The 413,054-nt window shown below is 37.4% G+C and overlaps 2 protein-coding genes across 18 annotated transcripts in view; one reads left to right on the top strand and one right to left on the bottom strand.

Annotated features, from left to right (window-relative positions):
* Nucleotides 1–86,131: 86,131 nt before the first annotated feature.
* On the bottom strand, nt 86,132–318,496 carry RAPGEF2 (Rap guanine nucleotide exchange factor 2). 17 transcript variants are annotated; one of them, XM_032863210.1, is made up of 32 exons: nt 318,317–318,496; nt 250,173–250,243; nt 238,538–238,594; nt 223,780–223,863; nt 196,775–196,850; nt 195,023–195,190; nt 192,492–192,509; nt 141,165–141,230; nt 134,496–134,627; nt 129,332–129,509; nt 120,249–120,385; nt 119,442–119,600; nt 113,340–113,492; nt 112,898–113,062; nt 109,906–110,013; nt 109,614–109,817; nt 109,406–109,514; nt 108,696–108,942; nt 104,548–104,705; nt 103,761–104,001; nt 101,389–101,772; nt 100,323–100,534; nt 100,106–100,229; nt 99,494–99,517; nt 98,179–98,402; nt 96,557–96,763; nt 94,297–94,449; nt 93,341–93,463; nt 91,900–92,113; nt 90,614–91,173; nt 89,016–89,321; nt 86,132–88,212 (listed from the first exon to the last, which is right to left on the bottom strand). In XM_032863210.1, the coding sequence occupies exons 1-32, from the start codon at nt 318,383–318,385 to the stop codon at nt 88,187–88,189; spliced, it is 5,157 nt and encodes a 1,718-aa protein (XP_032719101.1). In that variant the 5' UTR covers nt 318,386–318,496; the 3' UTR covers nt 86,132–88,186. The 17 variants fall into 17 exon arrangements, with proteins under 17 accessions (XP_032719101.1, XP_032719127.1, XP_032719119.1 ...); XM_032863236.1 differs by having other exon boundaries at nt 93,389–93,463; nt 318,317–318,495; XM_032863228.1 differs by lacking the exon at nt 99,494–99,517.
* Nucleotides 318,497–377,848: 59,352 nt separating this feature from the next.
* CUNH4orf45 (chromosome unknown C4orf45 homolog) overlaps nt 377,849–413,054 on the top strand; it is an 83,516-nt gene continuing 48,310 nt past the window's right edge. The window contains exon 1 of the mRNA XM_032863444.1: nt 377,849–378,018. Coding sequence (XP_032719335.1) covers nt 377,955–378,018 — 64 coding nt within the window. The 5' untranslated portion in view covers nt 377,849–377,954. The remainder of the gene's footprint in view (nt 378,019–413,054) is intronic.

Genomic DNA, 413,054 nt, shown 5'->3' with positions numbered 1-413,054 from the left:
ACATATATATATATATATATATCTTTAAATCACACTCTTAAAAGATTGTATTGTGTTAAAAGAGGGCATCTTTCTCACTCCACAAATCAGGATGGATATGTAGGTTGATGTGAATATATTTGAAAGAGCTGAAAAGTTGTTTATTATAAAAGGACAAAATTTTTAAATGCTGGCAGGAGTATAGTAATTTGAGTGAGAGAGAGAGAAGGAAGAGAAGGACCAGCAAGATGAGACAGAGTTGAGATCCTTAAAAGAGATTGTATGAATTTAAATTTAAAAAAAAGAAATAAAAAATAAATAGAATAGCAGAAACAGGATTTTTTAATTGTTGCCTAATTGTGTGATATATAGCTATCTTGCTCTTTGTCATCCTTACACTATGTTTAGTAAAGACTACATTACTCACCAAATCATTTTTCTATATATAGTGTCTTTTGGAGAAAATTGAAGAAGGGGGTATTGATTTCTATGTCGAGATTGAATAGAAGTTAAAGCCCACCTTTGTCCAGATGAATACAAGTTAAAACCCACCTTCGTCCAGAGGCATGTAATTTTCATTTTCCATTCAAGCCCATTCAAGGTCTTACAGTATTCAGCACATGCCTAGTGGGGGACCCAGGCTGACCTCCTTCCAGGGCAACTTAACATGTACCTCAAAAGTCAGTTCCAGTGATGTGGGTCCACTTCCTTGCTGTCACTATTGCTTGGTGAAGCTACTATCAAAATAGAGAGAAACATAAAAAAAAAAAAAAATAGAGAGCATAATATACCACAGAGCAGTGTCATACCAAAGTGACATGGAGATGTTTTAAATCTTGAATTCTAAACACTAAGGACAGCTAGGACATTTTTGCCAACTGATTGTCCTACTGACCTGGGTGGACCTCACATTGATTTCCTGCTCATCTCTAAAACCCCATCATCTCTACTTGTAGGGATTGAATTTGAGGATTTTGGAACTGATTGAGGAAAAAGGTATCACCACGAGATGACAAGAGCGCACACAAGTTTATTTGGGTAATTCTTGGCACACACTCCCGAAAGTGAAATACTTAGGTACAAATATAATAAAATATGTAGAATATTTAATTCAGGAAAGCTACAAAATACTGATGGAGAAAGAAATCAAAGAGGATCTGAACAAATGGAAAGAGATGTGTGTTCATGGATAGGAGAACTCAATATTATTAAGATCTAAATTCTTCCTAATCTGATCTACAGATTCAACATTATCCCATTCAAAATCTCAGAAGGCTATTTTGTGAATATCAGCAAATTGCTTTTAAAGTTTATATGAGGGGATCTTGGGTGGCTCAGTTGGTTAAGTGTCCTACTCTTGATTTCGGCCCAGGGTCCCGGGATAGAGCTGAGGACAGAGTCTGCTTGAGATGCTCTCTCTCCCTCTGCCCCTCCGCACCACATGCACACCTTTCTCTCACAAAATAAATAAATCTTTAAAAAACATAAAGCTTATATGAAAAAGCAAATGACCCCAGAATAGTCAGCATGATAGTGAAGAGGAAAACACCAGAAGACTGCTACTACCTGATTTTAAGACTCACTGAAAAGCTACAATAATGAATACAGTGGGTATTGGTGCAAGAATAGACAAATAGATCAATGGAACAGAACAGAGCTCAGAAATAGACCTGCACAAATACAGTCAACTAATCTTTGACAAAGGAGCAAAGGCAGTTCAGAGGAGAAAGGGTAGTCTTTTCAACAAATGGTGCTGGAATAACCAGATATCAATATGCAAAAAAAAAAAAAAAAAAAAGAATCTGGACGCAGACTTTGCATATTTCACAAAATTAACTAAAAAATTAAGCCACAGGCCTAAATGTAAATGCAAAACTATAAAATTTCTAGAAAGTAACTTAGAATATCTAGGTGACCTTGGATTTGGCAGTGACTTTAGAGCTAGAACACCAAAAGCACAATTCACAAAAAAATAATTGGTAAGTCGGATTTCATGAAAATCAATAACTTATGCTCTGAAAAATCACTGTTAAGAAAATGAAAAGATAAGCCCCGGACTTGGAGATAGTATTTGCAAAACATATCTGATAAAGAAATGGTATGCACATAAACCAAGAACTTTAAAAAACCTGACCATAAGTAAACAACCCATTTTTAAAATGAGCAAAAGAATAGATACCTCACCAAAGAAGATATAAAGATGATAAATAAGCATATGAAAAGATGTGCAACAGCATCAGGACTTAGGGAATGGCTAATTGAAATAATAAGATAGCACTGCATACCTACTACAAGGGTCAAAATTCAAAAATCTGACAATACCGTTGCTCAAAGTGTAGCCAAGCAACAGAGAATACAAAATGATGCAACCACGTTGGAAAACAATTGGCAGTTTCTTAGAAAGTTAAATAATATTCTTACCATACAGTTTAACAATTGTACTCCTAGGTATTTACCCAACTGAACTGAAAACTTGTCCGCACAAAAACTTACAGTGGTTTGTAGCAGCCTGAGTCATAGTCGCCCCATGCTGGAAGCAACCAAGATGTCTTTCTGAAAGAGAATGGATAACCAAACTGTGGTACATCCATGTAATGGAATAGTATTCCATGGTAAAAAGAAATGAGCAACCATGCCAAGAAAAGTCATGGTAGAACCTTAAATGCATATGGTTAAGTGAAAGAAGCCAGTTTGAAATGGCTACATACTGTGTGATTCCAACTACATGCCACTTTTGGAAAAGGCAAACTACAGGAGCAGTAAAAAGATCAAAGATTGCCTGAGCTTCAGGGGGAGGGATTAGAGGAATGAACATGTGGAACATGAAGGATTATTAGGGCAGTAAACTATTCCGTAAGAAACTATAATGGTGGATCTGTGTCTTTATGCATTTGTTGAAACGCATACAATTGTATAAAGAATGAATTTTATTTTAATTATGGACTATAGTTAAAAATATATCAATATTGATTCATTAACTAGAAAAAAGTGCCACACTAATGCAAGATGTACATAATGAGGAAACTGTGTATGTATGGGGAGTAGTGAGTGGGAATGGGTATATGGAATTCTATGTACTATGTGCAATTAATCTGTAAATCTAAAAAAAAATTATTCTTAAAAATTTAACCAAAGATAACATGCAGAAAATCCTCTGAGTTTTTTGAAAGAAGGCAAAATAAAAGATATTTTTCTCCACTTTAGAAATGATTGATAGGATTGGAGAGTGTGATTATTTTTAGTGTTGAAAGTCATCTTATTCTCAAATAATCCATATTTGTAGTTAGAGAAATGAGCACAAAAATTGAGCTCTAGCCCTTTGTTCTTGCCTTTCAGTGTCATTGAAAAGTCAGTAAGAGGACCAAAGGCAAAGCATTAAAAAGTAAGCTCCCACCTATTCAACCCTGAGTTCCCTTAGGATTAAACATAGTCTCTTCTTTTCAGAAAGTGCCTGGTACACAGTATCTGTGTGTAGATGCTAGCACAAGTCCCTCGCAGAAAACAAATCCCTTAGAGGAGATGCTCATAGGAAGTTAGAACCTGGCACGTTTCTCGGAGTCCCTACCAAGTGTATCTTTTTAATCAAAGAATGATGGAGCTGGACAATGGGTCTTGCTAAGTGGTTATTGAAGTGAGGTATGGGGGACTACAACTGGTTATTTTGGGAAGGAAAATTTCCTGGTCCTAACAATGTACGTTTATGTAACTTAAGGCTGATTCTTCACGAGTTGTTTAATGGGACACATTGAATAACAAGTGTGAAAGTACTTTGTAAATGATAAAATGCTATACGTGTATGAGTCTTTTATTATCCTTCACCATTTAATCACAAATTCCTAGGGCTCTCAGAGTCTAATTTCCAGTCTCCTCCAAAACCTATTCTGCAGCATCCTGTAAGATCCATGTTCTGACCTCCACCACATACACCTAGTCTCCTAACTTCCTGGTTTGGAGAACTTGCCAGAAAGAAACTAAAGTTCGCCTTGAGCTGATTTGTTTGTCTTTGGACATGTTTGTCTTCCCCCTCTTTCCTAATCTCTCATGTATGTGTGTATATGTATGTATGTAATCTCTACATGCAGCGTGGGGTTCAAGTTTACAACCCTGAGATCAGGAGTCACATGCTCTATCAACTAAGACAGCCAGATGCTCCTTTCCTAATCTCTTTCTAACATAGTTTATGTAATTCTGGGCCCAAGTGTAGCCCGAGATTGACATAAACTGAGGAAATCCATTGAGAAGAGACTATTAAAGCCTCCAAGTGAGTGACAGAAGGTGTATTGTACTGTGAGGAGTGTGGGGAAATTGATCCCTTCCTGGTTTACCAGGCCTTTCTGTCCCCATTCTGATCCTGGCTGCAGTTTGCAGTTTCCTGCCTCCTGCAGTCTCCATGGGCAAACTTTTGGACCATTAAAACTTCTTTAACTACTATAACAAGAGCCCAGACTTGAGGGGTGCAGTATAGTTTCTGCAGGTGACAGTTCTTTGGGAGTCCTCTGTTCTCTCCCATCTCACCAGAAACTCTAGATAACCAGTTCCCAGCCCTTCTGCCTGAGCACTCTTGCCTCTTGTCTGCAGTCCTTCACCAGATTCTTCAAAGGCCCAATTGCCAGGCTTTCTGAATGAGTCCTTAGAGTAACTTTCCAAAGTTCATCTTCCCTCATTGACCCCATTTTGTTTCTGATCCTTTCTGTTTCCCTTTTTCTCATTGTATCTTGCCATCACATTGAGTCCCATTCCCTTATCGTTCCTTTAACTGTTATCACTGGTCTTCTCTCTGCCACCAGAGGCCACTCTACCATTACCCCCACATTTTCACTGTTTCCAAACCCTCTGATGGCTGTCACCGTCTTTGTTCTTAGATCCTTCCTTGCCGTGTGGCCATTCTAACTTTCACTTACCTTCTTTTACCCCTGTCACTGGTTTTCCCAGCTGTGACCTGAGAATCCTCCCTACTAATTTTTGCCAACTTTTGCCTCTTCACCATCTACACTGGGCTTCTCTGTCACCGGAGAGCCCTTTTTGCTACTGTACTCCACATTCTCAGAGAACCATCTTTTATGCCAAACTATTTGCCCTTTCCCTTCTTCCTCAGAGCACACTCTGATACTGGATCTTTTTGTCCATCCAGACCTTACTTTGTCTCTAGCTCTTGCCCTGATCCCACCAATCTCAGAAAAGTCATCTTTTCAACAAACTCGACATATCTTATGGGTTTTACTGACTCATTTCCCAGTCATTCCCCAGCAAGAACACTTTACATCTCCACCAGATTTCACTTTAACTCTCAGTATGACTTAGTGTCACCTTTACTGAACACTGTCTCCATACAGTTCATATCCAAATAACTCCTGTTGATTGGCCTCTTCTATCCCAGAAATTTCAGGCATTAACTTGGCAAGCCTGTACATTTCAGCTTTCTCCTGGTAGCAGATATCTGCAAAGGATTTGTTCTTCCTCACATACTGTGATTTCTAACAAAAGCTTCATACTCTATGCTCAAAAGAGATGCCTCCTCTCTCTAGGCAGCTTCTGCAACCAGGCATGTGGAAGCTGACAGCTTCTCTTTCCTCAATCTTGATATCCAGGTACTCTCAGAGATAGGGTCAGAAATAGACTGGATTTCCAGATTTGGGAGCAGAAAGAAAAGGAAGATTCCCTTCCAAAACAACCAAGATTAGGCTATGAAGTAAATTCTTCTGGGAAAATCATAATATCACTTGCTGATGAGTGGGATACCACCCAGAAGATTATTTAGGAAATTAGTTATCAAGGAGCTCAAAGGAATCTGGACTAGAAGCAACTCAAAAAAGCATTAATGGTACACTTGGGCAAGAAGTTGAAGTATCTCTCTCAGGATTGGATGCGGGCAGGTGTGTTTCATTCATGACTTTCTCCTAAGAATTCATTGTCTCCTCTTGGGAAATACTATGTGCCTTGGGATACCAGTAATTTGGTATCCTTGTTGGGTTCAGAAACATTACCTGAATACCTCCCTGGGGTTCTCCTTCCCTGATCCAGACCCTCACCATTTGCTAGAAACTCATAATCAACTTTGAGTACAGCAGAGGTAGGGCTTACCTCTCAAGATCTTTGAATCCATAACATTGTTTAAAGATGAAAGAAGCCCAGTTAAAGGGTCTGCACTAGTTGGCCTTCTTCTCACCCATTTAGGGGCCAACACCACAATAAAGTTGCCAGTTTCCTTGGGAAAACCCTCTTGCAGTAGGAGGTAAGGTGATTACCAAAAATTTGGTCCACCAACAAAGTTCTGAGAAAGTTCCACATCAAAGATTGGTAGTGGCCCTGCAGAGTCCTCTCCATCTCCTTCCAATAGGGAGAATAACAGAATTTTTATCTCCTCTCATCTAACTCATAGGAAATAACCTGGAAAACTAGAACTTTATGGAGGCCCTACAAAAACCACTTTAAGGGGGCACCTGGGTGGCTCAGTGGGTTAAAGCCTCTGCCTTCGGCTCGGGTCATGATCTCGGGGTTCTGGGATCGAGCCCCGCATGGGGCTCACTGCTCAGCAGGGAGCCTGCTTCCTCCTCTCTCTCTCTCTGCCTGCCTCTCTGCCCACTTGTGATCTCTCTCTGTCAAATAAATAAAAAAAAAAATCTTAAAAAAAAAAAAAAAAAAAAAACCACTTTAGGTTCTACAGAAATAGCTAGGCCTCCAGAAAAAGAGCCTACTTTCTCAGAAGATTAATTTATATTCTTATATTCAGTAATATTGTACATCCACCTTTCTGATTCTTGAAGCTTGTCTTTTCCAAGTACTATATCCCAAAGACTTTATGAACAGGAGAGAGATGGCAGCTTAAAGGGACTGAGTGATTTGCTTTGGATTACATAGTATGTCAAACTAGCCTTCCAAGTCTTTGCTTATTTCCAGAGAAAGAGGGAACAAGGTAGTCAGGGTGTATAATCCAAGATACAACTGAATGACTTGTCAAAAAAATAATAATAAGATAAGGATACAACCTAGGAAGAAACCCCCTACTCTCATTTTGCTTCTAGAACTCATGTTGTGATTTTGTTTCCCCTTTAAGACAGCTCATGCTCATGTGGGAAAGCCAAAAGGCGGGGGGGGGGGGGCAGAAAGCTCATTAAACTGCATAATGCTAGGGGAAACAAGATATTTCTCTAGAAAACTTTTCAAATGCTTTGTGTCCGCACCCACAGCTCTTAGTATTATACATGTCCAGGAGGCATCATTCACTTTGTAGAGTTGTCCTTTGTGCTCAAAAAAGTTCTGGTAACATAGAATACAATAGGAGTGGAGTTTCCTGGAGTTAGGTCATATCAAGCCCCCCACCCCATACCTGATGTCAGGACAACTTTCTCCCATCTTACTTAAAATTAGTTGGAACCTTCTCCACTTTGATCAAACTTCAGCCTCACTACCTCACCAGATATACCTTGTCTACTCCAAACAGGAACTAGAAACCATCAAGTAGGAAGATTTCACTAACAAATATTCTAAAACACTTGAATCTCACTCCTCTTTTCTTATTTCCTCCCAGCTTTAAAGAAAGAGCTGTACCTATAGATCTTCTTTGACCCTGATAAAAGAGGATAGATGACCTTATTTCCCCCATTACAGCATTTTACATACTGTTGTGAATTTTCATTTAGTTTATCTTTTTTGAGAAGGTGATCTGGTCTATCACGTCCACTACTCTATCCCTATCATCTGAGCTTAACATCTAGTAGGTGATCTATAAACCGTGGAGAATGACTGAGTAAAGGAAGGGACACCTGCAAACAGAGCCCACCAACATGCTTGGAGCAGGGCCATCTCCAGGGATGGGGCCTGAGGGTCTTTCCCAGGCTTCACTTCTCTCAGTTCTGTCTTTATTGCTTCTGAGTTGGAGAGCTTATCTCACATGGGAGTTTCTGGTGGAGCTTTGTGAAGTCTGAGGAGTCTTTCATTTGTTCCTTGCCAGCAGGCAAGTCTCATACTCCTGGAGGGTGCTCTAGCCCAGGCATGGCCTTGGAATCTCCCAGCACCCAGGTGTGGCCACAGGTCCTCAGAGACTTTTCAAGGCATTGATCTGCTGAGGATGTGATCCTTTTCTCCAGAGACTTGGACAGTGTAATAATAATAATGGTAATGTTACTGACCCATTGTTTATTGAAAATCCCCCTGTACGGCTGCCCGACATTGGGAAAGTCATTTAACCCAAACCCTTTATTTCATCTGTTGCAGGAAATCTAAATGCCTAGCTAATACAGCTGTTATGAGGGTGATGCTAGAGTTAAGGGCTCATTAGCGTTCTTGTTGCAGTCACTATTGGGCTTACTAAATGGCCTCCTTCATTGTCCCTTAAAAAAACTGTAGAGTCTTGGAAATATCAGGATGGGTCAGAAAGAAAATGAGACCTCAAGATGCCAGCCAGTCTACTAAATTGAAGGGTTGGAATCTCAAATTCTCTCTGCAGGACCAGTATCTACAAATTAGATAGTACCCACAGTCCTACTCTAAACTGCATTCAAAAGAGCTGACATGAGCTGTACAGATCCTGGTACCCAAACAAGAGGCTAGAAAGAATGGTTTGTGGTTACCCCAGGGAAAGGCCTATCAAGGCCCAGGGTCAGCATCAGAAATGAAAGCCTGAAGCATCCTCCTGAGACCCAGAGGCAGGACCATGTCTCACACTCTGCAAAATTCAGCAACTGGTAAGATGCCCTACAGGAGACAGGATGGGTCTCGGGCTTCTGTGATAGGGCAAAAATTCCAAGATGACTTCCTTCAAATACTCAAGTATTGACATGTTCATGCATTCATTGAGAGCCAAATATATTTGTCAGGTACTGTGCTCAGAGGAAGTTTATTTAGCTACATTTGTCATTACTAGAAGTAGAAGGAAATATTTTTCTTTCTTAGTTTTTACAATTATAAAATTATTATATATGGAATTTGGGAGCTATAGAAAAGTGGACAGAAGAATCTCATGACTCAACCTCAAAACAATGACACTGATCCTGCAGATGTTTTCCTTTATAAAAATGTGCAGAGCAAAATCTATAATGTTTAATATATAGTGTTTTTAAAATCATAGGGGAATATTTGACATCAAAAATATTTCTACATTATTATAAACTTTTCCTAAACATCATTATTTTAAATTGAGGTATAATTGACACACAGTATTACATTAGTTGAAGGGGTACACCATATTGATTTGCCATTTGTATACATTGATAAATGATCACTGCAATAAGTCTAGTTATTATCTGTCACTGTACAAAACTAATACAGTGTTACCAATATATTTCCTAGGCAGGACACTACCCTCATGACCTATTTATTTTATTACTGGAAGTTTGTAGTTAATCTTCATCATTTTGCTCCCTGACCAACAGCCCCCTTCCCTGGGGAAACCACCAATCAGTTCTCTGTATTTATGCGTCTGGGTTTGGTTTTCTTTTGTTTGTTTCGTTTTTTAGATTTCACATATAAGTGAAACCATGTGGTATTTGTCTTTGACTTATTTTACTTAGCAAATATCCTCAAGGTCCATGCATGTTGGCCTAAATGGCAGGATTTTATTCTTGAGGGGCTGAGTATTGCTCCATTTTCTCTCTCTCACACACATCTTTTTTTATCCATTCATCTTTTGACAGACACTTAGATTGTTTCCATATCTCAGATATTGTAGATAATGTTGCAGTGAATAGAGGGCTGCATATATTTTTTTGAATTAATATTTTTATTTTCTTTGGGTAGATACCCAGTAGTGGAATTGCTGGATCATCTGGTAGTTTTATTTTTAATTTTTTGAGGACCCTCCATGCTGTTTTCTGTAGTGGTTGCACCAATTTATATTCCCACCAACAGTACACAAGGATTCCCTTTTGTCTACATCCTTTCCAACACTTGTTATTTCTTGCCTTTTTGATAGCAGGTATGAGGAAATATTTCATGTGGGTTTTATTTGCATTTCCTTGATGATTAGTGATGTTGAGCATCTTTGTATGTACCTGTTGGCTTTCTGTATGTCTTCTTTGAAAAAATGTCTATTCAGATCTTCTGCCCATATTTTAGTTGAATTGTTTGGGGATTTTGTTGTTGTTGAGATGTATGAGTTCTTTATATACTGTGGATATTATTTTGGTTTTTGTTTCCCTTGCCTTTGGAGTCAGATTCAAGGAAACATTACTAAAACTGATGTCAAGAAGCTTAGTGCCTGTTTTCTTCTAGGAGTTTTATGGTTTCAGATCTTACATTCAAGTCTGTAATTCATTTTGAGTTAATTTTTCTATATGGTATAAGATAGTGGTCCCATTTCATTTTTCTGTATGTGGCTGTCCAGGTTTCCCAGCACCATTTATTGAAGAAACTGTCATTTCCACGTTGTATGTTCTTGCTTCCTCTGTCAAAAATAGGCAAGACATATATGAGTTCATTTCTGGGTTCTCTGTCCCACTGATCTATGTGTCTATTTTTGTGCCAATACTATACTGTTAAACATTATTTCTAATAATTATGATATTTTATCAAGTTACTATACCATATCTACTATATATATGTGTGTATATAAGTGTGTGTGTGTATATATACATACATACATATATATATATAAATGTGTCTGTGTGTATATATATAGGATTTTTCAATTTTTTTGTAAGACTTCATATCTTGTGCATAGTTGTACTTATTTAGAACCTGTTTTATCCCAAAAAGTATAAAGCTATTTCTGATAGCAGATTATTTCCTAACCCAAACATTTATCCTTCCTTCTCTCTCTCTACAGTCTCCTTAGTTGAATTATCAAAAATGTAGTTCCTTACTTTAACTCTGACTGTGTCACTGAGCATCACATTTATTAACCCAGTTGCTTGTTAAACATCCTAACATCAATTTCCCACTAGTAACCTAACATCTTCAAAAACCTAAATAGTGATCTAACATCTTCAGAATTTAGCTCATTATCTTCCAACACCACAAAGCTACTCTTGTATTACAGAAATCAATTAGCAACACTCAGTAACCCAACATTAGAGCTATCTGTTCTCCTTTCATTCTTCCCATAACTAGTCACCGGATTTTGTCCATTTTATCTTCTAAATATTTCTCAAATCTGTTTCTCTTCTCACAATTCAAGTCTTCAGTGTCTGTCACCTAAACTGTGAAGTGCCTCCTAGCCAATCTCCACCCTTGCAACTGGTCCCCTATTATGTTCTTTCCTCTCACTATTATCAGAGCCATGTACCTAAAATAAAAATGTCCATGATATTCCCAAAATCCTTCAGTAACTCTATTGTCTGTCAAGTAAAGTCTGTTTCTTAACATGGTATACAAGCCCTCTGCTAGAACCCCTCCTTCATCATGTTACCTCTATCACTACTGCTCCCTGCTCTGCATTTGTCACTTCAGTAATAGATAAATATTTGTAGTTTCCTGTGAACTCCCAATGCTGTTCAATGCTTGCTTGTCTTTGTTTGTAGTGATACATTTGCCTGGAATTCCCTTTATCCTTCTCTTCACCGGGGTAATTGTTTTTTTGTTTTTTTTTGTTTTATAATATTTATTTATTTACTTGAGAGAGAAGGAGAGCAAAAGAGAGAGAGACAGAGTGTGTGTGTGTGTGTGTGTGTGAGCGAGAGCACAAGCAGGAGGAGAGGGAGAAGGGGAAGCAGACTCCCACTGAGCTGGGAGCCAGATGTGGGGCTTGATCCCAGACCTGGAGATCATGACCTGAGCCAAGGCATATGCTTAACCATCTGAGCCACCCAGCTGCCCCAACCTGGGTGATTCTTAACCATTCCTCTAGATTTAGCTCAGTCAGTCATCACCTCTTTCAGGAAACCTACTCTGAAATTTCTGATTGGGAAAAATTCTTCTTTCTGTTCTATATAATACTCACCTCCGTCTTTTCATTTTGAACCTACTTTTAAAATACTTTAAACATACTTGCTTTATATACTTCGTTATAATTTCAGGATCAGTGATCTTTGCAAGTGTGTTAGTCCACCAGTTTGTAGTTTCTGTTGCTTCTTGCTCATGTTGTCTTTTTCCTCGCGTTCCATAGGATCTGCTAGATTTTACTTTGAGCTCAGATTTGGTTGACTTTTAAATTTGGGGATCCCACATTATCTGAATTGCCTTGGTTTCTGCCAAATCCTAGGAAACACTACCAACCTGGAACCATTTCAACTGAATTTCTTGCATAGGGCTTTCTCAGCCTGGGAGTATGCTGAAATTCAAATCCCAAGACTAACATGAGAGTAACACTGTGGTGCACAACATTAGGAAATACTGTTATGAATATTTTTCAAACCACTATGAACTGAGACAGACTGATTTTATTCACTTTACCAGCATGCAGATTTTTCTAAATTCATCTTTTTTAAAAAGATTGATTGATTGATTGATTGATTGATTGATTGATTTAGAGAGCATCCACGTGAGTCTGGTAGAGGCAGAGGGAGAGAGAAAATCTCAAGCAGACTTTGTGGAGTCTCATGTAGGGAAACCTTAAGATCCATGACTTAAGCTGAAATCAAAAGTCTGACACTTAACTGACTGAGCCATCTAGGCACCCCATAAGTTCATCTTTTTAACTGAAGACCTGGCTTAATGTGGGTAACTCAGTTTCAGCTAACCAGTTTGGCAGGTTGAAATTCTGTTCCTTAGTGGGGCTTTGAACCAGCAAACTCTAGGACACTGAGCTGGAGACCTAGCTCAGGTGAGCCTCAGCTGCTGTGTTGGCTACCACACTAGTTTAGCTCTGTATTTTGTTTGTTTTTGGATAGGAATTATTTTTATTATTGTCTAATTATTCATTAAGGACTTTTCTGACTTTCTTATAAGTTCAGCAATGCATTTAAAAGTATATTTACTCTTATTTAGCATTTGGGAGTGCATTTCAGAACATCCATTCTTGCTAAACTCTTGGAAACAGAAATGTCAGAGCTCATTTTCAACTTATGTTCTATATCAGGATTACTTGCAAATTTAAAAAAATAATGCTCTGTCAAATACTTGGGGTTTTTTCCTTGGCTAATTTTTAAATTAATTTTTTTAACCAGAGTCAGGCACACACACTGTATTACTAAAAGTCATACAGTAAAAACAATAATTTGTCCTCTGTTTTCCATTATCTCAATTCCTGTCTCCCAGAAGCAACCATTTAAAATCTTAAAAGTCAGGGCATCTGGGTGGCTCAGTGGGTTAAAGCTTCTGCCTTCAGCTCAGGTCATGATCCCAGGGTGCTGGGATCGAGCCCCGCCCTGCCAAGCAGAGAGCCTTCTTCCTCCTGCCTCTCTGCCTACTTGTGATCTCTCTCTGTCAAATAAATAAATAAGATCTTTAATAAAAAAAAATAAAATCTTAAAAGTCTTAAAAACTACTTGTACTATTTGACTCCTTTTAAAAAATATTTTCATCGGGGCGCCTGGGTGGCTCAGTGGGTTAAGCCGCTGCCTTCAGCTCAGGTCATGATCTCAGGTTCCTGGGATCGAGTCCCGCATCGGGCTCTCTGCTCGGCAGGGAGCCTGCTTCCCTCTCTCTCTCTCTCTGCCTGCCTCTCTGTCTAGTTGTGATCTCTCTCTGTCAAATAAATAAATAAATCTTTAAAAAAAAATATTTTCATCAATACTCTTTGATTCATTAATTACATGCATTACATATTGAACTCTTATAACGAGAGATGATATTTGCTTCCTGCATCTCCCTATACAGCTATAGCATAAATTTTTATTAAACCAGTGTTTAATATCTGCTTTACTGTAACTTCAAATATATCAACTGTTGTGTGAAGTAGTACACTCTAATTATGGTTACTTCATGTACAACATTCTTTGTTTTTGGAGTCAAAAATTTCCTCACTTTTTTCACTTATTCCATTTCCTATAAATGTTATATCTCAAACCTGCTTATTACATGTTCCAAATCATCAAATTATCATTTTCATTATTTTGCCCTGATGACCTCCCTCCTAAAATTTTCAGTCTTTATATTGTAATATGGATTTTTTTCAAGCTTCTTATACATCTGTCAACCAGAATCTTTCCTTTGTTGTTCTTCTGAAGTGAAGAAGAGCATTTCCTGGTACTGTGTGGTTCTCTTTCTTATTTTTTCCCACATAGTTTTCTTGGGAATGCATCCTCCAGTGGCTTCCTGAGAGAGCCCACAGGAAGTAAAATTTTTGAGATCTTGCATGTCTGAAATGTTTTTATTCCACCCTGACAGTTGAATAGTTTTTCAGGATAGGAACTCCTTCCCATGTTGAAAGTCATTGTGCAGTTGTCCCAGAACCTATGGTTGAAGAGAACCATTCTTTTCCCAAAACATGAATTTGGAACCCTTGCTGAAAATTTCATACATTTCCTTAAAGCACTAGTGTTTTCTTTCTACTTTTCTTTTTTCTTTAAGATTTTATTTATTTATTTGACAGGCAGAGATCACAAGTAGGCAGAGAGGCAGGCAGAGAGAGAAGGGGAAGCAGGCTCCCTGCTGAGCAGAGAGCTCAATGCGGGGCTTGATCCCAGAACCCTGGGATCATGACCTGAGCCGAAGGCAGAGGCTTTACCCACTGAGCCACCCAGGTGCCCCTTCCTTCCACTTTTCTAATGTCAAGTTGGTGGCAAGTGCCCTGTCTCTTATTTCATATTGTTTTCTGTAAAATGGATGTTCAGACCATGGAATATCCTATAATGATAATAATAGTGTTTTGAATGTGAATGGTTTGGATTCAAAAATTTGACTTTACTCCCTCTCACAATGTGAAGTTGGTCAAGTTCTTTACCGTTGCTAGACCTCAGCTTTCTCATTTTGAAATGGATATAGTAATAATAGTACGCATCCCATATAGTTGTTTTCTATCAAATGAGATGGGGCATGATTAGTGCAGTGACTGGCACAGAGTAACTATTCAATAAATAGCACCCGTAGTCTCTAAATGCTGTCAGCCCTTACCTAGACTATACAGAGCTGAAGGGGAAGATAGTATATTCTGGGATTAGCTTCTCAAGGTGCAGAGACCCTCAAATGTAGAAAACAGACAGAAGGTTCCTTCGCATTGCAGTCTGATTATGTGCCAGCAATCTTACTCTTGGCGATTCACTAAATGGAAATGTGGTATAATGAGCTCCCCGCCTCAGTGTCCCATCCACTCGCTGGTGATACTTTTCCTACTACCAATGGATGCATATTTTCACTTCATACCATTAAGCAATTTCCTGTGGTGTGGATCCTGTGCAGAGTTTTCTGTTAGTTTGTTCCCAACTCCAGACAGAACGATCCTCCTCGACCTCTCAAGGGCAGTCCTGGAAACTGGCCGTGTGAATACAAGAATCAACCACTGGCATTGTTGATGGCAATTCAAGCTGTGTTGTTGTGGGCCATGTGCTTTCTCCTGCTGAGCACTAGAGGGTGCTCTGTACGTGTGTATAGGAGATGCTGAGCCCATAAATTGGAGTGAACTCATGTGAAATAACTCAGAAACACAGTCAAAGACACACACATGCACATGCGTCCATTCAGATACATGGATAAACACCCACCCATTAGCACAGACACACCCACAACGTAGATACATATATACCCATCCGCACATGTACACAGAAACATTCATGAATAGTCACATGTCCATAAAAACCCATGCAGACACACAAATGAGCATATCTACAGACACAGAAGGTGCATTCAGATACACACAGACCCACCCAGATCCGCTTACACACACACAGATGCACAGGCCTAAACATAGCCTGAGTCATATACAAGTTGACAGTCTGCAGACACTTCCACCCCCATGACCTCACACAGGGTTGGGATCATCACTTACATGTTATAGACGGGGAACAGAGGCTGCAAGAGTTCAAGTGTTTTACCCACAGTCAAGTCGGGACAGATGATAGAGTTAACATTAGCCCCTACATAAGTTCTGCAGTAAGGAGAAGCAGTATTCCCAAAAGACGTAAGTTGCTGCTCATATTAACTTTTCCAATTACTCCAGTGTTAGGGTCAATTCAGCTGTTGTTCCTTGAAAGCTGTTATTTGAAATTTCCACCTTCAGACCCACTGGTTATCTAACCAGTAAGGTTTTTTTGTTGTTGTTTTGTTCTTTTGTTTTGTTTTCTTTTGTTTTGTCAACTGAAAATGGCTCCTTGTTCATTTTATTCTGACTGGGGAGATGGAGAGCAACCATTCAGATCATTCTGTCATTGCAACTGCCGGACAACCCCCAGGATAATGGAGTGTAGTCATGGGAACGCTTGCAGCTTTGCTCACCCATAGGAAAAGACAAGAAGGACAAGGAAAATGGTCTGGGATTCATTCTGCCTTTCAAATCTCACAAGAGTTCATTTAAATCACATCTAAAATGTTAGCTATATCTGAGTTTGAAGACTATAGATTAGCTTTCCAGTCTCTAGCCAGAAGGAGAGTTGAATGACATGTAAACAAATTGCTCCAAAGTATATGTCATAGCAACTTGCTCAAGGTCATATAGCCAGTAAGAGGTTGAGCCATGAAATTCAAAATGAGTGTGCGTTCCTACCCCCTCTCTTACTCAGTAATCTTATATGGTTTCAAATGAATGATGTTATAAGATGATTGAATTAATGAGGAGGTTTTTGATAGGTAGAAATGAAAATGTCTTACTGGGTTCTCCATAAGGAACCAGAAAGCAGAGCCTGAGGCAGAGAAGTCCTTATGAACTATTTGCTTATTACTCTGTTAGGGAGCAGAAGGGACAGTAAGAGACAAAAGGAGGGAAACAGGAAAGGGAGATGAGGCAGGATAAGAATGGGTTTTTTGAACTGACCACTGCTAATTGCAGCTCATTGCTGGATTTGTAAACAAAATGTATCTCAGGTCAGTAACTTATTTTATGGAAATGGAAAGAAGGTTCTGTTCTCTCATTGGTTTAAAGTTCATGCCTAGAATGTGAATTCCACACCACTTCCTGGTTGTACATGCATCTCTAGGAGACTCCAGACCTCTAAACAAGGATGGTTAGAGTTTGGTTTTAATGGACCTTGAATGGTGACTCATGGATTTTGGCCTTGATTCTGAACTGCACAACTGCAGGGATATTTTAAAGAGGAAAAGTGGCACGGAGGGGACCTTAACTACTTGTATGAGTTCCTTATAAAATCTTCATCATCTCCTGAAGTGAACTATTTGTGCTTGGAGCAGGGAGCCCAAAGTGTGGCTCACCCTGGGGCTTGATCCCAGGACCCTGGGATCATGACCTGAGCTAAAGGCAGATGCTCAACCAGCTGAGGCACCCAGTCACACACACACCCCCAAAGTACTTTTCTTTTTTTCTTTTTCTTTCTTTCTTTCTTTCTTTCCTTACTTATTTGACAGACAGAGATCACAAGTAGGCAGAGAGGGAGGTAGAGAGAGAGGAGGAAGCAGGCTCCCTGCTGAGCAGAGAGCCCGATGCGGGGCTCGATCCCAGGACTCTGGGATCATGACCTGAGCTGAAGGCAGAGGCTTTAACCCACTGAGCCACCCAGGTTCCGCCCCCTCAAAGTACTTTTCTATCCATGACTTCATCAGTCTTTCTCTGTATCCCTTGGGACATAGGCACAGTAAGGATGAAAAGCCATTCCCATTTGCAGAAGAGATAGTATTGAGCAGGACCCATGGAAGAGAGTAAAATCAGGGTGGTGGAAGCCAAACTTGGAGAAGTGATGAGACTAGACAGAAATTTCATTCAAATTGAGATAACACTTTTTTTCTCAGGGTGGGCAGTGGAGGAGAAGGGAGTAGCAGGGAGTAGTTATTGTTTCCAGGAAAAAAACAGAAGGGTAATATTTTGGTCTCCCCCAAGGATTTACGGATTATGTCACTGGAGATTCTGTCTTTCCTCCCACCATCTTATCTACACAGGTCCCTGGGCTAGTATCTGCCTGGCATTGCCAAGCCAGATGGCTTAGGTGTTTGCTGCCAGCATCATCCACTGGGATAGGGCAGACTTTGTCCCATGCCTGCTGATCTCTGAGTACCTTCAGTATAAAACAAAATTAGGGTAAATAATACATATCGTCCTTTGTTTACATAAGAGTTTATGATTAAAACAACTCATCCAAATATTTATGCATTTAATCTCCACAACTTTTGAAACTATTCTGATTTCCTATCCTTATATTTCCACCTATCTTTGTTTTCAAGCAGAGCAAATTACTTAACCTCTCTGGTTTAAATAAAATAAAAAAAAAAAACCTGGAAAAGGCAACAGCTATAACAAGTAATAGTCCTTATCTCAGACTGTTGGGAGGATTTAATGAGGTGCAATATAAAAAAAATAAGTAGTTAGGATAATATCTGGCACATAGGGAAGGCCCTTAAAAATACTATTTGAGCTATCATCATTGTGCCTTTTTTGAGAGTATCATAATCAGTAGTAGTACTTATAATAATAGTATCACCAGAACTTTCATTCTATTTTGAAACTTCTAGAACTAATGATAATTTTTTTAAGATCTTATTTACTTATTTGACAGAGAAAGACACAGCGAGAGCAAGAACACAAGCAGGGGGAGTGGGAGAGAGAGAAGAAAGCTTCCTGCTCAGAAAGCCTAATGAGGGGCTCAATCCCAGGACCCTGGGATCAAGACCTGAGCCAAAGGCAGCCCCTTAAAAACTGAGCCACCCAGGCGCCCCCTAATTTATTAGGTGATAATAGAAAGTATCTAGCGTAATATGTAGTAAGAGTGGCTGGCTTAGTACATTTGGACTGCTTTAACAAAATACCATTGGCTGTCTTATAAAAACAGACATGTGTTTTTCTTAGTTCTGGAGGCTGGAAGTCCAAGATCAGGGTTCTAGCATGATTGAGTTCTTGAGATTGTCCTTTTGGGTTGCAAACTGCTGACTTCTTGTGTCCTCAAATAGCAGAAAGGGGCAAGAGAACTCTCTCAAGCCTCTTTTACAAAGGCTCTAATCCCATTTATAAGTGCTAATCTCCTTCCAAAGGTCTCTCTTTCTAATACCATCATATTAGTCATTAAGTTACAATATATAAATTGGAGCAAGGGCACACAAACTTTCAGACCATAGCAGTGGCACTCAACATGTATTCCAGATGTTAGCTGCCTTTCCCCAGTGAAGGAGGGGTATAAAATCACCACTCTCAGGACTCAGGAATCAGTCATTCCAGATGCTATTTCTGTGATCTCTTTCTAGTAACTGGAATTCTTACATAGTCCTGTGATGGTAGTTATTTAAATAGTGAAGAGCCCAGACTTGAGTCAGATCACCTGGGCTCAAATCCTATTCTACCATGGGTAATTAACTTAACCTCTCAGTGCCTCAACTATATCTTTAAAATAAGGAGGTTAATGGTACCTACTTCATGGAGTTTTATAAGAATTAAGTTGATAAATGTGAACATGCTTAGAAAAACACTTGGCATAGAGTAAATGCTATGTAAATATTAACTAATATTGTCCTTTTCTATTCCCTTTGCCTTTGAGTTCTTGCCTAAAGTTCTCATCCAAATTCTCTTTTGCTTCCTAAACACACATACGCACACACACACACCCCCACCCACCCACTCACCCACAGACACACCCCTATCTGCTGATGGTTCCCAAATGTAATATACTAATACCAGGATACCTCGTTATTGTAGAAATTCAACTACAAATGGCACAATGAGGTTGGAGGTTGCCATAAAGGCCCCGTTGGCTTCCTCATGCAGAGCCACAAAGAGCGGCATTATTTTGCCAAATTAACATTAATTTCATTAACAGAATTAACATTTAATTTAATTTTATTTTAATCATTTTGCCATTAATAAGTGGCATTATTTTGCTGAATTAAGATAAAGAGTTCAACCTTATGAAGACCCGGAAGTTTGACTTTTTCATGTCCTGTGATTGGCCAGTTCAAGGACACCACATGTCAGTAATAAAACTCTCAAGGATTTTCATGTGTAAACCAGTGTGTCAGTTTACTAATTCCCAACAAGAAATATGTTCAGTGAGAGGCTTAGCACTTTACATTTTCTGGCCAACAGATTTTGTTCGTGTAGCAAAACTACTCAGGAAGTCAAAGGCAATCAAAAGACCTAGTGCTATTCATGAGTTAGTTAAAAGATCTAAATGTGAAAACAGTCATGGCCTCAACACCTGATGCATCCATCTTAACAAAAGCAGTATCACGTGCCACAAGAACTGACAATTCAAGTCCTAGGTCAAAGTGTCCTCTACCCAGATTGTACTTACATAGTAACTGCCAACATTTGCCCCTAAAACTGTTTTTTTTTTAACAGTTTAACATTCATGTTTCCATGAATGACCAGCCTCTCTCATCTTTTTGATTGACATAGTACTTTCAGGGGAAGAAAGAAAAGAAATAAGGCTAGTAACTTTAGCTGGGCCTGATCTGGACTCAGAGCTATATCTTTAACTTTATTTTGCATATATGTTCTGATGATTCATAAATAATTTTATACTCAATTATTTCAGAGTAATTTTATCGTCCTTGGTTCTATATTCATGAAGGACACTTAGGAAGTACCTATATTCTCTTTTAGACTTTGGACTTCTTGATGATGACAGCTGTGAGCTTGGACATCATTTGTTGTAGATTTTATGTGGCATTCTATTTGACCAATGAAGTTTATCTCTAGCTGTCTCCATCCTATCGTTCTGTTTCTCTGGAGAACCCTAACTAAATATAGCCTTAGCAAACCAATACACTTTGTAAGCATGGAGAGGGCATTATCCATACTTTTACTTGAAAGCATAATTATAAAACTTTAAAGTTATAAGTTATGATAAGCATGAAATAAACAAATATTCATAAAGAAGTTATATCTAAACTCTTTGGGCAAATTTCAGAAGTAGGCTATGCCAATATATTTTATTTATCAAATAATTTGTTATCTGTTGACCATCTGAGGTGCATAACCAGTAAAAACAGTTGCTATCAAAATTAACAGTAAAATAAACATATATGTTAAATATTAAAATACAGAGTAAAGTATGATAACATGGATCACAGTTACTACTTACGTACACTAATAAACACAATTTTTACTCAGAATATAAATTTAAAGAGGGCTGAAAAATTAAATGTCCATACGGAAATTGTTAATTTTTTATGGAATGTTCTCATGTGATGTGGCAATGATGTTGTATTTTCACAATATTTGTGTGTTTCTTCGAGTATTTTCCCCCATTAAACTATCAACCCATCTTTATTTAAAAAAAAAAAAAAAAAAGGCTAGGGAAAACTGGGGCAACTGAGTAACAAAGATAATCTAAAAAATAATCTCACTTTGTTTTTTTTCTTTTTGTTTTGTTGTTCATCATGAATATGAGTGAAACAAATAAAACCATTTTAAAAATTAAAAAAAAAAAGTAGGAGTAAGAATTTGAATGTGGTAAGAATTTGAATTCAGATGTGGTTATGGTAGGAAAATATTTTAGCTGCCCAAAGACTTTTTTAGGGATATTTTCATCTTAATTAAATAATAAGAATGCTGATTGGAGCTATCAGTCATTATATGTATTTTTACTAATCATTGTGGTATGCATGTTAATCAAGGCTAATCATAGTATATAGAGGTAAGCAACATAATAATGTCTCCCCAAAGATGCCCATGTCCTAATCCTAAGAAACTGAAAATATGTTACATTACAGAGCAAAGAGGAATTAAGACAGCATAGAATTAAGGTTGCTAATCAGCTGATCTTAAAATAGGAAGATTATCCTAGATTATCCAGGTGGGCCTAAAGTAATCACAAGGTTGTAGAACTTAGTCCTACGAAATCCCACTTAGATCTATATTTATAAAAAACAATAACTGTTTCTCTCTGTCCCATGATACCATAGGATTTTTACTCTTTGTTTCTTTTTCCAGTACTTTTCTGAGCTGCCTGTGGCCTTCAGGACATTTATCCCACTCTCATATATAGCGGTAAAAATAGTGTCAAATGTAAAATTCACTTTGACTTGCAGCTCTCCTCTTATCAAGCCCACATTCCACTGATTCCTGGCATCATTCTAATGTGAGGACATCAAACTAAATATCCTCTTGACAAAAACATTTGAGCATGGAATACTTAAGGTTTTGCTTACCAGCAACAGCAGGATTTTAGACTTATGTGAAATTAATTTCCATCTTTCCAACACTGTCCATCCACTTTGTATCGACAAACTTGTTTTGGTTTATCAGTTGAGTCCTTTACTTCTATAAACTTATGATATAGGCTACCCATGTCTAAAATGCCCTTCATTTCAAACACTCATAAGCACACTGGACATCATCTCGCATGTTAAACCTCTGTTTCTCCAGAAAAATGGTTTTAAACCATAGAGATAACTTGAATTTTTGGTATCAAAGTTGAATACCAATTAAGTTACAGCTTTAATAAAGGAATCAATAAAGTCCTGTTTAACTTGGCCATCTTCTTCTGGGGGCTTCATTTTGAAGTTTTGAAGCAATATTATTTTTTTTAATTCATTTTATTTTTATTTTCCTGTATCAGTTTTTGTTGCAACCTATGTAGTGCATTGAACAACTCAGGTGCAGTCAGTTCATTCTTTTCTAAGCTTTTTAATGTCTCTTCAAAGATCATCAAACAGTTTTAGAAAAACACCACCTACATTTCTGTTTGTAATCCTTTTTCCTTTCTTATCCTCGGTGTATGTCCAATTCAAAGAATGGCATTCTTCTTGTCTCACACTTTCAAAATCTAATTTTATTTCATTAAAAAATTATTTATTTGAGAGAGAGAGAGAGTGCAAGCTGGGGGAGAGGGAGGGACAAGCAGACTCAAGCTGAGTGCAGAGCCCAGGGCAAGCTAGACCTTATAATCCTAAGATCATGACCCAAGTCAAAATCAAGAGAAGGCTGCTTAACTGACTGAGCCACCCTGATGCCCCTCAAAATAGAATTTTATAGCAGACCAGCATTTTCACATCTCCTCTATGGCCAACAACACTGATGGGTACTTGTGGTTATATGTCTAAGGGGGATATGTCCTTCCATTTCTAAATAATCAAAAATCTCAATGGCTTCTGCACATTTTGAAAAAACTGAAAAGTGACCAAAAACTTTCATTTGTAATGGCTTCAATATCATAGGAAAGCAAAGCATACCCTTTCTTATCAGTGTTGTATACAAGGTATGCTGGACTTTTAGCAGATAAGGTCTTTTCATTTTAGTAAGTAGTTTACAGACTGAAAAGAATTTGCCAAAATTTACATTTCTACCTTGGAATGTGTAGATTAATGATCAAGTTCTTGTTTGTATTTAGACAAAGTATCAATAATCTTTACTTCATATGTCCTGTGGTTTCATTAAAATCTTTAAGGAGATTAAGGAGATAATTTGAAAGTCCCATTTTTCAAATCAAAGTACCTAAGAGCTAGCAGGAACATTTTTTCCTGCCATAGTTCAACATATTATGTGATATACTAGAGAAAGCATAATTCTTGGTAGGATCTGAGAGAATCAGCTCTACAATGTAAGGGGTCAAAACACCTGTTATTTAAATTTCCCTCTTTGTTCAACCATAGGACATTTTAGTTGAAACCTCTGCGAATGTGGCTTCACTTGGTTTCATACAACAGTCAAGGGAACAGTACTGTAAGTGTTTGTTTTTGTGGTTTACCTAAGCTAATTCATTGGCAGGTATTTTCTACTAAGCTTTGGCATCTTTTTGGCAATGAAAAAGTGTTTAGTTGATGTAGAAGTAGTTGCACAGCTCATCCCATACTTGTGAGAGTCAGTCTCCTTGTTCGCTTTCACATTCTCTTTTCCACCATACTCTTATCCCTAATTCTTTTCCGCATGTTGTGCAGTATGCTCTGTTTTAGTTATTTACATCCTAAATCTAGTCACATACGTCCTTCTATCCATCACTGAAATAACACAGTTGCTCATTTTCAGTGATGTGTGGGTTATACTGGGATTGGAATTGTAATCATTATCATTTTCATGAACTGAGCCCCTAGAAAATATGGTGACAATATTTACAACTGTAACATTTAAACTACTTCTATCTCAATGCAAAGCACAGTTAATTAATCTGTAGTCAAAGATGGATTATTAGTACCCATAATTATGGCACATCTAAGTTGCATGCCTGCAAAGAGAAAACTGGGCATTAGTTAAAGGTAGTAAGACACATTTTATTCAGTACTACTATAGTAGGGGAGGGACTACAATCTAAGTTGAACACAGCTCTGCTGAAACAAAAATTAGAAGGCTTTTTAAATATTGGGGTGTGATAAAGGAAACTTCTGAAGGTTGTTAAAGGGACAGTCAATGTACTAAGCCATCTGTTTGGTTACTGAAGTTATAATCCCAGAGACTGGGAGGCAGAGAGACTATATTTCCTGATGATTACATTTTTTCCTGTTTTAGATTCTTTATTTTATTTTAAATTTTTATTTTATTTTTTTTCAGTGTTCCAAGATTCATTGTTTATGCACCACACCCAGTGCTCCATGCAATATGTGCCCTCCTTAATATCCACCACCAGGCTCCAAAACCCTCAGTTTGTTTCTCAGAGTCCACAGTCTCCCGTGGTTCATCTCCCCCTCCAATTTCCCCCAATTCACTTTTCCTTTCCTTCTCCTAATGTCCTCCGTGTTATTCCTTATGTTCCACAAGTAAGTAAAACCATATGATAATTGACTCTCTGCTTATTTGACTCAGCATAATCTTCTCCAGTCCCTTCCATGTTGATACAAAAGTGGGTATTCATCCTTTCTGATGGAGACATAATATTACATTGTATATATGGACCATATCTTCTTTATCCATTCGTCCATTGAAGGGCATCTTGGTTCTTTCCACAGTTTGGCAACTGTGGCGACTGTGGCCATTGCTGCTATGAACATTGGGGTACAGATGGCCCTTCTTTTCATTACATCTCTATCTTTGGGGATAAATACCCAGTAGTGCAATTGCAGGGTCATAGGGTAGCTTTATTTTTAATTTCTTAAGGAATCTCCACACTGTTTTCCAAAGTGGCTGTACCAACTTGCATTCCCACCAACACCTCTCTCCATATGCACTCCAACACTTGTTGTTTAATGTCTTGTTAATTTTGGCCATTCTAACTGGTGTAGGTGGTATTTCAATGTGGTTTTGATTTGAATCTCCCTGATGGCTAATGATGATGAACATTTTTTCATGTCTGTTAGCCATTTGTATGTCTTCTTTGGAGAATTATCTATTCATGTCTTCTGCCCATTTTTTGATGTGATTATCTGTTTTTTTGAGTGTTGAATTTGAGTTCTTTATAGATCTTAGATATCAGCCCTTTGTCTACAGTGTCATTTGCAAATATCTTCCTGCATTCTGTGGGTTGCCTCTTTGTCTTGTTGACTGTTTCCTTTGCTGTGCAGAAGATTTTGATCTTGATGAAGTCCCAAAAGTTCATTTTTGCTTTTGTTTTCTTTGCCTTTGGAGACATGTCTTGAAAGAAGTTGTTGTGGCCAATGTCGAAGAGGTTACTGCCTATGTTCTCCTCTAGGATTTTGATAGATTCCTGCCTCACATTGAGGTCTTTTATGATTATTACATTTCAAAGGGATGATCCCCAGGTCCTTGAGAAAGACATTCCTGTTGTAAAAGTTACATCTTGAAGAGACAGAGAAATGGCCTACAAATGCAAGTTTTTAAAAAGTAAATGCTTCTAAGAAAAGGGAGGCCAAGAGCCTATGTCAGGTGTTGGCAGAATGGAAGTAAAGTCTTCTGGCAGTGCTGAGCTTTCTCTCACAGGTTTTTCAAGGGGCTGGAGTCATCATCTTAGGGACATGGTCTTCAGCTATCAGGAACTATGCTAGTGTTGTTCAACTCTCTTAGTTTGGGATGTAGATGAAATCACCTGTGTTGAGTCTGCAACCCAGTTATAGTTGAGGCCTACTCAGACGTAGGTTCAGTGGGAGGCTGATTAAAGTTTGGTCAAGGAGAGAGTTTTTGTGGGGCACCTGAGTCGCTCAGTTGATTAACCAACTTCTTTGGCTTGGGTCATGATCCCAGGTCCTGGGGTTGAGCCCCGCATCAGGCTCTGCTCAACAGAGAGCTTGCTTCTCCCTCTACTTTTGGCTGCCACTCCCCCTGCTTGTGTGTACACGCTCTCACTCTCTCACTCTCTCTCTGCCAAATAAATAAATAAAATCTTAAAAAAAAAAAAAAGAGAGAGTCTTTGTCAACACTTAAGCTATATCCCTTGGAGGGATGCAGTAATAGATAATGCATTTTTGTGCACCATAAATCGTGATAGTGACAGCAGTCATGGAAGATGAATAATCTGTAACACTGAAAACAATGTTGTGTTTAGTCTCCCCTATTTGGGAGCTACCACGTGACTTTTGTGCTTTCCCCCCCAACCTTCCATATCCGCTGCAGAAAACCAGGACTTTTTGCATCCCAGTGTGAGGCTTCCAGGGAATCAGAAATTACCATGCTATAATCAGAAAAATTGTGGGTAAACTAGTTGTTTACCCTCAGAACTTCCCTTTTCACCTCAAGTGAAGAGGAACTTCAAAGAATATTGAGGTGAACCTGGATAGCTCAGTCAGTTAAGCAACTGACTCTTGGTGTTGGCTCAGATCATGATCTCAGGGTTGTGAGATGTAGCCCCATGTTGGGTTCCAGGCTCGGTGGGGAGTCTGCTGGAGACTCTCTCTCCCTCTCTCTCTGTCCCTCCCTCCTGTGTATGCTCACTGGTTCTCTTTCTCTCAAATAAATAAATCTTTTTTAAAAATCTCATTTAGGATACTTGATAATTCAGTATCTGACTTGGAAAATATGAAGATTGATAAAATGAAGGAGGAGTGGCTGCAAAGCATGACATGTCTTACAAAAACACATGAGGCATAGGACATGAAATGATTTACCATGAAGTGACCAGCAGTAGCAAAGAAGCATTAGTTTGGGTCAAGGAAAGTACTGGTGAGAAATTCTAAGAGATGGAGTAAACAAGGGCCTCTGAAGATGCAGGAAAGGGACCATGAAAAAAAGAATCCGCTTTAAACTTGAGCCAGAACTGGAAGAAACTAACACTAGACCAGAATCTAGATATTTCCTCATTCCCTCTCTCCTGACCACACCCCTTCCCTCAATAGGAAGACATTTTAAATGTAATTAAAATTGAAGTTTTAACTATCATTGTACCTGAGTATTTAAATTACTGACCAAAGAACATTTTAGTACCTGCGTGCAGCAAAGAAGTTGTGGGACTTGGCATAAATTTCATTCAGTGGATAAACTAGTTATACCAAGTAAATTCCAACTAATAGGGGGGAAAATAAATTTGCTTTCTGATATTACTCTGTAAAAACTACAGAGAAAATGTGATTTGTAAAGGGGCTATTACTATATGATAAACCTCACAATGTCATATTCACAATTCATTCAACAACTGCATGATAAGCATTACCTGACTAGTCACTTAACACTCTGAAAAGAAAAAGCTAAGAATATAAAGATAAAAAAAAATACTGACTTTAAGAACCTTAAGTATACAAAGGGAGACATGTTACTATATAACTACGTAAGTATCCTAATCCCTTTGCAATAGTGGTTTTGAGGCATTTGGTCTTATTATTGCTATTCCACATGTTGAAAGTTTCTCTTCAGTGCACACTACACACCCAGACCCCACCCCTGCTTCTCAGGAGAGCAAGTCTGAGTATTAGTACAGGGACATTTGTTTATAATTAAGTCCCTCAATATATGGCCAGAAGACCAAGCCGAGAAAGCATGCCTTTGAACAGCACAATAATTTGTGAGGAGTTTAGCATTCTGCCAAGACTTGCAAGAACAAAACAAGAATATAAGAGCATAAGATATTGCATTTCAAGCCAGCAACAGCTGGCTTGGAAAATTGTAAAGGAAGCACATTTCATATAAAACAAAACCTATAGCCTCAGCAGATCATCAAGCCAACATCAGTGTTTCTTGATCAATTAAAAATGATGATTCTGTAAGAGATTATTGTACTGATGAAATGGGTTCTTTCTTGAAATTTTTTTACTAGGAATTTTTTTTTAAAAGCTCCTAAATGTTATTTTAGTTATTTTCCCACCTTTTATTTTCTGAGAGAGCTTAATCTTGCCACATAAAAATTACTTCTTAGAAACACAACCTCTATACCAGATAAGAGAAGGTAGTTCATTATATATTCTCAGCCACAAAACTTCTTGGATTTTCTTGACAATATTTTTACTTTTTTGGGAAAGAGGTCAGATCAAAAATTTCTACCATCTAGAACTACCTCATTAATTTGACAGCATTTTGAGAATTTCAATTTATTGTTTTTATTTTTTATAAAACACAGATCACCAGAAACTATTGCACTATACAATGAATACATAGTAACATAGTTATTGAAGTAACCAGAAATTCTTCCTGATTGAGAACACTCTTTGTTTTTTGACAGTGACTGATAATAAGTCCATTCATAGACCAAGATAATCTCCGCTTTTACTGATTTTAATACTCCAGAAAGGGTAATGTACTTTCAAGGAACCTCAAACCTCTGGCTTCAAGGCTCTAAAATTGATCCAGCCCTTTATTGTGCAAGGAAAAAAGATTCTGAAATAATGAAATGTCAGTGCTCAAGGATAAAATGTCAGAAACAGCTCAGTGAAGCATACTATATTGGTACTCTATAAATGATTGAAATGGTTATATTATTTGCTCTCAACACATTTATTGACAATCTGCTATAAGCAAGGAATTATCTGTAATAGATACTGTGGAGAATACAAGAGGACACAGTCCCAGTTGTTAGAGTCCAGTGAGGGAGACAGACACACACAAATAATTACAATATGCAACACCCAGAGTTTGCATTGCAGTAGAAGTGCAATGGAATTGGAAATTGGAGTAGTCCTAGCTGTAGCAGTAACCAATTGTAAAATACTGCACATAATTCAGAGATTCTCTATAACATACTTCCTTAACTTGTAAAATGAAGTATTATATGGGCTGGTCCAGGGGCCTCCAAATATTTTGGATTGCATATATCGATCCATAAAAGTTGTTATATCCTACTTCTAATATTTATAATAATGTGCATGTTACATATTACATACTCTAGAAAACAATGGCCAGTGAGAGGCTTTTTAAAAATACCAAGATCAGGATCCCCATCAACCTAATAATAACCAGGAAATGTGAAAATAGGGCATAAAAATTGATTTTTAAAAGATTTTACTTATTGTGCTCACTTCGGCAGCACATATACTAAAAGGATTTTATTTTTTTGAGATAGAGGGGTCATGAGAAGGGAGGAGGCGTAGAAGGAGAGGGAGAAGCAGATTCCCCACTGAGCAGGGAGTCCGACCTGGGACTTGATCTCAGGACCCTGGGATCATGACCTGAGCTGGACTCAACCAACTGAGCTACCCAGGTTCCTGATGGACTTTTTTTTTTTTTTTTTAAGTACCACAAGGCTAGAAGACGAAACAGGTGAACAAGAAATGAAAATTTTTATGTACTTTCAAATTTATCATAAATGCTATGAAGACATTTGATAGAATTAAAATTAAATGGAGATACTTGCTGAGATAAAGTAGAGCTACTTACTTAGATAAACATAATCAGAGAAGGCTTCTCCAAGAAGGTGACATTTGAAGAATGAGAAAGAGCTCCCTATTAGGAGCTGAGCTGTGTGGACTTGTGGGTGTATGGGCAGGCAGCATGGATAATAAGAATATTTCAAACAGACAGAAAAGCAGGAAACAAATATCTAGAAAAATAAATGAACGGGAGCAAACAGATGAGAGAGAGTGGCACGAGTTAAAGCTAGAGAATTAGTTACAGGGTAGTCATGTAGGCTTTATAGTGTAGAGCACAGTTTTTTCACAGCATTAAAGAAAGCCAGTAAGGGGTTCAACAGGTGAGTCATGTGGTCTGATGATCCTTTATAGAAAATACTCTGTAAACACTTAACCTGAATACAGGCATAACTTATAACCCACCAAGTATATATTCTTTGGTATATACCTAACAGAAGTGTGTACATGTGATCTCCAAAAGGTGTGTATGAGACCATTTATAAGAGCATTCACAGTAGCCAAAAACTGGAAACCACTCTAACGTCCACGAACTGTAGAATGGTTAAATAAATTGTGGTATATTCATATAATGGTCCCTAAACAACAATGAGATTTAGCAATCTACAAGCATCTTCAAAAACATTGGTGAATCTTATAAATTATATACAGATAAAAGTGGCACAAAATGGTCTATATGGCCAGTAACATTTAATGTACAAAAATAACTCTCCGGCTGAAAAGGGAGTGAGGAGAGAGTGTGCTGTGGCCAGGTCATTTGAAGCCAAGATAGAGAATCAGTAATCTAATGCAGTTGATACCCTAAAGAGACCAAGTACCTCACAAGCCTGTAATTCTAAGTATGAAATGAAAATGTATTCCTATATATAGATATGGATAGATACAGATATAGGTTTAGAGGTATGTATCTATTGCAGCTTTCCAAGTCCTTCTTAGAGCGTGCTTTAAGAAAGTTAATAGCTAAGGGTAGAATCATTCTACCCAGAGATTTTTAAATTCTCCATAAGGGTACAGGGTGGTTCAGATGGTTAAGCATCTGCCTTCAGCTCAGGTCAGGATCCCGGGGTCCTGGGATCAAGTCCCACATCATGCTCTCTGCTCCTTGGGGAGCCTGCTTTTCCCTCTGCCTCTGCCTCTTTCTCTGTCTCTCATGAATAAATAAATAAAATCTTTAAAAAAATAAAATAAAATTCTCCTTAAAAAAAAGAGGGGTGGGTATGGGGCGCCTGGGTGGCTCAGTGGGTTAAAGCTTCTGCCTTTGGCTCGGGTCATGATCCCAGGGTCCTGGGATCGAGCCCCGCATTGGGCTCTCTGCTCAGCAGGGAGGCCACTTACTCCTCTCTCTCTGCCTGCCTCTCTGCCTACTTGTGATCTCTGTCTGTTAAATAATAAATAAAATCTTAAAAATATAAATAAAATAAAAAATAAAATAAGGGGGTGTATTAAAAAAAATATTACTTACCTAGATTACCAAGAGAAAATAGAAAAAACAAAAAACCGAAAAACCAGAATCATCAGAAAGGGATACTAGAGGTACCTGCAAAGGAACATTACAAAAAGAAAAAGTCACAAAGAAAAATGAATATTTCGGGCCTGTTGGCAGGGTTATCCCTATCGTGGACAAGAACTTTTCAAACTACCGGACCAACAAAGCAGTCTTTGATTAAAATGAGTCTTCTGAGTAAGAATCCATCTGTTGGAGGGGAGCTGGATGATCATGCAGATAAGAATATTCCTCCCTTTGTGTCTGTTTGTTTAGTGGACAATCTAAATTTATTCTTCAGTCTTTGTAAGCCAAGTAAATATTAGACTTTTCCTTAGAAAATGTGCTTTTGTGTGCTTGCAAATTAGGATTCTTAGTTCACAAGATTGGGGGTAAACCCTGGAATTGGGTAAATTTACCTTGGTGAATATATTGTTTCCTCAATTCTAGATGCCATTCATTGCAAGAGTCAGTCACACTTTCACCATATTGTCTTGTTTCATGGGGGTGGGATATCCACGGGGAGAAGAAACACCACCACTCTATTAAAAGTCCCTAGCAATTTTAAGATACATCTGAACATCTGCAATATTGAAATATGAAAAAACACAGACATCCTAGAATCGGGACCATTTCTTCCAAGCCTCTTCCTGTCCCTTTGTCCGGTAACCTTCCATTGTTTTGGCTTCCTTTTCACCTGGTGTTGCACACTGATCTCTCTAGCAAGGTCCCTCAATCTTGTAAAAAGATTAGAAGAGACTACTTCCCTCGGCTGACCTTTTCCACTTGAAATGTTTACTCTGGTGCCCGCTCCCTCAGAGTCCCTAACACTGCAGCTGAACGCTGCCGCCGCCATCCACTCCACGGGATACTATTCAGGAACACAACATGCAGCCCTGTAGAGGAAGTGCGATGTGGGTCATCTGCAGTTGGAGGGGAGAAGAAATAATACAAAGACTTGCTAACAAAACCTTAATGTGGATATGGCCTCCTGGGAAGCAAGGGAAGCAGGCAGACTAACCTAGGAGGAGTCACAAGAAAATGGAACAGCTATTTTTAGCACAAGTGCCTGGCATTTAAAGGAACTGCAAACAAAGACTTAAGGGGGAAAGATTAAGGACTGAGGCTACAATTGTAAGCCATATTAGACAGGTATGCAGTGAGAGAAGAACTGCTTCCCACATATAACACACATACTTAGCAAGGTAGTCAACTATTGCCCTATTAAATCAATTATTTCAAACCACTGCATTGAAATCATAATCCAGTTGTTTAGTGGTTACTGGATTGCAACTGGGGGAAAAAAAAATGTTCAATTCCATACTGTCTGTTTCTCAGCCAGGGCCAGTGTTAAGTTCTCTCCACAAAGCAGATTGAGCAGAGTCTCAGGAGACCAGGTGCTTAAACTGCCTTTTTGAGATTATAAGACCTTTCTGTTTCCTTTTCCGCTGCACCATAAAAAAAGAGAAATTACATACCATGTAATCCCTGGAAATTTAATTTAGTCTCATGATATATGCCACTGTTACCTTAAAGACATTAAAAAAATAGTACCTTTAACATTTAAAAAATATGAAATTTCTTTGATCCTCTGACTATATAAGAGTTCACACAAATGCAAACCAAATACCAACCTGTTTTTATAGTCGGTTTTACTAACTCGAATGTACATCCATACAGATTGTTTATTGTTGTTATTGTTTGTGATCGGCAGGCTCCAGATGGCTGGTTAGAAAAACAAGAACAGCATCAGGTGGCATCTGGTAGAAATCCAAGAGAAAAAGAACAGCACCTTGGAAGTCTCTAGATGTCAATAATCCCAAGAGAAGATAGGGACAAACTCTTAAAAATCTGTTGAACATCTCCCATGTGCCAAGCACTATGCTAAACACTAGAGAGGATATGAAATAAAACATGGTCTCTGACCCTGAGGACTCAAGAACCTAATGGATCTAAAGACATAAATACAAATGTCAGTCAATTGATCAGTGATTAAATAATTGGTGATCACTATATCCCCAAGATATGTTTCAGTAGGTTTGGGAGTGTGCATTTGGGGGGGGGTGCATTTTTTTAAATTACCCATAGCTAATTATATTGCATAAACACTTTGGGGACAGTTGGTCCAGGTAATTAAAAACACAAACCAAGTAATTTGGGAACACCAACAAAGAATAAAATAAGCTTCATAGAAGTGATTGATTTGAGCTGAAATTTGAAAGCTTTTCAACAAACATGGTTGGAGATAAGGCAATTATATAGTGAAGGGAAATTGTATATTATATATTTGTTTGAACCTCTGTCCCTTAAAGGAAAGTGGCAGTACTCTACAACAAAAAAATAAACATTGTAAAAAGAGAGGACTGGAATTCAAAGAAGACAAGCAAATATGATAGCTATAAGTATTTAACATGATTTCTGTGAATGAGCATTGAGTCTGACTTTATGAATCCTGTTATCATAAAAGCAGTTTCAAAAAAAGCAGCTACCTAGAAGGGAAGAAACACCAAGGGTTCAATATGAGGTTGAAAAATAGGAAAAGGCCATGAAAAATAAGGCTATTCACACTCCTTCTGCACTTCTGCCTTGTACCCCATCTTCTACTCACCAAAACACCTATTCCAGACTTTCCTGTTTCCATTTTTTTAAATGGCTCCCAAATTCTTTGATACTTCTCTCAATGAGAGGTGAGGTCTATATTTCTTCTCTTTGTATATGCACACCTTGACCGACAGAATGTAATAGGAGTGATGCAGTGCCAGTTTCCAGAGCCCGGCCTTTGAAACCAGCAGCTTCCGTGTCTTGTCTTTCGAGACATTCTTAGAATCCAGCCGCCATATTGTAAGATTAGGCCTGTGAAATGGGCCCATGTAGGTGTTCAGTTTATATACTCCGCTGAGGTCTCTGCAAAAGGCTGGTATCAACTACCAGATAATGTAAATATATTATCTTCCAGATGATAACAGGTGCTAGACTTTGAGTTACCCTCAGCCTTCATGTATTTCTGGTTGAAGCCCGCAACATCAGGGAATAGAGACAAGGTATCCCCACTGTGTTCTGTCCATGGAGTTTATGAGCATAATAAACCACTAAATTTGAGGTGTTTTGTTATGCAATGGTAGATAACTGAAATAATTTTCTGCATTTCCCTAGTCTCTTGAATCCTCCAACCAACTCCCCTCTCCCCAAACATATATACATGCACATTTACAGAATTTCTTTTTTCTCAGGAAATAGCTTTATTTCTTATTTTACATAAAAACCATCAAATTAGAACCCTCTCAGTCTACTTCTACAAGCATATCACATTACCTTCAATTGTAGCCATACTTCTGTTATAAAAGGAAAGCTTCTTTCTAAGGTAATATGAGAATCCTAAGGGAGGATAGAGTGCAGGGATTGAAAGCATAGCCAGCTCATAAAACATGCTTTATCATGAATTCAACCTTTCTCTCCTAATTGAATCTTTTCCATTCTTATTTAAATATGTTCAACTAATTCTCGTTAAAACACAATATCCTGAACCCTAGACTCTGCCCTATCTGTTCTTCTTTCTCAGAGTTATATATACTAAACATCCACTTTCATTCTCTTTGACCCACTTTTCAGGCCTGTAATCTGGCTTCCACCCCATTATTTCATTTAAACAATTCTTTTTTTTTTCTTTTTTTATTTTATTTTATTTATTTATTTGAAAAAGAGATCACAAGTAGGCAGAGAGGTAGGCAGGGAGAGGGGGAAGCAGAGAGCCCAATGTGGGGCTCTATCCCAGGACCCTGAGATCATGACCTGACCTGAAAGCAGAGGCTTAATCCACTGAGCCACCCAGGCGCCCCCCCCCAATATTTCATTTAAACAATTCTATCATAAGAGACCTCCGCTTCACTAAATCCAGTGACTATTTTGAACCTTGTACTTGATCTCTTCAGCTGCATGCAGCAATGTTGAGTGTTGTCTTTGTTTTCTCTTGTTTCAGGCTACACAACAGGATATCCTACATTGGGTGGCTTAAGAAACAGACATTTCTCAGAGTGTTGAAGGCTGGCAAACCCAAGCCAACCCAGGTGCTGGCAGATTTGGGTCCCGGTACCAAGCTCTCTTCTTGTTTTACAGATGGTCATCGTCTCACTGTGTCTTCAGATAGAGTGAGAGAGTTCTTTGGTGTCCTTCTTATAACGCCACTTATCTCATCCATGAGGATTTCACCCTCACATCCTGCTCACCTCCCAAAGACTCCACAGCCCAGTAATATGACATTAGGGATTAGGATATCAACATATGAATTTTGAGGTGACACAAACATTTAGTTCATAATATAGTCTTTCTTAAAATATTGTTTTCTCCTTATTTTCATCCTATTATTCTGGCCACTCCTAAGTCATATTTGCTAGCTCAGTCTTCTCTAATTAACCATTAAATTTTGGAGTTCTTCTCTTGGCCTCTGTCCTTCTCTTTTATATACTCTTATTCTAAGAAATCTCATCCACATCCTTATTTTAATTACCATATAAAATTACAAATTCACATCTCCATCCCAGACCTCTACTGGAAGGTATAAACCTATGTATCCAACTGCCTGTTTAACACCTATCTTCCCTCTTATGCCTGCTCTCCTTCCCACACTCCCTGTCTCAGTGAATAGTACCACTATCTATTCAATTATCCAAGCTCAGAAACCTAGCAATAATACCCCCTAGTCAATTCTCACCAAATCCTGTGTATTTTACCTACTAAATATCCCTCATAGCATTTCTTTTTAACTTACCAGTTAACTGTAAGTTAACTTTAACTGGTAAGTTAAAAAAAAAAAAAACTGCTTCTCTTCAAATACCTGATCCATTTCTCAGAGTCAGAGTGATGATCTTTTCCAAGGTAAACATGATCAAGTCTGTATAAAGTATCTCAAGCAACTTTTGTTACTTTTTCAATATGAAAAGCAAATCTTTTTTTTTTTTTCTTAACATAGTTTGCAGGCCCTGCATGTTCAGTCCTGTATTTGCTTCTTAAACCTTACATTTCTTGGCACTGTTGGTGGGAATGCAAAGTGGTACAGCCATTATGGAAAACAGTATGGAAGTTCCTCAGTAATTCCACTTCTGAGTATTTACCCAAAGAAAATAAAACACTAATTTGAAAGGGTACATGCACACGTGTTATTGCAGCACTATTTACAATAGCCAAAATATGAAAGCAAACTTAGTGTCCCTGGATATATCTCTCATATATATGTGTGTATATATATATGAATGATACACACACACACACAGGAATATTACTCAACCATAAAAAAAGAATGAAATCTTGCCATTTGCAATAACGTGGATGGAGCTAGAGGGTATTATGCTATGAGAAATAAGTCAGTCAAAGAAAGAAAAATACCACATGATTTCACTCATGTGGAATTTAAGGGATAAACGAATAAACTAAAAAAGAGATCAAAAAGCAAACTCTTAAATGCAGGGGACTGGTGGTTGTCAAATGGGAGATGGATTAGGGGATGGGTGAAATAGGTGAAGGGAATTCAGAGTACACTTATCATGATAAGCACTGAGTAATGTATAGAATTGTTGAATCATTGTATACCTGATACTAATAATAACAGTGTATGTTGATTATACTAATAATAACAGTGTATGTTGATCAACAGTGTATGTTGATATATATATATATATATATATATATAAAATATATATATATTTTTTAAACCTACATTATTTTCTCCCTTCTGCTAAAACCATCCTGTTGTTTAGTTCCTTGAAATTTCCATCCCTTCTACCACAGGGCCTTTGTTCAAGTTTATGCTCTTGCAGCTCCTCCTCCAAACCCATACCATTTAGTTGACCCTTACTCAATAGAATATAAACTTGAATAGAGGAGCTTATCCTTTTTACTTGTCATTATAGTCGTATCGCCTAGCACAGTGCTTAATATTTAATGGATGCTTAAAACATGTCCTTTAAATGTGTAAGTTTGTATGTTTGATCTTCTGGAAAAACACCTCTATGGCAGTATAGGCCAGGCAGTCTAAAATGCAAGATTGTGCCCAAAAGTGATGTCAGAGTCAGAGAAACCGATTTGGGGATGAACTTTAGAACTGGTGTCTCTGGAGGGAAAATTCGAACACGATTCTCCAGGGAACATGTGGTATAAGGATAGAGGAGAGAGTTAAAAACTAACCTTTGAGAAGTATCTTCGTTGAAGGGCTGGACAGAAAGTCCAACATAGCGACTGCTATGTAGTTTTGTCAGAAGACCAAAATAACACAAAAGGAGGAGTAAAAAAGTTTCAGAAAGGAAAAGGTGGTCAGGAGAGTCAAACACATGAAGAAGCACAGAGTATAAGTGCTGACAATGAGATACTAACTCACACCAGTCAGAATGGCTAAAATTAACAAATCAGGAAAAGACAGATATTGGTGAGGATGCAGAGAAAGGGGAACCCTCCTATGCTGTTGGTAGGAATGCAAGCTGGTGCAACCACTCTGGAAGACAGCATGGAGGTTCCTAAGGGAGTTGAAAATAGAGCTTCCTTTTGACCTAGCAATTCAACTACTGGGTATTTGCCCCTCAGATACTAATGTAGTGATCCAAAGGGGCACTTTCACCCCAATGTTTATAGCAGCAATGTCCACAATAGTCAAATTATGGAAAGAGCCCAGATGTCCATTGACAGATGAGTGGATAAAGAAAATGTGGTATGTATATACAATAGAATACTATTCAGCAGTCAAAAAATAAAATCTTGCCATTTGCAATGACGTAGATAGAACTAGAGGATATTATGCTAAGTGAAGTAAGTCAAGCAGAGAAAGACAATTATCATATGATATCACTCATATGTGGAATTTAAGAAACAAAACAGAGAAACCAGAGAGGGAGACAAACCGTGAGACTCTTAACTACAGGAAAAGAACTGAGGGTTGCTGGAGCAGAGAGGGTTGGGGAGATGGGGTAACAGGGTAATGGACATTAAGGAGGGCACATGATGTAATGAGTACTGGGTATTATATAAAACTGATGAATCACAGAACTCTATCTCTGAAACTAGTAACATACTATATGTTAATTAACTGAATTTAAATTTAAAAATGAAAAAAAATAAAGTTGAAATTGCTTAATTAAAAAATAATATGAGTGCTGAGATATTGGACTTGGAGATTAGGATATTATGTTTTTTTGTAGGAGTTTGGGGACTAAGTGAAAAATGCCAGTGAAAGTTCCCATGAGAGCCCTGGACAAAGAACATTGACAAAAATAAATAAATAAATCTAGCTTTCTGTTTATAGCTATATTCTATGCTCATCCTTTGCTACAAAGTTACACTTGACCATTGTTTCCGTATCTTCTTCAGCAAAATGCTAATAAGCCAAGTTCCTTATGAGTGGCATATAGGAAAGGAGAAACATCTTTCCCTCCATCCTTTTAAGTTCTCTGCCTGGGGCCCCATAAGTTACACTGACTGAGAAAGCCTGAGAGAAAGACAGAAAAAACAGAAGTTGATTGGCGTGTGCACCATGTATACACAGGGGAGCACTCAGAGATGAGTAGATAGAACCCCGACTTGTATAGCATCTTAACAAAAGAACACATTTTTAGAGAAATGAGAAGACAAAGGAAAAGGACTTTGAGTTTTGAGGTGGCAAATTATGGACAGGTAAATATATGAGGGAACTGATGGGAGATAAGGGCTAGCTTTAGCAAAATTTGTTATGTAGATTCCTCTGGTGCCATCTCTGGGCTGAGAAGGGTATAGAGCTGTCTGTATTGATTAACGTCTATCCTTCCTGATAGTGGTGGTAGGAGGTGGGGGGCGGGGAGCACCTTTACAAATTTGTTCTATTTTTGGCCAAAATAGAGGGAGAGCAGAGAGTTTTCCTTGTCTGCTTCACAGTTGCCTTCAACTGAAGAGAATCATTATGCCGAAGTGTTATGTTTTAGGGTGGCATATTCTGCTGCACTGAGGGGAATGTGGGATTGTATTTGTTAGGGTGCAGGCTAAACTATTACAACAGAAACTCCACTGACTTTCAGAGCAACTAAATTCACTCTTTTCTCATGTACTAACCCCAGCATGAGCCGTCCAATTTAGGGAGAATCACTTAGCAACCCGGTTTCCTTCAGTCTTATCCGTTCCATCAGTCCTTGGGCCTTTGTCATCAGGGGCACAGCCAGAGCTGAATCAACCTTCAGACTAGATTCCAGCAAATGGGAATGAGAAACAGAACATAGAAGGGACCCTAACCAAAAATGGCTCATGTTCCTTTGGCTAGAATAGTTACATAGTCATTGTTAACTACAAGGAAGGCCAAGAAATGTGCTCTGCAAACCAGCAATGAGCTCAATCATGCCAGTCATCTCCATATTACACTGGAGAAATGGATAATGGATATTGGCAGATGGCAAGCTGGTCACTCTGCCAGAGCCCAGCTCTCTGGACATCTACATACCCATGTGCTTCTTACCTCCCACAAGTAAAGCATACCCTTTCCTCAGAGGAGAAATTCAGTGTCCCATCCAATTCCTGAATCCAGCTCAAATTTCAGAAACTATGGGCAGGGTTCTTATGGGACCTTTGTAGTTCAGGTACCTATAAACTAAATGATTTTAAAAATCTGTCTAATCTCCCTGACTCATCCCACTCCCACACTCCATATGCGGATGGAGCAGAAACAAGATAACCATGATAAAATTCCCACTTGGAAAAGAGAAGAATGGGAAACACAGAGACCACTAGTGCATAAGTATGATCAAATCCTGGGTAGAGAATCATAAAACTTTACCCTGGAAGTGAAGTCAGTTGTCTGGTTAGCCCAATTTTCTCTTTGGATATAATTCCTATGTCCTTTATGGACTCAACTTGGCATTATAGGAGATCCTTTCTTATCCATTACTCCCAGCGTCAAATCTAAAGTAGATGTTATAAAGTTTGCCCTATTAGGAACTGGTTTGGGGTTGAACAACAAGCTTTTACAGGAGAGGCTTGTCATTTCTTTGGCAATCCAATTCCCCCAAAGGCTTCTGGTATTTTTTTTTTTATAGTCTGTTCCATATGCTAATATCCATATTCACCATCTTTTCCAGCCGTAGTTCTTTAAGCTGCTTTATTTTTTATCCTCTGAGCTTAAACTTGATCTCTCCATTTTAGTAAAGATTACCTTGAGGTTATGTCAAACTACAGATTTAGGTAGGAAAGCCACACCCAGAGAACTGGCTCCCTTTGTTTTGCAGGAAAGTTTTGATGGGTCTTTGAGGAAAATTTTCAAAGAGTTCAAAAGTAGTTGGTCTTTAACTTATGAGCTTCTAAAAATATGGACTCTTTCCATTTCCTTGCATCTCTGATACAAACTAGCTAAATCTTGGCTGACCTAGACTCTTTATTGAATTCCTTGCTAAAATTTGCTAAGAGAACCCATACTCCTGTTCTTTCCATCCACTTTCCTTGGAGCAGATAGTGTGTCAGGTGAAAGTTTTAGCAACATTTTGCGATGATGTATCTTGCTCTGTCAGGTTTCTCACTGTTTCACTGTTGTCAAACGATGTGTAATTGATTGGCATGAAGGCTAAGTTGTTTTAATAGGACCCAGAAATACAGTGGGTTGAAGAACACTGAAGATTATTCCCCTGTCCTGTACCAGTTAAGCACAGCACCCTGCTCTAGATGGCTATATATGGACCCAGTTTCCTTCAGTCTTCAGTCTTGTTGATTCACCTAAGGCTTTGTCATCACCTGTCATCACCTGTTTGACCAAAGCTAAATCACAGGTTTGGGTTCCACAACCTGATGGGAAGGGGAATGAACGAGCCCAGTGTCCTAAGACCCATACCAGCAAGTGTCAAACATCGCTCCCCTCCTATTTTCCATTGATAACACCTTAGGCATATTACAAGGGTTTTCTGTTATATGTGGATGGATCAAGACTGAACAAATGGGAAAGTCTTATTCACTGTACATTGCTTTTCCCTGAATTGTAGACCAAACCCCTTCTGCTTGTAAGTATTGTCCAGATTGATTCCTGCAGCTAGACTCTCAGAGAAGGAGTTGGCTTTCTCCAAATCTTCATGTAATCTAGCTAAAGTCCTGGTTGAAGGCAAGCAGTTCTCACCAGTCATGTACCTGGACCCCAACCCCTCAACAATGCCAGCAGAGAGCAGGTGTCTCTCTAAAGATAAAAGCCAGTGTGGTAAGTGCTCCTTCTGTTTCATCACTTTATACAGCTATAATTACAAGTCTTGAACACCAGGCCCCCAACTATATCAGAATAGAAGCTATTGCTTTTTCCCAGTCACAAACACTGAACTCTCAGGGCTGGACCCAAGATTCTGCCTCATTATAGTACTATTGTATGAGTGCCCTGATCACAACAGGGAGGGGCTAGTACTTCTTTAATCATGTGGCTTAACAAACCTGAGTCCAAAGGCTGAGGTCCTCTCCCATCTTGTCTTAACTACATCTCTCAGTACTGCCCTCGAATACAGCCCGAAGTGATGGGCATGCACGCCAGCTACTGCTCCTGTCTCCAGTCTACCCAGTCCATACTGCTTCACCAGCTGAAGTACATATGCTGCTAAGCTCTTTGTCCCCTGTGGAGCTCAGATGTGAAATTGGTCTCTAAAGCAGGAAAGGAAGGCCCAGATCTTCTCATTAGAGCACTAGAAGAAAAGGTAATTCACAGAAGCTTATGGGACAGGAGACAACTGGGAGGCTGATAAGATATCAAGTACAATTAGATAATTTTGTTTTTTAAAAGCCTAGTGATGGGGCCTGGATGGCTCAGTGGGTTTAAGCCTCTGCCTTCGGCTCAGGTCATGATCCCAGGGTCCTGGGATTGGGCCCCACATTGGCTCTTTGTTAGCCGGGAGCCTGCTTCCCCTCTCCCTTTCTCTGCCTGCCTCTCTGCTTACTTGTGATCTCTATCAAATAAATAAATAAAACCTAAAAAAAAATAAAATAAAAGCCTAGTGATAAAGGAGTTAAGCCCTTTATAATAACAGGACACTACATTACAGTAGAGAAAGTTGAAATCTCAACACAGTGATATATCACTATAGTTTTGCTATTTAAAAAAAAAAAAAGCTGTAATCTCTTTCAAATTCTCAGTACTCCCCACAAATAAGCTTTTTGAAATCTGCTTAACTGGGTTTGTAAGGTTCACTTTCTCCAGATACGCTATCACAAGCCTTCTCCTCTTCAGCCTATGCATTATGAGGCCCTTTCTCCCCTGTTTGTGACAAAGCAAATCTCAGAATGTCTCTTAGATTGTCTTGGTAACCTAAGGAAAAGCCTGTCATTTGATGCATGAAGAACTGGGATGCAGTGTTGGCCCTGTAACTGGCTAGTGCTTTTTTTCCCTCCCTGCTGTGCAATTCTTAGTAAATGACAAGTTTTATTATAAATTCTGAGTCCATTTTCTTAAAATCTGCCAAACTAGTGATTACTAATTATGTCTCTTTGCAAAGCTTTCTGGCCAGTTGCAGACATCAGACACCCATAATCCCCTTAGCATTGAATTCTATGAGCCACCTGAGCTGCTTATTCCAGACCATCTGCACAAATTCAGCTCCGGAAATTTTATAAATGAAAGAAGACTAACGTTAGCTTAGAAGATAGGATACAAATATGTAATTGGCAAAGCAATTATAAAATTTTGTTGTAGCGAATGAATGAGACAGAAATCACACTAGAAGTGTAGAGAATCAGACTAAAATTAGGAGAAATGAAACAGAAGGGGCAGATACATTCACGTTATGCTTGTCTATTAATTTTTACCCTACGCCATTTTTAAAAAGATTTTGAACAAAAGGGAATTTTCTGCGAAGAAATTAAACCTTATATGCTTTGGTTTAACTAAAGATAATTCATGAGTTATATTAATAGCTATATACCCCAAAACAATTATTCACTACAATGTTTTGTTGTTTTTTTTTTTTTGTCAACAGCCGTAGACTTCTACTACATTAGAAATTCTAGGAAATTAATGGATTAGTTAGCAGATGCTTTCCAATTAACATTTTATATCTAAATTCCAATAGTCAACTGGATGTTATTAAAATTTAAAAATATAACTGAGAAGCAGCTCAGTCTTATGATCTCTAAATTTGCATTATGTTTAAAAGACTAATAATAGTAAGGAAACAAGAATATCTCCTTTGATATGTCTGATTTGCAGTATTATTTTGTGAGCTTTATGAGAGAGGAAACTTCTTGTCCCCCAAGTCTAATGTCCTGACACAAGGCAGACACTCAGTGAGTACTTGTGGATTTGATGAATAAAGAATGTCTTGAAATATCAGGTCTTATATATTCAGAACTTTCGCCATCACTTCAGTCTAAGCCCAGATCTTTCTAATCAAGCAGCAGAAAGACCAAGTTCTTTCCTTTGTGGTTTAGAAATATAAAAGATCTGTTTGCATATTACTCAGTTTTCATCTGTCATGATCACAGGGACCAGATGGCTACCTCCTCTCTAACACTTGCCTCCCAAGGAGGACAGCATGACAGAATGTGAAACTGGCAGCATTCGATGTGAGCTCTTCATAATTCTGCAGGGAAGGCTTCCATTTTGTGTTCTATTTTGTGGAGCATGCGTACTCTAAATATGGCGCATCAGATGAACATTTATATAATTGAGAGATTTTTGAAGCAGAGAAAACTCACCAAGGTTCTGAGAGCTGTTTTAAAATATTCCCAGGGGGCTATCGGTGCTGACACACAAGTATCCAGTACTCCATCCCAGAGCACCCCCATGCCAGCCAAGAAAGGAAGCTTCAGATCCTCCCTTAATTAAAGACTAGAATACAGAGGTAGGCTGTGTTTTTCCCATTTGACAAACAGTATACTAACACCCAGCTGCTAAGGGAAATGAGTGAAATGAAGCCAGGGGTTTCCAGTGCATGAAGGCCATCCACCTTTGCCTACTCAGTAACAGTGTATCTCATCCAGGAACATGGTTTTGGAAGAGGCAGTTTAATCCCTATTACTGGTTAGTCCAGAATCCCCACTTTATTCAAAGGATTGCATCATATTTTAGATCCATTTAATGACTGGAGACAGAATGTGACTTCAGTGTTTCACCATGTCTGTCTACAAAACTGTGATGAATGCCATGGACAGGCCCTGTTTAGTTTCTCCATGTTTGTGTGTAGGCTAGGAAGAGCCCTCCAGTCTTCAGGTGGTTTTTGTCTTTCTAGCCTGGGGATGTCTATCTTTGGCTCTTTGGGGTTTTTTGTTTTGTTTTCAGTGATGTTAGAAACTGCTGGGATTTGCAAGTAAAACTTAAAAGCAGTTTTACATCTGTTCAGAGTAAGTCATAAAGGACTATGACTTGGTGCTTTGGAGTACAGAAACCTTGAACCAAATATATATTTGCTGCTCTAAGTATGTACGCATTTAAGGAAGTTCAGGAGGGAAAGAATTTCATAACGTATAGATTTTTAACAAAGAGCTGATGCTTTCTGTTAGAGTAATAGACAACAGCAAGGTCAAAAAATAGCAGCAAATAAAAAGAAAAGAGCTGTAAAATAAACAATAAAGGGTGCTGGAAATGTAGGATGGAACATGGGACATTTGTTGACAGTAAAAGCAAACTGAATGCAACAATGTAGTCTACTCCTTTAGCCCCTGTAGTATGATTGAAATTCCAGCACCGACGTATTAAGAACTGTCTATTTTAGTCAGCTTAACTTTTGGGGGTTTTTTTCTGTTTTGTTTTCCAGTTATTGTATCTGTTAAGCTGTCCATGGGTTTAAGGTGGATAAATAGATAGATTTAATGTATAATGTATATATATTTTAAACCAGTAAAAATAGAGATTAAAGTTGAGTCATATGTAAACATGTGTATGTAAATATATACATGTGTGCATATGTATGTGTGTGTGTGTATGTATTTCATTTTGTTCTTTCTTTCATACCTAGATAACTTACAGGTCTTCTGCAAAATAAATATCTCTCCTCACCTCAGGTTTAGCTCTGAATAATTTAAAATGGCACTGTGGCATTGAACAGCAGTGAAAACAGACAAAGGATAAAAGTCCTTCAATAAAATAGCCCAGTATCTATCTTCCGTTAATCCCACCTTAAATCAGCACAGCTGTCACCTACATGTCCTCAAAGGGAACAAAACCAATATGACTTCACTCATTCATCATTAAGAAAATATATTGTGTTCCTACTACGTCCCAGACATGTATCAGTAACAGCAAACATTTCTGTACTGCCTTAAACTTTCTCAGTTTTCCTACATGTAATGCCAGGCAATCATCCTACAATCCTTGTGAAGTAGATATTATTGTTAATCTTTTTTTAAAGATTCATTTTATTTATTTATTGGGGAGAGAGAGAGAATGAGTGGGGTAAGGGACAAAGGGACAAGAGACAGACAGACTACTCGCTGAGTGCAGAGCCCTCCATGGGTCTCGAGCTCCTGACCCTAAGATCATGACCTGAGATCATGATCTGAGCCAAAATTAAGAGTCGGATGTTTAACTGACTGAGCCACCCAGGTGCCCAGATATTATTGTTAATCTATTTTTAAGGATGAGGAAATTGAATCTCAGATGTTATTATTAGACAATAACTGGCCCAGATCACATGGCACTTAAATGGCAGATCCAAGACTCAGGTTCATGGTCATTAATGGAAGAGTCTGTGACTCTTCCACAATACAAAATGAGTGATCCAGGATTCAAACTAAAAATAAATGAAAAAGTTATGAGGAAAACAGAGGGATATCTTCTTTGAGCATAGTTATGTTCTAGGAATGGTAAATTTTTGCATGCTTCTTTAGCAGTTAGCCTGGTAATTATAGAGAACTCACTTTGGGGTCATCAATTAAAGTGGCTTATTAAGGAAATTGCTCAAAAATTTAATATAATCAGTTTAGTAAATTAAAAGGGAGTAGGTTGGGGGTAGTAATCCCCAAGAAATTATATAACATCTAACAGTGTTTAATTAGCTTTTTAAAAATGTGTTGTTGTGAAGCAGTGATTCCTATAAAATGCTTGAATTGGATTTACTGTAAAAGTTATTTGAAATAAGAAATGTTGATCTTTTCCTTCTACAGCTTTCATGAGCAATATCTGTTGCCAAGAATTTAAAGCTTGCCTGAAAGGGATCACTTTGGTGAAGGGAAAGGGAAAGACAAAGTTTTTCTTCTGTGGGAATTACATGCTAGTAGAAAATACACAAATGTAAAAAAAAATAAAATAAAATAATGTCATGTAAGGGAGTGATAAGTGCTAAGAAGAAGAAAACAAACAGGTAGATAGAATGATACTGGGTGTTATTCAGGATACATTGGTTAGGAAATGTCTTTGAGGGGGTACTGTTCAATAAAGACCACAAGAAAATAAAAAACAAAGCACTAAAAATATATGAGAAAAGTGCATTCTGAGCTGAGGGAAGAGCAAGTACAAGGGCCCTGATGTGGGAAAGCCCTTGGCATGTTCTAAAAAATAAGAAGGTCAATGTGGTGGGAGCAGAGTGAGCAAGGGAAGGAAGATAGAAGTAAAATAAATATGGGATAGTCTGATCATGGAGAGTTTTTAGTCCATGGAGTAGAATTTCATTTTATTCTAAGTGTATTAGTCAAGGTTTTCCAGAGAAGCAGTACCGATAGGAGATAACTATAGATACATATGGTATAGTTATCATGAGACTACATATTTACATATAGTAGTCTCCCCCTTTCCAGGATTTTGCCTTCTGTGGTTCCAGTTACCCGTGATCAGCTACCTTACAAGCAGATGATCCCTCTTCTGACATATTGTCAGAAGGTCGGTAGTAGCTTCTTGTCATTCAGCTCACTTCATCTCCTCACACAGGCATTTTTTTAATCTCACTTCACAAGAATATGGGTGAGTACAGTGCATTAAAGATATTTTGAGAGCGAGAAACCACATTCACATAACTTTTATTACAGTACATTATAATTCTGTTTTATTATTAATCTCTTACTGTACATAATTTACAAACTAAACTTTATTATAGGTATGTATGTTTTGGGAAAAAATACAGCAAATATAGGAAGAGGGAAAGGGGAGAGACAGTAGAGTATTTGAATGATGTTTACTCTTCTCCTTGATCTCCCATAACTTAAATACCATGAAGTAAAGTTAACAATACTTAAATACTATGATACGGAGTTAATAATTATTATGTTACATGATAAGGGAATAAGGGAAGAAAACAAAGATATTTGCTTAATGTATATATCTATATCTGCACACACACACACACACACACACACACACATTTTTTAACAAAACAAAGAGGGAATACTTATGAAAATTATAGTCCTCACTTCTATAACTGGTCACATGATTGTATGTATAACTACTTTCTTTTACTACCCATTTCATATTCTCTTTGCCTTCACATACCTCAGTTGATCATGGTTCTTTACATGGTCAAGTAACCCAGACCTTCATTCCTGAAGAGTTGGGACCATTAGTGTTCTGCCTGGATTGGACTGTTGTAGCTTTCCATTGACCTTAATCGTAGGGCATGGTGATAGTGACAGATGCCCTAGGGAAGCTCCTGTTTTCTAGACATACTCTTCCTTGCATACTCTATTCTAGTTGTCCATTTCCCTTTGGTTGTCAGAATAATCACCCTAGCCAATTCAGTAACTTTATTTTTTATTTTTTTATTTTTTTTCCTGTTGGTTCATAGGCATGAGGAATCCAAAGTGGCCAGGATGCAGTCTTAGTTTCCAGTTCAATGGCATTATTGTGTTTCTTGACCTTTAGCACTAAGACCTCTAGTCTAGACCTCTAGCACTAAAAATATAAGGTCATGGGAGCAAGAAGTAAAAATTTTGCAAGTGGGTCACTAAGAATGATAGTGAGGGATGCTACTCTCATTCTTCATTCTTTGATTCTTGGACCCATGAATCGTAGCTATAGAAGAAGCAACACCATATATTGGATGCTGATTTAGAACATGTATAGCCTTCAGGAGAACCTTGCCCTAGGCTTATAAGGCAATGCCACTTAGCTGTCATTGTAACTAAGTCTTCAAAAGACCAGTACACCTTTCTGTTAAGCTAGCTGTTTCAGAACAGTGGGGAACATGATAATGTTAGTGAATTCCATAAGCATGGGCCCATTGTCAGACTTCATTTGCTGTGAAATGAGCTTCTGGATCAGCAGCAGTGCTGTGTGGGATGCAGTTTGACCAGATGTCTGGGAATCCCATAACCCAGTTGACACATAAAATTACCCATCACAAGGAACCCTCATATGCTGTTGCTGGGAACTTAAACTGCTGCATTCCACCGCTTTGGAGAACAGTTTGGCAGTTCCTCAAAAAGTTTAACACCAAAGTACCATATGACCCAGCAATTCCAAATAGGTACCTAAGAGAAATAAAAACTATGTTCACACAGAAATGTGTAAACGAATATTCCTAGTAACAGTCATGACAGTCAACAAGTGGGAAGAATCCAAATGTTCATAAACAGACAAATGGGTAAACTTAATGCAATATACCCATATAATGGAATATTTTGCACAAATAAATAGCAGTGAAGTATTGATATATGCCACAATATCGATGAACCTTGAAAGCATTATGGTGAGAGAGTAACCAGTCACAAAAGACCACAGAGCGTGTGATCCCATTTATATGAAATTTCCAGAATAGGCAAACCTAGAGACAGAAAGAAGTTCAGTGGTACCAGGAGTTAGGGGGCGGAACTGAGGGGGAAATAGGAAAGTAACTGCTAAGGGGTGTGGGGTTTTTTTTTTTTGAGGTGATGAAAATGTTCTCAAATTGACTTTGGTGATAGTTGTACAACTCTGTGAATATACGAAAAACTTGAATTATACACTATATATGAGTGAACTGTGTGGCATATAAATTATATCTCAATAAAGCTGTTTAAAAAAAGAAAAAAAAAACTAACCCTCACAAAAGCTAGCCAATAAGTCATTATAGGTTTCTAAGTAGATCATTACATGACCTGGTTGTATTTCAGTAGGATCAATCTGGGAGTTGTGTAGAGAATGTGAGAAGGAAGTAAGAACAAAAACAAGGAGATTATTACAGGGGAGAGTTAATGACTTGGACTAGATGGGGAGATAGAATGTATTGTGAAGCTAGAGTCTGCCAGATGTGATGATGGATAGTATGTAAGTCATGAGAGAAAGAAAGGAGTTCATTCCAATTTTGGGGTAAATGATGATGGCATTTACTAATATTTGGGAAGGAAAATGGAGTTTGGTGTTAGATATGTAATAATCAAGATGTCCATTAGAAATCAAATAGAGGCTTAGAATGGGCAGTTGGATTTCTGAATTTAGAGATCCAGAGAGATTCGCAGGCTGGGGAGGTAAATTTGGAAGTTTTCAGCATATAGGTGTCTTTTAAACCATAGAACTGTATGATGTTGTCTAGAAGAAAGTAAGTGTGAAAAAGAAAACAAGAGTCTAAGTACTGCGGACATGCCAACATTTAAAGGTGAGAAAGAGGAGGAAGAGGGGTCAGCGATGGAGGCTGAGAGGGAGCAACCAAGGAGGGAAAAGAAAAGGAGCGCTGGAAGCCTAGTGAACACTGTTACAAGAGGGAATAAGCAACCGGATCAAATGCTGCTAAAATGTTCAAGTAAGATGACTGCGAGTGAACATTAGAAGAGGCTCGTGGCACAGCGGCTAACATCAACAGCAGCTGTGGACTGGTGGGCTTGAATGTCTGATAGAAGTGGTTCAGGAGAGACGGGTGCTGATGACAGTGCTCCAGTAGAGAGGAGGAAAAAAGACAGAGGAAAGTGAATTGCAGGAATTTAGGGCTTCAGTAGGTGAGAGGATGGGATATAGTGTCACAGTAAAGAAATCCGCTTTAGATAAGAGCAAGAGAATGTCCCCCGTCATACATGAAAGGAAAACAAAATATATATGCAGTTGCATATATGGCGGATTGGCTTGGTCATGGGAAGAAGCAGAGATTTTCTTTTTATTGTCTCTGTGTTCTCAGTTACAATAGAAAGCAAGACCTCAGCAGCAATATCATTTCAGTGAAGGAGTTTGAGGAAAGAGAGAGTAAAATGGTAAGGGATATGTACAAGACTGACAGGCAGTGCTGGGGACCACTTGATGTTTGGCCTCACAGATTTAGTAAGACTCATTCAGTTGTCTTGGCTGTGGATATTAGGGACAGCTGAATCAAATCATGTGAAGAGATTTTCCAGAAAGCACAAGAATGATGTAGGGATATAAAGGACTTAAAGGTATATTCAAGGGAGTAATTACACCAATGAACCATAGATTCTAAGCTGGATAAGCAAAAGGTGGTAGACTCAATTAATTGGAAGTGGAGTCAAAGAATTATTGAAATGGGGAGCTTAAAGGAAAGAAGCTATGAATATAAGAGGCAGCATTAGAAGTGTAGTATGTTTGGAATTAAGATTTTGGAGATTGTGAAATTACAGGCAGTAACAAAGATATGATCATAAAAGGGAGGTCTTGGGGGGATGGAGGGCAAAGTGTTATAAGTGAGGACATCAAGGAACAGGGAGGTCAAGATGTGGATGGATTATCTATGAAGATACCAGTTATCAGAATAATGACCAGAGTCACGCTGGGGAGAATGACAGTGAACCAGATCTTCACTAAGGGGAAAAGAGTAAACGAGAATGGTAGATAATTGCAGTGTGAATGGGTAGATACAGATCTAATCCAAGGTCATGTGCTTCAAGAGGTCTTGAATATGTTAGGAAAGAGGATAAACAATGGTTTGGAAAGAGCAATGAGGAGCCAGGAACTACCTGCCCCACCTTTACACCTAGTCTGAGCATCAGAAAAGGATCAGCCACCATTTGAGATGTCTCTGAAGAGGCTGGGTCTTCCAGGGACAATCAGGTCTGAGCAGTACTGTCCTACAATACAATGTAAACCACATATGTCATTTAAATTTTCTACTAATTATTTTTTAAAAGTAAAAAGAATTGGGGCCCCTGGGTGGCTCAGTCAGCTAAGCACCTGACTCCTGATTTTGGCTCAGGTCATGTTCTTAGGGTCATGAGATCAGGCCTCCAGTTGGGCTCTGTGCTCAGGGGAGTGTCTTCTGGAGATTCTCTCTCCCCAACTCTCCGCCCCCTTCCTCATGCTTGCTCTCTCTCCTCTCTCTCTCTCTAAAAAAAAAAAAAAAGAAAGAAAAAGAAAAGAAAGAAAAAGTAAAAAGAACTGGATTCACATAATTTTAATATATTTAACCCAATAATAGTGAAAATATTATTATGAAAAACCATGGAAGCCAGAAGGAAGTGGTACATTTTTGACGTGCTAAAAGAACTGTCAACACAAGTTCTTATTCTTGCCTGAATAGCCTTCAAGATACTTTAAATTCTTTTTTTTTTTTTTTCACAAGATTCTTCAAAATCCAATATCCAGTATGTATTTCGTACTGACAACACAATCTCAGTTTGGATTAACAACATTTAAGTACTCAGTGGCTACATGTGGATAATAGCTACTGTATCAGCTCAAAGTTAGAGCAAGAAGGTGAAAGAGATATGTTCACAGATGAGACAGAAGACAGGAAATCTTGTGATGACAGTCTCTGAGTTCCAGGCCAGGAGAATGGCTAGGGGTCAGGAAGGGGTGGGAACATGAGTCCATGAGAAAATGTCCTGGATGATTGTGGGAATGAATGAGAATATAAAGGATGACCTTGAAGACTTGGACTTTTGGAGGTGACTAAGACAAGTAGGGTTGTAAGTGCTGGAGGGATTTGTCCTCATGGTCTCCTGTGGGGATGTAGATAATCAGTTCTCATTGCCATTCCTTTCAGGGGTTGGTCTCTTAGACAATTTATAGTGAAGACGAGGAAAGATGATGGGTGGAAGTTAGTGGATTATCAGAGTCCTTGGATCACCATGGCTCTCCCTTTAGTCCTGCCGTAGGTGGCGTTCAGGCTTGAAGAGGCATCAGAGCCCTCTACATTCCTGACCTAGACTTGTTGCCAGCTCTGAAGAGTAAAAAATAGGAGGTTAACATGGGAGGTGGTGGGGAACTGAGCAGGATTTGTTACTTTGAACCAAATAGTATTTTTCTCGAGAAAAACACTACAGAATAGTGGAATCAATGCATCTTAATGAAAGGAAACTGGCAGCATGGTAAAAAGGAAACTAAACCAACAGAGCAGACAAAAGGAGTGCAGAGAAGGCAGGAAAAGAGAAGAGGGTAGGGCAGGAAGGAGAGAGGGTGGGGTAGGAAAGGAAGAGGGAAGTCAGAGAGGATGGATGAGGGACTCACTGTCCCTGCTTTGTTTTCAGAGACTTTAAAAAGATGGGCTCTCTGTGGACTGATGGCCCTTGGCTGGCAGACCCATTCACAGTGACCGTCAGTGCCCAAGTGTTGAACTGTCCCCAAGCACTTGTCCTTCCTCTGTGGGGTGCACATCTCCATGCACACCAACCTAGACTGAATGACCTTTTCTCATGCTGACACACATGGCCCTTGGTCTCCCATTTAGGTCTCCCATGCTTACTACCCCCAACCCCCAAGTCATGCATATAAATGACTTACATGACTCTGAAATAAATCCTTCTTCAGTATCTCTTTCCCCACCCCTGTTCTTTCAAAGGTGTAGGACTGGATCACAAGCTCCCAGCCCACACTAAGGCAGGTGCAAAGCTGTCTCCTCAGCGATGGCTTCCCTGCCTTGTAAATTCATGTTCATAGCAAATAGTAATAATGGTGATATCTCCAAAGGCTTCACTTTACTCTAAACTATTTCTCAAAAGTGTAGAAGTATGGAAGTGCCCAGTAGTTATTCTCAAAGACAAGGTGAAACCAGTGTTCAGCACCAGTTCTGAAGGGTATAGGCTGAGAGGGTGAGTGGTAGGTCAGCTATGTCTAGTAAAAAAAAAAAAAAAACCCTCCCCCAGGGCACACATCCCACTAGCAGATCCCCATGGTGTGGGAGAGGTGACAGAATCCTCAGAGGAAATTTCTCCATGATTAAAAAGGGCTGCCTCATGCAGTTCCATCTTTGTGTGAAACATTATCTCAATCTTGTTTTTTTAAAAAAAAAAGTCTGTGAGAAGATTTCTAGTCTAATTTTAGAATAGCATTTGACACAGTTCAGAGGGAAACTATTGACACTTGCTAAATTAATTCAAATTGGTTTGACTGCAAACAGAAGCACATGCCCCCAGGAAGTCAAACAACCCCATTTCAGGCAGAAAGGACTTTAGAGTCCTGTCCTGAGCTTTAGCCCAAGATCTCTACCATCTCCCAACTCCGTATTCCCTCCCTACCACCTCTGCACCTGTGGGTGCTGGCAGGAAGCATCCCATCCAGAGAGCAGGCTGCCTGGGCCAGGCCTGAATCACCGTGGCCTGCCTCTGTCTTCCATTCAAGGAGGCACATGCCCATAGGAATGAAAACATCTCAGCATGCAGACTCTTTCTTCATTAGAGGCATCATTATCTAGTTTTGAGTGACCTGTTTTATTCCTCTCCCATTTTTCTCCTTGTGGCTTTCTAGATCAAGATGGCCTGAGTGCAATCCTGGTTCCCCCATTTACTGGCTAGGTGTTTTGGACCCCCTGTGCATCCAGTTTCCCAGTTATTACATGGAAATAACACTAGCACTCTCATCACAGGGTTGCTGTGTAGGTTAACATATGTAAAGCATGCAAAAGACTGTTTCTCACTGAAAGAAAATACCCAGGAAATACTAGCTATTTTTATGGAGAAATATTGATTTGCCAACTTGGAGCCCTGGTCTACCAGTCCATTCCTTGCAGCTGCTAGCTGTAAACCTAAGCTTTGTTCATCTTCTAGTGTAATGTCCTCTCTAACCCACCTCACTCCACCCCTCCTCAACACACACAAAAACATGTCTCACTCCTGTACCTACTACCATCACCAACCCTGAAAGAATCTAAGTGAATCCAGAAAGTTAAATACCAAAAACCATAACACCTTCCTTCCATGCACAAGGTTGGTTCCCTTGGGCTTCTGCCTGAGAGGGAGGCTCTGCCACTGCTAGTCTACAGGCTGGGTGTTTAGGGAGAGAATGATGTCCCTAAATTTGTCCAAGAATTATCATGCTTAGGCTATCTTGGGTCAGTCTTTTTTTTTTTTCCTCCAGGATAATTTAAAACAAAGAGAAACCTGCATAAAGGTCACTTGCAGGCCTGAATTCTAATGGTGGGCTTCCTCTGAGTCTACCTGTATATGCTCAGGTTTTGTTCCTTTGATCAAAATGGCACGGAATGAAGATGGACATGGTATCTAACTTGAAGTTGAGGTGAAAGCATACTTTGCACTCTTTCTGGAGAGGTTTCAGGTGCGTTCACCTGCTGCACAAAGATGCAAGAAATACAGCCTGTCTTTGGGAATATGGGCCCGAGTGGCTCATCTGTCTTTTTTCTGCTCCCTCTCAAGGCCTCTCTCAAGTGCAGCAGTAGGCAATGCTAGCTTCTAGCAGAGTCCGCTTGGTACATATTTAATTGTTCTTAGGCCTGTTTTCCCTGGAGTCAAACATCTGCTCAAGTCCAAGAACATTTCAAAAAGCCAAAGTAAATAAACAGAAGAAACCTTTTTCCATGGCTCATAAGTTGATTTTCCAAGTTTTTCCCAGCTATAAAAAGATATTTCAACTGACAGGAAATACTTTCCCAACTGACACACTATCTCTTGAGGAGATCTTTAACTTCTTTTCTCTCCCTATTTCTTTTTTTTTTTTTTTAAAGATTTTATTTATTTGACAGAGAGCAAGAGGGAGAGTACAAGCAGGGGGAGGAGCAGGCTCCCCACTGAGCAGGGAGCCCGATATGGGACTTGATCCCATGACCCCAGGATCATGACCTGAGCCTAAGGCAGTCACTTAACCAACTGAGCCACTCAGGTGCCCTTCTCTCCCTATTTCAAGTCAGCTAGAGAATCATCCCACCTTCCTTTGAAGGCCTCCTAACGTGCTTTCTCTTGGGTAATTAGGTGTTCCAGTCATGAGCACCATATTATCTGAACCTGATGATCCTCTTAAGTAAGCCAATTTATTGGGAAATCCCCACCTTTACCTTTAATTAGCAGTGATCTTTTAATTGGCTAATCGAATAAGGTGCAGGTATATTTGGAGATCTTTTTCTCTCTGAAGGCTGCTTGTGGTTCAAGAGGCAAAATATTTTTCAATATGAGGTCAAAAAGGTCCATTTAACTTAACATATGTATTAGTTTCCTATTGCTGCTGTGATAAATTACTGCAGGTTTAGTGGCACAGACAACACAAACTTATTCTATTATAGTTTGGGAATCGGAAGGCTAAAATCCATCTTACAGGGGTACATGGGTGGCTCAGTCAATTAAGTGTTTGCCTTTGGCTCAGGTCACGATCCCGGGGTCCTGGGATCAAGCTCTGCATCAGACTCCCTGCTCAGTGGGGAGTCTGCTTCTTCCTCTCCTTTTGCCTCTTCTGGTGTTTTCTCTCTCTCTCCTTCTCTCTCTCTCTTTCTGTGTTAAATAGATAAAATCTTTAAAAAATAATTAAATTAAGTTCAATTAAATCCATCTCGCATTGACAGGGCTGGTTCCTTCTGGCAGGTCCAGGGAAGAATTTGTTCCTTGCTTCTTCAGTCTCCAGAGGTTGACCTGGCATCCTTGGTTCATAGCCACATCACTCCAAAGTTGGCTTCCATCTTCACATCATCTTTTTCCTTTTTTGACCTTCTTGCAGCTCTCTCATCATTATGTACATTTGTGATTACATTTAGAGCCCACTCAGATAATCCAGTATAATCTCCCCATCTCAAGATCTTTAATTACCTCAGTAAAGTCCTTTTTGCCATATAATGTAACATTCATAGGTTCCAGGTGTTAAGAAGTAGATATCTCTGGGAGACTGGTATTCAGCCTAATACATATGGCTTTTACTCATTTTGAACAATGTATACCAGTTTGCACTTCTAAAAAAAAAAAAAGGAAAACCAGTGTCTTATTTTATACATTATAATATGGGCCAGTTGATAAAACCAAATTTTCTGTCTGTCTGGCAGCCTGCACAATTTTAATAGCTATTTTGAAGTTCTGTCCTGTAACTGTGATTTTCCCACTCTCCTCTAGGACCACAAGGTCTCCTTATAATATTTCATTCCTTGTCATCGTCAATAGTACTAATTCATAGAAAACTAATTGTGTTAATCAGAACTCTTTCAGTTGCCAGCCTAAAGTGGCTTAAAATATTAATAATAGTAGTAGTTATTATTATTATTGGCACACAAAACTGACAAGTCCCAGAGCATGGATGGGCTCAGACACAGAGGGAAGCAAGTACTCAGTAACATCTTCAGGAATTTACTTGCTCCATCTCTTTGATTAGCTTCTGGGCTGGCTTTTTCTCAGACAAAGGCTAATGTTTCTAAGTATTTAAATATTTTTTTTAAAAAGTCTACCAGATGTGCCAGGTTTCCAGTTAATCAATTTAGCAATGTAGGCGAAGACTCTCTGTCTTTCCCAAAAGTTCCAGCAAAAGTCCGAATAAGGGACTTGACCCCACTGAGATCACAAGCACTTCCCTCCCCCAATTACTCTCACTGATATGATATGTTGTTCTGATTGGCCAGGCTGAAGTCATATATCCTTTTTGAAACCTAGGGTATAAGCATTTGATCTAGGCCACATAATAGAGAGGGATGGACTCCATTACTCAAAAAAAGGTGCAATTAATAGAGGAAGGGGAAACGGATAATGGTCAAACAAAATTAACATGTCCACTACACCTGTGTTGAACCCAAGTGGCACCTTTCCCATGGAACATCTAATAGTATACTCAGTCTCTGAAGGCAAAATTACCATTGTTTTCTTAAAGCCAGATCCTAACATTTTGCCCTTGAGCTACAGTGTTAATTAGTTGTTTGTGGAGTCTCAGATAACACAGGAGTCAGGGGAGAAATTATCGTTTCTCATGCCTAGGGTTGAATCATGAAAGGACTATTTTCTTTCTAAAATGACCAAATACTCCAGGATCGTAAAACCACATCACAAAAATCTGAACCCATACTCAGATCTGCTAACCCTGGGGAAATTTAAAAGAAAATAAGTAATTCAATTGTCTGAAAGGTTAAATGACAACAATGAAAACATGATATTTAGAGCACTATACTCTCATTTCCAGTAAGACACAGAAGAAGAGTAACAGAATCAAAAGTTCTTACTTTTGAAAACTCTCCTAACCAAATGAAGTAAATAGGGACCAATAAAGCTCTCAATTTCATGGCTTTTAAAGGCTTTTAAAGTTTATTTTAACAAACTAGTCCTTGGATTCTTGAAGTTAGGAACTGATTTCTAGATAGTATATTCTCTGTCCATCCAAGAGTGGATATATATTCTCAGTCTGATTTTCATTTTTCTCTTATTTAGAAAAGATGAACTAGAAAAATAGGAAACAAAGATTACACAGATAAAGGAATCTGCAGAATCACAGTTTATGCATTTTTCATATTGCTATTAGTTATTCCTGTTATAAAATTATAATCCTAATATTTCTCAGTTTCTTTGCTAAATGATTTTAACAGGTAGTATGAGACAAGTATATGCTGAATCAAGAAACCAACCTGCAGGGGGCGCTGCTTACCTGCTTTTTCCCATTTTGAGTGCCAGAATTGTTATTGCAGGTTTTAGTAGGGATCACACTGCCCAGTGAGACTAACTGTGGGAATAAAAAAAGGGGTCATTTAGATCAAGACATTATGTAAACAACTGAAAAGTTAACAGAAGTACTAAACGTGAATTACAAAATGAAAATTATATACATTTTTGTAATTAACCACATAAGGATGAACAATAAATAAACAACTCTGAGATTTTGAAATGCCAATTCTTCCTAGGAACTGGTAAACTCATAACACAGTTTAAAGTGTTTTACTCTTTTCTGAGTTAATATCTTCTCTTTCGTGTTTTTGAGTTCTTCTGGTTGTTTCAAATTTTAGAAACAAGTTTTAGTTTACAGTTATATGAAGACAGAATTTTAAATGCCAAAGTATTTTTATCATCTCAGTTATTCTGAAAAATTTATTCCTTTAAAACATTCTGTGCAATTCCTTCAACTACCTGTCTGCCTCTGGGAGTACTCCTTCTCTATCAAAGCATATGAAACCCTAATAAAACAAGAGACTTTGTAGCCAGGTTTCTGCTCAGAGATGCATTCATAGACATCCCATCCAAGAGGCAAGGTAAGTTTTAACAGAGACTGTAATCTTTTCTTGCATATTACTAAATAATATTGAAAGACTTCTCATTTTAAATTCACAAAAACCCTTCTCAAATGTCTCTTTCTACTCTTCATTTCTCTCCCTCCTTCTAACTAGTCACAATCCCCTCATCAACCTAAAGCTCTCATTTGAGCTCCTGGCTATGTCTTTTGAACCTCCCTAGTTCTTTTCTCCCCACAACTTCTGTATTGTATGTGGAGATTTAGCCTGTCTGAGTAACTTGTTACCCTTTCTTCCTGCTACTCAGCAGTCCAGTTCTACTGACAGCAACATTAAAGAGTAGGAAACTCATCCAAGTTGAGGCAATCCAAACATGGCAAGGGATAGGGGATTCTTTGCAGAGGAAAAAGAAAATCTTCTGAAGCCAGAGATAGGCAAATGGGGGAAAGAGGCAAGGAATATTACACAGCACTGAAGCTTGTCCCTTTTGTTTCTACAACTTTCAGCACTTGTGGTTCAGCACTCTTTGGCTCTTTACATCTTGTTCAAGTGTCAGGATAAGGAAAGGCTATCCGGGTGTTTTAGAGTCGTCTGCTCTTTATAAAGAAAAATAACATCCAAACTCAGTCTGAAGAAAAAAGCATTCCCTATTGCTCAGAAATCATGGATGCCAAGGCAATTATATGATCTTTCTGGACACAGCAATTCAAATGTCTACTGTTTAATCATTTACAGAGTAATGGTTAAGACCACAGGCTCTGGAGCTGGCCTGGCTAGGTCAGATACTCTAGCTCTACAACTTTCTAACTACAACTGCAGCAAGTGGCTTACCTCCTATTCCTGTTTCTTCACCTAAAACAATGGCGAGGAAATCTACCTTATAGGGTCATGACAGATCATGTTGTCACTAAAGATGACATGCCTTGAACAGTGTCTAGCACACAAAAAAGTCTCAATATATATCAGTTATTGCCATCTTTGTACACTCTCACATAGGTTACATAGATGTATGGATCTGGGACAAGGATAATGTCTGCTAAAGTAATTTTAGTGTATTCATGGCATAGAAAAATTTCTATAAGCTGTGAAACACATAATGTTGTACATTCTGTGTTCACAAAAAGTGTTATTTAGACTAGAAAATGACAGTAACTCTGAGTCTCCTGTAAATAAGTAAATAAGTAAAAGACTGCCTTTCCTGAAAGATAGGCTAATGTGCACAGAGCTTATGTCCAGGGTGAGCATTTTAATTTAATTTACCATTTGACAGACATATAGTTGGCCAGTGGTCTGGTATTCCTAAATCTGTAACTGTTACAAGCTTAATAACGGGTCTCAGGACCATTACTAAATATGGGTAGATGAAAGAGGTATTTTTTTGAAATGGCCACTTTTTGAAAGGCCACTTTTTGAAGTTATTTATCATTTTAAATAATTTTAAATAAGCTTTCTTATTTAATATTTGATCCAGCTCTGAAAGCATATGTGTTTCCTTCTCTTTGTCAAGGTGAGGACTTGCTGCCGTCCCTGTTAGTATAGTGGTGAGTATCCCCACCTGTCAAGGTGAGGATTTTCATGTCTCTTACTATTATTCTGAGAGTTTTTATCATAAATAGGTTAACACCTAGGTTAACAAAATTTCACATTTTGTCAAATGCTTTTCTGCATTTATTAAAATGATCATGCAATTTTGTTATTGTTTTCTGTTAATATGGTAAAGTTTGATTTTTAATTTAGGATATGGTCTGTATTGGTATATGTTCCATAGGTATTTTAAAGAATGTGTGTTCTGTTGTTGGGTGGGCTGCTCTATCAATGTTGACTACCTCCTATTGGTTTAGGTTGTTCAGTGCTTTTATACTGTCGTTGAATTTCATCCTACTTGTTCTATCAGTTGTTGAGAGAGGAGTGTTGTAATCTCCAACTATCATTCTGGATTTGTCAGTTTTTTCTTTCAGTTCTACCAGTTTTTCCTTCATGTATGTTAAAGGTCTGTTGTGTGGTATATAGTCATTCAGGGTTGCTTTGAGTAAAAAACAGTATAAGTAAAAGACTGTTCTTGATGGATTGATCATTTTATCATTATGTAATATCTTTCTCTGTCTCTGACCATTTTTTTTTGCTCTGAAGTCTGTTTATCCAATATTTATATAGTTACTCCTGCTTTCTTTTTATTAATATTTACATTATATAATTTATACCATCTTTCTCCTTTCAACTTGCCTGCATTGTTATGTTTAAAGTGGGTTTCTTATGGAGAGCATATAGGAGGGATTGTAGATTTTTAAATAAAATACAGATCATGCATTTTTAATGCATAGTGCCAATCTTTATCTTTTAATTGGTGTATTTAGGCCATTTATATTTAATGTAATTACTGGAGTGTTAGAGTTTAAGTCTTCCATTTTATTTTCTGTTCTCTGTTTTTCTCATCTCTGTTTTCTTTTTCCTGCCTACCTGCTGGTTACTTGAACATATTTTAGTATTCTATTTTGATTTATCTGTCGTGTTTCTGAATGTATGTTTTTATATAGTTTTTTACTAATTTAGGTGATACATAATATATACATAACTTGTGCTGTCTTCTGGTGTCAACGTTTTACCCATTTTACCAGTTTAAGTATGAAAACTATCTTTCATTATGAACTTTCCTCTCTCCCATTTGTAACAATTGGCTTAAATATTTCTCCTACATATGTTAAAACTATATTTAGCAGTATTATAATTTTTGCTTCAACTCAAACATAAGTTAGGAAATCCAGGAAGAGAAAGAAAATGTTCTGCATTTATAAAATACTTACTCTTTCCATCATTCCTTCTTCCTTTCAAATGTGACAAATTTTCTTCTTCCACTATTTGTTATTCAAATTATATTTTCTTTGTAATTAAGATGTCATTTCTTTTTCCCTTTTCAAGGTTGCTTTGGCTCTCTGCAGTCTTCTGTGGTTCTATACAAATTTTAGTATTGTTTATTCTAGCGCTGTGAAAAATGCTGTTTTTATTTTTATATGGATTGCATTAAATGTGTAGATTGCTTTAGGTAGTGTAGACATTTTAACAGTATTTGTTCTTCCAATCCATGAGCATCCATTTCTTTGTGTCTTTGTGAATTTCTTTAATCAGTGTTTTATAGTTTTCAGAGTACAGGTCTTTCACCTCTTTTGTTAGGTTTATTCCTAGGTATCTTATTGTTTTGGGTGCAATTATAAATGGGATTGTTTTCTTAATTTCTTTTTCTGCTGCCTTATTATTGGTGTATAGAAATACAACAGATTTGGGGTGCCTGGGTGATCAGTCGGTTAAATGTCTGCTTTCAGCTCAGGTCATGATCTCAGGGTCTTGGGATCAAGCCCCACATCAGGCTCCCTGCTCAGTGGAGAGTCTACTTCACTCTCTCCCTCTATGCTCTTTCTCTCTCTCTCTCTCTCTGAAACAAACAAATAAATCTTAAAAAAAAAAAATAAATACAACAGATCTTTTTTTTTTTTGAAATGCAACATATTTCTGTAGATTAATTTTGTATTCTGCCACTTTGTGAATTCATTTATCAGTTCCACCAGTTTCTTGGCAGAATCTTTCAGGTTTTCTATCTCATGTCTTCTGCAAGCAATCAAAGTTTTATATATTCCTTACTGATTTGGATGTCTTTTATCTCTTTTTGCTGTGAGAATGTAGTTCTATGTAGTTCTATCTAGTACTATGTTCAATAAACGTGATGATAGTGGACATCCTTGTCTTGTTCCTGACCTTAGGGGGAAATCTCTCTATTGTTACCCATTAAGGATTATGTTATCTGTGGGTTTTTCATTTTTGGCCTTTGTTATGTTAAGGTATGTTCTCTCTAAACCTACTTTATTGAAGGTTTTTATTATGAGAGGATGTTGTACTTTATCATGCTTTCTCTGCATCTACTGAAATGATCATATGGTTCTTATCCTCTTATTGATGTGATACATCAACCTGATTAATTTGTGAATATTGAATCATTCTTGCAACCCAGGAATAAATCCCACTTGATGATGGTGAATGATTTTTTTAATGTATTATTGGATTTGATTTGCCAGTATTTTGATGAGGATTTTTGCATGTATGTTCATCAGAGATAATGGCCTATAGTTCTTTTTTTTTTTTTTTTTTTTTTTTGTGGTATCTATCTGGTTTTAGTATAGGGTAAGTCTGGTCTCATAGGATAGATTTAGAAGTTTTCCTTCCTCTTCTATTTTTTTGAAATAGTTTGAGAAGAATAGGTATTAAGTCTTCGTTAAATGTTTGGTAGAATTTGCCTGTGAACCCATCTGGTCCTGGACTTTTGTTTTTTGGGAGTTTGTTTTTTGTTTGTTTTTGTTTTTGTTTTTATTACTGAGTCAATTTCTTTATTGGTTATCGGTCCACCAGATTTTCTAATTCTTCCTGTTTCAGTTTTGGCAAGTTATATGTTTCTAGGAACTTACCCATTCCTTCTAGGTTGTCCACTTTGGTGGCATATAGTTTTTCATAATATTCTCTTATAATTATTTGTATTTCTGTGGTGTTGGTTGTTATTTCTGCTCTCTCATTTGTGATTTTATTTATTTGAGTCTTTTTTATTTATTTTATTTTACTTATTTGAGGTCCTTTCTCCTTTTTTTCTTGGTAAATCTGGCTAGAGTTTTACTGATTTAATTGATTTTTCAAAGAGCCTGCTCTGGCTTTCCTTGATCTGTTCTACTGTTTTTTAGTTTCTATATCATTTATTTCTGTTCTATTATTTATTATTTCCTTCCTTCTGTTGGGCTTTGTTGTTCTGTTTTTAGCTTCTTTAGGTGTAAGGTTAGATTGTTTATTTAAGATTTTTCTTGCTTCTTGAGGTAGCCTTAAATTTTCCCTTAAAACTGCTTTTGTTGCATTCCCAAAGGTTTTGAACCTTTGAATGTTTTCATTTTCATTTGTTTCCACATACATTTTTATTTCTTTTATTTTTTGATTGTCCCATTATTGTTTAGTTGCATATTTAACCTCCATGTATTTGTGGTCTTTCCAGATTTTTTTCTTGTGATTGACTTCTAGTTTCATAGCATTGTGGGCAGAAAAGATGTATGGTATGACTTTGACCTTTTTGAATTTGTTGAGGCTTGTCTTGTGGCCTAATATGTGACCAGTCCTGGGGAATGTGCCACGTGCACCTCATGAGAATGTGTATTCTGCTGTTTTAGGATGGAATGTTCTGAATATGTCTGTTAAATCCATCTGGTCCAGTGTGTCACTCAAAGCCATTGTTTCCTTGTTTATGTTCTGCTTAGATGATCTGTCCATTGATATAAATGGGGTGTTACACTCCCTTCCTATTTTTGTATTATTATTGATTAGTTCCTTGTCTGTTATTTTATTTCTTTTTTTTTTTAAGATTTTGTTTATTTATTTGACAGAAAGATCACAAGTAGGCAGAGAGGCAGGCAGAGAGAGAGGGGGAAGCAGACTCCCTGCTGAGCAGAGACCCCGATGGGGGCTCAACCCCAGGACCCTGGGATCATGACCTGAGCCGAAGGCAGAGGCTTTAACCCACTGAGCCACCCAGGCGCCCCCGCCCTTGTCTGTTATTTTAAAAAAAGATTTATTTATTTATTTTGAGACAGAGAACATGAGTGGAAGGGGAAGAGGGAGAGGGAGAGAGAATCCCAAACAGACTCTGCACTGAGCATGGAGTATGACCCAGAGCTTGTTCTCAAAACTCTGATATCATGACCTAAGCTGAAACCAAGAGTCGGATGCTTAACTGACTGTACCACCCAGGTACCCCTCCTTTATGGTGTTTTTTTTTTTTTTTTTAAGATTTTATTTATTTGAGAGAGAGATAGCAACAGAGATAACGAGAGAGAGTACAAGCAGGGAGGAGAGGGAGAAGCAGTCTCCCCACTGAGCAGGGAGCCCGATGTGGCACTTGATCCCAGGACCCTGGGATCATGACCTGAGCCAAAGGCAAATGCTTAACCAACTTGAGTTACCCAGGTGTCCCCTTTATGTTTGTTATTAACAGCTTTATGTATTTGGATGCTCCCATGATGGGTGCATAAATATTTGCAGTTGTTATATCTTCTTGTTGGATTGTCTGCCTCATTATTATATAGTATCTTTTTTTTTTTTTTTTTTAAGATTTTACTTATTTATTTATTTGAGAGAGAGAAAGCATGAGAGAGTGGAGGGTCAGGGACAGAAGCAGACTTCCCACCAAACAGGGAGCCCCATGCGGGACTTAGTCCCAGGACTCCAGGATCATGACCCGAGCTGAAGGCAATCGCTTAACCAACTGAGCCACCCACATGCCCATATAGTATCTTTTTTTGTCTCTTATTACAGTCTTTGTTTTAAAGTCTATTTTGTATAATTTAAGTATTGCTACTCTGGCTTTCTTTTAACATCCATTTGTATGATAATATTTCTCCATCTCACTTTCGATCTCCAAGCAACTTTAAGTCTAAAATCAGTCTCTTGTAAGCAGCATATAGATAGGTCTTGTTTTTTACCCATTCTGTCACTATATGTAGTTTGATTGGAACATTTAGTCCATTTACATTCAAACTAACTAATTATTGATAGATATGTATTTATCACCTTTTTATTACCTGATTTTTAGTTATTCCTGAAAATTTTCTCTGGTCCTTTCTCTTTTTTTAAGATTTTTGTAAAATTTATTTATTTGAGAGAGTGAGACAGAGAGAGCATGAGAAGGGGGGAGTGTCAGAGGAAGAAGCAGATTCCCCACTGAGCAGGTATCCCCATATGGGACTTGATCCTGGGACTCCAGGATTATGACGTGAGCTGAAAGCGGTCACTTAACTGAGCCACCCAAGTGCAACTCTCTGATCTTTTCTTGTCTGACTTTCTTTTGTGGTAGCCTTATGGTGTTTCCAATGTATGTAACTGTCTTCTTTTATCTGACTGCTTTTAAATTTGTTTTTACTATATTTTGCATTTTTAAAAAAGATTTTATTTGAGAGAGAGAGAGAGAGAAAGAAAGTGGGAGAGCTCACAGAGGGAAAGGGAGAGGGAGAAGTGGATGAGTGGATGAGTGGAGAACCCAATGTAGGGCTTAATCCCAGGACCCTGAGACCATAACATGAGCCAAAGTCAGACACTTAACCAACTAAGCCACCCAGGTGCCCCTATTTTTCCATTTTAATTATAATATGTATTTATGTGGATCTGATTTATTAATTTTGTTGGGGGTTCTCCCTGTCTCCTGGATACCTCTTTCCTTCCCTAGATTAGAGAAGCTATTATCTCTTCAAACAAGTTCTCTGCCCCCTTTTCTCTCTCTTCTTCTGAGACTCTTACAATGCAAATGTTATTATATTTGATGGAGTCACAGAGTTTCCTAAGTCTATTCTTATTTAGCATAATTGCTTCTCTCTTTTGTTCATCTTGGTTACTTTCCATTACTCTGTCTTCTAGGTCATTAATTCATTCCTCTGCTTTTCTGCTTTTTCCAGCCTGCTGTTCATTGCATCAAGAGTACTTCTAATCTTGTTTATTGCACTCTTCATCTCTAATTCTTTTCTATCACTGTGTTAAGGGTTTCACTAAAGTCTTCCACTCTTAAGTCCAATGAGTATCCTTATGATTACTGTTTTAAATACTCCATCAGGCATGTTGCCTTATATTTGTTTTACTTAGGTCTCTGGCTGTGGCTTTTTCCTGTTCTTTCATCTGGTACAAATTTCTCTGTCTTCTCATTTTATCTAAGTCTCTATGCCTGTTTCTCTGTGTTAGGAAAGTCAGCTACATCTCCTGTTCTTAAGGGTAATGGCCTTATGAAACAGTGGTCCTGTGGTGTCCTGCTGTGTAGTGTTCCCTGTTCCCAAGGGCCTGGCTCTTCTGGGAGTGTCTCCAGTGTGTACTACATGTCCTCTGCTGTTTTGTCTGGCTGTTTTATCGTTCAAGCCAATTGTCTGCAGATCTTCTCTTTACCCTTTTATGGGCAATGTTTGGTCCCTGGCCTGAATGTGGCATGTATTAGGTAGGTCTGCTCTGGTCTGCTTGTGAAATGAGACCTATCTTCACTATTGCTGGAACTTGGGCTTCACAAAACTCCCATGTCAGAAGACACAGTGTTGGCAGGGGTTTGGACTGGTCTTCTGGGGTAAGGCGTCCACTGCCCTGGGACTAAGGCAAACATGACTTGGAAGTATAGTTCGCCTGAAGCACCAGGGACTTGGTGTAAGTAGGTTATGTAGCAAGTGGTGATGCTGAGCTTATGGTGAGGGCCAGGAGAAGGAAATGGCACTGCTGGTTCCTTTGTTCCTGGAAGGGTCTCTCCACGAATGCTACCTCTCTGGGATGAACAAATAAACTCTGCAGTGTATACCCCATACACTCTTTAGATTGCTGTTCCCACGGTAGGTTTTTGGGCTGTTTGTCCTGCCTTTTCTCCAAGAGCAGCCCCAAATGCTTCTGGGCTCTCCTTGAGCCAAGCCTGCTGACCTTTAGAACTCCAGGCTTTAAGCCCCACTGGTTGTAAGAAATTTGGCCCCTCTCACATTCCAAGTCAGTTGCTATGGGGATTCATTTTCCCTATGCAATCCCCTATATGCTAATCTGTCTCTCACCCTCCTCCAAGACCACATCTCCCTCCCCATCACAATGGCCATGATCCATTTCTCTCCCAAACTTCACCTCTGCTCTCCTACCTTCTTTGAACAGCCTCTTCTCTATCTTTAGTTGTGGAGTCTGCTAGTCTTCAAGTCAATTTCTGGGGTATTTAGGATGATTTGACTGTTACCTAGTTGTATTTGTGGGACCAGGTGAGCTTAGGGTCCTCCTACTCTGCCACCATCTTCCCTTCTTCCCAGATTGGATAATTTCTATTGTTCTATCTTCAAATACAGTGTTTCTTTCCTCTATCTCCTCTATTCTGCTATTGAGCTTATCTATTGAGTCTTTTTGTTGCTGTTATTATGCTTTTCAGTTCTGACCTTTGCATTTCTCTTTTTATATTTTCTATTTCTTCATTGATATTTTATACTTCTTATTTGTTTCAAGCACATTTGTAATGTTTGTGAATCATTTTAATGATGAATTCTTTAAGACCTTTATCAGATGATTCTGGTATTGTTGTCATCTTAATATTATATCTATTTTTTGTTTGTTTAGTTTTAGTCTTTTTTGTTTGTTTGTTTAGTTTGAGATCTCTCTGGTTCTTGGTATGAATGATTTTCTGTCAAAACCTAGACATTATATAATGAAATTTGGGGTTTTATTCAAATCTTGTTTTAGCTAGTTTCTTCTAGGAAAGGAAAACAGAAGTGGGAGGTATACTGCCATACTGCCTCATTACTGCCTGATAGTATAGAATTTCAGGTTCCCACTTGGCCTTCATTGACATCTGGGGGGGAGGAGCTAATCATTACTGTGAGATGGGAGTGGGAGTTCCTGTTTCACACTCAGCTACCCTTGGACTGGGAGGGGTCCAGTGGTTTGTTATTGCTCTGCTCATGACATTGACTGACAATATGGGGGTGGATTGGCCTCATTATTGCTGGGTGGAATTAAAAGTCCTGACTCTTCAGTATGTCTCATCTGAAACCCAGCAAGGAGGGCCAAAGGCCTTCACTATCTCTCATTGCTTCTGCATAGGTATGAAAATCTATATGGTGTTGAGTGATACTGCCTGGGAGGGATGAAAATCCTAGCTCTCTGGTCAGCTTTGTCACTGGCCCTTAGAAGTTTTAAGGGGAAATTGGTGCCACTGCTATTACAGTCTGGGAACAGTAGGCTTTCCAGCTCAATCTTTGCTGGCATGGGTGGGATGAGGCTACAGTTTTTTCTGTGCTGTTTCACTGGAGCAGAACAGTTATTACCTAACATTTTTCTGTCTTTCTAGTTGCCCATTTCTTAGTTCTTTTGCTGGAGAGCTGGCTTGTTTTGTTTGCTTTCCATTCACTGACATTTCTGGGTTGCTAACTTTTAGCTCCAAGTCTGAGATACATAAGGCAAAAACGAACCCTGTGAACACCTCACCTCTGGTCCTGAGGTCTCTAGTTAGTCTGTCTTCTTCTCTCCACCTTTCAGAGTCATCTTACGTTTGTTTTCTATATAATGTCAGAGGTTTTAGTTGTACTTTAGCATAAGGAATAGGGAAAGTACATTTATTCCTTCTTCCCATCTACAGATTTTTTTTTAAAGATTTTATTTATTATTTATTTGACAGACAGAGATCACAAGTAGGCAGAGAGGCAGGCAGAGAGAGGGGGAAGCAGGCTCCCCGTGGAGCAGAGAACCCGATGTGGGGCTCGATCTCAGGACCCTGGGACCATGTCCTGAGCCGAAGACAGAGGCTTTAACCCACTGAGCCACCTAGGCGCCCCCCATCTACAGTTTTTTTAAATGAAACTGCAGTAAGCTACTATAAACACTAGAGGTCTCTTCTAACATACTTTTTTTTCTTTTTTTTTTTCTTTTTTTTAAAGGAAGACTAATTTTCAGCATTCTCAAACATAAATGAGGGATTAAATTGCTGTTTTAATTAATTTTCAATTCCTAAATATCCAAATTTCTTAAATTTCATTTTTTTAAAAAGCTTTATCTAATTATTTTCTTAAGATTACATTATTCAATGGGAGGAGCTACAGGTATGAGTAAACTGTGGCACTATTATTATTTGTCCACATTGATCAGTTTACTTTTGACATGTTATATCCAGTAAAGCCTTTGAAGAGAACACATCAACTGCAGTTTAAAACTAAAAAGTAAAACTTAAGAAGTCAGGATTTTGAAAATAGTTTTATTATTCATATATCTTTAATGAAAATCATTTATTGAAAATCAGAAGTTGTTCCCACATCCTGGAGAAAAGCAATTTACAATAAAAAATCTTTCTATTTTAGCCAATCTGGTAGCTGGAGTGGGACAGTGAGTGTTACAACAGTTGAGTTTCTAAATGTTTGTTTACCAAATGTAAACCAAAGAAAGAGAGAGAGAGTTAAATACTGCATCTGGAAAAATGGAAAATTCTTGAGGCTATTTTCTAGTTGATTGTTAGTTTTATTGGCAGTGTTGTTTGCTCTTAACCTCTCACCTACATTCTCTCATCTTTCAGAACAGAATGATTAGTCTTTCCAAGTGTTACTGCAGAAATTCAAATTGAAATTCTTAGTGTCTTTGGAAATGTAGATTACCATTCCAGTTCAAGTGTAGGTAAAGGTCATAAACTGCTTCTCTAACCTTGCTTTCTATAAGCCTTGGGGTAACTGGTAGTTTAAAACCAATTATTTATACTCAGACGAAGGCATTCCCATGACCTCTAACTGGACCAGCAGGATTTTACTCTAAATCACTTCAGTATTTAGAAGTCAAAAATTACCATAAGAAAACATGGATACCATTTCAAACCAAGCTTCCCTAAACTTTTGACCTGGGTGCATTTGTGAGTGAAGAAGGTAAGGAAAAAACTAACTTTCTTCCAATGGAAAGACTTTTGAGTTGCCTATTGTTTAGAATTACTGGTCATGACAGCTTAAAAAAAAAGAAAGAAAGAAAAAAGGTCAAAAATCCGCATAATGAATGACATCCCGGGCTATGCGTTCTGAAAGTGATATATGTGAAACCAAAGCAGATTTGCTTGCTGCAGCGCTGGAGGGGGGGCTCAGGAATGCTGCCTAGTGGGGTTTTCCAGGGCCTTCTCTTACCTCTACCACCTACTGATTGCTACCCCTACCCACTTTATTCATCCATAGGAACAAATACCTGCCTCATACATTTCACAGAGATTTTTGAGGAACAAATGAAATAAGAAATGTGAGCAAGTTATTGGAAGTCCAAAATACTACAGTTTTCTTTGTGAATGAAATACAGTCATTTTACTCTGTAAAGCTATTTTTTTCCCCCAAAGCTGGGAGACACATTGCTGAAGCTTGAAAGTAAATCAGAATTTTCTGGCAGTATGGGGGAAGGGCTGTGGGAAAAAAAAAATAGAACAACACATTTGAAAGAAAACACAATTGTCTAAAATGATTTAGAGCACTGAAGGAAACAGGAGTGGTGTTTATATAGACAAAGTTAAGTGGAGAGATTGGAGGAATAAACAGGATCTGGATCCTGAGCAGCCTAGGTTATTTCAAAAGAGATGTTTTCTTTAAGTGATAGGGGGCCAGTAAGTGCTTCTAAACATAATAGCCAAATGAATCAATATACATGTAAGATCTTGGCTAATGGTTTTTGGAGGAGCAATTGAAGTAGGTGAGACTAGAGGTCAAGAGATAATTAGAAACCTGTTACCATAGTGCAGGAAAGGAAGAAAGAAGTCCTGAACTAAGACACTGGCTGTGGGAATAAAGATATGGAAGATGTTGAATGGATAGAACTTTGAGCTGGTTCTTTTGGAGGAAGGGAAAGAGGAATTAAAGATTACGCTTAGATTTTCTGGCATACAAAACTGGATAGATGGTTTTAAGTATTGTTTTTAGTGTTGTCTTTTCAGAAATCTCTAAGAATTGGGGCACCTGGGTGGCTCAGTGGGTTAAAGCCTCTGCCTTCAGCTCAGGTCATGGTCCCAGGGTCCTGGGATGGAGCTCAGCATTGGGCTTTCTGCTCAGTGGGAAGCCTGCTTCCTCCTCCTCTCTCTCTCTCTCTCTCTCTCTCTCTCTCTGCCTGTCCACCTACTTGAGATCTCCATCTGTCAAATAAATAAGTAAAATCTTTAGAAAAAAAAGAAAGAAAGAAATCTCTAAGAATCCACCTCTTACTAATTTTGATTATGTCCTTGTATGTACAAGGATCCATTATGTACTTGTAACTTCTGTGAAGTTGAAATCATCTCAGCCTGATGTGTGTGTGTATAAAATTTAGCATTTCAAATTAATTTTAAAATGAAAGTATTTTATGTTGAAAGACATGGTATTTTGAATTTGCTTCAGAATAATCCATTGAGGAAGCAGGAGTAAACAGGGCTAAAAAAGAAATAAATTAGCTATAAGTTAATGAGTGCTGGAAATAGGTGCACAGAGGGGTGGCAGTAAACTATTCTCTCCATTCTCTACCTTTAAAATTTGCATAAGGAGCACACTTTTTTTAAGGATTTTTGTTATTTATTTGTCAGAGAGAGCACAAGTGGGGGGAAGGGCAGAGGAAGAAGCAGGCTCAATGCTGAGCAAAGAGCCCGATCTGGGGTTCAATCCCAAGACCCTTGGATCATGACCTGAGCTGAAGGCACTTAATCGACTGAGCCACCCAGGCATCCCAGGAACACATTTTTTGGACTAACTAAAAGATTAAACAAATACACAAGTTTGTAAAAAGCATTTCTAAGAAAATTTTGTTCATAAGAAAAGCGAGGGCATACCATTCTAGGAATTAGGTAGTAATGGCAATGCAGTTTTTAAATCTCTCTGGATTTCCCTGTTAAAGCAATCAGAGCAACTAAGAGAACAAAACCAAATGCAGAAATCTACTAACTGACTCTCAGTGACTCACTGGAAAGGATGGTGGACGTTTCTGAGAATAGTTGCAGAACCTGCGAAGGCACTTTGCAGGCTGCTTTGTGCCAATGACTTCTGTGGAGTTTCAGGAAGTTGAGGATGCAGGATCTGTCCAGAGATTTGGGCCTAAAAAATTTTCGAAAGTAATAAACCAAGCCAGCTTTCTATGACAAAGCCCTGCACCAGGGAGAAAGCGCTGAAAGTAGAATCCCGTTTGAGTAGGACAGATACGATAGAGGCAAAGGAGAGGAAATTTAAATAAAATTGGTGGAGAAGACCCGAAGAGGAAAATCTCGGGAATTTTACTGCTATATTTTTTATCACTTTGTAAAAACAATAAAAGAGAGGGATCAGGGTTGTGAAGTTAGAAAAATGTCCTGGCTCATTCATTCCTCTTGAGAAGACTGGAGTACTCATTTCACTTAAAAAAGAATTGCAGAAAAGGATTTATCAAATTTCAAGCCAAGATATTATTATTAGAAAAAAAGACGAAATGGGGGTATATTAAAATAAATCCTTTACATACTACGAAATAATACCAAAAATCCAACTCAGAAAATGAATGAAAACTGTAACCTAGTATCTTGAAATATGTTAAAGTAACATAAAGGAAAGTATCATAAGCTTTGATACAGCATCAAAAATCAGAATTTTTTAAGAATTTCATAAATGAGTAGAGAAAAAGCTTTAGATGAGAAGTGAAAGAACTCAGAAAATGAAATACAGTAACAAAGCCAACACAACACACTTTAAAAGAAATAGAAGATGGCAAAGAAGGAAACTTAAACATCAAAAGGAAATGAAGAAAGAGATAAAGATTTGATTGAAAGCGGTAGCTGTGAAAGTCAACAAAACCGATCCAACGTGGATTATGGGTGGCCTTTTGAAGAGGAAAACCAAAATAATTGAAACAAATGCTGAAATCCGAAATTCAGTAAAATTTTCTTTAGGAAAGATGTGAAACTGTTTATCAAACGTGCCCCCCTGCTTGAATGAAGTAGTAGCCAACAACTGACAGTGCAAGATTTCTAATTCTAACAAAAATATAGCTTTTCACGGGGGAAAAAATATATCCTTTAAGCATCAGTGCAGAAAGGGCACAGAAAGTATTGCTGGCTAATAAATTACCCCTAAAACATAGTAACTTAAAACAACAAATAGTTTGTGTGGTCGGGAATTTGGGAGCCACTGAGCTGGATGGTACTAGTTCACCAGCTCTCATGATGTTGCGGACAAGTTTGTCAAGAAGAGCACCGTGCATCTCAAGGCTTGACTGGGGCTGAAACATGTTCTAAGCTCACCCATATGATTGTTGGCACCTCCATTCTTCACCACACAGGCTTTCCATGGGCTGCCTGAGTGACCTCACGGCAGACGGCTTTCTCTCAAAGTTGTGATCCAAAAAAGAAGCAAGAACTCAAGACGGTAGTTGCATCCTTTTATAACCTAATCTTGAAAGTTACATGCCATGACTTCTGCCATATTCTCTTGGTCAGAAAGACCAGTATCCATCATGGAAGGGGCACAAGGGTATAAAGACCAGGATATAAAAGGTATAAAAGACCAGAGATCATTGAGGACTACTTTGGAAGCTCAGAGATGTAAATTTCTCCAAGTCACATAATTGAAAGGAAGATCTATATATCAAACCAAGATCTATGTGACTCCAGAAATTGTCCTCTTTATTGTATATTCAAGCTGAGATGGAATGTAGATTACAAATGTTCTAGATCTTTCTCTTAGAATTAACTATAAGAAAAATAGACTAACCTTTTCAGGAGTTTCATATCTATATTTTTAACAGATAAATAGGTCTTACTTTATTTTCAGTGACCCCAGACATCCCCAAACGCTTTTCAAAGTTCAGCCTAACAGCTTAGCTGTTCATCATTTTCAAGTAGAGAAACTATTTAATTTATAATGTGTATGTATGTGATTTATGTCTGTTTGATTTTAGTAAGGAAAGCTCAAAATGGTCTGGATAACAGGAGCCCAACCTAAATTTTAAGGTAGTGATTCTCCACCTCTTTTGTTGACACATTTCATTATATAATATCCACAAATCACATTCTCTAAGATAGCACTACTGGTTTCATCAGAAAAGTCTTTAACTATTGGGAAGTTTTTGAGTGTACAATGGCAGATACAGGTTTTCCAAAATCTTAATATTCATGTGAAAGCTTGAATTTTATCATTGGCAACAAATACCATCAGTTATTTTTCCTTGAAGTGGTGGGCTCACTTTTTTATTTTTGAAGAAAAAGTCTACCAAATGTAGTAGTCAGTTTGGGCTGCTGTAACAAATTACCATAGATTGGGTGCTTACAAACAACAGAAATTTATTTCCCACAGTCCTGGAGACTGAAAGTCTGAGATCAGGGTGCCATCATTGTTAGGTTCCCAGAGAGAGAAAGCCCTCTTCCAGGTCACAAACTGCTGACTTCTCATATCCTCTCATGGCAGAGGAACAGAAAAAGGAAGTCAACTTGCTTGTGACTCTTCCAAGGGAACTAATAGCCATGCATGAGGGCTCCACCATAGTGACCTCACCTAATATTAATATTTCTCAAAGGCCCTGTCTCCTAATACCTGATGGGGAAGTAGGGCTTCAACATATGAATTTCTGTAGGGATACAACACGACATGCAGTCCATTAACACCAAATACCCAAATTCAAGTAATCATAGTCATTCTGGAAAAAATGATGTTCCCAATATTCCATGAAAAAAAGCAGCTACTTAAGTTTACACTCAATCAAAAAAGTGCATTTTCTTTTTTTTAAAAACCACTTTATTGAGATATGATTGCCATCAAACAATACAGTGCTTTTTCCTGAGGCAATCATTGTACCTTGGTATGAAGAAGTGCTTTATTGGTATTTACATTTCTTCATCAAGAATGTTCGAGAGAGTTGAGCACTCAAGGGACAAGATTTAATAAAACCTTAAAAGTTTTTACTGCCTCATTGAGGACTGGTGTGTTTCTTTTTTTTTTTTTTTTTTCGGAAGTATATGACAATGAAAATGACGACGGCTAGTTCAGTTTGATGCCCCTGCTTGAGTTCGTGTTAAGGTACCAAGAGTTTACCCACCATTGCTTTTGCACCACCAGTGTAGCTGCCAACACAGAGAAGAAAGCAAATGATGTGTTCATTCATTCATTATTTCCATGATAATGAAGCTGATGAAGTTTTGACCCACATACACCTTCTTGAGAGTGTTTTGAGAACAACTGGTTTTAAATTGCTACAGTCATTAGACTCTGATAAGTTGAAAATTTTCACTTGAGGTTTTTTTTGTTTTTCGCTTAGGATTTCTTAAGACATTTTCCTTAATCATGTTGCCTGAGTCCTTGGCCTGGGCTCAACACCCCAAACCCAGCCCTGATAATATTTCCAACCACATCCTGTGTCAGGCAGACCGTGTCAGTTCACCATATGCCCAATCTGATGGCCAAAGAGTTGGCTAAATCTCCCACTGTTCTGGTCTATTCCGGACCTTTACAAGTGCTCTGCTCTGCATCATCAGCATTTCCCATAGGAGAGGCTGGACTTGCCAATCACGGCTTGGACACAGCTGCCACACCTCTAGTTCGGAGCCGTGAGATGAACACTTCCCTGATTATTATCAGCCATCCAACTTCACTATCACTAGCAGATTTACATTGTTAAAATGTGGTTGGGCGCATCTATGCCTTTGCTGAAAAAAATTGCCCCCAAAGTATGCAAAACGTCTGCTACTTAGGAAAAATTACTTGATACTAAAAACTGTAAGACCTTGGACTCAGCAAAGCATATCCTAGGAGGAAACGGGGACTGAGGGTTGTTATGAGAGACCAGTAGGGTCACAAGTTACCTTTAAGTGATCTCACTCATGGCATGTATATAGACAGAGTCACTGGAGGGTCATCACTGGTGAGGAGTTTTTTGGGTTTCCCCTTGAGCTGCATGAGGAATATTGCTTTTGTGAATCTGAGATCTTGGTCTTAGCTCCCTGCTGGCTCAGTGACCACCTATTATGGATTGAACTGTTCCCTCAAACTTCATGTGTTAATGCCCTAATATCCAATACGACTCCTTTAAAGGGATAATTAAGGTTAAATGAGATCATAAGAGTGAAACATGGAATAATAGGACCACTGTACTTAGGAGACACATTAGGAATATATACTCAGGGTGAAAAGGCCATGGGAGATTTCATTAAGAAATCAGCCATCTCTATGCCAAGGAGAGAGGCCTCGGGAGAGGACTATTGATCTTGGACTTCCAGTCTCCAGAACTATGAGAAATTACCTTTCCGTAGCTTTATGACAGCCCTAACAAACTAATTCAGGGAGCATAAAGGAAAGAAGGTAATCCAGGATAAACCCAAGAGAACTTTGCTTTCTAATCCTGAACACTGCCTGTCCTCCCTGCAGCCACCCCAGCGCCACTCGAATCTGGCATGTTCACCAGTAAGCCTGCCTGATTTCCTGTCCACATGTCACTCTGCTCCTCCATAGGTCAGGACAGACACAAACCTCTCCCTTATGGCCAACGTGCATGCAGTGTGTGCTCTGTATTCCTGATGATACTTTGACTTGTCATAATGATACTTTTTAAGAATAAAATAAGGAATGGGAGTTTGCTACTACATTTGTATTTGAATTCACCTCTTGGGGCTCACACATTCCCAAGAGGTGATTGGGAGACCTCGTTTCAGTCATAGAAGGAAGCCAGCCCGACCAGGACTAAGGTGCATTCATTGGACATCTTGGGAAATTTATTAGGTCCATGGGCCATAATAGGAGATGCCAGAAGGCCATCCTGGAGTAGAAAGGAGCTTGGCTTCAGAACACTCTCTGGCAACTGAGAACTAGCTCTGCACTTACCATGGAGAAAAGCCCAAGATATGCACAGACTTCTTGTCACATTAGAAAAAAATTATACACATACATATATGTATAAACGTGTGTGTGTGTGTGTGTGTGTGTGTATCTCATATATAGGCCAATCTATTGTCTTGGAAGAGAGCTTCTGGAAGGACATTCATATATAGGTTTTTATACACACACCACAGGAAAAGTAAGCAAGACTGAAAACTTTTGAGTCGTTTACCTTCTTATATCTGAAAGAGTTCTCAGGAAGGGAAATAATCTCTCTTCATGATGCTCACAGTTTATTTTATTTTCAAAGATAAAAGTTTGTTGTCATGTAGAAATTAGCCAAGAAAAATGGTTTGCAATGTCTGAAAGAGGGTTTGAATATTTTCTTAATGCCTTCAGGTTTCTTGGCATCTCAGCTTAAATAGCTAGGCTACATTAAAAAAAAAAAGTTTTAAGCTATAAAACTGTACTCACTATGTGCATTTACTATTTCCTCTTTTCCTTTTAATGTGCCTTCTTATCCTCCTTCCACCATATTTATACCCATCCTTCCACACATGAGCTCACACACACACACACACACACACACACACACACACCCGCATCTTCTCCCTTCACACCTCTTACGTCCTGTCAAACACATTACTGTTCATCTTGCATTGCCAAGAGCTTCTCAGAAGACAAACCCCAGCCTGATGGAAGAAATTAATTAGTTTAGTGAAATGGTGATGCTCACTGCCTTTGACTAATGTTTTTAAAGGGGGAAGAACAAAAGTTTTTTTTTTTTTTTTCATGAGATGGAAATGAACATTGGGTTTTTTTATTTTTTGTTTAAGATTTTATTTATTTGACAGAGATAGGGAAAGAGCACAAGTAGGCAGAGCAGGAGGGAGAGGGAGAAGCAGGCCCTCTGCTCATCAGGGACCCCGAAGTGGGGCTTGATTCCAGGACTCTGGAATTATGACCTGAGCTGAAGGCAGACACTTAACCGACTGAGCCATCCAGGTGCCCCCATTGTCTGGGCTTTTGTGCAGAGGCTGATGAGAGGAAGTCTCAGAAGAAGGGACACCAGCAAGCTTGGTGGTGGAAGTTATAAAGGGTGCATTAAAAGATCCTCAAGATTTGGCAGTGGAAGATTCACACGCAGCCTGAGGATGTGGATGAATGCATTTAAAATTTCTCTAATGAGAATCACTCTTCAGGCAGGTGTGGGTCAAGATAGAAGAAGGCTCAGAGAAAACACCTGCCTTCCTAAGGCAGGGCGGATAGAGGTGAAGGGCTTAGGGGAGGATAGGGAAAGGGGGGGAAGTATTTTATGATAGATATAAGTTAATAAAATATTCAGAGAAGAGAAAAGCACCACAGTCGCTAATAAATATTGTTTACTTTGTTTCAGAGACATACTGAAAGTGGTTTGAAAATCACTTAAAACTCACTGATACTTCTAACTTTAAACTCACTAAACCCCTCAGTGTGGCTGTCACCATGGGGCGGAGTCTTCCCGTCTGGGTGGACAATGCATGATTTGGAGACACGGTGAAACCTCCCCAGCATTTGGAGTCAGGAAGGCGGTGACATTCCATTGTCATGAGAATTAGTTCCTCAAAGACTCTGCTGCCCTAACATGACCTCCCACAGGAATCCTTGATTGATGTGGAGTGCAAAGGGGCAACTTCCTGGAGAGCCAAGGGAGGAAAGGAAAGTCTCACTTAGAATCATTGCTCAAAGAGTAACTCAAAAGTTCAAGGCTTTTAATGTGCGAAGCTGATAAATTCTGGGTTCCCTTCTGGGTCTTGAAAAAATTGAAAGCACTTATTACTGTTTTGTTTCTTAATAGTGTTATCTATATAAAACCACTAATAATTTGCTTCCTCCTGAGCTGACCAGGTCAACTGAAATTTCAAATGAAGTGAACACACTTAGCCTATCCCACCCTTCCCGTAAAGATGGCCTCATCAGGGAGGACTCTATAGGAGGTAAAGGAAACATGGCTGTTGAAATTTCGATCATACTTGAGTGACCTCAAAAGATACTTGAAATCAAAGAAGGAAACCATTCTAAGAGTAAACCAGGGAAAATCTGGATTCAGCTATCATGTGAAAAATTATGTACTTTAATCTTAAACTAATTAAATGAGCTTATCTGGTAACCACCAAAATCTGACATTGAAAGATACAATCCTTTGCTCTTATCAGAAGTATCCAAAATATGAGCCACATTAACTATTGCTAATGGGAAAATCTCAGTGCCATTATTATAATGTGAAAAGACTGGGTTTTTTGTTGCACAAGAGTTCTGCCCTGTGCCATGTCTGTACATTTCAATTTTGGAAACGTTTGCCATATATCCAAATGTGAATAACCGTAGTTACTGTTTTAGCAAAGAAAAGTGAATATAAACATCCTTTTCATTCTTTCTATTGGATGCCAGGAAGTAAATCCAAAAGAAGAATCTGTTTCTTTCATTCATTTTTTTCTTTATTATGATGATAATCATATCAGTAAAGTGATAATATTTTTCACATATTATGGTTAATACATGTATATATCTTGAGTTACTTGAAATGGATACAAACCACTGTGAAGATTTTCCTCTTTTGAAAATGTTATTTATTTCTCCCATGTGATTGTTGTTTCTTACCCTTCTCTTTCTCTCCGTCTTTCCCTTTTCCTTTCATCTCCTTTACCACTACTTAATGACTTTCCTGAGTTTTTCCATACATAGTCATACTTAGTTCTACTCTTGACATCCTATAATAATGTAGAGAATCTGGATTTATGTTACTTTTCTCTGAAGAGTATTGCATTGTGTTCTCTTGTAATTAAATTACAAACAGATCACTTTGATCCTAGGGCCTTAGCTATAGGCTTTGTTGGGATGAGTCTCTTTTAGTTTTGCCTTAGTCAGAGGACATAACCCTCAGTTTGGGGACATGATTTTTACTCCTAGTAATGGCCCTTTTGGGTTTTCAGTGGAAAGCCCAAGGTGATTATTCTAACTCCAATCTCCCCAGATTTCAGACAGTGGCTGAAATCTCTGTTTAGCTCTCTAGCCTCCCAGCAGCTGCTTTCTGCTGAGTTCTTTGGACCATCACTTGGCATGTGAACAATCCTAGACTCCTCCAGTGACTTGAGGGAATTGTTATGCAAATTTGACACTCTCTCCTCTGAAACTGTTAATCTCTCAACCTCTCAGGACAGAACTCTGATCTTCCTGACCCCAGTACCACTGACTTTGACCTCTGTCCCAGATGGGCCATTGACTGGAAGGTCCCCTCAAGGGAATAGTCAGTTCAACGGAGAGCTCACCTGGTGTGTTTTCCTTCCTTTGAGGACTGTGTCCCTACCAATACAGCTTTTGGTTGCTCTCCAATGCATTCAAACTATTGTTTTTATATTTTGTCTAACATTATAATTGTTATCAGTAGGGGGTTTAGTCCAATCCAAAGTTATCCTTCCATTACCAGAATTGGAACCCCTACTTCTAATGTTAAAGAATAGAGCAGAGGTTATATTGAATCCTACCTGATGATCTGCCCTCAACCTGATTAGTTAGCAAATCATTTTCTGTTTAATTTCCTGCATCATAAATATATAGTAAAATTCTCTTTTCCTAAAGCATCGATACAATGTATTGGACACAAGACGTAAGTAAGCAAGATTAATTTAGCTTCAAATGTTTTGGTTCCTAGTATCCTTTTAATTGAAACTGATTTGCCTTTTAAAGGGAAACTTATCCCTGATTTCATATTTTCAGAGAGAGAATTGTACAATTTTGTTTCCATCTCTGGAAAATAGCTATAAGGAGCAAGAAGTGTAGAGACTACTGTGGGCTAATGATAAACTTTAAAAATAAATTTTATGGTAGTAAAATACACATAAAATTTGCCATCTTAACCATTTTTAAGTGTGCCATTAAGTGGCATAAATTGTCATCACTATCCATCTACGGAAGTCTTCTCATCCACAAAATCAAAACTCAGAACCTTTTAAATGGTAGCTTCCCATTCCTCCAGCCCTGACAACCACCATCCTACTTTCTGTCTCTATGAATGTGAGTACTCTAATATGCATACCTCACATAAGTGGAATCATACAGTATATGTTCCTTTGTGACTGGCTTATTTCATGTTAACATAATGTCCCACCATTTTGTAGCATGTGTCAGAATCACCTTCCTTTTGAAGGCTTCCATTATGGGTGTATGCTTCCTTTTGTTTGTCCACTCATTGGTCAATAGACACTAAGGTTTTGCTTCCAACTTTTGGTTATTGTGAATAATGTGCCTGTGAACACAGGTGTACCAATAACCCTTCTGGTTCTTGTTTTCAATTCTTATGGGTATACACCCAGGAATGAAATTGCTGGATCATACGGTAATTCTATTTTTTTTTAATGGTCTATACATTTATTTTAGAGAGAAAGAGAGAAAGAGCATGTGGGGGGGGAGGGAGAGAAAGAATCTCAGGCAGACTCCCTGCTGAGCATGGAGCCCTGAGATCATGACTTGAGCCAAAACCAAAAGTTGGATTCTAAACTAACTGAGACACCCAAGAGCCCCTATTTTTAATTTCTTGAGGAACTGTTTATATTGCTTCCCACAGTGGCTGCACCATTTTGCATTGCTACCAACAGTGCTTCACCAGCATTTGTTATTTCCTGATTTGTTGATGGTAGCTATCCTAATGGGGATGCAGTGATATCCCAGTGTGGCTATGATTTACATCCTCCTGAAGTGATAAACACTTTGCTTAATTGCATTACATTGTATGCTTAAAAGCATACCTTAGGTACAAATACATATAAAGGTTATTAGTATGTACATGCTATAGGGGAAAATATTTTGCATTTTAGAAAATCTAACAGCCAACTTTTTTTTGATTACCTGCTATGTGCCACACACTGTGTAAAATGTTTAGTATGTGACATTTTACTTTACCTTTGCTGTTACCACTGAGGTAGATACCATTATTTTATTCATTTTACATATGAGGAAACTGAGGTGAGGAATTCGGGTTCTTTCCCAGAGTCACACAGTTAAGAAATCAAAATCAAGTAGTTCAACTCCAAGATTCAAATGTTTGGACCAAAAAAGAATGTTAGTAAGATTGTAAGAGGAAAACTTGGCATCTCTTCATTTCACGTTTTTTTTTTGTTTTGTTTTGTTTTGTTTTGTTTTTGTTTTTGTTTGTTTTTTTTTTTTTAAACAGAGACTTGCATCCTAGATTTGGTCGTGTCCCAGGACTCTTCATGAAGAATCTTAGCAAAGGACTTCTGTTCCCACCTCTGGGTAGTGAAGGACCTGCCTGACAGCAGACACAGAGGAATGTCAAGTCACCAGTCTCTTCCCTTGTCAGAAAAGTTCATGGGAGAAGAAACACTCAAAGCATCAAGACTATGTTTTCACTTCTGCTAGTCCTCTGGGGAGCTCCTTTTTAAAGGTGAGTCTCGGAAATTCCATATTATAAACCTCCTTCTCGGGTCCTAGCTATTCATGAGAATCAGTAATTATAATTTTGTGTGTCTGTGGCCTAACCTCTTACCCACTCAAATTCTCTGTTTGGCTCTTTTCATTCTATTTATTCACATTCTGCTTGGCTCTTTTGTTTCTTTTATACTTTTGTTCTTTTGAAGTGCTATAAAAAAACTAACCAGCTGAACCAAGATCACACAAATTCTATCACTGAAGCATAACCATAGGGTACATCGTGCTAGAAATAATTTGGCTAGGTGTAGTGGTCTGCCCTCAAAGATTTGAAACCAAGGCAGTGATATAAAAGAATGAATCAAATATGTTTTGCAAAATGTAGTGAAAAAGCCATGAGAACTCACCAGTAATGGTACCTAAGTGGGGTAGAACACCCCTTCCTCAACTACATCCAGACTTTCATTGTGGGTACAGAAGGAATGATGGGGATAAAGTGGAACTTTGAGTCCCCTGGACAAAAATCCTTTTGACTTGGTTTTAAAAATCAGTATGTCCCGCAGCTTCCTTACCATTGTCATTGTCACTTCCTTTATCGTAAGCGCTCAGACTAGGAATATTAAGTCTTTGTTTTGGTGTAATTTGGGCCCTTTAGGGTGCTTGGTAAGATATTCATTTATTAAAAACCTCTGCAATGTCCCAGGCACTGTTTTAGGTGCTGAGAAGAACGGTTATCAGAAGGGGAAACACAAAGAACAGGAATGCTTTTCATCCTGGTTTCAGGAAGAATAAGAACAATTCACAGAGCCAGGCTGCCAGGGAGCTGTTCTGAGACCGGAAATGTATTCAGGTATGTTGGAGACATATCACTGGGTTGCTTCCTAAGTAACAGGCATGTCTTGTGCTAAGCTTTACCCCCCCGACTCCTGTCTTTGATTAATCCCTTTCTTGACTTCAGAGACTCTTTCTTATTCATGATTTCTGCGTGCTCGTCACTTCTTGTCTCATGGCTTCTGCATACTGATTTGAGTACAGCTTTTGCTGTTTGGGTTTTGTTTTGGTTTTTTTGCCTTTGCCCAGAAATACCCCAAGTGAATGTGGTGAGTTCAGTTTGGTTGTTGCTTTCCCTACTCGTCACAGTGCTTATGCCACGACCTTTTTATACATTGCTGGCCAGTCTACATGGGTTAACTCTTGGGCCAGGTATCTCCTTCGATTCTGCTCTGATCAAGACTACTTGATAAGATATTCATTTATTGTCTTAGTATTCACTCAGTAAGTTTTCCCCTCTAAGGCATGAGAAATAGGAGACACCTTGCAAAAAACACTGTAATTAAAAAGCACCTCAGTTCATTTTATTAAAATCTATAAATATCTAGCATCTAGAAAAGTGCATTGACCATAGTAAGTACACAATATGAAATCAATCAGCTCTTTGCATCTGGAGGCCCTGCACATGTTTTCATCTTAATGCTACATGTGACAGACTTGATCTTTTATCAATTTTATAGTCTTATTTGAAAAAACTTTTATATAAATTACAAATCTATATAAATTAAGGAAAAACTCAAATATTCTGATATACTATTACTTCATTGGTTTCCATAAAACCATACTGCGTGGCAGCTACTCCGTGTTAGGTCACATAGTTAATGTTATTAATAAATTTCCTTAAATTTTATGAAATTATTTATAGACTATAACTAGCTTTTATTTCTGAGGTTTTGAATACCCTGTACTAGAATTACTTCATTATTTCCCCTCCTCTATAAAATTGGTCATTTGACTCTGAATTTAGTTTGATATTATATTCGAAGCCCAATTTTTCCCATAAATTATGAAAATTGTTATGATCTTATTGATGAAATAAAGACTATTCTAAGATTCTTTTAATCTTGCATGCACTGTTTTGACCACCTCTATAAATTTGCCTGTTATACAGCTATGGCATTGTAAAACTAACTGGGCAGTAAGTATAATTTCAAACATAGGAATGGTATGGTGCTTGCAAAGAAATGTGAATGTCAAAAAAGTGCAATTAGCAATTATTTTTAACTTCCAGTCAGTGTTTCTGTCTCACTTTCAGTGGGGTAAGCTCTCATTCACTTTAAAATCTTTCTTCAAGGTCCTGTCAGGTTGGATGCAGCCTGTCCTACTCATTTCCATCGCACTATCGCCCTTTCCAACATTCTTCTTGATGTTACTGAGTGAATATTCACAAAATCATTACCCTCCCCATTGACAATTTCACCCTCAGTTGCTTTACTTTTTCTTGGAGTAAGCTATTTTTTTTTTTTTTTTTTTTTTTTTTTTTTACTTGACAGAAATCCCAACTAGGCAGAGAGGCAGGCAGAGAGCCCGATGCGGGGCTCGATCCCAGGACCCCGGCCGGGATCATGACCCGAGCCAAAGGCAGAGGCCCCAACCCACTGAGCCATCCAGGCGCCCCTGAGTAAGCTATTTTTAAAAGAGAATTATATCATGGAATCAAAGACCCAGAGAGCTTCCTATTTTGCTTTGATAAAAACAGGAGTGCAGGAATGCGTTAATACATCAGTACACAGACCTAACAGGTGTCATTGCTAAATGCATGCTCAGAAGCTTGAATCATTCAGGAACATTTGGGGAGATATTATCAGTGACTGGAGATAAGATAGGTTAAAGCATAAATGAGCATGAACTCTACACTTCCCAATAGATGAAAACGGATTTAAGCTGAGGAGAATATTTGGAGGGCTTTAACTGGGATGTATGGGCCTGTGTGGCTTTTTTGATTAGGTAATAGAGCATCAGATGTTTGCCAACAAAGTACTTTGTATGACATTCCTAAAACTTGGCTAGATTCTGTTACTAACATGACACAGATTAAACCTACCAGTACTATCAATGACATCTGAGGAACAAATACTTCTTGAAGCCCTGAAGCGGAGACCAGTCTTCAGCTACTTAAAGGTAACCTAAAACATCTACGTGTTAATAATGGGCACGGTGGTCGATTTGTCATTTTCCTACGTTTTTAGCAGAATACAAAAAGTGGTGAAGAGCTTATTAACATCAGATTTTTTTTGAACCAGATTTGAGAAAATTAAGCTTTTTGAGTGACAAATTTAAATAGAGCTTTGCATTAAATAAAGCATAGGTGGTTGTTTTGATAAGAGTGTTCCTGAGTAATTTTTTTAAGATTTTATTTATTCATTTGAGAGAGAGAGCATGAGCAGGGGAGAGAGGCAGAGGGGAAAGCAGACACTCTGGTGAGCAGGAAGCACAATGTGGGGCTCGATCCCAGGACCCTGGGATCATGACCTGAGCTGCAGGCAGACACTTAACCATCTGAGCCACCCGGGGCCCCTTGAGTCAATGGATTTTATAGTGAAAAGATGGAGGCAAACACGTAACACATGTACACACCATACCTTCATTTTTTAAAAGAAGGTGTGGTTGAAGCAATTGGTTTTAATTCTCCAATTATTTTCACAGAGAGTTTCAAAATGTACTCACCAAGATAGCACAAATGCCTCAGAAAGATTTTTAGGTTTGGCCAGTGGCCACGTTAGTATCAGGACTAAACTCCTGACTCCTTTTCAGACTTTCTCACGTTTTCTCACATTTTGCACATGTGCCCCCCATATGTTTCCACTCCAATTTCTGAGGCTTCTCAGTGAGTGGTAGATACTGCTTTTATTTATGCCTGCTTGAGGATAAGAAACGAGTTCTTGATTTCTAGTGTGCTTAAATAGGTTTGCTGCTGCTTAACTGATTTTTACCTTTTTAAGTATAATGCCCTTCTGATAGGTTGAAATATTATTCAACTTACCAAACAATAGAACTTAGATGTAACAATAATATTTTATGTACTCATTCAAAGTCTGAAATCATTAGCTAAATTGTACCTTTAACCTAGTGGTCATGATCTTGAAGGACAGTTTAAGTTCTCTGAGGTCCTCAGTATGTATACTGGGAATTAAAATGTTATGTCCCACAGAGATTTTTATTGGAAAAGGGTTGAGAAGAGACAAAAGCTCTGTAAATATTGAGTGATCATCATCATTTTTCACTGAATCTCAAGAAACACTGAATTCTGAACATAGTTGGGTTTGTGAAATTAATTTCTCTGAATCAACAGAAAGCTACCTAAAAGAATAGGCCATTGGTCAGTTTTTATGCTAAATGGGCTAAATCTCCTTGGCCTCCTGAGAACTTGCTCCTGCAGTGAGACCGAAGAACCTTATTACACTTCAATAATAAAAAGCATGCACGATTCCTTAAGGATGTAGACAAGGCTTTATGTTATATTTATTTATTTTCCAGCTTGTACAAACTGGATGTAGAAGCATAAACATAGTACATTTCTACCATCTTCAACAAAAATATAACCAATATGTACAATTATTGTATTAAAAATACAAAAGGGATACAGACTCCACCAATGTCTTTCTAAAAGACATACAGGTACAAGTAGTATCAAAAGTATGAGGAAATCACCAGTTAATTGTACATTCTGCACTTGACATCACAGAGCGAACTGAGATTAGCAGTCCTATGTTCTACAATTACTTAATGCTTAGATAACATTTGTGCAACTTGTGGTAGAGCTAGATTTCTGTCTTTCTATCTGCACATGAGGTCCATAGCCTATATAAGAAAACTGGCAAATGATGCATATTACATGTAAAATTACAAATGCATAATTGACAATGTAATATATAAGCAAGTAGACAAATGCCATGATACAGAAGAGATTTATTAAATAAAGCACTGACATCAGTTGATACAGTGAAAAAACACTGCAATTTGACTTTTTAAAATTTGAAGCTATTTACGTTTATCTACTGATCAATATGATCAGCTGAATTTAATGGAAAAAAAATCCAAGACCAGCAGTTCCTCACATTTGAGTACTACTCGGATTGGCAGCCTTCACTTTTCCGGAGTCTGTGCAAAAACAACACAAAAATAGAGTGGAGGGGTCATTTCAGTCATTATAGGGTTAATAGCAGCTGTGAGCAGGTGGTTGCTACACGTAGGCCTTCTCTATCTGCGTCCATAAAGCCACTTACAGGTTAGTCTTTGGTGACTAACCTGACTTGCAAAGGCTGGCATATCTCATCAGGTTGTTGATCTTTAGTTCTTTTATCATGGTAAAGGCTTGTTTGTTCCCTAATGCCAATTCATTGAAGGGAGGCTGTCTTGAAAGAGCAGTATGAACAGCTGGCATCAGCTCCAATATCCCAAGCTGCTTTCACTGCAATGCTATCCAGTTATGAACGTTTCTCTTTAAAAACGAACAACAACAACAAAATCCCTAGAACTAAGTTAACAGAAATCAAAGAAACATAACTTAAAACAATGGGGTTTGCCATCCATCTCAATGGAGCAGGACACGCCCTCACATGACACCGTCCTGCACTCCATAAGGCTCAGACACAGGACGCAAGAGTCCCATTTCCCTCCCCTGGCCATGTGCAAACAGTTTTACAGAAGAACCCCACCCACTGGGGAAGGAGTGGATGAGGTGTCTTGGTATCTAAATAATTGGCTAACATCTTATACTTCCAGGATAGGGCACTTCATGGGTGAGGCCAGAAGGACACAGGAAGACAGGGTCGCAAGCTAGGTCTTCCCTCTTCTTGCTGAGACCACACCCTGTCCGGCATATTTGGTTTTTCAGAAACCCAGGCTGGCAACCCTACTCAAAGGTTCAAAATAATACTGTAATCATTAAATGGATATAACATTTACTCTCTGAACACAATCTTTAAATCCATTTCTTTAAAAAAAAAAAAAAAAAGGACATTGTAAACAAGTGGACAAAGCACTGTACTCAAAGGATTTCATTGTTTTTCTTTGTCTTCCTTAATGGGTTAAAGGCCCCAAGTAGTTCAATGGCTAGCTTTTCTCATTATCCCAATGAGACCAAGTGCTAGGACTGGATTGAAATCTAAAAGGAAGTTTTAAAAAAATCCTTCCAGGCATTGAGAAGTACAGCCAGAGTGAATCATCTTGTTGTGATGATCTTGGAATTGGGAATGATACTGTGTGATGTGGCAGGCAGCAACAGTGGGAGCTCGAAGATTGCTGCACTGTGCATTTCAAGCAACAAAGTCTGAAAAGTGCCAGGGCAATTTCTTCACAGTATTTCACATGCAAAGGGGAAAGGAAGAAGGGAGAAGAAGCCCCATGCTGCTTTTAAGGCAGGGAAGGAGGCAAACTGGTCCACCGGCCTCAGAATGAGAGTTCCAAGGCTCCGCTGCTAGGGACGTCTTCTTGTGCTCTCCTTTTAAAGGTGGCTAACTCTGGATCCAGAAAAAGCCTGTGCCTCAAACAGCAGATACTTGTTCATCTTCTGCAAACATAACCAGGAAAGAGAGAAAGAAGCATCAGTGAGCAAGCGAGTCATTTCTTGTGCTGGAGAGAATACATTCACTGATAGGTTAAATAAAAATACTGTGGCTATTTCTTTAGTATAACTCACCTAAGCAACGATTAATAATAGACTTAAAAAAATACATATCTTTAAATATATATACACAATATAGAATAGGAACATTCTTGATTAAATTTATTGAAAATTATGTAATAGCAGCATGTGACTTTAAACAGTATACACTCACGTATAAAGTCTAGGAGGACATATAACAAAATGGAAATAATGGTCAGCTGCAAGTGGTAGGACTAGAATTAATTTTTTTTTGTCTTTTGTCTTTTTCCAGAATGATTATCTGCATAAAATAAGTTAAACTTTAAAAAATAACAGGAGGTGATGATCTTGGTCATCCTCATTCCAGCATGATCAGGTAGGTCGATGGAAGACAAAAACCTTATAGAGAATGTCTGTTCATTGGACTTCCATCTGAACTCATTAAAAGCCCAAATATATCATTTCCACAGAGAACTCTTGACTGTCAGTAAAGAAATCTTGTCATGTACACACTTCATGACAAGTGCTCCCCTCTGCAATTTCTGGTATTTCTTAAAACATTTATAAACAAACAAAACACCCCAAACACTTGAAAGCTTTGACCCTAAATTTGGACCTCTCAATGTAAACTGTTCTTTGTGCAATAAGAAAGCCAGTGCCTTGGAAAGCTTACAGCAGGCGGCATAAGGACCACAGCTAATGTTACGGTTTTAAGAATGCGTAAGTACCATCCTCCTCGGTGGAAAACCCTGGAGACTGATACGGGGCAAGGCGCGGGTCACACTCGTTGGGTTTATGCCATTGCGGTTTGCTCACGGGCCTGCCGCTGGCTGGGTGCCCATGCGCCTGCGGGACCGGCGAAGGCCCGGCTGTGTCCGTGGGTCGGGCGACCATCCGAGATCTCTGAAGTGCCACGTTGTAGTCTGGAGGTTTCCTGGCTGGATGGGAATGGCCTTCTGGAAAGTCAGTGATGGGGATTCCAATGTAGCCAGGAGGGGTGGGTGGGGGCTCTCGATACCTGCCCTCCTTCCGCACTGTGGTAAAGACAGGGTGCCAACGATTAAACATTTTGTGGAAGAACAGTTCATGCCCCTGATGTTTATGACTTGTACAAGTAATTACTGAGACAGCAATCACAGTGGAATCACATGTGATCTTGTGTGGTATGAGATAGCGGTAGGGGATATGGTAGGCGAGGGAACGGGTATTAACCGGACCAAATATTCACCATGGTTATCTCTATGTGGTGAAATGATCAGTGAGAGAAGCAACTAAGCAATCTGTTATCTTGAAGCAGAATCTTTGAAACCCTGTATTTAACTACAAAATAGTCATAAGGTTAACTAACACCTAACCCTTGGGTTTACTGGAAAGATTAAGCAAAGAGAAAACAGGAAAGGTACCAAGTACTGTGCCCGGAATATGTTAGTAGTGTCTGGTGAATGTTTCCTTCCTTCTTTCCCGGTTCCAAGGTCAAGGTAGGCTAGTCCATCTTTGCTGGGCACTCACCCAGCATTACCCTTGTCAGGCAGAAAACCAATCTTAGGTTACTTTCAGGTCTTGGACCTCACTTTGAAAAATAGAGAACTAAATTTGGAAAAGTAGTACCAAAAAAGATGCAAATTTTAAAAACTTTATATGGTATGTATTTCTCTTAAAATCTGTTTATTAATGTTCATGACCTAGAACACGAGACCTGTAAAGGCAAGTAAATAAAAAGTTTTATTTTCTTGAACTTCACAGACTCAATTTTTCAGAATGTCACAAACTTAGTACAGTGCAAACAGGGATTCAAACCCCAACCTGCCAGATCCCTAGGCTGAGGCTCTTCTGCGTCATGTTCTCTCTCAGTGCACTCTCCCTTGTTCTACAGCATGCAGAGAGGATTTGCTTAGCGCCCAATTAGTCTGCATAACCAAAGTTAGTGGAAGATTTATATATGCAAAGTGTAAATTTCTAAATACAATTCGAGGGAAAAATATAGAATAATAAAACATTTAAAACAGGTTCAAGGAAAGAAAATCCTTTGGAAAGAATGGGCATCCTTCCTCATAATTTTGGCTTAAAGGACAAGAGACTATCCATAATGATAATCTGATCTTGATTGCTAGAACTTACTGAATGTTTAGAATATTGGAATAGATCTGTATGTATCTGACCACAGAACCTGGGCTCTTAACTACTCTTCATTTCAAAATCCTGAACACACCATTAATTCAGAAGCTCTGTACAACAATGGGTGGGACAAAATGAGGAAAAGAAGCACGTACACATAACTTTACTTTGGAAACAAGTTAGATTTGACAGAGCTCTCTAATGAGCTTACCAATGAGTCCCTTTGTGGTACTTGATGTCACAGCAATGTGGGCTGGCATGGGAACAGGTTTGGTTTCTTCTGTGGTCACAGAGGTCATGCTGCTGCTTTCAGCCTCAATGGAAACATCTTTCCCGCCCCTTCGCTTGATCGTGCCTGTGTCACCTTCTGAGTCTTCTCCCCAGTATCCTGTGGAAGATGCCCAGCTTGCCCGGGATTGGGCTTGTTCAAGACTCTCTCTACTTTGACTTTGCCTGTTGTACTTTGTGCTATGATCGGAAAACATAATTTGGTCCATATGGCTGCTTGAGGCCCATAACCCTGCAGGATCCCCTGAATAATCAAAGTGAGTGTGCCCGAATGGAAGTGTCTCCCAGCTTCTCTGGTGCTGGATGGTCTGTATGTTATCATGTGAGCCGCTGGAGCACGACGTCCAGCTCCCACGGCCGCTGTCGGCAGCATCAAGTGAAGCACGGTCCCCTTGGTCTTGGGAAAGTTCCTCTGTGCTTGGAGAAGAAATTACTGTAGCTGTAGCATATAAGCCTCGGCTCTCGGATATTGGTGCATAGGACCTAAGTGGTCGAAAGAAATAAAAAGGAAGAAAAAGTGCAAGATTGTTAATTAAGAAACCTAGGATATAAAACCAAAGTACCTTTTCTTCTGCCTAGAAAGGTGGCTTTTTTCATCCTAGGAAGAGGATGCTATGTCCAGTTTGGTCACCTTGTCACTACCAAAAATTAAATCCGGTGGGAAAAGAACCACCTGCTCATAATAAAGGAACACTTTCTTATGAGGTTAAAGGCTGACTCAACACACTCTGACTTCAGGGAGGCAGCTTCTACGAAGGATCTGGAATACGTCCTAAAGCCACCCTGTCTTTAGCACAGAACGATGGTCTTCCAATAAAGAATAAACCTAATTTGGGGGCATCTGGGTGGCTCAGTGGGTTAAAGCCTCTGCCTTCAGCTCAGGTCATGACCCCGGGGTCCTGGGATCGAGCCCTGCATTGGGACTCTCTGCTCAGCAGGGAGCCTGCTTCCTCCTCTCTCTTTCTGTGATCTTTGTCAAATAAATCTTTAAAAAAAAAAAAAAAGAATAAACCTAATTTGAAAGGCTGTGTGTACAACAAAAATAGCATGGCATTTAGTAATCTAGAAACTGAAAATTAGAACTGGGATGGGAGAGCATTTCTTAGGCACTTTGTAAAATAATAGAAATTTACATCAGGAGTAAAGGATCCATTTTTAAAGGATGGAAGAAGAAGAAGTGTACAAGAACACGAAAGAAAAGCTGCCTACCCTAAGCTGTACTGATCTGGTTCAATCAGCGTCCGCCTTTCCATCCTGCCCACACCGAGGTTTGTTTCCACGATGCTGACAGAATGCCTCTGGCGCCGCTCATCGTGCACAGAGTCGAAGGAAGAGTTGCTGACAATACTGGATCGGGAAGAAATTTCACTGTGACCAGAATCTGAAAAATTATCCACAGTACCACTGGGAGCCAACGTGTAGCCTGCATGGGAAATACAACCATATCGGTTAGACACTGTGGGTTTACAACATAAAACTGAAGTCTACTAAACAGAAGCAAAACCAAAATGTAGGTCAAAGATAGCACCATTGAAGTGTGTGTGTGTGGGGGGGGACAATTGACTTGTGGAGACCAGGCGACCGAGATAAGGTAAACTTCTACTCAAATGAAATTTTAACATACTTATTGGAAGATTAAGGAGGAAAAAAGAGAAACAGTGTGATGTGAGCCCGGAAATGTTGCAGAAATCAGGGCACTACTTGACCATTCTTAGCTCCTTTAAATATAAATTACACTACTATTTGTCTATATAAAAGAAACTGAGGAATAACTATGATCAAATTTAAAAGTTTTTTTTTTTTTTCAAACTGCAAAGTCAGTAACCTTCAATGAAGTTATAAATTTTTTGAACTTTGGAGTAATTCAACTGGAAGTATCTGTAATAGAATTTTAAGGTGACATATAAGAATAATACCTGAAGAAAACCTCTTTGGTTTGCAAAAAAAAATTGGTTTTTCAGTATTAATATATTAGATGAATCACATAAAAACCAATTGTTTTGAAGAATGTAATGTGCAAAATCTCCATTTTTCTCCCTAGATCATCACAATGTCTAAACAGATGTCCCAAAGGACATTTTTTGGCCCAAAGGACATTTTTTGGCCCAAAGGACCCTTAACTCTCCTTTGTTGCTAAAAATAACCTTGAACGTCACAAAGGAAGAGACACCTGTCTTGATATTTTTAGTGAAAAAAATTCAAGTCTTCTTTCTCAGTACTCATTTTTTTAAACATTACTATAGATCTCATGTTACCTTAAAATGCTGGTTTTATATGATTATATGGATGCAATGCGAATTTTTCAGTGCCACTTACTTAATACAATTAAATCTAGAACACCTAAATGCTGCTAATTTACTCTCTAAATAGTACTTCCCATCCTTTCAGTAGCTTGGTAATTCCTGATTTATTTTTTAAAGGTTGCACAGGTCTTGATAAGGTTTAATGTGTTCATCTATGAGAAGTCTTTTTATAAACCACACTGGAAGTTCTGACAGACAAGATTTAAAGCCTTTGCTGAAAAACATCTCAAGAAAAATCATCACTCAGATGGAGCACTTGACATTTAGAGGAATTCTCCCACTTTCCTTAACTAATAATGAGAAAATTCCTCTCTTTCCCACCCAGTTTTTGGTTCTATTAACCCCACCTATCCCATAGGTCCGTGGTGCATTGTTATTCTTGTTACTGTTCTCACTTCCAAGAGAAGAGGAGGAACTGGTTAAGTCCAGCTGCCCGGAGCCAAAAGATCTCAGCTGATTGCCACTGCCACCTAACAACAGGATGAGAAAAGAATTTAGATGTATCCATTGAACAAGGACAGTAGAGACTGATACCCACACAAAATGCACAGATGTCTGAAATTTCTAAAAAGCAAAGCTGAAAAGGTATTTGTCATTCAGTGAAATCTAATAATTTATTAATCTTTTTGGCCTTCCTCCAGAGAAAACCATCTTGGCCATTTTCTGACTGACTTCCCCCCATTCAGTTACAGGGGAGGAGGAGAGAGTAACTCGGGGGTTATGCAGCAGAAAGTGACTGTTATTGTAATCTCAGAAAACATCAATGTAACGGAGAGAGTTGGCCTAAAATTTAATCTCTTTTAAAATAGTGACCAAAAAAAAAGATAATCAAGACCCGTGTTAATACGATGAAAAAATAAATCAGGAAGATACTAGTTTTTCTTATGTGTTTAAAGCCCTCTACACTGTAATTATTGTTATATAATCATATTTGGTTAGAACAACTTTTGGCTAAAAGAACAACTTGTAATTATTGTTATATAATCATATTTGGTTAGAACAACTTTTTGGCTAAAAAGAATTACTTCCATACTTACAGTCAATAAAAATCTTAAATGTATGTTTTAAAAGGCCTTGTACAGTTTAACACTACTTACTAGAAATATAATATTAAAAAACACCAAACTTCTTCAAAGTTTATAAAATGAGGGGGGAAAAGCTCCCTTGGACATTACATAGTAGATCATTTTAAAGGACTCTAATATCTAATATCAAAAATGTTGGAATATATAACTCTGGCATTTATTGTAGCTGAAGTGTTATAGATCACTATTCAGGAAAACAGTAAGTAATTCAGTTCTACCTTTCCTTGGAGAACTTTGTGGAGAAGTGGGAGGAGAAGAAAGCTGTGAAGACGCATTTGATATAGTATCTTCTGCTTGTTTTTTATGACGCTCCAGACTTCCTTCTTCAGACAAAGAAAGAATTTTCTTTAAAGCTTGTGGAGAGTTTATGCCTATAAAAGAAAGAAATATGTATTTTCAAGACAAAAAAGAAATAATATTAATAACTAAAATCTTTTTGTAAGATTTAACATTAGATTCAGTTTCAATGTATTTATCACCTCAACAGTTTTGTACTTACCACGGTGTAAACAGTAAGCTTGCAGAAGGCACATGATACCTGTAATGTGGTTTCTGATTGCTATCTGCTGGAGAGCTAGAAATAGACTGTTTTTGGTATTTTACTCTAGATTCTAAATCTTAATCACCATCTTTATTCAACAATATATTAAATAATGAAGAGAAAAACAAACACAATTTGAAAATATTAGAATTTAGGATGAAAGTGATACAGCTAAGAATATTTATTATTAGAATTCAAGTCTGAGTATTTTGGTGAACTCAAACAGGTATTTTGGTACTGCTGGATATGTGAGCTCAGGAGAAGTGGGAATGATGGGAGAGAACTAATGAGCCAAGACCTAAACAAAAGAAGTAAGAAAAGTGAATTAAGAACATTCTAAGGAACTCCACACAGTTAATATTTGATCAAATAAGTAGGTGAAAGAGAAGGTAGAAGGAGACACATAAAAGTGCCCCGTGTCACAGAAATCAGGAGTGATCCAGTGCCAAGTGCAGGATCAAGTAAGGTGAGTGCAGAAGGAAAAAGATTACATATGCCAATATGAGGTGATTTTCTTCCCAAAAATTTATTTTTAGAAATAAGATACATTAAAATATTTTACAAAGCCTCCAGTATTCCTATGAGGCACTCTCAATTACCTTATTTTAAACAACAAAGAGATACTTGGAAAGGCATAATAGCCTGACACTACCTTGATCAATGCTAGTCTTAATGTTCTTAGACTTAACAGAATCCATTAAGGAGGCAGTAAAATTTAACAAAGATTCAATCCTTCATTTCACCTCATGTAAACATTTGATCTTGTTTTAATACAGTTTTTTAAAGCCACTTTTAAAGCAATATTTTATTTACATGTATAGATGCTAATATAACCAAGTTGCACAAAAATGTTAGCTACACTAAAACTGTATGAATAAATAGTTTTGATTTGGGAAAGAATTCCAAGGCCGGCATTATACACAGACTCAAAAGGTGCTTTATACTCAGGCACACCTACACATTTGGCCAATAGGCTATATTTAGCTAAAAGAAAGACTGATAAACTCCCATATAAGAAATTCAGTGTAAAAGAGGAAATAGAAGTCCGGTTGCAGGGGATTTAGGAATACAGAAATATCAATAAGATTGTGAACAAATAAACATGTAACTCGGTTTGTGACAGGGAGAGCAATACAAATATTTCAAAGGGGAAATGTCAAGTAAAGGTATTCTTTTGTCACTCCTCCCCAAATTCAACAAATGGCATACTTGCTGATCAGGAAGAAAGGGCCAAAGACAGATTATGAAGGACCTACTTTAAGACTCTTGCTCACCTCATAAGGATAGGTTGTCATTGGGCAGGAACTGCATCAGTGACCAAGTACCTATTTTATCTAAGTAAACTCTAAGTTTTTTCTTAAATTTCTTCCCTTTTATTGTTTCTTTTCACATATATGTATGAAAAAGAACCCATACACTTTACGAAATATAATTCTGTTGCACCATTTACATAAAGGGACTAAACTTATATTTTAATGGGAAAGATGAAGCATGATTTGTTTGGCATCTTAATGTTCAGGAATTAACTGTATTTCCCTCTCAAGTTACAAGAATCAGTGATTCAACAAAAAAGAATTCATGTCCAGACAACTCATTTCACTTAAAAATATTCTGCCTAAATTCTAGCAATTCATTGATCATAAGGCCAAACTAGTTTAAATAATGTATATGGACAAAGCAACTTTTGTTCTTATCAGAAATTAATAAAAGCAAAATTTTCCCATCCCCCATGACAAATGAGCATGATTAAATGAAAAACCCTTTAACTTACAGAGTCCCTTCCACCAGCAAAAGTAAAGTTTCACTTGGTGAACACTAATGTTTTATTAAGAGGTAACATTCAGAGATACAGAGTTATTCAAGGTAAGGGTTTTTTCCTAATCTGGAAAACATGACACTGAATAGCCTCAAAAGAAGATATAGTTTTAATCACCTACCAAAAGGTGGGAGATCCTTTACGGGTACTTTCTTTCGTGAAGGATAAAGGGAAACAGCAGGAACCTGCAGTCCTTGGTTGATTTTATGCTGGGGCTGTGGCTGCTGGGGCTGTGCTTGGACTTGTGCTTTCTGCTGCGACCCTGCCCTTGGAGCCACTGGGGAGGTCTCAGATTTGACAGGCTTTTTGTCACCAGGATTCTTAGGCACTGTTCATTGTTTGGTTTGAAAACAGAACAACAAATTTCAGAGGTTAGTAACCATACACAAGTTTAAACTGCATGACTATCTTCTACACTTTACAACACTGAAATGTATCTCTTATCTTTTTTCCTACTGTCTATATAAGAGACAGAAATGGGGGTGGGAGAGAACTCAGCTATAGAAAATCATAAAGGCATGACAGGACAAAGATACTTTACGAAACTAGCTCTCAAATGATTATACTACTAAATACTACCACATTAAGATAAAAATAGAAAAGTATGGGGAGTCCAATATGTCTTGTGTATGTATAGAAAGAGCATGAATAAATGATAAAAGCTACAACTGGAAAATTGTTAGGAATTACTTTTCAAAATGGAGTCCAAAATTCCTTGACATACATGAGCTTAGTTTTTATTTAATAAATGGTAATAACTGTAAGCTTGTTACTACCAAATTCTTTCTCCTTTGGGAAGAATGATCTATAATAGCTAGTAGCAACTAATACAGCTGGAATATTACGCTGAGTATATACTTCCTTGGCATATAGAAGGCAAACCAATTTAGTAAGGCAATGAAATTATTTATATGTAATATATTAATAGTTGAAACAACTCAGTGACATAGATATACTTCCTCCATAAGGATTAGGCAGCTCAAATAATTTGCCCAAGGTGACACGGCTATTTTGCGGAACAAACAGAATTTGAACTCACACCAATCTGACTCCAGAGAACAAACTCTTCACCCTGACACACCATGTTTTCATAGCGTCCTGGGAAAATCTAATAACCTGGATCCTCTCCAGTCATTTAACATTTAAAGTCTTTATAAAAGGTGTCTTCAGACCTGCCCATAAAAGACCCAAAAGTGTCCTAAGTAAAAATGCCTCTATCTCACAAAAATGCAGATGGAAGTAAATGGAAAGCTGTCCCCACTTCCAGCCTGGCTAGATTTTTAAAGGCTGTGGAGCAGCACCTTAGGCTGAGCTGGGCTCGTGGTGCAGCAGTTACTGCTAGATGTGGCAGGTGAACTCAGTGCTGCTGCTCTCCAGGCTGAGGGTCTAAAAGGCAGCCCGCATGCCTCAGGACAGGACCCCCGACAAGGTAGGCCCCTCACCCCTCTGGGGCTGCCCTTCAGTCGGGAAGCATCTTTGTGAGAAAAAGGAATGCAATCAAAACAGCAGGCACCATAAGTCAGTCTCTGATGTCACCTTCCTGACACTAACCTGGTGAAGACACAAGGTCCAGCCCAGGACAGTACGGCACGGTATCAACAGCAGCATTCAAGGGAAAAGCTGGTTTGTCCCCGGGATGCTAATTACCCCTCTGCGCTGAGGCCCTATTTGTCATGACCCATCCCACTGCACAGGAATCTGCACTCCAGTCAGATTCTGCAGCCACTTAAGGGAAAAACTCACATGTGTTGGTTGCTGGCTCACACTGCAGTGATAACGTCTGAAGACTCTCCTCATCCATTTCTAGCTCCAAATTGGACAGGTACTGCTTCACTTTTCGAGCCATTTGGGCATCTTCATAGAGCTTTTTGGCATTGAGGAAGGAACTACGGCGTACCCGCTTTTTATGACCACCTGTCTGAGCAACGTCTAGCACTGTTGCATTTGTACTACCCTGGCTGAGAGACCTGGAAGATGAAAAGGCAGGTATGCAGCTCACTCTAGCACAGGATTACAGCTGCTATTTGAAACATGCCAAGACTTATGTAAGTATTTTATGTTCAAAAGATCACATGCCTCATTCTGGTAAGTAAACTGTTACAGAGAAATATAGGCTAATATAGATTAAAATGTTTTTTAAGTCAAAAAAATCATACACACACACATACAAACATATATTTGCTTGGCACCTGGTTCTAGTCCAACTAGGAAATTCTGCTTTTCTCATCTATACAGCATTCAAGGCAGTTCTTTCACAGAAGCCAGCAAATAATAATGATTATATATAAAAGCTATATATAAAAAAGCTATATATAAAAGCTCATGCAATACATAGTTAAAATCGTTGAGATTTACAGATTTACATTACGTTTACTTCTTTTAAAGAGGAGGTCTTACATAAATTTAAATAAAGTTAGCCACACTACTCACTATTGTTTCCTTATTCCTTGAGTTAAATGTAATGAGTTTTTAAAGTAACATGGGTCAATTTGTTAATAAAATGATCATGCAAATATAAACATACATATATAGATATATATATATATATATAGAAACTAGTATATGAATTGTTAAGATTATGTTTAAAAAGTATTGGTTTATAGAATGAAAATAGTAGTTAGTTGAGCTATAAAAATTTAGTTTTAACACATAGGGGCACTTTTTATATTATACATATTTAATTAATTATCTGTGCAATAGTATTTAAATTGCACAGTTTTTCCTTTTAACGTTCTTCCTCCCGTAACCCCGCATTAGGCTTTCTCCATTTCAAAGCACACAAATTATATTAAAATAAAATCTTTTTGAAAGTTCTGAAGTATGCCTGGCCTACAGTTCCCCAAAACCATCATCAATTCTTTCATGGCTGTCATGGATTATGACCTCAAAAGCAAAAGCCCCAACAGATTAAACTTGAAGTCAGTTTGCCAGCTGAAATTCTGCTAGAGCAAGAGGGTTAAGAAAAAATGCAAAGCACCAGAAAATACAGCAGGTAAGAAAACAATGCAATGAGCAGAATAAGAATCGTGTGTGGGTTTGCAAGATCTCCACCACTTACCCCAAACTCCTCCATTTCTTCTTCCTGTAAGTGAGAGCCATGGAGGTTGAAGCATGGGTGTAGAAAGAGAGACAGAAAGATCACAAGCTCAGAAAGAAAGGACTAGACTTCTGGGTAAGCAGTACTAGAAGCTCACAAACATTAAACTGCATAATCACCTCACACACACAACTGCACTGGCAATATTCTTCTGGCTCAAAAGACAGATATATTTAAAATTTTTGTTCTAAAAACTCCTCTCCTTCACTGGATTAACCATTTTTGACTGTACTGACAACTAAATCCATTGTATAGATATTGAGACAATATTGTTTGGGTTCTTTACATATTTTTGTTCATGCTATCAATTATGAGTTTTAGCTCCACAAATTGGGAGTTCTCCTCGTGTCAAATGAAAAATTTCTGCGGACAAGCTGTTTTTACTAAGAAGCGTACCTGATGCAGAATAAGACATTTATTTCAAAATTGGAGCTCCAGGGGGATTCTGGGCACGACCTAATACAATTTCTACCATGCTACAAATACAAATACATGAAAATTTCTCCTTTATCAGGAAGCACTAAACCCAAACTTCTCTAATCCCACATGTGCTGCTTAACTTTACACACTCACCGAGTCCTGAACATGAGGGCAGGGTCCATGTTAACGGAAGCCATACGGCCAACATGACGAATTTCTTTTGCAATCATCCTTAGCTTCTCAAAATTGACTAGCCCATCGACTTTTGAGTCATTTCCTATAATTGGCAAAGAAGAAAATGGGGAATCACGTTGGATTCATCTATTCTGTGTTTCCACAAGTGAAGACAGAAAATCTACATTATATTAACCTTCGTGAAGGAACGTGAGATCCTTCTTGATAACGGGGAACAGGGGGATTATGGGAGGCTGTAGGTTTTGACTGTTGAGGACATTGCGATATTTTGCCATGTTTCTGGAGGGATCAAACAGGTCTTGGAGATCTTGAAACAGCTTTTCATATTTATTGGGAAGTTTTTCCCAGGTGGTTCGTAGTCTTGCCACTGGTGCCAAGTTTAGACCACTGGAAGGAAAAAAAAAAATGACATAAAATCAAATTACCCATTAATAAAACACCTCTGTGTTTATACTGTTTATACATAGCAATTTACAGGACTCATAAGAAACTACTAATAATTCTGAGTAATGAGAATTGAAGACAGAAGCAGGGTCAAGGCCAAGGATTATTGCTCTTCTTCCCTTTATACCTTTCTAGTCTGCTTTTTATGAACAAACAACCAGAATGTGAAGTATCATGAAGGTAGCATTTTGTTTGCAGCTTCGTCTCCATACATAGAGAAGCACTTGGCACATAGTGGGCGGGTATTTGATAAAACAGACTAGCGAACTATCCTGTAGTAATAAAATGAAAGTCATAATAGTAATGAGAGTACAATCAAACTCCTAGTGAGAGAAGATGACCAATAATCATCATGAATATCAATATTGCTAATTGTTTCAGTTTATATTTTCTTTCAGCCTCAATCTAAGCATTTAAAAGGGAAGAAAATGAACATTTGGGCATCTGCTTTGTGCTAGCTGATAGAACTCCATACACATAATACCATTTAATCTACTCAATCACTCTCCGGGGCATTGTTATTTTACAGAGAAATAAACTGATGTTTGGAGAAAATCAAATAATTTGCCCATTTTTTTAGTTTGTAGAACTAAAAAAAAAGGTAGTGAATATAGATTTTCTGAGCTCTACATATAGCTTACAGGAGATTTTAAGAATGGATTCAGAGAAAAAGAATCATTCAATATGATTTAATTAAAAAACCGCTATACTTACACAAATTATATGGTGTTCCTGGATTGATATATATTTTTGATCTACAAACTGAATTGAGTCTTAGGACCAGTATGCTTTCTTACCTGATGATTGCAAACATTGAGTTAAAATTCTTGCATTCCCTGCAGTGTAGTGCTATCTTGATGAAATGCTTAATGATCTTCATCCTTTTCAGCTGGTTTGTCTCTCTCAGAATTTCAGATGCTACCCAAAATGTTTCTTGGTTAATTACTTCTTCAAATTTCTTCAGGTTGGCACAGCTTGTTTTGGATTTGAGTTTAAATAAATCATCTATATATTCAGTAGGTTCAATGTTACGGAAAAGTTCAAAATTCCGCATGGAGAGCTGTGTGGCAACTTCAACAGTACTAAGCTGCAGGAGGGAGATTTGACTCTCCCTCAACAGCTCCTGAGCATCTTCATCTGAACAAAGAGTTTCTGTCTCCATGTTGTTTTTCAAGTAATACCTATGAAAAACACAGAATTCAGAGCCTAAGCAGTACTCTCATGACATTACTTGAAAGAATAACGCTCCTCTGCAGACAACATTAACAAAAACGCTCAGTTGAAGGATGGAAGAATTCTTCTCTATAAGGACAGAGAATGCAACAGCTGCCCCAGTCACCAGCTGACAGAATCACCTGCAAAAGCCACTGACGGAAGCTAATGAGTCCCATGTCATTTCACTTGTACGAGTTGTAATGTATTTTTCTCTTGCCTTTCCCTGCTTTCTAGATTATTTTTTCTGTTTTTGCTAAAAATGACAGAAAAGACCTAAATTTGAAATTTGTTTAAATAAGAAAACGGGCTCTAAAGGAAGGCAGTGGGAGAGATCAGACACAGGTCATCTCCCTATTTTCCCAGAGAGGATCTGTGACTATTGATGGATCCAAACTGGATTAGTCTGAGTTTACCTATTTCTTCAAACACCAAAGAAACCTATAAGCTATTCCCCCTCTGTTTGATACTGTGAGTACAACAATCCTAAAACAGATTTTTAACTTTTAAATATCTGATTTTCATAAAAACCCTACAAGTGAGGCAGGTATTATTCTTACCAGATGAGGAAACAGAGGCTCCCAAATATTAATGAGTCGTTAATATTGATGACAGATGAGACTCATTAATACCCCTTTCTCTCTGTAAACAACTTGTTGAAAACAGAATCCAGATGTTTGCCCTGTGTTTTTTTTTGGTGGGAGGCGGGGAGGAAGAAGGGTGGGGTTTGTAGACAGATACTTTTCCTAGGCCAAATTCCATAAAGACGGAAACAGAATAAGCACAGTGGGAGTCCTGCCAAACTGGCCTGTTACATATTTCACCAAAGCAACCAGGACAGGAAACACATACCTTCAGGCCTTTACATTCACAGATTTAATGTTCCCAGTTTTCATTACTCATGAAGCCCATGACCCGTATTCGTCTATAATTTTCTTGAATGTGAATCACGAATCTGCACTTCAGTGGAGACTTGTAGAACTCAGTCTACATTCCAACAATACTAACTGCTAGTGTCAGGGTGGAAATAAAGGAGGAGTGAAGGAGAGTGTGAAAGTTACAGTTGATAACAAGAAAAATGAAGTTCTGAATGAATTAAATCAGGTTTAGACATAGATTATGGAAAAGTCAAGTACAATAAAACACTCCATCTGGCAAGAGAGGAAAAAAATGTGATTTATGGAACTACTTACTATTCCATCAGTGCAGAATCTGATCATTGAATGAGAGCCAAAACTTAACCACTTTTTCAACTTTCACTAATTTGTGGTTTGAGGATACAAATTATATGTATCAAGGGAAGTAACATTCACGAGACTCACAAAATCAGGTACAATGTTTTCTCGCAAGTAATATGTGAGATAAACAGGTAGCAGGAGACCAAGCTCTGAAGCAACTACAAGTTTAGTTCTAGAGTGAGGTATTTTTCCTAGTGTAATGCACAATCACAGGCAAGCACTGGCAACCACATAGTCCTAGGTAGTGTCATCTAAACAAATGAAGCTCCTAGGAAAGTTAGGCAGGCAGGAGCAACTGACACTAGAATGTTCTTCAAGAATATGTTTGTGAATGTATACATCCAAGAAGAGCGCATGCATCGGGGTTAACTCTGTGACTTTACGTGAGGCATACTCCACTGTTCTGCTGGCCCGGTGTCCTTAAGGACGAGTCTAAGAGGTGACTGCTGGTACCCTGACAGGCCACAAGAACATTCAGGTCACACTGCCCTGCTTTGGAAAATGTTCTAAAGAGATCCTTGTGAGGGTCAACAATCTATGGGGTATTTTACTTTGATATAGCAATTCTTGGAGGACAGGGAAATAAATACTTCTTTCTAGTTTGCAGGGGTACTTAATTCATTTTAAAAACGCTTTGAAAAACCCTTTGTTCATCTTTTAGATGTCCATGTGGGCCGGAGGAGGGGTTAAAGAAATCCAACAGAAGAGATACTGTGTACCTTCCACTCAGTTGTATTCTATCAGCAAGTTTGGAAAGCTGATCTGGAAGCCGTCTTTGTTTGATTACACCCTCAGGTGTGACGGAGACCTCGCACAGTGAATATTGATCTGGAGTGGCAGTCACAGCAAACTCCCTGATGGCCTGAATGACGACTTCCTTCGCTGTGGTGTCCTTACTGATCATGATGTATCGGCTTTGCTGGTCAGCCTTAAAAACCCTTAACACTTGATCTGGCAAGTCTGGGGGAAAGAAAGGCCATATATAAGTAGAACAGATTTTAGTATATGGTAATACAGTTAAGTGAAGTAATCTGAAAAACCTCCTGAGAAAAGATAACACTGAACTTTCATCCCTCCCTTACAATCCTTCTTCAAAGACTTGAGCAGTCAACATACTAAATTCAAGATTGTCAGGTTGATAGCAAAAAAAAAAAAAAATTAAATCTGAAATTCTTCTTTATTATACTGAAAATCGCATTAGGCTAGCCTAAAATATTCATTTTCCTCTATTTATTTTAGTATGACCTAGTAATAATCTGCATGGTATGTGTTATCTTCATTTTATGAACGAGAAAACAAATTCAGAGAGATCAATTTGCCATGGCCATATCAAATTAGTCTGAAGAATAAAAAAGAACTGATTCCAGTTGTTTGAAATTTAAGGTTCATTCTGACTTTCAGCATTTGACATAATCCATGCCAAACCAAGAGCATAGTGCACTACCATTATGTTAGAAGCAAACAGATTACTACAAGAAAACAAAAGTGGCATGGCGGGGGGCTCACCCGGAGTCGTACTGAAGTCTAAAATGCGGTGATGTGACTGCAACAAGTCGGGATTGCTGGACGACAAGGTTCCGCTGACAGGCAGTGCAGTGGGGATGTGCTTCGTCTGCCTTAACCCCACTATGCTGTCGTCCTGAGACTGACCAATCCCAATATCACTGAACAAAGAGGAAAAATCAGAAAATCAATGATCTACAAGTGAAAAGGCTATAACACTCATCAATACGTAATAGATGCAAACCATAAATAAACCGTATTTCCTAAGACTTGCAGTTCATTTAAAAGTACCATTAATAAATCTGGTTGAAAACAGCAAAAGCAACTATGGCTCAAGTGTATCTAACTCAACTTATCATGTTGTTCCTTAAGCATATGTTACTCCAAAATCTGTCTTTTTCACTAGATAATGCATAACAAATACTAGTAGTTTATCAGTATATTCAAGAGAAGATAATCTCTATTTACTCCTGGAAATAGACTTAAGAAAAAGCACATAGAAATGAGTGCATTCAGTATCATTCAATTGATGATTTATGCATCAGAATGATAAATTATTTTAAAATCTAATTTTTAAAAACTGAAAAAACAGAGTAAAATGAACAGAGGGAAAAAAAAAATCCAAACTGTCCTAATTTCATTCTCCAATGTTTCAGAGAAATAGATCTATCTCTATGGAGTGAGATGTAAAGAAACCTTGACAGAGACACTATTTCTTAATTACACAAAGCATAAAAAAGCAAAGATGCACGGGTGATATTTTTTAGCATCAAAGAAGAGGAAATGGAAATCCAATGACTCACTTTTAATTCTCTACTCAAAATTTCTAGTAAGACATTATGTTCTCCAGAGAAATACTGCTTATTATTGATAGCTACGAAACTAGTGCCATTTGTAAAAAGTCTGTTACTGTGGACAATTCTTAAAAAGTGATTTAATAACATGTAAAAATTATTTCTAGAATTGAAGGGTCAGCTGTTTTCAGAACAAAATACTAAAATAATAAGCACTGGACACACACAAAATAACTAGATCATAAGCAACTAAATTCTAGAAATACCTTAAAACGAGGAGAAAGAAAACTGTACTAAGGTTGGGTATCCAAAGTAACATAAATAATGTTATATTTAGTATCAGTTAGGTTTTTAGACACTGGAGCTTGATCATAGTACCAACTATCTTAATGGCTATGATTAAAAAAAAATCTAGCTGCATTCTTTGAGAGGGGAAAGAATAGAAATTCTGAAGTTAAATAAGCAAGGATAAATTTTTTTTCTTTTCAAGTCAACATAAAAACTGAGGGTTGCTGGGGGGAGGGGGTTGGGAGAAGGGGGGTGGGGTTAAAAATTAAAGAATTTAGTGTAAATTCTTCCAAATTCATAGTTAAGTACAATGACAAAATTCAACTTCAATTTAAACACATATTGGCATGCATATAAAGACAAGAAATATTAATGCTCTGTGAAATATTAAAACCTTCACATTATTAGTAAAGTTTTGTTTTTCATCCATATAAACCACCTTTTCTGCCAAAAAATCTTAGATAGAATCCATGACATGAGACAACTACTGTGGGCCGAGGCCAAAGATATAGCCAACTGGACCACTACTACCGCAAACAGCTAAAAATACCATAGCTACCTTCTTAAGAAATGTTTCTCAGAAACATTTTAACACCGAAAATGAAGATCTAACTCTTGCCTCTCTCTCTCTTATCCACAGACATGAGGCTACTCTTGGATTGAAACTACTTTATATTCAAGACTTAATTCAGCAACGTCCTTCTCTGAGCATATCCTCTAACTGTTCTTCTCTCCAACTCTCTCACTGTTACTGAAGCTGTTTTTTGGCCTTTTTGATTCTATATTTTGTTTATTTAGTCCCTCTTTTCTCAGGATTCATCAGTCTTTTTCTACTTACCTTACAACCAGATCTGAATCCTATAATCCTCTTGCCTCACCCTTTTCTTCCGCCTTTTTGTTCCCCCACTCCACCATGCCTATCCTTGCCAATTCGCATCATCCGGCATCTTAGCTGCAGTCAAATACTCTACCCCTGAGCTATACCCCCTTGCATCATCCAGCATCTTAGCTGCTGTAATACTGACAGTGTTTGGTGGGGGAAGGAACCACAGTATATCTAGAAGATTTGTCTAATTGACTAGTGACTTTGTTAAAAAAAAAAAAAAAAATCTTTGTGAACACATGCTGATTTCTAGAAGAGCAAAGTTTAAGTAGTAACTAGTATTAAACAAGTCTATCACACAATATAATAGATCCTACACTTTATTGAGCCATCTTTTAAATATAATTTTTTAAATTTCAGTTGCTTTACATATATGAATTATTTCAAATAATTTTCACAATAAAACCAAGAGCATAGAGCACTTAAAAGAGGTATACATGTTCATAAATACAAATTAAGATGTTTCCTCAGTGTTTCAAAATCAACACATCTTATTATCTTCTTTTCCTTCTCCAGCTTTTGAATATCTTTTTTAAATACACATAGAACAAAATTATACATAGTATTCTCATATTGTGTTCTTTGCCAACATCCTGTACTGTGGATGGCTTATATCCCAGCTCTTATGTGTCATGTTTCTATTAATACTTGCCAGGGTCATGTTGACTTTTATTTAACTTTTTTTAAGGTTCATATTTAACTCATGGTCAAATATGACTGGAGGATGTTTTAGTTATTGTGCTGCTAATAATTCTACATTTAAGTAAATTATTTATTTTTTGTCCATTTAAAAATAAGTGTTTTTTTTTTTTTTTTAAATCTAGAATGGTCACTTTAAAAATCAACTTCTATTTTCTGTAATGTTAACAGGCCTAATCCATCATTTATTAGAAACTTACTCAATATAAACATGTTCTCAAGTGTACAAATAAAACCATTATACTCATTGCTTATCCTTAGGACTCTGCTGTAGAAATCTTTTTAGCTGATACAAATCCACCAATCCTTATAGTTCAGTGGGGACAACACAGGTTTGACACTCCCATCAATACTATATTTTGGGCCATGTCTCTCTAATCTGTGGATAAAATTTTATCTGAATTGGAATTTAATAAATGTTTGATATAGTTCTGAATGTCTGTATCTACTGCTTCTCTAGGAAGACCCATTATTTTATCAAAGAAAGAAAAATAACCTACATGCTTTGAACTGATCTCTTATATCACTGTAGTTCAAGGAATATAAAATAAATGCATTTGGTGCATCCATGTTATTTACTTATTTATTTATAATTTATTAGCACGTGCACAAGTGATGTGCGTGAAGGGAGGGGCAGAGAGAGAGAGAGAGAGAGAAGCAGACTCCTTGCTGGGCGTAGAACCAGATACTTCCAATCCCAGGACCCTGAGGCCACAACCTGAACCAAAAATCAAGAGTTGGAGGCTGAACCAACTAAGCTACCCAGGGGTATTACATCCAGGTTATTTAACATTAAAAACAAAAACCTTGGCTAATGGTAACTGAGTTTTATAAAAGATTTCTAGACTCAGAAGGAGCTACAATGAAGAAATAAGCAAGCAAACAGGCAAACAAACTAACAAGACTTAAAAAGTGTGACACCTACAACTTTGTCTAGTCTGAGCTCCTGGCATAAATAAGCAGCCAAGGAGAGATTCAAGAATATACCTCACATTCTGGACTGTAGAGCCCACTGAGAGAAAGAAAGGAGTTTTGTGCTTGGTTAGTGTTATCTTGGCAACAATTAAATAACTGAAAACAGAGGAAAAAAGAGAATGGCAAGGATGAATAGTAGCAACAAAAGCAGCAGAGATTTGGTTGTCAAAGAGCAGATACCGATGGTAGAGAAGAAATCCAGAAACAAAGAAAAAGTAGCAAAAATAACTCCAAACCATGGGTGAAACAGGTGCAAACACATATTCTTAATTTTTTTATATTCAATTAAAAAAAAAGTTCAAATGAGAAAGTGCTAATGAAGCTTGTGTTAGACAAGAAAGTGGCAAATATAGGAGATTAAAATCAATGTGGTTATTTAATACTGCTTCTAAGATAGCTCAGCTATAAAAGCTTAGAACATTTTTTAGACTCATGTGTAAACATTAACTATATCACTATCTTTGCATATCATTTGAACACAATAAAATAACAGAAAATTTATAGACACTTACTTATATGGTTTCTGTGGTAAGATACTGATCCGAGTCTTGTCAAGTATCTTTTTTAGCTTGTTCCTCCCTCCAACAGTATTGGCTTTACTTTTTTTATTTACTTTTTCAAGTCCTATCACCTGTTCTACATCTACAGCAAGATCTGGAATGGAGTAGCGACTGGCCTTTTTGATGTCTCCAATTTTAGGAAGGTGAGGGGCACCATTTCTTTTCTCTTCTGACAATCTTGTTAGAAGTTCTTTAAATACTAAAATTAAAAGAAACACCAAAAAAAAAAAATGCCCATTATAAGAATAAGCAATTCAAAGGAAATTGTAGAATTTGGAAATAGGTAAGAAATAGACACTTCGGCTCTCAAAACTATAATCCTATTGAAAAATACTGCTCCAATGAATGAATGACACCAAGAATCTGCTTTGTTAGGTTGCTCTACCACTTCCATTCAGAATAAGTTAAAATACAGTGGTATTTATAGGTATTTAACATAATGGATGTTTAAAACATTTATCAATAATAGTTTTTATGGTCCTCAAGTTAGATTGTGATTTAGAATGAATTATATGCATATATATATATATATATATGTATTTTACTATATTTTGATTCTTATATTTGAAATATTACTTATAAAAATGTCTTTTTTTCATGATTAAGACCTAAATGTGATAAAGACCAAAAGGAGAAAAATGAAAGTATGCAAAACTACTTACCAAATAAATTGGTTTTCACAGTGATCGATAAGTGTGTGTTATTTCGAAGAATTTCCATGGCTTTCGACAGCTGAATATTTTCAAAGTTTTGACCATTTACTTCTAATATCTAAAAATAAAATTATGAAACTTATTTCAGTATCCCAATTAATTGAAGGAAAAAAGACACCAATATTCACCCTTAAGTTTGGATTTAGAAATACTATACCTGATCCCCTCGTTTCAAGCCTGCTTCAGTTGCTTTGCTACCTGAATCTACACTGTCAACAAAGATTCCAAATCCCTTCTCTGAGCCGCCAAGTAAGATAAAAGGCAAAGGAGCTTCTCGGGATGGTTTTGTTAACGTCATCAATCTTCTTTTTGCTTTAGCTGCACATGCAATATTTAACAGCCTTAGATGTCCACCCATTTTCTATAAAAGTTCAGAAAGAGTGGTTTCAAAAATAGGCTGAATTCAATGAACTTAAAATTGATGACTTTTTTAAAATCACAAATATTACCTCTCTTTCCAGGTTATTTTCAAATTCTTCTAGAAATCGAGTCATTGCAGGATCTCCTTCAAAGTCATTGAAGTGATTATTCACCCACAATAATACTACCCGTGTAACCTGAAAAATCAAAATTGTTTTCAATAGGTTTTCTTCTTTTCAGTGCTAAAAATGTTCAATTAAAGTCATTTCAAAAAAGATATCTAACAAACAATTTACTTAATAACAATGGACAATAAACTAACAATAAAACTCTTCACAGGAGGGATTTTACTCGTAAGAAAATGATCTTCTGAAAATATCTAGATTATGAATACAGGCTTTTTGTTATTTTGCCAAGAAGGGTTTTGAATCTGTGAAGGGTTGTACTTATAACTTGTTTACTCTCAAAACATATTTGAAATTGGTCATAATAAAAATAAAGCTATAATAAAACCAAAATAAATTAATACAAAAGAAGACAGAAACTATAAAATAATAGCAGAGGGCAGAATAGATAAAAGGAATGAATAGTATTAGGCCTAGAAAGATCTATAAGGGAACAAACTGTAAAAGGAAGGAACTAGCTGGGAGTTATTGGGAATTACATCTTACTTGCTGACATTAAATTTAGGAGACTTTTGGGTACCTGGGTGGCTCAGTGGGTTAAAGCCTCTGCCTTTGGCTCAGGTCATGATCCAGGGTCCTGGGATCGAGCCCCACATTGGTGTCTCTGTTCAGTAGGGAGCCTGCTTCCCCCACCCACCTCTGCCTGCCTCTCTGCCTACTTGTGATCTCTGTCAAATAAATAAATAAAATCTTAAAAAAAAAAGATCTAGGAGACTTTTAATATCTATAATTCTTCAGGAAAAATATGTAGCCTTTCTCACACTTTCACACTTGTTTTCGCAGAGCCCTATACCTCCTTTATACAAACGCACAGTTATAGAATATTTGTGTTGTACCCAGCGAGAAGTATGTGACATTCATTAGACTCTAAGTTCCACATGGACAGCTTTATCTGTTATGTTCTAAAAACATCCTTAAGACTCACTACAAAGCCTGGAATAGAGTGAATTCTCAACAAAAGTTTACTAAATGGGGATGCCTGGGACAGTGCTGGGCATGGAGCCTGCTTAAGATTCTCTCTCTCTCCTCCTCCTCTGCTCCCCACTGGTGCATTCTCCCTTAAAAGAAAAAAAAAAAAGTACAACTGTGACTTTTTAAAAAAGATTTTATTTATTTATTTGACAGATATAGAGAGAGCACAAGTAGAGCAGCAAGCAGAGGGAGAAGGAGAAGCAGGCTCTCCGCTGAGCAAGGAGCCCGAAGTGATGCTCGATCCCAGGAACCTGGGATAATGACCTGGGCTGAAGGCAGCTGCTTAACCAACTGAGCCACCCAGGCACCCCTAATTGTGACTTTAAATATAACAGTATTTGTTTTACTTATGAGTTTAATTTTCTAAATTTTAAATAACATAAAAGAAATTTTCCATAGAATTGCTTTCAAACATCTTAACTTTTTAATTACAGTGAGAAAATTAAGCATGGTATTCTTTCAGCAGTAGAGAAACAAAAGAGATGGTATATAGTTTTTTTTTTTTTAAGATTTTATTTATTTAAGAGAGAGAGGGAGAGCATGGACAGGGGAGGGAACAGGTAGAGGGAGAAGCAGACTCCCTGCTGAGCAGGCAGTCCAACACAGGGCTTGACCCCAGAACCCTAGGCAGATACTTCACTGAGCCAAAGGCAGACACTTCACTGACAGAGCCACCCAGGTGCCCACAGTTAATTTTTTTAAAGATATTATTTTTAAGAAATCTCTACGCACATCGTGGGGCTCGAACTTACAAGCTCAAGAGTCGCATGCTCTTCTGACTAAGCCAAACAGGCACCCTGGTATATAGTTAATTTTTAACTACAGTTAAAATACTATTTCTAGTTAAAATATACTTAGGAGTCAAGTTTTGATATTTATATTAATTTTTGGTCATTTACTATCACTGTTGTCCATTTTTCAAGTTTAGGAAACCCAGAAGATTACCTCTCTTGAAACTATATCTAACATATAACCTTTTCATAAAATTAAAATTTTGCAGCTAAGAAGCCAACTTAAAAGTCTTACTAGCCTATTAGAGGTTATAAAATGGAGATTCATAAATCATAAGTTGAAAACTACCAAATACCACCAACAAACAACATTTAAGATGCAGTATGTGTCAAGAGGTATTAAGTTAATTGAGTCAAGGACTACAAAAAGAACTTTATTTCTATTATTCCTAATAATAGGAATTATTAAGGCCGCTAATTATTCATTTTAAAGTAAATAAGTGATTCTCAGGAGGGTCAGATGACACATAAAGTACATGGCAGAGTTAACACTCAAACTAAGTTTTGACAGCTGGAGAGTTTGGCTCAGTTGTCGTAAGCTTAGGACTCTTGGAATATGAAATGAAAAGCTTCGCTGTCCTAATGATTTCTCTAAGGCCACAGAACTAGTTAGTGGCAGAACCAGCAGGAGGACTTCGGGGCTTTTCACTGTTGGTCTCCTATTCTGGATCTTCCCGTCGGTCTTCCCCAGTCTGTCTCATGTAAGTTAGACCCACATGGAAAGGAAACATTGGGTACAGGCAATGATTAACTCTCACACCTCATAAGAGTATGTAATTTATAATCTAATCCGGCCTTGACAGAGCTCTCAGTAGCTGCTACAGAAGTCTGTTCAGAACTGTGTTCCTGGGGTGTACCGACCAGCAACGCTTATAATAAAATGCTGCTTGGGTGCCAATTTAAAAACTGTAACTTTCACCCAGCATACACTGACCATTTGCCCAAGTAAAGAATGCAGATTCCAATGGAACTCAGGAGTTTGGAGGTTGCACCATTTTTGGGGGTTAAAAAGTACATTCTCTTACTCCATTAAAATAATTTGAACATTATTGGTGTGACAAATATTAAAGTATCCTTAAGTTTATATCTGAATATTTCATATTTAGAAGCCAAACTAGAATATATTTTCTAACCTTATCCCTGAGGCTCGGGTCATTAAACCACTCCAATAACTTTTTGCCCACTTCCATCGGGCTAGAAAGAAAAGTCCTATAGGTCAACAGGAAGTCCTCTATGAATGTTGGGTCCACCACCGAATGCTCTTCGACTAAATGCATTGTTAATCTCTCTGAGGTGCCCTGTAACAAATAAAAGATTTAATCACTATCCTGCATAAATACCATCTATATGGTACCTTAATTCCAAATTTTCAACATAAGATGAACTGGGTAGTAATATATACCACAATTTATAAAACTGCTGTTCATCAGGCAGTATAAAGATTTTTCTTAACAACTGATAACTTTTAAGAGAAATTATACACAAAAATGTGGCACGTGGAAATCTTGAGTGGTCATAACTAACTGATATTACCAAAAACATCCTTCCCACAAGATGGAGGCATGTCAGTCTTACCTTGATGACGATGTGCCCCTTTCTTGTTCCAGTTCTATCGAGTTCTCGGTGTTCTTTTACCATAACAATTTCTCCTTCCTCCTCAACTTTTTGCATGTTCTTTTCTACTTGGTTGAGGATACGGCAGTAATCTTGCTGGGCTATACAGACAAACTGGAATAAAACAGAAGTCACATGTTACTGATGAAGTGCTTGCAAGAGACCTAGCAGTACTAATAATTCAGTGTTTTAATTATTTAACACTGACATTTTTCCACGTCTCTTCCATACCCTCTAAATGAACGCAGTAATGAACCTTAATCAGACTTCTCTACTTTTTAATGTATTTCTTCCTTGGTCAAATTAAGTTTCATTTTTAGCATATTTATATGGACTTTATATTAAAAATCCTAACAATTTTAAAAATCAGAAGATAAAATTAGAAGAGTTCTTTTTCATATGCCTCTTCTTTGATGGTGGAATCTTAGGAGGGAAAATTTAAAAACACAATTGCCATTTAGTGGGTTTTACAAGTTAGAAAAGATTTTAAAAGCAACAATTTAAAAATAAAGATGGTTTTAATAAAATATCAAAATTCAAAGACACCTTGGAATAGATATTATAAATTTGCTAATTATATTGATAAGAAATCAGTTTAGAAAGTTTATTCAACAACTGTAGCCCTGAAACAAATACATTATGTTAATTAAAAAAATAAATTAAAAAGTTTATTCAAAAAAGTCCACAAAACAAGCCACCTACTTGTTAAACTTAAGTCATTATTCTTTGTAACGAGTATTAAGAGTAATCCTTATTCTTAAAAAAAAGTTAAAAAATAATATGCACATCAAGCCATCATCCCAAATATAAAGAATCTCAGGGCTTAGGGCAAACCACTAAATTACATTTCTTAGTAATTTTAAAAAGAAAGTGAAGAATGAATTATACAAATCATTTAATTGCATAAAATAACCAGAAACCAGTGAGGAGGAGATAAGAGTTAGATTCTAAAGTAAGAAAGAAAGAATCATTGTCTTCTCTGAATTTTGAAGAATTGTATTCTCATTTTGCAAATGAAAAAAGCAAGGACTTTTCTTTTTCTCCCTTAATGTGAAAAGATTTTAAAAAAAGGGGGATGGTTAAATTACAGCCTATAGAAGATAAAATATGACACAGCCATCCAAAATCATATTTTCACAGAATATTTACAATTTTGGCTTAATGTTCATAATAGCATATTAATTTTTTTAAAAGATGCAAAACCAAATGTTTTAATAACTATAATGAAGACAACATGATCATCATCATTTTGTGGTAGCCTTATAGGAACTTTCTCATTTTATCCTCCTTATCATCCCATAATGAAGGTAATACTATTATCCTCTTTGTACAGATGAAGAAACATCTGTACCAATAGCCTGCTGATTTGCCCAGGGTCTCATAGTTACACACATGCTAATCAAAAAAAAAAAAAAAATATATATATACACACACACACACACACACACACACACATGCACATCAAAATCTTGGAGTGAAATATAACAAAGTGTTTAATCACTATTGTTTCTGAGCAGTGCAAATTATAAGTGACTTTCATTTTATTTAAAATACTTTTCTATATTTTCCATACTTTCTGTATAATCAGTAAAATTTTTTTAAAAGAAATAGCAGTGTTTCATACTTGAGAAATAGCATATTACAATTTTTAAAAAAGATTTTATTTATTTATTTGACAGAGAGAGAGAGATCACAAGTAGGGAGAGAGGCAGGCAGAGAGAGAGGGGGAAGCAGGATCCCTGCTAAGAAAGAGGGCCCTTCCCAGAGAGCCCAATGCGGGGCTTGATTCCAGGATCCTGAGACCAGGACCTGAGCCAAAGGCAGAGGCTTAACCCACTGAGCCACCCAGGCGCCCCAGCACATTACAATATTAAGTTCCTTTCAGAGCTAGCTGATAGAATCCCATTAATTTTTCAATTAAGAATTTGGAATCAAAAAGTTAAAATTAAAAAGACAGGCTTTTCTTGTAATTAAATATAGTTTAATTTTTCTTTAAACCTTAAAAACAAAACACATTTCTGTAACATTGACCACAGGTGTATGTATGTTTTAAAATATGTGGTCCTTAGTTCCTTGTCTCAAATATAGGTAATTTTTTTCTTTTTATAGGGCACCAAAATTGCTTGCTCTCTATGCCTCCAAATAATGTCAGGTGACCTTTTCTTATACTCAGTTTCAGAGAAAATAATTACAAATTGTATTTTCTCATTTATCTCCTAAAAAAAGAAATACATCTATGAGTTAAAAGGAGTAAGTAAACAGAGAAAAGAATGCTTTTAGAAGACAAACATACTAAAATTAACACTGACTAAGTTAAACTGATTTAAGGAAATTAGAATAAGCTTGTTTTGAAATGCTTAATGCCTAGAGAGACATTTTTGGTATTTCTTCTGTACCAAACTGAAGAGTATCATCCAAAAAGAAAATAAAACCCAACTGAATTTCTAATATGGCCACATATATTTAAAAAGAAATACATTTTAGATGAAAACATTTATCTACATTTTTATTAGCAGTTTTAGTTTTGCTTTAAGAAGTTTATAGATCTAATAAATTCATGTGTAAAACATAATTTAAATTGGTATGATGAAGCCAGATGAAAAACTGTAAATTATGTATATAATTTTTTTGGTAAGGTTTTATACTTTCAGATAGCTGTTAACACATGATAACACCTTGGCATTCTGATATAAAATAAAAATTCAAACAAGATTTTGCTTATACAAGGCCAAAGGCAATTCATATTGCAGGATTGGTTTTGTGGCATAAGACATCACAACTGGTATGTAGAAGAAAAATTACAGATGTTGAAGGGATGAAGTAAAATTAAGCTTCAACCCTAATACAGTATTGTTAACTTTCGATGTATCCAGGCAACTTTCTCTAAAACTACTTAAATTCCAAGTGTCAGTTTCCATGGTCTCTGAACAAGGTGTGTTTAACAGGTTTACCTTAACAGGTTAGATCTATTTAAACTGGGGCACTTTGCTGTCTGTAAGGAAAGTTCATACTTAATTGTTCACACAGGTATCCACGGTGTTCATTGAAGGGTGTAGGGCAGGGTTAAGCAATGCCTGATGTGTCACTGGCAGACCGAAGACAGGCAGTGGAGAAGGAAAAAGGGAGAAGGAAAAGGAGAGTAGGAGAGTAGAAGAGGAGGAAAGGAAAAGAGGGATAGGAGGTGAGAAGAAGAATAGAAAAAGGCACGTATGGGAAATGGAAAACCATTACCAATCACTAAGTACCTATATGTATCTATATGTTGCCCTGCTTTTATCCTTCAAACGGGACAGGGGAAGAAGTATAGACAATGGAAGGAAAGAACTGAAAGAAGAGCATACAAAGGAGGGATCCGGAGCAAAATACAACTTTGAGCATGTCTTGGGATCCAAATAAACAGAAATAAATATTAAGTTTAGTCCACACATTGTAAGCCACTTAGGCTTATTATGAACGCAACTTAATTATCACATTACCCAATGTTTATTTTCGGAACCCACTGCAAGGTAAGAAAATTAAGACCAGTCCTAGGCAAAGCTGCTTCTTGGTAAAAAGAACACCATTTTTATTTCATTCAATAAATATTAGTTCCTATAGTGTGCTCAGGGGAATGATATAAACTTATGGAGGCCATCTTATGGCTGAATGAAAAATATGATTCTCACTCTTTCCTCCACCTCCTCTAACAAGAGGATGATCTGACATGTTACTTTCTGAGGGATATAAGACATTTTAGCAGAAATACACTAAACTCCTAGATCAAAACAAGCATTTACATTAAATGGTCTAACTTTTATTCTCCATCCTTGTTTAACTGCTGAGGGAGTGAATGTCAGATCAGTCAGTGGAGGTATAAGCCTGATTCTTGAAACCCCTGGTTTAACATGTTCCTTTTACAGTGGCTTAGAGTGGAGTGGAGTGGAGGAAAGAGACTCTCTGAGGCAGATACCTCACCTTTGACCTACTTTGTGTATCTGGCAACCTCTTATCAGGAGCTATAGGCGTCTAGGTATTTTCATCAGAATTTTCTTTTGGGTCTATCTTGCTAACACTGGGTTTCCCACCAATTCCTCATCCAGTAAATGGATTAGACTATACTCCTTGACATCTACTTTCTCTTCCTTTTCCAGAACTCCCAGATAAATATTTAATGTTACCTGGTATATTTTATATTTCTGAAGCACTCTGTAATACTCAGCCATATAACATTTTTATCAATTATTCTAATACATTTCTATGCCTCTAATATAATTTCAGTTCCATGATTACAAATTTCTAGCAAAAGTGGCTGGCCAATTAAGACATATTAATGTAATCAATGAATTCTCAGAAATAAAGTTACTTTTTAACTTGCCCTTTATGGGCAGAAACTCTGACTAAAATGCTCTAGTAATGCCAACATGTCCCAGAGAGGAACTGATAAGAGATAATAGAATGGGGAAACCTTTAACAAATTTCTAGTTTTTTTAGACTAAGTATGGCTTTATTATTTTGGGGAGTATAGTTCCAGAGCTGAAAAATCATATATGATTGCTTTTACAAACACATTTCCAGGCCAAATAAAGACTTCAAGATTTACCTACCATTTTGTTTTCTTCTATTATGCTAAATAATTGAGAGTTGACTATATTTAGAATGTTCTTCTGGCCTTACTATTCAAAACAATGAACACAGCCATTTATTTTTTTCTCAACAGTGCTTACTGAAATAATTATTTGGCAACATTATTCAGATTCTCTAGCTAAGATCATTTTATTTATAGCCCATGGTCACTTTCTCTTTTGGTAAGTAAAATGTTTAAAATGAAAATTTAAATGGGTACTATTTTACATTTATCAGACACAATAAAAATTCAGTGATGTTCTTTCAGAAAAAAGTATACTCAGATGTATTTCAGACTACAGACTAATAAATACAATGAGCACTTAACTTTAATTAGTCTAAGTCAAATCTTTGGGTTTATTTATATTAAAATATTTTATCTTTCAAAGACTTCTTTTTTCAGAAGAAAACACATAAATAATAAAACTTGGTAACACAAGTATCTTAAATTTATTTCTTACTAATACAAAGGTTACCAGTTATAATCAATTTAATTATAATCTAAATCTAATTAAAATCTAAATTTCATATTTGGTCTCCATATTTTCTCTAGTCTTTTATTAAATGCTTTTAAATAATGAATATTAACATAATATCAACACTAACATTTTTCCTTTGCTATCAAGTATTTTCTTTTAATTAGCATTACTTTTTTATTAGCAAGTTCTACTGATTCATACTATGATTAATTTACATGACTTCTAAATCAATTCCTTATTTTATAGGTATTTAAATAAAAACACTGGGGTGCCTGGGTGGCTTAGTTGGTTAAGTATCTGCCTTCAGCTCAGGTCATGATCCCAGGGTCCTGGAATTGAGCCCCACACCTGGCTCCTTGCTCAGTGGGGAGCCTGCTTCTTCCTCTGCCTGCAGCTCCCCCTGCTTGTGCTCTCTCTCTGACAAATAAATAAGATCTTAAAAAAAAATAAGATTCTGAAAATAAATAAAAACAATGCATAACTGTATCACATCTTTATTAATCTACTTATTTCTTTTCATAACAGATGTTTTACTTCTATTTTTTCATGAACAGATTATAAAAATATTAATGAAAAATTTAAAATACCATAGAACACTTTTAATAAAAAATATATATACAACACCTAGTTATGCGGGGTCCAAACAACTTTCTTTCTTTCTTTCTTTCTTTATTTATTTATTTTAAGTAAGCTCTGTGTCCAGTGTAGGGCTTAAACTCTTGATCTGAGATCAAGAGTCACATGTTCTATGGACCAAGCCAGCCAGGTGCCCTGAGTCCAAACAACTTTAAGGAAGATTAATATTTAATTTCCTGGGGCATGGTAACACTAAAAGTAATAGTTCTAATTTAAGATATTATTTATAACTCTAAAAAATGACCTATTTATATAGGCAGAAAAATTTTACCCCAATGGCATATAGGTGTTAAGCACAAAATATACATTTTTTTTCAAAATATACATTTTTAATGATATTTCATACCTGGCAGTCATCCACTTTCGTTCTCATTACTCCTTTCATGTATTCTTTGTCCATGGTAGGAGAGACACCGAAACTATTTCCCATACATAATATTTCTGCTTTTCCATCTGGATAAGTTACTTCCACAGAACCATTCAGAATCACTGACCAAGAATCCAGCTAATTCAAAAAAATGAAGACAAAGCAGAAAATCATGGTCATGCAACTATTAATGCTAGAATGGTTCCTACAAATGATTTAGCAGATCTTTCACCTTAAGGATGGAATAACTCAAGGAAAATGAACTGTTTACTAAACTCAAAGAACAAGGAATAAAGCAAAGCACAGTTGTTTTCCACACATATCTGTGTTTTCCACACACCTAGCAAAGGGTGCTTGCCATTCTGCTCTTTTAATTTGACCTCGGACGCTTTTCTCTAAAATAACACAAGGAAAAAGAAGTCTTCTGCTCCCCAAAACATATGTAAGCAATATCAAATGATCACCATTGTCTCAATAAGATCATTTTATTCTGACAAAAGACATATTATGAACATTCAAAGTTACAAAAATCTGAAAAGTTAATACATCAAAGTATTTCTATCAGTATCATATGAAATATTATTATAAAAAATAGTGGATTTGGAATACTTTGACATAATAAGTATATCATAATTCTTGAATTATTCAAATTAATTGTTGCTTATTTTTTTAAGAGGAAGAAATAAGAATTTTTTTGTGTATATTTGTGTATCTTTTGTGTATAACAGCAAATTGTTGAGAGACCCTCAAACAGAAACTTTTTAAGTGGTGGCAATGTTCACTGACCTCTTCACCATCATTTAACACTATGGTCCCAGCTCTTTCCACCACTGCAAACACCATCACGGCACAGAGTTCTCGTCTCACTGACATTGTCATATTGGCAAAAGCAGGCAACTGGTGCATAAATTCTAAGAGTTGTTCTGAAAGGCAAAAGATATTGTAAACATTACAACTTTTTTAAAAGCAAACATTCAAAAAGAATGCTAAAGGTTCTTTTTAAACGTCCTACAAATGTGCCCACTGGAAAATATAATTACTTCAAATATTGTTAGTACAAAAGTTGGATTTCTTGCAGGTATACAAAGAATTGTCACTGTGGAAATGGTGACATTTACTTACTGATTTAGTAACAACAGTATACACTATAATTCAAATTCTAATGGGAATGAAGAAATTAACAAACTTCAAATGGTAAATTTCTATTGAAAATGAACTATGATCTTATTAAGGCTAATTAAAGCTGAAATGAAATAAAGCTCTGAGAATTCTCCAAGAAGTCAGTAGGTCTATCTAGTGTCTTCTGGGCAAGTAGATGTCCAAAACAGCAGAAATAACCTCTCTTAATCTAAAGCTAGTCCAGGATTTAGAATCCAAAGGATAAATTTGATGAATGAAGACAAACCTATCAAAATTAATCAACTAAAAAAATTTACAACATTATGTGAGAAATAAAATGGAAATTTATATATTATTTTTTATTCCACAGACTGGCCAAAAAAGAGAAAAGTATGAACACTCTTCCTGTTGGCAATGCTGTGGAGAAACAGCTTAAACTTTGATACATTTCTAGCTGTTGACAAGATGGATGACTTCATAGTCTTTTCTAGTCCTGTGGTCTCTATTTTTAATTTTCTCTATTATTAGGTAGCTTTACTAACTACTTACTAAATGCTTTCCTTACTCTTCACCATAGCTCCATGAGGCACATGTTTTCTTTCTCATTTCACGGGGGGAAGCGTGCTCAAAGTCATATAATTAGGAGGTGGCAGTGATATGATTCAGGACTGCCTGCCTGCCAAAGCTTCTGCTGGACATTATAGGTAGTGATAAAGAACACAAGGTGAATGGCAGACTTCATTTGAATACTTATTAGTTCTATTACTTTGGAAAAGCTGACTGATTCCCTTTAGCATGTTTCTGTCATTTGTGAAAGAACAATATATAGTTGAGACAATAAAATAAAATAGAGATAATAAAGTCCTTAGCACAGAGTAAATAATAAATAAGAACTGCTATTCTTATCATTATTATCATATGTCATTCAAACTTTTAGCTAAGTAAAATTCTGGTACATTTTTCTTGTCTTCACATAATGAAACTGTCCCTATGCATATTCCATCAATCTGTTAGGATTTAGTGACATATTTTATGTTTTCAGATATACAGTAGCTTGTTAATTGCAAGAACAACACAGAATAGAAAGATATATTCTGTGAAAACATTACATTTCCAGAAGGTCAGACTAAGTGTTCTTCTCTGGTCCAGCTGGATAATGTCTCTTCTGATTAGACTCTAAGTCATCCCTCCTGTATAAGACTTTTCATAACACAGGGTAGCTTCAGAATCAGAGTTAACAATGGTAGGTGGTATTCAGTGTTCTTAAACCTGACCCAGACTGCTGTGCCAAGAAATTAATTTACTGTTGCAAACCAGCATTTTTTTTTTTTGCAACCAATCTTTAAAAAAAAAAAAAAGAAAAAGAAAAAGAGAATCAAAGCACATCACTTATAAAATGAATTCTGTTTAATGAAACTTTTATTTCTGGAATGAATAGGTGCCTTTGTGTCATGCCATAAAGTATATCTATTCCTGGGCACAGTGATAAAGCAATTTCTAATGCTACTTCAAGAGGTGATCCACATCTATTATATATGGGAGGTAAGAATCATTGTTTTACAAATGCACGGACCTTTTGATTTGAAATATAAAAGCCAATGTATAAACCCAGGTTCCCTGACTCACCTATCACTGTTGGTTCTGCAGTTACCAGCTCTGCTTTCTTCAGCTATCAGTCCCCTACCCCTCACCATAAGGTATTAGAATATTATCTATAGAACACATATTTTGCTTCCCCCCCCCATTGATACTGAATTTCCTTGGACAAATGAAGATTTACGGCCTTAAGAAAATATGGGACTGGAAGTTGTCAGAAAGGTCTTAAATTTAACATAATATGTTTAGGCAACAATAAGTCAAATCACAACCACATATATGACTGAAGAATATGAAACTTATGAATATAAAGTATAAAAATATATTCAACGAGGAGCTTCTGGGTGGCTCAGTTAGTTAAGCATCTATCTGTCTTTGGCTCAGGTCATGATCCCAGGGTCCTTGGATTAAGCCCTGTGTCAGGCTCCCTGCTCAGCGGGGAGCCGGCTTCTCCTTCTGCCCATCCCCTATTCATGCTCTCTCTTGCTCTCTCAAAATAAATAAAACCTTTACAAAAATATATTCAACTAATATTTGTTATAATGATTTGAAATATCTTGCGTAGAAACTATTCTTGATTTTTGGAAGATTCCTGCTCATTAGTGGGTCATGAAATCAAGTTGTGCTATATGAATAATGACTAACATTAAAAAAAAAGATATGATAGGATAGGAAATATCTGTGTATCACACATAATATAAATAATAAAAAGAGAGAAAAGAAATAATTATAGTCATGTACATGATTCTTTAGCCTCAGTTGAAAAACTAAAAATAAATAAATGCTTAGCCAGATGATATCAAAGAGTTTTTGACTCTCAAAGAGTCAATAATGGTATTTCTGGTTTTGTAGTAACTTCTGTTTATTACGCTAGAGAATTAGAGCAATTAAAAAAGTAAAAAAAATTCTATCATAACCTTCAATAAATACATAAATATGAAATGAAGCATTTGGCTGTCAGGACTCAACATAAACTCTGGTAATGCCACTGGGATCACACAGATATTAAGGAATTCCATCTGGGATGAATAAAAAGATAGTTTCTAGGACATGGAAAGCAGCAGTCATGGATTGGAGAAGCAGGACTACTTTCTTCTATATTGCTTGGAAATATCTATTAGAATCATATATTAACTAATACTATTTTATCTTATTAGGAAAGGAATACTTCTCCTCATGACAAAGACATTTTTAAAAACTTTTTTCTAGTAAGTGTGACATACAGAAAACCCAGATAATTAACTTACAGACATCATAAGCTACATCAGTATAGAAATTAATTTATCTTATTTGCTTTGCTTTAATTTTGTGTAAGAAATGATTACTATTAAGATTTTTTTTTTTAAATCTGTGGAGTTTTTTGGTGGTATGTTGAAGGGGAGAAAAAAGAATTCTTTGGAAGGGAACTTGGAAGTGGGTCTCTACCCTAATGTGTCAAGGCATCAAAACAAAAAATTAAATTTACAACCATTCAGTAATTGAGGACCTACAAAGGTATGAGTTGGAGGGCATAAATCAATAAAGTCCCTTCCTTCAAAGCACTGAAACAAAGGACTGAAACACACCCAAGAATCTATGGGAATCCAAAAGCAATTTTAATTCTTGCAGTTTTTAAAATATGATCAAATATTAGCAATTTCATTTGATTCAACTTAGATGCTCCCCCCCCACCCAGATACACTATCCCTTCCCCCTTTTTTTGTGGGGGTAGAGGAAGGTGGTTAGGAAGAGATGTATCCAGAGAAAGCATCAATTATGTAGAAGGTTGTAGTTTATATGAAAGGTGTGTACTATAACTAAATACTGGAAGGTGAGTTAGATTTAATAAAAGAAATAGCAAAAGAGCTAAAGCGTTCTCACATGTGGTTCTGTTTTAGGGAGTTAGAATATAAGATCTTACAAATCTCTTGTAGGCGAAGTACTCCTTAGGTCTTATCTTTAATAATAATGGTTTATTGTTTTAATTAATATTATATTGAAAGAAGCAAGCATCAGCATCATCACACCTTACAAGTGAATTGGTATTCAAATAAATGTTATTCACTGGAGATTATATCAACAAGTCCATTAAGAAAAAAGATAGCTTTGTATTCTTCTGTAGGAATCAGCATAGCTTTTGCTTTCCAGAAACTGTGGAAGCTTCTTAGATATGAAGTGAAAATTTTAAATTTCCAGGAATGACATTTTTAATAGTCATTATTTTCTTCCATAACTATACTAAAATGAACATATTCAAAAAGATGATACATTAATTTACAAAATAATAATTTCCACATCAATCTGTTCATAAGCAGTGTTCAACCTCATTAAAAAAAACCTGAACAAGGATTTTGGATTAAGATGGCAAACTGAACACACTTCCAACTTCACTTTCTCTTTAAAACTACAATAGAAAGATTTGTGAAAAGAAGTCGGCAAGGACAAAGAGAATAGGACAGTGAAGTACAACTTTGGATGCTGGAAGCCAAATGTATGTGTATGTGGTATCAGACATGAGTGAGTGAAACCCACTGTTTTCAGCAGGTAAAAGAAAACCACTTTCATTTATGCTGCAGAACCCTCAAAACCCTTGTGATTGAGTTCTAGCTTCAGAGCATTGTGGTCTGAAAATATGCAGGGAATGATCCCAATCTTTTGATACCGGTTGAGACCTGATTTAGGACCGAGGATGTGATCTATTCTGGAGAATGTTCCATGTGCACTAGAGAAGAATGTGTATTCTGTTGCTTTGGGATGAAATGTTCTGAATATATCTGCGATGTCCATCTGGTCCAGTGTGTCATTTAAGGCCTTTATTTCCTTGTTGATCTTTTGCTTGGATGATCTGTCCATTTCAGTGAGGGCAGTGTTAAAGTCCCCTACTATTATTGTATTATTGTCGATGTGTTTCTTTGATTTTGTTATTAATTGGTTTATATAGTTGGCTGCTCCTTTGTTAGGGGCATAGATATTTACAATTGTTAGATCTTCTTGTTGGACAGATCCTTTGAGTATGATAGAGTGTCCTTCCTCATCTCTTATTATAGGCTTTGGCTTAAAATCTAATTGATCTGATATAAGGATTGCCACTCCTGCTTTCTTCTGATGTCCATTAGCATGGTAAATTCTTTTCCACCCCCTCACTTTAAATCTGGAGGTGTCTTCGGGTTTAAAATGAGTTTCTTGTAGGCAACATATAGATGGATTTTGTGTTTTTATCCATTCTGATACCCTGTGTCTTTTGATTGGGGCATTTAGCCCATTAACATTCAGGGTAACTATTGAGAGATATGAATTTAGTGCCATTGTATTGCCTGTAAGGTGACTGTTATTGTATATTGTTTCTGTTCCTTTCTGATCTACTACTTTTAGGCTCTCTCTTTGCTTAGAGGACCCCTTTCAATATTTCCTGTAGAGCTGGCTTGATGTTTGCAAATTCTTTCAGTTTTTGTTTGTCCTGGAAGCTTTTAATCTCTCCTTCTATTTTCAATGATAGCCTAGCTGGATATAGTATTCTTGGCTGCATGTTTTTCTGGTTTAGTACTCTGAATATATCATTCCAGCTCTTTCTGGCCTGCCAGGTCTCTGTGGATAAGTCTGCTGCCAATCTAATATTTTTACCATTGTATGTTACAGACTTCTTCTCCCGGGCTGCTTTCAGGATTTTCTCTTTGTCACTAAGACTTGTAAATTTGACTATTAGGTGATGGGGTGTGGACCTATTCTTATTGATTTTGAGGGGGGTTCTCTGAACCTCCTGGATTTTGATGCTTGTTCCCTTTGCCATATTGGGGAAATTCTCTCCAATAATTCTCTCCAACATACCTTCTGCTCCCCTCTCTCTTTCTTCTTCTTCTGGAATCCCAATTATTCTAATGTTGTTTCGTCTTATGGTGTCACTTATCTCTCGAATTCTGCCTTCGTGGTCCAGTAGCAGTTTGTCCCTCTTTTGCTCAGCTTCTTTATTCTCTGTCATTTGGTCTTCTATATCACTAATTCTTTCTTCTGCCTCATTTATCCTAGCAGTGAGAGCCTCCATTTTTGATTGCACCTCATTAATAGCTTTTTTTATTTCAACTTGATTAGATTTTAGTTCTTTTATTTCTCCAGAAAGGGCTTTTATATCTCCCGAGAGGGTTTCTCTAATATCTTCCATGCCTTTTTCGAGCCCAGCTAGAACCTTGAGAATCGTCATTCTGAACTCTAGATCTGACATATTACCAATGTCTGTATTGGTTAGGTCCCTAGCCTTTGGTACTGCCTCTTGTTCTTTTTTTTGTGGTGAATTTTTCAGCCTTGTCATTTTGTCCAGATAAGAGTATATGAAGGAGCAAGTAAAATACTAAAAGGGTGGCAACAACCCCAGGAAAATATGCTTTAGCCGAATCAGAAGAGATCCCAAATTGTGAGGGGGGGGGAAGGGGATAAAAAGAGGTTCAAAAAGAAAAAAAAAAAAAAGGAAAAAAGAAACAAATAAAAAAAGAAAACCAATAATGAAAAAATATAAAAAGGAAAAAAATATATATATTAAACTAGTCAAAAAACGTTAAAAAAGAAAAGGGTAAAAGTTAAAAAAAAATTAGAAGACGAGAAAAAAAACTGAAAAAGAAAAAAAAAAATTGAATTAACTGCAAGGCTAAAGAATCATGGGGAGAAAGCCATGAGTTCCGTGCTTTGCTTTCTCCTTCTCTGGAATTCCGCTGCTCTCCTTAGTATTGAAACTGCACTCCTTGTAAGTGAACTTGGTCCCGGCTGGGTTTCTTGTTGATCTTCTGGGGGAGGGGCCTGTTGTAGGGATTCTCAAGTGTCTTTGCCCCAGGCGGAGTTGCACCGCCCTTACCAGGGGCCGGGCTGAGTAATCCGCTAGGGTTTGCTTTCGGGAGCTTTTGTTCCCTGAGCGCTTTCCGTAGAGTCCGGAGGACGGGAATGAAGATGGTGGCCTCCCAGTCTCCGGCCCGGAGGAGCCGAGAGCCCGGGGCCCCACTCCTCAGTGCGCCCTCAGGGAACAGCGCCCAATTACTCCCGTCACCCTGGCCTCCGGCCGCGCTCCGAGCTGACCGAGCCTGCGACCAGTTCAAGGTAACCCCGAGCTGAGAGTCACTCCTCGGCTCCGTCTCTGTAGCCGGCTTCCCCGTTCTAATACCTGCAAGCTCTGTGACACTCAGACACCCCCGATCCTTCTGTGACCCTGCGGGACCTGAGGCCACACTGACCCCGCGTGGGCTTCACCCCGGTTAAGCCTCTGGAGCGATGTCCCTCAGCGGAACAGACTTTTAAAAGTCCTGATTTTGTGCTCCGTTGCTCCGCCGCTTGTCGGGAGCCGGCCCCTCCCCCTGCCGTCTATCTTCCCGTCGCTTTGGATTCACTTCTCCGCCAGTCCTACCTTTCAGAAAGTGGTTGATTTTCTGTTTCTAGAATTGCTGTTCTTCTTCTCTTTGATCTCCCGTTGGATTTGTAGGTGTTTGCAATCTTTAGATAAGCTATCTAGCTGATCTCCCGCTATCTGAAGTAGTCTCAGCTGCTACTTCTCCGCCATCTTGACTCCTCCCCCCAGAAACCTCAAAACCCTCAAAAGACTTACAAACTGTCAGCACCTGTGGAATGGGAGTGGAGGTGGTAGAGAATGAAATGGGCTGGCGTCAGGGATGGACGTCTGTGAAGCCATTAAGTACTCCCCTCCACCAGGAATTACCCAGAAAGGATTAACACAACACATGCTTTATTGGGGTCCACAGACCCAGGTGACTTCCTCTTTTCACCTCCTTCAGGTCTGAGCCCTTTAAAAGGGGCCATTCCATACCAGCCATTCCATCCTGTTCAGTTTATTCCCCAACCTCCATCACTTCCTAATCCCCACTTTATTCTTCAGATTGCAACAGAGCAAGGACCTTAACTGCCTTGCCCCCCACTGAGTTACCAGGACCTAGAAACATGTTCAGTACATCCAATGTGCTCAATCGTATTAGCTGAATAAATTAATGGTTACCAACACGTGATATTCACCTTAAATACCTAGCAATTCCTGTAAATTTTAAAATTACATTTTAAATGTCTAGCCCTAGTTGTTGGTTTTTCTTCCTTAATTTTCTAGCATATGTATATAGTGTAAGTGGTAAAAGATTTTCTTCATGTTTGTTTCCCTCAAAACACATGCAACTGGCCACTCATAACTATGCCCGTGCGGTCCTATATCTAATCCCAATAGATCCAGTTTCTTGAATTTGTCTTCAAATATATATTGGCCCCAAAAGAGTTGGCACAGTGGTAGGAAAGATAATCTGGCTCAGCCAAAGGTGGTTACAGATTCCAGGCCTGTGGTGGAGAGAAAATGCTCAACGAAGTTGCTCTGAGTCCTAGTATTCTAAGGAAGAAGCTGGAGTGCAGAAGGCTCACTCAAACACTACACGGTTATTATATAGTCAGCTTTTGCTCTGATAGAAATATGGGTAAAGGGAACTTCAGGGGGGCACCTGGGTGGCTCACTCATTAAGCGTCTGCCTTCAGCTCAGGTCATGATCCCAGGGTGCTGGCATCAAGCCCTGCATCGGGCTCTCTGCTCAGTGAGAAGCCTATTCTCCCTCTTCCACTCCCCCTGTCACTGTGTCTCTGTCAAATAAATAAAATCTTTAAAAAAAAGAAAAGGGAACTTCAGGGATCAGGAAAACAGACACAAAGCCACTTAGATTTCTAACTTTAGGGTGTACTTCAAGTCTCAACAACCCATAGCTCACAGGCTGCTAACTTGACATTTCATAGTTTTCTCTCACTCAGTCCCATCTTTGTATGGAACCACAGGAGAAGCAAACATGACAATTTTACCAATTGTCATTGACTAGTATTACATACAGAAAACATGAGCTTAACAGGAATAGTGCTCACAAGAAAAATAATAGAAGTAACACTGGAAGACTACTTTTTCTTTTTTTTTTTTTCCATAATCTAAAAAGGGGCTCATGGGGAAGGGTTGTAATTAGGAAGTTTTATTATTTGCACACTCCAGAAAAAAACTGAATCAAATTTATTTTTTTCAACAAATAATAGTTACTGTTTATGCAAGGGAAATTTATAAATTAATTACTTTTTACAGCTTACTATTCTTGGGCTCTATTTTATTAGATCATTTTACCCTAAATTTTTAAAATTGCTCTTAGATTCATCTTCTCATCCAAACTTACCAATGTCATCATCCGTCCTGTCAATTGGATCCTTCTCTAGACAGTCTCTCACAATGTCCCTACTCATCAGAGGATCCGAAGCCCTCTCAATGTCTTCTTCATCATCGTCATCCTCAGAATCCACTGCTGTTTCTGGCAGCCCACTCAGGTCCATATCACCAGCCTCACTTTCTGTGGCCTTAGAAGAGACCAAAGCAATATTTTTTAATTATCTTAAGTAAATCTTTTGTACTCAAAGGAAATAAGAAATATAATTTGAAATATTTAATTTTTAGTATATTTTAGTAAATTTTAATATACTAACTTGTCTATAACTAAGCATGTATTCAGTATCAATATCAAGCACCAGGAACCAGCACTATGTAAAAGGAATTGCTTCAACAAAATAGGAGTGAATTCATATATTACATTTCTAGTTAGAATTAATGATCTTATCTCAATAATTCTGATTTATCTGAGCTGTCATTTGTACTTGAAATAGACTAAAGAAAAAGACAGTGTTTGTTTTTACTCTATTTTTCAAAGAGAATGGCTTAAGCTAAGAATTTAAGGTAACGAGTGATTTTGAGCAATTCCTTCCCCAAAAGAATAGGTGTGAACTTATTAACTCCAAGACTGAACAATTTCTTTCCTATTAGTCCTTATGGAAAAGTGAATCATAAATCAAAGGTAACTTGGTGAGTATGTGAACAAACATTAACATTTAGTGTGACTATCCCAATGTCCACTCTCCAATTATAAATTATCAAAAAATATTAAAAGACCATATGCCTACTGGTAACACACTCTTTCTTCATTCCTCAACACAGGTGACTGTATATCGAATTCCAAGTAATCAAGATATACTCTACTCTAGTACTTGAACGTTTTTTGAGTCACAGTGATCTCTTCAAAATGATCTCTTCTGTTGGGCAATACCAAGGCTAGAATAGTTATCCTATTTAGATCATTCTATGCCTATTGTGATTATCATCTCAATGATACATATGAATGTTATCCTATTACATACCCAGAATTCACTGTTTAAGCATAAAAATGAATTCAATTAAATGTTAACTGTGTAAGTCTTAAACATCACAAACATGTTTTGCATACATACATATTTTTAAAAATAAAATAAATAAAAAAGTGAGACTATAAAATGACTACCCCCACCTCAAGGATCATTTATTGAAAACTCCATCACATTCTTCATTGATCTGTAAGGATTCCTCTATTACATATTAGGTACTTACACATGAATTCCATTTTACTTGACTTCTCTTTTCTATTGATCTATTTCTGAACAACTGTTTCCAGTCCACCAAGCTATTGCTCTGATAATCACACTATGTAGCTAGGATCTTATCATACCTAGAACTGCACTATCTCATATCACTAACTTAGGCATTCCGTTTTCTACTGCCAACAAATTCCTACCTTCAACCACTTTCACCTGTTTCCAAGATAACCCTTTTTCAACTCATGACCTTCAGCCTTCAAGACTCTACTACCTTCTATGCTTCTATGCTACCCTCCAGCTTGTGAACTCTAATATTTCAATCACATTCATTCAATACACCTTTATCCAATGCCCACAATTTCCTGGCTCTAAAGAGAAAATGGAGATGAGACAGAGAAGTTCTGTATCTTCTTGAAACTGTCATCTTAGTAAGCAGACAGAACAACACAGAAAGCAATAATTATTTCAATCAAAATCTAAACAAAAGGATCAGCCAGGAAAGAAACCAAAATGTAGGACCTACTTTTCAGAAAGTAATAAGGAAAGAACTCTCTGAGAAGACAGTACTTAAAAATGAAGGCAGAAAAGGATCAACCTAGGAGAAAACACTCTGGGCAGAAGGCATGCAAAAACAAAGCTCAGCAGTTAAAAAGAGGTTGGCATGTTGCTTCATCCGTCTTTGTGTTACAGTCATTTAACAAAACTCCAGGACTGGATGAAGCCAAGTCTTTGCTTTCTTTTTACTTAACAGGACAGAGGGAAATCACTCTGCATTTGATGGCACCATCTCAACTGAGCTTCCATTACTCTAGACAATTTGCTCTCCTACTCCCTGAAACTTCTACTTCAGAACTTTCTCTGCTTAAAACTCTCAACCTGCCAATCCTCTTACCCTCAACAAATGAACTCACCTCTTCAGAGAGAAAAATTGAAGCCATGAGAGAGAAACACCCTCAACTCCCCAACTCCCCACCCCAAATCCACCATGATAAATATGTACCTTTTAAGATAGAGGAAGGTTACTCGTCTTAAAGCTAGTTATTCCACTTTGCTCTCGAGCCCCCTTCCTCTCACCTTCTCAGAAGTATTATTCTGCCCTTTTCTCTCTGGTACACAGCATTCATCTTCAATCTCTCTGTGCCCATCTCATAAGCATTTATACTCACTTCACTATCACAACGTTCTGACTTAGGAGAAAGCCCTCCTAAGTCAGAATTACACAAAGATTTAATGGCTGCCATGGGAGATAGCTGTCCATCCCTGGAAATGTTCAAGAATAAACTGTATGCTTCACTGATAGAAAAGCAGTATACTAAGTCGGTCAGACATAAATACCATATGATTTCACTCATATACGCAATTTAAGAAACAAAACAGATAAACATTGGGGAATTTAAAAAAAAGAGAGAGCGAGAGGCAAACTATAAGAGAGACTCTTAACTCCAGAGAACAGACTGAGGGTGTCTGGAGGGAGGTGAAGGGGGAGGGGCTAAATGGGTGACGGGTATCAAGGGCACTTGTTCTGATGGGCACTAGGTTTTGTATGGAAGTGATGAATCACTAAATTCTACCCCTGAAACTAATATTACACTTTATGTTAACTGATGAGAATTTAGATAAAAACTTGAAATATTAACAAATGAACATAAAAAAAACCACACACACACACAAATAAAAAGAAAAAGAAGAAGAAAGAAAAGAAAAGCAGTAGAGGATTCAAACACAAGACTAGTCACTGACCCAGGTGCATTTGTCAGGTTCCTTCTCAACTTAAGAATTTCTTATTTAAAAATAATGGGAAGGTCTATCAGGGATCTTTATTAAATGTTTAGTTTTGTATAGCTAATAGCAAATCCTTAAATACACCTATGGATTTTTCCGTATGAAGGATATAAACAGACTACATCCCTACCATCAAATTTGAAATGAATAGCCTTGAAACTCAACTAAAATGAAACAAAATAAACAGGGACCCTCTATTCCATCTATATACTCCAAGATAAAGTCAGGCTGCAGGCAGACCATGTCAGAGCAATTTTGAGTTCTCACCCACAATCTAGATTCTCACATATTTCCTTACCATCAAGAATTTCCTCATGAACGTACACTAGCCTACTCAAGGGTTAAACACATAAAGCTGGAATTCCCTTCAGAATATGCCCCAATAAATTATTTGAATATCTTACTTCATTCTTATTATAAATTTGCCTTCTAGGAGTTCCATTCAGGTTTGTATATACTTCACATCTTTAAAGTGTACAATCATCTTGAAATTTAGAAGACAAGGGCTCTATCATGATATTTCAGTTACCATAAAGTACAGCTTTAGTTATACTATTCACTGTTTTAGGATAAAGGATACTTAAGTAAATGTTTTTAAAAATCAACTTCTAAAAATAGGCAGTACTGGCCGATGGAGGGAGGAGAGCGAAGTTATCCTTATCTGCCACCTTCTCCTCCTCTAACATTTGAAAAATGGGATTACTTCCTAAAATTTTATGTTAACACTTACTGTAAGGTATCTATCTTTGCATTTATATTCCATCGAACTAGAATTTTTAAAAGCTAAAGAGGCAGGTAATATTTCTTATTGCAAAATAATAAATTCTTAATCAGCCAAAAATCTGCAAATAATTGCATTTGTGTCTTTCGGTTATTAGTTGGTAAACTCTCTATAATACCCCTGAATTACAGGAAAGTGTATACCTATTACCTCCTTCAAACAAAACTAATTTTCTAAGATCTACTAAATTTAGAACTTAAATATTTTTGCCCTGATGGTATTCTAAGTGTCTACTTTTAGTATTTTTTTTAATAGAAATTTAGCACTGCCTGAATATTTCAATGATACTAAAACTATCATCTTTCTAAAGGAAAGCATTTCTTGGTCATCTCATTCACAATTCCTAAGAAGCCAGTGTTATGTGCTTTTTATTTGAAACCATCCAAAATCCCATATTAGTAGCATTTATTTAAAGACCTCTCCACAAACGGACCTTTTTTGCATTGTTTTAGTCACTTTTCCCAAATTTGCATATTCTAAGCCATATTCTCTTTCTTCCTTACCAATTAAAATTATTTTGCTTTTAAAACAGTTTTGGAATTCCATAGTCCTAGTTTCTTTTCTATCCATCAGTATCATAAGAATTTATTTTGTACACATAACCAAATCTATACAAAATTTAAAAATGCAAAAAAAATATAATTCATTGATCTAATCATAATAATCTCAAGATTTTAATTAGAAAAACTTACTGTAATGGCATAATTCTGCAGTTTTCCCCTACAGTTTTAATTAAGAATCAAAAACCTTATATGTCTGTAGTCATTTTTATACAATATTTAAAGTCAAGAGAAACATCTCCATTGTAACCACTCTATTTAAAACTCTGATAATTGGGGCGCCTGGCTGACTCAGTGGGTTAAAGCCTCTGCCTTCGGCTCAGGTCATCATCCCAGAGTCCTGGGATCGAGCCCCACATCGGGCTCTCTGCTCAGCAGGGAGCCTGTTTCCTCCTTTCTCTCTGCCTGCTTCTCTGCCTCCTTGTGATCTCTGTCTGTCAAATAAATAAATCTTTAAAAAAAATTTAAATAAAACTGATAATTGGTAATAACAGAGGCAAATACAATTAGACAGTAGTTCTACTCCCTGAAACAAACATATTTTATATGTTATATATATAAAATATATATTATAACATTATAACATAATATGTTGTAACATTTTGTGACATTATATTATAAATATTATAGTAACATATAATAAAATAACATATTATAACACGTAACATTGTAAATAGTATAACATTAACATTTTATGTACCTGTATGTACATATAATACACACATATATATTTATTTTGTAGATCCTCTCAATTAAGAATCATAATACTCCTTGGCATACATAAAAATGAAGCAAATGACAAGGAAAACACTTTCTTACCTGGTAGATATCAGAAAGACTGCTGCTTCCAGAATCACTAGTGATACTACATCCTGAATGGCTAGAAGAAACGTGCGTCACCTGTGGGTGGAGACTATCAGTAAGGTGTAGTTTTGTGAAATCTGCAGGAAGCTATGGAAGGAGCAGGAGAAACGGGATTACAATTGAATCAAGAACTCTTAAGACACTGAAACATTTTATTATATTCTATCTATACCATTACCCAAAAGTACTAGGAAAGATCTTTCATTTTTCAAAATCACAAATTACTAAATATTGTCCAATGTACCAAAAAAATCACAAAATAAATTTTTAAAGTTTATGGACATTCAATGACTCTTAATACTACATTCAGTGTTTAAAGAGGTGGGTTTGGAGGTGCTCACTTGGGTGAGCAATTAATTCAGTGAGTGACAATTTTCTAAGTATACACCACTGGGGAACTTAGTCTACTATTATTTGTTAGCCCCATAAATATAACTTTGAAGCAAGAAATAGCTTAAATAAGAAAACAGATTTGAGGTTCTTATATACCCAAATGCTACTTAAAAGTAAAGAAAAGGGGCGCTTGAGTGGCTCAGTCAGTTAAGTAGCAGAGTGTTGATTTCAGCCCAGGTCATGATCTCAGGGTCCTGACATCAGCCCTCCAAGGAGGACTGGGCATGGAGCCTGCTTAAGATTCTCTCTCTCCTTCCCTCTCTGCCCCTTCCTACCCTCCTGCTCATGGCCTGCTCTCTCTAAAGAAAAGAAAAAGTAAAAAACAAAAATGAGCATTTTAGAATTGACAAAATGTATTGTTATATAAGTAACTGTGTTGAGCTCTATGGAGAAAATAGAAAAGAATGCCTTCAAAGAACTTAGACTTGAGAAAGTCATAGACATTTACCTATCTATACACATACACATAAATATCAATTTTCTATTTGTTCATGTTTAAACCCTAAAAAAAAGAGCTTCTGTGGAACAGATTCACTAAGTATCCCTCAAGTGCTCCTACGATTCTCCCATATAACAGAGAAAGTGAATTGAAAAAGAAAATATCGGGCGCCTGGGTGGCTCAGTCGGTTAAGCGACTGCCTTCAGCTCAGATCATGATCCCGGAGTCCTAGGATCGAGTCCCGCATCGGGCTCCCAACTCCACGGGGAGTCTGCTTCTCCCTCTCACCTTCTCGATCATGCTCTCTCTCACTGTCTCTCTCTCAAATAAATAAATAAAATCTTTTAAAAAAATATATATAAAAAAAAGAAAGAAAGAAAATGAAAATATCCAGGGGTCGCCTGGGTGGCTCAGTCAGTTAAGTGACTGACTCCTAATTTTGGCTTGGGTCATGATCTCAGGGTCCTGGGATTGAACTCTTCATCAGGCTCCACATTCAGTGAGGAGCTGGCTTGAGGATTCTCTCTCCCTCTCCCTCTGTCCCTCCCCCTGCTCCCTCTCAAGTAAGTAAATAAACCTTAAAAAAAAAAAAAAGAAAGCATCCATATATTTGTCCATTCAACAAATATTTACTGACTCTTTCTCCTCTAACTATGTGCTAGTCAGTGAATGAGACACTAGAACATTGACTTAAGAATTTTATACTCTTATAAGTTATTACCAGTTCTTTTGAATTAAAAAAGGGGGCACGATTTATATTATCCCACTTATTATACTATTGGCCAGTAATACACTTGGCATTTCAAAATAGATGTTGACATCATGCAATACTGGTAACATTTTCTATTCCCTCCCTACATAATGATCCTATTTAGCTGTTGAATAATAATAATGTTAAAATAAAACTTAAATAAGAGTTTATCTTAGCAACATTCCCTTTTCTCCTTTGATCTCCTCCTTTCTCTCTTTCCAAAAACAAGATGCCATTCCATAGATTAGAATAAGTTTTCCAAGGGAGGTGATTCAGTTTTATGACAATGACCAATGAACTTTAATACCTCAAAGTTTCAAACAAAGAGGAAAAATCTATAGCCCATAATTGTTCAGATATGATTCAATAAATGTACTATGATATTTAATAACACTAAATATAGTCTGTATGGAAATATTTTTGACTTCAAAAGAGACAAGGAAAACACAGAAAAGACCTAAAAATAAAGTTATTAGGGGGCATCTGGATGGCTTAAGCATCTGCCTTCAGCTCTGGTCATATCTCAGCGTCCTGAGATCAGCCCTACATCAGACTACCTGTTCAGCAGGGAGTCTGCTTCTCCCTCTCCCTCTGCCACAACCCCCTGCTCATGTTTCCTCCCTCTCTCTCTCTCTGTCAAATAAATAAAATCTTTATAAAAAAAAATAAAGCTATTAGGAGGTATATGATTACATGCCAAATAAATGGACAAAAAACACATATGTTAGAGGAGCTTACAGAAGTGAGATATGTACTCAAATGTGTGAAATCATTGCAAACGTGACATATCTCACTAAGAGTGTTGTTTTTTTAAAAACCTGATAATTGAAGATGCTGTGAAATATTAGATAAAATTTAGGAGAATAACAATTCTCATATAAGGAATAGATAGGTGAATAATTCTAACTTGAGAATTTATATATATATATATATATATATATATATATATTTATCCATAATGCAGAATGGTGAAATATTCACAGGATTTCTTCATGAACAATTTGAAGATGGAAATCTGCCAAGATGTACTAGTAACTATGATTTTGCATGTTGTTAAGTGATAGATATCAGATATTAAAATGTGTCCAAAACCAGGATAAATATCCTTCATCATCTACATTTCCATTTAATTCAGTCACTCACTACAGAAGTCAACTGGGGAAACGTTACTCAATGGCTCAGTGATTTTAAAAGGCATAAATCAATGCATGTAATTATAGAACAAACTGATTTCTACTGATTATTTTTTATGACTCAGGTTGACATGTGTCACATAGTGTGATTTTTTTAAATTAGCTTAAATTTGTCAAATGAAGACAAAATTATCTAATGAATTTTCACTCACTAAACACTTATTTACTCAAGTCTCATAGGACTCTCTTCAATATCCATTAGCTGGTCATCTTTCCTAACAATTTGCTCTGTGGAAAGTACTAAGAGCTTCAGAGCTCTAAATCTACTAGAATACACATGGGTCCAGCCTTTATATACTATAGTCTCTTCAACTATGCTAGCTTATAGCCACAGTTACCAGAATTACATACCTATGTTAGGCTAAGACTCATAAAGAGTATTTAAAAAGAAAAAAAGTCTTTCACTCTTAAGAATTCAATTCCATTTTATAAATACTTATTGAGTATCTGCTATGTCAGACTATTAGGGCCAGGGAATATAGAGGTGAATAAGACAGTCCCAATTCCAAATGTAACTTCTACTATCCAAAATGTTATTGAAACAGGTGTTACCTACAATAGAAAAATAAATCAAACATAATTAAAAAAAATGGCTTTTATCTCCCCCCTACCACCTATATTCTTTGCAGAACAGCATGAAATGTTATATACATAAATATATAAATTATGCATACATAATTTAGTATTAACTGAATACTTCTTTATATTAGAACAGATGCCACATTTAAGGAAGTTTTAAAAATTTAAAAAATTTCCCCGTAGATTGGTATAATAGTATCATGATTAAATTTTATTGACAGCCAAGGTTCCAGAATGGGAGAAGTTGTAGGAGCTGTTTCCATAAAGGAAGATTATGAAATGCACTGCTTTGACCCAGACAGCCACAATACTCTGGAATAATAGAGACACTGGAGCCCACATCTGGGGGAAATAGTCTTTAAGAGGCAAATGAACTAGACAGGGATTGGAAGTCAGGGGACAAGTGTAGTACAGGAAACCGTGTTTAAACATGAGGTCAAACAAAGAATCCCTAGGAGGCATAACTCGTAGTCTGAGTAAAATATACCAAGAAGGGGTATAATATGGCGATGACAACAAGATTCATTTATTCCAAATTTTTCTAGACTTGACCAGTGCCTATTTAAATTACTATCAGTATCCTATTTCATTAAATTTCAGATTAAACCGGGGCTGTGAATTATCTTGTGGTGCTAGCCACCATTTATAGCCAAAACTGTTCAAAATATAAGAAAAAGTTTGAAGTTGGGACTACATACAGTAATTACCTGAATAAAATTAAACAATAATTAAGCTAAAGGGGAAATTAACACATTTTATATATTTTAATCTTAGTACCAATATATTTCACAATTAACACAATTTAAAGGAATCTCATATTTTTATCATTTAAATATTTTTACGATTTGACATATGAATATATTACTATTTAAATTTCTCCTGGATCAAGCAACCTATATTCCCAAAAATATGGTACTTGTGGATCACAAGTGCAATAAACTTCTGTCAGGCAAATGACTGAATCATAGTTTAACCACAAACACTATTAACTACATAAAAAACACAGGGTAATATTAAAATCAGATTGTTAAATGCACAAAGTGAGCATAAACAAAATTCATCATAGTTTCACATAATCTGGGTATCAACTATATAATAACTTCTATCTGTTTTGGGAGAAAAAGGGATGTTATAACAATTGGCTGTAAACAGGTACTATATAAAAAACTTAAGTCTCAGGGCGCCTGGGTGGCTCAGCGGGTTAAAGCCTTTGCCTTCGGCTCAGGTCATGATCTCAGGGTCCTGGGATCGAGCCCGAGCCCGCATCAGGCTCTCCGCTGAGCGGAGAGCCTGCTTCCTCCTCTCTCTCTCTGCCTGCCTCTCTGCCTACTTGTGATCTCTATCTGTCAAATAAATAAATAAAAATCTTAAAAAAAAATCCCTTTAAAAAAAAACTTAAGTCTCATTTAGGAACAGGCATTTGATAGTCTTTGATTTATTAGTTAGTCCCATGATCGGCATTTATAAAATTACTAGTTAATAAATGAACTCTGTTTTGAACATAAATGTATTGAATTTGAGTGCCTTGAAGTCTCTGACACCACTGAGTCAATACTTTGTTGAAATGGTAAAATTCTTCAAAGTAATGATAATGTAGTAGAAGCTAAGATGGCTGCCTTCTTCCCTTTCCATCTCTCCCCACCAAAGACTTCTTTATGCTCTTGTTTTTAAGCTCTACAAGGAAGAGTTGGTATATTATTGGACATGTAATGGAAATGGACTAGAGTTTCATGTTTGACAGTGCATTATCATTAGCGTAGGGGGTTGCTAAGAAATCCAACAGTTAAAAAAACAAAACAAAACACAATTACTGCCACCAACATTTGAAATTTATTTCACTGAGAAATTTCCAACTAACCTTTAGAATCACTTTATTTCAAGAAATAATTACAACAAAACATGCAAGGTTTGCATTAATTGTTGGGATCTACACAATCCTCCCTTTATCTTGAGTGACACTATTTAAAGTAAGTTAAATATCACACTTAGTGACCCAAACCTAACTTTATATTAAATTATATTCCTAAGAATTTACCCAAATGAATACTGCTTTCCTCCTATCATCACTAGAGTTTTGTGAGTGTTCTTTATGCTCATGTTTTTAATCTCTGCAAGGAAGAGTTGGAGAGTTGGTATGTTACTGGACACATTTCCTATTTTTCTCTGAGATGTTCATGAAATACAGTCTCTTATATTTTTTCTACTCATTCATCACTTATTGGAAACCTAAGTTGTGAGGACTAAATGAATGACTGGGCATAAAGCATTTACGATAGAAGTGTGTTAGCTTAATGATAATTACCACACATGGATGCTGTGTAAGACAGAGGTCCTTTCTAGGTCTAGAATTTCTAATGTAGCTAGAATCCAAGAGTAGAAACCAGTGGATTACTGAGAGGGGTTTAGTGGCCAAAATCATCCAGCCACAAACACTGTCCCCTTACCCACTTCAGAACTCAAGTTGTGTTTTAAAAGCAATTCATATTTTCTCTCTCTGCATCTGTATATACACAGGCACACACACCCCTATTTTTCTTTTACTACTCAACTGTTCAGGTACTACTCATCCTGACACTCTCTGACCTACTTCTATACACAGCTTGAATAGGCAGGAATATTATTTAGTAGCTCATTTTAAAGGCCACTTCATAATACAATCAACTTTTGTATCTCTCAATCCTGATATTTCTTTAAGAACACCAGAAAAAGTAAACATTTGGATTCCTGAATATTATTCATCAGAAAAAATTTTTGCTTCCCTTATACCTTATGGTACGTTCTAGCTCCAATACTTATTCTTGATTACATCATCCATCAGTTTTCCACAAAGAGAAAGATATTTGTATGATCTGTAGTTTCTTTTGTGCATAAACATAAAAGAAACAGGTTTTTCCAAAAGTATCATGAGATAATAATTTTAATAAATGAATAGATCTAATTTATTTCTCATTAAGATACATGGAGACTTTTTTAATGTCGATATGACTATGTTTCACAGAACCGGGTCTACAAGAATTTGCTTTATAGCTACTAGAGAAACCTGACAAAAAGTAGTAATTTGTAAGAAGATTCTCCCAGCTTCCTGCCAGGCTCGAAAGACATAAGCTTCACATCAACATATATGGAGTTATCCTCTGGTCAACCTCCTCCTCAGTCAAACAACTTTGGACAAGTTAATTAACTTCTGTGCACCTTAGTTTCTTCTATCAAATGAATATAACATAATACAATGACTAAATGAAATAATCATTGTGAACCACAGAATCTACCTTACTGATGCCTCTCTCTTCCTTTTCATTCCCTTTGCCATTTTTCCAGTCAAGGTTCTCCAACACCTTAGGTCAGATGTTTTTCAAATACAATGAGAAAAAAAAAAGAAAAGAAAAGAAAAGAAAAAGACCTGACTTATTTTTGACACTGTTATAGCTAACACTACTATTATAGTAGTTTACTTATGATATATATTCCCCCAAGTCTATATATTACATTTTAAATAAACCATATGTTTATAAAGAGGAGCTCACTGCTTAAAATACTATACTAAATTTTATAAAGTGAATAACCTCATTATCATGATATGCTTCTAATCCAATTACTCTCTTTTATAAACATTCGAATTGTCATAGCTAAGAATTCTCACAAGGTGATAACATCTTGGGGAGTTTGTGCTTTTGTGTGTAGAGTCTTACGATGTTTGGCTGTAAAAGTCTCCATGTATTTGACCCAGACATATGCTGAAACCTGGTATGGCTTAACCACAATAAGATGCTCTTTCTATCCTGAGGACACTGCCGGTAGAGGACTGTCTGAACAGAAGACACCACTGAACATGAGTAAAGTGCGAGTTTAGTTGTGTTTTGTTTCAAAAATTCCTTGCTACTTTCCTACATGAAAATAATATTTTAAAGGGAACTTAATAGAGAAGACTTTGTTATCAAGATAAAGTTATACACATGACTATCTGTCCAAAAATAAACCTTTATGGGTTAGAATTAGCTACTGAGATATGACAGCGACCTAGCAGAAAGGCCACTCTCATGTTTTGGGAGATTGGTAACATAAATGAATCATAAACTTCATTGGCTACAGTTGGGTAAATTATAATCTATCTAAAATCTAACTCCTACACTTCTGACATAGTGATAATTTGCACACAAATAGAGTACCTATTACCCTCTATTGAGGAAAATAACCAAAACTAGTAAATTGACGTTTTTAAGCAAATTCTTTTAGAAAGCCTTTTCTACTAGATGTTGAAAGAAAGCACTGAACAGAAGGAATCCATGTGACCTGTACTTTAAAACAGAAAAGTAGAATCCTTTAGTATGATGAGAAAGTGTATGAACTATTTAGGTGTCATATATTTCAAAATGCAAGGCTGTGCCCCATTTTTTTCAAAGAGAAGGCAATAATAAAAACACCTGTATATGAGTTCCTTTGTGCCAGGCCCGGATCTAAGTACTTGCAGATACATCAGGTCATTTAACTCTTTGCACTATCTTATGAAGTAGGTGTTATTATGACCATTTTTAAATGGGAGGAAACTAAGACACAGAAAAGTTAAGTGATCTATACCAAGATCAGGTAGTGAAAAGGTGGGAAAAGAAAGATTCCAGCTTTGGACATCTGGCTCTAGAGCACAAACATTTAAGCTTTAAATTTAATGTATTTATTAATTTAGTAGCTGACCTGAAAACTCATGGATACTAATGAAATGGTCAAATGGCTGCTTATATCAACTAATTAATATAGTTTCTTGTGCAAATTTTAATATCATACAGAAAAATACTAATTTGAAATAATTTTTCACTCTAACATTCATAAAATCAATTTATTAAAACTTTACATCTGCTTCCTAACAGAATTTTCATTTCTTCTACATTGTTTGAGACGTTACTTTTTCGAGTCTGTATGTGATAATGTACATTAGTGAAGTTGATTTTTCATTTGTCCTATAGGTTCTTTATAAAGTTGTTTACTATACATTTTATAAACTCGTCTTTAAAATATTATGGCAGGGTGCCTGGGTGGCTCAGTCAGTTAAGCATCTGCCTTCGGCTCAGGTCATGATCCCAGGGTCCTGGGATTGAGTCCCACATCGAGTTCCCTGCTCAATGGGAGGCCTGCTTCTCCCTCTCCCACTCTCTGCTTGTGTTCCCTCTCTTGCTGCCTCTCTCTGTCAAATAAATAAAATCTTAAAAACATTTTTTTAAAAATAAAATATTATGGCAATATCCAGTACTTGCCATTTTGAGATCACACATCCAGGAATCATTATTAAATCTGTGTAAAATGTAAAGCCTTTTAACTCCTTTATACCAGTTCCATCATGTGATGCTTATAAGCATTCCAAGCTAGCAATGCTTGAGGTCACTGCGGCATTATGTTCCTTATTGGAGTATTTTAAAATTTTTTTAATGTAAAATAAATTAGGAGAGAACCTCATAAAATATGCGAGGAGAGCAACTCCTTTTCTGGTACTTGCCTGATATATAATTTTCCTAACATTTGATAATCAGAAAAAAATTATGCACACACATACAGACTTAGGTATATGTTAGTCAACAGATTTCATCATCTTAAAGGAAGACACCTGGCATAGTGAGGGCAGTTCTATAATTACTATCAGAACCAATGAAAATTTGTCATCTGAAAGATAGCTATATTTTTTCAAAATGAAAATGTTTATGTGGAACCTAAAATAAAACAAGCGGTCTATACAGTTTTCCACAGAAATACTGAGATAGTTGATAAATGATCATGATATAGGGCCAAATGAAATGTCCTGCTGCCCTATTAAGACACACAATTTTATGATGGTTTAAGAGACAGTCACTCCATTCTCACTCCACCTCCCCATCCCACTACCCTGCACAACATATAATCCCTTCTTCTTTTCAATTTATTTGCAATCATCAATAACCACCGATCTGAAAAGCACACATTCTTCCAAGGGATTCCAAGAAAGAAAAAAAAAAAAAACAAGCCTAGATCACTCAATCCAAGAAATTGTCAATAAAATACATGGCAGCTGCTGGCACTTAGTCAGGTAATTTTAACATCATCTTCTCAATAGCATTCCACTATTTAAGTATAGCGCATTTTGTCTTCATGTTAGTAATAATGACAGCCATTATTTGGAGGGGTATGTACTGTGTAATGAGCAAGGAGCTCAGTATTTGATATCTATTTGTTCTAACACCTATAAAAAGTCCAGATGCTGCTGAAGAGACAGAAGCTCAAACAGCTCAAGTGACTTGTCCAAAGCCTCCAGGTAAGAGGCTCCAAAATCTCTACCCTTTTTACTTTGTACCCTGACTCTAGATTTTTACTATTTAAGGCCATATTCTAACCCAATCTTTGCACCTATCTTCTCCCTTATTTAAATAGTAAATGCCTTAAAGGAAGTTTACACTAATATAAGAACAGCTTTATTTTCTAATGTGAAAACCAGCCCAATAAATACACTTTTTAGCAAAATTAGTGATTATCCCCATGGTAAAACTTATAATCTCTTACAGTTGCTAAAACTTGAGTCCTCAGTCTCTTGTTTTCCAGGACAAAGGGGGACCAGTGCTATGGAAGCAGCAGTCTCTGGAGAGGTTGAGAAGTTGCTGGTAATACCAGAAACCAACTTCTGCAACCAATTAGACAACAACTCTGATGAGCTCCAAAGGGACGATGCTTAGTTATCCCAGCTGTAAAAGTGCTCAAGGGAGTATGGAGTTAGGGAAATGAGTGTTTAAAGTCAAGGAAAAAAGATTCCCAGGGGATCTATGGAGAACCTTAAGCTGCTTTCTTTTTTAATAAAAATAAATAGCTGGTTTGGGGAGAAAGCCTCACACAGAATTAAAAACATTAACGTACAAGTAGCTCTTAACTCTTTAGAAGTTGCACAAGCTACCACACATCCAAATGCAAAAGTGCTAACGTTTCTAGACAACAAAATACCATAAAATGTCTGAGACTGGCTAGTTATTCAGCAGTGTCCTCCCTTCCAGGAAATACAGCTGGACCACATTTCCCAGCCTCCCTTATAGTTACATATGTGCCCATTTAAGTGAGTTCAAGCCTTACGAGTATGGACAAACACCAGCGATACATGCCATTTCCACACGTTACTTATAAAAACCTTCCTTAAGACTGTCAAGATCTTCCCCCCCCGCCCCATCAAAACAGTCTCTGTTGGACAACAACAGAAGCTTTGTTCTGAGGGTTAGACAACTGAGCCACAAAATAGAGGGGATTGGATCCATAAAACACTGCTTATAAGGGAACTATCCACCAAGTAATCAATCAAGAGTACTTGCTTTAGGGGCACCTGGGTGGCTCAGTGGGTTAAGCCTCTGCCTTCAGTTCAGGTCATGATCTCAGGGTCCTGGGATCGAGTCCCGCATCGGGCTCTCTGCTCACCAGGGAGCCTGCTTCCTCCTCTCTCTCTCTGCCTGCCTCTCTGCCTACTTCTGATCTCTATCAAATAAATAAGTAAAATCTTTAAAAAAAAAAAAGAGTACTTGCTATAGATTTCATGCAAAAGAGAAATAAATTTCTACGGTGTTTGAGCCATTATGTTTTGTTTGGTACAAAGGCTGGCATTATCTTAACTCATATAAACACATTATCATTAACTCACATAAATATAAATAATTCATATACATTGTCTTAACACATATGTACATATTAACTCATATAAATACTCAGTGAGACCTATTTGTGAAAAATCTTCCGCAATGAAATTTTAAATCCCTTAAGGAGAAGTAGGTAGTGTTCTGAAAATATCTTGACCTTATAGTACTATGTCCAATTTGGATAAAATAAACATTAGAGTTCTTCTACCTATTCAAACACATTTATTGAAAACCCATTTTATGCTAGTATACCAGATACTATTCCAAGTTTTCCAGCTATTGGAGTAGGAAAGATAAACTACCCGCTCTCATGGATCTTACAACTAGTGGGTGGAGACAAACAATAAAAGGATAATGAAGAAAACTGTCAAATAGTGATAAGTGCTGCATTCAACAAAGATTAAACAAGATGTATTATGCTAAGTGAAATAAGTCAGAGAAAAACAAATACCATATGATTTCACACACACATGGAATTTAAGAAACAAAACAAACAATTTTGGGGGAAAAAAAGAGAGAAAGGCAAACCAAGAAACAGACTCTTAACTATAGAGAATAAACTGTTGGTCACCAGAGGGGAGGTGGGTGGGGGATGGGTGAAATAGGTGATGGGGATTGAGGAGGGAACTTTTGATGAGCACCAGGTGTTGTGTGGAAGTGTTGAATCAGTATATTGTACACCTGAAACTAATAACTAATATCATCACATTCTGTTAACTAACTGGAATTTGAATAAAAATTTAAAAAAAGAGAGAGAGAGACAGAGAGGACTGATGTGATGAAGAGTCATAGGACAGCCAGGGAAGACCTAAGATGTGATACTGAGATGAGAAAATTACTTTTTATATTTTCACTTATTTTCTAAAGAGATAGTTCCAATTATAATATTTTGCTAGATATATATATATATATATATATAAAAAATATAGATGTATAGATGTGTGTTATGTGTATTAGATAACATAACACACATCACAAAGCTATATTATACATATAAACATACATGCATATGTGTATGTACATACATACTTTATATATAACACATACATTACCTTCCATATATTTTTAGAATATATGTTATGTTTGCCTTTGTGTAAAAGATAAGTCTAGTACATCTCTAAGTCAAAGGAATATAATTATTAAACATTTTATTAAAGATTCTTAGCTATTTATACAACTTAAAAACAAAATCAACTAAGTATCATAGTACCTTATGAATCAAAGACAGTATAAAATATATTTGGAGGTGTTCAGTGCCTTATGAGTGGGAGACTACTAATATCTGCTCACATTACATGACACAAATATTATATGATGGAAATACAAGTCTTCAAAATAACTACTTGTTCTCAAAAAATACTGCTGAACAAATTAAATGGAAAATTAAGTCTAAAACCCACCTACTTGTAGTCAACTGACTAAAGTACTCAAAAATGTCATTGAATGGATTGACTCCTTAAGAAAAAAAATTCTATTAAAATTTATGTTGTAATCTTTTAAAAATAGGAATTAATGAACCTTCTTTTCCCTAAAAGCTCGGATATACTCAAAATCCTTGATTCCACAGGCTTTATATCTTAGCATTTGTGTGTGGTAGTAGGAAGTTGGGGTGGGAGAATGACCATCAAACAAATAAGAGTATGTCACACAGAGTTAAGTGAATTGAAAACTAATAAAATAGGATACAGGATATAGAGGGTAGAAGGTCTCACTGCTAAGATAACATTTCAAAGACCTTGATGGAGCAAATGCCTGAAACGTATAGATACATAATGGGGAAACAGGACATCAAGAGCAAAAGTCAAAGGCAGGGGTGGCCTTGGTATGTTTTAGGAGTAGGTAAGAAGGTTAGTGAAAGCCCTGAGAAGACCAGAGGGAATTAGTACAGAGAGATATTCTATGCTGAAATCATGTAGGAAAGCTATGGTAATGATTTTGTATTTTATCCTGAGTGACATGGGAAGCCACTGGAGGGTTTTGAGCACTCAGAATGTATGCAACATGAATTTAAAACATCTCCCTAAAGTGTTTAATGTGAATATATATTATTTTTTGTGAATATATATAACTTTTAATAAATATTTATGAGTAATTCCACAGGACTTAAACAGAAAAAGATGTTTATTACAGCTTATATCAAGGCCGTCAGCAAACAAGGGCATCGTAGTTGTCTTGATGGATACACCACAGGTTGTGTGACTCAACTGTAAAGCTGTGTCCATTCTAAGTTATCGTTCATGGGTACAATGGCTATATAAGTTAATTTACTGAAAATCCCACCCCATTTTTGTGAGACACACATGCACACGACAGAGGAAATGACTTTGATTTTAATCGACACCTCAGATCCTACCTCTCTAATGGTTCATGTCTGGATTTCATTCAAACACTACACCACAACTGCTACTTCTCCAGAGAGGAGGATTACAACTTAGCTAGACAATAATCTTTAAATCAAAAAATGATTACATGTTATCCCTCTTAAGTTACTAACAAAAATAGTAGGTATTAATTTTATGTGTCTAGTGTATCACTTTTTCCTTTTACTTCAAAGATAAAGATATTCATTTCAGCATTTATTTCCAAGGACTTCAGTGCTAAGACATTTAACTTAATGTTTTATTGTCAAAGGCTTTATGTGTCAACCTGGAACACCAGATAATGTCACTGCTTTAGCTCTGTCTCGAGGGCACTGTGGGAGAACTGACTGAACATTTGCAGTGCATTACTCGTTGCCCAGGGTCAGCGGAAACACGTACTGCGTAAATTGCAGGAAGTCGAACAGATTTTTCTTTTTCCTTTAACTTTCCCTTTTTTTGTTGTTTTGTTTTGTTTGGACTAGTAAGCCTTAGACACCATATCATCAAATGAATAGTTTGAATTACTAAGACACAGTCAAACACACGTTACCTCATAAGGAGACTCCTTCCTAATACCCTCACTTCTGTCAATGCTCCAGCATTTTTCATGACCTTCTCAGTCATCTGCAAAGATTTATTTACATAATCAATTGAGCGACTCTCTTAGAAAGCACATTCTTCCTAAATTAACACCAACATTTAGTACTCTATCAGTCCATTAAGCTTTTACTTTCCTCAAACTTCAACTACTTTCTCTGAACTTTTCTGTTAAGTGTGTATGTGGATGCGTATTAATTTATTACCCCAAGTTTAAATCAGGAAAATAGAATAGCATTAATCAAGATGCACTTAGGGAATCTTATGATTGTTTAATATAAGCTGTAATGTCAGTGCACGTGTGTATGCGTATACACGCACACAAACAAGCACTTAATAATTTGAACATGTCTTTAGATAGAAACAGTTTAAATTTCATAACCTGGAAGTTACATAGCCTAAACCTTCAGCAAAAGCAAGAAGTTATAAAATGAGCCACGCTTGCAGTGACAACACTGTGCCAGGGGATTTACAAATACTATCCCAGTTCCCTCTGATGTTCCCGCACCACCGGTGTCCTCCCCTGCTGCTGCTTTCAAGTCTTTCTGCCCCCCACCACCCCTTCAATCTCTTCTCCATGTTGCAGCCAGGGTAAACTTTTAAAAGATGACAGAAAAATACACACCTGATCTTGTCATTCGCCTGCCACAAATCTTTTAGTGGCCTCTTCACCCTCAGGGAAGTGTTTATACTCCTAACCACTGCACCCACTGGCTTCTGCTCCTGATCTTTTCACACACCTCTTTCCCCCCCACTCTGTACTCCATCTCTGAAGCTCTTCAGGGTTATTGGAAAGTCAGACTCTGTAACTATCTCTGGGTCTTCACTGTTCTCTCCTCCTAGAAGAACAGTCACCACCCTCAAGGCTGGCTAATTCTCTGAACTCTCCTCATGGAGGTGAGAAGGTCCTGTAAGATGCTCCTGTGACACCGAGAACCGAGAATGTCACCTGGGACAGAACTTAACCACACTTTACAACAGTTGCTGATTTAACTCTCTAGGTGAGTCCAAAAGGGAATATGTCTGCCTTTTTCATTCCTCTTTCCCTTGCTTTGGAGTGCCTAAGCTATTGTCGGCACTTGATACTTGCACAAACCACCGATCTATTAACCCTAGTTTAGAGCTGAAGACGCTGCGGCTGAGAGACACTGAACAAGGACTATCTCTTGCCAATGTTCTCTCCCTTCCCAATTCCACAGTCACCCCTTGCTACCAGCAATTACATGTAGGATCACCAGAATAAAATGAAAAGACAAGGAATAGAAGAGGGATGGAATTATACTAAATCTAGGCCAATAGTAACTATAGCTAACCATTATATTTAGTTTGGATTTCCTAGAAGTCGGGACAAAAGCCTCTGGGCTAAAAAATTTTTGAATTTATATCCGTACAGATTCCAAAAAAGGAGACTGGCAGGTGAAGAGTGTTGGAATTCTACTTCAGAATTGTAAGGTTAATTCATCTACTTAATTATTTAACAAGTATTTACTGACTTGCTTCAGTGAACCAGGCATTGCTACACGGGAGGGAGCTAGTTATATGGCAATGACTGGGACTAGCAAAGTCCTGGTCTCTAGAATTTACATTTCTAGAGGCAGGAGGGGATTGATGGTGGAAAAGCAAGAAAAATAACAATAAACAAAACGACTTTAGATATCAGCAAGTACCATAAAAACAATACTAAAAATGTAGGGTGATGTAATGCACAGTGGTGGTTGGGAATAGGGAGGCTATCTTATCTATTTTATTTTCAGGGAGGTTATTTTATTTTATTTTATTTTAATTTTAAAGATTTTTATTTATTTACTTCACAGACAGAGAGAGATCACAAGTAGGCAGAGCAGCAGGCAGAAAGGGGGAAGCAGGCTCCCTCCTGAGCTGAGAGCCCAATGCAGGGCTCTATCCCAGCACCCTGAGATCATGACCTGAGCCGAATGCAGAGGCTTAACCCACTCAGCCACTAAGCGGCCCCCCAGGGGGGTTATTTTAGATCAGGCAACCTGGAAAGGTGGCTCTGAGAAAATCATATTTGAGATGATAGATGAATAAACACAAAGGATCTAGCCAAACAAGGTGGGGGAGAGCTTTCCAGGTGGAGGGGATCTCAAGGGCAAAGATCTTAAGGTGGGAAAAACCTAGGAATGTTCAAGAAACAGAAGCCCAAGGTGACTGGGTGGGAGAAAATGATAATGCTTGAGGGGGAAAGTGGTATAAATGAAGTCAGAAAAGCAGGGAACTATTCCTGCTAAAAAGCAGGCTTTTTTAAGGGCAATGGGAAGACACTGGACTTTTTAAATAAGCAATTGACAAGATCAGTTACACTTCATAACATCATTCTAGTAGGGGTGTTGGGGAGGGAGAATGGATTCTAAGAGGTTGGAATGGAAGTAGAAAGACAAGTTAGCACAGAGTGAGGCATGAGATCTAGGTTACTGGGGAAAAAAAAAAAAAAGGCCTTTTAGAACCTAACCTGTGATACTTACAGGGGTCTCTGTAATCAACTGTTTAACTTCTTCAGAAGATAAAAATTCGATCTAAAGTACCATACAGGCAATTAGTTATACGGCACAAATTGCTACAATACTTTAATAATTAGTTTTGACCTCCTGATCAGAATTAATGTGCCTAAAAGATTTCCAGGGAACAAGGGGTCAAAGTACAAAAATATTCAAGTTATTTCAGTAATAATTTACTACATATCTTAATAAAATGAATACTTATTTTGACAAAGCACCTAACCAGAGAGTAGCATTAGGAGGTCATAGTTTATAATATGAATTATAGAAAGAATACATAGTCCAAGCTGTCTGGGTGACTCAAGAAAATCATTTAAATTCCCTTGCAACTCAATTTCCTCACCAGTGTAGAACAGACATAACAAGGTCTGTCTTGCCCACCTCACAAGAAAGCTCTGAGAATGAATGGAGGATAAATACAAAAGAATTCTAGTAATACAAAGCATTATACAAATGCAAAGTTGTGTATGAAAGTACACTGACAGACCTGGAGGATTTTTAGGGGTTCATTTAACATAATCTCATTTCACAGTTGTAGGAACTGATGTCCAAGAAGGTGAATTAGCATGGCACTGCTAACAGCAGAATCCTGTTCTTACTTTTATGTAAAAGAAAAAAATTAATTTGAATATTTTCCAAAATCTCTATAATATAAATCTTAGCATTAATTTTTTTAAACAAGTATTCTGAAGAACACAAAAATACTGAAAGGGAACAGTAACTTGGAATTCATTATTAATGATGTATGATGTTTATACAAATCAAAAATAAAGTAGGATTAATTTTAATCTCAATGCCAAATTATGGGCACATATTTACGGACACAAATTATGTGTCTTAGAACAATGACTATTCTCGTTTTGACGTTATATTGAAGACCTTCAAAGACTGTTTAATGTTTAATGCATATTAATATTGTTTCTAAATAGTAGGTCTCAAACTTTCTATTATCTACAATTCCTAAATAGCTTATACCAGGTTTTTTTTTGCTGCTTAGGTGAATATTTATTTCCATATTTCTTGTAAATGTTAACTGCATGACTTACTGTAACAAAATTCTGATAGTTAACAATGTTAATCCTAATTTATCATTAGAATTGCTACTATAAATATTGAGGGGGGTGGTGGTGCATGTTGGCTCCAACTTTACACCCTACTCAGTTTCATCTAAGTTTATCTAGCCATAAGGGGAAAAAAATCTTCCCGAGGTGAAACAATTATCCACTGATTCTGAACTTACTAACATTTGCCTTTACCTGAATTTTTGTACTTTTTATCAATTCATCTCTTATACAATCAATAAATACTTACAAAATATCTGAGATCTGAAAGTCAAGCATCTGGCCACATTAAGATCACGGGAAATGGAATTCAGGCAAAAGAAACAACTAGAGGAAAGAGTTCGTGGCTTGGTCTGTTAAATGAACAAAAGGAGGATCATGGCAGTTGAAGTGGAGTGGATTCGGAAAGTTGAACAAGATGAGGGAAGAGCAAGCCTCAGCTGCTTCATACACAGCTCTGTAGGGAGCATAGATTTTGTTCCAGGTGCAATAGGGACTTACTAAAGAGTTTTAAAAGAAATGACACGGTCTAGTCATATTTTACAAGATAAAGCAGGCTCTGTGAAATGGCAAGATTTGAAATAAAGGGAACAGTGGGAGTCAACTGGAATAGTCCAAGTGAGATAATGGTAGCCTGGATCCAGATGATAATGGAAATGGAGAGAAAAAACATGAATTCATGATTAAAAGGGCAGAATACACAGGATTTAATGAAGAATAATGAGTTTTGGGCAAAGTGAAGGACCAAAGATAATTTGTAACTCTAGGGCTTCTGTATCTTAATGGATGGTAATGTCAAAGATGACGAGCTGAGGAAAACTAGAGAACCACAGGTATCTATGGCCTACTTGATTAGGTAGTTAGTTGGGTTTATTTCTTGGTGGTGATTGGGAGAACACTCAGGAGTTATATTTTGATCACATCAAATATGAGTTGACAACATCTACAGTGATGTATCTAGTGGGTAATTGAATATATGGTCTTGGATTTTATTATAATCAACCAGTGGATGTCTGGTTTAGGGGGCAAATTTTCTAAGACTTTTCACCTGCTCATTAAGCATTAACATGTTAATATGCATAAAAATAAATAATGATCAAGATGATTATGATGATGAGGAAGAGAATATTTTGATTTATACTGTAATGGGATAAAGATTCTTGAAATCAACAAACAGATGGGGTAATGAGATACGAGGTCCCATTTTCTTTCCCTTCTGTTCTAAGGCATTAATATAAAAGTGTTAGATAACATACTAGCAAAAAATTTAAAAAGTAGCCCTGCAGGAATGTAAAATAGGAATTCACTTATAAAGTAAAGTTAGCTTAAACATCTAGAACTTTGCTCACAGAATCTTTTAAAGAACTTGCAAAATACCTAGTACCTCCTCCAAATGTATATACCTAATAAAAGTTCAGTTGAACTAAATGTTTATCATTTGACTTAATGTGACTTTGTAAATAAAGTCTGTTCTTTAAATGCTTTCAGGATTAACAAACCTCCTGAGACAGAAATCTCCTTTCTTTTACAACTTAAGAGAACTCACTTAAAGGTCAGAATCAAGAAAAACTAAATAGTAACCAAGACACCAATAATAAAACACATCAAGCAAATCAGACATGATCTCTTATTTTTTTGTGTATACTCTTCCCTTGAAGGCCATGGTCTGACATCCATTATTCTCTGATGCTTATAAACTAGAGATCTTCATTTTGAAACAGATAGATGCATATCGTCATATATGACCAAACAAGGCCTATTCTGATGTATTCTACCAACTGCGGAAAACTGAGGAATAAGAAATGAAAAGTAAAGAGGTGGAAAATAATATAAGGTCAATGCAGAGAGAGTAAATTAAGACATCTTTATTCCAAAGTGAATAAGTGACTTAAGTGATAAAAGGAGGGGAAAAGTGATAAATACACAATTGTCAAGAATTCTATATATTCCACTTCATTATGCTTCAAATCTCTGAGATATTCTGAAATGAATGGAACAACAACAGAAGATTTAATCACCTTTAATTCAGGAAAAGGGGGTGGGCTATTAATGTGAATGAATACCCGACAAGTCAGAAACTACATATGACCACAAGAATACTGCTTTGCTTATCTCAGAGCAAATGCCCCGCTCTGTGTGTACATGTGGGTGTGTGTGGTGAGGGAGTGGGAGTGGGGGAGCAAGGATTAACAACATCCTTAATATTTCCAACCTAAATACTGCCCAGGGTGGTTAGTTACCAGGTACCTTAAAAAAATTCTTGAAGTTTCAATTTCATAAGTCCTAAGGTTCCTCAGCATTATTTGTGTAAGAAGCTTATTATGTAAGTATCTCCCTTTAAGTCAGTGAGTGGTGGGACAAGAAAACACTTGCCTTACCTGAGAGCATGTTTAGTTGATACGGTAGTATATTATTGTGTTAGAAGGCGGCAGGTACCTTTCTTGGTTGATTTGAGGGAAACAACTCTGAAAGAACAATGGCTTTTCTGGCAGAAGTGCTAAGGGCTTTAGGAGAAGGATCCAATAAAGCCACATTTAGGAGCTGTTATACCACTTTTCAGTAAAGAAACTTTGGCCTAAAGTTGTTCACTTTTCTTAAATTGAAATGTGGATGATTTCATGTGGATCAGAAACAGCCTAACATAAAATATGTTGCACTTAGCATATAAGAATTTCAGTGTTAACACCTTTTTTGGCACAGATTGTCAATTTTTGTTGCACGCAAATTTGGGGAGGGGGGGAGAATGAACTCATGACTTAAAAATCTGGCAACTGCTTGAATTTCACTGTAAAGAAGCATCATTAAGAAGCTAGGAATGTGAGTCACTTAATATCAGGCTTCAGCTAAATTCTTAAGTGGTTACATAACACCACTAATTTTTAAGATCAAGAAAGATTTTTTTTTTAATGTCAGGCTTTAGGATTTCCTTTTTCTGTTTTTCATACTACTAAAATGTCATGTCTGACCCTACTACCTATGTTACTTATTGCTTTTTTTTTTTTGAAGATTGAAACCTGTCCACATCTTCAGACAGATGTCCATTATTATTAACCTGGCTCTCCAAGATCGTATCTTTCTTCAGGCTTGGAAACTCATCTGTGATAAAGCTTCATGTTTACAAAAAAGGTAAAACATGAGAAATTCTACTGCAATAGTTAAAATAGCACTAAAATCCTGGTTAGTTCACATATTATCGAATAATTGAAATAAAAATTAAAAACCATACTTTAAATCCTAGAAGCTTCACACCATGCAGATAACATGTTTGAATGAATAACAAAAGTTTTCACTCAAGCTTTGACATTTTGACATGAAGTAAATATAAATTTTCAATTCTGGAAAATGAATAAAGAGAACATATTTGAAAATTAATTTTAAATATCATTTGAACTTCTATATACTTTCTCAAAATTAGCTGTAGTAAAATTAGAAAAACAAATATATAAGTTCTATGTTTATTATTAATCAAAGGCACGCTTTTGTGAGAACAAGGATCACACACAACTAATATTAATTTGCTTAAGCTGTAAGAGCTTCTTTTCCCAGAATTCTAAAAAAGACGAAAAGAACCAGACAAAAGAAAATATTATCGTAACTTAATATATATAACACTGTGTTTAGAGCAACAAGAAAGCAAATAACCATGTCCCTCTTACATGCTCAGCATTAAATTATCTTTCACAAAGCAAAGGGCTTTTTTTCTTTTAACCGAAAAGCAATATGTACAGTTAAGAGGTATAGAACTCCCACATTCCGGCCTTTAAATTTTTCTTCTTATAAGAAAACAGAATTTATGAGCCCCATAATGACCATTTTAAATACCCTGAATCACATCACAATAGAAAAACACTAGCATAATATCTAATGCCATATTTAAATATGACCCAAAATTCCATGCTTCTATAATCTATATTAAGTTGTGAGCAAAATAAAGGCATTTCTACCTTGATCGTTTCTCTAAGTAAAGGTTAACCGGAAAGGCCAACCTTAGGAAGAAATAGAATACATACCATGATATAGTCTCTTTCGTTAGAAAAGGCAAGAAGAACAGATTTAAATTAAGACTTGGTGTATAAAAGCTGAAAGCATAGAATTTGTATCCACATAATGAACTGATGTCTCCTCTAAAGACGTCAGATTGCTGTTCAGCTAAACTATCTAAAAATACCTCCTTGCAAACACACACACACACACACACACACACACACACACACACGAAATGACTACAAAGACAGGTCTTACTAAGCAGCTCTACTTGCACAAAATCACTTAATAAGTGGGGAAAATTTTTAAAGTACTTAGGGAAAATTTAACGGGAATTTTTCATAGCAGCTATGATCTTTTATGAGCTATTTTGAAAACCAGTTCCAATCTGTAAAACGTAGTTAATGAGGGATCTTCAAGCAAATCATAATTGATCTAAGATGTCCAACAGAAACTCATGTTCTATGAACTTAAAACGAGATGAAGAAAGATAAAATCAACATCACTGTCAACATTCTATTTAAAAACCAAGAAAAGGGAAATTTTCTGGCTGGGAAAGTGGGAATCAAATTCATGGATGCCACTGTATGCCAGGCCCTGTGCCACGTACGTAATCCCCACAACCAACCTATGAAGTAGGCATCGATAACAGCACTTTACGGACCAGGAAAAACGGTTCAGACATTTAACGAATCTGCTTAAAGCCACACAGCTACTAAGAAAAGGTAGGGTTCCAATCCACAGACAAATGATTCTGGAGTATTATAATCTAACATCAATACCTGACATTCACACAGACTGTAGAGTCTGCAGATTCTGAAAACATTAACATTTTATATTTTTCTTATTTAAACCTCAAGTTTTTCATCAGTAACACAGGGAGATTCTCAGTTCAGTCTTAGTATTATTTTGGTAATTAAAGAAAACAATATGTGTAAAATAACTATATGTTAGTAAAGTAATAACATTAGTAAATAATTATATTATTTATAATAATATAAATATTAATAATTATATTATAAAATATTACTAGTATTAGTAAAATAATTTAACTATTACAGTAATTATTAATAATCTTCAAAACAAGGTTGAGAGGAAGACCGGCATTGTTATCATGATCTCCACTTTGAAGCGAGAAACAGAAATTTCAAAGAGTTAAATGACTTACCAACAGCTGAGCAGCTAGTAAGCATCAAAACAAGGACTCAAAGTGAAGTCCTGGTACACAAAGTATTTTATTGTTCAACTATACAAAAACGTACTTGGAATAGTTCCTTCCTATTATTATGGGGAAAGGTTCACAGCTGAAATAGGTGTTTTCCTTTAAATATCCCTGTCAGGTACTTGAAAACGATATGCAATGAGCACGGTTAGTGAATGAGTTTTGCTACACTAGGACATTTCAGCATGCATCCTTGTTTGCTCTCAGGTTCAGGGTAACACTTCAAAGCCACCCATTAAGTTTATTATAAACCAACTGAAGGGAATACCTTCTTCCACAGCATCTGTGGATAGCACTTAGAGGAAAGAACAAAACAGAGAAAAGAAGTAATGCATATCCTGTGGCTAACAGAGCCAGTACCTGCTACAACATCTTGAGGGATGGTCTCTAATCCTGCCTACCACAATGCCCCGCCCACCACCCTACTTCACAGAGCATGGAGACTGACCCTAGGGCCATTACCGCTGCAAGAAAAGTCTTTCCCCCCCCTGCCAAAGATTTTATTTATTTATTTGACAGAGAGAGAGAGAGAGAGAGCACAAGTAGGCAGAGAGGCAGGCAGAAGAAGAGGGGGAAGCAGACTCCCTGCTGAGCAGAGAGCCCAATGCAGAGCTTCATCCCAGGACCCTGAGACCATGACCTGAGGCTTAACCTACTGAGCCACCCAGGTGCCCCAAGTAAAGTCTTCTTAATGCAAGGAAGTCCATAATCATCGGATCTCAGATCACTGTTGTGGCTAGGTTAAAGCAGATTTTAACACAGCTTACTAAAAGGTGTATTACATCCCACAGTCCCAAGAATATGTGTTATAGGGATGGAGGTTAAGGAAATGCCAAAATTGTGACGAAGATGGACCTAACTATGATTTACTTATCTGTATTTTAAATGGCTAAGAAAATGTTGCTAAATCTGTGTGACTGAAAAAACTCTCTCATCTGGCTAAATGCTAAAATTAGCTCCTTATAAATTACTTATCTCACTAGAAAGAAATTAAGAGAGCAATCATATCACCCAAATAAGAAGTAAAAAAAAAAAAAATCAGCATTCTTTTCTATATTCAAGTATAAAAATAGGGTAATGTGAAAGACCTCTGAAGAACCATACAGATGGGAATCTCAGATATGTGTGGGGACACAGAAAAGGTTGAATTAACAAAAAAAACTTTCATGGAAAGAGAGTAATTCTTCAATACGAAATTACACTCTTGTAATTCTAGGCACACTTAAAGAGGAATAAAATGTATTTCTTTTATTTCCTTCAAGATCAAGGTAAATTTACTCTATATTTTATGGTAGGGCTGGTAATTACTACATCACACATATGAAATCCCTTTGAAACTTGCTAAAGAAAATCCTAATGTAGGGGGAGAAATATAACTGTTTTCAAACTTTCTGATGAGAATTATAATCCACAAGATACATAGAAAACAAGGAATTGGACCATCCTTGCAACGATGTACTGGAAGCCAAGTTTAGTATAGTGACCTCGTGCAGCTTCCAAAAATAATCTGCATGTGCACAGGGGTGTTGTGTTTGCATGCACATGCATGCACGCACGCATGTACAAGAAAAGACTTCCACTGGCTCCACCATGTATTAGCTGTATCACTTTGGAAAAGTTACTTAACCTCTCTATGCCTTGATTTCTTTGTGTATAAAAGGAGGACAATATACTTATATGGTTGTAAGGATTAAATGAGATAATATATGAACAGAATTTTGAACATTGCCTAGAACATAGGAAGCCTTCAATTTAAACTAATGGCATTATTACTATTACGTTTTTACTCTAATACTAAATTAATGAACAAAAGATTGCTTGCCGAATATGAGTATGGAACTGCAGAAGAAGAAAAGTGAATCAATGTAAGGACATGTCATCTAAGCAAATAGAAAACCTAACACAGTCTCATGACACATTTAATTTTCCTTACTTCCTGGACAATGGAGGATAAATAGCCACCTTTAAAAACATAGGAACTTCTTATTATGGGCCATGCATTACTCTAAGCACTTTATAGCTTTTACCTTGTTTAATCTTCACACAACCATATCATCTCCATTTTGCAAATGGAGTCCACATAATAGGGAAGCTAAATAAATTAGCGAGGCTCACATAGCTAGTAAGTAGTGAAGGCGGAATATAAGTCTGAGTTCCTGGCCCTAGAGCCCTCCTCTGGCCACTAGGCTACAGTTCCTCCTTATGCCTTCTCTCTGTGTAACTTTCTTCACAAAAGTTACAACTGGTCAGATTACAGTTTTCATTATTTCATGTTACAAGCTATTTCTTAAATTGGGTTATTTTTATAGATAGAAAGTGAAACTACTCCTAGGAACCTAAGTGAGATTCCCCTTCTCCCATTCACTGCTAAGTTCTAAGAGCTCCTGTAGAGCCCAAGGGTAGTTTTTAAAAATATATTTCAGCATTCAGTTCCCTTTAGGTAGAAAAGAGAGCTTCATATCAATTATAAGACTATAGTCTAGAAACCAACATGGGAGCAGGGCATCTTCAGCTTCATTTCATCTTGGGCTTCTAGTTCTTCTATTAGATGACTCTGATCTGCTGCTTACAACCTCCAAAATCTGTCTGCTGAAATGCCCTTATTTCTTACACCTGCTCATATCCACCAGGTGGGCTCCAGCTGCCCTCCGTTCATTCCCCCAGTAGGCCCCATACATAACACTAATACACATGTCAGCAGGTGTCTCTCCTGCTATTCTTCTGTGATCAACTCTTGAGATAGAAGCCAAGTTTTATTCACAAATAACAAAGACCAAATACAAAATACATTTTTCAGAAACCAGTGATTTTCTATATCTAGTTCCACAACTATATGTATACTAATATATAAATGTTATTAAACAAAATTATACTAGTTGGTATACTAATATTTTATCTCACTGATTCTAAGATACACAATTTCTCTTTATTTCAACATCTTTGAAATTGGGATCCATCTTAAAAATCAATGAAAAGAAAATACTGGTTATTTAAAGCAAGGTGAATCAATCAATGGTGTCTTAGATTTGACGAGAAATTACATTTTCATTAAAATACACACAAAGTTTTAAAGAAAATAATGTTAGGGAATTCTTGATCCATCCTGCCTGCTCACCTAATAATTAGAAGAAATGATTTTTCAACTATGTCCAGACAGATAGAAATGGTTTGACTACTAGCTACACTCAAGAAAGACTCAAAACAAAGCCCATACTTCAGAAACCTAACTCATGAATGTCACAATCCCAACTGGTACCCTGGCCAAATCACATTTTTCACTATATTCTACCATTAATGGCTTTCTAATTAATACCCGAATCCACAATATTGGGCCAAAACTCTTTGACCTGCCATTCAGAAGGCTCTACAGTCTGAGCCCTCTCTCATCAACGTGTGCACCTCCCACTGCCCCTCCACCTCAGCCAAGCTGATCTACACTCACTGTTCCTTGACTGTGCACGAACACTTGATTCATTGCTTTAGCTCATTCTGTTTGCCTTGCAAACATGCCTCCCAAATCCTTTTTTCTTCACATCTTGCTTATCTCTTGCCCTTATTTGTGGCACAATTCAAGTCTTATTTCCTTCTTTGCCGACTACTCAAATTATACGTGACATTCTTGCTTGTGCACTCCTATGTATTTTTTTGTCAATACTGCTCACCCAAGCATTTAAATATATGCAACTAGACGCAAAATCTTCAAACCATATTTTTTAATCTCTTTTACAGAAATCTGGATAAAACCCACAAGAAAACACTCAATGTTTTCTTATTTTTGACATTTTATTCAGTTAATACTGAAAACATTTCTATTATTTGAGAAATACAATCTATATTTTATTCTTCTATTCAAAGACAGAGTTTAAGTGGTCTTGCTCTTTGAAAAAACCAAGAGACATTTAAGTTATCCATATCTCTTTTTCTAGAGCAAAAGTAATTTTTCATTTAATATCACTACTATCAACTTTTGCGATATTTGTTCTTTAACACACAGGCTTTAAATCTTATTCATACAAAGTTGTTAATTTTTTTCAGGGGGACAATAAGCAAACAGAATAATGAAGGGTAAAGAAATCTGGGAATATGCCCAACTAAAAGAAACACAAAAGGTTTCAGCAGTAAGACATGATACACAGTAGAAAGGGAAAAGGACAGAAATGCCTTCACAGGTGTTTATATATTTTCTTCAGCTAAGCCATTTGAAAGCTTTTCTTTTTTTCTTTTGACATTTTAATATTGACTTCCAGTATCTTAAAATTTTCCATAAACTTCAAGAAAGGCACAATGATATGAATACAATAAGCTTTATTAAAATCACATTATGCATTTTTTCTATTCCATATTTGGGATGGAGTCCTAACACTAATTAAGGAAGCTCTAAGTAAATAACTTTTTCCTCAAAATGTAAAATACTATATATAATACATATTCAATTACATATCTATATATAGTACATATTCTATTACATATCAATATATAATATATGGCAAACTTTGAAATTATAAAGTAGACAAAGCAGTTTAGGATAGAAGATTCATACTAGTTTATAGTGTGTCTCTTAAATCAGTTGTCCTTAAATATATTTTCTACATATATTTTGGGGGGAAGGAAAATCTAAAACAAATGCTATTACCAGATTTTTTTTTACTCTGGTATAATACAAATACATCTGTAATAAGATATGTATTAAAATGTACATTGAAAACTAATGATGTATGGTATGGTAACATAACATAATAAATGAAAATGTTACCAATGGTTTTATCTGACTAGTAAAACTATGATTCTTTTTCTGTCCTTGTCTTCACCTGCTTTCTCTTCAATGAACATGTAAGTTATGTATTTTTTAAATTATAAATGATGCACCAAACTGATAATGCAGACAAAACACAGGTTAGACTGCTACCTGAATAACCGTAACACAAAGCAAATAAGCACTGAAAATTAGTTTACCTATTCAGAGGTATCCCTTCTAAAATAATTTTAAATTATTTTTATATTTAGGTAAATGTTATCTCTAGAGCAGTATAATTTTGACATTTGATTGTCTTTACAAGTGAAATTAATTCAAACAAGAAACAGGAAAACTAATACATTAATATAAAACAAATATAACATAAATGCCCATTTTTAATTGCCACTTAATACAAATCAAAGTATATTTTTAAGAAAACAAGAAAGTATAAGATTAATTGTCCATAAAGAAGAAGTTAATTTCAGCCTTCACATCTCAATCATTGGAAACCGAGGCTGTAAGCTGTACTCCTCACTCAACTTCTGCCAACCTCCCCTGGCTCCCCCTTGCCCAGCCACTACAGGTCCAGTGAATCCTTCTAAATCCTTACTGATAACTCCAAGCAATCTTCTCTTTCACTAATAGTAAAAGTGCTATGCACTTCTCAGTTCCATAAAACCCAGAAAGACTACACATCACAATATCCTCATTTATCTCCAAATTTTTCCTGATTACTGAGAGGAAAAAAAAAGAGTGCTTTCATTTATTTGAAATAGTTCAGAGAGTAGAAATGTCTAGTTGAACCCATTCTGTTTCTCTAGGAGAACAGAGGCCATCAAGATTACAGTTCTAGAGCTTTTCTTACAGCCAAAATGTTTGTCTTCGTTTATTATGAAAGGGATCAAGTTGTGTACAGGCACTTAAACTTAGTGAAAATTTGACTTACTGGAAATAATTCATTATAAGGTGCTCCCACCATAATCTGTGTTTTTAAGTTCTCTAATTAAAATTAGTTTTTACCAAAAAAATAAGCCATACAGAATGTTAAATTCTAGCCTTTTCTATATACCTAAATTAGAAATGAGATTATGGGTTAATTACTTTTAATTACTTTACACAAACAACTACACATGCCTTAAATACATTCATTATATATATATATATATACACACACACACACGTGTGTGTGTGTATATATAAATAATACATAGATATGTATTTCATTTTATAATCATTCCAAGTCAATATATAAACCAATCATCCATTTCTCTAGAATTCATTAAAAAAGAATATGTATTTTAGTCTGAAAGGTGTTTTCAGACTATCACTTTATTAATCAACAAATGTAAGGTTAATCCATAACTAAGACATCTCTGAGAAGAGCCTGTATAATGAACATGCAGTGTGATCTGGTATACTGATATGGAATGAAGAGATTCAAAGTGCATGGGCAATATTTATATAGTGATTTAACATACTAAAGAAGTATTGATAACTGGTTGACTGGTAAGTTATGCAGATATGACAGACATCATAGACTGTACAAATAAGATCCATCATTATATATTATATACATACACTAAATATATATGAGTAAAAGATAGAATACAACATAACTAACATAAAAGGCCTATGCCCCAAAAAAGGGCACAATTATTTAAATAGTCCTGTGTAACTCCTACGTCAGTACTAATAGCACTGGCATTTTAATATTGTAAATGGAAATAATCACGAGTGTGTATCAGGTCTTCAAAAATAAATTTCATTTCTTAATGATCAAGAAAAATAAGGAGGTCAGAGAGAGCAAAGATCTTAGAACAAGGAAAGTAACAGGGACCTTGAAAGACACATACACAAACTTTCCTTTAAAACACTCACAAACACACACACACACACACACAGGTGTACTTCGATATACATCCACTCATGTTCTTTTGTTTTTAGAATTTTTTTTAAAAGTTCATAACCAAACCATAATCCAAATAAAATATGTTGATAATGATAAAATGGTCATCTGATCTAAAGAGGTGAAGTTTTTCGAAGTTTACAAAAGACTGCCAAAGACGTGATGGTACTAAGGTATTCTTTTTCTTTTTACTAAGTACATAAAGTAAAGTACCTCATTAGGGATTTAAATAAAATTAAATAAAAATAATTTTTACGTGACTGTTATTAAACATAGCAAAATGAAGAAAACTGCACAATTACTCTGGAGGGATTCTTAAACAGATTACCTGAATAAAATATTTAAGAGTTTTGTCAGACCTGAAATCAAGGAAATGGATATTGCAGGGATATTTATAGCTACATGACCAAATTTACAGGGCATTTATTTTGGTGCAAATTAAGTATAAGTACTTCAAACATATAAAATATGATACTTTAAATGAGAAGGAAAAACTGTGATTAATGATCTTACTATGGTTAAACAGTTAAAGGAGAAGAAATAATTGAGCTTCTAATAATGCATTTTAAATATTCTTTTTCTTTTTCAAGTTGATTATTGTCTTTTCATTAATCTTAATTGAATTTTTATACAGTCTATTTTTAAATGCACCATTATTAAATTATTAAACAATATTTAAAAGCAAGGATGGGAAGTATGGTTCTTCTCTTGACTAAAAGTAAGGATTTTTCTTTAATATAGCCCACAAGAGATAGCTTTTTCCCATCTCACACATATAAGTAGTGCATGCAATACACTGCAAGTTTCTAAAATAGATTTCTTCACTTCTAACAGGGTAAAAAGATCTATTATTTGTTGCTAGGGTTTCTTGGCCCAAATCCAAGGCAAGATGACCTTGTCCTTGAATAAAACAATAGGATATTGCTTCCTCTCAGGCCTCTTTGCTAGCTAGCACAGTGAAAAACCTCCCCAAGAGATGAGTTTATTTCATCTCAGGAACTATATCTGTCATAACAGATGAAAAAAAAAAAGGATCAGATGAAGAAAAGGTGGAGTTTTAACCCAAGAGATGCATAACCTAACATCTATAATTAATCTCAGTGTTATTTTCTACATCGCTAAGGAAAACGTATCAATCAAATTATATTAAAGAGACTCTACTCGGTGTTTTCAGACAAGGTCAAATTGTCATGGTAGGAAAAAAAGCAATTTCTTAAAAATCAAGTTTTCTTAAATCTATTTTGGTTAAAGACAGAGGGGTTGCTTTGGGAGGGTGGAGATAAAGAAGAGGTAACACTCCTTTGCTGGATCTTCAAACTATAGTCATTATTTGTCAGGTATCCTAATATCTTCCTCTCCATCACCTGTATTGGCCTACTTTCTAATATAATCCATTCCAACGATGACAGTCTCCTTGATTTTCCGAAACTTCTGATTCCTCAGATGCTTACATCTTCCTGCCTCAAACCCGCACGTTATTCTTCCTTCTCTATGCTGTACTTTCAACAGTTGGCAATTTTGAATCGCAACTATATCCTTATTACAAGGAAGGTAAAGAATTCATTCAAGATATGATCTCTCATCTAACTGTAGATAAACCAATTTACAAGCACTGGTTAGAAGAATAAATAAAATTAAGCATTACATATCAGTGCCACTAAATCATTATTCAGAAAAAGCAGAGATGAATAATAAGAGAATAGGAGCAAGTAAAAGTCAAGCAAAGACCACTCAATGCTGAGGAACAGGAAAAGAGAATGAATCTGAAGGGTCTGTGATCAGATCATCTTGTCCTAAATAAAAAAGTCATAATTGGGGGAAAAGTACATTCACAGGGAAGAGAAGGTAGATTATAGAGGACCTTAGTGACCACAGGAATTCAGACATTATGCTACATTATATCCTTCTTGGTTAGGGCTAATGAAATAATGAAATTTCTATTTATGGCTACAAACAAGCCATGACCGGTATGGACTTCAGAGAGGTGATCACGAATTCAGGTTGTGTTCCACGATAGATGTGATTTCACTGAAGTATAGACAGGGTAGAAGAAACACCAAGACTCAGTGCTTCTAAAGGAGCACAAGTGGCCAAGGTCAGGCTATCATAAGTTACAAAGGGAACAGCGGAAGTTGAGGCATGAAGGTTATGTTTAAAGAGTTAAGCAGCAAAAATAAAAAGGTATGTGTGTGATAAGGCCAAACACAGAAAAACAGAAAGAAGAAGGAACTGAGCTAAATGGCATCTATTCCTGATTATCCCAACTTGGGTTTCAAGATGACATCAAAATTTCACATAGCAATAAGCAGCTTTATAAAACTACTTATATGAAAGTTTTATACAATGATTTTGATCATGATATTGTTGCTTTTTTCTACTGACAGTTCTTGGAATGTCACAAACACCAGGAAGAAAAGTAAGCATTTTTTTTCAAGTTATGTATTTTACTGTTTAATACCAGCTCTCATAATTATGCAGTCTATACACCTAATGTACTCTAAATTTGGCTACATAAGGAGAAGTAGTACAGGTCTGTGGTTAAACTAGTCCTGTGAAACCAGACAAACCTGGCTTCCAATGACGGCTCCACCACTTACTAGACATTGGAAAAATTTATTTTTATTCTGCTAAGCCTCAGTTTCATTATCTCTAAAAAGGAGACAATACCTCTGTCTTTAGAGGGTTGTTGTAATAATTAAGTCAGATAATACACAGTGCCTGTCATACAATAAGTGCTCGATAAATAACAGCTATTGTGATTTATTCCATACATTTAAGTAAAGCATTCTCTTATGTACACCACTATTTAAAATTATTATTCAATCATGACTGAGGTTTCATCTACTGCATGTACAGCTCACTACCTATACCAGTAATTTCTAGAAAAAATGCACAACTGGAAAAGGGGTTATTGGTTTCACAGTATCAAGCTGATTCATTTTAAGTAATTCATTTAAAAATCTGCAAAGATTCAAAGTCATCCTATAGTGCGGAATTTTTAAAAGAATGCTCAAGGAACACCCTTCCCATTAGATAACTTGAGGCACACTAAGAAACAGTTGGTAAACAGAGTAGTGACACCTCTAATGCCATCCTAAGGCTTTCCCCAACCTACTGAGCTTATAAAACATTTTCATGAAATATTTATTCGCAGTCTGTATAACTGGTGCCCAACGGTAGTCTTTTGGAAAGTACAGTTTTACGATACGTTTTTAAAATGTATTTTATTCTCAAAATTCACAAAACCAGAAGAGTCCTCTGAAGACTAACTGAAAGCACTAGATGACTGTAAGAACACAGCCCAGTGCCAGGTACATTTTCGGTGACGCACAAGTATCCATCTCAGTGTTATCAACCGACTATCTAGAACTGGGATGGGGAATGGGGATGGGGATGAAATTTACTAGTTTAGAGGGTTAAATGAGACTTCATCAATCCAAAAGTACAATTAAGTGAGAAATTCAACAGTGTTATTGTGTACCTACTATGTGCCAGCAACTGAGTTATGCACTGAGTTAGACAGAAATAAAAAAAAAAGTCCAGAAGATCTAAAAAATCCTGACAAAGCAGAATAAGTGAGTTTATCACTGGTGCTGAATCACAGCTCTTTTAAAAGCACCCAATTTAACATTTTTTGCTTTTTAGTTTCTCATTATCTTCTACTGTCAAAGAAGTGAAACCACTTAAAAAGCCACAAAAGCCTCTGCCTTCCGCTCAGGTCATGATCTCAGGGTCCTGAGATCGAGCCCTGCATCAGGCTCTCTGCTCAGCGGTAGCCTGCTTCCCCCCACCCTCTGCCTGCCTCTCTGCCTACTTGTAATTTCTCTCTCTGTCAAATAAATAAAAATCTTTAAAAAAAAAAAAGCAGCAAAAACAGAAGTATTTACGAATTTACTAAATTTTACTCACTTAAAATTAGCTCTGACATTATTCTCATAAGCCTCATAGGTCAAAAGTGGGTTATTCTCACTTATTTTTGTTCAACAGTTCAAATGAGTCACCTGTTATGTGAGAGTCAGAGTAATTATTCTCCTAGTCAACTCCTTATAAATCATTAAAATCCTAAAGGTCCGCTCACCACACAGCAAAGTCTAGATAACCAGAAAACTCATCAACGAGTACAGCGCAAGATCTTGACACCATAGGCTACCAGCTCGGCCGCACATGATGCTCTACGATGGTCAATTCTAGTAATCCAACTTGTAAAAGTATCATGGGAAATACCAACTCACATGTTTTTTAGAAATTGCTTGATTCAAGGCTATTTTATGGCTGCAGTTGTTTTTGTCATAGTTATACCCTAAATTTCAGTAAAATATATACATAAAGCACCAGTCAGGAAACAAACATGCTTACAGAAAAGTATATCAGGTGCTGTAGGTTACATTTTATTTGGTGTTATCTGTCCCAAGTGCTCTTGTTGTCACAAATCTAGTAATACTCTACCCCGCCCCCCCCCACCACCACCAGTAAATAATTTTAACAATTTTCTTTGTTCACTAAAATTATATTATTAATTTAAATACCCCCTCCCTCCAATTTGGAGAAAGGTTACATGAAAAAGGGAGACAAGGACCCTGTAGTTCAAACTTTCCTTCAAAGGTTCCTCAAGGAGTCTTAAGTAATATTCTCACTTTTACCTGGAGAAATCATGAAAACAGAGGAGCTTAATTTCAAAGGCCCTGTTAAAAAAATCAAACTACAATAGAACTTTTCTATAACAACCTTTCTTATTAGTGAAATAAGTATAAGGCTGGCCTTTTCCTAGATCTGACCCAAAGAGATTTAATTAGTGAGGTACCATTAGGATCTCATTATGAAGGGGCTGGGCTCTAAGCACAGCATCATAACGTGTTTCCACCACAGATACTGCCCTAAGAACATCCTGTGGTTCACTGGAAAAGCGTGATAGTACCTTAACAGTTACTTCATCTACGAAAATCTCTTGGATTTAATTTGTATTTTTGTTCATCATTATGAACAAACTATACACATAAACCTAAGCATATAAATACTCCAAATTCATGGCCTCCTCTCTATAAATTTTCAAAGCCTTAGCGATCTATCTCCATTTTCGCATTTTAACATCTTATCCTTTTTAGAATATAGAAGATAATTCCTATACCCTAATAGAATACTTGTTTATGCTATGGTGTAAAAATAGGCAATTCAAAAATACTTAGACTACTATATAAGCCGCCTAGATTCCTATGTTTTGATTTGGGGAATTTAAAAAATAGATATATAAAAATATGAATTCATGTAATGGCAGAAAACTTCCAACACTGTGACATAAAAGTAGCACTGTGAGAACTCCCATTCCTGAAACAGGAGGCGAAGACTTGGTGTTAACCATAGAAAAGTGTTTCCCACAAACAGCAGTAAGCTGCCTGTGGGATTTCAGCATGACAAACGCATAGCTGACTCATGGGATCAATTATACAGAACAATACTTTTGGCATTAAAAAAAATTATCCTCTGTTTTTATCACCTATTAATGCACGTTAAGAAGTCAGATGAGTCCCACTGACCAAACGTCTTATTACCAAATCAATATCCAGAGCTCTCCTTCCCTCAAACCTACGTGTGAATTCCTTACCACAGATGCCTGCTCCCAATAACCCTTTTCATGATTGCTCATTAAATTCAACTATAAAAAACATTTTTTTAAAAAACTGTTTGAGTATTAAGTTAAAACTGAATTGTCGAGTTCTCATTTCTGATGATAGAAATTGGCTGTCCAATATTTTGCCTTAATTGAATTGTTGGTCTTGTTAAAATTTTTAAATAAAAATTACAACAAAATAGGAAACACAAGCCAGTCATAACTTACCCTCCCCTCCTCCAAGCAACTATTACACCCTCTAAAAAACCTGTTTTCCCTGAACAGAAGCAGCAATAATTCCCATTTTAAAGCAATTCTCTCTGACGTGCTGTTGAAGCACAAGCAGCATTTGCGATACTTACTGAATGTTTCTCCTGCTGGCCCATAACTCCATGGTTAGCTGGGATTGCTAGTGGTTTCATAATGAAGAAACATATGCTGAACTGAATTTACACATCATGTACCAATCTCTCATGGATGGCAAGTCACCCTCTACAGCATTAAATTAAAAGAAAAAAGAAAAAGGAAAAAAAAAAAAAAGAAGAAGGAGGAGGAAACCAAGCTGCAGCTTAAAGTGTCACTACTGGTAAGCTTAAAAAACCCCTCACACTTGTAGACCAGAAAAGGAATCCGAACAACGGTGTTCGTCTCCATTTTTATAACACTGAAACTCTAACCATCTGAGGCTAGGATAAGACTGAGGAAACCTTATACAGCTCTCAGTCTTCCGAGAGAACAAGATCATTTCTGAGATTGAAGAGCAAGAGCCAAAAGAAAAGAAGGAAAAAAAAAAAAAAAGCTAAAATGGCTGACTGCACACAGACTCCCCTCAAAAAGGCTTAATACAGAATTATATTAGTCAGGGTGGTATAAGAACCAGTCTGTAGCATTCAGCCGAGCATTGTTAATACTCTTGTTTCATTTGCAATCACACATACGGACCCCTCCAACCAAGAAAAAAAAAGAAAAAGAGGAAAAGAAAGAAAGAAAAAAAATCAGGGCAGAGCATGTGAATCGGGACCTCCTCCCTAGCTGCTAATGATGCTGACAGAGTGGTGACCAGTGATCTCTGTCCCACTCCACTAACCAAGTTTGCACAATTAATCTTAGCAGCATGACACTGATGGACATTTAATTTAATGATGTCTGTCCCTCACACTCAACACAAGCATGACTGCTAGCAAGAGAGTCACTAACAGAGACACAGCACATGCACACACACAATCTCGAGAATCATGAGTCTGAATGCAATACACCAATATAATTACATTATTGTGCTTACTTTGGAGGACCATGGCTGCAGGCAGTTGGCATAGCAACGCACAAGGAAAGCCATTTCCTGGGTAGAGAGAAAGCTTCCTTTTCTAAATAAAAAATTCCTCTTAGGAAACAAACGGCATTGCTGCTTCCTGCAGAAAGCAAGACACTGGAGTCTGTCTCTTAACCTGCAAGGCTCACACTCAATGCAGTTCTAGTGATGTAAGTGGATTTCTCTCTCACCCTCCCTCTCTCTACATACACTGAAATATTCAGCTCAAATGGTACACACATTCCTTAAGACTCGCCCCCTCCTCTACTTAACCATTTCACTCATTAAGGTAGCGATGGACAATTCAGATAAAGTAACAAGCTCTTGCCTGGATTATATCAGCAGCTGTAGGTTAAGCAAGTCTCAGAGGGATGGAATCCATTGATTGCTGACTCCAAATAATATCACTGAAGACAGGGTGGGAAAACGGAGCAAGGACCTACTTGAACAGCTTTGAACTAAAATATGATTTTTCACCAGTCTGAAGATAAGAGAATGAATGTGACCTCTTCCCCACCCTCAAACATTACTGTGCTACAGGAAGTAAGTATCTATCAAAAATTTCCAAAATGCACATTTAACAAGCTTTATATAAATTTAGAAGATGTGATTTTCACACACACACACACGCACACACACAGCACATTGCAAATAATAACAAAATAAACACACTCACAATTTTTAAAAAATTCAAACTTTTAGAGGTAAAGTTTAAATTTAATGAGGATATGTTATTTTACCATTAACTCTTAATTTCATCTGGGTTAGCAGGTTATTTGAAAGACAGCATTACAGCTGACAAAGAATAAGGACATTTTAACTCTGAAGTACTGGTCAATTTCTCATAGGCAAATCTGTCTATAAATGGAATGCATAGTAGAAAATGGAAATGGAAAATCTAGCAACTTTAATAATTGACTTTGAAATTGTCAGTACTTGCTAATTTGTGTTTCTTGTCTACTTAAAACTACACCCATACTATTCTCTTTTCTTTTCCCCTCTCATTATCTAACGGCAACCACTCCCTGCCCATGACTATTTTGGATCCTTCTCTCCTGCCCATCCCCAGTATACCCCTTTCATAGACTTGTTATATTTCTATATCTCTTCTTCCCCACATATATTCAACCTCTCCCTCACAACTAGCAGGTCTCTGCACTGGTTTCTAAATATGTTCAGGTCTCTCACATCTCAAAAACAAAACAAAGAACAGAAACCTTCTTTAGAGCCTACATTTTCCCATGGCTACAGTATAACTGCCTTCACACTAACCCACCTCATAACCAAATTTCTCAAGAATTACCTGTTTTGGCTTCTACCACTTTCTCATCTCACACATTTCTTCTGAAGGACTATCACGGTCCTATTGTATAATTTATACATCTACGAGTTATCCTTAACACCTTTCTCCAAGCCCAATCCATCACAATATCCCATTTACTAAATCCTCTACCTTTTCTCAAACTTAAATTTCTCTTCATTTCTGCTATCATCCCATTCATTACTTTTCGCCATAAAAATTGCAGAAGTGTCTTTATTGAACTGTCTGGATTCAATTTTAACCTCACCCACCCTATCCATTTAACATACTCTTCCTAAGATCTTTTAAGAACTAAAATCTGGTCATTTCAACCTAACCTGTTGAGCCCTTTTTTCAATTAAAACATATCAATGGCTTCCCATTGCTCTAGCATACAGACTAAAACTCCTTTTACAATGTGCAAGATTTGTAGATGGTTTTAGGAATTATGCCATGCTCATGCCCTCCAGGTCACCTGGGCTGCTCTTGTTTCCTTCAATGAGCAAAAAGGTCTTTCTACACAGTATTTCCTCTGCCTAGAACATTCCTTCACCCTCCATTTCCTGATTGATTCTTACTCCACCCCTAAAAACCACTGGTGAAATGACCTCAAAGTTATCATGATATTGTGTATCACTTCCCTATGATGCTTATTACTGTTCTAATTTTACATTTAATCATGAATTAGTTCATCGCGTTCGATGTGCCACTGTACTTGCAGCCCTTAGCATGGTACATGTCACAGGCTCTTGCCTTTTCTGAATGAATAAAATTTTCAGTGATCAGGAATGGACATTAGCAAAACCATGTTTGATCTTATAAACTAGTTCTTATCAAAATCCCAAATGCTTTTCTACCATAAACAAATGAATGATTTAAAAGTAAATGGCTTGGGACACCTGGGTGGCTCAGTTGGTTGAGCTGCTGCCTTCAGCTCGGGTCATGATCCCGGGATCCTGGGATCGAGTCCTGCATCAGGCTCCTTGCTCAGCGAGGAGCCTGCTTCTCTCGTTGCCTCTGCCTGTCTCTCTGCCTGCTTGTATGCACTCTCTCTCTCACTGACAAATAGATGAATAAGTAAAATCTTTAAAAAAAAAAAAAAGTAAATGGCACTGATCTTTGACAAAGGAGCATGGGCAATATAATACAGAAAACACAGTCTCTCCAACAAATGGCACTGGAATAACTGGACATCCACATGCAATAAATAAATAAATCTAGGCACAGACTTCATACCCTTCACAAAAATTAATTCAAAACTATCACAAACCTAAATGTAAAATGCAAAATCATAAAACTCCTACAAAATAACAGAGAAAACCTAGATAACCCTGCATATGGTAATAACTTTTTAGATACAACACGAAAACACAATCCATGAAAGAAATAATTGTTAAGCTAGATAGAGTTCATTAAAATGAACTTCTCCTCTGTAAAAAAAAAAAACAAAAAAACAATATTAAGAAAATTAGAAGGCAAGCCACAGATCAGGAATAAATGTTTGCAAAAGACACATCTGATAAAGAACTCCTAAAACCCAAGAGTAAGATAAAACTTGATGAATGGGCTGAAGACCTTAAAAGACACCTCACCAAAGAAGATATACAAATGGAAAATAAGCATATGAAAAGATGCTCCATGCATATGTCATCAGGGAAATGCAAACTAAAACAAGAGTGAGATACCACCCCATACCTATTAGAATGGTCAAAATTCAAAACACTGACAATACCAAATGCTGGTGAGGATTTGGAGCAGTGGGAAATTCACTCATTGCTGGTAGGAAAGTAAAATGGTACAGCCACTTTAGAAGACAGCGTGGTGGTTTCTTATGAAACTAAACACACTTATGTAATCCAGCAATCACACTCCTTGATATTTACTCAAAGGAGTTGAAGACTTACGTTGGAGCATCTGGGTGGCTCAGTTGGTTAAGTAAGCATCTGCATTTGGCTCAGGTTATGATCCCAGAGTCCTGGGATAAAGCCCTGCCTCAGACTCCCTGCTCAGTGGGGAGTCTCCTTCTCCCTCTTCCCCCTCTCCCTCCCACCTCCCCCCAGCTTGTGTTCTCTCTCTCTCTTGCTCTGCTCTCTCTCTCACACATAATCTTTTTAAAAATAAATAAAAACTTATGTTTACACAAAAAAACTACACAGATGTTTAAAGAGCTTTATTCAAAATCGCCAAAATTTAGAAGCAACTAAGATGAATTTCAGGAGATGAACAGATAAATAAATGGTAGTACAGCAAGACAATGGAGTATTATTCAGCACTAAAAAGAAATGAGCTATCAAACTGTGTAAAAACATGGAGGAAACATAAATGCGCATTACTAAGTGAAGGAAGCCAACCTGAAAAGGCTGAATACTGTGTGATTCCAACTATATGACATTCTGGAAAAGGCAAAACTATGGAAGCAATAAAAAGATCTGTGGTTGCCAGGGGTGATGAACAGGTAGAGCACAGAATATTTTCAGAACAAAGAAAATACTCAGTATGATATTATGATGATCGATGGATGTCTTTATACATTCGTCCAAACCCACTGAACATACAACATCAAGAACAAACCCTAAGGCGAACTATGGACTTTGGGTAAATGTGATGTGTCAATGTAGGTTCATACTGAGTTTAAAAACGAACCATTCTTGTGAGTGATGTTGATAATGGGGGAAGCTATGCATGTGAGGGGGCAGGAGATATATGAGAAATCTCTGTACCTTTCTTGCAATGTTGTTGTAAATCTAAACTGCTCTAAAAAATATTTTTAAAAAAATGTACATGGTATCAAAAGGTACAAGCTATCCACGTCAAGTGTCCATCTATAAATGAATGTATAAACAAAATGTAGTATATACTTACAACTGGATATTACTTAGTCTTTAAAAGAAGTAAAATTCTGTTACAAGTTAAAAAAATTAACCTAGAAGACACTATGTTAAGTGAAATAATCCATCCAGAGAAAGACAAATACCATAGAATTCCAATTATATGAAGTACCTAGACTAGAAGTTAAATTCATAGACCAAAAGGAGGAAGGTGGCTGCCAGGGCTGGGGGAAGAGGGTAAGAAAGAGTTATTGTGTAACAAGTATGGAGTTTCAGTTTGGGAGGATGAAAAAATCCTGGAGATGGGTGGTGGCAATGGTCATGTAACAGTGTGAATGTACTTAATACCACTGAACTATGTGCATTTAAAAATGGTTAAAATGATAAGTTTAAATGTGGATATTTTACCACATGCACACATACATGTGCGCGCACACGCAGACACACGCAGAGTTAATGTGTTACCAAACCATTACCTAAATAATCAAGTTCTATAACTTCCATCCATCTAGCCCGTGTCTCACATGTCCATGTGACAAAAACTCTTCTCCAAGTTTAAGTCAAATTACCCCCATGCTGATAGTGTCTGACCTTACATGTGAAGGTTTGCCATTGCTTGCCTCTCTCTCAGAAAATGTGTCACTTCTCTCAAGAAGGAAGCTAAATGGGAGAACCTGATAGGTGATGTCAGAAAATCACACATCCTCAGGCACTACTGCTTTTCTGTGCTGAGACTTGGTGTGATTTCTCTCACAATCTGGCTCTGTGCCTACAACCTACATATCTTAAAACTTATGACTGTAATGCTGAAATTTTACTATTCCTACTACCCTGTACTTTTGAAACACAATTATGCCAGGCTATAATATGTCAAACACCACTTGAGAAATAAAATATAAACCAAAAATTTAAGAGAATCCCATTACAGATTTTCTACAAACAAGAACTTATACTCAACCTTGAAGTAGCCTTAATTGGAGTTTTATTTGCTCCATTCCTTACCCATCTCAATTTAACGAATAGCATTAAATAGATGGCTAGAAAAAGGACCATGTAACAACCTTCTATCCTATGTCAAGAACATCTAATAACTTCTATCAGTAACAAAGATCCAAACGACAGAGATTATGTTACTAGTTCAGGACACTACTTAATGTAAGGCCTTTCCATGCTAAATTTAATGCCATTGTATTCATTCTTATTTTTCCACCTATTGTGTTTGATTTTTAATTACTATGAAACTGAGAAAAAATGGACTGTTCTCAGTAATTATTAACCACATTTAGGATTATTAGGTTTATTTATTTATAATATCGATACCGTTTATCCATAGATCTCAATGTGCTTTACATGTATTTTAATTAGGCTTGGTCATAACTCAAGGAAAGCAATATTCGTTTTTCATAGAAAATAAACTGTATAAAATTATAGGTTTGGTAGTTTGGAAGAATACAAAATAGAACTCCAGGTCTCTAATATCATTTACTTCACTTATCCACCACTCTGTATCGATTTCCTCCTTATTCCCCCTACCTGAGAGGAAAAACCAAAGTGTTTTGGAGAGATTCTGCAGGAGAAGGTAGAAGAATTTATTCTTTGGTATCTAGAAACAAGAAATTTTACAAATCTCATTTCTAATATTTTATTGTTCACCAAAGAAATGACATTTTAAAATGCTGGTTTTTCTATGGATATGCCAAACGAATTAAAGCACTAAGCCAATACAAAATAAAGTTATTGTAAGAGGTACAGTCAGAAGTTTTTCTTCTCTCCCTGAACCCAATATATCCCCCCCATTAGTACTATGATTTCAAAGGAAAAGTTGATTATCCAAAGATTCTTTACACCATAACTCAATCCTACATTTCACATAATCTTCTCTAGCCATCCATAAATATATACCTCAGATACGTCTTCCCTGCACATCCTCCTAAAGATTTTGTAGGCAATTTTATTTTTTTTCTACTTTGACCAAATAAAAATGGTACTTCATTTCATTATTACAAATAATTTAATTATGAAATACATGAAAGATACCAACACAATGCCTGACACATAATAATTGTTGACTAAGTATGGAGTTAAATTTAAATACAGGTCTCACAAATACTGGGAACCTGTTACTTCAATTACCACTTAGGAAGACCAAACTAAGAGTCCAAAACTTTCATCCAGCTATAGTTCAAAGACAGGTTCCAAAGAAACCTCTGGGCATTCTCTTTTCTTCTCAAGTTCTTTTTTCTCTTTTCCGTGTTTTTAGTCACCTGGTACCCATATGACAAGTGCCCTCCTAATCCCCGTCACCTATTTCACCCGCCCTCAACCCACCTCCTCTCTGGTACCATCAGTTTTTCCTCTATAGTTAGAGTCTGTTTCTTGGTTTCTCTCTCTCTCTTTCTCTCTCTTTTTCCCTTTCCTCATTTGTTTTTCAAATTCCACATGAGTGAAATCATATGGCATTTGTCTTTCTCTGACTTATTTCGCTTAGCATTATATTCTCTAACTTCATCCATGTTACTGCAAATGGCAAGATTTTATTCTTTTGATGACTGAATAATATTCCATTGTATATATTATGTGTATATATATATATATATATTCTACTTCTTTACACATTTGTCAACTGATGGACATTTGGGCTGCTTTGATATCTTGGTTATTGTAAATAATGCTACTATAAACATAGGGATGTATGTATCCCTCTGAATTGGTGTTTTTGTATTCTTTGGGTAAATACTCAGTAGCGCAATTACTGGATCGCAGAGTAAGCACTTCTATTTTTAACTTTCTGAGGAACCTCCATACTATTTTCCAGAGTGAATGTACCAGTTTGCATTCCCACCAATAGTGCATGAGGGTTCCCCTTTCTCCACATCCTCGTTAACACCTGTTGTTTCTTGTGTTGTTAATTTTAGCCATTCTTGACAGGTGTAAGGTGATATGTCATTATAGTGTTGATTTGCATTTCCCTGACGGTTAGTGATATTGAGCATCTTTTTATGTTTATTGCCATATGTAAGCTTTCTTTGGAAAAATGTCTGTTCTAGTCTTCCACCCATTTTTTAGTTGGATTATTCATTTTTTAGGTGTTGAGTTTTATAAGCTCTTTATATATTTTGGACCCTAACCTTTTTTAGATATGTTACTTGCAAATATCTTCTCCCAATCCACAGATTGCTTTTAGTTTTATTAATTGCATCCTTTGCTGTGTAGAAGCTTTTTATATTGATATAGTCCTAATAGTTTATTTTTGCTTTTGTTTCCCTTGCCTCAGGGGACTAGAAAAAAGTCTCTGATGTCAGAGAAGTTACTGTCTGTGCTCTTTAATAGGATTTTGATGGTTTCAGGTCCCACATTTAGGTCCTTCCTTCTTTTGAATTCATTTTTATGTATAGAGTAATGTAGCTCAGTTTCTTTCTTTTGCATGTTACTGTCCAGTTTTCCAACACCATTTGTTGAAACCGTTATTTTTCCCATTGGATATTCTTTCCTGCTTTGTCAAAGATTAATTAACATATAATTGTGGGTTTATTTCTGGGTTTTCTATTCTGTTCCATTGACCTATGTGTCTATTTTTGTGCTAATACCATACTGTTTTGATTACCACAGTTTTGTAATATAACTTGAAGTCAAGAATTGTGATGCTTCTAGCTTTGCTTTTTCATGATTGCTTTGGCTACTCAGGGTCTTTTGTGGTTCCATACAAATTTTAGGATTGTTTGTTCTAGTTCTGTGAAAAATGTTTTTGGTATTTCGATATGGATTGCACTAATGTGTAGATTGCTTTGTGTAGTATAGATGTTTTAACAGTATTTGTTCTTCTAATCCATGAGCATGGAATGTCTTTCCATTTCTTTGTGTCATTTTGAATTTCTTTCACGAGTGCTTTATAGTTTTCAGAGTATAAGTCTTTCACCTCCCTGGTTAGGCTTATTCCTAGGTATTCTACTATTTTGGTGCAATTGCAAATGAGATTATTTCCTTAATTTCTCTTTCTGCTACTTCACTAGTGTCTAGAAATGCAATAAATTTCTGTAGATTGGTTTTGTAACCTTTTATTTGAATTCATTGATCAGTTCTACAGTTTTTTGGTGGCTACTATAGGCTATTTCTTTAATAAAAAGAAAAGTTCCTGATAACATACTGTTTGTGATGCCTTTGATTGATAATTGGAAAATTAACATAGTAACCCATCCATAATAAGTATGCCCAATATTTACATGATGCATGTTAGAAGAGAAAGATTAAAAGATAACATAAAATGGGACACATGCTGAAAAAGGAAATAAAGTATACTGTAAATCAGTGAGAACTTCCAACATCAAGAGTGGGGCTTTTCCAATGCATATATTCAAAAAATGAAGAGACTGTAACAGCTAATTTAACAAAGCTTATTTCGTTTCCCAGAACCTACTTTAAGAAAACACCAGACAGCTTGAAATGCTCAGTTATAGAGGTGAAGTCCTTACACACTGGTACTCAGTGTGGGCTCCTGACTACAGTATTTCACAAGGCAATACTCCAAGTTCAATAGCGATTATTATCTTTATTACTAATTTGGCATGTAATTTATTTCCTTATGGTTAATATTTTACATGAGCATATGAATTATTAATTATCCCTCCATTTTTTTAAATAAAAAGGGACTATTGATCACAAACTGGAATGTGGGTGAGCTGAAGGCAGGGGCCATACACTTTGTTTTTGATATTGTTAATGACAAATTATGCTTTATCTCTTATGCTTACCACACAGTAATTATTCAAGAAAAGAATGAATGTATAACTGATTCCACTTAAACTTTTTCAAAACTACCCTGTGAAGTATTATTACACCAGCTTTAAGATGATGAAACAGGCACAGGATAATAGTATAACCATAAAAGATGTCCAATTTGTTTACTGACAAAATCAGATGTTTTAAGTAATTTGACAGGCAAGAAGACTAGGCTAAAACCAGAAAATTTAAATTTAACAGGGATAAATATAAACATCTACATGCATACTATCAAAATGTCACTTGGCCAATTACAATATAAGGGATATCAGCCTAGAAGAATAATTCACAGGGGTGGAAGGAGGTATGAAGCCTTACCTCTAAAATGGAGCTGACTAAAAGCTCCATATGACCCAATACAGAATACCTTACTACTCGCATATAATCATGGGTTACATCATCAGACATATAATGTCCAGGGCAAGAAAAACAAAGTTCTCCTATAATCTGCACTGTAGGGTACTGCAGGACCTTGTGTAAGTGGTAGCAACCAGTTCTAGACATCCTAACTTAGGAGAAATGATGAGTAACTGTAGTACTAAGAGCAGAAAACCAAGATGGTAAAGTGTTTAGGAAAGTACATAAGTTAGAAATGTTTAATCCAGAAAAGGCATAAGATCTCTTTATATGAAGCACAGTTATATGAAAATGGAACATGAATATTCATTTGTGTTGCTCTAGAAGAAATCTAGAACCATGAACTAAAATTATAGAGAAGCAGATTTCAGCTAAACGAAGGAAAAGTTTCTTCGTAATTAGCCCTTCCCTATAATAAATAATAATTGTTATGATTTACTAGACCCTTACTTTGTACTAGGCAGTAGGGTACAATTTTGACACATTAGGTAAGGGCTATCTTGCAAATATCAGTGCTAGTTATAATTAAAAATCTTACAGCAGAAGCTGAATGTCAGTGATTCTATAGAGAAAAATAAATTGTATTAAGTGGTTAGGAGATAACTAAAATCCTTTCAAGTTCTTAAGGTTATCTAACACAGCTATTCTTTTAAAGATTTTATTTATTTATTGTCAGAGAGAGCATGCAAGCAGGGGGAGTGGCAGGCAGGGCAGGCAGAGAGAGAAGCAGGCTCCTGGCTGAGCAAGGATTCTGATGCGAGACTCCATCCCAGGACCCTGGGATCAAGACCTGAGCCGAAGACAGCCACTTAACTGACTGAGCCCTCTATGGCAGCTATTACCAAACATTAGCTAGTAGCAAAACGGGGATAAAGGGATGTTGTTATAGAGAACAGAAGAAGAGAGACCTACTGAACGAAATAATTCTATCTTGTAATAAGATTTCCTGATAGTAACTATTCCTTTATTCTGAGATTTCTGTCTTCCTTATGTTGGCAGTTAGAGGGGAAATAATAAAATGCTCTTACTTTTTAAAAATTATAGTGCTAATTAGACCACAGATTAGAAGTTTTTTTAACATCCTTAGCTCATAAATTAAAAGATGCCAAGTTTAGAAGAAGGAAAATGAAAGATGATTTTCTTAATGTTAGCAATAATTGATACTATACATAACTAATCAGTTTTATAAAATGTTTTTAAATCCCTTAATATTACTTATGTTTTCAGTATTCTTAAATATTACCAAAACTTACAATATTTTCTGTGCAGAAGCAAACAATTTCCTGACTTTATTTTTTCATCTCTAAAAATTATGACTACTTTCAGACAATTGTTTAAGTTGTTTTGATTCATTAAAAAGTCATGCTTACAAAAAAGTCTTTCAGCAAGATTTGGCTTTTGTTACTTATAATATTAGTGAAACTAACAAAATACATTAATTACATAGTCACCTTTGCTACAAAATGGTACTGCTCAACAGTAAAAACCCATTTCTATATTGGAATGAAACTAAAGGTCAAAGAGGGGGTAAATGCTGTGCTTTACTAATGAGAGATACGGTTTGAAAAGGAAAAGTACTTGTAACAAAAATACTAATGAATCAACCAAAGCCTACATTTTTGCCCATATAATTAGTAATTATTTTTCACATTGGACATTCTATGCTGTAGCCTATGTCTTTTCAAGGTACTAAAACAGCAGGCATCTAAAGTGGCTGAATTATTTGACACACTTCTCTTTCAAATCAAATTTAAAGCTCAAGTAACATAAAAGCAAAATATGTTAAGTTAATTTTTAAAAATAAATACTTTTAAATATCAGAAATGGAAAAGACAGATGTCTAGGTTTGACTCTGAGTACCATAAATATTGAACATGTAACTTAATCTCTTTGACCTTAGCATGCTTTTCTTCTATCAGTGAAGACACCATCACCTTAGTGTTTAAAACTACAGAGTTTAACTGACAAAATATATGAGGTAATACCTAGCCAACTGGAATATATCGTAAGGATTCAATAAGGGTAAATTTTATTCTTTCCAAGATATTCTAAAAAGTCAGTTGCACTCAAGGTTTGAGGATTCCATTATTTGATACTGTAATGATGGCCGGGATTAATATCCTTGTGCAGATATCCTTGTGTAAGAACTGTTAATATGCAGGTAGATGTATAATACCACTCCTAGAAATAGTAACACTAACTTTGTGAGTTTGATCCAAAGACACCAATGTACAACCAAGATGCTGCTGAGCACCTAACATATACTATACTGTGCAAAAGGTATACTATGGCATACAAGATACTATCTGCTTTTAAAGGCTATTTCTCTTTAGGAATTTAACTTATAACAAACATACTATCACTTTTAAGATCCAATGTCTTGGGTGGCTCAGTTGGTTAAGTGTCCAACTCCTGTCTGCAGGTCAGGTCATAATCTCAGGGTTCTGAGACTGAGCCCCACTTTGGGCTCTGCACTAAGCGTGGAGCCTGCTTAAGCTTCTCTCTTCCCCTCTACCCTTACCCCTCCCCCCTACTCTTTCCCTCTCCAAAAAAAAAAAAAAAAAAAAAACAGTCTTTAAATAAAAATCAAAATGTGTAGGTTTTCATAATGGTTGAATAATCTCCATTCTAAGAGACAATGACAATGTTTATAAATGGAAGCATTAATCAATAGGCTTCACAATCAGGAATATAATTGTGACTGTCCCTCTATTGTAATTAAATATATTCCAGACAGGAAATGCTTCCAAGTAAATTTGCCTGGAAGATAATTAAATATAGAAGATTGTCTCAATATAGAAAATATTTTAGATGCCAGAGAAATTACTTAAGCATTCTCTTGAAAAAGAAGTCAGCTTACAATATAGGACCACATGAGCTTTAAGATGACAACATTCAATCGTCCTTCTCATAAATCAATGAACAAAGTCCAAATTACACATCTAATTTTTCCCTCTCCTTAAAAGCTCTAAAAAGGCAAACAGAGTATTTTACCTACACATTTTAGCTGCACTTTGAAATTTTCAATTACCACCATTTTTAACATCCTTAGCTCATAAATTAAAAGTTGCCAAGTTTAGGAGAAGTTAGGTGAAAGATGATTTTCTTAAGTGAAAGAGGATTTTTAAATAACACTCAAATAATTAATTGTATATGTAAGACTATTATAATTGTCAGAATTATTCACAACTGGCCAGATGGATCATATTCATGGAAGATTCTATCTCCTGGTTGTGCCATAAAGTAGCAGTTCACAGTATCAACACGTAACCAAAACTCTATAACTAAATATTAAACAGAATAAGGCAGTCACTTATTCATTCTACATTTGACCCCAAGACTAAGTAGTTAAGTTAGGAAACAAGAAATCAGGGATGAACCGCTGAACAGTGTGACTGACCTAAGCAAAATGTATTGTTCATCACATGAAATTGCTCACTAAAAGACTGCCTTACAACAAACGTACAACAAAGCCTATTTTTCTTGATGGCTTATATTTTATAGGTTTTTCAATGACAAGAAGCAAAATAAAAATCTGTTGGGCCGAAGTTTAAAAATATATGCCACCCAACCCAGTGGACTGGTAAGATTAAAAACAAAAACCAAAACTCTAAGATATTAATATATTACACCCAAATGACTGCAAAACATGGTATTTACAATAAAGGTAAAAATACAGTAGGGAAGAAAATGAGACCACTATATAAAGGAGACATTTCTCTATGTGAGAAATGATACACCAATCTATAGTAACCACTAACAACATAAAATATTCATGTGGACATTTCAGCTTTCATTAAGGGAAACCCACCCACAATTTGAAATCTGTGGAGCAGGGACATTTTCAGTCCCTTTCCAAAGACAGCTCTATCCTGTCAGATATTTTGCTTTAGTAGTTGATTACTGAATCATATTGAACCTCTGAGCACAATCAGTGGTAAATCACACTTTGTGATGACAAAGGAATCTGGCCCCTAATGTCTTAACATAAGCAGAACAAGTGGATGGAAAAGATTGAAGGCAGACTCTTTATTTAAACACAAAACAAAAAGAGTCAGTAGATAAAGGTAGAGAGAAAGAACATAGGTACTCAAAGTAGAGGAAAACAAAGAGAAAGAATCCAACTCTAAAAAAATAGTAAGTGGAGTTTTGAGAAGAAAAAGTTTTAAACATACTGGTACATTATTTATTTTGTACTATCAAGCTAAAACAATCTGTAATAAATTGGATTAGATTATCCTGAACATTAACTATGAATCAGTCACGGGATGTTGTTAAAACTATCCACGGTGATTTTTTTTTTTTTCTCCCTGAGGGTACTGGGGGACGAGGACCTAAAACTAGTCTTATTGATATTGGCATAAGATCCCAAATCCATTTTTAAATATTATCTAACAGACATTTTACAGTTATCATTACTACACTTTCACTACCATACAAAATTGGACACAAGCATTTTAAGTATTTTTTAATTCTACATAATGATTCATAATTATCTTAATAGGGAAGGGGTGGTTAGCCTTTTTTGGGGGGAGATGGTGAGGGGATAAAATTCCTAAAGGGAAAAAAGAAATTTTATTTTTTTAAAGAAAAACATTTCTAAATGAGAAATGCTCAATAAATTAAGTAAAAATGTCTATCTTTAAAAATCACTACAGTAACTACAAAATGGATTGTTGGTAACCATCCAATATAATTAATACATTTAAAACACAATTATTTAATGTAAAGCATTTTAAAATTCTTCTGATTCCACTCAAAATTAGCTTGGGATCTTTCCATTTTCTCCCAGTATCTATAAAGGAATTAAGCAAAAAGGAGGAAAAGGCAGTAGTGAGAAAAATCATACAGGAAACAAGGTTAGGGTCAGCTTCATAGATATGGGACCTATGAAGACACAAAGGACTCTGTTCAGAAGGGCCTCTGCATTTAGGAAAACTATTTTTACTTTAAAGAACAAGCAATGGACAAACTACGACTATTCAGTAGTAGGTATCTGGCAGATATCTTCTTGAAAATGAACAAACTGAGCTTCTCACTTCAAGGAAAACAGCTGATAGTACTTTGTTTGCCAATGACAAAATTTTAGCTTTCAAGTAAAAATCAGACTTTTGCAAAATTTATATCCAACACCATAAACCTGACAGCTTCCCAATAAGTGAGGCTTTTTTAGTGAGACTGGTAGTGATGACATTAATAAATGTGATTTTTTAAATACTGTATAACATGCCAAAATTCGGGTGACAACCCAATTTACTGACCAACGCATGATGTTATAAAATCATACATAAGTAAAAAGACCCATGGGTAAGTAAGACCAATGGGCTTTAATAAAAGAGTAACTTCACTGACACACCTTTACATTCTTAATTGCAACTAAATTTTTAAGAAACAACCATGTGTCAAATTTTGGTGAAGTATATCAATAAGATTATTTGAAAAAGCTGTTAAAATACCACTGCCTTTTCCAACTACCTGTGTGAGGTCAGATTTTCTTCATATACTTTCTATACTTGAATCAGAAGAGTATATCATAACAGATTGAATACAGAAGTTCATTTGGGAATCCAGCTGCTTTTATCAGGCCAAATATTAAACAATTTCACTAAAAAACCTTTATGTAATATATAAGAGGTTACTTAAGAAATATTTTTAGATTTCTCAGTTTTAATTTCTAGCATGGCAAACAATGATACAGATAACTCATACAAGCAAAAGCTTGTTGGAGCTCTCAAAAAGTTTTAAGAGTATAAAGGAGTCCTGAAATGAAAAACTTTGACAACTACAGCTCTAAGACATGAACTAGAAAATAATCAGCCTTTTTGCTCTTTTAAAGATTACACAGTTATCAAACATCCATAGATTCCTTTAAAACAAAATTCTGTATTTACATAAAATACAACTTCAGCTGAACCCTCTAACAGCTTACTCTACTTGCGGAATGATTAGTTGCTTATACTCTTCTGGTCTAATTAAAGTTAGGAAAATGGTTATATGAAGGAGACATAGAAAGACTGAAGCTATCAAGTGCTCATCAATAACGCCCACTGTCAAGGGCATCAATATCCTCAAGAATATCAATAATGCCCAAGTATTCTCTACATCCCAGTTAGTTGGGATGCTCATGCTTATGTCACAAATTAACAAATGGCAAAATGATCTTTTTTCTCCAAAAACTTCCTGAGTACTCCAAAATTCCTGATAGAGCTTTTTTAAGGTTCAGTTTTAAAAACTATATAAAGAAATGGATAGAAAGTAAAAGTATGCTAATAATTAGTGAAAGGAAAATGTTACAACTTCTTCTTGAGATTTTAACTTTATTTTCTAACATTTGTAAATGGCTTCTGGATTGTACCAAAACCACAAGTGACCAATTATCATTACTATCCTCACAGACATCTAAATAAAAATCAGGACAATCTGAATATTTTCTTTTTCATCCTTGAAAATCTTCCCTTCTCAATCAGTCTGCCAATCAGTCATTCCAAGGAGCGATTCATAATTCAGATTGGCTCACTCTACTGTCACATCATTTCTCCTCTAGGCTAGCAATTCCAAATTTACATTACATCCCTATGTTGCACTTCAAAGAGAGAAAGGAAGACATAAGAAAAATAAAGGACTACTTGATCTTGTACTAAGCCCATAAGAAACTGTTCTAATACAATTACTCAATAGATTCTTAATTATTTTTCCAAAATATCTCAGTCATTTTTCAGCCTCTGTGTAATTTAAACCACAAAGGCTATTAGGTACAATGTAAACTGTGTATGTTCAAATCAGTCAAAAGTTTACTACAGATATTCTTAATACTACTGAACTATCCATTTAAAAGTGGTTAAGAGAACAAATTTAATGTTATGTGTTTCCTACCTAAAAAAAGAAAAGAAAAAAGAAAAACCACTGAATTATGCACTTTAGGTAAAACTGTATGGTATGTGAATTATAACTCAATAAAGCTATTATTTTTTAAAAGTTAAGTTTGCTCTTAATCAGTTTTTTTTTATAGCAAAGGTTTGAAAAAAGGTTTACTACTGTGATATGGATAATGATTAATTTTTCTGGAGAGAATAAGGGGGAGATCTCGCATACATAAATATGTATAACATATAGTAGGCATTTTAATGATTAATTTAAATATTTCCTTTCACAAGTGACTTAAACCTAACACGTATACACTGAATACAAAACTAGAGTTTCTTCCAGAGTATCTTCTAGCTAACAGAAAGGCATTTCTAGCTAATAATGTTTTAACACTGAATTCAAAACCAAAAGAGAACATTTCTAGTCACCTGATATTTCAAACAGTGAAACAGACAACTTACTGATAACTTAATTGTAAAAAGATCAATTCAGCACTGTTAGGAAATAGGCCTGCATATCAAAGTAGATTTTCCCAAAGAAAAGAGACATTTTTCAAGATCAGCATGTAGCACTGTAAAATCTCACGAAGAAAAAAATAACATAAGAAATGAAACAGTCTAAGATGAAAAGGATCTTTGCTGTTGAGACTAAAAGCTAAATTTTAGCCAAGTATATTTAAAACATATACAAGCACAGAGAGCCACCAGTGTTCACAATTAGAGGCAAGACAAAGTAGCAGTGGTCTTTTTGACAAATAAATTGCTTGAAATATTGCATGAGTTGCTACACAACACCCTTATTACTTTCAATCTCCAAGTGCAACCAAAAGATGGGTCCAATTATGACATCAATACAAGCTTTCTTTCAAAATGGAATGAAAGAACAGTAAATCCCAGTGGACACGGGAGTTCTGCAGCAGAGATGATGTAATATATAAAAATAGACATCCTCCAACAGAAGCTGAAACTTGGGTAAACAGCACACTGCATACTATTCTCAACTGCCTTGCATGAATTTGCAATGCATGCTGTTAATAGCGCAAGACAAATCATTTCATGTTTTAAACTATTTCCTGATTTACATTTCAATTTCGATATACACGCTATAGTATAATTTCCTAATCTGTATAAATTAAATGAACATAAATACCTGGTTATAACTGCAAGGAAGAAACAATCCCCCCAAAGCAAGAAAATGGAGCCCACTGCAGCAGTTTTTCCACGCTGCATTTTGTTAGAAATTGCAGCACATATGGCACAGAACTGTTACGTCCACCTATTGTTCAAAGACCTTTCCACAGGGAGCATTCTGCAGGATTTTAAAATGCAACATCATCTAGGTAAAGAGGAACCAGTAAACCTGCTGATAATGGGTGTGAAAAGCAAAGAGTATTTTGACACTCTAAGACTCTGATGCCAACATAAAACATCAGGCATGCATACAGTAACTGGGATCTAGCAAAACTTGTGCTTTTTTTAATATACACATCACTACTATCTAACACTCTCTCCACACCTCTCTTTTACATTCTTTATCAATTCAGTTTTTACATTTCCATTGGGCTTTCCTGGATTGAAGAATATTTCACTTTGAGCCAGGATATTGAGAAATCATGCCTGATTTCTCAAGTGCCCTGTCTATGTGCCTCGAATGTACCTAGAATTCCCTATATTTTAGTTGCACATTTATTTATCTATATCCCTTATGAAACTAAGAGGACAGTAAGGGCAAAATATGCCTGTTCAGTAGACCCTTATAGCCCTTGAGCCTGGCACAAACCTGAAACAAGGTGGGTACTTGATAAATATTCATTAAATGAATAAAATATGTAAATGAAAATACTGAGTTTTCCTCTCTATAATACAAGAAAGAAAATACACATATTTTCTGAACCTCCACCCAATTATAATTCACAGAGAGGCACTGATAATATTACTGAAGACAAAGACTTTAGGTTTAATTAAGTAAACAAATGTCTTTCAGATTTAAAGAAGAATGAAATATCAAAATAATTAAGAAATTTCCCCTATATGTGAATATTTTCTACATAAGCATATCAACAGATTTTTAAAATACCATTATATGAATAAATCATAGTCAGGTGTAATATGATGTGAACTGATTGTTATAAGTTAAAATGCTAAGACCTTAATATTCTAGGAAATTTAGTAAATATACAAGTCACTGATATATTACACAAAACATATTCTCTTACTGTTAAGCAGCTAATATTGAATTAAACTAAGACTTCAGTAAAAAATTAAATAAAAAGCTGAAAAAGCAAAGCCAAACATGAGTGAAAACACTATTTCTACTGCAAGAACAATAGTCCATGTCAAAAAGACTGTTGTCAAATAAAAGTGCATAATCAAACACTGTAATTTTTCATTTGTTTCAATATCCAACAATTTTTGAAATTAACCAAACCTACCAAGTAGTCCTTAACTGAAAATGAAACCAACTTAAATCTATCTTTAAAAAAAAAATCGACTTCAGAGAAATATAAGATATAACCTAGGAATGATTATATAAATATTATTAGAAATAGAACTTGTCTTATATTATTTTAAAGAATAACCTTATAAAAAATAGGACTCATTTTCATAAGCCTCATGCATGGATCAATCTTACTACACTGGTGCCACATTTTACAGATATTATATTATCACTGACTAAACTCAAAATTTAATCCCATTATGTTAATATTACACTGTATTCAACCTATATTATATTAACTTAATTTTATGCACTATTTTTTATTACTTTTTATGCATCTGCACCAAGAATTTTAAACTAAGCCTAATCTACTGAAAAATGTAATACATAATTATTAAACAGTGCTCTGAAGTGTATATTCATATTGTAGAAAAGGACTACTAATGAAATGTGTGGGAGACATCTTTTTATATGATCAACTGGTTTCCATTACTTCAAAAATTTTGCATTGATTGAAATTTTATGAATATGTTTTATGTTATATTGTGTTCAAATCCTCCTAATTCAAATTTGCAAACAGAGCCATTCCTTGGGAAAATATCCTTTGGGACAAGGTGAGTGTGCTTGCACCTGATCAAATAAAACATTCCAAGATTAAAACAACAAGAAAAACACAAAATTAAAAGTCACAAGGCCATCTTGGATTTTGACTGTCTCTTCTCATCCTAACAATTACTAGTCACAGACATTTCCAAATATTACTTGAACTAAGTCAAATCTCATAAAATGTTTAGCTAAGAAGTTATTACAGCTGAGGAATACCAATCCTTTAAATATGTAATCTACTTTTGGGTTTTTTTTCCCCCATATTTTAAAAGAGGTCACTTTCCTTGAGTTTATTGTATTTTGCAGTATAGAGTGATGTGAAGAGCTTTGACTCTGGAGCCAGACTTCTGGGGTTAGAATTTTGGCTCTATTACTTACTAGCTGTGTGTCCTTAAGCATATCCCCTCATCTTGTTCTTTCATTTCCTAATCTGTAAACTGTAGTAATAATAATCCATTCCTCACAGCGTAGTTATGTATACTAAATGACTTAATTTATGTGAAATATTTTAGAACAGTAGTACATACATAGATAATACTCTATAAATGTTTGCTAATTAAACTATTAAAAAAAATAGAGCCATCTGTTGGGGGTAAGTAGGAATGGGAAGTGGAATGTCAATCAGAACTTCAAAGCATCAAGAGCATTTCAATCCTTTTAGCCTTGCTAGACTGAAATGTCTGTTGGTTCATGTAAACTCCATGGTATAGACAGGACAAGTTTTCTGCAGTCTTCAGTCTAATATCTCTGTACAATTTTGTTTTTTCTAAACTGAGAAGAGGGCAGAGCTCAGAGTCTCTGAACCCAGAGACAAAATAAACTTGTCCCAAGTCTAAAGTGACTGACCCCAAATCTTCCAGCCTCTGCCAAGAACCTTATCTACTACCTGCCTCTATTTTCATTATCTACCTTAAGACTGAAAATTCATACCACATCTTCTTTTCTGGCAATATTAAATACAGCCTCAACCTCACAGCATCAAAATGTAGGAAAATGGTAATGAAAGCCATCTCCCATATCCCCTTCTCACTGCATTTTAAAATGCTTATTATTCTCTCTGCAAACCTCATATACTTGCCTTGGAAAAATGTCTTGAAAACACTCCACATGGACTACTTGAGTACTCATGTTTCTGAAGAAAATTATTATAATCTGTTTTAAATTACTGCAACACATCTAATTTTTAAAAAGTGTACATAAAGTATATATCATAACTCAGTGTATATTTTCAATTCAATTCCTACTTCTAAATGGGAATTAGACTAACTAGTAATTTTTCATATTAAAAAAGAGAAAGATTAATTATATACTGATATATCTTTTAAAATATTAAATTTACGTATGTTTAGAGTATACTTTTACCAGATAAAAGTCCAAAACACTGATGAAATTTTAAAAAGTATACAATTACATGAAAATTTTATTAAAGTTACAAATAGTATGAAAATGTTTAAGATTTATCATATCATCTAAAATATAGCAGTGCTTCTCCAGTACCATATAGCAGCCATGACACCTGTGGCATTTTAATATGCATTCTCTTGCACAGAACATAAAGTTACTGCCTCATTTTGATTTGAAATTCTGTACAAATATTTCATTATTTCAGGCAAGTTTACTAAAACAGCCAAGGATATTATTATATTGACAGCAGAGGTCTTCTAATGTCAACTAAATCATACATGATCTTTTTCCTGGGCAATAAAAAAACACAACCATAAGATTCTACGAGTTACTTAACCAATTCCTCTCCAGAGATAAAATTAGTTTTCCTTCCTTTACTCCAAATTCCCTGATAACCCCCAATCTGACCCACCATTTCAAGAGTTAACACTGAAAATCATAAATTCGTCATGTGTTGGCATGAAAGAAATGAGCAAAGATATTATTATAGGCTTCTAGAATGAAATAAAGCATGAATTCTGGTTAAAAATAAAGTGCAAATAAGAAAACACAAGCATTTTTAAATTCTCATTTCCTTTTGACTAAGCCTTTATTCTCTCTGACTAAAATTTTACTAGTACTCTCCCAAAATGCTCTCATATTGGGATTCCTGAAATTTAAAGCTTTTACCTACACCATTTAAAATGTAAATTTCTAATGGATTTCCCATAAGCTTTCACATAAAAAGCAATTAAATTTCCATTATGTCTACCTATCTTTTCCTCTTCATTTCTTTACTTACAAATCATGTTAGTTAAGAACGGTGCTTCCATTCATTCTTTAAAAAAAAAAAAACGAAAACAAAAACAAAAACTAAGTAGGTTGCACTTAGGTGGACCTACAGTAGACAAGGTGGACAATCCATCACTACACCTGCACAAATTGAGAAAACTGTGCCATCACGTAAACCACTAGCAGTTTTAAGAGATTTTACTGAATCAGGGCAAAATACAAAAGAACAAGACCAAGCCAAACATATCAATATTATAAACTCATTAGTTACAATGCAAATTCACAAATAAACTTAGGTTAGTATTAGGAGACCACACACAAATTACAATACCTGAGATTTAGTGCATTCCTTTGAGCCAAAATGAAATGAGTGCCATAAAGGAGGAAAGGAAAAGATGAACATTATCAGACATGCTATAGTATATCTGCCAAAACGAAGATAATGTTAAAATTAGGTTAAGAATGACCATATAGAATTGGCTGTATGCATAATGTTCTCTAGCCATGCACTTGAAATGCAGTGGAAATCATTTAAAATCACCTGTGAAGTATGACCATGCATTTTCCAAATAAACTTTTCACCCTCAGTCCCACTCTACTACGGTTCTTTCAAAGGGAAGTATTTCTGTTAAGAATAAGTAACTATAACTTAGGACTAATAAAGAATAACTTTTATTTCATTTTTTATCTTGTGGCACCATATACACAATAAAATTTTGCTGTTTTCTATACTAAAATCATGTAGTTAAGTGAAATATTATAGAAGTATAATAAAACACACCTTGCACACACAAAAAAGGATCCAATATTTTCAATTATGACCATATTGCTACCAATCTGAACTCATTTAGTAAAATTAATACCAACGTGTCACATATTAGTACGCTATTAAATGATCTATTAGTAATCAAACTAAATTTTTCATCCTAGCACTGAATACTCCCTAATAAAAGTACTTGTTGACCAGGTAAGATATTTATTAAAACCATCAAATTATGGGGCACCTGGGTGGCTCAGTGGGTTAAAGCCTCTGCCTTCGGTTCAGGTCATGATCCCGCGGTCCTGGGATCAAGCCCTGCATCGGGCTCTCTACTCAGCAGGGAGCCTGTTCCCCCTCTCTCTCTGCCTGCCTTTCTGCCTACTTGTAATCTCTGCCTGTCAAGTAAATAAATAAAATCTTAAAAAAACCATCAAATTAAAATAAAAAAGTAATCTTAGAATAAAAAACCCTGCACACTTTTTTTTAGATCAGACCAAAAAAGGGAAGTCACATAGGGAAAGCGAAATACTTCATAAAGGGGGGAACAAATGGGAATAAAAGAGAAAAACAGTTATAGGTTTCCCCCAACTTAAGTGTGAAAAACACTACTATAAAATTAAACCAATCAGCTTTAACACTAAATTTTAAGTAATTCACACTCCCACTATTTTAGTATGGAATCTGATTAGGAAAAATTCCAGAGAAGAAAGAGTATTAACAATATTAGCATCAGGCTAAAATAATATATGGAACTATTAATATGTGCCACTATTTTTATTCCAAATTTCCTTCTTCCATGATGCTATATCAACACTAAAAATACTACCTTCTTTTACAGACAATGACAACAAAAAAACCTTTCATAGTTTTTTTTTTTTTTTAATACCAAGTCTCTCCAAAGGACAAACAAAGCTCTCTTTATGATGAGCAAAAAGCTACCCTTCCCAAAGGAGCTCAATGAAATGATTCAACTATAAAATTCATGTTAAATTAAAATAGTGCATGGGTAGTGAAAGGAGTAGGCGGGTAGCTGGTGGTCAAACTGCTTAAATATTCATACACAAAGAGCTCTCAGAAATAAAACATATGAAGTGTAGGTATAAAGTCTATCATATCACCAAAAGTTACCAAAAATTCAGTATATGATTTTAAGTCTATATATTTTCCCATGTATTTTGCACTTATTTGCAAAAAGAAAGTAAGTGCTGGTAAGCAAAACAAATGAGAAATGTAAAACAATTGTCAATTACCTATTTTTAGGTTTTTCATATTTTTATTTTAAAATTAATTTCACATATAATGACTACTTAATTGTATTTATGTATAGACAAACCATCTTGGACTCTATTATGACATATAGAAGAACTTATATTACTTTCTTTTTGAAAACAGAAATCCTCAAATATATTCTCAGGGGAAATGAGCATAGTGCAGCTAAGCAGAAAGAAAGGAATATGAAAAATAAGGTCCTAAAACTGACTTTCCTGGGGTCTTGTACAAATTACTCATTATCTGTGCAATGGTTTCTTCAAACATAAAAATACTTTATCAAATATTTATGAAATAAATGATGATCGAGTGGGCTACAGCATTTAAGAGGAATTTTGAACCGATCAAAAATACTTCAGACCATCTTTACATTGGGATTTTAAAAAGCATCACTCCAAATTATGCTTTCATTTCATATTAAAAATAAAAAAAGTATCATGTAATAGTCTCACAGTGGTATGTAAAGTATGAAAATAACATGTGATTTTTATATATCTACTTTTGAAATAAAAAGTAAGTCTATGCTAATCATTTGGGGTAGGAGCAGAGGGAGTTCAAATTTTAGTTTAAGGTAAGAACTTAAAATATCCCAGTTACAGCTGCATCGCTGATCACAAGTTTAATCCTCAGAGGACATTTTAAGAAATAAAAGGGCTAAACAATGTCTTTTGATATCTTATTTCAATGCTCTTTCAAACTATTCATACTGTATGTGTTTCCAGCACAGATCACAGAAAGGAATTATTCAACTAAAATAGGAAATGCACATGTCTTCTCACAAAACTCCCAACAAAAAAACTAAAGATTAAAAATTTTATACTTTAATAACTTACCGTATGATAACCTCGAGGCAAAGGTGGTTTGCCCACAGGATAAGGATCCACAGTGTCAATGATTGTTTGTCTTTCACCCTTCTGGTTGATTTTTCTAAATCTCCTTCGAGATTGTCGATGAGAAGCTTGACGCTGAAAATATTCTTCATTTTCATCCATATAGTCCACCTGAAATAAAACCCCCCCAAAATTTATTTCCTCAAACACAACATTCCATATTAAGATCAGACGCAGAATAAAACTTACAGATAAATCCATATTCATTCATTTTGCAAGGACATTTGTGGACAAACTATCATGACAGACTAAGTGTCTCTGAACTTCTCTGGAACTAATTGGTTTTGAGTAACTTTTCTTTTATGAAGAAGCATTTTCAGTTCCACTTAGGACAATATGAGTAACTCTTGAATTTCCTGCAGTTTCAAAGGGAAGGATGTTTTCAGTAATCATTGTGCTGATTTATTAGTGAAAGAACTCACAGGATACATTGCCTCAAAATATGAAAGCAGCCGCCCCATTGTCCTAACCCTGATGTATGTGAGTAAAGCTGTAAAAAACCCCTAAATCCCAAATGACTCAAACAGGACTGCTAGCAGAATGGCTCTGGTAGGTTACCTAAGGGTTTCTCTTCCTACTTTCAATCTGTAGATTCAGTTTCTCTTTTTATAAATAGAATTATTTTTAAAAATCCTCATTTTCAACATTTTAGAAACTGATGAATGGACTAACCAGAATAGAAGTTATCTTGGGTCAATCCTCGTCATACTTATATAACAAAAATGTGATTGCTTACAATTAAGGCATACCAAGATTCTAAGACCATTTTCACACTGGCAAACCTAGGTGTTTGTATAATGGGCAAGTATAAAATCCTCAAAGAATTCTGAAGATCAAAGTCCCTTAGAGAAACACAAAATAGCACTAACAGGGGCTAAAATCTCTAGGATATATCTAAAATGCTTTTCAAGACCTGTTGCAGTAAACTCCTATGTAACCACCCACATTTTTCTAATCCTACATCTTTACTCACCATCATGCTACTTTCTCACTGAAGAGTAAATTTTGTGAAATTTTACCACAGGTTTTCACTACCTTTGACAAGGAAGTTTTCATTCTGATGAATTCCTCTCCTACATCATAGGGAAAAACCCTAAGTCTCCTCTGAAAATAGACTTACAGCTTTCTACCAAATACTTTACTAAATGTGAATAAAAAGCTTTCATCATATTGTATATTACACCAGAAAACTGGGGAGCTAGTATGCTGGTTAGACACTCTGTTGAAATCTTTCTCTCTCTTTTTAACTGAATTGTAGAATTTAAAAAACATAGACATAGGACATACACAAAAAAACAGAAATTGATTTCCTTACGTTAACTGTTGCCTGATTATATACCACTATGACTCATCTGAACTATTTCATTCATTCCAATTAATATTTGGAGAGCTAAAGTCCTGCAATTCAAATATTCTCCCCAAATTTCAATTAAATGGCATTATCATAGATTGATTTGACAAAGCTCAAGCATGAAACACTTAGGTATTTGTCCCTTTTGAGTCTTCTTTTTCATTTCATTGAATCTTATAAATAATTATAATAGTATGATTATGAACTCAGACCCATAATTAAAAAACTGTGAGATAAATATATCTAGAGTTACAAAATATGAAATGCACTATAAGTACTTTGTTAAAGGGCTTTTACTTTATAATTTATTTTAGGGAAAAAACTCTTCACAGAAGTATTCTTACCACAATCATTTCAGAAGGCTCTAAAACAATGCATTCACAGCCACGCCTAAAGCTTCCTGCAGAACGCTTGCCAAAACTAGGAAGAAAAAAAAAAGATTTATGAAATATAAACTGTAAATTTAGGCCAATTCTCCAATTAAATGAAAGTGAAAAACAAAAACAACTAGTGTAGAAAGAGAAACTCTTTAATCATTATTTATACCAAATGATAAGGAACCATTCAATTTCTTAATTTTCATACATGTATTTTTCTGAAAAATTCCAGTATCATATTTTCAAATTGATAATGTAAGTAACAGAAAATCAGTATGAATGTGTTTTATGTTAGGCTGTTTAAATCATTCCCAGTTAGGAGAAGACTTCAAATATTCTAATGAATAAGAACTAAATCAAAGGCAAACTATATAAATATGCAAAGTATAAAATGTATATAAATTTTCTTTTGTAATTTAACTGCTTAGGTTAAGCATTTCTTTTGCCTAAAAAGTATATTTAATTTTTCTAAATTTTCTTTAAAAAACTTTATTTATTTGAGAGAGAGAGAGAGATCACGAGCGAGGAGGAGGGGCTGAGGGAGAGGGAGAAGCAGGGAGCCCCAAGTGGGGCTCCATCCCAGGACCCTGAGATCATGACCTGAGCCAAAGGCAGACACTTAACTGACTGAACCACCCACATGCCTCTTTCTAAATTTTGAAATCAACTTATTCTAAATAAGTTTAAGGAAAAGGTATTCAAAAGACTTTTTTTCTTAATTCAGGTGGTTGTGAATATTATAAGCCCATTTCTCCTGGAAATTTTTCACTAGTGGACTTGGATATAGCAAGTTTGTCCTATCTGTGATACCTCCCACTATAACACTGAAGCAGATTTATTCTGACATAGCCACACACACACTAGAACCATGAAGAGAAAATCCTGGTGAAAACCTTTGTAAAAATTAGCCATTGGCTCAAAAGATTTTTATGGTTGGAAGATATTATTTGCAAACATTATTACCTTAGAAATGAAAAGTTTGCATCCTCTAAAATGTGCTCTTAAAAAATACTTCCATGAAAGTCTTTTGGAAATGAAATATACTAGAATCTGAAGAAACTTTCTTTGCAGCCACAAAAGACTCAAGTTCTACTGAACAACACAAATATGTGAACTGTAGGAGAAATAATACTGTCCCTTGGGTAACTCCCTGAATACACAAAGCAGAAAAGAAAAGGCAAATGCGCACAGAACACACTCTAGCAAAGGAGAATATATCATTTCATTTGTCAAAAAATCTATTATTTCAAACATAGCCAAGAACCCAGAAGTGAAGAATGGCCTTAAAAGAGACAAAGAGTAGGTCATGAATGCACATGTTAGGCCTAACTAATGACTAGGCCTCTTGTCTCTAATGCAAAGATGACTTTCTCTATGCTTACAACCCAGAAGCTATAGGTAGGAATGAATAGGGAGAATAATGAAAAATGTTAGCTAGAAATTCACTAAATCCGCGAAATACTTTCGCTTTTCCTTTGTGATTCTTTGAAACAATAAATATGTAAACAAAAGGAAGTAAATATCATTATTTACTAAGCTTTTTAAAATCTTGGACCAAGTTCTATAAACTTTTTTAACTTTTTTAAAGATTATTCATTTATTTAATTGACAGAGAAATCACAAGTAGGCAGAGAGACAGGCAGAGAGAGAGAGGAGGAAGCAGGCTCCCTGCGGAGCAGAGAGCCCGATGAGGGACTCGATCCCAGGACCCTGAGATCATGACCTGAGCTGAAAGCAGAGGCTTTAACTCACTGAGCCACCTAGGCGCTCCTCTATAAGCTGTTTTAAAACTCAGTTCTGGAAAATAAGTACAGAGATAAAAAAGGAAACCAGATAGCGACATATAAGAGATAAGATCTACCCTAAGTTATATTAAGATCAATTTTTTAAAATATTTTAGATGATCTAGTAGAAAGAAATGGAGAGAAATCTTCAGGTTTGCAAACAACATATAGATGTTGAAGACAGTAAAGCACAAAACAAAGCTAGTAAGAATAAAGTGTAAGACGTTTCATTAAGTTTTATGTGAGTGCAAGAAAGCAGTAATTGAGGATCCAATCTACACAATGAGATATCCAATGTGAAAAGTGATCAAATGCACACACCATTTAATATGACATTAAACAATAAGGGGTTCTCACATTTTAGTTAAAAGACATAAATGAAACTAGAAGTCTTTAAAGCATTAGCACAGTAGGCTCCTGACATACTAAAGAATAAGTAATACACAAAACACATCTCAAAATGATGAACACACGAGGAAGTAATAAAAAATGAAAATTACCATACCTATCCTTATAGAAAACCATGTAAAACCTAGAAGATAACACTGCCCTAGGAAAGTTTCTAAGGGGAAAAACACAGAACTAAAAAGTTTCCAACAAAAAAAATTAAGGAATTCCAAAGGGCTTTCCGTAAGATCACGGACAAAAATTAAAAGAACACTTCAGTCTTACTAACAGCACCTGAAACTTAGTATCACTGAAGTTTCTAAAATCATGATTCAAGAAAACTTATAAATGAGGGGCGCCTGAGTGGCTCAGTTGGTTAAGCATCTGCCTTCATCTCAGGTCATGATCCCAGCGTCCTGGGATCCAACCCTACATCGGGCTCCCTGCTCAGTGGGGAGCCTGCTTCTCCCACTCCCTCTGCCTGCTGCTCTGCCTACTTGTGGTCTCTCTCCATCTCTCTAATAAATAAATAAAATCTTAAAAAAAAAGAAAATTTATAAATGATACAAATTAAATAAGAGCATGGGCAACTTAAAAAAAAAACCAAAACCTACAATACTTAAGGGTTTTTAAAGAAAAGTCAGAGAAAGGAAGGAAGGGAGGGAGCAAGGAAGGAGGGAAGGAAAGGGAAGGATCATTTCCAAGCTATATGACATACTCTGCTCCAAATATTCTTTTGTGCCACTTCAGAAATGGAAAATTAATCCTATCAAATGCTTTTTTTTTATTATTAAGTCTTATGAGGGACTACACTAAGTAATCTACAGATTTAATGCAGTCCCTATCAAAATCCCAACAACTTTTTAATGCAGAAATGGAAAAGCCAATCTTCAAATTCATATGAAATCCCAAGGGACCTAGTTAGCCAAAACAGTCTTGAAAAAGAACAAAGGCCGAGGACTCACACTTTTGATTTCAAAACTTACCTCAAAGCTATACTAATCAAAACAGTGTGGTACAGGCATAAGGACAGACATAGAAATCAATAAAATAAAACTGAGAGTCCAGAAATAAAGCCATGTTATCTATAGTCAACCAAATTCTGGCAAGGGTGCCAAGTTCAGTCAATGGGGAAAGAACAATGCGCTAGGACAACTGTACCGCTATATTGAAGAAAAAAGAAAAAAAAAGTAAGTTCGACCCATACCTCTCACTACATACAAATATTAAGTGAAAATGATCACTGACCTAAACAAAAAGCCCAAACCACAAAACTCTTAGGAAAAAAACTGGGATAAACCTTCCAGGCATAGGATCTGGCAATGGATTCTTTTGGCTTTCTCTTCCAAGCTTCTATTTGAATTCCAGTTAGTTAACATACAGTGTCAGGTTAATTTCAGGTGTAGGATTTAGTGATTCATCACTTAGAAACAACATCCAGTGCTCCTCACAAGGTCCCTTCTAATACCCATGGATTAATATCCTGTTTAATCCATTCACCATCCCCCAACCGCCCCTCCAGCAACCCTCAGTTTGGTCTCTACAGTTCAGTCTATTTTATGGTTTGGCAATGAGATTCTTAGATATGACACTAAAAGCAAAAACAGAAAAAGGAAAAATAGACAAATTGGACTTCCTCAAAATTAAAAACTTCTGTGCATCAAAGGACATTATCAAGAAGCTGAAAAGAAAATCTACGGAGGAAATATTTGTAAATCATACATCTGAGAAATGTTTAATATTCAGAATATATAAAGAACTCCTACAATTCAACAACAAAAAGACAAACCACCTAATTAAAAAATGAGCCAAGTACTTGAATAGAACTTTCTCCAAAGGAATACAAAATAGCCAATAAATACATGAAAAACTGATCAACATCCTGTGTCATTAAAGAAAAGCAAACCAAAACCACAATGAGATACCATTTCATACCTGATATCAGATGTGAATGAGATAATAAGATGATTTTAATTTTTAAAAAATAACAAGTGTTAAAGAGGATAGAGAACTTGGAACCCTTGTTATTTTGCTGGTGGGAGTGTAAAGTGGTGAAGTCACTATGGAAAACAGGTTGGTCTTCATTTCATCAAAAAGCTGAACAGAATATCCATATGACCCAGCTATCCAATTCCTAAGTAAATACTCAATAGTTCTGAAAACAAGGACTCAAACAGATATTTATACATCAAAGTTCACAACAGTATTATTCACAATAGCCAAAAGGTGGAAACAAACACATGTGTTCATCAACATGATGAACATGATAAATACATACAACGGGAGCCAAAAAAAGAATAGTAAGTCCTGATACATGTTATAGCCTGGATCAGCCCCGAAAGAAAGCACTAGGCTATATGCAGTAAGCCAATCACAAAATGACAAATATAATATTCTACTTGTAAGAAATACATAGAACAGGCAAATTTATAAGGACAGAAAGTAGACTACGGATTATTGGGGGCTATAGGAATGCTTAATGGTTACAGAGTTTCTGTTTGGAGCCATGGAACATAAACTTTGGAAACAGGTAGTGGTCATGGCTGCACAAGTATGATTGTAATTAATGCCACTGAATCATACACCTTAAATAGTTAAAATGGCAGGGGTGCCTGGCTAGTTTAGTCAGAAGAACATGGGACTCTTGATCTCAGAGTTGTGAGTTTGAGCCTCACATTGGGTGTAGAGGTTATTTAAAAAATTAATAAACTTTAAAAAATAGTTAAAATGACATATTTTATGTAAGGATAAAGATGTTGAGTTTCTTGGCAAAATTTCAGGGCTTGAATAACAAAAAGTGAGAACACTACCACTTTGACCAAATAACAGCAAATCTTAGGGACAAAGGAAGAGTTAACTCTGATGACCAAATTATACCACTGACAAACATGGAACCAATCTCTTTTCCACGTTAATTAGCAATGAAAGAGAGAAGTTGTGGGTAAAAGTTGAACAGGTAAGAAACGGGGAAAAGGTAAACAAATATTACTGAAATATTTTTTTGAAAAGTCAATTATACCTACATTTTTCTTTCACCCAACATTAATTCCATTTTTATTTTATCCCTAGCCATAAATTAGAGGGTACTGCCATGCTAGCCCCATCTCCACAATTTTGCTTCCTATTCCTCTTCCAAATACTCACTGGACACATACTACAGAATCTATATACAAACTCCGTAATCAATACAGAGCTCACTAAACATAGTCCCCATTCTTACATAGGTTATATATAAGAATGTATACATCCTCTACATAAGATGAGTACACACGAAGTTGTGAGTGCAGACAGAATAGTTAAGTGCCATGAGTTTAACAAAAAGAATCTCATATTTGCTTCCTACAGTTGCATCTCAAAACCAAAACAGATTTGTAGAACTTCAGAGTTGAGAAAAAAAACTTAGAAAATCGTATCGTATAGGGCCTCTTGGCATTTTTTTCTTCAGCTTCAAAGCTCAAAGTATGCCATAATCCAAGCTACTACATTCAAAGGTCCTCAAACATCTGTATTTAGAAAAAGGCCCCCAAGTGGTTATATTATGTATGGCCAGTGCATTCCTACTTTCCCCATAAGAACTCTCTAGTTCACCTGTTCTTTCACAAGGGAAGAAACTAAGACAGCGAGTCTGGGGGAAGGTTAAATGAGATGCCTGAAAGGACAACCAGATTCCATGATACAGGATTCTGTCCTACTACACCGACCTTACACTCTCTCTTGCTTTCTGCTATAGCCTCCTTCCACATTCTATAACATGAACTCTAGTCTTTGGTGATCTTGACATTTATGAGGAATAATTACCTGACCTCCTCAAAAATACTGCTACAGTGTATCACAAGTACCCATAAAGCACAAAGCTGATGACAAGTGGAGAGCTGAAAGGTAAGTTCTCAGAGGTTGGCTAGGCTCACTCTCTGCCTCGTTGAGCGAGAAAAAGACAAATTAGCTTTTGTAATTCAGAAGGCAATTCAAATTCAGCAAAATTACAAATGACCATCAAGTGCTGGAGGGTTACCCTGGAATAGTCAAAGATTTGAACGTCGAGTCTATAAAAACCAAGCTTTTTCAGGCAGCTGCTGCCAGAACTTCAACTAGTAGAACATTTGCTTCTTTGAAATGGCAGTCATAATACCACACACCATGATAAACAATGATATTTTTAAAGTTTAAACTTCTTAATTTTTAAAGTCACAAAGCTTATTTTTAAACTTTGAATTAAATTAGTTTAAAAATTCCTATCTTCTGATCATTTCAGTCTTTCTGTGTATACAGATAAATACAAATACAAAATGCATGATAACGTTCAAAATCAAGAAAAGTGTGGGTAACAGTGATCAATGAGACTTGATCTGAATATTTAAAAACTTGTTAGTGCTTTCTATACTAGATAGCAGCCTTTCACAAGAGTCCATGAAGTCAAAAAGAAAGAGATAGGGAGATAGGAAGAAGTATGCTACGTGTGTTTTAAGAATGCTGCTAGTCTTCCGGTTCTATGCAATATGAAAATTTAATTACTCCAGGCTATTTTAAATTCTTCTAAAACTATTCTGTATGAATATGCTGTACAGTTTGGCTTTCAAATATTAACCTCAATGTAATTTCAGAATGCCCTAATAATCTTCTATTAAACAACCAAAGATGACAACTAAAAGTGATGCAGGTTCACTTTTGGTCAATCTGCTGGTTCTCTGAGCTATTACAAAGGAAAAAAGTTATGCTCACACAGATGATTATGGAAAAGACCACTTGGGGCATAACAAGCAGATTATTCCTAAATGCTCATATTCCCTAAATACAACCAATTTAGGAATGGTTGCTCCAAAAACAGTTTAACAATCCTGATTTTCATTCCCATTAAGTTTTTGTACAGAACAAATTTAAAATTAAGAATCACAAATTGTTGTAAAATTGAAATAAGCTAACTTCAATAATTTTACCGGTGCAAAATGCAATGACTTGATAGTACTAAAAATACGCAGACAAAAAATTACTAAAAGCAATTCATCTTCTACATAATGTAAAATAGAGAAAATTTTAAGAGCTTGATAAGCTTTCTTTCAAGACTCAAAACCAGAAAGCACAAGTGTTTGAAAATATAAAGGCTTACCTAGTTTTCATAAATACCTTTGGTTATAATATACCAGACAGGGTATTGAGGGATCTTACTCTGGTAAGGCCGTCCTGTTTTAACTTTCGGTGACCACATTTTCCCCACTCAAGTTGAGTCAAGAGCACTTTCCACCAGTGTAAGTTTCCACGAAAGGCAGTTGCTGAATACAGAAGCTGCTTCTATCACTGTCCTTAAACTTGCCCTTTGTGTGGGCCTCCACATTCTTGTTGGACGTCAGAACTACTCAGTGGAATGCAATTCCTCAGTATTGGAATGTAAACTTATTCATGTCAGGCTACACCCAGTGAGGGAATACACAGCAATCAAACTGAGATTATACTGGTGGGCAATCCCAATTTATAAAATGATTTATATTCCAAGATACCAATTTTTCATACATATTTCTAAGTAGTTCCTAAACTTCACTTCCCTCCAAAGAATCTAAATAAATGACTGAACATGATGCTCCTAAAACAAAATCAACCTATTACTTAGGGCTCACAAAAAAATATTCACATGACCCTGTCTTGAAATAGAAGAATAGCAATTAACTTTAAGGGGAAAAATCTAACAAGTAACTGCTGATGCCATCAGTCCCACTCTCAATCAGTAGAACATTAAGGAGTAAGTTTTAATCTAAGTATAAAAGGAATATGGCCTGAAAAACTTACCATAAAAATGCATTTAATCTTTTAAAATATTTTGTCCTCACTCATTAGTTTAACCAAAAGGAAAAAAAAAAGGTAACAGCTATTTAAAACAAAAACACACACACATGAAGTACACATGTAAGTTATGTGTGTGTAAACTACTAATTGTTTCTAAAGCATGGCGTTTAACAAGCTCTTATTTCAAAAGTAACTATTTGGGAAAACTAAATATACACTTGAGTCTCTCCATTTCTTTCAAGGCTCATTTAGAGATGTTCTACCAACCATCACCCTGCACAAATTAACAGAGGTGGACCGCCCCACAGCAAATCTCAACATTTAACCTTTGCTTAAAATAGAGCAACAAGAAAACAATCACAAGCGAAGGCCTCATAAGCTGTGTCTTCTCTCTGTGCATTCCTCTGCAGCCTGTTGTCTATTGAGCTACAGGAGAAGTACTGAACATTTGCTCTTGGTACCATTAACATTTTAATTCATTTAAAAATAAACGATCTAACCTGCACTGTCTTCATTATTTTGAAGCGCCAGCAGCAGCAACAGTGCTGCCCCCTTCTACAGGAGCTCTTTTCTCTGCAGCAGTGAGCACTCCCCATTTCCCTGTGTGTTTTCTCTCAGTGAGTCCATGCGGCTGTAGCTTGTGCAGAAAGCCAACATGCCTTCTGAAGGCTAATTTCCTGCTTCGATGACCCGCCCACCCCTCCTGGCTGCAGTTCTGTGTTACGCATGTTGTATGGGCACTGCTTCCGCATACCAGCCTCATGACCTCAGCGTCTGCCTGACAGACGCTCTTTATCAATTTCTATTAATTCACTATCTACTACTCTATTGTAAGTCAAGGGCAAGTAGGCAAATCTGCAATGTCTGCTTTCCTGTGAGTCTTCAAGGTCAAATGCTTAGATGGGCTCAGCAATACAATTTTGTGAGTAGAATTTATCTCAGCTGTACTCCACACATTGCTCTCCACCAAAGGGATGCTGAATTGTATACCTGGCTTGAGGAATTATCATGGAAAAAAATAGCATAAATTTAAATAAAAAGAATGTGGGAAAAGTTGAAAGAGGCTGCTCTTGGTCTTGCTTATCCCTTCAAGAGAAAAAAGGTGGATCTTACCTCAGCTGTACTGGGGTGAAGAGCAAGCAGTTTTTCTCTCTTGCCACCATCTAAATCAGCAAAGGACAGTGGTGTGATGATGACTACACTTTGGTAGTGTCTATGTCCTCGTGACCGAACTGCTACAGAACAGCTCAGCTAAATTGATCTGCTGCTATCTGTCTACACAGTGCACAAACAGGTCTCTGCTGATCACAGTGCTTTGTACACAGATGGCAGCTGATCAGTTTGTATAAAAGTTATGGTCCATAACAGCTTTCCCCTCAGCATATAGACACAAGCCTTATCCAAAATGCCTTTGTTAAATATTCACCATTTCACTGTGCAAAGCTCATCATGTAGGAGTTGAAGAGACCAAGAAGCTTAGCTCTACCATCTCATCTAAAAATGATATAATTTTCATAAAATTCATTAAACAGGTAAAATAAACAATTTACACTAAGAAATAACCAAACAGATCTACGAAACTTGTTAATGTATCTAATGTAACTTGTTAATGAGAAAAATGGTAGATGAATTCATATAAATGATTCAGACTGGCACTTCACTAGGAAGAAATGGAACTGTTCTCAAAAATCAAACAAGGTCTCAACCAGGCATCTGGTATTTTTTAAAGGCTTACATGAATGGCACCAAAACCAAGCCACTAAGTTCCCCCAAATCTGGAACATACCAGATTGAAATAGTAGGTATGCCCTTGTAAGGCAGGACCCAAAAACACAGGTCACTTGAGTAATATCACATTCATAAAATTCCTAGAAGTTAAAAAAACACATTTACAAGAAAAGCATAAACTCAACACTTATATGTAATTTCTTACAAAGATATCAAGTAATAAAATGCCAACCAATTTAATTCATTTGAATAAAATATGGGTATCTCTCATAAGCCATATTTATTTTGTTTTACCTCGTTTTATTAAGTACTTGTTCTAATTCTACCAATAAGTAGAAGATATTGATTAATCTGTTTCAGATCTTCCCTTAGAGTATAGAACGAAATAGTAAAAACCTACTACTTATCATCAAAAATGAAATACTTAGGAATAAATTTAATGAAGGATGCACATGTCCTGTACACTAAAAATTACCAAAGGATACTTAACCATGTGAAGGAAAACAATAGAAGATGTAAATAAATTATGAAATATACCATGTTCATGGTGTGGATGGCTATTGTTGAGAATAAACCTTCCCAAATTGATCTATAGATCCTAACAAACATTTGATACCGATACGCCCATTTCAAAATTTATATGAAATAGTGAAGACATAAAAGAGCTAAAACAATTTTGATAAAGAACAAAGCTGGGGATTTATACTATGTGATTTCAAAAGCTACCATAAAGCTACACAATTGAAGACAATGTGGTATTGATATAAGAAATGACATGTAGATCAGGGCTCCTGGGTGCCTCAGTTGGTTAAGCATCAGACTCTTGCTTTAGGCTCCAGTTATGATTTCAGGGTCAGGAGATAGAGCCCTGGCTCAGGCTCCACCCTCAGCAAGGAGTCTGCTTGAGTTTCTCTCCCCCGCCTCCCCATCTTCGACCCCCCCACCATGCTCACTCTCTCTTTCTCTCTCTTTAAAAAATAAAAAAAACTTTTAATTTTTTTTTAAGAACTGACTGTAGATCAATAGATAGAAGAGAGATTCTATCAATCATTTCTATCTATCAATTCTATCTATCAATAGAAGAGAGATTCCAATAATACTTTTTAGTAGGCAAAATCCTATCTTTCAAAAATTTGCTTAAATGGGTGAACTAATATTTCACCAGAAAAAGTATTTGAATAGCCAATAAGCATATGAAAGTATTCTCAACAACATTTCAGAGAAATGCATAATAAAGCCACAGTGAGATTATCACCACATATCCACTAGAGTGGCTAAAATTAAAAACACTGACAATACCAAGGGTTGTGGAAGATGAACACCCAGAATTCTCATTACATGTTGAGAATGCAAATGTTACAGTCATTGTGGACAACGGTGTGGCAGTTCTTTATACAGCTAAACACACATTTACCATATAATCCAGCAATTCTACTCCTAGGTTTTCAAAAAGTAATAAAAACATATGTCCACATAAGCAGATGTTCATGAATGTTGAAAGAAGCAAAAAATTGGAAGGAACCCAAACCATCATTTTCAAATTATGTTTTGCAAAAGATTAATACTACCTTGCTTACAAAATTCAATATAATGCAGGTGCCTGAGTGATCAGTTGGTTTAGCATCCAGCTCTTGATTTCAGCTCAGGTCATGATCTCACGGTCAAGAATCAACCCCCAGGTCAACCTCCGTGCTGGATGTGGAGCCTGCTTAAGATTCTGTTTCTCCCTCTACCCCTACCCTCCTCCCTGTACACTCTCACTCTCAAAAAAAAATAGAATTTATGAAATCTGGCATCCACTTTATATGAGAATTGGCAACATATTGCATGGTTTGCTTAAAACAGGCCATGAGATAATTTTGCACTGAAATGAGCAGCAAAATTTTACTTGTCAAGTCTGTCCCTATAGCCTTCTGACCTTATAAGCACCTCATTTTGCTTCTGTTTTCTTCCTATTTACCTACCCTTCCACCCTACACTATCCTATCTCCAAAATGTTTCAAGTGACTCAATGCCCAGCTTCTCTGCATACCTCCTATAGCTCTCCCGACAGGGGAGAACATGCCTAATATCAAATACATTCATTTCAACTCTGATATCCACCCATTTCATTCCTTCCAGATTTGGTTATAGCTGGCAAAGGCATCACACTACCAGACATGCAAGTTCAAAGCACTGGAACCTTTTTCACTCCAAATTTTCCCTCATCTGTAAATTTTTTATATTCCCTCATCTGTAAATTCTCTCAGTCTTTAAATTCTGTCAATTAGTCCTTCTAAATTATAGTGACATGTGACCCATAGACTTCTATTTTCCTAAAAGTAATAATCAGGCCCTTTACTTTGGCATACCAAGGCCACTGAGATAGGGTTCCTATCTTGGTCCCAACTCTGTCAGGTCTTCCATGATCTTCTCATTCTACCAATCTGTAAACTTCAGTGGTTACACATCAGTGTCATAGCCATTAGCCAAGCCTTTCAGTTCAAATCTGACTGACCACCCACTTGTAAACTTTGAAAATGAGAGTGTAAGGACCAATCTAGATGCAGTGAATGAAAATCTCTAGGGCCTGGGCCTCAGGATTTTACCCATCCCAAGCCAAGTGAATCTACTAACTAGCCCAGTTTAGAAACCTCTGCCTTGGTCAATTACTTTTCATAATCCTGCCTCATGTTATCGCTAACCATCTTTATTGCCAAACACAAGGACTCTAATCCAATGTCTTTTCTACTTTCATCCCACAAGCACATTCTTCGGAAAAATCACACTCATACTTCTTGGGTCAGAGTAGTTAGCAGCCAGTTCTTCTCTACTATATTGAAAAACTAGAATTACTTTATACTCTGACATAGATAATCAAGGGGCAAAAATCCCCGCTTTAGCCACAGTGATGTTTCCACACACAAAATTAACTATACAGAAAGGTTTTTAAAAGTTCACTTAACAGGAGCACCTGGGTGCCTCAGTCAGTTCATCGTCCAACTCAGGTCATGATCTCAGGGTTGTGGGATCAAGACCTACATAGGGTTCTGTGTCCAGCAGGGAGTCTGTCTGAGATTCTTTCTCCCTGTCCCCCTGCCCTCACCCTCCAACTCTCAGCCCCCCCAAATAAATACATAAATCTTTTTTAAAAAGTTCACTTAATATATGTCAATCATACTTCGATTTTTAAAAGTTCACTTAAATGGGATAATGATTATAAAACCTAGAAGACCCTATTCACAGATAACTCTTCATTCTGTGCTTCCAAAATTATATGTTAAAAATCATATCAGGTGACAAAGTGGTAAACTGAAATGGTCTAAAGATTCTGAATAACAATTAAGTAATCATTATTTCAGACTATATAAACCATCTTGGCAGCAGGAGACCTCTGTGACAAATACATATATAGATAAATACAAGTATAGACATAGATATACTGTGTCTTCTATAGGATTTAGAATGAAGTTTCCCACTTGTAAAAACTAAAGTATACTCAATGATGGTTTTCTAAATTCATCTTAATAAAGCAAATAATAATAATAATAATAATAATAAAACATAGGAAAGTGACAGATTTTGACCACTGCCTCAATATTTTAAATTACCTAAAAATGTTTAAATTAAGAAATAAACACTATCTTAATAAAGCTGACAAACTAAGCAGTTTATAGCTATAGAACACAGAATAGGTTATCAATAAAAGAAAAAGTAAAAATAATCTTGAAGTGCAGGACTAAAAAAATTTAGATAAATGTTTAACTAGAAAAATATGGTTTATTTAATGTTTATATAGATCTATAACACATGACATGAAATACCAGAAATATTTTGTATTTCACTGCAAAAAACACATAACCTCTATAAAGCCATAGATAAGAGGCAAACAAAGAAACATCTAAGGAAATAAAAAAACTTCTAATATTTTCAACTTATAGTTCAATAGTCTCATCAGTAATAAATATAGAGGGTAATTTTTAAGCATACATTACATTTATTTAAATTCTAATATAAAGATGGTAATACACATCTAAGCTACTACTTTACTTTATTTCAATTATCTTAATTCTTGAGGTTCTTTTAAACAATTTCCAGTACAGTGAAAAAATCAAGTGCAGTACATAATATAAGGTCATTTTCGTTAACATTCAAATATATGATTGTTGCCTTTTATACATATATGTACATATATATAACTTAACTCATAGTAAAATAAAACAGAGGGTGTCCCTGAACTATGATTAATTGGAAACCTTTATTTTAATAAAGATATTCCAATTTCACCAAGTATAATTTGTTTCATATCACAATTTTTCTCTTAGTAATAACATTCTTACTCCTATTTTCTGTTAGAGTTCCCAATACTGAAAGGTTGCTTCTTAAAAAAAAAAAAAATTAGTTGATACATATTATAAGACACTTTGAATGCACACAGGTGAAATGCTAACTCACCCATCCCTCCAAACCAACCCCCCCCAACCCCCAACAAAATAACTGTGGCACAAATGAGTTCCATTACACTTAGCAATAGATAAGCAAACCCAGGTTTTTACAGAGAAAAATACTGTATTTCATTGACACACATACCAGACTCTAAAACCCTTATGAAATACATTTACTTCTGCAAGAGAAATCCAAACATCACTACATAGAAGGACATGTCTAGGCTGAACTCTCACACACTTATTTACACCAAGGATCACAAATGACAAATTCCCTGATTGAAGATTTCAAGCATCAGATGACCTGGGATATCATATCAATTATACTACAAACAAAAGCATCAGAGTCCTTCTCTTTAAGGCTACTTACTTTGTTAAGATACTTCCAATGCCAATTTTCCAAGGACTATGAAAGCCTGTGCTTATATCTGTGAAGTTGTAGTTATAGCAACCAAATTCCCAACTTGATCCAGCAACTGAACTCCCTCTCTAGAGAACAGTTTTGCTCTGTGCATCAGGTATGTCAGAATACGATTTAAGAAGTGGTAAGATTGATCTAGAAAATGCTCAGAATCATGTTAGCTTTCTAGAATGAACATGCTTCATCTTGAAGCAGCAAGTACAACTAATACCTGAAGGGGAACATTTTAATACAGTCCACTGTATCTTTTACATGTTTACTCCAGTCCTTTAATTTAAACATCTACCTTATTTCAAATTTAACACAGGACATATTTTTACCAAGTGCAACTAAACTCTCCCCTCAATATCTCCAGCTGTAATCAAATCAAGCTCATGTCTGTTAATTTTATTTGCCTTATTTGGAACTCTACTGAGCATTTCCTTAAAATCTTTAATATATATCTTTACCTTATATGTGTGTGTCATGGCGATACGCGAACTCGAGTCAACTTTACATATGACAAGTAGAAATTATAGATGATGTACGCCCTGAAACAGCGTGAATAAGCTGAAGAAGAATACAATCCTCGGGCTGAGGCAAAGAATGATCCAACAACGAAAAGTAGTAATAATCTAAGAGAATGTGAGGGGAAACTAAAGAGCAAATGTAGCAGAGACTGCTGGTGGCCTACTCCAATATCCCTTTCCTCCTTCTCCTTAGAGTGATATTTTTATATTATTATTTTTAGCGGGCACATTACATTGCAGAATAAAAGACTACTTGTCTTAGACTTCTGGGTAACCTGAAGTGGCCATGTAAGTACCTCTGGACGTGATATAAAAAGAGACATTGTTTCAAGAATCTGATAGAGATGGAAGCTAACTTTTTTGTTCTTCTGCCTTTCCTCCCACTTCTAGTCCCACTGCAGACAGGACAGCTGGCATCCAGCAGCCATGTGTAAGCAAGTAGAGAAGAAGGATGAAAGCCTATATAACCTTCTCACACTGTGGAGCCACCAGAGAGACCATCACGGACCATCTACCTTTAGGGTTCTTGTCTGTGACCAAAAAAAAAAAAGTAGTTCCTGCTGTGTTTATGCAATCATCTAACACAACCAAAACTAACTGTAACTAATGCAGTAAGCAAAATGATATTTGACGAGACACTGTTTGCTCTTCTCCCCATCCTCTGCACTCTTGCACAAACTGGCCAGAACGAGGTTCTCATGAGCATCCCCAGACTCCCTCCTTCCGTCGTGCTGCAGCCTCCTTCTTTTCCCAGACTTATCGTCTCAATACTAACTAGACTTCCAATACATCATAGGTTATTGAAAAGTTATTTCTAAAAGGGAGGATCTGAGCATAATATTGGTAAACTCTTTCTTAAAGTGCAAGTTAAGATATGATCCCGAATCAATATGATTTAACAAATACTTATGAAAGGGCTACTATGTGCTAGGCAAATGGGAATGCAAAAATGAATAACACAACACATGCCCTTCAAAAAGTCTTACAGTTGAGTATGGATAGGGAATGATTAATCCCAACAGGAATACAAGGGTAGGATTCGTAAAGAAGAAAATATGTTGTTTTCACCAGCAGATGAGGAGGAGTGGGAGTGAAGGGAGCCACAATGAGATGGACATCCCAGACAGCGAGAACAGCCTGCAAAGGTATGCTCAGACTATAATGATCAGCTTGGGTATCTGGAGTGGGTAGAAGGAATAATGTAGATTGGAGACATTTTGCACTAGGAAGTCTGGATTTTCTCTGGCAGTTGACGGTCATTTAAGCTCATTATGTGAAGGATCAAGGAGAAGAATTCCAAGCTTCGAACAACGATACGGGGACACTATGGGAGAAGTACTGAAGGCATACGGGGAGCTGCTTTAATAGCACAGGTGACATCTGAACAAAGTCACTGCCAGTGGTGATGGAGAGCTGATTTGCTAGATACTGTCATTTCTAACTCTGAAGTATTTGCTTAAAAAAAGAAAAAAGAAAAACAATTGTGAAGGTAGAAAAGAGAGGTCAAAACTAAGATTCACAGAAATTTCTAGAGTGTGTGACAAGCTATTTATTAAAGCCATTATTAGACAGAAAAAGCAGGAAGTCAGTAGGTGTTTGTTGCTTTATATGTATGCTATCTAGAGTTCAAGGGACCTGAAGCAAATCCACCTAAGGACTGGTGTTCCAAAAAGACCCTTAACTCCTGCTCCCACCTCTCCCTTTACTATATGCACTGACAAACCACAAACACTAGCAACACCCAACCACCCAGCTTCTCCACGTCTGCCCCTAAACAGCCCAAAGTTCCTAGGAAACACACACACACACACATCTATGACCACAAACATCAAATGGGCACTCAATACTCCCTTTGTTTCACAACTTCTCTCTCTTTTGTCAAAACTTCTAATACCCGCTCTTGAACTCCCAAATCTACCCAATGACCTTTATAGCTTTTATCATAAGCTTGCAAAGGTGAACCTCTTTCACTCTTTCCAAAGCTAACACCTCCCCACCTTGTGGATCTCACCCACTTCTGCAACCACCTCTCCTCTTTCCAGTATTACCCATTTACCCCTCTCTACAGGATCATTTCTATCAACATACAAACACACACTAGCATCTTCTAGTTTTACAGAAACAAAACTCTCTTTACCTCACAAACAACACCCAGCCACCACCCCATTTCCCTGCTCCTCTTCACAATGAAATTTCCTGTATTGATGAAATTACTCTTTTACCAGTTCTTATTTTCCCTTTGCCCCCCCACCAACGAGCTCCACCATTTCACTGAGACTGGTTCACTCAGGTCACCTATGACCTGCCAGCAGCTAAATCCAAAGGTCACGTCTCTGTTCTCACCTTGGTCAAACTCCTTGCAGCACCAAACAAAACCTTCTCAAACACTTACCTCTTGGCTTTGCTGACACACAGGCAGGATCTCAGTGTTTGAACACTGTATTCTAGGCAGGCACACAGAGGCAACTCAATAATATTTGTAGAATGAATAAGATAGAAGGATACACATATATAACTGAAGACCAGCAATTTAAGAGAGAGGTGGATAGGACTCATTAATACTAATTAAGCATCAAGTTGAAGACTACCTTAAAAGGACAGAACTAATAGCCTTGGGTACTGTTTGGTGCTACAAATAAGTTCCAGTCATTATGCTCATCACTTTTGATAACCATTTTGGTAAACAATTCTCCTAAAATATGAAGTTGTTAAGACACCGTAGTGATTAGGTTTAATAGACTAACGTTTCAAAAGAAAGGGAAACACATTTGTCATTATTCCTGGTAACTATCTCTTTAACTTACATTACTTAATCTATAAAGTAGAAAGCTTATGCTTATACTTTATCTCAATAAAGTATGTCAGTTTGTTTTTTTTTATATTTATTTTAGAGAGAAAGGAAGAGAGAGAGTGCGCGAATGCAGTGGGGAGGGGCAGACTCCACACTGAGCACGAACCCTACTCGGGGCTTGATCTCATGACCTGGAGAGATCATGACCTGAGCCAAAACCAAGAGTCAGATGCTTAATCAATTGCACCACCAAGGCACCCCAGGGCATGTCAGTTTTTTTAAAAACTGCCACTGGATTAGGTGTTGGCAAAATAACTGTAGAAGACTGATAGGAAACTGATTCACACAAACACCTACATTCATGCGATATATGTGTATATTTTAATTATATATGCAAGTATATGTGTGTGTGTTTATATTTATAGATCAAATTGAACATTTATAAGTTAAAATAGAAGTATATTTCTGGGGCACCTGGGTGGCTCAGTCAGTTAGGCATCTGACTCTTAATTTCGGCTCAGGTCACGATCTCAGCATCATGAGATTGAGCCCTACTTTGGGCTCCAATCTGAGCGTGGAGACTGCTTAAGATTCTCTCTCTCCTTCCTCCTGACCCCTTATCCCCAGCTCTCTGTTTTGTTTTGTTTTGTTTTGTTTTAAGTAGATTTCTATGATTCTGTGCCTAACCATCTACAGACCCCAATCACTAGGCTTCTGCAAAATAACTGGTAATAGGTTGTATGAGACAACGTCTAAGATAAGTGTTTCTTATAACTTATTAGCCCTTACTAATTCTTCTATCATCCACTAACTTCAGAATATTCCAAACATGAATTAAATAAAATCTTATGGTTTTTCTTAGAAGAGAGGAAAGAAAGAAGGGAGGAAAGGTGGGAGGGGCAATTTTTTCTTTTAAAGAAGTAAAAAACTTTTAGTAATGCTGGCTATAAAGAAAACTTCTGAAAAACTTATATAGCATGTAATTTAATCCTTTTATAAGTTACTGATATTTCATCATGTGAGAAGGAAGGTATATAGGACCAATACATTACTTTAAAAACCCAATGAGGGCAGTTTTTTTTTTTTTAATTTTTTTTTTTTTTAAGATTTTTTTTTTATTTATTTATTTGACAGAGAGAGATCACAAGCAGGCAGAGAGGCAGGCAGAGAGAGAGGAGGAAGCAGGCTCACTGCTGAGCAGAGAGCCCGATGCGGGGCTCGATCCCAGGACCCTGAGATCATGACCCGAGCCGAAGGCAGCGGCTTAACCCACTGAGCCACCCAGGCGCCCCATGAGGGCAGTTTTAAAGTGACTTAACAGTTTTCTTTTTCTTTCCTGTTTTTTTTCCCCTGTTCCTTCTTTAGTAACCATGGTTTCTCTTCCACGGTTGATCTATGCCACCACTGTTATGATTTGGCCACTAACTGAAGGTAAATCTTACTTGTAATATATAATTTCCAGAACTCTGATCTTCACCTTCCCTATATACCATTTGGATATATTTAATATTCAATAGTTACCCCTCCATAACGTGATTTACCAGTGAGTTATTTTCTAAAAGCCATATTTCATATCCAATAAGGCATCATATAACATACTTGTCTTTCAAGAATATGATTTTCTAATCCTATACAGCTCTTTACATGAAATAAGGAATATTTGTGTTTTCGGTCCCTATCACGTAAATACAGAATCATTCTTCCATTGTTTCACCCTCTTCTATTATTGAAAAACACTAGCAAGTTTCAGAGCAATCAATTAACTTATCATGTAGCACTGGCAAGCAGAAAGAAGGCCCATGATTTTTAAACTCAAGTAGCTCATTGTTTGTCATGTGAATCATAATGAGAATAGTATTTTAGCCTCTCAGAACTGATTAGTTAAATGTCTTGTTTCCCCACTTATCCTCATTATAGCTGCCAGCTCTAATTTAAAATGTGATTATTGAGAGTACCATAGCATAATTTTAATTTTGAAATCGTGGATACATTTGGTATCAATGAAAGAGAAGCACTACTTGTAAATGGACACAGCCAACATGATACAGATAAATGACGTGTGCATTTCTCCCAACCTCTTGTCAACGTTACAGGACACCTACCTTACCAACAATCCTAGCCTTTCCAACCGATTTATGTAGCTTTGTACACTAGACCTCTCAGTAATGCCGCCATCACCAATGCTTCTGCAACTAGTTCACTCCCTAAAGTGTTATGTCTGTTCTAGATGAGGGGTCCTATTCTACTCCGTCCACACAAGCTTTTGTTTATGTATGAACTGCCCTCCTTCAGTCCTGCTTCTGTGCCATCACTCATGCTCTTTACTGTGTCCAGATTTCCTCTGCAACCACTGTCCAACAATCTGAATCAAAAACCTAACTCAAAATTCACTTCCTTCCGAGCTACTCTTGATTACCACATACATTACAACTCCACTAATCTTGGAAGGGATTCTGCATTCTGTGTGATCTTTGCTGGATCAGTTTACACTGTATTATCTAATGAAGACCTAGGCAATTTTTTCATGTTTCACATAAAACAGCCTCAACTCCCCAACCAGCTATCAAATTATGTGACAGCAGGGAGTAGACCATATTGCTTCTTTTGCATACTCCAGAACTTAATACAGAGACCATACAGCAGGACTTACTTAATTTCAGCTTCAACTACTATTTGAAATGACATGGAAAAAGGCCTCGAAATTTAAAGTCTACCAAAACTATTTTAGAATGATAGAGAATAACCCTTAAATATGAAAAGGACCTATGAGCCAACATTAAATGTTGATGGCATTTCAATGTTTAGCAGTTTCTATGGACAGTGCTTTGCCAGTTATAGACATAATCTCTTACTATACTTAGAGTGTACAGATTACTTGTCCCACTAGGTCTGCTGCCTGACAACCTGGTAGCTAGACACTCATATCCACGTATTGGAAGCCTCCACCCCTCTCTCCCCAATTCCTCTGGCTCCCAGTTTTTATTACAACCCATTTCTTGGCATCTTCAAAGTTTCTAGACTATGGTTACCTTGGGCTTAGCTTCTCCTTCAAACTTATAGCTGCTGATACAAAGTTTAAGGGTTTTTTTTTTTTTTTTTACTAACTGCTCTCTATATAAAAAATATGGAAAGTTTTTACCTATGAGAGCAATAAAAATAGTATTTATGCTTAAATATGGTATGTATGATCATTTCTATTAAAAGGTCCTTCCTTGAAGGCTTCTATGATAAAATTGATTCTATTTGAGAAAATCATGTTCAACACTTTAATAAAGTGACATTTTTCCCCCAAGATTGTGATCAATGTAAACCCAACGGAGAGTTTTATAACAATAATGTTTCAATATCAAGCATTCTGTTTTTTGCAAACAAATGTAAAATGACTGATAAATTACTAGAAAAAGATTCCAATGCTGTGAGTTAATGTCTTCTTCACTAACAATCCAAAGAGCAAGTGAAAGTTTAGAAGCACAGTCTGAGCCTACCTTTAATACCTGCATTAAAATTCTCAGCCTTTCAAAGAAGCCAGCAGCCAAAACACAACATATTAACCAAGTTATTAAATTATGACCTTGTTACAAAATAGGTCTCAGCATTCATAGGATGGGACAATTTTAAAAGTGAGAAAATTTGAAGTATATAATAGTTTCTATTAAAGTTCCATAAATATACTGATTTAGATCACAATAGAACAATGAGCATTTTTAATATCTTTTTTTAATTAATTTTTTAATCTTATTTTTTATAAACATATAGTATATTTTTATCCCCAGGGGTACAGCTCTGTGAATCGCCAGGTTTACACACTTCACAGCACTCACCATAGCACATACCCTCCCCAATGTCCATAACCCCCCCCCCCCCCCCCCCCCCCCCCCCCCCCCATCAACCCTCAGTTTGTTTTGTGAGATTAAGAGTCACTTATGGTTTGTCTCCCTCCCAATCCCATCTTGTTTCAGTTACTCTTCTCCTACCCCCTTAACCCCCCATGTTACATCTCCTCTCCCTCATATCAGGGAGATCATATGGTAGTTGTCTTTCTCCGATTGACTTATTTCGCTAAGCATGATACCCTCTAGTTCCATCCACGTCGTCGCAAATGGCAAGATTTCACTTCTTTTGATGGCTGCATAGTATTCCATTGTGTATATATACCACTTCTTCTTTATCCATTCATCTGTTGATGGACATCTAGGTTCTTTCCATAGTTTGGCTATTGCAGACATTGCTGCTATAAACATTCGGGTGCATGTGCTCCTTCGGATCACTACATTTGTATCTTTAGGGTAAATACCCAGTAGTGCAATTGCTGGGTCATAGGGTAGCTCTATTTTCAACATTTTGAGGAACCTCCATGCTGTTTTCCAGAGTGGTTGCACCAGCTTGCATTCCCACCAACAGTGTAGGAGGGTTTCCCTTTTTCCACATCCTCGCCAGCATCTGTTGTTTCCTGACTTGTTAATTTCAGCCATTCTGACTGGTGTGAGGTGGTATCTCATTGTGGTTTTGATTTGTATTTCCCTGATGCCGAGTGATATGGAGCACTTTTTCATGTGTCTGTTGGCCATCTGGATGTCTTCATTACAGAAATGTCTGTTCATGTCTTCTGCCCATTTCTTGATTGGATTATTTGTTCTTTGGGTGTTGAGTTTGCTAAGTTCTTTATAGATTTTGGACACCAGCCCTTTATCTGATATGTCGTTTGCAAATATCTTCTCCCATTCTGTCAGTTGTCTTTTGGTTTTGTTAACTGTTTCCTTTGCTGTGCAAAAGCTTTTGATCTTGATAAAATCCCAATAGTTCATTTTTGCCCTTGCTTCCCTTGCCTTTGGTGATGTTCCTAGGAAGATGTTGCTGCGGCTGAGGTCGTACTATCTTTTTTTAAAGATTTTATTTATTTATTTATTTGATAGAGATCACATGCAGTCAGACAGTCAGGCAGAGAGAGAGGAGGAAGCAGGCTCCCTGCTAAGCAGAGAGCCTGAAGCGGGGCTCAATCCCAGGACCCTGAGATCATGACCTGAGCCGAAGGCAGAGGCTTTAACCCACTGAGCCACCCAGGCACCCCTGAGCATTATTAATATCTTTCCTCCCATTATGCAGAATAATCAAAATTACATTAAAAAAACCCACTTCTAAACCTGCAACTTTATATAAGACAATTTTCATCTACTGCTTTCCAGCCTCACTGTTATTGCAAACAATGCCTTTGAAAAAATTAGGGGGTAAAAATTGCTTCCTCAAAATATTTCCCCACCCTCTGCCTGTCACTGTCTTAACAGATCAACCTACTATTATCATGGACACCACCTGTACCACTTAGTGACTGCCACTGTTTTGCTTATAGCACTGGAAAACACATCCAGTTTACACTGTATTCGTCTGTAACAAATGTCCCCTCTGACATTTTACTAAATGAGAATGAAAATAACCTTTGCTGCATTCCTAAATTACCCTGCTTACCATCTTTCTGATCAAAGAAACTGAATTTATTTCAAATAAGACTAAGAAAAACATTACTATAAATCATACGTTGCTTTAAGACTACAAATTATACTCCAAATAACAATTAAGCCCTATCTTAGGGCAACATTTTATGTAACAATATTATAAATGACATTACGGCCACCTGTACAAATACCAATGTTTCAAAAGGTGATACATTTCTAATAGATTTATAATAAAACTCATAAAAACATTTATATCACTTAAATTGCTTGGAATGGGAAAGAGTGAGTAAGTTGTCACTGATAGTCCCAAAGGAATTAATAGACTCCATAAATGTTGTAATTCTTATCACAGAAAAATTCATGTTTTAACAATCACAGTAAAGGTATGCAACCGCAAGAAACTTTATCTTAAAAAAAAAAAAAATTCTTTTTTAAAACCATAAAATGCTGACCTAAATGTCAACCGAGGAATTTAATAAAGCAAATGAAATCTGGAAGTCAAATGACAAACTTTTTGCAACATATATCATCCTTCTCACTTGACGTTATCAGGTGTCAAAGCAATCCCATAAGAATTAGTTAAAAATATAAAAATGTTTTTCAAAGTACTTTGATTCAAAACTAACTATTTAGGCTGAATTAGCTGTCAACAGGAGTTGAAACTTTTAAGCAAATGAGCTGGTTACTTATTATATATACGAATAAACAATTTCCAGGCTAACATAAAAATACAGTAAGCAAGGAGAATCATCTGTGCACTAATTGTTTTATAAAATTAGACTGCTACTAACACGTCCACCCATATTATCCTCTAATAAAACCTCAACATTCTCTGCAGAAAGAAATATATATGAATCACTAATGTCAACCTTTAGCAAAGCACCAGCAGAGACCCCTTATTAAAACAGTATCGGCACTATTCCTAAGGCAACATTGCCAAAGGAAACAAACAACTTAGAGCAAATGTCACAGGTGCAACATGAAGAAACAGCCTATATATAGTACTAGTTGTCATTCAGACTGAAACACCATTCCTTCCTTTATCCCGTTAAAGTACTGGCTTGCAAGCATTTGACATCCAGCCAGAGAAAGAGTAACTTATGTCATCTTTTTAAATAATTAGACATAGGGTCCAATGTGTTCACAAAATAGGTCTGAACTGCAAGTCCTCTTTCTTCTAGAACAGCAGTTTTCTGAACATTAGGTTCCCTCTCCAGAAGTTAGAACAAGCTGTTACTTAACTAGTTAATTATGGCTCGTAGTCAAAAAAGATCATCACAGGCTCCTTCACTGTTCTAGGACCTCAGTCTATAGATTCAGTTTACACAACAGACCTTGCATCAAAATAATGAAGTCACTAACCTCTGTTCTCTTTTAAGATGCGTTAATTTCAAATCACAGTCATTAAAGCAATATTTATAACAAAAAGTATCAAAAATGTACCTGTACCTTTATATTTATTAACTTAACTATGGAATGTTCAAATAACTGAACAATTAAACAGACATTAGTATGCATAAAGTATAAGCCTTTTAGAGTTTTTAATATTATAAGGCAACATATATAGGTGCACATAGTCTTTAATTGAAATAAACAAGATATTAAATTGTTTATTAAGTATGCTCTTAAGTATGAGGAATGCATTCATGTAAGACTAGACAGGAAAACACTAGAATATTACAGAATGATTATCTTGTATAGGAGATTATAAGTGACTTTTTCCTTCTCTTTATCTTTGTTAATTTATACAGTATTATTAATTTTTACATTAAAATTATACATAATTTTAAAAATATAACAATGTTTAATTATTGTTTGCCTATACCTTCTTCAACGTCTCCAAAAAGGGACCAAAATGAAGGTCCTGTATTTGAAGGAGAAGAGTACTGTTACTCAATTTGCCATTCCTCTGGAAAACAGAATTCCTACAATTATAGGAGCTGGTTCACAGGGACACTACAGGCTTCCTAGGCACAATTCTAGGAGGTACAACCACCCGCCATCCTCTCCTGCCAGTTTCGTCAGTCATAAAATGCAGATGATAATTATACTTACCTAAAGGGTAGCTGCAATATTAAATGATTTCTCACACACACACACATACACACACGTATTTAGCATTTAAAATGGTGACCTAGTAAACAGAAAGCACTATCAAAACCTTAGCTATTTTTCTGTCATCATTGTATTACTACTACTGCCACCACCAATGTTATCACCATTACTTTAACTACTGCTACTATAAGAACAACAAACAAAGGCAACAGAGCCTCTCTCCCTCATGGGGCAATTTTCCAAAGAGAGTAAGGCCTGCGGATCGGCTCTCAGAGAAGAAGGGCAAAGAGGCCTGGGAATTGCACCAGAGATTGTTTTTCAGTAGCTGCAATGAGCCTCTGGCACTTGTTCACTATATTCTGGCCTGCAAAGCCCATCCCAACACCTTCTAGTACCACACCGGGGCCTGTATAAATTATCTCTCCCTGTCTCACTGACTCTAACATTTTATAAAAGTTTGTTCATATCTTTAAAATAGGTTTCTAACATCTCCTCTGACCCATTCAGAATTATTCAAGAATATACTTTAATATTTTTGTGAGAGAGTTAGGTTACAGAAGGGTGGATGGTCATTATGCTTTAAACAGTTTTGCCTATTTAAATATTTATTTAGTAAATTTAAATAAAGATATTTATTCTTTTTTTTTTTTTTTTTTTTTTTTTTTTAGAAGATAGTGTGTGTGCATGGGCACACAAGGCAGAGGGGAGAGGCAGGGAGAGAATCCCAAGCAGGCTCCATATTCAGTGCTGAGCCCAATGTGGGGCTCCATCCCACAACCTTGATCATAACCTGAGCCAAAATCAAGAGACAGAGGCTTAACCGACTGAGCCTCCCAGGGAACCCTTAATCAGTTAAAATTTTAAACACTTTAGTCAAAATAAAAATATTCAATTGTGAACAAAAGACAACCGGGGTGAAAAATAATGAGTAAAACTTAGTGGCTGACACACTCAATCAGCGAACTTAAACATAGGCGGCCACATGTGTAACAGGTAAGTCCTAACCCTCTTTGGTAATAGCTGATTGGAACTAGGTACGCATCTGTTCCAAGCCCAGCCAATCAGACTGTAGACTAAAGAGTCCAAAGAAAAGATATAGGCACTACCATCAAATGACATAATCATTCAGAACATAAAGTCATAAATCAACAGTCAGCATATCCAAGCCAAAATCACAGGAAGAAAGGCATTAACAGCCTTAGAAAGCAGGAAGCCAGTCCACAGAGAAATGCAAGAATGAGGGACCATATGGTCCTGAGAAGCAGAAAAGTTGATGACAGTCCCTGGCTTTCTATTTCTGGTCCCATGTGGTCTCAGTGAACTTTCTTTGCTTCCCTTCAGATGTTATGAGACTGCTTGTTACAGAGGCAGAGATGAACAAATGTGCCCTAAACCAGCCTGACAGTATATTCCTATAACAAATGGACATGTCACCAGCACATCTTTTTTTCTATTTCTTGGTTAAAGAGATTGGAACAGTGATTAAACATAAAATAGTCCTTTCTTAAAGATCAATGCCCCAAGGTACTACCTTGCTTTGTGTCAGCAGAAGAGGAAACAGGAAGACAAAAATTCCGCAAAAGAACTCAATTCTGCAAAAGGATTTTAAGCTTCATGGATAATCTATTACAGAATATTTATACAGTACCTGCTTCTTGGAAGAAACATGGATTCCTTAATGAACACGGAACCAGATAGAAGGATATACCAGCAGGTCCCAATATCATCAGGACTGGAAAAAAAAGATAATAAAATCAGATGATTATCTACGACAACAACAAAATTAAAACACACATAGTACAAAGTATAGTACCCATTTTCCTTTCAGAGTCATGAAGAATGATGAAATAGCATAAAACAAGTATATAAAAACACCATTTCATTTTTTAAATTATATTTTATCCCCCCAAATAAGCTAAAGATACTTATCAGTATATTTAAATGTTTTAAATATTCCTTAGACCTATTGCACCTACCATCCTGAGTTTTATCTTTTAATTTTTTTGGGTGAAAACACTTCCCCTGCTTCAAATATCAAAATATAGAACAGTGAACAGTGAAATTCAGTCTTCAAAACCTTTTCTTCGGTCTACCAAGCTCCCACATTTTTCTACCACACTTGTTGGATATTCTTTCAGATTTTTTTATGTGTATGCACAGAAAAATGGACATATATTCTTATTCCTTCTACTGTCTTTTCTTTCTTTTTATGGAAAGACAGCACACTCTATAGTGTTCTTCCCTTTGTGCTCTTGGAGATCTTTTTATGAGAGTACAGCTTTCTTGTGGATGTGCCGTATTTGCCTTAAGCAATCCCAGTGACAGTCATTTCTGTTGTTTTTAATCATTTGCAATTATTTAAAAATAATAAATCAAAAGTGCAATGAGTGAACCCTATGCATACAGTACTGACTATAACTGGTAACCAGAAGTGCAACTGTTGGGTCAAAGGGCACGTACTCTATAATTCTGATGAGTACCAGACTGTCCTCCGCAGGTGCTCAGCAAGTTGCCTGTATACTTCCACACAGCTTTACTAATATATAGTATAGTTTGTTATATCAGTTTAACAAATGTTTCACAATTTTATGAGGAGGGCTTTTCTAGGTGCTTAGGACACTTCAGGGAACACCCCCACCAACAACAAAAAGTCCCTTCACTTATGGAGCTTATATTCTGGTGGGACAATACAGATAATAAACAAGAAAAATAATGAAATGGTAAATGACAAATCAGTGCTCTGGGGAAAGAAATTACTATAGTTTAAGGAAAATGGGAGGGTGGGTGTTATAGTTCCAAACAGATGGGCAAGGCAAGTCTCACTGAGAAGAGCACATTTGGGCAAAGGAACTGACAGCCTACTGGGTTCCTAAGAAACCAGCATTCCAGGCAAAGGGTGGGGAGGATCTAGTGTTAGTGCAAAGGCTGACATGGCCTGAGCGAGGGGGACAGTATGGTGTGGCTGCTGCACAGTAGGTGAGGGGTAAGCCACTGAGGGGCATAAGTAATTCTGCCATTCAGGCCTTTTATCAATCTTTTCATCTGCTTATAAAAATGAGATCTTAGTACTTTTTTTTTTTCATTTCTTTTTCTTCTTATTATTACGAGAGCATCTTTTTTCTTATTTCCATGAGCTGTATCTTTTCCTCTGAAATCAGTTTACTACCTTTAATTAACATTCTATTAAATCGGGGGACTTTTTCTTATCTAGAAATACTTGATAAAAATTAACCTTTTTAAAAACACGTACTGTGAATAATTTTTTCTTGCAGTTTGGTGCTTTAGCTTTTGTGCTTTTTGCCATGTTTAAGTTATTTTATTTTATCCAGTCAAGTGTACCAAACTTACAAGTTAAAATAAAGGCTTAGCTACTATGGAAAAAAGTAAAAAAAAAAAAAAAGGCTAAACATAGTAATGGCTTAACCAGGAGGGAGTTTATTTCTCTCTCACACACATAATAACAGCCTTAGCACAAAGGCCCAGAGCTGATATGACAGTTCCATGGTATGGAGAACTCAGGCTCTTTCTATTATGTGGCTTAGTCACCCCCAACCCACAACAATCACGTCATATTCTCAGCTGGCAGCTTCCAGTCTTACCAGCATATTTACATGCTAGCCAGCGGAAGGGCTGGAAGGAAGTACAGAGCCTATCCCATTGCAGTTAAGAGTTCAAGGAAGCTGCATACTACACTTGTCTCACATCACAATGAATCACATGTGCGTTGCAAGGAGTCTTCAATCCCCCCCCCCCGCCAAGTTTTCTCCTTTTTGGGGAGTCAGTGCAAGGTGTAAATAGATCCCAAAAGTTTTTAAAGGACAATAAATTCTACTTCCAATTCTGAATAGTTATTTAATACACCAATCCCTATCATGTAATCATTTTCATTTTGCTATCTGCTTTTAAACAAATCAACAGTTGATCATCGTTTCCCCAAAATCCAGTCTTAACTAATATCACAACTACTTAGTCCTCAATGGCAAGGCCTCACGATAATGTAAAGGAACAATAGTAGTGTCAAACAGAGTTTAGCTCCAATGAAACCATAAACGTTAAACGATTTCTCAAATGAAAATGCAAAGTACTGTACTTCAGAAATAACTCATATGCTTTTCTCTCCAGATTTTAATCATTAACTTTTGCAATCTATAATCATTTACCTAGTTCTGGGGGAAAAACTTTCTTGTCTTTCTTAGCATATGGTGACAGCATTATTATTAAATTCTAATTTATGTCAAGTGAAAGTGTGTTCTCTGAATTGCAAGCATAGCTTTAAAAAAATTTAACAAGTAATAAAACATTGAAATGAAAAGAAAAAAATGAATTATTATGTAAACTTAATCTGCTCTTACAATGCTCCCTTTATCACCAAAAGGTTGGTCAAGAGAAATGAAATCTAGAAAAACAGGAAGTTAAGGTAGATCACTGCTTATTAACTATGTGGCCTTAGGCAAGTTACTAGAGCAACTGCAAGGATTAAATGAACAATGCTCATTAAGTGCAAGTAATAATTACTGTAGAGCTTTTTATGATACACCATGGTCTAGATTAAATGTGACATAGAGAATATAACAAACATTCATTGTTTTTCTAGCCATATATTCTGACTCCCTGAATGCCCATTCATTACCCTATAATTAGAGGTGATTCCTCTAGAAAAAACTTAAGAGATAAAGGTAAGAAATTGGTACACCCAAACTTTTCCACTTACTATAATTTTGTTTCCCTAATGCACTGTTTCCTCTACCTTTTCCAAAAAATTCAAATGTTAACTCACAAGAGCTGTATTTGCTTCCGTAAGAATTGGCAGAGGATGATCATTCAATTAACAAACATTTATTGAATTTGGGAAGCTTTTACACTACACCAAATGCCAAATATAACCACTGCAATTTCTTTGAGTTGTCTCTTTTTTAAAGATTCAGGTTTTATAAAAGTAAGCACATCAGAACTAAGAAAACAAAAACAGTGAATTTTATTTTAACATGTTCTGGAAATAGCTGTAAGCTAGAAAATCCCTCCCATCTTCTCTTCCCACCCATCCCCCACCCACCCCCCAGAACTCATGTTGGTTTGTGTTCCAAAAATTCCTTGCTGTGAAATGCCACCATAAAATCTGTTTTACATAGTCTTAATCATCCAGAAAATTCTCCTGACTTTGTTAGAAATCATCTACAATTATGCCTCAGGCAGGCAATGTTTCAGGATGGGATGTATCCTGCTTCCCTTCAAAGTCCGCAAATACTCCTTTCCCACAGTGCAGCTGTCATTACCCGAGAGGTTTTATAGCATTTTATACATACAAAGTGATGATGTTTTTTCAAAAGAAAAAATGAAGAAGTTAGCAGCAACAGCATTAAACTTTTCTACACTTAAAGGGTAAACGAACTGAATCCATGACCTCACTTACAGACACTGACAATGAAGTTAGCTAACAGAAGACTGACTACAACGATAACAGTTATGTGGGACTAACGCTGGGATTTATTTTGTCCAGAGGTTCTCAAGTTTTAATATGCGTATGAATCACCTGGGACATGAAGTAAGAATACATGCTCCCAGGCTCTACTTATTCCATCCAAACCCACAGGCTGTGATTGTTAGGTGGGAGATAAATCACAGTGCCTTTTAAACAAACATCCCAGGAGATTCTTATGTATGGAGATTGTCAACTTTGAAAAACCTTTAGAAAAACTGTCTCAGTATTAAGCCCCAACAACAATAAACAGCAAGGGAAAAAAGTACAACTCTTACCACTATCTAGGTAAATATGCTGCAGGTGTTATATTCACCAGTGTTATTTTAATTTTTTTTCAAATAATTGTTTTATGCTTTAAAAATATGAGCTAAGGGCTAAAATTATGAGCTAAGGGGAAAGGCTGAATCTTAGAATAAACCTGATCGAGCATCTCCAAATAACCTAAGTCTTAACATCACCAGCAATGGGGAGAAGAGAGAAACCTCAAGATTAAAGAGGGACAAACAGCAAAGTAGTACGTTACAAGTTTCTCTGATTAGCCAAACTGGACATGTAGAAAAAACCTATAATTTTTTAGGCTGAACTAAGAACTGTAACAGACAACTGATTTGATGCCAATACAGCGCATTCTGCAATCTATAAAACAAAAGCCACAAAAGCCTAGATGTATGACAAGATACTCTGAGAGCCTTCTTTTAAAAATCTCACCAATGGCGAGAAAATGAATAAACCCAAACAAAACAAAACAAAAACTATAAAATAAAAACAGACCATTACAAAATAATCAATTCACTCCCAATATAATTAGATAGAAGGGCTCTGAAATATTAAAAAAGGAATGATGCCCTTTAAGAACCAAGGCTAAACCAAAATGGCAAGTACAGACTTGGCATAATGAAGAGGTAAGCATGAAATCTGGTGCCATTCTTTCCCCCACCTTACTGCCTTCTACTCCTCAACACAAACCCACCACTACTGACTGGCTGCTTTCCTGTCTTTCCTTCCCACCTCTGCCAATCTGTCCGAGATGTTTGCCTTTCTCTACCTTCTTAATCACACTGTACCTGAAAGAAATGGCTCAAATCCTATTTCTTAATTAAAACATTCTCACTCACCACTTTCCAAATTCCAAAATACTTATCTCATCCAATTTCATTCTACTTTATACTTTTCTCTATTGAATTCTTAGTCCTGAGGTATCTAGGTATCCTCCTCCAACTACATTGAACCTCCTTTTAGACAGGAACTGTGTGCTGTACCAGGTGGAAACTGGGCACCATTTCAGTTACTACTTGTTCAGGTAGAGCAGACCATGGCATGCTTCTGCTCATAACCCACCATTCCCTAACAACCGACAGTCCAAACCCCTTAGCATAGCACGTGAGGGAAGCAATATATTGCTCTGCAAAGTGCAAAGCCTTGGGAACATCTGTTCTTTCCCACTAGCCATATGATCCTGGTGAAGTTAAATTCTAAGACTGTAGTTCTTCCACTGTAAAATGAAGATGTCGATACCTTTTTCACAGATTTAACAAAACAGTATCTATGCAGTGCCTTGTATATTAGGTACACAAAAAATACGAGTTCTCTTCGTCTCTTTTCTTCTATCATGACCCTTTCCAAAAGGTCCAACCTACAATTGTACTTTCTGCTCCTAATCCCGAATATCCTATACAGCAAACTTCACCCAGTTCAGCCACACTACACTTTTTTCCCACCAATTCCTCAGGGCCTTCAAACAAATGTGCTGTTCCAGCTTCTAAACTACCTTTTACTAGTAAACTCATTACTCATCCTTTGAATTCCAGGTTAACCACCACTTCCTCTGAGAAGTGTTTTAGTAGCTTTGAAATAAAGTGAGTCACTCTCCTCCTGAGTTCCCAGAGCATTTTGTACATGCTCATATTAAGCAGTTGCCAAAATCAGAATATTTCTTTCAGGAGTCTTCCCCCATTAGTTTTTAAACTCCTCTCACTCACCAGTACCCCCAATACATACACCATACAATGCCTGATTGGCACTCAGCTATATTCTTAATGAATTAATTAATAATTTAATAGACACCAGCTCAGATGTGGTATTAAAGTGAAAGGCAGGGGCGCCTGAGTGGCTCAGTCGCTTAAGCGTCAGACTCTTGGTTTCCTCTCAGGTCAGGATCATAGGGTCGTGAGATCTGGATGAGCAGGGAGTGGGCTCTGAGTTCAGCACGGAGTTGGCTTGTCCCTCTCTTTCCCCCGTACTCATGCCCCATCCCATACAACCCCCCGCAAAAAATAAAGTGAAAGTCAAAGATGTAAGTTTTAATTTACTAGTAACCAGAGGAATGAAGCCACGCTGAAAGAACTTCCTTAGCAATATCCTGTAGGTCCACACGGTGGCGATGTCTCCACATGAAAGAGCTGTGTGTGCTGCTCCACATTCCATATTTAATAAAGCAGGAAGCTAATACAAGTGATCAAATCAAAGTTGACAAGGGGGTTGAAAGAACCATCATCAGCATCAAAAGAAAACTAACTCAGCAAAGATGGCTATTAGAGAGCAAAAAAATAACATGAAAAGACTATTCAGTTGTTAATACAATATCAAAATTTAATAGTGTTTTGTGGAGCCCAATCACCCAAAAGGGCTGCTTATGGCAATGAAGGCAAGGAAAACAGAGGAGAAAGACTTGTAATAAAACAAGAGTGGCAGGAGGGGGCAGGCAGCTGTGTGCAAAGATACTTGTCTGGTTTAATATTCCGTTCAAAACAGACATCTAAGGGGGGGAGGGGTGGTGGCGACAAATAGAAACTTAAATACTGGTAAGAATGGTACCCTTGCAAAACCCAAACTATTTGGGACCAGAAAGCAGTGCTTTCCCAGATGACCTACAAAATTAGGTATGAGGAGGGCATGAGCGCTACAAAAAGTGCATCCCCCATTATAGCAGATCGAGTGCAATATGGCACTGGCACAAGTCAGAAGTGATCCAGGGGAGTGTAGAAGAACCTCCACAGCGCTTTCTACTGGCAGCATTAACAAGACATGAAAATCATGGGGAATAAGGATGGCCACCCATTCAGGCAAGCATCAGTGAAGTATGTACAAACAGTGGTTAGGAAGACCATTCAGGGAAGAGGTAGTACATGGCAATCACAGAGAGGCTAGGTACAACCAAAACCTCAAACACCACCAAACATCAATTTTTTGGATATTTTAGAAAGGATGTTATACCACAATCAAACATCAAAGCTGCTGGCATCCGAGAGACACAGAGACAGGATTCTTACCACCTTTATGTGGGCGATTGGCTCCACATCTGCGGTAAAACATCAGAGAGGGGGGTAAAAAATGAAGACTAACAAAAGTTCCAATAACTAAGTAGAAACAACTAACAAGGAATCTCAGAGGGCCAGCCACCAAGTGCCCCAAACTAGAAAAATACCTGTTTCTTCTCCTGTATCCACTGAGCAGCAGCATCCAACCGGAGGATAAAACCAGAAAACAGAAAATCTTCCTACTTGTTTTTCCTTCTCCCCAACCTATCGTCACATTCTTTTTGCGCCTCCCAACCCCCAAGCCTTTCAATCGAAGCCATCTGCTGAAGTTCAGGCCCTCACTGCTGCTTACCTATGCTGTCACTATACTCTTTTGATGGGCTTAGACTTGTACTCTCAAAATACAGGATTACGCCAAAAACCAACATGAAAATGACTTTACTTATTTACAGCAAATTATTCTCTGTTCTTTTACAGGGGTCAGGCAGTCAGTTCCCCTCAGAGGTTTTCAATATGCACTTGCAAGCCCCTTGGAACAGTCCAACCTTCCTCTAACCATAATAGCTACTGCTATTGAGCTAAATAGGATTTCCCTTCAACAAAGTGTTCCATGGCTTAAAAAAAGAAATTCAAACAATGGCCACCTTCCAATATACAGATGGCTCTTCAGATACGCAATAATTTTAATCTTTTTCAAATACATTACATCACTTTTGTTACTGGATTTATCAAAAAGTTTAATCATAAATTGTTTTTGGTTTTTGCTCCTCTGATGGGACTGTAAGCTATAAGCTGAAAGACAAAATATGTATTATTTATTTTTGTATGGCCAATGACACAAAGTAAGCTCACCAAATAAATTAATGCAACACAGCACTGTAAGTGACCTTAACAATATTGGGTCAAAAGAAAAATGAACCCACACCATTTTTATAAGGCACAAAATATAACATATATTTTAGAGCTCTACCAAGAGTTACAACTGCTTGGCACTCATATTCCTAACTTATAGAGAAGCAATATTTTATCATAAAATCATACTTCATAATATTTAATAATATATAAATACATAAATTCCCATACTTACAAAAACATTTTAAAAATAGAGGGTAACTTTGTATTCTATTTCCTAAGAGTTCTAAATTATAAGGAAGTTACTTCACTTTTATAAATAAAAACCTTGAAAGAAAAAAAGCACCTTATAACATTAAGTGTTTCAGAAAATCCCTATTCTCTACTCAAAGCACTCAATTACTGAAGCTTAGAACCATGAAAAAGTAAACAGAATCAGAAGAACTCTGAAAACTGATGAAAATATTAAGCTATTTCAGCTTTATTTTGAAAAAAATGTTTTGAAAATATAAGAAATATAGTAGGCATTCATTTTTTTTAAATTATAATTTACTTAACCAGCAAAATGAACACTATAAACTTTGAAGAACTAGTAAAGCCAGAAATCCTATAAGCTCATAAATGGAGTCATTCTTAAACATAAAATTCATTTAAAAAATGAAATGAAGGAGTGATGCCTTGGGAGCTTTAAGTTACTCAAAACACTTTTTTTTTTAATGAAAGAAAAAAATTCAATGCAGATTACATATTTATCACAATATATCGGTCATTCAGCTACATTAGGGTGGAGGGGTATTTTGGAGGGCTCAAGAAACAATTTATCAAATTTAAAAGACCAGCCAAATCTGAAAAATTAATGGTTTTGAAAATTACCAATGGGTCATGAAATTAATTTATAAAGCTGTGTCTTTTAAAATTACACACTGCAGTTGTTTATGTTGGTGGTGGTGGTGGTTTTTTTTCCCACAACAAACCTGTCCCTCGACTAGAGAAAACTGGTGCTCAGAAATTAAAGAGAATTGTAGAAATCCTGAAATGCAGTAAATCCAAAGCCAGATCTGCCCAACCCACTAAACAAGGTCCTGGAGTAAATGCAATAATACTGCCTAACGATTTATAGCACTACTAACCCGTACTTATCAGAAAGCAGGAAGCCTTATTTACCAACTGTATATTTTCTCAAATAGCTTTTTTTGAGAGTTCAGAGGTCTTTATGCACTAAGGAGTTTCAGAGAAAACTGACACAAAGAATCTCACATCAAATATGCAGTCAGCTCTTTTATTACAAAATGAGACCATAAGGAAGGTCTTTATCGGCTGATCTAGAACAGGAATATCTTCCTTTGAAATAAATTAAAAAAAAAAAAAAAAACAGAACAGATTAATGCAAATTTCTGTACTAGGCATAGCAAATGTAAACTAGAGTCCTTGCCCTGACAGAGTTTAAAATTAAATACAGTTTTGAAAGTTATTTACTCTTCCATTCACCACAAAAACAAAACATTTTTATTGAAAGACTACTAGTAAATATTAAAATACCAATATTGCTAAGAAGCCCTCAAGTATTACCATATGTACATAAAACAATCTTTCTAAGTAAGTCCATATGTTGGTGTGCATACATACACACACACAGGGGTGTGTGTATTTGAATTCTCATACTTACATAGGGCACATGAGTACCTCACAACATACCAAGCTTGGTGGCCAAACATCCTGTACTACAATTCTATGCACAGGCTAATTCTTTAAAAATATCATTCCTTTGTATAAATGAAAATCTTAGGTTTCACCATTTTCTTCATACACACATACAAGTATAGCAAAATTATGGAAACATGGACAAGAAAGATACTTAAAAATTGTGATTATATGTTGCTAGGAAATAAAGGAGATTTGAAATATTGGGGGGTCTTTTAGGGTTGGTTTGTTTTTTAAAGTGGGGAGCTAAAGCAACCTAGCTAATCGATGCGTAATATAAAATAAAATAAATGCTTGGCTCCATCAGGAAGGAAAAAGCAGCACAGTAATTGGATATGTGCCAAAGAGTCAAAGAAGAACATTCTTATGGATAACAGAGACTGAGACATTTAGAGTCTGTAGGGATGGGGGTGGGAGGAGAGGTCAGCAGCACAGGAGAAAAGAGGAATAACCACCCTGGGCAGGGAAATGGACCCTTTTTTCCCCTGGAGGGATGGGAGAGACAGGAGGCACCGGGAGCCAGACAAATTGGGCATTTGAGAACAGAAAGTGAAGCCTGAAGCAAACTCCCTTGAGGAGGAGTGGGAGGGCTTGGTGGCCTTAAAGAGAAGTAACAATTCAGGATAGCTGCTGTAAAAACAGGAAACCAAGTCAACAAATGAAAAGACTGCTACAACCAATAAGGGCTGAGCTGAGGCTTGAGGTTCTAAATTGCACATTTACAGATTTAAATCAAAATATTTGAAGAGACTCAATAGGCCTCAATGAAGCTTTTTTTCTTTTCTTTTCTTTTTTGGAACAATTTCCTCTCCTGCAATAAGGAAAGAAACTCCCTCACAAAATGCTATGGAAACTCTTTTGGAAACTAAAGTATTCAGGCAGACATATATGTGGAAAATGAGCACAGAGATAGAGTTACACATATTTATACTATGGATATGTGATGTGTGTGTACACTTATGAAAAGCTGTATTGGTCGAATTTCTGATCCAAAGGCTTTTAGCACTTTAAATGTATCTATAAATTAAAACAAGGATGGTCGGCCACTAAAGAAAAACTAATGCCGAAAGGACACACTGTTTATCTCATTTCTGGAATTAAATTCTTTAAGTAAAATATCTCTAAATTAAAGTCCATCAGCTTAGGAATTTATATTATCCAACTCTATTTCCCAAGTGAGCAAAATACAGATAAAATATAGCAGATAACAAATGAAAGGAAGGCAGAAATCACCTGATATTCTCATCCACTGTATAAAGTTCAACTAATTTGATCTTTCTAGTACAGAAAAATACTAGAATGTAAATGGTTAGTTCTAAATTTTTTAAAGTTCAATTTCATCAGTACCACAATTCTCCCCCTAATCTCGATACAATTTAAAGCGCATTTCTGTCATCCTGTTGGTTTATGCTAAAACAATAACACCATGGAAGTTAGACATTACTACCATAATGCTTTCCTAATGAAAGTCTAAAGCAACTAAAAAATTGGGAGACCAAAATGTAAATTATCAAAACACGATGAGGACAATGACAGTAGCAGCTAACTTTTTTTTGAAGATTTCTTTTTTTATTTTAGGGGGAGGGGAGTAGGTAAGGAGAGGGACAGAGGGAGAGAATCTCAGCAGACTCCCTGAGAAGCAGCTAAAATTTTTATGCACTTACTGTATATGCAATGCTCTACATACTTTACACACAGTACTGATATTGTTCTCACACCAACACTACAGAGTAGGTACTATTATTATTGTTCCCATTTTATAGATGAGAAAAAAGAGGTACAGAGTTGGATCAAAAGAATACCATATCTACCTGGTGAAATTATTAAAACCATAGACTTAGAAGTTACCAGCACACAAACAGAATAAGAAAAAGAAAATACTCATCACTGGGTCATAAAACTAAAGTCTCAAAGTCTTTGATATTCTGGCTACACTATATTCTTAAAGCTTGAGGGAGAACAAGAACAGACAAGTCATTTCCCTCATGAGTTAATAACAACAGGTCCCCCAAAGAGGGATAGTATTAAGTTATCATATACTTATATGCACCACAAATACAAATGTTCTTTAATTTTCCAAACTGCATTTACATGAATTGGTAACAGCAGAAACATGTCTATTCAAGGATCACAGCAGAAAACGTTCTAATTACACTTCATCATAAGATTGGCCAACTACTAGGGATCTGATTAAGTGATCTACAATTAGTCTCTGAATTTTTGGTCTTAGGAAATCATGATATGCACAGACTTTTCATTGTTACTAATGCTGTCACCTTATTCTAACTAGTCAAATATGAGCAACTGCTACAATCAACTTTATACACAAATTCTAGCCTAAATGCAATCTATTTAGGATTATCTAAAACATGGCTTTGCATTATCAGCATAACTCACATTCACTGTCTAAACTGACTTAAAAAAAAAAACCAACTCAGGTATATTTAAAGACACTGTAAATTACCTTCAATTTAAATGAATAATAAGTAATCACTGCTAGGGACTCAAGATAATAGAGGCAGAATGGATGGTGGGTTTCATCACCCCGGGAAACCCAGCAACAGGGAGGGATGATGTGCTCATACTGACTCACACACAAGCAATAGCATTTCTCAGGGTGCCATTTCTTACCATGGCATGAAAATGGCCAGTAAAAGCTGGTGAGTGGTAACAGCTAAGGTGACAGAATCACAAGGTCTAGGCTCAAATCCAGATTCCACTTTCAACAATGAGACCTTGGCAAGTTCCAAGTTCCTTAGCCCCTAAAAGCCTGAGCTCCTTCATGTGTAAAATTAGGATGATGACAACATCTACCCCAAAAGGCAAACTATAAGAATAAGTTAATGCATGTAAAGCACTTATTAGACTAAGTGGGAGATAGGAAGTCCTTGTTCAATGTCTGCTATGATCTCATCATCAATACTACCAAAACCGTGTTTTAAAGGGAGGGACATGACAACAAAGGAATAGAGAGTTGACACTTACTGCCACTAAGACTGCTTCAATAAATGTTAATAATATTCCTCAGAGATTTCCAACCCTGACATTTGTACATCCCATTCCACTGAGAGCTTCTAATTGCTCCTAAAAGAAATAAATATTCTAAAATATTTATATCTTAATTGCTTCAAGAATAAAATACGTTAAAGGCATTTATTTGCCTCTTGTTTTCCCATTAACAAATACATCCTGGTTACTTACTATTCTTCTATATTTGATATACATTCTTTTAATCTCTAGACTAGATATTTACAAATGCCTGTTAAACAGCCTCTAGATGTCATAGTTTCCTATATCACAACCTAAGAATCATCCTAGATCAGATCAGATCAGATCACCCATCCCTGACTCCCCCGATTCCTTCAGTTAGCCTCAGTCCAAGCTTTACTCCCTCAGATTACTTCAATTGTCTCCTCACTAATCTCCCTGCCCAGCCATTCAATCTAATCCACCTCTGTATTTTCAGAGAGACACACGTATCATCTTTGAGGGGAAGGATGGGGAGGTATTTGGTCACATCATTTTGCTGCTTGAAAACTGGCCACACGGCTACAGATTAAAACAGATTTAAGAAAAACACCAACCAATAAATAAACTGTAAAAAAAAAAAAAAAAAGATTTTTTGAGACAAAGAGATTTTGAATGTTATCATAATATTAAAGAATAATTTTTTTTAGGTTTGATGATAGTATTGTGGTTAGGTTTTTTTGTTTAAGTCTTTATCTTTTAAAGATAAAGATACATACCAAAATTGATATGGATGAATTGTTACATCAGGATTTACTTATAAATAATCCAGCTGGAGGTGGGAGAGGGGGAGTAAGAGATGAAACATAATTGGCCATCAGTTAACAATGTTGGATGATACATACATGGGGGTCCATTATACTGCTGTCTTTAATATTGCGAACATTTACAATTTTCCATAATAAAATGTTATTTAGAAGGGAAAAAACTCATTTCCAATTGCCTAAAGAATCACAACTGGTTATTTTTAACAACACATTCACAAGCAAATATGACTGTGGCCTGACTCTTTTCTCAATTTGTTATCTTGATGCCCACCCACATGTCAGTGGCCCTAAACTTGCCACAGCATTCAGAACATCAGGCCAGGCCCATCCCCTCTCTGTGTCCCCATATTTACTCTTCCCTCTGCCAAGAAAGTCTCTCTAGACCACCAGATACACTTTTGAGACCTAGTTCAAAGGGCCACTTCTCTTAAGACCCTCCCCATTCCCTTCAGGGCTTCCCTTGTACTTCTTCAGCCCTTGGTACCTATCCATTTTCTCAGTTCCTCTGGCTGGTTATTTGTTGTTGTTGTTGTTGTTGTTGTTGTTTTCCTTTTATTCTATTTCTACCTCCTTCAAGAGATTGTAATTACAGCCTCCCTAAGGGGGAGAAGCTGTATTTCATTTATTCCAATAAATATTCCCTATAATATGCATGGAAAGTAGTAATTATTTATTTAATAGTGCTTTGAAAAATGGAAAGTCAACAGAACAACAGCCAGTCATGGCAAACATTAATAAAATAATATGTGCAGTAAACCAGTTTATATGTCCTTAGTATAATATATTTACCTGCTATATGTTTATCACATTCTTAAGAAAATTATTGTAATTTTTTCAAGGAATATGTTACACATCTTGAAAGAAATATCAGTATTATTTATAGAACAAAATAAGCCCAAAGAGATGTGGGCAGCTTATTTTCCTATTTCTGAAAAGGTTACAAACTAAAATATGACATTTATGCTATCATTAAATCTCACTTGATGTGGTTATGGGAACATGTATTTTGTTCTGTTGGAAAGACCACACTGTTTCTTATTTCACAATGATAAAAATGTCAAAATATCCGTAATATTAAATAATATCTCTGAACCACAAGTGAGAGATATATAGCTATAGATGGGAACTTAGCAGCAAAGGATGGTAAATTTTTACTTTATGGCAGGTAATAGTTGAAATGTTCTACATTTCTAAATTACAAAAAATAAGTTAATGCAATATTAAGGTAATACTGACCTAGCTGTTACTAATACTTTTGTGAAACTTTAAGAAATTATTTAGTTATTGCAGTATACACTGTACAAAGAGAAAGAAAACACCTACTAGTATAAAACTTCATTTGCTTCATGTCTTTCATATCTCACAGTCTCACACATTAACCTGTAAAAACAAAATAAAACAGAGACATGAGTTCAACATATGTCATGAGAAAACATTCTATTAGGTTAAAAAGATGAAAGAGCCATGTAGCCTAGAAAGTTAAGATTACTTTATATGGACTGCCACAATCATTTATTAGCCTCAAGATAAATATTTTTGGTACCTACATTAACAAAATATAATAAAATAAAATCTGGTATAGAGATGCTAGAAAAAAACCATTTTGTTAGATGTCAATTCTGCCATGTTTATTTTATAAGGAACAAAATAGTATGTGTTTTACACTTTGTAAATGACATGCGGACAAATTAATGTTCTCCGAAGTAAGCAGAAAATGAGAAAAGAACCTAAAAATTAGGAGGGAGAACCTATTAATTTAAAAAATGGTAACGTCATTCATGTTAATGTTACTTACCAGTATGTAATTTCAGAAAAAAGTAGGCTTTTATTAACTCAGTATATTTATGACTAATGACTAAATGGAGGTTTTACAACTTAAAGATTTGTTATTTTGGCTGATTCATCCCTGAGGAAAAAATTATGGAAATTATGGAAAACATGCATAAATGTTTAAATATTCAAAATTACCTCAAGAACAGCATCTTCAAGAAGCATCCTATTATATTAAGCCCAAGTAAAATTTCCATAAAACACAGAAATGCGAAAGCGAAAATAACTATTCCTTCTTTTGAAGGAACTAGCAAATAAAAAAATTGGCTATAGAAGTAATTATTTCAACAGCACCTCCATTTTGGTCACTGGGGTTAGCGGTCTTCCAGTTTGTGAAACTGATCAACCCACATCCATTCTTCCTGTTTGCTAAATCCAATTAACATCACACTCTTGATTTTTCACTTGAAAACGACAACTCTCTTAGATATTCTTTTTCCTTGTTCTTCCTATTACCACCCTATTTCAGAGGTCCTCTCAATCTCTTATGTGAAACATTCCAACTGAATGTCACTAACTCCAAGAGGCAGCATCAAACCTTGAATACACATCATTAACACAGAGACTGAATCACACCAATTCATAAGAAAAGGTAAGAGTTGTTGGGTGATCCTGGTGTTGGGTATTAAGGAGAGTACATATTGCATGGAGCACTGGGTATGATGAATAAACAATGAATCTTGGAACTTTGAAAAAATAAAATAAAGTTTAAATTTAAAAAAAAAGAAAAGATAAGAGTCACAATTAATGGTCTAAAAATACTTGGTCTTAAATTACATAGCATCTCTGCCTTGTTTAGAACGAAGGATCCTTGCCCCAACCTCTTCACTGAATCTCATTCCTTCTACAGGAGACCCCGCATTCCTTCAGGTTTACCTCCTTCCCATCACCATCTATTTCTACCTCTCTCCTAAGTCACTTCCTTTACTAAATAAACACATCTTAGCATCAACTGTTGTGTGGGGCAGGGGGACACCTCTTTTGACCACACATCTTCATCCAACTATTATTCACATTTTGCTTTTCCTGTGACAGGTACTCCATTGACTGCATATATATTATTCTCTCTCCATTTCCTCACCCTCTTAGCACTTCTCCATCGTTTGCTCCCTGAAACTCCAAAGAAAGGCTCTAAAGGTTATTAGCATCCTCTATGTTATCTAAATCCTTTCTGCCCTTATCTTAATTCCACTTCTCAGCAGTATTTGCTGACTCCCTTTTTCCTTACATCATCATCATCTTCTCAATGCTTCCTGTCTTCAGTCTTCTGGTTTTCCTCTTAACTTCTTAGTCATTTTTTCTGTCTCCTTTGGATTCCCCCCCATTCCATTCCTCTACCTATCTTCTAAATGTTATCAGTTCCTGTCAACCTTTTCTTCGCTGTACCATGTAATCTCATCCAGTTTGTGATTTTAAATTTAACCTATAAAGGGATGACTTTCCAAACAGTGCCCTACACCTAGTCTTTCACCATGATATAAACTCATCTAAAGGCCTACTCAACGTAGCCATTGGCTGTGTAACAGTGGTTTTATGTTCAAAAATGTCCAAAACAGATCTTAAATTTCCTTCCCAAGAATTTGCTTTCCTATAATCAGTAGTACCCAATTGTTTAGGCCAAAAATCTTGAGAGTCATTACCCTTGACTCCTCCCTTTTCTTCATATCCCATCTCTCTGCCAGCACCTGTTTCCAAAATATCCTCTCAAATTGACCAAGTCTACAAATGTAGACAATAGCTTCTATGTTTATACACCTATAGTCCATTCTCCACATGACTTCTAGAGAAATCTTTCTAAACGTTAAGTCAGATCATCTTGTACTTCTGCTCTTGATTTCCACTATCTACAGAAGAAATCCAAACTCCTTATCCTTGGTGCCTTCATGCACAAAGCCTATTCCCATGGCAGAGTATCTGGGGCATCACTACACTATGGAGATTTCTGCAGAGCTGCCCTGACTCAAATGTTACCTCCTTTGACTACAAAGTCAGAGCAGCCCAGCACCCGTTCTTACGTGTGTGTTAAGTGCTGGAAGGCTTATTTGTACAAACACACCCTAAATGCTCCTGCTGATCACGATCCTGGGACTACAGAGATCCTGTCCTCCCTCTATATTCCCACCAAGCAGAATGTATAGAAGAAAATTTTCAGCATTCAAGGTCAGGGCACTGGGGGATGACCGACCAGAAGCCTCTCCTTTGTAACAAAGAGTGTCTGGATGGCAGGCCTTGAGTTCCTTGGAACACTGGCCATGCAGGAAGGGGATGGGCTCAGAGAGTTACTAGGCTGGTTGCTATAGAATACAAACATGCTGCATGTAGATCTCTGCAACAGATGCTTTGTGTCTAGGCTGACACTTCAGGACTCCCTATAATAAGTTCCCCCAATAAACCTATCTCATTGGCTGTCTCCAGGTCATTTCTTTGGCCTCACAGGACAATCATCCACCGTTGGCTTAGAGTCTGTTGGGAGTATGGACTACACAAGTGGTGAGCCAGCCAGGAAGCCGGGGCGGGGTGGGGGAGGAGACACATGAGCACCAACATGTGGGAAATGGAACAGGGAAATTTGCAAGGGAAATCCGAGGTTGGCCATTCCACATATATGTGGAGCACTATAGCCACTATCCTTGATTGGATAAGCCCACCACATGAGTATTGGAATACCCCTGAAAATACCAAAGGGTCTAAAGAAAATTTTGACCAAGATGAATGTAACCAAGAAAAGGATCAATGTTCCGCTGCCATAGTTGGGTGACCCCTCCTATCTGTGTGACAGCCTTGAAGAAAGTAAGGAGAAACTGCCTTTAGAGAGGATTTCTAGATTAACAAAAATGACACTGCAGAGACCTTGATAATTGGCTTGAGGAAACAAGATGTTAAAATTAATAACTCTGGCACTCAGAATGACCTAACTGAAGGGTGGTAAACTGCCCTGGCAAAGGAGTTCCTATGGCTATTGAGGGAGCCAACTAAGAGTTCTACTGAGGAAGAGACTAATGGGACTGAGTCCATAAAAATTCCCATTCTCTTGGCTCAGCCTCTGGTTACTAGCCAAAATGAAAGCAGAGCATCCATGCCCATAGTGTGGAACCCTGGAACCTGCCGGTGCCTAACCATCAGCACAGACCACAGTGAAAGACTATATACCTGCCAAATTGGTAGAATTGGAAGATAAATTGAGACGGAAATGAAGGGAATCCATGGTGCTATGGTTGCTCAGTATATGGAACACGGGCACAGAAGGCAGTTTGCTTTTGGTTGGGAATGTCCAAGATGGCATTCATTACAACACACCCTGCTTTAAGGTGGGATCCCCAAGGCATCCTCAGTGAAGGCTACATTACCCTTTACACTCCTAGGTGGTATGGCACTGTAAATTAGCTTGGCCTAACGGGGGCAGGTGTACTGACCTCCCTTTATGAAGGGAGACTATGAAAGAGCTACAGCACATCCTACGAGCGCTGTCTATGATGAACATCACAGAGGTCTCAATAAGGAACTGTTTGCCATAGATATTAAAGATGTGGTGGCACAGTCTGCCCTCAATCATTGGTAGGGGGCACTCATGTCCATCTTGACCCACTAATGGGGTAGCCTGTATCATGGGCTGAGCGGGCTGCCACAGATCTGAGGAAAACAGAAAAGGTCAGAAAAAGAGGTATCAGAAAGGCAGGAATGAAGGAAAGGGACTCACAGCAGAAGGAAACAAAGAAAAGGGCTATGCATGTTACCTGTTGCCAGATGTAGTAAGAGGCAGGGCAGGGCAGGGCAGCACAGACCACCACCACCCACCCCACCCCACTCCCCGGCCTCCCGCCTTGAGAAAGCAGACAAACAATCCAAAGCAGTCCTTGTTGGGCTCTGGCAGAAATTAAAAACCTGAACAGCAATTTACAAAGGGCACCCTCAGAGGGAGGATGATGGGCGCTTTCTCTATGAACGAGGGAAGAGGCAAAGGACATGGACTGCTGATTCAAGCTGCTGTCACCTGGGTGTCTGGGGACTGGAGCCACATGTCAGTCACATGTAGAACTTACCATATATTGGTCTAATAGAAACAGAGTGTTTTGGTTCTGGTTGAAACTGGTGCCAAATTTACTCTCCTTTATGTAAATAACTACTTTCAAAGGTCCATCTCTGCCATGATGATGATGGGGGTGGTATTGTCTAAATGAAGCAGACTACAGCAAGTGCGGACAGGACAGCTCTCCCCAAAGCCCCATTCAGTGAATATAACTGCAATATATTCTAGGAAAGGATGTCCTCTCAGGACTAACATTACAGACTACTGCAGGGGAATTCAAATTGAGGGTGCACTTGGTCAAACAAATAATAAGAAGAGATGCAAAATGGACAGCTATAATACTACTTGTCCCACAGAGGATAATGGCAATTAAACCATATCACCTCCCAGGAGGCCATGAAGAAATCACAGGCATGATTAAGGAATTAGCCAATGTGAGCATTATATGATCAACTCATAGTCTATATAACAGTCTCATCGGGCATGTGAAGAAACCAAATGGAAGTGGAGAATGACTGTGGATTACAGAGAACTAAATAAGGCGGTACCCTCTCTTCATGCAATTGTGCCCAACATCATGTCACTTGTTGACTTGAATTGGGGAAGTTCTAGGTACATATTATTATGTGTTAGACCTGGCTAGCACCTTTCTCAGTATTCCCATAGCCCCAGAAAGCCAAGAGCAATCCGCTTTGACCTGGTAAGAACAGACATTCCTCATCCTACCACGGGGGTATTTATAGAGCCCCATGACTTGCCACAGCTTGGTGGCCAGTGACCCAAGTCACTAGGCAATTCCAGAGGCAGTCAGTCTGTTTCATGACACTGATGATCTAATGTTAACTTCTCAGTCTTTTTCTACTTTGCAGTCCACTGCACCAGACTTGCCTTCTCACCTAACAAGTCAAGGATGAGCAGTCAACAAAAATAAAATACAAGGCCCTGGCTCACTGGATAAGACAAAAGATGTTTCTGCAGCAGGTGTTGATAAAATACAGGTACACCCGTGCACCACCATCCCCAAGCAGTTACAAACTTTCATAGATCTCTTAGGGTATCAGCTTCAGTTTACCCCTTGCCTGGCTCACCTGCTTCTGCCCCTTCAGAGACTGGTTTAAAAAGGAGCTGAATGGGACTAGTCCTCAAAGACAAGGCAAGCATTTGAACAAGCCAAAATGGCTATTAAATATATCAAAGCCTTAAGGATTCTCGTACACGGACAGCCATATGTATTGGATGCAGCCAGTTACCCAGAAGGGTCTGGATAGAGCTTGTGGCAACAGCAAGGGCACAAACCTGTCCTATCAGGTTTCTGTTTACATTTATAAAAAGGAGCTGAGACCCAATACAGCATTTTAGAATAATAGCTGTGTGCTATTTACCATGCCTCACAGTAAGTAGGAAACATAACTAAAGGGATCCCAGTAACTGTTCACATCCAATATCTTATAGCAGGATTGCTGAAGAGTACATTCCAAAAGGCCAAAGCAGGCAGCACCTAGCCCCAAACTAGCTGAATGGCATGCCTACCTTCAACAATGTAGTACCTTGACACACAGCCCTTTGTGTGGAGCTATACTCCATTCTTGGCCCCGTAACTTATATCACAGCCATTAACTGACACAGCAGAGCCACCATGGCTGCCAGAATTTTGTGCTAGATGGGGACAGATCCTTCCCTAAGCATGCCTGGTACACTGATGGCTCAGCAAGGGTCAAACCCTACACCTGGATGGCCATTGCCATCCAACCGTCAACTGAAAGAATCTTCAAAGACTCTAGCACTAGACATAGTAGTCAGTGGGCCAAACTGTGAGCAGCATGGGTGGTGCTGCTCCACGAGCCGACCCCCTCTGTTATATACACAGAGAACTAACCATGTGGCTTCTCCAATGGAAGGCACAGGACTAGAAGGTAGTGGAGCACCCACTCTGGGGCAACATGTGGAAGGACATTCTCCAGCAATTATGAGGTATGAACATCACTACCAGCCATGTAGATGCACACACAGTATGCACCCCACCTGATAACTAACAAGCTGATTAGCTGGCCCATGGCTACTTCCTAGAAGAGATGCCAACAGAAGATGTTACCACCTGGCTACACAAGAAGACAGGACATCAAGGACAACAGACCTTGTGGGCCATTGCTAAGAAGTGGAGCTAACTGTGGTATTACAAGACACTGTAACCATCTGCTAACAATGCTCAACCTGTGCTCAGAAACAACCATGACCTCTGCCAAGAGACACTGGACAAATAGCAAGGAGTGACACCCCATTCGGAGATGGCAGACTGACTACATTGGTCCGCTACCCTTTCTCTGATGGCTGCTGTTATACTTTGATGTGTACTAACACTCAATTAGGACGCCTACAAGCCTACCCCAGTAAGCAGGCTAACCAAAAGGCTAACATCTGCAGTCTAGAACAGCTGTGTGCTGCCTATAGGGTACCACTGATATCGATAGCGACCAAGGCTCCCAGTTTACACAACACGAAGTGCAAGAGTGGGCCAACACTCAACATATCCATTGGCATTTCCATCTACCATACAATCCCACTGCACCTGGACTGACAGAACGTGTGAACTGGCTGTTGAAACAACAACTGCAACAAGAAATGCATTCACTGGCCCTCTGGACAAGCTACCTGTCAACAGCTATATGGGCATTAAATTAACATGTACATTCTAATCAGTCCAGTGCCTATACTCTACTCACTCAAGGACCTGATGTCAGTCTTAGAATGCAAGTAGACAGCATGCAGGAAAGATGTTCTCTGCTGCAGGTAGAGGCACGAGATAACCTTCTATTGTCCCTGCCACAAGATCCACCTACAGGGGAACATATAATTAAATGGCCCTGGAAGTGACAAAGAAGTCCACAGTGGTTCGGGTTTTTGGCCCAGTGAGGAATAGGAATAGAACAGGACCTATACCCATCACCCCATTTCTTCATCCCACTCCACCAAAGACAATGAAGGTACACAAGCCCAGGCTTCTCATAAAAAAAATACTACTACTGGGGCACGTGGGTGGCTCAGTCGGTTAAGCACTCAACTCTGGATTTTGGCTCAGGTCATGGTCTCAGGGTTCTGAGACTTGAGCCCCATGCTGGGCTCTATGCTGGGTGCAGAGCGGTCTTTCCCCCCCCCCCAAAAAAAAAGACACTATCATAATCACCTTATGGAACATTATTATACCCCTACCATCCTTTTCAGATCTGTCCCACTGTGTAATAGAGGGAAGGCCAACAATTGGGTACTATAAACCTGGAGCCAAACCACAATCATGGGTGGTGTCATCCCAGAACAACACTGCCTCCTGCTTTCTATTAAACAATCATGACTTGCCTCTTCTGGTGGCTACTGAACAGCTTAACTTTTTGCCTTTAGACTCTGCATGGGGGACCTATTTGCCAGTTGGGTCCTGACCATAGCTTCTATACAGAATAAAACCAACTGTTGGGTATATAGTGAACTCTCCCCTCCCTCTCAGTGACTGCAGGCTTCCTCTGGCAAAATGTTTCTAGAATTTCTTTTTTTTTTTTTTTTTTGTAAGATTTATTTATTTATTTGACAGACAGAGATCACACAAGTAGTCAGAGAGAGAGAGAGAGAGAGAGAGAGAGGAGGAAGCAGGCTCCCTGCTAAGCAGAGAGCCCATTGTGGGGCTCGATCCCAGGACCCGGAGATAATGACATGAGCCGAAGGCAGAGGCTTTAACCCACTGAGCCACCCAGGTGCCCCTGTTTCTAGAATTTCTTAATCATTTGTATTCTCCTATTATTTGGATACTGTGGCTTGTACTGTTGTTGTAAGATTTAGTTGCAATGTACCTCGGCATACTTGGCCCCACAGACATTGTGAAAGAAGAGAAAATTTAAAAATGTACAGGCCATGGGGACCTGGGTGGCTCAGTCATTTGAGCATCTGACTCTTCATCTCAGGTCATGATCTCAGGGTCATGAAACCTGCTTAAGATTCTGTCTCTCCCTCTCCCTCTGTCATTCCCTGCCACCACATCTCGACAACAACAAAAACGACAAAAAGTATGGACCAACCAGGGTAGGACAGGTGGAGTATATGGTACATGGTAGAAAGCTAGTCTGTACAAGCACACTCCAAATGTTCCTGTGAATCACTATCTTGAGAATACAGAGATCTCACCCTCCCTTTATATTCCAATCAAGCAGAGTATGTACAAGAACATGTTGCTCAGCATTCAAGGTTGGGGCTCTAGGGGTAGCCAACCCAGAGGGACTGGATGGTGGGCCCTGAGCTCCTTGGAATGCTGGCCATGGAAGGGGGGGAAGGGCTATAGACAGCTGCTAGACTAAGTTGCTACACTATATAAACTTATTACCTGTGGGTCCCAGAAGCAGGTGTTTTGTCCAGTCTGCTTTTCTTGGATTCCCTGTACATAAGTTCCCTCCATGAACTTGTGTCTCAATCACTGCTTCTGGGTCTTTTCTTCAGCCTCAGCAGACTATCACCTACCCTTGGTTGAGTCTCCTGAGCTATGGCTTTGCACCATGCTGAAAACACTAACAACTGAATGAAACAACACACCCCCATTTACTTAGATCTTGTCTGCCCCCCAAGAACACAAGCTCCATGATGGCGGAGTCTTGGGCTACTTCAGTGTATCTCCTCGGCTTATGTCAGGGTCCAAGCACATGGTAGGCACACAATCAATGACTGCCGGCTGAATAAATCAACCTAACCAGTACCCTCAGAGAATCACAATGAAATCTCCTAGAAGACAAATAAATGGGGAAAGTACTAAAACTGGTGGTCATCTTTGAACATCACTGGAGGATTTACAAAAAGCACAGTGATATTCCCTGAATTCTTCAAGAGCATACTAAGCATAATTTAGTGGTTTCTTAATGATCTAAACCTGCTCATATAACAATAATCACACTTATCTGTAATGCTAAAGAATATATATTTCAGCAGGCTCTTTTTTCCAACACTGAATAGGTCCAGACTGTTACTCGGCTTTTTCAGATTTTTGGCCTCCTCTCCTAACTATAGCATCCTCTGTCCTTTTGGCAAATATGCTGCTTTTAATCCATGTGGATTCGGGGAGTAAATGTTAGAAAAACAAAATGTTGAAAAAATATAGTTTTTAACTGAAGACCTGAAAACCTATACACTACACAGAATATGTGATCTTACAGCAACATGGTCATTACTGCACACCAATTAACACTCAGAAGCACTTTACTGCTTACACATGGGTGGGCCACAATAATGCAAAGCTGTAGTTTTCGAATAAATGAAAGCCTCTGCTGTCCCTCAGAGAAGACTAATGTTCTATTACCCAACACTGAATAAACAAACTTTCAAATCTTGATTAAGTGCTGCTGTTTCTTTTCTAAAACTGGAAACCTTCATTATGTGGAAGTCTTAACTGTTCTCTGTTAATCCCAGGGATAACATTTTTATGTATAAAATTCAAAATATATTATCTAAATAAGATATATTTTTCCTAGAAATGGTAGCTACTGTAAAGTAGTTTATCCAAGTCATTTTATTTATCTGTACCTCTATTTTTTGTTATTAATCATGGTATCTTGATCTTATTCTAAAAAAGGACTGAAGTTAGTTTCAGCGGATATTTTCTATAAATATCAGAAACAAATGATTTTTAACATAAACAGAATAAGATAAACATCTTAAAGTTCCCTCCCTGTCAGCTCATGCCAACAAACAAAACATAGTCTCAGTCTCCATAGTATAGTCTCCAAAACAGACTTTCTAAAGTATAAATAGATTCAACTATACCACCGAATTAGTCGGTTATTTCTACCCAAAAAAATTTCCCTTTGAAACAGTGGAAAATTGGTGGTTCTAAAGTTGGGTTGATGGATTAATGGACTTCATCACACTACTTACTTTCGTAATTTTGAAAATTTCCAAAAGAAGTATTAAAATTGTCCTTGTTCTATTGCACAGAATCCCTGTTACCTAAATAATTTTACAACCACATATACTATAGACATACATTATACAATCAATATCTGTAAACATTATTTAAATATTATCCATGTGTGCTTTTATACACACATGGGAATGTGCCGTTTATATTTGCTTATTACATAATTCCACTTGCACCTGCAGGTTAACTACATTCAAATAGTACTAAAATTTCTTCTTAGGGTAGTTGTCACCAAAAACACAATATGAAAGACCCTTTAAAGATCATTCCTACTTTAATTTGAGCCATCTTCTAAATTCCCAATGGTTTTGCCCTTTACAATAAAACTTGAATATTTAAACACTTAACCTGCAATCTACTTTAATTTAAATGATTTTCATTAAAAATTAAATTTTAGAAGTACTCAATCCTCTTGACACTTTTTTCAATTAACAACTAAATATGAAATTGACATGGCCGCAAATTAATTAGTGTTTAAAGAGTAAAGGGAAAATATACAGAAAAAATATTCTTTTAATAATTAAAAACTGCTAGTATCAAAACTGGCTACAGTTGGAGGAAACAAACCCTTCTCTATGTCCTTGCTGGTGTTTATATATAATTCATCTTCCCAAGGTCCTTTATAGTCTGTTGCAGTTAAGACAAAATCGTTGGATTATATGTTTTTGTTCTTTTCGTATAGCCCAGATAACCATAATTAAGCTTACTCTATCACTGTAGAATAGAATCAGTAAGATTTTATACGTGCTTCCCAAAAAAGGCAGTTAACTTAATGCCATAAATATATTCCATACAAAGACCTAAAACATACTAAAATAATGAACCTAATTGTTCTTTGAATGGTTAAAAACATTCTGGTTTCCTATGTATCTAAATGCTAAAATGTAGATCTCTGTTTGCAAGGACAGCAAATAACAGTCCTTTTGGGTTATTCACCAAGTAGTGTTTATTCCTTTAGATGAGGAGGGAGGGGAGTGGGATACAGAGGAAGAGAGGACATCACTATGGCAGAAATGTCAAAAAATTATTATAAGGATGTAAAACTTATAATACCAACTACAGAGGCTAGATGAGGCAGTTTTTTAAGTTATCTCTAAACCTACTTAACCATAATAAAGGATCACCATCCCATTATTAGTCATTGTAAAATGACTTACCTAAGTTGGTGCTCTCTCAAGTTTGATAAGGCTTCCATACCATGTAAATAGGAATATACTATTTCCAAATCCTGTTTGAAAAGAAAAATAGAAATTATTAGACTTTTTAAGAAAAATCAAGAGAAAAGCTAAATCACACAAATGTCATCCATTCAACCACCTTGGGGATATAGAGTAGGGTATTAAAATATAAAATAAATTGGCTTAAACTTATGAAAATAAGTATTTTAAGAAACTTGGAAAATTATCATTTTTTTAAAAAGACATTATTTATTTTGAGCGAGAGAGTGTGTGTTCGCGCATGTGTAGGGTGGGGGGAGAATCTGAAGTGGGCTCCCGTGAGCAGCCTGGAGCCCCACGCAGGGCTCACTCCCACCATTGTGAGACCATGACCTGAACCAAAACCAAGAGTCTGACGCTTAACTGATTGACCCACCCAGGTGCCCATATTCTGTTCGTTTTGTTTTAAAATAAGAGTTCTATTGAGACATAATTCACATACTATAATTTTTATTATTTTTATTTTCTTGCCAGAGGCCACAGCAGCACTGAATCATGGCACAGAATCCAGCGAAGGACAAGTGCATGATCCTCCCTGCCCTCTGGGCTCTGACACCCACTGCACCCTCCTCACCCCAGAGGAACAGCTATAGGAAGAGGGCATGGATGGGCAATCCATGGAAAAAAAAAAAAAAAAAAGGCCAGCTGAAATGTTAATAAGGATTGCACTGAGTCAGCAGATCACCTCAGGTAATACTGCCATCTTGACAACAGTCTTCCAACCCATGGCATGGGGGTGTTCTGCCATTTACTTAGGTCTTCCTTAATTTCTTTCAACAATGTTTTACATTTTTCAGTATACAAGTCTTATATTACTTTGGTTCAACTTAATCCTCTCTTTTTTTTCTTTTTTTAAGATGTTATTTATTTGTCAGAGAGAGAGCAGAACAAGTAGGGGGAATGGCAGGCAGAGGGACAAGCAGGATCCCTGCTAAGAAAGGAGCCCAATGCAGGACTTGATCCCAGGACCCTGGGGTGATCATGACCTGAGCCGAAGCCAAATGCTTAACCGATGAGCAATCCAGGTGTCCCTTAATCCTCTTTAATTAAGAAAAACAATTCTGTAGCCTTAGGAATACCTTTCTAAACAATTCAAACTATATGTGCAATTAAATTTCATATATTAAGGGCACAATTAAGGAATAGTGGTAAGAACTAGGTAAGAAATTCAAAACCTTCTTAAGACGATGCTAAGGAGGTTTTCAGCCTACAATATTTTAATGTAGTCCTTAAAACAATATTGTGATGTGATAAGGGGAAATAAAAACCTTATTTGTAGCTCTAAATTGTCCCAATTTAAAATTTATCAATTACTAGAAATCTAAAGTGCCGCCCTCTGGTGATCAACTTTCAAATAAGCTGACGGTCTTCAACTTTATTCATCTACTTATTTCCCACAAGTCTTTTACAAGTTATTTGAAGGCTGAAACCTAAAACTAGACCCTATAAATTCAATACAAACAAGAAAAACAAAACTTTCCCACCATCTAGTTAACAAAGTCTGCATTTCTAAAGCTAATAAACTCCTTCTTTAGAAGTAATCAGACTCCAATCATAATGTTCTATTTGCATGTAGTGAAAATCAATAAAAAGTGTCCTAATTATTGAGTTTTTTTTTAATAGCTATAATAGGAGCTTTTCTGGACAATCCTAAAGTTCACATTCTATTTTAGATATTATAAATATGTGTGCTATTTGCCGTATTTAAATAGTATGGAAAGACTGCCCCCCGCCCCAGTTTCTGAAGAGCTTATATTCTGAATCTAATACTAAAGTCTTACTTATTTCACTGAATTACCTATCAACCTTGGGTTATAACCTGCCCAAGACCTACAACACTCTTATTTAAGCAAACAGACAACACTATTCACATTCATTTAATACTCACCAACCAAATAAATTTACAATGACCAAAAAAAAAAAAACAAAAAGGTATATTGGGAAAGCAGTAAAAGAAATAAAAATTTTTTAAAGCTGGAGAAGGGAGAAGTCTAAAAGAAACATGATAGAAGCAAGAATTTGGAAGCTTAGAAAAGGAACAAAGGGGGAAAAACACCCTTAAAAGCCTTAAAAGACAACAGGTCTTAAATAATCAGCTGTCTTGTTCAAACAAACCCAGCAAAATCAAAGTAAAACAGCATAGCCCTTAATGAAATGGCACTTTATTAATGTGCTGTTTTTTAACACTGTAGAGTTTCATTGTGCAGGGGATACCTTCCTGAATCTGTTACGTCACATGCGTCAGTATGGATGCAAAACTTTGAATATGAATGTACAGCCTATATGATTATATAAAGTGTATTTAAGGACAATAACTACATTATTTATCTTAAGACAATATGTATCATTATAACCCGAAAATTAAATAAGACTGTTGATTAGTTAAAAAAACATAGAGAACAATGATGTATTCTCACCTCTAAGTCACTGACATCAGTAAATGGGTCAGAAAGCTGTTACAGGAGCCTGCATTATGAAACTCTTGAGTGTGAAGGAAAGGGACTGCATTACCTCACCACTGCATGACCAAATATGTATGTATGTCACTGCATAAATAAGACATCTGCAGCTCACATAATCATGATGTGAATTTTCAGGGAAATAAGTTTAAACATGTCACTTATGCAGTACACAATCAGAGAGTCCTAGGCAACCATTTCATACACTTCAGGTATCTAAAGAGACTAAACTTCCTGAATTGAATTCAACGCTTGAAATGAATTCAATGATGATGTCCAGTTTCTTCTATTACTGTTAGAATAAGTCATCTCAAAAGAAACTTATTTTAAGTGGTTTATGTCACAAGGAGCTTATAAACTCAAGGAGCAGACATTATTCTAAATGAAGCTGTTAAATGGAAGGCAATATTATCTAGCTTGAATTAGATGACTTTACAGATACATTCTATCTAAACTTGAGATCTCTTAGTTGTAACTAACGGCAGGAATGGTAAGAAGTGATGTCTAGATGGCAGCAGCAAGTAAGTCTAATGTTTCACTGTGTGATATGAATACAACCACCACAGATTTGGGTAAGTAGGAAAAGCGGAAAAGCTTTGGAAAAGGCATCAGAAAATCTCTCCTCCTAACTCTAAGGAAAGAAAGAACATTGGAGGTGAGCAGAAGAAATGTAAACTACAGGAATAAAGATTCTGGCTAAATTTTTCTTCAATAAAGAGCACAGTGGCCAAATATTAGGTTTAGTGATGATTAGGGGTTTCAAGTAAGGTAAATAACACTGAAAGGCAAGAAGGAAGACAAGCTTTCTTATTTTCCTTTCCTAGGAGCAAAGTGGACCAAGTAATATTTTGAAATAGGCAATATGGCCTTTTGGATCTTCGTAGGCATTTTTTCCTACCTTCTCCCCAAGATGTCCAGCGATCTTGCATTACCCCAAACCTCATTCTGAGGTATCAATGCCCTGGTCTAAAAATTAAAATTAAATCGGGGGGGGGGGGAGGGGGGGACTTGAGTCTTCCCAGTGAGCTGTCTGGATCCATTTGCATTTGCATGGTCTAAACAGATCTGTAAATGTATGCGATTTCAGGAGAAATGAAAAATATCAGCAGGGTAAGGAAAGAGGTATGGAGGGCATGAGAGGCCAGGCGAAGCAACCCAGCTCTATCCACTGAAAGGGGTAGAAGGAACCACTTCTACCCCTTCCTTGCCCTTAGAGGTCACCCCTAACTGCTCTGCTCTTCACTTTTCACCTCTAAATTTTAATTAACCCTCGTTTCCCCTTAAGAGTTGGTCTTTATTAAAATAATCTACAAATTGGCATGGAATTGCCTTTACTCAGCAAAGATACAAAAATGCAGAAGGGTGAGGTGCTAAGGAAGATTAGCTCTCAGACCAACCTGAAATCTGCAAACCCCAGTGAAAAGCAGACCTGCTTGCTGCATCACAGAGCAAGGGCTTTCTCTTAAGATAAACAAGGAAATGTAGGACCTTCAGGGAGTTATATTATTGGATTATAAATGTCCTTTCTATGCAAACAAGAGATATTCACAGACTGAAGTTACATTTCAACAAACTTGACTGCAGAAAAACAAATGCTGGAGCATTAAATCATCTGAAGTATCCCAACCAACATTTCAGTCAAGAAACTATGATATGCAAACTGAGAATCCCCCAGCTGCTCCTCCCAAGACAAATACAATTCACATGACCACAGCTATTTTAAAAGATCCTTAAAAATGGAAGTTATTTTTCCCCAAATTTTTCTAGTCTTGAAGACAAACAGGAACATGATGCTCTAACCAGGAAGCAGCATTTTTGGGGACAATAAGCTTTTCCTTCTACCCTAGGAAGGACATCCTTTTTACAGAAATAGATGCTATTTGAAAGTAGATTGGGTGACCGTAGAAACACTGCAGCCCAGCAGACAAGAATACTGACAGGGCAACTGGAATGCAACTTTCCATGAAAAGAAAAACAAACCTATGCCCCAAACATAAACCACATATCAAAACCCAAAAGCATTCTCTAGTTGTCCACAACCTCACCAACCCTCTTGCTTGAGTCTATAAACACAACACAGCTCTAACAGGAAAGTCAGAAGGAAAGTTTTCTGCATCTTGGACTCTTTCTCTAATTTCCCCTTAGAGGCTCATTCAGAATATAATCGGACTCATAGCACATTTATAGTGCATTTAAAACCAGCTTTCAATTTCGCTTATTCACCTGAATCGCAGATTTGCCAACAACTTACAATATATTTTAATACAATCTTTGGAGATCTGAGAAAAGAGTATTCCTCTACCCTTTCCCACAATTAGTGTTGTGCACTCCTTCCTCCTTTCCTCTAGAGACTCTTTGTAAACAACAGGAGAGGCAGTATTTTGCACTGCACTACGAGAAAAAAAAAAAAAAAAAAGATATGCATCTTGTAAAGCTATGTATTTTTTTTAAGATTTTACTCTTAAGTAATCTCTACACTCAGTGTGGGGCTCAAACTCACAATCCAAAGATCAAGAGTCACAAGTTCCACAGACGGAGCCAGTCAGATGCTCTATGAAGCTATGTATTTAAACTAGAAGTAGTAAGGTGGTCAAAGGTATAGCCCTCCAGTTATAAGATAAATTTAAAAAAAAAAAAAAAGGAAAGTTGATTCTTTAAAAAGACTTTTTATCTCAATCATCAAAGAAACTAAGGCCAAGATTATGCTACAATTAGCAGGCCTATGGAGACCCCAGGGTTAAGCACCTACAGATTTAAACATAAGAAAGAAGTACTGATGCCAATTTATTATCCCTTGCAAAGACAAAAAGGTAATTTTCCTTGTAGGCCAAAGATCACTAACAAGGAATTACAGAGCTATGTCTTAAACATTATTAATAAGGACATTAAAAGCTAGAATATTCAAGGCTCAAACCCAAGTGCATAGCCAAATGGGGGAGAAGGCAAAAAGACGAGAAGCCTGCAAGTTTCTCTGTGTTTACTGACACAGTGGTAAGGCTGAAAAGTTTTATTTGTAAGGTTCTCCACTTTTGTACACTAAACCATATAAAACAATTATTCTAAAAAGGATATGGAAAGAACATAGGTTTGGGTGTCAAATGGCACAGAGTTCACATCCTCATCCCCATCACTGCCAAGATGTGTGACTTCGGGTGCCTACAGAGACTATACCTGCAAAATAAATACTAGCTACTCAGCTAGGCTGTATAGCTAACTTATTTTATTTCAAAACAACACTTGGCACACATAGACCCCTAGAAACTAGTAGCTGATTTTATTACCTATGAGATCAGAATACAAGCACATAGTAATGCTACAAATATAAAATTAAATATGGTCTTGGAATCATATACATCAGAATTTTTATAAATTAATGTACCCTATTCATATGTATCTCTAAAAAAATAAAAATAAAGTCAAATGAATTATTTATAAAACTTTTAAAGGGTCCCTTAAATTGTGTGCTTTATAAATCCCAACTTTTTTGTATCAGGTTTGGTAGGCAGAAGATGCCTATTACCTCCAGAGAACCTACCTGTGCACTGTTTCAAGCCCGTCCCATTCAAACCTCCTGCTTCCAAAACCCCCAGGAGGGATTCTGAATAAAGCCCAAACACCAACAATCTCTTGCACCCTTTCCACTGAGCCACCCACGCGCCCCTCTTGCACCCTTTCCATACAAATGACTGACAATCCTTGGGTCCAGTCTCACAAAGTCCCTCTCACCCTAGTGAAAAGCATGTTTCCCAGACCCCATTTTGCAGTGTGGGCTTCCTCTCTGAGCCAATAAAGATCCTACTTCCTGTGCCACTCATATGTGACCTTGCACATGTGTTCTGTGAAGCCTCTTTTTCAAGAGTTTGCATTTTAAAATCTCCTCAACCAGACAATAAGCACCTTGAACAAAGTCACTCTGTTCTCTTTTACACCTTTTTTCTAATCCGTGTTATCAACAGACTGTGGATGCACTAGATGCAAACAAAAGAAAGGGCAACCTTCCTGCAGGGGTGGTGGTATACAGCACCTTAAAGTGAATACTCCTGAGAATCACAACGGGAAAAAAGGAAAAGGGAGAAAACAGGTTTCCAATCTTGGTGTTCAGAGCTGTGGGAAACTCCTACAGTCAGAGACAATTCTGTAAAGGGCCACAAGGGGGCAGTCAGGCCCAACAGTCCTTTTCCATGACTGGCAATCTCCTTCATTAGTCTCAAGTACATTCCCATTACATATATACTTAAGAGATTTGAGTGGTTAAAGCATTCCTTAAGATCATCTGAGAAAACAACAGGTCCTTTCCCTTGTGCCTCTAATGAAAAGGGGTGGTGGGGGGAGAGACAAGTCCATCAGCACACCCATTAAAATCACTTAATTCCAATCATCCAGCAGGGAACAATCTTATTTTAAAGCAGCTTCCCTATCCCACATGTGCTAGCAAAGCAACAGAGCATTTAAAACAAAACAAAACAAAACAAAAAATCAAATCATAACACTGCTGAAGTGTTTTGTGTAATCCAAGTCCTTCATATCCCAGAGTTACACCATCACACGGTTCATGGAAAAATATCCACGGTGGAATGTATGATTTTCGGTAAAATTCTTAAGTTCTTAAACAGCAATTTCAACCTTAAATCCTGTGAAGACTGTTTCTGAGCTTACTAATTTATACCTGAAAGGAAATAATCTCCCAGAGTTGTAATTTCATTCAAATTCACATATCAAAACGCAGGAAAATGATATTACTGGTCATCTTGGACATAGCTTGGATATATTTCTCCAGCTTCAGGCTTTTCAGCATTGTATCTTTACAAGACACATGCATAAGGAATTCTGGAAGTAAAAAGTACAGATTCAAGCTATTCTGTTTGACTAAAATTTCCTCAGGTGCTTTCCACCGAAAAAGGCATCCCTTATATCTTTTTTTTTTTTTTAAGATTTTATTTATTTATTTGACAGAGATCACAAGTAGGCAGAGAGGCAAGCAGAGAGAGAGAGAGAGAGAGAGAGGAGGAAGCAGGCTCCCCGCTGAGCAGAGAGCCTGATGCGGGGCTCGATCCCAGGACCCTGGGATCATGACCTGAGCTGAAGGCAGAGGCTTTAACCCACTGAGCCACCCAGGCGCCCCAACCCTTATATCTTTAAAAAAGAGAGTTTTTGAACAGTTGCTGAATTTGAGACAAAAGTACTTACAAAGGCATTCTCTCCTGAATTAACCATGACAACTACAAGACAGACATCTAGGTTCAACAAAACACACCCTTGTCCCAAGATTCCTCTACTTCAAGTTGGTGTCAGGGAGACTTAAAAGCTATTACATTTTAGGGGAGATGAGCTGAAGAAGATAGAAAAGTACTTCATAAATTCTAAGAGAGAGATGAAGTCTATCATTCTCAAAGAGTTTACCTCTCACTGAAGAAAATGCAAGAGTTAAAAGCTACAGCAACAGCAGACATCACAAGGCAATTTTCATGATTACTAAACGAGCGGCATTACATTGAACAACTTAGGGTGCATACTGAGCCCTATGTTCATGGTCATATCCTAAGGGAGAAAATCCATCGAAGCAATTAAGTTTCACTTGTGAAGATTAAAGTTTCTCATTAGAAAAATCAATAATTTAGTTGTAACTAAAAAACTTATCTTTTGCACAAATGAGAAAAATATCAAGTGTCTAAATCAGTCCACGATTCCTGTTTTCAAGAGTCAGTATCAGTATTTCCCCTTCAGAACAATGCATTACAAAAAAAATCACCAAGTTTACAGCTTCCCAGAATTCACATCTCCTAGGCAGCAAAAACAAAACGTATCTTCATTTTAAAGTCACTATCTTACTCTAATTTCTCAGAGTAAAAAATTATGCGGTGAAATTTTAATTTCACATGTACAGAATAACACACTAGAAAATTATTTCCAGTAAATTTAATGCTAACCTGGTTTTTGCTATCCATGATTAAGCTAGCAGGCAGTGAATGACTACATTTCAAGTTAACATTTAAACATCTGATTAAGAGTAACAACCAGAAGCTCAATCAGCTGGACACAGGCGTACACATGCACAAACACACACATGTAAACACAGAAACATGCACATACCACTCTAATAAAATATACCTGGACTATCATTCAATTAAAAAAAAAATCAACCAAACATACTCTCTCCTCCCCAACACTCCTCTAAACAACACAGTTAAAACCTACAGCTTGGTGTTCAACTCATTTCCCACAGACAGTCTGGATCGGGTAAAGACTGTAGAAACCTTGTCGAGTTGGGGTGGGAGAGGGTAGCTGACGTACACCAATCCACTGAACACAATTTTTGAAACAAGGGGCCCTAGAGTCTACAAAAATCACCCTCAGGATGCAAGTTTCAAGTACCAACCTAATTCCAGAGGCTCAACTAATGGTACTTATTTTGAATCACTAACTGTACAAATGTCAATATTCCTACAGCAGTAGAGTTTAGACAGTCCTAACATAATAAAAGCAAAGCAGAACAGGTCACTGAGGACATAAGTTCTTTATTGCCTCTTAGCAGAAAGGAAGAGCTTCTGAATGGAAGCAGGTTTAAATATAGAAAACTTCACTGCTGCCATTTTTCTAGGACAAAAGACAAAAATAATATGACATCTGTTTTTCCCATCTTGAATGTTTTACTGAGTCAACCACCAATATTATACTTTTTCTCAAGCTTTTCTATTTCTCAAGAGAACAGGAGAAGCAAATGAGAACAGTCTACATATGTAATTAAAGACTTCCAACCACATTAGTCAGAAATTAACTAAATGCTAAAAAATATTTTAGGTACTCTCAAAATTCAGATCTGTCCATAAAAGGTAAGGTGGCAGGAAGGGGAAAGTTTGACCATCTAACCAGATAAACACTTGATGGTGGGGTGAGAGCGACAGTTACAGAAAAGCAAGGGTATTATTCAATTACAGGCAAGAATTAAAGAAACATATACACAGAATATATGTTATATTACACACATATGTATAAAATTCTAATCAAGGGTTCAACTAGAAGGGACAGCAGGTCATACTTTCTGAAGCATCCTACCTTTCAATCATGTTTTGAACTCTCCGTTGAAACTAAAATCTCACCTCTTTTTCCTTATCCTACTGTAACTGTTTCACCTCACCCAAGTGTAAAGGATACGCCATGCACACATGACAGCTTCAATCTGTGCATGTGTACATTTGGTTTACATGTGGGACTCCAAGACTTCCATAAAGAAACAAACTTGGCCTTCTGAACAGCAATACTCTGACATCAACACACACACACACACACACACACACACACACACACACACCCTCTGAAGCTGCCGGACTATCGTTACCAAGATTCTCCAGAAATCAGAAGGATGCAAACAGCACTTCCATGGCAACAGTGACCATCCTGTGAAGTCAAGGATTGCAGAGAAGCCATCACAACCAGACAGGGAGGTAAGAACTAAAGGCGGGAAGATGGCTCCCAGCTCCACATTTCCTATGATACATGTTCACCATTTGAACGGTGTGCCACTTCAGAGACGGCATTACAAAGAGTAAATGGGTTTCTGCATCAGCCCTGGCATCCTAGAACAAGAGGATCCAAACAGGAAGAGGGAAAAGGAAGCTGTACAACTTCCCCTTCCTCATAAAAGACAAATTTCAAAGAACAGTGAGATGGCTCCAAATGTAGGTCCACAGGAACATTTTTGCAAGTGAGTGGCAAGACAAAAAAACAAGGACAATATGGTGAGATTCTCGATTAGCTAAGTATACACAATTTAAAGAGCTCTCCTTTATGTTACGATCATAATCATATTTTTTTGCTTTCTTTGAAAATAAATTGATACTAGATGATAAGACTTCATTGTTTTATCTAATACCATTAATAGAAGAAACTTTTTTTAATTGCCCACATTATGTTGGTAATTTAATTTTTGAATGATAGGGAGTTCAATGCTCTTAATTCAATGAAATCCAAAAACCTGGGACACCCACTTAGGCAATCAGACTACTGAAGTGGTGGGGGATAAATACAAAATTTTCATAAATTATTAACCTCTTACTTCTAGCTCTTATTCTCAGAACTTTCCAAAGAAAAGCACTGCAGGTATTTTGACCTGCCCCCAAAAAGGGATTTCAATAAATTTTAATTAAAGAAATTTCTAACACTGGAAACTTCTGGTGGAATTCTGGGCCTTAGAACAGAATGAAAAATTGGCAGAAAACACAGAAAGATATTTTGAGCAGGGTAGGTATTCAGAGGGAGTCCTGCCAGGCAATTCTCCTATGTACTCTCTGTCCACCAGGCCACTGGGCTAAGAGTAGGAGTCATTTGAACCACACTGCCTGAGTTCAAAACCTGATTCTGCCACTTAGTAGCTCAGCATCCTTGAGCAAGTCAAGTCACCCAACCTCTCAGTAGCTGTTTATTCACCTGTAAAATGGGGCTTATAGCAGTGATGCTTCATAAAGTGTTTAGAAGTGCCTTGGCATATAGGCACTTTTTTTGAGCACCAGCTACTACTACTATTAGTCAATGTTGAATGCCAATTATGGAAATCTAAGGCACAGGGCTGCTGCCGTGGAGGAGGTACCAATAATTCCCCAAAATTTGTCAGGCTCCAGAGACCTCCTAGCAACATACTCATAATAACACTTCAGTGTTTTGCAGTTGTCCTCTTAGATAATTTCTGGATTTAAAGGAAAATACAATGCTGCAAAACTCTTAACAGGAGACAGCTAAAGAGGTAAAGAATGGCTAGATTTGAAAAGTAATAAAGAATCTTGAATACATTTTGTGTTCTTTGTGATACAAGTGAGACTTCTACCTAGCCCAAATTTCAACACAGGGTAGGGAGGACCCAGAACCTGTTTAGACATCATCCCTTCCCTTCATTCACAGTTCACAGGCAATCCTCAGTCAATACTGAGTATAAGCTCTGAGCAAACACTGTGCTAGATGTCATCTTGGAGGACAGAGATTGGAACAGAACAACTCTGGTCCTCAAAGAAACTTAGTCTTTAACATATATAAAACATCCTCACAACTGGCTACAATGCCAGACAAAGATTCAGTTGTAAGCCATGGATGGCAGAAGACAAATTTTCTACTCCCAAATTCAACAAATGCTTTCTGTTACTCTACCAATGCTGCCAGCCAAAAGCAGAGCTTCTAAATCATATCACATATTTTCTTCTCCCATAGGCCCCTGATCCTCAAAACATGTATTAAGAGAATTAATTATATCAGAAATCTTAAATATCTAGAACCTCACTCTTTCATTTGACAAATTGTTATTGAGGACCCACTACACATAAGGAAATGTGATAGGATCCAACAGTCAGTATCAAATCCTTTTACCATTAGAGAAGGAGTGTCATTTCCAAAGTGTAGGTTTATTTAGTTATTTATGTCTATTACAGATCAATAATAAAATATTTAGCAATGCCTTAAAAGTACAAATAAATTTACATGCCGCTAGGGAGAAAACCCAACTTAGCAGAACCACCAGCTATGCTAAACCTGTGTTGGGCACAGCCTTCCACTGCCCTGCACTCAGTCTGCTGTCAAAGCCAAGTGCCAACTATGATGAACAGAGGAGAAAAAAAGAAAAAGGGAAGACAAAGGACATAATTGCTTCCTCGCTAGTCACAGGTCTCTCACCATTATTCACCGTCACAGTCTAGCTATTGAACGTACGCATAAGCTTTGTGTGCTTTACAAATACCTATAAGCACATTCTTCTGAATTCTATCAGTAGTAGTAATTTTGGGAGGTTGGGATTTGAAAATATCAAACTTTTACCCAGAACTATGTCTAGTGAGTGAATGGATTTTTTAAGCTAAAGCAGGCTCAAAAATAACATGCAATTATATGAAGAGGTAACTTCCTTGTAGGACTCACTAAGCAACTCTGAGGATAACACCACATTACAGCCTAAAAATGTTTTGAACAACAGCAACATTTTTTTTTAAATTACTTGGAAATGGAACAAATTCTAAAGATAATACTTTCTTAGATATATAAGCCCTGCTTTATCTTTAATTTCACTTCATTATAGCTGATCCTCATTTTTGGTAGAAAACAGTACATTAAAATCAAATAACAGATAATTATGGAACTAAATCTATTATATTACATGACTCGTACCTATGTGCCATTTAATCCTCCTTAACTCTAAAATACGTGGCAGAATCTGTACCCCAATGTTTATAGCAGCAATGGCCACGGTCGCCAAACTGTGGAAAGAACCAAGATGCCCTTCAACGGACGAATGGATAAGGAAGATGTGGTCCATATACACTATGGAGTATTATGCCTCCATCACAAAGGATGAATACCCAACTTTTGTAGCAACATGGACGGGACTGGAAGAGATTATGCTGAGTGAAATAAGTCAAGCAGAGAGAGTCAATTATCATATGGTTTCACTTATTTGTAGAGCATAACAAATAACATGGAGGACATGGGGAGATGGAGAGGAGAAGGGAGTTGAGGGACATTGGAAGGGAAGGTGAACCATGAGAGACTATGGACTCTAAAAAACAACCTGAGGGTCTTGAAGGGGCAGGGGGTGGGAGGTTAGGGGAACAAGGTGGTGAGTATTAGGGAGGGCACGGATTGCATGGATCACTGGGTGTGGTGCAAAAAACAATGAATACTGTTACACTGAAAAGAAATAAAATAAAAAATAAAATTAAATAAATAAATAAAATAAAATACGTGGCAGATAACTAACCGTTGTATTTCTTATTCTTTTGGAATCAATGCATTGTTTTATTCATGAAGGTAAATATTAGATGTCATTGAAATGATCCACATGTAAACCTGTCCAAACCACTGCTTCATCATGCCAGCAAGGATTCTACCAAACACAAGTATTGCCCAAGAGGCCAGCTATCTTATGAGTAGAAGATTCAGTGCAAAAATGTGAAATGCAGAAAAAAATCTGGTAGACCAGTAAACTCCTCACAACCCCACTACCACCACCAAAACACTCATGCTGATCCTGCCTTTAGTATTAATACCCTCAGCAAAAATTAAGTTTTTACAAATTAAAACAGGAAAAAAAAAAGAGTAGCTTTTTTTATTCACCTTTGTGTGCTTTTTCTGAACGTGGTAAGTCATTCAAGCACAAAATAACAGCACACACCCAGATTTTTAAACTATTAACATTGTGTTCTCTGTAACATTTTCCATTCTTTCCTTAGCAATGAAAAGTTTCCCACCTCAGAAAATCTTCACTTGACCCTTCCTAAATCCTCTATAGCAACAGCTCTATTTCTTAGTCAAGATTGTGGTATGAGAAATATGCCCCTTTTGTCCATTTTCTCAACTATCCAGTTATTGTATAACCTTTTGGAATCTGATCTTCGCCCTTAAATTGAAAGTCCTTTCTCCACGATCACCAATAATCTGCTTAAAACAAATTAATTTTCTTTCCCCTGTGCTAAGCACTCTTGTAGGTGCTAAGGATACACTAGTATATAAAACAGACTAAATCCCCTGTCCTTGTGGAAACTGTTGTCTACTGGGACAGAAGAAATGGAACAACCAAAGTATAAAAACTGTTGATAGTGAAAAGCTGTAAGAAGAAAAAAATAACAAAGGGAAGGATAGTATGAGATGTCATAAAAGGTGGCAAGTGCTGACCACTCCATCCCCCTGGGTCTTCCCAAAGGGCTCTGCAGGCTGCACCAAGTCTCTCCAAGGTGAGTATCCCAAGGCTGGTCTTTGAACCTCACTATTCTTTATAAAATCCTTTCAATTAGAAGTCACATCTGCTCTCAGTCTACCTTTACAAATGACTCCCTGATGCCGATTTTCTTACAAATGACCACAAACACCAGCTGATGAGTGACCATTCCAAGCTGATGGAGCACTGCTTAAAATGCTTAAAATGGTAACTAAAATCCACACTAAATTTCCCCTAAACAAACCTTTCGATTTCTCTTCTTCTGCCACTGGTACAAGTGTCCCAGCTGCTCTGGGGAGAACCCTGGGACTTATCTTCAACCTATAGGTGCAACTTATAGGAGCTCTTTTCTCCTTTTCCAGACACGGAGTTTTTTCAAATACAGTTAAGTCTTTTGTCATACTCTTTTTTTTTTTTTTTTTCATTTTATTTTCAGTGGCATGGACAATATTAGGGCCATCATCCCTTTTATCATGCATAATATAAGGGACTCCAAACAACTGTGTAGGCTGCCCCCTGCCACCCCTCCAGTGAAAAATTTCCACCAATCACCAAACTCCAATTGCATCACACATGCATTCACAGTGCTTTCCACGTCCTGCACCTGAGATCCTATCCCAGACTCATTCCACTCTTCCTCTGTTGCATTCTCTATGTGGATGGCTTTTCTGCCTCTCAGCATGCCATGCAAGATGCATGCCTCCTTCTGCCTTGCACATATCCAATGCCCAAGCCATCCTGATGGGCCTCTCAGCTCACATCCTTTGTGATGCCTTTTCAGACCACTCTACCATTCTCTTTCTTACTTTAATATCGTAAACATTTATTAATGTATCATTCATAAGTAACTTACTATATGTTTGTTAGTATTGCTGGTATTTTTTAACATATATATAAAATGAAATATCTGCAAGAACAAGTCAATATGGACAATAATAAAGACTGTATGCTCTCAGAGAGGACCATATCTTATACCTCTTTTTCCTCATAATCCCTAGAAAAGATCTAGAATTACTGAAATCCAGAATCTGACTGGCAGAGGACTCTGTAGCCAGTAGCTACACTAATTTCTATACTTTGAGTGGTCCTGAGACTAAGAGATTAACAGAGTGATCACACTAAGATCCCAATGGAAAAGGTTAAGTGAGAATGTAGAATGTGTGCCTGGTCACTATTTATTATCTGCAAATAAACACATCTTTCCTCTAGAAGAGCTCATCCCTCTTGCCCAACAGCCCTCCCCTCCACCACACCTACTGCCTGAGTCTCTAAAGGGGTTGTTTGGTTTTAATGTATGCCTCTACTCTTTTCCTTCCGTGTCTCTCTCTCTCTCTCTCTCTTTAAGTAATCTCCACACCCAGTGTGGGGCTCACGCTAACAACCCTGAGATCCTCAGACTCAGCCAGCCAGGCATCCCTTTCCTTATATCTTTACAGCATCAATCTGCATTTGGCCAGTTCCTACTTCCTAATTTTTTATTTCTCTTACTTCAATTCTTTTTTTTTTTCTTTTATCCCATGATTTTTTTTTTCCAAACTTCCATAGTATCCATTGCTTACACAATTTGTTCGATGTCTGACAGGCCAAAATAAAAATACCTGTTTCCATACTCAATCTAACATGAATTCTTCACTTACAATAACTTGAGTTTGAAAACTGTTAGGCAAAGAAAGGATACACTTAATTCTATTCATGTACACATATATAATCTATAGAAAATCACAGTCAAAATACAGCTAAACCGTATGTTTTTTCCTCTAAGTTAAGAATGTACTAATTTTAAAATAGCAGTTGCATTAGAAAGGATGACAACTTTAAACCAGGTGGCCCATTCTAAATGTTCTAGGTTAGGCAACACTAAACAAGACTTATTTATAAGTCATCATTTAATTAATATCCAAGTACCTTGAGAGCCAATAATAGTTCAACAAACCAGCTGGAAATCAAATATCAGATATAATTACTCACAGCTGGCTTTATTCAACTGATGTCATATTAAATAAGCTTATCCCACAGACCTTTCCCCTCCCCCGCCCAGGAGAAAAAAATTCCTTTAAGAAACAGAAGGCCCTTTGTGTTGTCTCTTTTTTTAAGTTTGCAGAATATATTCCATTTTAAAGATTTTCAGCAGGAGTACATAATATTAAAGATTTTCAGTACGGTATATTGTTATTTTTTGTACCATTCTATGTGCTTGTAATATTTCAGAGTCTAGGAGTTTTGTTCTCCTTAAGACTAATACAAAAATAGCAAACTGGTCTAAGTCACAAAATACAATAGATATCTGTATTTTTATGATCTGGCATTCAGTTTACTGTTTTGATATTGAGCTCTATCCATAATTTTTCTAGAGATGTCATGTCTCACCAGCTTAGTAATCTGAATTATCAAACAAAAAAATTGGTTTCAAAATACTGTTTCTAGACATTACTTAAATCATTTCACTATATCGTACCACCCATGTTGTATGAAGGGTAACCTCTTTATAAACAGTAACTACTACCCATTCCATGCCAGGCACTGTGATACATGTTCTGCATCTATTATCTCTTACTTCCATAACAATCGTAGATACTTTATATCTAATAATTACCAAACAGAAAGAAGTCAAAGACAGTTTTTAAATTGCTCCCCCCCCAAACATACACACAAAAAGATCACTAATAAGCAAGATTATGGTATTTATACGACACAATTTTCAAATCCCAAATATTCTAATATTCATTCCTCTCATTCATTCAAATTCATTCTGATATTCAAATTCTCTCCCTTTCCCCACCTCCCTTTCCTTTAAGAAAGAAAAAAAATGAAAAAAAAATTACTGGTAGTTATACATGTTATAGCTATCTAATCAGCAAACTTAAAACTAAAGTCATACTTTGAAACCTCACGATTAGTTCCGGTGTAATTTCATATATGCCATACACTTTCAACAATCACCTTTCCAGAAAGTTAAAACTAAATGCATGCTCAGTAGCAGCAATTTAGAAATACGTAAGTCCAATCATAACAAGTCACTTAAAAAAGTTGGTAATTTATAAACTATTATATACCTTGATACAAACCTACATAATACAAATTACTGAAGCAATTGGCAACCTTCAAAGCCTAAGATTCTTTGATCATTTTATATGCACAACTATTTCTTCATACCCATCTAGATATTTGACATGATTTCCGCAGTTGTAGTATCTCCACTTATTTTTCTGATCCTCTTTGACCTTCCAGTATATCCAACTCGGTATCTTTCTAAACTATATAGCATCTAGCCTACAGTACATCCTCTCTGAAAATACACTGAGTCAGTGAACCATTTTTTTCCCAAAGCTCTGCAAAATGTAATTCTAATTTTATGCCCACCAAACTATTTCAATAGATTAGTTTTAACATGAATTTTCTTGGATTGCCTTAGACAGTTCCACTGGATTGATTTAATTTATGGATTTTTAAGAAGGGTGAATTTCATTTATTAATCAGAGCTTTCATTTTTGCATGAAAGACAAAATTATTTTTCTCCAATGTATAATGTGTAAAAAAAAAAATGGACTTATTCACAATAGCCAAGGTATAGAAATAATTTAAGTGTTCATAGATGGATAAATGGATCAAGAAAATGTGATCTATTTATACAGTGGAATATCATTCAGTTTTTGAAAAAAGAAGGAAACCCTTTCATCTGTAACAACCTGATGAATCTAGAGGGCATTATGCTAAGTGAAATGAGCCCAAGAGAGAAAGATAAATATAGCGTGGTAAAGTATCACTTATATGTGGGACCTTAAAAAATTTTTTTAAAAAGTCAGACTCCTACCGCCTGGGTGGCTCAGTTGGTTAAGCGGCTGCCTTCGGCTCAGGTAATGATCCCAGAGTCCTGGGATCGAGTCCCACATCGGGCTCCTTGCTCAGCAGGGAGCCTGCTTCTCGCTCTGCCTCTGCCTGCCACTCTATCTGCCTGTGCTCACTCTCACGCTCTCTCTCTGACAAAAAAATAAATAAAATCTTAAAAAAAAAAAAGTCAGACTCCTAGAAACAAAGTAGAAAAGTGGCTGCCACGGACTGGGGGGAGGAGGATAGGGAGAAGCAGGTTAAGAGGATAGACACTTTCAGTTCTAAGATGAATAAGGCCTGGGGATCTAATGTATAACATGATGACTATAGCGGATTACACCTTGTTGTATAACTGAAATTTATTAGGGTAGAACTTAAATGTTCTAAACAACAACAAAAAAGATAACTATTGGTAACAGATGTGTTAACTCAAAGTGGGGAACCCTTTCACAATGTATTTGTATGGTAAATCACTACAGTATACATTTTAAATATCTTACAAGTTTGTCATTTATCCTTCAATAAATCTGAAAAAAATTAAGATTAAAAAAAGAATTCTGGAAACTGAAAAGAATTTGAATTATATTTTGAATGCTTGTATACAAATATCTTGTATTTCCCCTGAACTTCTATAGTCATTTTTATTTGCTCTGTTCTATCAATATAATCAACTTTACCCACAAAGAGCAAGCATCCGCATGTAACAACAGCTAATTCACCATCAAGACCAACTGCTTATTCAACTATCAGTTTTACACAGTAAATAATGTCTCCATGATTAGCTCTCATTATATGAAAGACTAACAGGATGTTACTGGGGCTTTTGGGGGGGAAAAAATTCTACCACACTTTTATAAATCTGTAAGGTTTACAATAATACACAAAATCATCTGAGCAGGAAAAAAAAAATTTTTTCACTGTAAGTACAATAACTGAACCATTTACTTCAAGTATCCCCATCTTCCAGTAGGGATAAACACCTAGTAATCAACTATCTTTGCTAGAATGATTGCATACAAAATTTTAAAACAAAACAAAAATTAAGCACTTTACACAGCTCAGCAAGTGGTATCCAAGTCACCAGAAATGTTTTCCTATTATATGAAGAGGTGTTAGCAAGAGAGTAGCAATAACAAAATGATTATATAGTTTTATCTTATAGTTACATCTGTAGTTGTATGTATATAGTGAGTGCCTACACTATGGCATTTCACCTATTTCTTCCCTCCCTGAGTAATCTGTCTGGAAAAAATAGCATAAGGAGTAACAGAGGAGACTCTTGAAATGCACCATTTACCAGCACAGTGGGTAAGAGACTGAGCTCTAGGCCAGGCTTCGTTGAAACCCAACAGTCCACCCCTTGCATGTTTTCAACTGTGGACAAAGTAACTTAACCTGAGAGTCTATTTCATATGAAAAATGGTGGTAAAACTAATGTTCAACCCCTCAGGCTGTTGTGAGGATTAAATGACAGAACGCCAGCAAATCCTTCAGATGCTCTTTTGATATTTGGGAGGCATAATGTACAGAGGAGGGCAGAATTTGTGTAGGTTCTCCATCCACGTATTTTTACCTTTTAAATTTCAATGCGGTAAGTAAACTCCACTTGAATAATTAATTTATACAAGACACCTGAATTTTAAGTTTGAAGATTTGAAAGTACGCTTCTCTGGAAGTTGAAAATTATTTTCTAGTAACAATTATGACAGTTCAGATGAATTTTTTCAATATACATAAAGACTCTAGGTTTTTAATAAACATTTAAAGATGTGTCAGAAATAGAATATAAATGAGCAGAATGGGAAGTTTCTAGTTTGTCTGCATGAAGCCTTGTGAGGACTTTACTCTCCAGAATTTTATAATGCATGTTTTAAAAAGGTATGAAAGTTCAAAATATATCTGGAAGATAATCTCAATTACTGTAGCTCTCAAAATATAAGTCTTCATTGCCTCTGTCAAGCGACTATTATATTCCTAAAAGTCACTGCCATTCTTGATTTATTCATCAAACCTGACCACACACTTGGGATCAAATTTAGTATGTATGAAGAAAAGCGATTATGTATGGCTACAATTAACAAACTATCACAATTAACATCACAATCTAAATTATTTCTTTAATTCAAAGAACATTTTCATGAAACAAAAACTACAAGGGAACTACAAATTCTACATGATGCAAGCTTCTAAAAATATAATTTAACTATTTTAAAAGAAAACTACCTCCAAATAGTTAAGATCTTCTGACTACCTCCTTTCTAAGCCCAGCATCACCAAAGAAATTTGTTACAAAATTCAATTTTACTAACAATTTTGAATTCATATTGAGCAATCAGTTTCTAACAAGTTAACACATCTTTCTTAAAATGTTTAGAATACTACGTAACAATCCAGTTTTTACGATTATATCCAAGATTATTTTTAACCATATACATGAAAGAAGGTCCTCACTCAAGTTACCCTTTTTTCCTCTCCTCAAGATTTTTTCCAGTGTAATCATGTATCCGATCAAAAACATTAACATATCAAAACCTATAGCTTTAAAGAAACTTATTTTCTAATTAGTTCCAAATATATAATCACAAGAAATTAGCAGAAGATGGAAAATGTATAGGAGATATTACTGAAGAAATTGTTGAAGTATTTTTACCTTTTAAATCTCAACGCGGTAAGTAAACTCCACTTGAATATCAATTCCTGCCTTGCACTTAAAGAAAAGTTTCATTGTGAAAAGAGAAAAAGATGATGATTTTCCAGACTGCATAAAAAAAAAGTTCACTTAAATCAGGTCCACTTCATTTTGGAGTCATTACTTTGAAGCACAAATTAGCAGATGTTCGTCCTTATAGTTTGTTACACATAGAAAAAGGTAAACTGCACATCATATTAAGGATGTACCCCAACTCTAGTCTAAGCTCTGTCTAAGCTCAATGCCGTTGATTTGAAGCAGACTTTCTCCACATGTGTGCTACTGAATGAAATAAATTAAACAAACACCTGTAGCCATAGTCCCAATACCATCAAGGATATTCCTATGTTATGAGTAGGACTTTGAAGCTTTGTTCCACCATTTACCTTGGGCAGGTGTGACCTTGGGCAAGTTCCTGAACTTTCCTCATCTGTAAAATGAGGGCAGAAATAAAAGTTTGTTTTCATTGGGTTGGAGAGAGGATTAAACTTGCTTAAATATTAGCTATTGTTAAGATCTCATAGATGAAGCATGACTAACAGTTATTGGCAAGAAACAACACAGAAGAATCAATTGGTAAAAAGTACATTCCATAGAATAAATAACACTTTAAAACGAAGATAGGGGAAAAAAGGGGGGGGTTTCCTGGGTGGCACAGTCAGTTAGGCATTGACTTTGACTGTGCCAGAGGTCATTGCCTCTAACCCTTGGTTTTGGCTCTGATTGTGATCTCAGAGTTATGGGATTGAGTCTCAGGTGGGGCTCTGCACTCAGTGGGGAGTCTGCTTGGGATTCTCTCTCCCTCTCCCTCTGACCATCCTGTTTGTGCTCATTCTCTCTCTCTCAAATAAATAAAATATTTTTAAAAATTTTTAAATAAAATGAAGCTAGACAGCTGTGCCCATCTATGGTATACTTAACGTAATAAAAGACTTTTTAGAAGTCTTTGCACAACTAGAATATCAACTTGTAATGTCGAACAATGACAGTTTATTGATGAAAAACTCCTATTAAACTAAAAAAAAAAAAAAAGTGAATGTCCAATTAATATGAATCCAATGCTACATTTCATACTTGGAGTTGAAACAGAGTCTCTTCTGTAAAAGCTTGGTTGGAGGGAGATCAATAGGATCTATGCTACAATTGTCTTGCATTTTCCCACAGGAGCATTCACCTGATGATCTGAAGACAATACTGTTTGCTCCTCCTAAGAAAAAGGATGCAGCTGCTTCCATCTGTAAATAGGGAGCTGCTATACATGTTAACAACACTATTGTTCACACCATCAGTTAAAATTGCTTCCACACTTCTAATGAAGAGTTGTATAATTTTTATATTCTGCTAATTTAAAAAAGAGGGGGAGGGGAGAAGAAAAAACTATTTAAGCCATGAGGAAATAGCTAACAAAAGAGCAAAAAACCCCACAGAAAGCAATGAATGGGTTGTTAGAGAAATGGACGGTTCCACAATGTCCTAGCCAATATGCATATCCTTTCTAAACAACAGATCACTGAAATTTTGAAGGCTGGAAAATAGAATGCCTCAAATTTAATTTGCCATAATATATACAAAGAGAATTTTATAGTAGTCAAACTCAATTCTGAACTTTTTTTTTTTGTAATTGACATCTTGGACAATAAGAACAAACTACGCTTAGTTTTCTTAGAAATATCGTAGTTGACCCCATTACAAGTTTTACAATCCGAAGAAAATTCTCCATACAGATTTAGGGGACAGGTTTTTCCCAAGAGAATAGTAATGATGCCTTGCACTGTTGCAATTCTGTGGAATCTGAACTTAGGAATTCTTAGTTGTAAAATTGGGGGAGGAGGATGCAAAATATAAACAGCCCCATGATCCAGAAGGACAAAGGCTGAAGGACAAAGAGACACTGCAAATGATAGAGGTAGCAGAGGACAACGATTAAGAGAATGTATTTTGGCATCAGAACCCACTCACAGTCCTCATGACTTTGCTATTTAGTGCTGTGAGATGCTGGGAGAGTTACTTCACAACACTAAACTAAAATTTCACCATATGTAAACTGTGGGTATTATCTATGCTATAGAGTGCTGCTGTGGAAATCAAATAAGATAAAGTATATAGGACACCTGGGTGGCTCAGTTGGTTAAGCCACTGCCTTTGCCTCGGGTCATGATCCTGGAGTCCAGGATCCAGTCCCACATGTGGGCCCTGCTCAGCAAGAAGTCTGCTTCTTCCTCTGACCCTTCCCCCTCTTGTGCTCTCACTCTCTCTCTCAAAAAAATAAAATCTTAAAAAAAAAAAAAAGATAAGGTATATAAAACATTCACACATTGGCGATTATCTAGCTATTGCCATTATTTCAAATTTAAGGGGGAAAGAATTAGCCAGACTCCATGATGCCCATCAAGGCAAAATGTGAGGAAGGGACTCTGGCAAGGTGGCCAGTAACAGTTTCTAGTTTCTTGAAGTTGTCAGCTCTGATTTAGCAAGTACTGTTGGTAAAAATTTCATTATTTTCAACAAAATTGAATTAAAGTCATACAAAATGAGCAAACTGAGAAGACTTTGATGTGTGCTTTTCAGATACTTTGGATGTTCTCCTAAGTGAATAATCTCTGCATCTTTTTTTTACAACCACCAAGGGTTGCCATTGGTATTAACTTACTTTTTCCCTGCTTACAAAGAAAACACTTGCACAAAATGTTCAATAAGGAACTCTATAAATGTCAGGTGTCCACTACTTAAATGTAAACACATTTAGGTAGGAAAATGCTAATGATTGCTGAAAATCTTTTAAGTGCCTTCAATAAAGCTGGTTTAAGTACTGTCCCCAATGGAAGACTGGGGATTAACTAGGTAATTTTTTTTTTAAGATCTTATTTATTTATTTATTTATTTGAGAGAGAGAGAGAGAGATCAGCAGAAGGAGCAGAGCGGCAGAGGGAGAGAGAGAAGCAGGCTCCCCGCAGAGGAAGAACTTGATCCCAGGACTCTGGGATCATTACTTGAGCCCAAGGCAGATGCATAACTGACTGTGCCACTCTGGCACCCCTAAGTAGATAACCTTAAGGTCCTTCCAGACTGAGGACACAAGAAAAAAAAAAAAAAGAACAGTCACTTGCCTTCCTTAGCTTTTTGCTCAAATATAGTCTATATCTATATCTGTATTTACACCTAAGTAATAGTATTTTCCCAGATAAGGAGAACAATGAAAGATAAAAGAACACCAAACTGCAGTTCCTAGAATTTATTGTTGGATGGGGAATGAAGAGGGTGGATGCAGAAGAATTAACAGGAACTCGCCGTCTTCTCACTTGTGGCAAAAATGCAATGCAGACATTATTAAGAACAAAAATTATAAAAACCTGCTCCATATAAAAAACTCCTCCAAAACCCAGGTAGGTTCCCTATCCCAGTCACAACGCCAATGCCATTAATTAACTCAAGAGGAAAGGGATAAGGGGGTGGGGTGAGGTGATATGGCTTTGATTGCTTAAGGGATTATCACAGAAGAAAGGTGATTCCTTTCTCAGAGAATGAAACTCTAGTACAGATATGTATATTTATTTGTTGGGGTCTTTTCTAAGTTCCTAAAGGGAAAGTTGATATTTTAAAGAACAAAAAAAGCCACTGCAATACAAAGATTCAAGTTGTTACCTCTTACATTTTCCCTCCATCCTAAAGAGCGGGCTTGGTGAAGAATTCCTTTTCACAAATAGATTATAGATACCAAGTGCAACAAACCTTCTAAGGCTGTAAAACCTGTTCTTCGAAAAAGCCATTCATTCATCTTGGCTAACAGGTATAGTCAAGTTAAGTCAAAGGCACGGCTTTGAAACTCTGGAGACCATTTTAAAAGGTCATAGGCTTATGATTCCCAAACTGGAAAGTAAAGAATACAATAAACCCAAAATACAGCAAAAAAAGTTTAGAAGTATCGGCCATAATGGATGAACACAATAAGCACGTAATTTAGGAGTATCACCAATAATAGATGAAATATTAATGGCTGTGTCTCTCATAAGTGCTTCGTAACAACCCTGCTGGCTATTTTTTTTTTTTAAGACTGATACTGAATTGGTATACCCTGCAGGCCCGCATTTACATTGTTACTACATAGCAGTGTCACTCAGGCTACTCAACCACAACCATCTGAGATCCCTACAGCAAAGGGCAAAGCTGCAGTCCTAACCTCACGGCTAATGGAGTCTGCATACACTCACTGACATTTACAGATCATGAAGTTCCTTGTAAAGAAGGTACAATTGAGCAGTATTTTTTCCTCACGTTGAATGGACAATGCAAGAACCCTGACTAGCCAAATAAAATGAACAGCCAATAAACCAAGCTACAGGCGCACTAGGTAAATAGTTCCTAAATTAACTGAGTCACAGGGTGAGCTTCTTAAATAATACATATTACCGAGCCTCTCTCTAGCTATAGATACTTCAACTCTGGAGACCTAGGAATCTGTATTTTTCACAAGCAGAATCTGTGCCTCTGCTGTCCAAAGTAATTCTTAAAACCAGATGAGTCTGGGGAAACACAGACTTAAGGGAACACTTGAAGGAATGTTTGGTTTCCTGTCATGTATGACCGGGTTTCTTGTCCAAACCACCTAATATCACTGTACTTGCTAATCTTATGGTGTTAGATGACATTGTGATACCAGAATTACGATCTTCCACATAGGGTATAAAAATCATAGTATTTATTTATAGTAAACCAACTTTACAGCTATCATACAGTAACATAACTAACCAAAGATGCCATTAACCAGGTAACTGAAAATGCTAACATAAGACATCCTAATGATTACAAGCAGCTCCTACTTAAATTTTTTGGAATAAATGTATATAAGCATTTGTTAGTACTTTAAGAAAAAAAAAAAAAACATAGCATATTGGGACATGGTAGGGAGTAGCCTGACTTGGCGGGGGACGGGGGAGGTCTGAAAGCCTCAATTTCAATCCCAGCTTTCCTACAAAGAAGCAAATTACCAAACTTCCCTGAGTCTCATTTATAAAAAAAAGTAATAATGATTTCATAGGTTTACCAATGCAATTAAATAAGGAATAGGTGTATACCATCAGTAAAAATCACAAATACATTTGAGCATCTATCTTGTCCTAGAGACTACTCTAGAATATTCTATTCATTTTTATCAATCAAAAATTTATTTCCATTTCAATTATTTCTTATTTACAATTTTCTCTTTCCCAGCTCTACCTGATTCTAAGATTGTGACCTACAATGCAGCCATCATTCAAAATTATTATTGTATTTAGTAGTGTCAAACTCATAAAAACCACCTGCTTGAAAAGGATCATTTTTCAAGCCTCAGAAGAGTCTTATGAGGCAGATTCTTTCATTCTCCCCCCTTTTACAGATGAAAAAGTTTAAGCAGGTTAAGTAACCTGCTCAAGTTCACACAGCTTATAAAGGAAAGAAATAGCCTAGCATTCTTAACCAGTATGAGAAACTAAATCTTTCCTCCCAACCTCTGCTAGTTCAGGATCCTGCGTGACAAAATCAGATCTCACACTTCCAGTTAGGTTTAATACTCCTTCCCCAGCACATTAAATGAAATTGTCTCTTTAAACCATTTATCTACTCCATCTGGTTGGTCAAGGATATCTTGGTGTATTGCCAATGTACTTTTCTTTTTTTTAATTCTCTGTAAGCACAAATTTCAAGCTTAGAATGCTTTTTGCCTGTTACCTACCCTTTATTTTAATAATTATAATTTATATTTATAATAAACACAATCACCATTTCAACTGGACTTAGGACTCCACTAACTTTATCCAAAGAGATCAGTGAAAACACAACTATCCTGCCTAATTTTGCATTTTTATGGTAGGTTAGACAGCAGTTCACAACAGGCGGTTTTCTTAAGTGTAACACTACTAAATCAAATACTGGAATTTGGATGATGGCTTCATTTTAGGTTAGAATGTTGAGAAGAGTTGAATAGACCTGGAAAAGAGAAATTATAAACAGTAACAACAACAAAATCAACTTGGTGATACAAATTTTTGACTGCCTGAAAAATCTGTACTTTATACTGTAATTAAGGATACTTTTCTCAAAGGTTTCAGAGCAAGCAAATTAGAAAGTGGCCATTTTCAAAGTAATTATTTAGCCTGTCTACACTTTAAAAAAACATACACCAGTGAGATATATTTTTTTCAAGATCAGTCAATTGCCCTTACTTTTAAAAATGAGTTCACCTTAAAGCATAAGGATGCATTTACTTATTAAATGACACAGGTCTGCCAAGAGGGAGTACTGTTTTATTCCTTAAGAAGCAATCAAAAGACATACTTGAAAACTGTCACATTTTCTGCAGGACTACTCAAATTAATTCCACGAGTTTCTCCTGTTCTAAACAGAGTCAATTCATGTGGGGAACTATAAAATAATGTCCAGTAATGGCCCTATTACAGAAACAGATAACATCTCATCTATTCCACTACCTGGAAACTTTTTCCACAAAGAAGGCCATTATCTCCTTTCCATTAAATACGTTTCTTCTGAAGACAGAACTGTATTATTGAACATTCCCACCTTTGTTCAAAGCCAAAGGGAAGAAGAAACGCCTAAACATTCCCTTTTCTAATCCTCTTAGATCATGTCAAAACAAGGAAGAGGAAATAAAAAGAAATGTACACAAGAGACTGTCAATCAAAATGGAAAATCAAAACTGCTCACCTTAAGTTTCATACGGACTTTAACTTTTTCCCACCTATCTACACTTTTGTAAAACTTAAAAATCTGTCTTTCCCTTCTAGTTTAGGGTTGTCTGTCCTCTATTTCCAATTTCAGAATCACTGTAGCTACACCGACTAAATGTTTCCCCGTGTTAATTTCTGTGGCTTAGGTTATAGAAGTTACAGGATTTTCTGGATTTCAAAATATCATATATCTTTATAAGATTGAGTGTTTAACGCCTAAAAATTATGCTTTAAATAAATATGGAATCTACTAAAAACCGGTGTATACTGTGTACTTATAAATAGATTATAAAAATGATTGGCTTTCTAGGAAAATACAATTATAGCATGGCACAGGGACTATCCTCAAACCAATTACTATCAACAGAACACCTGTTTCACAACCACTCAATTTAATGTAGAATCTTAGGTACCAATGCAGTAACAAGGTAAGAAATCTGACTGCTATCTGGAATCAAATCCTATCTGAGATTCTGAGCAAGTCACTGATTTCTTCTGGGTCTTTGACCCCCAAGTGTGTGTTCTAAAAAGGGTTAAATCAAGGATCTCTAATTCTAAAATCTCTTAGTCAATCACTAACTCAGCCTCTCACCTATCTCTAAAAACAGCTTATTTTACAAATCTTCAAATACATTAACATAGGGCACTGGGTGGCTCAGCCCCAATTAAGTGCCTGCCTTCAGCTCAGATCATGATCTCAGGGTCCTCAGAAGGAGCCCCACATTGGGCTCCCTGCTCAGCGGGGAGTCTGCTTCTCCCTCTCCATCTTCCTCTCCCCGGCTTGTACTCTTTAGCTTGCTCTCTCTCTCAAATAAAAAATAAAATCTTAAAAAAATATATATACATTAACATAGTCAAACATAAATCACCAATCGTTTGTTTTTTTCTAAATGCTAAAAGCAGTTTCTAAGGCAATCTGAATTTAAAACAAAGATAAAAACAAGAAACAAAGGTAATGTGAGTGGAACGAGAGGTTACCTAGGAATGTGACTGTAATCTGAGTCCAATGACACCGGAAGTGCACATTCTCTAAAGTACAACGACAATTTTATGAGTGAAAGGATTTCAAAAGCTGGAAACACACACAAGACAATGATGGTGAGGCAATAATATCACGTGCCTTTACTTCTTAGGAATACTCAAGAACTGTGCTGGGACAGAATTAACCTCTACCAGTTTCCTTTCCAAATCCTACCTACCTAGTAAGCTGTCTTGACATTTCACTGATAAAATGAGTCTCACCCGCTTCTCTAGTTCTGTCATCAAACACGGTTATATACTGATCAGTTGATGAAGAGATGGTGACAAGAGGTTTACAGGAACCTACCCTAGTACTTCCTCTAGGAGCAATGGCTCATTATTTGCTAACTTAGGGTGCTCGGCAACTTTATATAATACAAATACCACAAATAAGGACATAAATCAATTCTCCTAATAACAGTAACAATATAACTAACAACAAAATAAATTAATACTACTTGATGAAACTTCTCCCAGGATTTGCAAATTCCAGGCCAAAAAGCAAAATATTCTAGGTTTAAAAACCCTAAGATTATGGAGGAAATTTTCTAGAACCAAATTCTATCTGCGCCCAACTGGTTTTAGAATAAAATTATGTTCTAAATCACATCTGTTTGCAATAAGAATGTCTCCTATGAACTCTGATTATTACCGCTCTAAAGCAAACATGTGGAAGCCTACCCAATCCTAAACAATTCTATTTTATGAAGTGTCTGCACAAAATTGGACAGTCTAAAACTTAATACTCAAAGCAATTTTTCAACACTCTTATTACCAATGTACATAGAAATAATCTATTTAGGAAAACAAACAGAGTGATTCTCTAGTTATTTTCATCATTTACATAAAATGTTCTCTCTTTTTTTTTTTTAAGGAAGGGATAGATGGATGGGGGTCAGGAGGAGGAAAAAGAAAACTAAAACTGAAACTTTACCTAAATTTGCTGTCTTTTAAAGTGTCTAAAATACAGTTCTAAGAGCCAGTTTTACTTCTTATTCAATGAGTAAATATTTCAGCTTTTTTTCTTCTTGTTCTCTATATTTTTATTTAAAACAGTATTTCCCAGAGTGTCTTCAATGATGATTTTGCAAAAGTAAAATAAATCTGAGAAATAAATACTCTACTCTCTCCCCTACCTTAGAGAAGCATGATGCAGACCTGAAACTTAAGAACTCCAAAAATGCTGCAGTAAATAAATTTATTTTTATCTAAGTCTAATTTGGAGCAAAAAAATAATTGTACCACAACACTCTCATTTCAAGAAACATAGTAATAAACATTTTGTAAAATGTCAACATTTGACAAAATCATTTATAGAAAGAACTTGCATAAAATGAAACAATGTGTTCATCAGAACTAGGTTTACTTGTGTTTCTTCTGGACTTGTTCTGGACAGTCCCACCAGAATGCAACCAATAAAAGAAGATATACGGGGCGCCTGGGTGGGTCAGTGGGTTAAAGCCTCTGCCTTCGGCTCAGGTCATGATCCCAGGGTCCTGGGATCGAGCCCCGCATCAGGCTCTCTGCTCAGCAGGGAGCCTGCTTCCCTTCCTCTCTCTCTGCCTGCCTCTCTGCCTGCTTGTAATCTCTATCTGTCAAATGAATAAATAAAGTCTTTTTAAAAATAAATAAATAAATAAATAAAATTAAAAAATAAAAGAAGATATACTACTACTGAGACAATGTAATATGAAATCCAGATTCACTCCTGTACCCAATGCCTAACTACAATCAAAGCTAAGAATGATTTACAACAAGAAAACCATGAAAAAGAAAATGAAATACCATTTCAAACGGAAAAATAGGCATTCAATAGGTAGTTATTGAACATGGACCACCATATGTGTTACAGATACTTCAAAAGAGGTAGAGGCAAAATGGAAATAAAGTCAGGAAAAATAATCAGAAACAGCATTATACATAACCTCCAAAATTAGTAAATCATTTGATAGTTTGCCCTTCTCATTTATTAAGGGTCACAACACTTTCTCATTCAAAATTTAAGAAATGACTTACATAAAATAAAAACTTCCCTGAAAATAAACATAAGGAACTAGCATCTCTAATTTTCAACATCTATTCTTCCTTTATTGAACCTCACCTAACCACCTACTCTAACAACAAAGAATAAGCCCCAGGATTCAATGAAATCTACGATCTTCATAAATACAGCTAAATAAATGTAAGTACACTTGAAGGGCTGTTTTCAACATCAAGTGAGTAGTTCTCCAAACTTTCCAATTCAGTAAACAATATAACAATTTCTGGTATATGTCTCATCAAATATCTATCTTTTCTCTCTTTAACCCAGAAGTAAATTAAGCATTTTCTAACCTTTTTTTTTAAACTCAAAAAACATACCTATTGTAGAACAAGTGCAAATGTAAAAAATAAGAAGTTTTAAATTATCTGTAATCCTTTCACTCAGAAAAAAGGTTTTTTAAAGACCTTTAAAAGTGATTTATTAAACACATATGCCAGACACTGTCGAAAACTCTTTGCATTTCTTTAATCCTTCCAGCTACCTGTAAGTTGGTAACAGAATTTCTGTGAAGAAAATTAAAGCAACAGTAAAGTTAGGTAGCTTGACGAAGTCACACACCTAGCAAGGAACAAAGCAAACATTTGAACCTGAGCCTGTTGAGGTGACTGGAAATCATATGTAACACGAGCATATGGGTATATTTTTAAAAATTCAGTTATGCATTTTTGCATGATTCAAGTATGCATTCTGTTTTATAATCAACTTTCATCGGTGACATCTATTATATCTGCAGGAAGTTAAAGGCTACAAGATAGTCTTTGATTATAAACTCTGTTCGCTCCATCAAGCCATTCATTTTAGATATTTAAGTTCTTGCTATTTTTTTTCTTGACGATTTTAAATGATGCTGTAATATACATCTGCCACTTGATAGTGTGTGAACTTGGGTACGTCATCTGACCTTTGTGAACCTCTTGGGGTGCTATGAAAATTATGCGAGTTAGCAGATATAAGCAGTAGATGGCATATAAATTAAGCCCTAAATGGTAGTTTGTTCAAATATCCTTAATTGCTTTCTTATGATAAATTCTAGAAGGAAAAAACTGCTGAGTCAAAGGGCATGTACAGGCTTTTACTGCATGTTACCAAAGGACCTTTCAAAAAGGTTATAAAATTTATATGCTTACTACCCCTGTATGAGAGTTCCTGTTCCTTAAATCCCTAGAAAAACTAGGTATTATACTTCTGCTAACATTTTTTCCAATTTCATGAACGAAAACATGGCATTTCATGCAACCTGTATCTTTAATTTCTAATGAAAATAAATTTTTCATATATTTTAGGCCATTTTTATTTTTTCTTTTTGTATTTTCCTTTTTTTCCCTGTTCACTATTAATGTTCACCTTTCTTATTGAGTTCTTTTAAGAAGAGTATCCTTTATGTTGCAAGTAATTTTCCACAATGATCTTTAGTCATTAATGTATAGTTTCAGATGAAAAGAAAAGGCTGGCTACTAGAACAGTAATGAAGAAAATGAAAAAGAATAATTTTTGATTAATGTTGTAAGTGGTGTCTTAAAAAAAACAATTTCTTTAAAAATAGTTTTAGCAGGTTTTGGAAAAGCAGGTATAAACCTCCTTTTCAGGTTTTTGTAAGACCTAAGTTTTCACCTCCTTTAAGTAAACACCACAGAGCGTGATTACTGGATCATATGATAAGGGTATATTTAGTCTGCAAGAAACTGCGAAATCATCTTCCAAAAGGGGCTGTGCCATTTTGCATTTCCACCAGCAATGAACCAGACCTCATATTGGCTATATCCTTGCCAACATTTGGTATTGTCAGTTATAGATTTAGGCCATTTTAACAGGTGGGTAGTGGTATCTTGTTTTAATTTCATTACTCTGAAATTTGATGTGGAGCATAATTTCATATGCTTATTTGCCAACTGCGTATCTTCTTTGGTACTTGATACTTCTGATAATTGTGTTTTCTACACCTGTGCTGTCCACTATGGTAGCCGCTAACCACATAGGGCTATGGAATGCTTGAAATTTTGCTGGTCCTAGTGGAGATATGTTGTAAGTGTTAAACACACACTATATTTTGAAGACCTAGTATGAAAAAAAGAAAGTAAAACATCTCAATAGGTTTTACATAGCTTACGTGTCGAAATGACAGTATTTTTTAATATGGTGGTCAAATAAAATATATTCCATTGGTTTTGTTTCACATTTTTTGCTCTGGCTGATGGAAAATTTTAAATTATATGTATGGCATGCATTATATTTCTGTTGGCAGCACTGATCTATATATAGCCTATATTTTGACAGTTGTATTGGGCAAACACTGAGTCCTCAGCAGTACTTTCTGAATAGTATTATGACAATAAGGAAATTAAAAATAAGGAAGTTGTTTAACATGCAAAACCATCAACGGACTTGATCAAAAGTGCTTTTGCTCTGCTTTCTCTAGATATCCTAGACCCAACGAAAAGTTAGAAGCAGCTTCTAATAATAGGAACGTGTTATTTATAATCTTCTGAAAAATGCACAACTTGAGGAGATAATCAGGACATCCCAGAACCTGGCCAGGCTACAAGTACCTGGCTAATATGTATCACAGTTCAATTTTGCTAGGTTGAATACATGAAGAGAAGGAATGACTGGAGGATACCTAAAACAATTTTTTAAAATAACAATATAAACAGTGCCTATTGGTAAACATACACACACACACACACACACACACACACACACACGAATAGATTAATAATAGTTTATGACCTGGCTTTCGCTAAATCAAAATTAAATCAAACAAGTATTTATTGAGTTCTTCTGCTAAACAACATGGAAAGGACAGGCAGAAATCAAACTGAGGAGTTACAAATACAATGGGCAAACACTCTAAACATCCAAAACTAAGGGACTAGATTAACTGCAATACAACAGAATACTATACACCAACTAAAACAAATGAACCATACATCCGCATGACAAGAACTCAAGAAATATGGCTGAGAAAAAAAGAAACTGCGGAATTGTAAATGAAGCACGAGAGTATTAAGATAAAACTATGACATAGGACACATATGCAGCAAAAAACTAAAAACATCGGAAGGACATTCACTAAATTCTCAACAATGGTTGGTCCTCTCCTGAGAGGAAGGCGTATGAGACTAGAGAAGGAAAAATGGTTTTTCTCTATACAGTCCCATTATTTCTATGTCAGACACACACACATATATAGGAAAAAAGAACAAGAAAGAGGGAGATTGCAAAAGACCAATGGGCTTCTGGCTACTGCAAAATAACATATATGAACAAACTTGACTATACACATCCGGACCGCACTCTGCTCTCATGGCTCCTCACACCCAACCCAATGCCATATTCCTGAGTCATTAGAGGCTGCTCTTATAGAATCGAAAGGTCTCCATAGAAACAACATGGACTGTGAAAAGGGAGATATTTGTTCAGTCAAACACTGCTCCCCAAAAGCACCCTGCCCATCTAAAAAACAATAATTAAAAAAAAAAAAAAAAGCCATCAACACTTACTCCATACAACGCATTCCCCAACAAATATCAACTTTAAAGCAACCATGTAACATTTGGTCAAGCTCTTACCCAGAGTACTGCAGCTGTAAAAAAGTTTATAAAATTTGATCCAAACCCTCAGTCAATATAAACTAATATATCTAATATATGGTCTTTACACATCCTCCTTCTGTTATCAACTAGTTAGGGGCCCAGAGGAATATTTTGTGCCAAAAAATACTTTCCCCACGTGTATACCAAAAGATGGAGAAAATAAGTATTTCAAATGTATAATTTTTATGTGTCTCACTTCTATAGGTTTCCATTTAGTGTAGAAGACTTCACATGATCCTGGAACCCCAAAACAAGGGAGAATTAAGATCTGAATCAAGAGTAGCACAAACACCAATATTTTTCACCAAAAAAAAAAAACTAGAGGAAATGGGTATTTATTGTAGAAAAAAAATTCTTAATCCTTGAAAAGTACTCAAAGAAAAATTTTTAATGTTTTAAAATTAGCAGGTTACTTATTTTAATAATATATGCCCAACTCACAAATTCAATTCGTTCTTCTTAATGACTTAAATCCAATCTAAGATAGTGCTTAAGAGCACAGGAGTTCCTAGATTCCAACATCAGCTCTACCACTTAGTATCTTTATCAGCGCTGACAAGTCACTGCACTTCCAAAGCCTCTTCTGAAAAATGTGATATGTTCTTCATATAAAATGTTTTATACCAAAGCTTTTCAATAAATGTTTGCTCTTAGTTATTACTAGTTTTTTACTTAACCATTGTTATTTGAAACAACTGAAAACCAAAAAATAAGGACTCTTCTTAGAACCGTATAAGTGATCTTTTTTATTTATTAGCAATAACTTGCTCAGTTTACCCTTTCATGCCCAAATGCATTTCATATTATTTTTCTATGGGTTTGGGTTGGTGGAGGCGTTTGTTGTTTTTTTCATTGTTGGGTTTTTTGGTTGTTGTTTTTTTTTTAAACCATGAAGTATTCTGGTAACTCAACCCTTCCTCCATAGCAGCTGTTGTGTGAAACTGACTCATGAAATGTAGATGTAGAAATGAAATATCTGATCATCTGGTCCCATCCACTTGCCAATGTACCAGGAGGATTTTTCCATCCTATCATTTACTTTCAGATACTGCAAATAAATTGCTTATTCATTTTGTCAGAAATCAACCTGGATTCAGTATACATTATAAATAATGTCCCTCATTTGTCAAAGCTATAAATCCATTAACTTTTAATTATAACAAAAAGGAAAAAAAGATTAAAACAAGGTATTACCATGATTTTTAATGTTCTGAGTGGCATTATCTCTTTCTGCTTTCAAAAATCAAAAAAGAAAAATAAATATCCAAACTGTCTTTTTTTTTCCCCAATTGTTCTTTTTAATGTTTTTTGCTAACAAGAATAAAACTTATACCTATAATCTTAGATGTACACAACATAGAAAAGATGTTTGGTCACACATACTCAGAAGTTACAGGGAATTGTTTCTTCTGTTCTGCACACATGCCCCAAACACTACACTGAGATGAGCACTTCCCCTATGCTACAGAGGAGCGAGGCTTTCAGGATCCCACTGTTTGTTGAGCCAGGCTCCACTTAAAATAAAGTATTTCTCATTGACATACAGGTAAAACTGGTTAAGAACGCCTTCCTCATTAGCCAGTAAACATAGAAAAATACGTTTAACTTCACTCAGAATCAAAGATATATTATCTGAAAACTGTGATACAATTTTTCACTTCTCAGACTGGCAAAACTGGAAAAGTTAAGCAAAAATCCACTGTTGGCCTGGGTTTTTATACATGTTGGTGGAAATATAAATGGCTACAGTTTTTTCAATGAGTCATTTGGAAGTATCTATCGAAATGTTAATTATATGCATACTTAGACTTGGTAACTCCACTACCAGAAATCTACTTGATAGATTCTGTCAGATAGATCTGTCCCACAAACATATATACACACATGTACAATGACATTCAGCACAGCACTATTTGTCAGGTGACACAGAATCTGGAAATGAACCTACATGTCCATCCCTGGAGTGAGCAGATAAATTATGATGCATCCAGGGAAACACAGTTCTGAAGAGAACAAGGCTGACCTCGGGGGGTCATTTCATAGAAACCCTATGTAAAGGAAAAGGCAAGAATTCTACGTAGAGAATAAGCCATGCTGTAGGATCATAAAACTTTCTTCTTAAGTATATAAAAAGTTATTAGAGATTCTGGGACGGTAGTATATAGGAGAAAGACCTACATTTACTTACACTGTTTTAGATGAGGCTTTAGTGTGTTTGCAATTTTTAAATTAAAAAACATACTTCTAGAAAACAATTTGAGGCACAAAACATTCAACATCACTGCTTGTAAGAACTTCCATTACATATTAAATTGGCATTATCAATGTTAAATTCTCTCCTCTCAGCCCCCATCAGCTTAAATAACATACTGGTCTTAATTTTTTCTACTTTGTCTACCACAGAATTATCAGTGAGAACCTTTTCTCATATTGATCTCCACCCCGTAAGTAGAAGAGACTTCCACAATACTATGTTGGTTATCCAGTTCTCCATTTTCCCAGCTCACAACAAATCCTGAATTCTCTGATATTTTTAACACTTAAAGCTGTCTCCGTACAACCTAGTATTTGGCAATTACAGAAGAAATATCCCAAAAACATTTTAAGAAATTGTAACATCACTGGAATTAATATATACCTTCCCCCAAAAAACCTGCTTTGTTTTTTTTAAAGATTTATTTTTTTCTTTATTTACTTGAGAGAAAGAGAGAGAGAGATGGGGGAGGAGAGAGAGGGAGAGGGAAAGAGAGAGAGAGTCTTAAGCATATTCCTTGCTGAGCACCAAGCCCAACACAGTGCTCCATCTCAGGACCCTGAGATCATGACCTGAGCCAAAACCAAGAGTCGGATGCTTAACTGACTGAGCCACCCAGGCACCCCCAAAAACAATTGCTTTCAAAGAGAAAAATAAGTTCAGGTTTGTTTGCTGTTTACCTGCTGGAGTTCCAGGAGGTGAAAGTGCTTTTTAAATATTACAGCCAACATTTTCCCAACTTCCTTGAATATACATATATACACATATGTGTGTGAATATAAAAAAATATGGTTATATGAAACAATATGAAACTCTACTAACCTTTCTAAATTACACCTAGAACTACCTCTATGGGTGCCCAGGTGGCTCAGTTGGTTAATCATCTGCCTTCTGCTCAGGTCATGATCCCAGGATTCTGGGACTGAGTCCTACATAGGGCTCCCTGCTCCTCAGGGAGTCTCCTTCTCCCTCTGCCCAGCCCCCCCCCCAACTCGTTTTTCTCAATCTCTTTCTCTCTCCCTCTTTCTCTCATGTGTGCTGTCTCAAATGAAAAGAAAATCTCAAATAAATAAATAAGTAAATAAAACTATCTCTACCTAAAACGAAAAAGTATCTCCTTACAGTATAAAGTATTAAAAAACAATGAGGCTAAACACAATGCATTAGCCTGTGAAAATACAACTGAATTATATTTAAAACCTTTAATCTGCAACCTGCAATCCCAGTAGAGATCATTTGTCATCCATAGTATTAAAACAATGAGAAAAAAGACCACTTGGCACTCCATAACACTGCACCTTCTTAAAAAGGTACACATAATAGTGAAATATTCCATCGAAATTCTCAGAGCATGGGCCTCCACTTCCCCTTCAAAATCTGTCTCTCAGCATGCATTTCCTGTTTACCGGATTTCAGTCTTCCCGTTTAATGACTCCACCCCTGGTGTGACAAAACCCAAAACTTGAGGAATCCATTTTTAGCACATCAACTTAGGTATTTTCTATTTAATCAACAGGATATAACATTGTTTATGCCTGGCAAAAATCTGTCTGCTTTGTTTGCTGTCCACTTAACTGAACAAAGGAAAATCTTTTTAACAAATTTTATTTGACAAGAGATAACCTTAGAATAATCTGGAGCTTACCATGCCTCCAATCTTTATATTATGGAAATTAAGATTACCAAAATAGCCTTGAAAGAAAAAAATTAAGGTTGCCTGGGTGGCTCAGTCAGGTAAGCCTCCAACTCTGGATTTTGGCTCAGGTCATAATCACAGGGTCCTGAGATCAAGCCCTGCGTGGGGTTCTGTGCCCAGCGATAAGTCTGCTTAAGACTCTCTCTCCCTCTCCCCACCCACTCATGAGCACATGTGCATGTACTCTCTAATAAATAAATAAATCTTCAACCCCCAAAAAAGAAAAAATTAAAAGCACTCTGTATATTTAGGGTATAAATGACAGTACAGGAAATGTTGCTCAAAATGCCTTAGCTTCTTTTTTGATTCTATGCTCTAAATGTGTGCTTTAAACTATGTAAGATGCTCTTCTCGAAGCCCTAAATACTACAGAATTATAATCTCGAGCAACACTGAATTCAGAAAGTATACAGAAGAGCCTGCTGAGGAACCAAAAATTGTTCCAATAGAAACAGTTACGGCGTCTGTCATTTGACATCTGCACGTTAAAGTTCCTTTCACTCTTTTCCATACCGCCTAGTCACTTCCACAATTGTATGAATTATTCTCCACTGAGTACTGCCTCCCTGAATTGTAAGTTCTCTTCACTGTCTTACTCATCCGAGTATCCAACTACAACTAGTAGTGCAGTGCCACACACACACAAATGTGTTAAAATATATTTGGCAAGTGACAACGTGGCTTAAGTGTCTAAGTATGCACATCCTAGAATGTCACACTGTTATAATGTATGTGACCTTCACCTGTTCACTGAAAACGCTACTTAGCCAGAAGTACCAAATTGATTGAGACTCTATCCTATGGAAAGCTTACAGTTTTCTGTCCTACCAATTTCAATACATTATTGTCTGGAAACTTCCCTTAGGTGGTAGTTATGATGGGTGCCCATTCAATGTGTATGCGACTCTAAACTAGAACTACATGATTGGTACCCTGGTCCTGTTACCTTTGGTTCAAGTGGTCTCAAAGAACAGTTTTATGCTCCAAACAGTGAAGCAGCAAATAGATAAAGTTATGATATAAGATGATTACATCGCATTTCTTAATCCTTTCAATCAACCAAACTCAAAAAATAAAGTCAAAATCCCCCTGTCTTCATCATTAAAAAAACAAAACAAGGGCACCTGGGTGGCTCAGTGGTTTAAAGCCTCTGCCTTAGGCTCAGGTCATGATCCCAGGGTCCTGGGATCAAGCCCCGCATCGGGCTCTCTGCTTAGTATGGAGCCTGCTTCCTCCTCTCTCTCTCTGCCTGTCCATCTGCCTACTTGTGATCTCTTGTCTCTCGAATAAATAAATAAAACCTTAAAAAAAAAAAAACAAACAGTAAGTATAGGGGAGAAAATATTTTCCCCCAACACATATGTTACTCCTTCATATGACTCTCTCTACCTCCCAAATATGAAGTTAACTCACCACAAGGGCAGGGAGTCACCTTATTCTTATCGGTGTATTAGAGTCTGCTCACTCAATTCAATGAGATTTTAACAGTAGAATTTTAACAAGGTTTCATCTGCATCCTAAGGTATGAACTTAACTTTTAGTTTCTCCCCATACCTGCCTAAATTTCAAAAGCTTAGAAGAGATAAAATGTTGTTCAATGTAGCAGTGAAAACTATAACCAAACTATCTGTATCATACGCAGGCTTTGTAACTTTAGCTGGATAATATGGACATGAGAATATAAGCTCTACATTTTCATACTTTTTATCAAAAAGAACAGAATACACTATAGGAGTGCTTTTAGATGTTTTGTGATATAGACCCATTTGTATATGTATGTGTGTGTATATCTTTGTCTATCACAGATTATTGATCCTTTCAGCACTGTCAGGATAGGATGAAACATAAATGTAAAATGTCCATGGGGATACCTCTTATTCTAATACCTCCCTAGAGAAAGCTTGTGGTTAATGTTTCAGGCCATATTATGTGGTAAAATTAAGCAATATTCATTAAGGTTCCACTAATTAGCAATTCAGTCTGTGCAAAAGTCAATTACACCATGAAAATGCTAAGCAAATTAATAATGCAATTAAATCTGTATGTGGGCACATTTTCCCTACTTAAGAAAAGAATTTAAGAACCCAGACACATTAGTTGAATGTTAATTACAAGTGAATAATTTCTTAATTCACTAAAATCAATTCCATCAGGATAAAAAAAAACATTTTTAAAGTATCACTATTATTCTTTGTGCTTATAGATAATGAGCTGCATGTATTTAAATATTCTACAATGTAATGTAAGCATTTCAGAAATTTAAACTACCCTTCCCAGTAAACCTAATCTTTGCATTATTTTTGCATTTATTTTTCACAAAGTCACTTTCATTTTCTATAATGATGCTTCTGGTATAAGCACCTTAAAAAATGTGTTGTTTTTTGATTATTTGTTTTGTTTTGTTTTCAAACACAAGGGAAATTGCAAAATAACCCCAATATCTAAAGATGCTACCATGATAATTGTGTCCGCCCCCCCAACCAAATTCATATGATGAAGTCCTAACCCCCACAGTGATATCTGAAGATGGGGCCCTTAGGAGGTAATTACAGTTAGATGAGGTTAATAGGGGGCCTTAGTCCAATGGGACTGGTGTCCTTATGAATGAGGGAGAGACATGAGAGACCTCTTTCTCTGCACAGAGGAAAAGCCCATGTGAGGATACAGCAAGATGACTATTTCCAGAAACCAAAGTGGTCAAAACCTAGGCCTTGAACATCTAGCCTCCAGAACTATAAGAAAAAAAAAAAAAAATCCTGTTGTTTAAGCCATTCAGTCTAGCTTATCTTGTTATGGCAGTCTGCACACAGAATAATATAAGTTTCTTAAACTTAGTAAAGTTAAGCCAAAGTTTCAAAACATTAAATAACACATTCAGATCTCTAGGCCCACTGAACAGAGCCAAACACAGTTACTACCAAAACCTTTGCTTTTTCTGATAATAAATAATTTATGATACACATAACTTTAATTTCTTCCACAGTCTAAGCATTAGAAATAATGGCCATTAGGAACAAGAAGCCTAGGATCAAGGATAGCACATTTTGGTTTTGGTTTTTGTTTAGAAAGAGAATGCAAGTGGGATGGGGAGGGGGCAGAGGGAAAAGGGAGAGAAAATCTTAAGCAGGCTCCATGCCCAGTGTAGAGCCCAATGTGGGGCTTGATCTCACCGCCCTGAGATCATGACCTGAGAAGAAATCAAGAGTCACTTAACCGACTGAGCCACCCAGGTGCCCCAAGTATAGCACTTTGGATGACAGTCAGGAACAGAGGCACTGAGACAGCAGTGTGAACAGCTCCAGCTCAGATATAGGTTTTACATTCCAATATCTACACATTACTTTTTAGCATCTAAATATTTCCAGAAACTATTACAATAAAATAGATCATTAGAGAAACAGTATTGAGATTTACACTTCAAGTCCATTCATCAAATATTTATTAAATATTTCTGTCTTATTAAGCACTATGCTAGGCACTCACTCACATCACTAAGATCAGATAAAGCCTTCCAATGATAGAGAGATGTCGGGTGTGATTAAAAAGCACTGTAGCCCTGGGGAGCCTGGGTGGCTTGGTCAGTTGAGCATCCAATTCTTAATGTCGGTTCAGGTCACAATCTCAGGGTTGTGAATGGAATCCCAAGTCAGGCTCTACACTCAACGGGGAATCTGCTTGAGATTCTCTCTCTCCCTGTCCTTCTGCCCCTCCCCCCATGCTTTCTTTCTCTTTTTCTCTCTAATAAATTAATCAATTTTTTTTTTTAAATAGCATTATAGCCTTAAATCTCGAGCCCAGTAAACTCCAAACTACTTACCTGACAACACTTTGGATCACAACTAAGCATCCCAAGCTCTACTTGTTCTAAAACTGAATTCCTGATCACTACCACTACCAGCACCAATCAAACCTGATCTTCCCAATGTCCTCTTCTTCAGGAAATACCATCCCCATTCTTCCAGAAACCATGAAGTCATCCTTAAGTCCTCTTTCACAGCAAGTTCCAATATATTTTGTCTGTTCTACTTTCATAATGTACCCAACATGACCATATCTCCCTTCCGTCAGCTGCTATCACAATTAGCTGATTGCTTTGACCCCCTTCATTGCTCTCCCTGCGTCTACCCTCTGCCCTCTACTGACTATTCTCAATCTGACATTTACAATTGATCTTACCCAACTGCTACTCAAATCCTTCCAATGGTTCCCCAACATGCTCAGAATAAAAGCGAAAGTCCCCACACAACCAGGCCTCCCCTGCTAATCCTCTGATGTCAATACCTTCCACTGGCCACTGCTTCAACTCTGAAACCTCCATTCCTCACCATGCCAAGACAAGATCCAACCTAAAGAGCCTTTGATGTTTTCTATTTACCACATAGCTGATTCCATAACTATATTCAGTCCTCCTTCCACTCCCACTTCATCAGTGAAGCCTTCCAAATGTGACCTTACTCAGCTTAATATTTTTCTATAATGCTTATCAACATCTGACATGCTATACATTTCCTTGTTTGTGTGCCTCCCCTCACTAAAATGTAAGCTCCACATACCAAGCAGGGGTTTTTGTTGTTGTTGTTGTTGTTCACAGCTGTATCCTCAAAGGCTAAAACAGTGGGTGGCACAAAGTAGATCCCTGATAAACACTTGTTGAATTATTTAATCTCTATTACAAGGATTCATACAAGTAGTGAATGTTTACTAATAACCAAGGTACAAATATTTCTACAGTGAGATCCACTGGAAAAGGAAAAATAAAAAATACCTGCCTCATACAAAAGGTTCCTAGAGCCCCCCTGATCCTCAGAGGCTTTCTATGCAGCCACATCTTAATGTCTGCAAAGCGTCTTTCCCTATGTTTGTTAGAAAAGTCAATCACATCACACAGGGACTATTTTAGCAATAAGAAAATATTTTTATGGGGCACCTGGGTGGCTCAGTCAGTTAAGCATCGACTCTTGACTTTTTGGCTCAGGTCATGATCTCAGAGTCCTGAGACTGAGCTCCACATTGGGCTCCATCCTGGGTGTGAAGCCTCCATAAGATTCTCTCACTCCCTCAGCCCCTCTGCCCACTCCCCAAGTCCCCACATGTGCACTCAGACTCTCTCTCTCTTAAAAAAAAAAAAAAAAAAAAAAAAAAAAAAAAATTCTGAGAACATAACTACAAAACAATGGTGAAATCTGGAGAAAAATATAATTTCTTCACAATATTTAGAATATATTCATTTGTTATGTAAGTAAGGAAAATGCAGACCTCTAATGTTATATAAATTTAATTAGCATTTTAAAATATACATATTTGTATTTAGCTTAAACAGAATGAGTAATGAGGGGTGCCTGGGTGGCTCAGTGGGTCAAGTCTCTGCCTTCAGCTCAGGTCATGATCCCAGGGTCCTGGGATCAAACCCCGCATAGGGCTCTCTGCTCAGTAGGAAGCCTGCTTCCTCCTCTCTCTCTGCCTGCCGCTCTGCCTACTTGTGATCGCTCTCTCTCTGTCAAATAAATAAATAAAATCTTAAAAAAAAAAATGAGTAATGATTCTGCTGCAAAAAAAAATTATTTTATAAAACTTAGCAATGTTACAAGTGGCATTCATCTGATAAAGGACTTGTATCCAGAATATATAAACAACTCTCACAACTCGAGGAAAACCATCTAAATTTTCAAAATGCTAATAAATGTAATGTGGTACCCTTGACTGGATCCTAAACAGAAAAAAAAAAAAAAAAGTTGTGGAAAAACTGGTTAAATGCAAATAAAGTTTATAGTTGGGTAAACACTATTGCTCCAATATTAATCTTCTAGTTTCGACAAATACACCATAGTTCTCTAAACTAGTAACAGCAGAAAAACCTAACTGACAGGTACACATGGGAACTCTCTACTATTGTGCAAACTTTCATGTAAATCTAAAATCATTTCAAAATAAAAAATTAAATGTAGGGGGCAAAATATTTGCAGAGACCTTCACCAAAGATATGTGGATGGCAAATAAGTATAGGAAAACATTCTCATCATTAATTATTAAGGAAATAAAAATACATTCATGAATATTTATAGCAGCACTATTCAAGGTAGAAACAACCCAAACGTCCATCAGCTAATGAATGGATTATCAAAATATGTTATATCCATATAAAGAAATATTATTTGGCCGTATAAAAGAATGAAGGAAATAGTGATACATACAACATGGATAAACCTTGAAAACATTATGCTGATTGAAAGAAGGCAATTACAAAAAACCCACATACTATTCCGTTCATATGAAATGTCTGCAATAGGAAAATTTATAGAGACAGAAAGTAGATCCAAGGTTGCTGAGGATGGGGTAGGGGGGAGGACAGAAGATAACAGCTAAAGAGTGCAAGGATTTTTTTTTCCTGAAGTCATGACCATGTTCTAAAACTGACTGTGATAATAACTGCACCTATCTGAAAATATACTAAAAACCATTGCTTTCATACCTAAAATGGGTAAATTGTACGGTATGTGAATTATAGCTTAATAAAGCTGTTTTTAAAAAAGTAAGTGGACATCAATACCATCAATACACGCCTATTAGATGGCTTAATAAATAAAACCAACAAATCCAAGTACTGACTAGGGTCAGACACTGGAACTTTCATACATTGCTGACAGAAATACAATCTGATACAGCTGCTTTGGAAAATAGTTTGTCAGTTTCTCATAAAGTTAAACTTAAACTTACCATATATCTCAACAATCCCACACTTAGGTATCTGTCAAGAAAAACTGAAATATTTGTCCACAAAAATTCTTATACACAAATGTTTGCAGCAGCTTTATTCAGAATTGCCAAAACCAGGAAGCAACTCAAATACCTGTCAGTTGGGGGATAGACAAATTTTAGGACATTCATACAATAAAATACTTCTCAGCAAAGAAAAGAAAAAAATATGGTATGTGGCATATGATATATGCCACAGCATGGCTGAATCTCAAAGGCATTATGCTTAATGAAAAAAAGCCATATAAAAAGAGCACATACTTACTACATGATTCCATGCATAAGATATTTTGAAAAATCAAAACTACAGGAATAGAAATCAGATCAATAACTGTTAGACTCAGGGCTAGTCAGAGGAGGCTGACTACAAAAAGGGACAAGAGAACTTTCCAGGAGGATGTCTTTATTTTTATCACTGTGGGGACAGTGATGATGTGACCGTATGAATGTTAAAACACACTGAATTTTACACTTCAAAAGGTTAAATCTTACTATGTATAAACTATACCTGACTTTTGAAAAAGTTGCAACTAACTTAACAGCAACTTAATTTTTTTTAATTCCTAATAGAATGCTAGTAGATAGTGTAAACTGCTACTATAATAACTACCAAAATTAGAAATGCAAGCACCCTTGGCCCAGCAGAAATAGAACAGATCACACATGTAAGGGATATTCTTTACAGAATTATGAATACTCTGAAATAGTTAACTGCATATAAAAAGACAGACAGACACACACACACACAAAGGGAGCTCCTCATGTCCTGTTCTAGAAAGATCCCCATATTGTATTTTTATTTAATAAATTAACATAAATTTAATAAAATTATATAAATAAGCAAGGGACAAATGTATAGACATAATTTAGGAGTGGGGGAATACACTCTGAATGGGCCTGTATATGGTTTAAAAAAATCTTTGGAAGGATAAATAAGCAACCAGAATCACCCATTATCATTAGGGCATTAGGAATTGGGCAGATGTGAAACAGAAAAGGAAGAGTCTCCACTGTGTACGTTTTTATACTTTTTAATGTATGAGCCATGGAAAAAAAAAAAACTAAATAATATTGAAAACACTGATTTTAAAAATATATAGTTTATGTACAAATTATGAACATTTTTGGAACACTAAAAACATTCCAGAGACAGACAACATTATCATGTACACTTACAATGCAAGTTAACTTTCAATTACCAGAAGATAATGAGCAATTCACATAGAAGACTATGTACTTAACCTTTCTTTTTGACTCCAGTACCCTACAAAAATAGAAGAAAATAAGGAGTATAAGAAATAGAGAACAGAGAATGTTTTGGAAGGAAAAGGTATAATTTTTTTAAAGGAGGAGTAAATGAGAAAACCCAGATTAAAAAAAGTCAAGAACGTGGTACATCTTTGAATAGCCTCTATCTTTTTGTCCTGGAGTATTGTCTTCTTCCAACCCTAAAGTAGGGACTGGTATTTTCTTTCTTTTTTTTTTTTTTCCCAAGATTTTATTTATTTATTTGACAGAGAGTAGGCAGAGAGGCAGGCAGAAAGGGGAGGGGCAGGTTCCCTGCTGAGCAGAGAGCCTGATGTGGGGCTCAATCCCAGGACCCTGAGATCATGACCTGAGCGAAGGTAGAGGCTTAACCCACTGAGACACCCAGGTGCCCCGGGACTGGTATTTTCTATAAGAGCCAACGGGAAACAAACAGAAATTCTTGCCACAGGCACAGTGACATACGTCCTGGGAAAATGACTGACTCAAAACACCATACATAAATACACACATACACAGATACACTGACACAAACACAAACTCAGATACACAGCACAACCAGAGCATCTGCATGAATTATTTTTGGATTTCAGAAGCACTTAAGAGTCCTGGAAATTTCAAATTCCCAATCCAGCAATCTGCCCTTTATTCTGTAGTTGAAACTGTGAAATACAATCCTAAAATGGTGTTAGAGCCAGACAACTTCATACAAATAGTGCACTTGGGCAAGATACAGGCTTATGAATCAACTATTAGCATACCTGAATAAATGTTTCTCAATTCTGGTGAAATTCTAGTCCAATTAGCCCCTCTCTGAACAGTGTGGCCAAACCCAAAAGTTCATTTACAACCAAAGACATCCTCATGGCCACAGCTAGAGAAAAGTAGAAGTGCCAGGAATATTTTATCCTCCAAACTGTCAAGTTTCGAAGATTAAAGCCCATTCAAATCTAGTCCCTGGTAGCAATCTCTGAAGACCTTCCCCTGGCTTTACCAGTCAGCACTGAAAACCAAAGCTCCCAGCTATGGTTCTTACACAGAAAGGCTAAGTATTAAAGTAATTCCAAAAATAAATAAATAAATAAAAATAGAATGATTCCATGTTGAAACCTCATAAGCAATGGAAATAAAGAGGTAAGCCAATTCTGTGATTCTGACAATCCAACAGATTGCCTGGTTGCACTACTGCTGATGAGAAGTGGTTACTTTCCCCAATACACAAAAACTCAAAAGACCACAAGCTAGCCCATTCTGTAAACCAAAGAACTCTTAACCAGACTTATCACTAACATTTCTCTTGAACTGGCAATAATCTCCAACAGTGTACTTGAATATTCAAAAACAAACAAAAAAGCCCAACAAGCTAAGAACCGAAAACTAATAGCAAATAGTTCAAAGAAGGTATCAGAGGATATCAAGATAGTAAGTCATTTACATACTTAACACAGCGTCTGGTAACAAAATTAATATTCAATAAATATTAGATGCTGTAAGACAGGCTACTTAAAAGGTATAGTTAAAATAACAATAGCCAACATTTATTGAGAGTGATCTATTTGCTAAGCACCTAAATCTAATTTAAAAAGTAGACCTCCTAGCTCTAATCTAGTAACTGTAATAAAATTAGATTTAGATCTGAAGCTCATCTCTAAAGTGTAAGTATCCTAATACAGTATTGCAAATATATATAAAAAATCCTAAGCAAATCATAACTTCATTTTCTAAAAGTCCTTTAACAACAATATAGTTATACCCAATCTTATTGTAGAGGGAGTACAGTATAGTAGGGAAAAACATGGACTTTGAAATCAGTTACACGTCCTATAGCAAATTACTTAAACCTCTTTGTATCTCAGTTTCTTCTCTGATGAACTGAAGACAGCACCTTCTATTTAATTCAATTGAAGTTTTAAAAAAACAAAACACTTAAAAAGTTATAAAATGTCTAGCTGACTTTCAAGCACATAACTGACAATAAATGTCAATCGCTTTTCTCTATCTTTCCTCAGCTATTCTGAGTTATGCTCTCCTCGAAATATAAAATGAAGAATGAACACAACGCAAAGTATTTATATATTATTACATTGATAGGCAACCTGAAACAGCTAATATGGCACTTTCAAAAAAGCTGCATCATAAAAATAACTCTTATTTAAAGATAATTAGAAGCATAATATATTCATTTACTGTTGCATCTTTTGATTTTGAACAATTATATCATGAAAGTAATTCAAATTCCTCTTCAAATTCTTAAAAAACAGTCATGAGATCTCTATTCGACATTCTTATTCCTACTATGCAAGTTTCTGGCTACATGTCTAAGTTCATACAGCATTCATATTTAAATACAAAATGATGACAGATCTCAATAATCAAAAAAGAAAATTGCATCCATTCATAACATAATTATAAAGATTCACTCTAAAAATTGTATTCTGATAAACACACTTAGAACATATCCACATGTTACACACATGGATAGACTTTGCCACTTTTGACCACTCTTGAAAGTGAAGAATTTGGGGGTTCAGCTTTTTTACTCAAAATAAAGCGATGAAAACTATTTGAGATGCATTGGTGTAGATGAGTTTTTACACAGTGATTCTCTGAAGTCTGAAAATGCCTTAACAAAAAAAGCTCTTTATAAAACTCAACATGAAGCCTATGCTTCTAAAATGATCCAGAGAAGTATTAACCTGGACAACCAAATAAAGAAATAATGTGAAAACATGGTTTTACTGCCTTACATGCACCAAAAGGAGGCATATTTCTATCAGTGCTACTAGCCAAATATTAAAAGGATCTTAGTCTATTATCTTTGTAAGTGGCTCACAATTTCTACTGGCACTAAATCTTTGACTGCGACAGTGACAGTAATGCCTTACATAGTGTAGACTTTCCCATTTGTGAAGTACTTCCTCATATATTATACTCATTTAAGCCTTACAACCACCCTGAGAAATAGGTAAGACAGTGTACCCTATTTTACACAGTGTAACTAAGGCCAAATGCAAGTTGCCAAAGTCATACAGAGAATGAGGGATACAACACATCAGTCCTTCTTTTCCAGCTACTCTTCCTCATTAGAATTACAGACCCCAAAAACAAATGGCATCATTAGAGTAACATCAATACAAAATAATAACAACAACAATAGATATTTTAAGGCATTACTGCTCTCAATTTTTTTCTTCTTGGATCTTAAAGAGATTGAACATGTAATTCAAAATATTGTTGATGTAGCTTAAGAAAGGTTAAAAGTTAGATGAATAAAAAGTTCAGAATCCAGTGAAAGCAAATGGATACATACCGAAATATAATGCAAAGAAACAAACTGAAGTCCAGGGCTTAGGAATTCATAATGTCATGTCCAGAATTCAGGTTTTACTTTTGACTTGCTACTTTGGCTGACACAAGTCACGGTGACTAAGTAAAATTTGAAGCACTATCACCTAATCAGGCAATTCTAAGAATCAATTAGGCACAGTCTTAAAATAATCATAAGCCTAAATTATTTCACAATGAAATAAAAATAATTTTCTAAGAGTTAAATTTTAAAATTGTGCCAAGTTGGGTTGTGCCAATCAGTAGTGCTTAATGAATTACAGGAGAATGTCTGACACACACTTCATACATGAAAATATTTATTAAATGCTAAGTTCTTTTAAAACCTCATGGAAATATAAATGTAAATAAGATTTTACCTTTAAGGAATTTTGCAGGTGAAAAAGAAGAGATAAAATGTATACACCTAATAATTACAAAATAATTACTAGAGGATAAATGCCTTAAAGAGATGCACAGCTAAAAACAGTAACCATCCCATAAAGGAAAATTCAGTCTCTTGCCAAAGTGACCAGAAAAAGCTTCATGAAGGAGGAAAAAATCTGAGTTAGTTCTTAAATGACCAGCACAGCTGTGAGGGTGGGACAGTAGCATTAAATGAAGAGCTACTAGTGTGGGTAAAAAGTGAAGAAGTCAAAAACTTCACTAGTGGAACACTGATAAGGCCTGAGAAGGATGGCAGTTAGAAAGGAAAGCAGAACTAGAAAGGAAAATATCCTAATGTTTTCTTTCCCGAACTCCACAGTTAGCTTTTTACAGAATCAGTTCAAACACAGGAGCAGTTTACCCAGAAGATAATGCAAGATTACTGTTCTCTGTGGTTACAAGTATCATTCTTGACAATTACCATCCACATGAATGGGCTCTACTTGACAATGAGAAATGAGGCCTCAGGTTTTTTTTCTCTAAAATACCATCCTAAGTTAACAGATCCACAACAGTATTTCTCTTCTTGTACCTTTGATCTTATAGTCAACTGAGAAAAGTAAAAATGAAGGGAAATGGAAATTAGGACCTAGCCTAAAAGCAGAGAGGGAGAAAGATAAGCACGGTACATATGTACGCATTTTTAATATAGCTGTTTTCATAATCAGTAGAGAGAAGTGTTTATCCAATAAATTAAGAAGAACATTCTAAGAAATTATTCTAATCTTCTGAAAAAGATGACAGGAATTAGGCATTTTTTTAAAGCCCTGGATGAAAAGTAGAGTAAATGACATTTTACAGTAAGTCATTTAGCCTATTTCATATATGAAGAAAACTGAAAGATGTACAAAAGGCCAGATTTTAAGGCCCAGGTTTTATGGGCGAGATCTTTCTTCTCATTTTTTCTAAAAAAAAAATTAACCCAACTTGATGAGAATTATGGACTGCTTTCCATCAGACTTTCGAAAAGTTATAGAAGATGCTAGTTTTTTTGGTTTGTTTTTTTTCTTTCCTCCAAGCTATTCTGTTGCAATCAATTTGAAGGTAAGTATTGTTTTTCTGAAAATTGATTCAATATGTTTAACATCTACTCCCTTCTTTACAAAAAAAAAAAAAAAATCAAAAGTAGAAAAGTACAAAATATTGTGTAACATATTTTAAAGTTTTAAGTTAGTTTTTGACCCTTTCAGAGGACTACATTAATGAGCTGTTTTCATAAATGAGATAACACCTGAAGAGATAAAAAATGATTATCCTCTAAGAAGCTGAAGCTGAATAAACATTATGAACATTTCTTTCTCTCTCTCTTTTTTTTTTTTTTTTAAAGATTTTATTTACTTATTTGACAGAGAGACTGAGGGAGCACAAGCAGGGGGAACAGTGGGGAAAAAAGAGAGGTAGAAGCAGACTCCCCACCGAGCAGGGAACCTAATATGGGGCTCGATCTCAGGACCCTAGGATTATGACCTGAGCGGAAGGCAGATGCCTAACCATCTGAGCCACTTGGGAGCCTCACTAAGAACATTTCTATTTCTATTTGGGAGTAAGGAGTTCTGATACTATGTACATTGCAATAATGTTTTCATTCGTGTTTTCTACAAAGTTTCACTTTATGCTGGCAAGACACTGTTGCAAATTTGGAGAGGTATCTCCCTCCTACACCAGGATTAGAGCAAATGCTCTCAACTAAATAATTTCATTTCCAATCCCCAAATCCCATTGGAATGGTCTTTAATACATTTGTTATCATTTATTACCACAGATGTACAAGTTATATTAACTAATTAAAAATTATTTGTGTAATTGCAAAGAAATTAAAAGCCTCTGAAGACAGCCCCATAGCACACTACAAAGAGGAAAGATGATAAACCCATGCAAGTTTGTTTGGATGGGAGATGAAGAAAGGCAAACAGCTTACTAAAAAGTAAACAGCTGTATCTCCGAGTCCAATTTCAAGATTTAGATAATATGCCTACAGTCATTTTAAATTAAGATAAAGTAGAAGTAAAAATAATTCTTGACTGCAAATTAAATGGAAATTAGGGTATCTCTGAGTATAACACAAAGTTGCTTAATTGAGCAGAGCATCCAGCACGCAACCAGGTACTGGGGCCTGATATATCCCACAGGCTTATAGAACTCAATAATTTTACTTTGTTTTGTCTTGTTCGTTCATAATGCAAGCCTAATTCAGGAAGAAAATTTTACTTGAACTTTTCACCTAACTCCAAATTTCTTGAAAACCTAGAAAAAGGTTTCCAAAACAGACACAGTTTCCAAAAAGTTAGGAGGCTGGAAAACTAAGACAATAACCCAGACAAAAATATATCCTTCTTGAAGCAAAACTGTATGACTCAGAAAAACCTTATCGGATAAACACTAATAGATAAACAAAATAAATAATACATATTATAGCCAGTGTCTTTAAGATGTGCTGTAAAAAGTTATGTTAATATTAGTATTATGGAATAAAATTTATTTTCTCCTTTCAGAGTTCATTTGTAATCACAAAGAACTACTTTATTAGAACGATTAAAAGTCCTAGTCCTTGTCTGGTTATACATAGAAGAAAAAGTAAGAGATTGACAAGGTAGCTTTGTTTTTGCTGTTTTAAATAATAGTGAGACTAGGCTGGGATGAGTCCACTGCTCCTCATCCCTATGTGTAAAATGATACCTCTTCAATAATATGACTACAGGCTTGCAATTATAGAAGACTTATTAAATCCTTGAACCCTAAAATCAGTTGGAAGTTCTCACTGAGGGCCCAAAAGACAACCCAGGAAAGAAAAACTTAATGTGTTTAATAACACCGGGGGGGGAAAAAAAAGGTAAAATAGTAATAACCCATATTCTGTGCCCCAACCTCTCTTCAAACTACTCTTTAGCTTTCCAGACAGATCAAATTTCCTCATTTACTTTATCCTCAATTCTATAGTCAATGGACTTTAAGATGTTACTCCTTTTTTTGCTGTTGTTTTATTTTGATTCCAGTATAAACAGTGTTAAGTTAGTAAGACATTATTTTTAACATCTTCCTAATATAAAATGCAAAAACAGTCATATATCATGCCCTTACACAGTAAATGGTCATTCAGGACAGGCACAAAAGAGAAAATATTATAGTCATTCATTCGGAGTATGGTCCTGAGCCATTGCTGGTCCTTCTTCCAACCATGTCTGTCTGTTTCATTTTGAACTGATACAGATCCATCTCCATGTAATTTCTAGTCTAGTGCACACAGTCTAGTTGAAGGGTGAGCCTTAAGCCTGTCAAAAGCCTTGGGTTTCCTTCATAACCTTCACATTCATCCTAACACTACAAAAATTATTTGTCTTCAAGCACTATCTTAACTCACTGCCTGGATTTGAAAGCTTCCAATGATTCCCCACTGCATGCTGAACAAACTAGAAATTCTTAACGTACCATGATTAAATGTTTCAAACCTCTAAGCAAACCAGAAGGCAGTGAAACACACATTTTTTTGTAACCACTAGGGCAGTCAGCAAGATATTTCTTATGGAGTATATGCAAAATATTAGGAATTAACACTTCCAGTATAACAAAAGAGAAATATGTAATTAAATGTTCCATCACAAAAGCAGAAAACAGCCTTGCCAAGAATTAGTGAGTAAATTTATCCCACAAGCAGCTAACTTTCTAAATACTCAGTCTGAATGGTTCTTTTACTGTTATTGTTGGCAAAATAAACAGCTAAAATAATTTATTTATGAAGGTGTTTAAGAAATAGAACACAAAGCTCATGGAGTAATAGAACTGAAAGTCAGAAATATTTCCTGTATTACTGAATACACCACCTTCATTCACTAATAGTACAGCATTTATTTCTTAGATAACAAATTTGTTTTCTGTCGAATAAAAAAAAAAAAAAACAAAACTTTCACCAAATTATCATACATAAATGAAAATATATGACATGTGCCAAGAAAACTGATTTACAATATAGGGGCCTACTCTTTAAAAAGTTCCTAAAGTTCTCATTTTATGAAATGACTAGTAATAGACCATAGAAGAGCAACAGTAACATTCATAATTGCAATCACTGAAGAGTTCAAGCAATTTACAGACATTTTCTAAAAATCAATGTACACATATATAAATTCTGAGTTAGAAAAATATGGAGTGAGAAAGAGAACTAATGGTCAGGTGACTTAATGTTCTGACCAATTTGATACACATTTCCAGCCTCTCTTCTTCATTCTGAGGTTTTCTAAACTGTAGAGCGGTCCATTCAAGAAAGTTTATTATTTATTTGAATCTGCTCAGAACTACATCATAAACAATTCCAAAAGAACTCTGCAGTTATCCCTGAGAAGAAAAATACACATTTCAATTTAAGGCAATAATTAGAAACAAAGACATTTTTGCTGACTATATTGCTATATTTTTAATAAAAGCAACCCCACAAAATTATAAAACACACTCTTTTAGCAAAGTCAGGTCCACTTTTCACCTTATCAAATATTAAAAAGGATCTCTTCACTTCTCAGAGGTTTAACTGATAACAGTATTAAATAGTCACCCCACACCCACACTCTTCTAAAAGTATCTGCATTTTCACCTAGATGAAGGTCTAAGAGAAAGGGCAAGTTTTTTCTGTATAAAGCCAAATAATAAAAGGTGTTACGCTTTGCAGGCAACACTGTCCCTATCAAGTACAAAACTCAGCCTTGATAGCATGAAAGCAGCCAGAGACAATATATAAAGAATGAGCATGGCTGTGTTCCAATAAAACTTTACCTACAAAAACAGGCTATAGGTTGAATTTGGACCAAGAGCAATAATTTCCTCACCCTGATGTAGATGATTAAATTTTCAAGTTTGCTGGCTCTGTCTCTAGTGACAGAGAAATTCACTTAAATACTCTTCTTGTTTATTTCTTCTACTCAGGAATCCAAACTAGATCAGGAATTTTCAACATTTTTTAAGTGGTGAATCTTTTTCTAATAAAATTAAGTGTGAAGCTATTCTAGATTGCCAGGCCTCCCCAAAGACCCCTAAGAAGCCTCCCAGGGCCCATATACAGGTCTGTGGGACAATGACCAGCTGATCTCTAAGGTTCCACTCAATCCCAAGAACCAATATTGACATGTTTTCCTCACTGTCACCTCAGGCATCAGCAGAAGATGAGAGCAGCATTCTATGGATTAGGGGCCTTCCAGATACTCCAGAAATAACACTATCCCCTTCCATAAAGAAGAGCAGTTACATGTCAAAATTAAAAATAAAGAACTGGTAAAAAAGTGGAAGACACTGAAGTGAAAGTTTAAAAAAAACTACCTATGTATTTAATTAATATGTCTCTTGCTAAAAATCTATAAAAAAATTACTTGAAGTTTTATTACAGCTTACTTTTTCTTCAAGTTTTTATACATAATCAGTAAGTTGAAGAAGATTTCAATGGAGTATATTTAATCTATTCTTGACATCATCCCTTAAGAAGTTAAAATATTTGCATGTAAATCACTCTACAATTAAAAAATAGTATTATCTATTAAAATAGGTCAAGGCTAGGATCTCTACTTAGTAAAGCAAATTAATTTTAGATACTAGAATCGAATTTAATTTTATAACTTAAATCTGTCATTAACTTAAATTACTGTTCCTGATGATAGTCAAAAATCTCAAAGTAATAAAAAATTTGCATAATAGGACAAATATGTCACAGGAGCCCAGAGAGAGAATTTATACCCTGTGTTAAATGCCAGTGAAAACATCACATAAATGACAGTTTAAAACACTAGCACCAAAGTGATTAAACTCATAGGGGGGCAACTGCCTGACACTCAATAAAAATAACTTCATTCCACAAAGGTACATGTTTCTATAAAATAGAAGGACTTCTGTGTTACAGAAACTGAACCAAAAATTACTACTCCTTTTCAGCTTTTCATTCAACTTGCTATTAATATAGAGGTATATAATTACTTTTTCCCCTGTATCTCAAACTCTCAAGAAAGAAAGATCAAGTCATTAAACATTTATTAGCTCAAATTCTGCACCAACGGGTACACCAAGTCCTGAGCTTTAATGATGGATAGTTAAGTCCCAGACCAGCAAACTCTCCAGTGAAGTTGATAGATACCATGCAAGCTAATCCATACTAAATGAAATCGGGGTCCTGACTCAGACTCTAATTTCAGGCTTTTATTATACACTCATCTCACCCAAACAAGTAAGTTATGAAAACATAGACTATTTTTAATGACAAAAAGCCAAGACTTTTTCCAATAACATCTCTATCCAATAGTTTCTGATAGCAAATTGTTTAACTGAACTCACTACACACAAGCACCATGAATCTATATAAATCTTGAATGCTACCATAAAAAGCCCATAACTAAACACCACAATTGCTCTAAGACAGGAGACAGTGCATACTTAAAGTTTTAGTATTGAAGCTAGTTTTGTATAACATCCATTATCGAACCATTTTTCTTAAAGACATAAGTTTATGATATAAGTATGGATTCAACAAAGTACAGAAAAGTATTTAAACAGCTATCTTTCACAAATGTTTTATATACAAACGTATATGTATTTATAAAGTGATTACTCAACTTCTAGGAGGAATTAAAATTGCAAACTTAAAGTCACAGAAACATGACAAAGTATTTACTACACATAGTAATATAAGCACACACAGATAGAGCACTTTTAAAATACGAAATAAAATTTCTGACATTTTAAAAATAGAGTAAATGTGAAGGAAAAGTGACAGATTAAGAAATACAAGCCTACATTTAACTTTAAATCAATATGTAAATCAACAGTTACCACTTAAAAATAATTATATTTAAAAGATTACATTAATATTCAATAAATATAAATAAATTTTTATATATTTATATTTACATATAATGCTCACCCACTGGTATTTTTATCTCTATTTTCAGATAAGAGCTTGTTCAGAAAATAACCATACACCTAATAAGTGAACCACAAAATTAAATATATCTGTATGATTCCATAACTGTAGCTATAATAACGTAGCTGTATATGCCAGTAAGACTTTCAAAGAGGGCTCCTGAGAATCACTGCATCAACTTACTACAATAATCCATTTCCTATGCAAAGTAAGTTGGACAAATGCTATCAACTCACAGCACTCATTCATCTTTCTCTCTTTCCTGCCTTTCTGTAAATACAGAGGCTTAAAAGCATAATACTCGACCTGTACCCCTGGGGCAAATAATACATTATATGTGAATTAAAATTTTTTTTAATTTTTTAAAAATTAAATAAAAAAATTTTTCTTAACCAAAAAAATAAAATGAAATGAAAGCATAATACTCGAATTTCCAGCTTCCTTTGCCACTAGGAGTCACATGACACAGTTCTGGCCAGGATAAACACCTGGGAAAGGTTTTCCTACAAAATAAAAGATGCACTCTTATCAAGAAAACATTCTCTTCTCTTCTGGTTGGTGGTGCAGCAGTTATCCTGGGACTCGAAAACTAAAATCACTCGCTTAGTAGGAGACTGAGCCAGTTTCCTTAATAACATCCTCGAGCATCTATACCAGTCTTACACTACCTACCCTTAGGTTTCTTATTGTGTGAGGAAAATAAGCCCATGGCTAAGCCTATGTGTATAGTTTCTGGTAACCTGTAGACTAATGCAATCCTAACACAATTTATGCTTTATGAATCAAGCCTACGAAATCGACTCATGTTATAAATCACTTTGTGAATTAGCCATAAGGCATAGTAATGATGAAAAATTAAGGGGAAAAGATCAGACAGTAAATGAATTCTTTTTTTAATTCATTGAAAAATAATAATAAATTCATTGAATTTATTGAAAAATAATAACATGAAAATATTAAACTATTAACTATTATTCTTAACTATTCACTAAATTATTTATGCCAGAGACTTACAGAACTTTAATACACATGAACACATTTAATTTTCACAGGAAGGTAATATTACCATACACAGCCCTTGTAAAATTTTCATCAATCCTTGACAAAAACAATAACACAATAAAACAAAGCTAAATTTACTTATTCTAAGGTTTTCTATTTTTATGATATTAAAATGTCCTTTCTTTTATGAAATAGGAATAGTGGAGAATGAGTTTATATTCATTTTAACATACTTAGTTGGCAAAATGAGCGACAAATTAATGTCAGTGCCCCAGTGTTTTATGAAATTTTAATAGTCCATGGAATCTAAAGGCCTGAAACCCACTAAGGTTAAATAACCTGCCCAAGACCAAAAAGCGGGTTGTTTGACACCAAAGCCCAAGATCATACATAACGACTAGGTTACGTAAAGAAAATACACTAAATGAACTCCAAAAAACTATTCTGTGAACACAATTAAAGATATAAATGTTTAAGTATGAAAGAAAATAGCCAGCCCAGAATATATGAAGTAGGAACAAGGACTTCTAAAGTGAAATGACTTTATCATGTTACCTGCCAGTTTTCTCTGTATAATGTAGATTTAAACCATACCAAAGAAAATGGGGTCAAGACAGGAATTCCCACTCATCTTAATCATTAGGTTTGGAGATTCATACTGGGAAGAACCATTCGGTCTCTTCCTATATTGTCTGCCTCTAAAAGAAGTTTGTCATTTCCCAAATAAAAGGAGTAGGAGCAGATATGCAGATAAAATTTACCCCCTGAAGTCTGCTCCTCCATTTCTTCCAGTTTGACAAAAGTAGGGGGATCAAACATGAATGAAGGTTAGAAACAAAACTGGAAGGCAGTCAAATTCTCTGTACCTCAATTCTTGGCATTTTATGCTACTGTATTTCATCATTTTAAACTCTTAACTTTTAAAACTCATCTCTAGTTGTTTGGAAATATAAAAATTTGATCAGTTTCTTAATATTACAAATAATGGTTTATGTCTTTTTAATTGAAAATAGCAAATACTTTCTGACTTAAATTTATTTTGTTTTGTTTTGTTCTTGTTTTTTCTGGTCCAGGACTTAATCCAGAACCTCACATCTCACATTTCCTTAGTCTCATCTATAACAACTGTTCATCATGTCATCCTTTCACAAACTGGACACTTTTGAGTACAGTTATTTTGTAGAATGTCCTAAAATTTGAGTTTGTCTAGTATTTTCTGACATTAAGGTTGAAGTATTTTTAGTAAGAATACTACCACAGATGTGCCTTTCTCCACGCAGCATGTTGATTATGTCTTATCACTGGTGTTAAGAAGAAGCAACAGAAGTGTGTAAGCCTGATGATTCACAGACCTGTACCCCTGGGGCAAATAATTCATTATATGTTAATTTAAAAAGAAGAAGAAGAAGAAAAAACAGGCCCAAAGTGGAGTCACTTGTGCTAAACCCATGTAAGCAAACCAAGGCTTCATAATTACCTAACAGCAGCTTCAACCTTCTCTAGGAATTTAGTCTTAACTGGTTAACACCAGTGAGGTAGTTTGCCACACAGACCCTTTCCATCCCCCAAAAGGAAGATGAAGTAATCTGTTCTTTCATTTACCCTTCTCCCTTCAGCCTTCCATTTTCTAGAGCTTCTGCAAGCTCCTTCCTATTTGCTAGATGGGATGCTACCTGATTCGTGAATCATCTAATAAAGCCAATTATATCCTCAAGTTGACTCAGCTGAACTTTGTTTTTTGACAGCGGTGATAGAACTTTGATTCACCTGGTTCATTTGGTGTCTACTAGTCTTTCTCACTATAAAGGCATTGATTTCCCCTTTATACTTAATCTCAGGGAGAGACTTTGAGACTATGCAAATATTCTGATAAATACATATATACTTTTTTTTTAAGATTTATTTGAGAGAGTGCATATGCAAACACATGAACGCTGAGAGGGGCAAAGGGAAAGAACCTCATGCAGACTCCCCCCCTGAGTGTGAAACCCAATCCACAGACCCAGGTGCCCCTCTGGTATAATTTTTCATATTTTCACCCACTAATTTGACATCAACTGTGTATTCATGCTTACAACAATTATTGCTGCAATGTTTGCCTACTGATGATTTTCTATTTCCATCATTACTTCTAAATATTTTTACAAGTTCTTTTTAATTTATTTATTTTTGCGCATGCATGGGGGGAGAGGGGGAGAGAGAGAGAAAGAGACTCCCTACTGAGCAGGGAGCCTGATGCAGACTCTATCCCAGGACCCTGGGATCATGACCTGAGCCGAACGCAGAAGGCAGACGTTTAACCAACTGAGCCACGCAGGCACCCCCTTCTAATTTTTTTTTTTTTAAATTGGAATTCTACAATAACAAAAAGCTGCCTCTTCTCCCTCATATATCTATGTATTCAATTATTTATTTTGTTCAAACGGTTCCTGATTTGACCATTGGGACTCCTTTATAAAGATACTCATTAGACTTTCTTCTGAACTGAAAAATATGTCACTTTAGTTAGGGAAGATCAAATTATTTTTTAAAATGAGGGATCACTGATGGCTAAGGCTAGCTTTACCACTTCCATTATTACCAAAAAACATTTTTTAATGGAAAGAAACTATATATATTGAAATATCCTAAATGTGTTGTACTATCATAACTCTTGCTCATCCAAGACCTTATTCTTTGGTCATTATTTTTTACATATCATCACGGAATTTTCTCACCACTGTCACTATTTAAATCCACTTTACCTGCACTCCCCAATCCTCAGATATTACTGGTATTTCAAGAACACAGCCCAAACCACTCAGTGACAATAGTAGAAGTTCATTTTATCCCAAAGGTAACAAGCTTTAATTATGCTGAGTGGGGGAAAAAAAAAGTCAGTCGCAAAGGACAAATATTGTATGATTCCACCTATATAACATTTTTGAAATAACAAAACTGTACCAATGGAGAACAGACTAGTCCACACCAGAGGCAGGGTGAGGGAATGTCTATGTCCACAAAAGAGCAACAAAGAGGAATTCTTATGGTGATGGGATTATTCTGCATCTTGACTGTATGAATGCCCGTGTCCTGATTGCAATATTCTAGTTTCTCAAAATGTTGTTAAATGGGGAAAACTGGGTAAAGGTACCACAGGACCTCTGCATTAATTCTCACAACTACATGTGAATCTACAATTAGCTCAAACTAAAAGGTTTATTGAAATAAAAAGAAAAAAAGTTTTGAAAAGAATGACTACTCAGGAGAAATCAGATTATCATCATCGTGCCTCACCCCTTTAGATCTACGGATTGCTAGGCAGCTTCTCAGAAAGTTACTATCAGGCCTCTTCAGAATAACCAGCTGATGGCTAATTCTTTAGGGTCTCTTCTGAGTAGCTTTTATGTTGGGTAGGAACAAACACTAAGAGCTTAGAGAACAGGAAGATGCTAAGGGTCAATTATTATTATGGTGAGTGTTGATCTGTTAACTAACACAGTTAATAGGATCAAAATATACATTTTTATTTCAGTTCATTTAGCTCATATTAAATATTTGAAAAATCCAAAACATCCACAATTTATGATTTTCAAGTTTTAAGAGTTCAAAACTACAGCAAGAACAAAGAGGTTTAGTTCCAATGACAAAACAAAGCTCCCCTTCAAGTCACTAACACCAACTCCTCTAAAACACTTTTTATGCATAAGGATGTGAAAGCACAGAAATGGTGGACCCAAGAGAATTTAAAATTCAAGGACTAAACTTTCCACTCCATAAAAATCCCACCACAACCACACTAAAGGTAAATCCTTTCACAGACTGAAGAAGAAAGGGAAACACCTGAGTACAGAAAGAAACACCTAGAGTAAATAGTTCAGTAAGTAGCGGCTAATTAGCACATGAAAGCAGAGGTGGTTTTTGGTTTTTTTTTTTCCTGAAAAGATAAAAATCCTAACATAAAGTAGCCATCAGCTTGTTTTTCTCCTCACAAAGGCTGATATTATAACTACTGAACATATTTTGACTGACTATACATGTTCAATCTCTGACAAAGCTACAAAAGATCAACAGTAATAGGTACTACAATTTGCTTCTCCTTCCTAACTTACCAACATTAACTAATCTATCTAAACAAAAATGGTATGGGGAATACACCATCCCAAGTGTTCTCAAACACTCACTGTAATCATTACACTGTGCCGTCGTAAGTCACCTGTGAGTTTTTGTATATATAAATTCATTTTTCCTGCTTAAATTCAGATACTTCTAAACTCTTCCAAAGGACAGAATGCTTAAAAATCACATTACAGGATGCCCGGGTGGCTCAGTTGGTAAGCATCAGGTCATGATCTCCAAGGTCCGGGGACTGAGCCCTGCATCAATCAGGCTCCTTGCTCAACAGGGAGCCTGCTTCTCCCTCTCCCTCTGCCTGCCACTTCTCTGGCTAGTGTGTGCTCTCTTTTTCTCTAACAAATAAATAAATAAAATCTAAATTTTAAAGAAAGGGCAATCCTCTCGGGCCCCCTCCCTCCTCAAGAGCTTTGTACTATCACTTTGCTATCGCTCAATAAAACTTGCTTTGCTGCCCACTTTAAAAAAAAAAAAATCACATTACAAATTAAGAAATAATAACATATTTGACATTATGATATGATAAATCAGATATTTCATATTAGGTTCCAAAATGTAGACATAAAAGATACCAAAGCTTAAGGGAAAAAACAGGGTAAGATTAAAAAAAAAAAATTAATAAAATATATTTAAGTTTTTCCTATTAACTAGGAAATGTCCATCATAATCACTTGCCATGATCAGACTGTAACTGGCATAATGTGCACAGTTTGATACAATGAGTAGCTGATATAAATGTACATACATTCGGCCAACTTGTCTAATAAATTCCACTACTATAAAAATTCCAGTCTATCTCCACTGTGTAACTCGGACTCCCAACTATCTCAAACCTGAAGAACAGACATCAGTCTTTAACAAATTTCTTGGTCTCCTCTTACTCTCCTTCAAACCACAACATTCTGTACTCTAGTGGAATCACTCCTCATCCCCTACTCACTCTCTTGACTCCAACCAAGCACATGGAATGAAGGTCTACACCTATTTTCTTACAACGATGTGTGCTACTCCTGGAATATCCTTCGTGTCCCCTCCTCCACTGGTGGGTAATTTCCTACTCCCCTAAGACTCAACACATGATTGTCTAAGTGCTGGCATAAGACATCTCATCTCTTCAATGCTGGCACAGGACATCTCATCTGGGAAGTCCACAGCCTCGACAGCTGCTATAGCACTAATGAATCACATCCTACTTAAAGGATACAATACGGTGGTGAGTTACATGAAGGAGAGAGGTCTCATTTCATATTTGAATTCCCAAGGCCTAGTAAAAAGTATTTCATCAAAATGTGCTACAATAAAAACTACTATTAGACACTGCACTAAATACTAACTACTTTCTTTCACTTAATCCCAAAACAACCTCAAGAAGTTATTATCCTCATTTTGCAGATAAGAAAACTATCTGGTGCCAAAAATGGGGTGATGAGAGAGAATGGCCCATAAAATTTAGATATCAAAGAATTATCATCACATTCCCCTATCTCTTTAACCTAGATCAAAGTTACTTCAGGTAATTACAAATCTTCACTTAAAAAAATTTTTTTAAAAAGTAAGTTTTCAAATAAGTCAAGAAGAAGCAGTATGTGTTTTTAATGGGTTATTTTATCTTTATCTCAGATAGTTAATTTATATCTGAAGTATAACCCACTGTTACTTTATGTGACTTGAATTTCAAATAACAGCAAAGGCAGACCTACTTTTATCATTTAATTCCCCCCAAAATCCACTTGGATGAAGTTGTTTTCAGGCCCACAGTAAAATTAAAAAACAAAAAACAGTGAGTTTTCTTATGATTCAAGGGATCTTTGATCTCAAAAACTAAGCTTTACAATGATAGTATATCCTCCCTTTCTTATTAAAGGGCAAGGCCATTAATAAAATGATAGTGATCAAAGGTTATAGTTTATTTTGTTATTTTACATCCTTTCTTGAAAGGAAAGAAAAAATAAAAACATGTTGGCAACCGAGTAGTCCCCCTTCCTTTTCTTAGTTTTATTTTGTTATCATCTTTTGCAACTGTTCTATTAAAGGCCAGGGCCTGGGAATAACCGCATTAAACAAGTTCACATACAGCACTGCAGTTGGAGAGATTCTGAACCTCAGCCAATACATGCAAAGCTAATTATGGAACTGGTAATTACTAAATGTTTCAAAGGTTATGTTAAGGCAACTAAGTTTCTACCAATATCACAAAAAATGTTAATTTTTACTATAAATTTCAAAGTCGTGCTAATACAGTTTGAAATTAGTATTTCAGTTATAAATATGTACATATATTAACCTATAAATTCAAATGTCATTGTTATGAAAGGTAAATAAATGCTTGTGAACAAATAGGAATTACTTAGTGAAACATGATTTTTTTTAAAAGATTCTATTTATTTGACAGAGCGAGAGAGCACAAGCAGGCAGAGCAGCAGAGGGAGAGGGAGAAGCAGGCTCCATCGCAGGGTCCTGGGATCATAACCCAAGCCGAAGGCAGTCACTTAACCAACTGAGCCACCCAGGTACCCCGAAACATGATTTTCTAAATGGCACAAAAATCATTCAGTTCTATTTTTTTTAACAAAAACTACTTCAGAACCAAATATTTATTACTAGAGCCCAAAAATTTGCTAAAATATAATCAAAGTGTAAGTGGTCAAATGAGAATAGGAAGCTGTTTATAAACAATGATAAAAAGAAATTCAAATGGAAAATGTAACTGTAATAAACACAATTCTTCCACTAGATCTGAAAGTTAAATATTTACCAGAGATACTCTTTTGTGCAGATTCTCATAATTTAAAGTTCTCTGGACAAAAGGTATTTTTTAGCCCTCTATCAATATGACTAAGTGACTTTGCAAAGAATGAAGTCTTACCCTCTTATGAGCCCTCAGCTAACAAATTCATGAGTTAACAGCTAAATCGAAAGGTTTAAGAGCCAAAAAAAATTTTTAATAGTGAAGGACAAAGTAATATTATTAACTAGGAGGAAATGAGATGAAGCTGTGTTACAGATACAATTTTTAAAAATAACTTGTAACTTGCTAAAAACACATTAAATCAGATCTTGAAAGAAAAAAATTCAGCAATAGATGCTTCACCTGAAAAACTAAAAACATGCATTTAAACACTCTACAGAAGCAGCTACAAAGGGTCTGAATTCAACAAGTTAATAAAATGGTTTAGAAAAAGCATTTTATTGTTTAAAGCCTTGGGGGATAAAGCTGTTTGCAATTTATTTACATCTTTTACTTTACTAAATTGCTTTGGTGACCAAGCTTCTCATTCAAATGATTAAAGCATAAACCCAAATAGTTTAATAAAGCAATTACTTAAGAGTCCTGTGTTTCAACATAGGTACACAGAAAAATATCAATAGAACATTTAGTGTTCATTATTTTCAAGGGGTTTGTTATTTAGAATACAGTGCCCCACTGACTAAAATTTAGCCAGGGTTCCAGACACACATAATGTAGGACACACATTGGATAAAAGATTTTTTCCATCTTTTCAGGATATCAGGTAAAAGTGACAGCCTCTTAAATCTAGGTATGCATGATTTGGCTAAAAATTCAGGTGACATTTATTTTAATTTCTCCTTACCATTCTGCCTCTCTAATGACATGGTTAAATAAAAGAGGTTCCCATTTTCCAGGTGTGCTTGAAAGCCCCCTAATTTGCAGTCTCTGTGTTTACACTAGGGCTCTCCCCACCCTCAAATTCTCTTCTAGCTAAAGTCTAAGGTTATACTAGCAACATCACTATTAACTTCTAGGCAAATGATTGACCTAAATACAAAACTATGTCTTCACAAAGTTTGAGAGAGAAATTAGGAATGGTGGTGGGGGGGGGGACCCTGAATTTAATAAAAAAAATTATATATTTCCTCTATTCTTGTAAAACATTCCTTTTGCCTGTAATGAGAATCATATGGACTCCTTTATCAAGTCTATCCTGAAAAACAGAAGGAAGCATGACAGCAAGACTTTTCTAATTCATATCCTTCTGTTTGTGATATCAAGTTTAATACATTTGCTTTCCGTATATTACAAAATTCTCTCTAGCATTGAGAAAAGATGGTACAGAAAAACTTTCAGCACTCAATATAGTGAGTGCTTACATTACAAAGCACTCAATATGAAAAGCATCTTCTACCAAAACATTCTCTTTTTACTTTTTAATACATATCAAACTTTTAGAAGATTGCTTTTAACCAGCCAGGTAAGGTTGGGAAAACATTCACATTTCAAGCTATTTTCTCTTGAAAACAACAATAAGCAAGCATGAGGTTTGCATTAGTAATAAACAAATGAATATCAAAGTTAATAGGGTTGACACTTAACAAGGTTTAAAATGTTTGGTAGCTTTCTCTATGTTTAGTTTGCCTGTGAGTTTGGTGGGGGGAAATGTGCTGCTTTCAGACTATCAATGAAGCTTTCATGTTGTGGTGTTAGTAGTAACCGGCCCACTTCTGAATCAGGCCAACTTCTATGCTAGGTCAGTTTTTACTCTGTTCTACACAACTGGCAGGAAAAGAGGAAAGTTTAACAGTCCATTTATTTGGCACAATCCACACCCTTTCACAGTGGAGGTTTTGTCTTTTCCAGTCTTGTTTGGTGACCCCACTCCATTCCCCAACTGATAGTAGATTTCAAGTATTGCTGTTCTAATTAATCAAGGGAAGGCACAGGTCCTCGCTCCCCGCCCCTTAATTTCCACTAAAGGCCTATGACATCATTTTCTGACCCGCCTTGCTAGGTCCTAATATTCTCAACTTGTTTGAATTTATTTGGTACTTCAAACACTGAAAGGAATTGAAATATTTCACTGAAATGTGTTTTTCCATCACACCACCACTGAGAAAGTGCATTTTCAGATGCAGAAGACTGAACTGACAATTTTAAAACAAACAGTAGAGAAGGAAGGCACATGGGAGGCAGTGCAATGCCCAGGGACAAGATCAAAGCAGGATACTGCTTGGTTTTGATAAAAGAATCCTTTAGAATTGGAACTTGCCGGAAATATAGTGAAATGAATATTCTTGTAAAATTATCATACATCTTCCATTCTTTTGGTAAATATGTGCAACCTATGATCCCCCAGATGTGATGGCTCCATCAGGAAAAATGAAAAAAATCAGAAATGGTACCAGGTGCCATTCTTGGGCCTTGTCCAAAGGCAGTCAGCGAAAGATTCTATTTTACTCTGTTCTCCCCACATTAAATAATAATAATCAACATCAGAGAAGGAGAGCATTTGGGTTTGAACAGATGGCATCCAATACCTAACAAGTGAAGCAACTCTTTCAAGCACTAGATCCTAAATGTCTAATGGTCCCAAGGATCAGGAGGGCTTATTTGTCTTAAGAGGGTTGGCAGCAGGATCCCCTGTAGTCACTATCCCAATGCTTAGGAATATGCGTCATTAACCAGTCAGCAACTAAAATCAAAAAAAAAAAAAAAAAAAAAATCAAACCACCACATTTTTATAAAATTTCCCCCTCTCTGGTCCAACTTGAGACGAGCAAATCCAACACCATCCGCAATCGGTCCACTTAAAGTAAGAGGATAAGTAAGCCTGAAGGTAAACGAATGTATAAAGGTTAACAAACTTATCTAATTTTGACAAGCTTGTGCAACACCAAAAGAATCCGCAGGGTGCCCTTTCCGGGGCTGTATTTGAATATGCCTGCTCTGCAGTTAGGCCTGCAATTTAAACTAAAAGCACCAACCTAGCTAATCAACTTTTCTTCCCCAGCACTGGAAAGCTGCAACCGTTTTTCACAGAAGCCAAATAGGTAACTATACAAACATCTCAATGTTTTATTTTAGAAGGTCAACACAGATTTGTCTTTCACAGAGCCATACAAGTTTCCTTCTTATACCTTTCCAAACACCACAAAACTCTTAAGGTAGAAGGGGCCACACACTGGAAGGAAAGGGGGCGTGCAGCCAGGATGGGAGGAGGAGCTGGTCAAGGCGAGGTGAGCCCCCCTCTCCCCAGAGATTCTAGAAGCTCCAGGGTGCGACTGGTTAAAGGGGATGCTAATTAGAGAATTCCCTCCTCTGGAGGGCAAACGAAGGGGTAAGGTCAGTAATGGGGTGGGCAGAGAAAAGAATATCAGGGAGAGGGGGAAATAAACCCAGGACGACCAGGGGAAAAGATTCGGAGATGGGATGCCACTGAAAGTTGGGGGTCCTGACGGGAGAAGTGGGGTGCGCGGAGCCAACTATGTCAGAAGAGGAGACAGGGACAGGAAAGGGCGCAGCCGGTGAGGCACAAATCCAGCTAAGTCCCGGCGGGTCTCACCTGGGGGGTCCTCTCGGCGGGGTTCTTCATAACCGCTTGGCGGAAACTGTTATCCACGTAGGACGCCATCTCCCCCCGTGGGCTCGGCCGGGGCTGCTCCGCACCCTCGTCGGCCTCCTCCCGGCCCAGCGCAGCCGCTGCCTCCGCCCTGCGCGCTCCGCCCGCCTGCCCGCCCGCCTGAGGCTAATAAGCTAAACCGCGGCGGCGGCGGCGGCGGCGGCGGCGGTAGGGCCTACGGGGGTGGGGGGGCGGCTTTGCTGGGCCCCGCGGCCCGGAGCGTGGGACAGGCGCGCTGGAGACCCGGCAGGAGAGCGAGGCCGCGCGAAGGGGGCTGGCGGCGCGCAGCTCCAGAGACCCGCGGTCCGGAGGGTCCCTGCGGACGCTCGGCGGCCGGGAAGTCCCCTTCCTCCTCTTCTTCCTCGCCGCTCGGCCGGGAGAGGCTTCCTGGCGCGCCCGGCTCCCTCCGGGCCTGGCTCGACACGCCTCCCCCGGCTTCACTCGGGGGACAGTGGCGTCTCCTCCTGGCCCCGGCGGGCCTGAGTTATTTTTAGGGAGGTACGAGCGACAGTAAGGAAGGGAAAGGCTTGCAGGCAGACGGGGCCTCCTCTCTCCTCTCGCGCGGAGGGTCGCCCCCTCCTCTCAGGGGCTCGCGCCGCCGCCCGGGAGTCTCCGCGAAGCACTCGGCTCTCCCGCGTCCCTAGTCCTCGGGCACTTGGGCGCCGCAGCCGCCGTCGGGACGACTGGCTCAGGTCCGGGCGCAGCGAAGCCCGATCGCCTCCGCCGCCGTCCCAGCCGCTCCTAGTCTCCGTCTATTGGGCTCGGCCGTCCCTCCCGACTGCTGCTGCATCCCCCCGGGCCGCCCCGCCGCCGCCGCCGCCGCCTCTGCTGCTCTGGCCGCCGCCGTGGGCTCCACCGCCGCCGCCTCCCCCCATCAGCGCGCCCGGAGCGGAGCTGCCCCGGCGCCGCTGCGGCCAGAGCACCCAGCCGGGGCTGCAGCCCTCCGGCCCAATCGCTCTCGGCAACTTTGTTCCCGGTCTGCGCGGGGCGGGGGAGGGGGAAGAGGGGGCCACGGGCTGTCCGGGTCTGGACTCCCGGCGGCGGGCGTCCGAGGGCCGAGGGCCAAGAGCCGAGAGCCGCGCACAGCCCCCTCGGAGAGAGTGTTTGGGAAGCGGCGACTCCCCCTCCGCTTCCTCCGCCTCTTCCTCCTCCTGCGCCTTCTCCGGCCGCTGGAGCCGCTCCTCAGGGAGGAAGCGGCCTCCCGGGCTTGTTGCTTTGTGCGGCAACCATGGTGAGGAGTGAGTGACAAGGCGGAGGCGAGTCGGCTGGCGCCGCATCATCGAGGGGCGGGGCGGCCCGTCGCGCTCGGTCCCGCCTCCCCGCGCTCCTTGCGCCGGCCCGCCCGCCGGCCGCGCCCTCCCTCCGGAGAAGCACCTTCCAACGCGACCAGGTGAGCCCGCGCTCCGGCCGCGACAGGGTCTCAGTGCTCTGGGCTGAGCGGGCTAGAGCCCCGCAGCGCCTGGTACCGAGGAAGCGACGCGAGTCCCGGTGCCAGGGTGCGAAGCGCCGGGCTCTCCTCTTCCTACCCTCCCCACCCCTTCCCTGTCTCACGCCGTGCGGCGTACCCACACCCCACCCGGTTCCTGGGAGACCCTGCAGAGTCCCGTCGCCTCTCTCAGACTCCTCCTGGCGCCACGCCGAGGCCAAGGGGGCTGAAAGTTGACCCCGAGCAGAAGTGCAGCCCGCAAGCTTGGGCTGTAGTGGGCATTCATTTTGAACCCGAGGGTTGGCTCCGAGTTGCTTCAGAGACGATAAATCCTCTAAGATTTTATTTTGTTTATTTGTAACTTGGTGCAGGGAAAGCTTTCCTCTCCTGCCTTCCGTGCTTACTGCCACCTTCAGACACTTTAATGACCACGAGATTAAGGACATGGAAAAGTGCCAGTTTCAACACTAGATTCAATACCACCCTCAGACAGGCAGACAGGCCAGATTTAAAGGTGATCAGTCATTAGCGAGAGACCCGGACAGCAAGGTCTGTGACATAATCAGAAACATTGGCAGATCTGGCTCTGCATCAAGGCCGAGCAAACCTCCTTCTCCAGACCCCAGATTTCCAAGCCAGACTCACTTGGTGCAGAGAACACGGTAACATAGCCCTTTAAGACGTTACGTCTCCTACTGCTTCATTTCCCCCTCCCTCTCTCTCTCAGAGCCAGGTCAAGGTGTGTAAGGTCAGCCAAGCACAGGGGACAGCTCTGCTGTTCTGGTCCTAAGGTTTTATTTTTATCTGCCTCCTTTCCCTCCTCCCCCCTCCCTCTCTCCCTCCCTATAAGTTCATGTTTTGATGTCTGTATGGAGGCTATACTTAGAGGAGGGCTGTTACTTTTAAGGCCTACTATATTGAACTTTTTTCAAATTTTCAAACATACTTTTTTAACATCTAGTTTATTTTGAACACTTAGGAGGGTTGATTGTGAGCAAACATTTTGGGGTCCTTAAGTCACCTTTGTGTCATTAAACAGATTGTGTGGCTTCCTAGAGAAGAGACTGCCCAACCTTGTGAGTTATAAATTGTATCTCTAGATCCTTTTATATTATGGGTCTATCTTGCTGAAACTGCTTCCCCACATTTTTTTCACCCCTTTGTTGAGCCCCAGCATCAGATTCTCCATGACACTGACCACCACATTGAAAGTAAAGGGATACGAATAAATGCTATTACAGCTCTGTAAAGAGAGAAGAAAAAAATCAAAATCTAGTGAAGTGAAAAAATATACCTGACATCTCTATCTGGTGTCTAATAGACATCTCAGAAGTAACGTTTGCAAACCAGGGTTTAGATATCTTATCCGAAAAGTGCCCTGACCCACAGCCTTCTTCATTCCAGTTAATGCCATCTGTGTGGTTCCCCTTGCTCAGGTGAAAAACTCTGGAGTCTTTCTTGACTCCTTTCTTTCTGTTACACCCCACAAATGTCAATAACCTGTCAACCCAACCTTCAAAGTGTTGTATCTGCAATCTACCCTCTACCTACCACCTCTACTGCCATGACCTTTGTTCAAGCTGGCATCACCCTTTGCCTGCACTTTGCAATTACCACCTATCTGGTCTCCCTCTTTTTGTCCTTGGTTCCAGCAGTCTTCTTTGAACAGAGAAGCCAGAGTGAGTCTTTTCACTTTAGCTCAAATCACTCATCTGCTAAGGGGTGGGGAATCATTAGTTCCTCATCTCATGTGAGGTAAAAACCAAAGTCCTTACCATGGCCTTGATGAACTGTGGACCTTGTTTCCTCCACCCCTTATCTCTCTAGCCTCATCTCCTATGACGCAACCCCCAACTCATTTTCCTAGCCACACTGGAAATGGAGATGCTGTTTCTGAATGCAGGAAGATGCTGTATGATGAACAGGCTCCAGTCTCATGGCATTTCCATTTGCTGTTCCCTCTACCACCTAAATTAGCTCCCTGATTCCCAGCCCACCAAAAAAACAAGCAAACCAACCTAGAATATTGTTCCCTCCCCTCCTTCATATCTTTATTCAACCGTCAGTTTCTGTGTAACTTCACATCCCTAGTTCCCTTCCTTGCTTTCTTTACCACCATCTAACATATATTTTATTTATTTTATTGTTTGTCTCCCTCCCCTAAAATGTAAGCTGCTAAAGTCAATTGTTTTTGTTCCCTTTGTTCACTGCTATATCCCCCAACATGATGTAAAACAATTAATAACTATGGTGTTCCCCTGTATGCATAGAAGATTGTTACATACATTATCACAATTGTGTCCCTGAAGTGGGGAGGGAAGTCTAGAAGAGAAACTTAAGCACTCTGAGCCTATTTTTCTGTTCTATAAAAAGAGGATAAACATTGCATGCCCTGGAGATTTGTAACGATTGAATATTGCCTTGAAGAGTCCTTGAACCATAGTCTTCTAGTTAACAAATGATAGTTATTTTTAATATCATTCTCATCATCCCACCCTTTGAGGTCAGTGGAACAATTATTATCCTGTTTACAGATGAGGAAACTGAGACTAAAATAGGCTACCTGACTTGCCCTAGTTCCAGGCCTGCCTTTAACTTTGGAAGGGTCTGGGATCAGCTAACAATGGAGACCCATTCTGCCCTATTAAAAATACTGAAAACTATACATTAAGGGAAACATAGTGCTGCAGGGAGGCGTGGCTTCTGGCCTGAAACTCACTCTCCACTTTCTTCCCATCTGAGCTCCATCCCATACCACAAAAAGTCTCCTACACCCCAGCCTGCACATCCAAACTATGTCATATTCCATGCAAAAGGACCCCTCAGCAGTTCTCCAGCCCTGGGCCAGCCTTGGAGGATTAGGCCTGGAAGTAGCAGAGCAGTAAGTTCCAGGGTCCTGGGTGCTTAAAGAGTGTGGAACTCCTTGTTCCCTGAAGAAGTGTGAAGATAGCGCAGGGTCCTTCAGAGCACGGGCAGTAGGCTGAGACACCCCCCCTTATCTGGATCTCACAGTCATTAAGTTGTGAATTCCAGCTATAAACCTGGCTCTTTTTTTCTGAGTGCTCTTCTGTGATACTGAATTGCACCAATGACCCTAGGTAAGGCATAATGGTATGTCTTCTCCACGATCAAAATAACTAACTCACTGTCCACTTCTACACCATCATTTAACTTCAATTACAGCTAATGTTCCCACTATTTAAAATCTACTTATCTACATATGTCAATAATGTTTATCATCTTTCGGCATCTAGGACATCTGATACTTGGCGTGCATTGCCGTTTGGGTATGTTTGAGCACCAACAGCATGTTAGGTATAACATGGATGACAGAACTGGACACAAATCTGCCAATTTGCCAAATAGTCTAATCCAAACTGTGTCAACCAACCGTAATCAAAGGAAGCCATCTATTATGTTGCCTCATAAAGGCAAGCATAAAAATGAAACTTTCTTTGTTCTGTCTCCACAACCATCCTATTATCTAGAAAGTTTTTAGAGGCTAGACAGAAACAGAACACTAAGTTTTAAAGCCAGAAATACATTTTGAGTTCTGGCCTTAATGCCGTTCTACTCATGACCTAAAAATCTTTTATCTTTCCAACAGTAAAATCTAAAACATACTACATATAGTAATATATCTTGTAGATTAGGTGTTGAGAGTCATTTTTTAAAGTGAGTTAAAACAATTTTTAAAATTTTTTGTGAGTCCAGCTATGATACGAGACTAGGGATTGATATATTTATATTTATACTTTATCTATCGACCAATTGATAGAAGTCATTTTGTTAAAACACACACACACACACACACACACACACACACACAGCGTCACTGTTCAGTCAATAAATATTTATTGAATGCTGTGTGCCAGGTGCTGGTTTTGATGCTCGGAATACCAATGGTGAATAAGACAAGCATGGTCCCTTCCCTGGCCTTGTGGGAACTTGTTCTATGGGCCAAGCACTTGGTTAATTTACTCCTCTCAGCCAGGAGAATGGTGGGAGTGATTGAAAAGATCCAGGAATCTGCCCTGCTCTGCTGAGACAAGAGCTTCCTCTGGTTACCATTTTCTCTGCTTGTTAAAACCCTCTGGATGAGAGGTTCAGAGCAGAGAGAAGTTGAATTTTATTAATGACATTCCTCACATACTTCCCCCTCCCTCCAAAACATTTTTTTAAGGATTTTATTTATTTATTTGAGAGAGAGAAAGTGAGAGAGGGAGAGAGAGGGAACGCACACAAGCCATGGGAGGGGCAGAGGAGCAGACTCCCGGCTGAGCAGGGAGCCCGATGTGGGACTCAGCCCCAGGACTCCAGGATCATGACCTGAGCCCGAAGGCAGACACTTAACTAAGCCTGAACCACCCAGGTGCCCCAAAACATGTGTTTATATTGTTTTACAGTTACTTCTAACCCTGACATCAAGTCAGTAAGAATCTCGAGAGAGTGGAAGCCTGTAGCTTACACACTGTATCACTCTCAGTCAGCACACTGCACTAGGAAATAGTGTATTCACCTGCAAATAGCACTCCGGAAGAGTCCCTGGTGGATAGTGCAGTGGCAGGAATCCGGGGAAAGATGCAGTGTGTTCACAGGATAGAGCTCACGAACTAAGTTAGATGAAGCTATCAAGAACACAATTACAATCAGACTCTTAGGTTTGATTTTATAGGAATTGTAATAAATTCGGTTTTGAGGATGCTGTCACATGATTAAGAACAACACTAATGTAAATGTCACATAGAGGCTTAGATATTTTGGAAGTGATTCTAAGAAAAGAAACCCATTTTTTCCCTCATTTAGTAATATTATCACCTTGGTTCTGCCTTGGACATAAAATTAAATAAATATGCAAATAAAAAGTACTCAGGCTAAGAAAATTGTTCTCTCCAATTACACTATTACATCCTTCATACTGACATAACTACTTTCTTCCATTGATTTGTTTGTAATTGAAATATTAGGCTAGTGGGAGAAAACAACCCTCTTTATTTCCTTATTGTGAGAAAGCCTATGCTGACATTTCTAAAAGGAAATGCATTGTTCAACTTTGGATCCACCGTCAATTCCTTCTATTGTTGCCTGGTGTTTGGCATTTATTTTTAAGCATTGCCCTGTGGAACTGTAGTCCACAATCAGTCTGCCAATTTAAAGGGGTTTAGGTAAGATATACAGATTTTTTTTTTAAGATTGAAAATAGGTAAAATTAAAGACATCACTTTAAAACCTAACAATGTAAATGCCACTACACAATCAATGAGTGCTTGATGCATAGATTTTAAAAGCCTGTACCAGATATCATGAATGCTCCAGCTAGTAATTCAAAGAGAAAAAGACCTTCAATTTCAAGCATGCAAAGTTAACCCAGTGAGATAATTCTGTCATAACGACATCAGGGAGCACTGTATAAAATTGTACCTGGGATTCTCTAGTTATGGTAAGGTGATGATGACACACCACTGAAATTACATCCACACGCAACCTGGTATGCACTGCAGAATTTGTAAACGTGTCCTACAGAAGAAGAGCAGCCACGATTATTGCCAGCTCTGGTCTCTAAGTGGTATTCAAGGGTAAATGCAAGTGTGCTGTAATACCAGCGTCTCCTATAAGACTGTCAAAATCAGACAAGGTCGTTTGAGCAAGAAGAAAAAAGGAGTACTCTTGATCAGCTGTGATTTTTTTAAATGCCAATACTCATAATCATTCTGAAGTCATTATTATTTAATATTTGTTAAATCCAAGACTGGTGTTAGGCACCATATGTACATAAACAAACACAGAGTGCCTATGCCTTGTGCCTACAAATCTAAATTAGGCAGAGGAAGTGAAGGGCAAACAAGGGCGTGGGAAACATGCACAGAGGGCCTGTTTAGAAAAGGAGGCTATTTTGTTATGTTGTTATTTTAGTTTTAACTATCGGAAGGTCCATTATGTTGCAATACAAAAATTTAAAGGTGGGAAGTCAAAGGAAAAAGCACATCCCCTCTATGGGAGTTTGCAGAGGAAACCTTATATATAAAATAGCAAAATGTATTGACTTAGAGACCTAATGGAAGAAAGCACAAGTGAAATAGCAAAAAGAGAAACTCTGAATATTGGATGGGCTATTATGATACAGGGACCAGGTAAAGATAATACATGAGATATGACACAGAAGAAAATAGAACCATCCGGGGCGCCTGGGTGGCTCAGTGGGTTAAGCCTCTGCCTTCGGCTCAGGTCATGATATCAGGGTATTGGGATCGAGCCCCGCATTGGGCTCTCGCTCAGCAGGGAGCCTGCTTCCCCCCCCTTTCTGCCTGCCTCTCTGCCTACTTGTGATCTCTCTCTCTGTCAAATAAATAAATAAAATCTTAAAAAAAAAAAAAAGAAAATAGAACCATCCAAGCTCTTGAGAGGCAAGTCACAATCAGTCCTGGCCATCTTCAGTGTTTTTCTTACAGTTAACATTTTACTTATCACATAACATAAATACAACCAGTGATAAGTACTGGTAATACGTTTAAAACAGAGTTCAGTTCTACCTTGTGTTTATCTCACCTACAAGGAATGAGCCTGTGGCATCATAGCTGTCTACAAGCATCCAGAGGTAATTAAATCAAGTAAAGACCAACATAAACCCTCAGTACTCCACCCATCCTGGTCAGGTGCCACACAAACAGATCTACTGACACAGAAGAAATAGCATAGAAGTGACTGAATTTACAGAACTTTATCACATTGCTGCAGGAAAAAAAAACATAATCCGTTTTTTCAGCGGAATCAATAAACACAGCTTTATAAAGGCACAGTGGAATATATGATCTAAGTAATATAGTGGGAAAACCTTGGACTCTAATAGCAGGCAGCCCCGAATTTGAAAGACTTTCTGATATGCCTGAGCTTTGTCACCCTGAAGACAGCATTTAAGCTCCCTGAGCCTGAGTTTCTACCATTGTAAAATGTAGTTAGTAGTATTTTTCTTGCCAGATTAATAGGACAGTGACTCAAAATAGAATTTATAAAAGTAAATACCCTTTCTCATCTCTCACTTCTCCCTAAAAGAAATAGCATTAGTCAAAGAATCCTAACATGGCCCTTCAAGTCTCTAGGAAAGAAAGACTTTAGGTTAAAAATACACTGACCTGTCTGACTTTATAGATAGAATTTTGAGCTTAGAGAACTAAAATAAGCTTAAATTACAGTATTCTAAATAGCCCCAAGCCTCAAAAGTAAATAATTTTCCACCTAGGCCAGTGATTCTGAGGTGTGGGTGATCAGCATCTTCTCAATGCCGAGTGTACCGGCCAGCTGGAGAGAGCTAGCAGCATCCTGAAGCCTCCAGTGTTCCACAGGGCAGAATGGGAGCTGCCCATCAGATGGGCCAAACCTGGCTCTGAGAGCATCTCTGCCTTTATCAAATGAATGAAAAACTACAAATTACTCATACAAATACTAAATCTATTGCCAGGTTTTATGTCCATTTTGAAAACTATAGTGGCAGTCTACTAATAGTCATGTTATTGTTTCATTTAAGTGTCAGAATTATGGATTCCAAATGTTAATATGCATAAACCTACACACAGCACTCAAAAGACTAAATCTTAAAAAAAAAGAAAAAAAAAAGTATAGGGTGCCTGGGTGGCTCAGTTGGTTAAGTGACTGCCCTCAGCTCAGGTCATGATCCTGGAGTCCTAGTATGGAGTCCTGCACTGGGCTCCCTGCTGAGCAGGGAGCCTGCTTCTCCCTCTGACCCTCCCCCTCACCCCTCAGCTCATGCTCTCTCTCTCTTCAAATAAATAAATTAAATAAATATAATCTTTTTTAAAAAGTGTAATAAAAGCGAACAAATCAGAGAGATCCAATTTAGTTACATATAAAGATAGTATCTATGGTGGTATGTTTGTAATATTTGCAACTCCCAGATTTTTAATTCATTTTAAAACCAAATCAACCTGTGCCTTACCCTGACCCACCAGGGGCCAAAGAATAATGCTCCAGGAACCTCTTGATGCCCTCTACCCAAGGTTAACCACAGGGTTACAATCTGATTAACCAAGTGGAATCTGTATGAAATTATCTGAAGCATTCTCCCTCCTCCCTATTTATCTTTGTGGTGATCAAAAAAAATTTTGAAGATAAGCTGTCTGCAATCTAACACAATTTTCCATCAGGAACCACAAAAACTTGTGAACACAAAAGCACTGCAGAATTTCCAGAATGAATAGTAGCGGCAGCAATGGCACTGGGTCCCGGGACGATTGGCTTTCTCCCACTACAGCACAGGAGATCTCAAAGGAGCACCTGTATAGCTCCTTTGCCTGATTAAAGTATCTGTAATCTATGTGACTGTATCAGACACTCAGTTAGCTGTGGGTCTCTTTCCTGGTAGCTGCCAATATTAGAGAATACTTCCCTTTTGGCCAAGACATTATTTGACTCTTCAACACAATAAGATGGAAATTGAAGAAAATGAAGACTTTCTGAAAGAGCTTCAATTCTCCCCTTCTTTCCATCAAACAAAGTGCCACGCATTGTCCAGACCATGCAGTTGTCCCTGCATGATTTCTGTCCTTGCCCTGCAGTGGGATTCTTTTGAAGGGCCCTGGCTCCAGGGTGGGGTCAACTCACACAAAGCTGGAGACAAACTAAGGAAAGGTGGTAATCTCTGTGAAAAAGGCCAAGCAGCCATTGGTGGTAGGGAGGAATGGGGAGGAAGAATATGATTCTAATCACTTTTCTTTCTTCCCTTCAGAAGGAAATTGTGAATTCATGGTGCCATCCAGCCACAACTCCCATACTTCATTTGAGAGACATTAAAAAAATTACAGCAGACGTGGTTTCTAAATAAAGAGCTTTGGAAGAGAGGCAAAGAGACCTGAGTATATCTTGTGCAAAGAAAGTTATCACAGTGAGTGAATCCCATCTTTTCTTGTGCAAATAATACTAAGACTCTTAAGAACCATGAAGTGTTTTCCAAGGCATCCCCACGATAGACTTCTGGCATTTCATTTATGTCACTAATAACGATAGTTGACAAGATTGAGTGCTCACTATGTGCCAAGCAATGTTCGGTGTCCTCTAGATGTACTGTCTTAATTAATCTTCCAGCAACCTATGAGGTAGGTACTATTACTACACATATTTTCCAAATCAGGGGAATAGAGACTTGATGAGGTCCCGGAGCCAGGATCTACAAACATGTTCTCTTGTACCCAAGTGTATGTGTTAAGTCCTCATCATGGGGGTTCTTAAATTTGGAACTTCTATTAAGTCCCAGAATTAACCATTTGTTGACAATTAAGGTGATTTTTAATCCTCAGCCCTATTTTCTTTATCTTCTGGCCCTGAGAAACGTGACATTTCTTGAGAAATATGTGATTATACTAAACCTGAATTCCAACCTAGACAACACCCCAGATCTCCAGGCTTGCCCACAGAACATCTGTGCGTAGGTGTACACAGACACCTTAAAATCAACATGTCCAACCAAAACAAATGAAGTACTTAGGGACAAATCTAATGAGATACATACAAGAGCTGTATGCAGAAAACTATAAAACTCTGATATGAGAAATCAAAAATGTCTAATTAAAGTGGAAAAACATACCAAGTTCACAAATTGGGGGACTCAATATTAAGATGCTGATTGCCCCCAGTTTGATTTGTTGAATCAGGGCAATCCCAATCAAAATCCCAGCAAACATTTTTATAGATATTGACAGTCTGATTCTAAACTCATATGAAAAGGTAAAACACTTCCGATAAAAAAGAACAAAGTTGAAGGACTCATATTACCCAACTTCAAGGGTTACTATAAAGCCACATTCAAGGCAGTCTGGTATTGGCAAAAGAATAGATACACTGACCAATGGAAAGAGAATAGAAAGGACAGAAATAGACCCACAAAAATATAGTCAGCTGTTTTTGACAAAGAGACAAAGGCAATTCAGAGGAGCAAGAAGTATTTTCAACAAATGGTGCTGAAATGATTTGACATCCAGCAAAATCAGCATGTTCAAATCTGAACTCAGCATCTTTCTTCCAACATCTTTCCAAATATTCTTATATCTTGGAGAATGACACCACCAACCACCCAGTTGCCCAGGCTAAAAAAAAAAACCCAAACAGACCAGGAGTTATCTTTGACCCACCGTCTCACTTTCAGCCCTGAGTTTGATCACTTATGAAATTATGTTGAATCACACATCTGACTCTTCCTGCCCTTCTACTGCCATTGACCTAGTTCAGGCACTACTTCTTCTAAACTTCGTCTCCAGCCTCCAATCACCCGAAAATGCCTCTTAAGGAGGAGCATGGCTGGAAGTAGCAGAGGGAACCATGGCTTCCCTAAGCACCATTTGCAAAAGTGGTACCTTTTCAACATCTTTTAAAAGAACCTGTTGACATGATAGTTTTTATGATTCTGATGAAAAGATGTTACATTTGGTCTTGCTGAAAGAAGGGCCATAAGTTGTGGAGAGAATACAGGCAAAGGATAAGACCTCTTTACCTGGCCCAGTGTCTCCAGTCAAAGTGTAGGCTCCACCCCATAGTGGCACCTAGCCAGTCCCTGGCCCTTACCCCTGGCTGGCTCCCCTCCTGTTAGAAACTGCCTGGACCTTTGCACAGTGTGGTCTTTTGAAAAATCAAATCTGTCATGTAATTCCAAAGCTAGAGTGGCTTTCCAGCTCACTCCGTGAAGTACAAGGTGTTTTGTACAATATTCAAGAGCCCTGAGTGTTCTGGCCCAGGTGCACCTGCCTAGTTGTCTCTCCCACCCCTTGCTACCCACAGAACTTCTACCCTAGTCGATCTTAACAACTGAGCCTCTGAGGATTTGCTAATCTAAGTCCTTAATGCCATGTACAAGCACCTCTTGCCTGGAACTCTCTTCTTTCCAAGATTCATCTGTGAAATTCCTACTCCTCCTTTCGGACCGTCTCAAATAAAAGTCTGTGGGCAGGTGATGGAGCAAGAGACCGAGACACCTGAGTTCTAACCCAGATTCCCTCTTGCCACATACCAGCTGCTTGTCCAGAGGCAACTCACATACCTCCTGCTGTAAGCCTCGGGTTTTGTTTAAAATGGAGGCAATATTATCTGGATAACATATGGGAAACACCTGGGAAGGGAGTCTGCGGCAATGGCAAAAATGTTCTAGCTGGGTAGACTTGTTAACATTTTTTACTCAAGATGTGTATTGATATATCCAGGCACCTTCTCTGCTAGTAATTTGTACTGGGTTCTGCCAACCATCCACCCTCCCCATGCCTTCATAAGTATAGTTGTTATATTTGGAACTTGCGTGGTATATGACCACTATTATTATTATTGTTGTTGTTACTGTTATCACTTATCTTCGTAACATTATTCTCTGATTCCTCATCTCCTCCCTCCCCTTCCAGGTCAGTTAGGCTTCTTACTCCATGCTCCCATAGCAGCTTATACATACCTTATTATATGCTTTTTGCATTATTCTTTAATCATGTGTCAAATGTCTGCCTTTCCAGTTGACTCTGGACTCCTGGAGGACAGAGCCCATGTATTTTTATTTGTGTACGTTCCAAGCTAACACTAGCCCTGGCACAGAGGAGACAGTCACTAAATTTTTACTGATTGGATGATTAAAGGAAGAAAATGTATTGATTAGGAAAGTATAAGAACTATTGCTTTATTGGGGCGCCTAGGTGGCTCAGTGGGTTAATCCTCTGCCTTCAGCCCAGGTCCTGATCTCAGGGTCCTGGGATCAAGCCCCGCATGGGGCTCTCTGCTCAGCAAGGAGCCTACTTCCTCCTCTCTCTCTGCCTGCCTTTCTCTGCCTACTTGTGATCTCTGTCTGTCATATAAATAAATAAATAATAAAAATTTTTTAAAAAGAACTATTGCTTTATTGATTCCTAACAGGTCCTGAGTTGCTGAAAAGCTGATGTTGTAGAAGAAATTCATCAAAAGAAACCAGTTAGGGCGACTGGGTGGCTCAGTTGGTTAAGTGACTGCCTTCAGCTCAGGTCATGATCCTGGAGTCCTGGGATCGAGTCCCGCATCAGGCTCCCAGCTCCACGGGGAGTCTGCTTCTCCCTCTGACCTTCTCGTCCTCTTCTCATGCTCTCTCTCACTATCTCTATCTCTCTCTCTCAAATAAATAAATAAAATATTAAAAAAAAAAAAAAGAAACCAGTTAGTTGGCTTTCAAAGGGCTAGACTCCCTCTGAAAGCAATTGGCATTTGGCCAGTAACTTCTAGGGTTGATTGAACTGAGGCCTTTGTATGCGTGTCTGTGTGTGTGTGTGCGCGCGCCTAAATTCATTGATTTAGAATATAAGGCTACAATGATCTTTAAAAATATAGATTTCTTTGATGAAACTAATAAATCAAAGCTATAGTTTCCCAAGTATCTTACAGCTTCATATAAAATCAACTCTGTTTCTTTCGATACATGGCATTCTAGTTTTAGTGATTATGTGGTTTTTCCCTTTAATAGAAAAGTTGGAAATACAGTACATATTATACCACATTTTTGCCATATTTGCATTCTTTCTCTGTCTCTATATATGTACATGTATATCATACACATTTTTATAACTTTTTCTGAACCATTTGCAAGTTACAAACATCATGACACTAAATCCCTAAATATGTCAGTATGTACTTCCTACTGATAAGAACATGTCCTATATAATCATAATGCCAGTAGAATTCCAAAGCAATTAAATTCAATAATATCTAAAATTCAGTCTACTCTCAAAGTCACTCAACTGTCCCTAAAATATCTTTTATTTTTGTTTATGATTCCAGTTGGGGTTATGCACTTTATTTGCTTTCTTTTCACTTTTGAAGGATGGAAAAAAGAGTACCAGTGGCCTCGTCTTCATGAACTAAGTGAGCAGAGAAATTAGACTTGTTACCATAATTGGGATTCATGCTAGAGATGGTTCAGAGGGACTCCAAGCCTTAGACATAGAGAGTGCTGAATAACCAGACAGACAGACTAAACACATATTTAGGGCACCAGCACAGCAGGGACATTTGAAAAAAAAGATTTGGGGGGCACCTGGTTAGCTCAGTCAGTTAAGCAACTGCCTTTGGCTCAGGTCATGATCTCAGTGTATTGGGATCGAGCCCCGCATCGGGCTCCCTGCTCAGTGGGAGTTTGCTTCTCCTTCTCCCTCTGTCCTCTCTCTCTCTCTGTCCCCAATAAATAAATAAAATCTTTAAGAAAACAAAAAATTAAAAAAGATTTTTAAAAGATTCAAATAAAGATGGGCACCTGGGTGGCTCAGTTGTTAAGCATCTGCCTTCAGCTCAGGTCATGATCCTGGAATCCTGGGATCGAGTCCCACATCGGGCTCCCTGCTCAGCAGGGAGTCTGCTTCTCCCTCTGACTTCTCCTTTCTCATGCTCTCTCTCTCAAATAAATAAGTAAAATATTAAAAAAAAAAAAAGATTCAAATAAAGAAAGGAAAGAAGGGAAAAAAGAGGAAAGGAGAAAAAAGGGAAAAGCATCAAAATGCTCATTAAAAAGAAAATCAGGGGCGCCTGAGTGGCTCAGTGCGTTAAGCCTCTGCCTTCAGCTCAGGTCATGACCTCAGGGTCCTGGGATCGAGTCCCACATGGGGCTCTCTGCTCAGCAGGGAGCCTGCTTCCCCCTCTCTCTCGTTCTGCCTGCCTCTGTGCCTACTTGTGATCTCTCTCCGTCAAATAAATAAATAAAATCTTAAAAAAAAAAAAAAAGTGGGGTGCCTGGGTGGCTCAGTGGGTTAAGCCTCTGCCTTCAGCCCAGGTCCTGATCTCAGGGTCCTGGGATCAAGCCCCACATGGGGCTCTCTGCTCATCAGGGAGACTGCTTCCCCCTCTCTCTCTCTGCCTGCCTCTCTGCCTACTTGTGATCTCTCTGTCTGTCAAATAAATAAATAAAATTTAAAAAAAAAGAAAATCAGAATTTGTTGGACTTTATCTTACATACTAGTATTTTTTAAATTTCCAATTTTATGTGGGATGAGGCACCATCTTTTTTTTTGTTTGTTTGTGTCTTTTCCTTTCTTTCTTTTTTTTTTTTTTTAGCACTGAGAATTTCTAAGGGTCTATGTCCAGGCCTGGTTGGCTGTAATAGGAGCCTCTAGAAAGACAGGCCAGCGTGATTTGGGGACACCTAACCAGGAGAAACTGTGTGCTGTAAATGTGATGTGAGTCATCTTTTCTTCTTCAAGGATCACAATGTGAGGATGATATCAGCCAAAAAAGTTAAAATGTAGTGGTTTTTTTTTTTTAACTAAATATAATATCTTACATAACAGGATGGTGGTAGATTGTCTCCTACTCTATACAGGGTGATCTCAACCCTGTTTAATACTCAGGTGTCAAACATTGTTCTGGTTTCTATGAGAAAGCTTTGTAATACAAAATCCATTTGATAGTTTTGCCCTACATAGTATATCCAATCTAAATGATGCTCTATGGTTTGTAGAAATAGTCCACTAAGGGTTTGTAATTGTACCTCTCCTCTAAGCATACCACTTAGACACAAAGGGATAATTCATACTCATTTGCATTATCAAGTTTGTAGACAACAAACTAATTCAAAAATCTGTACATGGACCAGAACCTAGTCCTTATTTTTCTACCAAGCAGCTTTAAGTAACTGCAACCATTTTCTTTTCCTTTCTTTTCTTTTTATTAGATTTTATTTATTTTATTTGAGAAAGAGAGTGAAGAAGAGAGAGAGCAAGAGGGCAGGGGGAGGAGCAGAGGGAAAGGGAGAAGACTGAGTAGGGAGAAGGCTGCAGGGCTGGACCCCAGGACTCCAGGATCATGACCTGATCCAAAGGCAGATGCTTAACCCACTGAGGCACCCAGGTGTCCCTGCAACCATTTTCTTAAATCAAAATACTATACTAACATTTACTGCGCTTACTTGTAATTATGTAGTTTAACAGGGGAATGTTATCCCCTGTGGTTCCGGAAGCACTTTAAAAGTAATGGAAATTGTAATGCACTCTAGAGAGATTTATGAGAATATTAATTAAAATCATCTTGTCCTAGTTTTCATAGTTTTTCCAGAATTGAGAAGGATGATGAGTAGGGTAAAGTGACATGTTTTCAAAATATGTCTGCACCTCAAAGCTATAATTTTAAACAAAGTCTAATGAATCTTCAGAAAAGATTATTTCTAGTAGAACATAGCATTTTTTACTTCAAAAATTACACAATAATTTATACTTGGGACACAGGAGGGATTCAACTGAATTAATGAAATATGAAAGAAATAAGGCAATTTCTGACAGTGTCTGAGAATCTATAGCTTTTTTTTCCTCCCAAGGCAGAGCCTATTCATAGTTCTACTTTGATGTACACACTTAATATGTATTAACACTGACAAGAGTTAAGCACACAATTTAAAGGAGAAAATTGCACCATTTTGAGTATAGCTCCCAGATGATTTAATAAACACCAAAAAAGTACATTTAAATACAAATGTAAATGTAACTTAAAATACCAAAAGCTGTGGGGCGCCTGGCTGGCTCAGTGGGTTAAGCCTTTGCCTTCAGCTCAGGTCATGATCTCAGGGTCCTGGGATCAAATCCCATATCCGGCACTCTGCTCGGTGGGGAGCCCATTTCCCCTCTCTCTCTGCCTGTCTCTCTACCTACTTGTGATCTCTCTGTCTCTGTCAAATATTAAATAATTATCTTTTTAAAAATACCAAAAGCTGAGAAGTTCAGCTCTGATTATGCTGTCAGGTACTAAGACAAATGAAGGGGTGACAGAGCAAGGAGATCCAGAAATTTAATTTCAGAGATAGCAAGCGCTCAGTCTGTTGAATGGATTATTTATCCACCAATTTTTACAGCCAGAATTGTTCTGGAACAGTTTTCTGATTATGATCAGATTAATACTTTTATGAAACTGCAATTGAAAATGTTTGACTAGGGGTGTCTGGGTGGGCCAGTCGGTTGAGGGGCTAACTCTTGATTTTTGGCTCAGGTCATGATCTGAGGATCCTGAGATGGAGCCCCCAAGGTGGGGGGAGCTCCACATTCAGTGGGGAGCTGCTTGAGATTCTCTCCTTCTCTGCCTGCCCCTCCCCTGCCCACACACATGCTCTCTCTCTCCCTCTAAACTAAATAAATAAATCTTAAAAAAAAAAAAGCGTTTGACTAAACTTGCACAGTATTTATTTGAGGATAATGTTTCAGCACTTCCAGCTTGTCACCAAATACCATTTTTTTTTTAAGATTTTATTTATTTGACAGAGAGATCACAAGTAGAGAAAGAGAGAGAGAGAGAGAGGAGGAGGCAGGCTCCCCGCCTAGCAGAGAGCCTGATGTGGGACTCGATCCCAGAACCCTGAGATCAGGACCTGAGCGGAAGGCAGAGGCTTAACCCACTGAGCCACCCAGGCAGCCCCCCAAATACCATTCTTAACTTCCCTGTCCTAGTCTTGAGTCCCTTCATCTTGGCCAAGCTCATATTTGATCAAACCTCCTACTTCTCAGGTCCCAAAACAAAACACAAGCACAGACACACACATGCATGTGGATGGTGAGTTGACAGATTTAGATTATCCTTCCTTCTGTTTGACTTGAAAACTTTTTTTTCCTTCTTCAGTTAGGGGAAAACAATTTTTCAAGAACACTCATATAAGCCAGGTGCATTAAATGACTAAGTGTGGAGTCCAAAAAGGGACTGGAGAAGATGGGAAAAATCAAGATTCCAACATTCTATACAACTTCAATTTCAGGCCTTCCTTGACTCATCATTGCATTTCCAGAAATTGATTATAAGTAAAGAATCAAGAGTTATTTACAGCACTGTTCATAGTAATAAAAAAGTAGTGAGGGACGCCTGGGTGGCTCAGTTGGTTAAGCAGCTGCCTTCGGCTCAGGTCATGATCCCGGCATCCTGGGATCGAGTCCCACATCGGATTCCTAGCTTGGCAGGAAAACTGCTTCTCCCTCTGCCTCTGCCTGCCACTCTGTCTGCCTGTGCTCGCCCGCGCTGTCTCTCTCTCTCTCTCTGACAAATAAATAAAATCTTAAAAAAAAAAAAAAAAAAAGTAGTGAGGCACCTGGCTGGCTCGGTTGATGGAACATGTGACTCTTGATATCAGGATTATGAGTTCGAGCCCCACAGTGGGTGTAGAGATTACTTAAAAATAAAATATTTTCTAAGTAGTAGCAATCTAAATATTTAATAATAAAGCATTTATTAAATAAATTATGCTAGAGCAATAGAATAGAATACTTTGAGGTTATTAAACTCAAATTTTCAATATTATTTTTTTTAATATTTTATTTATTTAGAGAGAAAGCAGGAGGGGCAGAGGGAGAGGGAGAGAGAGAATCTCAAGCAGACTTCCTACTGAGCATGGATACCCACTCAGGGGCTCATTCTCACAAGAGTTAGCCCCTCAACCAACTGATCTACCCAGGCACCCCAGATTTTCAAGATTATTGAGTAACATGAGTATATGCTCATAGTATACTTAGTGAGAGAAAACAGTAGATTCCAAATCTGAATTTACAATGATATCCCAATTTTTTAAGGTATATGTAGATAGATATGGCTATAGAAATAAAAATGGGGCACTTTTTATGCACTTACTTATATAGAACATCAAATCAAAGTAAAACCTAAAATGAAATTCTGTATTCCAAAAATCGTGCTTTACATATATGGTTGAGTTCTGGCTGGTAAAACCAACCAATTTACCAACCAAACAGAAACCACAAAAATCCCAAGCCTTCTTGAATAGAAATCAATATGTTTTAATGTATCCAGTTGGTTTTTAGATGACAAATTGATTTCTCAGTTGGAAATTTTGATCTAGTAACTAGGTAATGTTTGAGTTGTGTTATGACCAGCTCTATGCCCACAGGGAAAGTGAGAAGTTTGTCTTTTGACTACCAGCCTTTCCTTTGGTGTTCTATTCATCCAATCCTCAAGCTTTCTTCGCTTCCTCACCCTCATTCACATCCGTTCCCTGCTAAATAATACTACGCTTAGGAAAGGTTATAAAAAATTCATTTAGCCCGAGGTAAAAAAAGTACTAGCCAATTTCATTAAGTCCTTCCATCAAAGGTATTTGCTTTTAGCAGGATATCAGCTGGGAAGCCTCCAGTGTTCAACTGGGGCACTTTTTGCACTGGGATAGGGCAATTCTAACACCAGTAGGAACTCCACACCCCTTCACCCTGAAAATCCAAAGCCCATGCAGAACAAGCGTCATCATGCTCTATCCTGGACTCCTGCTGATTGCTTGAGAATTCATTTCTTTACAGATATTTGTTGGGGACCTACTATTCACGAGACACCCTTCTGGGATTTCAGAGCAAACTCTGGTACTCATGGCTGCACAAAATTCATGAAATAAAACACATAACATTCATTTAATAAAAATTGTCTATTGTTCATTCTAGGTTTTACCTCCTCTACTTTCTGCTTAATTTAAAAAATTTTTGTTTTTTTAGGTTTTATTTTTACCTAATCTCTACACTCAACGTGGAGCTTGAAACTACAGTCCCAAGATCTGGAGTCTAATGCGCCACCAACTGAGCCAACTATTTAATTTTTTTTTAAAGGTTTTATTTATTTATTTGACAGAGAGAGAGAGAGTGATCACAAGTAGGTAGAGAAGCAGGCAGAGAGAGGGGGAAGCAGGCTCCCTGCTTAGCAGAGATCCCGATGCAGGGCTCGATCCCAGGACCCTGAGATCATGACCCAAGCAGAAGGCAGAGGCTTAACCCATTGAGCCACCCAGGCGCCCCCCAACTATTTAATTTTTGAAGCAAAACAAAAAAACAAATAAAAAAGGTTAGATTTAACTTGGAAATACCTGTTGCACCAGGCTTCTGCTTTCTTTCACATTTCACACCTTGATTTTTTTCTTTTATGACTTTCTTTTATGTCATTTTATGTACAAACTTGAGACCCCTGATTACATCTCCACTTTAGTAAAGGTATAAGAAAATGAAAGTGCCACCTGCTTGCTACCACAATAGCAGTGATCGCCTATCTAAGTTTCAGTAGTTTATTTGAGAGGATGATGCTTTGTTCCATTAAATTGGAGTCTCTGGGTTTTTTTTTTCCCCCAGATGTTAATCATCACCACTCTGTTACTGAAGAGGTTTTGTCTAGGTAATTAAAGATCTCTTCATATCATGCTTGAATATAAAGTCCTAAATTAGTCATATAGTGACCTTTTGTCTTTTTAATTTTTTAATTTTTTATTAACATATAATGTATTATTGACCTTTCGTGTTTTGAGTATAATGAGGTCTGTTTTAATGAACAAAATTATTTTTTGATACATTTTAAAAATATAAAGGAAAAATCTGATTATACATTTCTAATACAGCTGGCCTTAAATAGCATTTAAGCTTAGTAAATAATGAGAATAATTTATAAACGCTATTACAAAAACTCAAACTTCGGGTTAAAAAAGAAAGAAGCACCCCCCCACCCCAAGAAAAACTCTCCTAAGTAAAAAACTCATTAAAAGAAAAACTGTGTAAAGTATTTATTACTGTTTATATAACACTTTTTTTATGGACATCTGGATTTCACCCCTACTTTTCTTATGTTTTAAATAATGAGATGTATTCAATTTGTGGATAAAAATGTCTATTTTAAATGGATTTTTAAAAGATTTGTTTATTTATTTTAGAGAAAGAGAGCAGGGGGGAGTAGCAGAGAGAAAGAGTGAATCCATGTTGAGTGTGGAGCCTAACACGGAGCTCAATCCCAGGAACTCCCGAGACCATGACCTGAGCGGAATCAAGGGTCCGCCACTTAACTGACTGAGCCACCACACGCCCTAGGAAATTTTTTTCTTTTCTCTCTCTCTCTCTTTTTGAAAAAGATTTTATTTATTTATCTGAGAGAGAGCACAAGCAGGGGCTGGGGGCTGAAGGCTGGGGAGGGACAGCAGGAGAAGCAGACTCCCCATTGAACAGGGAGCCTGCTTGGGGCTTGATCTCAGTACCCCAAGATCACACCCTTTATCAGAGTCAGATGCTCAACTGACTGAGCCACCCAGGGCCCCAGGAAATTTTTTTCTTAATACACTAGTTTTTCCTTTAATATTCTAGTAAATGTGTTTCAACTAAGAGAAATAAGAACAATTACAAAAATAATCAGAAGTAACTGTGAAATCGACTTTGACCTGCTATATAAATAATAACAGAAAGTAAACATATTGACTCAGAATTAAAACAGTCAGTCAAAGGAACAATCTCTTGGAAGCCAGCATACCATACAGCCATCAGGACAAGGTCGGCAACCGGATAGACCAGAATTCGAAAATGGGTTTCAAAGTCATTGGAAGCATTAACTTGTTTTCATAGCCCTCTTTTTTTTTTTAAGATTTTATTTATTTGTCAGAGAGAGAGGGAGAGAGAGCAAGCACAGGCAGACAGAATGGCAGGCAGAGGCAGAGGGAGAAGCAGGCTCCCTGCAGAGCAAGGAGCCCGATGCGGGACTCGATCCCAGGACGCTGGGATCATGACCTGAGCTGAAGGCAGCTGCTTAACCAACTGAGTCACCCAGGCGTCCCTCATAGCCCTCTTTAAGCTACAGATTATTCGTCTGTGAAATGGGGTTTTTCATACCTGGGTCACAATTGTTGGGAGAATTAATATGTGGGAAGCACACAGTATATATTATCCCATAAATGTTAGCATCATCATCACCATTGTGCCATTAAAGAAACTAGAAGCCTAGTGGCAAAATTACCTAGAGGCAAAATTTTGTTGACTATATAATGTAGTCATACTACATAATGTAGTCAAACTACATAATGTTTATGTACCAATAACCAGGGTGTTTTTCTGCTATCAATATTTAAGCAGAATTTTTAGCATTATCCAGTGCTCAGGAATGTGCATAACTGCAAAATCAAACACACACTACAAAGTACCAAAGAGCTTTCAGAACTTAAAAAAAAAATCAAATTATAACCTGTTTGGAAGTCATAATATCAGTACTGGATCTCATCACTTGAATATTAGTGATTTATGTATAGTGGAAGCTACAGAATACTGGGCTGTGACACATCTATTCTGCAGATACTATTGCCTTGGCTGGGGCACTGGCTGGTTCAGTCGGTTAAGCATCTGTCTTTGGCTCAGGTCATGATCCTTGGGTCCTGGGATTGAGCCCCAAGTCTGGCTCCCAGCAGGGAGCCGCCTTCTCCTTTTCCCTCTACCTGCCACTTTCCCTGTTCATGCTGTCTCTCTGTCAAATAAATAAACAAAATCTTAAAAAAAAAATAATTGCTTTGTCCTAACTATTGTTGGCAGATATAAGAGTGAAGTGTCCAAGATTGGAGAGCAGGATTCAAATCTAAGTTAGCCTGCTTCCAAAAGCTTCTATTATGCCCTGCTCTCTCTTTGAATCTCTTCCAGGTAATACATACATTACATAATAATATATATTATAATCATAATTATTATATATGTATCACTGGATATTCAATTGCACAGTTGTTTCTACTATACTAAATGTGTTTGTCCACCTGTCAGTCTGTAGGTCTGTCTGTATGTATATAAGGCTGTCCTAGAAATTTTCTGTTTGTCCCTCCAGATCTCTACCCTTTTCACCTTGGTCTCTGCGCTGCTAGGCTGACTTTTAAGGACTACATCAATGGACTCCTTCATCCACTGGCTTCTAGACAAGTTCGGCCAGTAGGGTACAACAGCAGGAAATGAGAGAGAGGGGACAGCAAGACTTTGGAGTATTTATTCCCCATATCCCTCCCTAAAGTGGTCACTATGGGAGAAAGTGGGGAGTAGCCCTTGGCCAGACTTCAGAGGGTAAGACCCTTGCTCCTAGTTCCAGGGATTGGCATTACAGCGATTTCCTGGCATCCTCTTCACCCCTTTGTAAAAGGTCCTTTATTAAGAGCTCTTCAGGGGCACCTGGGTGGCTCAGTGGGTAAGGCCTCTGCCTTCAGCTCAGGTCATGATCCCGGGGTCCTGGGATCGAGCCCTGCATCGGGCTCTCTGCTTGGCAGGTAGCCTGTTTCCCCCTCTCTCTCTGCCTACCTCTCTGCCTACTTGTGATCTCTGTCTGTCAAATAAATGAATAAAATCTTTAAAAAAATAAAAAAAGAGCTCTTCAAATTACCCAGTATGTGTCTCACATTGCCTGTCCTGACCCCCTGACTGATACCAGTTCCTTATGGAAATAATGTAGTGGACTGTGTAGTTAATATCCTCGTCTGCCTCCCAGTTTTAAAATCCTCCTTCTAGTCAACCATCTCCTTCTGTTGAGATTAGAAAATATGTGCCCATCTGATATTCCTCACTGGAGCCAACACCCCCGGACCTGGTAGGCCAACTCTGTAAAAACCACCACCTCCCAATAATGATTTGTTCCTGTGGTGAAGCTGTAATTTAAGCCAAATGATAGAGATTCTTCACCTAGAATTTCTCAAATTAGAGGAAAAAGAGGCCCTCTTCTTCCTGAACTAAAGACTGTTAATTGTAACACTGGGATTCTCTGCCACCTTCCTCCCTATTCCCAGCAGAGCATTCTGCAGAATGGAGCTCAGCAGAGACAGGCAGGAACAACTGAGAGAAAGAGGACACTAAGAAGAGGCCTTGAAATCACTGTTCCCAATCCCAAACTCTGAGCCCCCAGTCCCTCCAGCTCTCTTCTACAATTGCCTTCACCATTATGTGAACAAATACACTGTAGTTTTTTTCCTTGAACCTATTGGAGTTTCTGTTACATGGAACTAAAAGAGAAGGGGTGGGGGAGGAGGAGAAAGAAGAAGAAGCAAAAGGAGAGGAAGAAGAAGAAGATTTTTAAAAAGGTACTAGTGGGGTGCCTGGGTGGCTCAGTGGGTTAAAGCCTCTGCCTTTGGCTCAGGTCATGATCTCAGGGTCCTGGGATCCAGCCCCACATCGGGCTCTCTGCTCAGCAGGGAGCCTGCTTCCTCCTCTCTCTCTCTGCCGCTTCTCTGTGATCTCCGTCTGTCAAATAAATAAATAAAATCTTAAAAAAAATTTTTTTTAATAAAATAAAAATTTTAAAAGGTACTAGTTAAAACAATGGCAAACACTTTGCAAACTGGTATGTTTCTAGTATTTGAATCCAGTTGTTTCAAAGAATTCAGAAGTCAGCAATACTGGCCGGAAATCGCTAAAAATGTCCTCATCTAGTGCAACCACTCTGGAAAACAGCATGGAGGTTCCTCAAAATGTTGAAAATAGAACTACCCTATGACCCAGCAATTGCACTGCTGGGTATTTACCCTAAAGATACAAACGTAGTGATCCGAAGGGGCACGTGCACCCGAATGTTTATAGCAGCAATGTCTACAATAGCCAAACTATGGAAAGAACCTAGATGTCCATCAACAGACGAATGGATAAAGAAGATGTGGTATATATATACAATGGAATACTATGCAGCCATCAAAAGAAATGAAATCTTGCCATTTGCGACAACATGGATGGAACTAGAGGGTATCATGCTTAGCGAAATAAGTCAATCGGAGAAAGACAACTATCATATGATCTCCCTGATATGAGGGAGAGGAGATGCAACATGGGGGGTTAATGTGGTAGGAGAAGAGTAAATGAAACAAGTTGGGATTGGGAGGGAGACAAACCATAAGTGACTCTTAATCTCACAAAACAAACTGAGGGTTGCTGGGCAGAGGGGGGTTGGGGGGGGGTTATGGACATTGGGTAGGGTATGTGCTATGGTGAGTGCTGTGAAGTTTGTAAACGTGGAGATTCACAGACCTGTACCCCTGGGGGAAAAAAAAAATATATATATATATATATGTTTATAAAAAATAAAATTATTAAAAAAAAAAAAAAGTCCTCATCTATATATACATCAAAATCAATGGGACTTTTTATTACCAGGACCCTCCAGAAAACCTCTACTGAAATTCAGTTTGCTTCAGGAGGTATTTTGGACATATTCCTGGTCCAGATTATTTCCCAGGGGGGAAAATGTCTGGACTGGGAGCGGGGGGATGGCAATGGGTGTGCAAAGAAAGAAGAACTTCCATTTCTTCTCATTTTTAAATTAACTAGTATGGTTAGGTAACAATGATTAATAATGGTATTTTGGTTTTACTACCCACTGTCGAATTTTACTTATTTATTTTTTTCTTGGTTGGAGAGATCCTCAATGAATTTTAGATAGAATAACAGAAGATAATTTATTTTTCCTAAATACAGTAACCTCCCTCCATAGGTGTGACATTGTACGGATTCAAGAAAAGTACAAAGGTGGCACAAAAGACGAATGCGGTGTATATTCTGTTACAGTGATTTGCTATGTATTAACAATTCTTGTCACCCACTTCTTTGGCAGAACCATTGTGAGGCTAACAAAGCCTTTGTGAAAAAATAGGAAATGGTTTATAAATATTAATAATAGTTTACCTTCCTACATTTAGAAGCAGTAAGCCAACACAACCCATGATTTTTCATTGTGTTTATCAAAGAACATCTCTTCACTAAAATTCTAAGTTTAGTTATTGAGCATTTATATCATTACTGGTGAAGTGGTTCTCTTGGGAAGAACTGGGACACTAACATAAGAATCTGTAAGATTAACAATGAACATCATTAAAATACCATAACAGAAAAGAAAAGATCAGGAAATAACCTTGGGGTGCCTGGGTGGCTCAGTGGGTAAAGCCTCTGCCTTCTGCTCAGGTCACGATCACAGGGTTCTGGGATCGAGTCCCACGTTGGTCCCCCTGCTCAGAGGGGAGCCTGCTTCTCCCTCTGCCTTTGCCTGCCGCTCCCCTGCTTGTGCGTGCTCTCTCTTTCTCTCTATGTGTCAAATAAATGAACAAAATCTTTTAAAAAATAAATAAATAACCCTGAAGGAGGGCTGGAGAACATTGGAAACCTGTTCCCCAAGGAAAGGATGGATACGCAAGACATCCAAATCCAAGTTTTCCTCAATTTATCAGCTGCTTCCCCCCCCCCCCAAATGGACATTTGTGAATTCATTTGGAACTTAGAAGAAACTATTTCTAGGGAAATTATGTTAAAGATGGTAGTTTGGTTTCTAGCAGGGCTTGTAAACCTACTAACCCCCATGTAGCCGCACCAAAAAATTCTAGTTCCCTGTTGTTCCTGAGGGAAAACAGCAACATTTCACCCTGCAACTCAGTATGCTGGAATATCTCCCTAATTCCCAAACTGCTGTCCACCACAACTGCCCAGTTTGGTAAGTAGGCATGGAATGCTCCAGTCTCCTCTCCTACTGGGCCAACAGAGAAAGACAATTGTTTTCCTCATGGTGACAAAAGAAACAAGAATTCTCAGGTAGCCAATGTGAACAGGAAGGGGGCAATGACTCACATATTAGGGATGTTCCGAAGTTAGTTTTCAGGCTTGGGAAGGGCCTACATCCAGGAACTTGCTTCATTTTCTTTCACAATGAGTTTGTCATTGCTGCCCCATATGTTTGGTTTAGTTTAATAGAAATAGCTGTGTTGCTTCTTGATCATGAGAGGTGGCAGGTGTTCTGACTCTTCTTTTTTGTGGGCAAATAATAGAACCTATAAAATCCAGGCCACTCCCCTCCCCTAGCCCTTTGGCTTCCATAAAGCCTCAAAGGAAAGGTCACTCTGGACAATTGGAACTGAGGTACCAGAAACCATGCACAAGTCCTACCAGCCACCTCACAGGATTCTCTAATGACATGACATATGCACTGTCTCCTTTACATTATTCCAACTACAACTAAAGCTGGAAATAACTCTGACATCCATAAAAAAATTTAAGCTTCAAAAGTCTTTCTCCACACCCCCCACCAGTATTAGCATGTAAATGAACTAGCTAGCAGTCACTCATGACATTTTTTTTGCTGCAAAATTATTGGCTAATTATACCAATTATTGTATTCTTAGCCTATCAGACCATGCGTTGATCATCTAGAGACAAAAATGTTTCTTGGACTCCATCCATGGGGCAACAACTGATGTCTGTTTTGATTGTTCTTTCTGAAAACCCTGTTGCCAGTAGGGCTCATCATCATCATCAACCACTGAGGCTTGGCATGGCTCCAGAAAGAACTGCTGGGCATGGCATCCAGAGTCCTTAGGAGAGGAGTTCCTGCTTGGCAACTCTCCCTTCTAAAGAATTCAATAAAAACAAACAAACAAACAAAAACCACAAATAATCACCACACAAATATGTACTCTCCTCCCCAAAGAATAATCACCCTATCTTTCCGAACCCTGGACATTCTGATTACATGGGTATGTATACACACATTGAAGTGATAAAAGTCTCTCTCTGTTTTAGAGCGCCCTTCCCTGCAGACCACATTACATTACAGATCGCCATATTGAGGACAATCCAGTAAGATGTAAGGATGTATGAAGAAGCTAGGAAATACCTACAACTTGACAAAATATTCACATATCTATGCTTTGGTTGAATAATTTAAGGTTCTTCCAAACCATACATGTATCTTTACATTTGAAAATGTCCAGGGACCACCTTGGCATTAAAGCTTAATCATCTTTCAGAAAAGTTTTTTCCATATAAGTCGAAGCTTAGTGAACTATTAAAGCAACATAAGCTTAAAATGGAATTGTCAAGATCATACCAGACAATATGATGGTCGGATTAAACTGTGCCTCAAAAAATAACTTAAAACATATTTACATTCTATCATTCCTCAGTACCTATATTACCTTTGAATCAGTCAAATACATGATGACTGTTGATGTTTACTATGCCAAAAGTGTTTCTGACTCTGCTGTATTCACAGTATTATAAATGCACTCATCATTAAATTGTGGTTTTAAACAATTTAGTAGTATAAACTATTACAGATTTTTATCTCTAATGGTTCATTTTTTTCTCACAGTTTTGATACACACATCCTATTTATGGTAGGGCATGATAATTCAGGTTAGAGGCAGATTGAAACAAGAACCATCTGTCCTTTTCCCCCGTTTGAGTCCTTCTGTCATGATTAATTGTTGTTAAAAAAAAAAAAAAAAGCGTACCACCTCTTTGCTGGTGTTTTGCAAGAGGTCAGCAGTCATTGTCTTCTTTTAACGTAATGGTGCTGAAAATATTACATGCTTTGTTCTCTGCAGCACTAAACACATGACCTACTGTTGTGGTTCCAAAGCCTTCCCATAGACTGTGAGAGACAGGTGGAAACCACTTTTCGTGAATGTCAGAGTCTAACAAAATGGGGACAAAATTTAAAATGTTAGTTAAGACTGTTCCACTTTGTATTAAGTATTTCAGCTGTCTGCCTCATGGGGATGAAAAAGCAACTGAAGAAAAAAAATAAACATATCATGGTTATATTGATAAAAATGAGCTGTTAAAAAGCATAAGAAAAATACTGATTTTACATCAAGATGTGTCAATGTTTGACAGAAAATAAGTTAAAAACATAAACCCACACTTCCTAAAGACCTCTGCCATTCCTTAATTTCAAAATTATCCCAAGAGAAACTGAAAGGAGCCAGAGCTAGGATTTAATTTTTTTATTTAATTTTTCTTAGAAGGAAATTCATTCTAGGAGGGACCAACATAGTGGGGATGGTAGTTAAGGAGATGAAAGATCTGCTCAGAGGTATTGTGTTATGAGCCCAGGAGGGGTTCCCAAAGGATCTACGTCAATTCAAGTGGACGATTTATGAAATTGTGTTACAGTCCTCAAAAACACTACCTGGGTATTTATTCAACCAGCATGTTGGAAATACCTTCTCTGTACCCAAAATTGGATATAGAGAGGGGGCAATGAGATGCAAAATTGATAGAAGATATTGTTGCTGCTGTTGTTAATCATCAAGGAACTTTAATCTATTGGGCTCAGCCATTAAGTCCAGAATAACCAAATAATAGAGACCTCCTCTAGTGCTGTGATTTGGGGAACCACAAAGGCTCTCTCTTTCCCAGAATATCCTTTCCCTTAGTCTGCCCATTTTTCTGAAGTCCTCCCTATTAAAACCATTCTTCAAGTTCAGGCTTTTTATTTAAGTAAAGATATGGAACACACACATACACAGAATCCCTATAAAGCCCCTGTTATAATTATGTTACTTAGAGGGCTCATACAGTTAGCAGGTAACATTTCAGTCTTGGCATAGGGCAAAACAAGGTCCTGAGGTAGTAAAATCTAAGACAGGAAACCAAAATATAGGTAAGGAAGGAAAAACAGAATGGTCCAGCATAAAATGTGGGAAGTAGTTCAGGGAATTACAAAATCAATAAAGTGAGTTCAAACTATAGGTCCATAATATAGGGGCATTTCAATGCCACAGTGATAGAGCTAAAATTCTACTTACAAAGAATGAAAAGCTGAGAGGTTATTATCAGGAAGAACGTGTTAGTAACCTGGCCATATAGTCTTCAGACTAGATCAGAAGAGACAGAGACGGAAGTCAGGGAGCTCAGTGAAGACTATGGACTTTTTCAAGAATATAGAGACTAAATACTTGAATTAGATGAAGGTATAATAAGAATAAATTTTTATTCTAAATAAATATAACAAACTGTAGTAACAGACTGGTTATGAGAATTGCTGGAAAGAGGGGCAGTAACTCATGACTTTTACTGGGAGGTAACGGGAAGTTGGTGATGGCATTGAAAGATGCAAGGACGCTGGAAAAGATACCTAGTTTTGCCGCTGTTGGCTGCATGGAGAGCTGGGGATTGGCCAATGTTACTCTAAACAACTCTGGTCATATGATCGACTAGACATTTCCTTTTGCCTTATGACCCAGGACTAGAGATTTAGTGAGATATGGGCTGAAGAATCTGCAAGTCACAAAGAATCCAAGCCTTGGGGTAAATGATAAAGAGCAGAAAGCCAAGGGTAAGATTTCTTGGAATGTTCATAGTTTGGTGGGAAGGAACAGAGCCATCCTAACTTAAAGGAAAGGGATAAAGAGGAAGTAGAGGAAAGGAGGAAGAGGGAGCTTTAAGAATAAGATGATCTGTGGTATAAAATAGTAATCTAAAATATTCATTTTTTTTCTCACCTTCAAATGATTGTCTAGCTTGGTATAGAATTCTGACATAGACATTCTTTTAGTACTTTGAAATTAATCCACTGTCTTTGGCTTCTGTTCTTATGTAAGAAGTCGGTGTCATTTCAATTATCATTCCTTTGTTGTTCTTTTTCACTAATTACTTTTAAACTATTTTCTTTGTTCTGAAATCTCACTAAAATGTATTTTTTATTTATACTGCTAGGAACTCACTGGGAATCATGAATCTAAGGACTATGTCTTTTAGCAATTCTCAAAGTTCTTCAGGTGTTGTCTCTAAATATTACATTTCTCCCACTCTCTTCATTCTTTCTTTTTACAGACCCAAATGTTTTATAAGGGTGGTTGAAAGTTAGACCTTTTAATTTTCTTCTCCATCCCAATTGAACTCTTGCTCTCTTTCTCTCTCTCTCCTTTTAAAAAGAGAACAGATATGCTTAATTATTTTATTTTTTTAAGTGAACTCTACACACACCGTGGAGCTTGAACTCACAACTCCGAGATCAAGATACATTCTCTAGTGAGTGAGCCAGCTGTGCGACTCCAATTTACTTCTCTCTTATATTTTCCATCTCTTCCTCCTTCCAAGTGATGATATACGGGTAATTCCCTCAGGCCTACTTTGTAGTTTATCAAGTCTCATTTCCGCTCTTTAACTTTTCTATTAATATTTCATTTCAATTACTTCAAGTTTTCATTTATTGAAATTGTATTCAATTATTTCTTTCAAATCTGTATGTTGGTTTTTCATAGACTCTTTATTATTTTCTCATACTTTAGAGCCTTTCTTTTATGCCATTAATCACATTATATTTACTTTATAGTTCCTATTTAATAGTTCTGTTATCTGAAGTTCTCAGGTAACCTAATCCCTAAATTGTTGTGTCATACCCACTGACTCTCAGACTTGGCGAACTGTTTCCTTGTACGCTTTGTATTTGGGAATGTGTGTTCCTCTTCAGCATGGGAATCCCTGACAGCCTGAGCTAACGAGGTGTCCCTTTCACAACAGTTTTTGTGTTTGCTTTTTCCAGAAGCCTTAGGGTTTTCACTGGGCAAGACCAATTTTTCTATCACTTTTTTGACTTAGAGAGACTTGGTCCAGGGAGATAGTATTAATCAGCATTCAGCAAACCACCATCTATTTTTATAAATAAAGTTTTATCAAAACACAAATGTACTCATTTGTCTACCTATCGTCTGCAGCAACTTTCCTTCTACAATGGCAGAGTTGAGTACAACTGCGTTAGAGACTGTAAGTCCCAGAAAGCTGATAGTGTTTACCATCTAGCTCTTCACAGAAAATGTTTGCCGCACCCTGGTATAAATTCAAATCCTAAACTGGAGTAAGAGCAGCCATAAGGTCTAGATACTCAGGGAAGAGACCATTTCCTTCCACCTTGATTCTAAGCTGACAAGTTTTTTTGTGGACTCAAGGTGCTACTCAGGAGTTGTTTTTGTTTTTTGTTTGTTTTTTGATAGTCCATGCTTTCACTAAGGACTTGGCTTTTGGGGGGGGGTCCTGAATTCATGCAGATTTACTGATTCTAACTCTCTTGCATGAGTCCAGAGAACTCACATCCTAAGGACATTTAAATCCAAACTCCTTGATCTAGAAAAGCACATTTTTCCCACCATACCGGCAACCCCTCCACAGGACTGCAGCTCCCACAGCTCCTCTACTAACTACTTTTGTCTCCTGCAGGTATCCCTTTACAAATCAGCTGTATACTAGTTTTTCCTTTTCAGCAGTAACAGGTGTTTTATAGCAAAACATTTCTCTAGTTATGTAATATGTCATATTTCTGGGAATTGAAAGTTGTGTAAAATGGAACTGGAATTTCGGAAGACTGAGAAATTTTAAATTTTGCTAAAACAATTTTAGGATTATGAATAGGACTATGTATGTGGAGTCACAAATGTAGCAGATATTTAGGAACATTGACAAAGAACTAGGTAATGAGGAAGTAAAGATACATACAGAGTCACTAATGACTGGGGGTCATGTGACAGAAAGGACTCTGACCTCAGACTTGCCCCAGTTTAAATCCTACATGTGTGACCCTTAGGAAGTAGTTTAACTTTTCATGACCTCAATTTCCTTACCCATGAAATGGGCATAATAAGGTCCAACATATAGCAAAATCGCAAGACATGACCTTTGCAGTGAACGTGAATGTGTTACAGAGTCTTTAGAATGGTCCTTCCTCTTCAGATTACCTCATTCCTGCTTCGAAAGAAGGGAAGAACCGTGTTTAACATGTGGCATAGATCACAGCAAATATTTTTAGCTGCATTTAGCCGTTGTCATTGTTTCCATGGCAACCACATTACCCTGAGAAGAGGGGCAGAACACATAAAGATGCTATCTATAAAAGATTGATAGTCGCTTGTTTGAAATGATCTTTATAAGTCTCAGGGTTATGAGGGCAGGAGTTATCCCAAACATGTGGCAATAAAACTTCAAGTAGTTATCAACCGTTTCCCTCGAGAAACTACTTAGTAACTTTTAACTATTTAATAATCTGTTCTCCCTGCCTTCTCAACTGTTCTAGAAAGTTGTCTAGATTGATAGACATAATTTGTCAGAATATATATATTAGGTAAACATTAGGAAGGAAAAAAGAAGCCAGAAAACATGGTGTGAGGCTAAAGGGGAGTTGAGGTCTGGGAAAGGAAGGCAGGAGGTTGGTTTTGATTGTGGGGGCTGGGAGGTATAGTCATGCAGCCTAGAAGCAGGGGAGAGGGGAAGGGAACAACTGTCAGACGAAAAATGCAATTCAGTGTTAATCTCACTATATAGTGGTAGCACAACCACGTGAAGGCCTTGCTTGAATCTTATTTCTTCAGATGCAGCATTTTTTCCTACTAAAGAAATCCATGGCTCATTTCTCCAATAAATTCTTTAGACTACCTTTCTTGTCAAATCCAATGTTTTCTGATAGGATTTTTCCCTGTTTCCTGGAACTCACAGAAGACAACACCAATCAGCTCTCCAAATGAGTTTTCTATACCTCACAGTGTTTTAATCAGTCAAGTTTCATTTCTTAAAATCCTAGACTTGTTTTCAGTTAGAACCTATTCAAGTGCAATGAATATAGGGATACAAATCCCCCTTGGTTATCTATTTAAAATTATTTATAAACACATAATTAACATGACATAATTTCCCTTCCACCATGCCTAGAGAAAAAGGAAAGCAATATTGTGCCTGTACACTTTGAGTCTCTAAAATACAAATACCCTCAATTATTAGGGCGATTATGTTCTAAAGAGAAAAAACAACTTTTATTTAATTTTTTATTGCTTTTAGGGACAGAGAAAGAGAAAGCATGTGAGCAGTGGAGAGGGCAGGGGGATATGAAAAAGAGAGTGGAGCCCAAAGCAGGGCTTGATCTCATGACCTCATCACAGCCACGAAATCATGACCTGAGTGGAAACCAAGAACCCGTTGCTGAAGAGACTAAGCCACCCAGGCACCCCAAGAAAAACAGCTTTAAAAAAACTTACTAAATGAATAAATACATCAAAAATCTCAACTTTATTTACTGTGAAAAGCTACTAAAAAGGCATTCTTCCTCAATCTAGGAAAGTCAGGTTGTGTAGAACTTGTCTAGATATATCCAGGACTTTTATTTAGAAGATGGAAGTAGGTGGGGGGATGGATGAGACTGGTGGTGGGTATTAAGGAGGGCACGTATTTCATGGAGCACTGGGTGTGGTGCATAAACAATGAATTTTGGAACACTGAAAAAAATAAAATTAAGGTGTCAAAAAATTTTAAAAATTAAAAACAAAAAAAAGAAAGAAAGAAAGAAAGAAAGAAAGAAAGAAAAGATGGAGAATAGATTCTACCCGCCACCCCTCCCCCTCCAAAACAGGTGCTGCGATGGGGGTCTCTATTCATTGTCAAATACTCAAAATCAGCTATCAGTTGCTATAGACTGAACATTTGTGTGCCCCTCCTCCACTCCCTCCCCTCCCTGGCCAATTCATACACTGAAACCTAATTCCCAATGTGATAGTATTTAGGGATGGGAGAGCACCTTTGGGAAGTGATTAGATCGTGAAGGTGGAGCCCTCATTCACAAGATCATAAGTCTCAGGGTTATGAGGGCAGGAGTTATCCCAAACAAGTGGCAATAAAACTTCAAGTAGTTATCAACCATTTCCCTTACAGAAGAGGCCCCAGAAAGATCCCTGGCACCTTCTACCACGTGAAGACAGAGAGAGAGGAGACAATGACCATCTACAAACCAGGAAGTGGGCTCTCACCAGACACTGAATCTGCCAATGTCTTGATTCCGGATTTCCCAGTCTCCAAAAGAATAAATGTCTCTTATTTTTAAACCACACAATCTATAGTATTTTGTAATAGTAGCCAGAAAGGACTACTTAAGACAGAGTTTTAAAAGAAAGTCTGCTGAGAAAGGAACTAGCAAGACACCTTTGCTCAAGGACCTTCCAAAACTGGAAGTGCAAATTGCTCAGGGCTATGTACTAGGGAGCATCCCAGTACAAGAGTGCCCTTATCATTCATGTGAGAAGGTATAATTTGAAACATTCTAGAAGGTGCCCTGACCACATACATCTTCCTAGGAATGTAAAAAATTCTGTCCACAAATACTTGCATGCATTATTAATGCAAAGGTACGGAATCAAATGGAAAACCCACTGTTGTGTTACATTAATGTAACTTGAGAGCTAATCAATGCTTCCTTTCATCCCCTCTGTATCCCTTTCATATGTGGAACTTGATTTGAAAAATCTACACAACATCACAGGTTAAAGATTAGTCACAATAGAATTAGACTATGATAATTTCATGGAAAGAGTTTTAAAACATTATTATGTTTATTACTCTCTCTAGATTCTCAACATATATATTTAATTAATTTAATTTATATTTAATATTTTTTCAATACGATTAAAATGACAGAACTTGAGAGAGGAAACCTTGACCCCTATAAATGTTAGAGAAAACTTCACATGAATCCTCCTAGCACCATTTTTGAATAGTATAGGAGAAAAATATTATTCATCTGTATTTCTTTCAAATAAGAAACAATGAAGAATTCCAAGAAGATCACCGACATCAGAAAGGTGATTTTCCTTAGTTCTGAATTCTGTGATTCTTTTCTAGCTATCTTGACTTGTCATTTTGCAAATTAAAATAAAAGACATAAGGAAGGACTGGCTTTTAAATAGTAAAATGAGTTCTGAGAGCAAAGAGTGGTGAAGCCAGTAAGAGGTAACTTTTATTTTTTATTATTTTTAAGAAAGATTTTAGAAATAGTCCTTTGAAATGTTTAAAAAATTGTTAATACACTTTTGTGTTTCCATATAATGCTTTTGCCTTAGAAAAACCTGAAGAATATAATCCAAGACACATCATGCCTCCATCACTTTCTTCTAACCATTGCTCAAGCCAATTTTGTTGACTTGAAAATATTCATCGCTCATCTTGCTATTCATTATTTATTCATCAACTCGTATTAATAATACATAGTCATAAATTACAAATATCAAAGTGAATCCTCTTATAGCCGTCTTTTGACATTATCCCTGCAAGTACCTAAGTAAACAAATAAAAACTAAGGCTTGAGGAATAAATGTTAGTGGAAAAAGACAAGGAAAACACCACCCTCTTAAAGACAAGTTTATTTATTTTTAGAACACAATGAGGCTAAATAACCTACTGAGTCAGTCCAGCCTTCAGTGCATGTTGTGAGAAGCTTTGTTTTTGCTCAGTATCTTCTCTTTTGTTGATCCTTAAAATGAAAGCATTGAAATTTCGCTTTGCAAAGCTGCTCCAACATTTCATTCTGCAATTATCTTTGTGGGGTTGAGTCATAAATAGATAAACTTAAACCAAAGGGTAATGCCTACATATATGTTTATCAACTCTTTTTGGTACGGAGCATTGAAAAATGCCATCAGCCAGGGGTGCCTGGCTGGTGCAGTCAGCAGAGCATGTGATTCTTGATCTTGGGGTCGTGAGTACAGGCCCCACAGTTGGGCCTAGGGATTACTTCCTAAAAAAAATGCAAGAGCCTGAATGAACTGAAGATAAATGGATGAGCAACACGGACAGTGAAACACAAGCAGCTTTCAGGACTAGCCAAGATAGTCGGGTGAGGTGATTAAGAGCTGGGACAGCACACCTTTCAGTAAGGGAAAAGGTGAGGGTGGGGGAACCTTGAGGAAAACCTGGGTCTGGGACCAATGCAACAGACTAGGTTTGAGTCTCAGTCTGTTTTTCCAAGTGTCAATTTCCTTACCTAAAACAGGGGATCATTGGATCTTCATTAAATATGTTAATAACCTATCCTATGATAGTGACTCGTATGTAATAGGTGTTTGAAAATAGTGGCCCATTAATAAGGAAACATAGGAAACAAATTAAACTGCTTGAATACTGCCACTAAAGCCGCTGATCGTAGTTTAGAGACCTCGTAAACTGTGCTTTCTAGCCCACAGCAGCCTGGCAGGACAGTCCAGGAATAACTCCTTCAATGATCATAAAAAATCACCTCTGGTTTCTAGCTGCTCAAAGTGGCATGCCCTCCGTTTCCACAGTGTCTGCTCTTCCAGCTCTTTTAATGTTCAGTCCTTTGTTTCAAAGGATCAGTGAAGGATTCCTGCCCACCATGAAGGAACATACTGGAATACCATCCCTGGTGTCAGGGTGAGGCAAGGGTGTGTGTTCCAGGAGCAGGGCAAAGGCCTCTGGGAATCGGGCCGATGGGTTCCTAGAGGTAGGGGAACAGAGACACGGGCCTGGGGCCAGCTCCCTCAACTGGGGTCTGCATAGCAGTGGGATTCTCCCAGCAGGGGCCAAACTTCAGAGCCTCAGGTTTTTCTCTGTTGTTTTGGGGCAGTGTTCCTTTCCTCCCAATTTGTCCCTGGTAGTCAGCATTCTCAGGTTACATTATTTAATATTATTCTAGAATTTACATATGGTTAAGGAATTTCACAAGTAGGTGTGCTTTGCACAGGATTAAATCCAGGATGCCACTGCAGTCCCCCCCTCTCTGACTACCCCAAATTCCTCAGATTTTTAAGTGTCTGCAGCCCCTTCCAGATACAACTCTTTAGAAAATGAATCCTTATCTTCCTTGTCTACACTATCTCTGTCCCGCTATCCCTTATTCAAGCCACCATTGCTAAGAACTTTCTTTTAATGTCTAGGAGAATAACATTTTTTCTTATTGACCCCCAGTTTTAAACACTGGACTTCCAGTTCCAGCCCCAGGGACAGTGGATTACATCTCCCGTAAGAGCCAGTCCACTGACACAGTTCTAGGCTCAGCTCCTTAGTTTCTGATTGGGGCAGCAAGTACCAAGGTCCTCACTAGGCACTTAGTATGAATCTCCTTATTGGGCTACTGGGAAACAGCACCCCTGCTCTCTCCACTAGGCTTCTGAACTCGTGTTCCTTTGTCCCATCATCATAAATGGACCCCTCACTAAATTTTTGACTCCAGAGTCCACTCTCTTATCTGGGCTGGCTGGTAGAATTGGAAATCTTGTCTTGGTCCCTGTTACACAACTTCAGAGCATATTAGATTCCTACAGAAACGTAACTTGGCCCACCCAAGTGGTGTCCTTTGCGCAACATTCAGGCCTGGCAGGAGTCTTGGAAACCCCACCCATGGTAGGATTTATTGTGCTGAGCTCTGTACCTGGTAGGGCCCCTGCTGCGTCACCTTAGATCTAAACTGGGCCTTAATGTGACTGGAGAGTACTCTGTGCTCAGCCCGTGTGCTTTCTCTCAGTGCGAATAATCTCTGTGGTCAGCTTCACAGCCAAGTACCCAGATTTTGTCCACCCTCATGGGGAGGGAGAGAACCATTCAAGCCCCCTGCCCCACCTTCTGAAAGCCAGGCAGCTACGTCTCATCAGTCAACCCTGTGACGGTCTCCCCTCCCTGCTCACAAAGTATTTCCTCCCCATTGCCCCATGCATGCATTCACAAAACTCATCTGCATTTTAAAATCAATTCACCAGCTTTTATGGTATATTAAAAATAATTGATCCCGTATTTTATCACCACTAGATTCGCACTCAGATTTTAGAATATGGAACCTCAGGAAAACTTGCTCTCTGGGGTCTGTGACAAGGAACAGATATTAATCCCTGCCTCTTATAGAATTCCAATGCATATGAAGGAGTTACTCTGTTACATTTGCAGCTAATATGTGTCTCCGAGCAGCGCCCTTCAACTCATGTTATTATCTCTTCTGTCTTCGTTCTTCATTTTACTGATCTGTCTATGATATATGCCTACCTTCATGTATCCATTTTAAGACATAAACTCTCATAGATTAGGTCTATGTTCAAGACATATTATTCTGTAAAGTGTGACATTTGCACTTAGACTTTTTTAACTATTTTTTTTAAAGATTTTATTTATTTATTTGACAGAGATCATAATTAGGCAGAGAGGCAGGCAGACAGAGAGAGAGAGAGGAGGAAGCAGGCTCCCTGCTGAGCAGAGAGAGCCCGATATGGGGCTCGATCCCAGGACTCTGGGATCATGACCCAAGCTGAAGGCAGAGGCTTTAACCCACTGAGCCACCCAGGCGCCCCTTAACTACTTTATTTTTGTTACAGTGATTATCCTAAACTTAAAGTGGGAAAGCAAATTAAAGGTATTATTAGCCATTTGTGGATCAGTATTCTACTTTATGCAAAATGGTAAAGATAATGGGTATGTGCTTTATAAAACACTATTCTAATAATACTATTATTATTTCAATTATATCTATATTATACATTTCCATAAATGTGCCAGTTAAAATTTAAAAAGGTATATTGTTCTCTATATTATAATTATGCTTTTATCTAGAAATAAGTCACTCTTAGCCATGCTTCCATTATTTCCTTTAGAGCTATTTATTTTCTTTATCCTGTAAAGCTATAAATTTCTGGAATGACAGTCACAGAGTCATACACCTGAAAGAGATTTTAAAGCACTTATCCATTTCTCTTCCATTAGGCAGAGCTGCCTTCAAACATATTCAGAGAGATGAAGACACATACAGCTGAGAAAACACAAAGCGAATATTTTCCTAATTATAAATACAAAATATACATTTTATTTTTTTTAAGATTTATTTATTTTGGAGAGAGAGAGCACTCAAGTGGGAGGAGGGACAGAGGGAAAGAATCCCAAGCAGACTGCCTGCTAAGCATGGAGCCCCCCTCTGGACTTGATCTTGTAACCCCAGGATCATAACCTGAGCTGAAGTCACATGTCAGACGTTTAGCCAACTGAGCCACCCAGGTGCAGCAAGACATGCATTTTATTTTATTTTTTTATTTTAAAGATTTTATTTATTTATTTGACAGACAGAGATCACAAGTAGGCAGAGCAGCAGGCAGAGAAGGGGTGGGGAAGCAGGTTCCCCGCTGAGCAGAGAGCCCGCCTGATGTGGGGTTCGATCCCAGGACCCCGAGATCATGACCTGAGCTGAAGGCAGAGGCTTAACCCACTGAGCCACCCAGGCACCCCAAGACATGCATTTTAAAGAAGTTCCCTTCATTCAATATGAAATACTTCTGGTTTAACAGTATAAACAGTGTAATTATTCAGTGATGAAGAGCAATAGAATAAATAAAACAAAAACTGTGTGTCTTTTGTTAGTACTTAGCATAAAAGATGTCAGTTGTGATTTGATATTACTATTCTTTTTTAATTTTTTAAATTTAAATTCAACTTATTAACATGCAGTGTGTTAGTTTCAGAGGTAGAGTTCAGTGATTCATCAATTGTATATAATACCCAGTGCTTGTTACATCGCGTGCCCTCCTTCATGCCCATCACCAGCTACCCTATCCCTCCAGCTCCCTCCCTCCAGCAACCCTCAGTTTGTTTCCTATGTTTAAGGGTCTCTAATCAGTTGTCTCCCTCTCTGATTTCATCTTGTTTTATTTTTCCCTTCCTTCCTCTATGATTTTCTGCCTTGTTCCTTAAATTCTACATATGAGTGAAATCATATAATTGTCTTTCTCTGATGGACTTATTTTGCTCAGCATAATACCCTCTAGTTTATCTACGTCATTGCAAATGACAAGATTTCGGGTTTTTTCATGTTGTTATCACTATTATTAGTGACAGAGTCTTCTGTCTCCTTCCATCCTAGCTGCCATTGCCTACAACCATGACATTTAGAAAATAATACCACTAGAAACTGTTCAAAACAACGAAACGAGTTTCAAAGTTGGGGGGAGAAAAAGCTCAAGCCAATACAATGACCATTTTCCATATTACTCTTCTGTAGTTACTAATACATATACTGATTTTTTAAAACTATAAAGCGCCTGGGTGGCTCAGCGGTTAAGTGTCTGACTCTTGATTTTGGCTCTGGTCACAATCTGAGGGTTGTGAGATAGAGCCCCAGGTCAGACTCCACACTTAAGATTCTCTTTCTCTCTCTCCCTCCACCTGCTTCCCCAATAAAAATTTAAAAAGAAATTATAATCATATACTCGGGTTTTTTAATGTAATATTACAGCATAAATATTACCATGTTCTGACATGGTGCTGATATCTTTCATTTTAATAAATTCATAATATCTCATTAAGTGAATACACTCATCATGAGACAATAATGAGACAATAAATATAATGAGACAATAAACTTGTTTGCTTACATAGTTTTCTTCAACTGAAGTACTGCCTTAATGTAAATTTCCAAAAATTAACATTTTCAGGACTGGATCTTGAATTTCAAATTACTCTTCTCAAATGATCCTTCTAATTTCTCTACCATCAGCCATGCAGAGTAGTCTAGCCCTGAATGTTTTAGTGATTTTAATTTGCACTAAATTTGGAACAGGTGTCTTTGATCTAACTAATCTTTGGGGAACCAAATAAAAAGAAAAAAGTCACTTCAGCTGCTGCACACATCAGGTTATAAGAAAAACCTTAAAGTAACTTCAAATTATTAAACAATGATTTATAAAACCTTCTATGAGATTATCAGTTATCAAATATCATAAAAGGGCAGTCAAGAAATGAAAGCTGCTCCTCCTTACCTGCTAACTGCCCCTACCTCGCCTCCTGCCCTAGAGGCTCTCTGTTAAATATAAGACCTGAACATATTAAAGATCATTCTGTTTTCTGACTTGATTGTATTTCTCCCTTCCTGAAAAAATTTGCAATAGTTCCAACTGGTCTATAGCCAAAGTCCAAATCCCAAATTGTGGCTCTAAGACAATAGAACCTGTTGATAGGTGTGGGAGGAACACAGGCTGCAGGCTCCAAGCCCCCAGGTTTGGGTTCCATCCCAGGGCTAATACTTAAACTCCTAAATTGCATATCTGCATGGCGGAAATAATAGTATCTATTTTACAAGTCTCTTTAGAAGATTAGATGAGAATTCCTTTGAAAGGGCCCAGAATGAAGGGCCTCCTTAATGTGAATTCCTTTCTTTCTTTCCTCTTGGATCTGGGCTCAGCCTTCCTTACCCCACCCACCATGGATCCCCACGCCCACCTGTTGCTCTTCTGTTTCTACACCTCTGCCTAGTCTATTTTTTCCACTGAATGTTTGTTTCTCAAATCTCCCAAATCCTACCCACCACCCAATCAGCATTTGCAGATTGATCTCCCCAACTGAAATGAACTTCTTTTCCTATGCCACCATCTTCCTTCTAGCATTTATCACAGTAGGTGTATGTGATGGCTGTACATGGGACATCATAGGCCTTTTCCAAATGGAGCCCATGCCTCAGTGCTCTTTGTATCCCTCCATCCCCGAGCACAATGCCGGGTAAAAAATAAGTCTGTGTTTATTGTTGGTTTATTTAAATCTACCCTCTTGGATGCCATGCTTTTTTCTCTTGTTCTCCCTTCTCTGCCCTTAGTCTTTCTCTTTCACAGGCAGTGACATTCCATACTGAATACATCCACCATAAACAACAAGATGGAAGGCTATGAACTTCCCCTAACCTCCAAACAGACACACAAAAATCCCAATAAGTAAATGAAATGACAGTTTTAAGAAAAGGAGGGGAAAAATTCCCTAGCCTGTCAGAGAAGCAGCTTTTGCATGTCTAAATCTGTCTGTTTTGGGCTATAAGCCAAAGTCAGGGGTCCAAGACTATTTCAATTCTATTGCATTCCATTTATTATTTATATAGAGCATATTGCTGTAGTCCCTAAGCACTTTAAAATGAAATACAACATACCTCTGGGAGTGAGAAAGGAAATGAAGCACAAGGAAGAGGGGGAGGCGTTGGAACACTGGTGAGCATGGCGAGGTCTAAGCTGAGACCCACAGCTCCTCCCCTGTCTGACACAGGTGTGAATAACATATTGTTCAATGTCAGTGGTATAAATTTACCATGGGAGCAGGAAGCCACCCTTTGCAGGAAAAGCTTTCTTTATTCTTTGCTTGAAAAACACACAGTCCTCAGGAGAGAAGGACACCCTCCTTCTCCGCTCTCTGTCCTGAAACTTAGAACCTGATCAGCACATAATTGAAACCCATGCTCACTGTATAAACCTTGCCCTTTGAGACTTTTTTTTTTTTAATTCTTTGTGACACCAGAAGCTGCACATGTGAATGCTTCTGGCTACTGTGTTTCTCTTCTATGGTTCCATTTCCTATGGCGTTTGGAAATCCTCAAAAGAAGCAGCACAGGGAAGAGTCAGACAGTGTCAGCAGTGTTCCAGGGAGCAGCCCGTAGCACCCATCCACCCTGCAGGCCAGGCCACAGACCTCTGTGCCATAGCGGTCAATACTTGCTTTTCCTCTCACTGAATGCTTCAGGTATTTCTTGATGATGTGTCCTTCCGTAAGGAGGTCTAAGGAAGCCTTGGGGTCTCTCTCCTGAAATAGAACAGCATCCAAATGCTTGACCCCAGACCTCAACATTTCTGCTGACGTTAAATGTGGTCTTTGGGCAAACTCAAACTTATGCAGGGGCAGGGGCAGGGGTGGGGAGGGGTAATGCTTTGATAAGCCTTTTTAGGCATGCAGATTTTCTTGGAGAAGCCTTGGACTAAGGGAATAAGTGAAAGAGAGATAAATAGAGAGGCCTCAGCCTGGGGTGTTCAATAGTTTCTTCAATAATTAAAAATGCTGGGATGCTGGGGTGGCTCAGTGTGTCAAGCCTCTGCCTTCGGCTCAGGTCATGATCTCGCAGTCCTGGGATCGAGCCCCCACATCAGGCTCTCTGCTCAGTGGGGAGCCTGCTTCCCCCTCTCTCTCTGCCTGCCTCTCTGCCCACTTGTGCTTTCTCTGTCAAATAAATAACTAAAATCTTTAAAAAAGAATTAAAAATGCTGTCTCCAGTGGGAGCAGAGCACTTGCTGTAGAGATTATTATGGTTTGAAGCACTTTCTGTATGAGTGGTGAGGGCAGGGGCTGAGGGTGGGGGTTGCGGGGGGAGTGCTAGGCAGTAAGACCCTGAAAGATGTCAGCTCCTACAATGAGGAGATAGGAGGATTTCCGGGACCCAGCAGCTTAGCTGGAGGACAGAGGCAGACAGAAGGGGTGCTCAGAACGGGATAGCCACTGTCCTGCACAAACAGTATTTTTATAACTTAAGTCTCAAGTTGTTTTCCATTCAACGTATATTGTCACTTCATGACTGTCTACCCTTCAGTAAAGACTGTTAAACAAACAGCTTTCTGTTAGCAGTGCTTAAAAGAATATGAGGGAAGCAAGGGTCTGTGTTTGGGGAGGAAAGTGGATTGGAGAGAGGTGTTAGCATAAGAGACAACTGAGGTGTAGAGTAAGAAGGGACAGTGGCAGCCAGAATGGGTTTGTAGAACATAGAAACATGATCCCTGGCTCCTCCCAATTGTTGGGAGTTAGGGCAGCATTTCCTGAAAACACATAAAGGGAGAGGAATGGGAAGGAAGATCATTATTTTATGAATTTTAAAGAAAGAGTTGAGTTGGAATGATGATAAATTGGAGTAAAAACTGTTAACAGTATGAATTTGTTTCTGATGAGGAAGAGGAAAAAAAAAGGGGGAAGGAAGGAAGGGAGGGAAGGAGGGAGAAAGGAAAGAAAATCTTTGCTGTCCTATCCTGGGCCATTCATAGCTTCAATCTGCTGAGAACAAAATCCTGAGGAAGGGAATAGTGTGGTTCATATCTTCCAGAAATGGCTTTAAATTCAGAAACAGAACATAGCTCTCAAGCCACACGAGATCCCTGGATAGGACCTGAAACCAGCAGCTGAGGGCTCAGGGAACCCAGGAATAGAGGGGCTGGGTTCTGTGCCTAAGGGCCCCTAGCTGGCCCACAGCCGTTCCTGTGTCCTCCCGGGTGTTATTATGCATTTGTAACTCAATATATTACCAATCCATGTCTATTTGTATTTTAAACGATTTCACATAGATAAATACCACAACCCAAAAAATTAAACACCAAAAACTAGCTGCCCAGCAATGTTGTGCATACTCAACACTTACACTCAGATCCTTTGTTGTTGTTGTTTACTTTGATCCTCATGACACCAGGCGAAGATAAATAGCATCACTACCGCGTCTGCAGGAGAGAGAGAGAGAGAGAGAGAGAGAGAGAGAGAGTTTCACATCAAGAGGGTTCCGTGGTTAGTAAGTGGAGGAGCTGAGTTCTCAGCCCAAAGCCTTTCCCCGTTTTCAGTCTGCTGTACCCGCAGGACTGAGTAGTTGTAGTTTGTGGCACCCGCGGTGATAAGTTTTGTACTGTGTGCAAGAGTTGTGTGGCTTTGTTTTTGTTTTTTCAGGGTTTCCTTAAATCGCAGGGCACGGGAAGCCTTGCTCAGCTCTAGCTGATTATTGTCATGTAGAAATGTGGGTCCAGGTCTTCCGATTTTTCAAGAGAATCTGGACATGTACTCTTGCAGACAAAGTCTGATATTTTAATATTGGTGCATTTGAGAAAGAAATGAAATTGACACCTTGTGCAAACCCAGCACACCAGCCACCAGTGTGAGACCTCCGCCTTAAATCTGTGTACTTGGCTCCTTCCCAGACTTATTCCCAGAGAGAGTGGAAAGGTGATGTCACTAGCTTCTGCTCCCTTTTCTCCAACAGACTTTCACCTGGCCTGAATATCTGCTCCAGGATTCCTCATCTTTTTTATTTCCCTCCATCTGAGTCGTTTTCACTTTTTCTTTGTTGGGGGGGAGTGGGGTGGGGGAGGGGAGTTCAGGGAGTTCTTGGAGAATCAGGTGGTGTCAGGGGAAACATTGTGTTTGGTTTTTCAGCAGCCTGAACTGGAGTGAGCTAGAGAGTGGACTGCTAGAAGGCGTGGGGGCAGGGAAGGAAGAACAAGGAAGGAGGAGGACAAGCCATGCACACAGGCTGCCTGAGAAGAAGAGGAAATGAAAGGATGGAGCTGACCGCACTCTTAGAAAATATTACATAGTAATGCAACAGAGAGTAATGGACCACAAAGAAACTGTGATAAACATGCCAGTAGCTGACTGTATTTCAGCACATAGCTGGGTACTAAAGCTTAACACATCTCTTCTGACATTGCAGACGGTTTTACAGTGCTGGGAGAAAAACCTGAGTAATGAATACGGGGCAGATGCTTTTGTGATTATGGAAACAAATAAATGGTGGAAGAAGAATGACAATAAAAGAAAGAGATTCTGTTTCCGCCATTCTAAATAGATGTGACATCTCATGGCAGATATGATTTCCTTAATTAGCAACAGGAGATGTTAGAAATAACTGTCCTGTAGATGGGGTTACTCTGTCTTTGCTAATGAAAGTGCTTTTGAATGTGACCCTTCAGCAATTGAGGCAACAGTATTTCTTAGCTCCTATTGTGTACAAAGTAGCCGGCTCTGTGGAGGGAGGCACAGGAAATGGTGGTGGTAATCTTTTCTTCTGAGCAGCTTAGAGTCTAGTGATATTAAATTTGCAAGAAGGTTGAAGCTCCTTCCAAAAGCCCAGATCAAATCTTAAACAGTTTCAAGGAACACAAAAATCTACATACTAGACACCTCTCCCAGAAAACATATCACTTTGCATTTGTCTGAACATAATTCAAACCACATTTACTTAAACGGTTACCCTGCTCTACAGCCATTTTGTTTTCTTATTTCTGTAAGAAAATGCAAAGAATAGCATTTTCTTGGAATAGCATTTCCTTGGAATCCTCTTTACGATTTTAAAAATAAAAGTGTTTATATTTATCTACTACTCTTAAGGCTATCTGAATCTGTAAATTCTCCTAAATCACACTCCTTTCTTCTGCATCCCCCTTTTTTATTATACTCACACCACCATGAACTTCATACGTGTTCATTAAAAATGCAGTCACTTCTCTCTCCCATTCAGTTCAGCAGACCAACACTAAAGTTAAGTGGCCAACCTGTCTTCCTTCTTCTCAATCCTGACGGGGTTATCGGTAAGCACAGTCAAAAAATAAAACACATCAGTGGTAGTGCCACCCAGTAAGAATGAAATCCAGATGCTGTCAAAATTAAGAGACTTTTGATTAATGCCACTGTTAACTTTATTTCCACTGCTTCCCCCACTGGGTCAAAAGAAGCAGGACAGGACCAGAGCAATGAGTTTCACACTGCAGGGCATCTTTATAGCAAGGCACAATTTTTAAAATAATGTCTAAGTTACTTGATGTGTTACCAAAAGATTGCCTTGTATCTACCAAGAAGCTTTAATTCTATGAGTCAAATATAGCTTTTACCTCAATGCCGATTTCCTACCCAGACCTCCCCAGTATCAAATGTACTTTTGTCTCTTCTGTGACAGGAAAAATATCAGTGATGTAATGCAGTGTATATCTGGGATCTCTATGACATCTGTGGAAGTCAAATCCTATTTCCCAGACGAACACAGAATTCATGTGGCTTTTAACTCATTTTTGAGTAGAACCTGACCTAATATAAAAAATTGAGAACAGGTGACCAATATTCCCAAAGAATCATAAAAATTCAAAACATTCTGAAGAAAAAATACTTTCAAGAAAAGTTGACTGAAAATCCCAAGTTGGGATCAAACAAGTGAATGTGTTTAAAATCACTCGGCTCGCATTCCATTCTTTAATCGATCTCTGGGAATGTTGATATCATCTCCATATTTCAAGTTTCTTTCTTGCAACTTCTCAACAATTTTGAGTTATTTATTGTGGTGCTTTCAGGAAAGCAATAAAAAATTTTTTTAGCCTTCTGTGTGTTGTGAAAGAAAAAAAGTTTTAATTGGTCCAGCTGTGTCTTCTTGTTTTTCTAAATCTAAAAAAATAAGCTAATCTTTGTTGAATGTACAATCCACTGAAATGTGACAAACTGATGTTACTTTATCTTTCTTGACAGCAGCTTTTCAGAAATCCCTATCAGTTTTATAAATTTACCATAATCAGAAAACTTGTTTCTGTAAAAATCAGTCATTGGGGTTCTTTTTAAGCCTAATGAACATATGTGACATAACCTTAAACATTTGACATCAGTATTTTAGAGACTTCCAAACACATATTTTAGCCTAAAACCTCCTGTTTTATATTCTGATGTTAAATAAGTTTTTTGAATTCTTTATCATTTGGGAAATGATCTTGCTTCTTTAAAATAATTATTAGTTATCGTTGTAAGCACATTTCTTTGACGATGTTTTCATGAGCAAATGGATAGGCATTTTCACATCAGCATCCTTCTGTGTATTGAATGTGGGGGGGAACTGTAGGCGTCCTCTCCCCCTGCTTTCCTCCCCCAACCCCCCGCCCCGTAGCCCAGTGGCTGTAGCTCACGTCTATGTGGCTCGGTGCCAACAGAAATGCCTAAGGAAAGGAAAGCCTGTTCTCCACAGAGAGCTGACTGCTTTGTGAAAGATGAGAAGACAAAGCCTAATACAGTGAAACTTCTTTAGAACATTTTCCAGGGAACTGAACATTTTGAATGTTCTACGTGGGAAAACATGCGCTGGGGAGAGCCGCACAATGACGCATTTCACTGCGCTTCCACTTGCCAAACATTCCAGCGCACCCTGCGCACGAGGCGAATAAACTGGCTTAAATGGGAGATGGTCAGAAGCTCGGAAAAGCTTTCCTCCCGCCTCCTCAGCGGTTACACAAAACGGTCAAAACAGAGGCCAGGTCTGTTCTCAAATACCACGCGCTGGAGGAGGTAGAGGAATATCCCATGGGTCTTTGACTGGCTCAGGGGGCTTAGAGAAGGGCAAATCAGTAGCTTTATAGATGACAGAAATTACCTGGAGAAGGAACAGACATCTCCGAGTGGAGGTAAGCACACCTGCGTCGTTAAGTGTCATCTTCTCTAAATGTTGGGCGTTGGGACCCTTTCACTTTTAGGGTTTGTGCTTCTCTCTATTAAGTGCTATTCCATTATGTGCTAGCGTATCATGGTTCTCATGTTCGAGAACCCCTCTTCTTGTACATTTTAATTTATTTCAGATCACTACAGAAACTCACAAAACTGAGGACAAAAATCACAGAACACCAGGGAGCCAGGCTGGTCATACTGTGCTTTGAGCAGCTTGCTGTAAATATCTGGTTCCAGCCTAGCTTTTTTTTTTTTTTTTCCTCTTTTTTTCTTTCTGCAGCCCTGGTTAGGTGGGTGCAGGAAATTCTACTCATTGGGTTTGTCAGTTATCTAGAAGCATCGTGGTATTTTTTAGATTACCAAGAATCTGTTGTAATGTGACTTTGTAACATAGCAGATAAAGAGATCAAGACAGATCACTGCTGGAGACTGTATTTCCTAAGAATGGATGATAAGCATTAGCAGATAAAAAAAAAAATGTAATCAATCAAGTAATGGAACAAGGCAGGAATGAGAGGAATGTTTTTCAATTTAAAATCTAGTGTAAATTTTGCCCTTAACAAAATTAGAGAAAATGTAAAGAAGCAGAGGGAATTCCTTACACACACAGTTAAGGAAGAAAAGTACTGCTTAAGTAGATGTGTAAATGGGTTCAGACAATGAATGAATTAATGTATGTATGTATGTATAGGGTTTTCCCTTTCCTGTTAGGATTAAGTAATTTTTTTGAAGTAAATATATTCAGGAGTGGATTAGTTTGTCAGTAACAACAACCTACTTTTTGTAACTTCTTAAAAAATACCTTTAAAAATACACAAGAATAGGGTGCCTGGGTGGCTCAGTGGGTTAAGCCTCTGCCTTCAGCTCAGGTCATGATCCCAGGGTCCTGGGATTGAGTCCCACATTGGGTTCTTTACTCAGCAGGGAGCCTGCTTCCCCCTCTCTCTCTGCCTGCCTCTCTGCCTACTTGTGATTTCTCTCTCTGTGTGTCAAATAAATGAATAAAATCTTTAAAAATACATAAAAAATACACAAGAATACATGTTTGTTTTAGAAAAACATGAGTAATATTTTTTAACTTTTCTGAATGCTAGTGGTCTAATAGAACTGATAGAGTCATGGTCACTAATGGAGAATGTTCCAAAAGGGCTTTAGAAAATACAGTAAAGAAAGAATGAGACAACCAAATATCAAAGTCTGAAAATTTTCCAACTCTCTATCCACCAACCCCACCCTTCCCACGCACCGGTCCCCTCCCCCACAGGGATATGTCAATCTCCCAGCACTTGATGGGTAGTGCAAGAGTCAGTGTTAATGTTTAAGCAGCTGAAGCAGATTTAGAAGCAACAAAAGTTCAATAGTTATCATCCCAGCCACACTGCCGGTGAAGATCTCTCATTGGCTATGTGTGACAAAAAAGCTTCAAAATGGTCCCTACCTCCTGGTATTCATGCTTTCGTGTAGGGTCCTACCCTTCAATATGGGCTGGTTTAGTGACTTGTTTCTGGTTAAAAAAAGTGACAAAGGTGAATGGGGATGTCCTGTACTGGATTCATATAGAATGTGGCAAAGGTGATGGGACATCATGTATTAGATTAGGTTATAAAATGGCTGTTGCTTCTGTCTTGGGTAGACTCTCTCACTTGCTCTCTCTGAAGAAAGCTGGCTCCCATGTTGTAAGCACCTAGGGAGAAGCACACAACACAGCACACCAGCCCTCAAGAAATTGAACCCTGGCAACAACTGTGTGAGTGAGTTTGGAATCAGATCCTCTCCCACTGAGTCTTCCAGGAAGACCTCGCCTTTAGCCGGCAACTGGACCACAACCTCGTGACAGACCTTGTGCCAGAGGAACCAAGCTAAGCAGCACCCAGATTCCTGACTCACAGAATCTGTGAGGAAATAAATATCTGTTTTGTTAAGCCACTAAGTTCTGGGGTAATTTGTTATGCAGTAACAGATAACTTATACACTTTTTTACCCAATGGGACCCCTCCATCCTCTTTAGCCCAACTTCTCATTTCCTGCACTGTGCCCCATCTTTCATGGCCACCCCCACCCCCACATTCCTTTTACTTCTTCTGTGGACAATTTAAAACTATCTCTATTTCACAGGCTCGAATTACTCCAGACCCTCAGGGCTTCTCCTTTCCACCTTAAAAATGGCCCAAAAACAATAAAGGAAGTTTTTAACCAAAGAGAAACTCTAATGTTAGCTGCTATAACAACAATTCCCAGCTTATATTAAGAAACTGTGAGTCACCCAGAATAAATAATGTATCTATGATTTCATCAACTTAAAAATATTCTAGCTTTGAAAAAAAAAAACATATTCTAGCTTTGGTACATTTTGTAAAATTGAGATTAAAATCTTTGACTAAATACTCCATTCCTTGTTTATTTAAACTTTTGATAGTAATAAAACAAATTATTTTCAAATATTTTAGTTATTTGGGGAGCTACCATTTGATTTGGATCATTGTTAGATGTTAGTGTAAGTTGTCCACTCCTGATCTCTGTTTTTCAGCCTTCTGGGCTCAGCTGTTATCTCATTACCTCAAATAAAATGCTCTGTGCCACCTCCTTCCTCAGAGTGTAAAATTCCTCACTCTTCCAGTATTTTGGAGGATACCCTGAAGGCTCTTACTCTCATCAGTCCCAGTTCTCTCTGGAATTACTCCCCTTCCCCAGTGGTCTGCCACCCTCTGCTGGCTGAGGTTCTGTTCCTGCCAGAGTTTTGTTCTCAGATGGGCCCTGCCTTACTTTCTTCAACTTCCCTGAGATGCCACCAACACAGGGCTGCTGAATGGAAGGACAGCAAACGCCAATAACAAACAATTTAAAATTAAAATTAGATGTTTTCTGAAATTAGACTTCTCCAGTTTCTTGGAGAACTGCAGCATGGGGATGTCCTGACTGTCCTCCTCAGGGTCTTCTTGTGTGCCCTTCCCTAAGTGAACCCTCTAATCCACAAAAATTTCTCTTCTGTCTGGCTGGCTGTTTTTCCTCCAGTCCAAAAGGCCCCAGATCTACTCCCCACCAGTACCTTAATTTTCCTTAATACAAAGCACTTTAACTTGGTTTTGTTTACACTTCCCCCATCTGGTTGCGTGACAGGGAGGAGTAGGGAGGGGTCTCACCTTCTACCGCTAAGGAGGCCCCAGGCCCATTCATGTGCTCTTTCCTAGACGTTGTTACTGTCTCCTCAGCTCACACTGTTCCTAGCCATTTAAAATAACATTTCTAAATGTTACTTTACAGTTTAATAAAAAGATGATGTTAAAAAGTTCTATAAACTTGTGTATAATCCACATCAAGTACAATGTAACAGCTTTCATGATTTTTATGTTTGTAGTGATGAGGCCCTCTTTGAGGATCATATCTGAATGCTCATTCTATGGCATGCTCAACGATTGACAAATATTAAGAAGCTATAGCTCATATCAATATCAAAGGTCTGACATTAATATGAAACATTACAATGTACAACTGCTATAAATCATGCTTCACCTCAGGAAGCCCGATGAAGATACACTGAACTTCAGACCTTGGTTCTGAGGAGGAGCTGTAGAAAAACTTACAGAAGAACACCTATCACTGGAGATGACATTTAATTGCTCATTCGTCCCATAAGTGTAAATATTTATAGTCTGTCATAAAAATACATTTTCTTGGAAAGGGTTGGCTCCTGGCTGTGCACTCGGGAAACCTTCCCTCCCTGCCTCCCTCCTGGTTGCTAATTGTATCCAGTGTTTTCAAAGGGATGTGGGAGTTTCTAGGGAAAATAACTTGAAGCATGTCTGGTGAGCTGGATGACCGATAGGAAAAAAGGGAGTTGTGTAGAGGGAGGGCACTGATGGAAGAAATTTTTCACAGGTAGATTTTTCCAGGCAGGAGAGAGAATTAATCCAAGCAAAGACTAAGTATGGCATAGTACACTGGATTCAACCAAAGACGTGACAGTTGGAGGAGAGGAGCTTCCAAATCAAAAGTACCTATGCTGACCCATTCAGTCAGTAGTACACTTATTAAATAATCAGAAGAGCTGTCATCTAAAACTGGGTTGTCCTTTGGAACCCAAGAAAGTCTGTCAGTGGCCTCTAGGAGGGCAACTCATAGAGGAAAGGACTTGTTTCCCTTCCCGTCTTGTCAAGAAGTCTGAGTCAGAGTGACAGTATAGAGAATGGAATGCGAGCCAGGAGCCCAGTGGCAATAGGGTGAGCTGGGTATCAGAGATTAGCAGAATTTCACTTTGGCCAGTGGAGAAGCTTAAGCAAAATGTGGTTGAGCCACAGTCAAAGCTTAAAGCAGAGACTAGAGAAGGCTGGATAGGCATTTAGGGATTTCAGAGATTCATGCTGGTTGAGGAAGAAGAGGAGAAATTCCATAGGGGATTGATTTTCTGTGGTTATAAAGAGAAGAGGGTTATTAAGCTAGGAATATTTGGGTTTGAAGGTTACCATCACCTCATTTGTAGTCATAGGCTGGGGACCTGTAATAGCACAGAGAGGACAGTTTCTACTTATGATCACTTTTTCATATGGGAGAATTTCAGTCATACTAAAAGTACCGCTTTGACAGGTAATGATTGTAGAAGATCAAATTTAGATTCCAGTTATAACAACCCCCACACAAAATTAGTCAGATTTGGGGATTCATCTTCTCTATCATGAATGTACAATAAGACAAAACTTGGACACTAAACTCTCTGAAACTCACTGACCTCATTAATAAATCACAAATAATAACTCTGTGTCATAACATTATTGTGCAGATAATGAGAAAACTTTGGGGGGAGTGTTTAGCACAATGTTAGGCACATAGTAAGTATCCAGTTATATTTGTTCACTGCTCAGTGAAGAAGATTTTGCCAGAAAATTAAACTAGTAGCCAAACAAAGACCACACATGACAAGGTTAGAGCAAACTCCAAGAGTTGTTGATATCCACAGTGCCACACATGAGCACAGAGGTTGCCAGATTCTTTTATAGGGTAGAGCAGGGAGAAAAGCACCCTGGACTGAGGATCAGGAGGATGGGTTTGTCCTGGTTCTGTTTCCAGCTCCCCTGCACACTGTGTTGGTTCCTTAGCTAACCTCTCCCAGGATCAGACTAGTTGAGGGAAAAATGAGGAGCTCAGTCTCCATAATGGCTACGGTCATTTTGAACAAAAACAATTTACATATTTGTGAGTATGACCATTATTGTTGCTAAAACACTGATTTTAATTATTTATTGTTTTTTAATGTCTAGTAGAGCAATTAGGGGATAGCAATGATAATGTTTATGGTTTTAATCCTTAAAAACTGAGTTTTATGGAAAAAAAAGTGTGCCATCATCTCCAATTAAATTAACTGCAACTGTGAGAAGTTGGGTTGATTAGAAGAACACGGAATAACACTACTATACTCCTGGTGCTAATATTTGAATTACAGCTGAACGAGTAGGAGGAAGAGTACAGACAGCTTCATGGCTGGTCTTGCAAACCCAAATATAAAAAATAAGGTTATTATGGTTACAGTTTAAGTTTGTATTAGTTGTTTGTATTTCCTAAGAGGAGAATGGAGGAGTGGCAAAGGTGAAGGGTAGAATGATGAGACTAATATTATAACAAATATACACAGGTACTGTGACAGACATTTTACGTACTCTATCACCTTTCCTTCCAGGTAGGCACAATCATTCTCATTTTACAGAAAACCAGTTTGTCAATGTTACGCACAACAGTTGTTGAGACTGGAAGCCAAGTCTGTGATTTCATTCTATGTGTTTTCTAGATTATTGCCTGCAAACAGTATTATAGGGAAGGGAAACAAAAACAGTTGGTGCTTGAAAGTATAAGGAAAGGAGCGCCTGGAGAGACTCAGTCAGTCAAGCGTCTGCCTTCAGCTTAGGTCACGATCCAGCCCTGCATCGAGCTCCCTGCTCAGTGGGTTGTCTGCTTGCCTCTCTCCCTCTACCTCCTGCTCTCCCTGCTTATCCTCCCTCTATCTTTCTCTCTCTCTGTCAAATAAATAAATAAAATCTTTTAAAAAATAGGATATTTGCATATTATGTAATTTTAGTAAATTCTGACCTATATTCACCTGAAAATTCATACCACTGCTGTATTATAAGAGTTTCTGGTCTGTATCGCTTTTACGTCATTAAAATGTGAAGCTTGATGCCTCCCCAAATATTAGAACAAGATATTTGTGCAGGGGCCGCTGTGATGGCATTGGCAGTTGTACCGTTGAAGTGGTTACTCAGATGTTGTTGTTAAACTAGTGAAGCCAAGCAATAGCCAAAATTTCACTTGTGCCAAGCAGCAAACCTATTTCATCTGAGGAGGCTGCTCCCAGTTCATGCACAATAGGGATTTTCTTTAACAGAAATGCTTCTGGTGGCCTCAAGAGATCCACTTTAGTCCCATAGCACAAGTTCAAGAGCTGTCACAACATTGTATGACAGTTTGGGCTTCATTTTAACTGTCCCACGAGCCTGGTGTACAGCAGATACAAATTCACACCTACTTAATACTTTATTTAATTGGCCTTGGTTTTCTTTTTCCCTTGTTTCCCCTGTTTTATTTTGTTGTATTACCGCCACTCAGTCAAGCTGGAAGACTGGGGTCACCCTGACTCTTTACAACTTCTACTGAACACATTCCTGATCGTGTCTCTTCTCCATTCCCGTCACCTCTGCCTAGTTCAGGCCCTCTTCTTCGTTTTCCTGGATCAGTTCAACAGCTACCAGCTAGGGGCCCTGTCTGCAGGCTTTTCTGCTCAAGCTCATCATCCACACAATCAAGCATCTTCTATTTACACCCCATTTAAAGCCTGACTGGTCTCCCCCATTAAGAATCCTTTAGAGTCCTCATTGTCCACAGAGTAGTCCCAGCTCCTAGCAGAGAAGACAGAGCCCCTCCAGTCCTGTCACCCATCTCCTTGTTTCATTAGCACTGAACTTGAATCTTGGCTCTTTCTCCCCGTTCAGCCTTTGCTCAAGCTGTTCCCTTTATCCAAAGGTCCTCGCTGCCCACCCCACCCTCCAACCCCTCATCCCTTACTTAGATCCTCGCCATTCTTGGACACACAGTTCAGATGTCATTTCCTCAGGAAACACGGTTTCCCTACACTGTGAGCCCTCCAGCTCATCCTAGGGCTCTGTTCTCTTGTATTAGTGCACTCATCTTTTCATAAACATGAGAATACTCTGATGATTTCTTTCGGCTAGTGAAAGCAGGTACTAATGTAGGTCTTTGTGAAAGCAAGCGCGACTTAACGTTCAAAAAGCAGGGGAGACTTCACTTGTATGCCATTTCAGGTTACAGAAGGTTTCATAGGTGCACTCTGCCTTTGGGTAGTGAGGGAGACCCGTATTCATTAAACCCAATACTGTAATCATCACGGACCTTGCCATATTTCATTGTAACTCTCTGTTGATGCGTCTGTTGTCCTCCTTTAGGATGTTAGCTCATGTTTTTAAAAAGTAGGATAGAAAAAGATCCATGGCCAGAGCGTAAAATGCACAAGAGAAATGACCAGAAGGGTCACAGAAAATAAGGCAAAGGGTTGTTCTACATATAAAAAGATGCTCGATCTTGATAATAACGAAAGAAATGTCAATTATTATGCTACCATTACTTATCGGTCATAAATCCAAAAGTTGGACAACACACTCTGTGGGTGAGGCTGTGTGGAGGTAGGCATTCTCATACACGGCTGGTTGGAATAGAATTGGTACAGTCATTATGGGGAGACATTTGGCAACAGCAAATAAATTTATATATGCTTTTACTCTTTGGTCCAGCATTCACACTTCTAAGAATATGTGACAAAGGTGTACTGCAAAATATTTGAGGAAATGTATGTGGAGAACAATACTCTGTAGCTCTTTTTATACAATAATATGTTGGAACCCATATTAACCGTTAATAGAGTACTGGTTGGATAAATTATGGCAGATCTACACAATAAAGTATTTTGAAGCTATATAAAGATGAGAAATATCTTTAATACTATAAAGTAATTGCCAGGGGTGCCTGGGTGGCTCAGCTGTTAAGCGTCTGCCTTCGGCTCAGGTCATGATCCCAGGGTCCTGGGATCAAATCCCGCATTGTGCTCCCTGCTCAGTGGGAAGCCTGCTTCTCCCTCTCCTACTCCCCCTGCTTGTGTTCCCTCTCTCACCATTTCTCTGTCAAATAAATAAATAAAATCTTTTAAAAAAATTTTAAGAAATAAAGTAATTGCCGGATACGTAAGGTGGAAAACACGTTCAGTTTGTTACTGTTTTTCTGAGAAAAGGGAGGATATAAGGATATATTCACTTATAGTTTTTAAAAGTGTAAGGAAAAAGAAATAACAAGATGGAGATGACAAGAATAAAAACTAGACTTTTCTAGATATTTCTTATTTTAAGGATCTTACCTTGGAACCATGTAAATATTCTACTTAATTGTAAAATAATTTTATAATCCCCCCAAAATGAAAAAGAAATGAACCTAAATATGTATTGAATTGTTGGAATAATCCCACAGAGAAGAACTGGTTTTTCCCTCTCTATTTTCCCTTCCCTGAAGCCCTTTGCATTCAGATTTGTTGACCCTGAGCCCACAGCAGATGTAAACTTTGTAACAGTTTGTAAGGCAGAGGGGTAGCCTGCGCTTCCGATGATGGGTTAATGGGAGGTCCTTGGCCCAATGTCAAGGTCTCCTTTATTTTCTGTTTATTTTAGTTAAGAATTACCTTTCCTCATTCAGCTTCCTCCTTCCTTTCTCTTCCCAGCACCATGAAAATCGCAAGTGGTATAGCTAGATGGGCAGGTTCCTACATTTTATTAGTAGGTTTCAAATTTGGACCACTTGAGCTTGCAAAATGATACATCCAAGGACACTAATAGGGACTTTTTAAAAAGATTTTATTTATTTATTTATTTATTTGGGGGAGAGAGAGAGCGTGTGCATGCACAGGGAGAGGGGGCGAGGGACAGGCAGACTCCCCGCTGAGCAGGGAGCTGGATGGACATGGGACTCAATCCCAGCACCCTGGGATCAGGACCTGAGCCACAGGCAGATGCTTAACTGACTGAACCACCCAGGTGCCCCAAATAGGGAATTTTCTGAGACAAGCTTTCAGGTAAGGATAGGGAGACCTTGGCCATAATAACCAGAACTAGTAACTTCAGAAAGAGCAGAAAAGCTTCTGAAACTGCAGAGGGCCCGTACAGAGGACAGGAAGAATGAAGTGCAGGTCAGGATCAAAGAAAATAACACCAAAGATCAGTAGCAAAACAAAGACGGACTCTAGTTGCTCACACAGGGGAAATAGAATCAGTTTCTGATTGGAAGGATTGAGTGGTTAAAATGAGAGGTCTTCCAGTATAATACGTTTGTGCATGTGTGTCTATGCTCTCTGGTCCTCACACATCAGGTTCTCTGGAATGTGGGGGGCAAGATGGTTATTTGGGATCTACATGCAAGAGCAGGAAGAGGCAGAAGCGGGACTGGGCAGAGGGAGAAGCTGTGACAAGGGCTCAACAAAACCTTGGCCCGTCTGGCAAAAAACTTGTCCTGTGGCAGACGGAAATGATTGGCCATTGTACTCCCACCTGGTTTAGTCACTTGACACAGGCTCCCCCGGAAAAGGGCTCGACCTCCATCGGAAGAGGCCGTTCTGCCGCTAAAGCAGACCCTGAAGAAGCTGCCAGCAGAAGGCTGTGGGCTGACCGCATTTCCTGCAGCAAGGAGGCAAGCCCTTCCTTGAAGGGGAAGTGGGTGGTGCATCTCTCTGCCTACCAGGCTACCCAACCTCACCACAGTTAGTCAATAAAGACTGGTTTTATTTTAATTTCTTTCAACAAAGAAAAGGTATTGCCTTTTCATACATTCAGTGTTGAATTTGAAATTACCATTACAATTTCTATTCCATGGATTGTCAGGTGGTCAATATTATATTTCTGGGCAGGCTGAAATTAGCTGCTCATTCATCCATCTATCTCAGAAACATTTTTTAATATCTATTGCATGGAAGTCTCTGGAAATTGAAAAGAAGAATAAAGATGCTTTCCCCATGAACTCTTGGGAGTTAGATTCTAGTAGAGTGGCAGACAATTAAATAGACAATTAAAACAAATGGTAAGAGTTTAAAAGATAGGTATGAACAATGTGCCATAGAAGTTTAAGGGTGCTGAAGAACAAAATACTCAGCTATGTCTGCAGGCATCCTCCTGGAGGAGGAGATGTGGACTCTGGCCCTCAGATGACAAGAAATATTTCCATAGGAACATTATAGGAAGAGTGAATTGCATGTGTAGAAGGCTGAGAAGAATAAAAGAATAAAAGAGCATCACATGTTATGGAAACCCTAAATACGACCAAGGCACATATTTTAAGTATTGGAATTGGGGCTGGGAAGATAGACAGATATGGATAGAGATACAATCCTTCATTCATTAATGTAACTTTGTATTGTATTTTATCTAGCCAGTGTTTCTCGAATGCATTTAATCGTGATTTGTGGTTCCGCTTGTTGTTTTTTGCTTGTTTGTTTACATGAACACCCCTCTGCAGAACATTCTTTGGGTAATGTCGAAAGAAGCCTCGATTGAGCCTGCCAGGTCGTCTGTGTCATAAGCCTGCTCTAGATCTAGTACTTGAACAGGTCTGTTTTGACTTGCTACTGACAGATTTTTAAATATATATTATTAGATCCTGGGAACATTACAGCTGCATCCATCCGTTCTTAGAGACTGGAATACAGAACTTCATTAGAAGGAACACCCGATCTCCCCATCATAAAGAGTCCTTAGCAACCACCTAGTTTTAGGACACAGACAGAGAGACCAGAGACTGCAGAGACTTTGACTCTTTCTGGGGCAAACTGGGCTGAGGAAGCTGAGGAAGAAAGTCTAGGTGCAGAGAGAAGTCCTTCGCCATGGCATCTGTATCGTTTCGAGAGCCAGTATCTGCCACAGTAGGAAAACGGATGATCGTGACAGGTAAAGAGTTTTCACATATGCTTTCACAAGGAAATCTATACTTTCTTTATCCCTCACCTCTATGATGCTCACATGTGATACTCACATAATGGGTGGAAGAATAAAATCATCACATATGTTTCTTTTATATGATACTGCTACTCTTACACACACAGTTTGGGCATCAACACCGTGCTGCCGTAAACAGATCTGCGACATCCCAGTTTTCACTCTAGCTAAGCTAACTTTCACAAACGAACATTTTTATATCATAAAGTTTGTTTTGTGTAAGTGGAACTTACTTTGATGTTAACTAAAAGTATACTTTTGGGGGCGCCTGGGTGGCTCAGTGGGTTAAGCGTCTGCCTTCAGCTCAGGCCACGATCCCAGGTCCTCGACCGCGTCCCGCTTGGAACTCCCTGCTGAACAGGGAGTCTGTTTCTCCCTCTCACTCTGCTCTCTCTGTTTCTCTCAAACAAATAAAACTCTAAAAAAAAAGTATACTTTTGATCAAATTTTAATGATTACCAATTTAGTCTTCTTGTATTTTTATAAACTTGAAATATTTGGTTAATAAACATTTGAGCAAGATGTACATTAAACCTAGTATAATTATTGGCTTGCATTTCGTTCAACTTGTTTTAAATGATTTGAGCAGTGTGTGTGGGGGGGCGATTATAATAATGTAATTAAATAGAATATGACCTATTGCGATAAGTCTATAAGAAATAAACTAAATTTCATCTTATTTCCTTTATAACTTTAAATCATGAGCATATCTTATAAGCTTACCTTCTTGCCTGTCTATAAATTTCCACTTCAATCTTGAGAAACCGGCTCCAACTATTTGCCATCCACTAACTTGTTCGATTCCAATATACAGATATATAAGTACTAGAGTTATTAACCTGTACTCCATGGGAACAAACTTTATAAACTAGAGGATGGTGCCTTCTTAGAGTTCCTTTTGCTTTTAGGACGAACAGACTTTACTCATTTCCAAAGGTCGGCATCTTTCCCTCCCGCCCGTTTCAGTTAGACTCTTGTCACAGTAAGAATTCCTTCCTGGAATCCCCCAAGTTCCTAAATGATTTTTTTTTTTAATTTGTATACATCAAGGTTTGCTCTGTGTGCTGCAAAGTCTATTTTTTAAAATTTTATTTATTTGAAAGAGAGAGAGAGAGATGGAGCTCAATCCCAGGATCCTGAGATCATGGCTTGAGCTAAAGGCAGATGCTTAACCGACTGAGCCACCCAGGTGTCTCCAGGCTGTGAAGTCTAACAACAAATTCATAAAGCCATGTATCCACCATCAGACTAGTTTCCACCATCAGACTAGTTTCACCACTCTAAAAATCTCTTGAACTGCATTTATTCATTTCTTGCTTTTCTCTCCCTGAGATCCTAGCAACCACTGATCTTTTCACTATCTATACTTTTGCCTTTTCCTGAATGTCATGGAGCCGGCATCATACAGGATCTAGGCTTCTCAGGTTGGCTTATTCCACTGCCAATATGTATTAAGTTTTCTTGAGGTCTTTTCATCACTGGATAGCTCGTTTCTTTTTAGAAATAAATATTCCATCGTATGGATGTCCCACCATTTTTCTATTCACCTATTGAAGGACATCTTGGTTGCCTGTGGCTTTTGCAACTCTGCAAAAAAGCCTCTACAAACATTTGGATGCTGGTCCTTGTGTGGATATATTTTCAGATTAATTTGGTAAATACCTAGGACTAGGATTGCCGGATCATAAGACAAGACTATGTTTAGCTTTGTAAGAAACTGCCAAACTGCCTTCCAAAGCAGCTGTACCATTTTGCGTTCCCAGTAGCAAAGGGTGAGCATGGCTGTTGCTTTGGCATTCTTGTCAGCATTTGTTTTTGTCTGCTTTGGGGCTGTTGTTTTCTTGTGTTTGTTTTCACTTTTAGCCATTCTAATAGGTATATAGTTACATCTCATACATCTCACTGCTGTTTAAATTCACAACTCCTTAATGACTAATGTCATATACTTATTTGCCATCTGTGTATCTTCCTTGTTGAGATGTCTGTTCATAATGTTTGCCTATTTCATAATTATTCTTTTTTGTTTTCTTATTGTTGAGTTTTAAAGTTCTGTCTGTATTTTAGATACAAGTCCTGTATCAGATAAGTGTTCATAGATTTTTTTTTTTTGCCCAACCTGTGGTTTGTCTTTTCATTTCCTTAGCATCGCCTTTTATACAGAGGAAATTTTTAGTTTTAATAAAGCAAAACTAATCAATTTTTTCTTTCATGGATTAAGCTTTTGATGTTATATCTAAAAATTCATCACCAAATCCAAGATCCCTTAGATTTTTCTCCTATGTTTTTTCTTGAAAGTTTTACAATTATGTGTTTTCAGTTAGGTAAATGATCCGTTTGGCAGTAATTTTGTATTTCTTAAACTTTTCATTTCCATCAGCCAAAAGATTTCCTCTTTTCCTTAAGCTACTTTGCGTTAGGTTTTCTGTCACTTGCAACTGTGGTTCTTCATTGATAACTTAAAATTTCTTCTAATTTATGTCAGTGTATACTTAGTTTCATGTATTTACATAATTCCACGTTGTCTCCTTTGATAGATTTCAGCATATTGATATAGAATAATTAATTTCACATTCTTCTGTATTTTATATTTAATTTCTAAATTTTCACCATTATAATAAAGCCACATGAATACTTTTGCATAAATTATTTTTCTCTGTTATTTTCTTATGGTATATTTACAAAGAATGAAATTAGCAGGTTAAAGATAAAGACTCCATTATCCTACTTTTTAAAAGATTTATTTATTTATTTTGGAAAGAGTGAGTGCATGTGAATGGAGGGAGGTGCAGAGGGAGAGACCCTCAAGCAGACTCCCAGCTGAGCATGGAGGCTATGCAGGGCTCAATCTCATGACTGATGGGCTCATGCTCAGAGTCAAAACCAAGAGTCAGAGGCTTTACTGATGCCCCCAAAGACTGCATTATTCTGTGCGATAATTCAGGGTGTATTATTTGGTGTATTTTGACTACTTATCTAATTTGACAATTTATCAATTTTTATTTGTCTTCAAATTTTTATATTTTTCTTTTGAAATATATTTTTGAGACTAAATTTTTTTCATACTTCTTTGAAATTCAATGTTAACAAATATAACTGAATCTCTACTGAATACTAAAAAGTTGGCCAGGAGAGGGTGACTAGCTGGTTCAGTCAGAAAGAGCATGGGGAAGGGTACCTGGATGCCTCAGTCAGTTGAGCATCTGACTCTTGATTTCAGCTCAGGTCATGATCTCAGGGTCTCAATCTTGAGCCCCACATCAGGTGTCATGCTCAGCCAGAGTCTGCTTAAGATTCCCCTCTGCCCCTCCCCCTGCTTTCTCTCTCTCTCTCAAATAAATAAATAAATCTTAAAAGAAAGAAAGAAAGAGCGAGCATGGGACTCTTGATCTCGGGGTTGTGAGTTTGAACACCATGTTAGGTGCAGAGATTACTAAAAAAATAAATAAACTTAAAAAAAATAAGTAAAAAAAAAAACCTGTCCAGGAGCTTTGGAGGATACAGAAATGAACATGAATAAGATGTTCTTTTTCTTCTAGAAATTTATAATCTGTAGATCTGATTAGAACATTATTGGTTATCCTGTTATCCTAATTGTTTAATCTAAATATCCACCACAGCATAGTGTGGTATTGAAAGGAGACACAAATCTAACTCCAAAAGGCCTTGAGAAATAATGTAAAAGAAGTAGAAAAGGAGGAAAATTATATCACAATGCACTCCACAAAACTAAACCACACATTTTGTTTTGTTTTTCCTGTTCATTTCTTTTCTTTTTGAATATTGCAAATAGAGCATAAATTACCTCTGACACTATAGGTGGAGTTTAGAATGTGTTTAGTTTATAGTGAATAAAGGGATAGAGAGTCTTTTAGAAAACTGTCAGTAAGTCCCACTTTTAAAACTTTATTTTTAAAGGTTTTATCTATTTGACACAGAAAGAGAGCACAGGCAGGGCTTGGAGCAGCAAGCAGAGGGAGAAGCAGGCTTATTGCTGAGCAGGGAGCCTAATGTGGGGCTCGATCCCAGGACCCTGGAATCATGATCTGAGCCAAAGGCAGACGTTTAACTGACTGAGCCACCCAGGTGTTCCTCCAACTTTTTTAAAACTTAAAAAAAAAAAAAAAGTTGATATGTAACTGTTAAAAACAGATGATGCCCAAAATGGAGTCACTCATGCAAAGCTTCACTTCACCAAACTGAGACTTGGTTCAAACAGCACAGGCTCTCTCAGAAATGGATCTTGAAGCAGTCCGCCAGGAGCCGCCTGATCAGCGGCAGTTAGATAACCAGCCTAACAGCTGCCTGCGGTCCCCTAAAGGAAAGTAAACCTGCAAAGACCAATGTTTCCCAGTGTAAGTTCCTTGTTCTTGCTTCCTTCGGCTCATAAAGTCTTTCGTTTTGTACAGCTCCTTGGAGCATCTCGCTCTATCCGCCAGACTGGAGGCTGCCCAGTTCATGAATTGTTAGGTAAAGCCAATAAGATTTTTAAAATTTACTCAGTTGAATCTTGTTTTTTAACAACACATACTCTATAAAGTACATTAATCTGGTATTCAGCCTAATGACATTTTATAAACTGAGCATTGTGTCTATGTGTTTATTTTTTAGATCAAGATAGAGCACATTTTCATCACCTTAAAAATTTCCTTAATGCTCTTTCCCAGTCAGTCCTCCCAAAGTCAAACACTGTTCTGCTTTCTGTAATCTATATGGTTTTGATAACTGGGTTTAATCTGATAGGGCAAATTAATCATCTATATTTTTAAAACATTTTATTTGCTGGTTCATTCTACCACAAAGGATTTGCTAGCAATTTGTTAAGTTGTATTACACAGTGAGGAGATTTTATAGATGTTATTTTTGCATTACAGAGATCTTATTATGAAAGCTAATATCATAAACAAAATTAGGAAGAGATTTAAAAAATATTTTAGAGCATGATTGTGTATTTTTAAAACATCTATTTATAAAACAAAAACAAAAAACAAGAATGGCTTACCCAGTTCTAGGTCCTATGTTTTAAAGTTTAAAAATAACATTTATTTTAAAATACATTCTTTCTAATTGAAGGTGACACAAATGAATGGAAATATAATCCATGCTTGTGGATGGGAAGAACAAATATTGTTCAAATGTCTCTACACAAAGCAAGCTATAGATTTAATACAATCTCTTTCAAAATATCACCAGCATTTTCCACAGAACTAGAATAGATAATCCTAAAATGTGTATGTAACCACAAAAGACCCTGAATAGCCAAGGCAATCTTGAAAATGAAGGACTAAACTAGAGGTATCACAATCCTAGATTTCAACATGTACTACAAAGCCTTAGTAATCAAAACAGTATGGTACTGACATAAAAATAGACACACAGTTCAATGGAACAGAATAGAGAGCCCAGAAATCAACCCATGATTATATGGTCAAATCATCTTTGACAAAAGAGGCAAGAACGTGCAGTGGGAAAAGGACAGGACTCTTCAACAAATGGTGTTGGGACAAACGGACAGCCACATGCAAAACAATGAAACTGGACTCCTTTTTTCACCGCACACAAAATGTATTAAAGACCTGAAATCATAAAAATCCTAGAAGACAGCACAGGTAGTAATTTCTCTGACATCAGTTATAACAACATTTTTCTAGTTGTGCCTCCGAGGCAAGAGAAACAAAAGTAAAACAACAACAACAACAACAACTATGGAACTACATCAAAATAAAAAACTTCTGCGCAGCAAAGGAAACAACAGTACTCAAAGACAACCTACGGAACAGAAGATATTTGCAAATGACATAGACAAAAGAAGAGTATCCAAAATATATAAAGAATGTATACAACTCAACACCAAAATAAATGAAATAATAATCCAATTAAAAGTGGGCAGAAGACATGAACAGACATTTCTCCAAAGAAGACATCCAGATAGATGGCCAACAGACACATGAAAAGATGCTTAGCGTCACTAATGATGGGGGAAATGCAGATCAAAACTACAATACAAAACTGGTGGGAAATGCACCAACAACGCATGAGGATTTCCACACGTGCAGCCATTGTGGAAAACAGTATGGGAACTCCTCAAAAAATTATAAATGGACTACCCTATAATTCCATAATCACACTACAATTTGCCCAAAGAACACAAAAACACTAATTCAAAATGATATATGCAGCCCTATGTTTATTGCAGCATTATTTACTATAGTCCAATTATGGAAGCAGCCCAAGCGGTGTCCATCAATAAATGGATGGATAAAGAAGATGTAGTATCGGGTCATCTGTGTGGCTCAGTCAGTTAAGCGTCTGCTTTCAGCTCAGGTGATGATCCGGGGGTCCTGAGATCAAGCCCCGCATTGGGTTCCTTGCTCAGTGGGGAGCCTGCTTCTCCCTTTCCCTCTGTCTACCATTCCCCCAGCTTGTGTTCTCTCTCTCTGTCAGATAAAGAGATAAAATCTTTTTAAAAAGATGGTGATATATATATATATAAAGATATATATATGTAAATATATATACATATATATATGTTTCTTATGACATATATATCTCATAAGAAAGAAAAAGCTTGCCATCTGCAGGACCATGGATGGATCTAGAGAGTATTAATGCTAATCAAAATAAATGAGTCAGAGAAAGGCAAATACCATATGATTTCACTCATATGTGGAATTAAAAAAAAAAAGAGCAAAAAAGACAAACCAAAAAACAGACTCTTAACTATAGAGAACAAACTGATGGTTACCAGAGGGGAGGTTCGTGGGGGGATGGGTGAGATAGGTGAAGGGGATTAAGAGTCCACATAAAACAATGAGCACTGAGTAATGTATGGAGTTATTGAGTAACTATTTTGTACCCCTGAAACTAAAATAACGCCATGTGTTAACTATACTGGAATTAAATTTAAAAAAAGAAAAAAGAAATACATTCTTTCATTCAGACTTTTTCATAATTCCCACTTGCTCCAAATTAAAGAGATGGAATAATTAATTTGGGATGTTAAATTAAAAAGGCAACATAAAAGATGATCTCATTTAACCTCTCATTTTTCAGATGGAAATACTGAGGATCAGAGAGCCAAGTGGCTTGCTGAAGGTCACACAGCCTTGATCAGAATGTGGAAGCCTGCACTTGCCACCATTTACATGACGTATTTATGTGCACTATATCCAGATTACTGACTGAATAAAAAATTAATGTATTTAGTCAGCCATCATTTACCTACTAGAAAATCTGCTAGTGTAAACCAGGAATATTATAAAATCCTACCATACAAAGGAGTGATCACAGCAAGGGATTTCTGCTAGAAATACATTAGAATTGGAAATACTCTCAAGGAAATGGCCAAAACCCAATATGATGAATGAAACTGTAAGTGGTAGGATAAGTACATAAATGTGTATGTAATTTTGAAAAGCACTGCTCCATTAGCTTGGGTTTCAGACCCATTTATTCATCTCATTTTTTGCCCTGTGAAACTGTCACACTAATAGTTATGTCTCAAATTCAATTACTTTAAAAATAGAAAATGACTTCACACTGAACTGCCAGTGGTTTCCTATTTGAAGAAAGAATAAAACTGTCCTACTGCAAATTCAGCTGATGTCTCATCACTATCACTCACGATGCAAATATTTTACATTTTTGAAAAGTAATTCATGACAAAAGCTTATGCATTTTAATGGTGCTAACACATTTGGTTGACTAATCTGCATTTTATTCTGTAGACATAGCATGTGATTTGCCTGAATCAAAATTTATCCACAAGGGACAGCAGTTTCAAATCAATCTTCCCTAAACTCGTTGGTCATCTGCATCATCACCAATGTGATTTGTAAGAAAAAACAAAACCATCAGTTGCTGCTATCACTTTGAAAAGCGGGACAAGTTTTGTCCTATACTCTGTTTTTTTTATTTGTTTTTGTTTTTTGTTTTTTTTTTGTTTGTTTGTTTGTTTTTAGAACAACAAACACTTTTATTAAATGAGCTAAGATGGGAAGGAGAAGCATCTATTTGTCTTTCTGGACCTTCATTTAATTTTCTAAAGTTGATCCTTTGTGTAGGTTACATTAATGTCACTTCTTTAAGTCAGGGACAAATGCTCAGGATGGAGCAAAAATTTTTTTTCGTTTTGATGGAACAGCGTTTGAAAAAAATGGGTTTTTCTCTCAAAGCTTAGCTGAGTGTTTACTCTGAGCTGGGCGCTAGGCTACCTCCTAGGGAAGAGAGAAACATGATCATCCCGTATCAAGAAGCAAGGACTGTAGGAAACTTTCGCATCAGTCTTGGCTTTTCTCAAACTTAACCGTTCTTTCTTTTTTTGAAAGATTTTATTTGTTTATTTGAGAGACAGCAGTGAGAGAGAGCATGCAAGTGGGGGCAGGAACAGAGTCCGAGGGAGAAGGACAAGCAGATTCTGCACTGAGCGTGGACAAGCGTGGGGCTTGATCCCAGGACCCTGAGATCAGGACCTGAGCCAAAACCAAGATTGGGCGCTCAACCGACTGAGGCACCCAGGCGCCCCTCAGCCTTTCTAACTTCTGTTTTCTCATCTGTAGCTTGGGAATAATAGCACCTCTTTCATAAGGTTTGCTACGAGTTCATGAAATGAAAGTGCATAGAATACAAATAACTTTTTGAACTTTTTAAAAAACACTATTAAAAAATAAAAAGAAGCTATTTCTTTTTCTTGAGAAGGGGATTAGCTAGAGGATAGATGTATTGAGGAGAGGACACAAAAATCATTTTCAAATCCCCCCCTTTTTTTTCCACAACAAGCAAGCCAAGTACACTTTATCACCCAAAGTTTGAAGCCATTAGCAGGTTTGTAATGGGTTTGAAGAGAAATAATTCAAGATTATATAAGCCAGTGGCTTTTCAACTTTAATGTACACAGGAATCACCCAGAGTCTTGTCAAAGTGCAGATTCTGACTCCAAAGTTCTGGGTTGGGGATTTCTATCCAGCTCTCAGGTGAGGCCCATGCTGCTGGTTCAGGGACCCCACTTTGAGTAGTGGGGATCTAAACATTTCTGGCTTCCCCCAGTTGCTAACTGTTGTACCCTGAACAACGTAGTTACCACTCTGTGCCTCAGTTATACCATCTGTAAAAGGGCAATAATAATATCTACTTCATAGGGTTGCTGAGAGTTTAAAGTGAGTTAGCACACACCAAGGACTTAGTGCCTAGAATGTGGTAAGCTCCATACATGTGTCACTGTTGTCGACAAAACTCATTTTTTAACCTGCTAACTATTGGCCCTTGGATTTTCCTATAAATCTCCCATCCAAGTACTAACCAGGCCCGACCCTGCTTAGCTTCTGAGAGCAGACAAGATTGTGTGCGTTCAGGGTGGTATGGCCATACATAGATTTTCCTATAAATCTAATCTAAATCATACTAAAAATACAAGTTCCATTAAGAAGATGTTATAGTGGAATGGCAGATTTTGGAATATGACATGCAAGCCCCATTAATTTATGTAATCTTAGTTGGTGAAAACTATATGTCATTCTATAGTCAGGGAGAGTAGAAAGATCTCCTTAGGGTGCTCTGGGCAGGACGTATTTTTCACCGGCACCCACCTTTGCTTGTTCAGCTGGAGTCCATTTCTCTTTCCTTCCTCCCTCTCCTGCAGGAGGGGGGGTAGCACATGATGACATCCAGCGGGAAGCACTTTCCCTGGGCACCTGCTGTGTATGATCCTAGTCCATTTCATTCACAGCAAGCGATAAAGGATAAAGTGCCTCACTGTCTTGCTAACCCCAGTTGCCAGCAATTATCTCAGAAAAGGTAGAACCTTTCAAAGCACCAATTAAAAGGCCCCTTGGACCACAAACATCATCTTTTAGAAAAATACACTCTAGGGGAAAGTCTGAGGCAGATAGAAGATTATCCACGCCTTTTAAAAACAGTACTGAAAGAGACCTTAAATCATTTATTTGGTCGAATTGTTGACTTGGAGCAGCACTTTCTAAAATAAAGGAAATCACTCTGGAAAACTACACAATTGCAGGATTGTGTACACAGAATTACAGAATTACTGGACAGGGTCCACGGTCAGGGATGGATACTCAATTTCCTGGCACTTAACTTTCTCCCATCTCAACTAGACACAACTGAGAATATAAAATGTTGAGCAAGTGACTCCAACATAAGGTAGCTTCAAAGACAACTTCTACCAGAATGGGTTTTCCTGTTGTCTCTTCATCAAAATGGATCACAAGGGATCATTTGAGGGGAAGAAATGAGCAGACTGATGGCTTTTGTTCTGTATTAGGTGTTGAACTAGACAGACCTCACAGGGAGGACCAGTACTACTTTGCCAAGCAGAGTATGAGCAGGGCAGTTTCTCTGATGGGAGCTGGAACAGCCTCAGGAAATCTGGTAGAGGAAAGGGGAGACCCAGTTTCTTTCTAAGCCTCATTCTTGACAGGTAAGTGAATTGCCTTGGGAATGGAGGTTGGGGGTGTGAGGGCACAGCTAGGAACCCCAAGGGGTCAGAATAATGCACTACCTCCCAAGTGCAAGAAACAATGATCAAAACTCACAAACACATAATTAGGAGAAGGAGGCGGCTACTAAGGGAAAAAGAGATGCAGAGGGCCATGAAGTGTGAGTCAGCCCCAGTTTCTGGGTTCTTGGTCCCATTCTGCTGCCAGCAATACTAAGATCTCCCTAAAGGGGACTCCGAGCTAACCACAATCCCAAATGCGGGGCACTGATTCTCAAAACGTCATAAGCTTAAGGAGCACTTACAGAAACTGTTAAGAATGTAGAATACCCCAAATCTGGAGTTTTCCTGGGGCCTTGCACATGACACAAACATACCAAGGCTTCGTGATCCAGGTGGTCCACGCGACTGGGGAAGGCAGAGACTCTCGGGGGCTCGAACTGTTCTGTGTTCTGCTCCTGGAAGCTCACATATGCTCCAATCCTATTACTCTATAAGCTCGAACTTGTCTTTCGTCAGAAAAAGATCAGAAGGGACGCCTGGGTGGCTCAGTTGGTTAAGCGGCTGCCTTCGGCTCAGGTCATGATCCCAGCGTCCTGGGATCGAGTCCCACATCGGGCTCCTTGCTCGATAGGGAGCCTGCTTCTCCCTCTGCCTCTGTCTGCCTGTGCTCGCTCGCTCACTCTCCCTCTGTCTCTGACAAATAAATAAATAAAATCTTTAAAAAAAAAATTAAAAAAAAAAAAGAAAAAGATCAGAAGTCTCACCTCACAATGACTGATTTTTAAAAGTAGTTTAAAAGCCCACAATTAAAAGACTAAAAGAATGGAACATTTGTGTAATTTAAATCAGTGTGCCTTATATCATTCTGTAAATGATGATAAAAAACCAAAATATATATTTTCCAGCCCAATGAATTATGGCACTGATGACAGATAATCAAGAATCTAAGTATTCAAAACTCATGCAAACAAAGAAATCTGAAGTTAAGGGAAAATTGGCAAATAAATGCTGATAGCCATTGGGTTACATAAATTCTTTGTTCACAGCAAGGAAATAATACTTCCCACATATCTTTATTTTAGGGATTTCCAGACTCTTTCAAACTTCAGTACAAGCTAAACAGCTCTCACCACCCTCTTTTTCACAAAATGGAAACAGAACAAAGTACACAGGCTAGTGTTAAAGAAGTATTTTAAAAAACCCCCCAAAACAAAAAGCCAAACATATGATTCTACAGTCCTAGGAACTGATGTGGGAAATCACTCATTTCCTTTCCCGAGGATTGTGTCAGTACTCGGGACACAGGACCCAGCATTAACCCACATCCCCCCCTCCACCACTGCCCCTCACAGGCTGTGCACGCGTGCATGTGTACACAGCGGCTCACATACGTGCCCTGGACATGAGGAAACGCCCTGCAGATCCCTCTCGTCTGCAGGGATTAAACAAAACAACAACAAAAACGCAACACAACCAAAAAAACCCTATCCGTTCTGGTCTCAGGGATCATTTTTTCCCCCCTCAAACCAAGTGTCTTAGATTTCCTTGACATGGGCCCAAAAAATAAATGATTGCTCATCATTGACCTCAGCATATAATTACCCAGAAGATAAAGATTGAAATGAACTTGCAATAAATCCCCAGCCCTGTGATCATTCTCCCTCTGCTTCTGGGGGAGGAGAGGTCCGATGGAAATGCTGTCTGTAGGTATAGATGGTTCTGGGTGGACTATAAAGTAGGAAGCTATTTACATTAGTCTATATTTTGGTCAAGAATCTCATTAATCATGGTCTGATCAATCATTTCCTGCTGCTACTCGCCCAGAACACCGTGAGGCATAAACAGCAGTGTGGAGAAGCCACTCATTCACAGTCACTGTGGGAAATCGAAAGCCGTGGTGATTTGGGGTTTGAGGATCATGGTCATCCATGATCAGCAGCCTGATGTGGCTTTCTCCAGTCAGCAGTCCCAATCTTAATGTGACTTTGGAAAACTGTGGTATTTATTTGCGACATCAGCCTTTATTTCAAATCAGACCATCTCAAACATTATCTTCAAATTTTGATGGGCATTTGTCCATCCATTTTTGTGCGATGATGTAACAAACAAACAAAAACTGTAGTAAACGTTTACTTCACCACTATGAATCACCTAAAATAATGACAGAGTGCTCTAGCTTCAAATGTTTTGAAGTTGAAAACATATATTTGAAGCTGAGATGGTGCCCAAAGGAAAATGATGTATTGTACAAAAAGTCAGAACCATCTATTAAAGCAGAAAGTTCACAGAAAGTGGGATAGTGTCACCCCACAGACGAATGGAAAGGAAATGCCAGCCCACCCTCCCTGTCCCAAAGACGAGCACCTGAAGTCAAGGGTACTTCAGTTTCCTGCCACACACCTTTTTACATCTCAGCTAGTCACAACAGCGTAGATAAACGATTTTTAAAAGATTTTATTTATTTAGGAACACCTGGGTGACTCAGTCGGTTAAGTGTCTGCCTTCAGCTCAGATCATGACCCTAGGGTCCTGCAACTGAGTCTCGCATTGGGCTCCTGCTCAGAGGGGAGTCTGCTTCTCCCTCTCCCTCTGCCTGCTGCTTGTGTGTGCTCCCTCTCTTTTTCTGATAAATAATAAATATTTAATAAATTTAATCATTATAATTTATAACAATTTGTAATAATAAATAATATTTAAAATAATATTAATTTATTATAAAATTGATTGATTTATCAGAGAGGAGAACACAAGCAGAGGGAGTGGCAGGCAGAGGGAGAGGGAGAAGGAGGCTCCCCACTGCGCAGGGAACCTGATGTGGGACTCAATCCCAAGACCCTGGGATCATGACCTCAGATCATCTACTGTATCCTAACTTCACCAAATGACTGATAAACCTTTAACCTCTGTGTCTACTCCCCACCTCCATTCCCCAGTTTCTATTTTTTTCTCTTCTACAGTTACAGAGACAAAGAAAAATGAGGAGCAAAACAAGCTGCGTATAGATAATCACAAACCCTAGTTGGTCTCTGTTTATATATTTTTTCAAACAGCTACCAAAGGTTATTTAGGGAATCTTGATTAGAGCTTTGAAATTCAGCTCCAGTACAGAGCTGACTTACTGTCTGCCTCCCTCCAACCAACAAATCCAACAGGCCAGATGGCTGTTACCACCTCCTTGTGTATTTCCTATACCTTTCCTCTGGCTTTAGTTTCTCCTACCGCCCAGGTTGAGACCTCCTTTTTCCAGCTACACCAGCATTCTGTCCTAGCATGGCCAATTGTTCCCGCTTACCCCAGGTGAAGGGTTTCCTGGGACACTGAAATTTCAGTGCTAAAACTCTGACCCTTAGTTGCTGCCCTGGCCAGGCCAACCTCCCCAATCAGAATACATCCACCTCAAGGTGGGATAGAACTCATTATTGGAATTCTGCACAATGCAAGTAGGAAAAGTGTTCATGATGTCAGGGTTCTATGTAAGAGTTCCCTTATATATAGGCCTTTACTAACTTCCTCTCCTGTAATCAGAGTAAGATGAAAAGGTTCAGGCTATTTCCCCAGGGATCCCTAGGTAGATGTCCAGTGGTGACCAGACTACTACTAGATAATTTGTCTGAATTACTTTCCTGAGCTGGTGGGTGGACTGATTATGTGTGGAGGTATATCACAGTCTTTCTTGTGATGCTGACTATTTGGGCAGTTCCAGCTGGGGGACTGGGACCTCTGGGACCCACCGTCTTTCTGGTTCCAGCTTCAAAGGATAGGGAGATAGTCTTAGGATTCAGGGCAGCCCAGGAGAGCACCGTCTCAAAAAATCTGCGGAGGGGCACCTGGGTGGCTCAGTGGGTTAAGCCTCTGCCTTCGGCTCTGGTCATGATCCCAGAGTCCTGGGATCGAGCCCCGCATTGGGCTTTCTGCTCGCCAGGGAGCCAGCTTCCCCCTCTCTCTCTCTGCCTGCCTCTCTGCCTACTTGTGGTCTCTGTCAAATAAATAAATAAAATCTTTTAAAAAAAATCTGCAGAAGGAAGGGGTGCATGAACTGATTAACAAAGCCTTGAGAAATGTGCAGTCTAGGTATTTTCCTTACACATTTGATCGATTATTCTCCTACCCAAAGAGTCATTCTGGATATCAGTTTATTCCTAAACTGGGTCAGTAATTATCTCAGCATAAAAGGACAAGGCAGAGAGAACACACTGTTGTTCACTCTTTTAGTTCTTTAGTTCTTTGCCTAGAGAAGATATGCGTGTGTGGAAAGGAGAGGAGTCCTCCACGATATTTTCTTTCTTTCATCGAAAATTTCTCTAACACTACTTTCTCAATGATTTCTGTGACTTGTTCGCCAATACAGCACTGCTAAGAGCAACATCCAGAAACAGATTTCAGACAGACCTTCCACCTGCTCCCTCCAATCTATACCCCATTTACCCAGCCCTCTACCCCCTTGCACTCCCTACAGAGCTTTCCAGAGTGGTGGTTACTTACGTTCAGACTCCTTTGGATTTGCTTTCTAGGAGAAATGGAAACATAAAGGTATTGCAGAGGCATAGTGGGAAGCAATGTCAGGGAATCATCCAAGTTCAAAGGGAATGGATTTAACCCCTCCTTGTTCCAGGGGCCGAGCTGCTGCTCACCCAGTGTCTCCTCATGGGGGGCAGGCTGCTGTTAGAAATGAGAAATTGAGAGCACAATAGGACTCTCCACTTTAGCCTTTTTAAACTGACAAACAGATGTGAAGTAGGCGGACTACAGCCACAAGGGGCTACCAGAGAAAAGGTAGGAACATAGAAAAGATGACAATCTAGAAAGCCTCCCTAAGAGAGAACAAACAAAATTTTTAAAAAAGAATTCCTTCCCCTTTTTTTAACTAGAAAATTGGAAATTAGGGGGGAAAAAGATCTGTAATTCTTAAATTGTTGCATTTTTTTCCCACAATAATAATTAATATGAAAGAGTAACACCTGATGGAACAAAGGTAAAGTAATTGTGAAATTTGTGAACCCTGCAATACTAATTGGGCTAAAGAGAGTGTTGTTAACTGGTCCATAACTATTGCTTTAATTTCTTCCACTGCTGTAAGAAATAGTGTTTGAAGAGAGGAGAAAACTATGAGGTGTTTTTTTTTTTATATGAACCTATTTATCTCATAACGGTCTGATTAATGGAGAGTGGTGGTGATGTTGGAAACCTGCTTTACATTCCATTTCTTTTAGGTGGACAGCAGAAAACTTTAAGAGATTCGCATACCCAGATTTCACATGTCTTTGATTGTATACTCACATTTTAAAAAACTTTTTAAAATTACAAATTCTAATTTTTTAAATTTGTGTGTTGATCTTCATTGATCTGTCCAAGTCCTGCACAAAAGTTACATTTTCCGTGACTACCTCTCACTAATCACGCCCTTCTCTGAATTTTTTTTTCAGTGAAAGGCAACATTACCCAGGTTTGCTCTAGTTGTTCAGCGTGTAAGACTATTTTTTATCATATTTATTTATATTATAAGATCATTGAGGGCCAGGCCAAGCCTTATCCTTTTGCCTCCTCTGTCTCCTCCTCCTCTGTCAGCATAACACTTAATATAACTTTGAAACAGCTATAATCATTAATCAGTCTAATTGCACAAAATTCTAGGTTTTTATCTTTGGTCAGCATTTTAATAAGTGGTATTCATATTTATATATAAACCACAACGCAAAGCACTACAAAAAGCTGAATTTCTTTGTTCCAGCTCTCTTCTTCTAATAGGATAAACTGTTTCTCTTCCCTTTGGGTCTAGTAAAACTTGAAAATTGTGAATTACGGTGTTTGCAAAGGCATTAAGACAGATACCCAGAAGTCACACCAGTGTTCCTGCCTTTTGCTTTACAAAAACAGCTAAGGGATATTGAAAATTTTAATTTCTAAATACTCTACTACAATTGAAAAAAAATCTTAATAAACCAAAAATTATTAGCTGTATTTTCAAAGCTGAATTATTCCTGTAATAATGTAATACTATTTCAACATGTGTTCACACTCAGCTTAGACGTTCACACCCAACCGTTTTGCATGAGACACTGGATTTTTCCCTTTCTTCAACAAGGGAATCTTTGTATAACATAGATAACCCACATTTATTCATTTCTTCCACAGATTTTTTTTAAAAAGATTTATCTGTTTATTTGAGAGAGAGAAAGGGACAGAAAGAATCTCAAGCAGACACCCCGCTGAGTGCAGAGCCCAACCTGGGGCTTAATCCCAGGACCCCGAGATCACAACTGGAGGCCAAAATAAAGAGTCAAATACGCAACCAACTGAGCCACCCAGGTGCCCCTCCCCCACAGATAGTTATTGCATGCCAGGACCCAGGCATTCCCTGCATTTGGATATTGGATGAAGAAGGGAAAGATACCAAAGGGAAAATAAATCTGGGACTTCCCAATTTTGTTAGTTTAGAGTCAACTAACATCTAACAATATTGTTAAATTATTTACATTCTTGTAGGGCTGGAAGTCCCCAGACTGATTTTCCCATAATTCAGTAAATATACAGTTTTATTACCATCAATGTGGTGATGATACATGAAAAAAACTGTGTTTCACATAAAAATTTAGGAGAGCCTATGGAAAGGTAGATGTAGATGATGAAATACCCACCTTATACATCTGAAAAGACAATATAGAAAAAAAGCATAAAACAAGGAATTAGACTGTTGGTTGATGGGCTGATGGCACATCATGGTAACATAGTGTGTGTGAATGTAAATGTGTTTCAGCAGAAACAGATTGATCAAGAGGAAGGGCCACTTGGGTCACATACTAAAACATGAATGGTTTAATCCAAGAGGGCCTTTTTCACTTTTGTTTTGAATTTTGGTAAAATAAACAAACATAAAATGGTCAATCTAAAACTTTACAACATAAAATAGTAAATACCTAAAAACATACAACTCTGTATCATTAAGTACATTTACACTGTTGTATGACATCACCACCATCCATCTCCTGAAGTTTTTCATCTTGCAAAATTGAAACTCTGTACCCATTTAACACTAACTCTCTATCTCCTCCTTCCCCACCCTTGTCAAGCACCATTTTACTTTTTGTCTTGATGAATTTGGCTGCTTTAGTAATCTCATAAGTGGAATCATACAATATTTGTCATTTTGTGACTCGTTTGTTTCACTTAGCATAATGTCCTCATGGTTAATTCATGTTGCAGCTTGTGTCACGATATCCTTCCTTTTTAAGGCTGAATAATATTACATTGTATGTTCTTACGGACTGAACTGTCCCCACATCCCACTCCAAATTCATAAGTGAAACCCCAATCCCCAGTATGACTGTATTTGGATGTGAATTATAGAGATAATTAAGGTTAAATAAGGTCATAGTTCTAATCCCATAAAACTGGTGTTCCCCTAAGAAGAGGAAGGGACACCAGAGGGCTTTCTCTGTGTTTGCTCAGAAGAAAGGCCACATGAGAACACAGAAGGGGGCCAACTACAAACCAAGGAGAGAGGTCTTACCAGAAACTGACCCTGAAGTTACCTTGGTTTTGTACTTCCAGCCTCCAGAATTGCAGGAAAATAAATTTGGTTTAGGCCAACCAGTCTGCAGAATTTTGTTATGGTGGCCCCAGCAGACTAATATAGTACATTTTTTTAAACAGATGTATTTATTTTCGAGAGAGTGAGACAGTGCAGTGGGGAGGGGCAGAGGGAGAGGAAGAGAGATGATCCTCTAGCAGACTTCATGCTGAGCATACAGTCCAATGAGGGACTCGATCGTAGGACCCTGAGATCATGACTTGAGCTGAAATTGAGAGTTGGACCGATTAACTGACTGAGCCACCCAGGTGCCCCATATCCCATTTTTTAAATCCATCCATCCATCAGTAGATGTTTGGGTCGCTTCACCTATTGGCTAGTATAAATAATGCTGCTATGAACATGAGTGTACAAAGACCTGTTCCAGTTCCTGGTTTCACTTCTTTTGGGTATATATGCAAGTGGAATTGCTGGGTCATATGGTAATGCTATGTTAGATTTTTTGGAGCAATCATCCCATCCTTTTCTACAGCAGCTATGCCATGTTACACTCCCACCAGCAATGTGCAAGGGCTCCAACTGCCCTGTGTCTCCTACTTTAAAAACATATAAATATGATATTTTGGTTACTGTGAGGAACCTATGATTACTCAGTAATAACTATAGACTTGGGACTACTGACCACCTATTCAAATGTGTAAAATGAATTTGCTTTCCTATAAGCCGTGATGCAACAGTACATGATACTGCTTTTGAGGGGGAGATTCAAAATAAACAGGACTATTTCATGTCATTTTGTATTGGCATTACTAGCAAAATTATCTCAAAATTCTGTGATGTTAGGTTGGTCAGGGTTATTTATATTTAAAAGAAAAAGTCACCTCCCCTGCCCCCTCACGAGGGTCTTCTGAAACATATTTTCTAATCTTTCCTCTCGGGGTAGTCTAAAGGTGCCTGATCAGATATCCCTCAGAGACCACCCCTTGAATTGAATTATGGCATTTGTGATCTTGACGTTATTTGCTTTCAGCTCCACATCTTACATAACCATATAGCTCATAAATAGAGTTTAGGAATAAGTTTCTTCACATAGCCTATAAACTCTACGTTCTGCACTAAACAGGAGATTTTTAAAAAATCTTTATCACTATTTTCAATTTTTACAGATTCACGGGGCCACTTGAGGAACAATTTCCATACACATAAAAACAATTCAAAGAAAATTGCAAAGAAACAGATTTTGTAGTAACGTTTTTAGTATGGTTCATATCAATGCTAAGTACCTCAACTAATTCAGGATTATGATTAAAGCTTTTAATTATTCTATATTATTCTTAAACTGTCTCTTGCACACATCAAAGGATAGGGATATATATGTCAAATAAATCTGTTAAAGTATCCTAAATGTTTCCTAGGAATTATTTACAGCGATTGCAGCATTTTTGCTTTTCTGGCTACAAGGCAGACTGAGGTACAACTGGCAAGTGAAAGTCAATATTTAACTAGTATGTCCCCTGGACATTGTATTCCAGTTTCAAGCTTTGATGTTTAATAATTGATTGAGGGAGGACAGCAGGAGTGAGCTCTGTTTTGTTCAACAGTTTTCTCAGTGATTTGAATAGAGAGAAGGCATGCCATTAGGTTTGCAGAAGGCATAAACCTGGGAGACAAAGAGAAAGAGAGAGAGAGAGGGAATTAAACCAGAGGATGATTTCGGTCGTAAAAGATAGTATTTTAGAATTGGGGGCTGAAACTAACAAGATCACAATTTAACAGGAATAAATACGAACCTTGCACTTAGGGTTAAAAATGAACAATACAAGTGAAGAATAGCTAACGTGTTGTGTAATCGCTTGGTGTGGAGGTTGTGGCTGATGGGGATTCAAGATGAGTCCAACTCAGGTCAGGTAAGTAGCATTATTTTTGGTGATGAGTGGTACATTTTATTTTATTTTTTATATATATTTTTAAAGATTTTTATGTATTTATTTGACAGAGATCCCAAGCAGGCAGAGAGGCAGGCAGAGAGAGAGGGGGAAGCAGGCTCCCTGCTGAGCGGAGAGCCCGATGCGGGGCTCGATCCCAGGACCCTGGGATCATGACCTGAGCTGAAGGCAGAGGCTTTAACCCACTGAGCCACCCAGGCGCCCCTGAGTGGTACATTTTAAAGAAGAGATTAATATATTGAGGAGCATCAAGAGACAGAATGGTGAAGAGTCTGAAAATCATACTACATGAAGAATACCCAAAAGAAATGAGGAACTTAATTTGCATAAGAAGCTAGGGCGAGCCTTTCCTCTACCTGACGGGCTGCCCAATAAGAGGTTATTAAATAGATTCAGAATTTAGGTGACTGTTACAGGAAGCCAGATTTCAGTTCGGTATATGGAAGAATAATTAGACCTGTCCAAAAATAGAATGTGCTCTGTGGCTGGAAATATTCTGATGGTTGGATGACCACCAGGCTCAGGAAGGAATCCAACCTAGGGTACCAGGTTGTCCCTGCTGACCTCTAGAGGCTGCACCAATCCAAAGCCATCCACCCCTCACCTCCACCCCTGCCGCCAGATCCTGCTGCAAACATGTACCCCTCTGCCAATACTGTGAATGCAATAACTGGATTTAGGGCCATATTAATGTGATTTCCAAAACCAACTGGCAACCCAAGTTGATTAATATATCCACTAACGCAACACGACATTATTTATTTTAGCACAGGAATTGTGCCCATGGTGTCTACTGCCGAAGCCACCGGAAATCACAACTGGTAGCACTTAGTGACCCATTCTCAGAGACTCTGAGTAGCAGATGAAACATGGAAATATTTGAAGATGAAATTGTCTTTCTCCCTCACCATAAGAGCAGCAGCTTGGTCTCCTTTCTTGAATATATGAGTTTAAATTTCAGAGGCCATAATTAGATGCTTTTAAGAATCAAAACAGTTAGCACACTAATAATATATGTTAGAAGTTACTTAGCACTTTTGCTCCCTCGGAAACAACAGCAGTAGCATAAGGCCATGGCTTTCAAAATTTAGTGTGCATCAAAAGCACCTGGAGGAATCATTCAGACGCAGATTGTTAGCGCTGCCCCCTACCCCGACTCCCATCCTCATGGTTTCTGTTTCAGGACAGGAGGAAGGACCTGAGACTTTGCAATTTTAATAAGTTCTCAGGTGATGCTATGCTCTTCAGGCCCCTGCATTCAATGACATCAGATTGAGCGTTTTAAATTGGCCGTGGTGGGAATACTGACATCACAAAATTTGGTAAACGTAAATGCTAAAATCATAGCTTTCTCCTCAGAGAGCCAGTTGTTAAACATTTACTGGGAAACCACAGCTGCAGACTTGGAGCCAGAAAGAAGATACTGGATGAGCCAATGTCCAGTGCAACATTGCTCACATTCACCTCATTCATGGATTTAATGGTTGTTTCCTGAGTCCTAGCTCTGTAACTGCAGCAATATTTTTTCAATTATAATGCGTTGAAAGATTTAATAAGGATGGAGTTAACAAAATAAAGTGTACTGTTGGATTAAAGCAGATAATGAAATATGATTTACTATATTAATGATTTGCTGTAAAAAGTCAACATTTGATCCATTTCATAAATATATATTAAAATTATAACATGAAAATGAACAGACCAGTGATCATTAAATATGTGTATATATCAGATCATCATCACCACCACTATCTAACATTCATTGACAGCATAGACTATGCTAGGCACCATTCTAAATTCTTTACATGAATTATCTTACGTAATCCTTGTAAAAATCTGTGCCACGGATCTTGTTATCACCATTTTACAGATAAAAAACTGAGTCATAGCAGGTATATGTGTGTATGGAATATCTGGCAGCTACGTATCAGGTGAACTCACGTGTAATGTCCTGAAAACCTTAAAAACAGCATTTTTAAAGAGAGTTGACTGACAACAACCACATTACGATTAATCCCTGTATTCTTTTTTTAATCTTTTTTTTTTAAGATTTTATTTATTTATTTGACAGACAGAGATCAGAAGTAGGCAGAGAGGCAGGCAGAGAGAGGAGGAAGCAGGCTCCCTGCTGAGCAGAGAGCCCGATGCTGGAAGATCCCAGGACCCTGAGATCATGACCTGAGCTGAAGGCAGAGGCCCAACCCACTGAGCCACCCAGGCGCCCTTAATCCCTGTATTCTTAAATATATTTTAAATATTAGAAGAAAATACTGCTAGCATCATCATTCACAGAACTATGCTAGAAAAACATTGGCATTCCAAGGAAAACAATGCACAATATTGACTCAATGGGGCTAAACCATAATGGCCTGACCCTCCTCACTCTCCTCTTGAGTAACATATCTCAACAGGAGACCCCTCAGCCCTCTTTTATGGTTAGCAGACACTATCAATGTTTGCCATTCTGACTACCTCATTTATATGCTTCCATGAAGTTGACCTATCTATGGTTGACATATTTTTTATTTATACTCTTTATTAGGTAATTAGTAGTCTGTGATTGCTCTGACTTAAAAAACCTTCTGTCCCTAAAGTTGTCTTGTATCTATCTGATTACAACTCATAGAGATCTAGGCGATCTCAATTTGTCACCTTCTCGTATTACCTATAATCATCTTTCATACTCAGTGTTTCATTCAAAGCCATAATGTGACCTGGGATGCCTGGATGGCTCAGTCAGTTAAGCATCTGCCTTCACCGCAGGTCATGATCCCAGGGTCCTGGTAGATAGTCCACATCAGGCTCCTTGCTCAGCAGGCAGCCTGCTTCTCCCTCTGCCTGCCGCTCCCCATGCTCATGCTCGCTCTCTCTGACAAATAAATACAATCTTAAAAAATTTTTTTTTTTTTCAAAACCATAACATGACCTAAAGTGAGTATTATGTGGAATGAAAACTTAGAAACTCTCAAGATATCAGCATGTGCAACATATCCTGTAGGAAGTGTAATCTCGCTCTAAAAGGGATCCAGCTGTGAGCAATTAGCCACAGAAACCTGGGAGGCAGGTTTCAGGGATGAGTAACGAGTTGGACATTACATTGCACTGACAAGGCGTGGTCGCTTATCCACACATTAAAGCCACTTGCTCTTCCCCTGCATAAACACAGTTGCTCAAATTAGTTTCATTTTAGTCTCCTGAATAGACCATTCTAGACGGCTTCTGTCTGACTCTTCAGTGAGTTATGCTCACAAAGACCTCGCCCTCTCTAACAAACATTGCAACAAGTATTCCCCATCTTAAGAGCCACATTTATAATTATCCACCAGCTTAAGGATCATAGAATTTCACAAGTTTCCAAACTCCAGACTAGCACTGTTCAATAGGAGTATAATGCAAACCACAAATATAAAATTCAAAGTTCCCTAATATCTACATTTTAAAAGTTAAAATAGGTGAAATAACTTTAATAATATGCTTTATTTAACCCAATATATCCAAGTTCTTATCATTTCTATATGAAATCCATATAAAAAAGTATCAATGCAATGTTTTGCATTCTTTCTTTGGTACTAAATCTTGGAAGTCTGGTATGTTTTCAATTTATAGCATGTTTCAGTTTGGACTAGGAGCTTGAGTACTTCATACCAGTTGTGGCCATGGGTACTACCTTGGAAGGTGCAACTCTAGACCTGTGAAAGCTCAGATCAAAACTTTTGTGGAACATCCAAATATCCAAACCCTACTCCTGTTGATTGGTTTTGAACTAAGTTTCTGGAATGAGGTATCAACGAGACACTTTTGACCTGTATCTTCTATACCAGGCCATTGTTTATAATTAGGATGACTGAACAAATTAATTACGGTGAAACAGCTAGACGCTTACCACATGTAAGGAAAAATGAGTACATTTATTAAAATTGTGATACGGTGCAAAAATAGAATCACCATATTAGCTTCCAGAATTTCAACTACGTGTAATCAGGTTGTGTTTACTTAGGCTAGGCATGCAGGAATTCATAGAGTGGTTCCTTGATTATTTTTAATATTTAAGGAAGTAAACACAACAAATATAGTCTCCAATTCCTCTTTGCAATGGACTCACCAGATAATAATTCTTAGACACACAGTGGTTCAGTCCAAATTTCTCTTGAGTGCCGGACATTTTCTCATCTGGTATAAGACAATAGAATAGTCTTGCCCCTGTTGGCAATCACAGAACATTCTAATTATTGTCTTTAGGTTCTGAGGAATGGTAGTTTCAGCTACAGCTTCGGTCCTTTTAGCTGAATTTCTAGCAGACCGAATTTCTTCGGTCTTTTTAGCTGAATTTCTAGCAGCTGCGTTCTGTCTAAAGAGTATTTTTCTTCTACTTTTGCAGTGGGAGGGAAATATTTAAGGTTTCTTTTGTGGAAGAAGAATTTTTCTTTTTTAGATTAAAATTAAATCTGATTTCCATCTGTTTGGCACCATGACACTTCGTGTGTAATAGCATTAAACATTTCTCACTGCAGTAGCCCAGGGCAGTGTATTTACTCATCACAGGACTAATCTTGTAGAGGCTATAATAGCATTAACACAGAAGAAGGAAAAGGCCTGGCAAAAGGTGAGGGGAGTAATAAAAATGGTGGTCAGAAGGTACGTAATAGGATAATAACCATCATCAGACATTTGTTACATGCCAATGATATGTCTAGGCATGACATACACATGCTACATACAATATCTCTCAGTTCTTGCAACAATCATATAGGTTTTTAGATGTGGTTCCATATAAGTGAGTCAGAAAACAAAGCATTTTGAAGAAAGACACAAACCTCTAATGAAATAGAATTCAGATGAGGTATGGTCTCTTCTCTTTTCTCTACATCATGATGTCTCCCAACAAAACAAAAGGAATGAGAAAGGAAATGGTTTGCCATAAACCACCTGCAAACCACAAGACATATTGAATGAAAGGGCAGAGTGTGAATTACACAGGGAGAGTGATATAAACTCAGTGGCGAGAAATAAAGTAGGAGAGAGAAAAAAGTAATTTGAGTGACTGTTATATCAACAGCTTTCAAACCTTTCTGACTGCAGCCCACAGTAAGAAATACACTTTATACAGGGACCCAGTAAACTACCATTGTGTGTGTGTGTGTGTGTGTGTGTGCATTTAGTGATGTGTATAGTTAGTGATATATCACTTTAAAAAAAAAGAGCAAAGACAATTCAGTGGAGAAAGGACAATCTTTTTTTTTTAATTTTTAAATTTTTTTAATAAACATATAATGTATTTTTATCCCCAGGGGTACAGGTCTGTGAATCGCCAGGTTTACACACTTCACAGCACTCACCATAGCACATACCCTCCCCAATGTCCATAACCCTATCCCCCTCTTCCGACCCCCCTCCCCCCAGCAACCCTCAGTTTGTTTTGTGAGATTAAGAGTCACTTGTGGTTTGTCTCCCTCCCAATTCCATCTTGCTTCATTTATTCTTTTCCTATCCCACAAACCTCCCATGTTGCCCCTCCACTTCCTCCCTGATATGTCAGGGAGATCATATGATAGTTGTCTTTCTCTGATTGACTTATTTCGCTAAGCATAATACCCTCTAGTTCCATCCACATTGTCACAAATGGCAAGATTTCATTTCTTTTGATGGCTGCATAGTATTCCATTGTATATATATACCACACCTTCTTTATCCATTCATCTGTTGATGGACAGCTAGGTTCTTTCCATTGTTTGGCTATTGTGGACATTGCTGCTATAAACATTCGGGTGCATGTGCCCCTTCAGATCAGTACGCTTGTATCTTTAGGGTAAATACCCAGTAGTGCAATTGCTGGGCCATAGGGTAGCTCTATTTTCAACATTTTGAGGAACCTCCATGCTGTTTTCCAGAGTGGTTGCACCAGCTTGCATTCCCACCGACAGTGTAGGAGGGTTCCCCTTTCTCCGCATCCTCGCCAGCATCTGTCATTTCCTGACTTGTTAATTTTAGTCATTCTGACTGGTGTGAGGTGGTATCCCATTGTGGTTTTGATTTGTATTTCCCTGATGCCGAGTGATGTGGAGCACTTTATAAAATGGTCTGTATCAAAATTATTCTCCATAAGACACTGTTAAGAGGTTATAAATATACAAAGACAGACTAGAAGAAAATATTTGCAAAGTACATATTGATAAAAGACTTGTATCCAGAATATATAAATAACTCAACCTCTCAATAAGAAAACAACACAATTTAAAAATGAGCAAAATATTTGGATAATTCATCCAAAGAGACATAAAGAGGGCAAATAGGCACAAGATGCTCAACGTTATCAGGGCACCTGGTTAGCTCAGTCACTAAGTGTCTGCCTTCTGCTCAGGTCATGATCCAGGGTCCTGGGATCTAGCCCTGCATTGGGCTCCCTGCTCAGCAGGAAGCCTGCTTTTCCCTCTTCCTCTCTCCCTGCTTGTGTTCCCTCTCCTGCTGTGTCTCTCTCTGTCAAATAAATAAAATCTTAAAAAAAAAAAAATAAAGATGCTCAACATTATCAATCATTAGAGAAATGCAAGTTAAAACTGCAATGAGATACCACCACACACCTATTAGAATGGCAAAAATTAAGATCAACTCTACCAAGTATTACATGGATGTGATGGATGTGGAGAAAATAGAACTCTCGTACCATGCAGATGGAAATGTAAAATGATACAACCACTCTGGGAAGCAATTTAGCAGTTTCTTAAGTTAATACACCCACCCTATGATCCAGCTATTCCACTCTTATGTATTTACCTGGAAGAAATGAAAGCACATTTCCATACAAAGATTTGTGCACAGCTGTTCATAGCAGCTTTCTTTGTAACAGCTACACACTGAAAACCACCTCGAAGTCCATCAGCAGGAATATGGATAAACTGTTGCTTACCATACAGTTTTATTTTATTGCGAGATACGGCTCACAATAAAAAAGAATAGACTGTTGGTACATGTCATAATAAAGATGATCTCAAAATAATTATGCTTGGTGTAAGAAGCCAGACAAAAGAAAGTGCACACTGTACTGATGCCATTTACATAAAATTGTAAAAAATGCAAATTAATTATAGTAAGAGAAAACAGGTAAGTGGTTGCTTGGGGTATAGGAAAAGGGTAGGGAAAAACGATTTGCAAAGGGGCATGATGAAGCTCTTGGGGGTGATGGATATGTTCTTTATTTTGATGGTGGTGGATATTTCATTACTAGGGTTGCCATATTTAGCAAGTAAAAAAATAGAGGATGCCCAATTAAACTTAACTTCAGATAAAGAGTTTTTAGCATATGTATCACACACTGTTTGGAACATACCTATACTAAAATATTTATTCATTGTCTACCTGAGATGCAAATTTGACTGGGTATCCTGTATTTATCTGGCAAAGCTGTTACATGTGTACAAATAAAACTTAACAAATTATATACTTTAAATATATGCAGTTTATTGTATTTCAGTTATACTTCAATAAAGTTTTTGGAAAAAAAATGATGAAGAAATTGAGGTTAACAAGGAAGACAAAATGACTTTCGAAAGTTCATAGCCAATGGCAGAGAGGCTAAAACCAAAATCCCAGTTGCCATTCTCCTTGCCCAAGTGCTCTTTCTATTATACCAAGTGGATTCTAGAGGAAATGTTTGCTCACGGGGATGGAAAATAGATCCCAGAGTAAGGTTATTTGATATGGAGTGATAAGGAAATTTAAATTAACTTATAATTTGTAAATATCTGCTCTCATGTGGCTTTGTGAATCTAATAGTTCACCTGTTCACAGATCCATTTCGAAAGCAAAGCTCTACAGCCCAGTGAAATCTATTCTAGGAATAAGTAAGCGGTCATTTTATTTCAATTCTTCTAACTGTCTGGGCGCACAACCAGTCCCCAAGGGGTCCAAGTAGAAAGGGTTAAAGGTGTAACAAAAAAGATAAAGAACTATAAAGAGTACCTATCTGTTGATCAATGCTTTCTTGTTTTTTATAATTAAATTTTTCTCAATAATTCAAATAGCAGGTGTCATATGTTTTTCTTATAGCATACCTTTAGCCATTTCTAGTGGGGGTTTTTTTTTGTTTTTTTTTGTTTTTTTTTTTGTTTTTTTAAGTAATCCCTACACCCAGTGTGGGGCTGGAACTCAACAACCCTAAGATCTGGAATCACATGCTTTACCAACTGAGCCAGCCAGGCATTCCTGTACTTATTATATAATTTACAAGGTAAGAAGTATCACTTACTAGTCTAAATTGCCCTGGTCTAAATTGAATTCACTTGCTGACATCTAGAAATAGACAATCCTTTCCTGATACACTGTTTATCGAGGGAATAGAGAAGGAAATTGCCATATTTCACCTAGGCTAAAAAAGTGTTATTTTAATAAATTACGCTTTAACTTGTCTGTAGTTATGATGTACCTTACTATCAATATCCACATTTAAAGTGGTGAGTTTCTTTTCTTTTCTCTTTTGAGGCCAATCTGGTATTAAGTCAACGGTACATTTTGTAATTCATAGTCCCATAACTGGAGTAGCCGTTTCTATGCAGTCCAGTGTTAGCTATGCTCTTCTCTTTGGATTAGGTGGTGATTATCATCATTACTCAGAGCACTAATGGAGCAATGTATACTCTCTCAGCTCTTTCTGGTGGGGAAAAACCAGTGTAATCCTTACCTGATGTTATTTCCAAACTACCTGTATAATTTAGTATTCCACCCCATTGTTTCTATATTTTATTTGAGCTGGCAGGTTAACTACATTTGCATCTCCTCACTGCTCATTTAGGCAATCCTAATAATAATAAAATAAAGATCACAAAGTCAGAAATGAAATGAGGCCAAATTAACATCAGCAAAATAGAATTAAGCGATGGTCTTTACTGGGACCTATTATACAAGTAAAAAGTGAATACTTCCATGCAAAATAATGCATTTAAAATAAATTTTTTTCAAGCACTAACTTTTGCTGTGAAGTAATCAGAATAGAAACTTCCTATCTAAAATACGAACAGCAGCTTCTCATCTAATGGTAGCTTCTTATGTAAAATAAAAGGCAAATATGAGACACACGCTGGATCAGGGGTTAGTTAACTACAGCCTGCAGACCAAATCTGGTTTAGTACCTGGTTTTATGCAGCCAAAAATGGTCTCTAACTTTGTAAGTGGTTGGAAAAAATTAAAAGAAGAATATTTGGTGACATGAGATGACATAAAATTCCAACTTCAGGGTCCATAAATCAAGTTTTGTTGGAATGTAGGCACACAATTGTTTACATATTGTCTGTGGCTGCTTTTGTGCTGCTTGGGGCAGGGTTGAGGAATTGTGACCAATAGGGTATCACCCACAAGCCAAAAACATTTACTCGCCGTCTTTTACAGAAGAGTTTGCAGACCTCTGCTCTCTCTCTGAGGAGTGTGCGGGTGACACAGTAGCTGAGCATCTGCCTCTTTTTTTTTTTTTTTTTAAGATTTTATTTATTTATTTGACAAAGAGAGATCACAAGTAGGCAGAGAGGCAGGCAGAGAGAGAGAGAGAGAGAGAGAGGGAAGCAGGCCACCTACTGAGCAGTAAGCCTGATGCGGAACTGGATCCCAGGTTTATGACCTGAGCCAAAGGCAGAGGCTTAACCCACTGAGCCACCCAGGTGCCCCCAGCATCTGACTCTTGATTTCAGTTCAGGTCATGATCTCAGGGTCCTGGGACTGAGACCCATTTCAGGCTCTGTGCTCAGAGGGTCTTCTTGCCTTCCCTCTCTTTCTCTCTCTCCCTCCTTCTCTCTCTTATAAATTAAATAAAATCTTTTTTTTAAAAGGTTTAAATAGATAGGAACACCAGCAACTGCTCTCTTTTCCTTGCATTTTGAAGAAGATGAGTTCTGATGGAGCCCCTGGCTTGCCTCCATTTCTTTGCATCATTTCCATATAAGTCTATATTCTCAGGTAGGAGAGCACAAACACCAAACAGATCATCATCATTGGAGATCATGCTCCAGAACCAAAGGAAGGTGAAGTACTGACTTCAAATAATTCATGCAGTCTTATAAGTAGATTACAAAACAGGAAAAAGTTGTATTGTGTATGTGTGTGAGAGATTTCTTTCTTTTTTTCTTTTTCTATGATGAACATTTCCCTATATGCTTTGTAGCAGACAACTCAGAGGGCAATACACCTTCTTCCTTTTAGAGGACCTCCATTTTGTTTGGGTGTCTACACTCACCTCACATGACTCAGGGTTAAACCCTGACTCCTTCAAGCCAGTCACTCTTACCAGTGCTTAGTTGTCAGAAGAGATCAATGACTCAATCCTGGCCAATAAAATGAGAGAGCAACTCATCTGGGGTTTTCTAGGAAAGGCTTACTCCACTGACAAAACACACCCTGCCCTCATGGGCATTATGGTATCTGCGTTTGACACCAGGAACTGACAGCCTCATTGGGACCTCACTGGGAGCTTTGCCTGAAGGCACACAGGTGGAAAGACACTGCATTTCTGAAGACATCACTGAGCTTCTGAATTAAGCAACCACAGAACCTTCCTACCACAAAAGATCTTATTACATGACAGCAATTTTTCTTATTATTTAATCCATTTGCCATGGATTCCCTGTTATTTACAGTACTCATAACAAGTTCTTATTGGTGTGACATACATAAATCTTTTAAATATCCTTTTTCAGTGGGACACCTAGAGCCTGTTTCCATGAGTGGTAATACAATTTCTTATAATACAATTGACTATGCATGTTTATACTAGGAAAATTCCCAAGACAAAAGCCAAAAAGGAAAAATGAAACCTATTTATTATTATCTACTTACATTTCCCCTTCATATGAGATGAACCTGTAGCAAATCACCTGGTTGCAAACTTTTGTCAGGGTAAATCTGTTCATTTTATTTTCCAAGTAAAAGTCCAGAGATATCTGCAAAACTTTTGATCTTGCCTTCTTTCTGCACTCAGCAGGAAAAATACAGAATTTTATACTTTTGAATTATATCAGCACCTTTAATGATAAAGTAGTCATTCTTTCAAGAAATATTACCAAGTGTTTGCTTACTGTATTGCACTACTTAGAATGCAGTGGAAGCTACAAAGCAAACAGAAGACAGTTCGTGTTTCTAAATGGAACTAACAAGGGCTGGCTTGACAAGCAGAGAGACAAGACCCACACTCACGAAACAGCTAGGAAACCTAAGCAGGCATATGAAACCTAGATCAAACTGTACTTTAAAGTTTCAATGAATACCATTGTTTGTCATGAGAGCAATGTTTCCTAGTGGAGATGAACATAGTCTTCTTTAGACTGTATGGTGTCTTAGTCTGTTTGGAGCTACTGTAATAAAATACCATGGCCTTGGGTTATTCACAACAGAAATTTATCTCTCATGGTTCTGGAGGCTGGAAAGTCCAAGATCTAGGCACCTGGTGAGAGTAGAGTCAGTGTCTAGTGAGCACCCACATCCTGGTTCATAGACGGCTATGTTTTTTGCTATAACCTCAAATGGCAGAAGGGGTGAAAGAGCTCTTTGGGGTTTCTCTCGTGAGGGCACTAAACCCATTCACAAGAGCTCCCCCGTCAAGACCTAGTCACCTCACACAAGCCCAACTTTCAAACCTTATCACGTTGGACCTTAGTAGTTCACATATGCACTTGGAGGGGGACACAGTCATTCAGTCTATAGTATTTGAAAAAGCAGAAAGACAGAGGTCATGTCCTATTAATCTTTGTTCAGCCTGACCCAGCTCCGGGCACACAGTAGGGTGCCATCAATGTGAGTTCAACCATCAGCTGAACTGTGCATAAGTCTCAAGTGAAATCTCAATTTCTTTATAACTCTAAATTCCAATTTATAATTTCATATGTAATTATCATATAAGTTACCTTATTGATACAATAACCCTTTGAATTTATCAGAGGCAGTTTGAGTTTATTGGAGGCTTCCCCTAATGTTTTCAGATTATCCACAGGAGGTTTATTGTTTGAGAGAAGAACAGATGTACAGAGCAAAGATGTTTCTGCCTGATGTTTATTTGCCTCTTTCAGAAATCTGACAAACTTTATCTTTCAGTTCGTTTAATGGTTAGACCCACTGCATAACTGCACCAATGGGACTGAAATGAAGTCCTTAAAATTTTTCCAGTCCGTGGGTCCATTCTGTAGTAATTGTCGGAACTGGAGAGTCCTATTCATGTTAGCAGTTGCAAAAATTAATTTACAGCATCCTTTCCTCTCTTCTTCCCCCCACATGGAAAGAGATGTATCTTGTGCTATGTATCCATTAGTGTTCATTTCATAGTTTCACATTCCCGCTCTCACCTCTGACCTCTGTCTTGCCTCGAGTCTCCCGATAAGCCGAGCTGCTTTGCACAGCGCATCTGTAATGGCAAATTTATGCCCATATTGTCAACAGATTTTCAAATATACTTATTAAAACACTCATTTCCATGTTCCACTTGATTACTTTCGATTTATTTCCTTGGAATATTTCATTTTGGTCACTGAAGTGGAGAATTGGCCTCATGAGGCAATATTATAAAATGAAGTAATATTACTATGAGCTCTCATCCTTCTCTCTATTAAAAATAAATGTTGTGAAAAGCAGTTCTTCCTCTGACCTTACCCTTAAGTGTCATATCATAAAATCCAAAATAGGAGGATTTAAGGCTGCTCTGGAGAGTAGATTGCTCTTCAGATACATAAAGAAGTGTTTGCTTCTCTTTTAATATAAGTTTATATGCTTCCTCTGTTATGACGGATTTCTGTTAAAGTTTATTGATTTATTTATCCTACATAATCTCTACACCCAACACAGGGCTCGAACTCATGACCCTGAGATCAAGAGTTGCATGCTTTTCAGACTGAGCCAGCCAGGCACCGCTTTGGATGGAATTTTCAAATTCATTTATTCAACTAACAACTCACTTCAGCATTTGACACATATTTCTTGAGGACCAACTGTGTTCAAAGTACTGTGCTGGCAAGTAGGAGTTTACAGAGGTAATAAATATAGACAATGGAATATTATACAGCCATGAGAAAGAAGGCCATCTTGCCATCTGCAACAATATGGATGGAATTTGAGGACATCATGCTAAGTGAAATAAGTCAGACGGAGAAAGACAAGTACTATATGATATACTTATACATGGAATCAAAAAAAGCCAAACTCGTAAAAATATAGAGTAAATTAGTGGTTACCAGGGCCTGGAGACTGGGGAGATATTTAAGGGCAGAGACTTGCAAAGACCAGTAAATAAGTTCTAGAGATCTAATGCACAGCATAGTAAATACAGACAATAAGAATGTCTTATTTTCATCTAACCTGTCAAGATGCCATATATTAACTATTCCAACCATTAAAAAGGAATTATAATTAAGTGACAGGATAGATTTGCTAATTATCACAGTAATGACAATCATATTACAATATATGTATCAAATCAACATGTTGCACACTTTAAATTTACACAGTTATATATCAAATATATTTCAATTAAAGAATCTTTTTAAAAAGTTTATAGACATAAATAAGATAGAGCCTTTACCCTCTAGGAGGGTAAGCTCTAGGAGCTTAAATATGATATAACCAAGTAAATATGGTATTAAATATCACATAAATATCATATAAATATGACATTAAGCTCTAGGAGCTTAAATATTATATAAAAAGGAAAGTGAAATTAAAAGAAACTACTGTTAAGGCAGCCTGGGAGTGTCTAATTTGACTTGGGAGAGTAAGGGTATTGCCTAGAAAAGTATAACTCACAATAAACCTTAAAAGATGAATTTTGATAATGAGAAAAAGTGAAGGAAGGTAAAAATAAGTAGGTTAGGGTAAGATTATGAAGATACTCATCAGCCATCCTAAGAAATTTGGATGGAAAAAATTACAAGCATTGTAGAAAATCATTTCATGTTTTTTCAAGAAAAGAGGCATTTATTTTTTTTAAAGATTTATTTATTTATTTAACAGACAGAGATCACAGGTAGGCAGAGAGGCAGGCAGAGAGAGAGAGAGGAAGAGAAGCAGGCTTCCTGCTGAGTGGAGAGCCAGATGTGGGGCTCCATCCCAGGACCCTGGGATCATGACCTGAGCCGAAGGCAGAGGCTTTAACTCACTGAGCCACCCAGGTGCCCCAAGAGGCATTTATTTTAACTGAGTTTTCATTCCCTTTAGGCAGCTGTGTGGAGGACAGATTGGACAGGATAGAAACCAGAGCCAAGACTAGTTTAGGAGGTTATTGTGATAAGTCAAATGAAAGCTATTGAAAGACTATTTACTTTTATTGCCTGCCTCTTCAAGGAAATGTAAGCTCCGTGAAGGCAGGGTGCTTGCTTTGCTCACTTCTATACCCCCTGCATGCAGAACAGGGAGTGACATGGAAATCAACAAACATTTGTTGAATAAATAAATAAGTGAAAGCATAAACGAATGAATGAGTTAGTTATTAAGTGAAACACTGGAAATGTCAAGAGGTTAGAAAGAGACATTTGCCTCAGAGATGGAATTTTCTCTTTTTCTACTAACTCATGCCATAGCTGGGTCCTTTTCAAGGGCTGGCAACAGATGAAGCTTGTTGGAAAACCTCCCAGATTGGTCTGTCTGTGCTCTTTTCAGCCTTTGTGGTGATCTGCTTTCTTAGGTCCACCATGATCCCACCATCTACACAGAGGTCGGCCAACTATGGCTCCTGGTTCAAATTTGTCCTGCCACCGGTTTTTGTAGGTTGGTGAATAAAGAATGGCTTTTACATTTTCAAATAGTTAGGGAAAAAGCAAAAGAAGAAGAATATTTTGTTACACGTGAATTTCAATGAAATTACAATTTCAGTGTCCATAAATAAAGTTTAATGGGCACATAGCCACACTCTTTTGTTTACATGTTGTCTACAGCTGTTTTTGCCCTACAGTGGGAGAGTTAAGGAGTTGAGACAGAGACAATATGCTCTACAAAGCCAAAACTACTTACTCTCTGGCCTTTCATAAGAATAGTTTGCCAACCCCTGGAGAGAAAAGGATTTGAAGTTCACAATAGGGATAAATTACTCATCAGGGAATGCTCC

This window comes from Lontra canadensis, unplaced genomic scaffold (assembly GCF_010015895.1).
Source record: "Lontra canadensis isolate GAN:19392208 unplaced genomic scaffold, GSC_riverotter_1.0 scaffold1, whole genome shotgun sequence".
In the NCBI taxonomy this organism is placed as follows: domain Eukaryota; kingdom Metazoa; phylum Chordata; class Mammalia; order Carnivora; family Mustelidae; genus Lontra; species Lontra canadensis.
The sequence above is the reverse complement of the archived record's forward strand: the minus strand, read 5'-3'. Positions and strand labels throughout refer to the sequence as shown.

What these genes read in the sequence shown, in the direction of transcription:
- RAPGEF2 (XM_032863210.1), bottom strand. Translation starts at nt 318,385, where the DNA reads ATGGCGTCCTACGTGGATAACAGTTTCCGCCAAGCGGTTATGAAGAAC. An exon ending in AGCCTTCTGAAATGATTGTG is followed by an intron (nt 195,191 to 196,774) that starts GTAAGAATACTT and finishes GTTTTATTTCAG; the next exon opens with GTGGACTATATGGATGAAAA. An exon ending in ACCCGAGCCTCAGGGATAAG is followed by an intron (nt 110,014 to 112,897) that starts GTTAGAAAATAT and finishes TTGATTTTTCAG; the next exon opens with GTTACACGGGTAGTATTATT.